Below are 570,336 nucleotides of genomic sequence, written 5' to 3'. Positions count from 1 at the left end.
TAAGAAGGTGCAAAGTGAGAACCCATGCCTGCTGAATTTGTCTTTTCATCTGGCTGAAACTCTGGTTGCACAATGTGTACCTGAAAACTGGACACAGCATCCCAGTGTTTCCAGTCTTATCTCACTGGTTTTTGTGCTTCTTACTTATCAAGCTGCAAGATGAATTCAAAGCAGGAGTAGTTTGCAGAAAAACATTTGCTCTCTGTGTTCCCAGTAATTATAACTGATAACAAATAGCTATCAGTTAAAATAAAAATTACATCATATTCTTAATCCAGATATTTTTGGTTGTAATAGTTTGTGCCAACAGAAAATGTATAAAATTAATTTTGCTTGTTTATTGACGTATGTAAAGAGTCTAAATTTTGAGGTCTTTCAGAACTGTGTCTAAATCTCATCTCAGGAACTTAAATATGTTTCTGCACAGGTTACTTAATGTCTCTAAGCTTTCATTGCCTTATCTGTAAGGAGGGGTTTTTCTGAGTTTTCAAGTTAGCTTATAAAAATACCAGGCATTATAACATGGAAAGTGTTCAGTATCATTCCTCTCCTGATTCTCAGAGGCTTCTTTCCCTTGATTAGTAATTCTCTTAAACTTAGACTCTTGTGGCCACATCACACAGCTCCAGTCCAGCTATTTGGGCTATAACTAAGGGATAAAAAGGACTGACCTGCCCTCAGTAATGCTTAAGAGTTGAGACATTGTCCATTAGTGGAGATGAGCTTTGTTGAATCATTCATGTCTCCTAACAGCTCTCCCTTGTGACCAAGGACACTTCATTGTCACGGTGCTAAAGCTTTTATGATTCAAAGCTAAATAGTCTTCAATGGTGAGAAGTACAGACTTTGAAGCCAAACTCCCTCAGTGTGGATTTCAGCTCTGATTTTATGCATTTATTAGCAAGTTCCTGGTGGTTCAGTCGGTAAAGAACCCGCCCGCAGTGCAGGAGACCTGGGTTTGATCCCTGGGTGGGGAAGATCCCCTGGAGGAGGGCATGGCAACCCACCCCAGTATTCTTGCCTGGAGGATCCCATGGACAGAGGAGCCTGGCGGTCTACAGTCCGTGGCGTCTCAAAGAGTCGGACACGACTGAGCAACTAACGCTTGCACTTGTACCTTTTAGATGCTGACAGTGGGCCAAGTGATTGGGGTCTAAAGATGAACACCTGTGAGGTGAGTTGAGGAGGGGGTGTAGACATGTTAGTCTTTGAACATGCTAGAATCAAGTGGGTACAATGTAGGGAGCACCCAGGAGAGAATGATGCATTCTGATCAGGAGAGCCAGTACAAGCTCCACAGAGAAAGAGACATTTAAAAATAAAACAGAGAAAAGAGGGAAAGGAGGAACAGCATTTGCAAAGGCACAGAGGCTTCTTTCAGGAAATGACTAGTCCCGTGTAAGTCAATGCAGGATGCAGGGGCTGAGATGAAGTTGGAAAGAAGAGTTTGAAATTGAACCGAGGAAAACCTTCAGCACTATTGCGGGGCATTGTAGTCTATTCTAGACAATGTAACATGCAAACTGTTTCGGGAGGACTGTGTGTGTGTGTGTCTGGTGTACGTGTCTGGGAAAAACAGGGAGGAGGAGATGGAACGCAAGGATACCAACTAGGGAACCAATGAAGCAGTTAAAACAGGATCATGACGGCAACAGGGATAGAAAGACACTGCAGCCGTAGAAGCAGGAGTTCTCAGGGGCCAGCTGGATTTTTAAGTGAGGAAGAGGAAGACAAAAAATTTACTATGTTTAGTTTGGATGGTTCTGTGCATCATGAAGCTGTGAACTGAGACCAAAGCTCAGAGTTCCCTCTGAGGCACTTCCTGACATTCAGGAAAAGATGCTGGAGAAGCAGTTAGAAGTGCTGGTCAGGAGCGGAGCAGAGCGGGTACTCAGTCCTTTTTGCTCCAGCGCTGTAGAAAGGGCATCACTAACTCCCTGCTCTGTTTGGAAGGGGCGCCGTGGGTCGTCGGGCTATTCATCTTGGTCTCTGCCCATGACACAGGAATATAGAAATAGAAATGTCAAGACTCTTCCTGCTGCTCCGCAAGCCTCCTCTCTCTGGTTATCTGTCTGGCTCTTTCAGCTGTTGTATCTCTGGCACGCATCCCAGTTTCAAGCCTTTGGTTCCATTGTCTCATAAATTTATTTGTGCTTGTCGGATCATGTGTCCTGAATTTTGGCTTGGACAAGATGAGAACCTGAGTCATCAGTGGTCCGTCACCCACACACCCTGTCACTGGCCTTCGTGTATTGCTTGTGTTCCGCACAAATACATCGATAATCCCTGACTTGGCCACTGAACAAGCACATACCTTATCAGAGGTCCCAGTTTTTACCAGAGCCAGTCTACCTTACAACTATCTTTTTTTTTTTTTTAATCCAGGGGCTCTTAGGAAAAAAAAAAAAACAAACTGGCTTAAGGAATGGAAGAAGGGAAGAGGTGATGAAGACAACAAGATCAGCTTAAGAGAGATGTTGTTGTTCAGCCCCTTAGTTGTGTCCGACTCTGTAACCCCATGGACTGCAGCACACCAGGCTTCCCAGTCCTCCACTATCTCGCAGAGTGTGCTTGAACTCATGTCCACCGCATCGGTGATACCATTCAACCATCTCGTCCTCTGTTGTCCCCTTCTCCTCCTGCCTTCAGTCTTTCCCAGCTCCAGGGTCTTTTCCAATCAGTTGGCTCTGCATCAGGTGGCCACGGTACTGGAGATTCAGCTTCAGCTTCAGCATCAGCATGGTCCCAGGTCAAACTTCCAAATGAAGTTGGCCTGCCTCAAAGTCTCTTCCATCATAAAAGTATTAGGTAGGAAATCAGATGGGGCACCAATCAGCCCCGTCATTCTCGAAACGGCATCGTAAGAAGGGCATCATTAATATCCCAGTACTTGCAATGCTGGGGTTGCTCTCTGACTCATTGCCTGAAACTCTAGATTCCATTTCTTCAACACGGTAAACAGCTCTGGGAAGGTTAAGGGCTCATAGATCATCACAAATTAGCAGCTGTTTTCCTGAGCCAGCTATTGAGGAAATGGGATATTCGACACAGGGTGCAGAAGGCAAGGGTGCAGGGGGGAAGAGGACTGTTGGTTTTTTAAGGTTTGGACAGCTGCCAGAGGCGCTGACTAGTTCATGACTACCGCAAGAAGAGAGTAGTACTGAAGAAGAAAACCTCATAGAACTGTGGAGCAAGGGCTTAAGGCAGCCTGAGAGCTCTTGGACTTGTCCCCCTACCCTCCCCGCCCCCCGCAGTAGAGCAGATTGTGCCAGGTTCCATCCTCATCCTGCAAAGCCTCCGCTCTGGGATGCAAATCTAAGAGCATACATTGCCAGCGACACAATAATAGCACTTTACGGGGGAATCAAATAGAACCTCTGGGTTTCCCAGATGGGGCAGTGGGAAAGAATCCACCTGCCAACGCGAGAGATGCAGGTTCAGTCCCTGGGTCAGGAACATCCCCTGGAGGAGTAAATAGCAACCCACTCCAGTACTCTTGCCTGGAGAATTCCATGGACAGAGGAGCCTGGTGGGCTACAGTCCAGGGGGTCACAAAGAGTCAGACACACGAGGGGCTGAGCACGCACACACACAAACAGAACATCTAGAATTCTTTATATGTTCTGAGTCCAAACAACTGAATGTAAGATGCACTTTGGGAACTCCATCCACGTTTACATTGGGAGTTGCCTAATAAATAAAATAGCTAGATTTTTAAATTGTATTTCACTGAAGTATAATTCATTTTCAATATTGTGTTAATTTATAATGTACAGCAAAGTGACTCAGTTACATACATACAGGTACACACACACACACACATATGCTTTCCTTTTCACATTCTTTTCCATTTTATTTTATCACAGGGCATTCAATATTGAAAAATAGCTAACATTTTTTTAAAAAACTTACCAGTCACTGTGCTAAATGCTTTACATGGGTAATTTTATTTAATCTCTAGGATAGGTCCAGGAGGTTGGTGTTATTGTTATTACGCTCATTTTATAGGCAGGCGAGCAGGCTTAGAGCTAAGTGGTAGAGCCAGGGTTCAGAGGCAGCAATCAGTCTCCAAAATCACGTGCTTCTCAGGCAAGACACTAGTGCTCAGTGACCGTCGCTGGCTTTCATTCCGGAAAGGAGAAAAGCTTGCCCCTCACCACGGCAATTCTGGGCATTATCTGTGTGAGGAGCAATGAAAGATGGAGATCTTGAGCCAAGTAGACTTGGGATCAAGTTCAGATTCTGCCCCTGACGATCTGAGTTACACTGGACAAGTTTCTCATTCTCTCTGAAACTTAATGCCTCCATCTGTAAAACAGGGGGGAACAAGTCAGCCATACAGAGACTTCATCAGCTGGCGAGACAGGGCCTGGAACTTCGTAAGCACTCAGGAAAGGCTAACGGCACCCCTGCTTTGGCGGGAGGTGTGTAAGCATGGCGGTACCTGCAAACATGCAGCATCTACGCAGAAACTGCAAGGGTTTCACTGAAACTGGAGTCAGCTCATGCATCCTGGTTCTTAGAACCCCCTCCTCCACCAAGTAGACAAAAGGTCAGAAGCATTTTTACACAGCCTTTACTAACTTCTCTGGTTTCTCACTGGTTTGAAAAAAAAAAAAAACCCACTTGCAATGCAGGAGATGTGGGAGACTCGGGTTCAACCCCTGGAGGAGGAAATGGAAACCCACCCCACTATTCTTGCCTGGGAAATCCCATGGACAGTGGGGCCTGGTGGGCTACAGTCCATGGGGGTCACAAAACGTCGAACACAACTGAGCGTGATCGCCTGGCAGTAGCCAGCCTCATAGCGATGCAGTTTTATTCGTAACCCTACAGTTGACAAGAGAGAAAACTGATGTGAATTCTCAAGCTCAATTGGTTGGGCTGAGACCAATCAGTAGGTTTAAAGAAAACCAAACACGTCTTGTAGTTGTTGCCTTTGCTATTTTGACCGCCAGGGGGCATGCAAGATGTTAGTTCCCCCACCAGGGATTGAACCCATTCCCCGCTGCAGTGGAAGCACAGTCTTAAACACTGAACTGCCAGGAAAGTCTCATGCCTTTGCTATTTTGCCCATGGGATAGAAGGCCCTGGAAAACAAGGGAGGAAACACAAAAGATAACAAGATATTCCAGAAACCTTTCCATGGATTTTTATGGTTACGTACATGGTTTAGTTGCTAAGTCGTGTCTGACTCTTGCCAGGCTCCTCTGTCCATGGGATATATCAGGCAAGAACACTGGAGTGGGTTGCCATTTCCTTCTCCAGGGGATCTTCCCGACCCAGGGGTTGAACCTGGGTCTCCTGTATTGCAGGTGGTCTTCTACACTGCAGGCGGACTCTTACCCAGCTGAGCCACCAGGGAAACCCATGGTTATGTGTGCCCGTCCTAAATCGCTCGGTTGACAAGCCCTGCCCCACCACTGACCAGCTCTGCCATCTTGGACAAATTCCTTAACCTCTGGTTTCAGTTTCCTCGTCTGCAACTTTGGAATATGGAAATGCCCTCTTTACACAGATGGAAAAGTTACATGGCCAGCCAGCATTTAATAGCCCCTTCCACTGTTCCTCCACACAGACGCACTGAGCTCCAGGGACCAGGCGATGAACGGAAAGCAACAGGACCCTTCGGCAGAGAGTTTATTAGTCTCACCTAAAGGAAACTGGGGAAGGACGTTTCTCAGGAGTGGGATCAATAGAGGATGTGAGTGTTAACGATGCTGGAGACGCTTCAAGTCTACCTTGTTTGAACCTAAACTTCAAGAGCCCTCTGAAGATCACTTTACCGAGGAGGGAGCCAAGTTCCAGAGAGGTAAAGAAGCTGTCCAAGAGCCGTTCAGTTTTCAAATACGTGAGGTTTCTGAAGGACCTTTGATGCTAATTTCTCATTTTGCTATTAGTCTCTCATTTAAATGCTTTCTTCTCTGCAATCACCCTCCGTGTTTTTTTTTTTTTTTCAGTCTTCTAACTTTATTGAAGCTTTCAATGGCTAAATCAAGATCTCTCTTGGTAAATGTTACATTGCAATTGAAAGTACATGGATTATTTTCAAATCACTTTCAAATATCTACTGATTTCTAACGTAATTCTGCAGTGATAAGAGAACAGATTCAGTATGGTCTCAAAACCTTTAGACCATGACATTTTTGCACTTGCTTTGTGTCCCTGGATATGTTCCAGTGTCTCCTAGTCTATAGTCTATGGGAACTTGAATAGAATTTCTATCCTACTACTGTGTGAAAACTGTATGAATCTTAATTATGTTGAATTGGTTCATAGTGCTTTTCAGTTCTACTTTATTGCTCTACAACTCTGGATATTTATTCTATTGACTTTTGAGGCTTTGATACTGAAACTCCAGTTAAAAATCTTTATCTACTTAAAATGTAACTGTAATATATAGTGGAAGTATATGTAACTTTGTTCTGTATTTTCCTAGTTTCCTGTCGATGTGTTTTCATACTTCCATAATTTAAGAAACAAAAAGAATTTGTCCAAGAGCACAAAGCCGGCGAACAACAGAGTAGGAATTTGAAGAGGTCCCTCCCATCACACACTGCACAAGCCTGGTACATCTTAGCAAATGTATTTGGCATTAATAAGGAAAGGTTAACTCCAGCTATAGAGACTCAGAGTCAGCTGAGGGTGCAGAGCAGAAGCCAGTCCAGGGAAACTGGTCTCCAAATGCTCGGTTATACGCTGCTCTGAGGAAGCTGGGCTTTCCCTGTGCATACGTGTTTCTGTGTGTGCGTGTGTGCATACACGCACACACACATAGTTCTGCGTATATTCTACTGCATTAATATTATTCTCAAACATAAATAAGTAAAATAAGTCATATTTTTAAAGAACTCTCGCTCATCTGTTAATAGAACAACACACACTCTACTTTGTGACTGTGCTGTGCGATTCTGGATTTCTCAAGGTTTTGATCTGACCCTGATGCCGTCATTCAAAGTCTGGTATCAAACTTGGTTTCCTTCTGTGTTCATTTCACCACTAAACCTTGCCCCTCTTGCTGAAAAAAGTGAGAAACGAGTAGCTCCTCTTTATTTGCTGGTGTGGGGGGCGGGGGGAGTGATTTCCGAGCCACATGGCTTGCAGGATCTTAGTTCCCCCAGCAGGGGTCCCTGGACCCTTGTGAAAAGCCAAGTCCTCACCCCTGGACCACCAGGGAATCCCCCTGAACAGCTAGCCGCTCTTTAAACTCAAGGATTCTTTGAAGTACTCTGGGGTGAAATAACCAATGAAATGAAGTGTGGTACAATATATGTTAAGGGTCATTCCCCATCTCATTACAAAACTTCTGTGAAGATCGAACACCTTAAGATAATACATGGTGTGTGTGTGTGTATATGTTTGTATATGTGCATTTTATATATATATATATGTAATGAGATATTACTCAGTTATTTAAAAAAAAGACAAAAATAATGTCATTTACAGCAACCTGGATGGAGCTAGAGATTTTCATACTAAGTGAAAAAAGCCAAACAGATAAAGACAAATATTATATGATATCACTTATTTGTGAAAAAAAATTTTTAATGATACAACTAAACTTATTTACAAAAGAGAAATAGACTCGCAGACATAGGAAATAAGCATGGTTACCAGAGGGGAGAGCAAGGGGTAGAGACAGAGATAAACTAAGAGTTTGGGATTAACGTATACATGCAACAGGACATAAAACAGATTAACAACAAAGACCTGCAGTATAGCACAGGGATGTGTACTCAACATCATATAATAAACTGTAATGTAAAAGTCTATGAAAAAGAATATTTATGTGTGTGGGTGTTTATAACTGAGTCACTTTGCTGGACACTTGAAACTAACACGTTGAACATTAACCATACCTCAATAAAAAATGATAAAAATGTTAATAAATTGTAAAACAATAATACAATATATGAAGCCACTTAAGCCCGTGCAGGTAACCTGCCGTCTTCACCCAGTGCCGAGAGCAAGGAGCCACGAGGAGGCTGTGTCAGCCCCTGGGGGTGGTCATGAGCAGCTGCAGTGCTGACCTGTGTCCACCAGGCTCTCAGATACGAGCAAAGCTTTGCTTGCGTCTTTTTATATAAAATGTATAACAGATCCGTTCAGAATTCTGCTTTCCCGGCAGCCTCATGAATTTTTTTACATATACCCAGCTTGGCTGTCCGAGCTCCAGGGAAGTGACAAGCCCTCCATGCACTGTGAAGGGCCCCTGCACCAAGCCTCGGGCTTGTCACCCAGCAGGTGCCCCTGAGCAGGTACCAAACCCCGAGCCCTGACCGCAGAGCCCCAGGTCTCCATCCCCGGCCCCAGGTTGCAGGTGTGATGGCAACTAAGCCAAGCCCTCGCCCCACCCACTGGGGAAGAGGGGGATCCCAATGATTTTTTTTTATTTTGCTTTGTGTTGTTTTCTCATTAACTCGGGGGTAGCTCAGGACCAAACTAAAAGGCTACAGATGTTTGATTCTGCGGTTGGACCTGGCCGTATAATAGGGAGTGCCTTGCAGTAAGAGGGCTTCCCTTGTGGCTCAGCTGGTAAACAATCTGCCTGCAATGCTGGAGGCCTGGGTTCAATCCCAGGGTTGGGAAGATCCCCTGGAGAAGGGAATGGCTCCCCACTCCAGTATTCTGGCCTGGAGAATTCCATGGACTGTATAGTCCATGGGGTCACAAAGAGTAGGACACAACTGAGCAAATTTCACTTTCACTTTGCAGCAATAAGTGATGGAGAAAATCATTTCCAATGTCCTCTCTTGGTTTTTGAAATACGGGACCTTAAGCAAAGCACATAGCCTCCAGAGATCACTACCTCATTAGTGAGATGAAGGGATTAGACCAGGTGATCGTCTCAAAAAAATCTTACTTGTATGAAATGAAAAACGAGGCCAAGGACTTCCCTGGTGGTCCAGTGGCTAAGACTCCAGGGTCCCAGGGTTCCATCCCTGGTCAGGGAACTAGATCCTACGTGCAGGCAACTAAGAGTTCACATGCTGTAATTAAGAGAGACCCCGCAGGCCGCAACTTAAACAAACAAACAAACAAACAAAAAACAGATCCTGCATGCAACAGATAAGATCAAATACATTTTTTAAAAAGTTTTTTTAGAAGAGTCCAGTGCAAACTATCTCTGGGAATGTAGTATCTTTCATACATTTTTTTTGCATCTTCTTAATCCTTATTTTTTAAAAAAAAAAAAAGCTAAGCGAAACTATTTAATACTTTTCTACAATTCTTTATGCACTGTCTTTAGTCCCAGCTGCCTTTCAGAACTTAGGATTTGGGGTTTTAGAAAGGAAACGGCGTGGGTTTAGCCCATCGGTAACAGCAGTAGGGGCCAGAGCAGCGCTGTAATCAATCGAGTTAGCGCTTCTGCAGCGAAACACAGGAGTGCTCACTCTAAGTAGGATACAGACTAAAAATAGTTTCACATTGGTTCAGGTAGGGTTTTGCAGCCAAAAAGTTTGTCACATACCAAACAAAAGCCCTTCTGTTTTCAGAGCCCTTTTGAACTTCAGAACTGCCCCAGGGGATCCAGCCCCAAGGCGTGTCCTCACTAACCCCTATGTAATCATTGTGTGTGTGGGTGTGATGTAAATCAACCTATTAGTAAAACCCAACTGTTCCGCAAGCTACCAGGACCGACTTGCATTATTCAGAATTTAAAGGCCAAAAACTCACTAAAATTGAAATGCCCCATACTCTTTCTAAGCTCTTCTTGTAGTTAACCTCTATTGTCAAAGAAAATTCAAGTTGGCCTGACAAAGAGTGTCTTTTACAAAATCAGCATTTGAGATCTTCGCCTCTGGCTTTCTGAACATTTTCAGAATTAGAACTAAGTAGACTGGGGCTTCCCAGGTGGCATAACGGTCAAGAATCCACCTGGTGATGCAGAAGACGCAAGAGACACAGGTTTAATTCCTGGGTCGGGAAGATCCCCTGGAGAAGGGTGTGGCAACCCAATCCAGTATTCTTGCCTGGAGAATCCCCATGGACAGAGGAGCCTGGCAGGCTATAGTCCACATATTGAATGGGGGTCGAAAAGAGTGGGACTCGACTGAGCGACTTTCCACGCACACACGCCCCCATCCCTTGTTCATAATGAAAGTGAGCGTTAAAGTTGTACATGTCTGAACACAATCCTGGTAGAAGGGAACGTTTGAGCCAAGAGCTGCTATTCCTTGGCTCACTATTTGCAGGCAGTAATGAAAGCAGAAGTTATGGGACAGCTTCGTCCAGAAGAAGAGCGTAAGATACTTCTTATTTATCTCTGTCCGCAGTTCCTTCAGGTTGGTTTTGCTCCATCTGAGTGAGATTGCTGTTGACATGTTGAAGTTCTGAAGGCAGTTTGCATTAATGTCATGCTAGAAACTTGGAGAATGTTAAGATGCTGAAGACATTAGTTATTAGGAATCAAAAATGGGGAGAGCTGGAGCTGATAAATATACTTCCTGTGTATAGAAAATGAGGGCAAAGTATGTCTAGAGATTGTAGACCAGTCTACTTAATTTTTTTAAGTTATCTTAAGGCAGATATAAAGTATATAAAGCTATATCTGCTTTTGTTTAGTCACGAAGTCATGTCCTACTCTTTGCAAGCCCTTGGACTGTAGCCTTTCAGGCTCCTCTGTCCACGGGATTCTCCAGGCAAGAATGCTGGAGTGGGTTGCCACACCCTTTTCCAGGGGATCTTCCCAACCCAGGAAGGGGGAGACCCATGTATTTTAACTGACCATTTGTTATAACAATCTGGTCTCACAAATATTAGGAGGCAGCAGGATGAACTGGTTAATTATCCATTATTTTCACTGTATTTTCTCAGGTCCCCTTCAAATGAAAATCTTAATGATTTTAAACTCTCACCCCACTGGCTCTTCAGAGGAAGAGAAAGGAAAAGCCTTAATCAAGATGTGTAACCATGTAGGGGTCATTTATCCACCCCTCCCCTTACCTTATGTTGCTGTAACATCTAGAACAGATACATACCCAGAGGCATTACATATATATATATGTATATAAAATACATAAATACATATACTATATGTATTAGAATTTTAGAAATTTTATATTCATATCTGGTGATGACTATGTTACTCAAAATATAAAACTTAAATGCTTCATGAAAATCAAAATATTGCATGTCTTTTTCTTCACTACATCTACCAATTAAAACAGTCACTCCACTGGAGAAGAAAGTTAAGAGAGACTGACAAGTCTTGTTCTCATGATCCTGCTTTATAATTGATTGATTGATTGCTGTCAGCCATTGATATCACTCTCCTGCCGGTCAATGTCTTAGGTGGATACGTGGAAAATTAGAAGATTTGATTCGTTAACATGACTCCTTTACTTACAAGGGTATAAGTAAAATTCAACTAAAATAGCACAGTGTTTCCTTAATTGAAGAGGCACCATCAATTTCTGCTTTAAATTAAGTGTTTAGGAAATTTAATGAGTGAAAAAAATGATACCTGGGGACTGCCCTCGTGGTCCAGTGGCTAAGACTCTGCCCTCTCAGTGCAGGGGAACCAGGTTCAATTTCTGCTCAGGGAACTAGATACCCCATGCTACAACTAAGACCCGGACCAGCCAAGTAAATAAACAAAACTTGTAAATGATACCTTCTAACTGAATAGAAAACTTAAGTGCAGGTAGTGTGTGATAATCACTTCAGCCATGTCTGATGCTTTATATATATATACAATATATATTCTATAATAATATAATGTATAATATATATAATAATAATATATATAATATGGTGTATATATTAATCCCAAACTCCTAATTTATCTCCCCCTCCCTCCCGGCAGCCATGAACATGCTTTAGAAACCAGTGATGCACTTGTCAAATTTTAAGCTTTTGTAACTGGTGCCTATCACTGTGCAGAAAACAAAATCAGTGCTCAATCAACAGTTGAATAACAGATTGGTTATTACTGGCCAGCCAGCCAAGCTGCTTCAGGAAGCCCTAGCAAGACACAAATTCAGTACAACTTACTTTTAAACATTTCACTGTCAACACCAGTACCAACACCAGTACCAGTACCAAGTTGCCGATTTTGTTTAAATTTCCAAGTCAACCTTGCAACGAGTCTTCACAGGAGAGTCAAACACAAGATCCGTCTATTCAACTGGGTCATGGGCCAAAATGGGCAGGATTAAGTCAGAGAGAAATAAGCTGCAGCTGAAGTGTGGGTGGAAGGCTATTCTTTCCACTGATAGCAGCTAACACCAGCAGAGAAGCGACAGGAGCAACTGGCAGTCACGTAGGGGCCATGGGAGGGGCCCCATTTAGCAGTGGAATCTTTTTCCGTTAAGGTCCGCTTGACTCTAGCTGTTGACCAGAGAGATTTTTTCTTATATCAAGGCTTTTGCTTCTTTGATTTCCCAGTTCTTAACTTTTTAAAATCAATCACCATTAAAATTCTAGCTCTCCTCTATAGTAATATTTAAATCAAAAGTTTTCCGTAAAAAAGAAGGAGCCGTAAATTCGAAACTGCTTGAGATTTGATGTCCATTCAAAGAAAATTTCTTCCTCTTCCCCTGTCATCCTTGCTCTGCACCTCATTCTTCCTGCTCTTACCTCCTATTACCTCTATTTCTTAGGGTCGCCCATCCAAGGTAAAAAAGAATTTTTTTTAAGCAATTGCTTACGATAATTAAGAGAGACTTTTAGCATCAGCCTCTACCAGAAGCAGGCAGAAGGCTGGGGCTCTTCTGCTACTTACTTGACCTTGCAGGATTTCAGCGACCCGGGTCAATTCACACATCCTTGCTATCAGCAGACAGGGCTAACTGTCTCCCTGTCTACCTGAAGGGATGATTGGGAGGGCAAGCGAGATAATACATAGACGTTTTGATGAAATGAGAAGAGTAACACAAACGTCAGGTGCTCCGATGAATAATTCATGAACAGAAACACTAATATTCTCTAACCAGAGAAAACTGGTCTTGGATTTTTTTTTTTTTATTCCATTTAGTCTTATTAGAACATGGCCTTCACTAAAACCTGGAAATGTAAGGGTGGCTCATTCTCAACAAGTTGTTTGCATGCAAGGCACTCAAAAGTAAAGACTTAATGTGTCAACAGAGACAATTAACTCAGGGGTAAAGCTTATTGTACAACATCCAAAAAAAAAAAAAGTTAGTACAAAAGGCTTTCAGTAATCGTCCCTGTGGAAGCCTTTGGGAAGGTGCTGATGACCGTGGGGAATCAACACTCGTTTAACAGGATTTGATGACATCAGTGTGAGTCACGCTAGTGTGTGAAACAAGCATGAGGTCATTTTAAGCTAATCAGATGGGTGGCTGGAGAAAGGTGCCATTCACTATTTATTACCTCCACCGGCAACAAAAGGACTGGATTTAGCTAATGGAATCCAAGGGCTTAATGAATCAGGCTAAATGAGGAGGGTGGTGGTAATTGTGTCATTAGGGCACTAATACTGGGAATCTGTCTACCTCTCCTGTCGGCCCTAAGGCAACTCTTCCAAAGGTGATTCTGTGGTCATTTAAAAAGCTTTCTGCTTTCAGCGGTAGAGCTTTTCTTATTGCAGTCCCTGAAAATTCTGGGTTATTGGGAGTTTGTTCTGGGTCACTGGGAATGTTCGTTATGGCTCTGTAAAAATGTTGGTGATGTCCACCAAATTCTCTTCCAATGGCAGGTGTCTAATCAGCCAGTTGACGTGATGACATAAAAAAAAAAAAAAAACACTGAAGCGGATCATATTGAATGGTTTCTGGAAACCTGTCTCATTTTCTTACTGTGGCATCGTGTCAGACAAGCACACACATTATTGCAATTCAAGCGAGGTGCCCGAAAAGGCACATAAAGGGCTGTGGGGGAGGTGAGACCTATAGGATCGAGACTCTTTATCTCTGAATGGTGGGTCAGGAGCTGCTCTTCAGAACAGCTCTCACAGACACTCATAAGACAAGCTGAAATGGGGACAAGGGGAAGAGTCAAAAGGCTAGATGGCATAAGACTGAGAAAATTGGTATGAGGGCTGGAAGAGATTTTATAAGATGATATAGGCAGGGGGTGGCGGTTTAGTCATTTAGTCGTGTCCAACTCTTTGCAACCCCATGGGCTGTAGCCTGCCAGGCACGGGAGTGGAGAAAAGTGGAGTGGGTAACCATTCCCTTCTCCAGGGGAACTTCCTGACCTGGAGATCGAACCTGAGTCTCCGGCACTGCACGGGGATTCTTTACCTACTCAGTCACTGGGGAAGCCCCATAGATAGAGTGGCAAAAGCAATAAACAATTAAGGACTTCAAGTTTCAGTGTGAGTATATGGGAAAGAAGTGAAATCAGAAACCAAAATGAAGAAGCGAGGGAGGAGGCATTCTGAGGAGGGGAGAAGATGACTTGGGTTTCTGGAAATGCTGTCTGAAAAGGTGCAGACACCCAGGAAGAGAGAAGACGGAAAGGCAAGGACCTAGATCCAGAATGCAACCTGCCCGCTGCTGCGATGCTCACACTCTGGGGGAGCAGGAGTGGGGAGGGCCCAAAACCTGGGCTACCAATTCTAGGATGCAGAGAAGGCAGACAGCAACAGGATAAAACGTGGCGGGAAGCAGTGGCTCAGACTTGAGCATCCATCAGAATCACCCCAAGGGTGTGTTCTGAGGGATTGCTGGGCCCACCTCCCAGAGTTTCAGATTCAACAGGTCTGGGGTGGTGGGTCTAAAAATTGCATTTCTAACCAGTTTCCGGGTGCTGATCTGGGGGCCACACTTTGAAAACCGCTAGTGTAGAGGAAGAAGCAGGAGCTTTACATTTAGAAGGATCTGAGATCCGTTTCCAACCCCATCAAGTTATCTGACCTCCTTCAGTTTTCTCAAGAGGAAAGTGAAGGAAAAAACCTACTGATCTTGAATATGAAGGGTATGTGCGTAACCTATTAATAGTGTCTGGCGTGTAGGTGGTGTTCAGTGTGTGATCTGACAGGCAGGCAGGTGGGAGGAAGACAGAAGTGGTTGGTAGGTAAGTAGACGGTCATGTAGGAGAGCAGAAACCTGCCAGACATGGGCAGGGAGAGAGGAGGTGACAAGTGGTACAAGGAAGTCTGTGATCAAAAGGAGACGTGGGAAAAACAGGAGATATGTCCGTGGAAAACAGACAGGGTTCCCAAGGGGTCAAGGCAAGGGGAAGGAATGGACTAGCATTTTGGGACCCACAGATGCAACTATTACATACAGGATGGATAAACCAGGCCCTATTGCATAGCACAGGGAATTCTATCCTGTGATAGACTGTAATAGAAAAGAATATGAGAAAGAATATATCTAATGAAATCAACTTTGCTGTACAGCAGTACTTAACACAACATTGAAAGTCAACTATACTTCAATAAAATACAATTTAAAAAAAAGCAGATATGTCAGAATAGTAGCCTGAGCTGAAGAGTGTTCAACCCCATATGCTTCTTTACCTGATACCTAGGTTTGCCAGCAGGGTCGCTGACTGTTTAAAGATACAGTTGGGGAGCAAGAATAAACATGGTAGCCAGACCGGGTCCAGTAAGAGACGATGGGTCCAAACCGTGACGATGCCTGGGCTTCCCTGTGCCGTCACGTGGCCGTGGCAGGTACACTTCAGAGGAAGACACACACTCCTCGTCTTAGAGGTTGGGGTTGGGGAGTAAAAGATGGGTCCAGGCTATCATCATCACTCTTCTCGTTTTCCGGGCTAGGCTTAGGGCACAGCACGGTGCTGAGAACAGAGAGTCAAGGCAGGAAGTGGGGAGAAAAGAGAAAGGTAGCAAATTCTATTAAAAGCAGAACCAAGTACATGATTTGCAGGTCTGACTGCAAAAGGAAAAGGTGGGGACCATGGTTCAGAAAGTGTTAAGAAGCTCAAGCTGGCATCAGCACGTTGAACCCAGCGTGGGACCATCCTCAGCATGGAGCCCTGTGGGTACCAGCCATCATCCTCTTTATAAGACCGCAGTATCCCTACCCTGCCATATGTCTGCGGTACCTGGGGACTGGGTAAACAAGTAGCCTGTATTTGCAAACCCTGGAGCTCAGTTCACTGGCTCCAGGAAACTAAAAAAAAAACTCCAACCTTTTCTCCCATGGATGGGTTGGCCAAAAAATTCTTTGGGGTTTTTCCATCGCATCTTATAGAATCCTTCAAGTGCAAACAGGAGGCTTAGTGTCTGAGGTGGGCCTCTGAAGTGTTTGACGGCGGGGGAGGGGGCGCAGAGGGTCCCCTGATACTTTAAGGACTTCTCAGGTTGCTCATCGGTAAAGAATCTGCCTGCGACACAGGAGCCGCAGGTTCCATTTCTGGGTTATCCCCTGGAGGAGCAAACGGCAACCCGCTCCGGTATTCTTGCCTGGAAAATACCATGGACAGAGGAGCCTGGTGGGCTACATTCCACAGGGTTCAAAACAGTTAGACAGGGCTGAGCACGCATGCACGCACACACGCACACACGAATGGTACTATAAACGCTGAGAAAAGGGATTGCGCCACAGCTCTGTGAACCCTACCTGCCAGGCTCAGGAAGGGATGTGAATTTGAAGACCTGATTTGAATCTTGGTTGTGAACATTCAAAAGTTCCTTGTTTGGGATCCAGTTTGTGATTAAACTATGGGTAAATACACACTCAAACCAACCCCAAAACCTCCGTCTCCAGGTCACCACGGTTCTGTTCTCGGATGTGAAGCAGTACCTATATTAGACACTAGGAGGCAGTGTCGTCCAGTTGTCTTGTGAGGCCACACTTCAAGGATTTTTTTTTTCCCCGTCTCAGGTTCCACTTGCTAAAGGATTTTGAACCCTTATTGTAAAGAGGTGAAGGGACGGACATTCAATTGTCTACTTCACAGCGATTTAAATATATTAGCTTTATGAGGGACTCTGCCAGAAAAGCAAAAATGCAAAGACATCTTTGAGGGCCGGGTGCTGTTATTTACTCCGCTATGTAAACAGTTCAACCAAAACCACAGGGTCAACTGCTGACTTCAAGACAGGCTGAAAGGGATTCTGGAACTGAAGAAAGTGAAAGTGAGCTGCGCAGTCGTGTCCGACTTTTTGCGACCTCATGGACTGTAACCTGCCCTGCTCCCCTGTCCATGGGATTCTCCAGGCAAGAGTACTGGAGTGGGCTGCCATTTCCTTCTCCAGGGATCTGCCCGACCCAGAGATCGAACCTAGGTCTCCTGGACTGCAGGCAGACTCTACCATCTGAGCCACCGACGGAAGGGCACAGGCTTTCTACCCCACTCCCACCCCCCACAGGTAAACTTGGAAGGCGGTGTAGCCCAAGGACTGGCTTCATGATTCTCATGGCCTGAGGCTAAACATCTTTGTTGGCAAAATTAAATAGAAATGATGGGAGATAGGAGAGAGGCCCCAAAGGGAGGGGATATATGTATACCTATGGCTGATTCATGTTGAGGTTTGACAGAAAAGAGCAAAATTCTGTAAAGCAATTATCCTTCAATGAAAAAATGAATTAAAAAGAAAAAAAAACTGAAAGTGATACTTCCAAGGCTGTTCATTCACCCCCACTGGGACCACAGATCCCTCCCGGTCCCACTTCCCGAAAAAGCTGGCAAGACCTGCCTCGTGGAAACACTCATCGAGTTCCCAGGTGGGGTATAGAAAGAGCCGTGCACTGCTTTCGTCCGTCTTCCAGGATATTTTCCTATCAGGCGATAATTCCTGTACACAAATAACTATACATGATAGCTTATTTAAGGAAATAATATAAATTACACAGTCCCTACCGCACAATTTCCAGATGAAGTAGCAAGAAATCCCTTCAGACAGGAATCATCTAGTTGCACAAAAGCTTGGCCCTTGAGAAAGAAAGGCCTTTGGGTCGGAGGAAACAGCAGCAGATGAAGCGCATCTCAGGTCCAAGGACAGCGTGTGGGAGCGTCTCAGAGAGACAGTCTAGAGAGGTGGGCGTGCGCGCAGGTTCAGGGGCTCAGTCCTGACTGACCCTTTGCGACCCCGTGGACGGTAGCCCACCAGGCTCCTCTGTCCATGGGATTCTCCAGGCAAGAACACTGGAGTGGGTTGTCATTTTCTTCTCCAAGGGATCTTCCCAACCCAAGGATGGAAACTGAGTCTCCTGCATCTCCTACACTGGCAGGCAGCCTCTTTACCCCTGAGCCACCTGGGAAGCCCCTAGAGATGGGTGGGAGCGTTATCATGAAGACGCCGAATGCCAGGTTAGAAATGTAGAGTTTAACAGTGCGAATCAAGGGCCAGCTGAGATTTTCAGAAAAGAACAATTTGAGGGACTTCTCTGATATGGCTGAGACTCCATGCTCCCAATGCCGGGGACCCAGGTTTCTTCCCTGGTCAAGGAACCACATACCGCATGTCATAATGAACACCCAGCATAGCCTGATTTTTTTTAAAAATAATGATTTAATAACTGTCTTATAGGAGGATGCATAGACTAGAATGAAGGAAATACAAGCGAGAAAGCACTTAAAAAAATTACCTCCCAAATAGAGTTCAGACTATTTGCCCATGAATTCCCATGTCCTCACTTTGGGCTGTGTGACCTTGGGCAAGCTGGTTAACCCCTCTGAGTGTGATGCTCATTTGTAGCACAGGTTAATAAGATACGATCCTCACAATGTTGATGTGTAGATTACCTAGATCTTCTGTGTAAGGCACTTAGTACGTGGCTGGCGTATCCTAAGTGCTCACTAAATACTAGCTTAATGATACAATACACATCATTGTATTGTGAGGAAACTGCAGCTCAAATAGATTGAAAAAAAAAAAAAAAAAACTAACAAGAGGTAAACCTGGGACACAAACCAAAGTCTTCTGACTCAGATCCAGTGTTTTTCTTCCCTGCTCACACATTTTAAGAATTTGGGAAAGTCCTAAAATATCTCCTGCAATCTTGTGTTTTGATCTTTATGTCAAAGCACACATTCTTTCATAAATATAGATCCTGTTGAAGCTGGTTTTTCAAAATTGTGAGGAAGAAAGTTGAATTAGTTCCTGCAGTTAAATGATTTCCAGTTCATAGAGATTTTATATAGCTGGGGCTTTAAATTGTTTTTCAATCGAATCCATTTATTTGCATTTTAATAAGAAAACTTGATAGTATCTATAAAGCGGCCTAGTGGTAAAGAACCCACCCGCCAATGTAGGAAACATAAGAGACTCCAGTTCAGACCCTGGGTCGGGAAGATCCCTTGGAGGAGGGCATGGCAACCCAATCCAGTATTCTTGCCTGGATAATCCTATGGGCAGGGGAGCCTGGAGGGCTACAGTCCATGGGCTCACAGAGTCAGACACAGCTGAACAACTGAGCATACATTATATTATAATACATGTAATGTAATGGCACAATAAAGTTATGATAGAAAAAACAAATCTTCCACAAAAGTGATTAACTCATTTTATGTAACTTCGAGCAAGCTTACTTCTCTGAAAGTTTTTCTTTGGCACGAAATGTATACAGTTATTTTAGTTCTACAATGCCCCATGAGGAATAAAGAAACTCAAAATACTGTGATCTGAGATGAATCAGGCGGTAAAGGGGCGGTTGAGGGGGAAGTCAGAAGTGTAACCAAACACAGGTTCTTCAGCTTGCCACTCCACAACCATTACATCGAGAGGCAAGCTTTGTTAGAGAAGAAAGGTGCTTTATTCGGAAAAGCCAGCAATCTAGGGAGAAGGTGGACTTATGTCCAGAGGTCAACTCCTAAGATTCTGCTCAGCTGCTCCAATTTTCCAGGTGGTATTGTTGCTGTGTCGTTTTCCGGCCACACCACACGGCTTGTGAGATCTTAGTTCCCTGACCAGGGGTCAATCCTGCATTGGAAGCATGGAATCTTAATCACTGAGCTGCCAGGTAAGTCCCAGCCGTGATAGTCTTTCAAGGGAAAAGAATCTCAGTTAGTCGTTAAGGCTGGAGGCCAGATTCTTCATCGTTTTCCACTGCGTGCAGGCCTGCTGACTTCTCTTGATCTTCCTTGGGAATCTCTCTAGCCTGCCTGGCCCACCTGTGACTGGCTGTTCTTTGCCCATGTGGTCCATCTGTGTCCACGTGGTCTGCCTGCAAATTTCCTAAGAGAATTCTAGGGGTTGAGAGTCAGTCATTCTTTAACTACTGAATTCTTTATTCTTATTCCTTCTGATCCAGGAAAGGAATCAACAGGTTACGTAAGGCGCTATGTATGTGTCGTGGCGCTAGTGGTAAAGAACCTGCCTGCCAATGCAGGAGCCGTAAGAGGCTCGAGTTTGACCCCTGGGTCGGGAAAATCCCCTGGAGAAGGAAATGGCAACCCACACTAGTGTTCTTGCCTGGGGAATCCTATGGACAGAGGAGCCTGGTGGGCTATGACCCATAGGTTTGTGAAGAGTTGGACATGACTGAAGCGACTCAGCACAGCGTGCAATGCAGAAAAGCTGAAACCAGGAGCTAAGTTAAATGTTGCCTAATGATCTCATCGTCATGATGAAGGTCTAAGGAAAACAGCAGAGATAAACAAACAGAAAAGGGGCAAAGGAGCTGCTTACAGAGGGTTTGAGAAGATAAATAAGAGAATTCCGCTGTCTTGAAATTCTTGCAGAACCATCCTTCGTGCAAGAGTTCAGCTCATCCTTTAAAGTCCTTGAAATCCAGGCAAGGACTTGACCATTTGAAATCTGCAGAAATTCCTCTTCAATTTTAGGTACAACTTGCTGTCAATTACAGTGCTCAAAAACGCAACTTAATATAGCATTACGTTGTCATTTGCATAAAAAAATAAAGGCGTGGTGGTGCTGGTTGACGGAAGGGTGCTACGTGCGCATGAGAACACACGTACAAAGCCCTCCTGGGACAAAACAACAACAGTTCTACAGGGAGGAGACTGAGGGAGGGTGGAGAGTTACCTGCTCTGCAAACGCTTTTGTTTTGCGCATGTTTGCGTTGCTGTTTGTTTTAGCCGCGCTGCGTGGCTTGCGGGATCTTAGTTCCCGACCAGGGATTGAGGCTGCCTCCTCGGCAGTGAAAATGCAGACTCCTAACCACTGGACAGCCAGGGAATCCTGGAATGTGTTTTAGCACAGTTTAATAGTGTTTCTGATGTTAACACAATAGTTTTTCTGACACTGATGGTGCTTAAGCTAAGTCTTGTCAATGAGATGATGAGAAAGCTTTAAAAGGAATTCCTGCTTAGGGTAAGGCCCAGTTCGTGTCAGAATCAGTACTGAGCCTTTGAATTTATGGATACTATGAATGAGGTCGATGAGGCAGGGAGCAGGAACCAGGGAAAGTGGGGAGCCCTTGATCGACCCCATTTCCTTCCAGGTTCCAGGAGGGAAGGGGTGTGAGGCTCTTGGATGCCTGACAGCCCAGACTCAGCGGTGGTTATGAGAGGCAGACAGGAGCCTGCAAGCCGGTGTTGATTTTTTCCTTATGGCTTTTTGCTTAAACATTTAATCCCTCTTTTAGTTTCAAATCAGCACAGTGGCAGATATTATCAACAACCATTATCCCTGTCCTGAGGTAGTTGTCAACCCAGGGAGAGAAATAGGATCAACTCTGGGGAGAGGCCGCCTGGGCTTTGCCTCTGGAGGCTGTAATTGCCTCTGTCAGGAGAGGGATACAATTCCATTTCCCTCTCTGCCTGCAGACACCAGTGTGAAATTCTCTTCCCTGCCCGCCTCCGGGGGCTGGTCCTGTTGAGAACGAGGCTGGGTCTGGACAAGGAGGAAATGAAACCCGCTGCCCCAGTTTAAAGGTCCAGCTGCCACAGCCCGCTCCAGGTCTGCTGGCTTCCCCCGGGCCCTGCTGACTGCCAAGGCCACCGAGCGTCCTTAGCTCATGTCCACTCTGATGGGCTGGCCCCGGCCCAGTCGGTCTGATGGATTTCGTGCTGATCCCTGACTTGGCCATGGTCTTTCTGATGAGGTCACCTGCCTGGCTTGCACCTTCAGCCTGATGCCGTGTCCCCCTCACCCCTCCCCCAGGTGCAACATATGTTGTTGTGCAACCTCAGGTCATCAAGGAAGCGAAAAACAAGTTCAGTCCCTCTTGATGAAATACTTGATTCCTTTTTCCTTTGCCTAAACAGAAATTTGCTTCAAGGGAAATAAATTACACATAAACGCTGAAAATGAGCTTGCTTTTGAAAAAGGAGTATGTCTGTTCAGCCTCATGGGGAGAACCATTCTTTCTATCTCCATTGTTCACGAGAACTCTACAGTCTGTGATGAACAGATCTTGCCCTTTATCTTGTTTGGCCATCTGCCTTCTGCTTCTCAGTTATTTAGAAAGTGCTTTAATAGCATTTCTACCCATGAGTAAAGAGACAGAAAATGGGGACTTCCTTGGTGGTCCAGTGGTTAAGAATCTACCTTGAGATGCAGGGGGTGACGAGGGTTCAATCCCTTGTGTGTGAATTAAAATCCCACATGCTGCAGAGCAACTAAGCCTGAGCACCACAACTCCTGAGCCGGCAAGCCACAAGCAGAGCGTCCACGCACCACAACGAAATAGCCTGCCCGGTACATGGAGGTCCTGTGTGCTGCAGCTAAGTCCCGGCACAGCCAAAGGAATGAAGAAGCACTAGAAAGAAACAGAAGATGACAATCAAAAAAAAGAAAAGGCCTGCTTGTTTTTTACTATTAGTTTATACGAGAAGAATAAAATTTTACTCAGGATTGATTTGGATATCTTCTGAAAAGGGCAGACTAGATCATGGGAAACAAGTCTTTCACTGAGAACATTTTAAAAAGCTGCACCAAATATATGATTACTTGGCTTAGAGTCATGGGAGGCGGTGGCTACTTCACAGTAATTAAGTCCATACTTAGGGGCTGAGATCTAGACAAGACTTGAACCCGGGGTGGAGCATCCACCTTTAGGCCTACTGTTCTCCCAGGGCATTGGCTAACTCCTGAGGAAGGAACTGGAAGACTGAGAAGAGCTGTGAAAGCCTTGTTGCGGGGACCTGCCCGCTTCATACCCATCCCTGTGCCTGCAGAGAAATCCTGCATATGGCGGGCTCAGCACAGACTCCGTGACTGGTGAGTGTAGGTCACTGATATGAGCTAATCTAGCCTTCCTTCCTCCAGCATAAATAGAAAGTAAGACTTTTTTAGGAATACATGGTAGGTCCCAGCTAAGCTCAAGCTAGAGCTCAGAGTATGGAACTAGTCATCTGGGAATCCCTGCAAGTGCCATATTGGCATGAATTGGTATGAACAGAGGCCTCGGTCCTGGGCTAGCGGGAGATGAAGGCTGGGGAGAATTGGGCAGGAGAAGGATAGATAGTAAGGACGGCTAGGCACAAGTCCCCATCAATATTTGTTTATTTTTATCGGATATAATTGATTTACAATGTTGTGACAGTTTCAGGTGTACAGCAAGTGAATCAGTCATATATATATGTATGTATACTCTTTTTTCAGATTCTTTTGCCATATAGGTCATCGCAGAGTACTGAGTAGAGTTCCCTGTGTTGTTGTTTAGTTGCTAAATTGTGTCCAACTCTTTGTGACCCCATGGACTGCAGCACGCCAGGCTTCCCTGTCCTTCACTGTCTCCTGGAGTTTGCTCAAATTCATGTCCATTGAGTCAATGATGCTATCTAACCATCTCATCCTCTGCTTCTCCCTCCTTCTTTTGCTTTTAGTCTTTTCCAGCATCAGGGTCTTTTCCAATGAGTTGGCTCTTCACGTTAGGTGGCCAAAGTATTGGAACTTCAGCTTCAGCATCAGTCCTTACAATGAATATTCGGAGCTGATTTCCTCTAGGATAGACTGGTTGGATCTCCTTGCAATCCAAGAGACTCTCGAGTCTTCTCCAACACCACAATTGAAAAGCATCAATTCCTCAGCACTCAGCATTCTTTATGGTCCAACTCTCAAATCTGTACCTGACTACTGGAAAAATCATAACTTTGACTAATGGGCCTTTGTCAGCAAGGTAATGTCTCTGCTTTTCAATACACTGTCTAGGTTTGCAATAGTTTTCCTTCCAGGAGTAAGCATCTTTTAGTTTCGTGGCTTCAGTGGGTTCCTACTAGTAATCTGTGTCATTTATAGTAGTGTGTCTATGTCAGTCCTGATCTCCTGATTTATACCCCTCCACCACTGGGCTTCCTTGGTAGCTCAGAGGTTAAAGTCTGCCTGCAATGTGGGAGACCCGGGTTCGATCCCTGGGTTGGGAAGTTCCCCTGGAGAAGGAAATGGCAACCCACTCCAGTATTCTTGCCTGGAGAATCCCACGGACGGACCCCACGGGGTCGCAAAGAGTCGGACACGACTGAGCGACTTCACTTCACTTCATCACTGTTGACTAAGGGGTTAGACCCCAAAGAGGCAGAGATGTGCTCCCCAAAAGGCTCTAACTGAGAGCTGTGATGCTCTGAGGAGCAGCTGATGAACGGAGCCAGCTGGGAGGCCCGCCCTCTGCGGTCGGCACGTTTGGTCCTCCGAGGACTAGGTGTGGCCGGCTGCAGAGGACTGCAGCACTCAAACTCTATGCTCAAAAACAAGGGTGCCAGGGTTTCCTTGGTGTCCCCGTGGCTAAGACTCCACGCTCCCAATGCACGGGGGCCCAGGTTTGGTCCTGGGTTTGATTTATATTATTTTTAAATAAACATACAAAGCACATAATGATAAAAAACACAAGAGCACCAATAGCAAAGGCCAGGGCAAGATCCCTCAGAACAAAGTCGAGCAGAAAGACATAACCCAACCCTGTTGGGTCCTAGAGACTCCCTGGGGAGCGAGTGGGGGTGGGGAGATGCAGGTGCTGAATTATCTCTGAAGCCTGTGGGAACTGAGGCTCTTTCTGTCTGTGGTGCGGCCTCAGTTGCACCCTGAATGGGGCCTGGGACCTTTCGCACTGGCTAAAAAATATGAATTTTATGAATGAAAAATTTTCAGATAGAGATTACTCTTTCATAAGGGTATAGAAATTCAAGTTTTAAAGATTATCCTTTTTAATTAGGTTATTCGTTTTCATGCTATTGAGTTGTAGGAGTTCCTTACGTATTTTGGAAATGTATCCCTTATCTGATACACGGCTTGCAAATATTTTCTCCCATCCTGTAGACTGACTTATCCTTTTATTGTTTCCTTTGCTGTGAAGAAGTTTTCTTGTTTGATGGAATCCCACTGGTCTATTTTCACTTTGTTGCCTGTGCTTCGGTGTCACGTCAAGAAATCATCGCCAAGACTAATGTTATAATTTTAAAAAAAATTTTAAATTTTAAAAATTTTTAAATTTAAAAAAAAATTTAAGCTAAAGAGTTGAGTGGACGATTTCTAAAGACAAACAAGTGGCCGATAAGTATATGAAAGGATGCTCAATATCACTCATCATTAGGAAAATGCAAATTGAAACCAAAATGAGATATTACCTCACATCTGTTAGAGTGGCCTTTATCAAAAATAAAAAGAAAAGAGATAAATGTTGGAGGAAGGGAATTCTTGTACACTGTCGGTGGGAATGCAAAACGGTGCAGTCACTCTGGAAAACACCGAGGAAGAGTTACAAAAAAATTAAAAATAGAACTACGGTCTGATCCAGTAAATCTACTTCTGGGTATTTATCCAAAAGAATTGAAAGCAGGACCTTGAAGAGATACCAGCACTCCAATAACTGAGTAGTGCACGCGTTCTAAAGATTCGGAATCGAGGCGTTCTCAACAGCCGAGATGTGTAAACAACCTGAATGTCCGTGAAGAACGAAATGAATGATATAATGGAATATTATTCAGCCTTCAAAGAGATGGAAATTCTGAAAGTGTGACAAGGAGGGTAAAGCTTGAGGATGTTCCGCTAAGTGTAAGAAGCCAGTCACAGGGCAAACAGTGCCTGATTCCACTCACATTACACTATCCAAAATAGTCAGACTCATAGAATCAGAGAATAGAATGGTGGTTGCCAGAGGCTATAGGAAGGGGAAAGAGTGGATGGTTATATACGATGGGAGTTTGCGAAATGAATAAATTCTAGAGACCTGCTGGGCAGCATTGTGTCTGTAGCTAATAATACTGCCTTGTACACAACATTTTTTTGTTCTCTGATCTCACTATTAATCTCACTACCATAATAAAATTTAAAAATAATTTTTTTAAATTCTACTTTTTCAATTCATTTTTAAGTTTCTGTTCTCAGCCAGATTTTTTTTTGAAATTAGAAGAGAAGATTCTATTCTCAAAGAGGCTTTAGTCTTACCAGGGAGACAGTTAAAAAAAAAAAAAAAGCAAGGTACACTGACTGTTTAACTAGCAGTGAAACTGACAACTGCTATTCCTCTTGTTGCATTTCACATTTCGTAATTCTAATCCACAATGTCACTTCGCTTCCCAATTCCAATGGACATCATTTTGATGTACATTTTGGGTTGATGCCTAAGGACATTTGAAAACAGTTTAGTGCTGAGCCTAAGCTGAATATATTCCCAGAATTCCTGTGCTGATCAATTATTTATCCCTTACAAATGCTAAGATCAAAACTGAAAAAAATGTTCTATATTTCAGCTTAACAGGAGCTTTTGGGAGACTAGCAGGAACAAAATACTTTGAGTCTTAAGTTGGTAGAAATGAGCTTCCCAGTCCCCTTATTCTTTATCTAAACAAGGCAACTCCTTTGCCCCCAATAGTTAAAAATAAATTTTTACATTATGAAGAACTTATCATTTATATCAAACATTTTAGTCTTTTAACATGAGAGTCATTGGGGATTTTTTAATACAACTAGTAAATATTGTGATTTTCTGTTTTAATTAAAAGGTAATAAAAATGCCTAACTGCCACTTTAATAGCATCTTTTGATCCATGAACTTCTCATTTTTGTATACATTCACTTTTTAATAGATTATTTTTTTAAAGAAACTTCACATTTACAGAAAAATTGGGAAGACAGTACAGAGTTCCTGTGTATCTGGCCCCATCTTTCACCAATTATTATTATTTTTTTAATCTTTGAGGACATTGGGTTATATATATATTTCAACATTCATTTATCTGGCTGTGCCAGGTCTTAGTCGTGGCCTGTGAACTCAGTTGTGGCATGTGGGATCCAGTTCCCTGAGCAGGAATGGGTCACAGGCCCCCTGCGTTTGAATCACAGTCTCCCCCTGCACTGGACCGCCAGAGAAATCCCTCCCCCTGATATTCTAGTTCTTTCATGAGTCTAGAAGAAGTTACCAATTTTCAATTTACTCAGCTTTTTTCTTGTTGTCAGGATAGAGTGGCAACTTACAAGAGCTTGAGAAATAGGAGCCGTAACAGGAAGTCACACACGCATTTTTAAACCTTAATCTAGGTTTTCATGGACGCAGTAAATGAAGAGTAGCGCATCATGTGAGAATAGAACAGGAGGGTGCTGATTTCCAGCTGTGTCCCTGCCTGTGGCTTTCAAAGAAGTCACTGTCTCAGGCCTTCCCTGGCGGTCCAGTGGCTACCATTCCATGCTCCTGCTGCTAGAGGTACAGGTTCAAACCCTGGTCTGGAAGCTGAGATCCCGCATACCCCGTGGTGTGGCCAAAAACTTAAAAAAAAAACCGCACGGTTTCTAAGGCCTACCTTCACATAGCCGAACGTGAAAATCAAAGACTTAAAGCCCCTTGAGAACTCATATCCTTTCTCTTCCTCTCAGTCTTACTAAAACATTTAAAATAAAAGGTTACATTGTCACTCAGTCGTGTCCAGCTCTTTGTGACCCCGTGGACTATACAGTCCATGGAATTCTCCAGGCCAGAATACTGGTGTGGGTAGCCTTTCCCTTCTCCAGGGGATCTTCCCAACCCAGGGATTGAACGCAGGTCTCCCGCACTGCGGGTGAATTCTTTAGCAGCAGAGCCACAAGGGAAGCCCTCAATTAAAGGGGCGTGGTCCATGCAGTGTGTGCGTGTGTATGTGTGTCAATTTTTTTTTTGAGGGGGGTGTTAAGTCACTCAGTTGTGTCTGACTCTTTTCGGCCCCATGGACTGTAGCACGCCAACCTTCCCCATCCTTCACCATCTCCCGGAATTTGCTCAAACCCATGTCCATAGAGTCAACGATGCCATCCAACCATCCACAAGTGAACACCAAACTTAAATCGGTTTGGGTTGTGTTACAGAACGTTGAGGTCTAGAATCAGGTGAGCTGATTGCTGTGCTTCAAATAATTCCACCCGGGATCCCCCTTCCTTTGTTTCTCTCTCCTTTAGCAGGTCTGGGTCTGCCCCAGGCTCCACCTCCACCTCCACCTCCCTGCTCAGCTTTTCCTTTGCAGTTACAGCTGCTGCCCTTGGAGAGCTCAGCCCCTCTGACACACCATGCTTGACCTCTTGCTTTTCTCCCGGACAATATGGTGTTCATATCTTTTTCATAACGATACATAGGACCACCACTGTGAGTGAAATAGCCATAATTTATTAAACTAACCGCCTGTTTTCAGACATTTGTATTATTTTACTTTCCCCTATCACAAGCAAAGCTCTAGGACTTATTTTTGCAAATATTGATGCACCTTAGCTGTTTATTTTTATTTTTAAAAGATTTTTAGGACTTCCCTCGTGGTACGGTGGATAGGAATACACCTGCCAATGCAGGGGACATAGGTTCAGTCCCTGGTCCAGGAAGATTCCATGTGTTTTGGAGCAACTAAGCCCACGTGCCACAACTGCTGAGGCCTGTGCACCTGCAGCCTGGGCTCCAAAATGAGAGGCCACGGCAGTGAGAAATCATGCACCCCAACAAAGAGTGACCCCAGCTTGCTGCAAGTGAAAAAAAGCTCACTCAGCAACGGAGACATAACAAAAAATAAAAAAAGAATATATAAAAAAGGAAAACTCAAAAAAGTTGTTGTTTAAAAAAATCTATTTATTTGGCAGCAACTACTATCTATTAATAGTTGCAGCCTGTGAGATCTTGTTCCCTGACCAGGGATCAAACCCCAGTCCCCAGCAATGAGAATGCAGAGTCTTAGCCACTGGACCACTAGGGAAGTCCTTTAGCTGGTATTTTCAAGGACAGATTCTTACAGGGGAATTAATAGGTCTAGGGGTATTGTTCACACTCCTCTTAACCTTTCAGAAATAAAGATTTGATAGGAGTGAACCTGTTTCATCACTCAATTTTCATTTCTCTATTTAATTCACAAATCACTAAAGGCTTGGTTTAATCAAAATGTATTATGTCTATGATGATTCTGTGATATAATTTCATTATAAGGGACTCATTTTTGGAGACATCTTCCTTTGGTCTTATTTTCTTTTAAATTGTCTACCCACAGGGTTATAGCTTTTCGTCTCCTTGAAAATTGTGCTCTTCTTAGGTTTAGGACATATCTGGCTGGACCCAATATTCCCTCTGAGATAATATGGTTATTTTCCACTACTGTCTTCCCACATGGTCAGAACGAAGATCTATATGGCAGTTCGTCTCATTTAACATTTAAATCTGAACAGTTAAATTTCCAACCAAGACAGTTAAGGACATATCTGATATTCAGCTTCGAACAGAGTGAGATTTTCATCAGTGAAGAGACAATCCAATCCTCTCTGCTTCTTGCACTGGTTTTACATCCATTTTGGAAAACATGACTCATTTTCTCTATGTGGTCTGGTGATCTCCTTACAACAAGCCTCCTGCGCCCTCTCCCTCAATTCTGCTTTCCCAAATGCTTTCCACCATTTCTCTACTAGAATGTTTATTTCCTCAACAAGTGTGTAAGTTTTGAGCAAAGAGTACAGAGCCACACCTCTCTTTTAATATAGGTGATTTTTTAGAACACAGTGTACTCCCTGATTTCCTCATTTGAATCGTGAATTTTATATGCTTCTTTCTCAGTGACTTCATAAGATCCATTTCTTATCCATGCATTGGTTCACTTTGTTTAGTACCCAGGGTCTACACGCGGCATAGCACACACTATGGCAGTATCGACTCATTCAGACCCTGCTATCTTGTCCCCTGAAATACTGGAATGGATGTTGCTGCTGTTCCTGTTCCTATATTACTAACATCTGAACTAGCCTGGACTGAAATCTGCTTCTTCCCTGCTGTATTTTCAACCTGTTACCCAAGGACTGGTTACACAAAGCCACTGGTTCTAGCCTCATTCTGGGCTTTTCCCAGAAAGCATACCCAAAGTGGAGTAGAAATGCAGCAAGCTTGGTGTTTGGAGCTGTTGACTGCAAACCATCAGGTCACTGAGACTGGTTTTCTTTTTCTGCCAGCCATCCCTCCTCCACAATTAAAATGGTTTCCATGTTTTCATAGAGTGAAAGTAAATGTTTAGTTTTGAAGCACAAGCTTTATTACCTAATCTTTGTACATATACCTGGGCATCTGTGCACATATTTTGAAAGGTAATTATTAAGTAAAGAACCTATTAAAATGAAATATAAAACCTGCTATCAGAGGAACTGCTATCAGGAATTTAGTGAAGACTAAAACCCCGGTTCTCACAGTATGATCTAAGTGCCCTGAGGAGCCCCAAGATCTTCCAGGGGTTCATTAGATCAAAACTAGTTCATAAAAGGACTGAAAGGGACATTTTCCTTTTCTGTGGTGTCAGTACTGGTACTGTGCTCACATCACAACAGATTGAATCCAGAAGCGGGTATGTGGGACGCCCTGGTGGTCCAGTGGTTAAGAATCTGTCTTGCAGTGCAGGGGATGTGGGTTTGATCCCTGGTTAGGAAACGAAGATCCTATGTGCCGTGTAGCAACTGAGCCCGAGTATAGCAACTAGAGAGTCTGCGTGCCACAGTGAAAGATCCCGCATGGGAAACTAAGACCAAATAAATAGATATTTTTTAAAAGAACCAAGTATCAGATTCTACCTCTCATTTGATTTAGCCAACCATTATAGAGATTTGCAAAAATGTGGACCAATGCTATTCTCCTCTCTAATTTTTTATTTTAGAAAATAGGTTTTATTTAAAAAAAATACGTTGACATGTAACAGGTTGAATAAATACACATTCAAAACTTTCTTCAATTTAATTTGTAATACAGTAAATATCAATATATATAATTCACATAATCAAGAGCTCTTTGGGATCCTTTGTTTTTAAGAAGGTAAAGAGTTCCTCAGCCCCAAAATTCTGAGAGCTGTTATACCAAAATGATTATTCAAATTCAGTCTAGTTATCTTAGCTCTTCCTTTGAATAATTTTTTAGCTCACAAAGATGGGAAAATTCTATCCACTATTTCCATCCTCATGTATCATAGGTTTTTATTATAACAACTCATTCGTATATACCTGTAAATATAAATGAAAAGGAAATTGTTAAAGGGGATTAGAAGCCCCATCCCATACAACACAGAAAACACAAACACATGAGTGAAAATCTGTCCCTGAGAGATAAAAATTTCTTCTGGTATGAGTTGAAGTGTACAGAATTCTGTGTCAAAGTAATTAAAATGTTACTTAAAAAAAAAAAGAGAGGTTAATAAGGGAGTTCCCTAGTGGTCCAGTGGTTAAGACTCTGCACTTTAGAGTGCAGGGGGCCCAGGTTTGATTCCTAGTCAGAGGACTAGATCCTGCATGCCACAACTAAGAGCGGTGCAGCCAAACAAATTAAAAAAAAGAAGAGAGAAGATAACATCCTCTTCAGTTCAGTTCAGTCGCTCAGTCGTGTCCAACTCTTTGCGACCCCATGAATCGCAGCACACCAGGCCTCCCTGTCCACCACCAACTCCCGGAGTTCACTCAGACTCACGTCCATCGAGTTGTTGATGCCATCCAGCCATCTCATCCTCTGTCTTCCCCTTCTCCTCCTGCCCCCAATGCCTCCCAGCATCAGAGTCTTTTCCAATGAGTCAACTCTGCGCATGAGGTGGCCAAAGTATTGGAGTTTCAGCTTTAGCATCATTCCTTCCAAAGAACACCCAGGACTGATGTCCTTTAGAATAGACTGGTTGGATCTCCTTGCAGTCCAAGGGACTCTCAAGAGTCTTCTCCGATATCCTCTTAGTCCATTCATAACTCCTGTTTCTCTAAAGTCACAATCTCACAGAATTTTTTTAAACGGCTTTCTTGAAATATAACTCCTACGTCATATAGTGTGTAGCTAGAGGGCTTCTAGCATACTTAAGAATTGTGCATCCATCACATAATCAACCTTAGAATATCTCCATTACCCCAAAAGGGAATATGGTACCCATTAGCCATCACCACACAGCTCTCCGCATCCTTGGCAATCGCTAACCCACTTCCTGTCTCTACAGGCAACTATCCTGGACATTTCACATAAATGGGATCATGCTGTAGGTGATCCTTGGGGCTGACTTCTTTCACTGAACATGTTTTCAAGGCTCACACAAGTGTAACGTGAATCAGTATATTGTTTCTTTTTATTGCCAAATAATATTCTATTGTATGCCTATCTCACATTTTATGTATTCATGCATCAGCTGGTGGATATTTGCGTGATTTCCACTTTATGGCTATTATGAAAAATGCTGCTATGAACGTGAATGTACAGGTGTTTGTGTGGGCATGGGTTTTCATTTCTCTTGGGTATGGATCTGGGAGTGGCAGGGCTGGGCCAGATGGTAACTTTGTGTTTGAGATTTTGAGAAACTGCCAGACTGTTTTCCAATGGGGCTTATCCACTCCACATTCTCACTTACAACACACCAAGAGTCTAACTTCTCTAGACCCTCACCAATGCTTGTTACTTTCATTTTTTTAAATTCTAGCCATTCTGGTGGGTGTGAAGAAGCATCTTGTTGTGACTTTGGTTTGTTATGGCCTTTTCATTGTGGAATGAAGATTGTCAACTGGAAAATTCTAGAATCTCAGGCTTTAAACACCCAACTTCCTCAAAACTCTTCTTCTAACGGGGATGCTAACCTCAACAGCTTTCCCTCCTAAATAGTAACATAAAGTTTAGGGAAATTTTCTTTCTGTAGGGTGTCTCAATAACCCTATCAGTTGAAAGCAAGATCTAGAGAGTTCAGAAGCCTTACACACGGTCACACAATGACTTGGTTCTCTCTTCTGTGGCTCAGACAGTAAAGAACCTGCCAGCAAAGTGGGAGACCTGGGTTCGATCCTTGGGTCAGGAAGATTCCCTGGAGGAGGGTATGGAAATCTACCCCAGTATCCTTGCCTGGAGAATCCCATGGACAGAGGAGCCTGGCAGGCTAGTCCAAAGGGTCATAAAGAGTCAGACACAACTTAGAGACTAACACACACACCACCTTCTTTATGGTCCAACTCCCTCTTGAGAACACAGCAAGAAGTCTGCAGTCTGCAATCAGGAAGAAGACTCTCACCACCACTCCACCAGACTGGCACCCTGATCTCAGGCTTCCAGGCCCCAGAACTATGAGAAATGTGTGTGTGTGTGTGTGTGTGTGTGTGTGTGTGTGTGTGTGTGTGTGTGTGTGTGTGTAAGCCACATAGTTAACAGTATTTTCTTATGATAGTTTGGTTGGACTAAGATACTTTCCCTTAAAGGACCTGGATGGAAATTAAGCAAAGTTTACAAAGGAAATTGGCCTATAACACAGGAGTGAAACAAGGCCCCAGGAAGATTCCCTTTGGAGACAGGAATACAGAGCTGATGTTTACTGAAGACAGGTTTCTGAAGCAGTGTGGATGTTGAGAAGCCATTCGATAATTGAAGCAATGTGGGCTTCCCTGGTGGCTCAGATGGTAAAGAATCTGCCTGCAATGCAAGAGACCCAGGTTTGATCGTGAGTCCAAAAGATCCCCTGGAGCAAGAAATGGCAATCTACTCCAGTAATCTTGTCTGGACAATTCCATGGACAGAGGAGGCTGGTGGGCTACAGTCCATGGGGTCACAAAGAGTTTCACATGACTGGATCAACTGACACTTTCACTTTCATTCTTCTGGACGTAGAATCTATTAGGCAGTATTGTGTGAAGTCAAGAGCACTGGTTTTGGGTCAATCCCAAGGTCAAAATAATCTCTAACTCTTCCCAGCTATGTGAACTTCATCTTGTAATTTGTTTCCCCTCTCCAGTCTCTTTGTCTATAAAAGAGGGCATCACCATCTATCTAAGAGCAGTATGTTATTACAGTCAGAGTCACAAGCTCTGGACCTGATCTACCTGGATTTGTAATCCAGCTCTGCAACTTCTCAGCTATATGACCTCAGGCAAGTTGCTTAACCTCTCTGATCCTTTGTTCATTCATCTGATGCCTACCCACAGTAGCGAGATAAAGACTAAAGGATGAAACTATGTAAAGAGGCTGGTGTATAGTAAAGCACTCAACAATAGTTAGTGCTGCTACCTAATACAAGTATTAATATGAAACTAAATAAAGCAAAAATGGGAAAGTTGGATGATGCCAAGAGCTAGGGCTATGAGGAAAGAGTATCTTTTGTTGACCAACTCGAGGAACTTAGTCAAGTTAAACATATGTTTACTTTATGAGCCAGCCATTCCATTCCAGTGTATATATTGCAGAAAAATTCTCAGAAAAGATTCACGAGGGAACAAGTGCAGGAGAATGTTCGTCAAAATGCTGTGTGTGGGAGCAGGAGCTGGAGACATGTGTTATGCAGAACATAGACAAGTAAAGTGTGGTGGATACGGGGTAGTTCAGTCGTGAGCAGCCAGACAGCTGCGTATACAAATAAGAACAGAGACAGACCTTGAAACACAGTGTCGCACACGCAAAAGGGGGGAAACCAAGCGTATTAGCTGGGGATTTAACCAGGAATGCAGAAAACATTGTGAGCATTTTAAAACAGAGAGGAAATTGAATATGGGGAATTGGTTACACAGGTGAAGAAGATTTGAGACACTGACGTGAGACAGGTGAGGCAGCCTGGGCGTTCACAACAGCAGGAAGTCATCACCACCACCCCAGGCTGGAGGGACAAGGGGATGACATGGCGTCACGTGAGTCCAGGGACTGAGGTCACTGGGCAGAAGCTGGGCTTGTGGCAGGGTTCAGTTTCCAGTTCAGTCGCTCAGTCGTGTCCGACTCTCTGCGACCCCATGGACTGCAGCACGCCAGGCTGCCCCGTCCATCACCAGCTCCCAGAACTTATTCAAATTCATGTCCATTAAGTCACTGATGCCATCCAACCATCTCATCCTCTGTTGTCCCCTTCTCCTCCCACCTTCAATCTTTCCCACCATCAGGGTCTTTTCCATGAGTCAGTTCTTCACATCAGTTGGCCAAAGTATTGTAGTTTCAGCTTCAGTATCAGTCCTTCCAATGAATAGTCAGGACTGATTTCCTTTAGGATGGACTGGTTTGATCTCCTTGCTGTCCAAGGGACTCTCAAGAGTTTTCTCCAATACCACAGTTCAAAAGCATCAATTCTTCTGCACTCAACTTTCTTTATAGTTCAACTCTCATATCCATACATGACTCCTGGAAAAACCATAGCTTTGACTAGATGGACGTTGGCAATGTCTTTGCTTTTTAATATCTAGGTTGTCTAGGTTGCTCATAGCTTTTTAATAGCTTTTTGATATCTAAACTATCTAGGTTGGTCATAGCTTTTCTTCCAAGGAGCAAGTGTCTTTTAATTTCATGGCTGCAGTCACCATCTGCAGTGATTTTGGAGCCCCCCAAAATAAAGTCTCTCACTGTTTCCATTGTTTCCCCATCTATTTGCCATGAACTGGTGGGATTGGATGCCATGATCTTAGTTTTCTGAATGTTGAGCTTTAAACCAACTTTTTTACTCTCGTCTTTCGCTTTCATCAAGAGGCTGTAGCTCTCCTTCACTTTCTGCCTTAAGGCAGGGTTGTCCAGGGGGAATTGGAGCCACGAGGAAACACAGCCACTGCAGGATATCCTGAGAGAGAGACAGAGGGGCAAACACTGGATGCCCCCTTCCTCCATCCTCCAGTCTCCCACCGTGTCTCTTCAGGCAGAAGCTGACTAGGGAACCCAGCAATGCAGCTTGCCGAGATGAGTCCACCCCTCTGCCCCCCATCTCACTTCACTCCACTCCACCCTACAGTGCGTGGTGATAAGAACCAGAGCAGGGAAAGAACAAGAAACGGGTATGAGAGTCAAAGATACCAGTCGGCACACAATTATTCATGTAAACTGCAGACATGTATACATTCAGGGAAATGGCAACCCACTCCAGTACTCTTGCAAGGAAAATCCCAAGGACATCGCGTGGGGTCGCTAAGAGTTGGACATGACTGAGCGACTTCACTTTCACTTTTCACTTTCCTGCATTGGAGAAGGAAATGGCAACCCACTCCAGTGTTCTTGCCTGGAGAGTCCCAGGGACGGGGGAGCCTGGTGGGCTGCCGTCTATGGGGTCGCGCAGAGTCGGACATGACTGCAGTGACTTAGCACCAGCAGACATTCAGGGACTTCTCTGGTGATCCAGTGGCTAAGACTCCGTACTCCCAGTGCAGGAGCCCTGGGTTGGATCCTTGGTCAGGGGACTAGATCCCACGCGCCGCGTCTACAGATCCTGTGCACCACAACTAAGACCCAGGGCAGCCAAATAAACATTACAAAGACACACACAGAAAACAAATACCTACACGTTCAAAATATAGCTACTTATTTTGCAAGGAATGTACAAACTCAAGGACACATAGAAAACACAGGAGAATAGCTGTCCATGCACGAAACTTCCTTGTCAACCCAGAGGTTGGAGCTTTGCCTTCCAATGCAGGGGTGAGGGTCCAATCCCTGGTCTGGGAGGATTCCACACGCCACAGAGCAATGAAGCCCATGCACCACAGCTCCTAAACCTGCGCTCCAGAGCCCGGGAGCTGCAACAGAAGAAGCTACCGCGATGAGAAGCCCGCGCACTGCAAGAGAGAGGAAGCCCGCCCGGTGAAACTAGAGAAACGCCAGAGCACAGCCATGAAGCCCCAGGGCTACCAAAAAAAATAATAATTAAAAAAAAAAAAACTGGTCCACATTAAAAAAAAATTCTTAAAAAGAAACTGTCCATGTAGGAATGAGTGAGGGAGTAAGAAATGGGGCTAAAAAGGAATAACAACCAAATAAATGAAACGAGAGCAGGACTTTGCAGGAGCAGAAAGATACGTGCTCACAAACCAAAAAGTACAATTAACTAACCCCAAGTACAATTAATCGAACCCATGTCTTTTGCACCTCCTGCCTTACAGGTGGGTTCTTTACTGTCTGAGCCACCAGGGAAGTCCCATAGTGTTAGTCCACTCATTTGTGTCCCCATGGACTGTAGCCCACCGGGCTCCTCTGTCCATGGGGATTCTCTGGCAAGAATACTGGAGTTGGTAGCCAATCCCTTCTTCAGGGGATCTTCCTGACCCAGGGATCAAACCAGGGTCTTCTGCATCGAAGGCAGGTTCTTTACCACTTGAGCCACCAGGGAAGCCCCAGCTAACGCTGAGGTGCATAAAAAACAGGAGGAGCTGAAGATGTCTATAGGGTAAGGGAACGTCATACTCATCAGCTGTTGTTTAATTGTTAGCACCTTAGCAGCTCTGTCAGTTCCCACCATCTTCTTGATCCTTCATAAAGAATCACAGAATCTAGAGTTGTAAAAGGACTTAGATCCTCTGCATCTTCTGGAAGGAATTTAAGGTGTTAGGAAGACCACAGGCTTCACAGGCAGGTAGACCTGGGTTCTTACTGGCTGGAGGACTGTGTGCTTGCTAAACCTCTCTGAGCTTTAAAATCCTCACCTATAAAATCACGGTACAATAAATACCTTGCAAGGCAGGGTTGGAAATGATACACATAGAACAATAAGCAGATTGTCTGGGACGCATCTGGCTTTCAGTAAACGGGAGCTCTCCTCGAGTCCAGGGGGCTTCCCTGGTGGCTCAGTAGTAAAGAACACGCCAGCCAAATGCAGGAGACATGGATTCGATCCCTGAGTCAGGAAGATTCCCCTGGAGGAGGAAATGGCAGCCCGCTCCAGTTCTCTTGCCTGGAGAATCCCATGGACAGAGGAGCCTGGTGGGCTACCGTCTGCAGGGTCACACACAGTCAGACGTGACATAGCAACTAAAGAATAACAAATCATTGAGTCCAAATCCCTCACTTTTCAGAGAAAGAAATGGACACTACCATCTCATGGAAGCTGGAGGTGTTATCTGGGATCGTACAGGCAGAGCAGAGTTGATTATGGATTTAAAATATCCACATTAAAAAATCTACTTAGGGAATTCCCAGGGCTTCCCTGATAGCTCAGTTGGTTAAGAATCTGCTTGCAGTTTGGGAGACCTGGGTTCAATCCCTGGGTTGGGAAGATCCCCTGGAGAAGGGAAAGGCTACCCACGTCAGTATTCTGGCCTGGAGAATTCAATTCGGACACAAGGGAGCAACTTTCACTTAGGGAATTCCCTGGAGATCTCGTGGTTAGGGCTCTGCACTGGCACTGCAGTGGCCCAGATTCAATTCTTAGTCAGGGAACTAAACTCCCAAGCCACACCAAGCAGCCAAAAAGAGAGAGAACTATTTAAATGGATCTCAAGGGTATATACCTAGGACTCGAACTGAAGATAGGACTTAAGGATAAATTCCTAGAAGTAAGATTGCTGAGTGAAAAAGTTAATAAATATATAGTTTTGTTCAGTTCAGTTCAGTTCAGTTGCTCAGTCGTGTCTGTCTCTTTGCGATCCCATGAACCACAGCACGCCAGGCCTCCCTGTCCATCACCAACTCCCGGAGTTTACCCAAACCTGTGTCCATTGAGTCGGTGATGCCATCCAGCCATCTCATCCTCTCTTGTCCCCTTTTCCTCCTGCCCTCAATCTTTCCCAGCATCAGGGTCTTTTAAAATGAGTCAGCCCTTCGCATCAGGTGGCCAAAGTATTGGAGTTTCAGCTTCAAAATCAGTCCTACCAATGGACACCCAGGACTGATCTCCTTTAGGGTGGACTCGTTGGATCTCCTTGCAGTCCAAGGGACTCTCAAGAGTCTTCTCCAACACCACAGTTCAAAAGCATCAATTCTTTGGCACTCAGCTTTCTTTATAGTCCAACTCTCACATCCATACATGACCACTGGAAAAACCACAGCCTTGACTAGACGGACCTTTGCTGTCAAAGTAATGTCTCTGCTTTTCAACTTGCTGTCTAGGTTGGTCACAACTTTCCTTCCAAGGAGTAAGCGTCTTTTAATTTCATGGCTGCAATCACCATCTGCAGTGATAGTTTTGTTAGGTATTGCCAAATTCCACCTCCCCAAAAGAATGGACGTGTTTGCATTTCTACCAGAAATTTATGAGAGTGCCTTAAACTTTTTTTTAAAAGAGTAGTGATGTCTCTAGAGTAGGAAAATTGAAGTAATTTCAAAACCATGTTGTGTAAGACGCTGCACACAAACAGGTGCGCCCTTAATGGATTAAACGAGTTCAGCTGACATGTCATCTTCATTGGGAACGGTGTGGGTACCAAGGAAAGCGTTTAGCACAGAGCAGCTATTCAATTGGAAAGCTTTCTTTTTCAAATATTGATTTCCTTGTGTGTGAAGGAAGCTCTGCTTTGTAGAGAAGTGAGAGGGATGGAGGTGGGGTGACCCAGATTTGTGGCTTTGTAAACGCACATCCTCGTGAACAAGGTTTAGTGAGATACACGCTGCCTCCCCACCAGCCACTCCCACTTCTCCTAAGGACTCTGATTGTGCTGCTGTTTACTGTTATTCACTTCATTCCCCAGAGCCTTTCTACTTTGGAAGAATATACCTCTCCCCCTGGATCTAGAAGGTCTAGGTGGGTCATGCGACTCAGGCCTTAGCTAACCAGCCCAGTCTGTTTTATCTTTTTTTTTTTTTTGAAATTTCCTTATTTATTTTCTCCAAGCTCTGTGGCCTGCAGGATCTTCGTTCCTCGACCAGAGGACTAGGGAATCAAACCCTCTCTCCCTGCAGTGGAAGTGCAGACTCTTTACCCCCTGAACTGCCACGGAAGTCCCCTAACCAGCCCAATCTTACTCCGTGATTGTGATGTTTCCGGTGTGGATGCATAGCACGGTGAGGACCGAGGTAGAAAATATGAATCCGACAAGAGAAAAGAGAAAGCAGGGAGGTGTTTGCATAACTGATCCTCTCAATAAACTAACTGTGAAGACTGTCTACCTCCAGGTCTCCATCTGCATGACCCAACAAATCCCATTAAGTAAATCAGTAAGAGCTGGGTGTTCTACCACTGCAACCAAAAACATTCTGATTTATACAATGAGAAGCTTCAGTATTACCTACAAGAAATGTTTCATAAGTACATGATATTCTTTACATTTTTTTAAAGAACAGGTGTGTGAAAAAAATACATATCTTTTTTATCAAAGTATAGCTGACTTACAATGTTGTGTTAATTTTTGCTGTACAGCAAAATGATATATATATATTCTTTTAAATGTTCTTTTCCATTAAAGTTTATCCCAGGAATATAGTTCCCTGTGATACTTAGTGAGACATTGTTGTCCACCCAGAAAGATATATATCTTTGCATGAAGCTTCTTAATTCCAGAAAACAGTTTGTCATCTTCATATTAATAGCCAATGCTACTGGTTCCAGATTCTTGCCTTTTAGAACCTAAAGTGTGCTAAGTCGCTTCAGTTGTGTCCGACTCTGTGCAACCCTATTGACTGTAGCCTGCCAGGCTCTTCTGTCCTTGGGATTCTCCAGGTAAGAATACTGAAGAGGGTTGCCATGCCCTCCTCCAGGAGATTTTCCCAAATCCAGGGATCAACCCTTATCTCCTACATCTCCTGCACTGGCAAGCAGATTCTTTACCACTATTGCCACCTGGGAAGTCCTTAGAAACTAAAGTGGGCGTTAGTATTGGTAGCTCTAAATTTGTGATCTCTCAGTCTTACAAGTTAGATTCAAAACTTTATTGAGAAAGTTCAGTAAGTCATGAAATATCTTTAGATCAGAATGAAAGACATATACACCTAGGTTGGCTACACTTACCCACCATTTTGAAATACAGTTGCCCCACCTTTCTCAGTTACGATTATATTTCTGCTTCTCCGAGCTTCTGCTTTGTTCAGTCAAAACCTTTAATTTATCCAGTTACAGACTGGTTAGTGTGGGTTGTCAAGACCTGAAAAGATCCTGGGCTTTTATTCTCCCTGCAAGCTGACAAAGCAGCCTATGACAATTTCATGGATGCTGACAGACCACACAAAAGTCCAAGTCAGACACAAGAGATTTTGTTGCTCATAGTAATAGGAGTAACCAGCAAATCAGCATTTCCTCTCACTGCTTGCCAGAGCTACAGTAGCCACAGGGCAGTGGGGAAAGGGTGAGATATGACCAGCGCACGGAGTGGGCTGCGTACAGGAGAAGAATCTTGGGCTTAGGGAACCCAAATATTTTACAGGGGGCAGCTTGCATGACTTTGCTCAGGTTACTCTACAAATAGCTTAGGAAATCCAGGACCTCAGTACAAAATGGGCTGTAGTTCAAGTCATCGCCATCATCAATATTATCTGAATCAGATTAGATTTATGGACTTGGTAAGGGAGCAAATAATATAACTTAGCACCTTAACAGTATTTGTCTATTTTTTGGAGACTCCATGTGTGGAAGTGGATGGAGAGGAGGCAGAGGAGAGAAATGTTGGTAGAGGCAAACGGTGATGCTGGGAACATACCAGCTTGTCCACCTTGCCTTCGATCACAATCCTTTAACCCCACACATGGCAACCTCATGTTAGGAAGGCGCATGTTTTCTGGTACATTTTTCACCCTCTTTCCAAGGGGCTTTGCCACCTAACCTCATACAATACTCACCTTGAAAAGAGCTGCAATAAAAATACATTTTTTTCCCATATCACATGTCTGCAGCATTTTAGTACCTAGAGAAGTTTCAGCACTTTTTATTGTGTGGCACTCTGGACAACTCCCAGACAGGCTTATCTCTTAATCTGGCCCTAATCGCTGCAATCATGGGGAATGGAAGATCTCTACTGAGTATTATTGTATCTTTTGTGCTACATTAAGTGACAATCTAAGAAAGGCAGGGAGGTAGAAAAGGAATTGATATTTTGTGCAGGGTACTGTGCTAACCATTTTAAGTACATGGTTTCACTTAGTCATCATCAGTTCAGTTCAGTTCAGTCACTCAGTCGTGTCCAGCTCTTTGCAACCCCATGGATCTCAGCACACCAGGCCTCCCTGTCCATCATCAACTCTCAGAGTTTACCCAAACTCATGTCCATTGAGTCGGTGATGCCATCTAACCATCTCATCCTCTGTCGTCCCCTTCTCCTCCTGCCTTCAATCTTTCCCAGCATCAGGGTCTTTTCAAATGAGTCAGCTCTATGCTAAGATCCAGAGAGGTAAGTAACTTTATCAGGGTAATAAGTGACAGAATCAGGTTAAAAATTCTACGTATCTCTGACATCAGAATCCATGGTGAGTTCAGAAAATTCATCTTGAAATTCAGGAACATTGTAACTCAGGGAAGAGCTCTGTGCAATGAAAGAACAGTACTAATACGTGTGGAATATTGAACATGATTATAAATAATTACAGGAAAATTTCCCTAGTTGGAACACTTACTGCCATACTCTACCATAGTATTAGGTCTCTCACCGACTGCATTATACGTGCAAGAAGGCCAAGACTGGTTTTCTGGGGGGGGGGGTAACATTTGCTCAGAGTTGGGTGCTCCTTTTAATTTTCACAAGAGGAGTTTCAACTTGAATCTTGTATTTCTACTATCTTGCTATTTACTTCAGAGAAAAAAAACATTAAGTGCTCAGACTAGAACTTCCTAAACCTCTTTGAGCTCCACATCCCAAACTATATCTGGCACCTATATCCATTTTTTAATTGAAGTATCATTGCAGGTCAAGAAGCAACAGTTAGAACAGGACATGGAATGGCAGACTAGATCCAAATTGGGAAAGGAGTACGTCAAGGCTGTATATTGTCACCCTGCTTATTTAACTTCTATGCAGGGTACATCATGAGAAACGCTGGGCTGGAAGAAGCACAAGCTGGAATCAAGATTGCCGGGAGAAATATCAATAACCTCAGATATGCAGATGACACCAGCCTTATGGCAGAAAGTGAAGAAGAACTAAAGAGCCTCTTGATGAAAGTGAAAGGAGAGTGAAAAAGTTGGCTTAAAGCTCAACATTCAAAAAACTAAGATCATGGCATTTGGTCCCATCACTTCATGGCAAATAGATGGGGAAACAGTGGAAATAGGGACAGACTTTATTTTGGGGGGCTCCAAAATCACTGCAGATGGTGACTGCAGCCATGAAATTAAAAGACGCTTACTCCTTGGAAGGAAAGCTATAACAAACCTGGACCATGCATTAAAAAGCAGAGACATTAGTTTGCCAACAAAGGTCCATCTAGTCAAGGCTATGGTTTTTCCTGTGGTCACGTATGGATGTGAGAGTTGGACTGTGAAGAAGGCTGAGCGCCAAAGAATTGATGCTTTTGAACTGTGGTGTTGGAGAAGACTCTTGAGAGTCCCTTGGACTTCAAGGAGATCAAACCTTTCAATCCTAAGTTGGCCACCTGATGTGAAGAGCCTACTTATTGGAAAAGACCCTGATGCTGGGAAAGATTGAAGGCAGGAGGATAAGGGGACAGCAGAGGATGAGATGGTTGGATGACCTGTCTATCACTGACTCAATGGACATGAGTTTGAGCAAGCTCCAGGAGATAATGAAAGATAGGGAAGGCCTGGCGTGCTGCAGTCCATGGGGTCACAAAGAGTTCGACATGATTAGTGACTAAACAACAACAAGAACAATAGTAAATTTACAATGTTGTGTTATAAAATCTGCTGTACAGAAAAGTCAGTCAGTTATACATATATACATACAGTCTTTTTTATATTCTTTTCCCTTATGGTTTATCACAAGGTATTGAATAGAGTTCCCTGTGCTATACAGAAGGACACTGTTGCTTATCCATCCTGTATATGTGCTGGGCTTGTGCTTAGTCGTGTCCAACTCTTTGCAACCCTATGGACTGTAGCCCACCAAGCTCCTCTATGGGGATTCTTCAGGTACGACTACTGGAGTGGGTTGCCATGGCTTTCTCCAGGGGATCTTCCAAACCCAGGGACTGAACCCAGGTCTCCCATATTGCAGGCGGATTCTTTACCATCTGAGCCACCAGGGAATCCCACAAATACTAGAGGAGCCAGGGGATCTTCCCGATGCAGGAATCAAACTGGGGTCTCCTGCATTGCAGGCGGATTGTTTACCAGCTGCTGAGCTATGAGGGAAGCCCGTGCTATATATGATAGTTTGCATCTGCTAACCCCAGACTCCCAATTCATCCCTCCCCCACACCCTTTCCCCGCTGGCAGCTACAAGTCTGTTCTCTATGTCTGAAAATCTGTTTCTATTTCATCAGTTCAGTTCAGTTGCTCAGTCGTGTCTGACTCTTTGCAACCCCATGAATCGCAGCACGCCAGGCCTCCCTGTCCAACTCCTGGAGTTCACCCAAACTCATCTCCATTGAGTCGGTGATGCCATCCATCCAGCCATCTCATCCTCTGTCATCCCCTTCTCCTTCTGCCCCCAATCCCTCCCAGCATCAGGGTCTTTTCCAATGAGTCAACTCTTCGCATCAGGTGGCCAAAGTATTGGAGTTTCAGCTTCAGCATCAGTCCTTCCAACGAACACCCAGGACTGATCTCCTTTAGGATACACTAGTTGGACCTCCTTGCAGTCCAAGAGACTCTCAAGAGTCTTCTCCAACACCACAGTTCAAATGCATTAGTTCTTCAGCGGTCAGCCTTCTTCACAGTCCAACTCTCACATCCATACATGACTACCGGAAAAACCATAGCCTTGACTAGATGGACCTTTGTTGGCAAAGTAATGTCTCTGCTTTTGAATATGCTGTCTAGGTTGGTCATAACTTTTCTTCCAAGGAGCGTCTTTTAATTTCATGGCTGCAGTCACCATCTGCAGTGATTTTGGAGCCCAAAAAAGTAAAGTCTGCACTGTTCCCCATCTCTTTCCCGTGAAGTGAGGGGACCGGATGCTGTGATCTTCATTTTCTGTTTCATAGACAGGTTCATTTGTGTCATATTTTAGACTCCACACATAAGTGATAACATTTATCTTTTTCTGTCTGATCTACTTCACTTGGTAGGATAATTTCTAGGTCCATTCATGTTTATGCAAATAGCATTATTTCATTCTTCTTTATGGCTTAGCAATATTCCATTGTGTGTCGGGATGAATACCAAATCTTCTTTACCTGTCTGTGGACATTAGGTGTTGCCATGTCTTGGCTATTGTGAATAGTCTGTCCCTATTCTTGACTCCCCTCCCTGCTCACAGTGGAAGATGCCCTCCCTCATCTAAAGCTGATTCTTATACCCAGACCCTCCTTCCTCTTCCAGTCCAACTCCATCAACTATCCTTCCTCAGATATAGTGTCTCTAACCATTAAATGTCTACCAGCTCTTAACTATCAGCATTTAAACATGAACCAGGCTTTACCTTCTTAAAAGACTCTCCTATATCCTATATATATGTTTCTTCTATGTAACATGTCATTTCCTTCCTTCAGAGCCAAATTTCTTTGAAGAAATGACTGTACTCCTGGTCTTTGCGTCCTATTTCTTATTAAATGTCCCAACCACTATGATGATTACAACACAGTAAAATGGGCCAAAATAGTGCCTCAGTTTCCTCACTGGTACAATGCAGGTTATTACAATACCCACCTCAGGATTGTGAGGATTAAATCAGTTCAGTTCAGTCGCTCAGTCGTGTCCGACTCTTTGCGACCCCATGAATCACAGCATGCCAGGCCTCCCTGCCCATCATCAACTCCCGGACTTCACTCAGACTCAGGTCCATCGAGTCAGTGATGCCATCCAGCCATCTCATCCTCTGTCGTCCCCTTCTCCTCCTGCCCCCGATCCCTCCCAGCATCAAAGTCTTTTCCAATGAGTCAACTCTTTGTATGAGGTGGCCAAAGTACTGGAGTTTCAGCTTGAGCATCATTCCTTCCAAAGAAATCCCAGGGCTGATCTCCTTCAGAATGGACTGGTTGGATCTCCTTGCAGTCCAAGGAACTCTCAAGAGTCTTCTCCAACACCACAGTTCAAAAGCATCAATTCTTTGGCGCTCAGCCTTCTTCACAGTCCAACTCTCACATCCATATATGACCACAGGAAAAACCATAGCCTTGACTAGACGGACCTTAGTCGGCAAAGTAATGTCTCTGCTTTTGAATATGCTATCTAGATTGGTCATAACTTTTCTTCCAAGGAGTAAGCGTCTTTTAATTTCATGGCTGCAGTCACCATCTGCAGTGATTTTGGAGCCCAAAAATAAAGTCTGACACTGTTTCCCCGTCTATTTCCCATGAAGTGATGGGACCGGATGCCATGATCTTCGTTTTCTGAATGTTGAGTTTTAAGCCAACTTGTTCACTCTCCTCTTTCACTTTCATCAAGAGGCTTTTTAGCTCCTCTTCACTTTCTGCCATAAGGGTGGTGTCATCTGCATATCTGAGGTTGTTGATATTTCTCCTGGCAATCTTGATTCCAGCTTGTGTTTCTTCCAGTCCGGCCTTTCTCATGATGTACTCTGCATAGAAGTTAAATAAGCAGGGTGACAATATACAGCCTTGACGTACTCCTTTTCCTATCTGGAACCAGTTAAATCAGTTATTATATATTAAAGCCCTTAGGACAGTGCCTGGCACTGTAAATATTAACTATCGTTACTGTTAGAAAATAATTTCTTAGTTACACAGCTGCAAGTGTAAGGATAAGATTAAGAGAATGGAGATTACCAACTTCAAAGTTTTGCCCAACCAAACAACAGATACAGCTATTGGAAAGTGACTTTTTAAAGGAGACATTGGAATAAATGACGTTACTATGCTATAAATTTCTTTCAGTGAAAGTGAAAGTCGCTCCGTCCTGTCGGGACTCTTTGCGACCCCATGGTCTGTACAGTCCATGGAATTTTCCAGGCCAGAATTACTGGAGTGGGTAGCCGTTCCCTTCTCCAGGGTATTTCCCAACCCAGGGATCCAACTCAGACCTCTCGAATCGCAGGCGGATTCTTTACCAGCTGAGCGACGAGGCAAGTCCGAGAATAACTCCATTCAGACACGTATCTTATTCTTTGTTCTGTTCCCAAGACTCCGTACAAGGTCTGGAGAATAGCAGATACTCAAATCCATCCATTTTATCATCTCATCTAATATTCATCTTAACGCACAGACACTTGATAACAACTTATTAGTAGAATTTTTCTGCCTCCAAAGTGAACTCGATAAATCTGTCGGCTTGATATATTTTTAAAAATTCGTTTAAATTTAATGTACTTTTTTTCAGAGTCAACCATGAACCACAAGCACACGCTGCTAGTTTTACCTAACAAAAGCATATTGAAGTTTACGAGAAAATAAACCCCCAAGCTGTCTCCCAGTCTCCTAGGAGACGCGGGTCTGACGTCAGTGAACCCGCCAGCTCGAACGCCCTAGTGCGCATGCCCGCCGGCTCCCCCGCGGAGGCTGGGCGCAGTGCGCAAGCCCACTCCGGGGTCAAGGGGTCAGCGTCTCTGACTGGCTGAGGGGAAGACACCGGGCGGTAAATGGCGCTGCAGGCGGGAAGGTTGAGTGGCGGGTGCTCCGAGCCTCCGGGGAGATGTGTAGTGACTTCCATAGGGCTGAATCTGGGACGGAGGTGAGAGGCGCCGGGGTGAAAGCCAGGGAGACGAGAACAGGGCCACGGGCGGGCGCGGGAGGCCGCGGGAGGCCAGAGGGCGTGGGAGGCCCGGGCCCTCAGGAGAAGGAGGAGGCGCGCGGGGCCCGGGCGCCGGCGACCCTGCTGCCCCGTCCCCCCAACTTGCGTCCCCCGGAGACCTGGGGCCCTCAGAGGGCTCACTGCGTACACGGCTGGGTGTAAAGTGGGAGCTGTCTAGTCTCTAGCGTTATGGGCCGAACCTGTGCACGGCAGTCAAACACGGTGTGCAGGAGAGGCTAAGAAAAGTAGGGTGTCGCCCGGCTGAGCGTTCATAGATTTTTCTAGAACAGGGGTGTCTGAGTAGGTGGCACCACTTCGCCTTCTGTACGTCTTTGCTTATGGTGTCCTGCTCTCGCTATTACAATGTATATCCAGCCTAAATATCCAGGGCCGCACAAGCTGTGTGAGGCCTGCAAGGATTTATTCAGGAATTGAACCAGCAAGGACCAAGCACTTAGTATGTGTCCGCCGCGGGTGCGAGATCTAGAGTCAGAAGCAGGAAACAGCTTCCGCTATTGCAGAAGGGAGGCTGACCGCAAATTACAGGGCCTTGGGCAACCTGGAAGACTTAACTGGGAGGAGGAGGCGACAGCTGAAGTTTCAGGGACCTTTTGAAGGTGACTTGGCAAGGAAGGGGTGACGTGGGGCAGGGAGTTGGAAGTATGTGGGTTCTGCCTTTGGGTTTCCCTGATAGCTCAGTTGGTAAAGAACCCACCTGCATTGCAGGAGACCCCGGGTTCGATTCCTGGGTCGGGAAGATCCCCTGGAGAAAGGATAGGCTACCCACTCCAGTCTTTTTGGGATTCCCTGGTGTCTCAGCTGGTAAAGAATCCGCCTGTAATGCGGGAGACCTGGGTTCGATCCCTGGGTTGGGAAGATCCCCTGCAGAAGGGAAAGGCTACACTCCAGTATTGTGGTCTGGAGAATTCCATCGACTGTATAGCCCATGGGGTCGCAAAGAATGGGACGCGACCAAGCGACCTTCACGTTTATGCTCGCTGGATTTAGGGGAAGTGCAAGTAGTTCTTTGTAGTTGAATCCAAACAGAGCTAGTGGGGACACAGTGTTGGGAGGTCAGCCCTGAGAAGTAGGCAGTGCAGGTTATGGAGGATCTTTGATAGAGGAGGGAGGGTGGGTAGCAGCGCCCTGAACTGATGAGCAAGCTTTCTGCTCGGGTCCAGATAGTGTGTATTTAGGTTTTGCGGGCCATTCCGTCTGTCGGGACTGCTCAGCTCTGCTGTTTAATGTGAAGGCAGAGACGTGTAAACAAATGAGTGTGGCTCTGTTCCAATAAACCTTTTGTTCTTTTGGGGGATCTTATTTTTGGTGCCAGGTCTTCATTGCTGTACCAGCCTTCTGTAGTTGTGGCAAGTGGGGGCTGCTCTCTGGTTGTGGCGCGGGGGCTTCTGTTGTCGGGAGCGCGGCCTGTACCGCACAGCAGGCTTAGGTGGCTGTGGCAAGTGGGCTTTGTAGTTGTGGTCCCCAGGCTCTAGAGCACAGGCGTGATAGTTGTGGCGCAGGCTTAGTTGCTCCACGGCCTGTGGGGTCTTGCTGGACCAGGGATGGAACCCACATCTCCTACATTGTCAGGCAAATTTTTTATCACTAAGCAACCAGGGAAGTCCCAACCTTTTTTTTTTTAAACATCAAGATTTGGCCTGCTGGCTGTAGTTTGCCAACCCTTGCTCCTTTAGAGGCGCCTCTCCCTGTAAGAACTCGTACAGCTACAAGCTTACTGACTGAAATGATAATTTGAATCCCAGGTTAAACTCAGATGACTTTTGCAGTCAGAACAAGACTAGTATCTGAAAACTGAGAACCCAGTGCAGTCAAATCACTGAACAAAAAATGCATCACATCGTCTGCCTGCCTGGCGATCCTCAGCAAGATTGCCTTACTAGAATTACTTTGGAGTACAGAGCGGATGGGGGTGGGGAGGATGCTTCTTTATTCTTTTTCCTTTTTGTCAACAAAACCAACTAAACAAGCCTCTTTTTTCTTAATTGCTGGGCACCCTGTGGCCATTGTTGAATTTATTTGGATTCTGTTTATTTTCTTTGTACATTAGTCTACTACATGAACTTCTTGGAGTCACTGTGTTGAGGAAGATATCTGAGGTCACAGAGTATCGCAAGAAACTGAAATAAGCTACTTTAAATTTTTAATTCACAAGAATAGCCATATTATAAAATAGCTAACGTTCCCTACATCTTGTGACTAGGAGGCAAAAGACATTTCATACAGGGTCTTAAAAAAACACAAAAGTTGCAAAGAGGATTTTTTTTTTAAAAGCAGATTCCAGGGGTGCAATTTCTAGTAGGCGAGAGAGCAAGTGGGAAACTTACATAGTGAGCCCTTGATTTAAAGAAGACACACCTTGGAATGCAATTTATGGTAGATAGTCTGTTCTTTACCTTACTTTTAAACAGTAGCAATGGTATTTTTACTTTTATATTCCTCTGAACATTAGAAAAGATTTTTGGCAATATTTTGGTATCACCCACCAAGTGGCTGTATTTGCATATAGTTGTTAAGTAGTGATATACGTTGAGTTTTCTCAAAAATGCCAGTATTTGTTAAGTATAAAAGTAACCGGTGGATAAAAAAATTCACTGTCCAGTTTTGGTTGACATGTACAATATACTCTTTCTTCTCTTTTAATTTTATTATGATAGTTTCTATTGTATTTATTATTAAAGTAGTACATGCTTATGGCAGAAAATTCCAGTAGTATGAAGTGAAAAGTTGGAAACCTCTCTACCCCAATTATCATGTCCCAAAGGTGGTGCTAGTGGTAAAGAACCCGTCTGCCAATGAGGGTTCGCGCCCTGGGTGGGGAAAATCCCCTGGAGGAGGAAATGGCAACCCACTCCAGTATCCTTGCCTGGAGAATCCCATGGACAGAGGAGTCTGTAGGGCTATAGTCCATAGGGTTGCAAAAAGTTGAACATGACTGAAGCAATTAGTATGCATACAAGGTGGATTTTTGTGACGTTTCCCAGAAATTCTCTCTCTCTCTCTCTCTCTCTCTCTCTCTCTCTCTCTCTCTCTCTCTCTCTCTCTCTCTCTCTCTCTTGATGTTTTGGCTGCTCTGCTCAGCCAAAACATGTGGGATGATTTTCCAACCAGTTATTGAACCCAGGCCACCACAGTGAAAGTGAAGTACACGAACCACTAGACCACTAGGGAATTCCCTGCCAGAAATTTCCTAATGTCATTGTTTTGGAGGCTGAGATGGAGAGTGCTGGATCTTGATTCTAGTCTTGGCTCTGCCGGCAGCAAGCTGAGAGATTTTGTATAAGTTATTAAACCTTGGGGCTTCGCAGGTGGCGCTAGTGATAAAGAATCTGCCTACCAACTCAGACCTAAGAATGGGGGTTCTATCCCCGGGTCAGGAAGAGCCCATGGAGGGGGAAATGGCAACTCACTCCAGTATTCTTGCCTGGAAAATCCCACGGACAGAGGAGCCTGGTGGGCTACAGTCCATGGGGCTGCAAAAAGTGGGACACGGCTGAGCACATATATTAAACCTTGGCTTCTAGCTGTAAGGTGAGGGTGATAGATGATAAATTCTCAGTTCCCTTTCAGCTGTACTTCTAGAAGGTGAGTCCTTATATTTCTGCATATCCTTCCACTAAGCACAGTATTCCCTGCACAGTACACACTTGATAAATATTAATAGTAATGCCTGGTTTTCTTTATGTTTTGGCTGCACTGTGCTGCACACGGGATCTTAGTTCTGTAACCAGGTATTGACCTGTGCTCTTGGCAGTGACAGTGCAGAATTGTAACCATTGGTCCACCTAGAAATCCCCTGGTTTTCTTTTCTTAAAAAGGTTCAACTCACCTGCCGAATCAACTAGCCCTGAAAATGGATGGTGCTGGAGCGTCGGGCCCATACCTGGCTGTTGCTGGCAGTCAAAGAGGCACAAGAGGGCTGGTGTGCCAAACAACACCCCCCACCGTGCTGTGACGCATAGGAGGGCCACTTTGGTGAGCCTTGAAGCCTAGGTTGTGAACCCATGTGGAGCCACAAGAGGCAAATATTACATAAGACAAGTAGTGTTTATTAAATAATATTTGGTCTTGCAGTGATAGAACAACATCTGTCCCCTTCTCTCTTTTCATCCCTTCTTACCCAGAACAGAATCAGTGCTCCAGCATTACCGTTACTCCATTGTGAGTACTTTCAACTTCCTTGTCTTTTTACATCCTAACCTACAAAGGCAGAGGCATTACTTGGCCAACAAAGGTCCATCTAGTCAAGGCTATGGTTTTTCTAGTAGTCATGTATGGATGTGAGAGTTGGACTATAAAGAAAGCTGAGCACTGAAGAATTGATGCTTTTGAACTGTGGTGTTGGAGAAGACTCTTGAGAGTCCCTTGGACTGCAAGGAGATCCAACCAGTCCATCCTAAAGGAGATCAGTCCTGGGTGTTCATTGGAAGGACTGATGTTGAAGCTGAAACTCCAATACTTTGGCCACCTGATGCAAAGAACTGACTCCTTGGAAAAAGACCCTGATGCTGGGAGGGATTGGGGGCAGGAGGAGAAGGGGGCGACAGAGGCTTAGATGGTTGGATGGCATCACCAACTCAATGGACATGAGTTTGAGCAAGCTGCAGGAGTTAGTGAAGGACAGGGAAGCCTGGTGTGCTGCAGTTCATGGGGTCACAAAGAGTCGGACATGACTGAACTCAACTACTTTCCTGACCATGGTTAAACCTAACTGTCTCCTTCCTACTGTTTACTGTCTACCCACTCAGCTGGATATTGCTAGAGAAAATCACAACCAGGCTGACTGATTTCATTCTTAAATTTATAACCATCAACTTCAAGTGGACTCCCAATCTACCTGTGCTTTCCTAGCTAATTCACTTTGTCTCTACAAAATACCTGGTATCAATTCCAATCTTATGCCTGAATTCTAGCCACACATGTTCTAGTACCTTCTTGATACCCACATGGATGTCTAATAGGCCTCCCACACTTAACATGTTCATCATGATTGACTCCTGGATGAAAATAGGAGAAGCCTTGCCCCAAACTGAAGCCTTGGTGTACCACCACACATGTACACCCAGCCCCAGCCTGCTGCCTCCTCTGCCTTCCCTATCTTGTTAAATGATGGATTTTTTCTACCTTTTGTTCAAGCCAAACCCCTTGAAGTCATTCTTGAATCCGCGTTTCCCCCTCCTGTCAGCCCGCATTCGTGAGTGCGTCCCGTCGTCTGTGCCGTCAGTGTGTCTTCATGGGTTTGACCACATTTCACTACCTTTCCTGCAGCCGTTCCTCTTCCTGGTGACCATTACCTGCTTGACTGCAGTGACCTCCTGACTGGCCTCCGCTCCACCCTGTTCACACTTCCTCTAATGTATTTTCCACATAGTATCCACGATGCTCCATTCAAAACAGAAGCAGACTCTACTGCCCAGAGCTTTCCGGAGGTTCCTGTATCATTCATGGTAGAACCTGGAATCCTGTTTCTTACATGATTTGCAAACTGTGATTTGTCCTTCAGCCCCACCGATAACCTCAGCTCTCCTCTCCTGCCTTTGTGATCTCCTCTCCCTCACTCTTCTTCAGACTCACTGTTCTTGCTCTTCCTTGAATGTACCAGATCTGCCTCGGCCTCAGAGCCTTTGCAGTTCCTGTGGAGTCTGCCTAGATACTTCTCCCTCAGAAGGTGACACGGCTCACTTCCACACTTGCATCATTGCTGTTCACAAGCCAGCTTGTATGAGGAGGTCCTTTCTACTGTTGGTTTTTTAAGATTTGTTTATGGCTACACTGGGTCTTCGTGGCATTGTGCGGGCTTTCTCTAGCTGGGGCGAGTGGGGGCTGCTGTCTGTCAGTCGCTGCGGTGGTTTCTCCTGTTGCAGCGTGTGAGCCCTGGAGCGTGCAGGCCTCAGTAGCTGCGGCTCACCGGCCCTAGAGCGCAGGCTCGGTAGTGGAGGCGCACAGGCTCAGTTGTCCTGCAGCATGTGGGGTCTTCTCAGGCTGAGGGCTGAACCCATGTCCCCTGCATCGGCAGGCAGGTTCCTAACCACTGAGCCACCAGGGAAGTGCCCTTCCTACTGTTAATCTTTATTCCACTTACCTGTTTCTTCCTCTGAACACTTACATCTGACAGCTTACACTGTACATGTGTTGTCTCCCCACCTCCCACCCCTGCCATTTAAGAATCATGATTGCAGATTTCTCTTTATTCCTTTAAGTCTCAGTGTTTAGAACAGTGTTTAGCTCACTGCAGGTGCTCAGTAGGTCTTCCCCAGTAACTCAGTAAAGAATACCTGTGCAGTGCTGGATACACAGCTTCGGTCCCTAGGTTAGAAAGATCCCCTGGAGAAGGAAATGGCAACCCACTCCAGTGTTCTTGCCTGGGAAATCCCATGGACAGAGGTGCCTGGTGGGCTGCAATCCATGGGGTCGCAAGAGCAGGACACAACTTAGCTACTAAACAACATCTGGCTTCTGTCTCCATCTTCCACTAAGAGTGCTTTTCTCAAGGTTGCATGTTGCCAAATGCTCATTTCTAAGCACCCCTCCTAGACTAGAAAGGCAGAAAGGTGCACTTCCTGCAGACAAGCTGCCAGGACCCCGGAACAGGCTGATCAGTGCGTGTCTAAAATAATCCATTAGGAAAATCCCTCCTTCCCTGGGGAAGAGAGAACAAGAGGATAGGAGAATACACCTCACATGTTTCTCCAGCGGAGTCCCTCACAAGCGGGGCAGGAGGCCAGGGGAGGGAGTGTTCTCCAGTGTTAAGGTTCTTCAGTTTTGAGTCTACGCTTTGTTATCTCTTTCTGAGGTCTTGTGTATAGTTGATTCTTCTAAGTGAAATTTTGAAGCACAGTCTGATAATAACTTCCTAGTGAAATCTTCACTGTACATTTAATGAAATTACTAATTTGTGGAGTGTCATAAACTAAAATTTAGTCTTTATTTTGCTAGAAATTAATGCTGCTTAAGTACGTATAGTAATTTCCCCCTGACTTTCAATATATTTTTCTTATAGGATGATTGCTTTTTAAAACATTAGTGAAAGGCAGTAACTCTCAGGGAATATACTAGAAACGATGGAATTGTACTATTTCAGTTCAGTCGCTCAGTCATGTCCGACTCTTTGCAACTCCATGAATCGCAGCACGCCAGGCCTCCCTGCCCATCATCAACTCCCGGACTTCACTCAGACTCAGGTCCATCGAGTCAGTGATGCCATCCAGCCATCTCATCCTCTGTCGTCCCCTTCTCCTCCTGCCCCCAATCCCTCCCAGCATCAAAGCCTTTTCCAATGAGTCAACTCTTTGTATGAGGTGGCCAAAGTACTGGAGTTTCAGCTTGAGCATCATTCCTTCCAAAGAAATCCCAGGGCTGATCTTCAGAATGGACTGGTTGGATCGCCTTGCAGTCCAAGGGACTCTCAAGAGTCTTCTCCAACACCGCAGTTCAAATGCATCAATTCTTCGGTGCTCAGCCTTCTTCACAGTCCAACTCTCACATCCATACATGACCACAGGAAAAACCATAGCCTTGACTAGACGGACCTTAATTGGCAAAGTAATGTCCCTGCTTTTGAATATGCTGTCTATGTTGGTCATAACTTTTCTTCCAAGGAGTAAGCGTCTTTTAATTTCATGGCTGCAGTCACCATCTGCAGTGATTTTGGAGCCCCCCAAAATAAAAGTCTGACATTGTTTCCACTGTTTCCCCATCTATTTCCCATGAAGTGATGGGACTGGATGCCATGATCTTCGTTTTCTGAATGTTGAGCTTTTGTACTATTTAGTATCTGAGTAACAGCTGTCTTTTCCATGTAATTTAGACAAAAGCTTTATTGAAGAGCCAGGCCTAGTACTCTGCCCTGAAGGGCAGTTGAATTTTCTAAGTAGCAGAAGAGCCTGATTTCATAAATGAAAAGAATTAGTCCTCTGATTTAAGGGACTCCATGATAAGGGCCAAATTTTGCATTGATCACATACATATTAACATAGATGCTGTTTCCTTGCCTTCCTACATGTTCCAGCTTGTCTCTTTATGTTATGTGTTGTTTAGTTACTAAGTCTGTTTGACTCTGCAATCACGTGGACTATAGCCCACCAGTCCATGGGATTTCCCAGGCAAGAACACTGGAGTGGGTTGCCATTTCTTCTCCAGGGGCTCTTCCTGACCCAGGGGTCCAACCTGCATCCCCTGCATTGACTGGTGGATTCTTTATCGCTGAGCCACCTGGGAAACTGTTATTATAGTTGCACATGTTTGCCTGGAGTGAATTTCCTCTATATATTGTATATGCAGGAAAACTACTAAAAATTGTATTCAGTTTGTAGATGGAAGTCCAAGCTTGTTATAGGGCAAGGGGGTGAATATTTGGTTTAGAGTGTAGATGGACTTTCACACATAACTGGTTTGAAACCTTGCTGCTGGGTCCATCTGCAAACAGATTTCATCACAAAAGGTCAGGGGAAATGAGCCTTTACCAAATGACAAGTACATATGCATGTCTGCCTTGATACCATTCATTTCTGGTGATTCGCTCTTTAAGCTCCCCTTCCTGCTCTAGTGTAAGCTTCTCCATAAAGATAAAATGATGCTCGAAAGCATCTTTACGATACACATTCTACTTTATAAGCATATATAATAAACATATACGTTGAAGGTGTATGATTGCCTGTAAAACAGACTCTTGTTAATGACTATTAATAACTTTAGCAATAACTAAGAATACTCATGGACTTTTGTAGAACTTTGCATAGATTGTCCAAACATAGGAAAATTTGTATAGCTTAAGGATCCCTTCACTCCAGCCTTTGCCCAGTTCTACCTACCTGTGCCCTGTTTACCTTCATCTTAACAAGCAGCTACTAAGTTTGTGCCAGATGTAAAGCATTTTGGAATTGGTGGTGAGCCAAGATAGAGCCCTCTCCTTTAAGCTCTTACGTCCAGATGAGGGAGACTGGTAACGTGTTCTGAAGTATAGGAATAGCTTTCTGGAAGGAGGTGGACCTCAAGAATGTATAGAGTTTTCATTCATTCAATAGCCTGGGCCTTACAGTATTTTAGAGTATAGGGAAAGGACATTTCTCTATCAGTGAACATTTTGTATGTGCCTGAAAGAACTATATGCTGAATCGCTTTCAAAATTAAAGTAGCCTCTCACACTGATTAGAATCCACTGTGCCTTTTCAGTGCCTTCACAGAGCCCTATGTCATTTCTGTTACAGCACCTCCAATACTTTCTTGAATTCTTGAACCCTTTGACTCTGCCCCATTCAGTTCTTTGAGGATAGGAACTGTCTGTTGTATCTGTGTATGCCCAGCAACTTATTCACTGGATTCTTTACTGGAAATATTAAACTGGAATATTTACCAATGGATATTTGTATAATTAAGTATTACCCCCTTTGTAGTGTTGCTCCAGTGTTGATTGTGCTGTTGAAAGAAAACGTTTGGGGATCCTTGTGATGTTAGGGTGTGTTACAAGAGATGGTTGAGAGAGACCAGGTAATTGTTTAGACAGGACCTTAGATTGTTTTGACCTTCAGCTGAGGAAATCCAAAAACTGTTGTCCCTGCACTCAAATTTTTGTCCGACTTAGTGATACAGACTCTGAGGCTTTGCAGCGCAGGGGAGGAGCTCCAGGCTTTGGGAGCCAGAGGTCCCGGTAGAATCCTGGCTCATCTTCTCGTCTGAAGGCAGAGTGACAACAAATAGAGTCAGTGGAACAGCTAAAAGAGACAATGTATGTAAGTCATGTACCGCTGATACCGCAGCAAGTACAGACGGTAGCTGTTCTTAGATAGGTGTTGTTATGATGATAAAACCTGGCAGATACTGATTTGCAAACCAAATGCCAAAACTGTTCATTTACAATTTTAGTTCAAGTGCCAAATAGATGAAGATTGTGTCCTCCGTGTATTCTTTCCCAATTAGGAAATTTGGGCTCAGAAAGGTTGCTTAGAGAATCAAGAGAAATAAGTATCTTAATAGCTGCCATCACCAAACTCTGTTTGCCTGACGTGGTCATCTTCCCTAAAGGAATTTAAACTGTCCTGTCAAGCAGAACTTAGTTGGATTCCTTGTACCTTGGCTTAACTTACTTTTTGCCCCTCTGAAGCTCTAGGTTGATTACACCTTGCTTCTTTCAACTCCTCAAATCTGGGCATCATTCACTTAAATTTATGTAATGGTCAGGTTTATGCCAAATATTTAGGGTATTTTCTACTTGGGTTTGGAAGATACTTCATCCCATCAGATGACTTGTATACGTTGTTAATATTGCCTATTTGTGTAAGTATTATTATGAAAAATAGCTATGTTTTCCTAAACAAAAAATGTAGTGAAGAGTGAAATTAACTGGGTTCTCATCTCTCCTTCTGTATCTGATCTATTACTATATGTTGTTCTGGTTAAAGTTTGTGAAGATCATCTCGGCTCTTACAGAGCTGGAAAAGGGAGGAGTATTTTTGGACAATTGTGGATATTCTTCCTTGACAGTATACCAAAACTTGACAAGTAGTGAAGTTAATTGCATTGTAGAATATGAAATTATGTCAGTAGACTTTTCATATGTTATAATTCATTGATTTATCGTAACTTTAAACTGTCCGAGAGTGAATTTTACTCAGTGATTGGTCATTTGGAAATGATGGTTCACTGAGTTATGTAGATCTTCCAAGTATTTACGCATTTGTTAAATAATTAGCCCCCCAAAATCACATTCGTTAAAATCACCAGTGATTTCAGCAGTACCTTAAGTATCGGGATGCTGTCAAGCTCACAGTAGTAGATAAGTTTTCCAAAATTCACATTTTATCATTGGCAGCAAATACTGTCAGTTACTTTTCCTTAAAGTGATAGGCTCACTTTCTTCATTTTCAATAAGATGTCTGACAGATACCGAAGTTTGTGTAATCATACTTTGTCAGTCATTCTTCAAATAAAAGTGTTTTGTGAAAAAGTACCCATCTCAGATAATCACAAGTGCTTTTCCTAGAGAAAACCCACTGCATGTCGGTTTGCAGCAGAAGTGCTTTCTTTGTGTGAAGTTGGGAGAAGTCCCCAGGACTCCAGAGTTTCAGGTCCTGCAGAGTTTCAGGTCCTCACCCCCTCTCTCATTCAGACATTAATTCCATGTTTGGCGGTTCCCAAGGCTACCTTCAGGTTTAGTGATTTGCTGGAAGGACTTACAGAATACACTGAAAGCTTAGTCACGCTTATAGTTTACTGCAGCAAAAGGAAACATTGAAATCAGCCCAGGGAAGAGATACAGTGGGACAAAATCCAGAATTCCGAACAGGGAGCCTCCAGTTATCCTGTCCTGGTGGAGGGTGGTCAGTGCTAGCTTTCCCCAGCGATAGCGAGAACAGTGTGCCGGCCGAGGAAGCTCACCTGGGCTTTGGTGTCCAGAGTCTTCATGGGGCTTTGTCGTGTGGACATAGTCAGCCCACCAATAACTGAGGCTGAGCTGCCTCCAGCCCCTCACGCCACCACTCTAGGCATCAGTTTCTCTTGGAACACGTTGAATCCTTAGCAGTCTTGTAAAGGAAATACTGTTTTTTTCTTCCTTTTACCGATGAGAAACTCAAGCCCAGAGATCTAGTGGGTCAGCTTCTGTCTACTCTTAACTGTTGTAAATTGCTTCTTTTTTTTTTAAACTTATGGTTTATTTTTGGCTGTGCTGGGTCTTTGTTGCAGTGCACAGACTTTCTCCGGTTGTGCTGGGTGGGGCTGCTCTTCACTGCAGTGTGTAGGCTTCTCTCGTGGCAGAGCACAGGCTTTAAGGTGAGCAGGCTCAGTAACTGTGCCGAGTTGCTCCCTGGCATGTGGGATCTTCCCGGACCTGGGATCGAACCCGTGTCTCCTGCGTTGGCAGGCGGATTCTTAACCACTGGACAACCAGGGAAGTCTATTCATTGCTTCTGAAAACCCCTTGCTCTAATCTACAAACGAGAGAGCAAACTCATAAAGGTGACATCCAAGATCTTTTGTGATCTGACTTCTGTTCTTTAGGACTTCATTATGTCCTACCTGTTTTGTGCCGCAGGCTCTGGCATTTCAGATCTCCTTACAGTTTACCTACACACAGCTGTTTATAACCTTTTAATCTTGGCTGATGTTGCATCTGCCAGCTATGCCTGCCTATGTGCCCTGTTCACAGATTCAAGTATTTGGAGCTTCTCAGGGAGAGTTTTTCTCCATTGTCCCTTCCCTTCCCATCCCCTCCACCAGATAAGGAGCTGGCAATATAATGAACAGACGAAAGTTGATACCTGTGTGACAAGTGTGGTGGGCATAGTGAGAAAGATAATTATAGCAAGTAAGGAAGGTAAATACTGTGCAGTTAGTTTGATTCTGTGTCCCCAACTATGCTATCGGCTTCTTTGAAGGCAGAGACTCATTTTATACCAAGAGTACTTGGTATGTAAAAAATAAAGTATATTCTGGGTAAATGAACACAACTTTTCTGCTAAATTATATTTTCTATTTCATAATTTCCTCCAAATCCTCAAAATGCTGATGAAAAGTTTCTTACAGACTTTTGGTAAATTGTATAAATATTGGTTTGTAGGATTATGTGTGTGTGTGTGTGTGTTGAATTTTAAATTTTTAGATAATAAATTTTCCTTCTCTCTCTTTTTTTCCTGCCTTTTGCAAGCTCCTTGCCCGACTGGAAGGTAGAAGTTCCTTGAAAGAAATAGAACCACATCTGTTTGCTGATGAAGAGTCACCTGTGCATGGTAAAAACACAGTCTCAATCCAAAATATAGTATCATAAATTAAGTTTTATAAAACAAGTTTTCCCCCCCACATATATCCATATATGGGTTTCCCTGGTGGCTCAGATGGTAAAGAATCTGCTTGCAATGTGGGAGACCCAGGTTCGACCCATGGGTTGGTAAGATCCCCTGGAGAAGGGAAAGGCAATCCACTGCAGTATTCTAGTCTGGGAGAACTCCATAGACAGAGGAGCCTGTGAGCTACAGACCATGGGGTTGCAAAGAGTTGGATACGACTGAGCAACTAACACACCCACACACACGCATTCATATATACACTCACACTTCTGGCAAGAGCCTACATGGATTAAACGTGAAATTAAAAACTGGGACAGAGATGATGGCTGCTCGCTTTTTAGCCTTCGTTGTCTGCCAGCTGAGATGGAGCTGGTTTACCTTCAGTAAGTCTTCCGTGTAAACAACCTCTCTTATCCCAGCACAGTAATTGTGGGAGTTTGTTGCTTATTGTTTCCTTACAAGTTTGAGGATCACAGGAAGGTTCTTAGGTACTTGGTAGTTCTGTGAATATTTTTACAATAGGGAAAATGATACCCGCTTATTCTACTAACACTTCTCCACTAGGGAAAACTGAAAAAAGAAGGTGGTGTGCTTAGATGTGTGTGTGTGTGTGTTTTCTTTCCCAGTGTGATAGTCTTTAAAGGGATGCAGTTCACCCGCTCAAGTGGACAGTTTGCACTTACGCGTCTGTTGGCGCAGGCAGTTCTAGAACATTTTCTTCACCCCCAAAAGACACCCGTGCCTGTTGGTAGTTGCTTCTCAATTCCTCTCGTGTCCCTTAGCTCCAGGCACCCGTTAATCTGCTTTCTGCTTCAGTGATGTGCCTTTTCTGGACATTTCGTGTCGTTGGAACCATCCAGTGTATGGTCTTTTGTCACTGATGTCTACTTTGCTTCATATTTTCAAGATTTATTACACTGTAGCACGCATCAAGTAGTTTGTTCCTTTTTGTTGACTAATGTTCCGTTGTATCCATTCATCAGTTGGTGGCCATTTGGGTGGGTTCTACTTTTTGGTTATTAAGAATAATGCTACTGTGATCATCTTGTGTACAAGTTTTTCTCTGGAGAAATATTTTCAGTTTTCTTGGGTAATACCTACGAGAGGAGCTGCTGGGTTGTATGGTAGCTCTGTGTTTAACCTTTGGCAAAATTTCCAGGCTGTTGTCTAAAGCGCCTGCTGGGACACCCACACTTCACCTGTCACCGTCAGTGAAGTGTGTACTGGTTCCAGTTTGCCCAGATCCTGCAAACAGCTATTGTCTGTCTTTTTGATTATAGCCTTCCCACTGAGAATGAAGTGATACCTCATTGTGGTTTTGATTTACATTTCCCTAATGGCTAATGGTGTTAAGCATCTTTGCATGTGCTTTTTGGCAATTTGTGTGTGTAACCTGGGGAAATATCAGATCTTTTGCCTATTTATAAAATTGGTCTGTGTTTTTATTATTGAGGTGAGTCTTTTATATATTTTAGCTACAAGCCTTTATTAAATATGTGATGTGCAGATATTTCCTCCTATTTTGTAGTTTCTTTTCTCCATTAAGGCACAAAGTTACTAATTTTGATGAAGTCCGCCAATTTATCCAGTTTTTCTTGCTCTTGTCTTTGGTATCAAAGCTAAGAAGCCATTGCCTAATCCAGGGTCTAAAAGATTTAGGGCTTTTGGTAACATTGTAACTGATTTCTGTTTTCATTATTTTCTGATCAGAGAACATACTTCTGTGATTTCAGTCTGTTTAAATTTATTGAGCTGTGTTTTCTGGCCAAGCATATGGTCCATCCTGGAGAATGTCCCATGTGTGCTTGAGAAGAATGTGTACTCCGCTGTGGCTGGGCCAAGCGTTTTATTGGTGTCTCTTAGTTCTAGTTGGCTTTTAGTGTTGTTGAAGTATCCTTTTCCTTGCTGATCTTCTGTCTAGTTGTTCTGTCCGTTATTGAAAGTTGGATATTTTAGTCTTTTAGTCTCCAACTATTGGTGAATTGTCTGTTTCTCCCTATCAGTTTTTGTGGGTTTCATGTAGTATTGGGCACATGTATGTTTGTTATCATTATTATAGCTTATCAATGAGTTGACTTATTAATAATTTTAAAATGTTTCTCTTTGTCATCTCACACCCTTTAAGATGGCTACTGTCATAACAAACTCACAAGTGTCAGTGAGGCGGTGAGCAGATTAGTACCATTGTGCACTATTGATGGGATCATAAAATGTTAGGATCATAAAAATGGGATCATAATGGTGCAGCCATTATGGAAAACAGTTTGAGGGTTCCTCAAAAAGTAAAATATAGAACTACCATTGTACTTCTGGGCATACAGTTGAAAAGAATCAAAAGCAGGGTATTGAACAGATATTATTTGCATACCTGTGTTCATAGCAGCACTATTCACAGTAGTTGCTCAGAGATGAAAGCAACCCAAGTGCTCATCAACAGATGAATGGATTTAAACAAAGGTGGTCTGTACATAGAATGGAATATTATTCAGCCTTCAAAAGGAGAGCAATTCTGACACATGCTACAACATGAATGAATCTTGAGGACATGCTTAGTGAAATAAGCCAGTCACAAAAAGAAAAATACTTCCTGAGTCCCCTGTATTATATGGGGAGTCTAAAATAGTCAGATCCATAGAAACAGAAAGTGGAATGGTGGTTTCCAGGGGCTGGGGAGGGAAGAGAGAATTGTTTACTGGGTACAGATTTTCAGTGTTGGGAGGTGATGAAGTTCTGGAGACGTATGCTGTCTGGTGACGGGCTAGCCACTTCTAGTCTCTCTTGGTTACGCTTGCATAGCATTTCGTCTGCTGTCCTTTCAGTATCAACCTTGTGACTTGGGTTGTAAAGTATGCCCGCTGTCGACAACCTGTGGTTGGATCATGTTTCTTTATTCCCTTTTGTCAGTCTCTGCCTTTTGTTTGGACTGTTCAGTCCGTTTGTTATTAGTTAAGACGGGGCTTATGGGTGCCATCCTGCTGTCTGTTCATATGTGCCCTGCATCTCTTTTGTTCCTCTGTTCATCCTTTACTGTCTTCCTCTGTGTTCAGTGGGCGTCGGTGGTGGCTCACGTGGTGAAGAATCTGCCTGCAGCTCAGGAGACCTGGGTTCGATCACCAAGGCAGGAAGATCACTTGAAGAAGAGCATTGCAGCCCACTCCAGTATTCTTGCCTGGAGAATTCCATGGACCGAGGAATCTGGTGGGCTGCCATCCATGGGGTTCTCAAAGAGTTGGACACAAAAAAAGTAAAGAAAAAATAGACCCGACTGAGCAACTAACACTTCCACTTTGTGTTAAGTAGATATTTTCTAGTGTATAATTTTAATTCCTTGTCATTATTTTTACCTTTTTTGCGTTAGTTACCTCATGATCACCCTCAGGATCACAGTCAACATCTTAATTTATAACAGTCTAGTATGGGTTACATACCACCTTAATTTCTATATTTTTTGTAAAAAATCTTTGCCATCATAGCTCCATTCCTGTCCCCTTCCTCTTGCTGTTATAAATTATGCATTTATACAGTATATGCCCTTCACAGTTAAAATTTTGCTTAGTTAAAATCATTAAAATTACTTAATGCAGTTGTTTCTTAAATCAGATGAAAAAATAATTACAACTATAAAACACACATAACTCTTACATTTACCTATGTAGTTATATTTACCTGTGTTCCTTATTTGCTCATTTGGAATTAAGTTACTGTCTACTGCTATCCTTTTATGCTTCCTGAAGGACTCCTTTTAGTATTTCCTATAGAGCATATGTGTTAGTCAAAAAAATTATAAACTGTCAATAATAAATGACAAATTTTGATCAAACATATTAGACAAAAGATTCAACTATCTTTTTAGTCTATTAGAAAGGATATTATTACATTGAACCTTATGGAACTGACATTAAAACATGGATTCAAAGCACAGCTTATACATTTGAATGTTATGTTTATAGAAACTTTAAAAAACACCATTATGTTCAGTCACTAACAAAGAAGTTTACTTAAAATTATGATAGATCTTAGAGCTATAAAACTAGTTAGATGAAAAAAATACCTGATTAGATGAATACTCTTTAGAGCAACAGCAGACATAAGACCAGGATTATAAGGGTTATTTATCAGCAACAGCACTTTAACCGAAAGTGTTGCAGGGAAGTTCATTTTGAAGCAGTAAGAGATTGAGGAGTTACAAGCATCTCCAATACTGTTGTGAAACGTTTTTAATGCTTTTACTGGATAGTAGTTATTCAGGACCGTGTGTAAGCTCATTCTCTCTCCAGTACAATAGGGATTGCTCTGCAAATGCAGCACGCTTGTTATATGATTGCTCAGTCGTGTCTGACTCTTTGAGACCCCATGGACCGTGGCCTGTCAGGCTCCTCTGCCCATGGGATTCTCCTGGCAAGAATACTGGAGGGGGTTGCCATGCCCTCCTCCATGGGATCTTCCCAACCCAGAAATCAAACCCAGGTCTCCTGCATTGCAGGTAGATTCTTTACTGTCTGAGCCACCAAGGAAGTACGTTGGTACCTAGAGGATGTATTTTTTGGCTTTTCTCTCTTTTCCTTATTTTGAAGGCTCTTTAGATTCATAAACTCACTCTGACAATCTGCTACCCAAACCCCTTACAGCATTCTATTTGTGATGGTAACTATCAAGGCCAAACCATCCAGATTTTCTGGTTTAGTTTAACTTGTCAACTGTCAAACTGTAGAGGTGATTTTTTTTTTTTTTTTTGGTTTGGGTTTTTTCTTTAACTACCAGTTGTCATACTCAGTAATTTGACTGGACTAGGGCAAGATTTCTCTTAACAGCTCACAGAAACTTACGAGATAGTGTTTCAGATGCAGTTAAAAGGACCATGTCTCCCTATAGAACATTATGTTTGAATATTATTTTTGATCTTATGATTAGGTAGTAAATGTTTATAAAAATCAATGAAATTTATTTCAGTTCATCATTAAACAAACATATTTGTAGAGAATCTAGTTCAAGAAGTTAATGATCATATTCATCTTTAATTTCCAAGTTGGCAGATTTTACTTACCCGGTTGTTAGAAATGCCCTTTTCCCCCTCACTTTGCTACTAATCTGTAAAAGGGGAAGAGTGCTTCTACCTACCTAATAGTCTCTTAGACAGCCTTAAACTTTGTCTCAGTTTCATTCATGCTGAACCAGGGCTATGAAGAATCCATATTCACACCACACCGGCTGGTCTCAGTTAATGCATGGGTTTAGAAAGCCTCGTTAGATCTTGTAGGAGAGTGCACTCAAAGCCTTACTCTTTTGAATTACGCTGAAAAAATGTTTATGAGCCCCACCGCTCTATCCAAGAAAACACTTAGCAAAGTTTTCATTTTTCCTCTGTTCTGAGAACTCCAGAAAACATCCGGAGAGGTCTCACAGTTACCCTCTCTCCAATATCTTGGGTTTCTAGCTCCCTGCTGAGTCCCTCCTCTGTTGCCTCAGAATATGTTACGTTTATCTTACCTTATCTTCATTTGACTCTCCAGCCACATGAAATTGCTGTTTAATTTTTACTCTTGAAACGAGCCTAAACCATTGTTATTTTTCTGGTTCTTCATGTGTGCCTCCCTTCCTCCAGGCTGATTTCCATCCTGCTCTTCTCTAAAGACAGTGCCTGCTCCCTCTGGTGCTGTTGCAGACTGAGCATCTCTGTTTTTAAAGTTTGGCTCATAAAATGTTTGTGTTAAAGGTGCTTTTGCAGACTGTACATTTACTGCGGTCAGGTTACTATCCAGGACAGGCCGGTGATCTGTTCCTCACCTCTCCCGGGCTCTTTTTTCATTTCTAGAACTTTGCTGCTGCATTTACTATTATTTAGTACTATCCCTATGAAATTTCTGTCGTACCTGCCTTCATGCTGGCTCCTCTAACTGTGGGTGTGTCCTGAGAATTGAGTTTCGGCCTCTGTCTTAGGTTCACTCCCACTCCCCTAGAGAGTTTTCTGTTCTCCGTTTTTATGTAGCTTATTCCTAAATCACTCTCTTTCTTGTTACTGTCATGAGTCTTGAGTCCTAGTGGCCGTAGGATGTATTTATTTCTGACACCTAGAGACACATCTTAACATGCCATTTTGAAAGCTAAATTCTTGTTAGAATATTTATGTGATACGTGGATGAAAACTCTCTACTCAGTTTTGTTTTGTTTTTTCTTTACATGGTACTTCCAAGCCTGTCTTTGAGAACTTTTAAGTCGCTACGCTAGGTTTCCCCTTACCTTCTGAGTAAGTGAAGGAGGCCGAAGACTTGATAGAAACGAAGCGTCAGCACACTTGGCCCAGGGGCAGATGGCGGGGGCTGAACCAGCCCTGAACCATTGGCTCCTGTCCTGGCTTATCTCTGGTGTTGGCCCCTCATTCCACGCCTTGGTCAGTGGCCTTCACACCTGCCCACTCTGCTAACCAAAGCCACACCCCACCTGCGCCTCCCTACCACACCTGCTCCCTTTCAAAATGCTGTGTTCCAAAATTGACTTTCTGCATGGAATGAGAACTTACATTTTCATTTTTTAGATCTTTCAAGACGTTCTTAAGAAGAGAAGAATCCAATGAAATGCATTCAAAAGATAGTGTACTCTGCACTAAGGATAGAGTATTCAGGTTCCTACCTTAAAGTAGTGAACAAGAAATCTATCAAGTAAATCGTCAGAAATGACATACCTTGTAAATGTAATGATGATCGACAATCAAGTTAGCTTTTCCTACCTCTGGGTGTTATTAGGATTCCCTTTTTCAGCTGGAAAGCCCTGTGGAAGCGTTGACGGCTGTTCCTCGGCATTGTGGGCCGACTTGCCAGGAAAAAGGCGCATGTGTGTGGTCTGCTTGTTATCTCCCCACCACGCCTCTGCCTGGCCTGCTGCGTGCTCACAGCCACTTTCCCATTAACGTTGCTAAGCTGTGTTTCCTTCCCTATTACTATTGGCTCAATGTGAATGTTCCTTCATCTAGTGATGTAGCTTATTCTCTTTCTATAATATGGGGCGGTAAAAGACTTTATTTGGGGGTATGGGGAGGATTTCCACTTAGTTCTTCCTTAGCTATATGGTAGGAGGGAGTAACCTGAACTTCTGGGTTGAATATAACTGAATATAATTTTAGTCACCATAAGAGCATCCGTGAACAATTGTTAATGTGAAGATAATTTTACTCTCTGAGGCTGAAATCTTGGGAATGGGGGCGAGGGGAATCTTTTTAATTAAAAATTTGAATTGCAAATTGTATATAAGATTATAGTAAAATTTGGCTGAAGTTTTATACTACTTAAATATGGTATGGTGGCAGATTGCTAGATTTCTTACAGATTATTTGTGAGTGTTCCAACATACAATGGTTTGTTAGTAATAACAGGAAATAAAGTAACTGGACTCTCAGACAGACCCTGTAGTCGGGTCAGAGCCTAAGAAACTGCCTTTTTAACATGGTGTTTCCAGTTACACTGTTCAGCCGTAAAGTGAATGGCAAATAGACAAGAATGGAGAAGCCCATTTTGAGTGGATTTTGAAAGTCTGGCGGCAGGACAGTTTCCCCAGGTGTTTCATTTGTGCTGTCCTCAATAAACGAGACTTACTCGAACCTGCCAAGAAAGAGATTTGAGTCTTCGGAGTAGTTGACCCTGACTTATAATGCTCGGAAAATAACTCACAGTGCAGGTGTCACTTCAACGAAACAGTGTCGAGCGGGATTCATACAGCACATGGCAACTAAAGGCAGTATGGAAACGTGCAAGGTGTTTCCCCCAGGGATGCAGTTGGCACTGAGGGCCTGAAGGCTGTGGGCCCTACTGCCTGTGTGCGTGAAATTGTACAGTCAAGAACCCTTCCACCCAGAAGGCCAGCCTCTTTGGGAAGCCCTTGTTAGGGAGTGTTTCAGCTGCACGTAATAGAAGCCCAGCCTCATGACTCACGTTCTTCACGTTGGTGTGGAGGCAGGCTGTGCGTGGCTGGTGTGCAGGGTTCTGCATTGTCATCCACGTCCTGGGCACCTCCAGTCTTCCTGCTCCATCCTCCTCGGGGCCTCCCCTCTGCAGTGTGTACCTGTCGTCCTCGCTGTTTCCAGATAGCTGTCACCTCTGAGAAGGGAGCAGCAGAGCAGAAGTGGCGCCCGTGTCGGGCCAGCACAACTGGGAATCCCCAGCAAACGTCCGCCTGTGGCTACACTGTGGTATCCGGTGGCCTCTCTTTGCAAGGAAGACTGGGAAAATCGCTTTCAAGCTGTGCACATTGCTTTTCCCCCAAAAGTGGGGTTTTACACTTAAAGGAAAAGGAGAAACCGGATATTGGGTAATTAATGACTAGAAATGTGTACCAGTAGTCAGTGTCTTTTTAAAAGATGCTTGGTCTAAGGCAGTTTATTCGCAGTGCTGTAACTCATCTCCAGGAGATGCCCATAGGCCCATTTCAACCATCTCATCTTGTTTGTCAAATTTTCTTGGTGCTGATTAACAACCAACACCTTTTTCAGAGGTGAGATGTAATGATTTACGTTTAATTTCTTTATTTGTGTTTGCGTATACAAATTCCTTTTGGCAAATGGGTTTAGATTTTCTTTCAAAAGAGAAAATTTCCATAAATGTCTTTATAAAAAACATTGTTTGCCGACTTCATTTTGTATCCTGTCATTATTGTGCTGCTGCATTTTGACTGACGTTTTTAAATTTTACACAGGTGATATTCTTGAATTTCATGGTGCAGAAGGAACAGGAAAAACCGAAATGCTTTATCATCTGACAGCACGATGTATACTTCCGAAATCGGAAGGGGGACTGGAAGTAGAAGTCGTGTTTATTGATACAGATTACCACTTTGATATGCTCCGGCTGGTTACGGTCCTGGAGCATCGGCTGTCCCAGAGCTCTGAAGAAGCAGTGCGCCACTGCCTTGGCCGGTTGTTTCTGCTGTACTGCGGTGGTAGCACCCAGTTACTCCTCACCCTGTGCTCGCTGCAAACCATGCTCTGCAGTCATCCTTCTGTCTGCCTTTTGATTTTGGATAGCCTGTCAGCTTTTTATTGGATAGACCGTGCAAACGGAGGAGAAAGTGTTAACTTACAGGAGTCGACTCTGAAGAAGTGCGCTCACCTCTTAGAGAAGCTTGTAAACGAGTATCGCTTGGTCCTCTTTGCAACAACGCAGAGTATAATGCAGAAAGCCTCAAACCCGGAGGAAGGGCCTTCCTGCGCCTTTAACCGCCCGAGTGACGTGGATGTGGACTATAGGCCCTATCTCTGTAAGGCGTGGCAGCAGGTAGTGAAGCGCAGAATCCTCTTCTCCAAACAAAATGATTCTAAAGCTGGCAACCAGTTTTCTTTAGTTTCACGTCATTTAAAAAGTAACAATTTAAAAAAACACTTTTTTACTATTGGAGAAAGTGGTGTTGAGTTTTGTTGATGTGTATCTTAAAACAGTCTTTGGTCAGATGTTATGGAAGTTTTAAAAAGTGTTTAATAGGCCAAAATGATTTGATTCTAAAATTTTAAACTCTAAGGGAATCTAACATAACCACGTTTCTACACAGAATGGAGTTCTTAAACTGGAACCTTAGACTGTTCTGTTCCTGGGTTGTTGAAGATTATTCAGAGTGATAATAATAATAGTTAAACTATATTAAGTTGTTTTAAAACTAAATACATAAGATACACATTTCAGTCCAAATAAAATGGAGTTTTCTAACTTTGTGTCACATTTCTGGAACTCAGTTAAATACTTGTTTAGGAAAGTTGAAACGCCTTTCTGATTTTTCATATGTAACTCCTTTAAGAAGCTGTGAACTTGGAAAATGTTTCTATGGAGCTGTTATTTCTGTAAAGGGGATGAAAGCAAGGAGCCTACCCAATCTGCCGTTCACACCCAAGACTACGGGAAGTCAGAGCATTCTGATCTGTTATACTGAATCCCAGGACACAGTGGTTGGGTTTCTGTATAATTGTTAAATCACGGGGAAATGAGATACCCATTCGGAGAATTCTGTGAAGGTTGAAATTTTCATCTTTCTTGTTAAGTAACTTGTTGTTTGTTGTTGTTCAGTTGCTCAGTCATATTCAACTGTTTGTGACCCCACGGACTGCAGCACGCCAGGCTTCCCTGTCCTTCACCATCTCCCGGAGTTTGCTCAAACTTGTGTCCATTGAGTCCATGATGGCATCCAGCCATCTGGTCCTATCACCGCTTTCTCCTCCTACCTTTGTTAAGTAAGAGACAAATGCTAAAACTACAGTATAATTGCACATTACTTGTGTTTTCTTACCCATTTAGAATAGGTCAGGCATACCCTGAAAGGAATTTAAAACCTGCCAGCTGAGAGCTGGACAAGGCTTTATATCCCTTGGTCCAGTAATGGCCAGAAAGCACCAGAAATGGCCCCAGGCATGCACCTCCAGGGGCACCCGAGGTAGCCTGCGGTGAAGGAGCAAGAAAAATTTAGAACCTTGGTTCATAGATTCTAATCTAAGAAGGGACTGGGTCATCGACACTTGACATTCAGACTGACCCTGTCGCTTGTTCGACCCGTGCATCATGCTGCCCTACGCCACTTGTACTTTTGAGGTTTCCTGCAGGAAAAGCGGAAAGAACAATGGACTCGGGTGTTCTCAAGGGTGTAATCATTTAAATGTAAGCTGTTTAGTTAAAATTAACTGTATGTTCACTTACCTAACAAAGCTGCTCTGTAAGGGCTTAAAAGATCATTTTCATAATGCAGGCATAGCAGATGCAGCATATGCTGTCTGTACCTGCAGCTCCTCCAGCTTTGGGGAACCTGCAGTTCCGAAACCCCCCAGCGACTTCTGCGGTGTCGTCTGGACACAGAGCCTGCTGGGCGGCATGTGGGCCAGGCGGGGCAGTCCTTACCAGTGAGGGCCAGCGCTTGGTAGGTTGGTAACTCCTCACGCCTCGGTGAGAACCAAGGTATTTCTCAGGCGGCCTCTGTAGGAGCCGTCTCCTCATTCTCTCACTGTTTCTCACATTCCACCCTTCCCTCTCACTTCCCCACTCTCATGCGGCCTCATGGGATTCTCTCCCTAAAAAACAAAATCCTTGTCTAGGGACTGCTTTTGTTGTGAGTTGAGGGGGAACCAAACTGTCGGCAGGCAATAAGTCATCAGGCTATTCAGCCACATTATGGAATTTAAAATGATGGCATTCTAATTGTTAATCAAGTTAAATTACATCAGATCACATTAGTGTCATCTACACCCACTTACCTGTGTGCCCTCAATAAATGTTATTTTGCTATTGATATACTTTATTACTATATTTTATCCACAGTTCCTTTTTCATTTTATATTCTTGTGTATTTTATTACATGCAGTACATGTTATACGTAAGTTCAGTTCAGTCGCTCAGTCACGTCTGACTCTTTGCAGCCCCACGAATCGCAACACGCCAGGCCTCCCTGTCCATCACCATCTCCCGGAGTTTACTCAGACACAATGTCCATGGAGTCAGTGATGCCATCCAGCTATCTCGTCCTCTGTCGTCCCCTTCTCCTCCTGCCCCCAATCCCTCCCAGCATCAGGGTCTTTTCCAATGAGAACTCTTCACATGAGATGGCCAAAGTACTGGAGTTTCAGCTTGAGCATCAGTCCTTCCAAATAAATCCCAGGGCTGATCTCCTTTTGAATGGACTGGTTGGATCTCCTTGCAGTCCAAGGGACTCAAGAATCTTCTCCAACACCACAGTTCAAAAGCATCAATTCTTCAGCGCTCAGTTCTTCACAGTCCAACTCACATCCATACATGACCACTGGAAAAACCATAGCCTTAATTAGATGGACCTTTGTTGGCAAGGTAATGTCTCTGCTTTTGAATATGCTATCTAGGTTGGTCATAACTTTCCTTCCAAGGAGTAAGCGTCTTTTAATTTCATGGCTGCAATCACCATCTGCAGTGATTTTGGAGCCCCCAAAAATAAAGTCTGACGCTGTTTCCCCATCTATTTCCCATGAAGTGATGGGACCAGATGCCATGATCTTAGTTTTCTTTTTTTTTTTTTTCAGAGTTTAATAGAAGATAATTATTTTTTTATTAATTTTTATTTTTACTTTATTTTACTTTACAATACTGTATTGGTTTTGCCATACATTGACACGAATCCACCATGGGTGTACATGAGTTCCCAAACATGAACCCCCCTCCCCCCTCCCACCCCATATCATCTCTCTGGATTTCTGAATGTTGAGCTTTAAGCCAACTTTTTCACTCTCTCTCACTTTCATCAAGAGGCTCTTTAGTTCCCCTTAATCTATAAATATTTGTATGTTGGGGGAATATGCTTATTTTTCCTCCCCGTAAGAGTGTGTGATCAATAAGAGTGACAGTCTCTTGCTCCACTGGAGAGGACTTCTCCTTTTAGCTGTTATGTGAAAATTCTGTTACCTTCGTTATCAAGCTCTGGATGTGTGTTAACACACGTTTATGAAAAACTCAGCAATTCTTAGCAGGACTCTGGCCTTGACTGTGATAGGAGTTGCCGTTTCTCCTCTGTATAAATGAAGTGCTAATTTCATGGACTTATTCACAGATTTATAACTTATTCTTCAGGAACATGATTAAAAAATAATGAACTTTTATTATTAACTTAAATTATCAATTATATATTAATGTGTCAGACCAAAGACTTAGTTATCTTAAAAAGATTTGTTATCTGACATGTTGGAAGGAATTAAGAACCCTGGTTAATAAAAAATTCTTTTAAACTAAAAATTATACCAGTGGGATTTCTTGAACACTAGAAAAATGAATACTTGTTTAAAAAAAAAAAAGGAAGCAGCACATCCCGAGTCCCAGATGGCAGATCATGCGATGCTGGGTAGAAGCAGGAGAGTAACGGGGATGAGGGAGTACAGAACTTAAGGTATTTATTCCATTTCCTTGTTTAAAAGAGAAAAGGGGGTCGTAAGATAGTCCATATGAAGATCACTGTGAGAATCTAGTTTTCAAAAAATGTGTTTGAAAGACATTTCAGACATTCACCTGATAAATGCTATACAAAAGTCCATATACTGCTTACCTTGCCCCTTCCTTTCTGCTTTCAACTCTCAAATGCTGGATCATTAATGTCATTCCAGAAAACTTTGATGCAGACTAGTCTTCTATATGGATTACCTAAGAATGAGGATGAAACAGACATTTTCAGATGAACAGAAACTAAGAATTTACCATAAAAATTGCCTCAGTAAAGGAGCTTCTAAAAGGTGGACTTCGTGGAGGAAGAATGTTATCCCAAAGTCTGAAATGTAAGAAGTAATAGTGAGTAGAGAAAAAAGTCCTTGAGCAAATCTAAAGAAATATTGATAGTGTAATTAGTCCTTGAGCAAATCTAAAGAAATATTGACAGTGTAAAACAATGTCTAATTTATGGGAGGAAAAAACAATATAAACATTCTAGTTATCCCCTTGCCTATAAGCCTAGTACATGTAAGGTAGGTAACTGAAATTGCATCCGTCTAAATAGCTTGTATTACTCTGAAGGAAAGTAAAGATGGGCCAGCTGTAGACTTAAGTTTTAACTTGACAATTTGAAGAGCTGCCTGTAAAATTAATATATGCTCTAGTAGTATATGTTGAAACAAAGGGGAAAACAAAATACGAACAGACGGAGGAGAAAAAGCGGATAGGGCAGATAAGCCCAAAATACTGGGGTGGAGGTAAATCCGGTTATAGATGTGCTGCACTCTTGTGAGAAATCTTGGGTCGTTAGACTAGATTTTTAACAATCTGCTCTGTCCTTTTTAAAGAAATGCTACTAGGGAGGTGGGTGGGAGGCTCAAGAGGGAGGGGATATATGTATACATATAGGTGATTCCGGGCTTCCCTGGGGGCTCAGCTGGTAAAGACTCTGCCTGCAGTGTGGGAGACCTGGGTTTGATCCCTGGGTTGGGAAGATCCCCTGGAGGAGGGCGTGGCAACCCACTCCAGTATTCTGGCCTGGAGAGTCCCATGGGCAGAGGAGCCTGGCAGGCTACAGTCCGCGGGGTCACAGAGAGTCGGGCATGGCTAAGCGACTAAGCACAGCACACGGCAAACCGTTGATTCACGTTGTAGACCAGAGACTAACACAACAGTGTAAAGCGGTTCTACTCCAATTAAAAAAAAAAAAAACATCTGAAACAAAGATACAGAAACGTTGAGAGCCTAAAGATGAAGACCAGGAAGATTTTGAAGGGAGCTCCTGGAGCTGTGTAAGCAGACTGTATGACTGGTAATATTTCCTTTTTTAAATGAAGATCACTCACTAATGATAGATGGTTAAGTTTATATGTCCTTTGTAAGATAACTTCAAAAACATAAAGCAGAAATTTCAAGAACTACAAGGAGAAATCAATAATCACCATCATAGTAGATATTTTAATATACGTGGGAGACCAATCAGTTAAAAACCTTAGTTAAAGACAGAATCTAAGCACAAGTTCAGACTTGATCTCATGGACATACATAGAACTCTACAGACAAAATGAGAATGTATATCTTGAATGCAAAAGGAACATTTATGGAAACTGATCATGTGCTATGAGAAGACATCAAATTTCAAAGAATCAATATGGAGCTAATTTTTCTTCATTATAATGCAGTTGTCAGAAGTCAACAACAAAAAGGATAACTAGAAAGCTTCCAAATTTAGAAAAACATTTAAATTTCTAAGTAGCAATTCACATAAGTTATATTCACAATTAAACAGTACTAACATACAAATTGGAGAAGGCAATGGCACCCCACTCCAGTACTCTTGCCTGGAAAAATCCTATGGACAGAGGAGCCTGTTAGGCAGCAGTCCATGGGGTCGTGAAGAGTTGGGCAGGACTGAGCGAATTTCAATTTTCACTTTCATGCATTGGAGAAAGAAATGGGAACCCACTTCAGTGTTCTTGCGTTGATAATCCCAGGGACGGCGGAGCCTGCTGGGCTGCCATCTATGGGGTCGCACAGAGTCGGATATGACTGAGCGACTTAGCAGCAGCAGCAGCAGCAGCAACAACAACATATAAATGGTTAGAAAAAGAATAAACTCAAAGCACACAGGAGAGAAACAGGAGAAATTAGTGAAAGAGAACACAGCAGAAACAACAACGTCAAATAACCCAGAAGAGCCAAGAGCTCAAACAGTTTTAGGAAGGAACAAAAAGACAAATAGAGGGTGCTAACAGCCTGTGTCAATAAATTTGAAAATTGAGACAATAGACACAACATCTCAAAAACAAAAAAATGGCAAGTACTCTAATTGCTACCAGACTTGAATCAGTAATTTGATCTCTCTCCACGGTCATTTAGGGGGACTTCCAGTAATAGCAGACTATGTCCCTACCAAATCAGAAATCCTCTCTGAAGGACAACAGTATCAATCATAGGCCTCAAGTTATTTTTAAAAGTGGTTTCTTAAACGCAGTGTTCAAAATACAATCTAAGGTAATATGACAGACAGAAAGACAAGTCTCTGGGGGTGAGAAACCGCAGGAAGAAATGAACCCCCAGCAGACACGCACACATATACCCCCACACTCATGCAGACTAAGAATACATGGGAGGAATAACACGAGTCAGGAGAGGTGATAAATGAAATGGGTGTTCTGAGGGCCACACATTGTCGGGGAAGAAAAGTATCAACATCAGACATTCATAAAGAGATTGCAGCTTGCCATTTCTAGAATAACCAACCACTCAAGAGAAAAAGAAAGTTACAATTTTTCATAGTAAAGGAATGGACAAAGATCCTTCCTTAAATGTGAACCAAAAATATAGTAATGTCAGACAAAAGATATTAAAGTAAGAAGGCTGGAAGGTGTTTTTTCCCTGAGGTAAAGAAAAGGTGAAACTGATAAAACTTTTAACTCGCAGGAATAATATAAAGACGTATAAGGGGAATAGAGACATTGACAATTATATTTGGCTATTTTAACACCTAATTGGTAGTAAAGAAAACAAGATCAGTAAAGATACTAAAAAGTAGAACAGGACAGTCCACAAAACACCACACCACTCATCAAGTGCAGAATACATTATTTTCCAGCTTGCTTATAACATTTTTAGTGACCGTATACTGGGCCATAAAGCTGTGTCTACAAAATTCAAAGGATTGAAATTGCAGAGTAATTTCTAGCGATGATACAGATAAACCAGAAATCAATAATGAAAAGATAGTTACAGAGAAAATCTGCATATATTTCAATGGGAGATTAAAGAGATCACAATAGAAAATACGTAATCACTAGTGAAATTTATATCAAATTTGAGGAGTACTGTTAAAACAATACATGGGGAAATTTATAGCCTTAAACCTTTGGTCAGAAGAAAGGCTGTAAAAGGAGCTAAATAAACCTTTCCTTAAAGAAGAAAATGAATCATAAATTAAACCCCCCTCCCCAAAAAGAAGAAATGTACACATAGTAATATTTTGGGGGATGTATCTTCTTAGGCAAGGAAAGCAAAAGCACAAATAAACGTGGGACTACATAAAATTAAAAAGCTTTGGCTCTGTGAAGGGAACTACCAACAAAACCAAAAGGCCACCTATGAATGGAAGAAGATACTTGCAAGCAATTTATCTCATGAAGGGTAATAATCCAAAATTACAAAGAACTCACACAATATTAAAAAATCCAACCCAACTAAAAACTGGGCGGAGGATCTAAATAGATATTGCTCCAAAGAAGACACACAAATGGCCAACAGGAAAAGACGTTCAGCATCACTAATTATTGGGAAAATGCAAACCAAAACTACAGTGAAATATCACTCACCTATCAAAATGGCTGTTATTAAAAAAAATAACATATGTTGGTGAGGATGTGGAGTAAAGGGTACCCTAGTGCACTGATGGGGATGTAAATTGGTGCAGCCAGTATGGAAAACAGTATGGAGATTCCTCAAAAGAAATACATGATCCAGCATTTTTACTCCTGAGTATTGATCTTAAAATGAAAACACTAATTAGAAAAGGTACATGCATGCCATCTTCACTACAGCATTATTTACAATAGCCAAGAAACGGAAGCAATCTTAAGTGCCCGTCAGCAGATGGATAGATAAAGAGTGGGTTGCCATTTTCTTCTCCAGGAGGTCTTCCCAACCCAGGGATCAAACCTGGGTCTCCCGCATTGTAGGCAGATTCTTTACCATCTGAGCCACCAGGGAAGCTCAAGAAATCTGTCGCTCAGTCGTATCTGACTCTTTGCAACCCCGTGGACTGTAGCCCACCAGGTTCTTCCATCCATGGGATTTTCCATGTAAGAATACTGAAGTGGGATGCCATTTCCTTCTCCAGGGGATCTTCCCACCCCAGGGATCAAACCCAGGTCTCCTGCATTGCAGCAGATTCTTTACCACCTGAGCCACCAGGAAAGCTCATGGAATGTCCAAATTACTAGAAATAACAAATTACTCTGTCATGTAACAGGAACTAGCACCATGGTGTAGGTCAGTTATACTTCAAAAACAGACTCGTAGAAAAAGAGATCATGTTTGCAGTTACTAGAGGCTGGGGGTGCAGAGAGGAGTTGGATGAAGGCAGTCGAAAAGTACCCACTTCCAGTTACAAGTAGGGATATAATGTGCAACATGACTGACGAAGAATGCTGCAGGCTGTGTATGAAGGTTTTTAGGAGTGAATTTTAGGAGTCCTTACCACAAGGTAAAAACATTTTCCTATTTCTTTACTTTTATATCTATGAGATGGTGGATGATCATAAAACTTAGTGTGGTCGTCATTTCATGATGTATATAAATCAAATCATTAGGTTGTACACCTTATACTTACACGGTGCTTTATGTCAATTATATCAGTAAAACTGGAAGAAAAAAGATTATATATATATATATTATATATATATTATATATTATATATATATATATAACAGGTTGGCCAAAAGGTTCATGCAGTTTTTTCTGTAAAATGGTTCTAGTAGTGCTTCAGTTCAGTCGCTCAGTCATGTGTGACTCTTTGCGACCCCATGAACCGCAGCAAGCCAGGCCTCCGTGTCCATCACCAACTCCCGGAGTCCACCCAAACCCATGTCCATCAAGTTGGTGATGCCATCCAGCCGTCTCATCCTATGTCATCCCCTTCTCCTCCTGCCCTCAATCTGTCCCAGCACCAGGGTCTTTTCCAATGAGTCAGCTCTCCACATCAGGTGGCCAAAGTATTGGAGTTTCAGTTTCAACATCAGTCCCTCCAATGAACACCCAGGACTGATCTCCTTTAGGATGGACTGGTTGCATCTCCTTGCAGTCCAAGGGACTCTCAAGAGTCTTCCCCCAACACCACAATTCAAAAGCATCAATTCTTTGGTGCTCAGCTTTCTTCACAGTCCAACTCTCACATCCATATGTGACTGCTGGAAAAACCATAGCCTTGACTAGACAGACCTTTGTTGGCAAAGTAATGTCTCTGCTTTTTAACATGCTGTCTAGGTTGCTCATAACTTTCCTTCCAAGGAGTAAGCGTCTTTTAGTTTCATGGCTGCAATCACCATTCGCAGTGATTTTGGAGCCCAGAAAAATAACGTCAGCCACTATTTCCACTGTTTCCCCATCTATTTGCCATGAAGTGATGGGACTGGATGCCATGATCTTCGTTTTCTGAATGTTGAGCTTTAGGCCAACTTTTTTACTCTCTTTCACTTTCATCAAGAGCCTCTTTAGTTCTTCTTCACTTTCTGCCATAAGGCTGATGTCATCTGCATATCAGGTTATTGATATTTCTCCCGGCAATCTTGATTCCAGCTTGTGCTTCATCCAGCCCAGCATTTCTCATGATGTACTCTGCATATAAGTTAAATAAGCAGGGTGACAATATACAGCCTTGACGTACTCCTTTTCCTATTTGGAACCAGTCTGTTCCATGTCCGGTTCTAACTGTTGCTTCCTGACCTGTATACAGGTTTCTCAAGAGGCAGGTCAGGTGGTCTGGTATTCCCATCTCTTTCAGAGTTTTCCACAGTTTATTGTGATCTAAACTGTCAAAGGCTTTGGCATAGTCAATAAAGCAGAAATAGATGTTTTTCTGGAACTCTCTTGCTTTTTCTGTGATCCAGCAAATGTTGACAACTTGATCTCTGGCTCCTCTGCCTTTTCTAAAACCAGCTTGAACATATGAACGTTCATGGTTCACATATTACTGAAGCCAGGCTTGGAGAATTTTGAGCATTACTTTACTAGCAGGTGAGATGAGTGTGATTGTGCCATAGTTTGAGCATTCTTTGGTATTACCTTTCTTTGGGATTGGAATGAAAACTGACCTTTTCCAGTCCTGTGGCCACTGCTGAGTTTTCCAAATTTGCTGGCATATTGAGTGCAGCACTTTCACAGCATCATCTTTCAGAATTTGAAATAGCTCAACTGGAATTCCATCATCACTTCCACTAGCTTTGTTCGTAGTGATGCTTCCTAAGGCCCACTTGACTTCACATTCTAGTGCTTAGTTTTCTTTAATTTCATGCAAAACAACTTTGTTAGATTGTATGGTGACAGCTGTCATATGAGCATGTATTAAAAAAAATTGGTGGATTTTTGTGTAGCCATTTTAAGATTGAAGATGGAAGAAACAAAACATTTTTGGCATATTATGGCTTATTATTTCAAGAGAGGTAAAAGCACAGCTGAAATGAAAAAAAATAATGCCGTGTATGGAGGTGTTGTAACTGATCAAATGTGTGGTTTGCAGTTTCCTGCTGGAAATTTCTTGCTGGATGATGCTCCACAGTTGGTTGGCCAGTTTGAAGCTGATAGTGGTCAAATCGAGACTTTAATTGAGAACCATCAACATTATACCATTCAAGAGAGAGCCCACATACTCAAAATATCCAAAAAAGCATTGGAAGTCATTTGCACCAGCCTGGTTGGTAATTGCTTTGATGTTTGGGTTCCACACACGTTAAGGGAATAAAACCTTCCTGACTTGTTTTTCCACATGGGATGGTCTACTTAAATGTAATGAAAATGTTCCTTTTTTAAAACAAATTGTGACAAGTGATAAAAAAAAAAAAAAGGATACTGTGCGATAATGTGAATGGAAGAGATTGTGGAGCAGGCAAAATGACCCACTACCAACCACACCAAAGCCCAGTCTAGATCCAAGAAGGTGATGTTGTGTACATCATGGGAGTGGAAGGGAGTCCTCTATCATGAGCTCCTTCTGGAAAACCAAATGATTAATTCCAACAAGTACGCCTCTCAGTTAGGCCAAACGAAAGCAGCAGTCCCTGTAAAACATCTGAAATTAATCAATAGAAAACACATAATCTTCCATAAGGATAGTGCAAGACTGCATGTTTCCTTGATGACCAGGCTGAACCTGTTACAGCTTGACTGGAAAGCTTGGCTGAGTCCTTCCTTCCTTCCTTCCTTCATTTATTTTGGTCTTTGCAAAATTCTCTTAATGGAAAAAAATTTCAGTTCCCTGGAAGACTGTAAAAGGCACCTGGCACAGTTCGAAATGATAAAAAGCTTGGGGAAGATGGAATTATGAAGTTGCCTGAAAAACGGCAGAAGACAGTGGCACACGATGGTGAGCATGTGGTTCAGTACAGTTCTTGGTGAAAATGAAAACTGTGTCTCTTATTTTTACTTAAAAACTGAGAGAACTCTTCGGCCAACCACTCTTTGGCACTAAAGACAATCAACAAACAATTCAATGAAAGGTAAATAGTTTCACAGCCAAGTTGGTTTATCCCGGGAACACAAGGCGGGTCTAGCATTTGAATGTCAGTAAAGTTTGCCATGTAAACTAGATTAAAGGGGGGAAAGTTACGATAACAGACAATGCAGAAAAAGTGTTTGATAGAATTCAGTTATTCCCTGATAAATCACTAATTTTCTCACAAACAAATTAAAGTTTTAAAAATGTGAGTCTATAAGTAGATACAGAGAAGCTTTTATTAAACATCTGTTCACAGTATTAACTCCAGAAGATAATTTCCTTGAACTAATAAGAAGTAGCTACAAAAATCCCACTGTAAAGATTCCTACATAGTGAAATAGTAGAAGTAGTCTCTTTAAAATCAAGAACAAGTCAAAAATGTCTACTGTCCCTTCAAATATTGTACTAAAAGGGTCAGCACAATAAGGCAAGGAAAATGAATAAAAGGCTTAAGGGAGAAATAAAATTGCCATTGTTGTAAGATTGTACAGTTGTGTACATGGAAATCCAAAAGCCATCCATAAAGAGATATTAGAATTGAGTTTAACAAAATTGCTAGTTATAAGATCAACATTTGAATATTTCTGAATACCAGCAATGGGATTAGAAAAATGGAATTTTGAAAGTACAGTATCACCTGTAACTGAAAATATACCTTAAAAATCTCACAAAAGTACACAAACCCTTTTGGGAGAATATCACAAGGCTATGTTGAAAGAAGCTGAAGAAAGTGGAATCAGTGGAGGGAGGCAGCATGTTGGCAAGGTGAGAGACTTGGTGTTATAGACATCAGCTTTGCAACTGATGAATTTATCGAGTGCAATTCCTGTCAAAATCCTAGCTTTTCTTTTTCTTTTCATTTTGGAACTTAAATGATTCTTAATTTCTTAAATTTAGTAGAGCAAGGAACCAAGAATAGCCAAGAGCCTTATATCAGTTCAGGTCTCTCAGGAGACAGATGCCAAATGTGGTTAGAAGTAAAAGACGTGAAGGATAGAGAGAAGGAGCAGGAAGAGGCAGGGGTGGGGTAGCCTTCAGAATGTGCCGCTGATGCCCATGGGGTAAGGAAGGGCTGACAGGGAGAGGCTGGCACTGGCCACACAACCCTAGGAAAATCTTGGCCTGACCACAGCGAGCTCTGGTGCAGAGATGGCAGAGTGGTCCTCAACTGGGCCAGCCTTAGTACTCCTGCCCTGCTCAGGCACTGGTTAGCTGCACAAGAGGGGTGCTACCTCGCCTCAATCACGGCTGATCCAGAAGATGCTTTAGGTGGAGGCTGTCAACTAACTCCACCCCTTGTGGCAGATGCCAATTAAAGTAAATTGATCAGTGCACCAGTGTTCTCAAAGAACAAACCCACCCATGTATGGGGCTTAATACACAGGTCAGAAGTAGCAAATCACTGTGGCAAGGATGGACTCTTCACATGGCAGCAAGGATAGTTGACAGGTGGGAAACAGTGAAACTGAATCGTGTGTGTGTGTGTATGTAAAATATTTAGAAACCCATTCCAGTGGTTAAAGACCTAAATGTAAAAGCAAAACATTAAAACCTAGGGAAGACTGTATGAGAATATGCTTGTGATCTTGGAGAAGGGAAATGCTTATTCAAATAGACGCAAAAAGCAATCAACCGTAACAGAAAGAAGATTCTGACATTAAAACTTTGACAGAAATTAACACAACATTGTAAAGCAACTACAATAAAAAGCTTTTTAAAAAATTGAACATTTATTCATTGAAAGATAAAGTGAAAAGCTACAAACTGAAAGTGCATCTGTAAACCCCGTGTAGATAGCATGTTTAATACCCAAACCAAATTATATATGTATATAACATATATATATGAATATACATATTATAATTTTTCCTGTTCATTAGCTTTTCTAATTCATTATAAATCATTTATACATATGGTGTCAGAGAAGGCAGTGGCACCCCACTCCAGTACTCTTGCCTGGAAAATCCCATGGATGGAGGAGCCTGGTGGGCTGCAGTCCATGGGGTCACGAAGAGTCGGATACGACTGAGCAACTTCACCTTCACTTTTCACTTTCATTCATTGGAGAAGGAAATGGCAACCCACTCCAGTGTTCTTGCCTGGAGAATCCCAGGGACGGGGGAGCCTGGTGGGCTGCCGTCTGTGGGGTCGCACAGAGTCGGACACGACTGAAGTGACTTAGCAGCAGCAGCAGTAGCATACCTATGGTGTACACACGAATCAATCAGGAAAAAATTAATGCATAGAAAAATAGGCAAAACACTTGGAGGCATTTCACAGAAGGGCTTCCCTGGTGGCTCAGATGGTAAAGTGTCTGCCTGCAGTGTGGAAGACTTAGGTTGGATCCCTGGGTCAGGAAGATCCCCTGGAGAAGGAAATGGCAACCCACTCCAGTATTCTTGCCTGGAAAATCCTATGGACAGAGGAGCCTGGTGGGGCTCCTCTGAGGAGGAGGTCACAAAGGGTTAGACATGACTGAGCGACTTCACTTTACTTCACAAAAGGAGAAACGAATAGTCAGAAAAAATATGAAATGAAGTTCAGTCTCATTGGCAATTGGAAACGCAGGTTAAGATCTTAGTAAAGTGTCATTTCATACACACCTGGATGACAGCCCTGAAGAAGGCAAGCAATAAAAAGAAGTCCAATTTGGTACTGGTGGGAATGCAAACCCGCATGGAACAGCACTTAGGAAAGTAATGTAGCATTGTTTTATAAAGTTAAACACAAATCTCTGTAGTCTGGTATATATCCTTGCTCATGTACAGCAGGAGAGAGGTATGTATCTATTAGCATTGTACCAGCAAGAGCTAGAATCAGCTAAAACTTTCGCTCACTATAGAATGGGTAAGCAAATGCATCAGTACTATGGAGCACTCAGCAACATTAAAAATGAATGCATTACTGCACGATACATACACGTCAGATAAATCTTAGAAGCATCGTGTTGAATTTTCTTAAAAGACTGCAGAAGAATACATTCCGCAAAGTACCTTTTTTGATCGCTTTATTGAGGTATAATTCACATACCATAAAATGTGCTCATTCAAAGTATACTCTGGTGATTTTTAGTTTAATATTTAGAATTCTGCAGCTATTTAATTTTAGAAAATTTTCATCACCCTTAAAAGAAACTCCATGTCCACTGTCAGTCACTCTCCCCCGCCCCTGGCAACCACTAGTCTTTCTGGCTCTAGGTTTGCCTGTTCTGGACATTTCCTGTAAATGGAATCGCACAGTCGGTGGCCTTCTTTGAGGCTCCTGTCACTTGGGATAACGTTTTCAATGTTGCAGTAAGTGTCAATCTTTCGTTACTTTTTATTGCCATACGATATTCTATTATAGAAATATATACCACTTTTAAAATTCCTTCAGTTGATTGACATTTAGGTTGCTTTCAATTTGGGGCTGCTATGAATAATGCTTATCTCAGATGGTAAAGAATATGCCTGCAATGCAGGAGACCAGGGTTCAATCCCTGGGTTGGGAAGAGCTCCTGGAGAAGGGAGTGGTTACCCAGCCCAGTATTCTTGCCAGAAAATCCCATGGACAGATGAGCCTGGAAAGCTGCAGTCCATGGGGTTGTAAAGAGTTGAACGAGACTAGTATTTTTCACTTTTCATGAATAATGCTGCCGTGAACACTCGTACGTTTATATGTGGAGATTCTTTTAAAATAAGGTTCCAAGAGGGACTTCCCTGGCATTCCAGTGGTTGGGAGTCGCACGTCCACTCTACGGGGCGTGGATTCCATCCTTGGTAGGGGAAATAAGATGCCATATGTTTCGTGGTGTGGCCGGAGAGGGGAAAAATAGGTTCAAAGGCAAACAAAACTAAACGTTGTGTGCCAAAGTCAGAAAAACGAGGGGACGGCAAAATGAGACTTAGGGATGTTCCATATTTTTTTTTGGCAGCATCTCAGGCATGTGGGATCTTAGCTCGCTGACCAGGGATCAAACCCGGCCACCACCCAACCCCCCACAGTGGAGTGTGGACTCTGAACTGCTGGACCACCAGGAAGTGCCCACTGAGGTTCATTTTTAATGCATCTCATAACTTGTGTTCATAGGTTACAGTCGTTAGAACATATACACCCAAATGCGTAGGAATAGGGTGCTCTGACCTCAACATTCTGTAAAAGTCTGATGGCTGGATGTGGGGAGATGCTGGCCTCTAAAACCTGCAATAGGTTTTGATTTCTGAGGGAGACCTGGGTTCTTCTCGTTTCCCAAATACATTTTTCCACCTTCCAGGTGGGTTCACTTCCTGAGCACTTTTTGAGTTCTGACGGCTAAGTCAGCCTGTTTCTGGACTGCCTGCCTAGCTTTCTCTGTCACCTGTTTTACTGGCCCACAGGGTACCCCACCGCCCAGCTTTCTAGCCTCAGAAACTTGCTAGTGTCTCCTCCCCTCTCTTTGTCTTTATGGGTTTCTACTTTTCCCCCCTTTTCTGTCATTGTAGTTTGGCTTCAGGAGGAATTGGAGGTAAATGGATATGTTCAACTGCTATGGTTATCCAGAAATTTTTGAATCTGGGTTTCTTATTGCTTGCAGCTAATGGTATCCTGATGTTATCAGTATTTTCACATAGAAATATTCTATGACATGATATTTAGTATTCCCTCTTATGGTGTATAATTAATCATGCTTGAATATGTGAGTGCTTCCAATTTCCTGAATATTAAAAAAATAGAATTTAGAAATACATTTACTGCAATGTTAGGTTATCAAATGTCTCAAGGAGGTTTTCTCCAGTTTATACTCCTGCTCTCAGTGGAGAATACCAGTATCTTCACACCGACAACAGAGAATACATACTTTATTTACACCGTACACTGTATTTTCTAATTATATTCATTTGAAGAAACTCAGAAAAATAACATCAAGAAATAGAGCAGTCATAATCCCACCATCCAGAGATCTCTACTATTAATATTTGGAATATATTCTGGACTTTTCTCTGCATATGTGTGCACACTGTGAGATAGTGTTTGACTTCTTGTTTCGCTTTGTTCTGGTTTTATTCTTGCTTTGTTTACTTGACAATGTGCTGTGGACACCATTCCACATCAGTATTGATTTAGTCATTGTCAAAGCTCTGTATACCATTGTTTGCTTAACCTACCCTATCGATGGATGTTTAGACTGTTTAAGGATTTAGGAAAAGATGCAGACGTATAGCTTTGTAGTAATACATGGTTTTCCCTTAGATAAATAAGAGACACTGCTTGGTTAGCAGATGCTTACTTTTTGGAGTTCTTCGCCCACTGCTGTGTACTGCTGAAGGCTGCAGGAACAGCAGAGCCAGGAAGGCTCCGACAGTGTTGTTTGACCTACATCATTCAGTTCCTGGACTGTTAACTTGTGTGAACTAATGAATTTACATTTGGCCTACTCTGGCAAAATGTGTAATCTGTAATTTCAAACTCTTGCTAAGCTAAAGAGAGGGGCACTTGACCCTGTCTATATTCATATTTTCATAACATAAAGTTCAGATTTCAACCATGATCAGAACTGCAAAATGCTATAATTCATGTGAATGCTATTCAAAACACAAATTATTCAATAACAAATCATTCAAAATTTAGGAAGTTTGTATCTGTTTTACGTAGTATGTCTAAATTAAGAATATGGGTTAATATTTAGAGTATTCTTAGCCTGATATATCATATATGAAGTCTTAAATTGACATGAATTAGCCTATATATCTTTAAATATTTGCAAAATTATATTTTATATGAGCCTGTAATAAATGACTGTATTACAATTCAGAAGCTGAAAAGTGTAGTGAGAGTTGCCATGGCAACCTTAATGTGATAACCCCTTGCTTTCATTTAAATTTCATTTTTAATATTACATTAACATTTTTGCATTTAATAGATAGATATTTGAATTAATATTGAAGTGCCCTCTCTAATATAAATAAAATATAAGAAATGAAAATGTGATTTTTCTTCCAGTGAACAAATGAACATATAATCCAAGATCTCGTAGAAATAACAGCACTTGAGTTTTAAATTATTGGATTTCATTCATTTATTTTGAAGTTTCTTAAAGGATCCCTTTTAAAAGATTAAGAAATATTTATGGATAGCCACATAACTCATGTCTTTGACATTTCAAATATGGTTCAGAATTTTCTGAAGGCTATTTGGGGGCAATTTACTTCACGGTGCCTTGATTTATTCTGTATTTTTCAAACTCGATGACCTCAGATGCCTCTCCCACCTCAATAAATCCATATTAGTATACTAATCATTTATAGGTGGATACACTTAATCTTACTTAAAACAAAACACAATATTGCCAAATACAGATTCATCTATTTAAGTTTATTATAGATAATAAAAATCTAACTTATGCCAGAGATATAGGGTACTTTTTTATTACAAAGGAATCTTGACTGCACTAAGTAAGTATTCACTCAGATTATATGTGGATTGTGTGGTTAAAGTCGAAATGAATATATAAAATTTATGGACAGCAGAATCTTTGGTTGGAAGAGTCTCTCAGGTGTCAGGAGTCTCTGGTTCTCTAATGTACTACAGCCAACTAAATCTTAACTCTATGCAAATCATTTAATCTCTTGTGTATGAAACAAAAAGTAGTGAATTCCCTGGCAGTCTAGCAATTAGGACTCAGCACTTTCACTGTTGCTGTGGCCCAGGGTTCTGTCCCTAACTGGGGAACTAAGATCCCACAAACGGCACACCCAAAAGAAGAGCCATGTGAAAGGGAGGGCAATCTGGAATAGGGCAGGAAATGACACCATTACTAGTTACAAACCTGGAGCCAGCTATAGCAGTAGGGAGTGCTTCAAGGGAACGAGTGACTGTTACCATTAAGATGATTGTTTCCTTTCTTCTGGAGAGGAAGTGAGGGCATCTGATGCAATCTGGATACTGTAAGAGGATATGAGTAGATCCAGGTGGTGCAAGGGATTGACTGATTTGTACGAACCTACTCTGCATGGCCATGCCTGTTTCACCCCATACCTGCTACCTGTCCCCTGCGCGCGCGCGCGCACACACACACACACACACACACACACACACACACACGGAGCAACACCAGCAGTGGCTCGTAGTTCTCTGTGGTCATGGACCCAGTAAGAGCTGCTGCCACCACAGCCCTGGAAATCAGGGAGCACTACCCACCGTCCTGACAATGGCGAGCATCTGCTATGCCTGCCGGCACCTGGGAACTGTGCTTCCCCATAACTGCCCGGAGCGGCCACCTAACACCACCTGGCACTGTAGGTGCCTTACTGTCTGCTCAGGACTAACAATCAGGAGTTCAGGAAGGGAAGTGAGCTGCTCTGTAAGTTCTTTTCCCTTCCGCCCCATGAGTGGACTGCTCCTAGATACAGTTCTTTATACCAACATACTGAAGACACCCTGTGAGACCAGGCTGACTGTTAGGGTGCTGTGGCAAGCTTTACTGGTGTATATACTCTGTGAGATTTTCTTAAGCATTGTAATAGTTTTTTTTTTTTTTAAACAGTATTTCATTAGTTGGTTCCAGAGCGGCTCATAAGGAAAAAACAAATGTATCTTCTTAGAATTAGGTCATTGTAAAATCTAAGAGATGAGACCTAAAGGTATAACCTGGAGATAAACAGGAAAACAAAGATCCTTTTTTTGTTTCATTTTTAAAATCAAAACTAGGACCATATTGACTGATAGACTTTTATAACATACTGGGCTTCCCTGGTGGCTCAGAGGGTAAAGCGTCTGCCTGCAATGCAGGAGACCCGGGTTTGATCCCTGGGTCAGGAAGATCCACTGGAGAAGGAAATGGCAACCTTCTCCAGTACTCTTGCCTGGAAAATCCCATGGATGGAGAAGCCTGATAGGCTACAGTCCATGGTGTCACAAAGTGTCGGACATGACTGAGCAACTTCACTTTCACTTTCCCCTCACTTAGTATTTTGCGATTTTTTTCCACATCATTAAATTTTATGATTATATTTTTAGTGCCACATGATATGTCATGGTTCCATAATTTATCAACCAGGGCTCAACTGTTAGATATTTCTTTGCTTTCTCCTTTTACACATTGTTTTGTGTTTCGGTGACATCCATGCAGATCTTTGCACTACTGTGTAATTATTTTCATAGGATAACTCCTTTGCGGTGGAAATAAATTCTAAAGGGAAGGCTGTACCAGTTTAAATTCCTAATGACTGTATATGAGGGCACTGGTTTCTTTGCACACTTGCCAACCGCAAGTATCGTCTCCTGCTTTGATCTTTGTATGCTGCTCTCTGCAAAAGGGTATCTCATGCTCCTGTGCATTTCTCTGCTTATTAGCAAGGTCAGATACAATTCTGGGCGTTCATTGGCCATTACCGTTCTTTTGTGAATTCTCCACAACATGGGTCTGTCTTTTGTCATGTTTTTATCTCAATTTGTCACTCATCTTTGTTTATAATATCACATGTATTTTTCTACATAATTGGAGTTATTTTGAGGAAAAAAAAAACATAGCAACCCTTCATTTATTCACAGTCATTCCTTTTAGAGAATCTTTCAGTCAAATGTATATTAAATCCTTCAAGTTCAGTTCAGTTCAGTTGCTCAGTCGTGTCCGACTCTTTGCGACCGCATGAATCGCAGCACGCCAGGCCTCCCTGTTCATCACCAACTCCTGGAGTTCACTCAGACTCATGTCCATCGAGTCCGTGATGCCATCCAGCCATCTCATCCTGGGTCGTCCCCTTCTCCTCCTGCCCCCAGTCCCTCCCAGCATCAGAGTCTTTTCCAATGAGTCAACTCTTCGCATGAGGCGGCCAAAGTACTGGAGCTTCAGCTTTAGCATCATTCCTTCCAAAGAAATCCCAGGGTTGATCTCCTTCAGAATGGACTGGTTGGATCTCCTTGCAGTCCAAGGGACTCTCAAGAGTCTTCTCCAACACCACAGTTCACACGCATCAATTCTTCGGTGCTCAGCCTTCTTCACAGTCCAACTCTCACATCCATACATGACCACTGGAAAAACCATAGCCTTGACTAGATGGACCTTAGTCAGCAAAGTAATGTCTCTGCTTTTGAATATGCTATCTAGGTTGGTCATAACTTTTCTTCCAAAGAGTAAGCGTCTTTTAATTTCATGGCTGCAATCACCATCTGCAGTGATTTTGGAGCCCCCCGAAATAAAGTCTGACACTGTTTCCACTGTTTCCCCATCTATTTCCCATGAAGTGATGGGACCAGATCCCATGATCTTCGTTTCCTGAATGTTGAGCTTTAGGCCAACTTTTTCGCTCTCCTCTTTCACACTCATCAAGAGGCTTTTTAGCTCCTCTTCACTTTCTGCCATAAGGGTGGTGTCATCTGCATATCTGAGGTGATTGATATTTCTCCCGGCAATCTTGATTCCAGCTTGTGTTTGTTCCAGTCCAGCGTTTCTCATGATGTACTCTGCATATAAGTTAAATAAGCAGGGTGACAATATACAGCCTTGATGTACTCCTTTTCCTATTTGGAACCAGTCTATTGTTCCATGAGGCACAACCTAAATGTTCCTTTCTCCATGAAGTCTTCCGTGACTTTATCTAATTTAGTCCTGAGTGACTCTTTCTCACCTACGTGCTTCTACATGGGCACTAATGCTTCATTCAAACTTTCTTGTATTAAATGTGTTTCCACATCTCCCTATCATAGCTTTTTTTTGTCTCTTTTTTTTTAATTTAAATTTATTTATTTTAACTGGAGGCTAATTACTTTACAATATTGTATTGGTTTTTTTGAAAGCAGGAACAATATTTTATTCCTGTTAGCACAATTCCGGGCCAAATAAAGTATCCTTTCCATAATATATAGTCAGTGGTGGTATTGGTGGTTTAGTCACTAAGTCATGTCTGACTCTTGCGACCCCATGGACAGAGGAGCCTTGCAGGTTACAGTCCATGGGATTTTCTAGGCAAGAATACTGAAGTGGGTTGCCATTTCCTTCTCTAGGTTATCTTCCCAACCCAGGAATCAAACCCAGGTCTCCTGCATTGTAGGCAGATTCTTTACCAACTGAGCTACAAGGGAAGCCCATATATTCAGTAGTGGGAGTTGAATTGATTTGTTAGCTCTTTCAGTACCAACACGTTTACATTTTAAACTGTTCTTTACAGAATTTGTTTTGAATTCTACATTTGTGCACTTTTTTTAGGAGAATTTATTTTAAAAAAAACAGTTTAGGGTTTTTGATAACTGACCCTTCTATAAAGATGATGTATCAGTTCAGTTCAGTCGCTCAGTCATGTCCAACTCTTTGCGACCCCGTGAATCACAGCACGCCAGGCCTCCCTGTCCATCACCAACTCCTAGAGTTCACTTAGACTCAGGTCCATCGAGTCAGTGATGCCATCCAGCCATCTCATCCTCTGTCATCCCCTTCTCCTCCTGCCCCCAATCCCTCCCAGCATCAAAGTCTTTTCCAATGAGTCAACTCTTCGCATGAGGTGGCCAAAGTAGTGGAGTTTCAGCTTTAGCATCATTCTCAAGAGGCTTCTCCAACACTGCAGTTCAAAAGCATCAATTCTTCGGCGCTCAGCCTTCTTCACAGTCCAACTCTCACATCCATACATGATCAGAGGGAAAACCATAGCCTTGACTAGACGGACCTTAGTTGGCAAAGTAATGTCTCTGCTTTTGAATATGCTATCTAGGTTGGTCATAACTTTTCTTCCAAAGAGTAAGCATCTTTTAATTTCATGGCTGCAATCACCATCTGCAGTGATTTTGGAGCCCCCAAAAATAAAGTCTGACACTGTTTCCACTGTTTCCCCATCTATTTCCCATGAAGTGATGGGACCGGATGCCATGATCTTCATTTTCTTATAGGACTTTACTATTAGACATCAATACCTTCAGAGGTTTAGAGAGCTGTAGCCTGTAGCTAAGTGGCCCTGGGTGCTTATGGATTACGTATTCCTCTCTAAAGGCACCTCTCTACTAATAAATCACTGTGTCCAGTACTCTCCAGATGAGACAGGCTGTGAGAATTAACTCTAAAACTGGACTTCAGTGCCCTTTAAATTTATGTGTAGGTTGGTTCCCAACTGGGTTCCAGACCACCGAGGCTGCCATGTAGATGACCTCTGTGCTCATTAATATTCACTGGAACATATTTTTGTGAGCCCTATGTCTCTGAGTCTTGTCATTACATAAATCAAGTCGTGTTACCTCAAACTGTGCAGATTGAACACCAGCCCTAAGAGTGTTCTTTGTAACTGGTACAATGTCCTGTGCATTAGCGAGATCTGCGTGCTGTTCTAGTATGATGTCAGGCCTTTGCCATTCCCTTTTGAGAGCCTCTTATGAGTGTCAGAACAATTATTCAAAACTCAGGCTAGAGACAGGAGAGGAGGTTTCTGGGTGTTCTTCCAGTGCACTGCCCAGCTTGCTCCTTTAACTGTCTGTTGACTGTGTTATTTGACAACTCCATAGCGGCAGAGGTTAACATGTAGATTTCTGTCTGGTTAGAGACAGATAATTTCTGTTCAGTGGGAAAGATAACCCTATAGGCTGAGGCTTGTGGCCCTGTAGGACATTAACTAATTTTGTATCTAACTTAGTATTCTTAAGTAATACTAACATTCCTTTTTAAATTTATAAATACTTAAGCTCCTCCAATTCTTATTCAACCCCAGTCTTTTACCATTTCCCTCATTAACTGAGTTGGATAAAATCATTCACCACATGTTTATTTTATGTATGTATGAGATCATCTTTTTAGCCTTTTGAAAATTATTCTCCAGCATTACTTTAGGACCCCTCATTTTTACTGTAGCCGCCAAGTAGTTTAGATTGCTCAGTAAATAATAAAATACACTACTAACAAAAGCAAAAGCAAGTCAGCTGGTAATCAGATCCCAGTCTGTTTTTTTTCCCCCTCCTTCTTTCACTGTTGAATACTTTTTCTGCTTGTAACCTAGAAAAGATGGACTAGAAAGCCACACAGAATCATTCTTTCTGTGAATCCATCTGCCAGCAACATTTGTTAAGCCCCGTGTGTGAAGAGGATGGCCCTGGAGGATGCAGTGAACTTGCAGTAAAAGCGGGGATGTTGGGGATGTTGCTGCATGGTTTCCAGTTATTGTTTTCAACTGGAGTCCTGCTTGGCCGCAGCGGGAGGGAAAATATCCACCAGGATGGTGGAATGAAGATAACACGGGAACATTTTGCCAGATAAAGAAAGAAAGCTCCATTAGCTAAATCATCACCCAAACATCCAAAAATGATCCTTCTGTTGTTGGGCTTTTTTAACTGAATGGTCAATAGCATAGTGAGACTGACACCTTTGGTCCTTAGAATCAGGTCTCTGATATGAGCGTCCCAAGAAGATGTTTCTTTTGGGAAAATCACTATGAGAACTATGACTGATGGAGAATATTTCACTCCAACCAACTATCAGTTCTATCATTTTATTCAACTTTGATTGAGCTTCAGTGCCCGGTTCAAATCCTATGTGCTTTGTGAAGCTTCCCCGATCTCCCAAGACCAAAGTTAACTTCTGCACACGTGTTTGTAGCCCTCATTTGAGACTTACATGCTCTCTTGACCATTATTTTTATGTGCATCTAGTTTTTCCTCTCAGTCTAGGCCATAAATTCCTGGGGAACGAGTTTTGTTTCCCACACTTTTACATCTTTCCCAGTGTTGGTTGTATACCGTGTGCACGCTAAGTTGCTTCAATCATGTCCAACTCTTTGAGACTCTATGGACTGTAGCCCACAAGGCGCTTCTGTCCGTGGGATTCTCCAGGCGAGAATACTGGGATGGGTTGTCCAGCCCTCCTCCAAGGGATCTTCCCGACCCAGGGGTCAAACTCGTGCCTCTCAATGTCTCCTGCATTGGCTTGCGAGTTCTTTACCACTGGCGCCTCCAGGTTATACAGAAGCAGCTGAGTAATCAGTATCTGTTGGTGGGTTCACAGGAGAGCAGATTACTCTTGGCCAATGTAGGCAGAAAAGTGCTATAGCCTGACTTTTTTTTTTCCTGAGATAACCAAGTTCATTGGCAAACGATACAGTTATTCCTCTGGATGGTCCTGAAGTAATGCATGCAGTCTCCTGTATGGCATTTTCAAACTCTCCACAGCCATTATTGCTGTTTTCCTTATACTGCACTATGTTTAAACAGCCAACTCATTGAAAAAGTCCCTGATGCTGGGAAAGACTGACGACAGAATGAGAAGAGGACATCAGACAATGATATGGCTGGATGGCATCACCAATGCAATGGACGGGAACTTGGGCAAACTTTGGGAGACGGTGAGGGTCAGAGAGGCCTGGGGTCACAAGAGTCAGACACGACTGGGCGACTGAACAACAACAACAGCAATGCTTAAAGTTGGAGTTGTGTTTATTGAGCAGAGAGCTTATGAAACTACTCCTGAATTTTCGATGCAGTATTTAAATGTGACTCATCTAATGAAGAGCAGGATGCGTACAGGGAGAACAAACCTAATTCCATATAATAACATGCATTTCTACATTTGTTTAAGGGAAGGATTTATTAAAGCAGCATGCCTTGTTTTTCATGGGAGCCAGTTAGAATCTTAAAAAAGTCTAATATGGGAGAGAACTAGAGTCAAATCTAACAGGATATGTAGCCTATTTCCTATTTTAAGGGTAGCCTGTCTCCCAGTAATAAAAATTAAGGATTTCAAAGAGTGCACATTCTTCATAACATATATCTTTGCCAAAAGGTTTGTTTGGATTTTTCCTCAACATCTTACTTTTTGGCCAACTCAGTGCTTTGCTCATAGGATTCGATTAAAAATTCCTTGACCTTGAGTCATTAGGGTAAGCTGTGAGCTGACACAGGGACAGCGCAAGGGACCACTTTATCCTATGTAAGCATGAACCCTCTTCCAAGTACTTCCTGAGTCCAAGTACATTTTAGGGTGACTCTAACAGCCCTGAAATAAGGCAAGAGCATTATGGCATAAAAGGATAAAACTCTTGGTATTTTTCAACCAGTGATCCTCAAACTTTACTGTATACACAGATTACCAGGGGATTGTGTTAAAATGCGGATTTTGATTTTGTGGGTTCTTATTTTTAATAAGCTCCCAAGTGGCACTCCGGGTACTGGTCTGGGGCTGCACGGGATCATCATCGCCTTAGAGAGTCTGGGGCTTTCAGACCCCTCATTGCTGCCCTAGAATCTGCCCTCTCCCTGAAGCTCGCTCTCCTTTTCTTCTCTTGGTGTTCTAGCCCATAGGGCCACTATGCCTCCTCCCTCCCAGGGATCTCTGCCATTTCACCAACACGAAATAGGACTCACTCCTTTCCTTTTTGATAATAAGCTGTTTGTGACAGGAAAATGGAACAAGATGACGAAGTGAAGAATCAGATGCTCCCAGGCAAGAATCCACCGCATTTGAGATTATTCAGACAAAATGTAGCATGTTTTACATCATGGGCAAGACTTTGTCCCTAACCCTTAGTAGAATTTAATAGCAGTTACTGTGATGAAACTTCAAGCTGAAATTCTGTCGCACAGTATGGTTTTGTTCATATGGAAAATAGGAATCCTTGGAGAATAGTAACCAGAGGATTGTTTGTCTGCTGGTTTTCATTTGGACAAGAACTCCAGCCATACTATAGTAACATACAAAATGGAAAACCTCCATGATGCCCTTTAAAATTCTGGCTCCAAATACAAATCTCAAATATTTTTTTTAAGTTTTTTTATCTTTTCAATTTCTTGGCCACACTGTATAGCATGTGGCATCTTAGTTCCCCAGCCATTGATTGAACCTGTGCTCCTTACTTTTGGAAGCGGGAATCTTATTAACCATTGGACCACCAGGGAGTCCCCTCAAATATGTTTTAGTGTGAAACAGTGAAGAGAAGCCAACAGAATGAAAAAACATCCCTAAAGAAAAACATCTATTTCTGCTTTATTGACTATGCCAAAGCCTTTGACTGTGTGGATCACAAGAAACTGGAAAATTCTGAAAGATGGGAATACCAGACCACCTGACCTGCCTCTTGAGAAACCTGTATGCAGGTCAGGAAGCAACAGCGAGAACTGGACGTGGAACAACAGACTGGTTCCAACTAGGAAAAGGAGGACATCAAGGCTGTATACTGTCACCCTGCTTATTTAACTTCTATGCAGAGTACATCATGAGAAACGTTGGACTAGATGAAGCGCAAGCTGGAATCAAGATTGCTGGGAGAAATATCAATCACCTCAGATATGCAGATGACACCAGCCTTATGGCAGAAAGTGAAGAAGAACTAAAGAGCCTCTTGATGAAAGTAAAAGAGGAGAGTGAAAAGTTGGCTTAAAGCTCAACATTCAGAAAACTAGGATCATGGCGTCTGGTCCCGTCACTTCATGGCAAGTAGATGGGGAAACAATGGAAACAGTGACAGACTTTATTATTTGGGGCTCCAAAATCACCACAGATGGTGACTGCAACCATGAAATTAAAAGATGCTTTCTCCTCGGAAGAAAAGTTATGATCAACCTAGACAGCATATTAAAAGCAGAGACATTACTTTGCCAACAAAGGTCCACCTAGTCAAAGTTATGATTTTTCCAGTAGTCATGTATGGATGTGAGAGTTGGACTATAAAGAATGCTGAGCACCAAAGACCTGATGCTTTTGAACTGTGGTGTTGGAGAAGACTCTTGAGAGTCCCTTGGACTGCAAGGAGATCCAGCCAGTCCATCCTAAGGGATATCAGTCCTGAATATTCATTGGAAGGACTGATGCTGATGCTGATGCTGATGCTGAAGCTCCAATACTTTGGCCACCTGATGCAAAGAACTGACTCAATGGAAAAGACCCTGATGCTGGGAAAGATTGAAGGTGGGAGGAGAAGGGGCCAACAGAGGATGAGATGGTTGGATGGCACCACAGACTCGAGGGACATGAGTTTGAGTGAACTCCAGGAGTTAGTGATGGACAGGGAAGCTTGGCATGCTGCAGTCTATGAGGTCACAAAGAGTCAGACATGACTGAGCAACTGAACTGAAGTGAACTCAACCCACCAAGCAACCTTCTGAGAACAATACCCTCTGGCAGTCTAGATTCAGAAATTAAATAATCTATCCAAGAACAGCAACTAGTAAATTGAGTTAAATATGAAAAAAAAAAAAAGTGAAAGTGTTAGTCACTCCGTCATATCCGACTCTTTGCGACCCCATGGACCGTTGCCTGTCAGTCTCTCTGTTCATGGAATTCTCCAGGCAAGAATGCTGGAGTGGGTTGCCGTTTCCTTCTCCAGGGGATCTTCATGATCAGTGGTCGAAGCCAGTCTCCTGCATTCCAGGCAGATTCTCTACCATCTGAGCCACCAGGGAAGCTCATTTATTTAAATCTAAGGCCTACCAGCGGAGAAGGCGATGGCACCCCACTCCAGTACTCTTGCCTGGAAAATCCCATGGATGAAGGAGCCTGGTAGGCTGCAGTCCATGGGTTGCTAGGAGTCGGACATGACTGAGTGACTTCACTTTCACTTTTCACTTTCATGCATTAGAGAAGGAAATAGCAACCCACTCCAGTGTTCTTGCCTAGAGAATCCCAGGGACGGGGGAGCCTGGTGGGCTGCCATCTATGTGGTCGCACTGAGTCAGACACAACTGAAGTGACTTAGCAGCAGCAGCAGCAGCGAGGCCTACCAGAAAAACTTGACACTCCACTTCTCATGGACTACAAAGCCCTGGGCTAGACTTTTTCCCCTATACGGTGCCTGTTTCAGTTCAGTTCAGTTCAGTCGCTCAGTCGTGTCTGACTCTTTGCAACCCCATGAATCGCAGCATGCCAACCCTCCCTGTCCATCACCAACTCCCGGAGTTCACTCAGACTCACATCCATTGAGTCCATGATGCCATCCAGCCATCTCATCCTCTGTCGTCCCCTTCTTCTCCTGCCCCCAATCCCTCCCAGCATCAGAGTCTTTTCCAATGAGTCAACTCTTCGCATGAGGTGGCCAAAGTACTGGAGTTTCAGCTTTAGCATCATTCCTTCCAAAGAAATCCCAGGGTTGATCTCCTTCAGAATGGACTGGTTGGATCTCCTTGCAGTCCAAGGGACTCTCAAGAGTCTTCTCCAACACCACAGTTCAAAAGCATCAATTCTTCGGTGCTCAGCCTTCTTCACAGTCCAACTCTCACATCCATACATGACCACAGGAAAAACCATAGCCTTGACTAGACGGACCTTAGTCGGCAAAGTAGTGTCTCTGCTTTTGAATATACTATCTATGTTGGTCATAACTTTTCTTCCAAGGAGTAAGCTTCTTTTAATTTTGGACACAACTGAAGTGACTTAGCAGTAGCAATGATGTTTAGAGATTCAGACATTTTCTCATTTAAAGAAACTGGTTAATCAATTTTAAAAAGAAACAAAGGGAGATTTGATGCCTGGTCTTGAACATTTGAAGAACTGTTTAACACAAAAAGAATTAGATAATTTATTTGCTTTTAAAAATGTTACTGGGGCTTCCCTGGAGGTCCAGTGGTTAAGAATCCATCTTCCAATGCAGGGGACATGGGTTCGACCCCTGGTCGGGGACCTCAGATCCCACATGCCACAGGGCAACTAAGCACACACACCGCAACTACTGAGCCCGCGCACACAGCCGCCGGGCCCGCGCACACAGCCGCCGGGCCCGCGCACACAGCCGCCGGGCGCGCGCACACAGCCGCTGGGCCCGCGCACACAGCCGCCGGGCCCGCGCACACAGCCGCTGGGCCCATGTGCCACAACTAGAGAGAAACCCATGTGCCGCAACAAAGAGCCCACCTGCTGCAGCTAAGACTCATCACAGCCAAAAAGAAATAATTTTTTAAAAATGTGTTATCACTTGCAGGCATACTTCCGGTCAAAATGACTTCTTTTGGGACTTCCTCGGTGGTCCAGTGGTTAAGACTCTGCGCTTCCACCACCCAGGGGGGTGCAGATTCGATCCCTGGCCCCGGTGGCCCTAGTGGTCAAGAACCCACCTGCAAATGCAGATGAGTTAAGAGATGTGAAATCTATCCCTGGGTCAGGAAGATGCCCTGGAGGAGGGCATGGCAACCCACTCCGGTATTCTTGCCTGAAGAATCCCATGGACAGAGAAGCCTGGTGGGCTACAGTCTGTAGTGTCGCAAAGAGTCAGACGCGACTGACGTGATTTCGCACACACACTGGAAACTAAGATCCCTTACGTGCATGGTGGTGCAACCAAGAAAAAGAGGGGGAGCAGCAGCTCTTTCCTGGTTGGAACCAAGGAGGGTTCAGTAGAGAAGAAAAAGAAGGTTTTTGCCATGCCAGAAACCCTTAGATCAAATAAAAGAATTTTGCAGAGCTTAAGATCAAGAGCTTGAAAAAGAAGTCTGGCCTAAAGATGCTTTGAAAAGCAAAGATAAAGCTTATCTATGAAAATGTTCTATGAAAAAGTGTAGCATTATGACAGGAATACAGGCAGAAGGTATCACAGGAATATAGGTAATCATATCCATTACCTGCAAAAGTTTCGAATGGCTAGGATGGCAAGAAAAGCCAGCAACATCTGTGTACCCTCTGAACCCAAATCGGTGCTTGTCATAAGGATCAGAAGTATCAAAGGCGTTTGCCGAAAGTTGGAAAGTTGTTTCAGCTTGTTCGCCTCTGTGAGATCTTCGGTGGCACCCGTGTGAAGCTCAGCAATGCTTCAATCAACACGCTGAGAACTGTGGAACCATACACTGCATGAGAGTTCCCAGACCTGCGGTCAGTAAATGAATTGATCTACAGGTGTGCTTATGGCAAAACCAAGAAGTGAATTGACCTGACAGATAACACATTCATTGCTCGATCTCTTGGCAAAGATGGCGTCATCTGCACGGAGGATCAGATTCACGAGATCTGTGCTGTTGGAAAATGTTTCAAAGACGCATGCAACTTCCTGCAGCACTTCAAGTTGTCTTCTCCATGAGGTGGAATGAAGGAAAAGACCACCCATTTTGTAGAAGGTAGAGATGCTGGCAACCAGGAAGACCAGATCAACAGGCTTATTAGAAGGATGAACTAAGGTATCTACTGTGATTATTTCTGTAATCTGGTCAGTTAATAAACAGAGGCTGCTTTCAAATTAAAACATTTATATGATAAAAATAGGCAAAGGATCTGACTGGACGTTTCTCAAAAAAACTGGCTGATAATCTCACAAAGTCCTGCTCAATGTCATTATCTATCAAGGAAATGCAAATAAAAACCACTGTGAGATGGCACTTCTCATCCTGTCGAAAAGTAGATAATCCAGGTGTTGTAGAGGATGTGGAGAAAATGGAGCCTGTGTCCATCGTAGGTGGCAGTGTAAAGTGCTGTGTCTGCTGTGGAGAATGCTCTGGAGTTCCTCAGAAGGTTAAGCGGGGAGTTTCTATCAGTTCAGTTCAGTTGCTCAGTCATGTCCAACTCTCTGCGACCCCATGGACTGTAGCACGCCAGGCCTCCCTGTCCATCACCAACTCCTGAAGTCCACCCAAACCCATGTCCATTGAGTCGGTAATGCCATCCAACCATCTCATCCTGTCATCCCCTTCTCCTCCTGCCCTCAGTCTTTCTCTTCGCAATCTTAGCTGTTCGCATCAGGAGGCCAAAGTATTGGAGTTTCAGCTTCAACATCAGTCCTTCCAATGAACACTTAGGACTGATCACCTTTAGGATGGACCGGTTGGATCTCCTTGTGGTCCAAGAGATTCTCAAGAGTCTTCTCCAACACCACAGTTCAAAAGCATCAATTCTTCAGTGCTCAGCTTTCTTCACAGTCCAACTCTCACATCCATACATGACCACTGGAAAAACCATAACTTTGACTAGATGGACCTTTGTTGGCAAAGTAATGGCTCTGCTTTTTAGTATGCTGTCTGGGTTGGTCATAACTTTCCTGCCAAGGAGTAAGCGTCTTTTAATTTCATGGCTGCAGTCAGGACCCAGCAATTCTTTTTTTTTTTTTTTAATTCCATCTTTATTGAGGCATTATTGTACATCATTGTGCGTGTGTGTGTACTCAGTCACTTGTGTCCTGTCCAGCTCTTCAACTCTATGGACTATAGCCCATCACGCCCCTGGGTCCGTGGGATTCTCCACGTAAGAACACTGGAGTGGGTTGCCATGCCCTCCTTCAGGGGATCTCCCCGACCCAGGGATGGAACCTGTGTCTCCTACAGCTCCTGCATTTCAGGCAGATTCTTTACTTCTGAGCCAATTAATGGATACAGTTTGGTGAATTTGGACATATGTATAAACCCATATTATTAACACCACAATACAGGTATTAAACATATTCATCACCTACAAAAGTTTTGTTGTGTCCATCTGTTGGATAACCATGTTATTTTTCACCAATTCACATGTTTAAACATATGAAATCTTCAAAAGAGTCCTTTTCCTTCAATCCTCTGGACACAGCAATTCTAAGAATATTCTAATTCTGATCCTCAGAATATAAGACACAAAAGCATATGTCCACATAAAAACTTGTACACAGGGCTCCCCTGGTGGCTCAGTGGTAAAGAATCCGCCTGCCATTGCAGGAGACACAGATTCGATCCCTGATCTGGGAAGATCCCACATGCTGCAGAGCAACTAAGCCCATTCACCACAACTACCAAGCCTAAGCCTAGAACCCGTGACCCACGACTGCTGAAGCCCACGCGCCCTAGAGCCCATGCCCGGCAACAGGAGAAGCCGCTGCAGTGAGAAGCCTATGCACCATAACTTCTCTGCAACTAGAGAAACGCCCTGGTGGTAACAAAGACCCAGCGCAACCAGACATGAAAAATACATAGAAGTGCACACAAATGCTTGTGTGCTGTGTGTGCTGTGCTTAGTAGCTTCAGTCGTGCCCAGCTCTTGCGACCCCATGGACTGCTGCCCGGCGAGCTCCTCTGTCCCTGGGGTTCTCCAGGCAAGAAGACTGGAGCGGGTTGCCATTTCCTTCCCTGGGGGATCTTCCTGACCCAGGGTCTGCCTGGTCTCCTGCACCGCAGGCGGATTCTTTACCGCTGAGTCACTGGGGAAGCCCACACAAATGTTTTTAGGAGCATTATTCATAATAGTCAAAAAATGGGAACACCCCATCAACCGATGAATGGCTAAGCAGGCTGTGGTGTGTCCATGTGGTTTACTGCTCCTTGACAATGAAAAGGAATGAACTTTCCTTGGATAGCACTGATAGACGCTGTAAACTGGATGCACCTTGAAAACAGCGCTAAGGGGAAGGAGCCGGTTGCTAAAGGCTACATATTGCATAATTTCCTTTGCATAGAACATCGAGAATGTGCAAATCTATAAGATAGGAATTAGATTAGTGATTCGACAGGGAAATTCCCCTGCGGTCCATTGGTTAGGACTTGGCACTTTCACTGCTGAGGACCTGGTTTTGATCCCTGGCCCAGGAATGAAGATCCTGAAAGCTGTGTGGCACAGCCAAAATATATATATATATATATATATATATATATATGTATATGTATATATATATATATACATATTAGTGATTGATCTACGGGTGGGGTGCGGTTGGGAGATGGGAAGTTACTTCCAATGGGTGTGAACTTTCTTTTTGGGTTGGTGAAAACGTAAAATTGATTTGTGGTGATGGTTGCACCACTTGGTGAATACACTAAAGTGCATTAATTCTATATATGATTGAATGATATTTCTATAAAGCTATTGAAAAAGAAAGTAGAAGTATACCATGTGAGAATGTTTAAGCAGTAGAAAGGTTCAGTTCAGTTCAGTCGCTCAGTCGTGTCCGACTCTTTGTGACCCCATGAATCGCAGCACGCCAGGCCTCCCTGTTCATCACCAACTCCCGGAGTTCACTCAGACTCACATCCATTGAGTCCATGATGCCATCCAGCCATCTCATCCTGGGTCGTCCCCTTCTCCTCCTGCCCCCAATCCCTCCCAGCATCAGAGTCTTTTCCAATGAGTCAACTCTTCGCATGAGGTGGCCAAAGTACTGGAGCTTCAGCTTCAGCATCATTCCTTCCAAAAGAAATCCCAGGGCTGATCTCCTTCAGAATGGACTGGTTGGATCTCCTTGCAGTCCAAGGGACTCTCAAGAGTCTTCTCCAACACCACAGTTCAAAAGTATCAATTCTTCGGTGCTCAGCCTTCTTCACAGTCCCACTCTCACATCCATACGTGACCACAGGAAAAACCATAGCCTTGACTAGACGGACCTTAGTCGGCAAAGTAATGTCTCTGCTTTTGAATATACTATCTATGTTGGTCATAACTTTTCTTCCAAGGAGTAAGTGTCTTTTAATTTCATGGCTGCAGGCACCATCTGCAGTGATTTTGGAGCCCCAAAAAATAAAGTCTGACACTGTTTCCACTGTTTCCCCATCTATTTCCTATGAAGTGATGGGACCGGATGCCATGATCTTCGTTTTCTGAATGTTGAGCTTTAAGCCAACTTTTTCACTCTCCTCTTTCACTTTCATCAAGAGGCTTTTTTGCTCCTCTTCGCTTTCTGCCATAAGGGTGGTGTCATCTGCATATCTGAGGTTATTGATATTTCTCCCGGCAATCTTGATTCCAGCTTGTGTTTCTTCCAGTATTACCTAATTATTAAAGTGTTCCACTTTATACTCAAACGTGGAAGATGAGTGTTTTGCCAGGATTTCAGTTTTTGAATGTTGAAGTTGCCTTTCCAAGGATGGAGTCAGATACTCTGTCTTTATCTGAAAGCACCCAGGGCTTGGTCCCAAGTTCTCTGCTTTGTGACTTTAGTGTGATTTTTCTAATACCTTTTTTCTCATTAATTCCTGAGTCTACTGCTGTCTCTTAACTTCATATACTGGGTTGGATATTTTTAAGTTTAGAGACCTGTTCACTGTGAAATCAAACCAGGGCTGTAAGGAAGATTTGGGGATTCTTAGAATGACAAGAGTTCAAATAAGGACAATGGAACCAAAGCAGAATAACAAGTAGCCAGCAAGCCCTGCTCTACCAAGGAAGGTGAAGTACTCCTAAGAAAGGAAGTGTAGAAAGTGTTAGTCACTCAGTCGTGTTTGACTCTTTGACCCCATGGACTATAGCCCACCAGGCTCCTCTGTCCATAGAATTCTCCAGGCAAGAATACTGGAGCAGGTTGCCATTTCCTTCTCCAGGGGATCTTCCCTACCCTGGGATCGAACCCGGGTCTCCCACATTGCAACCAGATTCTTTATCATCTGAGCCACCAGGGAAGCCCAGAAGTACTCCTAAGACGGGAGCAATTGAACTACCAACTGGACTTCAGAATTCTCCACTTCACACTGAGATTGCCAGAGTTCCTAAAATCCTACAGTAGGAGAACACTTCATTTTAAAGTTAGGTAAAAATAGAATATGAAAGTTTAAGATCAAGACCTCTTAGGATCTAGATTTTTATTTCAGAGTTCTTCCTTGTTAACTGCACAAAACTTAAGCATAATCAAATGTATCAAGTTTGAATGATATTCTAATTACTAAAATGGGATTCTACTTACTAAACGGTAAAACTGTCCTGCAGTTTTGAGGTAGCAAAGTCTGTAACAGGAGATACATCTGCTGATTCCTTTGTCAGGGCCTTCTCATACTCAGACTTCCAGGTAGCTCAGCAATTTCTGGGCTTCCCGGAGGGTCACGGCGGCAAAGCACTCACTCGCTAGTGCAGGAGACACAGGAGACCCTGGGTTGGGAAGATCCCTGGAGTAGGAAATGGCAACCCTCTCCAGTATTCTTGTCTGGAAAATTCCATGGACAGAGGAGCTTGGTGGGTTACAGTCCATGGGGTCACAAAGAGCTGGGCACAACTGATCCACTGAGCATGCACACGCAATTTCTGGATTACAGGAAGTTTACATAATTGAAAAGAAAAGAGAAGAAAAAGTAGAGGGGAGAAGTTAAAAGCATCCAACTGAGATGAAGGATAAATAGGGAATGGGAAACAAAAAGGAAATAAAGAGACAACTTTATTTGGAAAAAAAATAGCAAAGTCAAAAGAATAGCAAAGGATGATCAATGGATTAGAAACAGAGAATCCGATTCTGGGACCAGCTCTACTGTTAGTAAATTGTGTAGTCTTGGGCACAGCCCTTCCCTTCTCCCAGGTTTATGGGCCCATATAATCAGTGATACTGGTCTTCTTCGGGGTCAAATGAGTTAAGTATGAATTCTAAGTATTAAAAAATGAGATTTGATTTCCTTTGGAGTTTATAAAACCTGTCTCCTTTCTCTATAATGGGACTGTTTTGTGAAAACTCTCTCTGGAAAAAAAAATCTAGTACTTAAGGTAAACTTGCCAGTCACTGACAAGCTCTGTTCTCTCGATGACCCCCTGAACCCAATCACTGAGACCTACCTGTCACTGTTAGTGTCCTACATAACTTCATCTGGATTCAGCCACACAAAGTAATGGTAAGAATCCCCTCCTATCAGAAAGTCTTCTAAACGAAAAGTGTTGATTACCTTAGAGACATAACTACAGCGTAACCCAGATCATCCCCCCTGGGATGATCTTTCTGTCCCTTTCTGTGGCCCTTGTCCTTTGGAGGGGGTGGGGAGCCCTCTAGGAAGTTTAAAGATTTCTTTATAAAATGGTTACGGCATTTGAAGTCATCTCAAGTCTAAATTAAACAGCTATACAGGACTGCTCTGGGAGAATCTGAATTACTGTTTTAACAGAAATGCTGTTAATTATTACATAAGCACAGCAACTTAAACGAGTCGCTGCTGACTTGAATAAATGGATCACTTGTAATGAATCGGATTTTAAAGCAAATGAACGCTCTGAAGTGCTTTAAAAGGTTGTTCTAGATTATATTTGAGGTAAATAAGTTAAGAGCATATAGTAATCTTTTTTAAAAAAATAATAGTTTTTCTTTAATGCTTTTCAGACCGCTGCATTCAGTGCAAGAAGATCAAGAATTTGCCTCTGCACCAAGTTGCAAAATAACCGTGTAGGTATTCTCTTGTCTGATTTTCATAAGCTTTTTAAAAGAGGCATTTTATTTCTGGAGAAACAGTCACAGCTCGAATTTAGTCTTCATGTCCAATACATGGAGGAACTTTCAGTTCCTGAATACCAGATAAGCAAGGACTTTTTGTCCTGCTTGTGAAACTTAAAGTAAGCTCAGGAATGTATTTTCTCAGATAATACTATCCAGACTTCATTATAATATCCTTGAATTTACAATATCCTTGAAAATAAGTAAAAACCCAAAACTTGTGCTTATGTATGGTTCATTTTAACAAAAATTTCAATTAAGTGAGAAAATACAGCGCTAGGTTAAAAATTCTCCTTATGTCGTTCTCATAAGCAGTTTAAGTAGCCTTTCTGTGATGTCTGTTTTTGAATTCGCATAGATCACAGGCTTCCTTGGGTTTCAGGACCAGATCTTAACAATCTTTGCACTCTCAGAGCCCAGCGGTGTAGTCAGTTGAAATTCTTCGCATGAAAACCGCCATCCTCTGGTGCCCAGTCGCACAATTTCAAACTGGCAAAGATCTAAAGTGAGTTTTTTCAGTAGCTACCAGTGCGTCTGAGAACTGAACCTGCTTGATGCAGAACAGCTGTTTTGAGTAAATTTCAGAGGTCAGCTGAAACCCCGCACCGGGCGGAACCCTGTCCCAGCTTCCCGGAGACTCCTGCCCTCTGCGCGCTCCTCCTACACGCGGCATCTCCAAGAAACCGCCCGCGTGAGGCTATTCTTGGCGGACACAAGTTTCTTTCAGTGATAGACCAAATCAAGGGGGAAAGAAGGCTCTCTTTGGGGGTCAAAAGGGAACCACGAGAGTGTTTTAATAGTGTAGTTTCCCAGGAACACGGGCAGGGTGGGGGTTCCCTTGGCGCGCTCGGTGAACTCTAGTAAACACGAATGCAGCTCCGCGTACGCGCGCTCTCCACAAGGCAGTGTCTCTGGGCACCGCCTTTTCCTAATGGATTTCCATTTCATCGATCGGGACCTAGATGCTGGCTAGCAATTAGTCCTAATCAGGCAGCAGGAGTGTCTTGGGGGGACTGCCAGCTAGCCTAATTGCTGGCAGCTGCGGGGCACCGGCTGTTAACCCTCTGTGTCCCGGACTCCACCCGGAGGCTAGGCCCGGCAAAACTGCGGCACGTGGGGGGATTCCGTGTCTTATCTTTATTTTGGAAAACTGCGCCGAGAAGGTTGGATTACTTTATCTCCAAACATATTTTAGGATAAGGGGTGAACTGTATAACCCTGCTCTACAGCGGAAATTCATAGAGGGACTGAAACAGGATGTTTTAAAAGCTCTATCATGAAAATCATCAAAAATTCACAGAAGTGGAATAAGCCCAACCATCCATCAAATACTACTCTACATTCTGCGATTCTTTTTCATTTATTTCCCATCTGTCTCCGTTTCTGTTTTTATTGTAGTTGCTTTTTTTTCTTACTACATGTTTATTTGAAATAAATGAGCTTTGTTCACCGTTCTTCTGTTCCTTTTTTCAAAAAGCTGCCACCTCTCTTTCCTTTACATTCTGTCCTGTTCTTTTCATGATAGGTGTTTTAAAAGGATGACAATTTTTCTCCCCACCCACCGGCAGAAATCCCCACAACCACCTCACACAAATGCAGATGACCAAATTCTGAAAAGCGACTTCATAATGGATTTCCAACCTCTGAGCAGTAGAGACAGCACAGTCTGAAAAACAGGGTGGTACAGTGACGTGTCTCCAGAGACGAAGAAGGGCACTTTTGGTTTCCAGACCAGAACAGACTTGCTCGAGAGGCCCACAGACCTCGGCAGATCACCAGAATCCACTCGATCTTTCTGCTTGGGAGGACCGTCACTCCGTCCAGGACATCACTGCCCCCTACCCTGGGCCCCCTGCCGCCGTTCATCAGGGCCCCTCAGCTTACTGGAATATTTTAAAGCAACTCTCAGACTTCTTTTCACTTCTAAGTGCTTTAGTGTATGATTCTAATATATATGGAATATAACCACAACATTTACTACACTCAGCAAAACAGCTAATAATTGCTAATTCCATTGAATGTGTCTGCTTCAAGGATCTAGTCAAAGTCAGATGTGTGTGGTTGTGACTGAGGTGGCCATTTGTTCTGTAGAATCCACAGTTTAAATACGGTAGATTATCCCCGCAAGGTGTGCTTGATGTCTTCCCCATATTTTCTATAAATCCACAGCAAAATCTAGAAGCTTCATGGGAATTAAGTTTGGGTTGTTGTTGTTGTTTTTTTCCCAAGACTACTTTATAGGTGGTGTATGAAGTTCTATCACTTATCGCTTCTTCATCAGGAGGCACAAATGCCTAACTGTCCAGTCTCAGTGATGTTAGGATTGACCTCTGAGTCCAAATGTCATCAATCTGATGCATCCATCACAAAGTTCTCCCGTTAACTTTACCTGACAGTTTCAGCAGACAGTAGTCCTTGCCTAGAGCGATTCTTTCATTTGGGGTTGCTGAGTGGTGGTATTCTAATCTTTTCATTCTTTCGCCATGTATTAATATTAGCCATGATTCTTACAGAGAAGAATTTCCCCCTCATGGTTTTTAAGGCAGGATAAATAACTTGGTTCCTTTCTCTTGTATCAGATTGATTCCCTAAGCCACCTCATAATGTAACGATGAAAAAAGTTTGGGATTTTTATATGTTTGATGCGTTTCAATCCATTGTAGTCCTAGTTTTTTAAATGCTTAATCACCTCAGATTTATTCAGTGGTGCTTTTCAAACTTATACTGTACCCTTTTGATTTGTCTCTGTTAGCCTTTGAAACTTTTCTGCCCTTTGCCTGGACTAATAGTTTTCCAAGGAGCCCTGGTTGCTTTCAGGAAACTGGGAATGATGGGTATTCTGTCTAATGGATTGTCATTACTTCAAGTCCAGTGCACTATGTTTAAAGAGACAAAATGAAGCTGTATTGAATTCAGGTTGGTATTAGTCTCCTACGGACCTATACATAACTGTACTCATCTTAAACTTCCTCCTTCCTGTCCCAAAGCAACAAGTGTCTATGCTTTTGGCATCTCTAGTTCCAGGACACACGGTCAGTTCCCTCCTCCCTTGCCTCCTGGGTCATCCTTACCTTCTCTATCAGCAAGTTAGGGACGGCCACTCACTCCTCTGTCCCCTAGCTTCCCTCCCAAGCTAGAATGAATGCTCTCTGAAAGCGATAATGATTTCTACTAACTTGGGAATCCTCCATAATGCTGAGCACAGAGTAGGTTTTCAATGAACTTTTGTAGTTAATTGTCACAGATCCCAATCTGTGCTGCAAATTCTCTGCTTTACATCAATCAATCTCCCATCCAGGGACTGGGTTGCTTTTTTTTTTCCTCCAACACAAAAGAAGCATCATTCCACAACCATTTTATAGAGATGGAATAAAATAAAACTCTGTAATTGATTCTGCTCCAAAGAAGCCATGCATTAAGGGGGAAAGACCGTGCCTCGAGGAGCTGTTGGCTTCATTACAGGCTCCTGAGCAGGCCACGTGGGAGGGCAAGCAGGCTCTGCGGAAAGGGGGCGGTTAATGACCTCCAGCCCTCCTGAAGCACACTCCCGCCCGCACCTCCACGGGGCTGCCAGAAACCAATGGGGCGGGGGGGTGGGGGGTGGGGGGAATCTTCGCTCTGTTCCATGATATTCCAGGAACAATGTATCATTAACAGTTTCTCATGTTTCCTAACTCCATATTTAAGGAAGATTATTTCATGGAGCCAAATAAGATGATCCCAGGATAAACCAGCTATATATCTGGAGAGCCGCTGGACACCACCTATAGATGTCCTGTGTGGGTCTTAGCAGTGGCGAGACCTCAGGAGGAGCAGATAAAATAGCACCCAGTCTTCCACTGCAAAGAGGCATGGGCCCCCCAGATAGGAGTTCCAGAATTAATCTCCACTGCTGTTTCTTCATTGAGCTTCTAATCACATGCTTCGCCCATTATACTATTGATTTGTCTTTTTCCTCCTTAATTAGTAGGTGGAGTCTTTATGTTCTGTGGTTATTGTATGCCAAGGGCAGACAACCCATCAAATTAGCTTAAGAAAAGAGTGAACTCATGGACTCTCCTAATTGGGAGTCCAGGAGTAGCTCTAAACTCTGGCACAGGTGAATGCAAGGGCCCAGACAATTAGGCAGAGCTCTTCTGCATTTACCCTTCAGGTCTGCTTATCTCTTGCCTTGGTTTGATCCTTCCGGAGCTAGGTTTTCCTTATGTAGCCAGAGACATCGATGCCAGCAGGAAAGCGTTCTTCCGTAGCGCCAAGGCTTGTGCTGTGTGTGCTCCGCCACTCAGTGGTGCCTGACTCTGCAACTCCGAGTCCGTAGCCTGCCAAGACTCTAAGTTAACTAACGGTTCAAACGTCTGAGGAGCGATGGGACAGAAGATCGGGGTCCTCAACAGCTCAGCCTATTACAGACATCAGTCCTCTCAGTATGTAGGGGACATGTGACCTCTCTAAGCCTCAGTTTCCCCTCCTATAAGATGGAGTGATCAAAATCGTAACCTTACCCATCAATAATAATTGTAATTAGATAATTCATATAAAATACTTAGCATAATTCCTGGCATATAGTAACCTTTGTGTTAATCTTGGCTCTTATTATCTTTTAATCATTGTATACTTTTCCTAAGTGGTCATTTTTTTATACTGCATTTTTCTATTTATGTGAAGTTCTAGAACAAGAAAACTATTTTTTTTCTTTATAAAATAATGGTTATAATTTTCTGAGCTATAAAATATACCTTTTTGTTTTAATTTTTAAATTTATTTTAAATGAATCATGAATATTTTTAATGATAAAAGGTACAATTCTTGAAGAAGATAGACATCATAAACCATTACACATGTTAACAACAAAGAAACAAAGATACATAAAGCAAAAATCAGAATAAATATGAGGGAAAAGAAAAAATATATATACTCATAGTGAGATATATTAACATTTCTCTGAGAATATTTTATCAAGTGCAGAAAAAATAAGAATAAGAGCATCTTGGATGTCACTGATAATTTAAATATAATAGATTTATATTTAGTTTATATTAATCATATCCTATGCAAATACATTTAAAATTTTGTATCTCCTACATTATTAGATATCCATAAGACATTTAGAAAAACTGGCAAAGAGATAAGCATTACTAAATTTAAAAAAAATAGAATTCTTTTTTGTAGTGTAATTCAGTTATACATATACACACGTTATTTTTTAAATTATTTTCCATCATCAGTTCAGTTCAGTCACTCAGTCATGTCCATGTAACTGAATTACACATACAAAAAAGAATTCTATTTTTTTAAATTTAGTAATGCTTATCTCTTTTCCATCATAGGTTATTATAAGACATTGACTGTAGTTCCCTGTGATAACAGTAAATTTTTGTTACTCGTTGCATATCTATTTTTAAAATTAGAAACCTAGCATTTTATTCATACTAAATCAAACAGGTGGAATCAAAATGTCATTAATTTTTTAGTTAGGCAAACATTCATGTTTTCTAAAACATATGCATTATACATATTATTTATATATATGTATACAAAAGCTTTCCTACTATGCTTGATAAAGGCTTGAGAAAGAACATAAAAAAAAGATGGAGAAATTGGAAAACATAAACTAAATGAAATGGGAGCCCTGAATATGAAATAGAAAAAGTGAAACAGACTAGATAAAATAAAAGTTCCTTATGTAGTCCAGTTGTTTTTAAACATGGCTGCTCATTAGAAATATACCTGGAGCTCTGGCAAAAAAATAAAAAGGATTCCCTGGGTATTTGTATTTTTCAAAAAATTCCAAGATAATTCTGATATGCATCTGAATTTTAAAAAGTGATTACAGGTTTTTCTATTAAATGGTAGTTTTGGTGATATAGAATTCTATCGTTTTTCTGTTGACCAATCATGATTTTTTTTATCAACAAGTCGCTCAGTCATGTCCGACTCTTTTTGACCCCAGGGACTGTATAGCCTGCCAGGCTCCTCTGTCCATAGAATTTTCCAGTCCAGAATACTGGAGTGGGTAGCCTTTCCCTTCTCCAGGGGATCTTCTCAACTCAGGGATCGAACCCAGGCCTCCCGCATTGCAGGTGGATTCTTTACCATCTGAGCATACAATGGTAAGGGAGTAATAGTTACGTAATCACAATAGTAAAAGATGTTTACCAGTCTTCACAATCAATAACCAGATGAAAAATAAATAATTACCACCACAAGCCATGGTCAGAATATGATTAACCCAACAATACTAAATGATTGCTTATAATTTAGGGGGTCAAGCAGACTGATGTGGTAACTGGAAGTGCATACATGCACGTTTCATCTGCTCAGCCAGTCTGTGTCTTTTGATTGGTGCATTTAATCCATTTACATTTAAGGTAGTTATCAATATGTACGATCCCATTAGCATTTTCTTAATTGTTTTGGGTTTATTTTCTGTTCAGTTCAGAGTCGCTCAGTCATGTCCGACTCTGTGACCCCATGAATCGCAGCACACCAGGCCTCCCTGTCCATCACCAACTCCTGGAGTTCACTCAGACTCACGTCCATCGAGTCAGTGATGCCATCCAGCCATCTCATCCTCTGTCGTCCCCTTTTCCTCCTGCCCCCAATCCCTCCCAGCATCAGAGTCTTTTCCAATGAGTCAACTCTTCGCGTGAGGTGTCCAAAGTACTGGAGTTTCAGCTTTAGCATCATTCCTTCCAAAGAAATCCCAGGGTTGACCTCCTTCAGAATGGACTGGTTGGATCTCCTTGCAGTCCAAGGGACTCTCAAGGGCTTTTCTTTCTCTGGTTTTCTGCCTAGAGAATTTCCTTTAGCATGTTGTAAAGCTGGTTTGGTGGTGCTGAAATCTTTTAACTTTTGCTTGTCTGGAAAGCTTTTGATTTCTCCATCAAATCTGAAGGAGAGTCTTGCTGGGTAGAGTATTCTTGGTTGTAAGTTTCTTCCCTTTCATCGCTTTAAATATGTCATGCCATTCCCCTCTGGCTTGTAGAGTTTCTGTTGAGAAAGCAGCTGATAGCCTGATGGGAGTTCCCTGATATGTTATTTGTCATTTTTCCCTTGTTGCTTTTAATATTTTATCACTATCTTTAATTTTTGTCAGTTTGATTACTGTGTGTCTGGGTGTCTTCCTTTTTGGGTTTATCCTGACTGGGACTCTGTGCTGCCTGGACTTTGCTGTTTATCTGCTTTCCCATGTTAGGGAAGTTTTCAGCTATTATCTCTTCAAATATTTTCTCAGGTCCTTTCTTTCTCTCTTCTTCTGGGACCCCAATGATGCAAATATTGGTGCATTTAATGTTGTCCCAGAGGTCTCTTAGGCTGTCTTCATTTCTTTTCATTCTTTTTTCTAAATTCTGTTCTGCGGCAGTGATTTCTACCATTCTGTCCTCCAGGTAATTTGTCTGTGCTTCCACCTCAGTTATCCTGCTACGAATTCCTTCTAGTATATATTATTCATCTCTGTTCTTTAGTTCTTATAAAGTGAAAGTGAAGTCGTTCAGTTGTGTCCGACTCTTTGCGACCCCATGGACTGTAGCCTACGAGGCTCCTCTGTCCATGGGATTTTCCAGGCAAGAATACTGGAAGTGGGTTGCTATTTCCTTCTCTAGGAGGTCTTCCCGACCCAGGGATTGAAGCCAGGGTCCCACATTGTAGGCAGACGCTTTACCGTCTGAGCCACCAGGAAGGTCCCAGTTCTTAGGTCTTTGGTAAACGTTTCTTGCATCTTCTCAATCTTTGCCTCCATTCTTTTCCCGAGATCCTGAATCATATTCACTATCATTTTTCTGAATGCTTGTTCTGGAAGGTTGTCTACCTCCACTTCATTTAGTTGTTTTTCTGGGGTTTTATCTTGTCCCTTCATCTGGTACGTAACTTTCTGCTTTTTCAAGCTGATTAACTTTCTATGATGTGGTTTTGTTTTAGTCGCTGTGGGATTGTGGTTCTTCTTGCTTCTTCTGTCTACTCTCTGATGGAGGAGGCTAAGAGGCTTGTGTAAGCTTCCTGATGGGAGGGACTGGTGGTGGGAAAAACTGCGTCTTACCCTGGGCAGGGCCTTGCTCAGTAAAGCTTTAATCCACTGATCTGCGGATGGACGGGCTCCCTCCCGGGTAGCTTTTTGGCCTGAGGGGGCCCAGCTCTGGGGCCTACGGGCTCTCTGGTCGGGTTAATGGTGACCTCCAAGAGTGTACCAAAGGGGACCTTCCCAGACAGCTGCTGCCTCCCCCTAGCCCTGCGGTGAGCCCCTGCTGGCCCACGCCTCCACAGGAGGCCATCCAGCGCTAGCAGGCAGTTTTGGTTCAGCTTCCTGTGGAGTCACTGCTTCCTTCCTCTGAATCTTGGTGCCTGCAAGGTTTTGTCTGTGCCCTCCAGTCCATGGGGTCACAAAGAGTCGGAGGCGACTGAGCGATTACGCTTTCACTTTCCAAGCCTGGAGTCTCTGTTTACCCCAGTCCTGTGGAAGTCTTGTAATCAAATCCTCCTGGGCTTCAAGGTCAGACTCCCCGGGGACTCCCCATCCCTTTCTCGGGTCTCCAGGCTGGAAAAGCCTGACGTTGGGTTCCAAACCTTCACGACAGTGGGAGAACCTCTTTGGTATTATTGCCCTCTAGTTGGTGGGTTGCCCGCTGGTGGGTATGGGATTTGATTTCATCGTGATCGTGCCCCTCCTACCATCTTGCTGTGGCCTCTTCCTTGTCTTTGGACGTGGGGCATCTTTTTCGGTAGGTTCCAGCCTCCTCCTGTCGCTGGTGGGTCAGCAGCTAGCTGTGATTTTGTGCTCCCAGAGGAGATGAGCGCACACCCTTCTACTCCGCCATCTTGGACTGGAAGCCCTCCCCTAGGTGGCCATTTTTAACGTTATTTATGATATCTCCCATTGAACAGAGCTTAAATTTTTTTCTGTTCTGTTCAGTTCAGTTCAGTCGCTCAGTCGTGTCTGACTCTTTGCGACCCCGTGAATCGCAGCACGCCAGGCCTCCCTGTCCATCACCAACTCCCAGAGTTCACTCAGACTCACCTCCATCGAGTCCGTGATGCCATCCAGCCATCTCATCCTTGGTCGTCCCCTTCTCCTCCTGCCCTCAATCCCTCCCAACATCAAAGCCTTTTCCAATGAGTCAACTCTTCACATGAGGTGGCCAGAGTACTAGAGTTTCAGCTTTAGCATCATTCCTTCCAAAGAAATCCCAGGGTTGATCTCCTTCAGAATGGACTGGTTGGATCTCCTTGCAGTCCAAGGGACTCTCAAGAGTCTTCTCCAACACCATAGTTCAAAAGCATCAATTCTTCACGCTCAGCCTTCTTCACAGTCCAAGTCTCACATCCATACATGACCACAGGAAAAACCATAGCCTTGACTAGACAGACCTTTGTTGGCAAAGTAATGTCTCTGCTTTTGAATATGCTATCTAGGTTGGTCATAACTTTTCCTCCAAGGAGTAAGCTTCTTTTAATTTCATGGCTGCAGTTACCATCTGCAGTGATTTTGGAGCCAACATCTAAAAATCTTTTCTTTATGTTTTCTGAGTGGTGTCCTACAGGACCCGGGTCTTCCTTATACCCCCAAACAAAAAGAAAAAAAATTTTTTTTGGCCACTCCTCGCAGCCTGCTGGATATTATTTCCTTGACCAGGGATCCAACCCATACTCCATGCAGTGAAAGCACAGAGCCCTAACCATGGGACCACCAGGAAAGTTCTTGCAGTTTTATTTTTAGTGTTTAAGTCTTTACTTCATGAAACTAATATAATGTTATATGTCAATTATACCTCAATCTTTTTTTAAAAAGAGGAGGGAAAAAGTGCTTGAGTCCACCTTCTTTTCCCCACTAATTTGAAATTTTGTTTTTATTATTCAAATTTAATCTTTATCAAATGCTAAGTTCCTACTGTGAACTGACTTGTTTCTAATTTCTTCTGTGTGATTCTTTATTTCTTCCTATGCCAGTTTTCATTGTCATAGTTTTATACTAAATTTGATATTTAGGAGGATAAATTTCCCCTGCTGTCATTCCTGTTTGTTTTTTTTTTTAATGTATTTGGCTGTTCTTCCACTCTCTGCTGTTCCAATTAATCTTTAGAATCAACTTATAAATACACAATTTAAAATTAATTAGAATTTTATTTAAAATGGCATTGAATTTATGGAATAATTTGGAAGTAATTAATATCTTCCTAACAATGAGTCTTCTTGTTTAGAAAACAAAATAAATCGCCATTTTTTAAGGTATTCTTCATGTTCTTGAGTAAGTTTTAGAGAGCTCCTTTACAGATAATGCCTCCAAGGTAGTACCATTGGTAAAGAACCCACCTGCCAGTGCAGAAGACTCAGGTTCAAACCCTGGGTCAGGAAGATCCCCTTGAGTAGGAAATGGCAACCCACTCCAGTCATCTTCCCTGGAGGAGGGCATGGCAACCCACTTCAGTACTCTTGCCTGGAAAATCCCCATGGACAGAGGGGCCTGGTGGGCTACAGTCCATGGAGTTGCAAGGAGTGGGAATGGCTGAGCACACATGTTACAGGTATCAGAAGTAACATACTTATCATTATGCTTATTCAGAGATACTTTACTTTGTATTTTTTGTGGGTTTTTGTTTTGTTTTTTCAGTTGAATTCTTCTTTTCCATTAGATTTTCTAATTTATTGTTATGATTGTCATGACTATTAATTTTTTTTTTTTACTTATAACTAGCTATCCTACTGTGATCTTTTTACCTGAAAATCTTAGTTTTTCAGTGGATTTCCACAGATTTTGTAAGTGGCCAGTCATGTCATATGTCAATAAAGATAAAGAAGTCACTTCCTGCTGTAGCTGTCCTCGCCTCTGTTTGTTTTACAGCAGGGGTGGTCCTGCAGTGAGATAATGGCTGTGGTCATGACAGCACTCCTGCCTTGTTCCTAGCAGGGTTTTTTCAGCTCTAGGTATGGCATTTGTGTTGACTTTTTTTTTTTTTAATTATCTATTCCTATTGTTTCTGTTCATTCGCTAAGTCGTGCCTGACTCTTTGCGACCCCATAAACTGCAGCACGCCAGGTTTCCCAGTCCTTCATTATCTCCTGGAGTGTGCTCAGTGATGCCCTCCAACCATCTCATCCTCTGTTGCCCCCTTAACCTCTTGCCCTCAGTCTTTCCAGCATCAGAATCTTTTCCAATGAGTTAGCTCTTTGCATCAGCTAGCTGAAGTATTGGAGCTTCAGATTCAGCATCAGTCCTTCCAATGAATATTCAGGACTGATTTCCTTTAGAATGGACTGATTTGATCTTGCTGTGCAAGGGACTCTCAAGAGTCTTCTCCAACACCACAATTCAAAAGCATCAATTTTTTGGTGCTCGGTATTCTTTGTAGTCCAACTCTCCCATCCATACTTGACTACTGGAAAACCATAGTTTTGACTAGATGGACCTTTGTCGGCAAAGTACTATCTCTGCTTTTTAATACACTGTCTAGGTTTATCATAGACTTCACTTCTAAGGAGCAAAAAAACTGTCTTTTAAATTTCATGGCTGCAGTCACTGTCTGCAGTGATTTAGGAGCCCAAGAAAATGAAATCTGCTACTGTCTCCACTTTTTCCCCATCTATTTGCCCTGAAGGAAAGGGATCGGATGCTATGATTTTCATTTTTTGAATGTTGAGTTTTAAGCCAGCTTTTTCACTCTCCTTTTTCATTTTCATCAAGAGGCTCTAGTTCTTCACTTTCTGCCATAAGGGTGGTGTCATCTGCATATCTGAGGTTATTGATATTTCTTCCAGCAATCTTGATTCCAGCTTGTGCTTCATCCAGCCCAGCATTTCATATGATGTACTCTGCATATAAGTTAAATAAACAGAGTGACAATATACAGCCTTGATGTACTCCTTTCCAAATGTTCCGTGTCCAGTTCTAACTGTTACTTCTTGACCTACATGTAGGTTTCTCAGGAGGCAGGTAAGGTGGTTTGGTATTCCCATCTCTTTAAGAATTTTCCACAGTTTGTTCTGATCCATACAGTTAAAGGTTTTAGCAAAGTCAATGAAGCAGAAGTAGATGTTTTTTTGGAGCTCTCTTGCTTTTTTTATGATCCAGTGGATGTTGACAATTTGATCTCTGGTTCCTCTGCCTTTTCTAAGTCCAGCTTGAACATCCGGAAGTTCTTGATTCACTACGTGTTTTTCAGGAGTGATTGTTGAATCTATTGAAATACTGTTGTTTTTTTTGCTTTTCTTTAAGAATGCAGTGAATTGGTAGTAGATTTCAGAATTTTATGTCACCCTTCATATTAATCTTTTAATTTTTGTTTTCCATTGACATCTAATTGACATACAGTGTTATATTAATTTCAGGTGTACAACATAGCAGTTTAACATTTATATACATTACAAGGTGATCACCACAATAAGCTAGTTACCATCTGTCACCATTTAAATTTGTCACAATATTGACAATATTTCCTGTTCTGCGTATTAGATCCCCTATTCTGCCTATCCTTCCACTTCAATCCTCTCTGGTATCCACTAGTTTATTCTCAATATCTGTGAATCTGTTTCTGTTCTGTTTTGTTAATTTGTTTTATTTATTTATATATTTTAGATTCCTCCTATAAATGAAGTCATATGGTATTTACTAATTTTTTAATTGATTGGTAGATTTGATTTACTAATATTTTATTTGGCATTTTTCATCAGTTGTGTCCAGCTCTTTGTGACCCCACAGACTGTAGCCTGCCAGGCTCCTCTGTCCATGGGATTTCCCAGGCAAGAATACTGCAATGGGCTGCCATTTCCTTTTCTAAGGGATTCTTCCCGACCCAGAGATCAAACCTGGATCTCCTGCATTGGCAGGTGGATTCTTTACCACTGAGCCACCTGGCAAGTCTCCTCTGTGTTTATAGCTCTCTATTTTGTATCTTTGGCCAATTTTTTCATCAAGGTTTCACTAGGCTTGTAGAATGAATTGAAATTCTTTCTTTTTTTCTATTATCTGAAACAGTTGAATACCAAAAAAAAAAAATTATAGTGTCTATAACTTTGGAAGATTTAATATAATTTGCCTATTATAACATGAAACTGGCTTGGAGTATTTTGGGGAGATAAATCTTTGACCACACTTTCCATTTTTTCTATACTTAATAGTTTATGTTTTCCTAAAATTTTTGAAACAATTGTATCTATGTTTTCAAGCTTATTAAATTTTTTAAAGATTTGGTGTCTCTACTTGTCATTGCTGCTGCTGCTGCTGCTGCTAAATTGCTTCAGTCGTGTCTGACTTTGTGCGACCCCACAGACAGTAGCCCACCAGGCTCCCCCGTCCCTGGGGTTCTCAAGGCAAGAACACTGGAGTGGGTTGCCATTTCCTTCTCCAGTTCGTGAAAGTGAAAAGTGAAAGGGAAGTCGCTCAGTCTTGTCCGACTCTGTGCGACCCCATAGACAGAAGCCCACCAGGCTCCTCCATCCATGGGATTTTCCAGACAAGGGTACTGGAGTGGGGTGCCATTGCCTTCTCCCTACTTGTCATTGCCTTGTCAAATTTTAGTATTCCTAGCAGTTTTTGCTTAATGATTTTTAAAGCTATGTTGCTCAATTCATGAAGAATCATTGCTGTGTCTTTGTAATGAATATCTTTTGTTAGTGTGAAGTGTCTGCTTTTAGTCCCATTAATGCTTGTAAGTCCTGCTTTCTTTGTTTTCCCTTGTCTTTGTCCATCCCTGGCTTTTCAACCTCCTTATGGAATTTTGTTTTGGATGTACTTCTTATGAAATGCATATAACTTTTCAAAATGCAATATAAGATTTTTTTGTATTTTAATAGAATTTAGTCTATTTAATTTTTTACTTAGTCTATTTAAATTTTTAATGATCCCTGATATACTTGGTCTGATTTTTAATATCTTCATGTTTTCTATTTCAGTGTATGTCTTGTAAAAAGCTTATAGCTTTGTTAATGCAACCTGAGATTCTTGGTATTTTTAAGGAATTTTAATAGAATTTAATCTATTAAAATTTTTAATGATCCTTGATATGGCTGGTCTGATTCTTAATATCTTCAAGTTTTGTGTTTATCTTGCTTTTTATAGTTTTGCTTTTCTCCCTCCTGGCTTTTGCTGCATTGATCTAATTTTCTTTATTCCCTTGCCCCCTCAGTTTAGTAATTCTAATTCATTTTGTTTTTCTATTGGCTATATTGCTTTAGCTTGTGTTTATAGTGAAATGGAAAAATACTGTATATAAATAAGTACTTAACAGATTCTTTTAAGCAAAATGATGACAGTGGCAACATCATCTGTGAAACTCTCTTAAATCTTCTAAATCCACTTCACTTTGCTGACATCATCTAAAACAAAGTTCCTAACTTTAAGGTTCTCCAGTGGACTTTCTTCTTTTGATTCTCTAGCTGCCTACTTACGTGAATGCTGCTGCCTTGCTTAATGCCGCTTCACACATGTTGCCTGTGACTTTCCACCTTTGGATGCTGTTCTTTGAAGTGGGATTCTCTTACCGTCTGTCTTGTCACATAGTTCACTCCATGACTGACACAGCTTCTATCCACTCAGACTTAAAAGTGGAAATCATAAGTAGTCTCTGAAATTCATTCAACTAGTCCTGAGTTTATGGAGCACATGAGATGGCCAGATGATGTTCTACGTTGTGTAGGTACAGGAGTAAACAGATGAAGGGGGGTCAGATTGGCAGTAAACAGATAATAGCAAATATATAAACAAGTAGGTGTATAGTACGATGTCCGACGGTAACAAATGCTGTGAGGAGTAGTAGAGAGAGGTGACAGGTGATAATGAAATAAAATAAGATAATAAGATAAAATAAAATTTAGTTAGTTAGTTCTCTCTCTATTTTTTTAGCCAAGCCATACAACTTGCAGGATCTTAGTTTCCCTACCAGGATCTAAACAGAACCTGGGGCCTCAGGTGTTAAAACACCAAATCCCAGCCACTGAACTACCAGGAAATTCCCTGAAATTGCTGTTTTATTTTATTTATTTGTTTGGTTGCACCAGGTCTTAGTTGCGGCACATGGGATCTTCACTGTGGCATGTGGGATCTATTTCCCTGATCAGGGATCAGACTCGGGCCCCCTGTATGGGGAGCACGAAGTCTTAGTCACTGGACCACCAGGGAACTCCTGTTTTAGACAAGGTGGTTAGTGAAGGCATCTTTAGATAATGTGGTTAGTGAAGAATTGATGCTTTTGAACTCCAACACTGTGGTGTTGGAGAAGACTCTTGAGAGTCCCTTGGACTGCAAGGAGATCCAACTAGTCCAACCTAAAGGAAATCAGTCCTGAATATTCATTGGAAGGATTGATACTAAAGCTGAAGCTCCAACATTTTGGCCACCTGATGCGAAGAACTGACTCATCTGAAAAGACCGTGATGCTGGGAAAGATAGAGGGCGGGAGGAGAAGGGGATGACAGAGGATGAAATGGTTGGATGGCATCACTAACTCGATGGACATGAGTTTGAGTAAACTCTGGGAGTTGGTGATGGACAGGGAAGCCTGGTGTGCTGCAGTCCATGGGGTCGCAGAGTCGGACATGACTGAGCAACTGAACTGACCTGAACTGAAGGCATCTCTGATGAGGTGATATTTCAGCAGAACCCTAGATGCAGTGGTGGAGAATCTTGCAAATATGTGGGGAGAGAACCTTCCGGGCAGAGGAAGCAGCTAGTGCAGAGGCCGACTGGGGGGCAGTGGGGTGGGGTTCAATGGGCTCACATGCTCCAGGAGTAGCAGGCCCTGATCAGCAAAAGTGAGGGTGGTGGGAGGTTCATGGAAAGTCTGGGGGGCCATGGTAAGGATTTGGGGATTGTACGTTAACCGTAAGCAGAAGGCACTAGAGAGTGTGGGCCTGGGCAGTCACGTTGTCTGGCTCACGTTTTAGAAGGTAAGTCAGCTGTGGCAGAGCATAGATGCCCAGGAGCAGGACTGGCATGGGAGCAGCTAGGAAGCAAGCTCAACAGGAAAGACGAGCGGCAGCGACCCGGACAGCTGGCGGCAGGACAGAAAAAGAGACATCGTGCACCCGGGCCCACAGACTGCAGCGCGCCAGGCTCCTCTGTCCGTGGGATTCTCCAGGCAAGAATACTGGAGTGAGTAACCATTCCCTTCTCCAGGGGATCTTCCTGACTCAGGGGTTGAATCCTAGGTCTCCTGCGTTGTAGGTGGATTCTTTACTATCTGAGCCACCAGGAAAGCCCTTGTAATATTGTGCCGAGGGTTTTATGTAGAATGTGAGAGAAAAACAGATTTCAGTCAGAGATGATGCCATAGTTTTTGGAGTTTGTTTTTTTTTTGTTTGTTTGTTTTCAGTTTTGGTTCTTTTGTCCGTACCGTGAGGCTTGCAGGATCTTAGTTCCCCAAACAGGGATTGAACCCACGCCCTCAGCAGTGAAAGCGCACAGTCCTAACCACTGGCATGCCAGGAAATTCCTGATGCCAGGGTTTTTGATCTGAGTAAAATGATGATGATATTTACTCTGGAAAAAAAAAAACTGACAAGGAGAAAGCTGGCTCCATGATTTTATAATCATGAAAATTTTTACTTTGGTAATCATGTGCTCAAAGAGGATGATGCAAAAGAAAACCGGAGAGCAAGATACTGGGAGCACCAAGTGCTGGCCAGATTGTGGAACCGTGGGAGCGCACCACGGCACAGCCACTTTGGAAGGCGGCAGGTGGTTCTTACAAAGCTAAACACACTCTTCGCCTGTGACCCAGCAGTCACGCTCCTTGGTGTGCACGCAAGTGAGATGAGAACTTAAATCCACACAAAAACCTGCATATGGACGCGAATAGCAGCTTTATTCTTGGAGGCAACAAAATATCCTTCAGTGGGTGAATAAACTATGGTACGTCCATACAAAGGAGTATTATTCAGTGATGAAAGTAAATAAGTAATAAACCACAAAAAGACATGGTGGAAGCTTGTGTGGGCACTCAGTCGTGTCTGACTTTCTGCAGCTCCATGGACTGTAGCCTGCCATGCTCCTCTGGCAGGCGAGAATACTCAGCTAGGCAAGAATACTGGAGCAGGTTGCCATTTCCTTCTCCAGCAGGTCTTCCCAACCCAGGGATCCAACCTGTATCTCTTGTCTCCCGCGTTGGCAGGCAGATTCTTTACCAGCAGTGCCGCCTGGGAAGCCCGCATATTACCAAGTAGGAAAAAACCTATCTTAAACAGCTTCCCTATGTATAATTTCAACTATGTGAGATTCTGGAAAAGGCAAAACTCTGGTGACCATAAAAAGATCAGTGGTTGCTAGGGATTCAGGAAGAGAGAGGGAACGATAAGTGCCCAGAACAAAAGGGATTTTTAGAGCAGAGAAGCTATTCTGTAGGATTCTGTAATAGTGGATACATGTCATCCTACATTTGGCAAACGCATAGAATGTGTATCACAAAGAGTGAAGCTAATGTGAACTACAGACTTCAGTTAAAACCAAACTATGGGCTTTAGTTATTTGTTAATAATTATAAATATTGGCTCATTGAGTGTAACAAAAAAAGGGAAAAAAAGGAAGCAGGAAGTGTCATGCATCTTCTGTTAGGTTTACAACTAGCAAAAATGAGCTCACCTAGCAAAAGCCAGAGAACCTGCTTCACCAACACTTGGAACTCAGGAGCTGAGCAGGAAAAGGAGGTGTCATTACTCCAGGCTCCCTGGGTGGTTTACTCTCTGGCCTCTTTTAAAGATCAATTTCAGAGTCTTTGAATCATTGCCTAAAGAAGGTCACTTTTTTTTTTTTTGGTTCAGAAAGCACCTCTTGACTTCCCTGCTGGTCCAATGGTGAAGACTCCTTGCTTCGAATGGAGGGGGCATAGGTTCAGTCCCTGGTTGGGGAAGTTCCTGCATGCCACAAGGCCATTATATATATATGCACAACACAATACTCAGCATCTTCACGGAGGCCAGCACCTGCATCTGTAATTCACATATGCTGTCCCAGGCCTTGAAGTGGCTCCCGAGTCTCAGATATCCTACTTTTTAAGGAGAAGATAGGCAGCCCAGGCTCTTTCTTGCCCTGCTTTTTGGTGGTTCATCACACGTAAACTTCCCCCAAATATCCTGCTGATGTCAAATCTGACAAAATTATAGCGAGTGGTTTTGGGACTGTATCCTTTTTCAGAGACAATAGATTACTTATAATCCCAGGGTCCAAATAATATGAATTTGTTACATCACTGCTTAAAAAATAAATTTATGATATTGATTCTTTAAGGTTTAACATATCAAGCTATGCAAGCAGAGCACATTTTAAACGAATTGTAATTTATTATTCCCACTATTTGAAAAACGCATTCTGGTCACACACGATCTTTGCTTAGGGTCTTTGTGCAAGCTCAAGCTGTTGGGTCTTTACGCTGGGACTACAACCATGCCGGTGGGGATAAGGCAGCAGTCACTTGCTATGAGTGAACCAAACGGTTTCTAAAGACCAGTGGGCAGGCTAGGCAGTGGGTAGCAGCACAAACTGCCTCAGCGAAAAGTTTTTATAGGGCTCTCCAGGTGGCCCAGTGGTTAAGAAACCACCTTGCAATGCAGGGGACCCTGGTTCGATCCCTGGTCCGGAAGATCCCATCTACCTCGGGGCAGCTTAGCCCGTGTGCTACAACTACCGAGCCCATGCTCTAGAGCCCACGAGCCGCAATGACTGTGCCCGTGTGCCCCAATACTGGAGCCCGCATGCCCTGGCCGCCCTGCCCTCAACGAGAGAAGCCATCACAGTGAGAAACCCACACACCGCAGCTAGAAAGCAGCCCCTGCTTGCCAAGGCTACAGCAAGGCTCAGCGTAGCAATGAAGACCCAGTGCAGCCAAAAACAGAAATAAATAAATTTTTTAAAGCTTTTATAAATTAATAGGAAAAACACTTAGAAAAATGAACCCAGTATGTAAACAGGCAATCCTCAGAAAGTACATTAAAAGTCATTAAAAATAATGAGCCTAACTGATAAGCCAGCTGTTAAGCTGCTAAGTCACTTCAGTCATGTCTGACTCTGTGTGACCCCAGAGACCAGGCTCCGCCGTCCCTGAGATTCTCCAGGTGAGAACACTGGAGTGGGTCGCCATTTCCTTATCCAGTGCATGAAAGTGAAAAGTGAAAGTGAAAAGTGAAAGTGAAGTCGCTAAGTCGTGTCCGACTCCTAGCAACCCCATGGACTGCAGCCTACCAGGCTCCTCCGCCTGTGGGATTCTCCAGGCAAGAGCACCGAAGTGGGGGGCCACTGCCAGAAATGCAAATTTAAATGCTGTGCAACAGGGACTTCCCTGGCCATCCCCTAGTTAAGGCTCTGTGCTGCCATTGCAGGGAGTAGGGTTCAATCCCTGTTCAGGCAACTAAATTCCTGCATGCCTCCTGGCACCGCAAAAAAAAAAAAAAAAAAGAAAATTTAAAACTAAATTAAATTTAATTTAAAAAATAATAATGATATGGAACATAATTTTTAGTCAATTCAAGATGATAATTTTGGAGAGAGTGGAATTAAATTTTCAAGCACTATAATAGAAGTGAAAGTCTGTGCAAATGTGAATAGCACTTTGGAAATCCATTTCTAGATCCTTAAAAATCCCTATCCTTTGATCTGGGAATTCCCCTTCTCACACTATATCCAAAATATTTTTTCAATTGTAGAAAATAATATATAAAAATGCTGAAGTTGTTACTAATAATAGCAAATATAATTGAAAACAACCTTGTTATTTAAAAATAAAAATCTGATAAGTCAGCTAAAATATATTCATATAATGAGATATTATACAGCCATTTAAAATGATGTGTTTTAGCTATTTTGTTTCTGATGGTTCCCCAGGTGTTCTCCCACTAGTGCCAGGTGGCTCTAGTGGTAAAGAACCCACCTGCCAGTGCAGGAAACATAGGAAATGAGGGTTTGATCCCTGGGTCGAGAAGATCCCCTGGAGGAGGGCATGGCAACCCACTCCAGTATTCTTGCCTGGAGAATCCCATGGACAGAGGAGCATGGCAGGCTACCATCCATAGGGTTGCAAGAGTTGGACACAGCTGAAATGACTTAGCATGCACGCACTCACAAGTTTCTGCCATCTGCCTAAGACCTAGAGTCTTCTCTAAGTTGACCATAATAAATTTAGCCTATTTTTTACTGGAGACATTTAGGTTATTTCCAAGCTGTTTTTCCATTTTAGACTACACTCAAGCAATAATTTATGTGAGCATTCAGATGCACTCTAAAGACCAAGAAACACTTTGAAAAATGTCTTCAAAAGCAGATCTACTCTTGGGATCCCATGCTGGGTCTCTGAGCCAGCCCCACAAGCTTGATGAGAGCCCCAGCCTCCATCACTCCTTCCAAACCCAGAAGAAATGTTCGCAGTCACTCTTAAGATCACAGCTCCCGGGACCTCACATTTGTATCAAAGCACCCATGGTTGTCTTCCCTGAAGTCTCCACAGGCAAATCTGGAAACTGCTCAGGGACAAGCATACTTGCTCCTGGGAAGAGAGGTAAATCCCTCTGAGGTGTTTGCGGGCTACTGGGCTGCAAGAGATAAGGAGCAAACACTGAATTGTTATCTAGGGAGGAACTGAAGGAACTGAGTGTAGCCGAAGATGCAGAGGGAAATAGGCAGACAGGGGGTGCCTGAGGGGGGCCCTGGGGAGGAGGCCACATTAACACTCCGGTCCCCAGTTACGTGCTCTTCAGTTGGTTTGGTTCTTGTTCTAGTACCCTCCCCGGAACCACCAGGGATGCTGCACTGAACTACGAGGACCAAGGAAAGGGGGGCGGTTACAGCTGTGGGGCTCTGGTCTCCTTGTGCTTTGTTTTGACAGAAGGACCACAGTTGCAGCAGGAGCCTGAAGTGGCAGCTTCTTAGTTTGGGAAATGCAGTGCACAAAGCTGGGAGGAGATGAACCAGCGTTTCGTGAGCATCATCTTCACAGAGTATTCAGTGATGGGACTTGTGTGCTGAGAGGAGATACAATTTTTCCGCAGTTAATGGAGCATCCCGGCTCTTGCTGGTGATGGAGGAACCACCTGGAGCTTTGAATGAGACGCTTTCCTGGAGGTGTCACAGTTAGGGTTCCAGTGTCAAGACAGCATTACTTCTTCTGAGAAGCATGACAGGGGTGAGGGAGATGAATGCAAGAACACGCAGAGGCTAGGGGAAGTTAAAGGGCAAAGGCCAGGTCTGGGAATAAGTGGAGCCACTGAGCATCTACTAGCGGCCTGATACTTTACCTGGAAAGTATCAGAGAGCTCCGCCTCCAGGTACCAGTCATGCCAAGGACCCTACAACTACCCCGGGCTATTTCAGTACACCTACAGATCACCAATGACATGAATGTTAATATTTTATCATTCCAACTTGCACTTCTAAAAGTCCTCATTAATTTCACCAGATTAAAAACTGGCAAGCATGCTGGTACAGATGAGAATCACAGCCTCCTTGCAGTGTCTGTGTGCCAGCTCGTCTGGGAGCCTGGGATGATTTGCCCTCCCTGTTTCAGCTCCGTAAAGGGGCTAATAATTAGCATTTGGAAGCCGAGTCACGCTTCCCCCACTGGAGGCCATTTGCTGATTGTTCATTAATTAATTAACTGATTGGTTAGCAGTTCCTCTAGCACTGGCTAGTAAAGGCCTTTGAGGCACTCTCCCCCTACCCACCCCCAACCCTGCACCCTGGTGGGAGAAGAATTTCCATAACCTCCTTGAAAGCCTTAGATGTGTGTGTGTGTGTGTGTGTGTGTGTGTCTTGTGTTGTGTAGCTTGCATAGTGCCCTGCACACCGAAAACACCTAAGCCGTGAAGAGGTGGATATGTGAATAAATAGACACATGAAAATATATACTTTCTAGCTTTTTCCCATGTAGTAAATTTTTCTTTAAGCTTTAGCTTGAAAGAGAGCTTGAAAAGTAAAAGTGTTAGTCGCTCAGTCTTGTCTGACTCTTTGTGACCCCATGGACTGTATGTAGCCTGCCAGGCTCCTCTGTCCATGGGATTTTCCCAGGCAAGAATACTAGAACAGGTTGCCATTTCCTTCTCCAAGGGATCTCCCCAACCCAGGGATCGAACCCGAGTCTCCTGCAGGCAGGATTCTTTACCATCTGAGTCATCAGGAAAGTCCAATATCACCCAATCTGATTTCATTTTAAGTCATAGGAAACAAGAGAATACATATGTGATCTCAGCTGTTAAGAGCACAGACTAATCTATAAGGGAAAAGAATCTGAAAAAGAATAGATGCATGTATGTATGCTTCCCAGGCGGTGTGGTGGTTAAGAATCTGCCTGCCAATGCAGGAGACCCAAGAGACTCAGCTTTGACCCCTGGGTTGAGAAGATTCCCTGGAGTAGGAAATGACACCCACTCTGGCCTGAAAAATTCCATGAACAGAGGAGTCTGGCAAGCCACAGACCCTGAGGGTTGCAAAAAGTTGGACACCACTGAGCAACTGAGCACGTGTATATGTATCACTGAATCACTTTGCAGTATACTTGAAATGAATGCAACAGTATAAATTAATTATACATGCAACATTATAAATTAATTATAAAAAGATGGGACTTTCCTGGTGGTCCAGTGGCTAAGATCCCAGTCTTCTACAGGGGGAAAGAGTTCCATCCCTGGTCAGGGAAATAAGAGCCCACATGCTTCATGGCACAGCCAAAACCAAAACCACAGACTAGACTATAAATTCAGTCTTTTTCCACTGGAGAAAGGTGCCTGGTCTACCCGCCTTGAGCCTCTGCACAAATGCTGGGTATGCCTTCTGCCTCACCCAAGCTGGGCACACTGATGCCCCTCCAGGAAGTGTTTGGACAATGAACCAGAACAAGGGAGTGGCTGAGGGTATGGGCAGATCATTCTCCCTGGCTCATGGGCAGCACTGAGTGTGAAGAAAGGTGAAACTTGCCATGTTTTGAAGGACTCTATAACATTCCAGGTAATTGCAGCATCGAAATGAGAGTGGCCACCATCTCAGGAACCCCTGCCTTTCAGAACTAATTCAGACTGTTTTGAGACCACCTCAGAGCCTCTGGTGTTAGAATTCAATATCACTATAATTATTTAAAACCTAGGATGGAATTAATTTTAGGATGATGACTCTTCAATGAAAAAAAAAAGTTAAATTCAAATTAGTTCAATCAGGTTTCCTAGAAGATTACAAGATTTAAAATTTTTAACTGTTGACCAAAATGAGAGAGTGAGGCTTGGGAATGTTTATCTTTGCCTTTCATGAGGCACGAATGGTAACCCCCTAAATTTGTATTGCACTTTCAACATTTCAGATCTGTTATCTTATTTGATTATTTGAGATGGGTACAGAAATTGTCACTATCCCATTTTAACAAGTAATGAACTCTAGAAATTGAAATAAGTTCATCGTGAAATCACCAATTCAGAGTTGGATAGTTAAAATGAGAAAAGACCTTAGAAATTACTTATCCCAATACCTCATTTTTGGAGAAGGAAATGGCAACCCACTCCAATATTCTTGCCTGGAAAACCCCATGGACAGAGGAGCCTGGTGGGTTCCAGTCCATAGGATCACGAAGAGCCGGACATGACTGAGCGACTAACACTATACCTCATTTTAGAGATGAGGAAACAAATGTCCATCCTCTCTTTCATCTTAAAATAATATTTCTCTTGATATCATCATCTTCACAATTTATAGTAAGTAACTTCCTATATCATTAGCAACTAACCAACCTTATATAATGCTTTGATTAAACAAAGCCTATACCATGAATTCTCATCACTCCTGTATTAAAAGATAATTTGAAAGATTATTATTTTAAAGGTATAAATTATTATTCCTGGGTGAGTCTAAAATGAGCATATGTCAAAACATTTATTTAACTAATGGGGTACTAGTAAAATGTTACAACTGACTCAAAGGATAACCCAGAGAACAGGAGATGATATAAAAATGATTTTACAGAATATGCGGAATAGATCTGTATGCAGGGCAGTGATTAACTTGAGTTTCTATGGACAAGAATTATTTGCATTATTGTCAGTTTTCTGCAGTTTACAAAGCTATAAAACAGCTCAAGACAAAGAAAGATAGCCTAGAAGTATGAGCTACACAGGATACACCCAGTAATCGTTTGAGCACATTTCAGTCTTTCAGCATTTTTTCCTACATTTGTAAGAATTCAACTTGAGTACTACCAAATATTGAATAAGTAAATAATAGTAATTCTATATAAAATTTTCCAGAGGATCAAAAAGGAAGGAATACTTCCCAACTCATTCTATGAGCCCAGCATTACTCTATTACCAAAACCAGACCAAGACATTACAGAAGAAAAGCTGTCAACCAATACTCTTCATGAACATACATGTAATATTCTTACCTGATTAAATACACCAATATATAACAAGGAAAATACGTCAGGACTAGGGCGGTTTCTCCCATGAACGCAAGGTTGGTTTAACATTCGAGAATCAGTTAATGCTGGGACTTCACTCGTGATCCAGTGACTTAGACTCCCAAAGCAGGGGGCCCAGGTTCAACCCCTGGTCAGGGAACTAGATCTCACAGGGTGCAGCTGAGAAGTCCATATACTGCAACTAAAAGATCCTACATTCTACAACTGAAGACCCCCATGCTGCAACTAAGACCAGCAGAGTCAAGTAAGGAAATGATACATAGTTTAAAAAAGAATCAGTAATGTAATTCACCAAATAAACAAAGTCAAGAAAAGAAATAGCATCTCAGTATTGAGATGCAGAAAAAGCATTTGACAATATTCATCATCCATTCCTAAGAAGGGTACTTGTTCAACCTGTAAAAGAGCATCTATGAAAAACATACGGTTAACATCATACTTGACTTCCCTGGTGGCTCAGATGGTAGGGAGTCTGCCTGCAGTGTGGGAGACCTGGGTTTGATCTCTGGGTGGGAGGACCCCCTGGAGAAGAAAATGCAACCCACTCCAGGATTCTTGCCGGGAGAATCCCATGGATGGAGGAGCCTGGCAGGCTACAGTCCACAGGGGTCACGAAAGAGTCGGACACGACTGAGCAACTTCACTTTCTTTCTTTCTAATGATGAGAGACTGAGTGCCTTCCTCTGTGATTAGGGAAAAAGCAAGTGTGTCCACTCTCATCCTTTTTTTTAACAGTGTACTAGACGTTGCAGTCAGGGCAGTAAGGCCTAAAAAATAAATAAAAGAAAGAGAGGAAGCAGTAAAGGAAAGAGGAAATAGAGCTGTCTTGGGAGTTCCCTGGTGACCTAGTGGTTAGGACTCGAAGCTTTCACTGCCATGGCCTGGATTCAATCCCTGGTCGGGGAACTGAGATCCCTTAAGCCACTTGACATAGCCAACAAAAAAAATGGGGGAAAAATGCTATCTCTATTCATAATGACATCATCATCTATGTAGAAAATTTGATGGAATCTACAAAAATGCTAAGAGAACTAATAAGAATTTAGCAATATTTTTAAGATGCAATATTAATTTGCAAAAATCAATATATTTCTATATGCAAACAATAAACAATTGGAATTTGAAATTTGAAAGATTACATTTATGATGACATCAAAACAAATGAAACAGGGATCCATCTGATGAAAGATGTGTGAGCTCTGTACACTGAAAACTAATTAAACATGGCTGAAAGAAATCAGAGGAGACCTAAATAAAGGGAGAAATACATTTATTTGGAAGATTCAATCTGGTTAGAGTCAACACAATTCCAATCAGAATCCCAGGAGGCTCTTTTTAGGTATTGACAAGCTGATTTTAAAATCCACATGGAAATGCAAACGACCTAGACTAGCTGAAACAAATTCAAAGAGGAAGTTTGAGGAACTGCATTACCTGATTTAAGACTTATTATAAAACTACGGTAATCAAGACAATGTGATATTGGTGTAAAAGTAGACAAACAGATCAATAGAATAGAAGTCCAGAAATAAACCCATATGCTTATACAGACATCAGTTGATTTTCAACAAACATACAAAGGCAACTTAGATGAAGGATAATCTTTTCCATAAATGGTGCTAGAACAATTTGATATCCATGTGCAAAAATGATAACTTAGACCCTATACCATACACAAAAGTTAACTCTGAATGTAAAACCTAAAACTTCTAGAAGAAAATCAATTGACCTTGATTTTATCAAAGATTTCTTAGATAGAAAACCAAAAATATAACCTACAAATGAAAATATATATATATCTGAAAAAGGACTTCTATCCAGAACTTTTCTTTTTAAAAAAAGAAAAGGAAGAATATATATTCTTTTTTTCTTTTCTTTTTTTTTTTAACTCTCAAAACTCAACAATAAGAAAGTAAATTGGGAAACCCCTGGCAGTCCAGTGGTGAGGACTCTGAGCTTTCACTATAAGGGGCATTGGTTCAATGAACAAAGATCCCACAAGCCATCTGGCAAGGCCAAAACAAGAGAAAAAAAGAAAGAAGCCAGGTATGAGAGACTCCATACTGCATGCTACATTTATATAGATCTCTAGAGAATGCAAGCTAATCTGTAGGCACAGATCAGCTGTTACCTTGGGACCCGACTAGGAGCCTGGTATGGAGCGAGGCGTGGGGAGAGGCAGAGAGATGGGTCAGAAGAGGGCGTGAGGAGACTTTGGGGTGATGGATGTGCTCACTATCTCATGTTGGCAGTTCACAGTATATGTCAAAATTTATCAGATTGTGCCTTCAAGTGTGTGTAGTTTACTGTACATCAATTATACCTCAGTAAAGTTTTATTAACTGAGACCTACCATTAGAAGGCTTTGTTGCTTTTTTGTGCAATTTAGGTTGCCACCATGGTTTGAGAAGCTTGCTCTGAAATGCTAAGATGATGCCCAGCACAGACTCACCTTCCACCTTGGTTTGCTGGATGTATTGAGCTACTCTAGCTGCTGGGCAGGACCTCTCATGCACCCTCATCTGAAAAGAACAATCTTCCCTGCTGGAGGAAGACTGGTTTTCAGCCATTTTCAGGGAGGTCTCTGGGCAGCCACCATGGAGACAGGCCTGGGTGGGAGATCAGGATAAGACCGAGAACCCAAGCTGGGAGCCTTTCTGTACTTCTCGTGCTTTGGAAGGTGGGGTGTGGCCTAGGGTACCAGTTGGAAAAGCAAAAGAATGAGCTCAACTGGATTTTATTTTCGAGGCTTGAGCCTCTTTGACAAAAAATCAACCCAGAATATTTGTCACCAAGATAAAAAAGTTGGGTTAACCCTACTTCCTTTCCACATGTACCTATCAGACTTAATGGCCTCTATTTAAATTTTGTTCCCTTCCACATACATTTCAGCTATCTTTTCTCCTTATGAAATGGTTGGGAAACATGCGAGAGGCAAGCAGTCTACACCCCATAATTTTAACAGGATATAAGGTGACAGCCCCATCCTCAAAGCCAGTGCCGGCTCCCTTTCCTCGCCTTTTGTCTGCAACATCTGTCTATAACATTCATGAGCAGAAAAAACACGCAAGACATATACCCACATAACTACGTCTGAGGTTCTAAAAAAGTCAGCAAAGATATCTTTCAATATCCAAAAGCAGTGAAAATGAAAAGGTATTGTTACTTAGAGGAGTGGAAATGAGATCCCTGCAAAGAGTGTGCTTAGACAGCAGGAAAGTGCTTCCTTCCCTCTTATTAATGACTAGCTACAGCCTAGTCCCTTAAAGTCGAGAAGCTTCTTCCCAGCAGCACAAGAATCTCCACCCAGGAACAGAGAACTGGGGGAATCAGGCAAATGGACTTCGTGTCCTGGAGATGAGCACAACGGCATACCCCCAGGTCCAGCAGAGCACTGCTCTAAGGAAGTCACAGCAAAACTGCCAGTGCAGTGATGAACCTCAACAGCGGCAGCTGCAATAAAAGCTACCACGTACCCATCACGTACTGCGGCCCAACACCAGGCTAACTGCTCTGAATACATTCTTCTCTCCAGTCCTAGCAATCAGCGGAGGCGGCGCTGATGAAGGACATCTCCAGCTCTCTTTCCAGATGAAGAATAAGAACTGAGAAGGGTTGGGATGATTTTTCTAACACTGATTCCAGAAAAGGCAAGGAGAGCGACCTGGCGTGGACAAACAGTAATATTACATAGGACCTATTTTAGAGTTGCAAGCTCTTTGGAGGCAAACAGGCATCGGCGTGACACAGGAAAGCCCAGTGAGAGGCAAGGAAGGTGCTGGGCTGGTTTGACTTTGGGCCCCACTTGCTGCTCTTTGAAGTCTCAGTCTCTCTGTTTCTCCTTCTCTTTCTAAATCTTCCGTTTATTTATTTGGGCTGTGCTGGGTCTCTGCCGCTGCACAGGCTCTTCTCTAGTTGTGGGAGTGGGGCTGTACTATAGCTGTGGCGCTCGGGCTTCTCGTTGCCGTGGCTCCTCCTTTTGCAGAGCAGGCGCCCTAGGGCGTGCGGGCTTCTGTAGGTGCAGCACGTGGACTCAGTCGTTGCAGCTCCTGGGCTCGAGGGCACAGGCTCGGTTGCTCCGTGGCACGTGGAATCTTCCTGGATCAGGGGTCGAACCCAGGCCTCCTGCTTTGGTAGGTGGATTTTTTACCCTGAAGCCAGCAGCGAAGCCCCTCTGCTTGCCTTCTTGATACAGAGATACAGGCTCCGTTTTCTCTCCAAATCGAAAGCCATGGTAACCAGACATGTACTCCCACCTCTCATATGAATTCACCAGCACGTAAGGAGGGCTGGCTTAAATGCTTAGTGTACACTGGGCACCGCGTTACAAATATACACAAGGACAGCTCCCCAGGGTTGCCGCGACCAGAGAAGGCACAAAAAGAAGCAAAGCGTCATGACACAGTGGGATGAATAAGATGAAAAAGTGGGCAGAACCTGGCTTGGTGTCAGGGAAGCTTTCCGGAGGCCCAGGATCTCAGAGGAGGGGACTGCCCTAGCCAGGCCTTCTTGCTGTTCGGGGTGCTGGTGGTTCCTTCAATTTGTGTCCAGGAGAGGTGGCTAAGGAATGGACTAAGCCAAGTGATGGAGAGCAGAGACAGCACTTAGGTACTGGAGAACAGCCGATGCTTTGTTACCAGGGGAAGTTTGAGGTGGGAGCAGCAGAAACAAAGCTGGTTAACAGCCACTCATGGAGGACCTTCTGCGCTCTGTTAAGAAGCTCTTCTTTTTTAAAATTGTACATGTGTGTGTGTGTTTCATTGACGCATAGCTGACTCACAGTGTGTAGTTTTACACTGTATAGCAGGTGATTTAGACTTCTTTTTCCTTCTAGACTATTACAAGATATTGAGTATAGTTCCCTGTGTTATACAGTAGGTCCTGGTCTGTTATCTACATCTGACGGTGTATCTCTAGACAGTAGTGTATATATGTTAATCCCAAACTCCTAATTTATTCCTCCCCTTTCCCCTTGGGTAACCATAAGTTTGTTTTCTTTGTGAGTCAATTCCTGTTTTGTAAATAAGTTCACTTATATCACTTTTTTTAGGTTTCAAATGTAAGCCATCTATCATATGGGATTTGCCTTGCTCTGTCTCTCTGACTGCACTTAGTAGGATAACCTCCAGGTCCATCTATATTGCTTCAGATGGCAATATGTTCCAGATGACAAGAACTCCATGCTTTATTACAGCTGAGTAATATCCCACTGGGCTTCCCTGGTGGCTCCGATGGGAAAGAATCTGCCGCAGATTGTGAGAGACCGGGGTTCAGTCCCTGGCCTGGGAAGATCACCTGGAGAAGGAAATGGCAAGCCGCTCCAATATTCTTGCCTGGAGAATTTCATGGACAGCGGAGCCTGGCAGGTCCATGGTGTCGCAAAGAGTCTTGGGCATGACTGAGTGACTAACACTTTCACTAATACCCCACTGTATTTATATACCATTCATTCTTCTTTATCCATTCATTTGGCAATGGACATGTAGATTGAAGCAGCTGTTTTTTCATTTTTAAAAATATTTACTTATGTTTGGCCACATCTGGTCTTAGTTGCAGCATGTGGGGTCCTCACTCAGCACGCAGGCTCCGCTCTAATTGTGGTGTAAAGGCTCAGTAGGTGCCCAACGGCATGTGGATCTTAGTCCCCCAACCAGGGATGGAGCCTGGGTCCCATGCATGGCAAGGTGGCTTCATAACCACTGGGCCCCCAGGGAAGTCCCAGAAGTCCATCTCCTTGATGAGCACAGGAGGCCTTGAGAATTTTAGGCAAGGAAAAGCATTGTTTTTCTGGCTCAGTTACTAAGTCGTGTCCCACTCTATGCGTCCCCATAGACTGCAGCCCACCAGGCTCCATGGGATTCTCCAGGCAAGAATACGAGAGTGGGTTGCTGTTTGCTTCTCCAGGGGATCTTCCCGGTAGAGATCAAACCCGCGATTCCTGCATTGGCAGGTGGACTCTTTACCACTGAGCCACCAGAGCTTTAGGCAGATGATTTTTGGTTTAAAATGATCCCTCTGTTGACAGTGTAGAAAACGCACATAAGACCAGCCCTTATGTGACTAATGATGGAGGGAAAGAAGGTGGGTCTGAAGGTGGACATAGGACTTTGTTGTCACGGAGTGGGGACAAAAGTTTAAGGACTCTTTTTTATTTGGGGGTGTTTGAGGGGAGAGGCAGGTCCCCAGACCAGGGTGGACACTGGTCCACCTGTCCTGCGTCTCTGTCCACTCTCCCCACTCACTGCAGGCCTTCCCACTCTGCTTTTCAATAGCGCCATGGATGGAATAATTAACTGATTAATCACTCTGCTGAGTAAATTGCAGCTGAACGTAAACAGTTTTTTTTCCCTTCTTTTTTGCCAGAGTGGGTGTGGTGCGGAGAAAAGCTTAGAGTCTGTTTCACGTTATTGTAACAGAAATTAAACATTTATGGTGTTCTCTGTGGCTGCAGAAAGGGGTTTCTCATGGACGGGCAAGTAGGCAGGGCAGAAATTAACACTCCCCATTGTCTGTCTCGGTGGCTCAGACGGTAAAGCGTCTGCCTACAATGCAGGAGACCCAGGTTCAATCCCTGGGTTGGGAAGACCTCCTGGAGAAGGAAATGGCAACCCACTCCAGTGTTCTTGCCTGGAAAATCCCACAGACGGAGGACCCTGGTTACAGTCTACAGACTATGGTCCAGTTCAGTTCAGTTCAGTCGCTCAGTTGTGTCCGACTCTTTGCGACCCCATGAATCGCAGCACACCAGGCCTCCCTGTTCATCACCATCTCCCGGAGTTCACTCAGACTCACGTCCATCGAGTCCGTGATGCCATCCAGCCATCTCATCCTGGGTCGCCTCCTTCTCCTCCTGCCCCCAATCCCTCCCAGCATCAGAGTCTTTTCCAATGAGTCAACTCTTCGCATGAGGTGGCCAAAGTACTGGAGTTTCAGCTTTAGCATCATTCCTTCCAAAGAAATCCCAGGCTTGATCTCCTTCAGAATGGACTGGTTGGATCTCTTTGCAGTCCAAGGGATTCTCAAGAGTCTTCTCCAACACCACAGTTCAAAAGCATCAATTCTTCGGTGCTCAGCCTTCTTCACAGTCCAACTCTCACATCCATACATGACCACTGGAAAAACCATAGCTTTGACTAGACGGACCTTAGTCGGCAAAGTAATGTCTCTGCTTTTGAATATGCTATCTAGGTTGGTCAGAACTTTTCTCCCAAGGAGTAAGCGTCTTTTAATTTCATGGCTGCAGTCACCATCTGCAGTGATTCTGGAGCCCCAAAAAATAAAGTGTGACACTGTTTCCACTGTTTCCCCATCTATTTCCCATGAAGTGATGGGACCGGCTGCCGTGATCTTCGTTTTCTGAATGTTGAGCTTTAAGCCAACTTTTTCACTCTCCTCTTTCATTTTCATCAAGAGGCTTTTTAGCTCCTCTTCACTTTCTGCCATAAGGGTGGTGTCATCTGCATATCTGAGGTTATTGATATTTCTCCCGGCATGGGGTCACAAAGAGTCCCACATGACTGAGCGACTTCACTTTCACTTTCACTATTGTCTGTCTGAGATAAGCTTGCCTAGGGCAGCAGGATTTAAACCCTGCAGGGCAAACTGGACTGGGAATGTTCGGGGACACCCTAGACCCTCCCAGAAACTTCCCACTCAAGAGAAGACTACAAATGGACATCCTAAGGTGGTCAACAGTGAAATCAGATTAGCTGAAGATGGAGAAGCTCTATACAGTCAGCAAAAACAGGACCAGGAACTGACTGTGGCTCAGATCATGAACTCCTTATTGCAAAATTCAGACTTAAATTGAAGAAAGTAGGGAAAACCACTAGACCATTCAGGTATGACCTAAACCAAATCCCTTACGATTGTATAGTGGAAGTGACAAACAGTTTCAAGGGATTGGATTTGATACACAGAGTGCCTGAAGAGCTATGGATGGAAGTTTGTGACATTGTACAGGAGGCAGTGATCAAAACCATCCCCAAGAAAAAGAAATGCAAAATGGCAAAATAGTTGTCTGAGGAGGCCTTACAAATAGCTGAGAAAAGAAGAGGAGCTAAAGGAAAAGGAGAAAAGGAAAGATATACCCATCTAAATGCAGAGTTCCAAAGAACAGCAAGGAGAGACAAGAAAGCCTTCTTCAGTGATCAATGCAAACAAATAGAGGGAAACAATAGAATGGAAAAGACTAGAGATCTCTTCAACAGAATTGGAGATACCAAGGGAACATTTCATGCAAAGATGAGCACAATAAAGGACAGAAACAGTATGGACCTAACAGAAGCAGAAGATATTAAGAAGAGGTGGCCAGAATACACAGAAGAACTATACAAAAAAGATCTTCACGACCCAGATAACCAAGGTGGTATGACCACTCACATAGAGCCAGACATCCTGGAGTGTGAAGTCAAGTGGGCCTTAGGAAGCATCACTATGAACTAAGCTAGTGGAGGTGATGGAATTCCAGTTAAGCTATTTCAAATCCTAAAAGATGATATTGTGAAAGTGCTGCACCCAAAATGCCAACAAATTTGAAAAATTCAGCAGTGACCACAGGACTGGAAAAGGTCAGGTTTCATTCCAATCCCCAAGAAAGGCAATGCCAAAGAATGTTCAAACTATCTCACAACTGCACTCATCTCACATGCTAGCAAAGTAATGCTCAAAATTCTCCAAGTGAGGCTCCAACAGTATGTGAGCCAAGAACTTCCAGATGTTCAAGCTGGATTCAGAACAGGCAGAGGAACCAGAGATCAAATTGCCAACATCTGCTGGGTCATAGAAAAAGCAACAGAATTCCAGAAAAACATCTACTTCTGCTTTATTGACTATGCCAAAGCCTTTGACTGTGTGGATCACAACAAACTGGAAAATTCTTGAAGAGATGGGAATACCAGACCACCTGATCTGCCTCCTGAGAAATCTGTATGCAGATCAAGAATCAACAATTAGAACTGGACATGGAACAACACGCTGGTTCCAAATTGGGAAAGGAGAACATCAAGGCTGTGTATTTTAATGAAGGGCTTGTGTGTGTATATGTGTATATATATATATATATATATATATATAATATATATAATATTTTTTTCCTCCCCCAAATATAGCAGACTGGTTCCAAATTGGGAAAGCAGTACGTTAAGGCTGTATACTGTCACCCTGCTTATTTAACTTACATGCAGAGTACATCATGCGAAATGCTGGGCTGGATAAAGCACAAGCTAGAATCAAGATTTCCAGGAGAAATATCAATAGCCTCAGGTATGTAGATGACACCACCCTTCTGGCAGCAAGTGAAAGAGAAACTAAAGAGCCTCTTGATGAAAGTGAAAGAGGAGAGCGAAAAATCTGGCTTAAACTCGGCATTCAAAAAATGAAGATCGTGGCATCTGGTCCCATCACTTCATGGAAAATAGGTGGAGAACCAATGGAAACAGTGACAGATTTTCTTTTCTTGGGCTCCAAAATCATTGCAGATGGTGATTGCAGCCATGAACTCAAAAGACAATTGCTCCTTGGAAGAAAAGCTATGACCAACCTAGACAGCATATTAAAAAGCAGAGATATTACTTTGCCGACAAAGGTCCATCTAGTCAAGGCTATGGTTTTTCCAGTAGTCATGTATGGATATGAGAGTCAGACCATAAAGAAAGCTGAGCACCAAAGAATTGATGCTTTTAAACTGTGATGTTGGAGAAGACTCTTGAGAGTCCCTTGAACTGCAAGGAGATCCAACCAGTCCATCCTAAATGAGATCAGTCCTGAATATTCACTGGAAGGACTGATGCTGCAGCTGAAACTCCGATACTTTGATGCAAAAGAACTGATGCAAAGAACTGATTCCTTGGAAAAGACCCTAATGCTGGGAAAGATTGAAGGCAAGAGGAGAAGGGGATGACAGAGGATGAGATGGTTGGATGGCATCACCAACTCAGTGCACATGAGTTTGAGAAAGCTCTGGGAGTTGGTGATGGACAGGGAAGCCTGGCATGCTGCAGTCCATGGGGTCACAAAGAATCAGACACGACTGAGAGACTGAACTGAAGAATATCCTTGGGATAAAGGTGGTGCTTAGGTATCTGAATTGTTTTTCTGTTTGGCCTCTGGTGGATCATGGAGCCATTGAATTTTAAATCCTCTGATAGGCTGACCCTTTTTTTTGAGGTTTCTGTGTTTATAGCTGAGAGAAATGAGGCCCAGAGGTTTTTAGTTGCCCAGGTCACAAAGCTAGTTAGTGTGAGAAAGAAGCCTAGACTTCAGATCATCAAAAACTTCATAGCCAAGAAGAAGCTTTCTGGTATCCTGAAAGCTGCTCTGAGCCAAAAAAAAAGAAAAAACAGTGTTGATGCATGGCAGAAACCAACAAAATTCTGTAAAGCAATTATCCTTCAATTAAAAAATAAGTTAAAAAAGAAAGATAAGACTCCCAGTGAGCTGTGCAAATCTTCCTCCACACTCCTCATGTGCAGGGAAGAGACCAAGCCAGGACTGAGTGGCTCTGAGAACAACTAGGTCTGGGGTGAGTGTGTGCTCAGCCGTGTCCAACTCTTTGCAAATCCATGGATTGTAGCCCGCCAGGCTCCTCTGTCCACAGGATTCTTCAGGCAAGAACACTGGAGTGGGTTGCCATTTTTTACTTCAAGGGGTCTTGGAAGCATGTCTGGAGTCAGTCAGTCAGTTCAGTTGCTCAGTCGTGTCCGACTCTTTGAGACCCCATGGACTGCAGCACGCCAGGCTTCCCTGTCCACCACCAACTCCCAGAGCTTTCTCAAACTGATGTCCATCCAACCATCTCATCCTCTGTCATCCCCTTCTCTTCTTGCCTTCAATCTTTCCCAGCATCAGGGTCTTTTCCAAGGAGTCAGTTCTTCGCATCAGATGGCCAAGGTATTGGAGCTTCAGCTTCAGCATCAGTCCTTCCAATGAATATTCAAGACTGATCTCCTTTAAGATGGACTGGTTGGATCTCCTTGCAGTCCAAGGGACTCTCAAGAGTCTTCTCCCTCACCGCAGTTCAAAAGCATCAATTCTTTGGTGCTCAGCTTTCTTTATGTCCAACTCTCACATCCATACATGACTACTGGAAAAACCATAGCTTTGACTAGATGGACCTTTGTGGGCAAAGTAATGTGTTTGCTCTTTAATATGCTGTCTGGTTTGGTCATAGCTTTTCTTCCAAGGAGCAATTGTCTTTTGAGTTCATGGCTGCAATCACCATCTGCAGTGATTTTGGAGGCCAAGAAAAGAAAATCTGTCACTGTTTCCACTGGCTCCCCATCTATCTGCCATGAAGTGATGGGACCGGATGCCATGATCTTCATTTTCTGAATGTTGAGCTTTAAGCCAGATTTTTCACTCTCCTCTTTCACTTTCATCAAGAGGCTCTTTAGTTCTTCTTCACTTTCTGCCATAAGGGTGATGTCATCTGCGTATGTGAGGTTATTGATATTTCTTCTGGAAATCTTGATTCCAGCCTGTGCTTCATCCAGCCCAGCATTTAGCATGATGTACTCTGCATATAAGTTAAATAAGCAGGGTGACAGTATACAGCCTTAACGTACTGCTTTCCCAATTTGGAACTAGTCTGTTGTACTTGGGGGAGGAAAAAAATGTTTTGGTTTTTTTTAACAAGCCCTTCATTAAAATTTCCTTGGAAAGAGATACTAAAGTTTTTAGCAAGCAACAGATGGTAAAGAGAACTTAATTGTACATTAACCACCATTAGTAATTTAAGATGTGGAAAATGTCATTGATAATCTCTTGTTTGAAAATGCTTCCTTTAATGCTTCATTTTATTGAAAGTAAGAAATATTTACAAGGTTTTTATAGAGGTTCATTCAAAGTTTATAGCCCTCTGCTCAGCTTTGCTCCAGAGGTCTCATGTTCTGAAGTCCAGGCTGTAGAAACAACAGGGAGGTATTCTGCCTAAAATAAGGGCAGTTGACAGAAAAGCTCAAGTTATCAGAGTGAGTTTGAAAATTACTCTGCTCCTATAGGCAACTGCCAGTGTTTTGAGTAGGCAGTGAAGGGATTAAAGCAATATTTTAGGAAAATTTAATCTGCCTCAGTCTGTAGGATGAATTAGGTGGGGAGGGAGAGAAACTAGAAGGGAGGTGGTCTGGAGACACAGCTACAAATGAGGGGTGGTTTTCTGCTGTTAAGAGATAACATGGGGGAATCCCCTGGCCGTCAAGTGGTTAGGACTTCACTGCCGAGAGCGTGAGTTCAGTCCCTGGTCAGAGAACTAAGATCCCACATGCTGCACGTTGCCACCCAAAATATATATATATTTATATATCATAATATATCATAATGATTATGAGGACAGGCTTTCAAATTAAATACAGCCTCCTTCAGATCCAAGCTGTTTCCCTTGTGAATCACATGACCTTGAATAAATTACTTAACCTAATGCTTCAGTTTCCATGTATAAAATTGGGTAATAAAACCTCTCTCACAAGCTTATTATGAGAATATGAGAATGTGCTCTAAAAACCAGAGCCTCATACTTGGAACGTGGTATACCCTTAAATAAACTGGAACTTTTTCTTATTGCTGTAGAGTTATTTATGATATTATGTAAAAGCTTAGAAAATTCTGTTAATATTGACAACAATAACAACAAAAATATTGCCCAAAGGCACCGCCCGACAATCTATGTTTTTCATATCTGCTCCTTCTCAGAAGGAAGCACAGATTCATATCAGTCTGGCCTGGTTATTGCTAACCACAGCTCCCTCAAATTAAACATGGACCCTTCTACTACCAATAGCCCAGTCCTCCCCAACTCTGCAAGTTTGTCCTGCAAAGACTGCGGCAGGTGGAGAGCACCCCGTGAGCAGGGGTCAGGCCTGGAGCCCAGCCTCCTGGGAGCTCCCAGCAGAACCCTGCCGGTGCAGTGGTACACAGCAAGACACAAGCAGGGTTTCAGGGCTGGGCTGCAAAGCCGGGCAAGAAGGGTACAGCCGTTGCAGATGGCACATCCATTCCCTTCCTGAATCTCAGCACAGTGGATGAAGCCCCAGAGGCAGCCACAGGAGCTGCACGCAGCCATCCCATCAGCAGATGCTTCCCAAAGCTGAAGAAGATAGCCCTGTCTATTGCCAGCCACTGGTCGGTTTCCCGAGCACCAGGCAGTCAGGGAAAAGCAGGGGAATCAACTGAGAATCCACATATTACTGACTCATTGAAACCTAAAAATCCAGACCTTTAGCAACCTAAAGCAATGTTTCCTGGGTAAATATTCACTCAAAGTGATTCAAGTTTGCATTTATTTGTTTCGTTCTGTTTTGTTTTGTTTTTTTTTTTAAGCTTGTTAGAAAACCCGTAATATCTTACCAGAAATGCCTGCAGAGCCAGTGGAGGAGCTGTCGGGCTCCTGGACACGTAGAAAATCCACTGTTTGGGCAAGAGGAACACCTGGGCCTGATGACCTCAGAGCTTGGTTCACACGGTTTGTCTCAGTGTGGACTCTGGGCAGTCACCCCACGCTGGCTCCCCACAGAGAATCCCCCGGACAGGACGTGGCCTCTTTTGTGGGGTAACATGCTGGTTTTCTCAAATAATGGTTGGTGGATGCCAGGCATTATCTGTGCTGTGACTACAGTAGGAATCTGTAGGATGGAAGCAAGCACTCATTCCATCAACAATCACGTATTTAGTACAAACTGGCTGCTGGAAAGGCCCAGAGAATGCAGGAAGGCAAGTGCAGTCTTTGCTCCTTCCCAGGGCTCAATCTGTAAAGACAGAGACAAATAACTACAGTAGGCGAGTAAGCCATACGAGGGCACAGGGCCAGAGGCTGTGGATACAGACCGGAAGCCTCTGCTCTTCTCTGCCTTTTTTGTTTAAGTGAAAGTGAAAGTCGCTCAGTCATGTCCAACTCTTTGCGACCCCATGGACTATATAGTCCTTGGAATTCTCTAGGCCAGAATACTGGAGTGGGTAGCCATTCCCTTCTCCAGGAGATCTTCCCAACCCAGGGATTGAACCCAGGTCTCTCGTACTGCAGGCAGATTCATTACCAGCTGAGCCACAAGGGAAGCCCCCCAGTAAACTCTTTGAGCCTCAGTTTCCTCATTTGTGAAACGATAATGAAATAACTAATTGGCCAAGTTACAGTGAGTTCTGAAACACGTCAAGATATGGCAGGTAACAACCATCTGTCATTTACCATGGCTATTTTAACAAAGGAGTACAACAAGACTATGCTGTCACACTGCTTATTTAACTTATGTGCAGAGTACATCATGCTAAATGCTGGGCTGGATGAATCACAAGCTTCAGTCAGGATTGCCAGGAGAAATATCAATAACCTTAGGTAACACAGATGATACCACTCTAATAGCAGAAAGCAAAGAAGAAGTAAATAACTCTCTCTTGATGAGAGTCAAAGAGGAAAGTGAAAAATCTGGCTTAAAACTCAACATTCGAAAAATGAAGACCATGGCATCCAGTCCCGTCACTTCATGACAAATAGAAGGGGAAAATGTGGGAGCAGTGACAGATTTCTTGGGCTCCAAAATCACTGAGGATGGTGACTGCAGCCATGAAATTAAAAGACATTGCTCCTTGGAAGAAAAGCTATGACCAACCTAGATAGCATATTAAAAAGCAGAGACATGACTTTGCTGACATAGGTCCATCTAGTCAAAGCTATGGTTTTTCCAGTAGTCGTGTATGGAAGTGAGAGTTGGACTGAGCACCAAAGAATCGATGCTTTCAAACTGTGGTGTTGGAGAAGACTCTTGAGAGTCCCTTGGACTGCAAGGCAATCCAACCAGTCCATCCTAAAGGAAATCAATCCTGAATATTCATGGAAGGACTGATTCTGAAGCTGAGACTCCATTACTTTGGCCATCTGATGAGGAGAGCCAACTCCTTGGAAAAGACCCTGATGCTGGGAAAGACTGAAGGAAGAAGAAGAGGGAGACAGAGGATGAGATGGCTGGATGGCACCAGCGACTCAGGGGACATATTGCTGTTCAGTCGCTCAGTCGTGTCCTATTCTTGTGACCCCATGGACTGCAGCACGCTAGGCTTCCCTGTCCCTCACTATCTCCTGGAGCTTGCTCAAACAACGGTGCAGTACCTGGAAGCCTGGTGTACTGCAGTCGATGGGGTCACAAAGAATCGGACACGACTGAGCGACGGACAGGAATTTTAATGATAGTGGAATGGATGGAGGCCCCATAGACGGAGGAGGGCTCAGAGGAACCAGAAGGGCTTAGTAGGGAAGGTAGCATTTGAAATGACTCTCAAATAAGATTTTAATCATCTCTGATTCCTGGGCCTCTATGGAGTTCAGGTTATAGACCTTGGAGTATGTCCAGAGCATCTGAAATTGTATTCTAAACTTCATATTGTCTGCATATCCAGTTTTGGAGGGGCAGAGGACCCATAGTTTGCAAATTACTCTTAAATGGGTTAATAACCATCTCAAAACGTTATGAACCACCACGCTGAACTAGAAGTATAACTAGAGGTTCACCAGGTAGGCAACGTCAGAAAAGCCATTTCAAGCAGAACAAAGGTTCACAGAAAGCACAAATGTGAAGAGGAAGTAAAGTGGCTCCGTGGGTGTGCAGGCCCCAGACACCCACGCTCAGAAGGGTCTTGCTCTCAGTTCAATGTTTGGTTGTCCCTGCCGTGAACTTCTCAGCTTTGTTTGTTTTGTGTGTGCCACACCATATGTGAAATCTTAGTTCCCTGACCAGGGATTGAACCCGAGCCCCCTGCAGTGGAAGCGAGGAGTCTTAACCATTTAACCATCAGGGAAGTCTGGACTTCCTGATTTTTTGACAAAAAGCCCAGTGTTTTCATTTTGCACTGGGCCTCGAAGATTATATAGCCAGTCCTGAGAGGAAACATGATATTTTCAAAGAATTCCCAATGGATGGCGTGAGATAAGGGTAAGAGGTAAGAATAGCCACATGAAGGAGCTACTATTCCAGCCAAGAGACTTAAAAATTGTTAGAAGTGTAGAGACACGGTGGGGATTTAAAAAGCAAGCTAGCGTGGCCTTTTACTGTGGAAGAGATCCCTATGGTGGCTTATGGAGGCGGGACTGGGGGCACTGACAGCTGTAGACTGGAATCAGGAGGCAGCTACCACAGTAGGTCAGGTAAACAAGAAGAGGGCTTGAATTAGATGGTGGTCACAGGAGAGAGGAGGAGGGCTACTAGGTCAGGAGGTGGGGCCCAGTGGGCTCAGTGGCACTCTGGATTGGGTTTAACGGAGGAGACCAGCATGACTGCCATGAACCTCACTTGAGGAGTGGATTTTCAAAGAAAGTTAATTCTGTTTGGGACCATATCAGGGCTTCCTGATAGCTCAGTTGGTAAAGAATCCGCCTGCAATGCAGGAGACCCTAGTTCGATTCCTGGGTGGGGAAGATCCGCTGGAGCAGGGATAGGCTATGCACTCCAGTCTTCTTGGGCTTCCCTGGTGGCTCAGCTGGGAAAGAACCTGCCTGCAATGCAGGAGACCTGGGTTCAGTCTCTGGGTTGGGAAGATCCCCTGGAGAAGGGAAAAGCTACCCATTCCAGTATTCTGGACTGGAAAACTCCATGGATGTATAGTCCAGGGGGTCACAAAGAGTCAGGCATGACTGAACGACTTTCCCTCGGGTGTCTCGGAGTGCCCCAGGTCAGGAAGTTTCTGCAGCTGATGTCTAAAGGATGGAGAGGGAGGGAGGGAGCTCTGAGATGGAGAGTTTTTCTTTCTTTTCTGGCTGCGCCATGTGCTGACCGGGGATCAAACACAGGCCCCCTGTATTGAGAGCATGAAGTCTTAACCCTTGGACCACCAGGGAAAAGTCCTTGAGATAGAGAGTTCTGAGTCATCAGCCTTGGTTGTGGAGAATGTTCGGGGGAACATCAGAGACCTGAGCACGGAACCCTGGGGACCGCGGTGGCGGCGAAGGGAGGGGGTCCGAGAGGGAACCCGCTGTGAAGCAGACAGACTGAAGGACTTCAGGGGCCCCAAGGGGCAGGGGGACCTGGCAGTCAGAGAGACCCCTTTTCAAAAGGGGAGAGCCTCCAGCTCATCAGAGAGGTGACAAGAACAGAAAACAGTCCTGAGGGCCTGGCTGTGGGACAGTCTCTGGTGATCACTGGCAAGAAAGGCTTCTGGAAAAGCCAGCCCAGGGCAAGTGGAGGGGCAGGTGAGAGCCGTGGAGACGCTGAGCAGGGCCCTGCAGGGGGATGTGACCCCGAGGGCTGAGCAGCTGGAGGAGGGAGCAGTATTTTGGGGGGTGAGGGTGGGGATAGGGGGCCCTGAGTGAGGGGAAGGAGTGAGCCAGCCCAGACCGCCTGTCCTGAGCCTGAAAGTACAAAGTCAGACATGGATACTTGCGGGGTGGGAAATGGACCGAGACCACACAGGGTAGGTCCACCTGTTTTTCTCTGTAGAAGCTGCAAAGTCGCTGCAGGGCAGAGGGCCGAGATGGGACAGGGGGGCTTAGGAAAGGATGTGCCAGGCGAGCCCAAGCTCAGCCAGGACAAGAGGAAAGGTGCTGGTGTCAACTGAAGATCTGCTGCAGAGCTTTTTTACAGCCTCTTTGGGCTTCCCTCATAGTTCAGTCGGTAAAGAATCCACCTGCAATGCAGGAGACCCCGGTTCAATTCCTGGGTCGGGAAGATCGCTGGAGAAGGGATAGGCTACCCACTCCAGTCTTCTTGGGCTTCCCTGTTGGCTCAGCTGGTAAAGAATCTGCCTGCAATGCGGGAGACCTGGGTTCCATCCCTGGGTTGGGGAGATCCCCTAGAGAAGGGAAAGGCTGCCCACTCCAGGATTCTGGCCTGGGTGTAGAGTCTTCTCTTGTGTTGTTGGAAGAGGGTGTTTGCTATGACCAGTACTGGGAAACAAGTGGCTAGAAGCCTTGGCTAAGTGACTCTTCCTCTCCAGACCAGTTCTGAAACCTCAAAACAATTCTCCATCAAGGCTTACTGCACAAAAGCCCTTTTGCTAATTTCTTGGTACACGTTGGTTTCTTGCAACCCATTCTCTTCAAAGATTCCTCTTTCTTCTTCTTGGAGATGTCCTCCATTCATTCTCTCAGAGAGGGCTTGCAGGTCATAAAACATCTTCGTTCTGGCAGATCCAAAGATGTCCTTATTTTTCTTCTAATGTTGAACAGGAGGCTAAGAAAAAGAATCTAAGATCAAAGGTAACTTCCTCAGCACTTGGCTCTACTCTTCATTATCTTCTGACAGGCCAGGTGGCTGACAAGGCATCTAGTCCTTATTCCTTTGTGGTAATCTGTCTTCCTCTGATAGCTTTGGGATTTCCTCTTTATTCCTAACTACCACATGTCCAGATGAGACTTTTGTGTTTTTATTCTTCTCAAGACTCAAAGAGTTTCTTCAATATGAACATGTGTTCTGGGACATTCTGTGGTCTTTTTCTTTCTTTCTTTTTTCTTTTTTGGTTAAGAAGTGAATTTATTCAGATACAGAGAGAAGTACACTCCACAGACAGAATGTGGGCCAGCGCAGAGGGCGAGTGCAGCCCCGAAATTTGGCGTGGTTAGCTTTTACAGGCTGGGTAATTTCATATGCTAATGAGTGGGGGGGTTATTCAAACTATTTTGGGGAAGGGGCGGAGATTTCCAGGTTCTGGGCCACTGCCCACTCCTTGGTGTTCTAACAGTGCCTTGGAACTGTCCGGGCACCTCTGAGTGTGTCATTTCACTTGCTGATTGAGGATCAAGGTCTAGTCTTGTCTGCCAGCTTCGTCCCATTTGATCCTAATCAACTTATATTGTGTCCTTGAGCTACGACCTTCTTTCAAAAGTTGGGCCCTCCCCCTTTCCCTCCTGTTACATTCCCTTCCTCAGAGATTTTACTCCCATATTCTTACGGGAAGCAGAAGGGTGAAGGTCCAGTTTCTGTAATTGCTTTAAGGCTGAATAGGGGCATTGACCCTCCCTATCAGGGAGTAAAAATCTCTGGAAACCTGATCTAGGGGCCTCAGGGGCAGGGCGGCTCCTTTTTTAGTCCACACCCCTACATAGCCATCATCTTGATATAGAACTGTTGTAACCGTTTCCTTCATCTTCCTCTGTATCTTCTTGATGACGAAGCATTTTTGTACCAGCACCAGTGTACAGAAATATCTATAAATGACAAAAGACTCAAAAGGAATGGTCAAACATTTGATTCAGTTCAGTTCAGTTGAGTCGCTCAGTCGTGTCCGACTCTCTGCGGCCCCATGAATCGCAGCATGCCAGGCCTCCCTGTCCATCACCAACTCCCGGAGTTCACTCAGACTCACGTCCATCGAGTCCGTGATGCCATCCAGCCATCTCATCCTCGGTCGTCCCCTTCTCCTCCTGCCCCCAATCCCTCCCAGCATCAGAGTCTTTTCCAACGAGTCAACTCTTCGCATGAGGTGTCCGAAGTACTGGAGCTTCAGCTTTAGCATCATTCCTTCCAAAGAACACCCAGGGCTGATCTCCTTCAGAATGGACTGGTTGGATCTCCCTGCAGTCCAAGGGACTCTCGAGAGTCTTCTCCAAAACCACAGTTCAAAAGCATCAATTTGATTACAGTGTACAACATTTGATTACAGTGTACGATAAAGTTTGGTTACAATAACCAGAATTACAAATGATCACATTTAATATAACATACCAAATAACCTAGTTAAACATTTCTTTTTGAGATACCTCAGTTCAGTTCAGTTCAGTTCAGTCGCTCAGTCATGTCTGACTCTTTGCCACCTCGTGGACTGCAGCATGCCAGGCCTCCCTGTCCATCACCAACTCCCAGAGCTTGCTCAAACTCATGTCCATTGAGTCAGTGATGTAATCCAGCCATCTCATCCTCTGTTGTCCCCTTCTCCTCCTGCCTTCAATCTTTCTCAGCATCTGGGTCTTTTTCAATGAGTCAGTTCTTCACATCAGGCGGGCAAAGTATTGCAGTTTGAGCTTCAGTGTAGGGTAAGGGAGTTAGAGAAAGCGAGGTTCAGAAAAAGAACGAGACCGGCACTTTACAGGAACTGGAGCGGGGTGCCATTGCCTTCTCCCTTTACAGGAACAGATCATCTTAATGAGGCGAGAAGGGGCATCAGTCAGACCAGTGAGCTGCTGCACTTACCCAAGAAAAGAGTAAGTATATATAGGCATGTATGTGGAAAACTACTGTCTTAAGGGACCTGTTCTTCTCCAAGGTTGTTCGGAGTAGTTATCTCTTAAATGGCTGAGGCAAGGAAGTTTGGAGATAGGCCAGAGGCTGGACCTGCTGAGAGCTGGGCATAATCAACTTAATGTCCATTTTTCCTTTGGGTGAGAGAATTCTTTGTTTGGCATAGGATGATGGGGAAGACCTGGAGGGGAGTTTTAACTCCAGGCTATTTTGAGCCGTGTAACTTTCCTTCATTCAGCATCAGTCCTTCAAGTGAATATTCAGGATTGATTTCCTTTAGGATTGACTGGTTGGATCTCTTTGCAGTCCAAGGGACTCTCAAGAGTCTTCTCCAACACCACAGTTCAAAAGCATCAATTCTTCAGCACTCAACTTCATGTGCAAAGAGATCCCACATCCATACATGACTAGATTTTAGATGCTGTCCCTTCCAAGGGAGTCTCCCAACTAGTGCCCAAAAGTTGTCACAAAGAAACAGCATGAAGACATCCCCAGTGGTGTTGACGACTAGTTGGAGGTGGTTTAGCTGTAAGTTGGGAATAATGGGTCAACAGTTATAAGAGTTAGAGGGAGGGGAATAAAAGCAGTCTTCTGAGGTTAACAGAAGAAACAGAGCGGAAATGAACAAACACCAAAAAAAATGTAGGAGGAAAACCTCAGAGCCAAAGAAAAAACTGTAATTTTGTCCTGGACCTGCTGTTGGACCTGCATAAGCGTACAGGATTGACCTGCCAGTCACAAATAAGCAGACAACAGCAGAGAGTTTTCCTCAGTATACCTGGCTCACAGGGTCCCAGGGACCTCTTCAGGACCTTTTCTTACCTTATCACCGGCTCTTTGTGGTCACCAGCTGAAACCATTTACCACAGACTGGGACTCAAACCCATGTGCTGGGACTTGAACCCACCCAAAACCCAGTTTGGGACTCAAACCCGCGTGGTTGGGACTCAGTTCAGTTCAATTCAGTTCAGTTCAGTTGCTCAGTTGTGTCCGACTCTTTGTGACCCGATGGACTGCAGCACGCCAGGCCTCCCTGGGACTCAAACCCAGCCAAAACCCAGGGTACCTGGTTTCAGGACCTAATGAAGCTTGGGTTCTTGATGTCTAATTGCAGAAAGAATTCAGTGAGAGACAAAGTGATAGCTAAGAAGTGGACTTATTCAGATACAGAGGGACGCACACTCCGCAGACAGAACGTGGGCCATCGCAGAGGGCGAGTACAGCCTGTAGTCTTCACCTCGTTAATCCTCACCTCTCCATTCTCTCCTTCTGGGATTCCTATTTAAGGAATGCTAGAGCTTGTGTGTCCTTCCTCCATGATTCTTACCTTGCATATAATGTCTGCTCTTATATTTTCTGTGATCTGAGAGAATACGTGAATAAAATCTTCCATGTTTACTTTTCAGCCCTTATCTAATCTTCTATTTATCCTACCTACTGACTTTTACATTTGTATTTTTTTAATTTCAAAATATTTAATTGGTCCTCTTTTTAATAATATTTTTTATAACTTGTTTTTGTTTATTGGATGTGATTCCAACTTTTCACAGACTGATGATATTAAATATACTTGTACTCAAGTCCTCCTTCTTTGGTGTTCACTGTTTCCTGGGGTTGAAAGGTCTTGTATCTGTTGTGTAATTTTTTCTCTTTATGTGTTGATGTTCCTCAAAAGTTCAGTGACTGGCACTAGCGTTTTCAGAGTATTTAGTCGCTTAGTCATGTCTGACGCTTTGTGACCCCATGGACTGTAGTTCTCCAGGCTCCTCTGTCCATGGAATTTTCCAGGCAAGAATACTGGAGTGGGTAGCCATTTGCTTTTCCAGGGGATCTTCCTGACCCAGGGATCAAACCTGGGTCTCCTACATTACAGGTGGATTCTTTACCTCTAAGCCACCAGGGAAGCCCAGCAATATCGGAGGAGGGTGTTGTCTTAAGCAGCCTAAGCTTCCCTTACCCCCAGTTTGTCCTGGATGGGCAGGCACTTCTTGCTTTAATTCAGCAGCTTCCCTCTGTAGTCTTAGGGATTCTTGGCCATTGCCTCGGTGAAATACTATGGCCTCCTGTCTCCTTTCCTTATTTTAGGGATCATCATAGTTTTTGGTCGCAAATATTCACTTTCTCTCCAGCAGTGACCATATACTTACTGATTTTTTCCGTCTTTTTCCATCATTTCTATGGATGTGAAGCGGAAAGATTTCAGTGTGCGACAAGCCACCTTCTTGAAACAGAGTCTGGCATAGGGTTTGGGTTTTCTTCATCACTGACTTTTCAGCTTGAAGAGGGAATGATCAGATATGTGTTTTAGAAAGTTGTTCAGCGGGCGATGATGAAGGACTCGAGATAAGCATAAAGTCCTCAAGCTGGAAGTTATGTCAACAGCCTGTGCCAGCAGGACCAGCGGGAACAGTCTCAGCGTCTATGGAAATGACAGAACCGGGAGCCTGGTTGGGAGACGAGGGTGCGGGGAGGTGTTTTGTGATAAACGTCAGGTTTCAGACTTGGCCCGAAAGGTAAACAGCGACGGCATCCTCTGAGAAAGATTTCATAGAAGGAAAAAGCAATGATGAGACGTGAGTTCAGTGTTTGCCATATTGACACTGCAGTTTGAATCTGAGGTGTCTATAGCTTAGCCATCTGTAAGTGTCTAATTGGCAGTTGGAAGTAAGGGTCTGAGCCCAAGATTGGAATCTGGGAATCTGTACCTAGATACTAATCAAAGTCCTCAGTATGGAGTACATCAGGGAGGGAGAATGTGTAGTAGAGGATGTGGGAGAGAACCTTTTTTTAAAAAAATATTGATTGATTGATTGATTTTTGGCTGTGCTGGGTCTTCCCGGATCAGGGATGGAACTCATCTCCTGCCCTGGCAGAGAGATTCTTAACCACTGAACCCCCAGGGGAGCCCAGGAGCGAATCTTGGGTCACACCAACGTTCAGTGTGTGAGTGAAAGAAGAGAAGGCATAAAGGCATAAAGAGAAGCTGTAGGGACCAGAAAGTGATACTGCAGCAGCGAGGAAGGAGGCGGGTGAGGGAGGGGCGATCAGTGTCAGGGATGCGGAGAAAACTAGTCCAGTAAGGACTGGCAACTATGAACAAGAGCAGTTGTAGTGCATTTGGGAGAGTAAAGCGGAATTCCTGTGGACTAATTCCGTAACTTCCACTAATGGAAGGGGAAAACAGAGAAGGCGAGAGCACTCAGGTCAACCATGACTCCTCCCCCTCGAGGCCTTTGAGACCACACAGCGCTGTCACATCTCTCTTGTTATTATTATCGTTATCTTTCATAAGGTAGAAAAGGAAAGGAGTGGGAGAAGGCTTTGGACAGCCTTTGAAAGGGGCGCGGAGGGCAATGGGCACAGAGAGTGAACAGGGGCCTCTGCCACCCGGTGGCGCTGAGGGCCCTAGTGGAGCTGACGCTCAGCTGGGCAATGGGTTCATGTGCTTTGCTCCTTCTGCTTCTTTTCCTCCCGCAGGGCTCAAGAGTCCTGGAATAAGAGAGTGAAATCAGCTGGCCCCTCTTTCTTCATTTGTAAGATGCAAGTGTTACAGTAAACCACCTTTAAGGTCCTTTCAACTTTAAAAATCTGGGATAATTCAAATGAACTCAGAAAGCTAGGCATTAAAAAACTCTTGTTAAATCAATAATCACTTATTCATTATCTATCCTCCTGAAGTTCTGAGTTTTACGTATTCAGTTTCCTCAGTAGACTCTCCCTTTATACTTGTGGGTCTATTTCCCCCCAGCTTTACTGAGGTATAATTGACAATTTTCAATTGTATAAATTTAAGACGTACAATGTGATGACTTGATATATACATGTGAAAAGTCACTGCAATCAAGCTAATTAACATTTCCATCCCCGCACAGAGTTACCATTTCCTTCCTTCCTTTCTTTCTAAATTTTGTGATACTTAACTACAGCTCTATAATCTTAATTTCAAATAATATAACGATCTTGCACACACAGGGTTGTACATGGGTATACTTTTTAAACGTTTTCACATGCCTTCTAAGAGTTGGCGCGCTTTCCTATAGCGACATACTTTCAGTTGGATTTGGCATGTTAGTCTGCCCATCATGTCTGACTCTCTGCGACCCCATGGACTGTGGCCCGCCAGGCTCTTCTGTCCATGGGATTTCCAGGCAAGGACACTGCAGTGGGCTGCCGTTTCCTTCTTGATGGCACTGGCATCCATGGATTTTCCTTATCCATGGATTTGGCATGGATACACTTTGTTTCTCCCCACATGGTGTAAATTCCTGAAGCGCACACTCTGGCTTTGAACAGTTTTCCTCCAGCGTCCCCGGTGAGGACAAGAACAGTGGCCACCCGGATGACTGACACTCAGTGAAGGGAGGCTCCTTACTCAGACTCCATTAGCAGAGGTTGTCTAGAGCCAGGGGCCCAAGACGCTGCTGTGCTGTGAAAATGGAAGGTGCTCGCAAGCCAGAGGCCTTGGCACAGGGGACGCTTAAGGGTGCAGACTGAGAGATGATATTTAATGGGGCTGCTGGAGAACAGTCTGAACCAGGCTCCTGGTTTAGAGGGAATGTATATTCAAAACACCAGGCAAATATGTATCATCCCATCATGCAGAACTCTATTTCTCAGTGTTATTGTATACCTGTGAGTGTGTATGTGTGTGTGTGTATTTACATAATACAAAATGTACATAAGTCATTCTCACTGAATGACTGTTTCATTGATTCATTCACTGAGTATCTATTAGACGTCTGTAATATGTAAGATGCTGTGGATCGCAAAGAGTCGTACACGACTGAGTGACTCAGCACACATGCGTGCGTTTAAGGGCCAAGGAGAATACAAATCAATTTCATACACATCCTTCTTTCAAAAAGAAAAACGAATAGGAGGAAGAAAGATGCACTCCAGTGACCAGAATCCAGAGCAGGTCACGATATGCTTCGGAAGTTCAAACAAGGGGGAAATTCACCTTTGCTTAGGGGAGCACCTCAAGAAGTACTTCATTGAGGAGGGGGTGTTTGTGTTGGGGCTTGAAGGAGAGAGAAGCTTTCTAAGGGCAGGGATGGAGAGATGGGAAGGTATTATGGGCTATCAGGGAATGGAAAACTATTGCATGGAAGAGGGTTGAGACTTTTCACGAGTGTCATTGTGGAGGGTAAAACTAGGACCAGTGATTAAAATCATTAAATTTCAGTTTCATGTCAAACTGTTTCGGCAAATGAATATTGAGACCCTCGTGCACCAGAAGAATTTCTGCAGTGGATGAAATGTTGGACTGGGTCAATGTTTTTCACACTGAGAAATGTACACGTCCATCTTAAAGGAAAAAAAATTCTCACGCATCACCAGATATTACTTTATTACAGTATTATTTTAAAATAGTAAATATTAGCCTAGGTATAAACTCATGATTATAAATCTTGTGCTATACTGAAAAAAAGAAAAGGCAAGCAATCTACAAATACAAGTCCAAAGCAAATAATGTCAGATGAGCAACTTTAACTGAATATCATAGTTGATGTTTCGCTGAGACAAAATTCAAGCAAGATTATACAAGATTATATTCATACAGTTTTATAGTACAAATTGCCTTTGCCCGGTGTGTCCCGGCCACCGCTGGGAGAAGTCATTTTCTCCTATGCTTCTCTCTGTTCAGACCACTCAGTGATTCTATAGAACAGGCTGAGGCACAAGGTCCATTGATGGGGGTGAATCCTTCCCAGATCCAGCCCAGCTCTCCCTGAATTAGCCTGGAAACACGAGAGCCCCCTTCCTGGGACCAGTCATGCAGGATTCCAGTAGAAGGTGGAGGACACTCCTCCTGGATCACCTGAGGAGGGTTTTCTCATGAAGCGACCACTTAGAAGTGTGAGTGTTTGGTGGGAGGACCTCGCGGTGGCATGTACCTGCCAGGAACTTAAGAGGTGCTGCAGGGCCCGTGGGACCCTGCAACAGGAAGGACACAAACAGGGCTTCATTAGTCACTCGGTAGCATTTATTGAGCACTTGCTGTGTGCCAGGCAGTTCCAGATTCTGCTGTCCAAGAAGAGCTCACTTGTTGAGCTCTTGAGGGAAACAGAATAAACTAAAAGAGAAGCAAGAAAAGAACACGGAGTGATAAGTGATTGGGAGAGAAACCAACTAGGGTGATGGATGGAGTGACTGGGCTGTTTCAGACCAAGCGGTCATGGAGGACTTCATGGAGGAGGTGGCTGCCAGGCCTAGTTCAGGGGGAGGAGCCCTTTAGGAGGAGGGAACAGCCAGGGCAAGGCTGCCTTGGAGGGATCCGATCTCTGCCGCCTGTGGTCTGTCTCCCTGCTCTCCACCACGCGCTTGCTTCCCTCTGCATGGAGCTTCTCCAGGTAAATCTGGCCTTGTCATTCCAGACTGATTTTATTGTTTGTTTTCTGCCACCCTCGGCATCTCTTCCCCTGAGCTCTGTCAGGCACCTCACCGCCTCCCCACGTTACCTCTATGCGAGCCTTGGAGGCCAGGCCAGGCCTCTTCTTGTCTTGAGCTCTGTCTGCTAACCTTGTAACCACAGAGCGTCCTGCCATACCGTGGAGGGTATGTGTAACAGTTACGAACACAGTGATGCGGTCCATTTTAAATAATACTGTCAGATTTGATTTCTCTCTTGCTGCCGTTCACCGTTACTACCCTGTCTTCCCAATTACTCACCTGTCTGCAAGGCTGCTCTCCCCATCTCCTACTTGTAATCTGGAAAGTTCCTCCCGCAGGACGGGTTAGTCCTGGTCCAGAGGGGAACCAGAAGCAGCTTCCTTGTTTCCTAAGGTGGTCTCTAAGTGTATATCTTACATGTGGATGAAACACAAAAAGCAAGCCTGACCCAGTGTGAACGCAGAGAAGGTGGCAGGTCCTAAAGACATTGGGTGTTGGGGTTGGGCCAAACTGGGACCATGCGGGTGACGAGACAGACCCACAGTGGAAAAGGGGAAGACGGAAGGGAAACAGGACCGGGCCACACAGGTGGGGAGAATGGGAAGATGACGGATCCGTGAGGAGAGTTACAACCTGCTGGAGAAGTCCAAATTCCAGTCTCTTTCTGCTCATGCTAACTGCAAGTCCAAGAAAAAGAACCTTTAGACCATCTGCCAAGTAGACTGTGGCATCCATAGATCTGACTTTCCGGCCCAGGGATAATCAATAGTATTGATAGTCCTCAAAGGCATCTAGAAAGATCATATCTATTTGAAGAATGCCATTAAATTACCATATTTGGGCTACACACACACACACACATTTTGGTGGTGCCTCCCATCCTCCAAGGACCCAGAGAGGAACGGGGAGGAGGCCCTGGCAGAGAGAAGCATTCTGCCCTGCGGTCTCTCCTCCTCGGGGGTTCGGAGCCCTGGGGAGGAGCCCAGTTGTGTGGGCAGCCCCGCAGGTTCTCCCTCAAACTGCTCTTTCTTCCCTGGCTGTGGGCAGGGGGCCCTTCTCCCAGCGGCTCTCAGCGCAGATACAGGCGCGCCCGCTGCCTCAAGCTGTCCAGGAAGCCGCCCTCGGGCCTCCGAGTCTGCGGGCACGGGCAGCTCACCAGGCACACGCTGACCCTCACAGGTCACCAGGAGCCCCTGACCTCCTCACCCTTCAGACAGGCTCCTGGAGCGCGTTTCACCCCTGAGCCACCTGTAGTTCCGGAAAGACTTAGCAGTTCAGTTCAGTCGCTCAGCTGTGTCGGACTCTTTGCGACTCCGTGAACTGCAACACGCCAGGCCTCCCTGTCCAGGGGAAGGAAATGTCTCCCCAGAAAGTGGAGTTTGTCTGGAGACCGTCGGTCCCCTCTAAGCGGTGTCTGCTAGAAGTGGCAGAGGTCAGCCTCACTGTAGGTGTCTGCACCTCTTCGGAAACGTTGGTTGAGACAGCAGCTTACCCTCGTGGGAGTCCACGCTTGGGTGTGAACGCTCATGGACTCATTTCAGGAAGATGAACAATTTCTGCTTACGATTACCTCACCAGCAACTGTCCCCATTACAAGAAAACCACTGCATTCTGATGGGAATTTTGCTTTAACGGTGAGGCGATCCTATAATCACCGTGTCTCAGAGACACCCGCTCCGCCCTCTGTGGACAGTGACAGCAAGGCACCCGGGGGCCCGCAGAGTCCCGGGAGGGGCTTCACTTTGGAATTCTCTGCTCCTGCTCGCCTTCCAATTTTTAACTAAAGGTACCTTTTATTTTTCCTATCACTACATCCTTATGTGTAGAATTTAGGGAAAAATATAACTCCAGTAGACTCAAAACAGAGCATTAAAGTCACACTGCTCTGTTCCTTCAGAGAACACCATTATTCACACCTTGGCACAGCTCTTCACGCCCATTTCTCACTGTGTATATTGTTTTATTTACCAAAAAGGAGGAAACCGTCGTTTGTTCTGATAACGAAACCTTGGAATGTTTTCACTTATAGCATATGTATACACTGCCACATTAACATTTCTTTTGCACGTTTTTCTATCGCTTGCCTGTTATCCCACCCCATGGAAAAGTCCTGCCTCTTTAGTCAATCTCTCAGTGTTGAACAGTTGTGATTTTTTAAAATATATGTGTGTATTGGCTGCTCCAGGCCTTCGTGGCAGCACTCGGGATCTTCGGTTGCCATATGAGGGATCTCGTTCCCTGGAGGACGGGGTGGCTTCCTGCGTGCTCAGCCGTGTCCGACTCCCTGCAACCCCGTGGACTGTGGCCCGCCAGGCTCCTCTGCCCATGGGATTCTCCAGGCAAGAGTACTGGAGTGCGTTGCCATTTCCCCCGCCAGGGGCTCTGCCCCACCCAGGGGTCAAACCAGCATCTCTGCGTTCGCAGGCAGATTCTTTACCACCGTCCTACCTAGGAAGTGCTTGTTCCCCAACCAGGGATCAAACCCAGTCCCCCTTGCACTGAGAGGACAGAGTCTCAGCTACTGGACTCCAAGGAAGTCCTGGACATTTTTATTTTTTTTCCTAACTGTTCCTGGGTTCTGCTTCTGTCTCACTCATCAGCTATTCAATCTCAAACAGGTAACTGCGCCTCAGTTTCCATGTCTGTAAAATGGGGATAACATGTAATTCACAGAGTCACTGTAACCATCCCACAGTTTTCTATCAATACGTGCGAAGCACCCCAGCTCATGGCAAGCATTTCATAAGTGTTAGTTATTCTTTTCCCACTAAAAAACAGACATGTAAGAGCACATTATTGGACTTCCCTGGAGGTTCCGTGGTAAAGAGTCTGCCTGCCGATGCAGGATATGCAGTTTCAATCCCTGGTTCGAGAAGATCCCACCTGCCTTGAGACAGCTGAGCCCGTGCACCACCAGCTACTAAGTCCTCGCGCTAAAGCCCGTGCTGCACAAGAGAAGCCTGTGCACCACAACTAGAGCAGCCCCTTCTTCCTGCAACAGCAGTGAAGACCCAGCGCAGCCAAAAATTTTAAAAATGTATTTTTTTCAGAGAGCACATTATTGAGAATAACATACCTTTACCACATACTTTGCAATTATTTTTGCCTTGTCTTCCTTTTTTTTAGAATTTTTCATGATGAAATCATAAGGAGAGTTTTGACAAGAATAAGGAAGAAGGTTTTAGAATGACACTATTTCCTCCAGCTGTTACCGTGATCAGTGTAATATTGTGCCTCCTGAAGGCCTTGGTCAGGACAGTGAACTCAAGTCTTAGGGGCTGGAAGGGGCACCTCACTGGGGTTGGGTGGGGGGTGTGCCCCTAACCTAGGTGAACTCAGCACAGTGCGAATTTTCTTCTGTTGGATTTCACCTGAGAAGAGAGTATTTATGGGACTGAGTGACTGTCTTCAACTCCTGGAAAGGCAACAGGGCAGAAGGAAGAGGAATGGAGTTGCTTTTCTCGTTCCAAAGGGTAAAGATTGCCAGGAAATTAGCTTAGGCCTAATCTCAAAGGGACTTTTCAACCCACCCAGGCACCCTGGCATCACTGACTCGATGGACATGAGTTTGAGCAAGCTCTGGGAGTTGGTGATGGACAGGGAAGCCTAGTGTGCTGCAGTCCATGGGGTTACAAAGAGTCGGACACGACTGAGGAACTGAACAACAGGCAACCTGGAGGCATCCTCCTCCCGCCAGACTCCCAGAACCCCCAGGCCCTGCTGCGGCAGTGGGGTTCCCAGGACAGAAGAGGGGAGCCTGGTTTTGCTTTTAGCCATTTGTACACAGCCACATTGTCCCACATTATTTTGCCGACAAAGGTCCCGCTAGTCAAAGCTGTGGTTTTTCCAGTGGTCATGTATGGATGTGAGGGTTGGACCATAAAGAAACCTGAGCGCTGAAGAACTGATGCTTTAGAACTGTGGTGCTGGAGAAGACTCTTGAGAGTCCCTTGGACAGCAAGAAAATCAAACCACTCCATCCTAAAGGAAATCAGTCCTGAGTATTCATTGGAAGGACTGACGCTAAAGTTGAAACTCCAATAATTTGGCCACCTGATGTGAAGAATTGACTCACTGGAAAAGACCCTGATGCTGGGAAGGACTGAAGGCGGGAGAAGGGGACGACAGAGGATGAGATGGTTGGATGGCATCACCAACTTGATGGACATGAGTTTGAGCAAGTCCAAATTCTGGTGACAGCCATGAGCCTGTCATTTCTTATTCTATTCCTGAAAATGTATGCCACATCAAAGAAGGGGTCACCTTAGACCACATCTTGGGAAGTTTTGACAGAGCTGTCCCTGCTATATGAGAAGTAGGGTGATTGGATGGGAACCCACAGAGGAGGCAATTGGGTCCAGCACTGGAGAGAGTCCTATAGGGGAGGAAATAGTGAAAACCATTTCCCACCCACCATCCCCCACCACCAAGAGACCCCTCCTTCCTTTTCATTATCAAAGCCCTTCTCTAAGCTCCCTTTTCCTTCCTTTTTTCTGGTGGCAGAACATTAAAACATAGTTTGGAGTCAAGGAAGCAAACAACACTCCTCCAGAGCTTGAGTCCTTGGGGAGCATCCTACAAACCTAAATTGTCACCCTCTTAACCGCAGTTATTGCTGTGGCCCCCCAGGGCCTCCCTTCCTCCAGTAAACAAGGGGAATCAAGCCAACCCCCAAACATTTCTTGACTAGTCAGAAACACTCCCAGAAAACAGTGTCTGGGAAAAGTCCACCCTCCGCCCAGGGCCTCTAGACCCAGCCTGGGTTCTCCAGCTCCTCCCCGGCTGGCCCGGCTTCCTGTCACTCACTGCCCCGCGTGGCTATCTCGCCCGTGGAGAATAATTAGCCGTTGATGAGCACTGGTTGCATCTTCATCAGCTCCATTTCCAAGTTCCTGTAATTTCCATCTCATCCAATTAGTATATTTTGGTCCATTCTCTTTCAGCAGCCTGGGAAGAGAGGCCTCACTCACACTGAAATAGCAGCCTCATTTCTAAGAAACCAGAAGACGCTGCTGTTGGGGTGTTTGGCTCCACCCCATTTTCCCAAGGTCTGAAAAATTAACTTCAGTTAATCTAATATTCTAATTCTATACTGAAGTGGATGCCCTCTCAAGAACAAAATTACCTCAACTCAAGTTTCTGGGAACAGTATTCTGATGGAACTGTAACATTCTAGTCCAGATGCCAAACACCAAATGCAAGAACAGCTTTTCACATCACCCTCCATCCGCACCCCAGGCTTGCATTTCAAGAGGGGCCCTCGGTCTTCCCAAAGTGTGAGCCACGCGACTCTGGCCCCGTGAGCTCTTTCCCGGCCACAGGGCAGGAGTTCCATTCCATCTCAGAGAGCGTCAGAAGCCTCGGCTCTGTTTAATCCAGTATTTCTCAAACTTAGTTAGTGGTGGGCCATTTTGTGAAGTCAGTGCTCAACCCACTTCCAAGCACTCAGTAAACATCTGTCAGATGAATAAATGAGCCTTCCACAGAATACACACCGAGAGAGGCTGCTCTAAACCAAAGCATGAAATAGGACGAGAATGTTTGATCTTTTAAAAAGGCGGGAGATATTTTCTTGGCTAGGTGGCCTGTTATTCAGTCGCTCAGTTGTGTCTGACTCTGCCACCCCATGGACAACAGCATGCCAGGCTTCCCTGTCCTTCACCATCTCCTGGAGTTTGCTGAAGCTCACGTCCATTGAGTCAGTGATGCCATCCAACCACCTCATCCTCTGTCATCCCCTTCTCCTCCAGCCCTCAATCTTTCCCAGCATCAGGGTCTCTTCAAATGAGTCAGCTCTTCGCATCAGGTAGCCAAAGTATTGGAGTTTCAGTTTCAGCATCAGTCCTTCCAGTGAATATTCAGGACTGATCTCCTTTAGGATGGACTGGTTGGATCTCCTTGCAGCCCAAGGGACTCTCAAGAGTCTTCTCCAGCACCGCAGTTTGCAGACATCAGTTCTTCAGTGCTCAGCCTTTCTTATTGTCCAGCTTTCACATCCATACATGACTCCTGAAAAAACCATAGCTTTGACTAGATGGACCTTTGTAGGCAAAGTGATGTCTCCACTTTTTAATATGCTGTCTAGGTTTGTTATTTCTTGTCTTCCAAGGTGGCCTGTTACCACCCCTTCAAATCACACTCTAGGCAGATGTGTGCCCCAAGTCAGCCCTGGTTAGCTCAGACTCCTCCACTAGCATGGAAACTCCGTGACAGATGGGACCAGCTTCTCGTCCTTACTCCTCTGTTTCTAGCATGAAACAGAGGGCCTAGTGGCTAGTAGGTGCTCTTAAGAAATTAATAATTCAACTAATTACTGCTTGCTGTGTGCTGTGCTCTGCTAAGTCTCTTCAGTCGTGTCTGACTCTGTGTGACCCTATAGACTGTGGCCCGCTAGGCTCCTCTATCCATGGGATTCTCCAGGCAAGAGTACTGGAGTGGGTTGCCATGCCCTCCTCCAGGGAATCTTCCCAGACCAAGGATCAAACCTGTGCCTCTGAAGTCTCCTGCAGGAAATAAATAAACTAACAAGTAAATATCACCCTTAGTACCAGAGACTCTCCCGGCTAAGAGGGAATATCTTCTAAGGAAGCCTCAGAAGTCATTTCTTCCAGCCCTTATTCTATACTTGAAGGAACTGAGAGCCCTAGAGAATTGAGTGGTTGGCCCAAGGTTGTGCTCAGAATTAGTCATGAGGGTGCTTTATCACTGTTCTTCCCAAAATAATACCTAGCCCTGGGGTACCTAACCAGCCAGCATAGCTTGTTTTCAGCTATACACTAATACTATACTATATCATAAAACAGCTCCTTCAGCTAAGCAAATACTGTATGTAGGCACTGTCGTTAACCCATAATTAGAATACCAACAAGCATATTATAAACACACGTTTAATAGTATTAGCTCCAAGCACAGAAATGTTCGAATGTCTGGGTTTTTAATCTTGGTAGAATTGCTTTAACAACCAGGTTATGCCAGGGTTTTTCCCTTCAATATTTCTTACATTTTATGAGAGCTTCCCTGACACACAATTTTTTTTTTTTTTTGGCTCCCCATTAAGTTCTTTGAAAGCTCAGAAGAAATCACATCTATTCCCTTCTGAAATTGGCTTATTCTCCAGGGAACAGTGGGAGGTTTGTTTTGCTAGAAGAAGGATGAATGATCCTCCACAAACTTCTGGCCTTTTGCTGGTAAAAACTGAAGAGGGATAATTGGTTTGGCCACTGGAGTATTGAATTGGTCTGCAGAGAGCCTGAGGGGCCCTCTCTAACCCATCCGTTCCAATGTTTTTACTTACACAATTGCCAAATCCAGATAAATGAGAGATCAGGTGATATAACTTTAGGAGTTATAACAAGTTAGCCCTTATATCCAAAAAGATTCCCTCTCTTATTTTCCCCGGTAACTAAATTCCACAATAAGATTTTAATAATTTGCATTCACGTTTTGGCCATACCTTCCAGTCCATAAAATATCATGATGTTCGGAAGAAAGTTGGACGCTGAGGATGGGCAAGAGCACAGCTTTAAGCCAGACACTGGAGTTTTATGTATTCAAGCTTTGCTGTTGTTAGATATGGAGCTACGGGCACATCACAGAAGCTTTTACTTCCTGAGTTGTGAGAAATCGAAGTGCTATGCTGTCCACCTCTTAGAAATGTGATAGCTGCGAATACAGCAATGCACGTACAATGATCAACATGGTTTCTGGCTCAACAAACACTAGCTGTTACAACCCTGTTCATTATCTCTGCCCATCCCCCTGTTTTGCCAAATTGAGAAAAGAAGCATTCAAAACTCCCAACAACTCCATCTGTAGATCAGAGACTTCGATGTCCTCGCAACCTTAGAGTTGAACCCATTTATCAGATATTTCCCAGCCTTGTGGACAAGCTGAGGACAAGACCTTTTGAGAAGCAGCTAAAACATTAAAGGCTTATGTGGCGTGCCTGGATTGGTGAGAAGGCCCCTGAAAGTAGGGGTAGGAAGCGTTCAAGACATATTTCAAAAACAAAAATCGACATTACCAACCTTGCTCAACCTTACTGGTTTTGCTAAGGGTCTGCTCAGACTGCCTATGATTATTTCCTAATTTTTCAAGCCAATCAAGGATCAGTTAAACTAATCCATGATCCATTATTGAAGCAAAAAAAAAAAAATCAGTAGATGTACAACTTTGAGTTTATGCCTAGAGAGACTGCTTATCTTTCACATTCTTTCAATTACTATTGATTAGACAGGACTAGGAGCAACATTAGTAGTAAAGAATCCACCTACCAGTGCAGGAGACATAAGATACCCAGGTTCAGTCCCTGGGTTGGGAAGATCCCCTGGAGAAGGAAATGGCAACCCACTCCAGGATCCGAGCCTGGGAAATCCCACAGACACAGGAGCCTGGAGGGCTGCAGTCTGTGGGGTTGCAGGAGTTGGACACAACTCAGCAACTAAACCGCTACCAAACAGGACTAAAGCGCAGTTATTAAGTCCACTGCGTGCCAGACACTGGGCTACCTTCTGGGAATACCACGATGAACATGACCTGTACCCTGCCCTCACAGATGTCACCGCAAGCGACGGGACAGACCATGAATGAGTCACTGCCCTGTAACAAGGTGAGCCCTGCAAAGAGATGGAACAAAGGAAGTGCCGTGAGAATGAAAAAGCTCCCATCTCCTGAGCTCTCCAGGAGACTAGTGACTCTGGAGTGTGTCTAGGTGGATGAGAAACTCTTCACAGTTAAGAAGGAGGAAAGTCACTACATATAGGAAGAGAAAGAAGAAAAACTGTCAAAACAGGCTGTGCAGCCATGGTGAAGACCCAAGCTCTGGTGTCAGAGTGCCTCTGTGTGACCCCAACTAAGTATGTGACCTGAGGAAAATCGCTTAATGTCACCTTGCCTCAGTTTCTTCATCCACAAAATAGGAGCAAAAAGTTTCTGCTTCATAGAGTTATTAAGAGATAGAAAGTACTCAGAGTAGAGTCTAGCCAAAGAAAACACTTACTGATATAAGCCTTTATTATTAGCAACGTGGTGGTTTTAGTTGCTAAGTCACATCCGACTCTTTTGACCTAGTGAACTGTAGCCCGCCAGGCTCCTCTGTCCATGCACGCTCCAGGCAAGAATGCTGAAGTGGGTTGCCATTTCCTTCTCCAGGGGATCTTCCCGACCCAGGGATCAAACCTACATCTCTTCTGTCTCCTAAATTGCAGGCAGATTCTCTATCACTGAGCCACCAGGGAAGACCCAATTTATTAGCAAATAAGCATGCAATATAGTCTGAATCCAGTGCATTTTACTTTGAATAAATAAGTAAAAGCAACAAGTTAAATAAGCTTTTTAAAAGTTCCATTTACTTGTCTAAGTAGTCAAGCATGTTTTGCTTGACTAACCAGTACTTAATAATATTTAAATCATATGCATCTATACTAAAAAACAGACAAACCCTAGTACCTTTTGCTGTGTTGCCCATAAACCCAGTCATTCCTAGAGAAGGAGTGACATGGGGGCTTCCCTGGCAGTCTAGTGGTTAAGACTCTGCTGCCAGTGCTTTGTGGGCACAGGTTCAATATCTGGTCAGGGAGCTAAGGTCCTGCATACCACATGGCTTGGCCAAAGGAGGAAACCAAAGAAGGAGTGGGGTGGGTGGTCGTAAGCAAGCCTGTTCCAGCTCTAGGTCTCAGTTTTTTAAATCTACGAAATGGGAAAGCTGTACTGTTTTGTCTTGCCTGCTTTTTCAGCTCTAACTTTCTGTGCTCTTACTGCTGGCTATATTCATGATTGTAGGAATAAGGCAAGCCCAAAATTTATGGAAATTAAATATAAGCTCCAAGAGAAAAGACAGGGCAAAAGAAAGGGAAAAAAACAACCCCTTGGTGGTAGATTAACTTTTGATTTCTAGGGTTTTACATAGATTACTCTGTAACTACCTGTTCAGCAATTAAATATGGAATTTATTGCACTGACTTTTAACAAGTTGGAAATGGTACTGCTGAACGGATTGATTGCAGTCCTCGGTCAGCAAGCAAGCGCAGTTTCGGATCACAGACTTGGGCAAAGGACCAAGGCGAGCAGCAGGAAGGCCAGTGTGCCTCCAGGAAGGAGACTGTGGGAGTGGGTCGAACCGGCTCACGTGCAGGAGGCTGCTGTCAGAGGCGCGCCGGGGCTGCGGTTCCGGCTGAGGCAGTGGTGGCTCAGAGTCCACGAGGTCACAGAAGCGAGGTGGCAGATACAGAAGGGAGCGTTACCACATGTGAGCAGAGCACATGAGCAAGAGGACAGACCACAAGCAGAAAGAAAAGCCGGCGAGTGAGAGGGAAAGTCGCTCAGTCGTGTCAGACAGTCCGTGGACTTCTCCAGGCCGGAATACTGGCGTGGGTAGCCTTTCCCTTCTCCAGGGGATCTTCCCAACCCAGGGATCAAACCCAGGTCTCTCGCATTGCAGGCAGATTCTTTACCAGTTGAGCCACCAGGGAAGTGGGATGAAGTGGGAAACAAAAGAGAAACAGGAACTCCAAAAAAGCGCTGATTCTGAAGCACATCCCAGGCCAGACCAGATGCTTCTTCGAGTCCTCCTGCCATGTTAGAATCAATGCAAAGCCTTTGCCAGCTGCAGGCCTATAATCAAAGGCAACAACACAATGGCACCTAGACAGAGAAAGTGTGTGGGTTGAAAAACAGGAACAGACCTTCAGTGTTTCACGGCCAAGGGTGAGGTGTGTGGTGAGATCATTTAGAAAGGGCAGCAAGCAGGTCCTAGAGGGTGAGACGGCTCCAGGCGAAAACAGAGCAGGCCCGGGGAATGCACGGAGGCCAAAGGAACAAGAACCAGAAGTGGGCTCGAGGCTGTGTAGACAAAGGTTTAAATTGAAAAGCTAGGACTTTAAGAACATTCATTTATTTGTTCATTCATTTTATGCCACAGATATCAACTAAGCAACTTCCATGTACAAGGCATAGTTAATTGTCACCACGAGACACTGAGGTTCTAATTCCTTTTGACATTGGAGGATTCAGACCAAGGTGGGAAAAAAGATAATAGGAAATTATAATGTGATGTGATAAGAGTCTTAATTCAAGTTCACAAACAGGGCTCGGGTAATCTAATCCAAACCTGCAACACTCAGCTGATTCTGAAGGGCGAACACTAAACTGAGTTGGTCAGACAAGGAGCCTGGTGGGAGGAGCTGAAGAGGATGGACAGAGGATTGGAAGAAAAGTGTCCTAATGTTGCGTTCGTGCAAGCTCAGTTGCTCAGTTGTGTCTGACTCTTTTTGACCCCAAGAACTATAGCCCGCCAGGCTCCTCCACCCGTAGGATTTCCTAGGCAAGAATACTGGGGTGGGTTACCATTTCCTTCTCCAGTCCTAATGTTGCAGATGGCAGCAGATTTCAAAGAGGAGAGACACACGACTCGTATTCTATAATTGAATAATTCAACAGAAACACAAGGAGAAATAGTCAAATCTACGATTATCCTGGGAAAGTCCAACTCACCCCTCTTCAGTAATTAATAGAACTTTAAAAATCGGTGAGAATATATATAATTTGAACAACAAGATTAAGAAACTGACTAAGGGACATAAATAGAACTCTCCACTCAAAAACTGAAGAATATATACTAGTCTGAAGCACACAGAGAATGTTTACAGTTGGTCATATCCTGCCTCATGAAGGAAGTCTCAACAATTGTCAAATGACTGCAATAAACAGAATACTTTCTCTGAGCACAGCACAGTTATGCTAGAAATCATTAATAAAAGTTTAAATCTCTATATAGTGCAGGTTTGATCCCTAGGTTGGGAAGATCCCCTAGAGGAGGGAATGGCAACCCACTCCAGTATTCTTGCCTGGAGAATCCCATGGACAGAGGAGCCTAGTGGGCTATGGTCCATAGGGTTGCAAAAAGTCAGACATGACTGAAGCAACTTAATATACACACACATACATAGAGCGCACATATTGTATGGAAAGTTAAAAGAAAATCTAAGTAATTAATGGGTTAATAAAAAGAAAACAGTGTAAATTATTAAAGACTTAAAAACTGAAATTATAATGAAAGTATTACATATAAATCTAACAGGATGCAGGGCTTCCCAGGTGGCATAGTGATAGGGAATCTGCCAGCAAAGGCAGGAGACACGAGAGAGGTGAGTCTGATCCCTGGTTGGGAAGATCCCCTGGGGTAGAAAGTGGCAACCGCTCCAGTATTCTTACCTGGAAAGTTCCATGGACAGAAGAGCCTGACAGGCTACAGTCTATGGGGCCACAAAGAGTCAGACTTGCCTGAGCGAATATTTGGAAAAAGTCTATAGCCTTAAATGCTACATTAACAAGGAAGAAAGACTATGAGTTAAGCATCTATTTTGAAAGTTAGAGCAGGAATAGCAGAAAACACCAATTGAAAGTAGAAGGAGGAAAATAAAGAACATATATTTAATGAAATAGAAAACAAATGTAAAATAGAAATACATCAGTAAAGTGCAAAATTGGTCCTTTAAAAAAGTTTGTTATGTATACTATCATGTAAGAATTGAATCGCCAGTCTATGTCTGACGCAGGATGCAGCATGCTTGGGGCTGGTGCATGGGGATGACCCAGAGAGATGTTATGGGGAGGGAGGTGGGAGGGGGGTTCATGTTTGGGAACGCATGTAAGAATTAAAGATATTAAAATTTAAAAAATAAAAAACTAAAAAAAAAAAAAGTTTGTTAAATTGATGAATCTCTACTGAGATTGCCCCCAAAACAGGGAAGAGGAACCAAAAAATGTATTTGTAATGAAAATTGAGACGTCAATACAGGTCTTATAGACATTAGAAAGATAATGAGTATAATATATCTTTATGTAAAAGATTTGAAATTTTTTACGGAAAAACTGACACAAAAAGAAATAGGAAACCTGAGGAAGTCCTGTAACTATAAATGAAGAGGAATGTGTAATTTAAAACCTGCCCCAGGAACTTCCCTGTTCTCCGGTGGTTGAGACTCTGCGCTCCCGAAGCAGGGGACCCAGGTTCACTCCCAGGTCCGGAACCTACATCCCACATGGCTCAACTAAAAAATCCATCATGCCTCAGCTAAAGATCAAAGAACCCGGGCGCCACAGCTAAGACCTGGCACAGCCAAACAAATAAGTATTTAAAGCAAAAAACCTTCCCCCAAAGAAAATCCCAGGCTGAACTGGCCTGCCCCGTGAATTCTATCAACATGTAAGAAGGAAATAAAATCAGTTTCATACAAACGCTCCCAGGTAACTGAAAAAAGAAAGGACATTCCTCAGCTTCACATATGAGGCTATCATAACTTTGTACGAAAACCTGTCAAGGACATTACATGAAACAATATAGTTTCCCCCCAACGCAGGGGACACAGGTTCCATCCCTGATGGTAGAACTAAGATCCCACCTGCCAAGGGCAGCTGAGCCCCAGCACCACAGTCACAGAGCCCCCAAACTCTGGAGCCCAAGAGCCAAGCTAGAGAGAAACCCACACACCACAATGAAAGATCCTGTGCACCAGGGCCCCGAAAATCAGTGAAAAGTGTCAGCTGCTCAGTCGTGTCCAACTCTTATCAACCCCATGGATTATAGTCCACCTGGCTCCTCTGTCCATGGAATTCTCCAGGCAAGAATACTAGAGTGGGTAGTCATTCACTTCTCTAGGGGAACTTCCCTGACCCAGGGATTGAACCCAGGTTTTGCAGGCAGGTTCTTTACCATCTGAGCCACCGGGGAAGCCAATTTAAAAAAAAAACCAACATATTTTTTAAATGCCAAGTTAAATATTGCCCAGGTGATTCCAAAAATATAATGCATAAAATGTTAATACACTGTGACCAATTTGCATGTTTACCACGAATGTAAAATTGGTTTGCTAGAATACAGTGTAATTTTAGCATGCTAACAAAATAGAGGAGGAAAATTGTCTTAATCAAAGCATTAAAGTGTTTGATAAAAGTTAACCCGTGCAAAGATACTTGTAGAAAATGTGTAGCTTTCCCTTTGAAATCAGAGATGAAGAAAGATGCCCACTCCCGGCACTTGTATTCAACAGTGTCCTGGAGTGAGAGATGGTCTGAGGGAGCTGGAAAGACAAGAAGTTACAGTTTGAGGGTAATCCTTCTTTTTTCTTTTTATTTCTTAATTAATTAGCTTACTTATTTATTTTTGACGGTGCTGGGTCTTTGTTGCTACAAGTGGGGCTACATACACTTCCTTGCCCTGCACCGGCTTCTCATCACGATGGGTTCTCTTGTTGCGGCCCACCCCTCCACACACACATCCATCCCCCCCCCACACACACACCCACATACACACCCCGTGCACCCCCATCCACCCCCCCACCACACACACTCCCCAACCCCCCCATCCTATGCCCCGGACTCTAGAGCACAGGCTCAATAGTTGCAGCTCGCGGCTTTCTTGCCTCATCACCATGTGGGGTCTTCCTGCACCAGGGATCAAACCCATGCCTCCTGCACCAGCAGGTGGATTCTTTACCACTGAGCCACCAGGGAAACTCTTTCTTTTTTCTTACTTTATTTTTTTCTTTTTCTTTTTTTTGTCAGCGCCACATAGCCTGTGGGATTCCAGCTTCCCTAACAGGAACTGAACCCCAGTCCCTCGGTGGTGAATGCTCAGTCCCAACCACAGGACTGCCGGGAAACTCCAGAAGGTATTGTTTCTGATAAGCATCTCTAGTCCCAGGGATGGCAGAGTTTAGGGGGACCACCGGAACAGGTGGCTGAGAGAGAAAGGAGGTGATGGCTGTGGGAGTTTGGGGTAACGTCAGTGACCTTGGGCTGGAGTTGTATGTGGGCTATTCACATGGGCCCTGAGGTCCCTTGGGCTGGAATTGTACACAGGTTATTCACATGGGCCCCAAGGTCCTTTGGGCTGGAGTTGTATATGGGTTATTCACAAGGACCCTGAGGTCCCTCAGGCTGGAGTTGAATACGGGTTATTCACATGGGCCCTGAGGTCCCTCCAGATGACAGGATGGGAGTTAAGCCCATGTCAAAGCCTTCAGTGAACACGGAAGGGTGGCCAGGATTTGAGTAGATGGTACAGAGGGGAAAAGGTAACACACCCAAGTGGAGCAGCTTCAACAGGCTTGAGGAGTGTTATACTAGGAGATCGTACAATAATTCGGAAAAGCCAGTGGGTAACAAGAACCAGCAGAACACCACCCTCAAGTCCTCATTACGTGGGGTTTGCATGGACAAACCACCTCCACCCCCCACAGCTCTAGAGGGAGCCTGTCGTTAAACAAGGAGGTGAAGGGGCTTTGCATCAGATGACGTGTACAAAGCGCCTTCTTGCCAAGCCTGGCTCCCGGGAAATGCTGAGTATCAGCTAGAGGCTCTGTGGAGCTACAGGGGAGAGGGGTCATGACGAGTGTGTCTGGGGAGTGGGTTTCCACCAGTGGGAGGGTAAGAATACGCTGGGCTCAGGTGGTGAGCCTGAGCGGGATGTAAGGGCTGTGGAGTCATCTGGCCTACCCCGGTTCTTGCAGGTTCAAACTCTTTGGGATAGCATCTGGAAAAGGGACATTGGCTCAAGTTCTCCATGGAGCTTGTGAGGCCTGTGCGTTTAGTGGTCACTGGGTTCTATGGTGACCACTTCCAGGGTATCTCTCGCATCCTTCTCATTTCTATTTCCATTATAACATCCCGACTCGGGCCCCCATAATTTCCATCCTGGACAACAGAGTCTCCCGGCTGTTTTTCTGCCTCCAGGTCATTTCTTATTCACTACTTGACAGTTCATCTTCTGTCATCTCCCTTCTCAAAGCTCTTCAGTTCAGTTCAGTTCAGTTCAGTTGCTCAGTCGTGTCCGACTCTTTGCAACCCCGTGAATCGCAGCACGCCCGGCCTCCCTGTTCATCACCATCTCCCGGAGTTCACTCAGACTCACGTCCATCGAGTCCGTGATGCCATCCAGCCATCTCATCCTCTGTCGTCCCCTTCTCCTCCTGCCCACAATCCCTCCCAGCATCAGAGTTTTTTCCAATGAGCCAACTCTTCTCATGAGGTGGCCAAAGTACTGGAGTTTCAGCTTCAGCATCATTCCTTCCAAAAGAAATCCCAGGGCTGATCTCCTTCAGAATGGACTGGTTGGATTTCCTTGCAGTCCAAGGGACTCTCAAGAGTCTTCTCCAACACCACAGTTCAAAAGCATCAATTCCTCAGCACTCAGCCTTCTTCACATTCCAACTCTCACATCCATACATGACCACTGGGAAAACCATAGCCTTGACTAGACGGACCTTAGTCAGCAAAGTAATGTTTCTGCTTTTGAATATGCTATCTAGGTTGGTCAGAACTTTCCTCCCAAGGAGTAAGCGTCTTTTAATTTCATGGCTGCAATCATCATCTGCAGTGATTCTGGAGCCCCAAAAAATAAAGTCTGACACTGTTTCCACTGTTTCCCATCTATTTCCCATGAAGTGATGGGACCAGATGCCATGATCTTCGTTTCCTGAATGTTGAGCTTTAGGCCAACTTTTTCGCTCTCCTCTTTCACTTTCCTCAAGAGACTTTTTAGTTCCTCTTCACTTTCTGCCATAGGGATGGTGTCATCTGCATATCTGAGGTGATTGATATTTCTCCCGGCAATCTTGAGTCCAGCTTGTGTTTCTTCCAGTCCAGCATTTCTCATGATGTACTCTGCATAGAAGTTAAATAAGCAGGGTGACAATATACAGCCTTGACGTACTCCTTTTCCTATTTGGAACCAGTCTGTTGTTCCATGTCCTGTTCTAACTGTTGCTTCCTGACCTGCATACAGATTTCTCAAGAGGCAGGTCAGGTGGTCTGGTATTCCCATCTCTTTCAGAATTTTCCACAGTTTATTGTGATCCACACAGTCAAAGGCTTTGGCATAGTCAATAAAGCAGAAATGGATGTTTTTCTAGAATTCTCTTGCTTTTTCCATGATCCAGTGGATGTTGGAAATTTGATCTCTGGTTTCTCTGCCTTTTCTAAAACCAGCTTGAACGTCAGGGAGTTCACGGTTCACATATTGCTGAAGCCTGGCTTGAAGAATTTTGAGCATTACTTTACTAGCATGTGAGATGAGTGCAATTGTGCGGTAGTTTGAGCATTCTTTGGTATTGCCTTTCTTTGGGCTTGGAATGAAAGCTGACCTTTTCCAGTCCTGTGGCCACTGCTGAGTTTTCCAAATTTGCTGGCATATTGAGTGCAGCACTTTCACAGCATCATCTTTCAGGATTTGAAACAGCTCAATTGGAATTCCATCACCTCCACTAGCTTTGTTCGTAGTGATGCTTGCTAAGGCCCACTTGACTTCACATCCAAGATGTCTGGTTCTAGATTAGTAATCACATCATCATGACTATCTGGATCGTGAAGATCTTTTTTTTACAGTTCTTCCATGTATTCTTGCCACCTCTTCTTAATATCTTCTGCTTCTGTTAGGTCCATACCATTTCTGTCCTTTATCGAGCCCATCTTTGCATGAAATGTTCCTTGGTATCTCTAATTTTCTTGAAGAGATCTCTAGTCTTTCCCAATCTGTTGTTTTCCTCTATTTCTTTGCATTGATCGCTGAAGAAGGCTTTCTTATCTCTTCTTGCTATTCTTTGGAACTCTGCATTCAGATACCTATATCTTTCCTTTTCTCCTTTGCTTTTTACCTCTCTTCTTTTCACAGCTATTTGTAAGGCCTCCCCAGACAGCCATCTTGCTTTTTTGCATTTCTTTTCCATGGGGATGGTCTTGATCACTGTCTCCTGCACAATGTCACGAACCTCATTCCATAGTTCATCAGGCACTGAAGCTCTTCAGTGCTCCCCAACTGAAGTCAAACCTCCTCACTTAAGGATCAAGACCCTCTGCCATGCTCTGATAATGTTTTAACCTGTTTCCTGTGACATCACCAGTTCCCACTTGTGGTTCCCCAGTTCGCTGTGTTCTTTTGTTTCCTCCCTGCTTTCGTTCATACCACTCCTCCCCCCTGGTTCTGATTTCTTCTTGTCAAACCCACCCCACACCCGTTCTTGTCAGGATCACTTCGGACACCATCACGCACAGCCAGGGGTGGTGTTGAAAAGGTGTAACCACTGCCACACACAGGCACTATCCCAATAAGGACAGACTCTGGCCTGGACAGAGGAGGGCCTCTGGGTCCCTGCCATGCTGGAGTGCGGGGTCTCTGGGTTCCCGGGGAGGGAGCTAAGGCGGGTGGGGAGGAAAGGAGAGTGGGGGGCTGGGGTGCTCGGAGGAGCAGGACTTCGCCATTCTCACTGTGGACACAGCAGTGTGTGTGCCGTGCTTAGTCGCTCAGTCGTGTCTGACTGTTTCTGATTGTGGCCGACTGTTTCTCACTGTGGACACAGCAGTGCATGTGCCATGCTTAGTCGCTCATTTGTGTCCCACTGTTTTCGGCCCCATGGACAGTAGCCTGCCAGACTCCTCTGTGCATGGGATTCTCCAAGCAGTAATACTGGAGTAGGTAGCCTATCCCTTCCCCAGGGGATCTTCCCAACCCAGGAATCGAACCCAGGTCTCCTGCACTGCAGGCAGATTCCTTACCAGCTGAGCCACGGGGGAAGCCCACAGCAGTAAATACCACGGGGCGTTAGTTCCTCAGACACCCTCATGCAGTCCATTTCTTTTGGCAACTTGGAATTCAGCATCTAACCCATTCTGCTTTTCGTACAAGTGGTGTCCACTCCCTCCCCAGACCCGCAACAAGAGGATAAGCTCCTTCAAGACTATTCCCCTCGTTGCTGTGCTGCTCCGCTACGTCTGGCACATCACAGACACTCAACAAACATTTGCCCCTTGGCAACCAGCAAGCGGAAACTGTTCACTTTCAAATGTCAACAGAGTAGGGTTCCTAAGGAAAAAAAGGAAATGATAAACAATTCTTAGGGAATGCCTGCCCTGTACACGTTGTTTCATTTCACTCTGGCAGTAAATCCAAGAGGTTGCTTTTCTTAGTCCCATTTTACAAATGGGTAAATCAAGGCTTAGACTTATTCAGTTGGTCCAGGACCACCCAGCTGGAAGTGGCAGCGGGGAGATGGCCATCCTGTTTGTCTCTAAGCTCACTGTCTCGTTTTCAGAACTTGGTAGGCAGTTGTTTTGTTTATTCTGTGGTTCAAATCAGAGATTATATGGACTTTACATTATTAATCTGGTGACTTTTTTCAAAATGTGCTTTCAAAACAAATTTTTTTTAAATGTCTCCTACTGGACTGGTAACCTAAATGAGCCTTAGTAACAGATTCTATGGAAAGGTTCCTTGTGTTCAGTCTTTTCAATTACTTCACCACCATTTTCTCCTTCACCAACTCAGTTACATTTGATAGAGTTCTTTTGAGAGAGATCTCTTTCTGAATCTTTGCAAAAGGCAGAATTTCAGCACAGACAAAAAGTATAAAGGGAAACCATTTTAATTTTTTAATTCGGGCCATTATTAGCTCCCCCTTGCATCAGCTTCTTCTAATTATGCAGAAGTGCACACATCTGACAGAGTGCCTGGCCCTGACTCATGACTTACTAATGAGATCATATTTTTCATTACAATTCCAAAATCCCATCAATCTTTTCTTGATTATTTTTAAGTGAATTTGCTGCTTGAGAAAGGGAAAGGGCGCATGTGGCCCTAGCAAGAACTAGGAAAGTTTCATGAGATTTCAATTTCAGAAACTTTGTTGGCAAGAAGGCCTGTAACCATTGCCAATGTTAATAAATCAGATTTTGATGTCTAGGAACGGGTTTAATGCCATGCACTGCTCCCCCCTCTCCACCCCCCATATACCAGAACTCACTCTCAGACTCAGTGAATCAGACCTTCAAGCATTGCCACAGCAAAGCTCCTTCCAAGTGTCTCTGCCAACACGTATCCTAGTCATGGGTACAGCCGGGGAAATGCTTGCAAAGCCTGACAGTGGATACTAGCTGTAACGCAGACTTGGGCTTCTGGGCACCAGCTCTGCCGGACTTCACCCTTTAGCTGCCAGACGTGAAGAATCTCCCAGAGAGGCCTGGAGGGGGCTAGACCAGACAGATTTTTGAGAAGGTGTGGGTCGCAGCAGCAGCTATTTTAAAGACTGCTGGAGGGGTATTTGAATAATTTAATATGCGGTGTGGTTCAGGCGCCTACCAGGGCCTGGCAGCCCAGGCCCCGCAGCAGAGGCTGCCGCGAAACCTGGATCGGGGGCCCCTTTCCAGGCATGTTGTTTCTCCACGTCCAACACTCCGGATGGGCCTTCGTTAACAGGGGCAGCCTGGAAACTGCCCCCAGCTATCCTCCACCCCTTTGCATTTCGTCAGCTGCCCTGTAAGCTGGTCCTCTACTCCTTGCCCTCACCCAGCATATTCAGCAAATACCTACTTGTCTGAGGTTTGCGCAAGTGAGGGGGAAACCCAAGGTGGCCGGGGAATCTCCTCTTCCTTATGAACTTTCATATGTTCCCCTGTGAGACCTAGGTCCTCAGAAATGAAACTCCAGTTGTCTGATTACAAATTTAAAAGGTCTAATTTTAAAAATATATATATTTTTAATGTAAAGCAGATATTTGATGTCAGTACCATGTGGTATAGCCCTTGGAGGCTTAAACCGCTTGAGAAGGTGACTGAAGGAGGACATGAACACTCTGGACGGAAAGGGGCCCCAGGGTCGTGAGTTCCCAGCGGGGTACCTCTTGGTTCAGGCAGAGAGGACACCTCCATCCACGGACAGCATCCCCCAGGCCTGACCAGCCACTTTTCTCCCATCTGCTCCAACAGCAGTCCTTTGCCTTTAATGGGAGAAGTTTTCCTTTTTATTACTACTCATATTTTTTTGCCGTGGCAGGTCTCCCTTGCTGTGCGTGGGCTGTCTCTAGTCGCGATGAGCGAGAGCCCCTCTGTAGTTGCGGTGCGCGGGCGGGGCACAGGCTGTAGGCGCTTGGGCTTCAGTAGTTGTGACGTGAGGCTTTAGTTTCTTCGCAGCATGTGGGGGTCTTCCCAGATCAGGCATTGCACCCGTGTCCCCCGCATTGCAAGGCGAATTCTGAACCACTGGACCACCAGGGAAGACCCAGTATTCTTTCTTAAGCATCCTATTCTCATCTATGGTATTTCATGCCTAGGCTGAGCCGTCTGCTTCACTCCCGCCCCACCCTGTGCTCAGTACTCTTTTGAGAAGTGTCCTGGGCGGGTAGGGGCCAGAGCCCTAACAAAGATGCCGGCCCGGGGTCCGCTCGGGAGGAGTGTGACCGAAGACCCCCAGTGACGTCAGGGCCAGGCCTTCAGACTCCAGTGCCCAGCCAGCCTCCAAGTCTTTCCTGACCCCCATCCAGGCACTGTAATAACTAAGTCAGCTGGAAAAGAAATGCTGAAGAAAGACTAAAGGCAAACAGTGCACAGGGGCAGCCGGGGCCAGGAAGGAGAGCGCGGCTACACGGCACAAAGGACCATTGTGCTGGGCTCTGCGGGCCGCGGGGGGACTTGGCACCCCCATCAGCTGAGCCCGCGATGATGCGTGTTCTCTGGAGGGAGATCCTGGGATCCCAGCTGAATAAAGGACAGCTTGGGGTTGGGGTTGGGGGTCCTGGGGTGGGGGGCAGCTGTCAGGAGGGTCAGGGGCCGGACAGAGGAGAGAGTGGGCCAAGCAGAGAGAGGGCTGAGGCACAGAGCCTCTGTCTCTGCTCCCTCACCACCCGGGGTTAGCCATGGTCCCATCACCTTGACAGCTGTCTACAGGAAGAGCAATTTTCCCAATGGCTCGTCCACGAGTGTGAGAAGCGTGTTCTTGCAGGAAGGAGGGGAAAAGGAAAGGAACTTGGCCTCCGTTGCCGCCATGGTCCGTTGTGAGGCCACGACTGCGGGGCTTAAACATCCTTTGAATGAAGGTATAAGGAACGGAGGAAGACCACGGAAGAAAGGACGGTGGGAGGCGGGGGGTGGGGGTGTCAGCTGTAGGGGTTGCTTTTACTTCGTGAACAGCAGCACCTCCTTCTCAGCTTCCTGATTTGGGGACCCGCTCCCTGTCTGCCTCCTGCTCAGTTCTCGGGGAGATAATGTAGGGCCAGGACTGTCCTCTGAGAGTGACAGTAATTGTTCAGAACAAAATTTACTGCGGAATCAAGAGAATCTGGGCATCCAGGGTCCAGGTGGGCTTCAAACCTGAGCTCCCCTCACTTGTGATGGCGCCTCAGCCCCTCACCTGGGGGGGGGGGCGGCGGGTGCATGGGATGACAGCCAGCCTACCCTGCCCTTTCCAGGGAAAAACCCAGTTCATCCTGGACCAATGATTTGCCCCCAGGTTGGGGGAGGGGGAGACTGGGACAAGCCCCGAAAAAAGAAGTGTTAAGAGAAGGAAAGAGCTGGCACTGGTAAATGGAGAAAGGTTCCAGCAGCTTAATCCATCTTGAACAGAATCATTAATCAGGTGCAAAACTCCCAAAAGGAGCAAAATTAGGACCAGCGCCTTCCAAGGGCAGCCTGCCAATTTCCCCTGCTTGCGTTTTCCTTTCCAGATCCTTAGTGTCTTTGTGTCAGGGCTGGTCCCAGCCAGCCCAGTCAGGAGCCACCTGTTCCTGTCCCCTCCCACCTCCCTGACCTCGGAAGTGAGAGGAGAAATGATGGGAAACCCAGACAGCTGCTATGAACCCCTCCCCCACAAAACAAGCCACCCGATTCTAGGAACTGGGCCAGGCCCTGGCAGATGAGTTACTCTCTGTGAAAAATGCTTCTGTAAGCACATTAACTCTTTCCTTCACTGAGTTACTCTCTTGTTTAGTAGAAGACACAGTCAGGGCTGGAAGGAACATCATAGATTCAAACCTTGCCCTTCCTCTTGTTGTTCTGCCCAAGGTCATGACATGGATTATCTGCAGAGTCGCGGCAGCCAAACTCCAAAGTTGTCCTGAGTGATTCCTGCCACCCAGAGTCCACAGTCTTGGAGTCTCCTCTCAGAGTGAATAGGGCTGGCCTGTGAAATTGATAAAACACTGCAGAAGTGACCGTGTCTGACTTCAAGGCTAGATCATAAAAGACATGCAGATCTCTCTCCTCTCTGCATTGAGAGTGGGAAGGCCAGCTGTCACGTCTCAAGGATGCTCAAGCAGCCCTGTGGCAAGAGGTGGAACCTGACACTTCCCTCCAACAGCCAGCACCAACCTCTCAGCTAGGCGGGGGAGCTGCCGGGGAAGACCCTCCAGCCCCAGTCAAACCTTCAGATGAGTGTAGCCCCAACCTATCTATCCTGAAGTCTCGAACCAGAACCACCCAGCTGGACTCTGCTGAACTCCTCACCCACTGAAACGCCTGAAACTCCTGGCCTAAGTTAATAAGTGTTTATTGTAGTATCAAAGAGAAACATAGCTGGACATTCATTAAAGGCGACAAGTGAGATTCCATGCAGACTGCTGCAGCAGGGGAGCAAGACAAACAACTCAGCTCCACTCTGCGCAGAGAGACGGGGTTTTCAGGGAAGAAGGAGAGAGGAGGAATTATTGAGGGCTTAGGCAGAGTCAAAGAAGTAGAAACATATGAAAAGTGGGAAAGGGGCTGTTTTCTGAGAAATGTTAGGCAAGGTACTAGGGGTTGGGTGAAGGCAAATCTCACACAGAAAATTCTTTCGGCAACCTGAGCTTTCCCAGGCAGAAACTCGGGCGGGCCGGGGCTCAGGCCAAGGGCATAGTCGTTATAAACCAGGCTTGTGTTTGTTCCACGGTCAGTGTGAGGAGCTGGTTTTGTGCCAAACTGTGCCAAGGTTTTGCTGTTCTCATAGGTCACACCTGAGATCTGGCCAAAAAGTCTCAGAGACGCCTGACTGAAGTCAGTCAAGGAGGGGATCTTTGTCGTTAGTTCTCACCACTGTGAGTTCTGGGAGAGTTTGGTCTGCAGCAATAGACAATTCTACCCATGAAAGATGCAAAGCAAGATTTCCAGGGCCCATGTTGTGTGCTTCAGCCCAAACTTGCAAGACAGTTGGGGATTATCACCTTTCCATATACCCATTCTCACAATCACTCAGGGCCCAGTAGATTATCCAATACATTGCTTAACCTGACAGCCCTCGTAGTGTGTCCTTCCTCACAGTGAACACCTCCCCAGATGAAATCCCCCCAAGTCGGTGCGTGTTCCTGCAAGTGGCATGCAAGGGTCATCAAAGCCAACACATAACCAACTTGCTGAGCACTCCCTTGTGCCATGCAGACGCTGATGGTGCAGAGATGCGCATCTCTGCCCCCAGGGATCAGCGTTCTGGGACCCAGTGAAAACTTCCCCTTTAGACGAGGTTTCAGAGTAGGAATCAGGGTCTGCCAAATGCAACGTGAGTTTATCCATCGAACTGTTTTCTCCCAGCTGAGCCGAGGGGCCCTCAAGGGAACGCTGACAGCCGGAAACGCTTCCTTCCTTCCTTCATGTTCTAACTGTAGGGCAGAACAGAGGCCAGCACCATCACAATCATACGCAACCGAGACATGAGATGCTCACAACACAGACTCCAAGTGGACTTCACCTTTTCTCTTTCATTTTTAATTTTGTTAATTTTTGGCTGGGCTGGGCCTTCGTGACTGTGCAGACTTTCTCTAGTTGCGGTGAGCGGGGGCTCCTCTCCAGTTTCAGTGCTTGGGCTACGCACTCAGTGCCAGTGGCTCCTCTGGTTGTGGAGCTCAGGCTGTAGGCATGTGGGCTCAGCAGTTGTGGTTCCTGGGCTCTAGAGCACAGACTCAATAGCTGTGGCACACGGGCTCAGTGGCATGTGGGACCTTCCTGGACCAGGGATCAAACCTGTGTCTCCTGACTGGCAGGTGGTTTCTTCACCACTGAGCCACCAGGGAAGCCCTATCTTCCTTCTCAAGTGACGACATTGCAGACAGGTGTGTACCTGCCCTTAGGACCAGTTGACTATCCATCCTTAAGCATCCACATTCCGGGTGGAATGACACTCAGGGTGGCGACTACTGCAGCTTGAGAAGGCAGGTCCTCACCAAGACAGAGCAAGAGCCATTTCCTCTGGGGAGCTTCCTTTGGCCTCTTCCAGCAGAATTAAGCATCCATTCCTCCAAGCTTCAGGTCCTGTCATACCTCCTCATCTCCGGTCGACTGAACCTCTGGTTTCAAGGACTCTGTTGTCCACCCTGGTGCTTAGAATAGCAACTGGTAGATAGTAAGCCCTTAGAGTGAGTGTGTATGATGAATGAAAAGGATGAGTGAATGAATAACAAAACGTGGAGGCCGACAGCCAGTCATCCTTGAAGTAAATTCTAAACAAGTAGGCAGCTTCAAGGGCAGTCCACAAGTTATCAGAGTGATGGTCTAAAACTCATGTCTAAGACCATTCCTTAAATTTGGACTGTGTTTTCCCAAAGGAAACATGTAGTGAAACTTGGAAACATGACGATCAACCCACTAATTCTGTTAACCCACAATGTACCCTGATGCTGGGAAAGATAGAGGGCAGGAGGAAAAGGGGGCGGCAGAGGATGAGATGGTTAGATGGCATCACCGACTCAATGGACATGAATTTGAGCAAACTCCAGGAGATGGTGAAGGACAGGGAAGCCTGGCATGCTGCAGTCCTTGGGGTTGCAGAGGTGGACTCAACCTCACGATTGAACAACAACAAACAAAAACCGTGTACTTTGAAAGTGCGCTGTTTCAACAACACATAATCTCCACTTTTAGTCCAGGTTCTGAACAACAGATACTTACAGATGAACTCCATTCATTTATTATTTAATTTAGCAAAAATAAAGAAGCTATCAGTTATTCATAGGGAACACCTACTGTTTGCCAGGGTCTAAGATATTCAAGCTGGTTTAAGAAAAGGCGGAGGAACCAGAGATCAAATTTCCAGCATCTGCTGGATCATCGAAAAAGCAAGAGAGTTCTAGAAAAACATCTATTTCTGCTTTATTGACTATGCCAAAGCCTTTGACTGTGTGGATCACAATAAACTGTGGAAAATTCTTCAAGAAATGGGAATACCAGACCACCTAACCTGCCTCTTGAGAAATCTGTATGCAGGTCAGGAAGCAACAGTTAGAACTGGACATGGAAAAACAGACTGGTTCCAAATAGGAAAAGGAGTATGTCAAGGCTGTATATTGTCACCCTGCTTATTTAACTTATATGCAGAGTACCTCATGAGAAACTCTGGACTGGAAGAAACACAAGCTGGAATCAAGATTGCCGGGGGAAATATCAATAACCTCAGATATGCAGATGACACCACCCTTATGGCAGAAAGTGAAGAGGAACTAAAAAGCCTCTTGATGAAAGTGAAAGAGGAGAGTGAAAAAGTTGGCTTAAAGCTCAACATTCAGAAAACAGATCATGACATCTGGTCCCATCACTTCATGGCAAATAGATGGGGAAACAGTGGAAACAGTGTCAGACTTTATTTTTGGGGGCTCCAAAATCACTGCAGATGGTGATTGCAGCCATGAGATTAGAAGACGCTTACTCCTTGGAAGGAAAGTTATGACCATCCTAGATAGCATATTCAAAAGCAGAGACATTACTTTGCCAACAAAGGTCCATCTACTCAAGGCTATGGTTTTTCCTGTGGTCATGTATGGATGTGAGAGTTGGACTGTGAAGAAGGCTGAGCACCGAAGAATTGATGCGTTTGAAGTGTGGTGTTGGAGAAGACTCTTGAGAGTCCCTTGGACTGCAAGGAGATACAACCAGTCCAACCTAAAGGAGATCAGTCCTGTGTGTTCATTGGAAGGACTGATGCTGAAGCTGAAACTCCAATATTTTGGCCACCTCATGTGAAGGGTTGACTCATTGGAAAAGGCCCTGATGCTGGGAAGGACTGGGGACAGGAAGAGGAGGGGACGACAGAGGATGAGATGGCTGGATGGCATCACCGACTCGATGGACATGAGTTTGGGTGAACTCCAGGAGTTGGTGATGGACAGGGAGGCCTGGCGTGCTACCATTTATGGGGTCGCAAAGAGTCAGACATGAATGAGCAACTGAACTGACCTGAAGGGATAGATGGTGCTGACTGAGAGGTGAAAAGCAAAGCTCTACCCCAAGGTAAAGCTTTACCCCATCATCTACTGGGGAGAACCCAGGTGTCATACAGAGCACGAGGGTGAGCATGAGGTGCCCCAAGCAGAGAGACCCCTGAGCCTGAGAGTTAGGAAAGTTTTCCTGGAGAAGATACTTGAAGCTTAAGAAAAGCAGGCAGAGGAAACAGTATTTTAAAAAACACAGGTAAAAGAGAGTTCAAGATTTACAACAAAGCTTAAGAGTCATCAGATCTGGGTTTCCAGTAATGCCTCTATGCTTTCCAGCTGTGCTGGCTGTGGGTCCTTAGCACTCCCAAATTCACCTTCTCCTCTGTAAAGTGGGTGACCTCAGCCTCAAGGAGGTGGGGGTGCTCGAGCCAAGATGGTGCGTGGAAATGCTCGGGCGGCCCCTGACACAAGCTCCGCGCCTGGTGGGCTGCAGGGCAGGAACGGCACACGGGCCATCCTCTGGGCAAAGGGCCGCCCCGCTGCACAGGACTCAGGGCAGCGGAGGCCAGGTTGGTGCCTAGAGTGACCGACGTCATGGGAAGAGAGGTGCGCAGGCAGAGCCGGTAGGTGGCAGGCAGGAAAGGAGACTCGGAAACGGAAGAACCTGGACGGTTACATGGCGAAAATAAGCGAGCCATGAGCCCGTTGCCTGAAAAAGCATGCCTGGAAAACAGAAGAAGGTTCTGTGCATTTTGGTCCAAGACCCAAACCAGCGGCACCAAGGAAACTACTTTTCTAGCTGCTTCTAATTTCAACTTTCCTGCACCTTTATTTTAGGTGCAAATTACCCAGATGAATGGCAATTTTTCTCAGGGCTGTAGATAATATGCCAGAAGTGGAAGGATTAAACTTTGAAGATGAAAGATTTAATTAATTTTTAAGATTCCCAAATGGGCTTTTAAAAATGAAATGGCTCAAGAGTACATTTACATCACAGTCAGATTTCAAAAAAAAAAAAAAAAGGATTATAGAGGGTGCTTGCTTGTCTGCAGCTCACTGTTTGGAATCAGGCTTAGCCTCACCATCCAAGAACTGTAAAATTCACTATTAGCTGCTTTGGTCACTTTCTTAAAAATGAAAATGTCCAGTTCCACTGTGAAAACAAGGATACATGGATGTATATATGTAAATATAGAATTGGTACAGGATGGCCAGTTGGTTGGATGGCATCACTGACTCAATGGACATGAGTTTGAACAAGCTCTGGGAGATGGTGGAGGACAGGGAAGCCTGGTGTGCTACAGTTCATCGGGTTGCAAAGAGTCAGAGATGTTAACATCAGGTTAACATGACCAAGCCATCACAGTTTCTCCCGTATGAACCGGGGACACTAACTGTCCCTACTCGAGAGAGTTGCTATGAGGAGTAACAGCGTGCAGTGACTATGAGCAACAATGATAATAAAACTAGGAGAAGGGAATGGCAGCCCGCTCCAGCACCCTCGCCTGGAGAATCCCATGGACAGAGGAGCCTGGTGGACCGCGAAGAGTCGGGCACGACTGAGCGACTTCACTTTCACTTCTGTCAGTCTTGCCTCGGAAGTATCTCCTGAATCCAGCGTGTTTGGCTTGGGTCCCTGGGGGAAGGGGTGGTCCAGAGAGCTCTGTAGGGCATCCCAGGCCAGTACGTCTCTCTCGCACTAAGACGGTGTTCGCCTTTCCCATCCTCACTCCCTCCCAGGTGTGCAGCAGAGCCTCCCAGAGGTAGCGTGGCAGGAGGTACCGCAGCAGGTCAAACGAGAAGCGGACAAGGATTCTACTGTTTCCTAATAAACCAGGCACTGAAGAGATTTATGAAAATACAAAATAAGGTCACTTGTCACTAAATTTTGCTTTGTTTGGGAAAACACAGCCATTACTTTTCCTAAAAATTAACTTACTAGGGACTTCCCTGGTGGTCCAGTGGCCAAGACCCAGTGCGGGGGGTACGAGTTCAGTCTCGGGTCAGGGAACTAGATCCCATGTAGGACAACTAAGATCCAGAACAGAGGAAGGAAGAGAGGGCCTTTTTTTTTTTTTTTTTTTTAATTTTCAGAGGGCCTTTTTTTTTTTTTCAATTTAAGTTAACTCTGTAATGGATTTATTGTTGTTCATTTGAAATCAGTTAGAAAGAAAGTGAAAGTGAAGTCGCTCAGTCGGGTGCAACCCTTGGTGACCCGTGGACTGTACCTCGCCAGGCTCTTCTGTCCATGGGATTCCCCAGGCAAGAGTACTGGAGTGGGTTGCCATTTCCTTCTCCAGGGGATCTTTCCGACCCCGGGATTGAACCAGGTGTTCTGCATTACAAGCAGATGCTTTATAACGTTCTAATTGGAGGGGGGGTGCTTAATTTCGAACTTGATAAACTGTGATCACTAAAATCCACATAAGCAAAAGTCATTAAGGGTCTCTGAAGCACAACCAGGTAAAAGGGGCTGAGCCCTGCTGTGTTGAGCCCTGCCTCCACCCTCGGTCCATGCGGTCACCACCTCCTCAGCTCACCCCACCCGAGGTCCACTCTGATCCCCTCACCCCCACCTTCTAGAAACATCTAAGGAGCCACTTTGAACCAGACATGGTGTTAGGCAAAGGAAATGCAAACAGCCGCAGTCTTTCCCTCCTGGATCTCACAGGAGGAATAGTACAGGCAAAGCAAGTCAGACAAATACAAGCATTGCGAAGTGGAACACGTGTCCCCACCTCCGTCAGCACAGTCCCTGCCGTAGCCTCCCTGTTATTATCCCTTGTCCTCAATGAACACGACCCAGAGTGCCTCGATTTCTCTGGTGTCCGCTCCTTCCGTAACTTCTTCCCAAGGCACACTAACCTCCACGCCTCCTTCTGGGCAGTAACGAAAAAACACCAGGAAATAAGCCTCCACCGAAAAACTCGGCTGCAGATATGCGGAGGCCTTGCAGAGGGCAGCCTGGAGCGTCCAGGCCCTCCTAGAGAAAGATGGTGCTGGGCCCGATCCACCGGAGCACTGTGCCCTCTCCACCCTCTAGACGAAGGTGTTTTTTTAAACTGAAGTATATTTGATTTACAAGGTTGTGTTAGTTTCAGGTGGACAGCAAAATGATTCAGTTATAGATACATACGTAACTTTTTTTTTCAGATTCTTTTCCATTATCAGTTCAGTTCAGTTCAGTCCCTCAGTCGTGTCCAACTCTTTGCAACCCCATGAACTGCAGCATGCCAGGCCTCCCTGTCCATCACTAATTCCCAGAGTTTACCCAAACTCACGTCCATTGAGTCGGTGATGCCATCCAACCTTCTCATCCGCTGTTGTCCCCGTCTCTTCTTGCCCTCAATTTTTACCAGCATCAGGGTCTTTTCAAATGAGTCAGCTCTTCGCATCAGGTGGCCAAAGTATTGGAGTTTCAGCTTCAGCATCAGTCCTTCCAATGAACACACAGGGCTGATCTCCTTCAGAATGGACTGGTTGGATCTCCTTGCAGTCCAAGGGACTCTCAAGAGTTTTCTCCAATACCACAGTTCAAAAGCATCAATTCTTTGGTGCTTGGCTTTCTTCACAGTCCAACTCTCACATCCATACACGACCACTGGAAAAACCAAAAACCATAGCCTTGAGTAGATGGACCTTTGTTGACAAAGTAATGTCTCTGCTTTTTAATATACTATCTAGGTTGGTCATAACTTTCCTTCCAAGGAGTAAGCGTCTTTTAATTTCATGGCTGCAGTCACCATCTGCAGTGATTTTGGAGCCCCCAAAATAAAGCCTGACACTGTTTCCACTGTTTCCCATCTATTTCCCATGAAGTGATGGGACCGGATGCCATGATCTTAGGTTTCTTTTTTTTTTTTTACATTAAAAAAACCTGTTATTTTGTATTGGGGTATAGCAGATTAACAAACAATGTTGTGATGGTTTCAGGTGAACAGCAAAGGGACTCAGCCATACGTATACATGTATTCATTCTCCCCTCAAACCCCCCTCCCATCCAGACTGCCGCATGACATTGAGCAGAGTTCCATGTGCTATATAGTAGGTCCTTGTTGGTTATCCATTTTTTTTTCTTTTTTCAAAAGTTTATTTATTTTAATTGGAGGCTAATTACTTTACAATATTGAAGTGGTTTTGCCACACATTGACATGAATCCACCACGGGTGTACACGTGTTCCCCATCCTGAGCCCCCCTCCCACCTCCCTCCCCATCCCATCCCTCTGGGTCATCCCAGCGCACCAGCCCCAAGCACCCTGTCTCATGCATCAAACCTGGACTGGTGATCCGTTTCACATATGATAGTATGCATGTTTCAATGCCGTTCTCCCCAATCACCCCACCCTCACCTTCTCCCACAGAGTCCAAAAGACTGTTCTATACATCTGTGTCTCTTTTTCTGTCTCGCATACAGAGTTATGATCTTACTTTGCTGAATGTTGAGCTTTAAGCCAACTTTTTCACTTTCCTTTTTCACTCTCATCAAGAAGCTTTTTAGTTCCTCTTCACTTTCTGCCATAAGGGTGGTGTCATCTGCATATCTGAGGTTATTGATACTTCTCCCACAATCTTGATTCCAGCTTGTGCTTCTTCTATCCCAGCGTTTCTCATGATGTACTCGGCATAGAAGTTAAATAAGCAGGGTGACAATATAGATTATTACAAAGTATTGAGCGCAGTTCCCTGGGATATACAGTAGGTTCTTGTTACTTACCTATTTTATACATAGTAATTTATGTCTATTAACCCCAAACTCCTAATTTACCCCTCCTTCAATTTCCACTTTGGTAACCAGTCCATCCTAAAGGAAATCAGTCCTGGGTGTTCATTGGAAGGACTGATGTTGAAGCTGAAGCTCCGATACTTTGGCCACCTGATGCAAAGGGCTGACTCATTTGAAAAGACCCTGATGTTGGGAAAGATTGAAGCCAGGAGGAGAAGGGGACGACAGAGGATGAGATGGCTGGATGGCATCACTGACTCAGTGGACAGAGTTTGGGTAAACTCTGGGAGTTGGTCATGGACAGGGAGGCCTGGCGTGCTGCAGTTCATGGGGTCGCAGAGGGTCGGGCACGACTGAGCGACTGGACTGGACTGAGCCATAGTTTGTTTTCTCGCTCTGTGGTGGCTCTGTTTCTATTTTGTATATAAACTTATTTGTATCCTTTCTTTTATCCCACTTGTAAGGAGTATTATACACTATTGTCTTTGTTTGGCTCATTTCACTTAGTGTGGTAATCTCTAGGCCCACCCATGTTGCTGCAAATGGCGTTAATTCATTCTTTTTAATAGCTGAGTTATATTTCATTGTATATCTCTCCCACATCTTCTTTACCCACTCATCTGTTGATGGATATTTAGGTTGCTTCCAACAGGTGTTTATTTGACTTTGAAGTTTTAAGGGAACGATTAGGCTGTTTAGACTCTGGATCCCTCCTGCCTGGGTGTGAATCTCAACTTTACCCCTTACAAGCTGTGTGGGCTTGTAAGTTCCTTCACTCTCTCTCCCTTCGTTTTCTCATCTGTAAAACTGGAGCAACTACAGAATCTTTCTGAGTGGGTTGTTGCTAAGATTAAATTAGCTAGTAAAAGTAAAATTATTTAAGACATTACTCGCCATGCAGTAATGACAATCTATCATCATCATTAGGACAATGTCCTCCCCAAAAAGAAGACAAAATTTTACACACACAAATACGTATTTGCCCCTGTCCTGAATTCCACCTAAAACTGTAATCTGTACGTGTACTAGACACACCATTGTACACTGGTTACCTTCAACTTTGATAACATCCTCTCATATATATTTTAAATATCTTTCCTTTTTATTTTGCCTTAAGTATAGATATGAAGTTATTCAAAGTAGGGACAAGAAGAAAATCTTCAAAATTCCTGATGACCCTCTGTATTTTTTTTTAAATTATTATACATACTTGGTAACTCAAGAATTTTTGCTTTGGTTTGAAATTTTTAATTCAAGATAGCATAAAATCACCCATTCTTTTTTTATATAATTTATTTACTTTTTAATTGAAGGATAACTGCTTTACAGAATTGGGTTGGTTTCTGCCAAGCCATCAGCATGAGTCAGCCATGGTCCACCCATTATTATTGTAGGCGATTCAAACACAACACAAGCCTACAGAAAAAAAAAAAGGCTGTCCCCTCTGTTCCTCCCCTTTGCCCTATCCCCACGCCAGAGTTAGTAGCATCCTCACCGAGGGGGACTTGCCATACACTTTCTGTGTCCCCACATGTAGAGAGTTCAGCTTTTTTCCTATACACAAAATTATCTGCATACTGATCTTTCAACTTGCCTTTTCCACTTAATATATCACTAACAGCCTTTCATATCAGGACCTGATGGGCTGATAGATACTACTGCTCCAACTAAACCTTTGACTCGTAGACATCTGTTTCCAGTTGTTGGTATTATAAGCAAATGCTGCAGTGAACGTCCTTGTCCATGGCTATGTACGTGTGCATCACCACGATTTACATCTTACTCATTTGCACGCTCCTTACTACTAAAAAGGCTTTTTTATAGCTAAAAATTATTTTCTAAGTTGAATCCAAATCTAAAAGATGCCAGTTGTGATCTTAGATAAGTTGGGGGAAATCAATTGAATGTCAGGAAATTCATCAGTGAATTAAGCCGAAATGCTAATCTGGAGAGGGTAAACCAGATGGGGCTGTGTAATGTGGGATCCAAAGGTTTCTGGAGACACTTAACGTTTGAATCAGAAGATGCAGCATGAGCTTTCTTGACAGCAGAAATTGAAAGCAAAGTAATGTTAAATTGATTTTTCCCCCCAAACAATTACTCCCACCAAATCATCCTTCATCATTCTATTTTTAAGTAGCAACAAGAATGTTGTACACATTTCCCATAAGCGACTGTTATTTACTGAAGTTTTTATTTACGTACGTGCATGTGTGCTAAGTGGCTTCAGTCGCGTCCAACTCTATGGGACCCCATGGACTGTAGCCCGCCAGGCTCCTCTGTCCATGGGGTTTCTCCAGGCAAGAACACTGGAGTGGGTCGCCACGCCCTCCTCCACGGGAATCTTCCCAACCCAGGGATCGAACCAACTGTCTCCTAGGTTTCCTACCTTGGCAGGCAGGTTCTTTACCACTCGTGCCCCCTGAGAGTCCTTATTTATGCACATTTTCCTTTTGAATAAATATTTCATGCTTTTCCTGTCTCTTCATTGCTAATGTTACTAGAAGCGTGATGAGAACCTTGCCCTGTCCTCCACACTGGCCAAATTAGAAAAAGGGATGAAATCAACCACACGTGTTACTCCCCACAAGAAAATACATGCCTGTGAAAAGTCTATCCAAAGGCAAATAGAAGAGACCCAGCAAACAAGGCCCTTCCTCTCCCAAACTCTAAAAAGAGATGTTTGGTGGAGACATCACCCTAATGGGAGTTCCTTCCAAGAGTCAGTAAGGCCAGGGCATGAAGCAAAGGCAGCACTCTGAGGACGCACAATGAATCCTGGAAGGATGACTGGTGATTGTGTCGGGGAGGGGCAACGGGAGGGAAACTCGAGAGAAATCCAGTTAACAGTCAATCAGGTTTTAATACAAAGAAGGGACTACTGCCTTCTTTCACTGTTACGCTTTTCTATGGTTAAATCATCTGTCACTTGGTCCTTGTTACCGTCCTCCCCACAGTGACTGCCTCTGCTCATGCCTAGAGGTCCCCAGGTGACATCCGTGCCCTGGGACCTGCTCCACCCCTTTCACATCACAGTTGGGCGTCCAGTCACGACTGCCTCCTGTTCTCAAGGTCTTCCCTTCCTTAAGACTGTGGCCCTCTCACTGGCAAACCTCAGGCATCTCCAAGCTCATCCATTGAGATCGCAGCTGGATGCCTTCAGTGTCTCTCCTGTCTGAAGTCTGGGTCTTTGCTGGGCACCTGCAGCAAACTCCTCTGTGTCAGAATCTTGTTGTTCAGTCTCAGTGGTTCAATTCTTTGTGACCCCATGGACTGCAGCAAACCAGACTTCCCTGTCCATCACCAACTCCCGGAGTTTACCCAAACTCATGTCCATTGAGTCAGTGATGCCATCCAACCATCTCATCCTCTGTCATCCCCTTCTCCTCCTGCCCTCAATCTTTCCCAGCATCAGGGTCTTTTCAAATGAGTAAGCTCTTCGCATCAGGTGGCCAAAGTATTGGAGTTTCAGCTTCAACATCAGTCCTTCCAATGAGCACTCAGGACTGATCTCCTTCAGAATGTACTGGTTGGATCTCCTTGCAGTCCGAGGGACTCTCAAGCGTCTTCTCCAACACCACAGTTCAAAAGCATCAATTCTTCAGTGTTCAGCTTTCTTCACAGTCCAACCCTCACAGCTATACATGACCACTGGAAAAACCATAGCCTTGACTAGACGGACCTTTGTTGGCAAAGAAATGTCTCAGCTTTTTAGTATGCTGTCTAGGTTGGTCATAGCTTTCCTTCCAAGAAGTAAGTGTCTTTTAATTTCATGGCTGCAGTCACCATCTGCAGTGATTTTGGAGCCCCCCCAAATAAAGTCTGACACTGTTTCCACTGTTTCCCCATCTATTTGCCATGAAGTGATGGGACCGGATGCCATGATCTTAGTTTTCTGAAAGTCACTCAGTCGTGTCTGACTCTTTGTGCCCCCATGGACTGTATAGTCCATGGAATTCTCCAGGCCAGAATACTGGAGTGGGCAGCCTTTCCCTTCTCCAGGGGATCTTCCCAACCCAGGGATCGAACCCAAGTCTTCTGCATTGCAGGCGGATTCTTTACCAGCTGAGCCACAGGGAAGCCCAAGAATACTGGAGTGGGTAGCCTATCCCTTCTCCCGGGGATCTTCCCAACCCAGGAATCAAACCGGGGTCTCTGCATTGCAGGCGGATTCTTTACCAACTGAGCTACCAACTTGAGCTTTCCCTGAGTTTGCTCAAACTCATGTCCGTTGAGTTGGTGACACCATCCAACCATCTCATCCTCTGTCGCCCCCTTCTCCTGCCCTCAATCTTTCCCTGAATCAGAGTTGGAATCTTAGTCAAGTGTAACTCAGTGCTACTAAACCTTGGCTCCTTTTCCTTGTCCCGCAGTTATTACGATAAGGACACTCACCTAAGGCAACGCTGTGCCTGGAGTCGTGCTGGGGGTGTGCTGCGCACCCCAGCAACCTGCAAGCGCAAACTGGTACAGGGTCAGTTGCTCTGCAAGCGGGGGTATCATCCTGGTAGCCAGAAACCAGCCATGGCGTGTGGTGTTTACACGTCAGAAATCATCAAAGAGGGCTCCCTTGGTCGGTCAGTGGATAAGAATCCCAAGTGCCAATGCAGGGGACACGGATTTGATCCCTGGTCCGGGAATATCCCACAGGCCACAGAGCAACTAAGCTCGTGCGCTGCAGCTACTGAGCCTGGGCTCTGAAGCCCAGAAGCCGCAACTCCTGACGCCGAGCACCCTAGAGCCCGTGATCCGCAACAAGAGAAGCCAGCGCAACGAGAAGGCCACGCACTTCGAGAGAGAGCAGTCCTCCCACCACGAGCAGAGAAAAGCCTGCGCAGACACAAAGACCCAACATAGCCAAGAATAAATAAACAAAAGTTTTAAAATAAAAAGAGCAAAGAAAGCCTTAAAGAAAGAAAAAAGAAATCATCAAAGACTACAAATCAGAAAGGAAAAAAAAATGCACCCCAGGGAGTTCCCTCGCAATCCAGTGATCAGGGCTTTCACTGCCTGAGGCCTGGGTTCTACCCCTGGTCAGCGACTCAGATGCCCCAAGCCTCATGGGGTGGCAAAAAAAAAAGAAAGAAAGCATTCCAGAGAGTTATTTATTTAAAATTATCAGCAGATCACAGGTTATGTCTACGTCACTGAGACGACTCTCTGAACTCGCTTCTCACTGATAACTGCAGTGACCCTGGAAACGCATATGGGCCCTGGGGGAGTCGGCAATCCTTTTGAGGCTGTATTTTCAAAGAGCCAACCCGCTTTGGGTGAAATCAGCTAGAAGCAAGTGAGGAGGGGTGGGCTCTGGAGGGAGGTGCTGTAAAGCTCTGGAAGATTCCTGGCCGACTCTTGCACCTGCCCACAAAGCCCTCCTTTTGCACAGGTGACCAGGATCTTCACCTCATGCCAGGCTACGAACCCACAGAAGGAACTCGGTGTGCTTCCAAGCTAATTACGGAAGGCAGAAGCGGGGGCAGTCTCCAAACCAGCCGGTCCAGTTTCAGTTAACCCCACAGGCTGGAACAGAAGCCCCAGGCCTCCTAAACTGATATCTCACACGGTTTTGATGTTTCTGTTTCTGCTCCATTGAAAAAAAACCCAACTTTTTATTTATTTCCTTGACTGTGTCAGGTCTGAGCCGTGTCGCGTGGGATCTTTCTCTGTCATGCATGGAATTTCCAGCCGTGGCGTGGGGTCAGCAGTTGAAGCCTGCCGGCTCAGTAGCTCTGCGGCACGTGGGATCGCCGTTCCCCGACCAGGGCTCAGAACCTCCACCGCTGCACTGGAAGGCGAATTCTCAACCACTGCACCACCAGGGAAGGACCTGGAGAAAATTCTTTTTACTTGTTTTAGGCAGGGAGAAAAAGAAACAAAGAAACTACAATGGGGACCGAGTGCCAGCTGGGCTAGACTGCGGCATAAAGGTTCTGGCTGCCTCTGCTGAATTTCTGGGCTTTCCTGGTGGCTCAGCTGGTAAAGAATCTGCCTGCAATGCAGGAGCCCTGGGTTTGATCCCTGGGTTGGGAAGATCCCCTGGAGAAGGGAAAGGCTACCCACTCCAGTCTTCTGGCCTGGAAAATTCCATGGACTGTATAGTCCATGGACGTTGCAAAGAGTCAGACACGACTGAGTGACTTTCACTTTCTGAACTTCTATCTCTTGTCTACGTGCTTTTTTAAAAAATGTTTATTTATTTTTAATTGATTGGTGATTGCTTTACAATATTGGTTTGATTTCTGTCATACATCAACATGAACAAACGATAAGTATACATATGTCCCCTCCCTCTTGAAGCTCAGGGAACTCAAACTAGGGCTCTGTAATAAAGGGGTGGGATTGGACAGGGCGAGGGGCGGGGGGGGGGCGGCGGGGGTGCGGGGAGGGAGGCTCAAGAGGGTCAGCACACTTTTAAGAGCAGCTGAATGGAGGATGGTAGGGCTGTAGGCTCAGCTTCCGGCCTTGGTTGGACCCCACTCCACCCTCTGGGGCGGGCTTCTTACTCCTCATCTGCCTCAATTTCCTTATCTGTAAAATGGAGACGATAATAATACCTGATTTCACAGCCTCACTGTGAAGATTAGAGAAGCAATCCCACAAAAGGCTGGCTGCAGGGGCGCACATCGAGGGCAGTGATACGAGGCCCCTGGTTCCAAAGGGCCTCCACACTCGGGGTGAATGCTCTGAGTCATCTTTTTGAAATTCTTAGTAATTTCATCCTCGGAATTTCTTTTTTAATTAAAAAAAAAGCTTTTGGTGGCCAGGCTGCATGGTTTGTACTTAGTTCCCTGACCAAGGATTGAACCCAGACCCTTAGCATCAAAAGCTCCAAGTACTAACCACCGGACCTCCAGGGAGATCCCACGTGGCTGGAATTTCTGTTTTGTAAGTGAAGTCTCGTGGGACAGGAACAAGGCCAGGGCTGCCCTCCCTGGTGGTTGCAGCCAGCCTGTCTTCCTAGGGAAGGTTCCCAAGCCCCTGCCCCAGTGTCCCCCCCAGCAGTCAGGGTGTATGCCCCACCGTGTCTGGGACCAGGGCCCACTCCTGACCCAGGCGGCCAGCGTGTCCAGGCGCCAAGGCTGCAAAGCCCTGGGGGGTCACCTGTCTGCCAGGGATTGGGTGTAGCTGCCCCGTCCCCAGCCAGGGCGGCGCTTTGGTTTGGCAGCTGGTCGGAGAGGGATTCAGCTGCTGGGAGAAGTGGACATGGACACTAACAGTCGGGACAGGGCCCCTGGGCACTGGAGGGTCTACCCCGCCTCCAGAGAACGATCTTAGATAGAGAACAGAAATCATCAGGACAGGCTGACCACGCAAGAAAGCAACCATGCCCAGTGTGTCAGTGCCTTTCACGGCACTTTCCCTGCTGGTTGAGCAAGGGGCTCCATGTTTTCATTCTGTGCTGGACCCCGAGAGTCATGCGGCCAGTCCTGCTGAGAACCGTCCCTGGCACACAGTACGGCACGATGAGGGTTAGCTGTCATAATAATTATTCAACTCCGTGTGTTCTGCGTGGAGCCACGTGTCTCACAGGCCTTTTTCCCGTCCTGGCGTAGAAAGGTTAGAAAGAAGGGAAGAAAGAGCACCAAGTCGTGTCCAACTCTTGCGACCCCATGAACTGTAGACTGCAAGGCTCCTCTGTCCTTGGGGTTCTCCAGGCAAGAAGACTGGAGTGGGTTGCCATGTCCTCTTCCAGGGCATCTTCCAGGCCCAGGGATCGAACCCAGGCCTCCCACATTGCAGGTAGATGCTTTTACTGACTGAGCTACGCGGGAAGCCCCGAAAGGTTAGGGGCCATGTCTATTCAGGGTCCCCCCGGGGTGTCATACAGCCCCCTCCCACTGATGCGGATGCCCCCCCCCCCCCAGTGACAAAAGATGACATCCATCACAGAGATGAGTTTTCTCATTGATTCTGACAGGTTAAACCACCACATTCTGTGAAAGCAGGCAAGCACTAAAGCCCTATTGGATGTCTACAGGGGAAGTGGGGAAGGGGTCGTCTGTCTACCTGGATCTGGAGAGACCCACCACCCAGGAACCCTTTAAAAGGAAACTGGTCTCCAAGTGAGACACCGTGAACACTAAATGCCGTCAGAGCTGGTGCACAGGATGAGGCTCAGCTGCACTCTGCTCCTTGGCCTTGACTGTAGCCCAGCCTCAGCTCTCATTAGAAATGGCAAGGGAAAATGCACTATCAGAGGGGATTTCTGACTTCATTGTAACACCGGAGTTGTGAGCTATAGGTGTTGTTTCCCCCTAACCCTGTCACAAACTCGGTGTGTATGTGAACCACCAGGTCACAAAGGACAAGAACACTTCTGGAAATTAAAACGTTGGTCCCTTAGGGTATATTTCTCTATGTCTTCTGATTTTTTTAAAAATTGGGTTTATGTCATTCTTCCAGTGTAAACATTGCCTTTAAAAGCTTTAAGTCTTTAGATGTTCCCCAGTATTTATTTATCCGAGAGTTTCAGTTGAAGTTCCTAGTGGCGATTTTATTTTGATTTAGTCTCCTTTGCCAATCCTGTAATAGTACAGCTGCCGTTTTTCTAAACATTCATGGTGAGAAGGGTAATTTACTGGAAAATATCAAGGGTTTTAGAGACAAGCTGAGCTTTTCCACGGATTAGGAAATTGATGAATGTGTCAAGAAAGTAGAGATAAATACACCTGCTCGTAGCAGGGAGGGTGAGGGTAAGCTGCAAGGGAGTAAGCACCCCCAACAGTAGATAGAGGTTTATTTCTCTCTCAGGTAGAAAGCCAGGTAAGTGGCTAAAGCAGGTGTGGCATTTGGGACATGGACTTCTACCAGTTTCTCTGCTGAGCATCACCAAGTTGGTCTCGTGTGCCCACGCTGGCTGCTTCAGCTCCTGCCTTCTCCTCTGCCAGCTGTTAGAAGCAAGGAAGTTTCTAGAAGCTGCATACACTAGCTGTAAGAGGAGCTGAGCTGGGAATGCCCTGGTGTTAGGACTCCGTGCTTTCACTGCTCAGGGTATGGGTTCAGTGCATGGTCAGGGAACTAAGACCCAGCAAGCCAAGTGGTGTGGCTTTTTTTTTTTTTTTAAAGAGAGAGAAGCTAAGCAATGTAGTTTCACAACCTCATGTCCGGCAAAAAGTCAGGGATACTGTTGCTAAAAAAGAGAGGGGTGGGGTGGGGTAGGAAGGATGAATCAGGAGTTTGGATTTGAGTCTTTTTTAGTTTCTTTTATGTTTTTCCTACACGCTACTATATATAAAGTAGATAAACAACAAGGCCCTACTGTATAGCACACAGAAGTATAATCAACATCTTGTAATAACCTATAGTGGAAAAGAATCTGAAAAAGAATAGATATGTGTCAATATGTGTAACTGAACACTGCTGTACAGCTGAAACTAACACAATTTTGTAAATCAACTATACTTCAACAAAAAGTTCTTTTGAAAAAAAGAAAAAGGATAGGAATGCAGATATTGGGAAGAACTCAGTAAGATTATATCTGTAAAATGCCACTGCAGCGCTATATGCAAAGAGAGCTGTAGAAGACTGCCCTTCACCATCGTCACTGCATGTATTTCTCCTGGCCGTAAACATACCATGAGATTCCGACAAGAAGTCAGCTGCCATTCTTGCGTTTGTACCTTTCGACATACCATGTCGTCGTCTCTCACGGTTTTTCAAATGTCTCTTTTACGCTAGGTATTTTTTTTTTTTTTTTTTTGGAGGGGGCTGGATAGTGGCACTGTTCTGGGTCTTAGCTGCGGCATGTGGGATCTAGTTCCCTGACCGGGGATCAGACCTGGGCCCCCCACATTGGGAGCGCGGAGTCGCCATCACGGGGCCACCAGGGAACTCCATCTTTTACACTAGTCGTATGCGTCTGTATTATCAGGGGCCCCAGCGCTTCAGGCTTCCCAGCCGGCTCGGTGGTAAAGAATCCACCCGCCAGTGCCGGAGACACAGGATACGCAGGTCCGATCCCTGGGTCGGGAAGATCCCCTGGAGGAGGGCATGGCAACCCACTGCAGTACTCTTGCCTGGAGGGTCCCATGGACAGAGGAGCCTGGTGGGCTAGAGTCCATGGGGTCACAAAGAGTCGGACATGACTGAGCGCGCACATACGCTCTCTTCTTCAGCAGCGCCCAGATTCATGTGAAATTTTTTTGTTTCTTTGGCTTGGGGTTCATCGTGCTTCTTGGATCTGTGGGATTAGAGTTTTCATCAAATTCAGAAAATTGGAGGCCATTATTTCTTCAAATTTTTTTGTTGTCCCTTCCCCTCTTCCTTCTATTTGGGAATTCTACTTCCAGGTATGGTAGGCCACTTGAAGTTGTCCGGGTTGTTGATGTTCTGTTCATTTCTTAGAGACTGCTTACTCTGGGTCTTACTTGGGTTGTTTCTATTGCCTTCAAGTCCACTCATCTTTTCTCCGCTAGTGTCTGCGCTGTTTATTCTTTCCAGCGTGCTTTTCATCACAGATGTTGCAGCTTTCATGTCTCCGCCTCTGACTCTTTTCAAGCTTCTTTGCTGTCTCTGCTAACAGTGCTCTTGCTGTCCTCAGCCTTCCGGTGCATATAGAATCCTGTTGCAGTAGCTGGTTTTAACCTGCTTGTCTACCGGCATCCGTGTTGTCACAGTCCGTGATTTTCCCTCTCTCCTGGCCATTTTATCCTGTTCTTTGTACGCCTGGAAATTCTTTATTATGGGCTAAACATTTTGGAGTTTACCTTCTTGGTGCTGGATATTCTTTTTTTTTTTTTTTTTTAATATGCTTATCTTTGTTCTGGGACACAGGTCAGTTACTGGGGAATGATTTGATCCTCCCCAGGGCTTTATCAGATAGAACCAGAGCAGCTGTAGCCTTGGGCAGATTTTTCTCTGCTTCTGAGGCAGTCCCTGGCTTCTCTATCTGATGCCCTGCAGGCACGAGGTTTTTCTCCGTGGCTGGGGGGAACACCGCCTATTCCTGGGCCAGGATTCCTCTGCCTGCTCCTTTCAGGGAGTCCTCCCCTCGGCCTCCGGCAGTTGTCTCACCCATGAGCTCTAGTCAGGGAGGGATTCTGAAGATCCCGGCAAGTCTGGCTCTGGGGGCCGGTCCCCCACCACCACCACCACACACACCCCCGCCCCCAGCACTCTGTCGAAACTCTGTCTTGGCTTCTCTGGACTCCCAGCTCTCTACATCCTCAGGGTCCAGAGAGAGACCCCCGAATTCCCCAGCCCCTGGGCACAGCAGCGCTCACAACAGGCTCTCTGGACGCCCGAACACCAGCCCCACTTGCCTGCGTCCTGGAGACCACTTCCCAGAGCCCTCCTGACACAACAGCAGGCACTCTGGGCTTCATGCTTGCAGCAGCCCCCCCAGATCCCCCCAGTGCACCCCTTCTGTGCCCACCTGTGCACTCATCCTCTAGCAGTGGCTGCCGTGCCCCCCAGGGTCTCTTCTCCTTGCCTGGAGGCTGTGACTAGACCTGGCCCAGGCACTCCCAGAACTTCTTGCCATCCAGTGGGTTACAACCACACCTTCTTCAACAAGGTCCGAGGCCCTCTTCCAAGCTGGTCCTTTAGGGCAGGGTCCCCCCCCTCCGGGCTGCAGACTGGTACCTCCTGTCAGATCAGCGGCAGCACTGAAGTGCAAAATAAATAAAAGATGCTTGAATTATCCTGAAACCACCCCCACCACCCCTGGTGCCTGGGAAAATTGTCTTCCATGAAATCAGTCCTTGATGCCACAAAAGGTTGGGGACCGCTGCTTTCAGACTTCTTCTAGAACTTTCTTTCCATCTTGACAATTTACTCACCTATCTTGACTTATCCTTTACGTGAAACTCTCCCCGCTGAAGTTATTGTGTGGTTTCTGGCTCCTGGATGGACCTAGATTGCTAGAGACACTAATTTTTTTCATAAGTCATTCTTGAACCTGGCATCATTGCTGAATTTCTCATTAGTTCCAATAGCTTGTTGATTTTGCTGGCTTTTTAATAGGTGACTGCATCATCTCAAATAGTGACAATCCTGACACTCCTCTTTCTCTTCTGATAGCTCTTTCATCCAGTTCCACTTCTGCCGCGTCGGCCAGGGTCTCCAATACTGTGTCCAGTGCTGGAGACGATGGACAGCTTGGATCCTTGTCATGTTCCCTTGAGGAATACGCCTAGAGAATTCCCTGGCAGTCCAGTGGTTAGGACTCTGTGCTTTCACTGCTGGGGGCCCAGGTTCAACCCCTGGTCAGGGAACTAAGATCCTATAAACAGTACAGTGCAGCAAAAAGAAAAAAAAGTAAAAGTTATCTATCACCTAGGATATCTGCTACAGATTTTTGGTACCAGGTTAAGGAAGTCTCTTCCTATTCCTAATATTTTAATAATTTTTAAAATCACAAATGGATGTTAAATTTTTTCACATGCTTTTTCTGGAGCTTTTGAGATAATCCTGAGGACTTTCTCCTTTAGACTACTGCAAACTTATTGACAGATATTCACCTAATTGAGAGAAAGACAAGGGTACAATAAAGTGTGGAGGAGATCCTAGTTAATATTTTAAAATATTGTCTTCTAATCTATAGCAGTACTATCTAGAAAGTATTATCCTATCCAAAAACAAAGAGGTTCCGGGAAACTCCCTGGCGTTCCAGTGGTTGGGACCCTGAACTTTCATTGCCAAAGGCTCAGGTTCAATCCCTGGTCCAAGAACTAAGACCCTGCAAAGTATGCCACACAGCCAAATTAAAAAAAAAAAAAAAAGTTCTGCTTTATTTAGGATCTATACCTGCTTCAAGATTTGACTCTTGATTATAAAATATCAACTGCAAATAGTCTTTATTTCAAAACAGTCTCAACCATAACAGAATAGTATTATAGGTAACACTTTGAAGTTAAGATGATTTTTTTTCTAGAATAATGCTCAACAATTTTGGAAGTTTTCTTTTTTAATCGAAAAGTCTTGATTACAAAAGTAAGGCATGCTTACTGCATAGAAACTGAGGCAGTTGTCAAGGTACAAAGTAAAAACAGAAAGTCTCCAACCTCCTCTTTCTTCTCTCATTCCAGTTACCAAGGCTGGTTTATAATTCAGAACTTGGGGAAACCTTTTTCACTATGCCAGTTTAACAGTATTACCCATCAATTTTCTGAAAACCAAATAGATATTATAGCATATATATAGATATTATATGTCTGACAAAAGTCGGGAAAGCTCCACATGGTAATAAATGCTAAAGTGTCATCATCTCTGTTGAGCTCATATTCTTATATGATAGCAATAGCCCAGAGGAAGATAAGGAGGAGAAAATCACTTTTTTCAGTCCCACGAAAACCTGAAGAAACAGAGTGGTACCCTGCGTGGGTATGAAAAGTGACAGCGCTCCCCAGGGCGGGAGCAGGAGTATCCAGCGCAAAGGCATAAGCTGGGGGGAGTCAACAGTCCCCGGAGCCCTCCTGTGTCAGCCCGCCACGGAGAGAGTTCACTGTTTTGTTCGAAATATCATGGTGTCCCCAAGCTTTACACCGACTCCAATTCTGATGCATTTATGAAGAACGCTTTCAAAGCCAACAGTAAATAATTTAGGATTGGCTGACACTTTGGGTTTACCCCTGCTGCTGTAAACACTGCTGTAAGAACAAAGCCAAGATCTGTCAGTGAAGGTCCTGGAAAGTGTCAGCCCCATTATAAACACTCAAATAAATGTTAAACCACAGCAGCAGCAACAAACAATGGCCCGTGAGCCTTTGCTCCGCAGCCTTTAATTAATGATGGAACAGTAGTAGCTTTGAGCAGGGGTGTGAGGCAAAGGGTTTGGGAAACATGCTGGAGTTCCCGTTAGTCTTCATCACCCAGCTCCCTTCCTGTCATTTTCAAAAAGAGGATCGGAAAACACTTTGAAAGAAAGCCAAAAATATAGGCGCATGTTTGAGAGACTCCCAGATTGTGGTGGAGGATCCACAATATCAGGGGTTTTTTTAGGTGTGTGTCTCTTTTTAATTTGGAATTCCCTGGTTTCCCAGTGGTTAGATCTCTGCACTTTCACTACTGAGGGCCAAGGTTCAATCCCTGGTCAGAAAACTAAGACTTTGCATGCTGCAAGGTGCAGCCAAATATATATATATATATATATATATATATATATATATATATCCTGCTGCTGCTGCTGCTAAGTCGCTTCAGTCGTGTCCGACTCTGTGCGACCCCACAGACGGCAGCCCACCAGGCTCCCCCGTCCCTGGGATTCTCCAGGCAAGAACACTGGAGTGGGTTGCCATTTCCTTCTCCAATGAATGAAAGTGAAAAGTGAAGGTGAAGTTGCTCAGTTGTGTCCGACTCTTCGTGACCCCATGGACTGCAGCCTACCAGGCTCCTCCGTCCATGGGATTTTCCAGACAAGGGTGCTGGACTGGGGTGCCATTGCCTTCTCGATATATATATACACATATACATATATATATAATTCTGACTGTAGTGCAGAGAAGATTGGAAGACCCTCAAATAGTCAAAGATTGAGGCTGCAGCTGTGACTTGAACAGGTGGCAGATGATATTTTCTGTAGATAAGCTCAGTTGCCCCTGGAGGAGGGCATGGCTACCCATTACAGTATTCTTCCTGGGGAATCCCATGGACAGAGGAGCCTGGCAGGCTCCAGTCCATGGGGTTGCAAAGAGTCGGACATGGCTGAGCGACTTAAAATGCACGCACACGAGCTCAGTGGCATCTCCCGTTCTGTGTTCTTCTGCACCGTTCACATCTCTGTTTCTTCTCTGCCCCTCGAGCCTGGGTGGGTAGTGGGATTGCTTCAACTATTGCATTATTGGGGGGAAGGGACACTGTGCCAGTTATGGGCAAAAACTTTAGCTGGCCTGGCAACTGCCACCTCCTGCCTTTTGGGATATTGCTTTTGGCATTGGGTCACAGTAGAGTAAGAAGCCCAGGTCCCATGGAGAAGCACATGGAAGACTCCACTGACAGCCCCAGCCAAGCTCCCTGTGAGAGCCCTGGTTTAGACCAGCCCCAGACAACTGTAGCCCAAGCCGCTACCTGAGCAATTCTGAGCAGAGCCACCCTGCTAAGCCCAGTTCACCCACCAGCCATGTAAGATGCCAGCTGTGCTGGTTTACAAGGGATGCTGCTGCTAGCAAACTGGGCGCTTATACAACAGAAATGTCTTGTCTTGTAGTAGTTCTGAGAACGAGAGGTCTGAACCAAGACGTCAGCAGCACAAGCCCTCCTGAGGCTGTGAGCGAGAATCTGCTCCGGCCGTCTCTCCTTGGCCTAAGATGACTGTCTTCTCGCTCTGGCTCTTCCATCCTTCTGCATAGCTCTGTGTCCCAATGTCCCCTTTTTAACAGGACACCGGTCATATTGGATGGGGGCCCGCTTTAATGACCTTGGTGTAGCTCGATTACCTCTATTAAGGTCTTATTTCCAAATCAGGTCACATTCTGAGGTACTGAGGCTGAGGACTCCAGCACAGGAATATGCTGTTTCTGCTGCTGCTGCTAAGTCACTTAAGTCTGAGGGACACATAATGATGATCAATTGCTCTCTGAAGCTCTCCAGGTTTGAGGTGGTTTGCTGTGCTCAAAAGGTAACCAGAACAGGTGGTTCTGGAGATGGAAGCACACACTTCAGGAGACTTTAAAAAATCCCTAAAATGGGTGGGATGGGAAGGGAGGTGGGAGGGATGTTCAAGTGGGAAGGAACATGGGTTTGTAAACCTATGGCTGATTCATTTCAGTTTGGCAGAAGCCAAAACAATATTGTAAAGCAATTATCCTTCAATTAAAAATAAATTAAAGAATGTTTTTAAATCCCCAAAATGTGGTCATTGTGTTGGAGGTGAAGAAGACAGTACAGATTTCCTACCCAGCCCTCATCCTTCTTTCTCATTACTATACCACTGCTGGCTTCAAGGCCTCATTTTTGGACTTCTCTGGTGGTACAGTGGATAGGAATCCACCTGCCAGTGTAGGGGACATGGGTTTGATGCCTGGTCCAGGAAAATTCCACACGCCTTGGAGCAACTATGCCCCTGCACCACAACCACGGACCTGCACTCGAGGGCCTGCAAGCTGCAGCTACTGAAGCCCACGCTCTCCGCAGCCTGAGCTCTGCAACAGAAGAAGCCACCGCAATGAGAAGCCCGTGCTCCTCAAGGAAGAGCAACCGCTGCTTGATACAGCTAGAGAAAGCCTGTGTGTAGCGAGGAAGACCCAGCGTAGCCAAAATTAACAAATTTCTTAAAAAAGATCTTGGACTTCCCTGGTGGCTCAGTGGATAACTATACACCTGCCAATGCAGGGGACTCGGGTTGGATCCCTGGTCTGGGAAGATCCCACAAGCCCCGGGGCAATTAAGCCCATGCGCCACAACTATTGAACCCAAGTGCTGCAACTCCCGAAGCCCGTGCCCACCTAGAGCTTGAGCTCCGCAGTAAGAGAAACCCCAGGAATTCTCTGGTGGGCCAGTGGCCAGGACTCTGCGCTCCCAGTGCAGGGGCCCCAGGTTCAACCCCTGGTCAGGGAACTAGATCCCACATACTGCAACTAAGACCCAGGCCAGCCAAATAAAGATAAATATTTTTTAAAAAGAGAGAGAGAGAAGCCCCCCACTTGCTGCAACTAGAAAAAGCCCATGCAAAGCAATGAAGACTCAGTTCAGTTCAGTTCAGTCGCTCAGTCGTGTCCAACTCCTTGCGACCCCATGAATCACAGCACACCAGGCCTCCCTGTGCACCACCAACTCCTGGAGTTCACTCAGACTCACGTCCATCGAGTCGGTGATGCCATCCAGCCATCTCATCCTCTGTTGTCCCCTTCTCCTCCTGCCCTCAATCCCTCCCAGCATCAGAGTCTTTTCCAATGAGTCAGCTCTTCGCATGAGGTGGCCAAAGTACTGGAGTTTCAGCTTTAGCATCATTCCTTCCAAAGAAATCCCAGGGTTGATCTCCTTCAGAATGGACTGGTTGGATCTCCTGGCAAGGCCCAAAATAAATAAATAAAAAGACCCCGTTCTTCCCTTCTGATTTTGTCTTCAATAAATTCTGGCCCTATTTACCTCTTAAAAGAAGAATCCTAAATAAGCTAGGGGAATCACAGTAATGACGTTTGGTGATGGGATTAAGGCATGTGGCTCAATGCTGAGAGAGAATCGTGCTAAAGGTGCTTCTGGGGAAAGTTTCTGTCTCTTAAATGGGACACAATGAAACAATCATCCCTTTTCTCCCTCTGGATCTTCCTGTGTAAGGGTGTGATGCCTGGAGGGAGCCAGGCAGTACCCTGAGGATGGCAGGAAAGAACAACGAGCCGCTCCCTGGTTCTTGGTGACACTGGAGTCACTGCATCGACCACCCTGGCGTCAGCCCAGCTCACAACTTCTCCTTAAGAGACTCTACATCCTGTTGTTTTTAAGCTCTTTTGAGTCATCTCTCACCTATGGTTTACAGTTGTCCGTCAAATAGATAATTAACTATTTAGGAGCTGAGAAGTTTGAGATGGAAACAGAAATTTTCTGGTCATTTAAACGTGAATGGAGTTGGGTGCCAGTAGACACAGCAGAGTCGGGTTCAATCCTTGTGTGGGAAGAACCCCTGGAGGAGGAAATGGCAATCCACTCCAGTATTCCTGCCTGAAAAATCCTATGGATAAAGGAGCCTGGTGGGCTACAGTCCAAAGGGTCACAAAGAGTGGGACACCACTGAGCCACTGAGCACATCCAGGTATATGAACAGGAGCAAGGGCAAATTGCAAAAGAAAATACACAAGGGATATGTATGGAAAGTCTCTGTTCATTCACCTAATAAAGATTGACAGGGTGCCTAGTACATGCCAAGCACTTTTCTAGGCTCTGGGAATAAAGCAATGACTGAACGAAGGCAGAAAACCCCATTGTCACAGAGCTTCATTCTAGCATTGGTATTTAGTGGGGGAAATACATGGAGAAGGCAATGGCAACCCACTCCAGTACTCTTGCCTGGAGAATCCTGTGGACAGAGGAGCCTGGTGGGCTGCTGTCCATGGGGTTGCAAGAGTTTGATACAACTGAAGCGACTTAGCATGCATGCATGCATTGGAAAAGGAAATGGCAACCCACTCCAGTATTCTTCCTTGGAGAATCCCAGGGATGGAGGAGCCTGGTTGGCTGCCGTCTATGGGGTCGCACAGAGTTTGACACGACTGAGGTGACTGAGCAGCAGCGGCAGCAGGGGGAAATACATGAGCACAATATCTAGTGTAGACTGGGAAAAAAACACACAACCTGAAAGTCGAGAACCATGTTTTTTTCCGTGGACAAACCTGAGGACGATAGACCAGGATGCAGCCTCTCAGGTAGCTCTGAAGTCCTGCTCCACAGAAGCAAGGCAGGAGCCAGGATGGGGAGGAGCTTTTGCAACAAACACCAGGCAGTCGGAACTTCAGAAGATTGAAGATTACTATGAATTCAAGAAAAGCAAGCCTCTCAAGTTAAGGAATTTAAGCACTCTTCTATGCAGGGGAAGTTGCGAAAGTCTGGACTCACTGAAATCATCCCTTTGATCCGCACCTCAGCTCTCTGGGGCCAGTGTCCTGTGCTTTCTCATCCGACGTCTCCTCAAGGTGCACCCTCGGGGTTAGCTGCAGCGGCTGGTGGCTTGATCAGCCATCATCACAGAGACAAGATGGCGGGCCCCGTGTCTCCATCCTGAGTTCCCTTGGGGCTCAGCTCACTGTCAGGGCAGCTGGAATGTGATGGCTGCGATATCCTTATTTACTGGGGTAGCAGGCAACATGTTTTCTCCACTCACACTAGAAAATGCTTAACCTCAACCCTTATTGCATGCTCTGTGGCTCAGTCAGGTTGGACTGTTTTTGTGACCCCAAGGATTAGAGCCCTTCAGGCTCCTCTGTCCGTGGGATTTTCCAGGCAAGAATACTGGAGTGGGTTTTCTTCTCCAGGGCATCTTCCTAATCCAGCGATCAAACCCATGTCTCCTGCATTGCAGGCAGATTCTTTACCACTTAGCCACCAATGAAGCCCCTTATTACTGAAGAGGTACAAATAACATATATTTATACTCACTTACCAACCTGACAAAAATAGAAGATCTTGACAGTACCTGGCACTGGGAGCAGAGTGTGAACTCTCGTCCACGGTTGGCGGAACTACAGGCTCACGCAACATCATGGAAGGTCAGCTGGGCACAGTTACAGAATTGTACCAGGATGTTCATTTTGGCAGTAAAACCCTGGACCACCAGCAAGGTATCTGGCAACACAGAGCTGGCTAGACTTATGTGTGGTCCATCTATACCATAAAGCAGGCCTGTATATGCAAATTCAGAAGCACAAAGATATATTATTAAATGAATAGCACAAAATACAAAAGAGCATGATCTGTTTGTATAACAATCTTTTAAACATTATAGAAATTTATTATAATAATTTAATATATGGGAAATAGATGGGGAAACAGTGTCAGACTTTATTTTTTTGGGCTCCCAAATCACTGCAGATGGTGATTGCAGCCATGAAATTAAAAGACGCTTACTCCTTGGAAGAAAAGTTCTGACCAACCTAGATAGTATATTCAAAAGCAGAGACATTACTTTGCCGACTAAGGTCCATCTAGTCAAGGCTATGGTTTTTCCTGTGGTCATGTATGGATGTGAGAGTTGGACTATGAAGAAGGCTGAGCGCGGAAGAATTGATGCTTTTGAACTGTGGTGTTGAAGAAGACTCCTGAGAGTCACTTGGACTGCAAGGAGATCCAACCAGTCCATTCTAAAGGAGATCAGCCCTGGTATTTCTTTGGAAGGATTGATGCTAAAGCTGAAACTCCAGTACTTTGGCCACGTCATGAGAAGAGTTGACTCATTGGAAAAGACTCTGATGCTGGGAGGGATTGGGGGCAGGAGGAGAAGGGGACGACAGAGGATGAGATGGCTGGATGGCATCACGGACTCGATGGGCGTGAGTCTGAGTGAACTCCGGGAGTTGGTGACAGACAGGGAGGCCTGGCGTGCTGCGATTCATGGGGCCGCAGAGAGTCGGACACAACTGAGCGACTGAACTGAACTGATACTAATTATTTATTATAATATAATAAATGTTAATATGCCTTAAAGTTTTGTGGGATTTCCCCCCCCTACCCCCCCACCCCACCCCCACCCCCCACCCCACCCCCACCCCCGAGGAATAGTAAGAAGATGCTCCTAGCATTTACCCGGGACAGGAAGTCCCGGTCCTTGACGTTGCATTTAACTGTAGCAGACCCTGCGGATTGGTTCCCTCGTGGCATTCGTAGCCCCGCCCCGTCGCCTTCCCCTCCTGTATTGCTGGGAGGGCAGGAAAGCTCCTGGCCTTAGATTCTCTTGCAGCGAGGCTGCTCTTGTTGTCTGCGAATGTTCGACCCAGGAAAGAAAAGACTGATACAGTCATTCAGAAGGGACTCGCGGGAACACGCTGCAGGCACCTCCCTGTTTTCCCGCATCAGCCGCGTGCGGAAGGCCTGACCTTGGCTCCCAGGCTGACTTCCGGCCCTCATCTGGATTACTGGCCACATGTGAGCCCTGGAGAGGGGGCGAGGCAGCTGGATCCTCCACTGCCCACCGCTCCCACCTGAGATGAGTCAGCCACAGAGGCCAACACCCAGTTAGATGCCTCTTGCGCAGAGAATACTGGAGTGAAGGTTGTGCAGTTGAAGTGGCTATGGTTTATTTGAAAGAACCGATGACCAGAGCCCTCAGGAAGTTCAGCATCTCCGGAAAAGCAACAGGATCACAGCCAGTCATGCCGGAAATGAAGCCAGCGCTCCAGGAGCTGGAGCCACCAGCCTGCCACCCATGACTTTGCAAGAAGATTCTGAGCTTTGGAACCTACTAAACACAGCTGATTGTTTTTAGTGTCAGTAAAGGGTTACAGAATGTGACTCCCAGACACGTTTTTCAATGAGGCATCTGTCCTAGAGAGGATGTAGGGTTATGGGTCTTTCCAAATTCCTGGGGGGTGGGGAATGAACATTTCTGGACTCAGTTGCACAAAGATGGACTCAACAAATATCTATCTGACTTGAAACAAGAGAAATGCTAGCTTGCACCTGCAGCTTCAACAACAGGTCCAGCAGCCAGATGAAAATCCGGAGACCAAAGCCCAGCGCTGAGGACGGCAGAGGAGGCAGTCAGAGCAGTTTGGAGCTTGGTGACGCCCTGGACGGGCCGCACCAGATCCTGCAGCTCTCCCCTGAACCTGTCACTGCGGGAGAGAAACAGACTTCTCTGCTTCAGACACGCTCGTCTGGTTTTCTGTCGCTTACAGCCAAGCTTGTTCCTAAAGGCCACTCAAAGTTTTCTATCTGCCTCTCCAGGTCCAGGTTCAGGCCTTGTCTCCTGCAGGGTCCCAGGAGGAGGAACCGTCTGGACTGGAACAACACAGGCTCCCTTGCCCTCCAGCTTCTGCTTGGGCTCAGCCCACAAATTCTACTGCCGAGTTTGCGCTGTTAAATACTTGCAAGGTCCACCAAGATCTATTTACAAGGACGATCTCTTCAGTATTGTTTAAAATGGCAAAATGCTGGAAACTGCTTAAATTGTGCTTCAATCAGGGGACTAAGTTAAATAAAACTAAATATCATGTTGCCTACATTGGAACACTTTGCTGGAATTAAAAAACAGGTAGCTCTGGGGGTGCTGACATGGAAAGTTCTCCAAGATTTTCTATATACATTTTGTTTTTGGTTGCACTGGTATTAGCTGCCACACACAGGATCTTTAACTGCGGCATGTGGGATCTGGTTCCCCAACTGGGAATCAAACCCAGGTCCTCTGCGTTGGGAGCGTGAAGTCTTAGCCATTAGAGCACCAGGGGAATTCCCTCCACGATATATTTTAAATGAAAAAAAAAAAAGTATAGCATGAGCCAATTTATGTAAGTAAATAGGAGCATATATGAACTTTTTTTCAGAAAAGATAATAAGAAACTGTGGTTACCACTTTGAAATACTTAAATATTCTTACCATGTTTGTGTTACTACTTTTTTTATTAATATGTTTCTGAAATGTCAATGGGGCCGGTTAAGGACCCTCTCATCCTTGGTTCCCCAGAAAGTAGAGCGCAAACCAGTCTTAGTGCTCCTGCTTTAATAGGTGATGTAACCCCAGGAAGGTAGAAGGGAGGGACCCCAGAAAAAGCCAGGAAGGGAGAGAGCCAGGGTCCACAGGTGCTATCACACTGACCAGTAAGCATGGTGGAATGTTCAGTCCCACAGAACATTCTCTGCAAAGCTACATAGTCCACATCTCAGGATAACGTGTCCACGGCAGAAAGGGGGAAGGATTTATCACTGAGTCCAGCCTCCCTCCTTCAGGGCTATGAGTGTACATCTGGTGCTGAGCCAGGCCACTGGGCTGCTTGGACCAGGAGCCCCTAGGATGGAGGCTGGGAGGTACTGTGAGGGTACAAAGGTGATCAGGGCCTCGAAGGCCTGGTTGTAGGATCAGGAGCAAGAAGCGGACGGGTCAGGAGGATGAGACGCAGCACAGAGGGGTCTAATGTGTGGATCTTCTTTCACTGTCTTGTTTTTTTTTTTGACCAAGCCAAGGCTTACAGGATCTTACTTCAAGGACCAGGGATCTGTATTAGCTTCTGAAGGCCATCTTAACAAATGATCACAAACAGGGTCACTTACACTCCATAGGAAGCCTGCAGGGTTGTCCCGTCTGGGATCCCCAGGGACAGCCGGTCTCCGACCCTCCTCCTGACTCCCGGTGTTTGCTAGCAGCCCTGGCTGTTCCTCATCTGCAGGCGAGGAATTTTAGCCCCTGGTCTGTCTGCTCACGGCGGCCTTTTCCTGTCTCTGTGTGTGTGTCTGTCTCTGCCTCTCTTCTCCTCTTGTGAGGATACCAGTCATATTGGATTAAGGCTTACCCTGTTCCAGAATGACCTCATCTGAATTTGACTAACTACATCTGCCTTGACCCTGTTTGTAAATAAGGTCACCTTCTGAGGTTCTGAGAAGGACATGAAATTGGGGGGCGGGGAGCCACTATTCAACACAGTTCAATATGCTTATGTATTTTTAAAACTAAGCAACATTACTTAAAAACTGAAATTAAAAGAATGTTATCAAAATCTGCATTCATGCTCAGACGTGTCCGACTCTTTTCGACCCGATGAACCAGGCTCCTCTGTCCATGGGATTTCCCAGGCAAGAACGCTGGAGTGGGTTGCCATGCCTTTCTCCAGGGGATCTTCCTGACCCAGGGATCAGACCTGCATCTCCCGCATTGCAATTGGGCTCCTTACCACTGAGCCACCTGGGAAGCCCGTTACTCAAACACTCATCTCCCAGAAAGAAATTTGTGTTGGATGTGAGGATGACTTATCTGCTTTGCTGTCACCACACTGCTCACCTGGACCTCTTTCATCTGTTTGAATGGACACAAACTCCCTTTCTCTTTATCACCCACGTATAACCCCCGTTGTCAAAGGTCTACGGATGGCTTTGTTGTGGTTCATTCACTAAGTCCCCTACTAATTTCTGCCAATATTTTGTTTCTAATGTCTCAGACAAAAAGTAGTTTACTTAATGGAGTTGGAAAAATAGTTCAGAAAAAAGTCCTAGAAGCAGTAACCCAGACTGGTGTTTCTCAAAGTGTGGCCTCTAGACTGGCAGCAGCGGCATCCCGGAACGGGCAACAGTGCAGGTTCAGAAGCACCAAAACCCAGTGAGCTGGACAATCTAGCAGAACAAGCCCTCCAGGGAACTGCGGTGCCCGCGCAGGTCAGACACGCATCGGCCCGGACCAGCCACATACTACATACGGCACGGCAGGACCGCGCCTAAGGCTGGAGAACTCTTCATTTTACAATTTGACTTCTTTCCATCCAATATGAAAACCATTTGCAACATGATATGTTTCTGCTAGAGCAAAAAGTTCTCAGCAGAAAGTTTTCCAGTTTTTGGTTTCAGGACAATTTGCCCGGTTGAAAATTACTGAGTTCCCGAGGTGATTTGTTTATGTAAGTTATATTTACCAACATTGGAAATTAAAATTGAGAAAAATTTAATTCCTTAGCTTATTAACTCATTTTAAAGGAACAATAATAAATCCCTGGCGTGTTAATTTAAATAACACTTTTTATGAAAAATAACATTTTCCGAAACAAGAAAACCTTGAGTTAGGATGGCATTGTTTTACAGTTTTGTAAATCTTTTTGCTCTCTGGTTTAATAGAAGACAGCTGGGTCCTGATATCTGCATTCAATCTACTGCAGAATGATGTTTGGGGTTGAATTGTAGGAAGAAAATCTGGCCTCACACAGAATATAGTTAGAAAACAGAGGACCTCACAGACCCTAAAAGGGTCTCCAGGACCCCAGGGATCCTCTGACCACACACTGAGAACGGCTGTGCTCCAGAGGGTACATCTTAATAAAAATGGGGCAATGGTGGGAGACCAGCTTTGTATTAATAACTGCTTACAATTCAGTCATTTTCATGATACCTCAGTTGGAGGTTGAAAAATTCTCCATTTGTCAATTCTTCCCCATTTCCAGCACAGCATAAAATATGCATAAACAATAAAATTAAATAAAGGGCTAAATTTATCATTTAAAATATAGTTGTTGGTATTTAATGGAGAAACTATATCTGATCATTTCCCTGAGAATTGAAAGCATGAATAAATGTGTACCAAATTTTTTCTCCGATCTGTAAACTGGCAGATGAGACAAAATTCAAACATAAACCGATTCACAACATTTTTAAAATACATGACTCAAATAATAAAAGTAATAAAATTATAAGACTAGACAGGATAAAGATCAAAAAGGCAATTTCTTCAGCAGATAAGGAAACTACTTCACCAAGGCACAATACTTGACCAGTTGAATTTAAAAATTAACTGAAACTCAGCTTATTTAAAAACAGTTTGCTTAATAGGGACTTCCTTGGCAGTCCAGTGGTTAGGACTTGAACATTTCACCACGGAGGGCTTGGATTCAATCCCTGGTTGGGGAACTAGGATCCCACAAGCCACATAGCCAAATATATATATATATATATATATATATATATATATATATAATTTCACTGCATAAAGGCTGAATTGCATAAAGGCTAGAGCCGATGGAGAAAATCTTAGAGAGTTTTATGAGATGTTATGAGATTAATTTTGAACTCAATAAAAACAATAGCTGACATTTAGTGGTGCCAGGAATCTTACATAGGGCATATTATTCAATTTTCATAAGAGAGAAAGTAATATAAGTCTTGGTCAGTTCAGGCTGCTTTAACAAAGTACCATAGTTGTTGTTGGTGTTCAGTAGCTAAGTCATGTCCGACTCTTTGTGACCCCATGGACTGTAGCATGCCAGACTCCTCTGTCTCACTATCTCCCAGAGTTTGCTCAAATTCATGTCCATTGAGTTGCTGATGCTATCTAACCATCTTATCCTCTGTCGGCCCCTTCTCCTCCTGCCTTCAATCTTTCCCAGAATCAAGGTCTTTTCCAGTGAGTCTGCTCTTCACATCAAGTGTCCAAAGTATTGGAGCTTCAGCTTCAGCATCGGTCCTTCCAGTGAATATTCAGGGTCGATTTCCTTTAGGATGGACTGATTCAATCTCCTTGATTGCTCTCAAGAGTCCTCTCCAGCACCACAATTTAAAGCATCAATTATTTGGCTTCTTTATGGTCCAACTCTCACATGCAGACATGACTACTGGAAAACCCATGGCTTTGACTAGACAGACCTTGTCAGCCAAGTGATGTTTCTACTTTTTAATATGCTGTGCCAGACTGATTAGTACCATAGACTAATTAGCTTAGCTGGTTCTGGAAGCTGAAAGTCTGAGATCAGGGGCCAGCATGGTCCAGTCCTTAGGAGGGCCTCTCCCAGGTTATGAGTGGTAGTGGTATCCTCACAGGACAGAAAGAGAGAGAGAGCTCCCTGGAAGTCCCTTTTGTAATCCCATTCATCAGGGTTCCACCCTCAGGATCTAATCACCTCCCAAGGGCCCCACTTCCTAACACTACCACGTTAAGGTAAGGATTTCAACACACGAATCTGGGGGGTGGGGACACAAACATTCAGTCCATAAGAATATAGAGATATATTTACCCCATTTTTCTAATCAGAGAAATAAAGGTAAATGAGTTTAAGCAACTTTGCCACAGTCACAGAGCCCGAAAGTGAGGGAGACATGTCCCTCTGACTTCCAGATCCATACTGCGGACAGCACTGCCTCTCAACAAAGTGTATGCTCAGTTTCACGTTTCTAAAGCTGTTTACTTGATGTATTTCTTTGGCTGGGCCAGGTCTTGGTTCTGGCGCCCAGGATCTTTCAGTTCTGGCATGCAGGGTCCAGTTCCCTGGCCAGAGACCGAACCTGGGCCCCTGCTTTGGGGCTTCTCACTGTGGTGGCTTCTCTCGTTGCAGAGCACGGCCTCTAGGTGCGCAGGCTCAGCAGTCACGGCTCCCGGGCTTAGTTGCCAGGGAGGTCCCACCTGGGGAGCTTAAAAAAATGCCAATGGCTGGAGCTCACCTCTAGAGATTCCAATATAACCAATCCTGGGTGAGGCTCATGCATTTTCTTAAAAAGACTGGTTTATGTACCTGACTGTCGTAGGGTCTTAGTTACGGCACACAGGATCTTTCCTTATGGCTCTTGGGTTTTCTCTAGCTGCAGTGATCCGGCTCCAGGGTTTATTTGCCTGGAGGCTGGCTTTCCACGTGGCTCAGGGGTAAAGAATCCACCTGCCAGTGCAGGAGATGCAGGAGACACAGGTTCGATCCCTGGGTTGGGAAGATCCCCTGGAAGAGTCCCCAGATGCTTGTCTAAGTATCTGGGAAATCCTCAAGACAGAGAAACCTGGCGGGCTACAATGCATGGGGATGTAAAAAGCCTGTTCATGGCTGAGCGCATGTCCATACACCCACATGTGGGATCTTACTTCCCTGACCAGGGATTAAACCTGCGTCTTCAACATTGGAAGGCAGAGTCTTAACCCCGGGACTACCAGGGAAGTCCCTCATGCATTTTTTCAATAAGATCTACCCCCATGCCATCTGGTATGCCGCCTACTGAGAACCTAGGTAACCAGAAATGCCAGTCCAGTCACAAACAGAGGTCGGGAACACAGGATGTATTGGTTTGGGAGAAAACAGCCCTTCTGGGTTCAGTGAGTCAAAGGAGTGGTGGCATTTAGAGGTAGGAGAGCCCAGGCAATGTTGCAATTGCAGGCTGGGAGTGGTTGAGAAGGTTAAATTAGACCGTAGATTCAAGAATTCACTGGGTAGAGGTGCCAATTGAAAACGGCTGCCCTGGATATTGTTTGAAAGTAGGTTGGGCATTTGGCAAACAGTAAGAAGGCTGAGCGCCGAAGAATTGATGCTTTTGAACTGTGGTGTTGGAGAAGACTCTTGAGAGTCCCTTGGACTCCAAGGAGATCCAACCAGTCCATTCTGAAGGAGATCAGCCCTGGGATTTATTTGGAAGGAATGATGCTAAAGCTGACCCTCCAGTACTTTGGCCACCTCATGCGAAGAGTTGACTCATTGGGAAAGACTCTGATGCTGGGAGGGATTGGGGGCAGGAGGAGAAGGGAACAACAGAGGGTGAGATGGCTGGATGGCATCACGGACTCGATGGACGTGAGTCTGAGTGAACTCCGGGAGTTGGTGATGGACAGGGAGGCCTGGCGTGCTGCGATTCCTGGGGTCGCAAAGAGTCGGACACGACTGAGCAATTGAACTGAACTGACTGAACTGAAGTAAGTTACAGAATTGTCCTGGGAGACAGAGAGAGACAGAGACGGGCCAGTGCTGGAGCCTGAGGGACTCGGTGTGGTGTGGTGGGACTCGAGAAAGCAGCCTGTTGCCATGCTCAGCACTTGGGCAAGCTCTCTCCCCCCATTGTTTCTTTTTCTCCTTTTGAGGATTTGTATGTTAGGAAAAGAAGAAAGTGCTGAGTTAACACACTTAGATAATTAAATTCCCAGCTGACCCACTTTGGCCTCTATCCTGGATTGGCTTTCCCCAACATTACACCATCCTTTGGAAAAGAGGAGACAACTCTTCGCTATAGGTATGGAGTTGACTGAAGAGAGTGCCAGGTGCACTGGCCAGGGTAGGCTGGAATTCAGCTGAAACCAATTAACCTCTCAGATGGCCAGCAGGAAGAAATCCAGCAAGTCCCAGAGCTTGGTCATGGAGACCAGAATTCACTTCTGTTTGGGAAAACGCTGGCCTGTAGGCCTTTGGTTAGCTGCACAGTCCCGGCACCGATCTGGGTGGCCTCTCCGGTCCTCTTCTGGTACTTCTGTGGCTGTGTTGGAAGGCGTGGCCAGAGGTGTGGCCCCAGGCCCACGCTGACATGACTTTTATACAATGACGTCTTCAGGAGCAAATACCTTTATTGATTTTCTGGCAGAGGAGTTCCTGAGGGGAGCAGGTTCCGGAGGGGTGCAGAATCGTCAGCCATGGAGAAGGAGGGCTACTTGCCACCTCTTCACCCTCCAAGGAGGCAAAGGAGCAACTTTGGTACCTCGGGGTCGTAAGAGCCACCTCTGTCTATGCAATAATTGTGAGCGAAGATGGTCATGGCTAAAAAGAAACAGACACAAAAAACCCATACACTTAAATAGATCGGTTTTGCCAAGGGCTGACCTGGATGCAGCCGTGAAAAGCACCCTGAAGAATGTCAGGATCCCATCCATGTGTCGTCCAAAGGCACACATATGCCCCAGTTCTCTGGGACGCAGGTAACAGGGCTGAGATTTCCATGGTGGCTCATACTAACACAGATTAGCTCAACTGGATTAAATTTGTTTTAAGATTTAAAAACATTATGATCTTGTTTTAGCATCCCCACCCTTACCTCAGCCCTGAGAAGTTGGTAGGGCCGGTCCTGGTGGAACCTCAGCCTTTTGAAGAGGAAACCCAGGTGTGGGAAGTGCTGAGTGATTAGCCCAAGGTCACACAGCTAGTTATAGCCAAGTCGGAACTGGAGGACAGGTTCCTGGGATCTCAGCGATGAGCCATTGTCACCTACTTGCTTGTTCAACACCATCATCTATTAATTAACTGATGAGCCGACTTGGAGCAGATTCTCTTTCCTACCCAGTCAGAGCCTATTTTGAATGAACCAATTTAAGAGAGCCCTGGCTTGCTGAATCCTTATATTAATTGTCTAACCTAAGTTTTGAAATATTTGGTATATTTGCTATTAACCTTGCTCAGTAAATGTCCTGCATTGTGACTGGAACACTAAAAAAGTCCTCTAACCCTTTTACTCACCAGAACGGGCACAGCTGTAGTAAACAGAGCCTTTTCCTTGCTGCCCAAGGGTGTCAGACTTCTGCTTTGCTGGGGGGTGGGGGGCAGGGTCCCCTGCGTCATGAATCCCCCAGCTGATGCCAGTGAACATCAACAAGTCAATGAATAAACACTATAAATACAGACTGGTTTAAACGCTTTGTTAAAAGTGCTCTGACAAAGAATAAAAGGCGGCTTATTTTCCCCAGAGAGGACTGGGTGTAATTTCTTCAGAAAAGAAGGTGATGAAGAGATGATTAAGGTGCAGACTCGGAGGTCGCAGAAGGAGATGGGCGAGTGTCTCAACAGGCCATTTCCATCAGCGTTGGCTGCCGTACTGTAGACTGGTTGGCCTAAACAACGTTCATTTTCTCACAGCTGCAGAGTCTGGGAAATCCAGAATCAAGGTGCCCACCGACTTGGTTTCTGGTTTTCTGGCTCCTGGCTTTCCAAAGGCTGCCTCCTTGCTGTGTCCTCACAGGGCAGGAAGAGCGGGAGCTCTCAGGTGTCTCTTCTCCGAAGGACACTAATCCTGTGGGATCAGGGTTCTACCCTATGACCTCATTTTCCTTAGTTACCTCCTGAAGGCCCTGTCTCAAGATGCATCACACTGGAGACTAGGGCTTCAGCTTATGGATTGGAGTAGATATAGGTCAGTCCATGCATGGGCTTGCCAGCTGGGTCAGTGGTAGAAAGTCTGCTTGCAATGCAGGAGACCAGGTTCAATCCCCGAGTCGGGAAGATTCCCAGGAGAGGGAAATGGCGACCCAGTCCAGAACTCTTGCCTGGGAAATCCCATGGACAGAGGAGCCTGAGGTGCTACAGTCCATGGGGTCACAGAGTCAGGCACGGCCGAGCGACTGGGCGCTGAGCGCAGCTTAGTCATTTAAGCATCAGCTAAGCTTTCTGTGCCTCAGGGCCGCAGCAACGTATCAATCCTACGAGGCCTACATAACAAGAAGCACAGTAGACAAGAGAGTTAGAGCGGACCCAGTGCCATTTGCTTAAGCTGACTGATCTCCTCTGAGTTTATGCTACCTGATATGGGTGCCAGGCGGTTTTTTTCTTTTTTTTAATTTTTAAAGCTTTGCTTTAATCCAGCTAAGCAATTTAATATTGAAACAAGGAAGAGATTGTCCCTTGCACATGCAGGCTTTTTTCCTACTGAGGCCAAATATGGTGATATTATTTATTCATTATATGTACCCTTACCTTTTCCAAAAGGGACCGGAGCCTGCTACAGAACAAAATGGAGAATTCTTTGGCTCAAATTCAAAATTCTTTCACTGCAGGAAAGGCCAAATCAGGCTGGAGTTTGTCTTGTTGTTTATCGTTGCTCTACCTGTCCTTGTTTTTGCTTTCACCTTCTTGAGGCTCCACGGCATCTTTCATTACAGACAACACAAGAGATGAGCCGGGACCCAGGGTGCTACAGTGCGTTGTCACGTAGCTGTGAGTTCTTCCAGCACAGCTGCTGGTGGGTGGTACACAGGTACTTTCTAGGAGATCCCCAAGTAGGCAGGTTGCAGTTCCTATACATTAGACTAAAGGAGGTATGGAGGAGATCTTTGCGGGTATGCAACAGGTCTGCTGCTGTCTCACCTTCCTCAGTTCTAATAATCCCTGGGTTGGAAAGCCCTATCTAGAGGTTAGGCCTGGAGATGGTTCTCTTCCACACCACAGGATTTAAATGGAGCCAACTGGTCAAAAGCTTCTAAAAACACAGCTAAGAACTCCGAGCAGACATTTCCTTCCTTCTGCTTTTTGGCCGCGCCCCTCTCTAGTCACGGACCCAAACAGCCTCACTTCCATCCTTCTGATTCAAGGATAACCGCCCAAGTGTCTCAGTGAACACTGCCAACTTCTCCAGCCACCCTGACCTTCTGCTACAGTCTGCATTGTGTCACCCCAAAAGTCATGTCCAAGCCCTAATCTCCAGGGCCCCCAAAGTGATGGGTTTTGGAGACAGGTCTTTGAGGGGATAATGAAGTCATTAGTGTTAGTCACTCAGTCGTGTCCAGCTCTGCGACTCCATGGACTGTAGCCCGTCAGGCCCGATCATTCATGAGGTTCTCCAGGCAAGAATACTGGAGTGGGTACTCCCTTCTCCTGGTATCTTCCAAACCCAGGGATGGAATCTGAGTCTCCTGCATTGCAAGCAGATTCTTTACCATCTGAGCCACCAGGGAAGCCCCGTTAACATGGGTCCTAATCCAAACTGGGTTGGGTTTGTATCTCACATGGGTCAGCAGTGGCCTGCCACAGGGCCAGGGGCTCTGGGTGTGGCATAAGCCCTCTTGGAGGAGGTCACCATTAACCCCACCACAGAGCTGCCAGAACTTATACAGGACTGGGAAATAGACTCCTGGAGGGCACAAACAGAACCTTGTGTACCAGGACCCAGGAGAAAGAGCAGTGACCCCACAAGAGACTGACCCAGACTTGCCTGGGAGTGTCCAGGAGTCTCCAGTCGAGGCTGGTGGGTGCTGGTGGCCTGCTGCAGGGTCAGGGGCACTGAGTGCAGCAGTGCATCATGGGACCTTCTGAAGGAGTTGCCATTATCTTCACTACCTCTGAGGCTTCCCTGGTGGCTCAAAATTGCCTCCACCATAGTTTGGCCTCAGGTCAAACAACAGGGAGGGAACACATCCTTCAAGAGAAAACCGGATTAAAGATTTACTGAGCATGGCCCTCCCCATCAGAACAAGAACCAAGTTTTTCTAAGAAAATGCACTGGTCATAGCAAACACCATCTTCCAAAAACACAAGAGAAGATTCTACACATGAACATTACCAGATGGTCAATACCGAAACCAGACTGATTATATTCTTTGCAGCCAAAGATGGAGAAGCTCTATACAGTCAGCAAAAACCAGACCAGGAGTGGACTGTGGCTCAGATCATGAACTCCTTATTGCCAAATTAGGACTTAAATTGAAGAAAGTAGGGAAAACCACTAGACCATTCAGTTATGACTTAAATCAAAACCCTTATGATTATACAGTGGAAGTGACAAATAGATTCAAGGGATTAGATCTGATAGAGTGCCTGAAGAACTATGGATGGAGATTCATGACATTGAACAGGAGGCAGGGATCAAGACCATCCCCAAGGCAAAGACATGCAAAGGCAAAATGGTTGTCTGAGGAGGCCTTACAAATAGCTGTGAAAAGAAGAGAAGTGAAAGCAAAGGAGAAAAGGAAAGGAAATTCAAAACCCACTTGAATGCAGAGTTCCAAAGAATAGCAAGGAGAGGTAAGAAAGCCTTCCTCAGTGATCAGTGCAAAGAAATAGAGGAAAACAATAGAATGGGAAAGGCTAGAGATTGCTTCGCAAAAAATTAGAGATACCAAGGGAACATTTCATGCAAAAAGGGGGCACAGTAAAGGACAAAAATGGTATGGACCTAACAGAAGCAGAAGATATTAAGAGGTGGCAAGAATACACAGAAGAACTGTACAAAAAGATCTTCATGACCCAGATAACCGTGATGGTGTGATCACTCACCTAGAGCCAGACATCCTGGAATGTGAAGTCAAGTGGGCCTTAGGAAGCATCACTATGAACAAAGCTAGTGGAGATGATAGAATTCTAGTTGAGCTGTTTCAAATCCTAAAAGATGATGCTGTGAAAGTGCTGCACTCAATATGCCAGCAAATTTGGAAAACTCAGCAGTGGCCACAGGACTGGAAAAGGTCAGTTTTCATTCCAATCCCAGAGAAAGGCAATGCCAAAGAATGCTCAAACTACCGCACAATTGCACTCATCTCACACGCTAGCAACAGTATGCTCAAAATCCTTCAAGCCAAACTTCAACAGTACGTGAACCGTGAACTTCCATATGTTCAAGCTATATTTAGAAAAGGCAGAGGAACCAGAGATCAAATTGCCAACATCTGCTGGATCATGGAAAAAGCAAGAGAGTTCCAGAAAAACATCGATTTCTGCTTTATTGACTATGCCAAAGCCTTTGACTGTGTGGATCACACCAAACTGTGGAAAATTCTTCAAGATATGGGAATACCAGACCACCTGACCTGCCTCCTGAGAAATCTGTGTGCAGGTCAAGAAGCAACAGTTAGAACCAGACATGGAGCTACAGACTAGTTCCAAATCGGGAAAGGAGTAAGTCAAGGCTGTGCATTGTCACCCTGCTTATTTAACTTCTATGCAGAGTACACCACGAGAAACACTGGGCTGGAAGAAGCACAAGCTGGAATCAAGATTGCAGGGAGAAATATCAATAACCTCAGACAGGCAGATGACACCACCCTTATGGCAGAAAGTGAAGAGGAACTAAAGAGCCTCTTGATGAAAGTGAAAGAGGAGAGCGAAAAAGTTGGCCTAAAACTCAACATTCAGAAAACGAAGATCATGGCATCTGGTCCCATCACTTCATGGCAAGTAGATGGGGAAACAGTGACAGACTTTGTTTTGGGGGGCTCCAAAATCACTGCAGATGGTGACTGCAGCCATGAAATTAAAAGATGCTTGCTCCTTGGAAGAAAAGCTATGATCAAACTAGACAGCGTATTAAAAAACAGAGACATTACTTTGCCAACGAAGGTCCATCTAGTCAAAGCTATGGTGTTTCCAGTAGTCATGTATGGATGTGAGAGTTTGACTGTGAAGAAACCTGAGCATCAAAGAATTGATGCTTTTGAACTGTGGTGTTGGAGAGGACTCTTGAGAGTCCCTTGGACCGCAAGGAGATCCAAACAATCCATCCTAAAGGAAATCAGTCCTGAATAGTCATTGCAAGGACTGATGCTAAAGCTGAAACTCCAATCCTTTGGCCACTGTATGTGAAGAACTGACTCACTGGAAAAGCCCCTGATGCTGGGAAAGATTGAAAGCAGGAGGAGAAGGGGCCGATCACCTACTGGATGGACATAAGTCTGAGAAAGCTCTGGGAGTTGGTGAGGGACAGGGAAGCCTGGCATGCTGCAGTCCATGGGGTCACTCAGAGTGGGACTGGACTGACTGAACTGAACTGAATCCAATCTGAGTGGTGTCCTTATAAGAAGAGATTCAGACAGATACAGAGGAACAGCCATAGGTGGACACATCAAAAAGGTTGTCCCCCACAAGTCCATGAGAGAGGCCACAGAGGAAACAAAGCCTGCAATGCCTTGATCCCAGTCTTCTAGCCTACAGAATTCTGAGCAACAAACATCTGCTGTTTATGCCACTCAACTTGTGGTACCTCATTACAGCAACTGTAGCTAGCTGAAATAATTTCTCAGATGCTCTGGATCCCATACGAATCCTTCTTAAAGGACCTGGGGGCCAATAGGCTCTAAGAGCTGCAGTAGGGAGACACATTATATGCCATCCTTCTCTGCTCAGAGCTGGCGTCACAGGTGAGACATCAGTGGATGTGTACTGTAGGTTTCTGCTCCAGCCCTGGGAGGAGATTCCGCTCGGCTATCCATTCTTTCCGGCCCGGTCCCCTGAGATGTCTGGAGAACACTTCTGAAATCTGGAGATGGTAACCTCTGTAAAACCAGGACAACATGTTTCATTTCTTCTATGGAGCTAAAACTCTGTAGGTCCATTTTTCTCAGCTTGATTTTTAACTTTCCCCCCTAGTTGTTATTTTATCTTCTTTTGTTTATATAAGTACTTCATGATCACGAGAAAACTTTTTGGAAATCCAGACCACTACTTGGAGAAGGAAATGGCAACCCGCTCTGGTACCCTTGCCTGGAAAATCCCGTGGACAGAGGTGCCTGGCAGGCTACGGTCCGTGGGATCGCAGAGTCGGACATGGCTGAGCCACCAACACACACAGACCACTGCTATTTTGACAAGTTTTCTTCTAGCCTTTTATTTATTTATTTATCTTAGTTCTACCAGTTTATTGCTACCAACCCATCTCCCTCCGCCCTCACGCACGGGCATTCAGTCATGTAACCCCACGGACGGCAGCCCGCCAGGCTCCTCTGTCCACGGGCTTTTCCAGGCAAGAATACTGGAGTTGGTTGCCATTTCCTTCACCATCTTCTAGCCTTTTAAATACGTAGATAGAATCATATCTATCTATATGTATATATAATTTTATTAATTCACACTTGGCGGTGCCGGGTCCTCGTTGCCACTCAGGCTTTCTCTAGCTGCAGCGGGCGGGGGCTACTCTCTAGCTGCAGCGGGCGGGGCTGCTCGCTAGCTGCAGCGGGCGGGGCTGCTCTCTAGCTGCAGTGGGCGGGGGCTACTCGCTAGCTGCAGCGGGCGGGGCTGCTCTCTAGCTGCAGTGGGCGGGGGCTACTCGCTAGCTGCAGCGGGCGGGGGCTACTCTCTAGCTGCAGCGCATGGGCGTGTCACTGCAGTGGCTTCTCCTGTCTTCGAGCACGAGCACGGGCTCCGGGGCTCGTGGACTTCAGAAGCCGCTGCGCGCGGGCTCGACATTTATGGCTCCCAGACTCCAGCACAGGCCCAACTGTAGTGGAGTTAGTTGTCCCTCGGCAGGTGGAATCTTCCTGGGTCAGGCATTGAACCCATGCCTCCTGCATTGGCAGGTGGATCCTTTACCACCGAGCCACCAGCAAAACCTCATAGAACACCTTAATAAATTAAAAATCTGAAATAGTATTTTAACTCCTAAAAATGTGTGTGTGTGTGTGTTTGGTTTTTTCCTGGCCTCACCTTGAGACTTGCAGGAACTTAGTTCCCCAACCAGGGATTGAACCCAGGCCCTTGGCAGTGAAAGCATGGAGACCTAGCCACTGGACCGCCAGGGACTTTCCCTCAGTATGTTTTTATAGGTAATTTTATTTTTGGCTGTTTCTTCATCTGATACGGCACTGAGCCCTCTTACTAACATTTCACAAATGTTCTGTTATATGGAAGTGTGCATTCTATGTGCTCTCCCCCCAGTGGTGTGTCTGGACTCTACCCGAATGTAACTCTGCTCACGTGGGCTCCTTCGCATTCCCAGCAATCGTCAAACACATAATCCGTCTGGACACAAACTTGGGGCCTCTTCCGGTATGCTGCCGTTATTACTAGACCTGTTGTTGCCTTTGATGATGGTGTTGTTATGGTTGGAAAGGGCAGGCAGTGGCTTTATATGTCCTTAGTGCTACCCATCTTATTTCTCTGTCTCTTCCTTTTACATGTGTTGCCCCAGTCTTGGCTAATTCTCCCTCTTCTCTGCCCTAGAAAAGGAATATTTCTTGCTGAGGTGAGAGGTCTGATGTCGACAGGAAGACACACAGACTGTGACAAGAAAAGCCCCAAGAGAGGGCAAGAAACTCCAATACTTTGGCCACCTGATGCAAAGAACCGACTCATTGGAAAAGACCCTGATGCTGGGGAGAGATTGAAGGCGGGAGGAGAAGGGGAAGACAGAGGAGGAGATGGTTGGATGGCATCACTGACTCGAGGGACATGAGTTTGAGTAAGCTCCGGGAGCTGGTGATGGACAGGGAAGCCTGGCATGCTGCAGTCCATGGGGTCACAGAGAGTCAGACATAACTGAGTGACTGAAGTGAACTGAAGCTACAGGGAACTAGAGTACTCACTTCATGACTGGGTCTTAGAGGGTTCAAGGCAGCTTCAAGAGGACAAGCAAGACGAGGCAGCAAATGGGAAACTAAAATATAATAACGAGGAATTCTCTGGGGTCCAGTGGTTAGGACCCCAAGCTTCCACTGCTGAGGGCCCGGGTTTAATCTCTGATCAGGGAACTAAGATCCTACAAGCCACGTGGCATGGCCAAAAATAAATAATTCAGATAAAACACTTAGAACAATGCCCAGCACACAGTCACTGCTCAGTAATATCAAGGCATTGTTGTCATTATCATTATTCTGTAGCCTTTGGGGGATCCCTTCTTGCACAGACTTTCATAATTGACTACTGTTCCTGGATTCTACCAGCCATTTAGTGAAATTCGTTTGAACCAAGGCAGTGACTTTGCAAGCAGAAAGTACAGCATACACACACACAAAATTATTTCCATTTTTAATTAAAAATTTAACTTGACACGACCCGACGTTTCCTTGTGCCAGGGGCCTGATAAAGGGCATCATGAGATGCAACCTGTTGCTATATATAATTCCACTAACTTTTCATTTCTGAGCTCATTATGTTTACTCAGAGCAAAAACCTAGGATCATCTCTTCTTCTGAAGTTTACCTTCTCCCTGTGATGAAGGCTTTTACAATTTTATATACCTAGAGCAAGCATTCCAAACACTTGTTCCTCCAGTGGTCAGGTAGCTAAACTGATGGCACCAAGTGAAGGGCAGAGCATGTCCGTGTACGTGTGCTAAGTTGCTTCAGTCGCCTTCAACTCTGCGACCCCACGGACTGTAGTCCACCAGGCTCCTCTGTCCATGGGATTCTCCAGGCAAGAACACTGGAGTGGGTTTTCATGCCCTCCTCCACGGGATATTTGCACCCCAGGGATTGAATGTACGTCTCGTACGTCTCCTGCACAGGCAGGTGGGTTCTTTACCACTAGCACCACCCTGGAAGCCCACAGCATGCATACCCCAACTGAGGGGGGAAGCAGCTAGTCAGCCAGAGCACCGTGTAACCAGGCAAGAAAGGAGCCGTATTAGTCTAATTGTCAAGAGAAGCTACAATTCGGTATATTCATCTGAAGACTACCATTAAAAAAAAAAAGCCTTGGGACACTAATTTTAAAATGTCTAAATATCCTGAGAGGCAAGCAAAACACCTCTGCAGACAGGTTTGCAACCTTTAACTCAAGGTGTGTTGGCTCCCGACTCATAGACTCCTTTAACTCTTCTGGTCCGAGATGAATTCCCAACCACAAAGCCTAGGCTGAGCTGACCTGAGGACGTCTTTTTGTTCTTCAGTCGCTCAATCGTGTCCGACTCTTTTTGGCCCCATGGACCACAGCACACCAGGCTCCCCTGTCTTTTACCATCTCCTGGAGCTTGCTCAAACACATGTCCCTTGAGTCGGTGATGCCCATCCAACCATCTCATCCTCTGTTGTCCCCTTCTCCTGCCCTCAACCTTTCCCAGCATCAGGGTCTTTTCCAGTGAGTCAGCTCTTCACATCAGGTGGCCAAAGTACTGGAGCTTCAGCTTCAGCAGCAGTCCTTCCAATGCATATTCAGGGTTGATTTCCTTTAGGATTGACTAATTTGATCTCCTTGCAGTCCAAGGGACTCTCAAGAGTCTTCTCCAGCACCGCAATTCGAAAGCATCAATTGTTCAATCAGCCTTCTTTTTGGTCCAGCCCTCACATCTGTACCTGACTAGAGGATGTCTTTACCCTGTGGGAAAGCCACACACCTTCCTCCCCAATAGAAGAGGTTGCCTACTCTTTCCTTCTGGTCCCAGAAATGCACTCAGACACACCCGACTCTTTGTGACCCCCTGGACTGTAGCCCACCAGACTCCTCTGTCCATGGGATTCTCCAGGCAAGAATACTGGAGTGGGGTGCTATGCCCGACTCCAGGGGATTTTCCCGACCCAGGAATCAAACCAGCATCTCCTGCATTTGCAGGTGGATTCTTTACCCACTGAGCCACATGGGAAACCCAGGAAATGCACTACCAACTGAGAAATAAAGCTGTTCCAAGACGTTTGGGTAGGGAATTATAAAAATCCTCCATTCAGGAGGGAATTACACATGCAGTGTTTAGGCAAAACAGTAACTCCATTTATAAAGGTGATTAATTTTCCCAGTCTATTCTAAAAGGGTTTGCTAGCAAGGGGTACAACAGAAGAAATAATGAAGGCAGAATGTTTCTAATTTTCATATTTGAGGAGAGAAATGGAAGGAGTTAGCTTGCTTATGAAATTAGAATTTTTAAAAATGTGGCACATCTTATTAAAACACTCATTTTAAGAAATGCTGTTTTTAACCCTTTCGTTAAAGGAGTGAAAGAAAGTGAAAGTCACTCAGTCCTGCCGGACTCTTTGTGACCCTGTGGACTATGCAGACCACGGACTTCTCCAGGCCATGGAGTGGGTAGCCTTTCCCTTCTCCGGGAGCTTCCCAGAAATCAAATCCAGGTCTCTCACATTGCAGGCGGATTCTTTACCAGCCGAGCCACAAGGGAAGCCCAAGAATATTGGAGTGGGTAGCCTATCTCTTCTCCAGCGGATCTTCCCGACCCAGGAATCAAACCTGAGTCTCCTGCATTGCGGGCAGATTCTTTACCAACTGAGCTGTCAGGGAAGTCCATGATAGGAGTGAAAATATACCCTAAAGCAGCAAGATGATTGTTTTAATACTGTACTTGTTTAAACTTAAAAATCTCTAATTTTACTTAATGTGACACTTAGTTCTAGTGGCTAAATGCAACATGCAAGTTCTGTGTGTGCTGTGCTGTGCTAAGTTGCTTCAGTCATGTCTAACTCTCTGCGACCCCATGGACTGTTGCCCACTGGGCTGCTCTGTCCATGGGATTTCCCAGGCAAGAATACTGGAGTGGGTTGCCATTTCCTCCTCCATGGGATCTTCCTGATCCAGGGATCAAACCCGAGGCTCCTGTGGCTCCTGCATTACAGGCAGATTCTTCACTGCTGAGCCACAGGGGAAGCCCCAGTTTTGTATAAGGATGTAAATTTCATTCTCATATTTTCAGTGGCGATTTTCAGTAGACTGTCTTGTGATTCATTTGTTGAAGAAAAACACATTGTTTTATTGTCTTCTTAGTGAGTGCTCACTCGGTGGTGTCCGACTCTTTGTGACCCAATGGACGATATAGCCCGCCAAGCCCCTGCCCACGGAATTTTCCTGGAAAAAATATTAGAGTGGGTTGCCTACTCTAGGGGATCTTCCCTGCCCAGGGTTAGAACCCTAGCTGTATGTGTCTCCTGCTTTGGCAGGTGGATTTTTTACCACTGTGCCACTTGCAAAGCCCCTTCTTAGAGAGTATTAACTGTAAAAATGTGACGTGCTAAGTTGCCTCTGACAATAACGAAATCTAAGAGGTCTTTTTATTGTTAGAGTTTTACTTTATCTTATTTTTCATTTAGTCATTCATTACTTATTTCAGCTGTACTGCATGCCTTGCAGGATCCTAGTTCCCCCACCAGGGATGGAACCGGAAGCCCTGCAGTGAAAGCTCCAAGTCCTAACCACTAGACCAGGGAATTTCCAGATTTTAATTTTGTAAAGGTTGGACGTCTTGACCAACCCTTTATTATCTTATATTATAGAATAATAAATATCATATTTCTTCAGCCTTATTAACGATCAAGCTCATGTATGTTGAACTTAAAGGGCATTTTAGTTTTAAGGGTTTTTTTGTTTTTTTGACTTTGTCCTTAGTTTTCTTTCTTGGTGACCATGATACATGTAAAAATGTACATGTGTAATTCTGTACACGGATGATATAGTATATTGTTTTTTTTCCCCAGTGTGTTACTTAATATGTGTTTAATTCATGGCTGAACTTTAAAAGGAAAAAAATTATTTTATTGATGAAATATACACTTGGTAAAGTAATAAAAAGAATGTTCGAGCACGATGCTTCACCTGTAAACACATGCAAATGTTAGCACACGACGCCTGCATATATTCAAGAAATATTTGTTAAAAGAAATATGAATGAAATGTTTTTCCCTTTGTTCCATTTCACAGTAATATTGCAAAGAAAACTTCAAAAACTGCTGTGTCAAAAATTTAAATTTACTGTTCAAATTTAACGTTTTTAATCTACATTTCACCCTTAGCTCACAGTTTGGGAAAGGAGTAGAGGAGTTGGTCTCCGTCAGTTTAAACAAGGCATCACCTTGTTTAGGGGAGAAATTAACCGAATTTAAATGGCCAAGTAAGTAGTAAAAATTAAACAAAGACGTTCTGTCCATTCAATACAAAACTCCTCAGCAAAACTGGCACGAGGAGTATCATGAAGGGACTCAACATATGAGCCTACGTATTGCTTAATTAAGACTGTGCATCAACATCCATTTTGAAGACCTTTAAAAAGACGGATATAGCTCTCTTCTGGATCCGCGTTGAAGAGAAGTGGATTTATGGTCTAAGCAGGAGACACACAGGGGCTTAAATCCTACGTGATGATGTTGGACCCAGTGTATGATCCCCGACCGGGACGAGTGCTGACTTCTACGTGAGGCTTTTATTTCATTGCATTCGCCTGGGAACAGCATAAGCACTACGTCTCCAGGTGACGCGGGGAGCAGCGTCTGGACGACCGACCGACCAGCAGGGCCGGGACGGGGGACAGCGAGCGCGTCCCTGTTATGCCCGCCGGGACACAAAGCGCCGTCCTCGGCCTGCCGCCCAGTCAGCCCGCGGCTCGTGTTGCCCGCGGCGCAGCGAGAGGAACCCGGTTTCCCTCCCGGTGGACACCGGTGAGCGGGGACGAAAGGCCGCGAGGCTCAGGGCGGCGGCGCCAGGCCTGCTCCGCGCGCGCCCCGTCGGGGCCGGGCGGGGTCCCCACAGACTCCCGCAGTCGCCCGCAGCCGCCCGCGGGACCCGGCGGCGGCGGCGTCTCTGGAAGCGGTGCGCGCGGGATCCCTCCGCCGCCCGCGGGTCCTTCCGCGCCAAGTAGTGCGCGGCCGGCCGGCTTCCGCAAACGCGGGCCCCGCCAGGACGCGTCCACAGGTCCCTCGGTCGGGCGCCGTGAGGGCGGCGGGGCTGAGGCATAAGGCGGGGCGGGGTTCTCAACTCGGCGCGCCCGCTCGGGAGACACACGTTTCCAACCGAGGAGCCGCGGCGGTGGGCCCGGCTCTTCAGGGAGCGACCACGCGGACAGGCGCCTGGGAGCGGCGGGAGGCCGAGGAGCCGGGGAGGCAGGTGTCCCGGCCGGCCGCCCCGCCCCCACCGCCGGCCGGAAGAGGAAGCAGCCTGGCCGGGCCCCGCGGGGCCACCCGCCGGGCCTCGCGGGGCGGCGCGGGGGCGGGGGAGGATGCCCTGGCTCGGGGAGGCGCGTGACCTAGTTCGTCCCCGAGTGGATTTGACAGGTTGTCAGCCTGGCTCCCCGCCCCCACCGCCTTCCGGGTCCCTCTCCCTCCCCCCCCTCCTCCCCCGCAGGCTCCCCCGGCCCCCCCGCTGGCGCTTGGCCGGGCGGCCGCCGGCGCGCCGCGGCTCAGCCGCCCATTGGTCCTCTCGCCCCCCCTACCCCGCGAGCGCCCCGCCTTCGCCCCTGGCTCGGATTCCCATTCGCCCAGGGCCCCGCCCCCGCCTCTACTCCCTCCCCATTGGCCCTCAAGCGGCACCGGCGCCCCGCCCCCACGCCGAGTCGCCCTCCCATTGGCTCCACACCGGCGGTCCCGCCCCGTTCAGCTCCGGTTCGCCCTTCCATTGGCCTCGGGCCCGTCGCCCCGCCCCCTCTGCGGCAGCCTCCCTCCCCCCACCCGAGACTTTCGCGGAGCCGAGCCGGGGAAGGCCCCTCGGCTCGCGGCTCCTGCGGGCGTCCTCAGTCGCCACTGTCTCTCCCTCCCCCTTTCCGCTCCTGTCCCTCGCCTCTTCTCCACTCCCAATATCTAACGTCTCCACTATGTCTTTCTCCCCGCCTCGCTTCCGTCGTCCGGGAGCCCGAGCCGGGAGCACCCCACCCTCCTGCCCCGCCTACCCTGGGGCTCCGCGTCCAGCGCTGCCCGCGCGCTCGCCTCCTGCGCCTTTCGTCCTTTGCGTCACTTTGCATTTTTCCTTTCTTTCCTGAAATCTCTTGCCACTCCAGGTTTCCTCCCCGGGTCCAGTCCGTCAGGTCTTCACCGCGCCCCCTTTCTCCGCCCCACGCCTTCATCCCCTCGTCCCCTCCCCGGTTTCACCGCCCTCCCACCCTGCCTTCCCCTGAACTCAACGTAAAGGGGGAGAGGCAGGGATAAACAGAGAAATATCAGCGTTGAGATGGTTATTGCTTTGCGTCTTTGAAACAGAAAATGAACTGAAACGCCCAAATCCACCCAGCCCTGGGATCGAGATTGAGTTCTTAAAGGACCATGTGAGACCAGAATGACAAACTTGATTACCAGCAACATAACCAGTTACTTTTCCTTGAGGAATCTACTGTTAATATCGGTTGTTTATGCAATACGGTTATCTGACAGTTTAAGGGGTGTGTGTGTGTGTGTAATTTGTGCCACTTTTCCTAAGTGTCTGCTTTGTCTGTAAGGATGAATTGTCTGAAAGAGCTGAGGGTTGGAGCAAATCCCCACACAAGTCTTTTGCTTTCCTGCAGGAGAACCCTTGATTATTCAAATGAGGACACTCCAGTAGCTTTCCCAAGCTTACGAAAGAGGGCGGTTGATATAAAACTTAAACCCAGGTCAGACTCCAGCGGTGCATGGAGAGATTCTATCAGACTGGTGCGTCTAACACCCGTTCCACCTGTCACAGAGGGTATTTACAAAGCTCCTACAGTGGCCTCCAAGGTTCTGCCTTAGATGATCCTGGCTGCCTCTCCTGCCTCTGGTTACTGCACCCCAAGAACAATGACCACCTAGGGCTTCTTGCCACAGGGCCTTTGCACTTGCTGCTGTTTCCTCATGTCACCCCAGGAGGCACTTCTGACCCTGTATCTAGCGTGATCAGTTACTGCCATATCACCCAGTTATTTCCTTCAGAGTATGAGCACTCTCTGAAATCATCCTGTTTACTTACCTGTCTGGCCCCCTGGACACAGGTGCTGTTTTGGTGTTTTTCCAGAGCTGTATCTCCAGGGCACAGAGTAGGCACTCTGTAAATCCTTGATGAATAAATACGAATGGAACATTAGCTATGGTCAAGTGAACTAACCAAACTGTCCTTCTCATCTGGTTCCACCAGAGTTTTGTAGACACACCTATAAGTAAGTGAACTGGAAAATAGCTCTTCTGTTGGTACCTATTCTGTGTTTCTTTGTGTGCTTTATTTCTGGCTGTTCTTTGACAAGGAGAGTGAGCGACAAGGCCTGTGGCCCCGAGGCTGCCCCCCTCTTCTCCAGCTGTCACAGCGCGTGCTCACTGCCTCGCTCTCACCCTGACCCCAGGTGGGCAGATACTTGGCTGGCAGCACCTTCCCCCTCCAGGGCAGGCTCAGAGGTGCTTTGCTTGGCCGAGGGCTCGAGTGGGGGAAGGGAAGGAGTCATTGTTGCCATGAGGCTCTGCTGGACAGCTGGGGCCCTGTCCTGGGTTCAGCCTTAGGCAGGAAAGCAAAATAGGAAGACCCCCCTTCTGGTTTCCCCTTCCTTCATCTCCCTCAGACATACTGCTGGGGTTCTGTTCAGCAGTGAGCCCCCTAGACCCCCGCACAGGGTTACATCCTCCACCTGCTTAGGCCCAGAGAACCCTGGGTAGGTTGCTGGAAAGAGGAAATCTAGTCCGAACCACCCCAAACAGGCAGTGTGAGTCTGGCCAAGTTTAGTAACTCCCTGGTTCTCAGTGACCTCATCGTTCTTTGCCTCTGTTGTTTGCTCATAGTTTTAGAGATAAAGACATCTCATGGAAACTGTCAGCCCAGGACAGTCCTGTGGCTTCCCCTCAGGGCACAAAGAGGCTGCTGGTTCCTAATTTAGGGTCACTAGGAGACAGTGCACTTCCCCTCCTACATTCCAGGCCAGAATCCTCCAGCTCACTCTGCTTGGATCGCCTGGCCCAGGCCTTCAACCAGTGACTGGCCTGGAGAATGGAAAGCCTTGATCAGGTTAAACTAACCAGCCAACCAGAGCATATCCTTAAAGCAAGGGTGGGGTCACTTCCTGATAAGTGAGTGTAGAACTGAAATCTACATACTTTTAGATACTGGGGTGCCGAACAGGGGTGTTGATAGGCGTTCTGCAGTGCTCCTGTGGCCAGGCAAACAGGGCCAGCTAGTAAATGTTAGCCACTGCTGTTGTCGGCAAAGACCAGGCTGTGTGGGGGAAAATTCACCTTCATCTCAGATCACTAATCCACCACTAACCGCTAGCTTTGTGACTTCAGACAAATGATGGAAATCGTACCATTTTACAAGTGGAAGAGGACTTAGATGTCAGAGGGTTCAAGCCTTCACTGAAGAAGACTTGGAAAATGACCCCCACCTCCCGCCCAACCCGGAAGGTTACTTTCGGCCTCAGTTTCTGTGTCTGTGAAGTGGGTCTGTTCTGATCATATTGGTTCTGGCTAATCTCAGTGTCCACGTGGATCAGACGAGGTAATGTTTCTATAAAGGGCTCAGGGTTGGGTGCTCAAGTCGTGTCCAGCTCTTTGCGACCCCACGGACTGTAGCCCACCAGGCTCCTCTGTCCATGGAGTTCTCCAGGCAAGAAGACTGGAGTGGGTTGCCATTTCCTTCTCCAGTAAAGGGCTCAGGAAAGAAGAATGCTGTTCTTATGCAAGACATATTATTAATGTAGTAATAATACATTAGTAAGAGGAGAACTGAAGAGGAGAAAGGGAGAGTATATTCAAAAGACTAGGTACTTGCCTCAAAGAGATGAATAAATGAGGAAGGGGTGTGTCTGGTTAGGTGAAGTGGGGGAGGTGTGAGGTGTGGACTGCTGTTCCCTTAGGGAGTGGTGTAGGGAGTGGCTGTTAGGGTGGGGAGGGCTTGTGAGGTAGTTGGTTATAAACTGAAGTTATCTCTCCTGGAGTGACTTTTGAGAAGAGGAAGGTCATTCACTCAGGAGGACAAATCTAGATTTCAAGGTAATCTTACATTTCTGTAGATCAGGTCCTCTGCTAAATTGATGCCAAGGCAGGACTGTCATGCAAGAGACTGATAGGAGGAGATATCCACAAGGGAAGGAAGGGGAGAGAGTTGGAGGGGGCAGAGATCTGACCCCTGGGAGGGGGAGGCGGAGCTGGTCAAGTAGATCATCAGGTCTCTGCTTGCAGGGCGGCTTTGAGATGGCTTTGAGACTGGCCAGAGTGCCAGTCCCTCTGAGGGGCCAGGTTCCCTTTGAGGAGCGTGCTGGTGGATTCCAAGGAAGGTGAGGAGGCGTTCAGTTCCTCTGCCTGTAGCAGGAGATGGGAGTTGGGTGTTTACACAGCCCCACACCAGCCAGGAGGTTTCAAAACAGCTTCCTTCATTCAGTCGCTCTGTAGGCTGATCATCTACCCAGAGTCATGAGTCAGTGGCTGCAGCAAGAGAGGCATGTGGCTCATGTCTTTCTAGTCATCTTCTGTCTACTTTCTAATATCTCTAAAGGACAGGTTTGCCTGGTTGAGATTCCTTGCCTGTTGGCCAAGTTAATTCCTGGTAGCTGGGTAGTTCTTAACACTGAGTTGGCACTGAATACATATTCAAGTTGCGATACTGAATCCAAATGTCCCCCACTCTTACTTGAAATATAAAGAGCTACATTTACTTCTAGAACTCTCCACAGTTTACTATGAAGAATGAAGAAAATTTGGGGCTGTCACCACTTCTAGAAACCCATTATTTAGTTAAGTTCAAAATAATAGTTCAGTAGAAGAAAAACTTTATGAAAGTAAAATGCTGAAGAGATCAGAAGAGAGTGGAAGAAAGAAGAGAAATTTAAGAAAAAAAAATTTGGGGGGGGGGGCACTTGGCTTGTGGGATCTTAGTTTCCAGACCAGGGATAGAACCCAGGCCCTTAACAGTGAAAGTACAGAGTCCTAACCACTGAACCACCAGGAAACTTCCAAAGGAGGAGAAATGTGATTTATGAAAAGGAAATCCAGATCTTGGGGAGAAAATAGGGAATCATGTTTCTAAAACTGCTAGGAAAAACAAAAGAACTCACCCAAGATGGAAAAGAATAAGGTTGAGCAGGCATTTCAAGAAGCCAGAGACAACAGGCAAAGAATATTAATTACTTGTTGTAATGAGAGCCCATCAAACTGATGGAGAAGTAGAAACCATGGGCAAAAGAAATGAAGAACTGGTTGCTTCGGGGTTTGAAATAAACCAAGTGAAAAGACAACAGAGAAAATAAAATGTTGGCGGGAGGAGAAAAGCAATTATATCTAATGAATTTGTAACATAATAGAAAAATGGGGTAAAACGAAACAATATTTTCTCTGAATAAATATTATATGACTATTTGTATATTTCAAATCATTGATGGTATTCTCATTCTCTACTACTTGGTGCCTATCGTTGTATAGGGCAAAATAAACATTTGCACAGAAATAGGAAAGCATCGTTTCAAACTGTGACATTAACACCTCAGTCTCTATGGATGGACCTCTGTGGTGTGATGCTGAACATCTGAATACGACTTTAAATTTCAAAGAAGAGCTCACACAACTCAATAGCAAAACACAAACAGTGTAATTGTAAAATGGACAGAAGATCTGAACATTTTTTTCCAAGAAGACACACAAATGCCAACATTTGAGTGCATGAAAAGGTGTTCAACAACACTAATCATCAGAGAAATGTAAATCAGAATCAGAATGGGGAGGGGAGGGACGAACTGGGAGACTGGGATGGACATACACTCACTACTATATATAAAATAGATAACTCACTGCTCACTCACTACTATGTATACAATAGATAACTGATAAGAACCTACTGTATAGCACAGGGAACCTTACTCAATACTCTATAATGGCCTATATGGGAAAATATTCTTAACATGGGTAAATGTATACACATAACTGATACACTTTGCTGTACGCCTAAAACTAACACAACATTGTAAATCAACTCTACTCCAATAAAAATTTAAAAGAGAAAATCATAATGGGCTCTTACCTTCCACCTGTCTATTATCCAAGAGAAAGGGACTTCCCCTGTGGTCCAGTGGCTAAGACTGCTTGCTCCCAGTTCAGAGGGCCCAGGCTCGATTCCTGTTCTGGGAATTAGATCCCACATGTTGCAAACTAAGAGTTCACATGCTGCAACTAAAGATCCAGCATGTCACAGTGAAGATCAAAGGTCCTTCGAGCCGCAGCCAAGACCCCATGCAGCAAATAGATAGCAAAAGAAACAGAAGACAACGATAAGTGTTGGTGAGGATGTGGGGAAAAGTGACTTGTGCCCCTCTGGGAGGATGTAGATTTGTGCAGCCACTATGGAAAATAGTATGGAGATTTCTCAAAAACTTAAAAATAGAACCACTTTATGATCCAGCGATTCCACTTCTGGGTATTTATTGGAAGAACACTTTAAATCACTCTCTCGAAAACATATCTGCACCCATATGATGATTACAGCATTATTTCCAATAGCCAAGCCATGGAAACAGCCTAAGAGTCCATCAGTAGATGAATGGATAAAGAAGTGGTATATTCAGTTCAGTTCACTTCAGTCGCTCAGTCGTGTCTGACTCCTTGCGACCCCATGAATCGCAGCACGCCAGGCCTCCCTGTCCATCACCATCTCCCGGAGTTCACTCAGACTCACGTCCATCGAGTCCGTGATGCCTAGTCAGCCATAAAATGGAAGGAAATTCTACCATTTGCAACAACATGATGGACCTTGAGGGCATCATACTAAGTGATGTAAGTCAGAGAAGGACAAATACTGTATGACCCACTTATATGAGGAACAACAACAAAGAAACGAAAACTGACTCAAATACCGGGGCCAAGTCACTGACTGGCAAATGCAGAGATGTTGGGGGTACATGTGGAGAGTGGGCGAAATAGCTGAAAGAGGTCAAAACTACCCGCTCCCAGTTACCAGACATGTGAGTCCTGGAGTGAAATGCATAGCATGGTGACTCTAGTTAATATTGTGGATTTGAAATTTACCAAGAGAACAGATTGTAAGCGTTCTTATCTCTCTCTCACACACACACACACACACACACAGATCGGGGACTTCCCTGGTGGTCCAATGGTTAAGAATACGCCTTACAGCTCTTGGGCTTGGACCTAGTTTGCCGCAACATGGTGAAACGCGCCGAGGAGGTCAGAATCATGGGCAAATACGGGACCCGTCCCCGTGCCTCCCTCAGGAAAATGGCGAAGAAAATTGAAATCAGCCAGCGCGCCGACTACACCTGCTCCTTCTGTGGCAAAACCAAAAGGATGAGACGCGCTGGGGGCGTTTGGCTCTACGGTTCCTGCTTGAGAACAGTAGCTGGCGGGGCCTGGACTTGCAGCTCCATCTCTGCTATCACTGGAGAGCCGGCTGTCAGAGACTGGAGGAACTGAGGGCGGATACTGCTGCAGGCCTGTAATAAATGGGTTAATTTATGTAACAACAACAACCGAAAAGAAGGTGCCTTACAATGCAGGGGCCTTGGGTTCAATCCCTGGTCAGGAAGTTAAGGTCCCACATACTGCAGGGCAGCTAAGCCTGTGCAGCAAAGTCCCCATGGGCCTCAACTAAGACCCGATGCAGCCAAATAAATCAACACATTAAAAAACAAAAACTTGTAACTGTGTGGCGATACATGTTAGCTAATCATTGGTGATAGTTTCACGATACATACCTATGTCAAATCATTCTGTCATAAAACTAATACGTTGATTATATCTCAAGCAAGGCTAAATTTCAGTAACATCTGGGTATATTTCAAAATGTTTTCTATGTAAGTTTCAGAAATTATAGGATGTGTAGATCTTTCTCAGGTTAAAATCTAATGTAGGAAAAACATTCAGGTCTTTTTGTAAACTGTTTTTCACATGAGACAATATTGCAATGGATTACTTCACCTTCTGTAAACAAATTGCATTAATAAAATTAAGGGAGAAGGAGGTTTTCAATCAAAATGAACGTAGGAATGAAATGTGAAGCACGTAGTATTTGGCGTCTACACAGGCAAGACCGGGACTGGCTTGTAGATCTCACTGCTGGGGGTTGGGGGCAGGGACGCTCGGCCAGAGCTTGGGGTGCTTCCCTGGAGAGCAAACTCAGGCATGCAGCCACAGTGGGGGTCTCTGCAGTGCTAGTTTCTGGAGTCAGTGGGCACAGGAGACAATACTGGGGTAACTACAGGGGTAAAGATGTTTTTTAAAATGTGTAATGATCTGGATATGAAAACGTTTTCCATTGTGCATTCAGTGAAGTTCAGAGAGGCACTCGCCAGAATCCACCGCTCCTTTCTGATGCATTCATTCAGTGAGAAGAAAACTTATGGAGATAGCCATGATTTTGTTTTTAACCTGTGTGATGAATAAAAACGGCATCTCAAATCTGTCCTTTGATACAGACTGCCACTGTAGTCTCTCTTACTTAGCTTCATAGTAACCAAAGGCAAACTCTGCTAGTGCTAGAGTGTCTGAATGCCTCATTTGGTCTTTCCATGTGTAGAAAGTTTGAATTTCCAAGCCCTGCACTCAATGTGTTGAAAAGGTTTCTATAATTAAATGATCTTAAAATTTCTTTTTCCTGCTCCCTTTCTCCCTGATGGTAGAATCTTTCATTTAGTTAATTCCAGATAAATTTAGTCCCTTCATGGTTATTCTTGATCAGTCTTCTTTTTTTTTTTTAAATTGTGGTTGATTTACAATATTATGTTAATTTCTGCTGTACAGAAAAGTGATTCAGTTATACACACACACATATATATATATTCTTTTCCAGAATGGTCTATCACAGGATATTGAATATGGTTTTCTGGGCTGTACAGTAGGGCCTTGTTGTTTTTCCATTCTGTATACAATAGTCTGCATCTGCTAATCCCAGATTCCCAGTCTATCCTCCTCCCACCCATCACCCTGCCCTACTTGGCAACCACAAGTCTGGTCTCTGTGTCTGTGAGTCTATTTCTGTTTCTATATATACATAGAGAAATATATATATATATATAATTGTGTGTATGTCTGTGTGTGTATGTCTGTCTGTCTAGGGGAAAGGAGATGGTAATGTTACAGTATGATTTCTCCCCAAGTAAATTATCAAAAAAATCACTTGTGTATCAAAGTTAGGGCATTTAAAAGATACTAAGTTACATTATTTGACTTACATATGTCTTGGATCTATACCTAAAACGTTCTCTGTGAGCAAGAGCCATCTTTATTTTGCAAAATGAATATGGCTTTTTGCCTAACTTAGAAAACACTAATTGTACATTTTCCAAGGGCCATTTTGAGACATACTTTCTTCATAATCATAGGGGTTATGTCTATGAAAACAACACAACAGAGGCATTTGATTGGGGCAATAAAATAATGAATAAGAGAATGGGTCTTCCACTTCTATTTACGGTGTAACTTTGCCCAATCACTTAATTTCTCCGAAGCTCAATTGTGTCTTCAGCAGCTGAGCGAAAACAAGCTACTTTCTCCTAAGTTTGTTTTGATGATTAAATATAAAATGAGTACAAAGTGCTTTTGAACTGCTTTACAAAGTTACCTGTCATCATCACTGATTATAGAATTTGAGACTCTATGAGAACAATATGGAACCTGAGGGCAGGGGAGAAGTAGGACAGCATTTACTTATATTTGCTAAGATTTAATAATGAACATAAACAAGGACAGACCCACCCATGGAGGATGTTGTATAGATCCGAAGTTTGTAATAGTGAGTCTATTCTAGTACATTTTCATCCACCATCCTTTGTTCACTAACAGATTGTCAGGATTTCACTTCTGGGTTTCAAAGAATCTTTGCCTGCTGTAAGACCGTTGTTTCTCGAGTTTGGTTTTCTCTCCAAATGCTTAAGCCTTTTTGTTTTGATTCCAAGAGACTGCAGTCTCCCATCACCTCACTTCTGCCCCGACATGCTGCTCTTTTCCCAGAGACAGAGAAACTCAGACGGCTAAGTGGGAAAGGCTTGGGGTAACATGCTCTGGCTCTACTCAAACCCCTCTTTACTGCCTCAGGATACCTGGTCATGAGCTTCCCTGGAGGCTCAGACAGTAAAGAGTCTGCCTCGAAATGCGGGAGACCTGGGTTCGATCCCTGGGTTGGGAAGATCCCCTGGAGGAGGGCATGACAACCCACTCCAGTATTCTTGTCTGGAGAATCCCATGGACAGAGGAGCCTGGGGGGTTAGCGTTCATGGAGATGCAAAGAGTTGGACATGACTGAGCGACTAAGCACAGCACACACAGCACCTTGTCGTAATCACAGCCTGGCCAGGACACCCTGGTGCGGGGTGCTCCCCACTGCACTTCTCCTATTCCATAGCTCTGTGTGGTTCTAAGGAGTGTGTTCTTATCTTTTGTTATACATGCCAAGGATGCTTTTTAAAAATAGTACTGCCTCCCACCTCATTTTTTTTCTTTTATATTGATTTTTTCTGCCTTAATATTCTCCCTTTTCCCAAATAATCACAACAGAAATGAGTGGCCACTCCTTTAAGCTGAAACTGATGTTCTCAGATTGTTAAAGTGACATCTGAATAGAAATTCACATATATTAGAATTCAGGCAGGAATACTCAAAATAGTTAAGAAGAGATACCTGCATTTTTTTTTTTTTTTACATTCCCCAAACCCAGTTACTCCATTTAAAAATCTTTAATGGAATTGAATCTTGCTTTTCTTGGAGGGAGGGAACAGAACCTGATGGAGAGAAACAGGAAATGAAAAAAGCCAAGAATCTGAAAGAAAGTAAATCAAGAAGGAAGGGCTCTGCTTGTGGTTCTTTATATGTTGTTTTTATCTAAAGAAATGGATTCAAATGCACCAAACTTGGAGGCAACACTTCCCTGGTGGCTCAGACAGTGAAGCGACTGTCTACAATGTGGGAGACCTGGGTTCAATCCCTGTGTCGGGAAGTTCCCTGGAGAAGGAAATGGCAACCCACTCCAGGACTCTTGCCTAGAAAATCCCATGGACGGAGGAGCCTGGTGTCCATGGGGTCACAAAGAGTTGGACACGAGTGAGCGACTTCACTGGAGGCAACACAAGGCAAGCATTCATTTTTTTTTGGGTTGCAGCGCCCTTCTTAGCGACCCCACTTTATTGAGGATGTTGCCACTTATTTGTTCCAAGGGCTCCCTTTTTCTCACAGGGGACACGCACTCCTCTTCTTGGGTTCAGGATTCAGTTCCTGCGGATATGCGGGACTTTTCTTGGCCAAGACAACGTCATCAACCATCAGGAGCTGTTGAACCACGTCAGCCACGGCTCGAAGTCCTTGGGCTTTAGCTATCAGGGTGTCCCACACCTCTTCCTGGGCCACGTTTATTATCCCCTCGACCCCGACTCCTATGAGGAAATTTCCAGCCTGGTGAGCTCCGTTCATTTCTGCCATCACGTCAGGGACAGTTAAGCCTGCGTTCTCTGCCAAGGTTTCTGGAAGTGACTGCAGGGCCTGGGCAAACGCCAGGAAGGTGGGGCCATTGGGCCCTTCCAGTTTGGTCCCTTTCTCCGAGAGCATCTTCGCCAGGGCCATCTCTGTGGCCCCAGCTCCGGGGAGCAGTCTGGGGTCCTGGCACAGCTGGAAGTAGGCGTCAATGCCGCTGTAGGCGGCCTGCTCAGCCCCCCGTAGCCCATGGGCGGTGGCTCCCCTGAGCACCAAGGTGAGGGCAGGGGTGCCTGGACTCTCCCACTCAAACACCACGGCCAAAGCTTCTCCCAGCTCCTGCCCGTACACCCTCTGACACTTCCCTGGCTCCAGCGGAGGAGCGAGGTAAGGCGTCAGAGGGGTGCGCAGCACCTCGCTCAGATAAACCATCTCCCGCCGGGATGCGACCTGGATCACCATGAGGCCGTACTTGTCCGCGTGCGTGAGGGTCTTCTCGTCTATGTCCCCCGAGACCACCACCACGTTAGCCGCAGCGGCCAGCTGGGCCACCTGCTTTTCTATCAGACTCTCGCTGCCTTTCCGGAACCGGATCAGGTCATCGGGGCTGGAGAGCCGGGCGGTGGCCGGCGCAAGGGGGTGGGCGGGCCCGAAGTCGCAGGCCAAGAGAGCCACGCGGGCGCCGCTCAGCACCATGGTCACCTGGCCGCAGGGTTTGCCCGGCACGGCCAGGCCGGGCAGCAGGCACGAGTCCTCCTGCCGCGCGCCGGGCAGCGCGCACACGCCCACGCGCTCCGGCCGGAAGCCGCCGTCCAGCTCCCGCGTGGCCCAGCACGCGTGCGCCACCAGCCCGGCCAGGTGGTCGGTGCGCCAGAGCGCGTGCGTGTTCATGACCGAGCGCAGCGCCCAGACCGGGTCCTCCAGGGGCCCCAGCGCGCGGACAGCCAGCGACGGCAGCAGGGCCAGCGTCTCCGCGGCCACCGCCGCGTAGGCCTCGCGGAGCTGGGCGCGCGGCAGGCCGGCCCGCAGCAGGCGCTCGGCCTGCGCCAGCAGCGCCTGGGCCAGGAGGACCACGAAGGCCGCGCCGTCGCCGCTCTGCTCCGCCTGGCCCTGCGCCGCCTCCCGTAGCAGCCGAGCGGCCGGGTGCTCCAGCTCCAGCGCCCGCAGGATGGCCGCGGCGTGCCCCGTGAGCACAGTGTCGCCTTTGGCGGTGACCAGGAGCTTCTGCCGCCCCTGGGGCCCGTAGCAGGGCCGCAGGATTCGGGCCAAGGTGTGCGCCGCGGCCAGGCTGCTCAGCAGGTGCTTCTCCTCGGCCGGCAGGCGCTCAGGCAACTCAGGCGCAGTTGGAGGAGCTCTGTGGTCCATGGCACGCTCGGGGGGCCCAGCGGGCCGCACACATGCGCTACAACAGTCGCGAGGCGCCCAGAGAGGCAATCTTTGAAGCCTCTCGAGGGGTCAGAGGGAAAAGCAGTCCCTGGAGAAGCAGGCACAAGGGTGATCTGCTGAGAGCTCAGCCCTAAAACCACCCCCACCCCCCGGAGTTATCTGCAAAGGGACGAGCCCGCGGGGCCTCTGGGGCTTGTGTGCTGAAATAGATCTTACCTCGATTAAGTCACAGAGTGGCACATGGAACCAGGCAGGGAATGAGGTCACAGAAGGACAGACCATGAGTTGGGAGGCTCTGGGGCAGGCGGCCATCAGGCCTGTTGTCCAGCAGAGACAGGACACCGGTGCCCGCAGCCCCGGAGTCTCTTTTAAACTTTCAAGACAACAGATGACAGAGAAGAGAAAACCAAAGGAAACCAAATGAAAACAGCCACTCTCTTCAGCTTCTGGGTGATGCTGTGGCTCCTGTTGTTTGGTTGGTTGGGGGCTGGTTTGTTAAGGAAACAGTTTTGTTTACTTTTGTGCAGTGCTCTGTAACCCTAACCACCTCCGTCACCTGGGTGGCCAGGCCTCTTTGGCTACCTTATCCTCATCAGGTTCTTTAAGGTGTCTGCTGGCCTGTTTGTCTTTCAAGCTGCAGGAGTGAGAACCTGTCCAGCATAGGACAACTCTTCCCAATGACAGTGACTGACCTGGCAAAGGCAGGTCAAGACAAGGGAGGGCAAGAGGCCAACAGCCTGCAGACAGAGTGATAGACATGGACGCAGAGGAGTGAGAGTGAGCAGGAAGGCAGTAAAGGAGGGTGAGCCAGGCTGGCCCTCCCACCCTCCCCCTGCCCTTAGAATCTGAGCTCCCTTCTTCCGACCTCCCTCTCTTCCTTCTGTTCCTTCCTTTCTGCATGTGGCACCTACTGGAGTAATGATTGCTTCTTTTTTAGTCTGTGTAACAAATATTTATGAGCATCCAGCTCATAGTTCAGTGTACTGGGGACACAAAGATGGCAGGCACGTGAGACCAGTGCGGGAAAGAGATTGGTACCAAGTGAGTACAACTTCCTTAGGTGTTGGAATGCTAGCTGGCGGTGATGAACCTAGCTGTTAAGATTAGGGAAAGACGTGACATCCGGGGAACCTAAAAAGAAATGACACAAATGCGCTTATTCACAAAACAGAAACAGAGTCACAGACATAGAGAAGGGATTCATGGTTACCAGCCGGGAAGGAGGAAGGGAAGGGATCGTCAAGGAGTTTGGTATAGACATGTACAGTTTGGTATAGGCTGCTTTATTTAAAACGCAAGGCCCTACTGTGCAGCGCAGGGAACTCTGCTCAGTGTTATGTGGCAGCCTGGATGGGAGGGGAGTTTGGAGGAGAATGGGTCTGGCTGAGTCCCTTGGCTGTCCGCCTGAAACTCTCACAATATCAGCTATACTCTGATATAAAATTAAAAAAAAAAAAGATTAGGGAAAGAGAGAAAAAACATTTTTCATTTGGAAAAAACGTTTTTACTTCATTTAAGGGCAAATGAAAAAAAAAGGAAAAGTTGTAAAAAATAAGAACTCTGAAACTGATTGTACCAGGCAGGGTTGGTGATAGTTTGGTTAGTGTTGTTTTAATATTTCCACAGACAAGTGGATAGTAATAAAGAAAAGGAAAAGGATGTCACATGAACGTTAAATACAATTAAGGCTAAAAAACCCCATAAATTTGGAGAAAAACTTTTTCTTTGAAAAGCAACTTGATTGCTTTTGTAAAAATGATAGCCATTCATCACATAACTTAAAAGGAAAAACAACAAAGAAAATAAAGCTTATTTGGAATCCCAGTCCAGAGACAGTATTTGTTTATATTCTGATGAACATTATTACTTTATGCACATATGTATATACTGATTGTTGTGGATTTACACAGTTTTACATAAGTGGGTTACATCATACATATTGTATATGCTTGACTCTAGTAATTTTCCCCTTGATATTATCTTGGATGAGAAGTGTTTCTTAGGACATGCCACGGTGGGAAGACCGTGTGCAACTATTTTACCTTTTTAGATTTTAGAGACTCCATTAGAAAAGGCGTGATCCGCCACGCCCTGTTTCTGAAAGCCAGTAAAGCTGAGAAGAGTGTCACATAGCGAATGCTGGTTATAGGGGGCAAAGATGACTTGCTTCTTTCCTTATGGAAGAGTAGAATGTAAAGACCAACAAAATGTAGCAAAGTATGGGTGTATACTTGTATACCTTGATATAAATAGTTTCTTTTTTAAACTTAAATACTCCTGTAAGGGATCATCTTAGTTGTATTTCTTAAAAGTAACATTTTCCCATTTATTTTACTTATTCAGCAACTCTCTTGGGCCTCTGCTGAGTCATAGGGGTAGAAGGTGAATAAGGCAGACAGGAGGGGTGGTCTCCTGTGGACTTAGGCTGGGATGCAGACAGCTAAGGGGGCCATTCATTACCAGCCAGGAGAGCTGTGATGGGGAGAGCACAGGTATTGTAGAAGTATCGAGGGGGACTGCAACCTTCATTATGGGGAGAATGGTGGTCAGGGTGAGGTGAAATCTAAAGAGCTGAAGGGCTTCCCAGGTGGCTCAGTGATAAAGAATCTGCCTGCCCATGCAGGAGACGTGGGTTTGATCCCTGGGTCAGGAAGATCCCCTGGAGGAAGAAATGGCAACCCGCTCCAGTATTCTTGTCTAGGAAATCCCAGGGACAGAGGAGCCTGGCGGGCAGGCTACAGTCTCGCAAAAGAGTTGCAAAAGAGTCAGACTAAAACTGTTTCTGCTTTATTGACTATGCCAAAGCCTTTGACTGTGTGGATCACAATAAACTGTGGAAAATTCTTCAAGAGATGGGAATACCAGACCACCTAACCTGCCTCTTGAGAAATCTGTATGCAGGTTTAGAACTGGACATGGAACAACAGACTGGTTCCAAATAGGAAAAGGAGTACATCAAGGCTGTATATTGTCACCCTGCTTATTTAACTTCTATGCAGAGTACATCATGAGAAACGCTGGACTGGAAGAAACACAAGCTGGACTCAAGATTGCCAGGAGAAATATCAATAACCTCAGATATGCAGATGACACCACCCTTATGGCAGAAAGTGAAGAGGAACTAAAAAGCCTCTTGATGAAAGTGAAAGAGGAGAGCGAAAAAGTTGGCTTAAAGCTCAACATTCAGAAAATGAAGATCATGGCATCCGGTCCCATCACTTCATGGGAAATAGATGGGGAAACAGTGGAAATAGTGTCAGACTTTATGTTTTTGGGCTCCCAAATCACTGCAGATGGTGACTGCAGCCATGAAATTAAAAGATGCTTACTCCTGGAAAAAAAGTTATGACCAACCTAGACAGCATATTCAAGAGCAGAGACATTACTTTGCCGACTATGGTCCATCTAGTCAAGGCTATGGTTTTTCCTGTAGTCATGTATGGATGTGAGAGTTGGACTCTGAAGAAGGCTGAGCGCCGAAGAATTGATGCTTTTGAACTGTGGTGTTGGAGAAGAATCTTGAGAGTCCCCTGGACTGCAAGGAGATCCAACCAGTCCATTCTGAAGGAGATCAACCCTGGGATTTCTTTGGAAGGAATGATGCTAAAGCTGAGGCTCCAGTTCTTTGGCCACCTCATGTGAAGAGTTGACTCATTGGAAAAGACTCTGAATGCTGGGAGGTGTTGGGGGCAGGAGGAGAAGGGGATGACCGAGGATGAGATGGCTGGATGGCCAGCCATCTGACCTCGATGGGCATGAGTCTGAGTGAACTCCGGGAGATGGTGATGGACAGGGAGGCCTGGCGTGCTGCGATTCATGGGGTCGCAAAGAGTCAGACATGACTGAGCGACTGAACTGAACTGAACAGACTAAAACAACAACAACAGAAAGCTGAAGGGGGGAAAAAGAAGTGGGAATTGGCCAAGTGCTGGCGGGGTGGGAGGGGCTGGGACAGCCTGGTGAGGTTTGGAGCCCGCCAGAAATAGTCCTGAAGACCAGTTCATGGTGTGGCGCGAAAGGAAGAATAGCACTTCGGCCAGAGGGTGGCAGGGACTCTCGAGGACCTAATGAGCCATGCTGAGGAACTTAGAATTCACCTTGAATGCTGATGGGGGACTATAAGCTCCGTGTCCATATTTATGTTTGGTTCTGCTAGGTCTCTGTTGCTGCGCGGGCTTTTCTCTAGTCGGGGCGATCGAGGGCTGCTCTTTCTTGCGGTGCCTGGGCTTCTCCTTGGTGTGGCCTCTTTCGTTGCAGAGCGCAGGCTCTCATGGGCTTAGCTGTTCTGCCGCATGTGGGACCTTTCCAGACCAGGGATCAAACCTGTGTCTCCTGTGTTGGCAGGTGGAAGCTCTGAACTGAAATTTTCTGATGTACTTCTACACGGATCAGACTAGCTACGGAACCACTGAATCTCAACTTTGTTACCATGTGGACACCGTCATTGTTACATTCACTTTGATTTTATTTCTTTGGATAAGTTGATTCCATGTAAAATAATGTAGATAACTTTTGTGTGCATCAAGGAGAGCTTGCATACAGTTGACTCATATAAAAATTTCTAACAGTGCACACTGTGATCTGCTAAGATGGGTAGGCATCAATATAAGCTGTTTGGTGGTTATACTGGGTTGAATATTCCCACCCCACCCCTGCCCTCCGGCATTCATATTCTCTCCCAAAACCTCAGCATGTGACCTCATTTGGAAGTAGGATTGTTGTGGATGTAATTATTAATTAAGATGAGGTCATACTGGTGGAGGGTAGACCATTAATCTAATATTCCTTACAAGAAGAGAAGACACACACAGGGGAGCACCACGCGGGAGGACACAGACACTCAGGGATCATAGCCACGTGATGGAGGCAGGTAGGAGAGGTGCATCTGCAAGCTGAGGGACGCCAAGGACTGCTTGTCACGTCCACGTCCCCCTGACACTGAGAGGCACGTGGAACTGACGCTCTCCAGAGCCCAGCATGGAGAACCAGCCCTGCCGACTCCTTGGTTTTAGACTTCTAGCCACTGGGACTGTGAGAGAGAAAACACTTCTGTTGTGTTAAGCTGCCTATTTGGGGTCGCTTTTTGCAGTAGCCATAGAAAGCTAATAACAGTAGTCTGGGTATTGCTGCAGCAAGGAACCTAAGCAAGTGTGTGTGTGTGTGTGTGTGTGGGTGCGTGCGTGCGTGCGTGTACTGGACGGGCCTGTCTCCTGCCTTCTCCCATGCCTGGGCTTCCCCCACATCCCCAGATGCATTTCTTTTAAAACTATGGTCTTGTACATAGTAGATGTAACTATTTAATCTATTTGTGTGTTTTCCCATGTTTATTTTCCAGTTGCCTGCCACCCTTTTTGTGGTTGTCTTGTTCAGTAGTGCCAGGTTTAAAGTATAGAACCCTAGAGGGCAAGATGCATATCTCTGTAAAATGAGCTCCAGACTATCTCAAACTCTGATGCACAAGTTATTTCTGAAGGTGATTATTCTGTTTATTTCCTTCTCAGTTTCTTCCCTTAATTTTTCCACCACACAGGTACATGTACACAGGTACATTATTGAAATAATTTATGTAATACAATACGAATTTTTAAATTTAAAAATGCACTATGGACTAAATATGAACTCATAGTGGCTGAAATTCTTTTAAAAACATTTTTTCCCCCACTGAAAAATAAAGGACCAAAAAAGACAGCAATTACCACAACCTTTAAAAGTGCAACTTTAATAGTAAAAATATGAACAGAAATTTTATAAGATCTAGAATTTACATTTTAGTGGTCTTTTTACACAGTCATAAAAGTTTGGTTCCTAAAACCTTGAGGAATTTAAGACTATGGGAATACAAAAAGAGAGGGATACCCCCAGGAAACCATTTAGTAGTGAACTTATGGGAAAGCCTCATAAATACTTTTATGTTCACTGAAACAAAGTGATAAAGACTGCTCTCTAAAGAAAGACATATCAATGACATTTTATAGGCCTTCAATTAGTAAGAAAGTCTACTGTACCACGAATTTTTATTCGGTCATTTGTATGTTAGACTCTTTGAGAATCTCCTTTGCTTATAGGAGTTTCATGAGATGCTGCTTTTTCTTTTTTGCAGATAACAATCCTCACTCCCCATCCACACTTTGAACATCTACTACATATTTGTGATTAGACTACATCTGCTCTGGAAGACTGGTACAGAAAAAATATAAGGAGTGCAAGTCCAGCCCTTTAGAGTTAATTGCTGTTAACACTGTTGCATACCTACCATATTTTTAAGGTGCCTATTTACCATGTATACTTGTTAGAAATAAGACATTCTATTTATTTATTTATTTATTTTTGCATTTGGTCTTCCCAGGTGCTCCCTGACTTTCTGATTTTATAATTTTGAGGAACCTACCTCAGCTACCTGCCTCCTGGATTTTTGCCATTGTGGTCTCAAAGCTGTGTAATTTGGATGACAGAGACAGAAAAAACTTTTAAAGACCTTTATTTATGTTGAATAAGTATTCCTTGAATACTTCCTCTGCATTCTGGGTTATGTTTTGCCTGCTCTGCCCTCAATAAGTTCAAGCTAATGAGCCTCCCATCAGTCCTGTTAAAACAGCTCCCAGCCACCTGTCTGCTCACAGCAGCCAAAAGAATGGAGATTTAACATCGGGTTTATCTTCATCGTCTTCTGTCTTTCTAGAAGCACAGCCTCTGTTTCTACCCTTCCATTTATCCTACCCACTTTTCTCTTCCCAGTCCCTAGGTGCTTCCTTTTAAAACTTGTCTCCAGCAGGAGTGACTTGCAATTTGCACATTTCTGACCCTTAATTTCGCCAAAGAGCTGACAAGTATACTGAAGTAAATTGCTCTGATGTAGAACTTTGTGCATATGAAACACACAGTTGGAAATGACTCTTCTCAATGCAGTACTTAATGAAGATAAACATTTGGATCCATAATCCAATTTTTGAAAGTATGTTTGTAATGGACAGAAAATGAAAAAGTGTAATAAGCATTAAATATATCACTTCTTACACTTATCATTAGTCATGTATATGTTGTATTTCTATATACAAAGTCAGACTCTTAAAGTTTGTATTTACCAAGCCAGCGTCTCCTCAGTCTCAAATTGTAAATTTATTAAACGTGGAAAACCCAGCAGGAACCAAACCCTGAAGGAATTCAAATTCTTACTGTAATCCTCATTTCAAAAAGCTATGCTTTAGTCAGAACAGGCTCTGGAAATCAAACTGTACTTGCCCAAATAAGAAAGCACAATTGAAAGTTTATATTCTGGCTACTGGGGAGGAAGTGAAGGCAAACGACAAAGCAGGAAAAACGGCATATTATTCTTACCTTATACTAGAACTGTGTGAAAACTGATGAAAATCCTGAGAATGCCTTGGGTGTCCGGCCTAGAGTGTGTGCCTGGAAAATGAGAGTTTGCCCCTGTGCTTTCGCAAATGGTTGGTTGCTAGTTCTTAGTATTTTGTCCCCATTCAAATCTACGATCTTTCCACTCCGCTAGTGAACGGGAAGGCAGGCTCACAAGAGCACATTGTCCCAGGGTTGATCCCTGTTGGCATAAGCAGCCCAGGATCCCACTCACATCTGTAACTCTCCTTTCTGATTAAGTGTCCATTTCAGGTTTCTGACCCTCAGGCCCGTTTTTCTTTCACCCTTTTCACGTATTCTAAGAGGCAGCTTACAACTCCTTCGATTTTTGTCCCCTCATCGCATCTCACCCAACGTTCAAATCAAGTTGTCGGTGTTTTTTTTTTTTTTGGTTTATTATGTCTTTCAGCCTTTTTATTCCTCAGAATGCCATCTTTTTGTCTGACAGCTTTATAAACCCTTTCAGGATCATTTTGAAAACGACGTGGCAATAACGAAAGTACCCCTGGAATAGGATTAGAACGAAGTTGCACTCCATTTCTTTCTCTCCACAGACGCGTATTAAAAAAACGAAAGAACGCTGAACGTGCGCCCGGCGCAGTCCCTCCGGGCCGGTCCCCCCGCGCCCCGCCGAGGGTGGGGCGGGGGCGCCGAAGGGGGAGCCCGGGCCGGCCGCGCGCCGGGGCGCGACCATCTCGCACCCACCCGCCCTCCCGTCCGCGGCTTTGTGGGGGGGTGGGGGGGCCGAGCGCCTCCGGAGCGGGGACGCGGCCCTGCCCCCGTCCTCGCCCTGCCTCCGCGCGCTCCCCGGGACCCCGATCCCGGACTGCCTCCTCCGCAGTTTGGCGTTCTCCCGGGGCCGGGGCCGGAGCCGGAGCCGCGGCGCAGCCGGGGCCGCCGCGTCAGAGGAGGAGGGAGCGGGGGCGGGGGAGGGGCGGTGAGGTCAGCGGCGGCGGCGCGTCCGCGGGCGGCGCATGCGCGGAGCGAGCCCCCCCGTGAGTGGCAGCGGCGGCGGCGGCGGCGGCGCGCGGGGGGCGGCGGGGGCCGGCGGGGGGGGGGAAGGGGAGGGGGCGGGGGCGTCGCGGCGGCCGTGTGTGGGCGAGACCGGCGGCGAGTTTGAGAGGGCTGAGGTGCGGGGGCGGTCGGGGCAGACCCGGCGGCGGCCCTCGCGCGACGGCCCCGGTCGAGTGTGTGTGTGTGTCTGTGTGTGCGTGTGTGTGTGGTACATGCACACCCGCAAAACTTCCTCCTCCCCAGCCCCGGAGGGCGGGCGCGGGCGCTGAGGGGCCGGCGCTCTCGCGCAGCCCGGAACCCACAACAACAACTGGAGCAGCTGTCAAAACTTCGCCGCCGCCGCCGCCCCGCCTGACGCGGCTCGCGCAGGGGAGGGGCCGCCGGCGGGGGGCGCGACCCCCGCCCGCCCGCGGGGCCGCCGCTCCCCGAGCCGCGGCCCCTTTCTCCTCCCCGCCGCGGGCGGCCTGGGGGAGGGGCGCGGGCGGAGACCCCCGGGGCTGGCCGCCCCCGCCCCTGCCCCTGCCCCCACCCCTACCCCTCAGGAGCCCCGCCCCGCCCGGCGCCGCCCGCGCCCGCTCCCGCACCGCCCGGCGCCCGCGCGCCGGCCCCGCCCGCGCTCCCCGCCCCGGCCCGGCCCCTCCCTCCCGCCCGCCGCCCCGCCCGCCGCCCCCCGCCCGGCCCCTGCGCGCCGAGGTGCGCGCGCCCGCGCGTATGTGTGTGAGTGCGTGTCCTGCTCGCTCCATGTTGCCGCCTCTCCCGGTACCTGCTGCTGCTGCTGCTGCTGCTCCCGGGGCTGCGGGAAATGCGAGAGGCTGAGCCGGGGAGGAGGAACCCGAGCAGCAGCGGCGGCGGCGGCGGCGGCGGCGGGAGGAGCCCCCCAGGAGGAGGACCGGGATCCATGTGTCTTTCCTGGTGACTAGGATGTCGTCGGAGGAGGACAAGAGCGCGGAGCAGCCGCAGCCGCCGCCACCACCCCCCGAGGAGCCCGGAGCCCCGGCCCCGAGCCCCGCAGCCGCAGACAAAAGACCTCGGGGCCGGCCTCGCAAAGATGGCGCTTCCCCTTTCCAGAGAGCCAGAAAGAAGTAAGTTGAGTGTGAGGGAGCCAGGCCGGGAGCCAGCGGCGGCGGCGGCGGCGGGCCGGCCCGGAGCTGTCACCGGCGCGCCCCGGGCCCCGCCGCCCCCGCGCGCCCCCGGCCGCCTCCGCGGGGTGGGGGTGGGGCCCCGCCGGCCGCGCGGCTCCGGGCCCCGGGGGCGCCCGCCCGCCCCGCGCGCCCGTCCCGCGCCCCGCGCGCCGGCGCCCGGCCTCCCGCGGGCGCCCCGCACCGCCCTCCGCCGCCGGGCCCCCGACGGCCCGCGCCGCCGCCACACTTTACTTTTTTTTTAGTTTGGGCCCCGGTGCCGCGGTTTCTGGGGCTTCTGTGTTTGGAGAAATTTCTCGTAGCCGCCGCTGGGCCTCGCCGGCTCGTTGGCTATCCCAGCCCGAGGCGCAGCTGGGGAGTCGCGGGGCCGGCCTCGCGTTCGGCGCCCCCCGGGCGCTCGCCGAGCTGTCAAAACGCCGGGGCCAGCTGGTCCCCCGGGCCGGCCGGCGGGCGGCGAGCAGCGGCCGGAGCCGGGCTGCTTCTGTCAGTCGGCCGCGGCTTTAACTTTACTCGCCTCCCCGCCCCCGCCAGCCCCGGGCTCCGGGGCTTCACCGGCGCGTCGGGAAGTCTCACGGCCGCTCCCCTCCCCCGCCCGGCCCGCACCGCCCGGCCCGAGCCGCTCAAACTCCGTGTGGTGGCCGCGCGGGGACCGCGAGCGCCAAGTTTTTGGAAACGTCGCTCCCAACCGCCGGCCGAGCGTGAGGAGCACGTTGGTGCAGCTCCGGACCGATGGAAACCGCGACCGAACTCGCCTCGAGGAGCCGCCTCCGAGCTGTGAGCGGGGCCGGAGCGGCTCTTGGGTGCTTCGGAGCCGGCACCCCGGGGCTGGGCAGCGCCGGTTTTCGATTGTTAGAAATGCCTTTTTGCAGTGTGGTTCTCGGACAACTTTGCCCGTGGAATCCAGAAAGCCGTTTCGTACCGGGGAGGCGCAGAGCACTCGTGGCTCTCGAGGGTGCCGAGCAGGTCCGTGGCCGCCCTCGGAGTTGTAGAATGGCTTGGGTGCTTACTCATTTCATTATATGGTCGTCTCCTGCTAGTGCAAGGGTGCAGCGGACGCCGCGGAGAGCAGCTCACTTACGGATTCTCTGGGTTTTTGTTCTAGTTTGGCTTTTTTTTTTGCTTTGGATGGGGTGCATTCATTTAGCAATAGCGTTGTTAACGTTTGGTGATACATAGTGAAGATAGTAGTGTGAACCCAGGCAGAGAGCAGGGTTGTGGATGCCCAATGAAGCCCTGGACTGGGTATGTGCTCCTTCTTGCTTTGCTGTACTTACACCGTGAAAGCGACTCAGGGCCTTCGGCTTGCCTCCATATTTTATGGCCAGCTCTTACCTAGCTGTGACAAATCGCGAGGGAAACAAGTACAGGATGTATACAGTATTGCATTTGCTCCTTTGTGATATGAAGTTGGAGGTTACTATATCACTCACGTTGTAGTGTCTGATACAGAATGCCATTGTTACTCCAGTATTAACAAATCTGGAGAAGGAAGGTGCAGGTTTAAGTAATTTTAAACTTCTTTGCCACTTTTTTGGTATCCTTTGAAGCAATACATAGGAAGCCACAGTAGGGTTTTAACTTCATTACTTCCCATTTCCACTGTTTCATTCTTTGTGAACATGAATTTTGGATTATTGTGTTTTAGACTTGTTTTTAAATTTTTACTCTAGAAAGAGTAGACCTATCAGTATTGTTCTCACCCCTACACATGCAAGTGTGTGTGTGTCTGTGTACGTGTACACTTCCCCTGAAATCGCAATGAACTCATTTGTATTAGTGCAGCTCCTGAGTACACCGGGAGAAAGGTTGGTTTAGGGTATTGTCACTATTATTTTAATTTTTATCGCTTATATTACGAAGGAGAAGGTAGCCCTTTGAGAGATTAAAACTTTCTACAGAATGACAGTAATACTTCAATATGAAAATCTTAACACTTTGGAAGATGTTTGTAACAATTCTGAATCTTGAGAGTTTTTTTTTTTTAGATTTTGGAAGCTGGTACGGTAGTCCTTACAGGTAATTTAGTGGTAATTTGGATGGCTTCAAACTTTTTAGTGAATTCTTTAAAATTAGGTGTGTCTTTTGAAGAAGGAAATAGAATTTCCAGTTGTTTTGGAAATACGTAAATGGAAGCCAATATCTGAAATGGGAGACAAGGAGAGGGGGTTTTCAATTGTGTAAATCCATACTGTACTAAGATACATGCAGAAAAGACCGTGTAGTTAGCTGGATACTGCAGACCCTGAAAGTGAAACTGATGTGTAACAAATGTAAATTAGGTTTGTAAATGTTAAAATTATGTGGAAATGCAAATAATTACCTCAGAAATGAAAATTAGTAACTTTGTGGAATGCAATGGAGATAAAAGTGTTTAAGTTGTCAGTGTTATTTAGATGATCAGTAAGTGGGTTGTTTTACCCTAGAGAAGATGCCTTATGGCAGTATTTTTTAAAAGTAGGTTGGTGTATTTGTTTTGAATTAAAAGAAAAAGCTAACTATGGAGTAATAAATACACATTCTTTCAACTTTAAAGTATTTAATAATTAAACATTTCTTGTTTTATGGTGTTAAATCATTTTTATGTTTTGATCACATTTGAAAAGCATATGTGGTTACTGATTTTACAGTAACTATTGTTATTTTAAAATTACGTATACGGAACTTCCCTAGTGGTCCAGTGGCTGAGACTCAGAGCTTCCAGGGCAGGGGGCCCAGGTTCGATCCCAGGCCAAGGAACTAGATCCCACATGCCAGATTAAGAGTTTGCACACTGCAACTAAATCCCAATGCAGCTAAATAAGTTTAAAAAATATATATGTTTGCAACCTAAAATCAAGAAGTTTGAACTGAAGCTATTAATCTTAGAGGCAGAGTTTGAAAAGTGGGTATGAAAATAGGGAAATACTAAGTGGAACGGTCAAGTTTGTACATGTCTAGAAGTTCTTTTTCGCAGTAAGGACTGTCTGACACTTGGTCATTATCAGAGGTGCAGGTCTTCCCATTGGTGCGGAAGCTCCTGCTGCTGGGCAGGCACTACCAGTGCCTGGAGTTATTTTTGTTAAGGTTAAGGAAACTCTTCCTGAATCTTTGGTTGGTTCTTTTCTTCCTGAGAATGTATATTTGCTTTACTCTGTTGGGAAGCCAAGGAAGCATTCCACCCTGTTTCTTACCAAGTTAGTAAAGTTGATGTTCAGCGTGGGGGTGGGGGTGGGTATGGGGATGGCACAGAAACAGCAGGTGGCGGGGATAGGATTTCTGAGGCTCTATCCTTGACCTTTTCTGAATAAACTCCTTACACCCAGAACCAGGTTTCTTTTCAGAGGTCAGTTAGTGTTATTAGAAAGTCACCTCGAGCATTATTGCAGAAAAAAGGGAGGCAGAACCAGTGATGTCTTCCAAGGGACCAGCAAACATGGCGGTGCTGCCCGGGGCTGTTGCTCTCCGGTGTCTGTAAGCACATTTCCCCCGGCCCTCAGAGTTCTCGTTTCTGTGGCTGTGAACTTGAAATCAGCAGAACAAAAACAAACAAAAAACTGCATTGCATTATAATATATACAATTTCATAAAACAGCAATTTATAGTTGAGGGATAACACTACTGTTTGTGCTTTTTGAGATGATGCAAATTTGTAACTTTTATGATATTCTTTTTCCTACTTTTCATGAAATTAGATATGTGGGAGTTTTCAGTAGTTACTGGTCTCTAGCACTTACTGGGCACTGAGATGCTTTAATTTACCTGAAGAGCTGATCCTGGAATGGCAGCCTCTCTAATCTCTGAGGTGGGTTGTTTGCTGTTGCCCTGCTGTTGGTCGTCTTCATGGACTCTGGTCTTTCAGAATGCATTTTTAGGCTAAAATACAAATTATATTTGATATAATATGATTATTAATATGTAAACTTGGTCAACATGGATTTCCACGTAAATATAAAAGTATTAAAACAATTTGCTTTCTCATTTTACAAACAGTGGTTTAGTACATTTTCCTATTGTCAGTTAATTCTGCCACGTCAGATTTGTGGTCACTTTGCAGGGTGACAAGACACACTCCTCTAACCTCTCCTTCTCCTTCACCTTTTTGCGAAACTGCATATTATTTATTCCCCAGCCCAGAGTCCGATTTCCTCTGGGCAGAGACCGATTGTCCAACCTTATATTCTTGAGGCATTTGTGATTATGACTGAGGGGCTTCAATGAAACTTCATTGACCTTCCAAAATGGAAACAATCAGTTTTTAGTTATAGAGAACTTCAGATGCTCTCACCTGGTGAGGAGGTGCGTGAAACCCTTGACAGCATTCGACATAGTTTTTAATCTATGAGACATTTGGACTGAACATAATTTTTAGCTGATACAGAATAAACTTCCAGTCTCTCTGTATGTGTGTCCCTCCCATCCTCCCTCCCTCTCTTTTATAAAAAAAATGGTTTTGGCCCGTCTTTAAATTTCAACAAGCAGATTAATCCCTTCCTCCTTTATTTTAACATTTTTGTATCGTGTTTGTGCTGCAGTGTTTATTTTCAGAACTTCTTGGCAGTGTAAGTTTAAAAGTTGTGGAGTGAAATAGGGATGATTTTTTTTTTTCCTTCTGTTTGGTGATGGCCTGCATATAAATGTATACTTGTGGTTAGTGTGAATATTCAGTAGAAAGATTAATCTTGAATTTGTAATTGGCAATGTCAGTCTCTCCATCTGCAGAATTTAGAGGATTTAAGAACACAGGTTAAGAGAAGGAGGAATGACACAGCTCTTTTTGCACTTTCTCTAGAAAAAGCTTCATGTAAAAGACAGGAAAATTGTTTGACTTTGGTTCTGCTATTAATTTTGTAATAGCGGTAACTATGTATGGCACAAATGTGGCAACTGTTTAAGTCCGAGAAATGCTTTTCTGTAACTTTTTAGATCTTTCATGTGACACCTTATTCATAGAGCATGTAAGTGCCAAATGTATGCTGGGAGGGACAGTCAAATCTGGAAGAAGGCTTACTGTGGCCCAAAGGGTCCCTAGAAATGTGGAGGAAATAGAGCATGGATTATACCTTGGAGAGTCAATAACATTTAGCTAAACTGAGTGAGAAGAAAGTTGAGAGGGTGTTGCGGGGCAGCAGAGTGAATAAAATTCTTGAGAGAAGTGTAAAAGGTGCTTTCTTGGTGGGGTGTGACTGGAACAGAGGCTTAATGTGGGGTTTGGGGCCAACCTGTGATGGTCCTTGAATGCAGGGCTAATGAGTTTGGGCTTTATAGTCCAGGCATTATAAACTGTTTACAGGGACCAAGTAGGTAATTTAAATGAGTTGCATGCAGCTTGTAAGCTCCTGAATGACAGCTGACATCTCTGAGGCCTTAAGTTGGGGAGAAAATGGTGAGTAAAAACAGTCTGAAGAGTCCTAGGGGTCTTTGTGCCTTGCTTAGGAGACGCTGAGAGACATTTCTGGCTGATAGCTACCACATGAGACTGTGAGATGTTGCTAGATACTCTGGTTTTTCAACAAGGGCTGAAAACTTATATCTTCATATGAAATCTCTTGACTTTTAAGTATTTTCAATTAAGATCTAAAATGCTATTTGGAACTATACCTTGTGGGCTAGGTTTAATCTGTAGACCACCAGTGGACAAGTTTTTCACCTCTGTGTTATGCGTGGACTATTTATTTTTAAATTGAAAGTTTTAAAAGTAGATGTCTGTAGTCTTCCTGAGGACAAGAATGGCTATTATATTATTCTGTATTTTGCGTCCATTTTACAGTTGCATGTAGGCACTCTGATACTTGATGATGTCTGGCATAGATGTCTACAAGAAATAAATGCCTAGAGTATTGGAGGATTTGGGAGTGGAGTTTAGGAGCTAGATTAGGATGTGTGTGTATTCAGTTGTGTCTGACTCTTTGTGATCCATGGACTGTAGCCTGCCAAACTCCTCTGTCCATGGGGTTTTCCAGGCAGGAATACTGGAGTGGGTAGCTGTTTTCTTCTTCAGGGGATCTTGCCGACCCAGGGATCGACCCTCGTCTCCTGCATCTGCAGGTGATTCTTTACCACTGAGCCACCTGGGAGTCAATCCCTAATGTGATTTACTTGAGATCACTGAGACTATGGAGAATGTGTGGAAAATAGTAAAAGGCTTAGAATGCTTCCTTACCCTTAGGAGATGGGGGGAAAAGGTCAAGAAAGCCTATAAAGATGAGGAATGAGATCAGAATATATTCCCGGTAGAAATGGGCCAGTATATACATGCAGACATGCTCAGGACAGCAGAGGAAGGTAGAAAGCTAGAGGAAGATCGGCGAGAACAAAATGCCCATCCATGAACTACCACGCAGTTCTGTTCTTAAAGCGTTTTTCTTTTAAATTGAAGTATAATTAATTTACAGTGTTGTAGAGTTTCAGGTGTACAGCAAAATGGTTTAGTTATGTCTGTGTGTATACTTTTTTAGATTCTTTTTTTGTTATAGGCTGTTAAAAATACTGAATATAGTTCTAGATCCTTGTTGTTTACCTATACATTGTTATGTATGTATTACATACCAATGTGATGTAATTTTTTATTTTATACGTAGTAGTATGTACATTTTATCCCAAACCTCTAATTTGTCACCCTCCCCCCCCCATTTCCTTTGGTAACCATAAATTTGTTTTCTATGTCTGTGAGTCTATTTGTTTTTTAAAAAAGTTCATTTATATTTTTTTAGATTCCACATTTAAGTGTTATCGTGATACCCCTGGCTTACTTCACTTAGTATAATCATCTGTATGTCCGTCCATGTTACTGCAAATGGCTTTATTTTGTTCCTTTTTATGGCTGAGTAGTAGTCCACTGTGCATATGCCCTATCGTCGTTATCCACTCACTTGTTGGACATTTAGGTGCTTCCGTGCTTTGCTTACTGTAAACAGTGCTACTGCGAACACTGGGGTGCATGTTATCTTTCCAAGTTAGTTTCCTGCAGGTACATGTCCCAGAATGGGATTGCGGGATCATACATCGTATAGTTTTTGTCAGGACAGAGAGGTTGACCTGTGGGTACCAAAATGGGAGTGTATCTGGGATACATTTGTTGACTTGAGGAAAAATTTTCTCAGGAGTTGCAAAGCAGTAAGTGTATTACAAACTCTGTTTTGTAAAAAGCATACAAAACTTCAACTGTGTGTGTATTTCCTGTACAGAAGATGATTTGGAAGACTAGTGAATATTAATACATATACTTTCATGTGTACATCTGTGCAATATTTAAAAAGCCAATAAGTTTAAAATCATAATCTCTTTTTAGAAATGAGAAAAGTAAGATCTTGGGATATTACTGATTCTAGAACTAAGATCACCTGAATGCAAATCCAGGTTCTGCTACTTGTTAACTATTTGTAGTTGGGACGTAACTTTTCTGTGCCTTTGTTGCCTCATTTGCAAAGTGGTCTTCCTACCACATCTAGTTGAGGATTGTTGTGAGTTTATATATGTGTAGAATTCAGACCGTGTCTGGCAGACAGAAAATGCTAGCCTGAGGTGGTATTATAAGAATTTGCTATTAGTGTTACGGCTACTGTCATTAGTGGTCATCAAGTGTTATTGTGACGTCATTGAATATTATTGGCTGACATGTGATGAGGTACCAGACTCACTCCAAAACCACCATGGTGTCAAAAATAAGGTAGTAGTTATGTGAGGGGGAGGCGGGCGATCAAGAGTGCCCTTCTACACAGCTCTCCCTGATAAAGAGAAAATACAAAAAACTTAATCGGTAGAAATCGCTATAGAATGTTTTTTATTATGAATAACACATGAAAAACAACCAGAGCAACTTCCTAGAAGCTATGTATATATTAAAAATATATATAATGTTATTACAAAACCATTAGAAATTTTTTTTTTATTATGCAAACTTGTGAATGTTGTCATAGTGGTCTTTTTATTTTACATTTCTGATGACCACAGTTTTATTAGTAGGTCTCCCTAAATGAGATGAATTACTAGGTGGTTTTAAAATGATTTCTTATGTCTTTTTAGACTGAATCACTTTTAGTCTTTACACCTCAGTGTATGTAACCCATTTACATTAGTAACAACATAGTTGATTGTCAGTGGTGAAGTTTGTGTGGTTTGGTTATAAAGTGTTCTAGGGGAGCCTAGCAAAAAAATCTTCCCGATTTCCTGATCTTTGGTGATCCTAATGACATGCAGACGTGTTTGGAGTAAGCACCTGGTTGCATGTGAAATAGCAATATGAAACATACGAAAGAATAACCATATTTTTTACCTTAGAACTCTCATCAGTGAATTGTTCTACTAGGGTCGAAGCATTTGTTAGTACGGCCGAGTTTTTCTCCTGTTAGACTTATGTACTTGAAGAGTTATAACTCAGTCGCCTAAGCTGAGTTCAGCCTCTCATCATCTTGCTTGTTGAATCCAGCTTCAAAACTGACTCTCCTGAGATGAGCAGAGGAACCAGTCAGCTGAGCCCCGCCCAGACTGCAAAAGTACAAATAAATAAAATGGTGGTTGTTTTAATCTGTTAGACTTTCTGGTGGTTTGTTACGTAGCAGTATAGGATGGAAGCAGATGACTTTGTGGAGTCAGAGACTCAAGAATAAAAAAATACTTGAGATACAAATGATAGAAATTATTATTGTTTTCCAGCTTTTACTGAGATACTTTAAAATTTTTATTAAAATTTATTTTTAATTGGAGGATAATTGCTTTGAAATTTTTATTGTTTTTTTTGCTGTACAACCATCTTGAGTTGGTTATATCTGAGATAGTTAAGCGAGGTTGCTCTCTACCTTCTGCTCCTCATTTCACTAGGATGTTTTGAGGTAGAGATGGATTTTTATTATTGGGGAATTTAAATGGTGTTTAAAAATATAGTTGTCACAGTATAGATTGGAATAGAGAGAAATACTACCCTTCTCTATGCGAATGCAGAATATTTGGAGTGTGCTGGGATAACGAACAACCCCAGTTCTTATTGTATTCAGGCAGCAGAGGTTTATTTCTTGCCGAGGCCACACGTTGATCGTGGGCTCGCTTGGGAGCTTTCCTCTACAGCATCTCCAGCCAGGTGCGGGCAGACAGCATCTCTGCCTTTCGTAATTGCCGCAATAGGAGAAGAACGCCGCAGGGTGTGCTGATGCCCAGAGACTCTCCAGAAGGGGCATGTGTTGGACCCAGAAAGTCACACAGTAGCATCTAACTTCAAGGGGGTAAGGAAATGAAATCCTGTCATATTTCTGGAGACAGAACTGGAAATACTTGGTGAAAAGCCCTGGTAAATACCACACAGAGTAACATTTAACTTAGTCTGAAATTCCTTTTTTTTTATTTTTACTGCACTGAGAAGCGTGCAGGATCTTAGTTCCCCAAAGGGGTCGAATCTTGCAGTGGAAGCTTGGAGTCCTACCTACTGGACTGCCAGGGACTCCCCCCAAAATGCAGATTTGACCTTGGAGTATGTTATGTTACCTATAGTTGATTCTGAGTGTCTAGTGGACTGTTGTATTACAGCATATTGAGGGGTGCGTTTAATAGTACTATAAACATACAGAACATTTTGTAGAGATAGAAATAAAATAGGAAGCATGGGGCTTGGGCTCTTGGTTCTTCTTTCGTTGACTGTACTTCATGCTTTCTGCCTTTCTCCCACCCGCATGACAGGAGTGTCGTGCTCTGTCGTGTCTTGACTCTTCGCAACCCCATGGACCGAAGCCTGCCAGGCTCCTCTGTCCACGAGATTTCCCCAGACAGGAAGACTGGAGTGGGTGGCCATTCCCTTCTCCAGGGGATCTTCCCGACCCAGGGATCAAGCCCAGGTCTCCTGCACTGCAGGCGGACTCTTTACCCTCTGGGCCACCGGGGAGGCGTACATGACAGAACAGAAGGACTCGAGTAACAGAACCGCTGCGTAACACCAGTGAGGTTATAGGTGACTTAGAATCTTTTCCTCTCAAAAGTTCCTAAAGCATGCATCTTATTTTCAGCCAGGGTCCCTTTGTCTGTGTGGTTTCTGTTATTTACCCAAGGAAGATGCTACTGAGCACCTACTGTGCACTGGAAGGACCAAACTACGACGTGGTCCCTGCCCTCATGTCATTCTGCCAGCCTGGATGCAGAATGACAGGCGCTGCAGTGGGACGTTGTGTGCAGTACTGCGAAGCTTAGAGAAGGGAGAGCTTTAAGGCTGCTGCTGCTAAGTCGCTTCAGTCATGTCCGACCCTGTGCGACCCCGTAGACGGCAGCCCACCAGGCTCCCCCGTCCCTGGGATTCTCCAGGCAAGAACATTGGAGTGGGTTGCCATTTCCTTCTCCAGTGCATGAAAGCGAAAAGTGAAAGTGAAGTCACTCTTCGCAACCCCATGGACTGCAGCCTTCCAGGCTCCTCTGCCCATGGGATTTTCCAGGCAAGAGTACTGGAGTGGGGTGCCATTGCCTTCTCCGAACTTTAAGCCAGGGGCCTGAAAAAAGACATCTTATGAGTTGAGTCTTGAAGAACAGAAACAAACGTGATTGACTGAGAACAGGCAGGTGAGGAACAATTACTCAGTGGTTGCTTCGGGTTAGGTGCTTCTGGTGCCTATCAGAGAAGCTATCTCCTTTGAAACTTTAAGAGTAACATCAGTGGAATCATTAGTTCCAGTTTTACAAATGAATGAGCTAAATTGCAGGAAAATCACATAGTTGGTAAGTCACTGAGTCAAGATTTAAATCCAGGTTTGTCTGCCTCTGTTTTTTGCTGTTTAAGAAACTCCAGTCCAACTTTCACCTATAAGAGGAATAAAGTCTGAGGTTCTAAGGTACAACATGATTTCTATAATTGATAACACTGTGTTATGTAATTGAAATTTACCAAGAGAGCAGAAGGGAAATATTGTCTGTCGCAAACACATATATAATGTGAGGTAATGGATGTGTTAACTAACTGGATGGGAGGAATCCTTTCACAGTGGATAGGTATATCAAATCATCAATGATATCTTACAATTTTATTTGTCAATTATAGCTCCAAGAAAGCTGGAAAAAAGTGCTTACCAAAGAAAGAAAAGGAAACTCCAGCCCATTTTGTGAGTAAATGAGGAAGGGAAAGTAAATTGGGAAGTTTGACTTTTTACCATAGGCAACAGGGTGCCCTTGACAGTGGCTATGGGAGGAAAGCCTTGTATCTTTGTTAGAAAATGAGCCTTGCCAGTAACACAGTTGGGAAAGATGGTATGGAGGAAGTATAGATTCCCCATTTGTGCCATTATAGGAGGACCCAAACCAGAACCCAAAGTGATTGACCATCCTATTTTTCTCTTCCAGTTTGGCTGAGGTATCGTTGACGTACAGCCTTGTATAATTTTAAGGTGTGTATAGCATAGTAATTTGACTTAACGTACATCATGAAATGATTGCTACAATAAGTTAAGTGACCATTCATCATCTTACACAGATAAAAAAGGCAAATCGATGAGAACATGTAGGATTTTTTCAGTACTTTCATATACAGCATACAGGAGGGTGATATTAATCATGTTTTCCTTACGTTCGTTGTTACTGTTCGGTAGCTCTTTGTGGCCCCATGGACTGTAGCCCACCAAACCCCCCTGTCCATTGGTTTCCCAGGCAACAGTACTGCAGTGGATTGTCGTTTCCTCCTCCAGGGGAGCTTCCAGACTCAGGGAACAAGCCTGCATCTCCTGCATTGACAGGTGGATTCTTTACCGCTGAGCCACGAGGGAAGCCCATTACATCCTTAGTACTTAATTATTTCGAGTGGAGGTTAGTACCTTTGGACTACCTCCTCCAGTTCCCCTCCCCCAGCATTCACCACTGATAACCACAAATGTGATCTATTTTTCTTTGAGTTTGTCTGTTTTTGAGGTATAGTTAACCTTCCATACTTTTTTCCATTGAGAAATAGTACTTGCCTAGCTTCCATTTTCAGGTTATCAGCCCTAGAACTAGAAAGAGCCTCAGAAGCATCTATCCTGGTGTCTTTAATTTGTGTATTAAAAGGTAAAGCGCTGCCAGGAAAGTTTGACATCTCCGTTGCTCTTTTCATTTTTTAAAAACTTACTTATTTGGCTGTGTCAGGCCTTAACCAGTGGCGCGCGGGATCTTTGTTGCATCAAGTCGTATCTTATGTTGAGGCGCACGACTCTGCTAGTGACTCAGGCTCAGTAGTTGCGGCTCTTGGGTTCCAGAGCACGCAGGCTTCAGTGGTTATATGTGGTATGAGGTAAGGTCTAAGTTAGCTATTTTGCATGTGAAAGTACAATTATTTTGAGACAGTTCGTTGAAAAGATCCTTTCTTCATTGTCACGGCACCTTTGTTGAAAATCACTTGATTATAAATGTATGGGTTTATTTCTGCTGCACTGCGGGCAGATTCTTTACCATGAACCATCAGGAAGCCTGGATTCTATTCTGTTCCCTTGATCCTTTTGCTAATCGTTCGGCCAATAGTATACTATCTTCATTACTCTAGGTTTATTGTAAGTTTTAAAATCAGGTAGTATAATTCCTCCCAGTGTTCTTCTTTTCCCAAAGTTATTTTGCCCATTTCCTCTGCATTTCCATGTAAATTTTAGGGTGAGTTTGCCAATTTAGACAAAAAAAGTCTGTTGGGATTTTGACAAGGATTATAATCAGTCTGTAGATTAGAGAGAATTGATTCCTTCCCCAGTACATGAAATCACGTGTCTCTTCATTTTGGTCATCTTTAATTTCTTTCAGACCTTCCCAGGTGACTGGTGGTCTGCAATGCAGGAGATACGGGTTCAATCCCTGGGTTGGGAAGATCCCCTGGAGAAGGAAATGGCAACCCATTCCAGGATTATTGCCTGGGAAATCCCTTGGACAGAGGAGCCTGGTGGGCTACAGTCCATGGGGTCAAAAAGAATTGGGCATGACTTGGTGACTAAACCACGGCACTTTCTTTCAGCAGTATTCTATAATTTTCAGTGTGCAAATCTTGTGCTTTTTTTGTTTGTTTAAATTTATTCCTAAGTATTTAATTCAAGGCTGTTATAAAAGGAATTTTTTGAATTTTATTTACAAATTACTGCTAGGAGTATGTTTTTTTAGAAGACAGGCTGACTTTATTTAGGGAGGCCTCTACAGTGATGGGCTTTTGCAGTAGGAGAGATTGGGCTCAGTTCCTGAAGCATCATTTATATCTATGTATATGTCATGTATTTTGTTGTTTTGCTGTATTTAATTAGTTTTAGTGTTTTTTGGTAGATTCTTCAGAATTTTCTACATTCTAACAGGTATCTTTTAACTGATCAGATGCTTAGCTTAAAAATCCCAGACCAAGTTTTTATCCTGGCCAAAATGTCTTTCAAGTTCCTCTTCTAACACTTGTGGTACTTAAGGTCTTTCTTGACTTGAGTGGTCTGTCTGTGTAACTGGCAGCCTAGCAGAGATACGTCTTTTGACAACAAAATCATTTTTCTCGCTGACTAAGGTGGGGGTAAAACAGAAAGACCCAGGAGCTAGAAGTAGGAGGTGTGTACACAAGCAAACAGCCATATTTCGTTTTGAGGAGTTTTACAGTTTTCGAACAGAGCCACAGTGTGACTTTTGGTAGATGACTTCTTGGTGCTTTATTGTTTCATCTGCTAAATGGGATAATACCAACTTCACTGAGTTGTAAGAATTCAAATAATAAACTAATGTGTATGATGTTTGATATACCGGTCACTTTTAATGTTGGTGAATTTTATTAGCATTAAATAGGTAGAGATTAAACAAGGATTAAGAAAGGAAAATAGCTTAACTAACCTGAGTTCATCAGAGTGTGGGTACGATTAAATCTTGGGTGGTTCTTAATTTGTTTTGGGGACTTCCCAGGTATGTCAGTGGTAAAGAACCTGTGTACCATCGCAGGAGACATAGGAGATGTGGGTTCGATCCTTGGGTTGGGAAAATCTGCTGGAGAAGGAAATGGCAGCCTGCTCCAGTGTTCTTGTCTGGGAAATCCAGTGGACAGAGGAGCCTGGCGGGCTGCAGTCCATGGGGTGGCAAAGAGTTGGACACAGTTTAGCAACTAAACAACAACAGTCTGATTTTGGGTTACAGATTCCTTTGGGTATATCCTCACTTTCCACAGAAGGATGCATTCATGAATGTAGGTATATACATTTTATAGAATTTAAGGAGGAGAGTTCAGGACCCTCTGAAACTTACCTGTAACCTTTTTGGGGTTCACAGCCTCCAGAGTAAGAGCCTCTCCTCTCCAGAGCACGGGCTCAGTAGTTGTGGCACAGGGGCTGAGTTGTTCTGCGGCATATGGGATCCTCCTGGACCAGGGATTGAACTAGAGTCTCCTGCATTGGCAGGCAGGTTCTTTACCAGTGAACCACCAGGGAAGTCTGAGATGGAGGTTCTTCCTTACAACTGAGTTCTGGAAGGGAATAGTTTCGGAAGTAAACACAGCATTAGTGCTTTTTTCTTACGGGAAGTCACTTGATGTTGACATTGAAGGGAAGGTTCTCTTACGAGTATTCAGATTTCAGGGGACTGTGGCTAATGTGCATTCCAGAGTGTATATCCTGATTGTACCCAGGGAAGCATGTTGAGTGGAAATGAGGTTGTTACAGGCATAGCCTTAAACTGCCCCACCTTATTTTAAGCGGATTTCCACAAACTTTAGTACTTCAGATGTAACTAATAAGAAAGCGCTTGTGACAAGCGTTACGTTAATGCTGGGTGGAGAACTGCCTTGGGGTTCCAGAGTTTTGCGGGTTAGCCCGGACACAGCGGAGGGAGGTGATGGATCACACCATGAGCTGCTTGAAGGTGGAGCCTCCGGTTTTTCAAAGTCATATCCTCAGTAAACAGAGTGCAGAGTTTTGGATAGTCTTACGTTTACGTTTTTGTTGTTTTTTAAAGAGTGATGAAGATTGGTAATAAACCAATAAACCAAGCTATAGCTCTTTATCCCTCAGTAACAGATTTTTATCAGGAATTATTCTCTTTATGCTGCTGGCTTCATTTCTCTTTTCTTTGTCTTTATCATACAGCCCATTTACTGGTCTCCAAGTGGCTCTTTACTCTTCCAGTTAACCCTTCTTCTGAACCACTGTATCTTTTATTTTATCCTTCTTGAGGCAGGGAGAGATCCCTCTAGAAGCTGCTGGGCTGTGGGAGCCCTGCAGTTGTGCAGTGTTGGTGACAAGTGTCCTGAGGGTCTTGATACCACACTTGATACAGTGCTGCCATTGGGAACTGACGCTGGATAAAGAACCTAACAGTCACGTCAAGGTCTGTGTGTTTGCTTTTTAATCTTGTTTGCTTTCGGCCGAGCTGTGTCTCTGTTGCGGCGTGGGCTCTTCTCTAGCTGTGGCGAGCAGGGCTGCTGTGGCGAGCAGGGCTGCTGTCTCGTTGCGGAGCACAGGCTGCTTATTGCGGTGTCTTCTCGTGCAGCACAGTGCTCGGTGGTACTCAGGCTCCAGCAGTTGCAGCTTGCGGACTCAGTTGGTGCTGCTCCTGTGCTTAGTTGCTCTGAGGCATCTGTGATCTTCCCACACCAGGGATGGAAGCCGGCCTCTTGCATCGGCAGGCAGATTCTTGACCACTGAGCCACCAGGAAAGCCCCATTTCAAGTTTTAAAAAAGGGTTTTTAGGCTGTCTTTATTGCCAAAATTTCATGTTGGATGTGTGTTTATGAGATCTCAATATAGTTCTTAATGCTGATATTTTTGAATCCTAATCCAGAGTTCATAGTAATTTTAAAAAATATTTTTTATTGGCTGCGCTGGGTCTTCGTTGCTATGTGCAGGCTTTCTCTAGCCGCAGTGAGGGGGCGCTGCTGTCTGGTTGGGATGGGAGGTCTTCCCATGGTGATGGCTTCTCTCGTTGCGGAGCACAGACTCTAGGGTGCATTGCAAGGCGTCCCCTGTGTTGCAGGGTGGACTCGTAACCACTGGACCATCAAGGAAACCCCTGCGGCAACTTTTACCTACCTGTATTATTAAGAGGCTCCTGTCAACGTAGGCCTTTTCTTTGGAATAAAGGGCATTGAGGTGATAGTGTGATAGGTTGGAATTAACTTGAGATTTGGTTAAAATAGAATTTGTTTAGTTTAAAATTAGCATGATGGGATTATATTATGATATATGTAATTCTTTTCTAAAATCTTTGAAGTCTTAACTAGATTATCTTCTTACTTACCAAAACATGTAGAAACATTGTCTTTCTTAGTTTGAGCTTGAATTTCTTCTGCTGTCATATGAATTATGACTTTCTAGTTGTAGAAATCTGTTATTTCTTAAATTTTGTCATTTAAATTTTATGTGCTGCAATTCATGGGGTCACAAAGAGTCGGACACGACTGAGCGGCTGAACTGAACTGGACTGGAGGGAGAAAGCCTGGAGTGTGTGGAGAAAAGGAAAAGTTCACTCCTTTTCATACCGCTCTAACACAGACACTAATGTTGATGTTTTCTTTCCAAGTTTTTTCATATGCATATTTTGTTTTTGTTGTATTAATCACTGTATACGTAGGATTTTATAGCTTACTTTCTTCTTTAACATGTAAAGGAAAATTTTCATGTTGTCAGTCCTTATAACCTTTTTGAAAGGTGCTTAATTTTCCATTGAGTAGACTTCCCTGGTGGCTCAGATGGTAAAGAATCTGCTTCCAATGCAGGAGATGAGGGTTTGATCCCTGGGTTGGGAAGATCCCCTTGAGTAGGAATTAGCAACCCATTTCTGTATTCTTGCCTGAAAATTCCATGGACAGAGGAGCCTGGTAGGCTACAGTCCTTGGGATCGCAAAGAGTTATAAACAATTGAGCAACCCAGCACACGCATAATTGCTTTACAATGTTCTGTCAGTTTCTGCTGTTCATCTCTGACTTCTCTTCATATTATTATTACTATTGCTTATTATGCCGTATAAAGTGCTCGGCAGCATTTTTGTAGATAAAATCTTTTTATATTTTGGATTATATTTATAAGGTAGATTTGCACAAGCAGGATTACTAATTTTAAAAAACCATTTTATGATTCTTTATACATATTTAAAGGTGAGGGGGCTCTAATGTCTTAGCTGCTGGATCTCAAGTTCTGGCTCTATCACTTTCTAGATAGTGGACTAAAACCAGTCAATCAACTGGAAAACCAGGAAATTAACCCTGAATATTCAGCTGAAACTGAAGCTGCAATACTTTGGCCACCAGATATGAGGAGCCAATTCATTGGAAAAGACCCTGATGCTGGGGAAGATTGAGGGAGGAGAAAGGGACGACAGAGGATGAGATCTATATCACTCAGGATGGATGGCATCACTGACTCAGTGGACATGAGCTGAGTAAACTTCAGGAGATAATGAGGACAGGAAAACCTGGTATGCTGCAGTTCATGGGGTTGCAAAGAGTCAGACACAATGTAGTGACTGAACAACAACAAGCTGTTAATCTGTTTGTTTATGCATCTGTAAAATGGGGACGATGATCAAATCCCTGTCATAGGATTTTTGAGAGCAATAATGATGGTACATGTTCAGAAAGCCTATTTAAAACAGTGCCTTTTAACTCAATAAGTTTCTACTTAAATGTGAACTCTTCCTTATTTTAAAACACTTCTCAAAAGGGATGAATTGAATTATAGTGTTGACAGCAATGTGTGTTAGGACCAGTATCATTGATCTCTGTTGTGTGTGGTATACTGAACCCTTTATACAAACCTTTTTTTTTTTTTGTTTAATAATTGAGAAACATGAAGTACTTAAGTTTTTGCTTACTTGATTAGTAGGACTACTGGGCATTTCTGAATTTTATTACTTGTATTTCTTGTGTATTGTTCAATCATGTTTTGTCCGTAGTTTATTGGTTGAGGGTGTTCTTAATGTTTTACATGTTATTTTATTTGTTTATTTTTGTAAAGTTAATTTTCCTCTACAGCTGGTTGTTTTTTTGGCTACGCACACGGTCTTAGTTTACCCCATGTGGGATCTCGTTCTCCGACCAGGGTTGACCCTGTTGTTGTTCAGTCTCTGTCGTTATCTGGCTCTTTGTGACCCTGTGGACTGCAGCACGCCAGGGTTTCCTGTCTTTCACCATCTCCTAGAGCTTGCTCAAACTCATGTCCATTCAGTCAGTGATGCCATCCAACCATCTTACCCTCTGCTACCCCCATTCTCTTGCCCTCAATCTTTCCCAGCATCAGGGTCTTTTCTGATGGGTCAACTCTTCTCAGCAGGTGGCCAGCGTTTTGGAGCTTCAGCTTCAGCATCAATCGATCCAATGAATATTCAAGACTGATCTCCTTTAGGATGGACTGGTTGGACTCCTTGCAGCCCAAGGGGCTCTCAAGAGTCTTCTCCAACACCACAGTTTAAAAGTATCAGTTCTTTGGTGCTCAGCCTTCTTTATGGTCCAATTCTCACATCCATACGTGACTGCTGGAAAAACCATAGCTTTGACTAGATGGATCTTTGTTGGCTAAGTAATGTCTCTGCTTTTTATACATTGTCTAGGTTTGTCATAACTCTTCTTTCAAGGAGCAGCGTCTTTTAATTTCATGGCTGCAGGCACCATCTGCAGTGATTTTGGAGTCCAAGAAAATAAAGTCTGTCACTGTTACCACTGTTTCCCCATCTATTTGCCATGAAGTGATGGGACCGGATGCCATGATCTTCATTTTCTGACTATTGAGTTTTGAGCCAGTTTTTTCACTCTTCTCTTTCACCTTCATTAAGAGGCTCTTTAGTTCCTCTTCGCTTTCTGCCATAAGGGTGGTGTCATCTGCATATCTGAGGTTATTGATACTTCTCCCGGCGATCTTGATTCCAGCTTGTGCTTCGTCCAGCCCAGCGTTTCTCATGATGTATTCTGCATAGAAGTTAAATAAGCAGGGTGACAATACACAGCTTTGCTGTATTCCTTTTCCAATTTGGAACAAGTCCGTTGTTCCATGTCTGGTTCTAACTGTTGCTTCTTGACCATCATATAGATTTCCCAGGAGGTAGGTCAGGTGGTCTGATATTCTCATCTCTTAAAGAATTTTCCACAGTTTGTTGTGATCCACACAGTCAAAGGCTTTAGCGTAGCAATGAAGTAGAAATAGGTGTTTTTCTAGAATTCTTTTGCTTTTTTTATGATCCAATGGATGTTGGCAATTTGATCTCTGGTTCCTCTGCCTTTTCTAAATCCAGCTTGAATATCTGGAAGTTCTCAGCTCACGTACTATTGAAGCCTGGCTTGAAGAACTTTGCCTGTGAAATGAATGCAATCGTGCAGTAGTTTGTTCCTTCTGTGGCCTTGCCCTTCTTTGGAATTGGAATGAAAACTGACCTTTTCTAGTCCTGAGGCCACTGCTGAGTTTTCCAAATTTGTTGGCATGTTGAGTGCAGCACTTTCATAGCATCATCTTTTAGGATTTGTAGTAGCTCAGTTGGAATTCTGTCATCTCCACTAGCTTTGTTCTTAGTGATACTTCCTAAGGCCCACTTGACTTCACACTCCAAGATGCATTGGGAGCACAGAGTCTTAACCACTGGACAAGCACAGAAGTTCCTGTTTTTAATGTTATTTAAATTCTTTTTATTACATATTTTGAGACATTTCCATTAAGTGTTTTGACTCCTTTGGCTATATAGAAAATCATCTTTTGTGTAGTTAGTTTTATGTCTTTTAGTGCGTTATGATTTTATTCAAGTCATTGTAGAAGTAGTGAATTAAAAAATTTCGTGAGTTAGGATAACAACACCTTAGAATTTTTGACTTTTTTGGAAAGTTAAACATCTGATTTATTGTCCTTTTTGTTCAGTCTTATTCTCTACCTCATTAGTAGGGCACAGTACTTGGGAGGAGAAACTTTAAGTTTTAATTATGGTGGTGTTCCTTTTTTTTTTTCTTAATAACCTAGGATTAGTAATGAGTTCCTCTTTTATGAAGAAGTTAACTTATTTTGCAGTCTTAATGAAAAATGATTAAATATATTACATACATGCAGAGTTGTTCTCTTTACTGCCACACAGTCCTATTTTCTGTGAGTCTTACTGTTTTTTCCCCCCGAATATTTGTATTGGCAGTTGCTATAGAGCAGCCACATGCACTGTGCCTATAGCTTGTTTTGTAGGTATTTATGATTTTAGGGGAAGTAGTGGGGAAGCCAGGGGAAATACAAAGTGGGTGAGGGGAAGCGGTAAGTTAATTAAAGGCAGTGATTCTTGATTAATCTACTGCCATTAACAAGATTCTGTGTGGCATCTTAGAGTTTGTGCCTTGGTGGAAGGCCATGAAACTAAAAATGATTAAGTGAAAGAAATCTGTTAATTGACAGATAATAGAAATTATTTGGGACTTCCCAGGTGGCTCAGATGGTAAAGTGTCTGCCTACAATGTGGGAGACCTGGGTTTGATCCCTGGGTCAGGAAGATCCTCTGGAGAAGGGAATGACAAACCCACTCCAGTACTCTTGCCTGGAAAATCCCATGAACAGGAGAAGCGTGGTAGGCTACAGTCCCTGGGGTCACAAAGAGTATTTCCCCAAGTACATTATTCTTTAAATCTTATTGAGTAGTTTCACCACTGACCAGTCTTTGTGCTTCATATCCATTTTCTAAAAGACTTTCGTAAGTTTAATTAGGATAAAAATCTTAAGATGAAATGTGTTGAATTTTATCCATATTTGAACCTTCATTGCAGTGGAATAAAAATAGAAACTTTTGCACGTGTCTTCTAAAACCATTTCAAGTAAATCCAGGGTTCATTACGGATAATCCTTTGGAATGATGTTATTTAACTTGGTGATAATGAAAGGATAGACTTCTGTTGTTTTGGTTGTTTGCTTCTGACCAAGAAACCTAGTCTGTGTATGCACAAGCATCAGGCATGTGATCAGTATTTTTATAGAAGGGCTGCTTTCTTGCTTGGGTAACTCCTTTAATTTTATCATTCTGCATTTTAGTGGGATTAGTATAATTTTGTAGATTTGGAGAATATTGCATGGAAGATGATGGTCTGTCTGTAATCAGTGTTCTGAGTTGGTAAGATTTCACAAGATACTAGATCTGGGGGAAAAAAATTTTCTTGACCTGGCCTTTATGGAAACAAAGTTAAGAACTTGATTCCTATTTCCTGCTCTCTACCCACATATTGACAGTCTTTAAAATATTTGTTTATTTAAAAATAGGCATTCTTTAGTAACCAAGACCACCGTTAAGTCGTAACTTAAGCTAGTTTATTAAAACAACAGACGTAGGCTGAGGTTACATAATGTTTCTTTTTATTTGTTCAGTGCCAGGAGTAGAAAATATTTGGCCAGCTTCCTAGAAGATTAGAAAGTTTGAGGAGGAAAAGTAAAATTGTTTATTGAGGAGGAGGGTAATTGTTTGTAATTACAGATGCTTGTTTTGAGGCTTGAAAAAGGTTGTTTTTTTAAAAAAACCTTATATTAAAACCATAATAAACACCTATAAATAAAAGGTGTAAGAAGAAATTGTCAAAGTATGGTTGCAGCATTTTAAGTAGACTTGTTTCACGAAAACTTCTTTGTTAAATGGGGGGGGGGGGGAAATGGCTCTGGTTTGGGTGAGTGATGCCCAAGTGAAGTCCAAAAATGATGCACATTTTTGGTAGACTTCTAAGACCGTTTTAGGTTGCTAATATTTCAGCGTTGACCAGATAGAATAGAAAGAATTTGGAGATGTACCTGTAGGGTTAACATGAGGTTTTAACGTTGTTAAAATGCAAAATGTGTCTGTTACCCTTTGTTTCATATGCTGAACTTCCAACAAAATTTCATTAAATAGTATAAAACAATAAAATGGACTTGTTGGGTTGTTGGAAATGAAGCGGTAGAGGGGAAGTTCCTGTGAACGGTTAGCAAAGAGTTAACGTTAGGGACTTTCTCTGTCGGCTGTCTCCAGCAAGGTTCCCGATCTAGGCTTTCAAGAAATCCATCCCACCTTTTTGAGGCGCCTGCTACGCTCGGATCTACTTTCTCTAGTCGTGCCTTTTCCTCCACCTACCCCCCCCCCCCCCCCCCCCCTTCTTGTAGGATCCTCGAGTGTGTGTCTTGTGTGTGTGTGTTTGGTGGTGGGTGTGTGTTCGGGAGAGCCTCAGAGCGGTAGGAGAAGTTGCAAGAAAGAACGTTAATGCTCATTTACTCTGTCGTGTGTGGACGGGTGCTGCACGGGGTAGGGTTGGCAGGGCTCGATTGGGAGCCACGGAGCCTCCGGTATTGAATAGAGCTGCCAAAGGGTGGATGGTGGAGCTCGAAGTGTTCTCATCAAGTAGTGTTGGATCTGGGAGGGTAATATGGCTGATTTGAGCGGTGATAGCAGTTTTCTAAGACGATTTGAGTACAGAAATGTAAAACGACAGTAAAAAGAGTCAGAACCCCGAATTGCCCCAGGGGCAAAAAAGTTCTGTTTCTTTTCAGAGGGTCGTATTTTTGCATCTGGTTCCGGACGGTGACTTGGCTTGGATTGTTCCTGTAAAAATAAACAAAGGGAAAACTAACAGAAGCATTGCAGTTCTCTATGATGGATTTAACTGTATTAAAGCATTAACTGTGATGGCACAGTTATTGAGATGTGTGGTTTTATCGTGGCATCGAATCTGGGTTTGTTAATAAGGAAAGAACAGATCACACAAGTTTCACATTCTGGGTTTGGAATTTGCTTGGTCGGAGAGTGATGGAATAAAGTAGTATCTTTAACAGCCTTCTTTGGTTGTCCAAATTTTTCACTTCATTTTTTCAGTAGTTTGACTAGCTATTACAGAATAAATCAGCGTTTAGATTCCAGTTCTGTGTAAGTCGTGTATGTATGTATGTAAGACTACATATACTTCTGTAAAATATTTAAATGGGTAATATGAATTTGACACATTTTGAAATGTTTATATAATTTGAAAACTCTGAAAAAACACTTGGACTCAAGTATTCCATAGCAGGTTAGAGAATCTTCAGTACATTTCTTTATGTGTATTTAGTGACCTAAATACAGCTTTAATTAAAAAAGAAAGAAAAGTAAAATCTTTAGTCCTTTCACCAACATCTGAACATTTCTTCTGGTTATCTGCTAGAATTTAACTAGATTAGAAGAAGGGGGGGAACCCCAAACTGTTTTGTAGCTGTTTTGTTTTAGAGAACTTGTTTCAAGCTGAGAGAAAAACAGTTTGTGAATTTAAATATTTTAAATGACATGTTCCTTTTTTGTTAACTAAAGCTATGATAGTATAGGGTTAACTGTATTGTGTTACAATTGAACTCATATTTAGACTTTTTTCTGAAATATTTAATACTATATATAATATTTAATATATTTAATCTCAGCTGATATTAGTTACATCTTTTTTCTTACAACATATTGTATGTGTTAAGTATGATAAACTCTCTTTTCTGGAAAAATTTTTTATTATATATTAAAGCGGCTGCACTGCTTAGTTTACAAGTAGATTTTCTTTTTTTTTTTTTTTTTAACCCAGGGCATAAAATCCTGCCTGGTCACTTTTCTAAAAGTAAAGTTAAATGATACTAAAAATACATATCTTATTTCCTCTAAGGCCCATTGGTTTGGAAACAGTGTATTTTAATAAAATTAGTTTGAATTTTAACTTGTTTGGTAGTGTATGTCTCAGAATAAACAGTTGCTGCTTCCATGTTAAATGTTACGTTGATCGCAAAATCATGATCCTTCTAGTTGTGTAGTTTCTTTATGCACAGGTCTAGACCTATATGCAAAACATAGAATAAGTACAAGGTTGATAGGGCAGAGGCCTTTCTAAACTACCCGATACCCAAAGAACACCATGTCATTTTTCTCTTCGCTTCATTTCAGTGATAACAAAGACGTAATTTCTCTCAAGTGTCCAAAGTATGCCATAGCTTCCTATCCTTGATTTGAGAGGAGTTGGTAAATTATTCTTTAACGTTTCTTGGCCGTCTGTTGTATTTCATGGATGATGGAAAAGTGCCTGTGACTTAGCTGAAACATGGTGTATGAGGTGCTTATCCTGTTTCGTCATAGGCGGTTGGCTCTTAGTGGTGAAGTGGAATGTGAACTGTTCTCCCTACAAACAAGTGCGCTCATTTATGCTGTTTAATTGATATTGATGACACTGCTGTTACAGAAAAATCTCGTCATCATGTGGAAGCTCCTTCACAGTGTAATTTGTATTATGAAGAAGCTAATCTCAGTCTGTTTTTAGATGTTTTATTTATTTTTTAAAAAGCTGTTTCTTGAGTATTGTTAAGCAAATGGCACTCCATAGATTGAAGTAATGCTGCCATTCCTTACAAAAGAGAAGCCCTCTCCTTTAACAGCAGTAAAAAGAGAAAAAAAAAGAACCCCAGAAAACAAAAGCCCCCCCCCTTTAATCTGGGAAGATTAATGGCTTATTTAACATTTTCCTGTAGCCATTTTTGAAGCCTCCAATCTTTCGTCTTGGGTTGGAATTGAGTGTGTTTCCCTTAGAATTTGCTCTTACCTCTGTGTTTGGTCCTGCTCTCAACCTGTTACTCTGTAGTTTTGCATAAACATCCTTTTTTTTAAGTAAGTTGTCTGTTTTGAACAGTAATAAATGATAACTTGCTTCTTTTTGCATGTTCCCCTTTCCTGAAAGATTAAAAAGTAAATAATGAAATAAACTATATTACCAAAAAGTAAAAAAGACAAAGAAAAAGATGGAATAAAAACCGAAGTAAATTTAGGTCTGATGAATTTGAAATGCTGTTGTGTACACTACTAACACCAGTAGAACCTAAACAATCTAGAAAAAGAAGTGTTAAAGATACACTTCCATATTCATGGTAAAATAATTACTAAAATTGAGAAACTGTGGGAAAATGTGGATGTTTCGGCTTGGTTGACGTGCAGCAAAATTAAACCTCTAGTTATATTTTACTTCGGTATGGAGTCATAGTCCAGTAATTTTGATGATTAATAATATATATATCCTGTAACTTGAATTATTAGATTGTCTACAAATACCTCTAAAGATAGTGGTAAAGTTTTAAAAAAATACTTAACATGGCACTTAGAAATATTTGGAAGTTTTATCTGTTACATTACAAGGAAAAATGTAGGCAGCATGTGTTATGAATTGTGTTTTCAAGAAGAGATTAGTATTCATTGGTTTTTTTTTCTCTTAAGTCCATTGAAAAATTTTAGAAAGTAACATATGTGCATCACTGCAAGAAGTAAGTCAGCAGCCCTTCCTAACTCCTTAGTGTGATTCTCTAAAGGAACTTTAAGTTATTTCCTTGTGTGGTTTTGTTATGACTAAATAATAAGCTTATTTTATGATTTATCAATTTTGGATTGATTTCAGCTCTGATAAATGAGGATTTGGTTCTTTTTGTTGGTTTTTTTAGTTACCTAGTAGATGTATCACTTTAAATTCCCCTGTTCTTTTTGCAATATATATAATAGCCTTTTTCTTCATGTTTATATGGATCGTTTATCTTGATTTCCCAGCAAGCTGTTACTACTTTTGAAGGTGTTACTGCTGTTTCTTTTCACATTTCCTTTCTTCTTTATGCCATTATGTCTGTCATTTCTGCTTTGGATTCTCAAGGTTGAGAACGTTTGTATTCTGTTCTGTTCTTCCTTGTACTTTACTTTGCCTGTGGCTTGGTCTTAATAGTAGGGAATTGATGAACAGTTTCTACATTATTGTGGTGGTATAAATATTGTTCATAGCAGAGACAAGGAGAATACAGTGACATTTCCTATGTTGGCTCTTGGTTTGTCTGTAATTGCCATTTTTCTTGTATTATTTGTTACTGTTCTTCCATGTTACCCTCTTTCCACGTAGTTTGTTCTTATGACCGTTGCTTTGAGCGCCTTTCCTCCTGAGGGAAGGCTTCTTCTAGTGCTTTAGTCTGGACTAGGTGTTACTGAGACTTGCTAACTTGGCTTTAGTGCGGGGTGGTGGGGGCGGGGGCGCTTTTCACTGCTTTTGGAGTTTGACTCTGCCCTCGTCGTCGGATCTTTATTGTTTGAGTTTCTTCCAAGTCTTAATGCAGTACACCCCCACAGAACTCTCTAGAAAGAATATGTGGACAATACATTTTTGAACCCTGGCATATCTAGAAAAGTCTTCATTAACGCTTACAGTTACGCCTGTTGTTATGTCTACTCAAGCCAAACTTAGTTGAAAGTTATTTTCCTTCAGAGCTGTGAAGACATTGCTCCGATGTCTTTTAGAGTCCATTGTTGTCGAGGAGAAGTCTGATACAGTGTGATTCTGGTTCCTGTGTGGATGGTTTGTTTTGTCTTCCTCCATGGAAACTCTTCAGAGCTTTCTTTTAGTGCTTTTTAAATAGAAACTTCTCAAAAGATGTTTAGAGGTGGTTCTTTTCTATTACTGTTAAACTGAAGACTCATGTTTTTTAGTTCTTGAAAATTCTCTTATTACTGCTTTAATTCTCTTTATAATTTCATTTAATTGGTTACTGGGCTTTGCGGATTCATAGTCCCTCCCGCCCCCATTCTTTTGTCTTTTTTGTTTTATTCTTCTGGGCATTTCCTCTATTTTATTCTCAGGCTCTTTTAATTTTATTTTGGCAGTCATATTTTATTTTTTGAAACTTGTAGCCAGTGTTTATTAAACAATGTGTGGCATTCATATTTTCAAGATTTCCGCATCCCACCCCTAGCATTCTTTTTCCATTTTTATGGATTCATAGTCTTTGTTAATGTCTTTGAAAACGTTAATAGTTTTCCCTAAAGCTGATCCTCCCTCTTAATCTGTTTGCTTTAGGGTAATTGTTGTTGTTTATCTTGGTCTCATTTATGTTGTAGGCTTTTTAATCAGACATCTGCTCATTCTTATCAGTTGTTATTTAAGACCTAGTAGAAAGGCTTACAGTGAGTTCTTGGTGGGAATTAATGCTTAGTTTGAAGCTTATATCCTTTGTATTCTAACATTTAGGAGTCTGTTGTTTTACCCTAAAGTGTCTCACCAGTTTCCTTTCCCAGCCCAAGATTTCTTTTCTTTAGAAAAAAATCTCATTTAATTTTATTTGTTAAATGATGATTCTTTTTCTTAAAAAATTTTTAAAACCATTTCAGTGAGTTTTGATTAACAGAAGTTCAGTTCAGTTCAGTCGCTCAGCTGTATCCGACTCTTTGTGACCCCATGGACTGCAGCACACCAGGCCTCCCTGCCCATCACCAACTCCCGGAGTTTACTCAAACTCATGTTCATTGAGTCGGTGAGGCCATCATCCAAACATCTCATCCTTTGTTGTCTCCTTCTTCTCCTGCCTTCAGTCTTTCCCAGCATCAGGGTCTTAATCAAATGAGTCAGTTCTTTGCATCAGGTGGCCAAAATATTGGAGTTTCAGCTTCAGCATCAGTCCTTCCAGTGAATATTCAGGACTGATTTCCTTTAGGATGGACTGGTTGGATCTTCTTGCAGCCCAAGGGACTTGCAAGTCTTGAGAAGACTCTCAAGAGTCTTCTCCAACACCACAGTTCAAAAGTATCAGTTCATCAGTGCTCAGCTTTCTTTACAGTCCAGCTCTCACATCCATACATGACTACTAGAAAAACCATTGCTTTGACTAGACGGACCTTTGTCAGCAAAGTAATATCTCTGCTTTTTAATATGCTGTCTAGGTTGGTCATAACTTTTCTTCCAAGGAGCAAGCGTCTTTTCATTTCATGTCTGCAGTCACCATCTGCAGTGATTTTGGAGCCCCCGAAAATAAAATCTGTCACTGTTTCCATTGTTTCCCCATTATTTGCCATGATCTTAGTTTCTGAATGTTGAGTTTTAAGCCAGCTTTTTCACTCTCCTCTTTCATTTTCATCAAGAGGCCCTTTAGTTCCTCTTCATTTTCTGCCAGAAGTGTGGTGTCATCTGCATATCTGAGGATATTGCTATTTCTCCCAGCAATCTTGATTCCAGCTTGTGCTTCATCCATTCCAGCATTTCATATGATGTACTCTGCATATAAGTTAAATAAGCATGGTGACAATATACAGCCTTAGTGTACTCCTTTCCAGATTTGGAACCAGTCTGTTGTTCCATGTCCAGTTCTAACTGTTGCTTTTTGATCTGCATACAGATTTCTCAGGAGGCAGGTCAGGTGGTCTGGTATTCCCATCTCTTCAAGAATTTTCCACAGTTTGCTGTGATCCATACAGTCAAAGGCTTTGGCATAGTCAATAAAGCAGAAGTAGATGTTTTTCTGGAACTCTCCTGCTTTTTCGATGATCCAGTGGGTGTTGGCAATTTGATCTCTGGTTCCTCTGCCTTTTCTAAATATAGCTTGTACATATGGAAGTTCATGGTTCACATATTGCTGAAGCCTGGCTGGGATAATTTTGAGCACTACTTTACTAGCGTGTGAGATGGATGCAATTGTGCAGTAGTTTGAGCATTCTTTGGCATTGCCTTTCTTTGGGATTGGAATGAAAACTGACCTTTTCCAGTCCTGTGGCCACTGCTGAGTTTTCCAAATTTGTTGGCGTTTTGAGTGCAGCACTTTCACAGCATCATCTTTTAGGATTTGAAATAGCTCAACTGGAATTCTATCACCTCCACTAGCTTGTTCATAATGATGCTTCCTAAGGCCCACTTGACTTCACATTTCAGGATGTCTGGCTCTGGTGAGTGATCACACCATCGTGATTATCTGGGTTGTGAAGATCTTTTTTGTATAGTTATTCTGTGTATTCTTGCCACCTTTTCTTAATACCTTCTGCTTCTGTTCGGTCCATACCATTTCTGTCCTTTATTGATCCCATCTTTGCATGAAATGTTCCCTTGGTATGTTTATTGTCTTGAAGAGATCTCTGGTCTTTACCATTCTGTTGTTTTCCTCTATTTCTTTGCACCGATCACTGAGGAAGGCTTTCTTATCTCTCCTTGCTATTCTTTGGAACTCTGCATTCAAATGGGTGTATCTTTCCTTTTCTGCTTTGCCTTTCTCTTCCTTTCCAGCTATTTGTAAGGCCTCCTCAGACAACCATTTTGCCTTCTTGCATTTCTTTTTCATGGGGATGGTCTTAATCCCTGCCTCCTGTACAATATCATGAACCTCCATCCATAGTTCTCCAGGCACTCTGTCTATCAGATCTAGTCCCTTGAATCTATTTCTCACTTTCACTGTATAATCATAAAGGATTTGATTTAGGTCATACCTGAATGGTCTAGTGGTTTCCTCTACTTTCTTCAGTTTATGTCTGAATTTGGCAATAAGGAGTTCATGATCTTGGAGAAGGCAATGGCAACCCACTCTAGTAGCCTTGCCTGGAAAATCCCATGGACAGTGGAGCCTGGTGGGCTGCTGTCTCTGGGGTTGCACAAAGTTGGACACGACTGAAGCGACTTGGCAGCAATAGCAGCAGTTCGTGATCTGAGCCACAGTCTGCTCCTGGTCTTGTTTTTGCTGACTGTATAGAGCTTCTCTATCTTCATCTGCAAAGAATATAATCAATCTGATTTTGGTATTGACCATCTGGTGATGTCCGTATGTAGAGTGTTCTCTTGTGTTGCTGGAAAGAGGGTGTTTGCTATGACCAGTGCATTCTCTTGGCAAAACTCTTCATTGAATGCCCTGCTTCATTCTGTACTCGCAAGGTCAAGTTTGCCTGTTATTCCAGATATTTCTTGACTCCCTTCTTTTGTGTTCCGGTCCCCTATAATGAAAAGGACATCTTTTTTGGGTGTTAGTTCTAGAAGGTCATGTAGGTCTTCATAGAGCCATTCAACTTCAGCTTCTTCAGCATTAATGGTTGGGGCATAGACTTGGATTACTGTGATATTGAATGGTTTGCCTTGGAAACGAACAAAGATCTTTCTGTTGTTTTTGAGATTGCATGAAGTACTGCATTTCGGACTCTTTTGTTGACTGTGAGGGCTACTCCATTTCTTCTAAGGGATTCTTACACACAGTAGTAGATATAATGGTCATCTGAGTTAAATTCACCCATTCCAGTCCATTTTAGTTCGCTGATTCCTAATATGTCAACATTCACTCTTGCCATCTCCTGTTTGATCACTTCCAATTTGCCTTGATACACAGAGCTAACATTCCAGGTTCCTATGCAGTATTGCTCTTTACAGCATCAGACCTTGCTTCTGTCACCAGTCACATCCACAGCTGGATGTTCTTTTTGCTTTGGTTCCATCCCTTCATTCTTTCTGGAGTTATTTCTCCACTGATCTCCAGTAGCATATTGGGCAGCTACCGACCTGGGGAGTTCATTTTTCAGTGTCCTATCTTTTTGCCTTTTCATATTATTCATGGGGTTCTCTAGGCAAGAATACCGAAGTGGTTAGCTATTTCCTTCTCCAGTGGACCATGTTTTGTCAGACCTCTCCACCATAAGCTGTCCATCTTGGGTGGCCCCACACGGCATAGCTCATGTTGAAGGAAGACGGCATGTGTATGTTTGATCTGCTGTTTGAACCAGAGATTCTTATTCAGCTTGTAAGTTGGACTAAACCAAAAGCTAATAAACATTGAGATGTGTGTTTATCCCGCGTTTCAGAATGAGTTAGGTTGTAGAATAATTGGTTATAAGTGTTCTGGGTGTTGAGAAAAGAGATTACCCACTTTTGTGTATTGGGCCTTTTATAGCAGGTGGATGAAGAGGAGTTATGAATATGTATAACACAAAGGAGATATGAATATGCTTCCCAGGTGGCGCTAGTGGTAAAGAACCCCCCTGCCTATACAGGAGACATAAGAGACATGGATTTGATCCCTGGGTCGGAAAGCTCCCCTGAAGGAGGGCATGGTAACCCACTCCAGTATTCTTGAGTGGTGAATCCCATGGACAGAGGATCCTGGTGGACTACAGTCCATGGGATCACAGAGAGTCGGGCACCAGTGAGTGTCTCAGCACGCACATATGCATGCGTGTGTATATATGGGCTTCCCAGGTGGCGCTCGTGGTACAGAATCTGCCTGTCAGTGAAAGAGACGCAGGAGACGTGGGTTCGATCCCTGGGTTGGGAAGATCCCCTGGAGGAGGGCATGGCAACCCACTCCAGTATTTTTGCCTGGAGAATCCCATGGACAGAGGAGCCTGGTGGGCTGCAGCCCACAGAGTCACAAAGATTTGGACACGACTGAAGCAACTTAGCATGCATTCATGCATGATCGATGCTGTTGAAAATATTCAGGTAGCTTAGAAGAGTGTACTTAATTAAACAGTGTAAGACTTTCTTCCCCTGTCTTCAGCCCCATATTTCAGAGAGAATTACTGTGAACTCAGTCTTGGGTCCTTTCTGACCACTGCTCTGCGCGCATGATTTCTGTTTTTACATAGTGTGCTTACACTCACTTTCACACAGATGGGGTCATTTTGTGTGTATGCTCTGTGATTTTCTTCTGTCACTTAAACAGTTTATCTTGGACATTTTTCCATTTTAGCATCTGTACATCAATATCATTCTTTTCAAAAACTGCATAGTATTCATCCAGCTAATATGAACGGAATGCTTGCTTATGCCAGGGAGTGTTCTAGATTCTTAGGATTCAGTGGCAGGCAAGGGAGACCAAGCTCTTTCTCTCACTGGGTGAATACTTCCTTTCCTTATAATTAATTTCAGGCAGTGAGAAGTACCACGAAGAACATCAAATTGTGGTAATGGTGTCGAGAGTGTGTCCTAATGGTTCTGAGAGACAGTAATGCATGTGGTGAGGTTGTCAGGAAGGTCTCACTGAAGTGATGATACTGAAATAGACCTGGGTGACATGGAGGCAGTTAAGAGAAAGTTTAGAAGCACATGGGTCATTGTGAAGGCTTCCAAACAAGAGTCGGCTTATGATACTCAGGGGACCTTATGGTACTCAGGGGACCCTCCTGCCTCTCAAAATGGAAGACTGGTGTTACTGGACATTGAGGAGAGCTTAGGAGATAGTGTCTGAGAGGCAGGTAGGAGCCTGATCACTTGGTGCCCTGCCGGCCATGGTAGGGAGTAGGAATTTCATTCTCAGGGCAGTGGAAGCATTGCTGTTAAGTCACTTCAGTCGTGTCCGACTCTGTGTGACCCCATAAGACAGCAGCCCACCAGGCTTCCCGGTCCCTGGGATTCTCCAGGCAAGAACACTGGAGTGGGTCGCCATTTCCTTCTCCAATGCATGAAAGTGAACAGTGAAAGGGAAGTCGCTCAGTTGTGTCCAACTCTTAGCGACCAGGCTCCTCTGTCCATGGGATTTTCCAGGCAAGAGTACTGGAGTGGGGTGCCATCGCCTTCTCTGAGTGGAAGCATTGGAGGGCTTTAAATCAGCAAAGCTATTGAAGTAATCGTGGCAGGTATGGCTTAGAGTAGGCTTTTGACAGAGGAGAAAGGAGATCAGGTTTCATATGTGTTTTGAAAGCTACAATGATAAGGCCTGCTAAAGGATTTGATGAGAGGGATACGGGAAGAAGTAGCAAAACTGTGGTCTACATTTTTGTCTTGAGCAGCTTAGGTGGGGAGTAGTGTCATTCAGCTTAGACAGCCTAGTGGAGAAGCGTGTTTTTAAAAAACTGGATTGGAGCACTCTAATTTACTTAACTGTTCCCTTATTGATTGCCATTTAGTTGATTGCCAGTTTTATTGTTATCTTTGTAGCAAACGTCCTTGTATTTTGTATATTTTTATCAGTACTTGTCGGCATATTTTAGAAGGTAAGTTTCTAGATGTAGAGTTCTCTTATTAAAGAATACTTGTGTTTCAAATTTTGGTAGCTGCTGACCAATTGCCCTCCAAGAATGAGGTATTGATTTCGACTCCCACACCAGAGTGTCTTTTCGGCTGCATCCTCGCCAGCAACTCCTGCTAGGGGGTGGGGGTGGGGGTGAGGGTGGGGTCAGATGGGGTCAGTTCTGAAAATGGGAATGGTAGTTCTAATAGAATTTTCCTTCACTAAGTCACTTAAGCAGCGTGTTCCCGGAGTGAAAATCATTGGCACACAACTTGTTCTTTCTGGTATCCCTGAGGTCATAACGCGTCTCTGGCCTTTGTTTCTTCCAACTGGTTGTACCGCTGTTGGTCAGTTCTTCTAACTTTGGTGACGTTTATGAAGACCTTCATCATAATTATGATAATGATGAAAATAAAAACTGTTGATTGTTCAGTGTATCCTTCCCTAAGTATGTCTGCATGTGCTGTATTAAGCTGCTGAGCCATCCCCGATAATCTAAAGGTAAATTTTATTATATCTCCCGTTTTTCCACTGGAGAAGATTGAGACGAAGGCCTTTGACTGTCTCTTCATTTTTGTCTTCTGTCAAGGAGTGTCTTTCTGCTAAGGGAGCACTGTCGCTTGAATTCCTTTTTCAGGCAGAAGGGGGTCGGAGCCCACATGCAAGCTGAATGGCAGACGAGAGGCGGGGGCAGAGTGAGCGTGCAGCAGAACGCCTGCTTGGGAGAGGCTCTGCTTGCTGGGGGCCAGACTGCCTGAGTTCAAATTCTAGCCTTACAGCCTAGCAGCTGCTTGATTTGAGGCTGGTCATTGATCTTTTTTCTGTTTCAGTTTCATCCACCTTAAAATGGGAGAGCAATAGCACCTGTTTTGTAGGGTTACAGTGGGTGATAAATACTGCATGTAGAAGTGGAGAGCACGCGGTGGGGTCGAGAAAGTACTTCATCGGAGTTAACTGCTGTTTTTGCATCACTGGTCAGGCGTGAACAGTCCTGTCTCACATTCAGAATAGGGGGAAAATATGGGCAATGTGATATTGATATCACAGTCTTAAGAATTACATGTTTATGTGTAAAATTAAAAAATACTGAATAGCACTCGTGTTTACTGAGTCACGTTGGCTTGGGATATCCATGTATTACACTTTTATGTTTCGCTGGGGGCATTATTTCATGGTTATCCTAATTTGCATGTTTAACAATTGAGTATATTTGCCCCTGGGTTAGTTGCTCAATCATGTCTGACTCTCTGCGACCCCTTGAACTGTAGCCCACCAGGCTCCTCTGTCCATGGGATTCTCTAGGAAGGAATACTAGAGTGGATAGCCATTCCCTGCTCCCGGGGAATCTTTCCTTACCCAGGGATTGAACCCAGGTCTCCTACATTGCAGGCAGATTCTTTGCTGTCTGAGCCACTAGGGAAGCCCATATTTGTTATTAGCATTGCTTTCTTTTTGGCCAGTTATCTACCTATGCCATGTATTAGGTGCCTTTTGGCTTCAAATAACAAAACTTTAAAATGGCTGAAATGAGTCAGGTTTCACCTCATGTAACCAGATGTTACATGAGTCCAGATGTTATTCAGTAGCTCAGTGAGACTGTGAAGGACCCAGAGACTGTCCCCTTTCCTGCCTACCCCCTTCTGCACTGCATAGTTAGTGGGGTCTTAGTTCCCTGACCAGGGATTGAACCCCAGGCCGTGAAAGTGCAGAGTCCTAACTACTGAACCACTCAGGAAATCCCCTCTCCTGTTTTTCAAAATCTTCAGCCTGTTGTTGATAGTTGCTGGATTAATTCACTTAAATAATTATTGAGCACTTAGAGTTCACCAGGCAGTAATTTGTGTATATGGAAAATCATAGCAGTGATCAAAACTGACCAGTTACTGCCCTCAGAAAACTTACATTTAAACAGAAAGGAGATGGGGGTGGGCTTCCCTGGTGGCCCAGTACTTAAGACTCCATGCTTCCAACGCAGGGGACCTAGGCTCCGCCCCTGGTCAGGGTGCTAAGATCTCACATGCTGTGTGGCATAGCCAAAAGATTAAAAAAAAAAAAAGGTAAGAAAGCTTTCATTTTGGAGATGAGGGAGGAGGCAAGGAGGTAAGCTGTAAAGAATGCCACACATGTTGAGTGTTAAGGAGAATAAAGCAGCGACGGGGGTGGGCGAGGCCGAGTGGGGTGGTTATAATGAAGTGATGAGGGGAGGCTTCATGGTGGTGACATTCGAGTGGACTCTCAGAGGCAGTAAGGGTGCCTGGGCCGAGGTACAGGGAGGCGGGAGCCGATGTGCTGGCAGCTTCAGAGGCCCGGAAGGGGAGCCCGAGGGAGCTGAGCCGGGCCCGGTAGACCGTGGTGAGAGCTGCGGGCCTTTATTCCGGCTGAGATGAGACACACTCGGGGCTTCTGAGCAGAGGCCTGACCTCTGGTGAACACTCGGAAAGGGTCCTGCTGGCTGCTGTGTTGAGACTGGGATGGAGGTCATGAAGGCTGAAGCAGGCGTGGTGGTTGTGAGAATACTGCAGGCAGCAGGTGAGAGGTATTTTGGAAAAAGAAATCAAGAGAAGTGATCCTGCACCTGTATCGAGTGTTGAGCTGAAAGGGTTTGTTGAGGAGTCAGTGTGAGATGCGAGCAGGAGGGAAGGACGTTCCTGTTCCCGATAGTCCACTGACCACAGCCACCAAGACGCGGTGTATCTGTTCATGTTCGTCTATTTTATTTGGGACAAAAACCTGTCCTGGACACCCTCAGGGGACTTCCCCTTGGATCCTGTAGGCTGTGATTGTTCATATACTCTTGTAGGTGTAGGTGAGGCCAGGATAGCCAGCATCTGTTCTTTGAGGCTTTATGGTAGGAGGCGGCTTCTGACAGTAAGCACGAGTTGGCTCGGAAGGAGGGGCGGCTGCTGGCTGGATAACGGTAGTGACTTAGGTATGTCAGTGTCCAATTTTCTGTTGGGTTGGCCATCGTTTAAAATTTTTTTTTTGGAAAATGACTTGTAAATAGTCTTCGCATGTTAAGACAATAAGTTCTTGTAATAATAGATTGTAAATGTTTTTAAGCCGTATTTTTTATTTCATTCATTTATATTTGCAATTGTTTGCAATAGATTTCATCAGTTCCCTCCTTTAAACGTACACTGAGTTAGCTATTCTGTTTTTAGCTGGAGGATAATTGCTTTACAGTGTTGCGTTGGTTTCTGCCATACATCAGCACAAATCAGCCATAGGTATACACATGTCCCTGCCCTCTTAACCCCCCACCCCACCCCCATCGCACCCCTGTCGGCTGTCACAGAGCGCCAGGCTGAGCTCCGTGTGTTACACAGCAGCCTCCCGCCAGCTGTCTGTTTTACACGTGGAAATGTGTATGTTTCAGTGCCATTCTCTCAGTTCACCCCCCTCTCTCCTCCCCGACTGTGTCCTCAAGTCTGTTTTGTGCGTCTGTCTCTCTCCCTGACCTGCAAATTGGTTCATCAGTACTGTTACCAGTTCCATGTTACACACTAATATACAACATTTGTTTTTCTCTTTCTGACTGCACTCTGTATACTAGGCCTTGTATAACAGGCTCTAGGTTCATACACCTCACTAGAACTTACTCAAGTTCGTTCCTTTTTATCAAGCCATATATTTTGATGAGACTTTTAACCCTGAGATCAGTTTTCTAATTTTGAAATAAATGAATCCTTTGAAAGTTACAAGTGGGGGCGGGTGAATGCAGGGGCCGATGCATAATTTATCGTTTTTCCTACTCTAGCTGCAAGTGTCGTTTTGACCTGAATGCTGGCTAGTCATTCTTTATAAAACTATCATTCGTGGTCTTTTAAAGGCAGCTGCGGCGTGGAGGGGAGAATCAAAACTGCCCCGATTCCTGATTCTTCCGTGCCCCTTAGATCTGTCTGTTCTCCCTGCCTCCTGGCCCCGGAGAGGTGCAGCTTCAGCCAAGGCACATTCTCCAGTAAGATTTTCTTCTCGCAGTTTCTTTCTGCTTCTCTCCCCAGTGGTCACTGGCTACTCACTTGTCCTTCCCTCCCTCACTTCCTTCATCAGTAAGGCTGATAACCGGCTGATTGTCTAACAAGAGATTTTTGTTTTATTGTGCGACTGCTTGTTCATCCTTCAGTTTCAGCTCGAGAGGCAATGTGTTCTTTCTCGTCAGACACAGCAGGGTTTCTGAGCTTGAGCTCCACTCACTGCTTGCTGGTGGTGTGGCCCAGACCACTTCATAGCACAGCTCCTTCAGTGTCAGGCTGGGGTGGCGTTCCGGTAAGAAACCACGCAGTTGCTGCTTCCTGGGGTTGCACAGTTTGTGTTCTGATGTGACTTTAGACAAATTAATGAGACTCTGAGCTTTCAGTGAGGCCATGAATGTGGAATTCTAAGAACCGTGCATTCAAGAGACTTAAGGACAGATCCTGAACAGCTCCACAGCCCTCTGTTTTTACCTTTGACTACGGGTAGATTACTAATAACCAACCGAGTTGTAAGTGGCAAAGTGGGATCATTGTGAAGTAGCTGTGAGCTATCATGGAAGGTATATTATAAAAAGCTCTATTTTTTCCCCCCTCTTAACTACACACTTCATTGTTAAAAAAAGAAATTGTGAGTATGAGTTTGGATCATTTCCACAGTTCATCTGGTACTCTGAGACTGTCCGAGGCGCAGTTGTGTTGATACACAGGGTGGGGGTTGCAGATAGGTGAGGTGCTTTTGCAGTTTTTGTATGATAACTTATCACGGCATAGCCAAGAGAGAGAGTTCAGTGCAGGCAAGTGAAAACATATTTAGTTTTCCTTTTCCAGAGTGTTCACTTGAAATACTTTTGGTAGGATATTAGAATAATTTCCAAGTTCCAAGTTCTGTACTTAGAAACGAGATTCCTGAAGGAGTCACTGGTTTACTTTGTGGTGGTGGTGGTCAGTTCCTCAGGGATGTTCAGCTCTTTGCAGCCCCATGGACTGTGGCATGCCAGGTTTCTCTGTCCTTCGCTATCTCCAGGAGCTTGCTCAAACTCATGTCCATTGAGTCAGTGATGCCATCCAAACATCTCATCTTCTGTGGCCCCCTTCTCCTGCCCTCAGTCTTTCCCTGCATCAGGGCTTTTTCCGGTGAGTTGGCTCTTTTGCTGGCCAGAATATTGGAGCTTCAGCATCAGTCCTTCCACTGAATATTCAGGGTTGGTTTTCTTTAGGAAATTTCCCTTGCTAAGTCGCTTCAGTCGTGTCTGACTCTGTGCGACCCCATGGACTGCAGCCCACCAGGCTCCTCCGTCCATGGGATTTTCCAGGCAAGAGTACTGGAGTGGGTTGCCATTGCCAGTTCCCTTAGGACTGACTAATTTGATCTCTTTGCAGTCCAAGGGACTCTCAAGAGTCTTCTCCAGCACCACAGTTCTAAAGCATCAATTTTTGGCCTTCTTTATGGTCCCAACTCCCACGTCTGTACCTGACTACTGGAAACACCATAGCTTTGACTGTGTGGACCTTTGTTGGCAAAAGGTATTACTTTATGTTCCATAATTCAAGTAGAGTTAACACACCGTTACAGTAGTTGGGAAGTTAGGATTTTAGGGCTCAAAATAAATACACATTTACTTATGTCCTTTTTTATGAGGAATATTTTTTTGGGGGAGGAAGGTTTAAGTTTAGATTTACAAGGAAAATCAATTTAGTGTGTATTAAGTACAGTGTATTCTGATCAAAATTTGCCTAAAGGAATGTTTTTCTAGGAAGTGCATATAGTCATAATTAAGATTGCTTCATTCTTAATGAAGTTATATCTTAAACCAAGAGAAGGCAATGTAATCTTCTCCTTGTATTGGCCCTGTGTTACACTTTGACTTATAGCCTTGTAGCTTTAGGTTTGTAAGGTGATCACTAACCACCTGTCACCATGCACATCTGTAAAGATTCTGTGGTTTGTTTGCTGAGAAGGGTAGGGGGAGTTTTGTGCTGGTGGATGTCTGGGCAGAAGGAACAACGTAAGGATTGGGGGCACAAACCTGGAAAATTGCTTGGCCTATTTGTGACGTTTTCTGTGTTGATAAAAATACAGTGTACTGTATATCATAGTTCCCACATTCAATTTAACCACAACCGATCATACATTGTGGCTCTAAAGCAGTTGTGTCCAAACTTACATTTGAATCCTGCCTCCATTAGTAAGAATTTGAATCCATGGTCTCAGCATCTATATCCTTTAAGTTTTTTCTTTTCAAAATAAACAGTATATAACTATCGCAATCTTTATTGGTTTTGTCAAAAAAGTGTGTCTTTGTTTTCTTTCCATGTGATCTTAACACGGGTTGCTAATTTTTAGGAGACCTGAAGTTCACATTCCTTGTTAATCTCAAGTTCTAGAATTTTCAGGCCCACAATTAGGAAGGGTGTATCGTGTGCACTCTCTGCTTTGGAGGCCACTACTGTAAAAGGCTGTCGTATAAAGAATATTCAGAATGTTTGTTTTTCTGCTTTGAATGCTAAGTAATAGGTAGTGTAGATGAGTGGGATAGAGTGAGTAATGAGTGCAGTCTTTGCATCCCAAAGAGGCCATTGGAGAAATCAGAGTATTGATGAAATAAAAAATTTGAGTTCTGGGTCTGCTTAACTCTGTGAAGGTTGTAAATGAATATTCATGTTTCCTTAACATTTATTTAGTATCCACTGTGTGCCAGGCACTCTTCCAAGTAATTCCATATATGTTACTTAATCCACAACCCTTTTACTGATGAGGAATCCAACTTGTTAATTTATGGGAGTAGAAAAAGTCAGAATTCTTCCAGGACTTTGACTCAAAGCTCTTTGTTTTCCCGTTTCTTCTATAGCTGTTTGGAGGAGCTCTAAAATCTAGTTGATGAGATAGGAAAAAATAGATATGCAACACAGCATCAAAGAGGAAGTTCTAAGTCCTCGGAATGGTGCCTGTTTTTTGGGTCAGAGCTTCATCTAGCAAAATGCATAGAGCAGATGTTTAATAAATATCTGTTAAGTATTCAGGAGCTCTTAGTATCAAGCAGTGTGCCGTTTCCAGGCATGTGGAGTGGAGTCCAGACTTCTACTTCCTGACTGTGTGATCTTGGCCAGTTACGCTCTCTGAGCCTGAGCTTCCTTTTCTGAAAAACGGGGGACTCGATCTCAGCTGCCCTGGGTAGTTACGAAAATTAAAGGATAATGTATTAAGGCGCTCAACTCATGGAGTCTGTTGTATGGTACCTGGCTAACGCCTCTGCAGGAAGGTTCTGTGCTCTTCTGTAGCTGTTGGTTCTCTAGTCTCCATCAGTGTTTAACAACAGTGGTCTGCTCCAGTTTCTACCTCCACCAGTTCCTTTTTGAGCTGGTAAAAATTAAAACAAACCTTATTTTAACATAGTATATTGTTAGGTTTCAGATGATAAACAGTAAAATAAACTGTAGCTTTTGTGGTCAGTGTATGGTAAATTCTAGTGTTCAGGACATTTGATTATGTCATTTAATTTAGTAATTGCTTTTTTTGGGAACCTGAAAGTGAAGTCACTCAATTGTGTCCAACTCTTTGCAATCCCTTGGACTGTAGCCTACCAGGCTCCTCCATCCATGGGATTCTCCAGGCAAAATTCCTGGAGTGGGTTGCTATTTCCTTCTCCAAGGGATCTTCCTGACCCAGGGATTGAATCCAGGTCTCCTGCACTGCAGGCAGACACTTTACCGTCTGAGCCACCAGGGAAGCTTTTTTAGGAGAGGGGGGATAAATACAGACCAGTGTGAAAAAGAAAATAAAAACGCCCACAGTCCCACTGGTCACACAATCCTTGTTGGCTTAAAAAAGTTCCATGTACATGGTTGGAAATTTAAATCTATAAATCAGAAGTCTCCTCTATTAGCTTGGGTGTCACAACAAAAACACCACAGACTGGTGGCTTAAACAGCAGAAACTTACTTTTAGCAGCTCAAGATCACGGTATCCGCAGGTTTAGCTTCTCCTGCGGCCTCCCTCCTTGGCTTGTGGCTGGCCGCCTTCTCACTGCGTCCTCACCGGGTTGTCCCGCGTGTGGTCTGTGTCCTTGGCTCCTTTTCATGGCGAAGTGACATCCGCCATGCTGGATGAGGGCCCACCTGACCCCTGATTGTAACCTGGTCACCTCATTAAAGGCTGTATCTCCCGATACAGTCACACTGTGCCATCTGGAGGTGGGGGCCTCAACGTGTGAATTTGGGGGACGGAGTTTAGCTCATACCTGCCCTATCCTTAAAACCACTAATAACTTTTATTTCTGTATTTCCAGAAAAAGTTCCTGTTCGCATCTGTGGGCATATGAGCTTGAGTGACTAGGAGTAATTAGTTTCTATGAGCCCAATGTGGGCAGTATACATAGGGAGGAAAAACTGCTGTAGGGTTGTGCTAGGTTGGGGAAGTGAACTTCTGTGGAATCAGACCTGATGGCATATTTTTGTGTGTATGTGTGTTGTATATGTGAGTTTGTATATGTAAATACCAGTATATTAAAGCCTCTTCAATGTAAAATTGACCAGTTTTATGTTTGTCTTAAGTCCTTGATGTGCTGAAACTCTGTGTGTGTGTGTGTGTGTGAATCTATGAAATTGATTTGTCCATTCAGTTTTTATTGAGCACTATTACTACGCTGGGCCCTCTGTTAGTCATGGGGAGTATACAGAGTCATAAGATGAGATCCCCGCCCAAAAGCCCTGAAGTTGGGTGAAGGGGCCAGAGCTTGTCTCCGGAGGCTTATACAGTGCTTTCTGGAGGAGGTAACTGAAGCTTGTACGGTCTGTCCGAAGAGTATCTCAGGCAGAGGGGCTAGCACATGGAAAGGCAGAGAGTTTTGAAGACGACGGTCAAAGGTTAAATACAGGGAAAGTGCAACCTGGAGAGGAGTAACAGTGGGCGAGGCTGAACTGGTGGCTTAAGTTGCATCCTGAAGGGTCTTTTATACGCTCTTTTTTTTTTCTTTTAAACAACTGTATCTGTCTGTAAGGCTTGCTGTTTGCAACCCTTGAAGGATGAAAGGAGGAAAGTGGCACTGTATTTGCATTTTCAAAGTGACTATCTGGCCTTGGGATGAAGGATAAACGAGGGAAGTGGTTGTGTGTTGGCAGGTGAGAGGGGAATGGAAGTGGGAGTGAAAGTCACTCAGTCGTGTCTGACTCTGCGATCCCGTGGACTGTCCATGGGAGTCTCCAGGCCAGAATACTGGAGTGGGTAGCCGTTCCCTTCTCTAGGGCATCTTCCCAACCGGGGGATTGAAAGCAGGTCTCCCACATTGCAGGTGGATTCTTTACCAGCTGAGCCCCCAGGGAAGAGGTGAATGACTGCCTGAAAGAAGACAGTTGAGGGGATGACAGAGGCAGCCGGCAGGTTGGAAAGAGGTTTCATAGGTGGGGTTAATAGGACTTCCTTAGGAAAGGAAGAAAACTGAAATGATTGAAGTTTCTAGGTGGACGGAACAAATTTGGGTAAGAAGCCCAATGATAACTGAGTTTTGGATCTGTGGAATTGGAAATACTTTTATCCCATTCAGGCGAAGAGGCTCCCTGGGAATTCGGATGCATGGGTAGTGGGTGTGGACCGGAGCCGAGACGCCCTGTGAAGGTGCGAGCTGAGGCAGAAGAACCTGTCTAGTGAAGAGCAGTGGCTGGGACTATGTCCCAGGGCACGTTAGCATTTTCACTGGTGGCCGGGAGGAAGCCAGGAGGGTGAGCTCTCTGCTGGACGGTGTGTGCTGGCCCCAGGAGTTCTGGGGGTCACTGGGCGGAGGAAGGCAGAGACGGCTGCGAGAGTGTCTGATAGATTTAGATTGGACAATCCAAGTCAGTTAGCAGTGGGCTTGCTAACCAGATCGCAGAAGGGTCTGTGGTGAATTGGAGACAAGACGCAATAGGCATGAAATAACTGATGGGGCTTTCCAAAAGAGGTGAAGTACATGGTATCCAAGTGGGGGGAGGCCAGGCTCAGGAATTACGGACGCTTAGGAGTGGATAAGACTAGACTTACGGTGGGGACAGTGGCTGGAGCAGTGGAGGTGGGCAGAGGTTACAGACGCAGAACAGGAGGGTGTTTTGGAGTGAAGGGTTGACTTGGCACCCACCGCTCAGGGAAGGGTGGGTACCTCAGTGTTGCGCTCATTCGGTTCTTAAAATGGTGCTATTGTGAATTTTTTATCTTTATTTATTCCTCCTCTACTAAGTGGTTATCTTATAATGTCGTGATTGTGAGTTGGAATATCCTCAGTTGTCTCAGGAAAAAGATGTATTCTGGTATTGGGAACGAGTTGTTTTTTCTTCTTTTTTTCTTTCCAGTGATAATTAGGCGAAGTTGAATTAGTGAGTCTGTCACACAGCACTGAGATACGTTTCTGGTGCTGGGGAGAGGAATCCAGCTAGCACACGAGCGAGCATGTTCTTGGGGGAGAAGGTGGCTCTAGAAGTTTCCTAAGACCCGTGCAGCACAGCAGGAGAGACTGGGTGGCTTTAAAGTAACAGGAACTGATTGCTGCGCGCCGGTGCCGGGCCTCCCTCTGGTTTCTGGGAGCAGCTGGCGGGTCTGTGGGGTTCCTTGACTTGCAGCCGCGCCACTTAGTCTGTCTTCTTGATCACAAGGTCTTCTGTTATATCTCTCTCTCTGTCCGAACCTCCCTCCTACAGGTACACTGGCCTTACTAGACTTGGGGTGCATCTCACTCCAGTGTGACCTGGTCTTAACGAATAAGGTCATATTCCTTGGTTCCAGGCAAACATGAATTCTGGGGACACCATTCAACCAAATAGAGTAGTTTTAGAAATGAATTTCTAATGTGAAATTTCATGCATCAACTAAAGTTGTGTGGAGGGTTTTCCTAATGCAATTACTTAAGCCCTACATTATTAAGGCAGGACATTAGAATTGTTTTAACCTATTTAGGGCTTAAGTCTCTGTGATTATGTGCATTTAGTATTGTAAACCAATTCAGATGAAATCCTGTAAATCTAAATCTGAATGATAAATACAAACTTCCCCAAATTTGTTATTTTTAAGTGTAGTGAAAGTGAAAATGTTACTTGCTCTGTCTTGTCTGACTATTTGCGACCACATGGACTGTAGCCTGTCAGACTACTCTGTCTATGGGATTATTTTAGGCAAGAATACTGGAGTGGGTTGCCATTCCCTTCTCCAGGGGATCTCCCGATTCAGGGGTCGAACCTGGGTCTCCCACATTGTGGGCAGATTCCTGACTATCTGAGCTGCCAGGGAAGCCCTAGTGATGTGTAACAGTGCCATTATTATCAAGGAGCGGTCACTGACGGTAAGATTTTCTGAAAGAAAAAGGCAAAATGATTGTCGAGAAAAGAAGAGAAGCTAAAGGCAAAGAAGAAAAGGAAAGATATATTCATTTGAATGCAGAGTTCCAAGGGAATAGCAAGGAGAGATAAAGCCTTTCTCAGTGATCAATGCAAAGAAATAGAGGAAAACAATAGAATGGGAAAGACTAGAGATCTCTTCAAGAAAATTAGAGATACCAAGGGAACATTTCATGCAAAAAAGGGGCACAATAAAGGACAAAAATGGTATGGACCTAACAGAAGCAGAAGATATTAAGAAGAGGTGGCAAGAATATATAGAACTATACAAAAAAGATCTTCATGGCCCAGATAACCACGATGGTGTAATCACTCACCTAGAGCCAGACATCCTGGAGTGCAAATTCAAGTGGGCCTTAGGAAGCATCACTATGAGCAAAGTAGTAGAAGTGATGGAATCCCAGTTGAGCTGTTTCAAATCCTGAAAGATGATGCTGTGAAAGTGCTGCACTCAAAACGCCAGCAAATTTGGAAAACTCAGCAGTGGCCACAGGACTGGAAAAGGTCAGTTTTCATTCCAATCCCAAAGAAAGGCAATGCCAGAGAATGCTCAAACTGACCACACTCATTGCACTCATCTCACATGCTAACAAAGGTATGCTTAAAATTCTCCAAGCCTGGCTTCAACAGTACATAAACCGTGAACTTCCAGCTGTTCAAGCTGGTTTTAGAAAAGGCAGAGGAGCCAGAGATCAAATTGCTAACATCTACTGGATCATGGAAAAAGCAAGAGAGTTCCAGAAAAACATTTACTTCTGCTTTATTGACTATGCCAAAGCCTTTGTGTGAATCACAACACACTGTGGAAAATTCTTGAAGAGATGGGAATACCAGACCACCTGACCTGCCTCCTGAGAAGTCTGCAGATCAAGAAGCAACAGAACTGGACATGGAACAACAGACTGGTTCCAAATCTGGAAATGAGTACACTAAGGCTGTATATTGTCACCCTGCTTATTTAACTTAAATGCAGAGTACATCATATGAAATGCTGGAATGGATGAAGCACAAGCTGGAATCAAGATTGCTGGGAGAAATATCAATATTCTCAGATATGCAGATGACACCACCCTTATGGCAGAAAGTGAAGAGGAACTAAAGGGCCTCTTGATGAAAATGAAAGAGGAGACTGAAAAAGCTAACTTAAAGCTCAACATTCAGAAAACTAAGATCATGGCAAATAATGGGGAAACAATGGAAACAGTGACGGGTTTTATTGTGGGGGGCTCCAAAATCACTGCAGATGGTGACTGCAGCCATGAAATTAAAAGTCTTGCTCCTTGGAAGAAAAGCTATGACCAACCTAGACAGCATATTAAAAAGCAGAGACATTACTTTGTTGACAGAACTCTGTCTAGCCAAAGCTATGGTTTTTCTAGTAGTGTATGGATGTGAAAGTTGGACTGTAAAGAAAGCTGAGTGCTGAAGAATTGATGCTTTTGAACTGTGGTGTTGGAAGAGACTCTTGCGAGTCCCTTGGATTGCAAGATCCAACCAGTCCATCCTAAAGGAAATCAGTCCTGAATATTCATTGGAAGGACTGATGTTGAAGCTGAAACTCCAATACTTTGGCCACCTGATGTGAAGAACTGGCTCATTGAAAAAGATCCTGATGCTGGGAAAGATTGGAGCAGGAGGAGAAGGAGGTGACAGCAGATGAGATGGTTGGATGGTATCACTAACTTGATGGACATGAGTTTGAGCAAGCTTTGAGAGTTGGTGATGGACAGTGAAGCCTGGTGTGCTACAGTTCATGGGATTGAGAATAGTTGTACACAACTGAGTGACTGAACTGAACTGAATATTTTCTGATGAGAAAATGATGAGAAATGCCATTGTATGTTTTAAACTAGATGGTTGTAAAGTGCTTACTGTTGGATTCCCCTCTGACCCTCCAAAGACCAGACTGGTTTGTGAAAAAACGAACTTTTAATCCCAAATATAGTAGTAAATAGTAAAAACGACTAGTCTGGGTTGATAGATGCAACTGAAGATGCAACTCTTCAGGTGATGGTGAAAAGAAATTTACTAGTCTGGGTAAATTCTAACTGAAATCTAATAACAAAAGTAGAAATCATTCATTTTAAAATGTGAACCTCTTTATTAGACTTATTTAATAAATACATGTGGTAGCCCTCGCTATTTTCTTTTATGTTGGCTTAGTCTTGGTCTCACAGCTTTATTTCCTATGAGTTTACCTCTTTTTCCGACTAAAACTCACATCAGAGCTTGTCAATTCTTTCCAGTGAAACTTAGTTTTGAGTGATGGCACCCAATTCTAATAACCAAGCAGATGGCCCCATTTGTCGTAAAGCAGGACTTGTAATTCAAACTTAAAAGTTTTAAAGCTGCCAGTCCTTGATTAACCATGTTTTTGGAGCAGTGGGGGAACAGAATGGAAGTAGAAAGGAAGTGTGTGAAATTTTCCTTCTTTCCTCTTACAGTTACTGGCATCAAGGAAGCTGGGTTTAGGTTGAACCATATGAAATTATCCTTTTTAAAAAGGATTAAGATGGTCACATACTGGCAGTTTTACAAGGTCCAAACTAATTAATTGACTTTTCCAATTCCACAAAGGAAGCCTAAACTCCTCTAGCTCAAGGAAGGCTGCAGAAGTAGAGGGGTTTCACGTAGGGAAGCTCAGCTAAAGGTTGTGCATCAGCTCAACGCCCACTTACTAGAACCGGAAGCAGGATCAGGACCATATCGTCATTTATACTTTTTGCTGAATCATCTTTTTTTCTTAGTGTAGCTTTATTTTTAGACATTTTCTTTTCAGAATATCAGAACATTTCTCATACTTAAGCAGATGGGTTGAAAAAACATTTTGAAGCTAAATAGAATTTATTTTAAATGCTTATTGTTTTGAATTATCTTTATTCTAGTCTTTCAACCCCCGGTTGTATTAATATGTGTAATAAAAATTTGTTTCTTGTTTTGCTGTCATAAAGTTGTATGAAATTCTCGGGTAAGGAACGCTTATCTTAATGCCCATTAATTGCAATAATAAGTACCTCTGGGCTCTTGACAAATGCCGTTTCTGATGAATGTGATACGATCTTGTGTTAATGAATCTAGAATAGTGTTTGAGACACAGTGAGGTCCTTGAGAAATGATGTTTGAATTTCTCCTTTCTTTTGAAGGGTCTTAAACTTTTGAAGAAAGCATAAAATTAAAATAGTCCCTGAAAACATTATGAAGTTTGAACCCAAAATGAAACCTTTAAAATTCTGATCCTGTGTTGTTTCTCCTGATGTAGTCTGCGGTATTCTTCATATTGAAACTACGTTTCACAAAAAGGAATGTTCTTGGTTAACTATTATCAAAATCCCTTGATTAAAATATATGCCTATTTGTGTATCTGTGTGTGTATTTAAATGTATTAAAAGAGATTTACTGAGATGTGTAAGCAAACATATATATCCACATATATTAGTGAGAATGATCAAATGATATATTCATTATAAAGGGCAACATTTTTTTTTTTTTTCCTCTCCAACCTAAATGCTTCACTCTGTAGATAATGATAGTGTGGGATTTGGGGAGTTTGATCACTTTCCTGTAAATCATAGATATGTCTTTAGTATTTTGTATTCTAAAAGTTCACATGCTCATCATAAATTCAAACTCTTAAGAAGAGGTATAAATCACAAGCTCAGGTCTGCTCCCTAGAGATAATCACTGGAAACTTCCTTGTGTTTCTTTCCAGATGTTTTTCATTTGTGGGTAAGAAATGGATGTGTGTAGGCAAAAAAAAATTTAAAAAGACACAGGTATATACTTGTTGAAAACAAATTGAATTATGCTGTAAACTTGCTTCTTTTGCTTAACAGTATATCTTGTACATCATTTTATAGGTACATGTTGACTATTAATATAGGTACAATTCATGATTAAAAATGGAAATAATTCCCATTTACTTACTCCTATTTTTTAACATTACTCTTATTAAATCATGTTGTATAGTCAACAGGGATGGCTCAGGTAAAGTCTAATAGAAAAGGTTGGATTGAAATTGTAAATTTGCACTGTCTGTGGGTGTCTGCAGGGGTAAGGCAGTGTGGTCTTTTTAATGTACATGATCTTTTAAAAATACCTTTTTATAACGTCCCTTGTCTGTTGTGAAACCTCTTAAACTTCTGGTAGCTGATTTCTGTCTTTTTGCTTTAAGGTAACACTGTTCTGTAGTTATTCTTCCGAGAGATTAAAGTGATTTATTTTTTAAAGGGATACATAAAAAAAATTCTGTATTGATTGTGTTCATTGTAAGTTAGAAATCCTGGTTCCTCTTACTGTTCTTATGATCTTAGAAGATGCTTAAGAGCCTGAGCTCTGTGTTAATCCAGTGCTGGTTCAAATCCTGGATGTACCACTTAATAATTAGTTGTGTGACCAGGATCCTCTTCATGCTTCAGTTTTCCCGTCCGTAAAATGAGGAATGATGATTGTTGTGATGGGTCTGTGAAAAGTATCATGTTAGGTGAAGTTATGTCAGTTGCCATAACAGATAAACCCTGAAATCTCAGGGGCTTAAGAAAATAATAGTTTATTCTCCTGGGACTTGAGTTAATCTCATCTCTGATGTCTTCGCACAGGATTTCCAAGATTGCCCTGGGCATTGATGTCCACCTGGCAGATAGGGGAGGGAAACGTGCAGGATTGTGTGGGAGGTTTGGACATTGTGCCTGGGAATAGTGCAGAGGTCTCTAGCACATTTGCCCACATGTCATTGTCAGGATCTCAGACATAGGGCAGGGAGGTTGGGAAAATGTAGCTGAAGCCGCTTGCCAAGGACAGGGAAGTGAGTTTAAGTGCATTTGGTGATAGTCAGCCTGTCTGTGGGGTAAGTACTCAGCCTGGAAGATGGTGAAAAAGTAGTTATGCAAGTCTCTTTACCTCTTGGGGGTCTGTAAGGGGAGGGTGGTGATGTAGAGGGGAACAGTTAGCATTTGCTGAGAATTGCCATGAAGCACTATTTTAGGAGAACTCTATATTATAACCGTATTCATTCACTTCATTCTTTAAAAAGTCCTCTAAAGACTATTATTATCTTTTTTTTTTTTTTTTTTTTTTAACATCCAAGGGAACTAAGACACAGGCAGAGGCATGCGTGGAGTTAGGGTTTGAACTCTAGCAGTGTTCACTTCCGGGTGTGTGCTTTTAACGCTCTGCTGACAGTCTGGTGCAAACACAGCTCCATTTAGCCCCTGCACGTGGCTGTGTCTGGAATCTTCCTTCTCTTGGTGTTTTGTCTTCTGCAAAGATCTTCTTTGTGCCAAAATAATCTCTTTCAAGTTGCTGCCACCTCCATCCGTGATATTCTTCCTCCCCTCCACTTGTCTTGACATTCAGTAGGCACTCCTTTTCTCTTTCTACCTTTTTCTTTTTTTAAAAAAATTTCTTTTGATGTGGATAATTTTAAAAGTCTTTATTGAATTTGTTAGATAAAGAATCTGCCTGCAATGTAGGAGACTGGGGTTTGATCCCTGGGTTGGGAAGATCCCCTGGAGAAGGGAACGGCTACCCAATCCAGTATTCTGGCCTGGAGAATTCCATGGTTTGTATAGTCCATGGGGTCACAAAGAGTCAGATACAACTAAGCAACTTTCAGTTAACAAAAAACAAACAGAAAACAAACCACTTTGCTTGAATCAGGAGCTGAATAGGGCCCTCACAGTGTGATTAATTCTTTCTTACTCTGTAGGTTGCTGCCTGCTTTTTTCCTTGCAATGTATTTGTTGAAGAAGCAACTTACTTGCCCCGTAGAGTATCCTACTTGTCTGGAGTTTGCTGATTGTAGGTTTAACATGTCTTTCTAGTCTCTGTATTTCCAAGTTCAAGATCACCCCTCGCGCAGTGTTGGAGGCAGGGCGCCTATCCCCTGCACAGTTGTAATTCTGTGTAACTGTAAAGTGAGCCCTCCATATCTGTGGTCCTGCATCCACAGACTTGTCCCGCTATAGATTGTGTACTTGGGCAGGACGTATTCACTGGAAAAAACCTGTGTGTACGTGGACCTGCCCAGCTCCGACCTTTGTGGTCAGCTGTAAGTAGCTGGAGCTTAGAGGCTTGACCAGATTCCAGGTCAATAAAATATTTCCCGTGGCTGCTGCTGGGGGTGCGTTCTTGGCACCTGGAGCCACATGTGCTCTGCTTGTCTGTCTGTGACACTGGCGGCTATTGATGACCAGTGTCCGGGTCTGATTTATGCACTAGGTTGTCAGGTGGCGATACTCTGATTCTGTTATGCCTTGATTTTTTTAGCCAGAATGCTTTTAAAAAAAAAAAATAAATAAAGGGACAAGTCCCCCACACCTCTTACTTGGTTGCCTGCTGCTGCTGCTGAGTCACTTCAGTCGTGTCCGACTCTGTGCGACCCCATAGATGGCAGCCCAGCAGGCTCCCCCATCCCTGGTATTCTTCAGGCAAGAACACTGGAGTGGGTTGCCTAGTGTAACAGTTCATATGGAAAGGCAGGATAAATGTTTGATTCTTTCTCCTTCTTTACCAGTTGGTGGCGCACTCAGTTGGTTCACAAGCATTTCCTAATTGTGCTAAATATGTTTTTCTTATTCTTATTTTCTTACGTTTAAGTCACCACAGGAAAGTATCTGAAAACCGACAGTCAGAGGCAGGATCGCACCCGAGTCCCTGTCTGGCGGTGGGCCAGTACGGTGCCCCGAGGTGGTGTGGGGCACACCCCGGGGGCTCAGCCTGCGGGCTGGGGAAGGCTCTGTGCTCGCTGTAGAGCTGCATTTGAAGGCTGAGTAGCAGTTCGCTTCTGGAGGAGGTGACTGCTCTCCAGGCAAAGGAGCCGCACGTGCAAAGGCTCGGGAGACGGGCGTGTTTGTTAAATGTGGGGATCTCGAGTGGTTGGAGCCAAGCGTGCTGGATGTAGGAGGGTCAGGAGAGGAGGCCATCAGGGAGGTGGTGGGGATGGTCAGTTCATCCATTAAGGAAGAGTTGTGACTTCACTCTAAAGGGGGTGGAGAGCCTCTGAAAGGTTCTTACGCAGGCAGAGACATAGAAACACAACTTCCGGGGTCATCCTGGCAGCCTGTGCAGGGCGACACAGCGCCCTTCTCTGAACGGCTGCCACAGACTCAGTGGGTTCTCTGGTGTTGCTCCCTGTTCCTTGTCCCCAGTAAACCGACACATCCCTGCCTCAGGCCTCCTCCTCGAGTACTGGTCTTCTCAGGGCTTGGGCCCCCGGCAAGGCTAGAAAGGAGGCTGTCCGGGAAGAAAGAAAGTGGTTGTAGTGTTTAAGGATTCACTGCTGCTGTGCAGGCAAGCCGAGCGCTGGGCATGCGGGTTGGGAGAGGAGCGAGGACAGTGACTGGGGGTGACGATTGGCCGGACTGTGGTGCCGGTTGACCCCTGCAGCCTGCTGCCCGCCCCCCCCCCCCCCCCTGCATGAAAGGGGTGTGCTGGGAAGGGAAGGGGCTTGCTCAGGGCTGCGCTCTAGCGAGAGGCCGAGGGGGGACAGCCTGAGCCTTCCCCACCGCAGACTGCCTTTCTGGCTTTGTGACCCCCTTCTTGTCTGTGCTCTGAGCTTAAGCACACCAGCGGCGCTCCCAGCCTGTATTGTCTGCTCCCTCCCCTCCTGAGGTTTCCAGGCCCCTGCTCCATCCCCTTAGTCTTGTATCTGACCTGGAGCTGCCATCCCATGGCGAAGGGAGAAGCCCCCTGTGGCTGAGGATACAGGTTGATCAGAGAACTGAGGTGGGCGGGGTGTGTGTGGGGTGTTTTAGCATTCCTATGGAGAAATTTTTTTCTCATACATTAAAGCAAAGTTTCTTAGGTTTTGTAGGGCTGCCATTCAACTATTAAGTAGTTGAGTTTAAAATGTGTAGAAAAAAAAATAACATGCCTAAATTATAAATATTTATCAACAAAAGAAAATAAAAATGCCCTACCTACTTAAGCTTTACAAACACTTAATGGCATATATATACTTTACATGCACAGACAGACTATCTCTGTATATGTGCATGCATGTGACACGTTTAGAGAAAGTAGAGAATAAACCACCAAGAACTAGCTCGTCAAGAAACTCAGTAATGTTGCAGGATGCAGAATTAATGTGCAGAAGTCTGCTCTTCAGTACACTTTTATAGCAAACTATCAGAAAGAAAAACTAAAACAATTCCATTTATAGTCGAATCAAAGAGAATAAAATACCTTGAATAAATCTTAAGGAGGTTGCTGGGAGAAATATCAATAACCTCAGGTATGCAGATGACATCACCCTTATGGCAGAAAGTGAAGAGGGGCTAAAAGCCTCTTGATGAAAGTGAAAGAGGAGAGTGAAAAACTTGGCTTAAGCTCAATATTCAGAAAGCTAAGATCATGGCATCTGGTCCCATCACTTCATGGGAAATAGATGGGGAAACAGTGGAAACAGTGTCAGACTTTAATTTTTTGGGCTCTGAAATCACTGCAGATGGTGATTGCAGCCATGAAATTAAAAGACACTTACTCCTTGGAAGGAAAGTTATGACCAACCTAGACAGCATACTCAAAAGCAGAGACATTACTTTGCCAACAAAGGTCCGTCTAGTCAAGGCTATGGTTTTTCCAGTGGTCATGTATGGATGTGAGAGTTGGACTGTGAAGAAAGCTGAGCACTGAAGAATTGATGCTTTTGAACTGTGGTGTTGGAGAAGACTCTTGAGAGTCCCTTGGACTGCAAGGAGATCCAACCAGTCCATTCTGAAGGAGATCAGTCCTGGGTCGTCTTTGGAAGGACTGATGCTAAAGCTGAAACTCCAGTACTTTGGCCATGTCATATGAAGAGCTGACTCATTGGAAAAGACTCTGACGCTGGGAGGGATTGGGGGCAGGAGGAGAAGGGGATGACAGAGGATGAGATGGCTGGATGGCATCACGGACTCGATGGACGTGAGTTTGAGTGAACTCCGGGAGTTGGTGATGAACAGGGAGGCCTGGCATACTGGGATTCATGGGGTCACAAAGAGTCAGACACAACTGAGCGACCGAACTGAACTGAAGGAGGTGAAAGATTTGTACTCCGAAAACAATAAGACACTGTTGAAAGAAATTGAAGACAATGTTAATGGAAAGATATACAGTGTTTTTCATGGATTGAAAGAGTTAAAATTATTAAAGTGACCATACTACCCAAGGGAATCTTTGCAATCCCTATCAAAATACCAGTGGCATTTTCCAAAGAACTAGAACAAATCTAACATTTTTATGGAAACAAAAGACCCCAAATAGAACCGTCTAGAGAAATTAGAAAAAATCAGGAGGTATCATGCTGCTTGATTTCAAACTATGTTACAGAACTGCAGTAATCAGAAACAGTATGGTCCTGGCTCAAAAACAGATCAGTGAAACAAAATAGAGCCCAGAAGCAAACCGCACTTTTTATGGTCAGTTAATCAACAACAACAAAGGAGGCAGGGATATGCAATGAGGAAAAGACAGCCTCTTCAGTGTCTGGTGTTGGGGAAAACTGGACAGCTGCTTGCAAAAGAATCAAACTGGATTACTTTCTCATAACATTTTCAAGCACATACACGCACAATAAATATAAAAACTCAGAATGGATTGAAGACCTGAAAACATAAAACTTGTAGAAGAAGACATGGGCAGTATGTTCTTTGACGTTTCTATTAGCAGTATTTTTTGTGTATGTCTTCTACAGGCAAGGAAAGCAAAAGCAGTCATAAGCAAATGACACTACTCAAAAGCTTTTGCACAGTGAAGGAAACCATCAAAGAAACAAAAAGGCCACCTATTGAATGGGAGAAGATGTTTGCAAAAGGTGTATCTGAAGCAGTTAGAGTACAAAATATATGAAGAACTCATACAACTCAATGTCAAACAACCCAAGTGAAAAATGGGCAGAGGAGCTGAATAGACATTTTCCCAAAGAAGACATACAGATGGCCAGTAGATGAAAAGATGCTCATTACCGCTGAATCATCATGGAAGTGCAAATCAAAACTACCAGAAGTATCTCCTCCCTGCTGTCAGAATGGCTCTCATCAGATAGACAGCAAAGAACAAGTGTTGGTGAGGGTGTGGAGCAGTGGGGACCCCTGGACACTGCGGGTGGGAACGCGGTTTGGTGCAGCCACTGTGGAAGGCAGTACGGAGGGTCCTCAGCAAATGAAAGGCAGAACTATCATACAGTCCAGGGGTTCCGCACGCACCTCTGTCTATGTTCATAACAGCACTGCTTGCAGAAGTCAAAAGATACGGATGCTCCCTAAATGCCCATCAGTAATGGATGCAGGAGATGTAGTGTATGTACACAGAATATCACTCAGCCACGGAAAAGAACGAAATCGTGACATTCGCAGCAACGTGGATGAACTAGAGGGTATTATCCTAACGATGAATAAGTCAGAGAAAGACAAATAGCATATGATTTCACTTATATGTGGAATCTGAAAAAAAAGGACCAAACATAACAAGACCGAAACAGTCCTAGCAGAACAAGCAGGTGGTTGCCAGAGGGGAGGAGAAGGGCGAGGGGAGGAGAGAAACAGGTGAGTGAGATGAAGAGGTGCAAACTCCCAGATTTAAACTAAATGAGTCACAGGTATGAAATATATAGTGTGGGGAATACAGTCAATAATTATGTAATACCTTTGATGACAGATCATAAGTAGACTTTTGGTGGTAATCATTTTGAAATGTACAGAAACATTGAATCATGTTGTGTAACAGGAAGTAACAATGTTGTAGGTCAGTTATACTTCAAACACATGTAGGAGAAGATTTTTTATTGGAGGTGGGGAATAGGGGAGTGGGAATTGGGTGAAGGGAGTCAAAAGGTACAAATTTCTCATTTATAATAAGACTAGAAATGTAACGTTCAACATGATATCACTGTTACATATAAAAGTTGTTAAGAGAGTCAATCCTGAGTTCTCATCACAAGAAAAAAAAATTGTCTTTTTCTACCTGTACAAAATGATGAATGTTCACTAAACTTGAAGCAGTCATTTCATGATGTGTGTAAGGTCAACCATGCTGTACACTTTAAACTTACACAGTGCTGTGTGTTGGTGATGTATTGATAAAACTGGAAGAAACAAAAGAGCATTGAAGATTGGTTTGGAAATGTAAGTAAATACCCCTCCTGTCCCCCATTCAGCTGCCAGATGAATCAATCCCAATTTTAGCTGCATGTAAAAGAAAACTAGTGGAAATGGCCCGAGAACCACGGATCCGGGGTGAGATGAGGCAGGTGGTAGAGATCAGGTGTTATGAGGACTGTTTACAAAGGTGGTAAATTTGGGTTTCCTTAGTGGTCTAGTGGCTACGGATCTGCCGTGCAGTGCAGGGGGCACTGGTTCCACCCCTGGTCCAGGCAGATGCCACGTGCTGCGGGGAAGCTGAGGTCTAGAGCTCCCGTGCTGCAACAGGAGAAGGCACTGCGGCGAGAAGCCCGCGCACAGCGGCCAGAGAGGAGCGCCTGTCTGCGGCGGCGAGCGCCCCGCAGCCAGAGAGGAGCGCCCCAGAGGAGCGCCCGTCTGCGGCGGCGAGCGCCCCGCAACCAGAGAGGAGTGCCCCGCAACCAGAGAGGAGCGCCCCGCAACCAGAGGAGTGCCCCGCAGCCAGAGAGGAGCGCCCCGCAGCCAGAGAGGAGCGCCCCGCAGCCAGAGAGGAGCGCCCCGCAACCAGAGAGGAGAGAGCAGTGTAACCTCGTCCAGGGCAGGGCTCCTCGTACTTGGCCATATCCTTGTGGGGGCTGTGTGTGCACTGAGGGGTGTGTCCACTGGGGATTGTGTGTGCACTGAGGGGTGTGTGTGCACTAGGGCCTGTGTACAAACTGAGGGGTGTGCACACTGAGGGGGCTGTGTGCCCACTGAGGGGTGTGTGCAGACTAGGGGCTGTGTGCCCACTGAGGGAGGTGTGTGCACTGGGGGCTGTGTGCTCACTGAGGGGTGTGTGCACTGAGGGGTGTATGTGCACTGGTGGGTGTGTGCCCACTGAGGGGTGTGTTGCACTGGGGGCTGTGTGTGCACTGAGGGGTGTGTGTGCACTGGTGTGTGCCCACTGAGGGGTGTGTTGCACTGGGGGCTGTGTGCACACTGAGGGGTGTGTGCACTGAGGGGTGTGTGCACTGAGAGATGTGTGCACTGAGGGGTATGTGCGCACTGGTGGGTGTGTGCCCACTGAGGGGTGTGTGTGCACTGAGGTGTGTGTGCACACTGGGGGCGGTGTGTGCCCTGAAGGGTGTTAGCACCCCTGCCCCCCGCCACCCCTGCTCCATGTCTTCAGACATGGATAGCAGGCCTGGGCATGGGAGGGGCAAAAACTGTCCCTTCCCCTAGTTGAGAACCAGAATCACTAGAAAGAAATTTGGCATAGCCTGAGCAGCATCCAGCACAGAGCTGGCTCTCAAAGATTTGTTGAAGAAATGAATGATCATATTTTGGCTTTGAATTAAGACTCCAGAACTCGAGGTGCTTTACCGCAGAGCAGGATGTCCAGCGAGCAGCTCTTCCAGGTGTCGTCTTCTCACCTGGGTTATTAAATTGTTGGGTTTTCCCCGCTTATGTATAGTTGGTTCTGACCCTTACTTGCTGTAGAATTTTCCGAGCCTCTCTGCTGCCGTTTGCTCAGATTTCCCAGCTTGGCATTCAGGTCCTTTCCATATCCTGGGTCCATCTTGCCTGTCAACCTTTGTTTGCTCTCTTCTTGTGCCTACTCCAGCCGTTCTGCGGCCTGGATTACTCTCCTCCCCTCCCTTCTCTGCTTTCAGCCCCTTTCCACTTCCTGTCTGGAGTCTTGCCCATCCTTCTTTGCGAATCGTAAAGCGGCCTCTGGTCTCTTAGGCGGGCTAGTTGCTTTCCTGGTACTTGCTCCCCGTGTGCGCACCCCTTCAGTCTGATGGATGTCTCTGTTCATACTTGCGTCTCCGTGTGCATGGTGGTGTCGTGCGCTCTATGTTGATTGGGGTAGAGACCAGATGTCTTGTCTGGGATGTTGGAGGAGGAACTCATTCATTGGGGAACAAGTTGAACATATCCTGCAAATGTTGAGATATTATGATACTACTTTAGATACGCTTTTAGTCACAGTTATTACGAAGTAGTAAATAACTGTTCCTAAAAGCCTTGGTACTTTCAACCACATGTAAACGTAGACATTTTCCTGCCAGACTCATGCTCGCACTGCCTTGTTGCTGCTACTCATTCATTGCCTCGTGGTCGGTCAGCCGTGTTTCCTCTGGGCTGTTGTTCCTCCCGCTCTGCCCCTTGCCCCTCCATTTTGAAACAGGTTTTAAGATTTCAAATGATCAGTAAATACTTCGGTATGTGACTTCTGTGAAATGTTGACCATGACTTCTGTAAACTGGTTCAACTGAAGTAACATGCGGATGGAGTTTAGAAACTGCTCAAAAGTGGCCTTGAAAGCAGTCTGGTGGGTGGTGTGAGGGTCCTGTTAAAGGGGCGGCACGGTGCAGGTAGGCATGGTGTGGGTTCTTTCCAGAAACGGGGCCTTGAAGGCCGGAAGCAGTCAGGAGAGGTTCCTGTCTGTCTTCTCATCCTCTCTTTCCTTCCCGCCTGCCTTCCACACGGCGTACAGATCCTGGTTCCTGACCAGGCACTGACTCTGTGCCTCTGAGGCTCAGCCACTGGGCTCCCAGAGAAGCCCCAGGAGATTTCTTTCAAGTGGGAGAAAACTGAGTAACTTTTACGCATTTATTTAGTTATTTTTGATATCTTGTAAATTTTTTTTAAAATTTCTTGTAAGTTTTTAAAGGAAACAGAGTTTGTCTTATTTCATCGAAGTTGAAGCCAGAGCACAGAGAGTTAAAGGTGCAATCCCTGAAAAAACCCCAGGACGTCTGACTCAGTGCACCAAAGAAAATGTTTACTTCAGAGGAAAGAAAATACTGGAACTTGAATTTCTTAATTGGTCTGTGTGGTTCATAATTATTGTTTCACATTAACTGGCTGAGGAACTTGAGCCTGAGGACTAGATAACCCAGGTATATGCAGGTGTAAATCTAGAATTGGATACAAAAATGAGTAAACGTGGATATCTTCTTTGAACAAAGAAAGGTTCTGGTAGGTTCTGGACAGGGCAGGAAGCCCAAAAGAACTGTGTCTGCCTTACAGAGCATACAGTCTAGGAAGAAAACAAAAAGGCAAAAGAAAAAAAAACTAGTTAACAAATCGCAGTTTAATGATAAAGAATGGCATGTGTAAAAGATGTCGAGTAGGACATAATTAATGGTACTAAGTTGAATAGGCCTTGAGGGAAGAAGAGATTCATAGTCAAGGATGTTTTAGAAGTCTGTAATTAAGGATTGGAGGAGTCTGCAATATTCAGAGTGGAGGGAGATTCTGAGTTAGCCGTGTAAGTTGTGAAATCTCATATTCTTTCTTCTACATGTAGTTTTGTTTATCGTTAATGTAGCTTAAAGAGTAACGCTGTTTCTGTGCCTGTCTTACAGACTGGGGAAGAGAGTATCCCCCAGCGCTCTCTGGAGTTCCCCAAGGGCCTCTCCCTGATCACACCCCTCTTTCTCCTCCAGAGGAATCACTCTGAAGTTTGTTTTTAATGTTTTCTCAGTTCTCTTTTAAAGCTTTAAAAAACCACGTGTGTCTCTCTCCATATGCTTTGGAGAAGGAAATGGCAACACACTCCAGTGTTCTTGCCTGGGAAATCCCACGGCCTGAGGAGCCTGGCAGGCCACAAGTCCATGGGGTCGGGATAACTGCGTGTCTAAGGTTATTGGTATTTCTCCTGGCAGTCTTGATTCCAGCTTGTGCTTCATCCAGCCCAGCGTTTTGAATGATGTACTCTGCACATAAGTTAAATAAGCAGGGTGACAATATACGGCCTTGACATCAGTTCAGTCGCTCAGTCATGTCTGACTCTTTGTTACTCCATGGACCGCAGCACGCCAGGCCTCCCTGTCCATCACCAGTTCCTGGAGCTTGCTCAAACTCATGTCCATTGAGTCGGTGATGCCATCCAACCATCTCATCCTCTGTTGTCGCCTTCTCCTGCCTTCAGTCTTTCTCAGCATCAGGGTGTTTTCCAGTGAATCAGTTCTTCACATCAAGGTGGCCAAAGGATTGGAGCTTCAGCTTCATGCTCAAGATGAATTCTTGACACAGTCCTTTCCCAGTTTTGAACTAATCCATTGTTCCATGTCCAGTTAACTATTGCTTCTTGACTCTCATACAGGTTTCTCAGAAGGCAGGTAAAGTGGTCTGGTATTACCATCTCTTTAAGAATTTTCCAGTTTGTTGTGATCCACACAGTCAGTGGATTTAGCGTAGTCAATGAAACAGAAGTAGAAGTTGTTTTTGGAGTTCCCTTGCTTGTTTCTATGATCCAGTGGATGCTGGCAATTTGATCTCTGGTTCCTTTGCCTTTTCTCTCCTTACCATTCCCTCTTACCTCTCAGATTTTCCTTCTGGGACAATTTTTCTTCTTCCTGAAACTTTGGAGATTAATTGGTTGGTGTCTTTAGGTGGTATAAATATCTCTTTCGTTTTTCTAAAAAATTGTCCTTTGTTTTAAATTTATTTTTTACTGAAGGATAATTGCTTTACAGAGTTTTGCTGTTTTCTGTCAAACCTCAACATGAATCTTTGAAAGATAGTTTTAATTCTGTGTAGTGTTTTGTGTATGTGTTTGGTCACAACTTAAAATACATTTCTTAACATTTATAAAATATATTTCTCAATCCAGCTTGTACATCTGGAAGGTCTCCGTTTACATACTGTTGAAGCCTAACTTGAAGAATTTTGAGCATAACCTTACTAGCATTTGTAGTGAGCTCAATTGTACAACAGTTTGAACATTCTTTGGCGTTGTCTGTCTTTGGAATTGGAACGAAAACTGACCTTTTCCAGTCCTGTGGCCTGTGCTGACTTTTCGAAATTTTCTGGCATATTGAATGCAGCACTTTAACAGCATCCACTTTTAGGATGTAACTGTAGGTCAGACGTTAATATTAGTTTGCTTTAACGCAGTCAGTGTTTGTTTAGAAATAGTGAGATGTTCACTCTTTTTCTCTCCTTACCTTTCCCTCTGTATCTCATATTTTCCTTCTGGGTCAATTTTCCTTCTTACTAAAACTTTAGAGGTTAATTAGTTGGTGTCTTTGGGTGGTATAAGAGTCTGTTTTGCTTTTCTAAAAAATTTTCCTCTTTGAAAGTTAGTTTTACTTATTTGTAGTGTTTTGTGTATATGCTTTGTCATAATTTAAAATAACATTTCTTACTCATTTAATCATGAGTAAAAACCATGCCAATGCCTCTTAAGCTATGTACACAGGTCACTTTATTGGGTAATACAGAATATTTTTTTAAATGATTCACACTCCTATCAGAGTCTAAAAGTTTCTATTTCTATAGTTTCTTGCCACTTCTTGGTATTATTGGATTTAAAACATTTCCAATATAGTAGATGAGAAATATCTTTTACTACTGGTTTAGATTTCTTTTTTTAATCTATAAAATTGAATTAAAACTCAACATTCAAAAAATGGAGATCATGGCATCTGGTCATTTCATTTCTTGGCAAATAGATAGGGAAAAAAGTGGAAACCGTGGCAGATTTTATTTTCCTGGGCTCCAAAATCAATGATGACGGTGACTGCAGCCATGAAATTAAAAGACGGTTGCGCCTTGGAAGGAGAGCTATGACAGACCTAGGTAGCACATTAAAACGCAGAGACATCACTGCTGACAAAGGTTTGTCTAGTCAAAGCTGTGGTTTTTCCAGCAGTATGTACGGATGGGAGAGCTGACCCATAGAGAAGACTCAACACCGAAGAATTGATGCTTTTGAACTGTGGTATTGGAGAAGATTCTTGAGAGTCCCTTGGCCTTCCAAGAGATCAAGCCTGTCAATCCTAAAGGAAATCAAGCCTGGATATTTATTGGAAGGACTGATGCTGAAGCTGAAGCACCGATACTTTGGGCACCTGATGCGAAGAACTGACTTGTTAGAATAGATAGACCCTGATGCTGGGAAAGAGTGAGGGCAAGATGAGAAGGAGAACAGAGGATGAGATGGTTGGATGGCATCACTGACTGAATGGACATGAGTTTGAGCAAACTTACCCACATTTGTATGCACTTAAAAAATTCATGGACTCATGTATTCTGTAATGTATCTTTTCCTCATGGAACTGTGTCTCAGAGATCTTAGAGAGCTTTCTATTTTAGTACAAATAAGTCCAGATACATTGTTTTATTGTTGTATTTTTTGTGATTGTGCTCAGGCGCTCATTTGTGTCCAGTCCTCTGAGACCCCATAGACTGTAGCCCACCAGGCTTCTATGTCTGTGGGATTTTCCAGGCAAGAATACTAGCATGGGTTGCCATTTCCTCCTCCAGGAGACCTTCCTGACGCGGGGATTGAACCTCATCTGCTGTTTCTCCTGGATTGGCAGGTGGATTCTACTCCGCTGAGCCTCCTGGGAAGTCTGTGTAGTGATCAGAAAGTGTGAATCATTGCGTGGGTAGAGTGTGCTTTATTTAAATATTCCCTTGGTCAGCTTTAAGTTGCTTATGGTGTAGTGGACATGTCTGTTCTCTGTATTTGTGCAGTGAGCTAGGTTCTGCAGGTGGAGCTGACGGATCAGGTGGTGTGTGCATCCCATATTTCGGTCGATGTTGGTGAAGGGCCGTCCAGGGTCTGCTGGACCATGTGCGTCCCTGCCAGCTGCTGTGAGCGAGCACTTGTCTCTGCTGCGTTCCCACGGTCACTGGCTGTTGTCAGTATTCTTCATTTTCCACCTCCGTCTTTGATTTCCTTGATCGCTTGGTGAGGTGGAACACGTCATCATATTTTATAGGTCAGTTTGTTTGGTCTATGAGTTGCTTGTTTGTATTTGTTGTCTTTTTTCCTGTTGGGTTTATCTGTCAATTTACTTGGTTCTTCCATTAAGTCCATAAGTAAAGTTTTATTGTATTTCTCATTAAAGTGATTCCTAGTAACTTGATTGTTATTACATCTCCTTTCATTATGTTCCAGTTGATTATTGCTGCTGTTTGTTCAGCATGAGGTACAGGAAAGTCACTGATATTTTTATTATGTTACTATGCTGACCAGTCTTACAGAAAACTGTTAGCTTTTCAGTTGATTAACTTGTGTTTTCTAAGTAGATGTTGGGGATGTTGTCTGTCAGCGATGACAGTTTTGTCTATTCCCTTGTGGTGTTAAAACTTCTTTCTCTTTATTTACCTTAATGACATAACATTCAGCATTAGGTTACATGGCTTTTCTTTTAAAGTTTGACTCTGTGTGAAATTTTATTTTTCTGTTCAGTGGGAAGCAGAACTGTAAGTTGTGTATCTTTAGAATGGTTAGGTGGTTATTTCAGTTCTAGTTATTAAATTCCTATTTTCCTCCTGAGTTGTAGAACCGTTGTTACTCATTTAGCAAAGCGCGTATTGAGTGCCTGAGAAACGCCCGGTGCTGTTAGGTGTGGGGGGTGCAGTAGTGACTAAATTCCAGCCATGGTGGTGATTGCATTCTCTCTTAAGAGACAGGTAAGCTAGAGATGGCGGTAGAGCAGTGCCTCTCACGTACTAAATGCTCAGTAAAGGTTAGCTGTGTGATTCCCAGTTGCAACGGTAACAAAAAGAAGGGTGGTGACTCTAGGCTGTTAGCAGCTGTAATTCCTGAGAAGTTGGCGTGTTTGGAATACCCATCTCTCCTGCCTTCAGAAAATAGAGTTTTCTCATGAAAGCTTTAATCAGATGGGATGACAGAAAGTGAAGAAGCAGTCACCCTCTCCTCAGCCCCTTTCTTTGAGAAGTGAAAATCCTCTTTGAATTTGTTTTGGTTGGTGAAAACAGATACTAATGTCAGCCTCTTATAAAAGTGGCATAAAGTGAACTTTTGAGAAGTAGGGACGCGTGTGTGTCTTGAAGGTGTGCTGACGGTATTTGCTGACATGATGTGTGGGAACGAGAGACAAGGCCCTGAGTCGTGGGGCTAGGTTCCTCAGCCCCGGATGCCACCGCTGGCGGAGGTGGGTACCGTTGGAGAAGCGAGTTTCTGAGGGTAGGGTGCAGAGTCACGTGTGTGTTTGACATGTTAACGTAGAGATGCTGCTGAGTAGGCAGGTACTGAGTTGTGATTGAAAAGACAATGGCACCCCACTCCAGTACTCTTGCCTGGAAAATCCCATGGACAGAGGAGCCTGGTGGGCTGCAGTCCATGGGGTCGCTAAGAGTCGGACACGACTGAGCGACTTCACTTTCACTTTTCGCTTCCATGCATTGGAGAAGGAAATGGCAACCCACTCCAGTGTTCTTGCCTGGAGAATCCCAGGGACGGGGGAGCCTGGTGGGCTGCCGTCTCTGGGGTCGCGCAGGGTTGGACACGACTGAAGCGACTTGGCAGCAGCAGCAGCAGAGAGGCAGGCAGTGGAGGGATGCATGAGTTACCAGTGTGCACATAGAGAGGCTGCAACGAGCCTGTGCAGGGGATTCAGTGACGGAGCCCCGGACACTGGACCATCACGGGGTCGGTAAAGAGCAAGAGGCGCCAGCAGAGGAAGTGAGGGGGGCCCGGTGTGGTAGGGGAACCTCAGCAGAGTGTTGTGTCCAAGGAGCTAGGGAGAAAACGGCCCCGGTCTCACGGGTGTCTGACGGGTGGAGAACTGGCATGTCGTAGGTCCTGGCGGTTAGATAACTCAGGGATCTAACCAAGACGTTGTTGAATGTGACAGGAGCCCAGTCAGCTATTCGAGAATGACAGGCGCAGTCCAGGTGAACCCAGCTGTCTGTCCGCCTGTTCTTTGGTGACTCTGATCCGGGCCCTTCAGTGGGGTGAGGGGAAGGACGATCCATCTGATGGGGCCGAAGGGCAGACCTGGGTCCAGAGCGCTCAAGGAGCACGGCTCTCAGGACCGGGCAGGCGCTGGGAAGGGGATGTGGCGTCCCAGGAGGGTTTCTTTTTTTCCTTTGTTTTTTAAAGAAGACTGTGTTACTACAGTCCATTTGTATGCTGTTCAGACTCCTTTTTCTGGGGAAAGGTTGGTCATTCAGGAGAGGAAGGGAGTCAGGGCAGGGGCAGAGTTCACAAACAGGAAAGAGAACGTGATCCTGAGCACAGGAGGGATGGGTGTCAGTAGGGAGACCAGATGGTGTGTTTAGCGGGAGGGAACGTGGAGTCTACAGGGGAGCTTTCAGGGAAGTTGAGGGTTTGGTCAGAGGAGGATAGGAAACTCTCAGACTAGCTCTGTGTCCCCACTGAAGTAGCAAGCCGATTCTGTCAACCGAAGGGTGGAGAGTGGAGAGTCTTTAATTGTTTGAAGACAGAAAAAGTATGAAATAAGTATCTAAGGAAAGGGAGAGTGAACCGATCCGAGCGGTGATTGCTGGGTAGTGAGGGGCTTCCGGAGGGGTGAGGTTGGAAATGCAGACTGAAGGCAGTGACTTGGCTGTGTCTTTTCCCCACAGCTTGAGCTCCTGGGCCAGAGCAGATGCAAGGTTTGTTTTCATCAGTATTGAGGTTTTACCAGGCATTTAATGGAATGAAATAAAGGGAGGAAGTATTGAGGATCAGAGCGTTAGACCCGCTGATCATGGGGTCCAAGCTTGGAAAGGAGGTGATAAAGGCCCGGGATGAGGAGAGGGTCACAGGGAACTGGCATTGGAGGCACTTTACATTTAATCCTCACGGTAGTCCTGTGAGGTAGTTCTTTTATACCATTTTACTGATGAGGAAAGTGAGGCACCAAGTTTAAGCCCCTCACACGTGGTTGTGCAGCTGGCAGCCTTGTGATCCAGGCAGTCCGGCTCCGCAATCTCTGCTTGTAACCGCTGTATTACTGCTGCCTCTGAGCTGGTTTCCCTCATAGTTCGGCTGGTAAAGAATCTACCTGCAGTGCAGGAGATCCCTGTTCGATTAGGAAGATTCCCTGGAGAAGGGAAAGGCCACCCACTCCAGTATTCTGGCCTGGAAAATTCCATGGACTGTACAGTCCAAGGGTTGCAAAGAGTCGGACACGACTGAGTGCCCTTCACTGAGCTGGGTGGTGAGAGGCCGGTAGGGTAGATGAACCAACAGATGCTGTTTAGTTGAGCACCTATTGGAGTGAGGTCCTCAAGGGTGGAAACTCCTGTGAACACGGGTGTAAATCTGAGATAAAGAGGGAAAGGTAAGGAGAGAAAAAGAGTGAGCATCTCACTATTTCTAAACAAACACTGACTGCGTTAAAAGCAAACTAATATTAACGCCTGATCTACAGTTACATCCTAAAAGTGGATGCTGTTAAAGTGCTGCATTCAATATGCCAGAAAACTTGGAAAAGTCAGCACTGGCCACAGGACTGGGAAAGGTCAGCTTTCATTCCAGTTCCACATTCCTGTCTAAACTCCTGCTTCAGCCTCTTGGTTTTTTGGGTGTGTCAGTCAGTGACCTGTCCAGTGGAGTGGAATCCTGAGATGCTTGAGGAGAGGTGGTCTTGAAGCGTTTTTCCTTTGCCTGTTTTGAGGGCTGAGCAGTGGGGTTTGGTAGCAGATACAGGCACTGGCCCAAGGTAGCAAGCTTCCCTACCCTCAACAGGTTTTTTTTTTTTTTTTTAATGGACGTTTAGGGCAAACCAATAGTTTCATAGACCTCAGCAGGGGGAGTTTGTGGGTCTTCTTCCCAGTATGTTGACCTCACTACGGTTTAGCTTTGACCAGTTGAGTGACTTTGGGTAACCTATTTAACCTTTCTTAATTTCAATGTGGGGCTTCCTCGGTGGCTTAGTGGTAAAGAATCTGCCTGCCGATGCAGGAGACACCGATTGAATCCCTGGGTCAGGAAGATCCCCTGGAGGAGGAAATGGCAACCCACTCCAATATTTTTGCCTGAAGAATCGCATAGACAGGAGCCTGGTGGGCTGCAGTCCACGGGGTCGCACAGAGTCGGACACGACTGACAGGTTCAGTTTGGTTATCTGTAAAACGGGGACAGCAGTGCTGACTTCAGCAGGGCAGTTATGAGGAGTCCGTGAGAATAATGTACTTTAAGGGTTTTTGGTTGGTTTTTGCTTCATGTGTTTTGAAGTTCTGCTGTGAGGTTACATATACGTTTGGAATTATTTGTTGTTGGGAATCAGTATTGCATGTGATACCCTTCTTTATCCTTGTCATTTGTTTTGAAGTGACATACTGCTTTGTATGATACTAACACATCCATTTCAGCTTAATTTCGGTTAGTGTTGCATGATCTGTTTCCTTAAGTGGGTCGTCATATTTGATTTCAGCTTCAAGTAGACAGCATGTAGTTGGGGCATGTTTTTTTTTAATTGATTCTCACACAACCTCTGTATTTTGATTGGAGTGTCTAGGCCACATACGAAAGTTAAAGTGAAAGTTAAGTCGCTCAGTCGGGTCTGACTCTTTGCGACCCCGTGGACTGTAAGCCCACCAGGCTCCTCCATTCATGGGATTCTCCAGGCAAGAATACTGGAGTGGGTTGCCATTTCCTTCTCCAGGAGATCTTCCCAACCCAGGGATCAAACCCAGGTCTCCCACACTGCAGGCAGATGCTTTAACCTCTGAGCATTTGTGCTGTTGTTGGAGAAGACTCTTTAAGAGTCCCTTGGACTGCAAGGAGATCCAACCAGTCCATTCTAAAGGAGATCAGTCCTGGGTGTTCTTTGGAAGGACTGATGCTAAAGCTGAAACTCCAATACTTTGGCCACCTCATGCAAAGAGTTGACTTATTGGAAAAGACTCTGATGCTGGGAGGGATTGGGGGCAGGAGGAAAAGGGGGCAACAGAGGATGAGATGGTTGGATGGCATCATTGACTCGATGGACATGAGTTTGGGTGAACTCCGGGAGTTGGTGATGGACAAGGAGGCCTGGTGTGCTGCAGTTCATGGGGTCGCAAAGAGTTGGACACGACTGAGCGACTGAACTGAACTGAATTGAAATGACGGCCATCATTGATTTTTTTTATTTCTACTGAGTCTTTTATTTTGGTTTTGTAATTTTTTCTTTCTAAAATTTCTTCTTGGTTCTTCTTTATGTCTTTTCATTATTTGCTGATACTTTCTGTTTTAAGCTTTAAGTGTTCAGAGTTGCTCATAGGAACATTTTATAGTATCTGCCTGAAAGTGTTCATAATTCCAACCTCTGTCATTTTATCATTAGCCTCTTGTATTTTTTCGGGTGATTTGATTTTATAGTAGTTCTTTGAGTATCAAGTAATTTTGGATTGTTTCCTGAACGTCTTAGATATTATAAGACTGTGGATTTTAGAAACATCTTACGGAGAAGGTTGGTAATTTTGATTTAACAGGCACTTAGCCTGGGTAGGTACAAGCTGCAGGTTACAACCAGCCTTTTGTGGGCTGCAGTAAGGTCAGTTTAGTTTTCAAAGCCTTTTGCGGGACTGTTTCTGTTTGCACTGTGTGTGCAGTACCGAGTCACCCCTGTGGGACCTGTTAGCTTAGCTCTCAAAGGTGTTCTTAACGCTAATTCGGATCAGGCCCACCCATGGGCAGGTTGTGGTCAGTTCAGGCAAGCTCTCTCTTTTTCTGCACCTCAGCACTGAGTTCTGGGTTTCAGACTTCTTTTAGTTCAGGCCAGGGGATACGGGAGAGGTAAAATAGTAGTAAACTTAGTGATACTTTGGTGAATTTTGGTGTCTGTTCCTGGACAAACTGCTGTTAAGTTTTTAAGGCAACTCAGTGGTGGTTTCATGAATTATTTACATGCTTTATAGTTACATTCAGTGGGAGAAAAAAGTTTGGCATATATTTCTCCAACTTGTTAGAGGTGGAGCCCCTTGATATCTTTTGTTGGGAGTTTTTAAAGTGAAAAATAGGGTGTAATTTTATTTTCTTTCATTACTCTTGTTTTGACTTGGTATGTATGACAGTTGTATTATCTTCAAAAAATGGGTGGAAGAGTGTTCTTTTTTTATTTTATGGAACAGGCCTATGTTTATAATGGATATTATTTTATGTAATGTCTTTGATTTTTGCCGTCAGTGGCATGCCAGCCTCATAGAATGAGTTAGAAAGTGTTCTTTTCTTATTTGTTTTTTTACAAAAGATAGTGTAGGATTAATATTGTTTCTCAAAAGTTTGATAGAATTCATCAGTAAAGCCATCAGGGATTGGATTTTCTTTTTGTGAAGGTTTTTACTTACAAATTCAATCTTTAAAATATGTGATTGGGTTACTCAGATTCTCTATTCTTAACTCATATTTGATAATTTGTGTCTTCCAAGGATTTTGATCATTTCATCTGAGTTGCTGTTTTAGTGACAGAATTGTTTTTTAATAGAATATCATTGTCCTTTTAATGTGTATAGTCTCTCTAGTGATGACCCTCCCCTTTCAAATTTTTTATTGGTAATTTGTGAGGCTTTTTAAATTTTTCTTGATCATTTTTGTTGGTTGGTCATCTGTTCTTTCAAAGAACTATCTTTTGTTTTCAGTTTGAAAACAAACGATTGTGGTTTTATGTCATCAATTTCTGCTCTTTATTATTTCTTCCCTGCTACTTATTATAGTCTTGATTTTCATTTTTAAATTTCTTTTAAGTGGAGACCTATGTTACTATTATGAGGTTTTTTTATATAACTTTTTTAAAACTTTTTTTATTAATTGAGGTATAATCTATGTACACTATTTCAGAAGTGTCAGGTGTATGACATAATGGTTGTCAGTTGATTTGCAGTTATTAAAGGTTATATTACTCTGTTTATAAATGGAGTAATAAAACCTTTAAAATAGTTTATAAAATAACTATTATAAAATATTGATTATATTTCCTGTGTTATATTATATATCCTTATAGCTTATTTATTTTATACATAATAGTTTATACCTCTTAATTCCCTACCCCTCTCTTGCCCCTGATATTACTATTTAAAATGGTAAATTTCCCATTCACTGCTTACCCGAATGTTACAAATTTTGAAATGCTATGTTTTCGTTTTCATTTAGCTCAAGCTATTTTCTCATTTTCTTATTTCTCCCATCAGTCTTGATGCCAGCCTGTGCTTTTTCCAGCCTGGCATTTCACGTGATGCACTCTACATATTAGTTACATAAGCTGGGTGACAGTGTACAGCTTTGACTACTCCTTTCCGGATCTGGAACCCGCCTGATCCTGGGGTCATGCACCTGAAAGGAGTAGGTGGCCTGTTGTCCTTAGGTAGGGTGTTCTTTAACTGTCAGTTCAGTCCTTGTGGTTGGTAGCCTTAAACCTTCCATCTCTTTACTGAGCTTTGTGTCTACCTGTATCAGTTACTGAGCAGAGGGTTGTGCTAACAAGGTATAATGTGGCTTTAAACATCTCTCCTTTCATGTTTTGAAACTTTGCTGTGGAGCGCATGCATTTTTAGGACTGTATCTCCGTGATGAAGATTCTTGCTGTCTTCATTTGGTCTGACAAGTTTTGCCTCGTAATTGTCGAGTTGAGACCATTGACCCTTAAGTAATTACTGATGTGGAGGGATTAAATCTACTTGCGCTTTGTTTTGTGTTTGTCCCTTCTCTCCCATTCTCTACTTTGTTTCCTTCTATTGATTTCCTATCTTCTTTGGGTTAATTGAATATATTTTTAGGATTCCGTTTTTATTTCCATTGGACTAATAAACTGACCGTGTGTGTTGTTTACAAAGGATTTAGGATTTACATTGCACAGTTAACTCTTCAGAGGGTGCCTCAGTTAATACCACTTCAGATAAAACCCGTACATCAGCATGCTTTTACCCTCCTATGTTTTGAACTATTTTTTTTATACATTTAAATTTTCTACATATTTTGAAACCCGCAATAAGTTATTATTTTTGCTTTGAACAGTGAGTTAATTTTTAGAGGTTTAAATATAAAAGTCTTTTATAAATTTACTCACATACCATTTATATCACTCTTTATTCTTTTGCATAGAGGAATTTGGTCCAGATGTTTATTGAGCATTATTTTCCTTCTGTCTGAAGAATTTCCTTAACGTATAATGAAAGTTTCTTCTAACTTGTTTAGCGTTTGTTTACTTTTTGCTTTATTTTTTCTTTATTTCTCTGTTTGGCTACGTCAGGTCTCAGCTGTAACACGCAGGATCTTGGTTGTGTCGTTGAGCATCTTCTGTTGTGCTGGGCTGGCTAGCTCTGGTTGTGGAGCACGGACTTTGTTGCCCCACTGGCATATGGGATCCTAGTTCCCTGACCAGGGATCAAACCTGCGTACCCTGCAGCGCAAAGTGGATTCTTAAGCACTGGTACACCAGGGAGGTCCTACTATTATTTTTGAAGGATGCTTTTTGTTGTATGTTTTATTCAACGGTTTATGGGTGTTTCCCCCCCTTTAATTTTCTTCCAAGCACTTTTAAATATCCTTTCAGATGAAAAGGTTGCAGTCATTATTTTTGTTACTCTGTAAACAGTCAGTATGTCTTTTGAGGGGAGTTTGCTTTTAGGAATTTCTTTTTCTTGCTGTTTGTCAGCAGATTGACTGTTAAGTGCCTTACTGGAGGGGAGTGTGTGTATTTGTGTTAGGAATTTTGTTGTGCTTCTTGTGTCTTTTTGTTTTGTTTCTTTTTATTTATTTATTTGGCTGTGCTAGGTTTTACTTGACTTCCTGGTGGCTCAGATGGTAAAGCAGGTTTTTACTTGGCAGCATGTGGGATGTAGTTCCCTTGACCAGGGATCAAACCTGGGCTCCCTGCATTGGGAGCCCAGAGTCTTAGCCACCAGATCGCCAGAGAAGTCCCTGTGGGTTTTTATTTTTTTCTAATTTGTAAGATTTTGTTGCTATTATTTCTCTAAATATTTTTTCCATTCCCTTCCCTCCTAGTCAAGCTTCACACATACTAGACTGGTTGTTACTGTCCCAGAGGACACTGCATGTAGCTGTTTGTCTTTTTTTCACTTTGTCCTTTATTTGGGGAAGGTTTTTGTTTGTTTTGCTATGTTTTGAAGGTCAGTCATGTTTCTTTTGCAGTTTCTAATCAGATCTTTCAAAGTGAAGTTTTCATATGATGTCATCTTTTGATGTTAGCCTTTATCATCTTCCATTTCGCTTCTTTTTTCGTGTTTTCCATACTCACTAAGCATGAGGAATAGTGATACTAGCTGGTTTAATATCCATGCTTATGTCTGTCTTCTCTGTTTTCTGTTTCTAATCCTTGATTTTTCTTCTGGTTTTGTCTTTTTTTTTTTTTTCCTTTTTGGCCACCAGTTGAATTAATTGTGGGTCATTTTGATTCTGTTGTTGCTTTTGTCAGCTCTTTTAAGGCTGGTCTAGAATAGTGTTTGTTCTAGGCTTCATGTAGCCCTCTTTCTAAAGGTGTAGTCCCTGAGGGCTTACACTCTGGCCAGAGGGAGCATGACTGATTCCTGGCTCATTGTGAGCTCTGGGACTCTGTATTGCATCTTTTCTCTATTGGGTCTTGCCTTGGAAGCAGTTCCTGTTCAGCCTTGTGAGGTTTTATACCACAACGGCACAGTTTGGTGTTCAGATTAAAACTCAAGGGTAGCAGATTTCTGGAGCTTTTTCTCTGCTCCCTCGTTCTGTGTACTCTGCTCCACAAATTCTCCTCCGTTCGCCCCCTTAACTAACGATTTCTCTGTGTTCATTTGAGCACAGTTGCCAGCCCTGAGTTCCCTCTGTGTGCTGCAGTTCATAAACTAACCCACGTGGAAAGCCTCTGTGAGGGTGGGGCTCACCTTTTTGATTTCCTTTCCTCAGGGATTACGGTTCTCTCCCTGCCTGTTGTCCAGTGTCTGATAATACTGTTTCTTATGCTTCGTCTGTTTATGAGTGTCACTCAGTCGTGTCCGACTCTTTGTGACCCCATGGACTGTAGCCCACCAGGCTCCTCCGTCCGTGGGATTCTGCAGGTAAGAATGCTGGAGTGGGTTGCCATGCCCTCCTCCAGGGGATCTCCCCAACCCGGGGATTGAACCCGGGGCTCCCGCATTGGCAGGTGGATGCTTCACAGTCTGAGCCCTCAGGTTGTTTTAGGAATTCAAATTAGTTTTTTTTAAGTAGTTTTAATTTTTATAAGATTAACAAGAAACACTGAATTCTGGAAAAATTTCTCAAATAGAGTTAGTTGTATTATTTTACTTCATATTTCTTTGCAGCAAAGTGAAACAAGGAAAAGCAAGATGAAAAGGTTATGAGATATAAAGGATAAAGAGAAGGGAGAAAAACTAAAGAAAGATTAAAATGAATAATCTTTGTGTTATCGTTTGTAATTGGACTATTTAAAACCAAAACCGAGAACATGTGAACGTGCTATGAAAATCTATGCACCTGTTTGGCTCTTTAAGTTTGGAAATTGCCAACTGCTGTGAGTTTGACAATATGACCTTTTATGTTTCGAATTCAGAAAAATCAAATTTCTGATGTTGATACATTGATCCATTGACAGAAGTAGTAGAATTCTGATGGATTGATGAATGTAAAAAGCATGTTTTCAGTGGTGCCAAAAATCAAGAATGGAAGAAATAAATAGAAGCAGGAAGAAAAGCAAGGCAAAAATTAAAATTTATTTTTTAGGGGTAAATACCACCATTCAGGGGCTTCCCTGGTGGCTCAGTGGTGTAAAGAATCTGCCTGCCAATACAGGAGAAGCGAGTTTGATCCCTGGATCAGGATCCCCTGGAGTAGGAAATGGCAACCCACACCAGTATTCTTGTCTGGGAAATCACACGACAGAGGAGCCTGGTGGGCTACAGTCCGTGGGGACACAAAGAGTCGGACACGACTTAGCAGCTAAACAGTAACTACCACCATGATGCAGACGACCAACACATTGAGATACTAACAAGATAAAACAAGTTTGACGTAAAGCCAGTTGGCGAGCATAGTGGCGAGAGAAACTTAGAACAGGGCATTGGCCTGGGAGATTAGGGTTAGCCAGCAAAGCTATGTGTGTTTCAGTGTTTTCAGCAGTGAGCTGACACAGTTATGAAGAACATGAAGGAAAGATTAAATATAAATTTTACTTCCATAATCTCTCTTGAATTAATTTCTTATTCTCTTTCCCGTTACAGTAGTCATGTTGGGATTATTTCAAGAGTTTCCTGTCTCCCTGTATCCAGTCATTATATTGGTCTGCAAGTTTCTAAACAAATCCCCACCCCCGCCTTTAAAAAAAATACTCTTAGGCCGCCTGTCTCCTCGCAGCTTCTCTCAGTCTGCTGAGCAGCATTGCTGAGCTCCGGCAGTGTGTCCTTGCTGTCCTGCAGCTCTTCTCTTAAGAACTTAGCATTTGCTGTTTCTTCTACTGAGCTCTATTTCACCAGACATCTGCCTGCTTCGGTTCCTGTTCTACTTGACATCTGTACTCAAGTGTCTCCTTACTCAGATGAATTTTATTTCGTGAAGTTTATTTTGTGAATGTAAAAGAGTCGGACACAACTGAGTGACTGATTTTTAAATGTATTTAAACAGACAGCTAGTCCTTCATTCTTTCCCTTTTTTCCCCTAGTATTTTCTTGTGTTTTATTTGTTTTCAATAATAAAAAATATATCTTCCTACTAGAGAGTAGTTTGGAGAAGGCAGGGATTTTGTTTGTTTATCCAGTGTTTTAACAGAGCCAGACATAAGGAGGGTTGTTTGAGTTGTCTAACGTTGCTTGTTAAATGTATTGTCTAAATACTTGCTTAAAATGCTTTTAATGTTTCTGAGAGTGAGATGTTAAAATCGCCCATAATGATTGTGAAACTAGCAATTTCTTTCTGTTGTTCTTTGTTTGTTTTATGTAATTTGAAGTTCTATTAAGTTACACTGCTGAATTATTTTCATCGTTAAATAACGGCAGCATTAAGTTTTAAGCCATTTATATTTGCCGTGTAAACTCATATTTATTTCTGTCCTATTTTCTATTTACCAGGTGTTTTTTTCCTCCTGGTCTGCCTGCTGTTGGACTGATCAAACCTTCGTTCCCCTGCTCCCTTTTTAATCCTTTAATTGTTTTAAGTTAAACATAACAAGTTGCCTTAATAAATTCTAAAGATAATTATTCTTTCCCTTTTCCCATGAACAGTAAAATCAGCCTTAGCCTCAATCTCCCCTTCCCAAAATTTTTGTCATCTTATTCTGCCTCTTTTCCTTCTTCTTATGAATGATGGTGTTTTGACTGCTTGACTTGGCATGTTATATTGGCAGATTTCTAATATTAAATTACACTTGCATTCTGATTATTGGTATTTTATTTAGATTTTTTTCATCCACAATTTTTGGATATGTTAGGGTTTTGGTTCAGGTATCTTTTTTTAATTTTAGGGAGGGTCAGGATGACTTTAGACAGTTCATAGTAGTTTATTTATCAAATATTTGAACTTTGATTACTTTAACTTAAAGGATTTATACATTTCCTTTATTAGTTTTGATGGATGTATTTCCTTTAAAAAGTAAAATTTAAATGGGTTTCCTGTTGTTTAAAACAGCCTTTTGAGTTATTTTTTTCATATTATTTTCTCTATTTCTTAATTGTTTTCGACTCTTTCGATATTTTTCAAATAAATAGTTCATTTGTGCCCTTTCTTTTAAAGTAATGAAATAATTTAAAGCTCTGAAATTATCTGAATACTGATTTATTAGTTTCTAAGTTTTTTTTACATGTAGTGTCTTACTTTTTTATGTGTTTAATTTTTTTTTGACTCATTTATTTATGAGACATCAAAGATATTAAAGGCCTTAGTTTTTAAAAACTGTATTGGTTAAAAAAAAAAATCTTACTTTACCATGATTCTTAACATTTATTTGACTTTTACTGAAGTGTTTATAAGTTAAAAATCCATCACACTTCTAGTGTGATTAAATCATGTTTTAGGTTTTTTGGCGGGGGGCATGGTTTGCAGGGGTATGCCTCACTTTCTCCTTAAGGAGTAAAATTTTAGAAATAGAGATCACAGATGTCACTCCCAAATTTCATTAGATCCAGAGGTATAACCCAGTGTGTGCACTTTGAAAAGAGCCACCTGGGCAGTTAAAAGCCACTGCTGTGGACAGGGAGTCATCTCGAGGTCTGATAAAAGAGGGGAAAGCCTCATCTGAGGAATGTGTGAAGAAGTGAGTTATGATGACACAGACATAGTAATGTGGGCCTGCCCCCATGTTTGGGTGTAAGGAGCAGCTGAATCTGTGGGGAAAGCAACTGTGCAGTGTGGCATGTACTGTCTGACATGGTAAAATGAAGGGAGGATTGCCTAAATCATTTTATTCTATGTACCTTTCAGTTGTGCTTTATTTTGAGTAGAATTCTAAGTCTTCAAATGTACTGTTTAATTATATGTGTTTATTCTTTGTCTGCAGGCCTCGGAGTAGAGGAAAAGCTGCAGCGGAAGATGAGGACAGCATGGATGGACTGGAGACAGCAGAAACAGAAAATATTGTGGAAACAGGTGTCAAAGCTTAATTAGAAAATTTAGAAATTTACACAGTACTTTGCACAAGTAGCGTTTGTCTGTTCACTGAGTTCTAAAGTGTCCACGTTCTGAAGTAGTTTGACAAGTAATGACAAAGTGAAAATGCGGTTTTCTTTATTTTTCCCCCCAAAGCTCTGATTTAGTAGAAATCATTTAAACTCTGTATAGAAATATTTTATTAAAGCAGAATTAAAACTGGAATAAACGTAATTCTAGGCCATTTGCATGCTAACTAACTCCTGGTAAATTTCTGGCTTATGAACCATCTGGTGTTTGTTTATTGTGTTAGTATGTAGGTGAGGAAAAAAGTCCATTTCATTAGCTAATAATACTGTGAACTGCTGGGTTAAACCAGACCAAATACTTTCTTGTCTCCTGGACTTTCTGGTGCCTTGAGGAAGCTAATGTGTTTTTGCATGTGCTAGAGGAAGCTAGAGTAAGTTGCCAAGGTAGTTTCCAAAATTCACCCCGAGTTAGTGATTTAATAAGCTGTCAAAGGAAGCGGGTTTCATACCATGTTCAGAGGCCTGTCTAGGCGAGGCGGCCTCTTGGTGTTTTCACAGTTGTTGGATAGAGTGTAGACATAGTTGACAGGCTTCTTCTCTGAAGTTGAATGGCATCTCCTTGCTGCTTGAAGGAGAAAATTAAAGAAAATACAGAGAAAATTAGAAATTGCTACATCTTTTAAAATATTGTTTTCCATGAAATACTTTTGGTTATCCCATGTGTTCCTGTTATATGCCTGTAATTCTTGAAAAGGCTTCAGAAGTCCAGCAGTTCTCATTGCTTTTCCCTTAGGGTCTAGTTAAGTAGACAGATCAGGGAGAAGCTGGAAGTTCAGAATGCTTCTCTTTACATTTTACCCCTTTGGTGCACATTCATTACCACGTTAATATTTTATACTTGGATTTATTTCAGTTCCCCACAAGTTGTTTTTCATAGTTTTTCCCCTTAATTTTATTTTTTTTCTGTACTTTGTTCTGTTAATATCGTGTCAAAAGTGATTTGTACTTTTGAGCAACATTTATGATTAAGTAGACGTCCCTCTAAGCCAGTGCGCTGACTGCCCGCAGTCCCGGCTCGCAGTGGCGCCGTCTCCCTGTCTGTGTCATCCTTGGAAGACTCAGCGCCTCCGTCTGTTTTCCTCTCCTTGTCCCATTGTCCCTTCTCATAATCTATTCAATACCCAGATCTAGTGGCGCCTTCCTTTCCTCAACAGTCCTCTCTGCAGCCCATGCGAGCCACTCATTCCTTTATTTATTGGGCTGCGCTGGGTCTTCGTGGCAGCCCTTGGAGGCTTCTCGTTGCCCTGTGGAGCCTGGGCTCCAGAGGGTGCAGGCTGAGCAGTTGGGGCATGTAGGCTTAGGTGCCCAGCGGCATGTCGGATCTTAGTACCCTGACCAGGGATTGAGCCTGGGTCCCCTGTCTTTGTAAGGCAGATTCTCAACCACTGGGCCACCTGGGAAGTCCCAGCCTCTCTTTCTTATGGCCGTACTGTAGCCTTTAATATTGTATCACTTACTAGGACAATTGCTGTTTCACTTCGAAAATCTCAGTTTCAAGTCTAACTTCTTTCACCAACGCAATATCCACATCACTGTAACCCTTCAGCCATAGTGACTTGTCCAACTTAATGATCTTACCGATGGGGTTTGTCAGCCTCTTTTTCTCAGTCAGATGCTGTCATCCGTTATGGTAGTCTCTCTCTCATGCACCTTAAACTTCCTTGCCATCCTCCCACTGTCCTGGTTTCAAAACGAAACTCACACTCTGCATTGCGGCAGCCAGAGTGACTGGAGAAAACCTCAGCCTCCAGTGGTCATGGTTGACTTCCCACTCATACCACTTACACCTAGAGTTCTCTCACCCGTTATCAGCGATCATCCCTTCACTACCTTCTCTTCTCTCAGGCTTTTGACACCTCCTTTTCCGTTTTTCAGTTGATTATCTTACTTATTTCAATTAAAAAAAAAAGCAATCAGGAAAGAAACTCCACAGTTATCCACCATCAGATCTTCTTTCCTGCTCTCATCTCTACCCCTCTGTTTTACCAGCCCTCCTGTTGAAATGGGATAGAGTCCCTGGGGTTTCTACAGCCAGCTCCTCTGCCAGTGTCCCTGGTTCTGTCCCCCTTCCCCCTTCAGTTTTCCTTGGTTCCAGCGTCTTGAGCCCCCTCGCTCAGAGAATTATTTCCATTAGTGTTAAGCATTTGCTACACTGTCACTTTTTTTTTTTCTAACTTTTTATTTTACATTAGAGTAAGGTGATTAAAAATGTTAGGTTAGTTTCAGGTGTACAGGAGAGTGATTCAGTCATACCCATAGATGTATCTATCCTTTTTCAAATTCTTTTCCTATTTAGGTTGTTAGATAGCATTGAGCGGTTGTCTGTGCTGTACAGTAAGCAGGTCCTTGTTGGTTATCCGTTTTAAATGTAGCAGTGTACAGTATCACCCTTCTTAAACAAAAGTACCTTCTCTCGATGGGATATCGCTTTCAGTTACTGTGTTCCTTCTGTGCTCATCTTCACAGCAAAAGCTCTTGAAAGAATTGTCTGTACTTAACGGTTCAGTTCAGTCGCTTAGTTGTGTCTGACTGTTTGTGACCCCGTGGACTGCAGCACACCAGGCCTCCCTGTCCATCACCAACTCCCAGAGTTTACTTAAACTCATGTCCATTGATTTGGTGCTGCCATCCAACCATCTCATCCTCCGTCGTCCCCTTCTCCTCCTGCCTTCAATCTTTCTCAGTATCAGGGTCTTTTCCAATGAATCAGCTCTTCCCATCAGGTGGCCAGAGTATTGGAGTTTCAGCTTCAGCATCAGTCCTTCCAGTGAATATTCAGGATTGTATGGTAGCTCCTTATTTTTGACCATTTTCTCATGAACCTGCTACAGGCAATCTTTCTTCCGCTCGCTCTAGTAAAACTGTTTTGATCTCATGTTGCCAGAACCACCATTGAGTCTTTGCTTACCTTGAGTATTCAGTCTCACTTCGTGCCGCTAACGTTTTCAGGAGTGAAAGTCTCTCTTTTTTCATTTGACTTTCAGGATGCAGCATTCTCTTGTTCTTTCCTACCTCACTGGTCTCTTCTTTTTTGCTCAACTTTTCACAGATTAGGTGGTCTCATGCAGCTTAGTCGCTGTAACTGCTGTCTGCGTGCTGGTGGCTCTAAACGTTCCATTGCCAGCTCTTTCCTTACTTTGAACGCAGCCAGTGTCTTCACCTTACTTCTTAACATCTCCTCTTAGATGTCTCCAGTGGATCCCTAGCTTAACATGTCTTCTGTGGAACCACTGGTTGTTCCCAAACCTTCTCCTCCTCCAGGGTTCCTGCCTCAGCAAATGACATCATGTACCGTTCAGGCTAAAAACACGGAGGCTGTTGGAAAATGCTTCGGGCCTTGCCTTAGTCCCCCGTCCTGATTTCAGACAGCTCTCATCTGCTCGCCGTGGCCACTCCAGAGCTCAGATCGCCACTGTTCGTGTGAATTGCTGCCAAGCTGCCAGCTGGTCTCACTGCCACCCATTCTGGTCTTGTTCTCCATGTCGTGGCAGAGTGAGCGTCTAATACCCCCAGTGAGGACTTCCCTGGTGGTCCAGTGGCTAAGACTCTGAGCTTCCAATGCAGGGCCCCGAGTTCAGTCCCTAGTCAGGTACCTAGATCCCACATACCACGACTAAGATCAGCCAACCAAATAAATAAATGTGACTGTGGATTCAAATAAATTAATTAATTTAAAAAAGAAGACCAACCCAGGAGTCTTTTACTTTCCTTCTGTCAGCTCTCCAAGGCCTCCAGTGACACTTAAGACCCTAAGTCCGTTTGCGATCTTCACGCTCTTCTGACCTCACTACCTGTCCAGCCGCATCTCCTGTCTTCCCCTTGCTCTCCGGGCTCCAGCCCTTTCTCAGGCACTTTTTTGTCTTCTTAGCTGAGAGCCCCTTTCCCCCAGACCCTCATGGGACTTATTATCTGACTTCAGCCAACTCTCTGCTCCGTGCTCCCTTGTCAGAGAGGCCTTTCCTGCCCAGCCTGTCAAAAAGCAGCCCTTGGTGAGCTTGTCCTCTTCTCCCGCTTTGCCTTTCCTCCTGGTGTTTACAGATACGGCATTGTGTTACATACTTGCCTATTGTGTGCCTTGTATCCTAGAATGTGAGCCTCCTGAGGTCAGGGGTTCGTCTCCTCCGTGGGCATGTCCCCAGCCCTCGGACACTTCACACACGCAATAGGCGTCACTAAGCAGTAGTGCATTCTTGTACTTTACTTAAGTGTTTCCTAAGCTACTGCTGTTCTTCGAGCATCACCACATAAGTAAAATTTTGGCATTTAATTTTTTCTTACCTGAGGAGCCCTCAAATAGACGATCTTCTCTTGCTGTCTTCTGTGAGATTTCAGTGCAAATAAAATTTACTGAAAGGATTTAACAGGAGCAGGATGATGTATATGTATGTGTGTATATATATATATCTCATTCTGTCCTTCTGTATGAAAGTTAAATAAAGCCAAACGTCTCAGTCTTTGCTCTGTCTTTGTGCTTGGGGAGACCTTTGTCTGGCTCCTTTAGTGCACACACAGAGCAAGAAGAATAGTAAAGAAAAGGATAAAGAACAATTGTTAAAATCACCAACCTGCAAGCAAAGAGAAGAAAGAGTTCCGTAAATCTCTGGTCAGTTTAAAAGCCCATTCCAGTTGACTGCAGGGCTTCAGCATCTCTGCACATTTCTCTTTCCAGGCCCGAGATTTATCAGAAGGCCTCTCACCCTGGAAACTGTGTGCCTTGATACATTTAAAAAAAAATGATTTGTAGTAATTTAACATTGTTTATTAACAGTGTTTATTCTTTAGGATGTGTGTGTGTGTGTGAGGGGTAAGTGGTGGGAATGAGTCATTGGGAAGGTAGCAAGAATACTCAAAGTTTTTATGGTGAGAACATTCCCTCTTTGTAGCTGGTGATGTTGTCAGTTCTGTGTACATTTTTCTTTATAAATAAAATCCACTGAATGAAGTGCTAGTTACTTGAGAGAAATTCCACTTTTTTTTTTAAAAGAATCATTATATAATCAGGGCTTTGCAAACTTGTTTTAGTTAATTATAATTGGTTAATTATAATTTAGCTAATTATAATTAAAGTTTGCTTTTTTTTTAACTGCTTACGTTAAGCAGTGGGAACCCATTTTTGTCTGGAATTTGAGTCCTTTTTAATATCATCTCAATGTTTCAAAGCTATTGTTTGCTGGGAAGAGTATTTTTCAGGCCCATCTTCGATATTCTCTGGGCTTCTGGATATGAATTCGACTATTCCACCAGGACTCATAGTTCTTTTTGCTGGAGAATAGTACAAGAGATGAAAAGTCTGGGCTCCCAAGATGCTCACCTATTTCTGCTGAGAGTTAGTTATGGCGTCCGTCAGTCATTACAGAGGTGGGAGGCTGCCTATATGTGCTGGTAAATTGCAGTTCCCATTGATACTGTCAGTTTGTCTCTAGCATAATTTTAAATAGCCTTTACCTTACAGAAGTTACAGGTTCACTGTAGCTATAGTTCTGTAACTACGGCAGTTATGGGGTTGGAGTGGAAGGCACGTTACTTCCTGTTTGCTTCCTCCCCCCCCCGCCCCGGCCCCAGCTGCCCATTTCTCAACTCGCCCTCCAGCCCTGGCACATCCATGCTGACTGACCACGCTGCGATGCCGCCCCCTTTCACCTTCAGCCCCTGGCTCACATTAGCGTTCACTCTTGGATTTGTGCTCTATGGATTTGGGAAAAGGTATAATATGCTGACATGTGTCTGTCAGTAAGGTATCAAACAGATACCGTCGCTGTCCTGAAAGTCCTCCATCCTTTGCCTGTTCATCCTTTCCTCCCCTTTCCACCCTGGCAACCATTGTTCTTCTTACTGTCTCCGTAGCTTTGTCTTTTCCAAGATGTCATAGAACTGGAATCATACAATATGTAGCCTTTTCAGGTTAGCTCGTTTCACATAGTGGTATATGTTTAAGTTCTTTTCATGGCTTAAAAACGCATTTCTTTTTATTGCTGAATAATTTTCTGTAGTATGTATGTACAACAGTTTATCTGTTCACCTTCTGAAGTACATCTTGGGTGATTCCAAATTTTCACAGTTTTGAATAAAACTGCTATAAACATTTGTGTACAGAGTTTTTGTGTAGACATAAGTTTTTGACTCCTTTGGGTAAATACCAAGGAGGATGATTGCTGGATTGAATGGTGAGAATTAAGAGTTCTTCATATATTTTGGGCAACAGTCCTTCATAGGCTGCATCTTTTGCTAATATTTTGTCTTGGCTGTGGCTTTTCTTTATATATCTACTAGTTGGCAGTGTTTTCTGTAGAGCAGAAATTTTAAATTTTAATCAAGTCTGACCTGTCATTTGTTTCTCTCATCATCATGCTTTTGATGTTGTATCTAAAATGTCATTGCTGAACCCAAGCTCATCTGGGTCTCCTTCTGTGGTGGTCTTAACCATTGCACTGCCAGGGAGGGTACTCATATTAGGATCAATTCGTTGATATCCACAAAATAACATGATGGATTTTGATTAGGATTGCATTGAGTTTATAGATCAAATTGGGGAGAACTGACATCTTGGTAGTGCTGAGTTTTATAGTTCACTGCCATGGAATAACTGCTTACTGCTGTGATTTTTCTTCATTAGAGTTCTGTAGTTTTAGACATGTATTAAATAGATCTTGTGCGTATTTTGTTGGCTTTATACCGAAGTAGTTTTTGAGGGGAGTGCTAATGTGAATTTTAAAATTTATTTCCAATTTCACTTGTTCATTATTGGTGTATAGGAAAGTGATTTACTTTTGTATATTAACCTTGTATCCAGAGACCTTGCTATATAGACAAGGAGATTTTGTTGTTTCTTCCAGATTTTCTACATGGACAGTCATCATGTCTTTGGACAGAAGATACTTTTTATTTCTCCTTCTAAATCAGTATCTCTTTTGTCTCTTTCTCAAGTCTTGTTGCAGTAGCTGGAACTTAAAGATGATGTTCAGAAGGAGTTGTTCCTCGTCTTAGTGGGAAAGCTTTAGTCTCTCACCGCAAAACATAGGGTTGGTGTAGGTTTTTTGTTAGGAATTCTTTGTCAAATTGAGAAAGTTCCCCTGTATTCTTACTAATAGTTTGTTGAAAGTTGTTTCGTTGTTGTTTAAAGTCATGAATGGCTGTTGTGATTTTTGTCAGATGCTTTTTCTACATCTATTGATACGATCATGTGACTTTTCTTTTTTAGCCTATTGATGTAATGGATTACATTTATTGATCTTCAGATGTTGAACCAGCCTTGTGTACCTGGGATAAATCCTACTTGGTTGTGGTGTATAATTCTTTATATACATATTTAGATTTAATTGATTAAAATTTTGTTGAGGGCTTTTTGCATCTGTGTTCATGAGAGCTATTGATCTGTCAGTTTGGGGTTTTTCTTTTTTCCCTTTTTTGATGTCTATTTTTGGTATTACGGTAGTGCTGGCCTCACAGAATGAGTTGGGAAATAATCCATCTGCTGCTGTCTTTCAGAAGAGATTGTAGAGAATTGGTATAATATCTTCCTTAAGTGTTTAGTGGAATTCACCAGTGAACCCACTTGTGCCTGGTGCTTTCTGTTTTAGAAGTTTATTAATTATTGATTCAGTTTCTTTATTGGATGTAGGCCCATTCAGATTGTTTCTTTTAGTGATGCTTTTGCTATGCTTTAAAAAGTCACTCAGTCGTGTCTGACTCATTGCGACTCCATGGACTATACAATCCATGGAATTCTCCAGGTCAGAATACTGGAGTGGGTAGCCGTTCCCTTCTCCAGAGGGTCTTCGAAACCCAGGGATTGAACTGAGGTCTTCCCGCATTACAGGTGGATTCTTTACCACCTGAGCTGCCAGAGTGTTGGCAAATTGTGCCTTTCAAGGAACTGGCAGATTTGTGGGCATAGATTTGTTCATAGTATTCCTTTAGTATCCTTTTAATGCCCATGGGACCTAGTGGTGGCCCCTCTTTAATTTCTAATATTAGTAATTCCATCTTCTCTCTTCTTTTCTTAGATAAGCTAGCTAGACTTATCAATTTTATTGAGCTTTTCAAAGAAACAGCTTTTGGTTTCACTGATTTCCGCGCCCCCCCCCCCTTGATTTCCTATTATCAATTTCATTGGTTTCTGCTCTAATTTGTGTTATTTCTTTTCTTCTGCCTTGTTTTGTATTTAACTTGCTATTCTTTTTCCATTTTCATAAAGTGGAAGCTTGGTTTATTGGTTTTTAGATCTTTCTTTGTTTGTTATGTATACATTCAATGCTGCTAATTTCCCTTCTGTTGGTGCTGAGAGCAGGCATTCTAGGACTCCTATCATTTTAAATTTGTTTCAAGGCACAGAAACAAATGTATCTGGTCTGTTGGTAGATCTTCCCTCTGAGCTGTGGAAGAATGTGTACGCTGCTGCTGTTGGATGAAGTGGTCCATTAGATCCAGTTGGTTGATGGTGGTGTAGAGCTCAGCTGTCTTACAGATTTTCTGTTTGCTGCATCTCTTTTTGATAGATGGCTGTTAACGTCCCTATGTATGAGGGTGGATTCATACATCTGTCCTTTCAGTTCTCTCCATTTTTGCCTCATGTATTTTGCCCTCTGTTGTTAGGTGCATATGCGTTAAAAATTGTTACGTGTTGCTGGAGAATTGATGTATCATATATACATACATGTAATGTTCCTTTTTATTCTGATACGTTTACTTGCTGTGAAATCTGTTGTGTCTGAAATCAATATAGCTTCTCCTTTTTTTAAAATTTTAAATCTGATATCTACTCTCTTGGCAAGTTTTCAGTATTCAATATTACAGTACTATTAACTATAGTCATCATTGCTGGTACATAGATCTCCATACGTATTCATTCTGTATAACTGCAACTTCCTACACAATGGCCAACAGCTCCCTATTTCCCCCACTCCTAGCTGCTGGTAAGAACTGTATTTCTCTCTGTCCAGCTTTATATTTTTTATTAGGATTTTGACTTAGATTGTTAGCTTTTCTAGCTGCAGAGTTTTCAAAGTCCATTGGAGGGAACTTTTCCCAAATTTTCCTTGGAACATCAGTTCTGTTCTCAAGAATCTGAAGAGTTGGTGAGCATTGGCTTGAATCCTTCCTTCCATATTTTGATTAACACATGGTTAAATGACATCTTTAAGACTATATCATTAACAGTTTTATCCAATGCTTTTAGTTCATAGTAAATGTCAGTCTTGCCTAGGGGACCTCATTTTTCATGATGAAAGAACACAAAACGGGTGGTGCTTGTATCTCGGCATTCTCTCAGTATAGACCAATCTCTCAATTATCCAAGTCTTTTTCTAAGAATCACCTCAACTCTTTATGAGTATCCACTCCAACTTCCTTTTCATAAATTCTGCCTTGATCATGAGACTTCAGTAAGCCTGTTTCTCTGGAGTTTCTGTGTAGCCAGAACTGTTTGTACAATAATTCTTTGTGGAGACATTTTTAATGGATATTGTGTTTTACCTGAAAGTCTAGACATGATATTTAATTAACCTTTATATTTGAATGAGTTTAGCAGATCTAGAGGTGAAACTCACTAAAAGCCCCAAGAAGAGGAGCTATTATAAATGACACACACAGAAAAGGCATTCTTGGTTGCTAAGTTGTGTCCCGACTCTTTTCGACCCCATGGACTGTATCCTGCCAGGCTTCTCTGTCCATGGGATTTTCCAGGCAGGAATACTGGAGTGGGTTGTCATTTCCTCCCCAAATGGATCTTTCCGACCCAGGGGTAGAACCTGTGTCTCCTGCCTTAGCAGGTGGATTCTTTACCACTGCACCACCTGGGGTCCACCCTCCCGCCCCTCCAAAAAAAAAAAAAACCCCAGCACAAACTGGCCTCAAATTGTACATTACTGATATATGAAAATATAATCTATTTTTGTATGTTTGATTGGTATTAAACTCATTTGTTACATACTAACTGTAAGAAACTTTTATGGATGTTGTTTCCAACTTATGATGTAGATGTTTGATTATTATTATATATATATATATATATATATATTTTAGTAATTACTAAACCAAAAGGGGAAAAGGGTATTGAAGGTTAATATTTCTTTTAACATGATTTCTAGTGCTTTCCCTGGGTTTGAATATTATAGTTCTTATTTTATAAATGGTGTTCGATTGTAAGTTTGGTCTCGCCTTTGACTTTTTGAAATTTTTAATCGGAGGGTAATTGCTTCACAATACTGTGTTAGTTTCTGCTGTGTATCAGCGTGAATTGGGCACAGGTATACATATGTCCCCTCCCTCTTGGACTGTGCATCTCCTCTTTCACTTCTATGATGTTTAAGAGGGTTTAAAACATTTCCAGGTGTTCCTGTGAATTTTATCCTTGTTTTATTACTTTTCATTGCTAACTGTTGCGTTGGTTTGGTACACTTTTTATGCTTTGGAATTTGAGGTTTCTTGCCATGTTCATCAGCTTTGAAAATTCCCAGCTGTTATATATTCAAATACTGCTCTCGTACCATTCATTCTTTCTTCTGCTTGAAGGCTCATTAGACTGATTTACTGTGTTCGGAGTCATTTACCCTCTGTTGTGGATTTTTTATACTTTTGTCCCTGTGTCCTTTCTTCTAGGCAGATCTTACAGTTTTCTTACCCCTTTTAGCTATCTAACCTCTTATTAAGTGTATCAAGTAAGTCCATGTGTTTGTTTTCTTTTTAATTTGGCTGCTCCAGGCTTAAGTTGGGGCATGTGGGATCTAGTTCTTTGACCAGGTATTGAACCCAGGCACCCTGCATTGGGAGCCCAGAGTCTTAACCACTGGACCACCAGGGAAGTCCCCATGTGTTACGTTTTAAAAGTTCTTTATTATTTTTTTTTCAAGTTTGCGTTTTTTAAAAAAATAATTTTTAGTTCCCTCCTGAAAACTTTAATGCTTGAATTCTATTACTTTTAACATAATACATACAGTTAGTTTAAAATTGTTTGATTATTTTAATATCTGAAGTCTGTGGGTTTGTTTCAGCTGTTTCTGCTCATTCTTGCCTGTGTAATCCTGTCTCCTCAGGTAACTGATTATCTGTGTTTGTGTACAGGATAATATACTTGACAGTGTATTTGTAGAAACAGATTGATGATCATTTTTTCCCCTCAAAGGTAGTTTTTCTTTGATTTCTTTTTTTCCTGGTACCTAGGGGCACTCGTTTTTAAGGACCACCTCAGTTCACGTTTACACTCCATTTTCTGTTCCAAGCACGTGACTCAGCGCTGTGCAGCAGTCCTTGCAGAAATTGATTTCTGTTTCACTCTTCCTGTTAACACCCAGCCCTCTGGGGTTCCTGCCACCCTGAGTTCCCAGGATGTTGCAGGCTTCTAGAACCATCCATGCGTCTTGAAAGTCAGAGCGAGTGCTCTTAGTCGCCTCTTCCCAGGCAGCTGACACCCCCTTGGGAAAGGCAGCCCTGAACACCAGGCTCACCTTGCTCGCTGCCCCTTGCCTGCGGTTTTGTCTCATAATTCCTTACTATCTTGTTAAGTTTGTGATGCTTTTAAGACTCTTTTCACTTTAAAAAGTACTTCACTGAGTTTTCTTATTTGTGTTCAACTGGAGGTTTGTTTCAGATTACCTAGTCTGCTGTTGGTGAAGTAGACATTTTTCTGGGGTTTTCTCTGCATTCTAACATGTGCTAGTTTATGTAAATTTGGGGGGCACTTGAATAGAATATATAGCTAGCCTCTTCTGTTTCCTTAGATAGTGTATGAAACTTGATACCTGTTTATTAGATTCTCTCAGCCAGGATATTGTTATTAAAAGTTGTTCATTTGCTAAATTGTGATCTAATGGAGCAGCACGCCAGGCTTCCCTGGCCTTCATTATCTCCCAGAGCTCACGCAAACTCATGTCCATCAAATTGGTGATGCCGTCCAACCATCTCATCCTCCGTCACCACCTTCTCCTCCTACCTTCAGTCTTACCCAGCATCAGGGTCTTTTCAGTTTTTGCATCAGGTAGCCAAAGTATTAGAGCTTCAGCATCAAGTCCTTCCAGTGAATATTCAGGATTGATTCTTTAGGATTGACTGGTGTGATCTCCTTGCTGTCTAAGAGATTCTCAAGAGTCGTCTTCTTCAACGCCACAGTTCAAAAGCATCAATTCTTCGGCGCTCAGCCTTCTGTATGGTCCAGCTCTCACATCCGTACATGACTACTGGAAAAGCCATAGCTTTGCCTATATAGACGTTTGTTGGCAAAGTGATGTCCCTGTTTTTTAATACACTGTCTAGGTTTGTCATAGCTTTTCCTCCAAGGAGCAGGAGTCTTTTAATTACATGGATACAGTCACCGTCTGCAGTGGTTTTGGAGCCCAAGAAAATGGTCTCTCACTGTTTCCATTTTTTGCCCATCTGCTTGCCATGAAGTGATGGAACTGGATGCCGTGATCTTAGTGTTTTGGATGTAGGTTTTTAGCCAGCTTTGAATATTCTTTTCATTCGGTGTATTTTCTTTGTCAGGTAGCAGCAGTTACACGTATTTGTTGTGTGTGTTGTGCTTCCTTGAGTAGTCTTGCAGCATTTCCACTGTTTCAGATTCTTCTGGGTCTTTTCTCCAGTCCATCCAGCACGTTACCACCGTTACCAACATTGTCTCCAGAGTGGTGGTTGCTTCATGCAGTCTTCTTTTTTTAAAAAAGAATATTTAAAAAATTGTTTCCTCATTTATGATTGTGCTGGGCCTCCTGCTGCCTGGGCTTTTCCCTGGCTGTGGCGCGCCGGGGCTGCTCTCGCTGCGGCGTGTGGGCTTCTGCTGCAGAGCACAGACTTCAGGGCGTGAGGGCTTAGTAGCTGGGGCGCGTGGGCCCTAGAGCCCAGGTGCCGTCGTCGTGACCGGTTTAGGTGCTCCGCATCATGTGGGATCTCCTGGCCCAGGGATTGAATACATGACCCCTGCATTGCCAGGTGGATTCTTTACCCCTGAGCCACCAGGGAGGCCCCTCCTGTGATCCTCTTGTTTTCAGTTCTGCGGTTATTTTGATTTCTTCAGTTTCTTCACTTCAACTCACATTCTGTGAAGTAGTGATTAGTTGTTCAGGTTCTGGAGCCACACTGCCTGTGTTTGAATCCAGACTCCCTTGCTGATTGTGTCCTTGAGCAGAGCCCCTTCACCTCTTACCCTTGCTTCGTCACATGTAGAATGGGGATGTGATAGTAGCTGTGGTTGGGGGATACCCCTCCGTGGGTCCCTTGCACCCAACAGACCTTACTGGGTGTGCCAAGAACGGAAGGCCTGGACTGATTCTGGTCTGGGCCATTTTCCCAGGGTTTGCAGTGAGCAGCCTTGAGGAACGAGGTCACATCTCCCTCCGGGACAAGGCACAGGCTTGTTTAATGCTCGCTCTAAAAGCAGTGATTCCCCACCCTCTCTGGTCCTGTAGTACAGTTCACTGCACGTGCAGACGGTCGTTTGGACCCATGGTTCTGCCCGCATGACTCCTGGGGGCCAGTGCCATCCTCAGGCTTGTGCCGCTCGCTGCAGTGAGGGGCACAGTCCTTTGTCTTCGGTGCAGGAGTCTTGTGTCTCCTACTGCATCTGCGACCCAGTAGCAGACTGACTTCCTAGCTTGTGTAAAGCCTGAGGCCCAGCAGCTGTCTTCATCAGGCGAGTTTAAGTAAGTTCACGCCTTTAACCACTTACAACAGTTTCCTAGGAGAGAGGAAGCGTGTACTAAATGTTAGCCATGAAGATGTTTCTTTAAATACTTTCATATTATTTTTGCATTGGGTTTTTAGGCCGAAATAAAAATAAGACTCAGGAGAAGATAAAGATTGCTATAAATAACTTATTATATGGTGATGATGTATACTTTAATTTGTTGGGTTTTATTTAATTTCTTCTATTAGTTGCAAAAAATGAGTATCCATTAAAAAATTTTTAAAGGTATATAGAAAAAACTAGAGGAAGTATTTTAAACTAAATAATACATCGAGAGAGCAGTTGGGTTTTAACAATTAGTATTTTAATTAATAGTATTAATTAAATTAATTAACTGTTTTGAGGTCTTGATAAGTATTAGAATCTTTTTCTTAATTCTTTTGTACTTGCATCAAAAAATCACATTAAAAGTATAATAGTAATATATGTTTGTATTTATGAAACTGTGGATAAGTTATAAAGAGAATTAAGTTAGCTGTAACAAGTGTTAGCTTCTAGGGAACCACTGTTTGACAGTTTTGTGTATATATTTATAGTTAGCTTACATTTTAAAGTCTTTATATGCCCTGTGAAAGCAGTATATTATTAATCAGTGTCAACATTTTTAAGTAGTTTAGTGAATAAATATATGATAAGTAAAATACTTGGTATTTCTGATGTTGTGCTAATTGTTTAGCTTTATAGCACATTTTGGATGTAGTGGATACATTGGATTCAGTAAGCTACAAACACACAACTGGAAAATGTAATTCAGAATGCATACTTTTTTTGAGCACCACTGTTCAAAAGAAGGAAAGGACATGATCACGCAGTTTCTTAGATATGTTTTCTTCTGTAGTCTTAGAATTTTATATAAAGGAAGCAAGAAAAGTATTGCCAGTTCTGTGGTGATGAAGTTAGGAGGGAGAAAAGTAATTTGTATTCTACTTAGTGGTTGCCGAAAGCATAGAAGCACGCATATGGTTTGGGTAAGCAGCAGAAAATGGGTGTTGGTGTTGATGAATGTAATTACCAAATACCAGCCCATGAAGGGGCTTCCCAGGTGGCACAGTGGTAGAGAATCCCCCTGCCAGTGCAGGAGACATGAGAGACACAGGTTCCATCCCTGGGTCGGGAAGACGCCCCGGGGAAGGCAGTGGCAGCCCACCGCAGTATTCTTGCCGGGAGAATCGCCTGGGCAGAGAGGGGCCCGGCGGGCTGCTGTCCCCGGGGCCACAGAAAGCAGGCGGGGACGGAGCACACGCAGCCCGTTACAGGTTTGGTTTCTGTCGTCTTGGGCTTTGTCTGATTTATGTGTTGCCTTACAGTAAGGGTTATTTGCTTACTTTATAGTACACAACATATAATTAATCAGTTAATTAAACAGTTACTGAGCATCTAGGTTTTGTGCTAGGCTCTGGTTTGCAACACAGATGCAGCAGCCGCTTTGTAGAGTGTGTAGTGGGGCGCTGCCTCCTGTGTTTGGTGCAATAAGCAAACAGAACCCCCAAATTGTTTATGGTGTTATGTATTTTCTGTTGCAGGGGGATAAAAACAAGGAAATACTTGAGATTGTGCCTCGATTTGCCAGAAGAAAAGTTTTAACTAGAGGCCCTAGTGGTAGTTAGCGAGATATTAAGAGAGAGCAGGCAGGCCATACCCTATTGGAGGGCTCCTGGTTTGGGGGTGAAGCTAACTGGAGCTGGCTTTTAGCAGAAACATGCTCTGAGAGGAAGTAGTGCCGTGACCCTCGTCCACCTGACCCACTGTCTGTAAACTTCTGAGGCCCTCTTCTTTCTCGTTTACAGTTTTCATCTCTTCTCTTGACTCTTACCCTTTCTTGTTACCTAGTAATGGAAATGATACACATGTGCTCTGGGTAGAAATGAAATGCTTCTTTATAAAGTGTTTTTATACATGGTCACTTTATAGTATTTTGTCATTTTGTGGTATTTGGGGGCTTCCCAGGTCGTACGAGTAGTAAAGAGCCCGCCTGCTAACGCAGGAGACTTAAGAGATTCAGGTTTGATCCCTGGTTTGGGAAGATCCCTTGGAAGAGGTAATGGCAACCCACGGAAAGAGGAGTCTGGCAGACTATAGTCCACAGAGTCGGACACGACTGAAGTGACCTGGCACGCATAGTGTTTTGGGTATGTGTGTGCTCAGCTGTGTCTGACCCTGTGGGCAGAGACTCTCTCAAGCAGTCCCATGTTCCTTTCTGTCTTTGGTTGCAAAAGCGCTAGAGGGCAGGCACCACAGAATAACTTCTGTGTCTCTCCAGATGCTTTCCCTAGAGCTCTGGAGGCAGCTGGTCTGCCTTTCAAGTTACTGCAGGTCACAGCACTGCCCATGTTTTGATACAGCATCAAAGGTGTCAGCTGACTTCCAAACACTGCTATTCCTGTTTTCTTGCCTGCTTGTCAGCCCACCCATTTTCAGTTTTTGTTGTGGCACTTCTCCACACCTGGTGCCATTTTCTGTGTTAATTAGAGCATGGGTTAAACTGCTGTAACAGAGATGCCCAGATGCAGCAGTGGCTTGGATATTCATTTTTCCTTTGTGTAGTATTTCTGAGAGGGCGCAGTCCAGGCTGATGAGATGTCTTTGTTCCTTGTGGTTATTTGTGGACCCAGGTTCCTTCCGTCTAGTTTCTCTGCCCTCAGACTGCTGTTCCCTTCTGCATTATTGCAGAAGGGTTGCTGGCAGCTCCGTGGTCCAGTCCATACAAAAGATGGAACATAGTTTGGTCCAGAGCACCCTCCCTTTCAGGTGATGAAGAAATCGCAGGGTCCCTTCTGGTCACATTCTGTTGGTGAGAGCTTGCCATGCTGAGCTGCAAGAAAGGCTGGGAAATAAAGTCAAACCCTACTAAGACTTGAATAACAGAGAGCGTGGATTTTTGTCCGTTGTCCATTTTTTTCTACAGGGTTATGTGCCTTGTTCATCTGTGGAATTCTTTACATATTCTGGACTTGAATACTTTCTTGGGGATACAAATCACATGTGTTTGCATCTGTGATATATTTTAAAATTTTGTTTATGAAGTCCTTTGTTATACAGAAATTTAACATCTTTATATACTAAAAACTGCAGAACTTTTTATAATCCTTTGCTACAGATGTATTTTGTATTTGTAGATTTGATTCTATACCAGTTTTGTGGCTGGGGTAGACAGGAGAGACACTGATTAATAGGCTCCACAAGCACTTTATTTATGGTCAGCTTTTCTGTTTCAACTTGAAAAAGAACCATTATTTTAAATAGGAAAGTCAAAATCATCTCTAATGCCTCATTTCATCATTACTGATTTGACAGGCTTTACAGTCTAACTAAACAAATTGCTAGTTCTCAAAATTATTTGTCAGAATGAAAGTGAAAGTGAAGTCACTTAGTTGTGTCCAATTCTTTGCGACCCCATGGACTGTAGTCTCCCAGGCTCCTCTGTCCATTGGATTTTCCAGGCAAGAGTCCTGGAGTGGGTTGCCATTGCCTTCTCCCGGGGATCTTGCTGACCCAGGGATTGAACCCCGGTCTCCTGCATTGTAGACAGACGCTTTACTGTCTGAGGCACCAGGGAAACTGTCAGAATAGCTCCCTAAAATTCATTTTGAATCTAGAAGACTTTGATAGGGAAGTCCTAGTGAAGTGGTGATCTGAGAGGCAGGAAATCAAACTTGCCTCAAGTGGTTGTTAAAGCTGCTGGATGTGCCTTGCATGCAGCAAAAGTGAGGTCTGGAGCTCAGGAGAGGAGTTAGGGCTAGAGATACTGATTTAAAATTCAGGAAGACGGGAGATTGTTGAAACCTGGATAATAATTACGCTCTTCAAAGGACATATAGAGAGCTGTACTCACATTTGGAGGCCTCAAACCAGCTGAAGGGACAGGTCTTAGACCTTTTAATCTTTGTTAACAACCTCATGAGATATAGGTGGTTTTCTAACGTTACGGGGAGCAAATTGAGGCTGAGAGAGGTGACTTCTGCATCATGCTGCCTAGTTAGTAGTTGGTGGAACTGGTGCTCGAGAAGAGGCCCTCAGGGCTCCAAGCCCGTAGTGATCCCTGATGCCCCTGCATTTCCAGAATGTTGAGTGGACCCTGGGTTGGTCGCTTTCTTGCCGCCAGCAGAGGTGGAGGGAACTCTGCATGGCAGGAGGACAGACGCTGTGCAGGAAGGCCCATCGAGGGGGAAGGCAGTGCAGGGCAGCCCCTCCAGAGGAGAGAAGGGTACTGAGACTGCTGTGTGCTGCTTTTCTTTCCTTGGTTTGGGGATGGTGGTGCAGAAAGCTGTAACCAGTAAATTTCACGCCAGGAAAGAAAGATGGCGCCAAGAGCATGGGATTTTATTAGGAGCGCTGGTGGAGGAATTATGCCTGTTAATGTCTAACAGTACAGTGTGGGAGACAGTGTGGATGTATCATTTTACTTAAAGAGAAGAACGATACTAGGAGTAATGGTGTTTGAAAATCCTCTCAGAGTTAGATTGCCTCCTAAGAAGGTATGTGTAGTGTTCAGGGTGGTAGTCTTGAGCTTAACTGAAAAAGGCAGTGGAGTCAAGGTGTGTTCTTTTTAGTCATTTTGCTCTTAGAATGGCTGACAATTAGAGACTGTGTCATGATTGTTTTAAATTAATGGTAATTTCAATTAATAAATTATGAAGAAATTTTTTTACGAGTCACCTTAAAGTATGTTTGTTTTGTAGAGGACTTGCTGTAATCCTGAAAATTCTTAACAGTTCTTAACAGGTTTTACTAAGATTGAAACTTAAGTCAGCGGCAATTTGGAAAGCTATGCTGTTTTGCATTATTTTGATTATATGTAGCCTGATGTGCTGCAGTCCATGGGGTCGCAAAGAGTCGGACACAGCTTAGCAGCTAAACAACAAATGTAAAAGTTTTTCTTGTGTTCGTTACATGTTGTTGTTTGTTATTTAGTTTTTTTTCCTTCATGCTGTATGCATTATAGATAAATTCATCAAAGAGTGATGTAATGCAAAGTGACTTTTATATTCTCTTGTTTTATTGTTAAGCAGAAATCAAAGAACAATCAGCAGAAGAGGATGCTGAAGCAGAAGTGGACAGCAGCAAGCAGCCGGTCCCAGCCCTTCAGCGTTCTGTGTCTGAGGAATCGGCAAGCTCCCTGGTCTCTGTTGGTGTGGAAGCCAAAATCAGGTTCGAGAAGGAATGCAGCTGGGTCAGAGATTAGTGACAGGAAGAAGGCAGTGAGTTGACCAAGAGGAAATTCAGAGAGTGCAAGCTTAGGATGCAAACCTGGGTGGAATTTGAGAGCTGGTAGCTCTGTGTGTCCTTGGGGTGCAGTGTGCCTGGGGCTTGCGTGGCTGTAGGACAGAGCGGTGGTCTGGCCTGTTACTCTGCTCCCCTCAGACCAGAGCAGGGTGTTTCCAGTGTGCAGCTTCTAGACAAAGGAAAAAGTCTAAACTCTGAGCATAAGGACTGATTTTCTTATTTACTGGTAAATGTAAGCTTATACTCTTGTTCTTTACCCTCTCTCATTTTTTAAAAAAAGAAATATAGGATGTTATAACCTCTGTGTATATTTCAGCTTTGCAGTCTTGTTAGTTTTTAGATCTTTCTTGGAAGGCATGAATACAACTGAAAGCATCCATTGGTTGACTGTTCCCATCTCCATGAAATGCTTTCTGTCTTTTGCTCTTGGCACATCTCCCTCCTCATTTTGTCTTTGCTGGCTTCGGTGGAGACCCCCCAGCTTCCTAATGCTGGAGTCCTCAAGTTGAAGTCTTCAGCATGTTCACTTCTATTCAGTCTGATAGCTAGGTCCTGTCTGTGTGCTGATGAACACACATTTGTATTTCCAGGGCCCCCCTTTCTCTGAACTCTGGACTTTGCTGTCCATCTCTCTGCCTGACATCACTATTTGGAAGTATTCTAGACACTGCACTGTAACAGGCCCAGAACCACTCTTGATTCTCGACCCTGTGCCTACCCCCAAATCGTCTCCCCAGGATTTCTTCATTTCAGTAAATATTACCAATATTCATCCAGTTGTTTAGGCCAAAACCTTTTGAGTTAATCCTTGATGTCTGTCTTTTCTCATACCTCACACCCTAAATTTTGTAGCTCGACTTTAGAAGATGTCCCAGACAAGTCCTCACCGTCTGAACTTCCTGCCACTCTTGGTTCAAGTCCCCGTTGCCCTTAGGAGGCAGCAGTTGCCTTTTAGATGGTTTTGTCACTTCTGTTTGCTTTCCCCAGTCCAGATTGTTTTTAGTGCAGTTGCAGAAATGATGATTCTAAAACATAGATCAAGTTTCCCTCAAACTGTCTTTAATGGCCATCTCTTCTATTTACATCAAATATTTCAATAATACTAAAAATTTCAAATCTCTCCCCTGTTCTACATCTTGGAGAAGGTTTGAAAATTTTAAAAATGAAAGATAAAATATAAACAGTCTTCACTGCATTTACCCGTTATTTCTGCTTTATTTCCCTTTGTGACACTTCTTATTTCCCAGCAGTTCATTTGATTATTTGTCCCCCTTTTATGTGAGCTCTGTGAAAGCAATATTTTTCTCCTCTTTTTCTTTTTTTTATTGCATTGATAATTTTTTTCTATTGGTTGCGTATTATATTTTGTTTTTAAGATGATATCCCTGAAGGCTCATGTTTCTCCCCCCAGGCATGCAAGATCTTAGTTCCCTGACCAGGGATCAAACCCCCAGCCCAGCAGTGAAAGTGCTGAGTCCTAACCACTGGACCCCAGGGAATTCCCAAGACTCATGTTTTTGTTGTTGTTGTTGTCTAGTCGCTAAATCATGTTTGACTCCTTGCGACCCCATGAATTGCACCATGCCAGGCTTCCCTCACCTTCACCGTCTCCCTGAGATTCCTCAAACTCTAGTCCATTGAGTTGGTGATGCCAGCCAACCATCTCATCCTTTGCTGTCCCCTTCTCCTCTCGCCTTCAGTCTTTCCCAGCATCACGGTCTTTTCCAGTGAGCCAACTGTTCGCATCAGGTGGCCAAAATATTGGAGCTTCAGCTTCAGCATCAGTCCTTCCAGTGAATATTCAGGGTTGATTTCCTTTAGGATGGACTTGTTTGATCTCCTTGCTGTCCAAGGGACTCTCAAGGGTCTTCTCCAGCACCACAGTTGAGAAGCATCAATTCTTTGGCGCTCAGCCTTCTCTGTGCTCCAGCTCTCACATCTGTACCTAACCACTGGAAAAACCGTAGCTGTGACCATGTTTTTTCATGAATTTCATTTGAACTTCAGGTTTACAGTCCTAATTGATTTCTTAGATTTAGCGGTATAAATGCTTTATCATATCTCTTTGCATTGATCATCTAGCACTTCATTTTCTAGTGATTTAAATACATCTTATTTCTGTTTTCTTTGTCGGCCCACCAACCTTTTGCTTATTTTTAAAAACTCAGGTTTAGTTTATATACAGTAAAATTCACCCATTTAGTGGGTTTTGACGGTCGCATACTGTCACATAATCACTACCACAAAGGTAAAGAACAGTTCCGTCACACTGAAAAACTCTCCCAGGCTCATTTGCTGTCACCGCTGACCCCATCTTCTGCTCGAGGCAGTCACTTACCTATTTTCTGACCCCGTAGTTTTGCCTTTGCAATAACATCATGTGAACAGAATTGTGAATCGTGTGTCCTTTTGATTCTGGCCTTCTAACTTGGCATTATGCTTCGGAGAGTCGTCTGCGTGGTCGCATATGTCAGTAGCTGTTTGCTTTTTATTGCTGAGGTGGCTTTTGTTTATGGTGCCTGCTGCAGTTTATCATTTCCCGGTTAAGGGATATTTGGGTACTCTCTACTTGGGGGCAGTTACGAATAAAATTGGGATAAATACTCACTTGCAGGTTTTGGTGTGAACCGTAGCATTTTTATTTCATTTAGCTGAATACCTAAGAGAGAAGTATTTTTCGGTGTAGCTGTGCTGTTTTGCATTCCCACTCATGGTGTGGAGTGGATTGGCAGGACATTTCTGGTTCTGATTCACCTTTGCTCGCAGGTGAACAAGGTGTCTCTCTGTCCTGGGGCCCTGTTGGAGACCTGGCCTGGTCTGGGTCTAGGACAGAGCCTTGCCCCTCCTCCACGATGGAGGCCCCCCCGCCCCCCCGCCCCCTCCGACGTTCCTCCATCTACAGCTGGTCTTGAGCATTGCAGGTGGAAACTTTTTCTCTCTCTCTGCCAGCCTGTGGCTTTTGTTCCCCCTGGGAAAGTGGAGGAGGAAGATCTGGCTGGGTCTCTGTGTCTTCCTCCCCGAGTTGCTGCACTTCTGCCCCCAGGCTTGTCCCGTGACCGATGTGTTCCCAGGGCTCTTCCCCAGGCCCCAGGGGTGGCCCTGAGGTCCTGGGGAGGGGTGCGGAGAGAAGCTGGTGATAGGGCTAGAATTCACCGTGTGTCTGCGAGTCCCAGATGCTGTGTAGTCTCATACCGCCTCCGCTTGGCCTGGAGCAATTTATAAAATTGTCACTGAATTCATAAGTCTGCTTATACGACATCCGGGGGCCTCGTCCTCAGGTTAAGCAAGTGCTTGTGTGTCCTCTCTTCGTGGAAGCACCTTTCATTCAGTTGCAGGTGAATTGGCTGCTCTGTGACTTCTGTATCAGAAGTGTTCAAGAAAAGTGAATCTGTATCGGCGGAGCCAGAGCTCTCCGTGACTTTCCACCTCCAGAGCAGAAGCCGGGAGTTTCCCTTGCGTGTCCTTTAAACTTAGCAATAAATTACTCTGGGCTGTCTCTCTTTATATCCTGCATCTCTTGTAACATTTCCTATTTCTTTAATAATTTGAATAGTTCTCTAAAAATATTTTCATTGTGGGTCTGTTGTGTGGTGAAATTTCTAAGTTCAGTGATTGCAGCCATGAAATTAAAAGACGCTTTCTCCTTGGAAGGAAAGTTATGACCAACCTAGACAGCATATTATAAAGCAGAGACATTATTTTGCCAACAAAGGTCCATCTGGTCAAGGCTATAGTTTTTCCAGCAGTCATGTATGGATGTGAGAGTTGTACTATAAAGAAAGCTGAGCACCAAAGAATTGATGCTTTTGAACTGTGGTGTTGGAGAAGACTCTTGAGAGTCCCTTGGACTGCAAGGAGATCCAACCAGTCCATCCTAAAGGAGATCATTCCTGGGTGTTCATTGGAAGGACTGATGCTGAAGCTGAAACTCCAATACTTTGTCTACCTGATGTGAAGAGCTGACTCGTTTGAAAAGACCCTGATGCTGGGAAAGATTGAGGGCAGGAGGAGAAGGATGATAATGAGATGGACAGAGGATAAGATGGTTGGATGGCATCACCGACTTGATGGACATGGGTTTGGGTGGACTCCGGGAGTTGGTGATGGACAGGGAGGCCTGGCGTGCTGCGGTTCATGGGGTTGCAAAGATCGGACATGACTGAGCAACTGAACTGAACAGAGACTTGGGAAGAATTTCATTACACCATCACATTTGAGTGATAGTTTTGGATATAAATTGAAGGTTAAGCTATTCTTTGTTAGTATTAATGCTTTAAAAGTGTTGCTCCGTTTCGTAGTCAGTTGATGTTGATGTCCATCTGATTGTTGCTCCTCATAGGTAATGTTTCTAGGGAACGAAACAAACCAGAAACAGGGTATGCGGAAGAAAACGTACATTTTAATAGCTTAAAGAAAATTATAAGAAAACTTAAAAATTAATAAAATACTGGCTAAGGATATTGGTGGATAGCATCCTTGAGGCAAGAAGAACACTTTTCCGACATTGGACTTTATTTTCCTGAAAATAGACCACATGTAATTCTGTGTGTGTGTGTGTATCTGTAGTCAGCACATTTATTACAAAACGGAGATAGATAATATTGGAAAAACTTAAAATAGGTAACTTTTTTTTTTTTAAAGGCGGTTTGTCAAGAGAGGTCCAGTATGAATTAAACTTATGTTAAACATTATCTGAAAAGATTGTGGATAATTCCTGTCACCTGTTAATGCAAGACTGGGGTAGAGACCACAGAGCTGATGGTGGAAACTTCAATAATTGAGGAGAAGGATTTGAGGGCAGCACCCATGAATATGTTGTGAAGAGAAAAAACATCCCAGAGGAGTGGTTCTTTTTCATTCTATTTTGTTCCTAAGCTCTCTTACTATTTATTTTCCATAAATAATATTGTTTTTTTGTCCGTTAGCTTTTAAAGTGGTCTCTTTTTTTAAAAAAAAAAAAAAAGATTTTATTGTTTAGCACAACTTCAGGTTTACACAAAAAATTAAGCGGCTGGAAGAGTCCCATTCCCAACCCTCCCGTGCCTCCGTTTCCCCTGTTGTTAGCATCTTGCGTCAGTGCGGTGTCTTTGTAGCAACTGATAAAGGAGTGTTGCTGCCTTATTATTGAAGTGCATAGTTGCAGTCATGTCATCTTTGTGTTCCGTAGTTGTGCGTTTTGACCCGTGTGTGATGGCAGGCGCCTGCCTGAGTTACAGTGTAGCAGATGAGAGGCCTCACTGCTCCAGTTTCACCCTGTTCCCACTGCTCTTAGGCCCTGTCCATCCCTTCCTCCCCCTCCGTCACTAACTGCCCGTTAACCCACTTATATTTATATGTGTGTATCTGTGTGTGTATTATGCATAGTGAACGCTCCATCTGGTTAAATAAAATTTGGTTACCACTTGCTCTACACAGCTGGGATATAGTTGAGTGGCCATTAAACCATACTGTCTTGTCCAGCCTTAGCTTTTACTTTATTCCTTTTTAATACTTTAAATTTTTCTTTTTTTTTTGGAATCAGATTTAAAAGAAAATTGTTTTTCTAAGTACCAAATATAATTTTCTGGTATATTTATTATTTCTAAAAATCATGCTGTAGAAAAATAGAATTGTAAATGTATAATTACTATAGATTTAAACTCTTAGCTTGCACTAAAGACAGTATTTAATTTTAAAGCACAAGTGTTTCTGCAGTTGTCTGGAACTTGAAATTGTTAAATAAAACTACTTCTCTGTCTTTCTTCCTTTTCATTTTGCCAGTGAACAGCTCTGTGCTTTTTGTTACTGTGGTGAAAAAAGTTCCTTAGGACAAGGAGACTTGAAACAGTTTAGAGTAACGCCTGGGTTTATTTTGCCGTGGAAAAATCAGCCTTCTAACAAGAAAGACGGTGATGACAACAGCAATGGAACTTGTGAGAAAACGCAAAACTCGGCACCACGAAAACAAAGAGGACAGAGAAAGTAAGCGATTTTGAATAGAAATGGGTCAAATGCAGTGAGACTATATATAGTTTATTTTCATTGAAATGTTTAAGACTATATGAATGGGATTGTTACCAAACGATTTCTTGTGTTTCCAACATCCATACAATGCTTTATGACTTACCATTAACCCAGCAAATATTCATTTTCTCAAAAACTTCTTTGTTTAAAAAAAAGTTTACTTGTATATTAACAAAAAAGAAGAAAACTTTAAAGAACATAATATAAGCCTAGAGGGATTCATATAAATGGAATGAAAATTTTTTTAAATTGATGAGATCTTTCTTTCCTTTTTCTAAATGTTTTAAATAGTTTGTAAGAATATAACATAACAGAATAGCAAAACCAAAGTGGTTTTTACTACTCATGTCCTTTAAGTGTCATTTATTTATTTGTATTTACGCTTTGGAGAATGGTGAACTGTCCTGTAAACACTTACACTATAATACAGCTACCCTTTCTAAAGTTAAAGGTCATTTTTAAATCAAAGAATTTACATATATGTATATAGTTATAAATCAAATGTAATTAAAAAACATTTACCATTTGTATAATCATACATGTATGTCTATATTCATGGATGTTTTAGTTCCCTAAAACTCTTACCTAATATGTTTATTTTTGGAGTTGAATTTTTAAAATATATTTTAGTTTTGTTTGAAGGCCATCTTCATACATGGACTTGACTTTAGTAGTTGAGGGAGTAGAAGTTTCTGTGGTTGATGAGAAAGTATAAAAATTAATTTAGCTTGCAAGGCTCACCAGCTCTGGCCCTTGAGGGTGATGATGTAATCACCCAAGTGCCTGCCTGGCTGCCTTCCAGAGTTTAGGACTGAGGCATTGTTGTGTTGTACTTATTTGATTGGCTCCTTCTTTTGGACTGCTGCCAATGCCTTGAAGACCTGAAGTAGGAAATGAAACAATAACAAGAAAAACTCTTTTAAAAGAATTTAAGGTGGAACAGTTTAAGGAAGTTCAGAAGTACTATATTTAAAGTTTTGATGTTTTAAAGGCCATGGCTTACTTTACCTTTGTAATCAACTGAGTGCTCACATTCTAATAAACTATATCAGAAGTCCAGGGGGGGGAAAAAAAAAGAAATCCAGGAAACTTACAAAGTCCATCAGTCATTAGTAAATTTAATGGACTGGACCAAGTTATATCTTATATACTGATGTTCTGCCTTGAATGATGGCAATTAATAAAGAACTGTTCTGGGAAGTACAATTGGATTTCATTTATTTATTTTATAAGCTTAGTTAATTTTTAATGAAAATTTTTATGAGCTAAAAATAATTATGTAAAAATAACCTTGGTTTAGTGAAAGTCTTTATATGTACTTAAGTGTTTAACAAGTTATTAAGTGATGATAACAGGCCAGTTAATGGGCCTTAGGAATAAAGCATGTTTTCAAATTTGGCAATCATTTAGCTTGGTAATGATTTTAAATATTTACAATATTTATGTTGCTAATGAGTTGTAAACCAGATAGACAGCCAGTTAATTTTTTTAATTTGAAAAGCAGGATTTTAAAATAGTTTTTCCCTCATAGTGTACTAAATATAAGAATGTATAATCAAGGAACAATTTCCTCTCTTTTTGATTTGTTTTAGACTTAAGCTTTGGGGGGTGTGTATTTCTGCTCTTAACTAAGCCAGACTCCTGTCACCCTTAGGGTTGACATCACATTGTCTGCTTACGTACTGATTGTAAAGCCTTAAAGTCAAATTTGACTAACCTACTGGTTAGGAACTCGTTAGTAATAGAATGTTTAGTCATTCCATTGGTTCTTATACCTGTGCCCCCATCAAATTCTGGTGTAAAGAAAATATGTTCAATTCGTTCATCATTATAGACAAACTGTTGGTCTCTTTTTTCCTCCTGATGAATTGGCAGTGACTAGTAATGGAGAAGGCAGTGGCACCCCACTCCAGTGCTCTTGCCTGGAAAACCCCATGGATGGAGGAGCCTGGTAGGCTGCAGTCCATGGGGTCGCTAAGAGTCGGACACGACTAAGCGACTTCACTTTGACTTTTCACTTTCAAGCATTGGAGAAGGAAATGGCAACCCACTCCAGTGTTCTTGCCTGGAGAATCCCAGGGATGGGGGAGCCTAGTGGGCTGCCGTCTATGGGGTCGCACAGAGTCAGACACGACTGAAGCGACTTAGCAGCAGCAGTGGCAGTAATGAAGGTGTATTTTCAGGAAAGGAGAGATCATAATTATAGGAAGGTTTGTTCTCCTTTGTTTCACCGTGGGCATAGCATAGCATGGTGGACTTGGAATTACCATAGCATGGTGAACTTTTTAAAAGAAGTGAGTCCGTGCATTTCTGATGCTGCACATGAAAAATACTGGTTATTTTTTACATGGTTTGATATTTAAATGTTCTTACTGAAAAATGTTAATACTTTTTCTCTTTCGATGATTCCAGGTATAAAAAAGTTTAGTTCCCTGGTCATTGTGCTGATTTTCTCTTAATAGGAATCATGATAAATATCCAGCAGACAGATGTGCAGTGAGTTATGATCTATATTCAGTAGTGACTTAATCCAGAATTATCATCAGACTGAATACTTTGATATCAGGAGAAAATTGAAGTTTTAGTGCCAACCACCTGGTTTCCCGTGTTTACTGGTAGACACATTAGCAGTCATTGTTTACTTACCAATCTCAATGAATATCTGAAGCTTTAGAGCTTTGAAAGTATGAAACCTCCCATCTGTGGTATATCTTATTCAGCATTCACTTTTATCAGGAACTTTTTGCTGTTGTTACACTATTTCCCTTATTCCCAAGTCACCGGTAGCTGTTTTGGTTTTGGTTTTGACTTCTGGTTTGTGAGGTGAAGTCTTAGCGGAGGGTACATGTAGCATCGCGGCATAGATCGGCTGTCAGGCTTGCTGAGACGTTCCCCTTCCCCTGCCTCCCTGGTCGCGCCTCATAGTGGGCTTTCACTTCCCCTGGGAAATAACCTTTCTTTCTGTAAACTTAACTGCTGGCTCTGTTGTTGGTAGCCCTTACCATAAAGCATGTTTGAGGTTTCTGATTTGCTCAAGTTATGTTTTTTAAGCATTTAAGTAAGGCCAAAGGAAATATTCATTTTATATGACAACATACAGTGCCTGGCTAGAATAGTAGAGTGTCAATTAAAAAATTAGAGATTTATAACATTTCATTATGGATTTGGAGACTTCTTTTTAGTTGTTGCTTACATGATATAGCTACCCAGTTTTATATTAATATTAATGCTATGAACAATGACATACATCCTAGAAGTTGTTTTATAAGCAGTTTATGCAAAATAAATTAAGATTGATTTGGCAATACCTCATATTTAAGTCGTTACGAAGCGAAGCAGTTTTCTCCTTGTTCTCGCTTTCACGTCTGTTTCGTGTTGTGTTCTTTTCCAGGGAACGGCCTCAGCAGAGTGTCGTGGCTTGCGTCAGTGTGAGCACGCAGACCGCTTCAGACGATCAGCCTGGTAAACTGTGGGATGAGCTCAGTCTGGTTGGCCTTCCCGATGCCATTGATGTCCAAGCTTTATTTGATCCTACAGGTATGAGCCAGTCTTCAGTAATAGCTACCTCTTAATTCTTGCAAGGCTTTTTAACTTGAGCCAATTATCAACTTAATAGTAAATAGCATTCATCTAGGAATAATTATCACCGTTGTTAAAAACATCTTCGTTAAGTATGCCTGCTTAGGTAAAATAAATTGTCTAATTATGTTTAACTTATTTAGCATCTGCACAGGGCCATAACTGGGCTGTGGATGCTTTTATAAATATTTGCATTTCACTTGTGTAGACAGCAGTGGCATGGAAATCTGACAAATGCAGAAAGAGAGATTATAAAGGGATCTGTAAAAACCTGGGGCCATGGCAGCCTGGGTCTTCCTCAAGTCGGGGCGAAGGATAATAGACCTTAGCCATGTGAGTGTCCTGCAACACAGCGTAGTAGCCCATATTTATGACTCAGTGCAGTTGGGGCTTGTAAATTTCATTCTGCAGTTGAACTGCATGTAATTGTTCAAGTGATAGAGAATTTGAAAGACTGAGCTGTTATTGATGATTGGTGTGGAATGCAATGGAAGAGTGGTATATATATAGTTTGTCATAAAGTATGAAATAAATTTCCTTTATGTAAGTAAATATATCAAATAAAAATACAGTAATATTTAAGTAAAGTGACTAGAAACTAATTTCTTGAAGAAACAGTCATTAATACAGTGTGCGTTAGAATCACTTGGAGGGTTTGTTAACATAGGTTTCTGGGCACCATGGCAAGAGTGTTTGATTCGTAGGTCTTGGTTGTGATGTAAGACTGGCATTTATCGCAAGTTCCCAGATGATGCGTTTTGAGAAGGGCTGCTTTAGTGGAATCACGAATATAGGATGCATATTCACACGTTAGAATCGACTGAAGGGTTTTACATCTTTACTTATTAGCATTAATATGTTTAATGTTTACTTACTTGCTTCTTTTCACTTTAACCATGTTAGGCACTTGTTGGGCTCACCACCGTTGTGTGGAGTGGTCACTGGGGGTGTGCCAGATGGAAGAACCGTTATTAGTGAACGTGGACAGAGCTGTTGTCTCAGGGAGCACAGAAGTAAGTAGAAGAAACGCACATTTAAACCACAACTTAATAACATTTGCTTTGTCAACAGAAAGATTCACTTGTAAGATTTATTAAATGATTACGGAAATGTAAAAACCCTTAAAATAGGAAATTATTGATGTCCAAGGGTAGTTTGTGCAGACCACTAGATTATATAGTATGTTAAGTTGTGCAATAAACACTAATCTTTAAATAATTTACATTTAAATAAAATTAAAATTTTTAGAAATGGAGATTACTGACTGTACTTAGGCATCTTACACTTCTAAGGCAAAACTCTTTGACGAAGATTTAAATTAGGAGAGACAGGATTTGACATGTCTTTAGTCCACAATATGAGCTAGTTCTATTTGCTATTTTAAAAATTGATTAAAATAATTTCTTTTCAGTCAAGTTGGCAGTTTGGTTTGCCTTTCTGGCACTATCCCAAAGCGATAACGTATACACAGTCTGCCATCTTTCAGAGCTTTCACTGTGACTTTCAATCAAAAAATAAATGTAGCATTTACCTTCTATCTATAAAGGCAACAAACCCTGTGAAGTAAAGTGGCTTTGCTGCTTAAAAATTCCCCGTGGTTTTTGACAAATATGTTTGGGAGAAGTGAAAACAGGCCTTCCAAAGGAATATTAAAAGTGGAAATTTTTGCCATAGAAATTACGCAGATTTAATACAGGTAAACCTTTCAAAGGTATAGTTGAGACAAGGATTTAGATTTAGGTAATTATTCAGTTACTGTAACATTTGATTTACTCAGATGATCAAATTGACCTAATTTAAATGGATGAGTAACTCTCACCTCTAACCTTAGTCAAGTTAGAGTGTTTGTTTTGGAAGTGTGGCCTTACATTTAGAGGCTTACATTATTACCACATTTTGAACAGTGTAATGCCTGGTAATGATTTCCATAGTCTTAGCATATTTGATGGCCAGGTCATTGTTGTGATAGGTTATGGAGCTGGCTCTTCTCTGAGCTTCTTAAAAGTAGTTTTGGAATATTTTCTGACAGTGAGAAGCAGAAGCGTTATGGGAAAGGCAGTGAAGAAAAGTGAAAAGGCACTTTGTGGTGTTGGGTTGTTGAACTGTAGCAGCTTATTTGTGATAAGGCCATAGGGAAATGGGCGCTCATATACCTGGAAGGCAAATGGGTGCATATCGTCTGGAGAGAAGGTTGGTAGTGCCTCACAAACTATGCATGCACTTATCTTTTGACCTTTCTGAGATTCTGTCCTGAAAATATGCCTTCAATAATACAGAAACTTGTGCCATTAAAGGTTAATAATTGCTAGCATTGTTTAATTTGCAGAATACTGTAAACAACCTAAATAACCACACAGAATAGAATGGTTAAATAAGCTATATATATCTTTTTGTATAGCTCTGACTCTTGGAACCATAGGAATGTTTCACCTACCCTGTAAATAAGCAATTACAGCTGTCTGGGCTCTCGGGGAACCTTAAAAAGAGTAGCCAAATTCACAGTGAAGGGGGTAGAGAAGAAACTGAGCCCTGAAAAATAGTGTATTGACTGGATACCCATAAAGCTAGACAGAATCAAACAAAAACTGCACATACATGCTGTAATCTTGCGAGTACTATTCTATAATGATTTTTGTGGTGTTAGAATGGAGTTATCAGAGGTATCAATATAAACTCATGGTTTTTAGTATTTATATGGACAGATACTGAAATCCAGGTATATGTGTATGCAGGTGTTAGTATGCATGTGTGTATCTCCTAGCTTTGTCCCCCCCCGAAAGCCTAGAAGCAGTGACTTCTAGTAGTGAGCCTGTCAAGTGCCCAGATCTTGGTTTGTAACCAACATTCTGCGATAAAAAGGACCAAGGCTCTTGAAAGCAAGGAAGTGCTGACGGAGATGGGGACTTGTTGAAAGCATAGGAGCCAACCTCAAGGAGCTCCTAAGAGCTGGACCAACTTGAGCAATAACAAAAATTAATGATAGTCTTGGGTTTTCATCCATAGAGTGATCCACACTGGTAAATAGATAAATAAGTAGCGAAGGTCAAGTTACGTCACTTCTCTGCTTAACACTCCAGCTACTTCCCATTTTGTTAAGAATAAAAAAAAAGCCAGTCGTTACTGACCAGCTGGGTCTCCCTGATCTTCAGGATCCCCTCGGGCGCTTCTGAGAGGTTGCTCACAGTAACCCTTCCCCTCCCTCGCTGCCTTCGGCCTCCCTAACCTCCTTGGTCTTACTGAGGTCCTGTTCCCTCTATGCTGACTGGTGTCCTCAGATGCATGCATGGCTTCCTCCCTCGTTCCCTCTGGGTATTTACTCAAGTTTCCTTTATCTGGGAGGTCTTTGCTGGGCTCCCTGTTGAAAATTTCAGGTGCCTCCTCCCGTCACACCCCTGGTGGACTGTTCTCTCCTCTGTACTTATCGGCCTCTAACACAGTGTGTATTTACTTACTAGGCTTGTCTGTCTCTCCTCACTAGATAAGAGTGCCATTCTGATAACTGTCTTTTTCTGTTTTGGTCATTCCTCAGTAAATGTTTGTGGCCTAAATGAGTAGCACTAAAAATCATTCATGGAGTCATTCATAGTTACGCGTAAAAAATAAGTGCCAGAGTGTTAAAGGAGGTCACCACTGTGGTGAATTTTATCCATGTTTATACATTTATACTTGTCAGAAGAACCCTTCTAAAATAGAGGACATTTTTACAGTTCTGCTGAAGTGACGAGGGTGGGGAGGTGTGACAGTGACAGTCTTTGAAATCTCAAAAGGTTCCTTAGGGGCAAAGCCTGTAAAAGTGCTGTTGAGCCCAGAACAGGCTTTATTTTACAAAAAAAAAGAGGTGTCACAAATTTGTTGACCATTATTAGGACAGCATGTGACTGAATAAATTATGGTACCTGCCTCTGTAAAGAAAATAAACATTTAATCTGCCTCTTCAAGATAAAGGTGATGTTTCAGCAATGAGAATGCACTCAAAGAAACCAGTGCTGGGGGTTGAGCATTTTGGTAACAGATGTTTGGAACTGTGTCTATTGTTAGCTTATTGCCAGAAACAATGAAAGTTTGTACTCAAACAAACAACAAAATATTCTCACATTTGTTGCCAAAAAATCTTGGACACAGAATTTCCTGAGTAAAATATTCTAAAGCGTTGATGTATGTTTTAAACCCATTTGTTAAAAATTAATATTTTTTGACTCTGGAAGGTGAAACTCTGCTGGCTAATTTTTGAGAAGTTTGGTTGGGATTGAAAAATGGTCGTTGAAAACGTGTACCTCTGTTTAGATCCCCCTATTTTTGTGGGAATCCTTTTTTAAAAAACCTTCGACAGATGCTGAAATAAACTGAAGTAGAAGTGGACCTTTCAATCTAAGGTGATGGAAAAGAACAAGATGCAAAGCTCAGATGGGTTGGTCTGTACGCTCTAAACTTTTTGGTTGTTCACATCTTTTAAGAAAGAAATATTTGAGTACGTGTCCTTTTTGTTATTGGAACGTACATATCTCTCCTTTCCATCGCTTACCAACGTGTGCCAATTCATGTTACTGTGAGCATTGAATTACTTTTGGTGCCCCCACTAGGGCGGTAGGCGTCACGAGGGCGTGGATACTGTGTGGGTTTGTCATTTTATCTCTGGTGCCTCAAGGAGTCATCTCTGGGGCGAGCGGCTCCTGAGTGGAGCCGGGCAGTGAAGGGCAGTGCTGAGCGTGGTGGCCCAGGGTGGGGAGTGCGCTGCTGGCCCCTGCTGGCCACTGCTGGCCATCGTGCGCTGTGCAGAGGGAGCCCAGCTGCAGCAGTGCCGAGGCTGCCAAGCCTCCTGCAACCAGCAACATTATTCCCATTTTAAAACAAGTACATTATTTCCTCAGTTGCTAAATTGCATTCACTATCAAGCAGTTCAGTTTTTCTGGAATTTCCCTCGGATTGTTCTTCAGTGTTTCCATGGGAACTTCTGTCTTTTGCTAGATAGAAGAATATGCTAAACTCTTTTTCTCCTTTATTTTCCTCTTTGGATTCCTGGAGGGTACCACCAAACCTTAAAACATTACTCCTAGCAGCTCTCCACTTAGAATCGATAGTTTCTTGTTCTCGTGTTGTCTTCACCCTCATCATTGGGCTTCCGTGGTGGCTCAGACAGTAGAGCATCCGCCTACAGTGTGGGAGAACTGGGCATGGCAACCCACTCCATATTCTTGTCTGGAAAATCTCCACTGACAGAGGAGCCTGGCAGGCTGTGGTCCATGGGGTCGCAAAGGGTCGGACACAACTGAGCGACTAAGTACATACCGCAATTCCATTCTGCTGATTTTGTGCCACTTGTACGTGTAAAAACCAACTAATTTCTACAAGAAGAGTTTCAAGTTTTTTAAAAAGTACTTTGGGCTCTTTTTGTAGGCTGAAAAAGAACAAAAATAGTTTTTCTGTAATAAGGTGGGAGTACAGATTTACAATGTAAGTAAACAGTGTAATGTAAGTGTAATTTTTGTTTAAAAAGCCTTAATGACAATAGCAGTAAAAATCTCCACACACTTCTCTAACCAGTGGAAAGTAGGTTTATATAAGATCATTGAAAACATGGCCTGCATATATGTAAGATGGTCCCAGGTACCTATTTTATGAATAATGTTATCTAATACTGTTGTTTTTTACATAATCCTAGTGCTTTGCAGTGTAAAATAAAACATTTCCAGTTATTTAGTCTTCATTTTACCTTACAGTTTTTTAAGAGGAAGGAAACACTTGCATACCTGAGTTCTGTGTTTGTGTTGAGGGGTTCTCAAGACCACGTCTACACTGGAGACTGACTCAGACTCAAGGGCCTCATCACAGAGTTGTAATTATGGCTGAGGCTTACTGCCCTGATGCGGTAGAAAGATCTTAATGGGAAGAGATGTTGACGAGGTCTAGAAGCATCTGTGTTCAGGTTTCCTCGGTGCTCTCCCTCCCGTGAGGGGTCACACAGAGTACCCTTGTCCTCCAGCAAGGGAAGTACGGCGATGTGTCTGCTGGTTCTGCCCTGAGACGCTCGAGGTCTTTACTGAGGGCTGGTCGTGTAGGCCCTCCTGACTGTCACGTACCAGAAGGGAAGGACACGTTGTTTGCACAGATAATCCAGGCACAGTAAATTGCCTTCGTCACCTCGGGAGCCATGGGGACCCTCTCCAAACCCAGCCTCCTGCTGCCATCTAGGCAGGCCTTTCTAAGAATGGTAGTCTTAGGCATGCGTGTTAGACAACACCCCCCCCCCCCTTTTTTTGCATTGAAATAAAGTTGGATTGTGTCTCAGTTTCAACATGTTTCTGTCTATAGAACTATAGTAGGTGCTTGTTAGTTTACAGCAACGAATTATTGAACATCCTGGGGAGGCTGTGACAGATTTAGTGGTTACATTAAAAGAACTTTGTAAACTTCGATCAAAGGGAAGCTGTTGATAAGGATACCTGTGACTGTAACAGGAAAATCCTGTATTTGACTCTGAAAGCTACTTTGATATTAACATACCCATCCCAGCTTTCTTTTGACTAATGTAAATATGGTATATGTAATTCCATCCTTTTATTTTACCCTATTCGTATTTTAATATTTAGAGCATGTTTCTTGCAGTAGCACGTTTAAAAAAAAAATCTAACCTGACAGTCTTCTGCTTTTTATTTGTAATATTGAGACTATATATATTTAATGTGATAAAGTCTTCCTCTCTGCCCCATTTGTGTTTATCTGTTGATTCCTTTTGCATTGCATGCATTAAAAAAAATACTTATTTTATATTTTGGCTGTGCTGGGTCTTTGTTGAAGCATGTGGGATCTTTAGCTGTGGCATGTGGAATCTAGTTCCGTCCTCCTCTCTCTCCGCCTCCCCCTACTAGCCATTCGCCTGTCTTTCTCCCTCTCTTTAGGTTTCCCTATTCCCTCAGACACAACAATACTGAAATTAGGCCAGTTAATAACCCTGCAATGGTCTCTTAAGTGCTCAAGCGAAAGGAAGAGTCTTAACGTCTCTCACTTTAAATCAAAAGCTAGAAATGATTAGGCTTAGTGAGGAAGACACGGAAGGCTGAGATAGGCTGAAAGCTAGGCCTCTTGTGCCAAACAGCCACGTTATGAACGCAAAAAAGTTCTTTCAGGAAATTAAAAGTGCTACTCCAGTGAAGGCACAAATGATAAAAATGCAACACAGCCTTATTGTTGTTATGGAAAAGTTTGGTGTCCTGGATAGAAGGTCAGTTCAGCCACAAAATTCCCTAAAGTCAAAGCCTAATCCAGAGCAAGGCCCTAACTCTCTTCTACTCTACAAAGGCTGAGAAAAGCTACAGAAAAACACCTTGAAGCTGCAGAGGTTGGTTCATGAGGTTTGAGGAAAGAGGCCATCTGCAACATGAAGCAGCCAGTGCTGATAGAGAAGCTGTAGGTCTTCCAAAAGATCTGGGAACGATAATTATAATGAAGTTGGCTATAGTAAACCACAGATTTTCAGTGTAGACATAACAGCCTTCTCCTGGAAGAAGATACCACCAAGGACTTTCATAGCTAGAGAGGAGAAGTCAGTACCTGGCTTCAAACCTTTGAAAGACAGACTGACTCTATTGTTCAGGGTAATGCAACAGATGACTTTCACTTGAAGCCAGTGCTCATTTACGATTCAAAAAAAAATCCTAGATTCCTTTAGAATTATGCTAAATCTACTCTGTCTGTGCTGTATAAATACAGCAATATTTATGGATGATGGTGCATCAGTTTACAGTATGGTTTACTGAATATTTTAAGCCCACTGTTAATATCTAGTGTTCGAGAAAGAAAGTGTTCTTTGAAAATACTACTGTTCATTGACAGTTCACCAGGTCACCCAGGAGCTCTGAGGGAGATGTATAAGGAGATTAATGTTCTCATGCCAGTGTACACCGCTGTTCTGCAGCCCATGAGATCAATGAGTAATTCTCTCTCTCAAGGCTTAGTATTTGAGAAAATAAGTTTCGTAACGCTATACCTGCCATGGGTAGTGAGTCTTCTGATGGATCTTGGTAAAGTCACTTGACCTTCTGGAAAGGACTCACCATTCTAGATGCCATGATGACTTAACAGGAGTTGGGAAGAAGTTGATTCCAGCCCTCATGGATGACTTTGAGGGCCTTAGGACCACAGCAGAAGAGGTAACTGCAGATGTGGACACAGCAGGAGAGCTAGAACTGGAAGTGGAGCCTGAAGATATGACTGAAATGCTGCAGTCTCGCGATAGACTCAAGCAGCTAAGTTACTTCTGATGGATGAGCAGAGAAAGTGGTTTCTTGGGAGCAAATCCACTCCTGGCGGAGATGCTGTGAAGATTGCTGGAATGACAACAAAAGACTTGGACTATCCTGTGAGTTCAGCCGACAGCGCAGCAGCAGAACTTGAGAGGATTGACTCCAGTTTTTAAAGAAGTGCTACCATGGGTAAGATGCTGTCAGCCAGCGTTGCATGCTACAGAGAAAATGTTTGTTGAAGGAAGAGTCAGTTGACTTCACAAACTTCATTATTGTCTTTAAAAAAATCTCCATAATCATCCCAACCTTCGGCAACCACCACCCTGATCAGATACCAGCCACTGAATGTCAAGACAAGACCCTCCACCAGCAAAAAGATTATGACTTGCTTAAGGCAAAGATGATGGTTAGTACCTTTTAGCAGTAAAGCACTTTTAAATTAAGGTCTATACATTTTTTTCATTTTAGACAGAATGCTGTTGGACACTTAACAGTATAATATAAATAGGACTTCTCTATGCACTGGGAAACAGAATTTGTGTAACTTGCTTTATTTTGGTGGTCTGGAATTGAATGTGCACTCTCTTTGATGTATGTCTATAAGCCTTGTTATTTTATTGATTTCTTTAAGGTTTGTCGTATATGTCTTTCACTTACCACAGTCCACCCTGAAGTGGTATTATGTAGTTGTATATATTATAAAAGTGGGCTTTCATTTCCTTCCATTCTCCCTGCTGGACTTTGTGCTGTTGCTGTCATGCATTTGACTTTCACATGTTACAAACTCCTTAAGATACTGGGTTGTTTTTTTTTTTTTTTAGTAAGCATATCTTTTAAAGAGAATTAAATAATAAAAATAATTTAAAATATACTTACCTGTGTATTTACCAATGCTGTATTGTATTGTGTTGCTAGTTGCTCAGTCCGACTCTTTGTGACCCCATATGAATTGTAGCCCTCCAGGCTCCTCTGCCCATGGAATTCTCCAGGCAAGAATACTGGTGTGGGTTACTATTCCTTTCTCCAGAGCCTGACCCAGGGATCAAACCCAGGTCTCCTGCATTGCAGGCAGATTCCTTACCATCTGAGTTATTTACCAATGCTAGTCTCTTCATTCCTTGGTGTCCATCCAGATATCATTTTCTTTCTGCCTGAAGAAGTCCTTTAACATTTCTTGCAGGGCAGGTCTGCAAGGTGATAGATTCTTTCAGCATTTTCATTTCCAAAGTGCTTCTGTTTTCCTTTGAAACGCATGTTTGCCAAGTTCAGAAATCTAGGTGACTTTTCATCCCAGTACTTTAAAGATGTGGTGATTCACTCTTCTTGCTTATGTTGTTTCTGACACAGGATGGCATAGTCTGGTGTCATCCTTGTTTTTGTTCTATGCTTTTTTTGGGGGGGGGCCCCAAAATCACTGCAGATGGTGATTGCAGCCATGAAATTAAAAGACGCTTACTCCTTGGAAGGAAAGTTATGGCCAACCTAGATAGCATATTCAAAAGCAGAGACATTACTTTGCCAACAAAAGTCCATCTAGTCAAGGATATGGTTTTTCCAGTAGTCATGTATGGATGTGAGAGTTGGACTGTAAAGAATGCTGAGCACCGAAGAATTTGATGCTTTTGAAGTGTGGTGTTGGAGAAGACTCTTGAGAGTCCCTTGGACTTCAAGGAGATCCAACTAGTCCATTCTAAAGGAAATCAGTCCTGGGTGTTCATTGGAAGGACTGATGCTGAAGCTGAAACTCCAATACTTTGGCGACCTTATGCAAAGAGTTGACCCATTGGAAAAGGCCCTGATGCTGGGAGGGATTGGGGGCAGGAGGAGAAGAGGATGACAGAGGATGAGATGGCTGGATGGCATCACCAACTCAATGCACATGAGTTTGGGTGAACTCTGGGAGTTGGTGATGGACAAGGAGGCCTGGCGTGCTGCAGTTCATGGGGTCGCAAAGAGTCGGACACGACTGAGCAACTGAACTGAACATATCATGTCTTTTTATATGGAGGATTGTAGTTCTGTATCATTGATTTTGGACAATTTGATTATGTGTAATTTTCCTCAAGGGTGGTGATTTATAGCAGTTTTGGGGATGTGAATTTATAGTTATCATTATGGTTAGAAAGTCTTTGGCGGTTATTGCTTGCTGTCACAAGTGACACAATTTCTTTCTTTTCTTTTTTTTAGTAAATGACGTAGGGACTTCCCTGGTAGTTCAGTGGTTAAGACTTCACCTTCGGTGTAGAGGTTGTGAGTTTGATCCCTAGTTGGGAAGCTAAACTTCCCATATGCCTTGGGGGCAAAAAACCAAACCGTGAAGCAGGAACAATGTAACAGATTCAGTGAAAGACTATAAAGATGGTCACATTAAAAAAGATCTTAAAAAACAACAACTGGCTGAGTAGTATTTTGTTGCAGATATATACACCACATCTTTATTCATTCATCCACTTACGGGCACTTAGCATCTTTCTCCTGTAAATAATGCAATAAACATATGAATGCATATATCTCTTTGAATTCATGTTTTTATGTTGCCAAGTGGAACAGCTGGATCATACATTGTTTTAGTCTTAATTTTTTCCGGAATGTCCGCACTGTTTTTCATCGTGGCTGCACCAGTTTGCATTCCTGCCAGCAGTGTAGGAGGGTTGTCATTGACAACACTTGTTTTTTCTTGCCTTTTTGATAATAGCCATTTTAGTGAGGTGATAGCTCATTGCAGTTTGGATTTGCATTTGCCAAATGATTGGTGACATTGGGCATCTTTTCATGTGCCTGTAGGCCACCTGTGTGTCTCTCTGGGAAGGTGTTTATTCAGCTCCTCTGCCGTTCTTTGATTGAATTGCTCTTGTTGTTACTGTTGTTGAGTCACTAATCTTGTTACTGTTGTTGAGTTCGCTAATCTTTTCCTCTGCAGTTTCTAATATGCTGTTATAATATACAGTGTAAGTTCATCCTAGGTGTTTTTATTTTATGACGTTTGACTTGGACTTTTCTATACCTTCCATGTCTCTGCTTAGCTTTTTGAACACATTCAATATGCTTATAAGACCTGTTTTAATGTCCTTATCTGGCAATGTTAACATCTCTGTCAGTTGGGGTCAGGTTTCGAGATTGTCATCGGTGTAGATCATGCTTTCCTGCGTCTTTGTGTGCCTGGTGGTCTCCGTCTGGACGTCAGGCACTGTTGAGCTTCACCTTGATGAGTGATGGATTCCCCGCAAGAGCATGAGGAGTGAGGCTGATGAGTAGCTCACTGGCTTCGGGATGCCAGGGTCTCACTATCTCCACATTGTCTGCACACAGTGTGTTAGTCTTTTCCTGGTCAGTTTCTCTCATAATCAAAACATGGTGAGCAGGAGCTCTCCGGGTCATACCCTCATTGTAACTTTTTTTTTTTTAAATTAAAAAATGGGGGGGGAAAAGCTTTTCTTTTTTAATTCAGGGAAATCCTTTCCATATGCTTTTCTCTACTGTAGCAGGTTTCTCCTGACAACTCATTAGCTAGAATTAGTTCCCATCAATTGCTTTAAACCAGTAACTAATACAAGTGTTGGGACAACCACCATTTGGTTAGACTGTGATTCTCTTCTGGGGCAGGGGATGGTACCTACCTCTCTAAAGCTCATTGCTGCTTGGAAGAGGCCATCTGAACAAAACTGAGAGCCTTAGGAAGGAAGAAGGTGGAATGGGTGTTTGTAAAAGTAGGAAATACTTTAGATGGTTTTAGAGTATGGGTTAAGCTTCAACAGATTGACATAGGAAATCTTCACAAAGGGTCATCTATTTGTTATTGGCAGATTTTTCATTGATAACGATTTTTACAAGTGTTTGATGTTCAGCATTTTATGTGCCTGTTGGCCATCTGTATGTCTTCTTTGGAAAAGTATTTATTCTATTCTTCTGCCCATTTTTTAAACTGAAGTCTTTAGTTTTGATGTTTTGTATGAGCTGTTCATAGATTTTGGGTTTTGACCCCTTAGCTGTCATACTGCTTGCAGATGTTCTTCCATTCAGTAGGTTATCTTTTCGTTTTGTTGATGGTTACCTTTACTGTGTAAAAGTTATAATTAGGTCCCATTCATTATTTTTTGGTTTTATTTCTTTTGCCTCAGGAGACAGATCCAGAAGAAATATTGCTGTGATCTAATTGATGTCAAAAAATGTTTTGCTTGTCTTCTCTTCTAGAAGTTTTATTGCTTCAGATGTTGCATTTAAGTCTCTAGTTCATTTTGAGTTTTTTTTGCATATGGTATGAGGAAGTTGTTCTAATAGCCTTCTTTTACACGTCCAGTTTTCCCAGCAACACTTATTGAAAAGGCTAACTTTTCTCCATTGTGTATTCTTGCTTCCTCTTCTTAGATTAATAAACCATAACTATGTGGGCTCTCTATTTTCTTCCATTGATCAGTCTGTTTTTGTGCCAGAACCGTTCTGATTGTTGCAGATTTGTAGTATAGTCGAGTGTGGAGTGTGATAGGCAAAGGATCATCTTAAATTTGGGGATATGTGGACCATGAAAGAATGTCACATATGAGCATGACCAAGTAATAAGTACGGTGGGGAGTAGTGAGAAATGGAAAATGTTCTTAACTTCACATTCCAAGTGAGGAATTTAATTAATGAAGTTTCTTAATAAGAAGAGCCGCTTTAACAGGTCTGAACCTTTCAGCTGTCTGTAGCTACGTTTGAAGACAGTTATTTGAACGCAGAAATACTTAGGGTCGCTGCAGTGATTAAAGGCCAGTAAGTGTGAGTTTCTGAATCTAGGTATTATATGTGAAACATGAAGACAGAATGGTCGTAGAGATGGAGTGAGGTATGTTTTGAATTAGTGGAGGAGTTGCAGAGTATCTCCATAGTTTCAAGTGAGAATATGGGGAGATCAGGAGTTTGACTGTGATGAGCCTTCAATCCTATGAAATGTCTTTGGAACTGTGTCAGGGTTGGAATCTTAGACTGTGCTCCTAACTAGCGGTGAGAGCAAGTCAAGCTGCTGATGGAGAATGTTCAGCAAGAGGACAGAAGAAGGACGATCGACCCCTTTGGCCGTGTTCCAAGGAGGAAGTCCAGTGAAGAGATGGCTGCCACATGGAGTACCAGTTGTGGGAAGGGTACTAAGAATGACTGTAGATTTCAGGGGATATGGCCATTGATTTCACATGGTGGTTGGTTTTTTTTTTTTTTATGATAAAGTTTCCTCAAAGTATAGCATGTTTTTCTAAATATAGCATACTTGCTGTATTGAATGGGGGAAGATCAGAAATCTTGACTTCTTCCATGTCTGGCGTTGTTAGCTAATGTCGAGTGACACCCTCACCAAGCAGTTCTACCTGTCTGCCCCTAGTTTTTTCACTTTGCACAGTAAGAAGTTACACGCTGTCTTCATCTAAAATGCAAGGCTGTGAGGAGGACATCAGGATCAGTTACAGTTTCTTTCCTCAGAATGCTGTACTAAGTGCAGAACCTGCTTATAGCAGGACAGTTAAAAGTTTGATGACAGAATGCTTTAGGTACACCTGAGTATAAAAATCAGTGGGTTTGTTTTCATTCGCCCTGCCAACTTGATTCTTAGCGTTTATTTGGAATTTAAGTTGGGTGGAAGCTAACAGGAAACTAGAAGTTTCTGTTGCAGAACTATTCCGAGTTTGATGTTCTGTTCGGTTACACACAGTTAGATTTGGAAGGCCCATTTAGTGAGAATGTCCTTGGCCTTGGTGTTTCTCTTAGTAAAAATCATATTTTGTTTTTAATCATTCTTTTTAGTTTTAATTAAGTTTGCTATAATTACCTTTACACTGAGGTAAGTGGTAGTATTCCTGGATGTTATAGAGAGTCCCTTTGTAAAACTTGGGGGTGGGTGGAGAGTATCATGAATTACAATGTGCGTAGAATATTTGAAGGCTACACAGGAAACGGGCAAAATTCTTTGCCTCTAGGGAATTTTTCCCACGTAACTACACAAAGTGACTTTTCCTTGTGTACCTTTTAGAATATTTTGAATTTTGAATAATGAAGGTTTTTTTCTAATAAAAAACAGTTCCTAATATATAATTAGAATTAATACAGAGTTAATATAATTAATATACAATTAGGATGATTTCTAATGTATCCCTGAAAAATTTATTTCAAAAGTTCATTTCTATTGCTTTGCCCTAGCGATGTTTTTTTTATATATTGTGCGATATAAGCGTCCAGCTTCACTTTCTCACATAAGGACAGCCAGTTGTTACTACCTCACCTATTGAAACCTCTTTCCTTTTCCCCCTTATTTGAAAGATTACTTCTGTCAGCTAGCACACTTTCAGTAAATGCATGGATTGTTGCTAAGCTCTGTGTTTTGGCTTACATTCTGTACCCCCGGGACACTGCCGCCACACTGCTAGGTTATAGAAGCCTGGTAGTGAGTCTTGGTAGCTGGTCAGGCATGCATTGCTTTCGTCTCTACCTGCAGCAGAGAAACTTGTGGTAGAACAGTCCTACCGCTGTGAATAACTAGAAAAGCTGCATAAAATCTGTTTCCAAAGAAACATTTAAAGGCGTTAGAGAAGTGAAGTGAGGACTGGAGGGAGTGAGAGAGAGCCCATAGGGGAGGATCATGTCAGGAGAATTTCTGGCAGTCTGTATAGCTGGGAAGACAAAAGATGCTTACTCCTTGGAAGAAAAGTTATGACCAACCTGGATAGTATATTCAGAAGCAGAGACATTACTTTGCCGACTAAGGTCCGTCTAGTCAAGGCTATGGTTTTCCCAGTGGTCATGTATGGATGTGAGAGTCGGACTGTGAAGAAAGCTGAGCGCCAAAGAATTGATGCTTTTGAACTGTGGTGTTGGAGAAGACTCTTGAGAGTCCCTTGGACTGCAAGAAGATCCAACCAGTCCATTCTGAAGGAGATCAGCCCTGGGATTTCTTTGGAAGGAATGATGCTAAAGCTGAAGCTCCAGTACTTTGGCCACCTCATGCAAAGAGTTGACTCATTGGAAAAGAGTCTGATGCTGGGAGGGATTGAGGGCAGGAGGAGAAGGGGACGACAGAGGATGAGATGGCTGGATGGCATCACTGACTCGATGGACGTGAGTCTGAGTGAACTCCGGGAGTTGGTGATGGACAGGGAGGCCTGGCGTGCTGCGATTCATGGGGTCACAAAGAGTTGGACATGACTGAGCAACTGACCTGAACATAATAGACTTTCATTTGGGACCCTTGAAGTCTACATTCGAGGTCAGCATGTTATGTATATGTCCTTACGGTCAGATCCAGCCCACCATCTGTGCATACGATCCAGAAGCCCAGATAGGTTTTATTTTAAAATGTTTAAAAAATTTAAAAAGGCTGTATTTCATCACACATGAAAATCTTAATTACAGTATCCATAAATAAGGTTTATTGGCACACAGACCCGTTAATGTGCATATGACCTGTGACTCCTGTTGCTCTACAGTGACAGTCAAGCCTTTGCCGCAGCGACCACTTACGCCCTGCATTGTTGTGGGCAGGCTGCAGACTGCAGTGACCCAGTTGTAACTCATCAGCTTTGGATTGCCACATGTGTTCTCTTGGGATCTTCTCTCTTTTATTACTGCATGCCTTTCATGTTAAAGAAGAGAAAAAGAGAAGAGTGGACTTTAGTTATAGTGCTTTTGAGGCATTAGTGAAGTGGATTCACTTGATACCAAATTAGATGGCAGAGCATTATATTTGTTATGCTGAGACACTATAGGTGTGCTAAAAAAAATACAGTGTATTTAAGTATTAACCTGATTGAGCACATACCCTGCTAATCCCAACTCATGGGAAAGTAGTGAGCAGAAAAAAGAGTAAGTTAAAATGGACTGTTTTAGATCCCCCGGAGGAGGAAATGGCAACCCACTCCAGTGTTCTTGACTGGAAAATCCCATGGACAGAGGAGCCTGATGGGTTATGGTCTGTGGGGTCGCATGCAGTAGTCACGGCGCGGATCCTTTTCAAAAGTGAAGGATGAAAATGAGTTGTAACTAAAGGTAAATTTGTGAGTGGCTCATTTGTTAGCCAAGGAAAGCCATTTATCAGTGGAAGTTAATTAAATCATGTTTGACTACAGCAGTTAAAGAAATTCGCACACAGAAAATAAACTTTTGACCGTTAGCTTTTCCGTAAGAATAGTTGTTTTAAAAGTTGAGGACACTTTGGGTAATATCAGTCAATAATCATTTAAAAAACAAGGCCAATGGCTTCAAGTGGTTTTTATAGGCTCTTGGTGAGTCGAGAGATGTTACAGTACTGCTCAGTTGTTTGTTTTAGCAGTCTCTGCTCATTTGAAGTGACTGAAGAATTAGTCGTTATGAATTGTCTGCATGAAAATATTCTCAAAGAAGTTGAAAAAATGGTTTCAGTATAACATGAAGTGGAATCTGCTAAGATGTGTGCATTACATATTGGTAAAAATAAGCATGGAGCATATAAAAGCCTTAGTTTGACAAATTTGCGAAACTCATTGAAACATAACGTGTTTAAAAACCTATGCTTATTTGTTGTATTCATTCATCAGGAGGCACTTTACAGAAAATATTTAAATCTGTCCAGGTTATTAAACTTACAGTGTCTTTGGTGAGTTTCATTTGCTCTTGAGGATGTCACCATCTCAGTGCTAGTGGTTTTTGCTGGCAATCAAAGCTGAATGGGCTGAATTGCCTTACTGTGCAGCAGTTTGCTGACTGAGCAGTGGTAACGTTTTATTGCAATTTTTAAAATTTGGGGGTGGTGATTAAATTTTTCTGAAGAAGACTGCCCTGATACTATAAATCGACTACTTAATGGATTGGAAGTTAACTTCTGTTGCAGACTTGGTAATATTTCCTAGTGAACTCAGCCTAAAATTACAAGGCAGAGCAGTGCTTTCATGTGAAACCTACACCGTGATAAATCTATTTGTATAGCAACCAGTGTTTGAATCACAGGTAATGTCAAGCTGCTTCATACACTTTTCATGCCATCAAAATTTAAAGTGAAAACCAGAATCTCCATTCACACACAAAAGTTTGATACAGAAATATTTTCCAAACTCAAACTACAGTTCCGATAGCAGTTTTGGGGCCTTGAGGCAAATACAAAGGAAATGTCCGTATTTCAGAATCCATTTAATTATGTAATTGAGAGGCTTCAACCTGTGCTTTAATTGAAATAAAATTACATGCTAAAAGCAAAGATCAAGACTAATAAAAATTTTTAAGTACCTTGCAAGGATGAATATGCCCAAAGGAAATTACATGCTTATGGATTGGTATCAGTATGTGGCCGTACATCTGTGTGAAAGTTTTTCTCAAAGATGGATATATAAATTTCATTGTGTATTATAATGAACAGATGAATATTTATAATCCATTTAGTTACAGCTTTGGACTCATATTAAATGAAGTATTATCCTCTCTGCAGATCCATTCTTCTCATTATTAGGGTTACATTACCCCCTCAATTATATTCAATTATGATCATATTTTGAATAATTACTAGTTATTTAGAATTTGTAGAAATTTGTTTTCTCTCTTGGTAGAGAAATACTTGTCTAATATTCTTAATTTTGCCTTTGTCCTACAAAGCATAAAATATTTACTGTTTGGCCCTTTTGGGAAAGGTTTGCTGATTCCTCAGAATAAGAAAAAAACGGGGTGGCATGGGAGGCGTGGGATGGGGTTGGGAGTGGGAGGGAGGTTCAAGAGAGGGGGACATGTGGGTCAGTTGTAAAGAATGTTCCTGCCAGTGCAAGAGATGCCGGTTCGATCCCTGGGTCAGGAAGATCCCCTGGAGAAGGAAATGGCAACTCACTCCAGTATTCTTGCCTGGGAAATCCCAAGGACAGAGGATCTTGATGGGCTGTATAGTCCATGAGGTCGAAGAGAGTTGGACACGACTTAGCGACTAAACAACAACAACAATCCAGATGTCCAGTAAGTTTTTGAAAAGATGCACAGTCCCGTTAGCGATCATGAAATGCAAATTGAAGCTGCACTAAGATAGTATTCCATACCTGTTAGATCAGCAGAAATTAAGTCTGAATGTAGCAAGTGTTAGTCTGGTTTGGCTCGTACCCTCAGACTCTGCTAGTGAGAGTGAAAATTGGAGCAGGCATTTGGGAAAACACTGTAATTATCTGGCAAAGCTGAGGAGACCCCTGTTTTATGACCCAACAGTTTCGTTTCTGTTTATATACCAATATGACACAGTGTTCTCAAACTTTTTGCGCTCAGGATACCTTTATGCTCTCGTTTTGAAACACCAGTGTGTACAGTAACAGAAGAGAACTGAATTCTCCTATGTGCTGCTGCGTTCAGCGTGTTTAAAATAACGCGGGTTTGGTTGAAGAATACAAGGAAACTCCTGCCTCAAAGCACCTCGGCGTACTTTCAGGCTTTCTGGTTTCAGCAGTCAGCATGCTGTGCCTGGGGTGATTTTCTCTGTATTCTTCCTGCGTGGGGTTTGTTGAGCTTCTGAAAATTGTAAGTTTCTTCTTTCCCACCAATTATGTGAAAAGTTTGGCCTCTTACTTTGTATTCTGTTTTTGGTCCCATTTTCTCTCTCCTCTTCAACTCGAATTACATGTGTATCAGTCCATTTGATAGTGTTGAGTACTGACATAGGTTACTGAGGCCCTGTTAATTTTTCAATAATTTTACAGTTTCTTCCTCCAGAGGAACAAACACTTTGTTTTCAAGGTCAGTGACTACTACTTCTGTCATTTCCATTCTCTTTGTTAAGCGCATCCACTGAAATTTCTATCTAAATTCCTATGTGTAGGAATCTCTGTTGGGTTTCGCTGTGTAACTTTCATATCTTCTGTTGTTCGACTGCTGGTTATGACCAGCCTTTTCCTATATGTTGTTGAACATATTTCGAATAGCTGCTCTAAACTCTTCTGTTTATCTTGTCATTTTCTATTTGATACATATCTTTTTTCTTTGCGGGTCCCATTTTCCTCCTTTATTTTTTTGTTGGTAAGTATCATTTTTGTTTTTTTCTTTTTTGGAGACTTTGATTATTGCTGGCCTTAGCAGTCCAAACTCCATCATCTCAGCAGTCAGTGCATCAGCAATCTCCCTCAGTTCCTTCAGCTCACAGCTCAGCTGTGACTCTCCCCGAGCTGCTCAGTCTCTCTGTGAACGTGATCTCAGTGGTTTTGAGAGTCGGGGGGGCTCGCCTCGTGGTCGCTTCCACCCTTCAAGGTCTCCTCTCACGTTCCGTCCTTTCTGTCACAGCTGACCTCTCCTGTCTTCTCACACCAGTAAGACTGATGCCGTCAGTTTGAGATCTGGTACCACTCTGCCCCTTCTGTGCACACTGGGAAATGGCCTTAGCTGAAGCCCTTTTAAACACGGACCTTAGCCTGTGATGTTCTTGCTTGTCAGGAGTCTAATGTCCTGCCATTGCAGGCTTGGTTGTTCGCAAGTGGCTTCAAGTGTATAGGTTTTGTATGTTACTGAGATTTTACAAATTTTACTTCCAAGAAAGTTATTCTGATACTGGCCTATTTGCCCTTACCCAATAAATAAATTGGTGTGTGTGTGTGTGTGTGTGTGTGTGTGTGTGTGTGTGTGTGTGTGTTTACCCCTGAGTGAGTTGCTCTTTGATTAAAATATATTTTATATACAAAATAATTTACTCCTTCCAAGCATACCGTTGAACGTATTTCAAGAAATAGGTGCAGTGTATGTAACCACCATCATAGTCAAGATACAGACTACTTCCTTTATCCTGCAAAGTTCACTCATGACCTTTTCACGTCAGTCCCCTCCCACTTCTCCAGCTCCTGGGCGCTCATGATTAGATCTGTTTCTCTTGCTGAAGTTTTTTTGGTTTGTTTGTTTTTAATTTTTCTGCCTTCTCCAGACTGATTTGTAAATGGAATCATCCAGAAATCTTTTCTGTCTTTTGTACTTCACCAGCTGAGAGATTTCTTCCTGTTTGGTGCTCTTGTATTTATGAAGTGGCTGTGAACATGTATGTAACACGATGTTCTGCGTTATTACCACCACCGGACATTGTTGGTATTTCTAAGTTTCAGCCATTTTGGTTGGTTGATGTGTAGTGATACTTCATTGTGGGCTTGAGGGTTTTGCATTTCTGGAAATTAAGAAGAGGTGGCAAGAATACACAGAAGAACTGTACATAAAAGATCTTCATGACCCAAGATAATCGCGATGGTGTGATTATTCACCTACAGCCAGACATCCTGGAATGTGAAGTCACGTGGGCCTTAGGAAGCATCACTATGAACAAAGCTAGTGGAGGTGATGGAATTCCAGTTGAGCTATTTCAAATCCTGAAAGATGACACTGTGAAAGTGCTGCACTCAATATGCCAGCAAATTTGGAAAACTCAGCAGTGGCCACAGGACTGGAAAAGATTAGTTTTCATTCCAATCCCAACAAAAGGCAATGCCAAAGAATGTTCAAACTACTTCACAGTTGCACTCATCTGCATGCTAGTAAAGTAATGCTTAAAATTCTCCAAGCCAGGAGTAATTAAAAGACGCTTACTCCTTGGAAGGAAAGTTATGACCAACCTAGATAGCATATTACAAAGCAGAGACATTACTTTGCCAACAAAGGTCCATCTAGTCAAGGCTATGGTTTTTCTAGTGGTCATGTATGGATGTGAGAGTTGTTCTGTAAAGAAAGCTGAGCGCCAAAGAATTGATGCTTTTGAACTGTGGTGTTGGAGAAGACTCTTGAGAGTCCCTTGGACCGCAAGGAGATCCAACCAGTCCATCCTAAAGAAGATCATTCCTGGGTGTTCATTGGAAGGACTGATGCTGAAGCTGAAACTCCAATACTCTGGCCACCTGATGTGAAGAACCGACTTATTGAAAAAGACTCTGATGCTGGGAAAGATTGAGGGCAGGAGGAGAAGGGGATGACAGAGGATGAGATGGTTGGATGGCATCATCAACTGGATGGACATGGGATTGGGTGAACTCCGGGAGTTGGTGATGGACAGGGAGGCCTGGCGTGCTGCGGTTTGTGGCATTGCAGAGTTGGACACGACTGAGCGACTGAACTGAACTGGAGTGAATGAAATAGAACACATCTTTAGTGAGGTGTCTGTTCAGATCTTTTGCTCCAAACTTCCCTATTTTCCAGTTGATTTGTCATCTTACTTTTGAGTTATAAGAGTTTTTTATATTGTTGCTGTAGAAGACATTCATTAGAAGTGTATTTTGCAAATATTTTTGTTGAATCTGTGACTAGTTTTCCTTTTTAAGTATTTTTTGGAAGAGCAAGTGTCTAGTTTTGATGGCTTGTTATTTGTCATTCTGTCTTACGATGATGCTCATTATGCCTTATATTAGAAATACTCCAAGTTTCCCTGCATATTCCAAGGTGGTGGTTATTGTTTAGTCGCCGAGTTGTGTCTTGACTCTTGCAACCCCATGGACTGTACCCTGCCAGACTCCTCTGTCCGTGGGATTTTTGAGGCAAGAACATTGGAGTGGAGTTTTCTTCTCCAATTCTAAAGTAACTTTAAGATTATTTATTCATTTTATAGTTAAATTGGATGCGTGATAGTGAGAATATAAGCTAAGGTTTAAGGTTCTTTGTTTCCAACATGGATATTTAGTTGTTCCAGCATAATTCTAAGACTGTGATTCTGTTGAATTTTCTTGACTCTTGGTCAGAAATAAGCCACACACACATACAAAAAGATACATGTTTTCAAAAATGTGAATTCATATTGATATGTTTAAATTCAGTCCATTAGCTCGTTGTAACATTAAAAATTTTTTTTATTCCCCCATCCAACCTATAATTGTAACTTTTAACTTTGATTAAGAGCTCTTCTGCCTAAAAAAGTTATAAGAAAAAGGTAAGTTGTTTATTTGTGCATCAGTTTAAAAGAACTCTGAAATAACTGTACTCGTGTTACACATTCAAAATTAGTAGATCTGAAATGAGATCTAATATTTTCATTGCTTTTTGCTATCATCTTTTGAGCCTACTACTAGTATAGAAGATGTTTGAGTTATTTGCTATGATTAGGTAAATACCATGTTAATACATAGTCAGTTGCTATAAGCATTTTAGTTGATGGCATTAATGTTGTTACTGATCACACTTCTGTGAAAGTAATTTTTTCTAATGGCTCTTGCTCGTCAGTGGAGAGTAATGGAAATCCACTCTGTCACTACTCTGTTTGTGAGACAGGCGGAAAACATTGACATTCGTTTTCATGCTGCCTTTGGATCTCTGCTTGCAGCTCCTCCAAGGTGAGCTCAGTATCACTACCTGCAGCATAGATGAGTCTTGCCTGTGCCTCCAGGTGGCGCTGATGGGTAAGAACCTCCTACCAGTGCTGGAGAAGTAAGAGATGAGGATTCTTATCAACACTCCAGCAGACCGCTTTTGTTAGGCACCAAGGATTGGCATCTAATGGCACTCTAATTTAAAACGATTACCTTCTTTTCTTATGAGTGAGAGTAATCATGTAGAGACAAAGTATTATGTCCTGGGGTTAGGTTAGTGGAATTTGCGTTACTTACCCATATCTAACTATTTGTGAATTCCTCAAGTTCGGTTCCTCTTCATGGCATTGTGAGCATGGGCAAGGAATTTGACCTCTGTTCTTCATTTATAAAAATCAAAAGTCACGGTACCTACCTAAAATGCTGGTTGTTAAATAAGGTAATATTTGGGAAATGCTTGGCGTCGTTGCTTACTTCGTCCTGTATCTCTAGGTGTTTTATTGGCCAATCTTCTGTCTTCCCTAAATTATTGATGTGTATAAAGTGTCATTGTTTGTTTTTAAGTTGCTGTCATTTGTATAATCTCTAAGTTTTATATGTTCAGGATACTAGAAATTTGTAATTAAAATTCTGGTGTTTTTTTTTTTGTCATTTTCTTTTCCCTAAGATGTGTATGTGTTTACCATATAAAGGTTTTATGGAGTCAGATTTATTCGTGTTTTTATTTTTGGTTAGAGCTGTTAGGGAGCTGTAGGTTAAAGATTACAGATGGGAGAGGGCACTTGGTTTAAGGCTTCTGATTCGTGTGTTCTTCTGTCGGCCCAAAAATGCACCGTAGCCTTGACCCAGCAGGGAGAGGGCACGTTTGCGGGCTCAGGAGTGCTTGCCTTAGGATAGCCTCTGAGGCTTTGCTCCTATATGTTGAAGATGGAGTTTAAAACATTTACCCTGTTTACTGTGGACGGTGACTGCAGCTATGAAATTAAAGACGCTTACTCCTTGGGAGGAAAGCTGTGACAAACCTAGACAGCATATTAAAAAAGCAGAGACATCAGTTTGCTGACAAAGGTTATTGTTCAGTCAGACGACTGGTCTGACTCTTTGCAACCCCATAAACTGCAGGCCACCAGGCTTCCCTGTTGTTCATTTATCTCCTGGAGTTTGCTCAAACTCATGTCCATTGAGTCAGTAATGCCATCCAACCATCCAACAGAGGATGCTCTGTTGCCCACTTCTCCTCCTGCCCTCTTATCTTTTCCAGCATCAGGGTCTTTTCCTGTGAGTCAACTGTTGGCATCAGGTGGCCAAAGTATTGGAGCTTCAGCTTCAGCATCAGTCCTTCCAATGAATATTTGGGGTTGATTTCCTTTAGGGTTGACTGGTTTGATCTCCTTGCTCTCCATATAGTCAAAGCTATGTTTTTTTCCAGTAGTCATGTATGGATGTGAGAGCTGGACCATAAAGAAGGCTGAGCATCGGAGAATTGATGCTTTTGAATTGTGGTGCTGGAAAGGACTTTTCAGAGTCCCCTGCACTGCAAGGAGATTAAACCAGTCAATCCTAAGGGAAATCAACTCTGATTATTCATTGGAAGGACTGATGCTGAAGCTGAAGCTCCAGTACTTTAGCTGCCTGATGCGAAAAGCCAACCCATTGGAAAAGGCTCTGATGCTGGGAAAAATTGAGGACAGGAGGAGAAGGGGGCAACAGAGGATGAGATGATTGGATAGCAGCAGCGACTCAATGGTCATGAATCTGAGCAAACTCCTGGAGATAGTGGAGGACAGGGAAGCCTGGCATGCAGCAGTTCATGGGGTCGCAAGGAGTCAGACATGACTTAGCAGTTGAACAACAACAACCCTGTTTACTTCATAACATTGAGTAAGGAAGAAATTGTGTAATATTAAGTATCATGAACAAAAACTTCTTGAAAATATTTGCTTGGCAGAGACTAAATCATGGAGGGCCTTGGAATACTGTTATCTGTTGCTGTATAAAAATGACCATAGGTTTAATGGTTTAAAACAGCACCCACTTGTAGATCAGAAGTTTGGGCTGGCTCAGCAGTGCTCTTTGTGCAGGATCCCACAGGGCTCAAAATAAGAGATCTATCAGGCTGGGTGTTTATCCAGAGGTTTAGGAGGAATCCTCTTTTAAGCTCACTTAGCTCATGGGGGCAGAGTTCAGTTCTGTGCAGTCTTAGGACCAAGGTCCCCATTTCTTTATTGGCCATCGCCTGGGGTTCCTCTCCGCTCCTCGGGGCATTCTGTGGTGTTTGTATGCGGCTTCTTTCATCTTCAGAGACATCATTGTGGTGCTGAAATCCTTCACTTGCTTTGAATTTCTCTGACTTCCCTTTCTGCTACCAGTTGGAGAAAAATCTGTGCTTTTACAGAGTCATGTGACTAGACTGCGTGTGTGCTAAGTCGCTTCAGTCGTGTCCAGCTCTGTGCTACCCTATGCGCTGTAGCCTGCCAGGCTTCTCCGTCCATGGTATTTTCCAGGCCAGAAGACTGGAGTTGCCATTTCCTACTCCAGGAGATCTTCCTGACCCAGAGATAAACCCAAGTCTCTTGTGTTTCCTGCATTGGGAGGTGGGTTCTTTACCACTAGCGCCACCTGGGAAGCCCGTGAATGTCATTTATCATCTTCCTGAACACGGTATTAGGGTGGGTTTACTTCCTTAGATGGCTCATCCTATGCTGATTCTTACTGGCTTAGTTCTGGTGTCTAGGTTTACTTATTTTTGTTTGGTCTTGAGGTTTGCCTGTTTGCCCACACTGTGTGACATGTGGGATCTTATGTCCCTGAGCATGTGCCTCCGCGGTGGAAGGGCAGAGTCCTAACCACTGGACTGCCAGGGAAGTCCCCTGAGTTTTGCCTTTTTCAAGCTGTATTTTTTACTTCTGAGCTAAATTTGCCATGTCTCAAGGATTTTGACATGTTTGTTATTTAATCACTTCAAAAATAATATATATATATTCTTTTGATTTAAAGGCCATCTGCTACTGCTGAAGAAAGTTTTCAGTTTTTCTAGTGGATGGATAGATTTCAGGAGTTTATCCTTGTATTGTGAATTTATAATTATTAATGTGTTAGGTTTAGGACATAACTGCTTTAAAAAACAAGACCTAGGAAATACCTGATTTTTTGAATTGGTTGGATTTTGTTATAGCCATATATGAAGATGAAAGTCGCTCAATCGTGTCTGACTCTTTGTGACCCCATGGACTGTAAAGTCCGTGGAATTGTCCAGGCAAGATTACTGGAGTGGGTAGCCTTTCCCTTCTCCAGGGGATCTTCCCAACCCAGCGATCGAACTGAAGTCTCCCACATTGCAGGTGGATTCTTTACCAGTTGAGTCACCAGGGAAGCCCAGATATTGTGGGTTAAAAAGAATTCTGTGTACATTTAAATAGATTGTATATTTACTATTTTTGGAGATCTATGTGTGTAAATTGGAATTAGATTTGACCATCATTAATAAATTATCTTGATTTCTGAGAGCTGTGTTAAATCCAGTCTATTTATATATTTCTCTTTAGCTTTACTGTTTTTTGTAAACAAATTTTTTATTGTAGTATTAAAACTTTTTTTAAAAGTTGAAGTTAGCTTTATCAAGGAAATTCGTTGGGCATGTGAACTTTAATGACTTTATTCTTCTGTTGAGATTTTTACTCTAACATTAGACTCATTTAATGTGAACTTTATCTTTGCCCTGCTCACTGCTTTTTGACTTGAACCCTATTTTTATGATCAATAATTGCTATACTGGCTTTTGTTTTGATAGCAATTGTCTGCTGTTTTCCCCTAGCTCATTATATTTGAATATCTTGTGTTACTGTTCCTCATTCACATTGTGTGTATATATATTTCTACACATAAATGAAAGCTTTGTGTGTATTTATATCTAAAGTATGTGTGTGCACTCATGTATATAAAGTATCTTTTGCACATTTTGAAAGTTGCTGTTTTTTGGGTTTCCATGGTGGCTCAGTGGTAAAGAATCCACCTGCCAATTCAGGAGACACAGGTTTGAGCCCTGATCCAGAAAGATCCCACGTGCTTTGCAGCAGCCAGGCTGCCGCCACAGCTACCGAGCATGTGTTCTAGAGCCCAGGAACCCAGCGACTGAACAGCCTGTTCCCCACAACCAGAGAAGCCACTGTAAGGACAAGCTCCCACACCTCAACGAAGAGTAACACTCTTCTGTGGACGCTCACGCTCCCCACAGCTAGAGCAAACCCCGAGCAGCAACCAAGACTCAGTACAGCCAAAAATAAATACATGAAATTACTTTTTTTAGAAGTTGCTATTTTTTAATAGGGACTTGAACTTCCCTGGTGGCTCAGACAGTAAAATGCAGGACACCCAGGTTCGATCCCTGGGTCGGGAAGATCCCCTGGAGAAGGAAATGGCAACCCCACTCCAGTACTATTGCCTGGAAAATCCCATGGACAGAGGAGCCTGGTAGGCTACAGTCCATGGGGTCACAAAGAGTCGGACATGACTGAGCGACTTCACTTTCACTTATCCTATTTACATTTATTATCTAAATTTTACAGTAATGTCGCAGGTATTAAAATTTTAGGTTCAAATTTTTTTGTAGACTTTGAAAGATACTGCTCTTTGTTTTTGCATTTAATATTGCCAGTGAAAAGCAATGCCTGATTCTCCTTCCTTTGTAAATGCCTTGTTTTGTTTTTGGTGGGGCTACTAAAATCTTATCTGTTTATCTTAAAAATTTTGCTAGTGTTTCCAAATGTAAGGCATCTTCGTTGGGAGCTGGTCTTTGTTTCAGCAGGTGTTTTTTGTAGTGATGCAGATATCAGTGGAACAGAAAAAAATTGGCTCTTGTCTTTCAGCTTCCTCATCTATTAAATGGAAAGTATGCTTAATCAGTGTTACCTCTGATGTTAGATGTTATCATAAATTTTCTTCCAGAGTACTTTGACTATAATTGTTCCGTTTTCTCTTCTGGTACTCTCTAATAGATAGACATTGGACCGTTCTGATCAGTTTCACATGTCTGTTTTATATATTTTTCTTACTTTCTGTCTTCATTTTTTATTACTGACTACATTCTGGGAGAATCCTAGTTGACTAATAAGAAGAAAATTTGGTTAAAAGGTTTAAAGCAGTTTTCTTCCTTAGAAGAAAAGCTGTGACCAGCCTAGATGGCATGTTAAAAAAGCAGAGACATTACTTTGGCAACAAAGGCCCATCTAGTCAAAGCTATGGTTTTTCCAGTGGTCATGTATGGATGTGGAGCTGGACTGTAAAGAAAGCTGAGCGCCGAAGAATTGATGCTTTTGAACTGTGGTGTTGGAGAAGGACCTTGAGAGTCCCTTGGACTGCAAGGAGATCCATCTAGTCCATCCTAAAGGAAATCAGTCCTGAATATTCATTGGAAGAACTGATGCTGAAGCTAAAACTCCAATACTTAGACCACCTGATGCGAAGAACTGACTGACAGGAAAAAATCCTGATGCTGGGAAAGATTGAAGGCTGGAGGAGAAGGGGACACAGAGGATGAGATGGTTGGATGGCTTCATCGACTCAATAGACATGAGTTTGAGCAAACTCTGGGAGTTGGTGGTGAACAGGGAAGCCTGGCATACTGCATTCTGTGAGGTCTCAAAGAGTCGAACACGACTGAGTGACTGAACTGAACTGAAAAACAGTTTGGTGTGTTGAAAACTAGTAGGATTTGATACTTCATAGAGCACATAGACAACTATAGCAGTTGATACAGAATAAACACATGATAATTAATTGAACGAGCTTTGAAATATTCTGAAAATTTTTGTTAGTGCTTCATAATTCATCTTTAATTTCTGAAATTTTGTTGATTATATTTTGTTGGAGAATATAAATGTATTTGGGAAGAGCCTTCCTTATTTTTATTTAGTGGAATTAAAGTTTTGGAAGTTCCTCAGACTCTTTCTTACAGGGGAGAACTCTCTTGTAATATGAACTGTCATTGAGAGTTTTCTCTTGGATGTGTTCTTGGACAAATGTCAAAAGATATTATAACACTTCTCTTTTTATCTCCCCATCTCCTCCTCTCTTTTTTTAATGATTAAAAAAGTAGAGAAAATTATTCAGGAGTTTTAAATACTGAGTCAAATAAATTGTTTAGTTGATAAGCCATTTAAGAGCTATTTATCTTACCTTCTTCTCACTAGATGTTAATTCACTTTGTAATTGTTTATAACTTGTTAGCTTATAATTTGATTTCTCACGTGGTATATGAGAGTGCTCATGTTTAGAGAAGTTCCTTTTGGAAATTTATTCTTAGACGTTTTCTGCAATTTTACAGATGCATTTATTTGATTCAAAAAGATACATTACAGTCTATATAGAAAGTACATATTTTCTTTCAATGCCAAATGTCTTTCATTAGCTGTGCTGTTATAACAGATGGGTTTGAAGCGTTCAGTTAAATGCAGCTAGTATTTTATTTCCCTTTCTTTATTCCCTGATATCTTTATATGTATTTATAAATTAGTATGTTGGATACATTCCAGATCTTCACATAGTAGTTTAGCTAATGTCATGTAATATTTTCCATTGCAAATATGATTAAGAGAACATGTTGACGTTTCTAAAATGATACAGACAGTGGGAAAATAATAAAATTATTTTGTTTCCTTATTATGCAGTTAAATAAAAGTCATTATATTTGCTAAAATTATTTTTAGAGCACAAGGCTTCTGTACAACTTGCCATGTGCTATAAAAATAACGGAGATTCTAGATTTCAACAGTTTAGCAGACTTATTTTGTGATGTTAATGAGTTAATAAAAGATTTTCAGTGGTTGACTGGATGTATACATTTTCCTCCTTCAGTATTATCTTGGCCTTTGCAGCGTGACTCAAGGATACTCCGATTACCTAAATACCATATGTGTCTTTAATTTTGGGTTCTGTTAATATAACTAACATGTTTAGATACCACTGGAGGGTATGAGATAAAAATATATTTAGTTTGGAAAAAGCTGATTATTATACTTTATTTCTTCAGTTTGTTTAAATGCAGTAATATCTTTGAGTACCAAAGACAGCTGAAATGTGTGGTTAGTCTCTGAACTTGAGGACATTATGTAAAAGTTAAATGTCACAAATATAGCTAGTGTTTGAGTTATTTGGGCTTCCCAGGTGACTGCCTGCCAATGCTGGAGATGGGGTTCAATTCCTGGGCTAGAAGATCCCCTAGAGTAGCAAGCGGCAACCCACTCTAATTTTCTTGCCTGGAAAATTCTATTTAAAGAAGAGCCTGGTCGGCTCTTGTCCCTGGGGTCTCAAAGAGTAGGACACGACTGAGCCACTGAGCGTGCACACATAAGTTACTTAGAAGCTGCAGCTATCTTGTTGCCTGCAGCCAAAATGTGTAGAAGACACACCAAGAAGCAGTTAGCTTTCTTACATTCAGTGTAGTGGCTTGGTGGGTTACGAGCAAGAGTTTGATGCCATGTCATATCTTATGTAGATTTATGTGCAAGACATTGAAACTATTTATAACTTAAAACCTATTGTATTCTCTAATTGACTAGCAGAATATAGAATCAGTATATTAGCATGTGAAGATATCCATGGTAATGTTAGCAGTTTTACCCTATTTCATGAGGCTTAGTTTTACCATATATTGTTTCATCTGGCTTCAGTTATTTCAGCTCTGCTATTACCACAAATGTAGTTCATTTAGTGTACATAAATATGAACATCAGTTTATTAGTGCCTTTCTGTGTCAGGCAGTATTCATGGTGCTAAGAATACAAAGATAGTACAGTCTGCTTGCTCTACTCAAGGATCTTGGACCAAGGTGAAAAAGGACCAATAAGCAGTTATCCAGCAATAGCATAAATGCTGAAACGGAAGCATATGGCAGCTAAGCATCTCCTACATGCAGAGGGAGATTTTATATTGTGTGATGCAGGCCACCCAGCAGACTCCTGATGCCCAAAGTGGGCTTGGGAGGATGAAGATGTTTATTAATTATTCTTAAGGAAAGCTGAGTAAGTACATTGGCGCAGTGGATAATCATACTGACTTCTTGAACACATTTCACGTGCCCTAGAGTTCCTCTGCTGTTTGTTTGAGACATTTCTTTGGTTTTACCACTTGCAAGAGAGTAGAGGCAGATTGCAATGGGGAAAGCAGAAAGTCAGAGGACTTAATTTTTCTTCACATCTCCAACTTTTTAAGGAAACTTGAAACTGACTTCTGCAGTGAAGTGTGTAGATTTGTATGTGTGCCTTTAACAATGTAGTTGCCACTCATTGGCTTATTCTCTGGTGCACTGATTTACTTCATACTGATTGCTGTGTGTGCTCATGCTCAGCTGTGTCCGACTCTTGCGACCCCGTGGACTGTATCCTGCCAGGTTCCTCTGTCCGTGGAATTCCTCAGGCAAGAATAGTGGAGTGGGTTGCCATTTCTTTCTCAAGGGGATCTTCCCAAACCGCGGATCAAGCCTGTGACTCTTACATCTTCTGCACTGGCAGGGATTCTTTACTGCTCGTGCTACCTGAGAAACCCCATATTGATTTTTAGGCAGGGTGAAAACAGTAAGAGATTTTGTAAGTAGTTTTTCTCTGTTTTATCTGCTTATTGATGGGGTTTAGTCACCTGTTGAAAATAACCCTCAACTAGAAAACTGCCCTTGTAATAACCATATTATTAATTTTTTGAAGAATGGTAGTTCTATGTTTTTGACAGTCAGTAGAAAAAAAGTGAAATGCTAACTTCGTAAACTTGATGGAAGGATGAACATACATTAAACCAAGCACTACATGGAGACCTTAGATTTCACCACTCTCACTGATTCTTTATTTAGTATTTTGCAGGCTTCAAACTGTTTCACTAGTAATGTACAGGGACTTCTTAAAATCTTCCTTGCCCCACATTTGGATGTTGCTTTTCCGGGTGTTATAAGGAGGTTTCTTTATGCTTTGCTCCCTTCCAGCGATGTGCATTTTGTAAGCACCTTGGAGCCACTATCAAATGCTGTGAAGAGAAATGCACCCAGATGTACCATTATCCTTGTGCTGCTGGAGCAGGCACCTTTCAGGATCTCAGTCACTTCTTCCTTCTTTGTCCAGAACACATTGACCAAGCTCCTGAGAGATGTAAGTTTACTACAGATACATCTAAAAACACTTACCGATGTAGTTACTTAAAGTAACAGATGTTGTAAGTTCGCTAAGTGTTACTCTGCTTGTGATAAAAGGTAATATCATATAATACTGAAAGAGGTCTTCAGAAGAGATCCATGGGGGATGAGGGGAGCGAGGAGCCAGGGGAGAAATCTGTTATCAACAGTATCATTGATGATATATCCAAAAAGTTATTTGCTTGAAAATTCAAAGATAGTTTGCATGTTTTGTTTTTTTTTATTCTTATTTTAAGAATCTAACTACTGTATGCAAATAGATTTGCTGAGTATATGGTATTTTAATATGTACTATAAAGTACTAATAGGTCATTTAAAAAATTAAAATGTCTTTAATTCAATGTCTTTTACACTAAAAAAGAAAAACAAAAACTCCCTAGTTGGAAATTTGAAAGATGGTTCACTCAGGTGTTACTTCAGGATGTATGTTGATAGGATCACCGAAACACTTTGGAGCATCTTGGAAAATGTGTGGTCCTGATGTTCTGTTAGTGCTTCTTCTTGATTCATCTATCTTGGTTATGGTTTTCTATTATCCTCAGTTGTCTTTTTTTCCCTTTCTTTTCCAAACAGTATTTTATAATTAGGTGAAAAGGTTTAAGTGTTTTAAATTTATGTTATACAGAAAATTACAGCTCTTTTCCTATTCCTTTCATTAAATAGAGATCTTACTTGTTTCTTAGTATATGGATTTCCAATGAGTATGCATGTTTTGGGTTCTTTTTTCCCCCTAGTAAATTGAGTTTCCAGTCTACTTGTGAAATCTCTGTAATTCAGTCTTTTTTTTGTTTGTTTGTTTTAATGTCATCTCTTAGTTATCTGTTAGGTTTTATCTGTCATCTCTTAGTTATCTGTTTCTTAGAATGTCGATAAAGACTTTTTCCCTCTTTTCCAGCTTTGTGAAACATAAATACAGCTACCTCAGGCTTAAACTAATCTCTAACACAGTTAGGCTTCATAATCATTATTTTTTCTTTGTTCAGTACCATAATTTTATCTTTAGTTATTTTGTGTCTACATGTATAATCATATTGCCCTTAATCCCATACAGACATAAATTATAGGGAAGGCAGACTGAAATGTCATATTGTATTTAAGCTAATAAAGTTTTAAACATGTTTTGGATTATACACTGTTTCATCTGGGAGAAAAAGAAAATTCATGCACAGCTACTATTATGGGTGTTGAGTATTTTAAGACCTCAGGAAGTGAATTACTTCCCTAAGTGCACAGACTGTGATGCCAGTCATCAGAGTTGCTTATATTCTGGGTGTTACAGTGTTATCAACACATTTTCCCAATTGAATAAAACAATTGTGGGTGTGTTTGAGAATTTTTATTTAGCCTTTTGTACATCGTCATGATTTAGACTTCACTAAACAACATGCAGACTTCTATGACTGTGGTTCCAGCACAAGGAATTCTGTTACTCATCGACAGGACTGCTTTCTCTTGCAGACTGTGTTCACATAACACACGTGATCTATATACATTTATATGTTAGGGATCATAAAATGTTTTGTAAAATAATGAAATGTAAGAACTGAGGTGAGATGATTTACTGTCAGTTACCATGCATAGTTCCTGCTGCCCACATAAAGCTCAAAAGATACGCTGGAATTGTTGGTGCCTTCCCTTGTCCCAAAGTAGACTTACAGAGACTCAAGGTAAGAAGAGAATTTGGCCAATGGTAAGAGAGAAGAGGGAGAGGACGGATGGGAAGGTCACGGTGAGGTTGACTCCCGGAGGAAGTGCACTCCCTATGCCTGAGCCGCCTGAGCTGCACAGCCGGCTGCAAAACGCCCCAGCAGTCAGCGTGAAGAAGGGCGCGAGAGCAGTTGCCTGATTTGTAGTAATAAGAATTCACTGAGACTGTGTGTACACGCTACAGGGCAGTGAAAATTTGTCTCACAGTAGCTTAAGTAGATCCCACAGGGCAGTTTCTTGTAACAGACCTCAATATAAGTCAGTGGTATAAAACCAAAGCCCGACTGAGCAAATTCTATTCCTTGGGGACCTTAAACAATGGAGCCTAAAGACACAGCTTTTTGACTCTCTGTTTCAATGCACGGATGTGAAGAATATTGCCAATAGACTTTTGCAGGAATATACAGATGAGGTAATAATCTTATAAAATCTTTCATTTGTATTTTTAGTTGTCCTAGTTGTCTGTCACAACATGAAGCACTTTTAATGTTTTAAAGATGGGGATATCTTAAATGACAGTGTTATTATTGATGCTTAAATGACAATCAGTGAAAATCATATAGCCTTGTACCATATACATACACACACACACACACACATATATATATATATATATGTATATGTATATGAATTACTGTACTAAGAGGTAGTTCTTTCAGCTCGGGTCTGCACCAAGTGTAATACTTGGTCCTGCTGGCTAAGCTCAGCCGTGTGCAGTGGTAGTGAACTGAGTTAGTAGTATGATATCTTTTTTATGAAAGTTGAGAAATCTAAAAAAAACATGAACCTCAAAAAAAAAAAAAAATCGCAGCAAAGAGAGCGAATGTGAGCAGGACCAAGCCTTTCATCAGAAAATAATTTTGGGTGCTGCATCCTGGAGAAATGCTGGTCAGGACTGTCACGTTACTTTCACGCTGACGCCAGTGTCCACTAGCCTAGTCTGGAAATTTTACACTAAATATCCATTTAGGAGAGACAGCCACATGTTCTTCCTAGGTAGTATTCTGCCCCTCAGGGAAGCCTGAATGGCAGAGAGCCAGCCGTGTAAGATCAGAGGAGAGAATTTTCCAGGCAGAGCGAACAGCTACTCTGCAGGCCGTGTGGCATGAACTTGGCTGATCGTGGAGTAGGCAGGAGTCAGTGAGCTCGGTGTCTCCCAGGTACAGAGTGCAGAGCACGTGCAGGTGCACGCAGGCCTTGTGAACAGGTGAAGGTGTTTGGATGTATCCTGTCTGCCGTGAGAATTCTTTTGCAGGGTCTGAACCCGGGAAGGATGCACCTCAAGCCACTTTGCTTCCCCCAGCGTGTTTACTCAGCTGTAGCTGCTTCTACTTCATTTTAACTCCCTAGGTAATATCTTTCTAGCTGTGTCTCCCTTGACACCAAGTCCTGCAGCTTTTCTGTTCCCTTAAATCTGTCAGCCCAGTGCCCTTTCTTTCTTCCCTGCCTGCCTGCTGTGTGGGCCACCCTCTCTGGACGACATCCGTGGTTTGCTTTTCTTTCTGGAGATTCCATATTGACAGGCAAATCACTCTGCAGTGTCCTACCAGGGATGAAAACCTAGATCGTAGAAGTTGCAACGTTGGTGGAAGCAAGAGAGCTGTGCTGGTTTAGTCCTTTTCAAATCGACTGTCTGGCGATGCTTTCGCTTCTGCTGCTCTTTCTTCCTGTGAGCTATCTAGGCTCTCCTAAGCAGTGCTCTCCCCTTCCAGTCTGACCATGGCTAGAGATCCATGATAAGCCCCTATGTGATCTAGGCTCCGCTTTTTGTCTTTTCCTCCGTTTCTTCTCTTGTCACCCGGCTGTCACTTAGGCAGTGACGTGTCCAAAGCTTGTCCCGTTTCCCCCCCCTCTTCTCTGGCTCCCCCCACGTCATGTAGCTCCTCCACGCCGTGCATGTGCCGGCGGTCCTCCTCCTACATTTGACCATTCTACTTTCGTGCGTACTCGGATATTCTTTGCCTTCTTTGCCCTTCCAGTGGGCATCAACATCTTTGAAGAGAGGTTGACCTGGATTTTACTCCTGCCCTCCCTTAAATTGTCTTTAGCTTTAGTCTTTTCCATCTGTTTTGCTTTCCCAACTGCTTAAAGAAAATGTTCACTTAGTCATTTGATTAATGCTTCAAACTTAACGCCTCTGTGACTTTCAGACATACATGTACGTATAAGTACATACACTCATGTCTGACATGACATGCTGCCCAGTAACATCTTCTTATGAATGACCTTCAAAAGGCCATCTTAATATTTCTACAGATTGCTGTATGTTCTCACAGGTTGAACAAGTGGTTGGAACCAACTTTTTTCTACTATTTATATAATGCTTAATAGATCTTTTATGCTGATTCTTTTATGCTGAATATAATCATGTGGAATTTTTTTTTGGTCCCATTTATTACATGAGGCATACTAATCAAGCAACATGTCTATTGTCATCTAGGAATTGGTGGAAAATGCCATAGAATAAAAAGTAATCCCTGCCACAGTGATGCACACAATTAGCTTGTTACAGAATGCGCTTTGCTATATAAAACAGGGCTGTGCAATATGATATGAGCAATATATGTAATTTTAATTTTTCCAACAATTATGTTAAATTTTTTATTTAAAATTAATCTTAACAATACATATTTAGTCCAATGTATCCAAAATGTTAATATGTCAACTTGTAATCAATAAAATTTTGAGCTATTCACAGTAATATTTTTTCCTGTTAAATCTTTGGAATTCAGAGTGTGTTTTATGTAAAGCACATGTTAGTTTGGACTAATCACGTTTCCATCGCCCAGTTAGATACATGTGACTGGTAGCTCCCAGGCAGGTTGAAGTTGCAGAGTAGCAAACTCTAGAAGTTTCACAGGATCAACTGAGTATCTGATAGAGTCCAGTATTTGCCACAATTTCTGTACATTCTGAGGGTAAGAAAAATCAAAGTTTTTAAATGTACTTGAATGGATTAAATATGGCACTCTCTTTTAGTATAAGAGAAATAATTTGCTCTGTTTTGTTTCCATTTCTATAGAAATGATTTAATATGTGTAATTTTGTTTTTAAAAGTAATGCTTTCTTTTAAACATCTTATAATGAACTGGATTATATAATAATTTCTTCTAAGCATATGGGGAAGGAAATAGTCAACAACCAAATGGGCATTTAGGTGTGGTAACATTAGATGGTCAGGGTTTATGTCTGAGCAAGAGTTTTAAAGGCCTCCTTGGAACCGGCTTGCAATGCAGCAAGGGAACACGGTTACAGGCAGAAGAAACAGGATGCGTACAAGCTCACGAGGGTTTAGCAGTCTGTTGTGTTGTGTTCTGTGCGCAGCAGACTGCTTGATCTAACCAGGAAATAGTGAGTGTTCTGAGATTTAGTTGAAAAAGGAGAGAAGGCCCCCCTTCCTTTTTTTTTTTGCCTCAAAACCTCAAGAAACTTGTGGGTTTTTTAAGGTGAGAAAGGAGGCACTGATAAAGTTTAAATTTAGGCAGGGCATAACAGTCGCAGAAGATTGCTCTGGATGTGTGGCTGATTAGGAAGAAGGTCAGAACCCTAGGCACACATTCCATTCAGCAGGTAACTGCAGTTATTAATACCAAGACAGAGTGTGATGGACTGAGCTGTACAGATAGATGGAATAGGGGTATATAGAAAGTTTACTCAGTAAGAACTGGTGTCCATTTGAGTGTGTTGGGTCAGGGACAAGTTTAGGGTCAGTAGTGACACTAATGCTTCTTTACCCAGCAGGTCTAGAAAGGAGGGAGAGGTTTCGGTTTTAAAAGTAAGTTTTATACTAGAGGTGTAGAGATTAGGTGTTTTTAGAACATGTGGCTATTGAAGTCCGGACAGACTTGAAAATAACATTTGAGGGTTAGATAGAGGTTTGGGGCCAGTGATAAGAGTTCTGAGAATTACGGTGTTTTTATGGTGTATAAGTTGATGTGATTACAAAGAAAAAACTATGGGGGATTCGGAAAGGAGGAAGAGAATGGACTCCTGAGAGCCTCCAGCGTTTGGAGGCCTTGTGGAGCTACAGAAGGAGCACAGGGGTTGAGCTGGAGGCGTGGGAAGCCTCAGGAGTTGTCAGGAGAAAGCGGCCATCCTAGAACTCAAGGTAGGACACTTCAGTGTGAGTGAAATGCCGGCTGTCAGTGCTGCGACACGGCAAGAAAGGTAAGGCCCGAGAAGTTACGGGAGCTTCCGATGAGTGGCGGGTGAGCACCCCCCAGGCCCGGCTTACATCTCGAGGCAGCCCAGGGCCTGTCTGTGCGCTGCCCTCACACTACAGGTTTTGGTATTTTTAACCATTCTAGAAGGACTCTATAAACAAGAGGTCTGTATGCCAAAGACTTCTACAGCCCACAAGACCAGCTGCCAGCTAACTCCAGGTATAAGGAAAAGGAACAGATCATGAACCGTTTCTAGACCGGGGGAAAGGAAGGCACGTAGGAAGGACTCGAAGCCAGAGAGGACCGACCAGATCTTCAGAAAGCAAAAGGAAAGAAAATCCTCTGTGTGATTTAAAACAGTCTTCAGACGATCAGCTGATCAGACCGTTTAGTTGAGAGCATACTAAATGCAGTTACAGGCATACTCATATATATCACCAAATTGGTATGATTTTAGAATACATTCCTTATTGTATTATAATATGCATGAGTTTAATTTTGTGCTTGGCAAGGCAGTTTATTCCTTATTTTAGATGGTACAAGAAGTGTTAAAAAGTGCCATTCCTTTTAATCCGTATTTAGTGATAGATGATGTTGATAATTACATAGATTTTTAATGTTTTGTTTTACAACTGGCAGTTAATATACATCAATATAGAATTAGTATGTGAAGTATTGTATATGTGTATGAATATGTAGCTTCCGTCTTTAATGTTCTCCCTCATATGATATTTTCCAGTATTAAAAAACCCTTATTTGATTTGAATAAACATTAGTCTGTTTATGATTAAGGAGCATCTTAATCTGCTTGATATTAGCATTTCTTAATTTTGTCTCTTACTTTATTTTGTTAATTTCAAAACCTTATGTATAACATCCAGATAAAAATGTTTGTATTTGCACTGCAATGCGTCTCTCAGTTGATATTTTCCTTTTTGATTCTTTTCAGCAAGTATATATTGAACATTAACTAGGTGCCCAGGATTATCATTGGTATTAGGGATATAAAATAAAATAAGAACTGCATATGGTCTCAGGTAGATGTAGGCACAAATAATGGCAAAACTATATGATTAAATTTAATGTGACTAAAATTAAAGATAGTATAATGTTTTTATTGAGACCTTATTCTGATTGGATATCAGTTCAATGTGGATAATTTCACGTGTCTGAAAGATTTACCATGAAAATTCCCTTCGAGTGATTTTTTTTAAACTGTAAAGTCAGAGAAATATTAAATTCTTATACAGCAATTTCGTTGTTTTACTGTTAATTATAGCAAAGGAAGATGCAAACTGTGCAGTGTGCGACAGCCCGGGAGACCTCTTAGATCAGTTCTTTTGTACTACTTGTGGTCAGCACTATCATGGAATGTGCCTGGATATAGCGGTTACTCCATTAAAACGGGCAGGTTGGCAATGTCCTGAGTGCAAAGTGTGCCAGAACTGCAAGTAAGTTTTAATTTCAACTCAAAGGTGTGTATTGAGTTTAAGACAGACCCTATTATTAGGTCCTAAAGGTTTGTGTAAATACGGTAAAGGTTGTTCATGCTGCAGCTGTATTCGTTCACACTGACTTCATCATGTCTTTAAAACTGCTAGGTATTTATTAACTTATATTACTTTGAAACAAGTCTAAACAAAAAATAATTTTAACAGTTTAAATTCCTGGTTGCCTAAAAAGCCAGTTTCAATTTGCCAACAATTTTAAATGAATGATTTTAACAATTAAAAGTAAACATTAGAAAAATAAAGCAGCTTCCCTCCCACCCCCCGCCCCTTCTTCCTGAGGGACACTGGGGTGAAATTTAATAGGAAAATAAACCACTCACTATGCAAAGTAGTTATTAGAGTGAGCCAAAGAATCGGTGATAAGTTTCAGTTTCTATTCCAGGAGGAACAGTTGATAGTAAATCTACTGTTTTAAAATAAATTTCCATCTATCTGAAAGGCAGTTAACCTTCACTGTAATCCTGAAACAAAATGTTGTATGGATGTAAATATTTGCAATGGGGTTATCTTTTCTGGTTTATTTTATTCCATCCTTTGATCGTTGCTCCAGTTTTTTCTGTGATTTTTTTTTTCCTCATGCTACTAATTAATTAGCATGATAATTTGGGGATGTTGCCTCCATCTGCAGCAGTCCACAAATTATTTACAAGCTGAGAACTTTTAAAATACGGAGAAATGATACTCACCATTGCCACGTTCAGTCTGTTTTATTTGTAATTTAATTTGACAACAATAACATCAATATCTTAGAATTATGTGGAATAAATAAGACCGCGTGAAAATATCAGTAAACACTTAGTTGACACCTTGTATCTATGCCTAGCTTCTTGAGAAGGAATAAGAGAAGGTGAAGAAAAGAGTGCTGTTCTTCTAGGATCTTTCCACATAGCTGAAGAGATACAGTGTGCAATTTTACATGTAGAATTTGTTAAATTAAATAAGAAATTACTGAAGGCCAACTAACCGATCTTCCTTTTTACTTCTGTTTATCCCCAGGTTTTATTCAGCGGTTCCTCTCTCAGCTCTTCTTGCATTCCCTAGTTTTTCTTTTCCCCTCCTCTTGAATTAAATTCTTAGTTTCTGATAGGGATGAACAGTCAAGAATCAAGGCAGAGACTATGGACAGGACAAGGGCACAATCTTCAGGGTCAAAAAGTGTTCAGGGAAAGATTTTAGGTTTTTAATTACAATTCCTAGCAATTATGACAAGATTACTATTCTTGTATCTGTTTATTTAGCATTTATTATTTAATGGATGTTCTTAGCTCTTCAGCCAGAATTATATTTAATTCTCATGGTAATCTTTGATTTCCATTCACATTTTGTACTTAAAGCCAAGAAGACTCAAGTCTGAGTTATTCAGGAGTCTCACAGCTAGAAAAATAGAAGTCTGAATGTAAATGTAGATCGGGCCCAAGTTTGATCCTCTCTTTATTATATCACATTGTTCTTCCAGTTCACAGTGCCAGGATTTGTTCCTTGCCATGCAGCATCACCTATTGGTTACAGCTCCTTGCCCAAAAGAGGATGGGTATCGGATGTTTAAAAAATAAAGATCAAAATCACTCATCTTGCCTTAACCCCTCCTTCTCTGCAGGAATCCTAAAATGACCAAAGCAGGTTCACCATAGGTGAGCGTTCAGTAAGGATAATCCTTTAGAGACCTTTGGAAGACATCTGTCTCATCCTCTGGAGAGTTTGCACTGTCATTATCTGGGCATAGGCAAAACTGACACTGCGGGCATTTATGAACTGGGCAGTTCCCAGGACAGATTCTTCTCATGGTTACTTATTTCACAGACATAAGTTTAAAGATAAGGCATCATTAATGCTATCTTATTTTTTAGACAATCGGGAGAAGATAGCAAGATGCTAGTGTGTGATACGTGTGACAAAGGGTATCATACTTTTTGTCTTCAACCAGTTATGAAATCAGTACCAACCAATGGCTGGAGATGCAAAGTAAGTTGTTTATTTTTTTAAGAAAAATATCATCTGTATGTTTTTTTTTTATATATATATAGAGCAGACAAATCAGATACCTATTCAAATCTGTATATTTCATTCAACTTACAAAAAATTTAATTGATGTATAATTGATATACACTAAAGGGCACACACATAAAGTCTGTAATTTAATTAGATGCATGTACACTCATGAAACCATCATCATCTTCAAGATAATGAACAAATTTACAACCCCTAAAAGTTCCCAGGTGCCCTTGGGAGTTCCTCCGTTCTCACTGTTCACTACACTGCTCCCTCTGATTTTCCAGACAGTATGTTTCTCTCACCATAGATTAGTTTGCATTTTCTAGAATTTTATGTAAGTGGTGTCATATAATATATACCCTTTTCTTTTTTTGGAGGGTGGGCATTTTTTAAAACCCAACATAATTATTTTGAAGTTCACCCATAATGTTGAACCTATCAGTAGTGATTCCTTTTTATTGCTGAGTAGTAGAAGTACCAGGATTTGTTCATTGAGTCACCTAGTGGTGAACATTTGGGTTCTCCACAGTTTTAGGCCGTTTTCAAAAGTGCCGCTATGAACCTACCATCTAACATATATCTATATGGTACTTCATGGCTAAGGAATTGTTTCTGAATGATTCACCTTTAATCTTCGAAATCCTCTGAAGTAGGTGGTATTCCTGTATGCAGATACTAAAATAGGTATATTTTTTAAATCTATTAATTTAAAATCCAGAAATAAAGCAGAGTATATTTGGTTAGACTGACTTTTAGGTGATTTTACTGTGATTTCACATGTATATATATTTGTGTGTATTTATGTATAAACTTGTATTAAATATTTGGAATCATTGTATATGCATTTGTATATTGTTCCTCCCCCATAGTAGTTTTAATAAGTGCTTATTCATTTAGATCTCTGTTGTTTTTAGATGTAAAGTTTTTTTCAGGTTTTGAGAGTTAGGATCCGCAGACATTTTCCCACTTCTTTTCCGTTACTTATGACACCAGTCTTTCTGCCTGGTAGGATGCCTCTAATAAGGGATATTTTCAGCCATTTATGTTTTTTTCTAGGTAGTCTTTCAGCCAGTGATTCTCCCCAGTTCCATCTCTTCTGCTGCCTTTGCATCTTTGTGACCTTGAGGCGTTGTGTCCTGAGTTTCGCTGAGCTTCCTGAGGAATTTACAGAGGCTCTGCTCTCTGAATCTCTAAATGCTATAGGCTAGCTGAGAGCTCTACCCACTGGGCAGTTAGTATAGTACTAGATAACAACAAATTGAGATTTATTTGTTCATGGAAGCCAAAATATTCACATTCTTAAAGTGAAAGTAGAAGATGAGAATAACTCAGGTTTGCCTTTAATTCCCAACTAGCTGAATAAAACTGCATTTTCTGTTAGGAATATGTTTACAAACATTATTTACTTTGACTTTTCTTTGAATGTTCTCTAGGATGAGTCAGTCATAAAAATAGTTAATTTGCTTCCTTTGAAATCGATAGGGTAAACTAATAAATTTAGAACTGATGAGGGACTAGCAATTAAGTGAATTGCCTGAGTTACTAATTTGCAGAGGTAGAAGAGAGACTAAAATTCACGTTCCCTGTATTACATTTTAGTGCTTTATCCAATATATTATGCTCCCTGTGCTACCATGCTCACTTGAGCAACAGAGTAGTGCTTCTCTTCCCGGGCATGAAGGGGGGCGGCTTGTGGGCTCGGCTCGTGGGATCTCAGTTCTCCTGTGAGGGATTGAACCCATGCCAACCACATAGGGAGCACAGTCTTAACCCTTGGACCGCCAGGGGAGTGCCAAAGAATATTAGTCTGATCTTCATCTATGTTAGGGTTTGGACCCTAGAGAACTAAAGACTCTCTAGACCCATTGGGCATCTCTACATACCCCCTCAGGCTGAAGTTTTTTTTTTATTTAATTATTATTGTAGTCTTAATTTCACAGAGCAGACATGAAGCTAGGCATAAAGTTCTTTGATATATGGTAATTACACTGGCTTAACTTAGAAAATAAATATTAATTTAATCTAAAATAATTTTGCTTTTTAAACTGCATTGCCAAGATGTGGTTTAATAGAATGGCATTCTTTGTCTTTCATAATGTTCATACAGAGAATGCCTTTTGTATAATAAGTATTTGTATAAAAGTAGTTTGATAAAGCCAGGACTGGGTTTACTGGTTCAGAGTAATCAGACCTCAAAAGTGCCAACCAGCAATTCCTTGCACGGCAGATGTAATGAATAAAGTGATACTCAAGAACTTAAGAAACCTCTTAGTTCACAAGTGCACTGTAATGGCACAGTTGAAATCTGTAGTAAACGGGGGTATTAATTCAATTGTTTCTAAAACGCAGGCGTTTCTCTTTATAAATTACCGTGTGCTGTGTGCAGTTCCTATTGTCAAGTGATGTGTGAAGAATCCCCTGGCTCCGCGGGTGCTGCTCCCTGCTGCCCGAGCAGCTTCCCTGTGCGGTCCACAGCCTCATTCTTAACTGTGCAAAATCTTGCATCTTTCACACGTCTTAGAGAGCACTTGGGACTAACGTAACAAAAAATACAGATGCTAAGTGCAGTTGAACGTGCAAGTGTTAGTCGCTCAGTCGTGTCCAAGTCTTCGTGGCCCCATGCACTATGCAGCCCCCCAGGCTCCTCTGTCCAGGGGTTCCCCAGGCAAGAATACCGGAGTGGGCATCTATTCCCTGCTCCAGGGAACCTTCCCGACCCAGGGATCGAACCCGCGTCTCTTGCACTGTAGGCGAATTCTTTACGTCTGAGCCACCAGGGAAGCAGTTACATTTTATATTAACTTTTTTAGAAAATTGTATGATTGATTATCTTGCGGGACCCTCGTTCCCGACCAGGGATTGAACCCCAACCACTTGACCACCAGGGAATTCCCTGTATTTTTTAGAGTTAGCAATTCCATGAAAAATGTCAGGATTTCACGAAACATGTAGATCGCAAAGAGTACATCTGCGGTCTCCCTGCGCCCTCGTACTCTAGTCCCAGGAACACAGAAACGCGCTTCTGTGACTTCTGCCCTCGATTTTGCTCTCGGGGTCTTGGTGTCCGCATCCTTCCGGCTGGAGGGGCGTGGCCTTCAGGAGCTGGGGCGGGGCCTTGGGGGCGGGGCCTTGTGGGGGCGGGGCGGAGATAAGAGGTGATCGTTGGAAGCCGAGGCCTCGCAGGTTTCCTGGAGGAGGCGCTTTCGCGCGGGGCTCGCAGGCCTCGAGGTGGCGCCAGCCTGGGGCTGCTTCCCGGAGCTGCCTGCGGGGACGCGGTGCTGGACGGTGGTGCGGTAGGTGTCGGTGGTCCCTCCTCGGAGAGTCTTGGAAAGGGTGGCGATCCTGCCGGGGATGGGGCCTGGGTGGGGCGGTGGGAGGAAGCCCTGGGGGGCCGCGCCCCGCTCCACCCCGTGGGAGCGCCTGCACCTGGTCCTAGGGTGTGGGGCGTAACAGGGCGGGGCAGAGCCCGCGGGTAACCGCTCTCAGGTGTGGTCGCCTGGGCGACCCCGGGGCGGAGGAGGCTCGGGCTCCTGCAGCCCGGGAGCAGTTGCTTCCTGGCTGTGGGCCGGGGCGCTTCCGCGGGTTGTCCCATGGTTTGGTTCGGTTCCGGGTTGAAGAAAGAAAGCTGCGTCGGATGCGTTTGTATGTTTACCGTTAATCTCCGCCACCGCTCTTCTTTTTACTTTTCTGAAATAGGAAGTTGAATTCGTGATCGCTTCCTTCGCTTTCCTAAGGAAGAGATATTTCAGACTATAAATTTACCTTTGATTATAGCTTTGGCTGCACTCAAATTTTTTGTGCTGTTAACTTTAGGCACATTTATTTTTTCAGGTTGTACTTAAACATTAGATTTTGCTTTGTGCTAAATCAGTTTCGCTACGGTAGCTTTATGACGTATATTTGGATGCCTTCCAATGGTGACGTTTTAAACTTGTAGTATTTGTGTTTATTAATTAGATGAAGCTCTTTCCCCCTGTTTTTGGCTGTTTGATTCAACAGCATATTCAGATGTAGTTACAATTGACCACTATCAATTTCTCCTTGCATTTTGCTCTTTTTTTTTTTTTTCTTCAAAAAACTATTTTCTGCTGGATTAAGCAGGTATGTCAGGTTAATGATAATCTGCTTTTTTATCAGTGTGAAACTGTACTCTGTATTCTGTGTATGCCCTCTTTTTGGGAGGAGGGAACCGGATATTTTGCTTTGCTTGACAATATGGTCGTGCAGGGTTTTAGTTTACAAGTTGAATATGATCTTTTCACATCGTTATATTGGACCCTTCTGTGTCATTTTAAGTGTACCTTTTGAAGGGTTTAATAGTCAAGCACTTAGATTAATGGATGTAATTGAAATGCTTGGCAGTTTTAAGACAAGTGTTCTTTTAGCTTTCTGTTTTTCAGTTATTTTTATTCCATGCAATGATTGCAATTCAGAATTGTATTTTACTAATATTAAGTTATAAATGAAACTATAACATTTTCTGCTCCTGTTTCCCATTGAAAATGAAGAAATCAGAAGTTTTCTCTCTGCCTTCTGTCTTAAGTTAACCTAGACTGTAGATCACCTCACTTTTTCTTTGGCGAGGGGGTGGGTGGAATCTTCTCTCTAGTTTCCAACGTCATCTCACCACTAGTCTCTTGGAGACATGGTTATGCACCTCTGTTTTTAAAAAATCTTAAATTTTCTGGACTCTTAGAAACCTGAAAGAGACTATTGCCTTCCACCTATGACACGAGTTTCATCTGGCAGAGTTTTGCATTACAACTTTTTTCTTTTTATTCTGGAAACTTTTTTTCTTTCTGTGTTGACCGTTGCCATTCTCCTTTTAGGTCCAGTAAGTGTTGATTAAATACACCTTCTTTCTTTTTTAAAAACATATTTACCTTCTTTACGTTCTCTTTAATAACCTTTAGCATAGCATTTAGGTAATTTTGTTTTCTGTTTTAAATCATTATTTTCTTTGTCATGGTTTTCATTATCTTGGAAAATGTGTCCAGAATTCCGAGTTTGTTTCTGGAGGCTGTTCTCTGGCTTCCCTTTGTGCTGCCCTCTTACTGATTTGTTTTCTGTAATTGCTGCTGGTTTTCACGTGGCAGAATTACTTATACTCATATTCTCGAGTAGATAGTGCAGTGTGTTTTCTTCTGTTCTGTGTAGGTATTATAAAGTGATTTAAAAGATTAGGCAGTGGAGTCAAATCTCAGGTTTTTCACTTAGTAAATACAAGATCTCTGGCAATTTATTTGACTTCCGTAAGCCAAGTTTCATTCTGTAGCTAAAGTCCTTCCCTCAAAGGGGTGTTGGATTTAGTGAAATGATTGTAAAGTGCTCAGCATATTGCTTGACATAAGTGCTCAATTATCCTGGAGTTTTTCATAGGAATACTTATCCTCTGAGCAGTTTGAAGAGTGATACCCTTTCTCTACTGGTGAATTCTTTCATATCTGTTTATAGTCTTGAGTCAAATTCAGACACTGGTGGAGGCTGGAGGTACAGGGGCAGCTAGGTGTGCCTTCCTGGGAGTGTCAGTCTAGTGTGCTGTTTGAACTGAGGTAGGGATGCTCCTTTCAGGATCTTGTATACCAGTCATCGTCCCGCAGCTTGCTTTTCTGTTTCTCTCTTGAGAATGCCAGTGTGTTGGTATATGATGCATTTTAAAAGGCTTTATTTGGGAGTAATTTCAAACCTTTAAAAGCAAGAAAAATAAAAATAATGCCCATTGCTATTTACCTGGATTCTTTAGTTGTTGGAATTTCAGTAGGGTCATTGTGGCCTTTCTCCTTTCTACCTCTTCCCTGCCCACTCCACTCTGTGTATTAATTTTTTTTTCCCCTGAACCATGTGAAGGGTGAGTTACACACACCATGTTCCCTTTACCCTTAAGTACGTAAATGTGTATTTCTTAATAATGAGGATATTCTTACATAATCACTGCACTATTACCACTCCGCACATTTACATCAGTCTAGTCTACCCTTCATATTTCAGCTTGTCACTTGACTTAGTGTCCCACACAGCATTTGCCTCTTCCCTGTGGGTTCCAGGATCTAGTCTAGGGGCAAGTGTTCCGTTTAGTTGTCGTGTTCCTTGAGACTCCTTTAATCTGGAAAGTTCTTAAACCCTCCTCTGTCTGTTTGATATTGACAGTGTTGAATAATAGAGTTTTTCCTCACATGCCTGGATTATTTGTTTGTTTTAATCACAAATGGAACTTTGCTCCTTTTGTCTTTGACGTCGTTCTTGGCCAGAAGATTGAGCAGGTCTGTGCCCTTGGCAGGCCCTCCCCTGGACTCGCCTGGAGCGTCCCTCTCCCTCATAGGCCATGTGAGCTCTGAGCATCTGGTCAGGCTGCTGTCAGCTTTCTCCACTGGTTTTCCCCTCTTGGATCTAAAAAAGTGTTATGTGAGGAGACACTTGACCTTGCAGATATCTTATTGCTTATTACTCCTCAAAATTTTCTCCAAGATGATAGGAGATAGTTTTAACCTGTTTTTTGTAAAATATGCTTTTCTAAGTAAATGTTTACCTGTCAACCTCTGCATTCTATTGTAATCCAGAATCCACCCTTCTTTCACATGTTAAAATGATTTATATATTCTCAGTACTGACTCATGAATTCTTGTTGTCAATAATTTATTACTGTACCTGATTTGTGCTCAGATTGTTCCATTTTTGCCTTTGGTGGTCTTTTCAAGCTGGCTCCTGTGTTTTTGTTAGATGTCCTCCCATTTATTTGAGCACTTCATTATATTTGGGCATAGCAAGATATTCCAAAGTCCTCTTATGCCTTCCCTGCCCTGGACTCGGTAGTCCTCCTTTCTGTAAATAGGCCACGCTCCTTTAGTAGAGGTGCGCTGCTGGGCCTGCGCACTGCTCTGTGGCGTGTGCTGCTGTGTCCTCTCAGCAAGCGAGGCAGGAACTGCATGCCTGCACACACACGTGTGTGCATGTGTACAAGTACACACGCAAGTATGTGTGTACTCAAATATGGACATCATTTATAAGTGACGAATTTATACCAGTACCCCAGTTCTGATCCCTCCCGCCAAGTTCCTTGCCTTCCCTCATGCTTGCATATCTGTTCTTTCAAGGTGTCTAGTGAGAATCCTTGTGCTTTGCCTGTTATTCTTGAAGTGTTTTTAATTTCTCATTCTTGGCTTTTTAGTTTAAAAGTACATAGGATATTAACATTGTTTCAGAAACTTTTGGTTTGTCCTTCCTGTGTGTATTTTTTAATGATAAGCAAACATGTTTCCCTTTTCTACCCTGAAGGCAGCATATTATTATATGTGCTCTTTGGCATGTTACTTTTTTTACTTATTATCTGGAATTCATTTCAGTTTATAGAAATCTTCCTCATTCCTTTTTTTTTTTTAAATTTGAAACAGTTTTTCAACCTGTGTTCTATGCTTCAATATTTAGGTCGTTTCTGGTATTTTACATTAGAATGATTCTGTAGTCAGTAACTTTGTGCATATGGGTTTTTGAATTGTCGGGAGCAAATCTCTAGAATAAATTACTAGAAGTGGGTTTGTTGGCTGGGGTGGGAGGATAATTGCATATGCAATTTTGTTTGGTATTGTCAAATTCCCTTTCATGGGACTTGCGTCAGTTCCTGCTGCTGCCACTCACGCGTGAGAGAAGTTCTTTTCTACATTCTTGTCAATAGGGTGTCCTATTTGGCTTTTTGATTTTTTGCCTGTCTTATGAGTGAAAAATGTTACCTCAGTGTAGTTTAATTTTCATTTCTCTCGAGTGAAGTTGGCCATATTTTCTTATGCTTAAGGGTCATTTTCACCCCCTTTTATGAGTAGTCTTCTCTTGTGTTTTGCGTGTTACTCGTGAAGATTTTGACCCCTACCCCGCCCCAGTTAAGAGTTCCTAATATAGTTGGGATATAAGGCCTTTATCTGTTGTATGATGCAAGTATTTTTTTCCAGTTTGCCTTTTGACTTCGCCTGCGGGGTGGTTTTTTTTTTGCCATGTAAAAGTTTATTTTTGTGTAGTCAGATTTATCAGTCTTCTATTGCTTTTGGAGTTTTTAGTTAAAATTAAAGACTTTGCCTATGCTGAGGTTATATGAGAGTTCATATGTTTTTCTAGTTTCTGCATTATTTTTTTATGTACGACTCTCTAATCCAGTTTTTGTAGTATCCCGCCAGGTTTTCTGTCCATGGGATTTTTCTGGGCAAGAATACTGGGAGTGGGTTGCCATTTCCTCCTCTGGAGGATCTTCCAGACCCAAGGATGGAACCCACATCTCCTGCTTTGGCAGACAGATTCTTTACCCCTGAGCCACCTGGGAAGCATGTGAACTCTAGGCTCCATGAAGAATCTTACTGGAATTTTTATCAGGGTTACTTTAAATGTAATGTTGATAGTGACATCTTGATGTTAAGACATCCTAAGAACACAGTATATCTTGGCATTTGTTCAAGTCTGGTTTAAAGTCTTCTAGGAATGCTTTCTAATTTTCCTTGTATAGGTTTTAGACATTTCCTTGTTGTAGTTCAGTGGCTCAGTCGTGTCTTACTGTTTGTGACGCCATGGCCTGCAGCACACCAGGCTTCCCTGTCCTTCACCATCTCCTGTAACTTGCTCAAACTCATGTCCATTGAGTTGGTGATGCCATCCAGCCATCTCATCCTCTGTCATCTCCTCCTCCTGCCCTCAATCTTTCCCAGCATCAGGGTCTTTTCCAGTGAGTTCCCTTCGCCTCAGGTAGCCAGAGTATTGGAGCTTCAGCATCAGTCCTTCCAGTGAATATTCAGAATTGATTTCCTTTAGGATTTAGGTCCAACTCTCACATCCATGCATGACCACTGGAAAAACCATAGCCTTGGCTAGATGGACCTCTGCTGGCACAGTAATGTCTCTGCGTTTTAATATGCTGTCTAGGTTGGTCATAGCTTTTCTTCCAAGGAGTAAGCATCTTTTAATTTCATGGCTGCAGTCACCATCTGCAGTGATCTTGGAGCCCAAGAAAATAGTCTCTCACTGTTTCCATTGTTTCCCCATCAATTTGCCATGAAGTAATGCAACCGGGTGCCACGGTCTTCCTTTTTGAATGTTGAATTTTAAGCCAGCTTTTTCACTCCTCTTTCTCCTTCATCAAGAGGCTCTTAGTTGCTCTTCGCTTTCTGTCATGAGGGTGGCGTCATCTGCATATGTGAGGTTATTGATACTTCTCCCAGCAGTCTTGATTGCAGCTTGTGCTTCCTCCAGCCTGATGTACTCTGCATATAAGTTAAATAAGCAGGGTAACAGTATATAGCCTTGACGCACTCCTTTCCCGATTTGGAACCAGTCCATTGTTCTGTGACCGGTTCTAACTGTTGCTTCCTGACCCATATGCAGGTTTCTCAGGAAGCAGGTCAGGTGGTCTGTTATTCCCATCTCTTGAAGAATGTTCCACAGTTTGTTGCGATCCACACAGTCAAAGGCTTTAGCGTAGTCAATAAAGCAGATGTTTTTCTGGAATTCTCCAGTGATCAAACAGACCTTGGCAATTTAATCGCTGGTTCCTCTGCCTTTTCTAAATCCAGCTTGAACCATCTGAGAGTTCTCCTAAGTTTCTTCTTAAACATTTCTCTGTTTTGTTGATGTTATAAATTGGACTTTGCCATTCATTATGTCTCTTAACTGGTTATTGTTTGTGCTTGTGAATTTTATTGCTTATTTTAATCTTGCTATTTTGTTAAATTCTTTTATTACATTTAAAATAGATTCTCTAGGATTTCACGTATGCTGTCATCTACAAGTACTGTTGGTTCTTCTCTTCCTTCTTTTGCCTCTGTTTTCATTTGTTTCAGTGTTTACATTGATTCGGAACTATGTTAAATGGTGGAGATAGTAGGCCTCCTTGCTTCCTTTCTGACCTTAGTGGGAATGTCTCTAGGATTCCCCAGTTAGAAATAAAATGCTGGCTTTTGAGTTGAAATTTGTGTGTATCTCACATTAAGGAAATACCCACGCTTTTTTATTGTCTGCAGAGTTTTGTTGTTTTTTTTTTAATTAGGAATGGATTTTCATTTTTTTGCAAAGGCCTTTTCAGCATCTAGTGAAGTAATTTTATCTTCTCAGACCTAATAATATGTTAAATTTTATTATCAGGTTTTTTTCTAATATTTAACCATCTTTGCATTTTTTTAAAACTCCATTTGGCATGGTTTTATTATTTTCTTAATTTGCTATTGGAGTTTGTTTTCTAACATTTTAGGGTTTTGGCATCAATGTGTATGAGCACATCCACTGTATAACCTGTATACAGACTTTAGCAGATCTGTGGTTCATGCTAGTTTCTCTTTTTTAGTGAACATCTCTTTTATATCAAAAGATAACAGCAGCTCAGAAAGTAAGTTCCTTTTTATTGGTGATTTAGATTGCAAAGTTGGGGTTGAGTAGTGAGCATCCCACAGTTTATGAACCTTGTGCCCTGGATGTTAAGGCCACTTCGCTCACAGGCCCAGAAGGAGGTGTCACAGGCCTCTGCCAGGCCAGCCATCAGTAGTTCTTTGCTAAGGATGGTGCCACTCTCTGTTCTGAAAATACGAGCAGTCGTATTGGATTTTCGTGTTGAGTGATTATTTCCATAATTTCAGACACCTGATCATCTGGAGTGGCTCATCATTGTTTCCTTAGTGCAAATTCTTCTTTTTAGTTTCTGAGCTTCACATAAACCAGCGGAATTCCCTAGCAGGGCCATTTTGCTTTCACAGTAGGGAGTTGAGCAGGACTTACTCAACACAAGCTGCTTCCTGATTCTGGATCGTGTTTCTTTTTTTGAAGTTTGGATTGCCATGTTTTTGGTTTTCTTCCTCCCCCGTTTATGTTTTCTTGGATGTCTCTATCTCCTACTTACACTTTCCAGGAAGTTTTAGTGTAAATTGAATGATATCAGATATTCAGAACAAGCAGCTTTTTCAAAAACATATACCCTAAATTTAGTGTCATAAAAATTAAAGTTTAATATATGATCTACAAATGTTTCATTGTTTTTTTTTAAAAAGATGTACACCAGAACTGCAGTACACACGCAGAACAAACTGTTTTTGTTTTCATTTTTCCTGGTGTTTAGAATTGCAGAATCTGTGTAGAGTGTGGCACACGCTCTAGTTCTCAGTGGCACCACAATTGCCTGGTGTGTGACAGTTGTTACCAGCAGCAGGAGAACTTGTGTCCTTTCTGTGGGAAGTGCTATCATCCAGAATTGCAGAAAGACATGCTTCATTGTAATATGTGCAAAAGGTAAGAAGATAGTTACTCTGCTGGAGTATTTGTGTGTTCTTCTGTTCACGTAGTCATCTGCTCTGCCGTATGTTTTGAAATCCAAGCTTTTGTCATTCCAGTAATCCTTTTAGTACTGATTGCTGTTGTAGATGGAATTAAATATGTTTTGTATGAGTCTGAAAGACATGATGATGTAAGTGGGCAAAAAAATAAGACCAGAAGCAAGCATTGGGAGGAGGAAAATAAAGAGAAAATAGTAAATGTGTTTTTTTTTTTTTAAGTCAACACCTTTGGTGACATCCAAAAATGACAGCTCCTCTTCTAGAACCTTCGATTGCTAACCCCTCTAACCTCTCTTCTGTCACCTGAGCCCTTGCTATATCCAGTTTCTCAGTCATTATCTCTTTTCCTTGAATATTAATTAAACTTTAAATTAGAGCATTTTATTTAAATATATTTATCATTGCAGATGGGTTCACTTAGAATGTGACAAACCAGCAGATCATGAACCAGACCCTCAGCTCCGAGAAGAGTACATCTGTCTGTATTGCAAACACGTGGCGGCTGAGATGGACCCCTTGCAGCCAGGTGAAGAGGTGGAGATGGCTGAGCTCCCTGCAGGTACCTGTGAGACATTTTGTTTTCTATGACAATGTGCCAGGCAGCCACCAGCGTATCACCTCAGTAACAGTGAGGGACTCCAGTTTCTGTACAGGTGTTCCTGGTTATCTCTGAATCTCATGGCTCACATCTAATCTAGCTTTTTTACAACTATTCACCTTAGATTTTAATTACAAGACTAGTGTACTCTTCCTGTACACTACACTTACACTGGGCCAGTAAGTGGAAGTTCCTTATTGTTGGGCTGTATGACCTAATTTGTACTTCATGCTCTAGTTTTATTTTACTCCAAACAGATTTCATGTGGTTTTACTAGTTACCATTGATTATAAATGTAATAACAAGACTCTTAGATTGTAAAGGGAACAGACTTGCTAATCAGATTGGTTTCCATTTTCATCATCATGAGTGGCAGCGTCTATAAAAGTTCTAATTCATCATCTGTAAGGGGTTTAGAAGTAGACATATCTTGATTACTAACATTTTCTTTCTAGTATTCCATCAGTATACAGTTGTGTGATGTCCTTTTAAAATAGTAAAATGTGAGTTAAGCTTTTTAATGTGTTATATTTTCCATATTGGAAAAAATAAGATTATGTATTTGGTTCAAAGTAGAAAAATCTGAAGAATTCATGGCATTTTTAGTGATAATTTACTCCCATTAGAACAAGGGAATGATTGTTGACTTAGCAAAAACAGAAAAGCTCATTCTAAGGTAAAGGATGAATAATTTTTTGTTAAGATTATAACAATGAAATGGAAGTTGAAGGCCCTGAAGACCACATGGTATTTCTGGAGCAAGCAGTTAATAAAGATGTTGCTGGTCAGGAGCCCACACCTGGAGTTGCTCCAGACGGTAAGGATGTTTTTGGTGATGGATATATAGTCTGTTCTCTGAAGAAAATGTGTGTATAGAGTGAATATGTGAACGTATACTGAAACTTTCGTACCCTAAATAAAATTGTGCCAAGACATCCTCATGTATTAAATTATTCAGAGAGGTGCCTTTTTAAGTAAAATAAACATCATTAAATTTTTATAATTTATTAGTTAATCAGGGAAAGGGCATGTATATATTATAGTTAGCTGTAACCTAGACTTATATATATGCCTTGTTTAGGGATCAAGTGATTCTCATTAAGAAGCAATTTCTTTAGTTACATGATTACTAACTAGAGCTGTTGCTGATTGTGAGATGTTGCATGCTGAGATAATGAAAGATTCATTGTTTCAGATTGTCTAAGCAGTCCTTTTGAGGATTATTTCAGTTATTTCAAGGATATTTCAGTTATGGTTTTTGCAATGTTGGTAGTAGCTATTATTGTACCTGAAGATCTGGAATTAATGAGAGATTGGGTTTGGGAAAAACCACTTATTAAATTTCATCTTGGTCTCCCCTCAAAGTCCGTGGGGTTGTATGTGATACTGTATGTTATATAGGTTGAGTTTATACATAAAAACTTCTTGAGATTTTTTGAGGTTAAATTTATATTTAACAATTCTCATTGAAAATTATACTTCATAAAAAGGGAAAGTGAAGAAAAATAAGACAAAACTATAACAGTCTTATAATATGCAACCAGATTCCTTGTTTCATCTTCATATCCTTCTTCAAATGAATAGTAGTAGCAAGATGTTTTATGCTTAAATTTGAAATTGGTATTTGTCAGTAGGATAAATATCTTACTGAAAATAGTGTTGAGAAAGCAGCGTTAGAGAAGTACAGAAATTTTGACTCCTTTCTGGAGATCCCACAAATGTGTTATTCACAGCAGTTCACATCCATCCCGGAGAGCAGCAGAGGAGTAATCCACCAGAAAGTTGTGACATGCGTGGACTTCTCGTTTCTGGTAAGCAGCCCATTCATGTTGTCCGAGCTGATTCACATCGTTAAACCTGTATGGTCACTGTGCAGATTTAAGTCGTTGTCTTCTCTGTTCATTTCTCCAAACTAGAGAACTGCTCAGCACCAGAGAATTGATTGCTGCTGCAGTATTCACATTCTGGCAGTTAAATCTGTGGTTCAGTGACCCTTTTCTTGTGAACAGTTGGAAGTGAATTTCTAAAGCAGAAATAGGGCATGTTTATGCTCTTGACCCTTCCTGCCTGGCTCAAAGGAGAAAGAGCATGCTCATGTTCCATGCGTCTCCCTTCACTGGTGAGACTTGAGGTACTTGGCCTCCTGGTAGCACGTAGTTCAGGCATTCCGGATAGCACTAAGATCAGTTTGTTTCACTGGAGTCATTCAGATGGTGGGACTTTTGGTTTTAAACCTATAAATGTTTACTTCATTTATGTGTATTTTCTGTTTTAAAATTTTTTATCACTTTTAAAATATTTTTGAAGCACTTTTGTGTTTAAAAATTTCAGTATAATCAGATCTGTTCTTTGCTGTTTTCTTTTCAGCTGTAGTCTTTTAATAAAGCAGGAATGAGAAGTGAGGTTTCATCACTAAAATTTCAGACATGAAAAATTTCAATCTCCATGGTAAATGGTGAACAAGGAAATTAGTATCCTTATTAATGTGCCTTAGAAATTAACCTTGGTGGCTTTGGAAAGAAGTGCTGTTTTTCGTCAGTGCTCTCACTTAATAGAGCCACTTGGGGCTCATGTCAGTTGAACCTCTGACCTTACTCTTAAGTATACTGGGTTAAAGTTTTAACACACTTAGTACCCTGATTTAAAATTTACCGATCAGTAACTTTAGATACTTCTGATGTCTAGTTTTGTTCATTGATTTGTTAAGATAAGTCTCTTTGGTTATATAGATGATGAGGAAGAACAAGAATTATATCCCCCACCCCTCCCTTGCCAAAAAAAAAAAAATGTTGATTATGTTAGCAAGTATAGCTAAGCAAAGTCTTTTCTGTCTGTGGTCATTACTCATTTCGGTCTACAGAAGCTTTGCTAGATCTTGTGTCTGCTTATTGCAAATCCTTTTTAGACTAATCCTTGCTCTTCAAACTTGGACATATTGTGTAATATCACTGAGCCTCATTTTCCTAGCTATAAAATGAATGTAATTTTACCTACAAAATTCTAAATCCTTTGTAAGTGCTCAAACTGTAAAACATTATATATGTATAATTGGTATATTGGAAATTAATTCTGTTTTAATATTCCTACTAGAAATTACCTTGAACTCTGGGGATCCTGTTAAGGCAGTGTTTTTGTAGGTTTTCTGGTTTCATCTGTGACTTATTCTAATCCATAAACCCTGGTGTGTATTGACACTAAACTTAATAATTGCCTTTCTTGATGAATACCATCTGATTTAAGGCGTGATTTTAACCGAAAGTAATGTTTTGGAAACCCTCCCTACCCCATCTTTTTTCCCATCCAAGCCTGTTACTTTTAAACCATAGAGCTACAGACATTTAAGGCATTGATGTTTTATACCTACTCATAGTTAGGAATTTTAAAATTCATATGTACATTAACATAATAGATATTCCAAATTTTCTAGAATCATCCCAAGATAAAGTGGATCCTGAATCGGAAAATCAGATTTCTCGTGAAGTTGATGGTGAAGCAGTGGAGATGTGTCCGAAAGTGGCATGTACCTGTGACAGGCCAAGTGAGGACAGCATGGAAGTGACCCAGCGCGCTGACGCCCTCCCTCCGCAGCTGGTTGTGCTGCAGGAGGAAGTGCAGTCAGTGGAGGAGCCGAATGTGGTGGCGTCGCCGGAAGAGTCTCGGCCTCCCGAAGTCACCATTGAGTCTGTCATTCTCCCACTGGAAACCTTAGTGTCCCCAGATGGGGAAAGCACTTCTTTATGTTCTACAGAACATTTGGCTGTAGAAAGGGAACAGAGAGAAAACCCTGAGCCTTCTGCATTTATGGACTTGGAAGCGGCTCCTGCAGTTGAGAGTCAAGTGAAAGATGGCTTATGCCAAGAGGGCAGATCTGTGAAACTATCCTCTGAGACCGAGTCATCGTCTTCCTCAGCAGCGGACACAAGCAAGGCTCACGTGTCTTCCTCTCCAGCACTTTCTTCCGACTTGCCTTCCCATGACATGCTGCACAGTTACCCTTCCACTCCCAACGCCTCTGTTGCAAACATCCTGCCAACCACGTACATCTCAGTCACCCCCAAAATTGGCATGGGCAAACCAGCTATTACCAAAAGGAAGTTTTCTCCTGGTAGACCTCGGTCCAGACAGGTATGCTGATTTTAATGATTCTGACAAAAAAAGATGCTGGAGCAGTTCTATAAAGTAAAACGGTGTATGTGTAGCTTTGGTTTTGAGGGCAATTTTCTTCTGTCTTTAGGTGGAACTCAGATGTAATGTTGAGGTATATGCTTTGGCCACTTTAAAAAAATACTATTAATGAAGACTAATTTATTGAGCTTTAAGTGATCTTTTTGGAATCTAAATGCAACCTATTAGAAACCACTAAAAATGTTTTTGGTTCTATGCTGTAGGGACAATAGAGCTTTAAAAAAGTAAAGTTTTGGATATAGTATAACATTTTTCCTCTCAGATGTATTTGTTTTATGGTTTCATACACAAAAAATTGAGGATTATACTGTTGATCTTCAGGAAGTGAAGAGAGTTCCACGATTATTCTGTAAAGTTTTGTGGGCTCTATCCTTTATGGTATGGGTGCATTTCAGATATTTTTCAGTGAGACTTGAGTGAGACTGCAAGGCAAAGTGAAGATGCTGTCGCTAAGAATCGTGTGTTCTACAAAATTCCTACTTTCTGAAGTATTTTTAGAAAATAGCAAGATACTAAACAGTGCAAAGTGTTCAGTCACAGTAGTAGTTTGGAGTTTTAAGTCTCATGATTTAGATTGCTTTTAGTGATTTAAAGTTTAACTTTTTATAGGGATAATATCTGGTCATCTAATTTTTGTAATGATAAAGAAAAGTAGAAAGGTTAAATCGAATTTTACTTTAATGTGAAATTAGTCTCCTCTATTTAAAATTCATATATATTTTATTTTCAAAAGGCAGCAGTTTATACCAGAGGCAAAGGAGTTGCCACATGAAATTTACATATTTCTCTATGGCAAAGACATACACAGTAAATGCAAACACTCTATACATGCCTTTCTCTAAGTATTTTACTTGGTACTTATTTTCTCTTCAACCAAGAAAGATTTTTCTTTTCAAACTAGTTCTCTTCCTCCTTAGTTAGTTTCTAGTTTATTTTCCTTTCCTTGTTTGAATAGCATATACTAATTGTGTAGTTCTGGCTCTGAAAAGACTTTTGCAATGAAAATTTGAATCTCTAATTTTCTTTCAGAAATTTACACCCTGTAAGGATTTTACATTATAAATATTCCTATTAAATTTTACTGATAACTCTCCTTAGAGTCTTCTGCTCCAACTGAGAAAACATTATGATTATTTTTCTGTTGACTTACGTTCCAAAATGGTACGGGTATGTGTATGAGAGAGCAAGTACGTGTATTTTTTTCTTCCTGGTTCATCCCAGTTTATATGAGCCATGTCTTCATATTTGTTACTGCTTCTGCTATGTTCTGTTTCAGTTCTGGTCATATTCTCCTTTCTAGTTAGCTGCCACCGTCTCATCACCGCCTCACAAGTTGCTGCTGATCTCAAGCAGCTTGTCGGCTGTGTTTTAGTTGTATAGGAAACGGGCTTCACTTGATGATTCAAAGCTTATTGATACACTGATGTTTTGATGTTGAACAAGGTTCTCTTTTTGTATTACTTTATGAGAAAATATTTAACAAAAACACATGACTGTGATCTGCTTCAGGTGCTCATGTGCTAATTGCTTTCATGGTAATACTGGAAGTTTCTATTGAATCTCCTGTGAAATGTTTTTAGACACATTTGATTGAAGTATTAAATGTTTAAAGAAAGCTTCATAAAGAAAACTTAAGTACTTCTGAATGTACTTTGATAAATTTATAAGAATTTTTTCATTTTATCTTTCCACCATTTTTTTTTTGTGGCTGACATATAAGTGTGGAGGCTTAGGGATTTACACAGGTTTGAAGACTGACAGCTACTGAGAGAGTCTCATACAGAAGGTGAAATTTCTTCAGCAGAGGAGGTTTTCAAAAATAATACTTCATTAGATCATAACCACTTGGCCATTATGTTGCGAACTTAATTTCTTATTTTCATCAATTTAAGTAGTTTATTAAGAACCTTAGAATTTTATAATATGCTGCTGTATTGCAATAGCATTTTAAATGAAGTGTTTCGAATTAACATATCAGTTTCATAATGTATTCTTGTGAGAGCAAACCAGGCCTCCAGTGGTGAGCTGTAGAGGATTGTAGTTTTGTTAACAATTAATTATAAGTAAGCAATCCCTCCCCTCTCTCTTTCTCCTTCCCTCTTCTCTGCCCTCCCTCGCTTCTTTCCTTTCTTCTCTTTCTTAAATTTCTGGTTTCTAAATGTAAACCTTTTAGTAAGAAGCACTGTTGGCATTTAGGGGGCAGGGGGCAGTTTTGCTATTAAAAGACAGGTCGGTAAATCATATCATCCAAATAAAGATTCAGTTCTTGATAAATTATTTCATAGCCAACTTTTAACTAAAATTTAAAATACTACTGATATATATAATGATAATTCATTAAAAGAAATTACCCTAGTAGTTATAATTGTTTGTTCTTGATTACTTATGAGTTAAACCTTCATGCTGATACTTTGTCTTAGAACCTATTAAAAAAGTTTCATTAGTAAGTAGATAAATGTTCTTTATTCTTCATGAGGAATAAAATACGTAGAGTAGATGCCAACAATGATTTTTTTTCACATATCTTCTAAATACTACACCACATTTTATAAAAATGACTTCTAAGAACCCTATTTAGTATCATTTGTATATATTTGTAGTATAATTAATTGATACTAGGAAAGATTATTATAAATTCACATGAACATTTCTGTAGTGCAGTTGTTTGGCTTCAAAGCCTTATTCTTTGATTCCTGTACGTGGACAACCAAGCAAGTTAGGTTGTCAACTCTCTTGATTTCTTCATCCATAAAACTACATCAGTTGCTTATTAGAATTTAATGATAATATATATAAAGCACCTGACGCATAGCAAACATGTCTGCCCTGTTTTCTGGATTTGCAGAATAATGCAGGTATCACGTGAAAATGGAGACTTGAGAAGGATGTGATATTTATGTGTTAAATGTAGTTCTGCAGAGGTGGTCCTGAAACCCAACACGTTGACTCATAACTATTTCTAAAGAAACATGCCAGTGAAAATAACTGCAGGCCTGACCGAGTCAAACACTGGCCACAGGAAATGCAAAAGGGTAGCAGGTTTTCAAGTTCAAAGCTGCCTAATGGCTGCACACATTTTAGAACTGAACTGCTATTTAATTATTCTGTGTGTGTGAGATGCGTAGTAGAGGGGCCCACAGGTGCTGTGGGGAAGCAGGCAGCAGGAGGAAGAGCTCCACTCAGGCTCAGGCGTGCTTTCTAGGAGGAATGACCAGACCCCTGCTGCCCACGGTGTGCCTTCAAACTAGCAATATCAATGTCACCTCGGAGTCTGTTACTCTGAATTTCGGGCCTCACCTTTGCTTGAATGGAAATGTTAACTTTAAGAAGAACCCCGTGCAGCCTCAAGTCCAAGAAGCACTGCTCTAAACCACTGAGAGACTAGTTTTCACCCCCAAAGCGTCTTGCCCTTTGGGGTGTCAAGCTACAAGATGTACAGATTAGAAGTACGCATCCCTGTCAGTTTTCTTGTGCCTGTTGGATTTTTTAAGCCATTACCAAAATGACAGCTAGCACCAGCCAAGTTTGCTTTCTTAAATTACGTAAGGCTAAAACTGGCAACAGCTGTTTCTCTACTTTATATAGTATATATCTTATCAAATCACTCTCAGGACTAAGCTTTTCCTATTTGATGTTGAACTCAGTTTTGTATATGACTTGCTTATGTTAAAAGAATCCTGTAAGTCATAAAAACGAATTGTTTCTGTAATGGCTGTAATGTGCATGAGTGAATGTGTGTCCCAGAAAGACAAATTATGAGCACTTATGTCTTCAGTTTCTCTTACTGGTTGCCCTCCTTTCTCCTCTCTCTCCACCGTCCTCCCTTTCTCTAAATCAAACTCACCTGTTAACAGCAATCTTGGTTTGCGTAGTGTGTTAGGAGAGGGTACACTTGAGATTGACTTAGGCGTGGATTTCCCCAGAAGATGCGAACATTCTCTGACCACCCTTGAAGCTGATAGAGTCCACGAGGGTCCTCTTGGACTCCAGCCCTGAGGCTGATCTCACTTCACAGCCAGCAGCAGGATTTGATTTCCAACAAAGTTGCTTGCAGTAGCCTACCCTCCCCCAGTCCTTATTGTTCCCACTTCCTCTTCCTTGAAACAGGAACAGCTGTGTAATTTACTAAATTGAGAAATTTACCTGAGAGATTGGCCTCAGCAGAAAGGAAAATACCAACATCAAACAGTAATTATTGTTGGAACCTAATTCAGTCTGTGCAGAGTAGTATTTTTAAAGTTTCTGTGGCATTTGAGATCAAGTTCGTTGTATTCATATTTAGCTCTCTTTGTAACTTGAATTCTCCTGACCTCCTTTTAACCCTCTTGTTTCTAGTTGAGTTTGTAGATAGATTTAAGAGTCACAGTGCGTGGGATATGTTGGTAAGTTTTTAGCAGGTGAAGAAATCTTAAGATTCTGGGCTACCACCAATGGAGTTAGTGTTTCATATTGTAGTACAGTGTTTATGGATGCATTTTGAATATATGTGTGCAAAAAGGCGATGTAGAAAATAGATGTTCAATAGGTGCTGAACAGAATGCCTACTTAGCTTAGCAGTGAGCAAAAATAGTGTGCCTGCCCTCAAGCTTATGGCTATAGATAAATACAGGTAAAATCAGGCGTAAAAATGGGATAAACCACATTGCAGTAGATGGGGAAGCTGACCTTTTCTGAGTGGTCTGTGTAAACGCTTTTTGATCACAACCGAGATCTGAAGGATAATTTATAACTGAAGTTGATAATTAAGGCAGTTTCTAGTTTTAAGGTCTCAGGTATATATTAGGTAATTTCTTCTTTGTCAAAATATCTAAGAGTAATCATAATTTTTCTTCATCTTCTATAAAATTGCATGGGCTCTACTTTCCAATGCTTTTTGATAACATACTTGTTAAAGTTTGTAATGTAATTACCCATGCTTTTTAGTATAAGTTTTTCATAGCAGTTGAAAACGGCATCTAAGCAGTCTTCATCTGTAGAGCCCTTCATTTCCTTCATCCGTGTTATGTGGTGTGAATGCTTTTTGAAATGAGATACAACTATAGCATCAAACTAACTTTTAAATTATGATGAAATAATATTATTTTAGAGTATGACCTTTTATGGTATATTTTAAGAACTGTCTACTGATGTAATAACATTAAATGATCTACCAAAAGGAATTTAAGATGTGCAACACTAGCCAGATCTCCTCAGAGAAGAATATTGAGTGGATATATTAAGAGAACTCACTCTAGATATCTCTTGCCCCAACTCTACCTCTGAATAATTTAAGACCCCGTGTTGTGTTCATTGTGAGGATGCTTCAGGTGTGGTGAGGGAGACCATAGTTGACTGGAGAGCTAGGGAAAGGCCTCTCTGAGGAGGACGAGGTGAGGCCGTATCCGAAGAGCCGGAAGACGCCGGCCATGGGGGGGTTGGGGTCGCTGTGAGGCAGGAGGTCCCCGCCAGGGAGGAGATCCGATCGGGCGGATCAGCGGCCCAGATGAGATCGAAGAGAGGCAGTGGGAAAGGTTTGATTTTCAGTGTCCCGGGCACTGTCAGAAGGTGTAGGAAAGGTTTGGAGTGTCTTGCTTGGTCGGGTTTACAGCTTTTGGGAGTCCGTCTGATTGCCAAAATCAGAAAGATTGGTGTGGAGAAAGGCTTGAGAAGGACACACAGACCCAGGAGAGCTTGGATGTGGTGCTGGCCGTGGGGGCGCAGGGAAGCAGGACGGTCAGGGCTGGCTGGAGATCAAGCGGCTGAAGGTCCCGATGGTTCGGCTCGGAGGAGTGGTGGGGGAGGCCTGAAGCGGCAGAGGAGAGCGCTGAGGGAAGAGAACAGGTCTCGTGGCTACCCGATTTCTGACTCAGCCGGGGTCCATGTGTAAGGGCGGAGAGATGGGGAGATGGGACTTGTGAAGGGAGAGAGGTTAGACGTGGTGACTGGAGAGGTTTAGGGTCACCAGACAGAGATGCTGAGAGGGAAGCAGAAAATCGTAATGACTTGGAGCTTTCAGAACATGACTGCCCTGGCGGCTCACGTGGTGAAGAGTCCGCCTGCAATGCAGGAGCCCCGGGCACAATCCCTGGGTCCAGAAGATCCCCTGGGGAGGAAATGGCACCCCACTCCAGTCTTCTTGCCTGGAGAATCCCATGGACAGAGGAGCCTGGCGGGCTACAGTCCATGGGGTCGCAAAGAGTCAGACACGACTAAGCGACTGATGCTTTAATTTTCAGAACATTCTAGAAACAGAAATGAGAATTTGGGGAACAGCAGCATCCAAGATGGTGTTTACAGCCCTCATTATAGATAAATACCATTGAGAACAAAACCAGAGAGAGGAGAGTGGTCCAGGCTTCCGAGTCAAGTGGAAGGAGGAAGGTGCCTTGGAGGCCGGGATGGGTCAGTGAGGGGAGCGAAGGAGCCCGGCAGAACTACACCTGTTTGTTGAGAGTTGGAGTAAAATTACAGGAGAAATCGCTTTCAGCAGCGCAGAGGCTGCAGAAGACCCTGGATGCAGCGGGAAGGAGGCCAGGTGTGGCTCGAGATGCAGGATGATCCCTTAGTGGGACAGCGTCGTGTCTGTGAAGCCAGTGTAGCTGTTAGCTGAGCCAAGGGGAGGTTAATTAAAGCGAAGCCAGGCTCCCTGTGTGGTCCTTCTCAAAATACTGTTACTTCATTAACAGTCTCCTCCCCAAAGGATAGTCAAGTTCTTACTTCTGGTTGATTATTTAAATTCCCTGATGGTATTTTAATGTGATTAATAGGCAACTACTTGTTAGTTTGTTAGTATTCTAGAAACCTGGTAAGTAACATGTTTTTTGTCTTTACTTTTAATCATTTAATTTGGTAAAACCGTAGCATGCATTGTTGAATTATCTAATTCAAAATAGGTTCTTTATTATTTGACATTTGTTTTGTGTTTTTCTTTTAAAATGTTACCTTTGTGGAGTAAACATTTTTCTTTTTGCTGCGTCCTCATCAGATCAGTCCAGGTTATTTCTGAATGTAATTATTTAGAAGCAAAATGTGTTAGTTTTATTTTAACTATTTTGATAAGTATTATTTCTCGTATAAATAATCAGATAGTTCAGGCATTTTAAATTTGCAAATTTAGGGCAATTTGCTTTAACAATTTGCTGCTTTTCGAATTAGTTCCTTGGATGTAATATAAGTATAATAATCCCCTAAATAAAAATGAAAACCAAAGTCCACAACTAGTGGGCACTGAAGGAACAGTAATTAAATGGTAGGATTATAATGGTGTTTACATCTTATGGTTACAAACTGACTTTCCAGATTTTACAGTGAATGTGTCTGTTGGTGGCTGATGTTTCTGATTGCATTTTTTGGCCTACTGTTCCGGTGGTTTATAGCAAGAAGTATACATAACATTCTTTAAGTTTACTCATTTCCCCTTGCTGGCAGAGTGATAGTCGTTAGAAAAGAGTAATGCCCAAATGGTTTCTTATAGTTTTAATATTTAAAGTTTGATTGACATTTATTTATATCTTCCTGCTATAATTGCTGTTCGGAAGTCAATGTTGATGTTGCATAAACCTTAAATTAATATGCTTTATTGTACTGATGTTTCAACCAGAATATAACATTTAATGTAAATTGTAGCTGCAAACATTTAAACATAAAGTCACTGTTAAGTGATAAGCTTACTTTCCTTACTTCCTTGAAGCAATTTGTCCTAAGTTTCCATACGTCTGCATTTGTTTTTGCTGTTCTAAAATTCCTTAGTTGCTGGCTTTGACCTTTTACGTTGCGGAGTTTTATACATCTATTTTCTCACCTGCCATATCCTAGGGGGCTTGGAGTACCCATAATACAGTGAGCCCACCTTCCTGGTCCCCAGACATTTCAGAAGGTCGGGAAATTTTTAAACCCAGGCAGCTTCCTGGCAGTGCCATTTGGAGCATCAAAGTGGTAAATAAAACTGCATTTACATTCATATGTCATTTCTTTCTGGTTGGTTTTGTCCGAATAGAAGTTAAGAATTAAATTTTTCTATTTTCCAGAGCCACTTTTTACATCTAAAATTTTTAATATGAAGAAGCAACATGCTTGCCTTTAGAAACCTGGACTAGGAGGAAATTAAATTGCCATTTTACTTGACTGATCTTAAGTGTAAATTTCTAATACCTTTTTAATGTTTCCTTTTATAATTAGCAGTATTTTTTCTGTTGGGGGAAATCCTTGTCCCATAGGCTATAAAGTAGTTAAGGACTCGTTCATAATATAAACTTTTGTTGCTCAGAAAAGAACAAAAGAAAAACTACATTAATGTTTTATATATAATTGGAAAAGAAATAGCAGAATTGCGGCAGATTTCATTATCTGTTAATAAAAATTATAGAAACTTTTTCATACCTTTGGTGGATAATTCTGCTAGTCCTTGACTGTAAGTTAAGCAATCTGATGCATTTTGAAGGGTGAAAAATTAATTTGAAAAAAATGTTAATCATCTGAAAAGTTAAAACGTTACTGACTAGAGAAGACAGTATTTCATCTTCTTTATTTAATATAACTATAGAATAATGGTTTTTAATTTAGAATAAGGATTTCAGAGGAGTTCTAGATTCTGCTTTCTTATTTTCTGTCACTATTAGAAGAACTAGTTTTCAGCTCACTCAGATACCAATGCAAGGTATTGAGAATGTAAACATCTTTTTAAGAGCTTAGAAGTCTTGCTTGGCCATTTTGAAGCGTAGAGCACTCATTTTCTACTTTTTCTTACCTGTGTCATTGGGTGCTGAGGAAAAATGAGTTGAGGGATTACTGTAGTCTTGATTCAATCACTGACTTGTAAAAAGTCTTTTATACTGATTAAGAAACAAAGACTATCCAGTCCAACCCTACCCTGTGTCTTGTTCTGAGAAGCTTGATATTTGAAGGAGAGGAGCTTAAGAGGATAAAGAGAGACAGATGGAAAACTGGAAGCTGGCTGTACTTACTAAGATGAAGGGAAAAAAGACCCCCTTCCCGTTTGTTCCTGTGTGTCTTCCTTACGCTCACAATGTAGGCATAATTTATGTGCTTGGAAACCATTCTGCCGAGGAGGTAATGAGCTCAGTATTTCAAACTATGGAAAGTGAGATCCATTAAAGATATGGTATGTTATTTCACTTGTGAGGGGAAAAAAATCAGGATTTTCCTGAGCATTTTAGTAATCTTAAATATATGTAAGTAGGTGTGTAGATGCCAGGTTTTTTTCAGATAGTAATAACTCTGAGAATAAGAAAATCATAAAAACAAATAACCTCAGTACTTATTTGTTAAGACATCAGGAAATTCAACATGTTTTTCCAAAGATTTTTTTCTTGTATTAGATAAAAATTCAGATAAATTATTTCTATAGATGAAAATTCAGATAAATTATTTCTTCTTCAAGTATTTATCATCTCATTGATTTAAAGCAAGCCTTTTACTTTCATCAGATTTTGAATGATTAAAGGAAATTGACAATTTTAATGACAAAAAATTACTACTGTACACTTAAAAATTATTTTTGACGCATTGCAGCAGTACAGAGTATTGGTTAACAATGTAGACACTGGAGCCAGACTTGCCAGCTATATGACTTGGGCAAGTTACTTAACCATTTTATTCCTCAGGGTAGGTGCGTGCTCAATTGCTTCAGTCGTATTGGACTCTTGGGCTGGACTGTAGCCCACCAGGCTCCTTTGTCAGTGGTATTTTCCAGGCAAGAATATTGGAGTGGGTTGCCATGTCCTCGTCCAGGGGATATTCCCAACCCAGTAATCAAACCCAGGTCTCTTGAGTCTCCTGCATTGGCAGGCAGATTTTTTATCACTAGCATCTCCCGAAAGCCCATATTCCTCAGTGTCCTTATCTCTAACATGGGGATAATAAGATAGTAGTGACCATATGAGATTGTTGAGAGGAACAAGTGCTTCGAGCAGTACGTAGTGAGTACTCAGCGTGTCTTAACTCTTAGTATACTCATAAGAAGCCAGCCAGAGAGAGTCCGTCCCTACACTTGCTCTGTATGTGATAAAATTAGTTACACATGAAAGTACGTGGTTAGAGGTGTGTCTGTTCTAGCCACCTTGGATGTAAGGTTAGGAAATGGAAATACAGTGACAGGGGTTTACTGATGCAGGGCATTCACAGTGACAGACCCATCTTTGATTTTTAAGGTTGCAGATGTTTAGGTCGTAGAACACGTATTGGAAGATGCAAATGATAAGCCTGGTCCCTTAATAGCTATCATTCGATTGGAAGAAAAGAAGCAAGTGTATTTGTGTAACATTTCATATGATGGTTTATCTCACATTTGGATGTAAAATTCTTCTGAGCCTTTACAGAATGCTGACTTTTCCGTATCTGTTGTGTAGGGCCGGGGGTCTGGATTTCCAGGAAAGCGGAGGCCTCGCGGTGCAGGACTGTCTGGACGAGGCGGCCGAGGCAGATCAAAACTGAAGAGTGGAATGGGGGCAGTCGTGTTACCTGGGGTAAGGCCTGCTGCCTTCACATTCGCTGTAGTCCTTAATGTGTCGGCTGATGCTGATACTCTCACTTATGCCAGGTTACTCAATGGACGTGAGTTGAGCAAGCTCCGGGAGTTGGTGATGGACAGGGAGGCCTGGTGTGCTGCAGTCCATGGGGTTGCAAAGAGTCGGACACGACTGAGTGACTGAACTGAACTTTAGATGCTGAGAGTCACATAAATAGGCTAAAGTCACCTCAAATTTGCGTATTTGCTCATTTCTGACTATGCTGGGTCTTTGTTGCTTTTCTCTGTGTGGGGCAGGCAAGTAGGGGCTGCCCTCTGGCTGTGGTGCAGGAGCTGTCGTTGCAGTCTCTTCTCTCACTGCGGAGCATGGACTCTGGGGCGCAGACTCAGTGGTTGTGGCAGGCGGGCTTGGTTGCCCCACAGCATGAGGGATCGTCCTGGATCAGGGATCGAACCCGTGTCTCCTGCATTGGCAGGCGGACCCTACCACTGAGCCAGCTTTCTTTTTAAACCTCTGACGAAGTTTCTATTTCCTGCCTTCTCATGCCTTTTTTCTTTTCCTCCCTTCCTCTTTGACTCTGACCTTTCTGTGCCAACCCTTCCCAAAATCCAGTATGCAATATATTTGCTCTTCTATTAAAAAAAAAAAATTCCCTTCATATTCTTGAGTTTATATGAAGAATTTAATTATGTGGGCACTTTAAGTTTTTGACTGTAGTAGTTCTCAGTGTTGTAATGTTGTTTACAGAAGAAATTAGGGATGTTGTAGGTTAGTGTGGGCTCAAAATGTTGGAGATTTTGACTGTCTTTTAATTTGAATTTCAGGTGGGTAAATATTTGCTCACTGGCACATTAGAAGGCTTTACTTAAATGTGTTGAAAAAAATCACGTTTGGCAAATAATGGCAAACATTTCATGCAGTGACTTTACTATTTTACTGATAACCTGTTTTTCAGTTTCCAGTTGTCATTTTAAGTTCAGGAGACAGGTAGAATTATTCAGTTTTCCTACTAAAGAAGTAAAGAAACCTGGATTCTGGTCCTTTATTAAAAAAGCAAATTCCTCCTTCCCTGTTTTCTCCCTCCCTTCCCCCGCCCCCAAATTGGTAGACTTACTGAAATAAAATTTATATAAAAGAAGGTACAGATATCTGAAGTGTACAGCTGTGTAGGTTTTGACATATGGTTGCACCCGTGAAACCCACACTGCAATTAAGAGCATCCTCAACCCCAGAATTCCTTTGTGCTGCCCCAAAGACCCTTGTCTTCCTTCTGGCCTCACCCCTGGGTAGTGCCTGATCTGATTTCCATTGCTGTTGATTAGTTTGCATTTTCTGGAGTTGATAAGTGAAATCATACTTAATATTCTCTTTTTGATGTGACTTATTTCACTCAGCATACTTATTTTGATATTAATTCATGCTCTTGTATGTTAACAGTGCGTTCTGTTTTGTTGCTGAAAAGTGTTACATAGTATGGGTGTGCCACAGTTTGTCTGTTCACCTATTTAGGAACGTTAAGTTCATGTCCATTTTTTTGTCTCTTAGAAATAAGTATGCTCTAAACTTTTACATCTCAGTTCGTATGTGGACTTTTTTTTTTTCCCTCATGGATAATCACGTAGAGATGGAATGCTGGATATATGGTAGGTATAGGCTTAGCTCTTTAAGGAAAGGCTGGTTTTCACCTTGGGTGTGACATGTTATATTTGTAAGACTGTACAAGGCTCCATTTCTTCCGCCTACTCACCTACATTTGGTGTGGCCAGTCATCTTAATTTTAGCCACTGGAACAGGCATGTTAATAGTGTCCTCTTTGCGCTTCCCTAGGGACTCCTGATGTTCATCAGCTTTTTAGGTGCTAATGTGCTGTCTGTATATCTTCTTTCATAAAGTCGCTCTTCAGATTTTTAATATATTAAAAATAAATTGAGTAGGTTTTTTTTTTTTAATTTACTGAGTTGAGATTTCTATATTCTGGAAACAAGCTCTTTATCATATATATGATTTGCAGTCTGTCTTTGCATGTTCTTAACTGTGTCTTTTGAAGAGCAGATGATTTAATTTTGATAGAGTCCAATTTATTGATATTTTCCCCCTTTGGATTGTGCTTTCTGGTGCTGAGAAATATTTATGTAATCCAGGGTCACAAAGATGCTCTGCTTTCTTTTAGAAAGGTATTGCACTTAGATCTGTGATCCAATTTGAGTTTTTTAACTATAATATGAGTAAGGATGAAAGTTCTTTTTCTTTCATATGCCATGAATGGCCAGTTGTCTGAGCGCTGTTTCTCTGAATTGCCTTTCGTCATTCTTAAGCATTTGTTCAGGCCGGCGCTGCACTGCTGTGGCTACTTCTACTTTACAACTGCTCTTGAAATCAGACAGTCTTTGTCTTCGGATTTCCTACTTTTCAAAGTTGTTTTGGCTATTCTAAATCCCTTGTACTTCTATATTAATTTTAGTGTTAGCTTGTCAGTGCCTATAAAATAAACCTGCTAAACCTGGGTTTGTGTTCAAAATATAGATTAACTTGGGAAAAATTGACATTTTAACCATATTGAGTTTTTGAATCCATGAACACCAGTATTTCCATTTCTTTAGTTTCTTTCAGTAATGTTTAGTTTAACAGACAGGTTGAACAGACACTGTTTATCAGATTTATCTCTATCATATTTTTATGCTGTTGTTAATGGTAATGTTGTCTTAATTTCAGATTGTTTTTGTCAGTTGCTAGTATTTAGAAATACTGCTTATTTTTGTGTATTGCTTGTGTATACAGTAAGGTTGTGTATACTATAACCATTTCAAACTCCCTTATTCTAATTGCTTATTTGTAGAATCCATGGGATTTTCTACATAAATGATCATGTTGTCTGCAAAGACAGAGATAAACTTTGTCTTTGTTTTTAATCTAGAGTCCTTTTGTGTCTGTGTTTTATTGAATTTGCGATAACTTTCAGTACAGTTGGAATAGAAGTGATGAGCTTAGGTAATCTTATTTTTGACCGTGAGGAGAAAGCAGATAGTTTTTCATAATTAAGTATGGTGTTTAGTTTTAATAGACATCCCAAATAAGTTTGAGGAGATTCTTTTCTATTCATACTGTTATATTTTTTGAATCAGGAGTAGATGTCAGAAAATAGATTGTCAGTTTTTTGGGTTTTGTTTTTTTTTTTTTTTTTGCATTTGTAGAGATGATCATGTAGCTTGTTTGTTGATAAGGGAGTTACAACAGTTGTTTTTTATCAGCTATCTTTCCTCAATTTAAAAATTTTAAACATAAATAGATCAGAGTGTTTCTATTGCTGCTACCTCCTGAGTCCTAATTCTCTCACTTTCACCTGATTTGGGCATTTACATTTTAGGCTGATTCATATGAGATTGCCAGCATTGAGCCGCCTTTGACTGGCAGAACCAGCAACCCCTTATGCTTGAGCCTGTGATGTGTGTCCACAGCCGTTTTGCTGTGTTTGATGCCATGGGGCTGCAGCTTGTGTAGTTGTCTGCAGCTGATTTTTCAACTCAGCAGTGTAGTGTGATGACTTTCTATATGGAAATCCACACAGCTTTCCACCTTGCTATTTTTTAAAATGCTGCATAATTCTTCATAAGTTTGGATTTTTTGTGGTTTCAGTCATTCCCTCGTGCTGACTTGACTAATTGGGTTGTTTACACTTTTCCCTTCTTATCTTTAGGCCTTTGTGGCTGCAAATTGTTTTTATTGTTGACACTGAAACAGTAGAAATGTCCGTGAAAACTGCGTTTAAACTCATGTATATTGAAAAAATTTATTACTGTGACATATTTCTTCTATTTAGTTACTCTTTTGTCAGTCATTTATCAAGAGCAATAATTCTATTTTTACTTTGTGTTTCAGCTCAATTCTTCCACACTAGATTGTAAGCTTTTAAAGCAAACAGGGTATATAATTTTGGCGTTGGTTTTCTTATCTTCTTTTTTTAACATCCAATTCAGAGCTTTTTTCATGATAAGCACTGTGGAAATAATTATTAGCAAGCCAGTGTGTACCTAGTTGATTTGGTCAAATTTAACTAAGTCCATAACTTAATGACTGTGGTTGATAATCCTTTGGCTAATACTGAAATTTTGACAAGTTACTCAAAATGATTATATTCTGAAGCATTGCTGCCCCAAAAGAAATATGTGACCTATGAGGTGCTAAGATATTAGTTGCTCGGTCATGTCCAACTCTTTGTAACCCCATGGACTGTAGCCCACCAGGCTCCTCTGTCCATGGGATTCTCCAGTCAAGAATACTGGAATGGGTAACCATTCCGTTTTCCAGGGAATCTTCTTGACTTAGGGATTGAACCCTGGTCTCTTGCATTGCAGGCAGATTCTTTACCAGCTGAGCCACCAGGGAAGCCCCGTGTGACCTATATATGCAACTTATAACTTTCTAGGGAATTTCCTAGAGGTCCATTGGTTAGGATTCCACCCTGACTCACTGCCAAGGGGCCTGGGTTCAGTCCCTTGTTGGGGAAATAAGATCTAGCAAGCCATGCAGCTTGGCCAAAACGTACCCTCTACCTACTAAAACAAAAAAGCCTTTCTAGTAGCTACATCAAAAAAAAAAGGAACAATGAAATTTAATTTTAATATATACTTTTTGATTCATTATGTTCAAAATAAAATCATATCAACATGTAATTTATAAAACACACAAAATTATTTATGAGCTATATCTACATTATTTTTTGTTTGTTACTAAGTCTTTAAAATCTGATGTGTATTTTGTATTTATATCTTTATACATCTCAGTCTGGAGTGTACCCATTGCCGGCTTCAAGAGTCACTGAAATAGAATGATACATACATATGTGTGTGTTTGTGTATGTGTACACATAAATAATACACTCTTTGTTTCTTGATTAGAATTTCTGGTTAATCAAGTCTTTGTAAAGACAGATTTGTTTTCTCATTACTTCCTGATCTGTGAGACTTGTAGCTCTATAAAGAAACAAGTGAATAAAAAATGCCACACTTTATAATAGTATCTTGGCAATAATAGTCTAATTTAGAATTGTTAGTGTGATCTCTGGAAAAAATTACATTTTAAATATGAATCTTCTTAAACTTTCCAACCAGGTATAATACAGGTGAGAAGTATGACTTCACATTTTGTGTATTTTGCTTTTTATAGGTGTCTGCTGCAGATATTTCATCAAATAAGGATGAAGAAGAAAACTCTATGCACAATACAGTTGTGTTGTTTTCTAGTAGTGACAAGTTCACTCTGCATCAGGTTTGAACTAAATTATTCGTCCCCCACTTTTGCATTCCTCCTTGTCCGTTTCTAATTCTTCTCAGTTGCACTGACATTGGTGCGACTGATATTGGATCGGCCAAAAGATTTGTTAGGTTTTTCCATAGCATCTTACGGGAACAAATTTTTTGGCCAACTGATTATTTAGCTCTAGAGCTATATCAATGAAGAAAGTGATTTATACGAATTGTAAAATTAGCATGTTAGCATATTCTTAGTTTGGTCTTGGATTTAAAATGTTATTGTGTTCTTAATTTCAGGATATGTGTGTAGTTTGTGGCAGTTTTGGCCAAGGAGCAGAGGGAAGATTACTTGCCTGTTCTCAGTGTGGTCAGTGTTACCATCCATACTGTGTCAGTATTAAGGTAAATACACTTAAATATAAATATTAAGATTTGAACTGAGTAGTATCGTGCTAACTCCAGTTGATATAATTAATCAATTATTGTTTGTTAGGATTATTATACATCTGTGACAATATTTAAGTATATACTTTAAATATTGCCTTTAAAGTGTTGCCTCAAGAAACTCCTACAGATCTATGATCTTAATTTGTGGTAATTATCCTGCTTTGCCTTGAAAAAGTATAACAACAAATGCATACATTTAATTTTAAAAGATAGTTTATACTATTTTTTGGTAAGGCATGAAGTTGATTCATTCTGTCTATTGATCATAAAAGTTGTGTACTAGAATATGTAGTAAAAACTCGTTATTTCACCCTGCTCACTCTCCACTTTCACCAAACCCTCATTCGTATGCAAAAGGACATTTTCTTTTACCTGGATCAGTGGGTTGATAGTTTTCATCAAATTTGGAGCACATGTTATGGTTCACCAACCTACTCTCCAACTTCCACCCTCCACTTCACACCCTCACAAGTTCTTAAAAAGTTTATAATTGTCTGCTGCTTCTATCATACATGTCACATTATGTTAACTATTTCTTCTCCTAAATAGGATATGTTTCCACCCTTTTTTAGCATCTAGTAATCTTTGATTGCACATGGACATTGTGCATTGTGTTAGCATATTGTTGAAAGTCTGGATTTGGTTCCTTTAAAAAAAGGATTGAGTTGTTGTGCAGGCAGTTGTTTGAACCTTTTGAAACTTCTTTTTAAGCTTTAAGGTGAGTCCACAGAGCCTTCTCTCTGGGGTGGCCCGTCTCAAACTTTAAGAACTCTTCGTTGTTGTTCAGTCACTGTGTTGTGTCCAATTCTTGGTGACCTCATGAACTGCAGCTCACCAGGCTTCCCAAATCCTTCATTATCTCCCAGAGTTTGCTCAGACTCATGTCCATTGAGTTGGTGATGCTATCTGACCGTATCATCCTCTGCTGTCCCCTTGTCCTTTTCTGCCTTCAATTTTTCCCAGCATCAGGGGCTTTTCCAGTGAGTCGACTCTTTGCATCAGGTGACTAAAGTATTGGAGCTTCAGCTTCAATCCTTCCAGTGAATATTCAGGGTTGATTTTCTTTAGGATTGACTGGTTTTTTATCTCTTTGCTAAAGAGACTTGAGAGTCGAAGGGACCCTCAAGAATCTTCTCCAGCACCACAGTTTGAAAGCATCAATTCTTTGGCGCTCAGCCTTCTTTATCGTCCAACTCTCACATCCGTACATGACTACTGGAAAAACCATGCCTTTAATTATATGCACCTTTGTCAGCAATGTGATGTCTTTGCTTTTTAATATGCTGTCTAGGTTTGTCATAGCTTTCCTTCCCAGTAGCACATGTCTTTTAATTTAATGTTGGCTATGACTCCATAAATGTTCACTGGAGACCTAAATAGTATAAGTTCAGTTTGTTTTTCGTGGAGTTTTTTATAGCAAGAAGAAAATAATGATTGATGATTTTCCATTAGTTTTTGTTGTTTGTTTTTACTCTAGAAGTATGATAGCACATTTCTTCAGCAAGTACCTGTTTTTCTGGGAAAGGCCCACCCCTTCTATACTCTGTTATTCTCTGTTCTGAGCTGGGCTGGAACCTTCTGGGTCTGTTGCTCAGTTCTCATCCTTAATATCTCTGGGCTGACGTCGGGTTCATTGCCTTGAGGATCCCATGTCTTCCTTTTTCTTGGTATACACCCTCACTTCGTTCCTCATAGCGCTAACTTCTTTAGAGAGAGTACCCAGGAGCTGAAGTTGGAGTCTTTGTATGTCTAAAAGGCTTTTCAGTTTAACACTTAATTGCTGGTTTAGCTGGGTTAAGGATTGGAAAGTGTTTTCCTGTAGAATGGAAAACTGTTAGTCTGTTTTAGGATCTGAAGTTAGAAAGTTTGGTGCTATTTTGACAGTTCATTTATTTCACTTTTTTTTCCTCCCATGTAGCTTCCTCATGGTCTGAATTTTTATTGTCTATCTTGATCACTTGCTATACTATTATTACACAGATTCTTTGTTGTCCTTTTTATACGTAGACTCTAGTCTTACTAGATTTTTTCAGTTGATTCCAGATTCTTAATATTACATAATGTGGCTGCTTTGAGGAATTGAGGTTCTCAAACTTTTCTACTAACGTAGACCCTTGAAGGAAAGGAGAATAAAGAGAGGAGAGAATGTGAACTTTAAAGGTCCTAGGTTCATAGCCTAAAATCTTCCAAAACCATGAAATCACCTTGGGAATTCATGTTATACCTTAAGAGTTTTGCATTTTTAATGTTGATTTTAATATACAAGTCCTTACATGATGTGCACAACTTTTAGAATCATGAATGCATGAAATGTCGTAGATTGAAACCGTATCAATACATTTTCAAGTCCTATATTAAAAATCATGGGGTGACTTCCCTGGTGGTCCACTGGCTAGAACTCCACACCCCCAGTGCAGGGGACCCGGGTTGGATTCCTGGTCAGGAAACTTAAGCTTCACAAGCAACTGAAAGCTCACATGCTGCAAGTAAAGACCCTGTCACCGCCAAATAAACAGCAATAAGAGAAAAACTGTGGGGTGATTTACTTGATTTCTTTAAAATCCATAACTCCAGAGCACACTAGTTACATAAACTGAGGCATGGAAATGTCGGTTACTGTGCCCACTAGGCAGACTCTTGAAAGCACAGGCAGGCTCACTGGGCCTCAGTGTGTTTGCGCCTGGCCCTCTCCTGCTCCTGGGCGTGGGAGCACCGTATCCACTTGTAGGGTGTACTTGATCCTCTGTGTGTGAGGCGCAGGCTAATGTTTGAATCACAACGGCTTGGTGGTTTCCTTTGCAGATCACTAAAGTGGTTCTGAGCAAGGGCTGGCGGTGCCTTGAGTGCACCGTGTGTGAGGCCTGTGGGAAGGCGACGGACCCAGGACGGCTCCTGCTGTGCGACGACTGTGACATAAGCTACCACACCTACTGCCTCGACCCTCCCCTGCAGACGGTCCCCAAAGGAGGCTGGAAGTGCAAATGGTACCCTGGGACTTTGGTTTCCTCATTAGGCGTTTAAGTTCAGAACTGAGCCACGTCGTTGTAGTTTCCTCAGATTAGCGACATCTGCTTAATTGTGTGATAGGCGTTAACGACGGGAGGCCTGCATTGAGTGCCTCCCCCGTGCTGTCCGCATGTGGCTCTGAGTCTCAGCCGCGCCGTCGCTCGGGTGCGTCGGGCTGAGGCCTGTGGGTGTTGGGTTGCAGGTGTGTGTGGTGCAGACACTGTGGAGCTACGTCCGCAGGCCCGAGAGGCGAGTGGCAGAACAACTACACCCAGTGCGCCCCCTGCGCCAGCTTGTCCGCCTGCCCCGTCTGCCACCGGAACTACCGGGAGGAGGACCTGATCCTGCAGTGCAGGCAGTGTGACAGGTACTGCGCTCTCCTGTCTCCCCTCTAATACAGCAAAACAAAATTGCAAAAGAAGTTTTCTTCTCTCTTAAATTTAAGAAGTTAAGATTTTTCCTTTCCAGATTTTTTTAGTTGGCTAGAAACTGAAGTTTTCTTTTTCATACTCTCAGTTCCAGGCTTAGCATGCTTCACTTGATGTTTGCTGAGGGCTGATTGCAGCGGCCTGTTGCTGTGCTGTGTCAGCACTGCTCGCAGAGTGTTGGTCAGCGTAGCATCTTGTCAGTAGCGTAGGAGTCTCAGGACTCTGCGTACCAGTTCTTTGTTGTAAGGCAGAATGACAGCTTTCATTTCCCACTGACTGTTCCCTTCCGTGAGCTCTGTCCACCTCACAGGAGACGCGTCACCTGGAGCCCATGCGTGCTCCACCACGCACAGTCTTGTCCGTTCCTTTCTGCTTGCCCTGACCAGCTTCCTTTGTGGCGCAGACCATAAAGAATCTGCCCGCAATGCAGGAGACCCAGGTTCAGTCCTTGGGGTGGGAAGATCCCCTGGAGAAGGGCATGGCCACCCACTCCAGTATGCTTGCCTGGAGAATTCCACAGACAGAGGAACCTGGTGGATTACAGTCCGTGGGGTGGCAGAGAGTCGGATGTGACTGAACGACTGACATTTTCACTTTGAGCCAACGTCCTGGCTGTCTGTGATAGATTACAAAGTGATTGTCCAATCCTCCTCAAATGAATTGCTTCTGCTTCTTTCCTGGTACTTGTTCCCTTTCCTTTTTTCTTTCACCTCTGATGGTTTTTGTGAGCTAGCAAGGGGTGGTTAGGAGAGAGAGAAACGGGGGCTGGATGGAAGGAGCATGTGAGACTTAGGGGCTTCATGGTTTCAGGCTGTTAGCTACTGTTGCAGTTTTTAAAAGGAAACCATCCTTAGTGTATTCTTTTTTCAAAAATACAAATGTGGTCTTTCTAGGTGGATGCATGCAGTTTGTCAGAACTTCAGTACTGAAGAGGAAGTGGAGAATGTAGCAGACATTGGTTTCGATTGTAGCCTGTGCAGACCCTATATGCCTACATCAAATGGTAAGATGGTCTGAGTGGTGAGTCTCCTCTCTCGTGCAGCTCGCCTGTGCTTGTCGTCCTGAACCAGCGAGTGGGCTCAACGCTGCTCCTTTTTCTCTTTCTGTGAAGCTGTTATTTGGAAAGCGTTTTACTTTTTGTTTTAAATTAACTCTTATTACCTCAACTTAATATATTAAAACAATCTACTTGCATAAGGGAAGTAAATTAAGAATGTATTTTAGCTCTAAGATGTAAGTGTAGCTTTCAAGACTCATAATTTTGTATTATTAGGCATATGTAGAAACCCAGTACATCGATCCTTTTTTTTGACATCAGTTCTTTATCAGTTTTTCTTCTGTGTGGTGTGTATTTCCTCCACCGTTTCTCCCTGTTGTTTTGTTGTTTTCAAGACAGCTTTTAAGTCTGCTTAGTATTCAAGCATTTATTTCACTTAAATGGGTGCAGCAGTAGAAACTGTAGCCATATGTAAATCTTTAAATTTTAAATGTTTTGAAAAAATTATGTTTTTTTTTTTAATTTCAGTGCCTTCCTCAGACTGCTGTGAATCTTCACTTGTAGCACAAATTGTCACAAAAGCGAAAGAACTAGGTAAAATCTGAAATGCTTTCCTTGACTGCAAAGAAACGCTTGATTTTTATGTAATTGACTTGTTACATGACTCCTGCCTTAATCATTCTCAGTGTAAAATCCCTGATGTTGATAATCATTTCTTTAATAATATACAAAATGCCTGTCTTTTCCAGTTTTAGTGTGACAGTATTCCTACAAATCTCAGCAAATTGGCAGTGAAAATAACCACTTTTGAAATAACTGCTAACTACATACTTGCTTTGATACATTATTGTGTTTAGTTAAACAATGAAGCTTAGTTAGCAAACAGAGATCTCTTCAGAATTTATTCTTCTTCTGTAATAGATCAGCCTAGAATAGTGATTAACAGGATACTCTTAAGCTGTCATTCTTTTGCATAGTTCTATTTGATTTCATTTGATACAAAAACATTTGGATAGCACAGAAATTGTTCTAATGAGCAGCAGCTTTGTACACTTCAAATTTTGCAGGATTTCTGGTTATTTACTACCTCTCCTTGTAGGTAATTATACTGATCCTTTGATTTCCAAATGGGCTTCTGGAGTATTCTTACTTTTCTTGTGTAAATTCATCCTCACCCTTTACACTGAAAGGCTACTCTAGGAAAAAACTCATGCTTGAGTGGCTGAAGCACTGCTTTTTAGCTTCAGTGCTTGCTTTTTAAATTCCTATATTGATACATGAAGATAGAAATGCCAGGAAGACCATTTTTAAAAAAATTTTACAAGATGTCTGTCTATAATTCAAGGAAGTTTGGCCAACTATTACTTTTAATTGAATACTGCTAATTGTGCATTTCATAGGTAATTTGTTTATAGAAGTCACATTGCCTTGACATGGGCCTTATTGGACAGTAATCAACTTATCAATAAAAATTAAGAGGAGAATTTTAATTTGTTTCCTTGGGATATTGTTATTTTAGATCCACCCAAGACCTACACCCAGGATGGTGTGTGTTTGACGGAATCAGGGATGACTCAGTTACAGAGCCTAACGGTTACTGTTCCAAGAAGAAAACGGTCAAAACCAAAGTTGAAGTTGAAGATCATAAATCAGAATAGTGTGGCTGTCCTTCAGACCCCTCCAGACATCCAGTCAGAGCATTCCAGGGACGGCGAAATGGACGATAGTCGAGGTAATACTTAAGAAATTTTCCATGGAATACATTTGCAAAAAACTAAAAGAGCTTTTAAAGGATGTGATTTACCCAAGGGTAAATCCTGCTGGGGGCTTCCCAGGTGGCTCAGAGGTAAAGAATCTGTCTGCTAATGCAGGAGATACAGGTTCGATCCCTGGGTCCAAAAGATTCCCTGGAGGAGGAAATAGCTGCTTACTCTAGTATTCTTGCCTGGGTGATCCCACGGACACAGGAGCCTGGCGGGATGCAAACTGAGTTTGCAGAGAGTCGGACATGACTTACCCACTAAAGAGCAACAAAATCCTGCTGACTTAGAGGATAACCCTTGGTGTGACCCTGTCCGAAGAGAGTGGTCATCTTGCATCTTGCCTTTTTGGGTTCTCTTCTTTCATGTATCCTTATAGAATAAACTTATAAGAATTTCCAGGAGCATTGTATGTTTGAAGATCACAAATCTGAAAATTTAGGATTTGCTAGATGGCAGTGAAAACCTTCACAGATGGATGTGAGCTTAGATTCCATAGCTAAGTTCAAGTAGAACCCCATCCATGCATTCTGGAAATGAAAAACCATCATTTTTTCAAGTGTAAGCTTGTATTCACAGATGGTTATTATAAAACATCTGTTTGTAAACATTTTCTTGGTTAAAATACATATATTTTATTTTAGCTAAATTCTTGTGATGAAAAAGTAACTTTGAGTGAAAGTTGCTCGTGTCCGACTCTTTGCAACCCAATGACTGTATAGTCCGTGGAATTCTCCTGGTCAGAATACTAGAGTGGGTAGCCTTTCCCTTCTCCAGGGGATCTTCCCAACTCAGGGATTGAACCCAGGTCTCCCACATTGCAGGCAGATTCTTTACCAGCTGAACCATCAGGGAAGCCCATTAAATTCATTATGAGGTTTGTTTTTGCTTGTCTCTAAAGAAGCTCACCATTGGCTTGTTTATCTTTAGAGAGTGGTTGTTTCTTTTCAGGTGATTCAAAAATAAAGAATTCATTTCCCAGTACTCATCATTTACCAGTACTTAGTGAGTGCCTGCTGTGCACCAGTTGTTGGAAGTCCTGTCAGTAAACAAAGCAGATAAACTTCTCTGCTCATGGAACTTCCATTTTAATATTAGAAAAAAAGGATCATTAAAAATATATGACAGCACAAGTTGATAAAAATGTGTTTGGCAAGTGCTGTTGAGAGGAATTGGGAATGCAGACAGTGGGTGAGGACTCGGATGACCTGACCCGCTTTTATCTGAGAAAAGAGAATGCCAGTGCAGAGACCCTGGGTGGGGAGCGCCGGCATGTTTGCTGTGCGTCCAGCAGGGTGAGCAGAAGGGCAGAGGGCAGCGATGAGAGCAGAGGTGTAAAGAGAGGGGGGTGACTCGGTAGGTCCCCTAGGACTGCAGAGTATTGCCTAAGGAGTCACTGTGAATGGAAGGGGAGGTTGTCGGAGGCTTCTGATGAGAAGGGAGGCATGAGCTTATTTAGATTTTTAAAAGAGCACTCTGCTGCAGTGTGAACAGTTTCAAGCACAAGAGCTGTGGCAGGAGTCTATTGCAGTTGTCAGATGAGAGGTTCTCGTGGCTTAGAGTGGGTCTGTGTGTGCTCCTGTTTATCCTGATATTTCTTATGCAGTAGTGTGGTTTTGGGTCTGTGTGGTTGGGAGAAAAGCGTTCTGATGCTTCTGTGTAAGATTCCCCCCCAAGACCTGCACCCAGGATGTCCCTTTTCATGTACTGTGGAACAGAAGTGCATTTTGAAGTTTTAAGTGGGTGGGGGCTTGTAAAGTAGTAGTCTGTGTTTCTGGGAGGAATGGACCCGATGTCCATCACCCAGAGTATGGTGAAAACCTGTCACTTCTGAGGCCATTAGAAAATTCCTGAAAAGTGGTTTCATAGTCCTGACTTAAATCTGCTGCATTTCACAGAATTTGAGAGGTTTCTCGATAGTACACATTAATTCCCAAAGTATGAGATTATAAAGCCTCTTAAAGGATCAATAAAAAGACCGTATGGCTTTCCCAGTGACTACTGTTCTGGGAAACAGTGCTGCAAGAAATGGTGGACACTTCTGCACTTGTACAGTTTCTGAATGAGGCTGCCAGCAGAGACATCCCCTTAGAAGCATTACCGTGCATCATACCACACACGCAGGACAAAGTCCACGTGAGCTTGTAATGCTCCTGAAACACGGCAGCAATACCCATCTTTGTGGGGTTAATTTTTAACTCTACTGATGAGTGTTTCTTGAGGGAAATAAGTCATAAACAATCACCTTAGCATATCAGAAACAAACTCCTTGTCCAGTAGAATCAGGCTTCTTTCTAATTCACCTACTGAAATCGGAGTACCCTGTTAATAGAGACCGCCCCCAGTCTACAAAGTCTGTGCCTCAGGAGTGGGATCACAATGCTTCCCCTCTCTGTGCCCCGGGGGGGCTCCCTCACAACATGGTGGGGGCGTCCGGACGCACTCAGCCTGTGGCAGGGAGGGTGAGGGTAGGTGCAGAGGGGCCAGCGCAGACCAGAGAAAGCGGCTGGGGTGAGTAGGCTTGTGATTTGTTAATGCTCATTCCCTTGACTCTTAAACTTTTGTTTTTGGACAAGTAGTATATTCACGTTTTAAAAATAAGAATAGGAGTGTTCCTCTCTCCCGTGTCTGGCCAGTTCACTTGTGTGTCCTTGTAGTGCTGTTTTAATTCATGTCCAAGCTCTTGGGGTATGCACTTTTTTGTTCTTAATGTTCTTTTCCTTGCCTTTATACTGTTCTTCATTTTTCGTATTCTTTGTATGGCTGTAAGTAACTCAATTCCCATTTTGAGAGGCCTCTAGGGTTTTTTGTTTGTTTCTTTCTTTGTTTTTTTTCCCCCTTTCTTTTTTCTAGTCTACTCTAAGGGTCTTGAGGTTTCATACATTTCTTTCTCATTTGGTGGACATGTCTTCTTGAGAAACTTCCTGAGTTTCTAGAGAGTGCATAGAAGGCAAATTTGAGAGGTTATGTATTTCTGAAAATGTACCCACCCCCCTGACCGTTTCCAGGTTGGAATTCAGTTTTCTTTCAGCATTTTGAAGTCATTGATCCAGCGTCTTTTAGTTTCTAGCGTTTAGGGAACTTGGTATGGTCCGTGTTGTCTCTGGATTCTGTTTGGATCTTAGGACGTTGCTTGTCTGCAATGTTCTGAAATTTCATGAAGATGCGTCTGCTTCATTCTCTTGTATGTTTTCCTCTCTTTGCTGGAGCACAGAGTGGCCCCTCATCCCGTGCCCCTCAGCGCTAGGAATACTCTGGAAACCCCTGATGCTTCTCCCCTTCGGTGCCTCACCCACTCAGCCCATGCTCCCTGTCTTTTCTCTGCTCCTTTCCAGCTCAGGTCTTCACATTTTACTCTAAAGTAAATTTTCTTATTTTAGCTTTCTATCCCTTTACTGATTTTCATTTTCCTTTTGTTCTTAAATATCATGCATTAATTTTCAAGAGCTTTCTTCCTTTGAATGTTCCTTTGCATAGCATCCTGTTCTTGCTTCACCTGTGTTTTATCTTATGTTAAAGTTTTTTTTGTTTCTTTTTCCTACGTAGTCTTTCAATTCCCAGTTGCTTTTTGTGGTCTCAGGTCTCTGTCTTTCATTGATAATTCTAGGTTGTCCATGCGTGATTAAAAGTGAAGGCTAAAAGTGGAGACTGGTTAAACAAATAGTTTTTTAGAAACAGAATGACGGATTAAAACCTTGATGAAAAGCTTCAGGTCTGTGGGTGGTATGTGTTGACTGAGCTTTTGTGCCCTCAGCTCCCTGTTTGGAGAATCCCCCAGTGCTGGTACCTTTAGGCATTTCCCTGGGACTGGTTCGGTTTCCCAGGAGGATCTCCTGTCTCCTCTTGGGGCATAGAGGCTTAACTTCTGACCTTCTGCTGGGAGTTTAGTGGGGAAAGAACCTCAGATGAGAGTGCCAGCATTTAACCTGCCTGGAGTCAATTAATCCTGTTTTTAGAACATTGCCCCAGTGTGCAGTTTAAAAGTGTCCCAAGAGTCCCAAACCTGTGGGTGTGCTTGGCAGCCTCCCAGTGTGTGGGATTGGGAGTGGGATTATGGCTTCTGTAGTTAATAAAAAATGAAGTTCTGTGTTTTAGCTTCCTGCTACCCATTTCCAAAGGTGCCTGATTTTGCTAGTTCCTCACCCTTTTGAAGACTGTGATATAAGCTGGATTCTTTTTTTGGTTCCTTCCACATTTAAATGAGAACTTGTGTTTAACTCAGTTGTCTTTCATCATTCGGCTTTCTACTTCCAGAGTTATGGCTTTTCTTCTTTCCTGTTTTCTCTCTGTAGGTGGGTTTTTTTTTTTTTTTTTAAATAAGTTGCTTTACTCTGTGTAGGGTTTCAGGAGAGTGAAGTTAAATTTTAGTCTACCATATCTAACCCTAAATTCCTTCTGATATATGTTTCAGTAGGTTTATTTTAAGGTAAGTAGTTATACTGTTTTGTTTTCTTTGGTGTTTGCTAAGTTTCAGTAAATAAATTTTCATGGTTTAATTTTAGCTATAGAAAGCAATTATCAGAATAATTATAGAATTGACCTCAAACATTGACCTAGTATTAATATTACTGGGAAAAAAAAGCACAGTGCTAATGATATAATAGAAATGTTATACATAATACTTACAATATTGAAGAACAGTGTAAACAGTTTATTCTTAAATGTATTTGATAACTTTTCCCCCCTGCAGCACAGCATAAAGCATAATTTGAAAAGCTTTGATTACCATGGTTTTAAAAGTGTTCTTAAGAACTGACCTTCTGTGTGCATTACTTAATTTCATTGATTATATATCATGCTGTGAGAAAATTATTGAACCCCTGTTACATAGCATCCATGCTTAAGGATGCAGCTGTCACTGAGAATCTTGATGCCTGTTTTTAAGGAGAATGTAGTCTAGCAAGGAAATGGACATTGAGAGAACCAATTCAGATGACGCACAGTGTTAATGTACAGGAGCATGCAGCTGTGGGGACTCTCTAGGAAATGAATCCTGCGAGATGGGGGGATAGGGACAGGCAGGGAGGGAGAGCTTCATGAGCACAGGGAACTGAGTGAGTTGGTCGGGGGGCGGTGAGGCTGCGGCGCTCACAGGACACATCACCTGGGCCTTACAGTGTGAATCTCATTCGCAGGCTACTGGGAAGACATTAAAGGGTTCTTAAGCAGAAAATTGATAGGTATTTATAGGAAGATCATTTAGACTGCAGTTTAAGAACCGATTAGGGAGGAAGGTAAGCTTGGAGACAAGGAGAGGGATAGGAGGGGAGGGAATGGCAGTAAGTTGAGATTGGACTGAGATGACAGTCAAGAAAAGTAAAACGCCTTTGAGAGATACTGAGGAGCTCTGATGGTATGAAAAAAGAAATGAGGCGTTGTCAAGACGGTCTCCCAGGAGTCTGGCTTCTGCAGGGTACATTTCTTTGCTCTTTAATGACAGGCAAATCCCGAGGAAGGGAGGAACTTCATTTCAAATTAGTAGTTCAATTTTGTATGTAGAGTTTTCAGTAACTGGGTAATGTCTAATTACAGATTAGTTGCAACTCAGGAGAGTTCTAGGCTAGAGAGACAGCCTTTGGATCCTGGACCTGAAGACATAATTAATAGCAAGGAGTGATAGTTTACGTCCTACTTGATTTACACTTGTCCTTCCAAGCATCCGCTCTGGTCCCCTTCCTTGCGCCTCGTGTTGTGTTTCCTGAGAAAGGTGCACTGAGCAGCAAGACTTCCCAGCCGTCAGGGGGCCTTTCCCGTCTCTGTCTGTACTTTCCCTGCCAGTTGGGATGCATGATTAGAGTGGCTCAGCAGCCATTTTGCTTTGTCTTTCCTCTTACATAGGAGCTGTACATTCGGTAGTTTTTTCAGTTCTATCTGTACATTTACTTTTTTCCAGAAGGAGAACTCATGGATTGTGATGGAAAATCAGAATCTAGCCCTGAACGAGAAGCTGTGGATGATGAAACTAAGGGGGTCGAAGGAACAGAGGGCGTCAAAAAGAGAAAAAGAAAACCATACAGACCAGGTGGAGTGCCTTAGCTGGACATTTTAGTTATAATAAAAACTTAGTTACTTTAAGAAAAATATAATAGGGCTTCAATTATAATGAAATAATCAGGATGAAATATAACTTCTAACAACTCTAAACTGAAACTTGTATGTGTAGATGACAGAGCTAAACTATTGCAATAAATACACTTTGTAGGTGAAAAATGCCTTAGTGGGGTATGTCACTAACTCACAATAAAGCATATGTTTTCCCTTGATGTGAACCTCTTAATTCTGTCATGATTTAGCATTCACTCTCTAATATTTATGTTTTTTAAATTTACTGCATTTTTTGTGCAGGAGTACCAGCTAGTAAGTGTACAATATGAAGGTGATAGGACAGAGTTCTTATGTTTCCTAGAATTTATAGTTTGGTTAATAATGTGACTGTTAAGAACTCTTATTTTCTCTCTGCCTCAGGGGAGGGGAGAGAAAAGCTGTCCTGTTTGTCAAACTTTTTTTGCCTTAATGGAAAAAAAAAGTATTGACATATTCATAATACAGAACTTCTAGGCTCTTTTTAGGCAGTTTGCTTATGAAAATGTTTTGCATTTTTTAAAGCAGAAATTTTTAAAGTATATTTTTTAATTGGAGTATAATTGCTTTACAAGGGTATGTTAGTTTCTGCTGTACAGCAGTGTGAATCAGCTGTAAGTACTTGTTTATCCCCTCCCCTGGAACCTCGGTCCCACCCACTCTCTGCCGTGAGGTGTATTGAATCAGTCCAATCTTTATTCTTCTGATTGCCACTGTTTCATTGATAAGAATGATCTAAATGCCTTTTGATGTGTAAGGAAAAGCTTTGTGTTTGTTTTCCAATAGATTTTCCTTCCAGTTGGGCCACATCTGTAACTAATGCGTAGATGAGCTTCATCCATTGGATGAAAATGACTTCGTTTCTTTATAATTATGAGGCTTATAAGGCACTTCCTTTTTTAGACGTGTCTGAATTCCTTCCAGGAACTTAAGAGTTAAATGTTGAGGGGGTGTTTTTGTTGTTTTCCTTATTTGCCTTACATGGAAGTAAGTCATCCATGTAAGGGACCCATGTGAGGGGCCCATTAGGTCACAAAGCATATTGTTAGTGATAAAAGCTGCCAGTGCTGCTGTATGTTAGGCGCTAGTCTCAGCACTTTATAACCTGTGTGTAGGAGATGCTGTACATTATCCCTGTTTTACCAGTGAGGGAACTGAGGCGGTGGAAAGTTAAGTAACTTGTCCGAAGTCTGCCAGTAACCGGAATGGCACAGCTTAGTGCCAGGTTCCGTGCCCTCACTGGGGCTGCGTGCGTCTCACGGCTTGAGCTTTACTAGGGGTACCTGGACACACTTCCCCAAAAGCCATGCTGGTTTTCTTTGGGATCATCTAGTTGAGTTTGTGTCTTGTGTCTGCTCTCCCTCAACTAACGTACAAATAATTTGAATGATGATCTGTGAGTTAGTGACATTAAGGAAACAAGCATAATATACTATAATGTTTACTCTGACATTGTTTAGAAGAAGTACATGCAGGCTTCTGTATTTCAAAGGATTTTTATTCCTGTTTGGTTAGTAATAAGATACCAATAACTTTGATGTCTTATTTCCAAACTCTTGTATTTTGCATTAAAATGAGATTATTGATTTAAATTAGCCCATTTGAATTTGAGATATTCCTCACTTGTGAGACTAAACATTTTCATCCTGCTTCTGGAGGAAATACAGGGAGAATAGTTATTTACAGGATTCCTCAATTTCTGTTTTGGATAGGTATTGGTGGATTTATGGTACGACAAAGAAGTCGAACTGGGCAAGGAAAAACCAAAAGATCTGTGATCAGAAAGGATTCCTCAGGCTCCATTTCCGAGCAGTTACCCAGCAGAGATGATGGTATGGTCCTGATTTTGATTGATTTTACTGTCTTGTCTTGACATTCCCAATTGAAAACAACTATTGGAAATAATGCTACGGTTACCACCTTACCGCTGCTTAGCGATCTGAAAGGTGCCTGTGCAGTTCATATCTGCAGTGTAGCAGGTTTGATAAGAAAATTATTTAAACCCAGCAGATTATGTTGCTTTGAGGTTTTTAACAAGTGTCTTTGTTGTATTTTTTCCCTCTGTTAAATATGAGCAGCTTAGGGATTTGATCAGAGTCACATCTGGCACTTCCTGGTCATCTCACAGCAGGCCGTTCTTTGCCTGACTGATGTACTTGGTGTAAAGCCGGAAATTTCATACATCTGATGCATTTCCATGCATCTGAAAGTGACAGGATACCCCAATAATTTATAACAAAATTGGATGCTGTTTTAGAAATGTATCTTCCAATTAATATTCTGTCATCTTTTCTTAGAGTTTCAAAGAAAGCTAAGTCATTGCTAAAGCCATAGCTTAAGAATCGGTTCTAATGAGGACTTTGCAATCCATATGGTTTTGATCTGTACGTTTTCTGTATTTTAAATATTGTATATAAAATGTAAAGGTAAATGATACGTTTTTATTATGTTTTTTGAATAAAGTTCTTCCATTACATTGTGGTAGGCTTTTGGCCTGTGAATTAATTTTTTTTTTTGATTGCTGTACATTTTTAAAAGAAAGCACTGTAATGGTTTTAAAAAAGTTCCTCATATTACTTAATGTGGCTATAATAAGCCCCAGTTCAGAAATGTGATACGTTCAGGGAAACTGTTGTTTGTCTTTTCCACGTTTGCCTCTGTTGTCTTCTAAATAATTTCAGTTTCGTCATTTAGTGTTTTTCTTCACTTGTCATTCACTGAGTTTTTAATCGACCGTGCATATTTTCCTTTTCCTAACTACTTTTTAGGTATTTTAACACTGTAGTTTCTTCGTACAACTTACTGCTCTAGTTGCAGTTGATTTAGAGTCAGATATTTTCAAATCTTTGCACGTCAGGTTCTGTGCTGTCTCTCTCCTGTCCCCTGCTGCCTACTGCCTCATTTGATGGTGTTCATTGTGTGAGATATGCATACACATATATTAAACAACAACACAGTCTTTTTTAATTGTGAGCTCATATTCTGTAGAGCATTCTCTGAAATTTTTGGGAACTGAATTAAAGGTTGGTTCCTTCAGAAAAGATTTGCGTTTGTTGCTGCCAGGAACATGAGGTCCTACTACCCCAGGACTCCTTTAAGCTAAGTATTAGCGTAAAGGTTTTTGGTTCACCTGTGTTATAGAAACCCAGGTTTCTTACACATCAGGGCTGTTTTGAGTTTATGAACTCTTAGGGAAGATGTTCATTTGTTTTGTCTTTCTCTCCAGCACCATGTTATTTACTGACGGTTTTCTTTGCCGTTGGGGTGGGGATGGTGGTGAGTGATGAGAGGATGGGAGGGTGTGCTCTGTGTTCACCCAGCCCTGGGTGTGGAGCCCTGGGTCCCGCCTTTGTAGCAGGCACCCCTGGTTGATCTCGCCACCTTGGGGAGAGGCTGCAGGCTTTGTCTTCTATATATACCCCATTCCTCATAGTGCTCTGAAAACTGGAGTTCAAGGTCACTAGGTTTTAGCAGCATTTCAGAGAGCTTTATTTCGTTCTTTGCTTATTTTTGTGGTTCCTGTTTGACCTTAATTTTTGGTCTTAGAGAATTCTATATTTTCTGGTTAGATTACTGGTAAATTTTAAAAAAATGTTTAAAAAAATAATAAAAAAATTTTAAAAATTGTTTAAAATGTTTATCCACTATATTTAGTACTTTTTATTCAACCTATGTAGTCTGGCAACATAAGTGCCCACATTGATTTTCAGAAGGCATGTATGTGTCTTTTGCTTAAAGTATCTGAGAGTATCATTTGATTCCTTGCTCACCTGCTCTAAGTGGTATTCTTGTTTATTAGTCCAACATTTCAGATTTTTGCATTTATTTTAAATTTGAGCATTCATAACATTTTTATGAGCAGATTCAGATAGTCATACATTATCACAATATGTGTGTACTATAGATACCTAGTTTGCAATAAATCCCCAAACCTAGAATTGCTGGATTGAGGGATACACATTTTTAAAAAGACTTGCTGGACAGTTCCAATAAACTCTACCTAAAGGTTGGAAGTACTGCTAAATTCCTTTTAGTTGTTTGTGAGTAGCCATTTCTCCATACTCATTAGCATTGAATATGGTTTTCGTGTGTTTTTTTTTTAACCTTTAACAAGATGTCACCATTATATAAAAACAAATTTCTGCTTTGTAAGAAAATACTCATTAAGACACAATAGGAAGCATGCTGGTACTAAGTAGACATGAAATGAAATTTTATGATACTTAATATTAATTTACTTTGAGATCTTTTTGTGAAAGTTTTTTATTTGTCAACTCATTGTATATATGTTAAATTTAGACAGCTGTATGTCAGTTATATCTCAATAAAACTGAAAGAATAAAGACAAAACTTGTCTGTGTGTATGTTGGTAAGTTAGTTATCATTTATTATTAGTTACTTTGGTGGGTTTATTTGAAAATTTTAAATACCACATATTTATAAGTGTGATTGTTGTTTCAGGCTGGAGTGAGCAGTTACCAGATACCTTAGTTGATGAATCTATTTCTGTTAATGAAAACACTGAAAAAATAAAGAAGAGATACCGAAAAAGGAAAAATAAGCTCGAAGAAATTTTCCCTGCCTATTTACAAGTAATATTTTGCTTTATATTATGTATTTGTTAATGCAAGAAATGTGAAGTGATGTCTTGAGTTTTGAAAAATAGTTTTCTTGTTTTTGTCATCCCAAATGCTATTTTTACCTTCTAAGGGCCCTTAAAAATTACATTCATCCTTTTTGTGCTTCGATACTTTTCAGAGTTCTTTTTTTATCCCAGTTTTTCACTTCTAAATTTCAGAAGACATATAAGAACTCTACGGCTGGGACAGGCTCATTCTTGCAAACCAGGCACACCATTGTGCTCTGCAGACCCACGTCTGGTGGACTCCCTTTGCCAGCACTGGTTATAGTAATTATGTTCACTGAATGAAGATGGTTTTTTAGCAGCCAGAATTACAGCTATAATAACACATCACTTTTAGGGGCTTCCCAGGTGGTAATAGTGGTAAAGAACCCACTTACCAGTGCAGGAGACATAAGAAACTTGGGTTTGATCCCTGGGTCAGGAAGATCCCCTGGAGGAGGGCGTGGCAGCCTTCTCCAGTATTCTTGCCTGGAGAATCCCATGGACAGAGGAGCCTGGTGGGCTGCAGTCCACAGGATCACAAAGAGTCAGTCACTGAAGTGACTTAGCACGCTTGCACCCATTCATTCTGGAAGTGTGAAAACTGATCATTCCATACTTTCACAAAAGAACCTTAAAAAATAGTGGATTGGATTTCCTGATTACTACTATAGTCATAATGTTAATCTAGATTATTTCTTTTGGTGAACAGGTGTAATTCCCCTAGTGTTCATCAGTAATTTACAACTTTTTGATATGAAGGAAACTTGTAATGGTACTGTTACTTGGACATCTTGTGATAGCAATTGTATTTTTTTTTCCACTGCTTTTTGGAGTAGAGTGGGAAATATAGTGACTAGTGATGAAAATCCATGAGGAATTCATAAACAGTTTTTTTCTAGTTTTTCTTTATTAATCACAGCAGTGTCAAGATAAGGTATAAATAATTGTGTGATCTACCTAGTAGAAATAGTTTTGTGGTCTGTTAATACCAGATGGTTGATAAATACCACTAAATTCATCATGAGCCATACAAAGAAACAGTTTTTGCTAATGGTGTTCTGAGATCTCTCAGATTTATACTGAAGGCATTAAGTAAATAATCTGTAATGTTCCAAGATGCTTTCTACTATTCAGCATTTTTCTTAGTGATACAAGCATTGCTGGTATAAGAGGCTAGTCATCTCCTGCCCGGTGCTCTTTTCTTTGTGGGTTTTCAGACTTCACCGACCATCCTCCCCTGTCCCTTTTCACAAGTTACCGCGTGGCGTTTCTCCTTTGAGAACTTTTTAAATAATTTATTTTTGCACAGTCTTATAGTCTTGGTTTATATTTTATGTTTTGCTGGACGTATCATTCAGATTGCTTTCTTTTAATATTACTGTATTTTAGAGCTTTATTTTTGACAGCATAGTCTTACAGTATTTTATAGTATGTATTTATGGATGTTTATAATTCATTTAGTCATATGCTTTCTGACAGACATTGAGGCTGTTTTCATTTTAGGGGTATATAACTAAAAAATGATGCATCGAACCTCTTTCATTTATGTATCTTTGCCAAGAGTGTATTAAATGTGGGTAGTTACTGCAAAATTGCCCTCCCCTTTCCAGATAGACCACATTATAGAAAATAGAATTTTGGAATAGAAGTAGGTGAAGGGGGTCCCCAGCGCTTCCTATTGTTCTCCTTATTGATGCTGGATAAGTTGGGGAGAGATCCTGGAGTTGCAAGGAGGCCAGGCTTGAAAGAGTGGTCTCTACGATATAAATGGAAAAAAGTCAGCATGAGTAACTGAATAAAATGCCAAGGCTTTGGTGGTAAATTTTGTACACACAGTTTGTTTAAAATGAGTGTAAAAACCCTCTTTCAGATTTATAGTGTGTGAAGTCTTTAATTTGGTTATATGCATCAGTGGGAGATTGCAAATCTATCTGTGAAGTATACAGATATTAAAGTTGTAGATCAAACCCTTGAGTTAACCCCTGCAGATCATCTACAAATGTTAGTAATATTCATGAAGTTTTACTTTTTCTTACAATATGAATTAAGATGCCATAATATTATGAATTTATCCATTTTTAAATTTCACTGTGGTCTAACCTGGGATTACCAAATTACTGTGATTGCTAGAAACATTTGACAGAATTGGGTAGTTTTATTTGGTTAATTTTACTTGATTCTATTTAAAGAAACACAGGAAACTTTATTTCTAAAAAAGGGGAATTTACATAAAACAATTGACAGGATATCTCTTGCTTACATATTTCTACATTCAATTCTTATATTGTTAAATACTAAGCTTTTCTGTTATTTCTGCCTTCTTATCAAAGCGACAATTACCTGTCTTCTCATTTTAGAATGTTATGACTGAGTCAGTCGTTTCCATGTGTGCTTCTCTTTGTCTAGGAAGCTTTCTTTGGAAAAGATCTTCTAGACACAACAAGACAAAACAAACTAAGTTTGGATAATCTGTCAGAAGACACAGCCCAGCTTTCTTATAAAACCAACACCAGTACCACTTTCTTGGATCCTTCCGTAGACCCGCTGCTTAGTTCATCCTCGGCGCCAGCAAAACCTGGAGCTCACGGTATGTAGAGTAAATGACAATTTTTTTTTTTTATCACATTACATTCATCTTCCTTTTAGAGCTTTGAAATGCTTATAAAACTTACCTTTATTGAAATAGAACTTGCATTCAGTAAATGCAACTATTTTTTAAGTGGACCAGGTCTGTATGATTTAGCAAATAAATTCATCTTTGTTACTACCATGAAATCAACTCTTGCAAGTTGTAAAGGAAAACACTTGGTTTATAGTTGACTGAAGGCGACATATGGGAGTATAATGAGGCCATGATTGGTGAGTTACAATAATCTTCAACTTAAGATGTTTTTCAAAATTAATTATACAGCCCCAAGAAATTCCAAAGAAGAAAGAATATTGTAGTTGGAAGCCGTCTGACCCATTGTGTTAATATACTGTGGAATATATTGCCTTGGGAGAAGGAAATGGCAACCCACTCCAGTATTCTTGCCTGGAGAATCCCAGGGATGGGGGAGCCTGGTGGGCTGCCATCTGTGGGGTCGCGCAGAGTCGGACTCGACTGAAGCGACGCAGCAGCAGCAGCAGCAGCATATTGCCTTAGGTCGGTTTCTCACTGTTGACAGTTTAGGCCATCTACCTTTGTTGATGGAGGGAGGCCATCTGGAGCATTGTGGGATATTCAGTAGCATCTCTAGCCTCACGATGTTGTGATAGGAAAAATGTCTCCAGATATTGCCAAATGTCCCTGCAAACCTGTCTTCTGTTGAGACTCTAGACATTGGGGATACAGGGACTACTCAGAATCAGAGAAAGATACAAGAACTTAATGTGTATAAAGTAATATTAACATCAGCAAGGCTGTCTAGAATTTAGCTAGCTTGGTATCCCAAAGGTTTTCTTCCACTTCTGTATTTTTGTTTTACTTTCAGTTGTGCAGTCCATGGGGTCACAAAGAGTCAGACACGATTCAGTGACTAAACAGTGAACAACAAATTAAATATTCTTCTGACAGGCTTCCTTTTTGTCGTTGAATTGCAGTTATCACTCATTTAATTTTATAAACCCAATTTTGAAAATAATCTTAAAGCAGTATCCACTGAAAGATGACTTTTGATAATGTTGAGTTGCTTTTCATTAACTTGGCATTATCCTGGATTGAAATACAGGCTACTAGTATTTTTTTAACTTCTTGAAATAATTAGAAGCAATCTTGCCCCCTGTTATTCGAAAGCACACATTTAGCATGAGACTAAAGGCCATACTCTTTGTTTAATGCTAACAGATCATTTTACTTTTTAGTTCAATTGTTTTGAGTATTTTCCTGCTCTCATCCATGTCAGTATGTTGTTAAAATAATGTGTAGTGAAAGATTTGCAAGTACTTCAAAGGATGTCTTACTATTTGAAGGATGCCTTGTAAAAACCTTGCCTAGCCATTTAAAGGCTTCCATAGAAGTAAATTGCCCTTGAGTTTTTATAAGAAAGAGAACTGGGGTTGGGCAGGAGATACTGTGACAGGAAAGACGTTGATATATACCATTCTTCATTCCTGTTTCCTTCATTCGAAGTCATTTTCCCCAAAAAATTGGTGAAGAGAGAATGGTTTAGTGATAAAGCCAAAATACAGAGGACTAGAATAACACACATGTCAAAATCTGGTTGAATGTCATGTTCTGTACAGTTGAACCACTCTTTTGCTTTATGATGGGGAATTGAAAAACAATAGCTTCCTTTTTTAAAAAAAGTTATTCAATATTTTCCATTATGTCAGTTTTAATAATTTGTTAAAAAGATATAAAATGTCATCAGGTAGAGGAGAATTTTTAAAACACAGTCTTTTAAAAACCACTGTTATTTGTTTAATAGAAGTCCATTGGCTTAAGTCTCTTTACTCACTTGTGTTTTGTTGATGCTTTGTGGCTTGTGGGATCTTAGTTCCCTGACTAGGGATTGACCCCACACCTCCTGCAGTGGGAGTGTGGGGTCTCAACTGCTGGACAGCAAGGGAAACCCTCCACTGATTCAAAATCAAAAAAACCTTACCCCGAAACAGTTACCCCGTTTTTTTTGTTGTTGTTGTTGTTGTTGTTTTTTGTTTCAAGGATACTGATGTCCAGAGAATATATTATTGAAATAATTTTATTTTTTAAAAACTTTAGAAATATTTGGGCATACAAAATTTACTTTGGATTTCAGTTTGAAAAATTGTGTTTTTATGTACGTGTGAATTCTGTCTGATATGTTTAAAGGGACAAGACTGTGTTTTATAGAAATACTTGGTGTAGAGTCTGGAGTATTTTACGTCGTCTTCTCTTTTTTTTCTTAAGTAAAAACAGTCAAAAATGGATTAAAAAATTCTGATATTCCTTACATGACTAATAAAGTCGCTAAAGGTAACCTAAATATTCTCCTACTTGATTAGGCTAGAAACCCTTGTCGCTCTCCCTGGCTCCTGATTGTCTCACGTTCCGCATCTCACACACCCGCAAGTTTGTCTCTGCCTTCAGATGCCATCCCACACCAGCGGCTGCCTACCTAAGCCTCCATCCGCTGTGTGCAGGCGGGCACTGCCTCTCACCGGGACCACAGCCACTCCTGCTCCCCCACCCAGCTTCAGTCTCCCAGCACGCCTTGCCCTCCTCCACCTTGGTCCATTCTGCACCTGGCAGCCAGTGTGTTCCCTTTAAGACATCAGTCACACCTTCCTCTAGCAACCTCCCAGCAGTTTCCCGTTTTACAGATGCCCCTGGAACAACAGGGGTTTGAACTGCGAGGGTCCACTTAGATGCGGAGTTTTTTCTCATACGTACAGCAGTCCTAGGATCTCTGGTGGGCTGAATCTGCGGATGTGGAAATGAGGCTAGAGAGGGCGAGTGTGGGTCAGATTTGGGTATTTGAGTACGTGGAGGATTGGCGGTCCCCTCCATGTTGTTCTTAATCCTTTTTTCCCTTATTGTTTATTTTTATAGCACTTATACTGGTGGTGTTTATTTACTCCTCTGAAAGAGGAAGCTCTGGAGCATCTGCACTGTGTGTTAGTCCCTTTTCTATTCCAGTGGCTGGACCAGTGCCTATTAGCTTCCTCCATAGACATAATTCTGTGGCTGCTCAAATACCTTCTTGAGTAAATGAGTGAAAATGAGTGTTAAGAGTAAAGCTGGAAGTAGGCATTTTACTCGATGGTATCTGCTTTATACTTTACAAGGCACCTTAAGCAGTAGGTTTGTCTTTAATATTTATCTTCTATTGTGTTTTCTAGACGTCATTTTTAGAGGTGCTTTTTCTAATTTTTTTTTGCTTTGTTACAGCATTCTATTTCATTTTTACTGCCTATGGGTTTTTATTTAAACATTTATTTCATTGTTAATATACAGTAGTCACAAAAACAAAAGTCTTAATTTTTAATGTTTTGTTATTCAAATGTTGGAGTGCCTTTTCTATGAAAAATTCCTTACTTTAGAAGTAATAATCTTTTTATGATTCTAGGCACTTACCTCAGTATCTACTATATTCTCAATATTTGGTAAATGGTTGAATGAATGAGTTTTAGAATTTAATGTCTAGGAAAATGGTGACACTTTGAAAATATACTTACTATACTTAGGTGCTGCTGATGACCCCTTAGCTGATATTTCTGAAGTCTTAAACACAGATGATGACATTCTTGGAATAATTTCAGATGACCTTGCAAAATCAGTTGATCATTCAGGTACATTTGCCCAGTGTCTATTTTATGATGTGAGTGAGAGGTGTGTGTGTGTGTGTGTGTGTGTGTGTGTGTGTGTGTGTGTGTGTGTGTGAAACAAGCGTAGGCATTGAAATAGAAAAAATTTTTTTCTCTGACATCGTCAAACTCATCATTTTATTTGATCTGCCTTGACTTTCCTGCTTTAAGAGGGGAAATAACACATTAGTAATTTCTGTTGTCTGTTTAATTGCATCAGAGCTAAGACTTTTTGCCTTATGTACCTCGTTTCTCCTTTTGTTTGAGCCGTCCCCCACTTCCCGCGCCTGTGGTAATCATCCATTTTATTTGGTTTGGGTCTTGTAGGTCTTGATTTATGCACTTTCCAGGTTGAGAGCTCACCTTGTGCATTTGGTAAGAAACAGCAGTGGATGGTGGCTGACTAGCAGTAGTCTGTTCTGTTTTCAGTAGCGATTTCAGCTGGAACAGCCTGTAGCTGCATGCGTTCTTGTTACAGTGCTCCTGTGTCACTAATCCAGCTCTGTTTCTGTGTGTGCAGCTAAAGCATGGTACACCTGTGCTGTGCTTTGGGTGACTTTCTCTGTAGTGTTCTTTCTTTTTCTTTTTTTTAATGAATGGTTTTATTCTTTTTAGAAAGTAATCTGTACTATTACCCAAACATTATATTGATAGTTCCTAGTATAACCTCAAATAAGAGATGAATTTTCACTTGTTGATAGTAATATTGAGGAAGTGTGATAAAATAGACAATAAACCACTTTTAAATGTCACTCTTGCTTAAAAACCAGTTTATGTAAGATACAGCATGTTATGAACATAATCTGCATCTTGTTTTTGACTACAGAATATTTCAGAAATAAGATCTGTAGTTGGAATTGTTCACCAGAGGATGATTTTTACTAAGCATTGAGAGTGTTTGAGCTTTCCGTTAGTTAGTGTGAAACTTGACTGTTTTACAGCCTGCATATGATAGTTGACCCAGTTGTGTTCGAAACCACAAGTTCCTAAGTTTGAGTTAAAAGTATCTTGAACATTATATATTGATTCTTCTTAGAGACCGCTAACTTAATAATATGGTGCTTTTTCATGTGTAGAAATTAGCAATTTAGAACTAGAAGTGTTCTTTTGTTTCTGAGGAAATGTATTTCTCATGATTAAACCATAACTTTTTAAGCAGAGCCTAAGTTTGCAAATATATTGTGCCTAATTTTTACTGATTGATTCCCTGGATTGGTTTAAGAATCTAGATTAATTCAGAATTACAGGCTTTCCATTGCTTTGTTTTAATCCTGTTGTTGTGTGTTAATGCAGGTAAATAGTGTAACGCATTTTCTGTGAGTGTTCAGAATCCACTTTCTGATACACATACCTTGCTCCTCTAGCTGGAATAGACGTTGGTCCGGTCGCTGATGACCCTTCGTCTCTGCCTCAGCCAAGTGTGGGTCAGAGTTCACGGCCTCTAAGTGAAGAGCAGCTCGATGGCATCCTCAGCCCTGAACTTGACAAGATGGTCACAGACGGTAAAGCATTTGCCCTCCATCTGGGCTTTCTAAAGACACGCAGAAATGTAATAGGATCTTCAAAGATGTCTGCATGCCAGTTAACTCCTATTCTGATCGTTCTGTGACAAATACTATATTGCATCCGGATATCGACATGGTAGTTGTTAATATTTCCATCTCTTTATTTTATCCTAGGAGCAATTCTCAGCAAGTTGTATAAAATCCCAGGTATTTGTGTTCTGATTCTTTTGTTGATGGAAATACACTCCCTGTGCTCTGGCTCTTGTAGTCTCTTAACCGTGCTCATTGTCGTCCTGTCTCCTAGAGCTCGGGGGCAAGGACGTGGAGGACTTGTTTACCGCGGTGCTCAGTCCTGCCGCTGCACCGCCGCCCCCTGTGCCGCAGCCACCACCGCCCCCTGCGCCCCAGCTGCTGCCCGTGCACAGCCAGGGTACGTCGCCTCTAGACAAGTGTCGTAAGTATGGCCCTGCCTCGTGTGCCCCCTCGCGTCGCGTCGGCCTTCACGTGCCTCTTGGTCACCACGCACGCAGACTTGACAAGAGAGGGTCCTCTTTTGCAGTGGTGGGGTAGGACCAGCCTCTGAATTCCTCTCAGTCACACCCCGGCCTCCCCGCCTTTCCCGGGAACGCAGCGGCTCACTCGATGGTCAGAATTCTTTTGCCCACTTCACTGGCAGTGCCCCTGTTAACAGTGCCCGCCTCCTTCCCTGTCTCTGTCCTGGTCCCGTGTCACCTTTCCTCAGTCGTTCCTGCAGAAATGTTCCGAGAACTGCTCAGCCCTCGCTGGCTGCCTTGGACTCATCCATCTGGTCTGAGTCTCAGTCACTCCCTCCGTGGCCAGCAAGTCTCCACGCCCACACTCCCCACCAGGCTTTCCATTCATAGCGTGTGGTGCAAATATAAACGCCCGTTTGGGGCATTATAGGTTTCCCTGCGATGGTGAGCTCCTTGAAGGCTAGAGTCACCACTGCCTTTGCTGTATACCTGCCACAGAACATGGCCTCAGTAAATTCTTGGAGGGTAAATCGGTGCCCTTTCTACCACTGGCGACTGAAATTCCTACTTCCTATAGGCAAATAGGAAATTTGCCTATTTTGTTTAACACACTTTCTTCTACCTATTTGTAACTAGTTGCAGAACAAATTTCAGGCTTTCCTTTCTCCCTCTTTTTGAAGAGCTGAAATCTGATAGGCTAGGATCAAAATTTTGTGGGCATAGATAAGGAGACACTGCTTCAGACTGTATTCTTGATGATTTAAGTGCTGGGTCCTCTCTCTACCCTGTTGTCACTGCCTTGTGAGTCTATACTGAACTGAATGATTTACGATGACGCTTTCATTTCATACACTCTATTTGTGTAAGTGCTGAAAAGCGCAGATAATCTAATGTTTCCTTGGCCACAAATTCTGTGTATACATGAACATTTCTATAAGGCACATAATTGAAATGTTTTAGTTTCTACCAGTTTTAGCTGCTAAACATCAATTTACCATGATGTTTGCTAGACCAAATGTGATTTACATTTGGATGAAACAGATTCATAAGCGCTTCTTGACATAATTGTTCCCATACGCTTTCTTAATCATTAAGAACTCTTCCGTGTTTCTCTTTGTAGCATATAAAAATAAAAGCAACTGTATCCAAGTTTTCTGAAACTAGAAGTATTTCAAAAATCAAATCAGTTAAAAATGTATTCCTTTATAAAAAGGTTTTATGACCATTGTTTAAATCATTTCAGTGTGCAGTCTCATGTTTAATAAGATACTGAGGATTAGGGAGGTTGATGTTTACTTGGAGAGGAGGTGGGTTTTGGCTAGGTGCTTACGTGTAGCTCAGAGATGACAAAGGCTGACCACCCACCAGAGTTTATAATTGTAGTATTGTAGACTTTCAGGTAGACGACTCATTTCTGTTATTGTTGCCGTGGTTCAGTCGCTCAGTTGTGTCTCTGTGCAACCCCATGGACTGTAGCATGCCAGACTTCCTTGTCCTTCACTATCTCCTAGAGTTTGCTCAAACTCATGTCCATTATAGTGAGCATAATTCAAGCAGAGCTGTAAGAGTCTCTGAGATTTCTGCATTTGTGTTTGAAAGAATAATAACTTAAGGATAAGATATCTTCAGATCACATGCAGGGAGGCATGTGCCTATTTAGGAATGGCAGCTCTGCTCCGTCCCAGAGCAAAGGAGGAGAGGTAAAAGGGACGGCTCAAGGAGGCCAGATTAGAAAGTGCGACGCTGGGGCTAGATTTTCTCTGGACAGCTAGGCATTGGCAGTTGGCCTTTTTTCCTCCATCCTTTGGAGACCTCACACCAGTGAAATGATCTGATGAGTCACATGTTTTGGCAAAGTAGCTCTGGTGTTAATATTGGAAGTGGATTTGGGATGGGAAGAGTTGTATATTAATGAGTTTATTTCAGTTGAGACTGAATGAAAAATTGGGTTCCATGTGAATATATCTGCAGTAGTAACTGAAAAGAGGAGATGGATTTGATAGACAGCAATGTTATCATAAGTAGGATTGTGCTACCAATTGGGTATATGATGTAAGGAGAAAGGAAAGAAACTGAACTGGACTGTATATATGTCAGGCTGGCCTAGAAGATAATTAGTCGTGCTGTAAACTTGAAACATGGAACAAAGGAGAAAGAGACAGAATGTGTGTGTGTTGTAGAGGAGAGAGGTGGAGATGTAATGAACTTAGTTTTAGGCCGTTTTTACTTTGTTAGAAATGAGCATATACATTGTTCTGACTTACAGGCATTTGCTTGTTCATAGTTGTAGATAAAAGCTTAGGACTTGTCTGTTTAGTGATCAGAAGGGTAAGATTTCTTAAGAGAATATACTTCAGTAGAATGTAGAATCTTGAACTCTTTTTAAGTGAAGGTAATAAACTATATGCTTCACAGCTGGTTCATATTCGTATACAATTGCATGCTCCTTTTCTTTCCCTCTTTTGAGGGCTGGATGAAAGTGAAAAACGGAGGTGGAGACCCTGAGTGCGAGGTAGGGTCTTAGCGGCGACGCTCGTGACACAGTCTGTAAGGCCGAGTAGAGAGAAAGGTGGTGTGTTGTTCCCTTGGGTCAGACAAGGCTGTCGTGATCCTTAGTGGAGCAGCCTGGTAGGAGCGGAGAGGAGGGCAGAGCGCGGTGTGCTGGCAGTTACACAGGTCAGAAAGCGGAGAAGGGAAGTTTCAGGAAGACTGAGAGTAACTTGAAATCACTTTAAATGGAGGTTACATGAAGTAACTTTTCAATCAGTTCTTATCCACGCTTTGAAAAAGATGCTAGTATGACCAGATAATGGTAAACTGGAGAGGTACGGGGTAGCAGGTGGAGACCACCTCCTAATTAAAATCATAATAAAGGAAAAATGTTTTACATTTATTTATGTGTACAACAACAACAGGCTGTTTAATCTCTCTGGGTCTTTCTTTTTTCTTTTTTGCATAAATGTCACTACACATAATAACCCATTCCATGGAGTTGGTGTGAGGACCAGCGAGTTAATTAATGCGTGTAAAGCCCTTAGTACAGGGCCAGGCTAACGGGCAGTAGCTGTTGTTGTTACATAACCTTCCAGTACGATTGTGTTGCGGGCACAGTCGTCAGTGCTGGTAGAGTGCCACTGGACTGCGTCTGTTCTCAGGGCCAGAAAGGGAGCTCTGGTTTAGCCTAATTACATGCGAGACACTTGATATTTTTCAGTGAAATAATTGCTTAGTGGAACCTCCTTTTCTCTTAAGATGAAAATAGAGGTAGCATTCTACTTGGAATGAAAGCAGAAATCTTGCTCCTTAAATCTAATGCTTGGAGTGAATTTCAGTGTCCTCAGACACTTGGCTGTTGTGGAGTCCCGAACCAGTGGGCCGCCCTGCCGTTCTGCAGGAGGAGCCCTAACCTGATGTTGGGTGTTTCCAGGACCAGTGCCCCTGAGACAGACCCTGAAGATCTGTGGACATTCAGCCCCAGCGTCCTCAGACAGGAGCTTGAGAGTTGTAATGGAGGATCAGGTTTAGCTGACCGGACATTCTGTGGTGCAGAGTGTGTTGTGGGCAGGGCACTTGTGGTTATTCTTCTTTCTAACCATTTGGCAAGTGATCAGGTTAGGAGTGCCCTGTCGTTGTGCTAACCTCATGACTGATTTTTGTTTGCATAACTCACTGGTGATACAGGTATGGATCTTCAGTGCTGTTCTGAGTGTTACAGTTATCAGTAGAGGCCATGTATTTATTACTTGAAAGTGTGTCTCTAAGTTGGAGGCGTTTTCTCCCCCTCTTCCAGTTTTATTGAGAGATAATTGACATAGAGCTGTCTATAGTTTCAAGTATATAGCAAACAGTTTACCTTATATCATGAAATGATTACCACTGTAAGTTTATGGAAGGGATTTTTGAAGATACACCCAAAAAAGGTGTTTTTTTGTGTGTGCTTTTTTTTGGGGGGGCTGGAAAATTGCTTGGCTAAGGACAGTTGACTTACTACCAAATAGTTTAGGAAAACAGACAATCACAGTAAGGGTTGGAGTTCTGTGTGTGTGCAGAGTTTGGGGAAACACAAGGTGGTCTTACTATGGTTTGCCGTATGTCTCTGAGGAAAGAAGATATGAAGGTGATGGGATGCAAGTTAAAAGGGACTCGGTGCCTGAAACTCCAAGTAGTGAAAATTAGGTTTAAAAAAATTACATATTTTTAACAGTAATCATCTAATTTATCATGGTAGGTGCAATATTGCTTGTTCCCAACTACTTTAGAGAAAAAGTGCCAATTTAAGAATAATAGGTGGGATTTTTATTTGTATATGGAATATCTGTTCATAAATTTTGAGTGAAGAAGAGGATTTGATAAAACCTAACTGTCATTTCTTGAGGTTGATTTTTTTCTTAGAGCTCATGTGTGCTGGATACTTACTGCGTAGCAGGCACTGTGCTGAAAACTGCACGTACAGTATGCCAGTTACATATATCACAGAACACCTTCATTTTATAGAAATAGTGATTGAGTCTGCTTCTCACAAGTAGCAGGATGAAGATTCAAGCCTAGGACGTCAGACTCCAAAACACATGCTACTCCCATCATACCATGATGAAGTAAACAGAATTATAGAGAAATATTTCAAAATTTTATACCCAAAAGTCACTCTTTAAGCAATATTTTACAGTATAATATTGGGAGGAAATTCTACTTTTGAGTAGTATTACAGATTTTTATTGAGAAATATTCCTGCTACTTTTAAATTAGTTTTGAATAATATGCTTTCTTCTTTGAAGATGTCTTTTCACGGATGCCACTCATGAACGGCCTCATTGGACCCAGTCCTCACCTCCCACACAATGCTTTACCTCCCGGAAGTGGACTGGGAACTTTCTCTGCCGTAGCGCAATCCCCCTATGCTGATACCAGGTATTTAAAAGCCTTGACTTTACATGGAAACATAAATAATTTCTGTTATATAGGTGTTTATCAGTCTGACTTGCTGTGACAAGTGTTAGTGTCTTAAAATCATGGTGATCTTTGCTAAAACCCATCAAACATTGTAGCTGTGGGTTTAATGAAAGTGTACTTGACATAGTACTTAGAAAGCTATTCTGTGTTTATGAAGTAAAGTTGTTTTATCATTTGGCAGGGATAAAAATCCGGCATTTAATCCATTGGCTGGTGACCCTACCAACTCATGGGCGGCGTCGGCCCCCACTGTGGAGGGAGAGAGTGACACGATGTCGAATGCCCAGAGGAGCACTCTCAAGTGGGAGAAGGAGGAGGCCCTGGGTGAGATGGCGACAGTAGCTCCGGTTCTCTACACGAATATCAATTTCCCCAACCTGAAGGAAGAGTTCCCGGGTAAGCCATGGATACGGCACAGCTTTCCGTTTGACTGGCTTTCCCACACGTGTGCTGACAGGCTCTTGGGCTTTTGCTTCCCTACACTAGAGGGCCCGGCATCGCCGTCAGCTCTTACCCAGCGTGACTGTGCCACGTGGAGATGCCCTGGACACCTAGAGACATCTTTTGCGTTTTCTTCGTCCTAAGCCCTGTACCCATCTTCTATTTCCTCAGAGTTAATTTCAGTTAATGAAATGACTGTAGCTCTTAGCAGTCTTCTTAAATACATGGAAGTCAGTATTGTGTTACACGCATAGTTCTAAAAAAAGAAAATTTCCTAGACTAGAAACTTATTATCTAATCAGAAGTATTAAGTTAGGCTAAATTAGACCCAGTTCTAAGTATTACTCACATGGAAACTAACTCATTATTTCCCCTTCTCCCCAACTGTCCAACCTGTTTGAAAAAAGCAGATGGTGCAGTGTTACCATTTTTTTGAACATTCTTATTAACTGGAGAACGAAACATTTGGATTAACGAAATGTCACTGACAGAATATTTGTAAGCAAATGCTGATTTATTATCTTGAGTTAATGTTGCAAGACAAACCAGGATTTGAAAAGGACATTTAAGCTCTGTCTTGAAATGTTTCCCAGCTGTCAACATAACAGTGCTTTTAAATTACTAGAAGGGTACCTAGAAGTGGATTTTCTTATGGATGATCCCTGTCTTTTATGTGCTTTTTTGCTTTGGACGCCCTTGCAGTACTTTATTCATCATGTATAGAAATAAATGCTACCTTATCTAACAATAGAAATCAGTGGTTTAATGCTGATAAATCAATGGTTTAATGTTAAACCAGTATACACGTTTTTCAAGTTATTTTTTTTTAATCACACTTCCTTTTCCTGCTTAGAAAGGTCTGTTAAGTCACTTAAAATTGTAAATTGTCCTTAGATTGACGCTATAGGATTTCTTTTTGAAAAGTAATTTTCTATAATAGATGTACTGTGCGATTCTAGAAATCATGAAATATCATGTTACGCCTGTTGGCCTCTCAGCTGACTGCCTTTGTCACTGGCTTTGTTGAAGCTCTCTCTTTCTAAATATGGACAGGACCGTTTGTACATGTGTTGCTGACTGTTGATCGCACCCAAACTTCAGTTTCGGTTTCAACCTGTCCTGACACAGGCTGAAATCACTGCTTTCTCCTGTCAGTGTGTAAGCAAATACTGATGCTTATTTTTAATACTGGTTACTTCCTTTTGGTCAACATGATAGACTTGTCTTATGTATAGATGATTTCCAAAACTTTTAGCTTTGGTTCCGTTAGCATCTTACATAGTTGAAGGAATTTATTATGTCTGGCTTAACTTTATCTTGGCTGCTTAGAACTTTGATGTAAAAACTTCAGCTCTGCAGGTGAGATTGTTAGTGAGGTAGCACTGCATTCAGAGATATGTTTACCCTGTTGTGTACCAGGAACTCAATAGTGTACAGAGAACTAAATACAGGAGTATTCACTTAAGAAAATAAGGACAAGACAGATGTAATCATTAGCAGTTTACCAACTGTTTTATTAAGACGCGTCATTATTGTGGCTGTGTAAGTGTGTATACTGTGTGCTTTCGTTGCAGATTGGACAACTAGAGTGAAGCAAATTGCCAAGTTGTGGAGAAAAGCAAGTTCACAGGAGAGAGCACCATATGTGGTATTTACAGAGCTGCTGTGTGTTACATCCTTAAACAGAATACCTGAACCTTACTCTCATTGTCTTAGTTTAATAAAAAAAATTTTCCATTGCAGAAAAAACCTATGTTGAATACTTGTACAACTAATACCCAGCTTTGTTTTATAGTGATTTCCTCACTCATGATGTCTTAAAATAGAGGGTGACATTTTCACAAGCTGGTGAACAGAACCAGCATGTTGAAGCTTGAAGTCCCTTATTCTGAGAGCACGGTTAATTCATTTCACTTAAATTGCTTTATCTCTTCAAAAAAGTACTAAATTTTGCAACAGCATTAATGTGCCTCAGTTATTTCCACAATAAGCCCTTTTTGTATGAAGTTTTGTAGGGAATCTTTGTGTATCTTAAAAGAGACATATCTGGACACTTTGAAGGAGTTTTTGAAATATGGACTTTGCCAGGAATTAACTCAGTCAGTTCGGGTCAGCTCAGTCGTGTCCAACTCTTTGCGACCCCATGAATTGCAGCACGCCAGGCCTCGCTGTCCATCACCAACTCCCGGAGTTCACTCAGACTCACGTCCATCGAGTCGGTGATGCTATCCAGCCATCTCATCCTCTGTCGTCCCCTTCTCCTCCTGCCCCCAATCCCTCCTAGCATCAGAGTCTTTTCCAATGAGTCAACTCTTCGCATGAGGTGGCCAAAGTACTGGAGTTACAGCTTTAGCATCATTCCTTCCAAAGAACACCCAGGGCTGATCTCTCTTAGAATGGACTGGCTGGATCTTCCTGCAATCCAAGGGACTCTCAAGAGTCTTCTCCAACACCACAGTTCAAAAGCATCAATTCTTCGGCACTCAACCTTCTTCACAGTCCAACTCTCACATCCATACATGACCACTGGAAAAACCATAGCCTTGACTAGACAGACCTATGTTGGCAAAGTAATGTCTCTGCTTTTTAATATGCTGTGTAGGTTGGTCATAACTTTTCTTCCAAGGAGTATGCATCTTTTAATTTCATGGCTGCAGTCACCATCGGCAGTGATTTTGGAGCCCAAAAAGATAAAGTCTGCCGCTGTTTCCACTCTTTCCCCATCTATTTACCATGAAGTGATGGGATTAGATGCCATGATCTTAATGTTCTGAATGTTGAGCTTTAAGCCAACTTCTTCACTCTCCTCTTTCACTTTCATCAAGAGGCTCCTTAGTTCCTCTTCACTTTCTGCCATAAGGGTGGTGTTATCTGCATATCTGAGGTTGTTGATATTTCTCCCAGCAGTCTTGATTCCAGCTTGTGCTTCTTCCAGCCCAGCGTTTCTCATGATGTACTCTGCATAGAAGTTAAATAAGCAGAGTGACAATCTACATCCTTGATGTACTCCTTTTCCTATTTGGAACCAGTCTGTTGTTCCATGTCCAGTTCTAACTGTTGTTTCCTGACCTGCATACAGGTTTCTCAAGAGGCAGGTCAGGTGGTCTGGTATTCCCATCTCTTTCAGAATTTTCCACAGTTTATAGTGATCCACACAGTCAAAGGCTTTGGCATAGTCAATAAAGCAGAAATAGATGTTTTTCTGGAACTCTCTTGCTTTTTCTATGATCCAGCAGATGTTGGCAATTTGATCTCTGGTTCCTCTGCCTTTTCTAAAACCAGCTTGAACAGCTGGAAGTTCACGGTTCACGTATTGCTGAAGCCTGGCTTGGAGTATTTTGAGCATTACTTTACTAGCATGTGAGATGAGTGCAACTGTGTGGTAGTTTGAGCATTCTTTGGCATTGCCTTTCTTTGGGATTGGAATGAAAACTGACCTTTTCCAGTCCTATGGCCACTGCTGAGTTTTCCAAATTTGCTGGCATATTGAGTGCAGCACTTTCACAGCATCATCTTTCAGGATTTGGAATAGCTCAACTGGAATTCCATCCCCTCCACTAGCTTTGTTCGTAGTGATGCTTTCTAAGGCCCACTTGACTTCACATTCCAGGATGTCTGGCTCTAGGTGAGTGATCACACCATCGTGATTATCTGGGTCGTGAAGATCTTTTTTGTACAGTTCTTCTGTGTATTCTTGCCACCTCTTCTTAATATCTTCTGCTTCTGTTAGGTCCATACCATTTCTGTCCTTTATCAAGCCCATCTTTGCATGAAATGTTCCCTTGATATCTCTAATTTTTTTGAAGAGATCTCTAGTCTTTCCCTTTCTGTTCTTCTCCTCTATTTCTTTGCATTGATTGCTGAAGAAGGCGTTCTTATCTCTTCTTGCTATTCTTTGGAACTCTGCATTCAGATGCTTTATCTTTCCTTTTCTCCTTTGCTTTTGCTTCTCTTCTCTTCACAGCTATTTGTAAGGCCTCCCCAGACAGCCATTTTGCTTTTTTGCATTTCTTTCCATGGGGATGGTCTTGATCCCTGTCTCCTGTACAATGTCACAAACCTCATTCCATAGTTCATCAGGCACTCTATCTATCAGATCTGGGCCCTTAAATCTATTTCTCACTTCCACTGTATAATCATAAGGGATTTGATTTAGGTCATACCGGAATGGCCTAGTGGTTTTCACTACTTTTTTCAATTTTAGTCTGAATTTGGCAATAAGGAGTTCATGATCTGAGCCATAGTTAGCTCCTGGTCTTGTTTTTGCTGACTGTATAGACCTTCTCCATCTTTGGCTACAAAGAATATAATCAATCTGATTTCGGTGTTGACCATCTGGTGATGTCCATGTGTAGAGTCTTCTCTTGGGTTGTTGGAAGAGGGTGTTTCCTATGACCAGTGCATTCTCTTGGCAAAATTCTATTAGCCTTTGCCCTGCTCTATTCCATATTCCAAGGCCAAAGTTGCCTGTTACTCCAGGTGTTTCTTGACTTCCTACTTTCCCATTCCAATCCCCTATAATGAAAAGGACATCTTTTGGGGGTGTTAGTTCTAAAAGATTTTAGAACTTTTAGAATTTTTAGGGTGTTTTATAAGATTCACCATTCAGATGGTTAATTATCTTTGCTTTCATTTTCAATTAAATCTGCATTATTGTTGTGAAAAACACGCAGCTACTTTGTGCTCTGGTCTTCAGCTTATGTATTGCCTAGTGATGCTGACTGCTTGGAGAAAGCAAACCATTGCTGTTTTGGGGCGATGTGTTGATGATTCTTTGTTTTGTTTTCCCTTGACTGGCAGAGGTAATGGCAGGGTATTTTTAATGTTTCTCAATGGTGGGTTTTTTATTTATTTTTTAATGTTAAGCTTCAAATTCCTGATTTTGGATTTGGAGAATTGATTTGGTATTCTCCTTTTCTGTAAATTTAGAGAGGTATTAATCTTTTCATTTTTGAGGAGTTTGTTACCAGAATTAGGAATGAAAAATGTTAGATTTACACCTGGGTTCTGTACCCTGTTCAAATAGAGAGATGGAAAAAAGTCTTCAGTGGGAACATGCCTTATAAGATGGGGGAGTTGGGGTAGCGTCTGATCTTTTCATGTAAGAGGCTGTAAGTTCTCAAGGATAATATTTCAACTATTTAACCTGACATTTTCTTGCTTTGGTATGATAAAGTTTGTCATATTTTTTCTAATTTTAACATATACTGGGAGATAATCTTCTTCTCCTTTTTTCAAAGCAAAAAGCCAGAGATAACAGAGCTGCTTTACGCATTAATAAAGTACAGATGTCAAATGATTCCATGAAAAGGCAGCAACAGCAAGACAGCATCGATCCCTGCTCTCGCATCGATTCAGATCTTTTTAAAGATCCACTAAAGCAAAGAGAATCCGAACATGAACAGGAATGGAAGTTCAGACAGGTGTGTGTGTTTTGGATTTATTTTTAAGAATTGACTTTTTAAGTTGGTTTTTTTGGTGTTTGAGAAAAGAGCTATTTATGTCATCATTTTAAATACAGTTCTTTCTAGAATATAAAAATCTGATTAAAAATAGGCTTTCCTTTTTTCAATAAAATGCATTTCTGTTGACTTTGGGAAGTTATAGTAAATATTATAAACAATATACTTCTGTGGACATTAGGTATGCTCTGGTGAATAACTGTCTCCCCTCTTTAGGAATTTATAATTTAATACGGGAGCAATCTGGAAACTGATGACAACAGACACATTTTCTGTTGCCCCCACCTCACCCCACGGGGGACTATATTCTTCCTTAAACATAGGCTTGTTTTCGTGTTTAAACAGCAAATGCGTCAGAAAAGCAAGCAGCAGGCTAAGATCGAAGCCACGCAGAAGCTGGAGCAGGTGAAGAGCGAGCAGCAGCAGCAGCAGCAGCAGCAGCAGCAGCAGCAGCAGCAGCAGCTCGGCTCTCAGCCTGCGATGGGCCAGTCCGGCTCAGACACGCCCAGTAGTGGGATCCAGAGCCCCCTGACCCCGCAGGCCGGCAGTGGAAGTCTGTCTCCTGCCCAGTCATTCCACAAGGACCTGTTTCCAAAGCCGCTGCCCAGCACCCCTGCCCCCGCCCCCTCAGATGATGTGTTTGTGAAGCCGCAAGCTCCCCCGCCTCCCCCTGCGCCCTCGCGCCTGTCCCTGCAGGAGAGTCTGTCTCAGGCTCAGCCTTCTCAGCCCCCATCCCCACAGGTGTTTGCCCCTGGATCGTCCAACTCTCGACCACCGTCTCCAATGGACCCTTACGCGAAAATGGTGGGTACCCCACGGCCGCCTCCCGGGGGCCACAGCTTTCCCAGAAGAAATGCCGCGCTGGCAGAGAGCTGTGGGCCGCTGCCGTCGGCCTCCAGGCTGCCTCAGATGGGTGAGGCTGCAGCCAATCGGCCATCGCCAGTCCGAGAGGTGTGCGCCGCCGGGAGTGACCCCTACGCAAAGCCTCCAGACACCCCTCGGCCTGTGCTGACAGAGCCATTTCCCAAGCCCCTCGGCCTGCCCCGGTCTCCTGCCCTTTCTGACCAGACCTCACAAGGCCCTCTCGCCCCTGGCACCAGTGACCACTTCCCCAAACCATCTCCTCGGGCAGATGCATTTCAGAGACAGCGGATCCCTGACCCATATGCTCGACCCTTGTTGACACCTGCTCCTCTCGACGGTGGTCCCGGCCCTTTTAAAGCTCCGATGCAGCCCCCTCCTCCCTCCCAGGATCCTTACGGTCCAGTGTCCCAGGCACCAAGGCGATTGTCCATCGACCCTTATGAAAGGCCCACGTTGACACCACGACCTGTAGACAGCTTTTCTCATAACCAGTCCAGTGATCCCTATAGCCAGCCTCCCCTCACCCCACATCCGGCAATGAATGAATCTTTCTCCCATCCCTCGAGGGCTTTTTCCCAGCCTGGACCCATATCAAGGCCAACATCTCAGGACCCCTATTCCCAGCCTCCAGGAACTCCACGACCTGTTGTAGATTCCTATTCCCAGCCCCCAGGAACGTCTCGCTCCAACCCAGACCCCTATTCTCAACCTCCTGGAACTCCCCGGCCCACCACGATGGATCCATATAGTCAGCAGCCGCCCACCCCACGGCCATCTGCACAAGCAGACTTGTTTGCTACATCTGCAGCCAGTCAGAGGCATCCTGACCCATATGCTCATCCTCCTGGAACCCCAAGACCTGGAATGTCTGTTCCTTACTCGCAAACACCAGCAGCACCACGGCCAAGGATTTCAGAGGGTTTTTCTAGGTCCTCGACAAGACCGGCCCTCATGCCAAACCAGGATCCTTTCCTGCAAGCACATAATCGAGGAGCAGCCTTACCTGGCCCTCTGGTGAGGCCGCCTGATGCTTGTTCCCAGACTCCCAGGCCGCCTGGTCCTGGTCTTTCAGACGCTTTTAGCCGCGTTTCCCCATCTGCTCCCCGTGACCCCTACGATCAGCCTCCCATGACTCCGAGACCGCAGCCTGACGCTTTTGGAACAAGTCAGGTTGCCCATGATGTTGCTGATCAGCCACGGCCTGGGTCTGAGGGGAGCTTTGGGGCACCTTCCAACACGCCCATGACTCCGCAAGGCCAGCAGTTCTCCAGTGTCTCCCAGCTTCCTGGACCCGTACCCACCTCAGGGGTCACCGACACGCAGAGCACTGTCAACATGTCCCAGGCTGATACAGAGAAATTGAGACAGGTAAACAGCTTGAACCTTCTTAGTTGTCTTAAATGTATTATTTGAGAGAACTGTTTTATCGAGCGACTTATATACAAAGCAGATCTTTTCAGTGGAATTTTTCATACTGCAGAGAGGAAAAGTGAAATTGGTAGAATCAACACCAGTGAATTGGACCGATTCTTGTTATCTAATTTCAGTCTCCATGAGTTTGTAGGGAAATTCTTAAATATGAAAGCTTCAGTTTTGTGGTGGTTATAAGGCAAAGGAAAGGACCCATATCATGTTTATTTTTCACAACCTTCTGGCTATTTAAGTGTTAACTCGTGTTTTATTATACTCTGAAATACTAAGATTCAAACAGTGCCATAGTGGAGTATTAGAATCATTGAGGCTGAAAAAGGCACGGGTCAGCAGAAGTCCCAGTCACCTTGCGTTTCCCTCCGTCCAGCGACAGAAGCTCCGTGAGATCATCCTCCAGCAGCAGCAGCAGAAGAAGATGGCCAGTCGGCAGGAGAAGGGGACCCAGGACCCAGGAGCGGTGCCCCACCCAGGGCCCCCGCCACACTGGCAGCCGGAGGGCGTCGGCCAGGCGTTTGCCCGGCCCCCACCCCCCTACCCTGGGAGCATCAGGTCCCCCATGGCCCCTCCTCTGGGCCCTCGATACACCGTCTTCCCGAAGGAGGCCCGCGGAGTCTATCCCCCTGATGTCAGCAGCATGGGCATGAGGCCGCATGGATTCAGGTAAGGCTTTTCATTTCACGCCAGAGTAAACAGCCAACAGAAGGGGATGCCCAACTGAAAGGACTTCTTTTCACTCTTTCTTAATTGAAGTGTGGTGATTTTGCAATGTTCTGTTAGTTTCAGGTGTACAGCAGCGTGATTTGGTGTTTTGTATATTCATATATTCTTTGATATGACTCTTAATCAAGACCTCCTTGCTCGGTTTTACTTCTTAATTCCTTTGAGATAAAATCAATGTTATTTTCCACTAATGAGAGGTCGTAGATTTTCCTTATAAACCTCTAAGTACTCTACAGACTAAAAACATTCCCTTCGTTATTAAATATTGACTGTACTAGCATTGCATTACAGCCACAATGATATTGTTTATCATACTAATCAAACCTCTGATGTGTTACTGCCATATTCAGTCAAATATGTGATATGAATTGTTTTCTTCTTAGATTTTTAATTTTAATTTGCACTGTAAATATTTGTGGAAATTTCCAAATCGAAAGGATGTTTTCCTGTAGGAACTTCTCATGATGAAATAGGGTTGTAAAATTAGTGGTTTTCTCTTTTGAAATGACTAGTAGAATGGTCAGAGCCAAATGTGGGCCTGAGCTGTAATAAGGAGGCATTTCTTTAACATATGCTTTTCATTTTATCAGGTATATTTTTTAGTCTAATACTTAACCTTCATGTTAAAGTCTTCCCCTTATATTTCTTTTTTTTCTTATTTTATGCTTGTTACTCTGTTTATATTTATTTGTATGTGTTAAGTCGCTTCAGTCCTCATGATCCTGTGGACTGTGGCCCGCCAGGCTCCTCTGTCCATGGGGATTCTCCAGGCAAAAATACTGGAGTGGGTTGCCATGCCCTCCTCCAGGGGACCTTCCCCACCCAGGGTTGGAACCAGTGTCTCTTATTAAGTCTTCTGCATTGACAGGCGTGTTCTTTGCCACTGGCACCACCTGGAAAACCCATATTTGTTTGCAACTTGCCTTTCCTTCTTTGTAGGGTGAGGTACAATATAAATAAATTTTTTCTGTAAATCATTCATTTACTGAGTCTTCACAGATCATGCCTATCATTCTTGTCCTACTACCCCTGGTTCTCATTCTTTGAGCAAATAGGTTAATCTTTCCAGTCATCGTGCCTTTGTTTTCTTAAGTGCATAGACCTGCAAGTCTTCGGTAAAATTCATTAGACCTCCTTCAGGCGTCCCCCTAAATCAGCTTCCTCCATATCATAGCCTTCTTTGCAACTCCAGTAGTATATGCTGATTTGTAAACAGCTGATTCTATCTGCTTGTTTGTTTCCCTTTATCTTCGTTTATGATCTCTGTTAGATGTCATCGGAGCTCAGGTATGGTATTTACTGTAGAGTATGTAGCAAAAATTTATGTTCATATAGATTCTTTATAAATACTTTCTAATGGTGATAATTTTGTTTTTACTAAGTCATCATTACATTTGGCAACATTTTGTGTGCTTACTCAGTCCTGTCTGACTCTCTGTGACCTCATGGACTACAGCCCACCAGGCTCCTATGTCCATGGGATTTTCCTGGCAGAAGTACAAAAGTACTGAAGTACTGAAGGAAATGGGTTGCCATTTCCTTCTCCAGAGGATCTTCCCAACCCAGGGATCGAACCCGGGTCTCCCACATTTCAGGCAGGTTCTTTACCCTCTGAGCCACCAGGGGAGCCCTATCTGTATTTAATCTAAAACTTTTCCTTTTTATCAACCTACTTCTGAATTCAGTACAATACTTTATATTAACTATCTGTGTTCTTTATTTCTTCTTTTAGGTTTGGATTTCCAGGCGGTGGTCATGGCACTTTGTCAGGTCAGGAACGCTTCCTTGTACCTCCTCAGCAAATGCAAGGATCTGGAGTTCCTCCACAGCTCAGAAGGTCTCTGTCTGTAGATATGCCCAGGCCTTTAAATAACTCACCAATGAATAATCCTGGTGGACTTCCTGCTCATTTTCCAGCACAGAGCCTGCCGGTTCAGCAGCATAACATACTGGGCCAGGCCTTCATTGAGCTGAGGCACCGGGCCCCGGACGGGAGGCCCCGGCTGCCCTTCCCTGCTGCTCCTGGCAACATCATCGAGGCACCCTCCCATCCCCGCCATGGAAGCTTCATTCCCCGGCCGGACTTCCCAGGCCCCAGACACCCAGACCCCATGAGACGGCCCTCCCAAGGTCTCCCTCATCAGCTGCCCGTGCACCCAAATTTGGAACAAGTGCCGCCATCTCAGCAGGAGCAGAGCCATGCTGTCCATTCATCTGCTACGGTCATGAGGTCTCTGAGTCACCCCTTGGGTGGTGAGTTCTCAGAGGCCCCTTTGTCAGCCTCTGTGCCAGCTGAAACGACATCTGAAAATTTACAGATAACCACCCAGTCTTCTGATGGTCTCGAAGAAAAGCTTGATTCTGATGACCCGTCTGTCAAAGAACTCGATGTTAAAGACCTTGAAGGGGTTGAAGTCAAAGACTTAGATGACGAAGATCTTGAAAATTTAAACCTGGATACAGAAGATGGCAAGGGGGATGAGTTGGATACTCTGGGGAATTTAGAAGCTAACGACCCCAACCTGGACGACCTATTACGGTCGGGGGAGTTCGATATCATCGCTTATACAGACCCGGAACTTGACCTGGAAGACAAGAAGAACATGTTCAACGAGGAACTGGACCTCAGTGTCCCAATTGATGATAAGTTAGATAATAAGTGTGTATCTGTTGAACCTGAAAAAAAGGAGCAAGACAACAAAAGTGTGGTTCCTTCTGATAAACCTTCTGCTTGGAAAAAATCCACTGTCAGCAGCGAGATAAAAACAGAAGTGCTGTCTCCAAATTCTAAAGGGGAAGCCAAATGTGAAAGTGAGAAAAGTGAGGACGGTAAAGATACTGCTGACCCTTCCTGCCCACCAGCCTCTGCTCCTCTGGACAGGAGCGATGGGGACAAGGCTCCTGTGCAGCCCTGTGATGCAGACCTGCTGGAGGAAAGGACTACGCAAGAAGCGACCGGCTCCAACGCGAGTGCGGCTCATGGGGCCATTCAGCTGCCTGCCGAAGATGCCGCCACCCCGTGCAGCATGCCTGGGCCAACTCCCGTTCTCTCAAGTCTGCTTGCTAACGAGAAACCTGACCCTGCAGACATGAGGCCGTTGGCATCCCCAGCACCAACTCTGCCAGCCTCCCCGTCCGGCCACGTGTCAAGTTTGCCTCCCCCTCTGATGACACCGCCTGGTCATGTTTTGGATAATACCTTGAACTCTAACGTGGCAGTAGTCCCTCGACTAAACCATGCTTTCCCTCAGGGTGTGCAGGTAAATCCAGGCTTCATTCAGGGTCAGCCGCCAGTAAACCACAGTTTTGGGACAGGCAAACCTGCCAGTCAGCCTGTGCCCCTGACGAGTCAGCCTGGGACCAGTGGCATGTCTGGAGCCCAGCAGCTAATGATTCCTCAGACGTTAGCCCAGCAGAGCAGAGAGAGGCCCCTCCTTCTGGAGGAGCAGCCTCTACTGCTGCAGGATCTTTTGGATCAAGAGAGACAAGAACAGCAGCAACAGAGACAGATGCAAGCCATGATCCGCCAGCGATCTGAGCCGTTCTTCCCTAATATCGGTAGGAGTTCCTCTTGAGTTCCAAAAATAATTACCGTGGGCTTTGGGTGGAATGTGGTATGCTTACAAGCTTTTTTCTGTGTTAAAATTACATGTGGCCTAGAGTACTGAGGGTTGTATTTCTGTTCCTTCTTCAGCTTTGAGATGAAACTGAGTAAGAGTTTCAAGATTCCTCCACAGTAAATCAAGAAATTAAACACTTGGAGTTTCACACGTTCTCAATTCTATTTTTTATGGGATGACTTAATAGAAATAAATCGTTTTTGGTTCCTTCCTTCTATGTATTCTCATTATTGCCAGGTATTTTCAGAGTCATTGAAAGGTGAATTTAAAGAAATCATGCTGGGAGTAAACTTCTCACTTGTACAATGAATGCTTGGCAGTTTTTTTAGTCATATAAAGCTCTCTAACTTATTTTAGTGGCTTACTAATTTGAGGGAACGTCCCCCACCCCCCAAAAAAAAAACCAGCAATGTACTAATAAAAATGCCTGAATGCCTCTAAGAGAATGTCCAAGGAATCCTTACTTTTTTTGAATGCTTCTTTTTCTAAACAATAAAATTGACCTTCTGTCCTACATTCATTACCAGTTCTGTCATTTTAGCCTATTTCTATATGCAAAGAGGTCTTTTCCCTTAGCCTATCCTTATCAGAACTTGATACATTTTTCTCTTGAGTAGTAACCAATTTAGCAAAAATTCCTTAGTATTTGTAATAAATGCAGATTCTCGTCATGGTGGAATGTTCTGCTGAACCTTGTGGAAGTTGAGATAAATAGGATTGCATCACTTTAGGTTACTGCTGTCATTTCCCTTATAACAGTATTTGGCAAATACCTTATTTAGATTTTTGCAGGACTAAGGTATTATATGTGTTGATCACTTAGATGGGAGTAAATTCAGGATGAGGTTCTCACAATTCTTTACCTATTATAGAGACCTGTAGTAGTGATTAGTAAATAACAAGGAATAAGAGTCTTAAGTTATGTAATGTTTGTGATAGTTAACGTTTCTTCTTAGTGTCACTTGAACCAAGTACTGTGAAATGAGTAACTTTAAAATATGTTTCTTCTTTAGATTTTGATGCAATTACAGACCCTATAATGAAAGCCAAAATGGTGGCCCTTAAGGGCATAAATAAAGTAATGGCGCAAAACAACATGGGCATGCCGCCGATGGTTATGAACAGGTAGGTAACGATGCTTCTCATGCTTGCTGTGCATCAGGAGCGCGCAGAAGCTCTGCTAGCTACTAGAAGGAGCATATAGTGATGCAAAACTTGTATTCTAGGAATGAACGGTAATTATTTCAATTGGTTGTGATGTCAGCTGAATATAATCAAAAGCAGAATGCTATACGAATGTAAAGACTGAGTTTTCATTCATTGCAGGGTAAACATAATAATGCATCACAGAGTGGTTTGCAAGAGTGACTTGACTAAGCAGGAGATTCAGCATAGTTAATACACGCTCGTTTAAGTGCTTTGGAGTAGGTAGCGCTGACCTAAACACTGCTTGGGACAGAGATGCTTCATCCTGAGTAGGCGAGGGTGAGCAGGAGAACAGACATTAAACTGTTCTGTGCTGAGAACAGAAGATAGCATGTTAGTCTGAAGGTTTTTTATTCCATCAGAGGACGTATGAGAGTTAGCACTTTGAAACTTTATAAGCCTTTTCACTATTAATAGGAAAAAATGCAAAAATTATACATTAGAGATGATGAGTTATTCGACTCTCTAAATTTCTGAAATTATTTACACCCCCTAAGGGCTTCTTAAGTTCTGATCATGGACCTACATCAGAATTATGTGGTAGCTTTTTCAAAAATTCCTTTACTCAAAATTCCTTTAAGGTTTCTTCACTCAACCGTAGACATACTGAATCAGTATCTGGAGATGGTGCTTGTAGTTTTAGCGAACACCATGGGTGATTCTTTTGTATATTGCTGTTTGAGAACCTCTGTCCATAGAGTAGGCATAGAGCCTCAATTTAGCCTAATTGCTTGTTGAGTGTGGGTGATCGTGAAATTGAATATGAAGTCTACATGAATTTAAACACAGTTCTTCAAAGGTGCTTTGTTGGATACTTTGGAAATGGTTGAGAAGCATTGTTGAGATCAAAGAAGAGACTGTAGTGACTTGCATGCTCAGCGTCTGTGAGCACTGTTTCTCTGTCATGAGGGTTCTTAACTTTTTTATGTCGTGGACTTTCTGACATTCCAGTAAAGCCTTTGAACTCCTCAGAATATTTTAATGCCAAACCAAAAACATAATATTACAGAGGAGATCAATTATATTTGAAATACAGTTATTTAAATGTGAAAGTTACAGTGTGTGTGCTTCTCTAATGCATGAGTAAATTTGGCAGTAGGTCTAATAGCTACCATAACTTCAAAAGAATGATGTGATGAACCTAAATGACCAGTTGGGTTTGTGCAACAACTTTTGCCACGAAAGTAACAAGTTCTGTTTTTGAAAAGTCACAGTACTGCTGATAATACTGTAGTTTGCTGCCTGTGGTCAAAATAGAAGGAAATGGTAAATTTAATTCTGCACTTTAAAATACAGACCTGAGAGTTGGAACCCCTGCTCCTTCAGCATTAAGTCTCTACCGCTTAGACGCACTGATGTGTTAGTCAGCCGGTGAGTTGTTAGTGCTTCTGCTGAGGTCTTTGAAGAGGTGGAGACGGTGACCCCTCCTTCATGTGGTGGCGGAAACTGACTGAGGGTGATAGACAGTGAGCGCTCTGTGGACTGAGAGACCGTTCCACACCAGGCTGTAGGGGGGCCAGGGGGCAACAGATGAGTCAAAAAGCTGAGTAAAAAATTAAAAGCATATGTTCCAAATTCTGATTAGACGTTAATTATAATGTTAGACATAATTATCTACTTAGACATTAATTATAATGTTCGATAAATAATTTGAAAGATACACGCTGAAGCATTTGGTAACTGTAGATGCAGTGTTTTCATTCAAAGCAGTAATGTTTCTGAAGCTTTTAACTAGAATAAGTAACATTTTGCCAGATATCTTTAACCATATAGACTTTTTCTTAGTCAGTGACCAGTGTTTGATTTGCTCTAACCTTTAGACGTAAGGATATATGAAGGTTCTTAATTGAGATACATCTTTTGTTTTATATAAAGATCAGAATATACAGTTTGATTGTGTAAATTCTAAGAAAACTATGCCTTCATTATTTTCTAAAAGATTTGAATGAATTTTAATGTGTAATGAGGCGCATAACCGAGTGGACCCTGGAACAGCCTCACAGGCGCTGCAGCCACACTAGGCACTGTGGGGGAAGTTAATCTCTCTGGAGCTTCCCTTTCATCAGAGGCAAAACGAGTAGGAAGCATTCACATTCCACACAGTCATGTAGTAGCTGCTGCTGCTGCTAAGTCGCTTCAGCTGTGTCCGGCTCTGTGCGACCCCGTAGATGGCAGCCCACCAGGCTCCCCCATCCCTGGAATTCTCCAGGCAAGAACACTGGAGTGGGTTGCCATTTCCTTCTCCAATGCATGAAAGTGAAAAGTGATAGTGAAGTCGCTCAGTCATGCCTGACTCTTAGCGACCCCATGGCCTGCAGCCCACCAGGCTCCTCAGTCCATGGGATTCTCCAGGCAAGAGTTCTGGAGTGGGGTGCCATTGCCTTCTCCGTCATGTAGTAGGTTGGGGCAGAAAAATATAGGGCCTGAGTCCGTGTTTTTGAAAAGAGACACATTGCTATTACTGCCCCTTCCCTGGAAGAGAAAACGGTTTAGGATGTAAAGATGATGTTAGTTGCAGACATTTCTTTGATACTCAGTTATTCTTTCTACAGGTTCCCCTTCATGGGCCAGTCAGTGGCCGGGGCACAGAGCGGGGACGGCCAGACCCTCCTGCCACAGGCAGCTGCTCAGGTATTGCCGCCTGTCGCCAGTCACTCTCGAACTCCAGCGCCTTTCCTGTGTGTCTCACTAGTCTTTACAGCGAGGCCGCTTCTAGGAAACAGTAGAAGTCCTAGAACACTGCCCCAGTGTGTTACCAGCTCGGCAGAAATAAGACATTTTTTTAAGGGCAAGACAAGGTTAAAACGTTGGCAGTTTCTGAAAAGGATCTGTATGTTTAAGGGTAGAAGGTCACTTGGAGGGAAGCCAGGTGCTTAGGGTCTTAGGGTTTGATTTCATTTACTTTTAACTCCACGGAGACGTTTTTCACATCCAGCATTTTAGAATTCAGTCATTACATTTAAATGTAAAACTGCTACAAATTGCAGAAAATAATGATTATAGTCATTTTATTTAGATACAGTCACGTGCTGCAGTTTATTCCTTGGAATAATTTAATTTTGACGTACTTAACATTCACAATAATCAGCGTTAAGTGTAAATATTCAGTGTCAAGTCATGTCCAGGAAAGTTAGAACTACACTTTATATTGTGTTTTAAGTTTTTCTTTTCACCAAGTTCTGCCTAGGAAAAAAAGAGAGAAAGCTACCTACTTTCTACATGTCTTTCGGGCACTTTGTTTTTGCTCTGCTTTAGATTTATTATGCTGATAATTATATTTTCATTAAAAAAGAGCCATCTGACATTGTTGAAAAAACATAGGCTTCATAGCTGAGTTTAATCTGATTTCACTGTGAGTTTATTGGGATTTTGGGGCAAACTTTTTAGCCTCCGTTTTCTGATTTGTCGACTGTTACACCACCTGCTTTGCAGGATTTTATGTTTACATGTAGTGCATTCTGGGTGCTGATCCTATTTGTCGTCGTTACTGTGTCTACAGCTCATGTCAGCAGAATTTGTGAGAACTCAGTAAATGCTTTTTCACTGTTAATTTTATTTATCAGATTGTTACCAGGGAATTGTGAGATGATAACTATTTATTCAATCTCCCTGGAAAAGATAAGACATTCAATTAGAAAATGAGAGTAATATTTAAATTAGTGTATATATGTTTTATTATTTGTGCCTGTTAGAGATACTGGTTCTTGTTTATAAATAACTTTGTGAAGTGGAATTTAGTAAATCTGGAACGCATGTTTCTATGTCTTAGTTGCTGAAGAAACCAGGTAGATTTGATCACAAAGTAGGGTTTTATGTGAATCTTCAGCTAAGTACCATTTGATTTGCCCTACTATCATATTTTTGATGAATAACCTCTTAGTTCAAAAATAATTATTTTTCAACTGAGACCTAGCAAATAGAACAGTTCAGAGGTAGTTTAAAAGCTTCAAAAAGTAGGTTGTCACCACAAAATTCATTCTACTTTTTATCGAAACGAAAGCTTCAAAGATGTCATAAGAAATTGAAGTTTTTTCCCTTCCACTTCTTTTTCCTTTTTTTAAGTTTTTGTCCCCCTTTAACTGAAATGTGGAATAAACCTATTTGTAAATTTTACTTATTTTAGGATGGCAGTATAACACATCAGATTTCTAGGCCTAATCCTCCAAATTTTGGTCCAGGCTTTGTCAGTAAGTATAAATCTAATCAGTTACGTGTTCTCTGGGGATTGCTGGTTTGCACTATATTTGTGTTCTTCTAAAATCTTGGAGTTAGTGTAGGTGTGTTATTTGAAGTTAAAGTGCCCTCAATCTTTAAACATCACTGCTGCCCTATTAGGGTCCTCTTCCTCAAGGCATGTATTTCATTGCTTTTCTTTTCTTTTTTCTGTGCATGAATACTTATGGTTAGAGATGAGTATTTTAATAACGAAAAATCATCTCCCCATTCTCTCTTCAGTGCTGCTGCAATTTTTGTATATAGACTGGGCACTTCACAATCTGTGGCATAAAACCACTTCTTTTCTAATGACTGTCTGTGTCAGTGGCAAGGACACTAAATGGGAACAGCAAAGGGCGTGTGCTTAAAGAGGAGCCGGGTTTAGCAGCATGGTGTGAAGTCAGGGATGCAGGATGCTACCACATCCTCCTAGTTACCTTCAGGGGTCCCACGGTGCTTCAGGATAGCGTTTAAAGTTCTCCCCAAACTGAACCTTTCTGAACTCTCCAGACTGTCTAGCTAACTTTTTTTTCACCGTTATTTTTCATTTTGCTCACCTCTGCTCTCCTGGTTCCAGAAACCAGAAAGGCTTTCCTTGCGGTAGGTCTCATTCTACCAGAAGCAGAACTTCTGAAATCTTGTGAAAAAGCCTGTTCTAGAACAATGCCCTGCAAATTTAGTAGATGAGATTCAAGTTCATACACGGACGGAACTTCTGGGTTTAAGAACAAACCCAAAGTCCAACCTTTTGAAATTCCCCTTTCATTAATGATTATAATTTGAATACATATTTGCCTTAAAAACAAGTGAACTGCTATAACCAACTGGCTTTTTCTGGCTTTATTGTGCCCATTGACTTTGGGTGGATTCTTATTGTATGACGATATTCTGTTATCATTGATGTAATTTTTCAGCTAATGTCCTTCTTGGAATTGTATTTATTCATTTCTTTGTCTTAAAGTGAGTCAAAATGGTATATTCTGAATTTCACAACATAAGATTACTTTTTTTTTTCTTAACTTGGCATCAATGAAATAAAGTGCCCTCAAAGAATAAGGAATATTGCTACAAGATGAAGAGATACAACTGTTTGGGGAGATATTAATGACAGTCATACAAGTGGAAAAGATTTTACTTGGTTAATGGCTTATTTATAGAAATATAAATGACAAAATTCTTAAAAATCATCAGTTTTTTTAACTTACAGATTTCCTTTATAAAACAGACTTCATATTGGTCCTTTCTAAAACATTCTAGGTTCTTTCCCTGTTAGTTCAGGACATGTTTTCACTATTTAGAAATAGGGGAAACCTTATAAACTTTGGAAAACTAACATGGGAAATGATGCCTGATCCATGCTCTGCACCTTGGTAGGCTGTGTCTTACTTCGTCTCTTCAAAATCTGTAAAGTTGAGTTAATCAAATACAAATGTAGTTTTATTTTAGTAAATAGTGGCTTTCGGGTTAGAGAATTCAGTGATTTAGTAGATAAAAAGTATCCTATCAGATAAGTCTTCTGCTTCTCAAAGATTGGGTTTACAGTATCTATAGGTATGAGTTTAGCGTGTATCCTAAGAATATGCATTCTTTAGTTTTCTTAAGTATTTTTCTGAAATCTTCAGTGGTTGTATTATGGTCTAATATTTAGTATTATGTTTTCAAAATACCTATGACAAGGTCATGGTGAAACTGTTTCCTTACAAAATGGGTTTGTGTATCTTGTATTGGACTCCTTAGAAAAATAACACAGATGAATTTTAATTTTTTTCCTCAGATGATTCACAACGTAAACAGTATGAAGAATGGCTTCAGGAGACCCAACAACTTCTTCAGATGCAGCAGAAATATCTTGAAGAACAAATCGGCGCGCACAGGAAATCCAAGAAGGCCCTTTCAGCTAAGCAGCGTACCGCCAAGAAGGCTGGGCGCGAGTTCCCAGAGGAGGACGCCGAGCAGCTCAAGCACGTCACCGAGCAGCAGAGCATGGTTCAGAAGCAGCTGGAGCAGGTAACACACAGCTTGGCCAAACGGTCTGCTCTTGATTAATTATGAATGGATTTGGTCGGTGGTAAGATACATGGGGTCGCAGAGAGTTGGGTACGACTGAGCGACTGGACTGGACTGAACTGAAGCGGCACACAAAAGTGCGCTGCCAGGAGTGACAGCTCTCAGACCTCTTCCTGGGGGAGTGGCTGCTCCAGGCCTTTACCCCAGAGTCACGGTCACACAGCACACACTGCTGCAGGTGCGTCCGGCAAGCCGCGCCGTCCCAGTCCTGACGTAGAGGAGCTGTGGCTGTGCTGTGGCAGGAAACCCTGCTAGAGGTGATAGAGCTGGAGGAGTTGGGGTGCCCTCCCTGCACTGGGGGGTCGCCGTGTAGCCTTCAGCTTTCCTGGAGATAGCACGTGGGGACAGCCTTGGTTTCCTGTCAGTACTTGGAGTTGACCTTTGCCTCGCCCTGTCTTTGGTTCCCTAGTCTCCATTGGAATTTCAGATGGAGCGTTTGAATCATTCTGGTGGGTTTTTTTTTCATACTATATTTTTATTAGTGTTCCCTTCTCAGTATTTTGATCTTAATATACATTGACTGTAAAGGACTCATTCCTGAAATACAAGACCAGTTTGCTGTTATCTTCCATTATAGACTTGATGGTTCTCAAAATGTTCATACTGAAATAGCAGTTATACTTACAAAGAGGTAAAACTTGAGCTTTTTATTTAAAATAAAAGAGTAATAGTGTTTAAAATGCATTAAGGGACCCTCTTAGGTATTTACTTGAATTAAAAACATAGGTTCACCCAAAACCTGTGTGTACACATACGGACAGCATCTCTAAAATAGTCACCAAAAACTGGGCCACCCCCATGCGCCCCCCGTCGCCATCCTTCAGTGGTGAATGTTTGGACAAAGCGGGGCACATTCAAGTGATGAAATACTTACTCAGCAATCGAAAAGAACGGAACTGCTGAAATGCACCACCGCTGGGGTAGGCGCAGCAAGAGCGTTGCGCTGAGTGGAAGAAGCTAATCCCAGAAGTTATATATTGACTCCATTTATGGAAAATTCTTGAAATGACAGAATTACATAGTTGGACGGTGGTTTAGTGGTTGCCAGGGCCTAGAGCTGGGAGAGGAGGATTTGCCTGCAAAGGGGCAGTGGCCTGTTTCTTGACTGTGGTGATGGCCACACTGGTCTTCACCTGTGTTGAAATGCATAGGATTATACATCAGAAATGTCCATCTTGTTTTTGATTGTCAACATAAATTTTATTCTCCAAGTTAATAGTAGAAAAGAGCAGTTTGATTGACTTGGTAAAAACCACAGAACTTTCTGCATAGGGAGCTTAGTCACATGCCCTGTCTTACCTAACCTTCTGAACAAGGGGGTATTATCACCATTTTACACAGGAAAGATTGAGGGCAGGAGGAAAGGGGATGACAGAGGATGGTTGGATGGCATCATTGACTCAATGGACAGGAGTTTGAGCAAGCTCCAGGAAATGGTGAAGGACAGGGAAGCCTGGTGTGCTACAGTTCATAGGGTCCCAAAGAGTCGGACATCACTTAGCAACTGAACAACAAGAAATAAAAAATCTGCTGAGTCGTTGTGGAGATAGATGAGATGGCTGATGAGAGGCATTTTATCTGCAAGCTCTGTTGCTGATCTGCCACTAGCTCGTCGAAACCCTATGTTCTGTAGCGTGCCAGGCTCTCCTGTCCTTGACTGTCCCCCCAAGTTTGCTCAGATTCACGTCCATTGAGTCAGTGATGCCATCTCCCCCAGCTCCTCTGCCGCCCCCTGGCAATTACAGTGTGATCCCCTTGTTTGAAACTAGGACTCTTCCAGAGTGACGGTTCATTTCTCTTTCAGTTTAGTTTCTGGGGCCATTTTTTTACTGCAAGTAAATATGCTTTTAAGGATTCTTTTATAAATTATTTTTAGCTTTGTTATTGCCTTCTGGTATATTTCTATAAATTTTTTGTGATGAGGGCCTAGTTTTTGCATATACATGGATCAAATCCTATTTAGAAATTAATGCTATACTTGGAAAATGGGACGCATCATCTGTTACGTAGTTGGCAGCAATCCAGTGTCATCTCGTTAAGATAAGCAGTTAATGACAGTGTTTTTAAGAGAATTCTAAAATGTCCTGGGAGAGGCCTGGCTCAGCGCCTTCTGTATTCCAGATCATGTTCTGGGTACTTGATGTGTGTTCATTCTCCTTCACCAAAGTCCAGTGGTGACCTTCTCAGTTCTAGTAGGAAGCAAGTCAGAAGAGAGAAGAGAACAAGTAGGAGTTTCCAGCCAGTGGGAAACAGGCCCAGACGATGTGTGCGGACAATATGCTAGTCGGCCTGGGAACCTGTTGATAATAACCTGCTGAGTCTCACGGCCCTGCTTCCCAGCTCCCTGCGTGAGGCGGTGTGTCCTCAGGAGAGGGCTTGTATCTTTACCGAGGTCGTCCTGAGCGTCTGCTCCCGGGGCCGCCACGGGCCGGGAAAGAGCTGGCTGACACAAGTCAGCCGTGGTGTTAGGAGCCTAGTAGGAAATGTTCAAAACACCACCCCAGAGTGTCTCCATATTTCAGAAATTATACCCATTTAATTTCAAGGAGTTTTACCAATCTAGGCTTTTTAACATGTATGGGAGGGTATGGTATGTGTACTACTAATTCATCTTTTTTTTTAACATGTTATACAGTTTTGTATACTTAAATCTTAACATTTAAATGGTTAAAGTTTGAGTTAAATTTCATAGTCTAACCTTATGTATTAATGTAACCTCTAAGACATCACAATTAGCTGATTCCTGTATAACCTTTGTTTATGGTTTTTTGTTTGTTTGTTTGTTTTTGTCCACGGCACACAGTTTTGGGGACTTGAGTTCCCCAGTGAGGGTTTGAACTCCGGCCACAGCAGTGAAAAGTGTAGAGTCCTAACCTCTGGAGTGGTGGGGAATCCCCTATTTGTCTTTTTTAAAATACTTTAAAAAGTTTATGACTTTCAGAGTAAGATTTTCTTAATATTATTATCAAAAAATGTTTTTCAAATTTGTTTTTGGTATTTCATATTTAGAAACATCTTATTATCGAAAAGATTGGCAGTTTTTAGTTGATGAGTATTTTGGAGGGGTGTGATGTTTGCCATCACCTAATAAGTGAAATAATTTTGCCTCTACAAGATCTAATTGCCTTCTGTGTAACCTGCACCTTTATCATCAGCCAGTGTCGTGTGAAGCCTGTAGTACATATATAATGAGCAAGACTTACTTCTCCGATTCCAGATTCGTAAACAACAGAAAGAGCATGCCGAGTTGATTGAAGATTACCGGATTAAGCAGCAGCAGCAGCAGCAATGTGCAATGGCCCCCCCGCCCACCGTTCTGCCTGGTGTCCAGCCCCAGCCGCCCCTGGTTCCGGGTGCCCCCCCACCTGCCATGAGCCAGCCCAGCTTCCCAATGGTACCCCCACAGCTGCAGCACCCTGCAGTCATGCCTGGCCACAGCAGCCCGGCCAGAATGCCCAGTGTACCTGGGTGGCAACCTCCCAGTGCTCCTCCTCACCTCCCTCTCAACCCTCCTAGGATTCAGCCTCCGGTTGCACAGTTACCAATAAAAACTTGCACACCAGCCCCAGGGGCCGTGTCAAATGCAAATCCCCAGAGTGGACCGCCACCTCGGGTGGAATTCGACGACAATAACCCATTCAGTGAAAGTTTTCAAGAACGAGAGCGTAAGGAGCGTCTCCGGGAACAGCAGGAGAGACAGCGGATCCAGCTCATGCAGGAAGTCGACAGACAGAGAGCTCTGCAGCAGCGGCTGGAGCTGGAGCAGCACGGCCTGATGGGCTCGGAGCTGAGCAGCCGGCCGCCCGCGCCCCAGCTCTCGTTCTTCGGCTCGGACCTTCCCCGAGACTTCGTGCCGCCCCCACGGCCCCTCCCACCGTCTCCGCAGCACCAGATGGGGCAGGCGGTGCAGCCCCAGGGTATGCAGCAGGCGCCTCTCAGCTCACCCCCAGCCCCAGGTTTCCTGCAGACCAATGAGCGGAGGCAGACAGGACCGTCCTCCTTTGTTCCCGAGTCGCCCTCTGTTCCAGGGGGAGGCCCAAGTTTCCACCCTGTGAAGCAGGTCCACGGAGGTCTTCCTGGGCCTGGTTTCCAGCTGTCCCCCGCGAGGCCGCCATTCACACCTGCTCTCCCCGCGGCGCCCCCCGCAGCCAGCAGCAGTCTCCCCGGCGGCCAGGACCCAGCCGTCACCCAAGGACAGAGCTACCCGGGCTCGGCACAGTCGCTCATCCAGCTATATTCTGACATAATCCCGGAAGAGAAAGGGAAAAAGAAGAGGACCCGGAAGAAGAAGAAGGATGAGGACATGGAGTCAGCCAAGGCGCCATCCACCCCCCACTCAGACATCACCGCCCCGCCGACCCCAAACATCCCCGAAACTACCTCTACGCCCGCTGTGCCCATGCCCAGCGAGCCCCCGCCGCTGGCGGGATCCGAGGCGGCGGAGCCCACGGGTCCATCCCCACCTGGCACGGCAGCAGGCCCGCTGTGTGCTGAGCCAGAGGCCCAGCTACCTGGCAGGAACTTCGCACAGGGAACCCCAGATCAGCAGACCTATGCAGAGTCAGAGACGGAGAAGCTGTCTGTGGAGATCCCTGCCACCACCCAAGAGGCGAAACTGGAGACCCCCGAGCCGGAGCAGGGCCCGGGCAGGGGGGGACCTGAAGCCGAGCAGCTTGCCGGGGACCAAGCTGAAGAGCAGGCCACAGCCGCCACCGCCTGCCCCGCGCACAGCCCTCCCCGACCTGCCGGGGCTCCTGCTAACAAAGGGGACTCGGGCAATGAGCTTCTGAAGCACCTGCTGAAAAATAAAAAGGCATCTTCCCTTTTAAATCAGAAACCTGAAGGTGGTTTTTGTTCAGAAGACGACTCTACAAAGGACAGCAAACTGGTCGAGAGGCAGAACCCAGCCGAGGTGGTAAGTATGGCCCAGGAAAGCCACGGTGTCCTTTGCCCTCTTATTTCACCTTATGGTTACAGCAGTTTAGTGCCAGCCTTGTATAACCTTTTTATTCCGGAAGAGAGTTAACATGGACCTCATGTTTTGATTTATACCCATAAATTTTTATCAAGCAGTAATTTATTATGTTTTTCAAAAATCAGAGATCTGTCGGGTAGTGCCTTTCATACCTAACATGTTCCCATCAGCTGATTATTACCACGTTGGGTGGCTCTAACTCAAGCAGAGAAGTAAGTGTCTGTGTGTCCTAATTGCAGATTGCCTGCAGTTTCCATTAACCTCTTCGCAATAACAGAAAGTAGCTCACGCACCTCTGTAATGCATACTGGGGATCCATTCTGTTTCAGAGTGTTAATACTTCATGTTATACACACACGGTCTTAACGTGTAGATGTTATTTTACCTTCGTGGTTTTCCATGTGTTAGTATTTTTCCATTTTTAAGTCACAGAACACTGGATTTGCTTCATCTGTGTGCAGAATTCCTTGTAAATATTCCTCTACAAGATTCCATCTCCTGCATTCCAGTGAATTTCCCTGAGATATTTCCCACAGCAGGTTTTTTCGGTCATAGGAGTTTATCTACTTGTCTTATCTTTCAAAAGCTGCAGTGCCATGCTGCTGTTTTCATAAATTCCCTACAGAGCTTCTCAAATTAGATCTTCTTTTTTAACTGAGTGGACTGGGGACTTTGGTTGTCCACGCATGCAGTTGTGCGTGGAACCTTTCCTTCTGCAAGCGTTGGCTTGCTCTGCTTCCTCTGTCTGACTCAGTAGAGACTGCGTGCCGATTCCGGAGATCCAGACATGGGTTTTGTGGGTTTGGTGCTGGTGAGGCTTTCAGTTGTCCTTGCCGTCGGCCCAGAGGCAGCTCTGTGGCCACTCAGTCTGTCGCTTCCTCTGCCCCTGGGAATCCTGGGCACCTTGCAGCCCCGGAGGGTCTCAGAGAATTCACATCTGGCCAGTGTCTCTGTCTCTCAAAACTCAGCTCTAGAATCATGTTCCCCAGATACCGTCTCAGCCCAGCCAGCGAGTGAGTGCCCGTGTGCTCACGTGCAGTGTCTCTAGTACCTCTGGACGCAGGTGGCTCCTGAACGGTGTAGACTGCACCCGAGCCCCCTTCCGTCCTCCGTACCTGACACAGTGCTCGCCACAGAGGCGGTACCCGGTGAACTGAAGTTTGTCCTAACACCACTAGCAATTATACGTAAAAAATGCTGCTGAGTGTTGCGATGGAACAAGGGCGCGGTCAGCTCGTGTATGTGTGTGAAATATCTGGACTGTGTCACGCGTTTGTCCGTCTGGGAGGCAGCAGGGAGCAGGGCCCTAGGTTACCAGGGCGATGCCTTCTTAACCACATTCCAGGGGTCACACTGTGCTGAGCACTTGCCCTGAGATAACACGGGCACAGTTACTACTCCCATTTTACAGACGGTGAAATCTATTTACTTTCTAGTCACGCTCAAGGCGAAACTGTTGTGGCCGTGGTTGGACAGCCCCATCTCCCTCCGTGCTGAGACTGTTTTCCCTCACAGAGTGGCCGTTGCTTGTGGTGTCGGGGTGAAGCCTCTGCTGGCGTGTAGCAGTCACCCCCTCAGTTTGCGCTGAGTCCATGCTTCCTCTTCCCAGGGCGCAGCCTGGGCGGGTCAGGCTTTCTGTGCCTCGGGTCCCTCTCCTGTAAAACAGGACCAGTAATGCTCCCTGTCGGTGGGTTGTCACAAGGATGAAAAGAATTAGGGTTCACCCTGTGCCTGTGATGCTATGAAAGGCGGTGCATACCTGTGACCGTCTGGTGGCCAGGCAGGAGGGGTGTAACATTCTGGTAGGTGCAAAGACGCGACCACACAAAAAGCTACTGGATGGCTTTGTCTTTACTGTTGATAAGAATGAGAGAAAGCAACCTAAATCCAATGTTCTAGTTACTGATTTGATGTTTCCATATATATATCTGAATGATAGACAGATTTCTTGCAGCCATTAAAATTTGTGCTATGTGTGAAAGTTTAATGTCACAAGGAACAAACCACGTGTCAAGTTTAAAAGACAGCCACCAGAATAAAAGAATATTGAATATAGTTCATTGTGTTTTTATCATAACATATGTACACGTAGATGAAAGATCAGAAACATTAAAATGTGAACTGTTCCTATCTCAGGCAAACTTTTGGATAATTTTTAAACTTTTGTGTTCTTCTGTAGTTTGAAGTACAGTAATGGCTGGTTTTTAGGGTCATTGTGAGGATGGGAGAATTCTCTTAGGCACTTACAGGGCCTGACCCTGCACATCTAACAAGCAGTTGGATTATTCTTCTCTTATAAGCCAGTAAGAAGTGCATAGGGCTTCCCTGGTGGCTCAGTGGTAAAGAACCTGCCTGCCAGTTCAGGAGACCTGGGTTCGATTCCTGGGTCAGGAAGATCCCCTGGAGAAGGAAATGGCAACCTGCTCCAGTATTCTTATCTGGGAAATCCCATGGACAGGGGAGCTGGCGGACTGCAGTCCACAGGGTCACCAAAGAGTCAGGCAGGACTTAGTGACTGGAGAACAACAGAGCAGTGCTTGGGCCTTGCTCCATACTCGTCCCCATGCTGTCCTTGGGTGTCAGCCTCAGCTAGGGGCTGCTTAGGAAGCAGAATCCTGTGCCCCCAGCACCAACGTACCAATCAGAATGTGTTTTTAACAAGATCCCAGGTGATTCACATTCACGTGGACAAAAGAGGCACAGCTGTAGGCCAGGGTCCTTGGAATGTGAATGTGCCAGAGCCACCTGGAGGGCCTGTGAAACCACTGGCTGGCCTCCTGCCCGGGTTCACATCCGGCAAGTCTGGGGTGGGACCAGAGAATGTGCACCCGTCCTGGGGGCTGCTGTCTGCCTCTCTGGGGACCTCCCTTGGAGAACCTCGGGTCCGCCCTGGGGCGGGCACCGTGTGCCTGCTGCCATAGCCTCATTGGTATGAGATAAGAGTTGTTTTTGCTTTTTTAATGGTTGAAGAAAATATGCAACCGTGATGTTGCACGATGTGAAAATTATGATCTTCAAGGTTGGTGTCTGAATTGAAAGTATTTTATTAGCCCAGAGCCAAACTCATCAGTTCACGGGTTGCTGTAGTTGATTTTGTAGTGTCGGGGCAGAGAGTGGAGTGTTTGTAACAGACGGTGTTTGGTCTGCAAAGCATAAGATGTTTGTTGTTGTTCAGTCACTCAATTGTGTCCACTCTTTGAGACCCCATAGACTGCAACACATCAGGCTTCCCTGTCCTTCACTATCTCCCCAAGTTTGCTCAAAGTCATGCCTGTTGAGTTGGTGATAAGATACTCGTTTTTTGGCCTTATACAGAAAAATGTTGCCACCTATGCACGATGTTATTTAGACTGTAATCTGTAAACCCCTGAAGATTCAGTGCAGAGCACGTTAAAATAACTGTAAGAACTGTACTAGGAACTCTAGGAACTGTACTTGCCTGTAGCACCGTATTGAGTGTCAAGTTTAGAAATAAGGCTCCTAAAAAGAGTCCCATATCTTTAAGGTATTGGTAGCACTGCCCTTAATGCCTGGTTCATTCTTCGCCGTGAAGATGAAAGGAGAGGCTTATTTGTCATTGTGTCGGTCTCCTTTCGTTGGCTCGAAGTGTGTGGTGGTGGTTAGTCAGTCAGATGTGTGGCTGTGAACGCACTGGAATGAAGCACGTTGTCTGTCTTCATCACTCTCTGAGGCTAGATGGGCCTCTCGGCTGAGAGAGTCTGTGATGCTTTTCTGGGCCTAGCAGTGGTTTCCACACACCTATGCTTCACCCCTTCCTAAGGCGAGCCCAGATAAGGCACCGTGACCACCTTGCAGAGACTGGCACAGCCTTCGCTCGGGCCACCTGTTCCCCAGCCACAGAGCACCCTTTCCCAAGCCCAGAGAAGAGGGGGCTCTGGACCATCAGCAGCTCCCGGGCAGGCGGGCAGGCTGGGGGTTGTGCGTCTCTGAAAGGGGATGAGCTCTGCTCTCTCGCCAAGCTTCGCAGCTGTTACCAGTTTCCGTACCTGAGAGTTGTGTCTAAAAGGGGGCATGCCGTTCTCAGGAGGCTGGCCTTTTGAGGCCACCGTCTTCCCTCCTTAGCTTGGGGTACCCACCTGGGGAGTGTGTGTCTTAGCATGGAGCTGAGTTAGCAGGAATTGAAAATCGAGCACGTGGATGGTTCACTTCTTTCTTAACCTTTCCGATTACATCAGCAAACTTTGGGGGCTCAAGTGCAAGGTGGTCTTGGATGTGGCAACAACCAGTTGCCAAAAACAGATGGAGGAAGTGAAACCAAGAAACAGCGAAGCAAAAGGACTCAGAGGACTGGGGAGAAAGCGGCGCCTCGGTCAAAGAAGAGGAAAAAGGAGGACGAGGAGAGACAAGCTCTGTACTCCACCAGCGACACCTTCACCCACCTCAAACAGGTGAGCCTCCCGGAGAGTCCCTGTAAATTTCAAGGAAGTGAGACGTCAGATGCTTTTTCAGCCCTATGTAACTCTCTTGGTTGCCATCATTTCCAAAAAGTAGAGGGGTAAGAGACATCTCAACAAGGAGCCTAACAGATTCCCTGTTTGCAAGCAAATTGCACCTCTTCCATTGGCACCCCAGAATTACTTTAAAATAGCTGGATTGTCGAGATTTACTTACGTTCTAAGGGAGCAGCCTCAGCAGCCAGGAAAATTCTGTCCGCATTCCTTGTGACTCTGGACGCAGAGAAACGCAGGCGTTGGTCTCTCCCGTAGTAAAGTCCATCCTTACACCTTCGTGGCTGTCACAGAAGGTGGGAGACAGCTGCTGAGAGGGCCGCTGGGGGCGCCAAGCCTCAGGTCCGCCCCGAGTCTTGCTCAGCCGAGAGAAGGAAGGTGTTTTTCTTGCTAGATGCCTGGCAGCATCTCTTTAAGACAGATGAGGATAAGGCTCATTTTTAAGTATATCTCAAAAAGATCCTGTAGTCTCTCTCACTTATTCCAGCATTTTGACATTTTTAAGTCTTATTTTTCTCAAGCCTTATTTGACTGAGTTGCCTTGGGTCTTAGGAAAATGGAGAAACACTTGTTTTGTTTGCCGTGTACATTACTCTTAAATGTGTTTTTCAATAGCAGCTCTCTCTGCTCCCTCTAATGGAACCGGTCATTGGAGTGAACTTTGCCCACTTTCTTCCTTACGGCAGTGGCCAGTTTAATAGTGGGAATCGACTTCTAGGAGCTTTTGGCAGTGCCGCCCTTGAAGGGGTTTCGGATTACTATTCTCAGTTGATGTACAAGGTATGTTTCTCTGCCAAGGTGTCGCCTTGCTTCCTCTTTTGGATACCATAGCCGAACTGGTAGAGCTGGTCTCGTTTTTCCATCTAGTTTACATCTAATCTTCCAGGTTCCATTTAAACTTGAGTTTAACTCAAAGGTTAAAACTTGACCAAGTAAAGTGTTTTCATATAGGTCAGAATACACACTGAAAAAACATCCATTATGTGTTTCTGTGGTAGAGGAAAATACTTAGTGTCTTAGGAATCTTTTTTAATTCTTAAGATGAATCCGAATTCATAGTAAATAGAATAAAAAAATGTAGTTAGGAATTTACCATAAAAAATACAGTGAAACACCCTGGAAAATGTGTTAAGTCTAATAATTTAGGTACCAGTTGCAACTATGCATTAATCCTTAAGCTATTAAAATAATACCAAACTAAACCATGTTTATCCTTTGGTATTTTTTTTTTTTAAACAAAGTTTTGTGATAGGCTCATTAGATATTCTTGACTTCACATCCGACTTGTGTAAAGTGATCCTTTTTTTTTTTTTTTTTGCAAAAATACTTGAGAGCATCATCAGTGTCCCTGGGGGCGTCTCTTCTTCAGCGTTAAAGCCCTTCTCTTGTGGTGCTCTGTGTGTTATCGTGGTCCGCTTTCCTCTCCAGTTAGAACCTCTCCCAACTCTTGCAAACGCCTTCTCTTCTGATGCGGGCTGTTCTCCACACAGCCTCATCATCTTCGTGAGCTCCTAGGTCTTTGCAGCGTGTTGACTGTGCCCTGCACTTGCTTAGCGTGATGGTGTTGGTAGATGCCAACAGTTCCCGAGAGACAAACAAGTCAAATGACAAAGGGGTGACAGACAGGGAGAACTGTTCAGAGGGAACTATGTTTGCTAATGGCTCGATCCATTTAGTATTATTGCTACTCCTTTTGCTGCTTTTTGAGATTTCTGGACAATCCAGATGCTAATACCTAACACACGAGTTGCAGTTATTGGAGCGGGATCTTAAATTCTCAAATTTTTTATAGAACTGGGGCATATCTTAACTTAATTACGGTTTATTGGTTGAATTTAAAGCTATCCTTCACTGGCTTTAACAGTGAAACTTGAAGTGAGTTGTATAGAACTGAATGAGGCACAGTGTCAATTTGCTTCTTAATTTCAAAACTGAGTACGCAAGCTGGGGAAAGCGAGCCTGTGGGTAGCATGTCCAGAGGATTGTGGGTATCTGCTCCACGGAAGAGCCTCCTGGCCTGCACATCTCTTTTTCTACTTGGTGTGCACTTTAGGAATGAAGATGCATCTGATTACATTTCTGTAGCCTTGCTTCCCTGTGCTAAAAATTCACAGAACTAAGTTTTAGCAAGGTCGTGGCATATTTGCTCTGTAGCATATAATTTTAAAATTTTTTGGTCTCCTGCAGCAGAATAATTTAAGTAATCCTCCAACACCCCCTGCCTCTCTTCCTCCTACACCACCTCCTATGGCTTGTCAGAAGATGGCAAATGGTTTTGCAACAACTGAAGAGCTTGCTGGAAAAGCTGGCGTGTTAGTGAGCCACGAAGGTAGGATGCCAAGCCCGCGCGTGCCGCTGCATGCGGTGAGATGGCGGTCACATTGTGGGGTTCTTCCCATCCATCGGTTCAGCTGAACGTACTTGAGGGGTTTGTGTTTTTACTTTTCCAGTTACCAAAAGCCTAGGATCTAAAGGGTTTCAGCTGCCGTTCAGACCACAGGATGACTTGCTGGCCAGAGCGGTTGCTCAAGGCCCCGAAACGGTGGACGTCCCCGCCTCACTCCCAACTCCGCCCCATAACAACCAGGAGGAATTAAGGTAGGCGTTCCTTGCTCTCAGATACCTGTTAGTTATTTCATTTATTAGGAAACGTTATTTATGTTTGTATATAGCATAACGTCTATAGGAAAGGCATGTAAAGACATTTAAAAGGTAAAATTTGGTGAGTAATTTTCTTCAGAATGTATCCGTTATAAAACATTCTTATGATTAAATAGAATTTGTACATTTTAGAAATCTCCTGATACAGGAAATTCAGCAAATAATCAAATAGACAGTAAAGCTGTGGGACATGCACAGTATTCCAAAGATCATTGTCCAAGCTGAAGTTCCTCTGCTTTATTAATGAGAAAGCTGTGGGCTGACTGGGAGGCCTTGTCCAGAGTTAGGACCCAGGCCTCTTCCTCCTGCACCTCACTGCTGGCTTTGTGTGAGTCGTGAGTCAGGCGCTGTGTGGTGGGCAGCTTCCCAGGTGTGCGTGTATAGTGCCCACCCTGGTTGTTCAGGGACCCTCTCCTGGGTCCCGTGTTAAACGCTGCTTAAACCACCTCCTTCAGCACAAAGGTGTCTGCTCAGGGTTGGGTGAGACCCCAGGCTCTCAGGCTGCCCTGCCACGTTTAGCCCAGGACACATCGCCTTCCAGCCCCAGTTGCCTTGGTAACCTTTAGCTTCTGGTCTCATCTCTTCTGTTTTTTTCACTTTAACTTTATCCATTAAGAAAAATACAGGCCTCTGAAGCCTGAGGCCTTCAGGTTCTCACCCTTCCCCTCTCTAAGTCAGCTGCAGCTGTGGGAGAGCTGTCTGCCCTGAGACTGGCCGCGTGGGGGACGCACTTGCCCCTCTTCCTACACACGTCTTGCTGGGCTGAGACCCTGCAGGGCTGGGAGCCTTCTGTCTGTGCTGAATTACAGATGCAGCATCTTCCTCCTTTGCCAGCTGTTTAAACTTGGATGCTGAAGCTTTAGTCAGAAGACATGTACTTCAGTTACTTCATAGTTCAACACATTTATTTTTTTCCAAGGGAATTCCTGTTTGGTCCGAACTGAATCTGTGGCTTCTTATGTTACTGTCGCTGTGCAGTCACAGTGAGGTCACAGGCGTGGACAGGCGGGGCCGCTGCGGGAAGCCCTCGCGGTGGATGTGCCCATATGCCCACACGTGTTTCCCCTCCTCTCAGGGTGCAGGAGCACGGGGGAGAGCGGGACAGCCCTGACAGCTTTGTCCCCTCATCCTCCCCTGAGAGCGTGGTTGGGATGGAAGTGAGCAGGTACCCGGACCTGTCGCTAGTCAAAGAGGAGCCCCCGGAGCCCGTGCCGTCCCCCATCATCCCCATCCTTCCCAGCAACGCCGGCAGAGGTAGGGGCACCCGGTGTGGGGGAGGGTGGGCTACTGCCTGAGTCTAGAAAAGGCTTAACACGCAGCTTGTCCTTGCTGTTTTTTTAAGGCTTGGAATCCAGAAGGAATGATATCAAAACTGAGCCAGGCACTTTATTTTTCACGTCACCTTTTGGCTCATCCCCAAATGGTCCCAGGTCGGGTCTGATATCTGTGGCAATCACCCTGCACCCTGCAGCTGCTGAGGTAAAGGTGGGCTGGCTGCATGGCCTGCAGAGCAGCACCAGGCTAGGGCTGGCTGAGCCACCCCCACATGCCCGCTGCTGCGAGCGCGGTGGGCCGGTCTCAGCCGAAGCCAGACAGAAAGGGCGGGTGAAGTCAGAGCTCTCGTTGTTTTACTAAAGAATGTATAGATGGAGCACTCCTCAGTGTCTGTGTGTGCGCGGAGCACTCTTTAGAGTGTGTGTGTGTACGCCGAGCACTGCTTAGAGAGTGTCTGTGTACATGGAGCACTCCTTAGAGAGTGTCTGTGTGTATGCGGAGCACTCCTTAGAGTGTCTGTGTACACGGAGCACTCCTTAGAGTATGTGTGTACGCGGAGCAGTCCTTAGAGTGTATGTGGTTATGTGGAGTACTCCTTAGAGTGTCTGTGTACGCGGAGCACTCATTAGAGAGTGTCTGTGTGTACGCGGAGCACTCCTGAGTGTGTGTACACGGAGCACTCCTTAGAGTGTATGTGGTTATGTGGAGTACTCCTTGGAGTGTGTGTGTGTGTACACGGAGCACTCCTTAGAGAGTGTCTGTGTACGTGGAGCACCCCTTAGAGTGTGTGTGTGTGCGCAGAGCACTGCTTAGAGAGTGTCTGTGCATGTGGAGCACTCCTTAGAGAGTGTCTGTGTGTACGCGGAGCACTCCTTAGTGTCTGTGTGTATGCGGAGCACTCCTTAGTGTCTGTGTGTATGCGGAGCACTCCTTAGAGTGTCTGTGTACACGGAGCACTCCTTAGTGTGTGTATACGTGGAGCACCCCTTAGAGTGTGTGTGTGTACGTAGAGCACTGCTTAGAGAGTGTCTGTGCATGTGGAGCACTCCTTAGAGAGTGTCTGTGTATACGCGGAGCACTCCTGAGTGTGTGTACACGGAGCACTCCTTAGTGTCTGTGTGTACGCGGAGCACTCCTTAGAGTGTCTGTGTACACGGAGCACTCCTTAGAGTGTGTGTGTACGCGGAGCAGTCCTTAGAGTGTATGTGGTTATGTGGAGTACTCCTTGGAGTGTGTGTGTGTGTACACGGAGCACTCCTTAGAGAGTGTCTGTGTACGTGGAGCACTCCTTAGAGTGTGTGTGTGTATGCAGAGCATTGCTTAGAGAGTGTCTGTGTACGCGGAGCACTCCTTAGTCTGTGTGTATGCGGAGCACTCATTAGAGAGTGTCTGTGTGTACACGGAGCACTCCTGAGTGTGTGTACGCAGAGCACTGCTTAGAGAGTGTCTGTGTATGTGGAGCACTCCTTAGAGAGTGTCTGTGTGTACGCGGAGCAGTCCTTAGAGTGTATGTGGTTATGTGGAGTACTCCTTGGAGTGTGTGTGTGTGTACACGGAGCACTCCTTAGAGAGTGTCTGTGTGTACGCGGAGCACTCCTTAGAGTGTGTGTGTGTACGCGGAGCACTCCTTAGAGTGTGTGTGTACGTGGAGCACTCCTTAGAGTGTGTACGTGGAGCACTCCTTAGAGTGTGTGTGTATACGTGGAGCACTCCTTAGAGTGTGTGTGTGTACGCGGAGCACTCCTTAGAGTGTGTGTGTGTACGCGGAGCACTCCTTAGAGTGTGTGTGTGTACGCGGAGCACTCCTTAGAGAGTGTGTGTAGGCGGAGCATTCCTTAGAGTGTATGTGGGTATGTGGAGCACTCCTTAGAGTGTGTGTGTGTACACGGAGCACTCCTTAGAGTGTATGTGGGTATGTGGAGCACTCCTTAGAGTGTATGTGGGTATGTGGAGCACTCCTTAGAGTGTCTGTGTGTACGTGGAACACTCCTTAGAGAGCAGCCTTTTGATGACTGTTTTCACACAGTTAAGCAGTGAGGAACTTTCTCATCAGCTATGAATGTGTTCCAGTTCCCGTATCAGACATTAGTACATTTCTGAGGACTCTGTTAATTCTTGAAGGCGTTTTGTTGGCAGCCAAGCTCATAGTCACTGACGGGGTGTTTTGGTTGTCAACAGAAAATAGTGGTGTGTTCTTGTAGATTATGGCAGACTTCTGCCCAGAGCTGCAAGAGTCCACTTGAACGAAGCTTCTGACCAGCTGCAAAAACCATGACAAGGCTTATTATCCGCTCATTGCTTGTGCTAAAACATCTAAAACAGTTTAATGCTCTGATGGATGCTTAACATTAATTGGAGCCCCTGTGCGAGGACCTCTGTTTATGAGAGCTTTGTTTGGATATTGGCCCATCGCAACCCTTCCTCCTCCTGAGACTCTCAGGTCTGAACAAGAATGGCTGGGTTTGCTCGCAGTGTATGTGTTTGTCCCAGCGTGAGTATTCCCACGGTGTCCTCTGTTCCTCTGGGCGGTAACGCAGTGTTTGCCTTTGTTCTAGAACATTAGCAGTGTTGTGGCTGCATTTTCCGACCTCCTCCATGTTCGGATCCCTAACAGCTACGAGGTTAGTAATGCTCCAGATGTTCCATCCGTGGGTTTGGTCAGTAGCCACAGAGTAAACCCAGGTTTGGAGTATCGACAGCGTGTATTTCTTCGTGGGCCTCCACCAGGATCTGCGCGCCCTCCCAGGCTAGCCAGCTCTTTCCACCTGAAGCAGCCTAGCACGCCGCTCCCTCCGGCAAGCAATGGTGAGCTGGTTTACGTGTCACTAACTCGAAACGCTCTTGACACCAAAGTCACGCTCCTCCTCTGCAATCTCACTTCGGTCTTAGCGAATAACAGGTCACACGCCGGCCGGTCCTCGGTGGATTAACCCCCGTGTGTTCTGCCTTCTGTGGTGACCTGACCTGTGGTGCCCGGGGCTGCGTTAGAGCCTGCGTCAGCGGGGTGCTCATTGCGCCCCCAGACTTGTTCACCCCCCCCCCCTGCCCACTTCCCCTGCACCCAGGGTGCAGACAGGCTGTCCCCTCTGTGTCCTTTCCCATCGCTCCCGCGCTGTCTCCAGGCCTTTCTCTGCCGCAGGCCTGCCAGCACCATCCCCGCCGCCGAGAGGGGTGGCCCTTGCCTCAGCCGAGCAAGGCCCCCGCCCCCAGCCTCGCCCCACGCCCCTCGTCTCGTCGCTGATCGTGCTGCTGTGTCTTGCTCGCGCTCGCCTGCCGCCGGAGCCCAGCCGCGCTCGGGCCTCCCTGGGAGAGGCTGAGTCCTCAGCTCCGGCCCCTTGGTCACTCAGGCCCGCCCTGCTTCTCCCCGTGACCCTCCGCAGCCACACGAGTGCTGCACTCTGCGGGGCCTCGGGCCTTCTAATCCGGGTCCTGACCAGTTTTTATCTTAGCCCCGGAATCTCTGTCTCTCTGTAACTTTCCTGTTGCACTCACATAAGACCCTGGTGTGTGAGCCTCTTCACTTTCCATGAGACATTTCGTGTCATCTTCACCTACAAGCAGAAGCACTCTCCCTCCCGACTCACTTCACTCGTAGACCGGAGATGACATGCGTGTGTCCAGGGTTCACACATAGACCAGAGATGACACGTGTGTGTCCAGGGTTCACACGTAGACCGGAGATGACATGTGTGTCCACGGTTCACAACATAGACCGGAGATGGCAAGCGTGTGTCCACGGTTCACACGTAGACCGGAGATGGCAAGCGTGTGTCCAGGGTTCACACGTAGACCAGAGTTGACACGCATGTGTCCAGGGTTCACACGTAGACCGGAGATGACACGCGTGTGTCCAGGGTTCACACGTAGACTGGAGATGACGTGTGTGTCCCAGGTTCCTTCTGCGCTTCTCCCAGCCCTGTGTCCAGCCATGTGAGGAGAGCTTCCTTTCCTCGTCCCCCAGTGTCCTGCACAGAGCAGACGCCCCGCAACCACTGCCGAGAAGACGGCTCTCACTGAAGGCCTGGAGCCGCGTGCCGCGCCCGGTGGACGGGCGCCGTGCCGCACGCCCCGTGCTGCTGGCGCTTGTTGCTGACGCGCACTCTGTCCCCAGGTCTCTGTGGATACAAGGATGCCGGCCGCGGCGTCTCAGCGCGCGCGGCACTCAGGCCCCAGTGGTGCTGTCACTGCAAGGTGGTCATCCTGGGCAGCGGCGTGAGGAAGTCGGCCAGAGATCTGGCCTTTGTGAACCAGGTACTCGGGTGTTCCCTCCCCGCCCCACCATGTCCTGGGCGCTGCCCTCTCCCACGTCCAGAGGAGCCCGTTGACGGCCCTGTGGATGCCTCCTCCTGGAAGTGGCGTTGGCGTATGTCTCGTGTGCTTGTAGCTACAGCAGCCTGTTCTGCAGGGCCCTAGGAGAAGCACATATTTTTAAACAGAGTGAAATATGGAGAGTTTGTTAATGTTTTTCTCTGTGGCTAAATTATTCTATGCTAAATATTGGTTTGTAGCTACTTTTCGGCTTCACTTAAGAACAGCAGCAGAAACTGCTCTGTGTGATCTCCTCTCTGTTGAGTTCCGACTTGCTGAGCTGCCACACCCTTCTCTTTGCTTTCCAGGGCTCCCGAGACGGCCCCGGCAGAGTGGAGAGGGACATCGTCTTCTGTAGTAACAACTGCTTTATTCTCTATTCATCAACTGCACAAGCGAAAACCTCAGAAAGCAAGGTGAGATGCAGACTGTCTCGGTCAGACCAGTCTAGTTTTCTAACCAGCAGCAGTGCCTGGTGTAATTAAATTCAAGCTAAGTGCCAAATAAATTTAGACTGCAAAATACATGAGCCTATAAGGGAGAAGTTGATTTATTCACCAGATAGTTGCTTAGGTCAGTATACAGCGCCTGCCTGCTGCTGGATTTTCAGTGAGGCTTCTCTGTTTTTCAGAATGGTGCTGGATGGGGGGATCCTGCAGGTTTGCTGTTGATTCGTTTGCTGTTGATTCGTTTATGATACTTTAAAGAGAAACTAACCGGGCTTCTATCTCAGCTCAGCCCCTTCAGTGGCTCAGTGGGAGCCAGGCAGCCTCTGAGAAAAAGTTAAATACGACTTACTGATGGGGACATCTTCCCTATCTTTCACATTTATGCCCATTTATTAAGCCTAGGATTAACAAAGAGGAATTTCAAAGGGTGGGGCAAGCTCATAGAAGAGTAAGTTCTCATTTGGTTTCACAAGGAATGCTGTTTCATTGTGTAAATTATATTCACTCCTGTGGCAACACTGAGTTTTCAGGCTTTATGATGATTTGAAACGGGAGGATCCATGACGGTTTAAGCGCAGAATGTTCTCCAGAGTTAGGTCTTTGTAGAGAAACCCTTCCCCCCGCCCCCTCCCCACCCCAGTCAATACTTGTTAGGTGCGTGTGGTGCGGTGGGCGCTCATTTTCGACGTCTGCTGTGCGTGCTTCCTCACCACTCGCTTACAGACCCACACACGCTGTTAGAACTGCTGCCTGGCTGCTTGCTTTAGGCAGAATTGCTTTTGGAGCTTTGGAATGACTCTTTTATTGTTTTTCTCAATTGCGCAGGAATCCGCTCCTTCGTTGCCGCAGTCACCTGTAAGAGAGCTGCCTCCCAAAGCGCCACATCAGTACAACAACAACATCTCCTCGCTAGACGTGCGCTGCCTACCACAGCTCCAGGAGAGAGCCTCACCCCCGGCGTCCCCTCCCATCTCTTTCCCTCCTGCTTTTGAAGCGGCCAAAGTGGAGGCAAAGCCTGATGAGCTTAAGGTCACAGTCAAGTTAAAGCCTCGGCTGAGAACTGTCCACGGTGGGTTTGAAGACTGCAGGCCGATCCCTAAGAAGTGGAGAGGGATGAAGTGGAGGAAGTGGAGCATCCACATCGTGGTCCCCAAGGGGGCCTTCCAGCCCCCCTGCGAGGAGGAGATCGATGAGTTTCTGAAGAAGCTGGGCACCTCCCTGAAGCCTGACCCTGTGCCCAAAGACTACCGCAAGTGCTGCTTCTGCCACGAAGAGGGCGACGGGCTGACGGACGGGCCGGCGAGGCTGCTCAACCTCGACCTGGACCTGTGGGTCCACCTGAACTGTGCACTGTGGTCCACGGAGGTCTATGAGACCCAGGCTGGCGCCCTGATCAACGTGGAGCTGGCCCTGCGGAGGGGCCTGCAGATGAAGTGCGTCTTCTGCCACAAGACGGGGGCCACCGGTGGCTGTCACCGGTTCCGCTGCACCAACATTTACCACTTCACTTGCGCCATTAAAGCACAATGCATGTTTTTTAAAGATAAAACTATGCTTTGTCCCATGCACAAACCAAAGGGCCTGCACGAGCAGGAGCTGAGCTACTTCGCCGTCTTCAGGAGGGTGTACGTGCAGCGCGACGAGGTGCGGCAGATCGCCAGCATCGTGCAGCGCGGCGAGCGCGAGCACACCTTCCGCGTGGGCAGCCTCGTCTTCCACGCCATCGGCCAGCTGCTCCCGCAGCAGATGCCGGCCTTCCACTCGCCCACGGCGCTCTTCCCCGTAGGCTACGAGGCCAGCCGGCTGTACTGGAGCACACGCTACGCCAACCGCCGCTGCCGCTACCTCTGCTCCATCGAGGAGCAGGACGGCCGCCCTGTGTTCCTCATCAGGGTCGTGGAGCAGGGCCACGAGGACCTCGTCCTGAGCGACACCTCGCCCAAAGGTCAGGCGCATCCCTGCAGCCTGAGGCCAGGGAAGGGTTCGCCGCAGTGCTCCCCGGGGTCTGCTCGTGGCTGTGTGTCCAGGCAGCAGGGCGGCTCTCCACTGACAAACGCGGGTCTCGGCTTCCTCGTGTGCCCCCCTTGTCTTTGCTACACGCTTGCTAGACTTCCTCACATCAGGGTGTACTTAGAAATGCCAACGGTGTATTAGATAGATAGAGTGACTTCTAGGTAGAGGTTGCTTGTCACCTTAGGGACCCTCTTAACATCACCTAGAATGTGGGAAAAAATAAAGCATATTGTACAGATTCTTATCTCAGGAGCATCAGATGCTAAATTTAGAGCCAGAAATCAGTCGCTTAATTTTGGCCTCTAGGTTAGTTAAGCCTAGATTGTTGTTTTTATTGATGTAGAAAGTGGTGCAGAACTGCTTTTTTAAGTAAGTTTAGTAGTTTGGTTTTTTCTTTTAAGAGAAAATGCTCCAAAGATAATTCCAATGAAATATCAATTTCAGATTTTGACTTAACTCTGAGAGGAAAGGATCTATCTGCAGGTGTTACTTAAGTGGATTAATCGCTTGAAAATCTGATACGCTGCATGGCCAGCATGAATTTCAGTTATGTTAGACTTTACTTTCCAGCTTTATTGTTTAATTCTCTGAATGTAGCGTGTTTTTTCCCCCAAAACTTTATAAAAAGTCTTTAATTAAAAACTACTGCCATCCGATAAGCAGGTGATAACTTGCCCATGGGCTTTACTTGGATCTGGTGAGTCTTTGTGAGCAGTGGGTCTTCATTTTGCCTTTGTTTTGATATGGCATCCTTTTTCCTCTTTACCTGAGAGCAAGTTTGTTATTAGAAAATATCTTTTTGTCCAAATGTAGGTGTTTGGGATAAAATTTTGGAGCCTGTGGCCTGTGTAAGGAAAAAATCTGAAATGCTGCAGCTTTTCCCAGCCTATCTAAAAGGGGAGGACCTGTTCGGCCTGACCGTCTCTGCAGTGGCACGGATCGCCGAGTCAGTGAGTGCGGGGCTGCCCTCCTGTCCCGCCACACGCGTCCCCTAACGCCGGGTGGGGTGGTCACGGTCCCCACACTTCCAGGGAGTGGGTTGGCCGGTGATGAGCTCCTGCCTGAGAGAAAACAGGCCTTCGTGAGTCGCTCCTGTGTCCGTGTTGATGTGCGAGGGCAGGTCACAGGGCTCAGGGTCTGTGGGGCTGGGTGTCAGCCGTGCGGTGGGGTGAGGCCCTGCTCCTGCGGGGCGGCAGGTTGGTGCCTGGCATTCACATCCACTCTCCCACCAAGGCCCAGGTTGGTCACTAGCATGTGGCTGGATTTCATGAGCCCTGAGTCCCTGACGCCTGCATGTCACACACGTGCAATAGTGAGTTTATACACAATGCTCGTGGAAAACTGTGTAGCTAGTAAGGCATTATTTTCAAGAAAGTCATTGACGGGCTTTCTGTGGAGCAGAGAGGACACCCCGGAAGCCACCGCTTGCTTCGGCCGCACCCTCCCCAGGTGCTGGGCCTCTGTCACGCCTCTCACGGGCAGGGTCCACAGGAGACAGGCTGCAGAAAAGGCCTGTGACGCAGGTGATCCTGCGAGCCGCCCTCAGGTCACCCTGACTCCCCGGACCTGGCCGCAGTGAGCTCACCACAGTCGGGCTCCGAGGGCGGCGGCTTCTGTCTGCACAGAGCCTCATATTGCCGGCATCCTGAAAACATCGACACGTTGTCTTCACAGAGTTGTTTGGGGCGTGCTGTGGCGGGTCTGTCTTGCCTGCAGTCTTGATCACATGAGTTACCTGTCTGTCTGTCTCTGCTTCTCTCCAGCTCCCTGGGGTTGAGGCATGTGAAAACTACACCTTCCGGTACGGCCGGAACCCCCTCATGGAGCTGCCGCTGGCCGTCAACCCCACAGGTTGTGCCCGGTCCGAACCTAAAATGAGTGCCCATGCCAAGAGGTTTGTGTTAAGGTATTTTGTTTTGACTTCACATAGTGCAGCCCGGGGTTTCCAGGCCTGCTAGTGGTGTCTGTGCTTGGCGCGTCTGCTGCTTACAAACCCCGCTGTCCCTGGCTGTGTCTGCGGCTCGCTGCGGCCTGGCCGCGCGGCTCGCGCGGCGGTTCCCCGTGTGTGTGCCTGTCAGCACCAGCTGGACCCGCTGGGCCCACCCGGAGACGCCTTCAGTCCCCCTTGTGTTCTCCCTGTCGGCGTCCGCCGTCCACAGGCCTCACACCCTGAACAGCACCAGCACCTCCAAGTCCTTCCAGAGCACCGTCACCGGGGAGCTGAGCGCGCCCTACAGCAAGCAGTTCGTCCACTCCAAGTCGTCGCAGTACCGGAAGATGAAGACTGAGTGGAAGTCCAACGTGTACCTGGCCCGGTCCCGGATTCAGGTGAGCGGGGGCTGCATGTCCAGGATGGCGAGAGGCGGGCGGGGCACTCTCGGGGAGAGAGGGGTGTCCAGCGTGCGAGCCAGGAGGCTGCAGGCCGTGGAGGGAGACACCCTGTCGGGCAGTGTTGTATGAGGCCTGGGCACTAGCCACTCCATCTGCGGTCTCAGGACGCAGACGCTGTTCTTCCCCAAGTGGGAGCTGGCCTCTGAACACGTTTTTACATTGTGCTGAGACCCCATCGGAGGCAGGGAGCGTTGTATTCTCCCTGCACGGCAGCCGTGGCAAGCTCACTAGGGGTAAAGTTGCTTGTGAAAAATACAAATGAAAATGTTTTCCAAAGGTGCCCAATTTTGAAAGCCTTCTTTTCATGAAATCATCGTGTATTGGGGTAGGTTGTGGAACAGGTAAAACTGTCTTGAGGCTAATAGGCATTCAAGTTTACCCAGGTCACACTTCCTGAGGTGGGTCTCAGGACCTGGGTCACACTCGCTGAGGCGGGTCCTGGGACCCATGTCACACTTCCGAGGCGACCCATGTCACGCTGAGGCGGGTCCCCGGACCCAGGTCACGCTCGCCGGGGCAGGTCACACTCGCCGAGGTGGGTCCGGGGACCCAGGTCCTCCCCCAGGCTCCTCGTGTTGCTGAGTGAGGGTACCACTGCTAGTTCTGTGCGTCGGCCTCAGTGCACAGACCCACAGCATCGTCGGGGTCTGTTGCCTTTCTCTCTCTGAGGTTTGCTCTGACCCACCCCAGCTCTGCTGCCCTGCTCTGACCGCCTCACCTGTGGGCACCATGCAGGCCTGCCCGCCCCTCCTGTGCAGTCCCAGTCACAAGCCATGCTGGTCCCTCAGGTAGAAGGTGGCTTTCACACGCTGTTTATCCATGTTCTTCATGTGGAAACTTTTAAGATCTTCTTCTGACTCACTGTTTCAGTGTTTTAGCAAAGTGGGCCCGTTGCTTTCCCCAGTGGTGAGTCCTTTCAGCCTGAAGCAGTGTGGCCATGAGTCTAAGAAATGTTTCTGTGCTGATTCTTCTGCAAAGTCCTGCCTCTGTTTCTCTCTACACAAATACTGGGTCCCTGAGATCGGGGCCCAGCCCCCGAGCAGGAGCATCACCTGAGGCTCTGCCCAGGTTGCAGGTTTGTGGTCCCTGGTCTTCCGAGTCTGGCCCCCCAGGTGGGCCCCTTGATGGTCCTCATGCCGCCAGAGAAGACTCCGTCTCAGCTCTGATCTCTGCATGGCCTTGTCTTGGGGTTCCTCGTCCTGACCCTGAGATGCCTCTGCGTGGCCTTGTCTTGGGGTTCCTCGTCCTGACCCTGAGATGCCTCTGCGTGGTGTCTGCACCTTCTCCTCTTTGTCTTTTCCTCTGGCACTTTGTTTGCGTGTTACAGACGCACGCGCTCTTTCTCATCTCTGAAGGAGCGTGTCTCGGCTCCTGGGGCCGACAGTGCTCGACTTCCGCTTCCGGCCACGCCAGCATCCTCCTCTGCTCAGTGGCTTCTCCGTTTAAGATGTTTCCAAATGGCTCGTTCATGCTGCCTTCCTGCTCCTCAGTGTTGGTTTCTTTCCCGGTTGTGTGAAGGGTTTTTAACCGCCTGTGTTCAGTCCGTCATCTTTTTTGAGGGCTCTTGGTAATTGCTCGCCTTTTTTTTTCCTCCTCTGTCACCTCCTTTCCGTCCACCTCCCAGGTCCTCATGCTAACAACCTGCGAAAGACCCTGTTTTTCCCCATGCTGCTGTCTTAACAGCACATACGTGTCTGTGTGCGTGTGGGAAGGCAGGGTCTCTTGCCAGTATTCAGACACGTCTAGCTCCAATTCATTCTTCAGTGGCTCTTCCTTTCTGTGAAATCGACGAGCTGTGATTGGTTAAACCATTGCACTAATGCCGAGCATTTCTTGTGTTTGGAGTTCTTTCCTGAAACAGCATTGCCGTCAGGACTTGTACAGATACCCATGTAACTTCTGTGGAGTGTGTGCTCCCAAATGAGATTTTTGCATAGAAATACATGTACTTTTCATTTTTGTAGACATTGCCTGCTTTCTAAACAGGCTGTAATTGTATGCTCTTCTCCTGCAGAGTACGAAACTTTTTCTTGTTTTCCCATTTTGAAGTGTTAGGACGCTTTTATATTTTTGCCAGCCTGTTAAGCACAGACTGGTGTTGTCACCTCAGTTGCAACCTTTTGGGGGTTTCCATTTATGTTTGCTTGCTGTGAACTGCATTGCATATCCATATCCTCTGTCCATTTTTCAATTTATAAGAACTTGTACTATTTGGCAAAAGATGTTTTTTAGGGGAAAATACCTCAGTAAGTGTGGAATGTTTTTTACTCTAGGAGTATTGCTGTTTATACAGTCAGCAGATATAATTTCCCATGGCCTCTCCCTTGGTTAAGACTGCAGACTGCATGTGTAGTTTCTTAGGTTCTTTTTCTTTCAGTGATTTCATTTTTTGTTTTAAGACATTTTTTTTTTTCTTCTGTTGAATAACCAGTTGTGGGGGCACCATTTAGTAATACATAACCCATCCATGTTAAACTGAATTTCAATACTACCAAGCTCCTTCACGAAGTGTTCACGTGTGCCTGGCTGTTTGGATTCTCAGTTCATTTCCAGTGACCTTCTGGTCTCTTACACTGAGCTGTACTCACCTCCATGCAGATTCTTTCTGTATATCCTGCTTTGTCACATTGGAGTCACACCTGGAATTGAACACACAAACCGCATGAGTATTTCTTTTCAGAAGTTAATTCTCACCCCAAAGTCTCCCAATAACAGCCCCCGTACCGTCTATTCCCAGATGGTACTTGACAAGGACTGTGTCCGGCAGGGGGTGTGGGGGGGGCTGGGAGGGGGGGTCTTCTGGTCGGTTTAGTTGAGAATGCAGAAACTCACATTGTAATAGTCCCTTACAGTTAGCCCTGTTCCTGCTTCATAAGTTTGTTATGTCCTTTTAGAAATCACAGTGGGATAAAATTAATAGCAGAAGCCATTAGCCTGTTTAGTTGGTGGGATCTGGGTGTGATAATCACGAACGGGAGAAGATGTGTAAAAGTCACTTAGTCGTGTCCGACTCTGCGACCCCATGGACTATACATATACAGTCCATGAGATTCTCCAGTCCATGAGATATTGGAGTGGGTAGCCTTTTCCTTTCTCCAGGGGATCTTCCCAAGCCAGGGATCAAACCCTGGTCTCCCGTATTGCAGGCAGATTCTTTACCAGCTGAGCCACCAGGGAAGCCCACCAGAAAAGATGGCCAGATAGAAACACTTTGTAAAAATGCCCTCAGGGTTTAGTGTAAAAAAAAAAGACAAACGAGGGAGTGATACCATGACTTTAGGTGGAAAAATTAAAGACAAGTCCAGTGTTACGGGTTCAGATGAGAGTGAAGTCTGTGCAGAGGCCACATGACTTCAGGTGGGGTCTTCCTGGGGCGTCTGCTGGGACTGAGGGCAGGGCCTTTGCCTGAAGGAGCACGCAGGCCTGTTGCTGGAAGCCAGTGGCTCTGAGGCGTGCGCGCGTTTCCGCAGGGGCTGGGCCTGTACGCTGCCCGGGACATCGAGAAGCACACCATGGTCATCGAGTACATCGGGACCATCATCCGGAACGAGGTCGCCAACAGGAAGGAGAAGCTCTACGAGTCCCAGGTGAGCTCGCGTCCTCCTGAGCCTTTGGGCGCCTGGGGCCTGGGCTGGCTGTGACCCTAGAAACCACGCCTGGATAGTCTCCTATTTTCCCCAGTTTTTCCGTCGGCGTTACCGTCTGCGAGGCCGTAATGGGATCAGTGAGCCTGGCATCACAGGCGACCTGCCAGGTGTTGCTTCGGTTCAGGGCGACGGGCACTCCCGGCCTGGGCACAGGCAGGTGCTGAGCACTTTCTCTTTCAGAACCGAGGCGTGTACATGTTCCGCATGGACAGTGACCACGTGATCGACGCCACGCTCACGGGAGGACCTGCCAGGTGAGGCGGGGGCCAGGGTGGGGGGCCCTTCAGCCACAGCAAGAGTTTTTACTTTACATTCTTCCCGTACGTTTGGGAATTCCCTGGTGGTCTGGGGTCAGGACGTTCACTGCCAGGGCCGGGCTCCTTGGCCGGCCGGGGCGCTGAGGTCCTGCAGCCGCTCCGCTGTCTGTGTCCGTGGGCGCGCGTGCTGTGAGCGGGCAGGTGGGAAGGGCCCGCCCAGTGTTGGACGTGAGCCATCTCTGGACTGCGGCCTGCAGGTACATCAACCACTCGTGTGCGCCCAACTGCGTGGCGGAGGTGGTGACCTTCGAGCGCGGCCACAAGATCATCATCAGCTCCAGTCGGAGAATCCAGAAAGGAGAAGAGGTAAGCCCCGCCCCGCCCCGCCTGAGGCCCCGCCCCGCCTGAGGCCCCGCCCCTGCGGCGCTCACCCCTCCCGCCCCTGGCGCCGAGCTGATGGCGCTCAGGTCACGGCACTGGTGGCGGGGTGGCCCCGGTGCTCGTACGCACTCCAGACCAGTCCCCGCTCCCGGGCTCTTTGCAAGCAGGTTTCTGGAGTTTGGCTCCTCCGTTAGTCGTCCCTTCCCTCCGCGTGTCACCCGTGAGGATGGCCATCAGCCTCCGTCACCGCGTCGATATTCCGCGGCTTGGTCACAGCCGTGATGAGCGCGTCTTGGGGCTGCCCGGCGGGGCGGGTTCTGTGGGGGCCTCCCCTCTTTATGGGGGTGAGGAACCCGAGGGTCTCCACTCGGTTGGAGCTTCCAGCCCTGCCCTGAGAGGACGCTTGTATTTTGGGGTCATCTTACTGGAACGTACATTTTTAAATCGAGTTGACGCAAGGCTCGTCTTGCACATCTCACTAACTGGACGTGGAAGAACCCATTTGAGGCCCCGAGCCTGCCGCCCCCGAGCAGGCAGCGTGGCCCGGGGACAGCGGAGGCCCCCCCACCTGGCCTTGCCCCCAACCCTGCTCGAGTTGTCGGGGGGCCCCTTGACGGCGCCCAAGCCTCTGCCTCATTGTTTCTGTAAGGGAGCCGCCCTGAGTCCTCAGGGAAGAGCTGTGGACGGTGGGAGTGCCGCGAGGAGGGGGAGCCCCCCAGGACCGCAGGGCGCCCCTCGGGGCGGGAGGGCTGCTTCCTGTGCGGTGGCGCCCGGCCTGTCCATCCTGGGCTCAGGGTCCAGGGGGAGGCCGTCCGGCAGGCGCCCAGCCGCTCTGACGACAGGGCTTCCCACGCGGGGAGACGCAGGCCGGGGAGGTCCCGGGAAGCGGGGGGCCCGGCCCGGCGCAGCCAGCAGCTCCCCGCGGGCCCCGGGGCGCCGAGGACGGGGGAGCGGCCTCTCACTGTGTGTCTTTGGCGGGCAGCTGTGCTATGACTATAAGTTTGACTTTGAGGACGACCAGCACAAGATCCCCTGTCACTGTGGAGCCGTGAACTGCCGCAAGTGGATGAACTGACGCGACCCCGCGCCTCGGAGGGCGGCTCGTCCCGAGAGAAGCGAGTCCACGCGCCGTTGGAATTTCGCAGACAGAAAAGAGGTTTTTGTTTTCTGTTTTATGACTTTTTTGAAAAGTAGCTCCTAGGAGTCCTGATTTCCTCGGTCCTTGAGTTACCTTAGGAGCACCAGGAGGAAGCCGACCGAGGCCACTTGACCTGAGCTGCCGAGGTCGACGATTTACAGAATGGTCCAGCACTTTTTTTTTTTCCTTTTCCTTCCTTTTTTCTTTCTGTGGGTGGGTTTTGTTTCCTCTTGTTTCTTGAGTCTCACTAAGGAGAAACTTTTACTGGGGCAAAGAGCCGACGGCTGCCCTGCCCCAGGGCGGGGCCTTCCTATGAATGTAAGACTGAGATCACCAGCGAGAGGGAGATGTCCGAAGTGCTGGCCACGGCCTTATCTAGAAAGGGGCAGGCCCTCTGACTTAAGAGTTTTTAAACTAAAGTAGACACCACTGAACAAGGAATGTACTGAAATGACTTCCTTAGGAATAGAGCTAAGGGACAATAACTTGCACTAAAATACATTTAAATACTTGATTCCATGAGTCAGTTTATTGTAGTTTTTGATTTCTGTAAAATAAGAGAAACTTTTTGTATTTATTATTGAATAAGTGAATGAAGCTATTTTTAAATAAAAGTTAGAAGAAAGCCAAGCTGCTGCTGTTACCTGCAAAACTAACAAACCCTGTTACTTTGTACAAACATGTAAATATTTTGAGAAAAAAAAATACAGTATAAAAATAGTTATTGACCAAATGCTACCAGGCTCTGCAGCAGCTCGGGTGCTTATAAAATGTTCATAGGGATGTTACAATATAATTTTGTTATTAAATATGCCATTATAATTATGTAATAACCAAAATTTCCACCTAGAGTGTTTGGGGCTTTTTGGAAACGACAGTCTATTAGTACTTACTTGTTTTATACACCTTGCTTCTGATAGAACGGAGTGTATGCTATGACTACAACTTTTATAGCCGTTTTGGTAACTTAAACTAATTTTTTCACATTATATTGTTGCATCCCTACTTCTTCAGTCAGGTTTTTTGTGCTTTTACAATTTGTGATAACTGTGAATAACTGCTTAAAAACAACCCCAAATGGAAGCTGAATTTTTCTTCAGCAAAAGTAGTTTTGATTAGAACTTTGTTTCAAGCCACACACAAAACAAAAATCGTGTAAACATACTAGGATCATGTAGCAGGAACTCAAATTTAACTCTCTAGTTTATTTAACACAAAAATTTGAAGAAAAAAAAAAAAAAAAAGGAGAGATGTGACTGCTTGCAGCTGCGGGACCCCGGCAATAGGGTTTCGGAAGATGTAATTTTAAGATGTGTTTGTATGAACTGTTTGTTTACATTTCCTTAATTAAAACACACACACACAGTTTTGTGTTTGCTTGTAGAAACTTAATCAGCATTTTGAACCAGGTTAGCTTTTTATTTTGTACTTAAAATTCTGGTACTGACACTTCACAGGCTGAGTATAAAATGAAGTTTCTGTGTGCACAATTCAAGTGGACTGTAAGCTGTTGGTATACCCAGTGATGCAGTTCTGAACTTGTAATGTATATGGCATGATGTATTTTTATCTTACAGAATAAATCAATTGTATATATTTTTCTCTTGATAAATAGCTGTATGAAATTTGTTTCTTGAATATTTTTCTTCTCTTGTACAATATTCTGACATCCTACCAGTATTTGTCCTCCCGGGTTTTTGTTTTGTTTTCTGTTCTGTATAATAGTATCTAATGTTGGCAAAAATTGAATTTTTTGAAGTATACAGAGTGTTATGGGTTTTGGAATTTGTGGACACAGATTTAGAAGATCACCATTTACAAATAAAATATTTTACATCTATATAAGCTGCCTGAGTCTCTGTTAGCGTTCCGGTCTCAACTCAGAAACCAATGAGCGTTTGAACTAAACCAACAGGCTGGTCTACCGTTTCTGAGTGACTGGCCTGTGGATGTAGTCAACTTGCTTCTCTCTCTTTTCAGATGTAAGTTCATAACTCAGGCTAAACAGACTCTTTCTGTGGTTGGGTAAAGAAGGGTAACTGGTTTCTTTTTAGGATGTTTTCAAGGCCAAAGTGAAAAATCTTCCTGGTGTTTCATTCCCTTGTTTAAAGTCTATTTTTATTGTTAAATTCAGTCCTCTGATTTTTTTTGGAAGCAGCTCTTCCAGACTTGCTGTGTGTAGAGACTTTATTTCTCTTATTGTGTGTATTTCAGATTTAACTCAAAGGAGTTGCTAAGAATTAAACTGCCTAGAATCCCACTCAATTCATACAACAGCTTGTGCTTTGTGAACAGCCGAAAACAGCTTCTGTACCGTGCGGTTTTACAGCAAGTCTGCAGGCACCCACCATCTGACCAGTTGGCGTTTGCTGCTTGCCGGAAGCCGCCAGCGTCTGAAGCTGTCCGTCAGGACAGGCCTGGATGTGCCAGTGTCCAGCCGGGCTGGGAGGCCCTTCTTGGGCGGCCGTTCCTCCTCGGATCTCACCCCACCTCTCGCCACCCAGCAGGCAAGGAGGGAGACCTGGCGTCACCACCATCCCGAGGCCCGCCCGGCCAGCGAGCAGGGTGGTTCCAGCCGCCAGCGCCTCTGACCTGCATGAACCTGGCTGCTTTCTCTGGGCCCCTCTGGTGACCGTGTCTTTCCAGGTCTAGAAATCTTTATCGGGTTTCAGAATTCGTGCGTTAATGCTGTGTTGGGTTATGTTGCGCTCTTTTAAAAACTGTTCGTTTATTCTGGTGGCAGTTGACTGATGCATGTCGCTTCGTTTTGAAGCTTGTTCTGGAAGCGTCCTAAGGAGTCGTCTGACCGGGGGGGGGGCACACGGGTGCCCTGGTTGTTGGGCGAGGGGTCTGCCTTGGCCTGTTGAGGTCACAGCTTCCCACGAGTTTGTCTTTCCTTGGAATGTGTTGTAGGCTCATTCTCGGGGGTCACACTTAGCCATGGACAGACGGACAGAGCCAGACTCAGAGACCCGTCTGCACGTTTCTGGACCCTCTTCTCGGGGGCTCCTCCCTGCCCACGTTCCATTCTGCAAATTCCAGTCCGTAGGTCCCCCGGCTCACTCTCCCACCGTGAGTGGGAAATGACTCACAGCTTCCAGTCGATCCTTGTTCCCGATCAGGGGTCTACCCAGAGGCTTCCTCCTGTTTCCTGTCCCCTGTGGCGGTCACACACGGGCCTCAGCGGGCAGCTTGTCCGGAGCTGACCTTGTCACCTGGGTACCTCATGGCCACTGCCTGCTCTGAGTGGACGTGGGGTCCGCTGGGCGGAAGCCCACAGCTGCGCCGCCGCACCTTCCGCTTCCTCCGCACCCGTCACATCAGTCTTTGTGTTTTAACCATTCTAGTGGTATCTGACTGGTTTTAGCCTGTATTCTGTATTTCCCGGGTAACCGTCTCTGACGTTCAACCTTTTTCATACGTGGAGCCGTTCTCTGCATCGTTCTTTAAGAGTCTGTGAGCATCCCGTCCCTTTTGAAAACCGGTCTAAACTTTCACCTTGGGCAGCACTGGGTCTGTGTGGCCGTGTGTCAGCCGCGCTCTGGTTGCCACTCTTCACTCCTAGCGGGCGGGCCTCCCACTGCGGTCACCTCTCAGGAAGGTGCGGAGCACGGTCTCACAACTGCCGCACATGCTCAGCGGCTCCCAGGGCACGTGGGGTCCTCCCGGCCCAGGCCTTGAACCTGTGTCCCCTGCCGTTTCAAGCACTGACCCACCAGGGACGTCCCTTAAATTGAGTTTTAAGCACTTCATACAATCTGGGTACAAGTCTGTGGTGTATATACTTCTTCCTCAATGCTGTCTTCATCAGAAGATTTTAATTTTGATAAAGTCATTCATTGATCTTTGATGACTGCTTTGAAATGAGTAAAGAAATCTTTGCCTCTCCTATATGAAGGTGTTTGTCATTTTTCTCTAAAAGCTTTATAGTTTTCTTTTATTTAGATCTATGACTGTTGAAATAAATTTTGTGTATAAGATAGGAGTCAAGGTTTATTTTTATCTGTAGGAACAGGAAATTACTTCCAGCACCAAAAAGATCCTTCACTATCTCTGGAGTTTGCTCAAGCTCATGTCCATTTATTTAGGTTTTCTTTAATTTCTCTTAGCAATGTTTTGTATTTCTTACTGTACAAATCTTAAAATTATTTTCATCTTTTTGATGCTATTGTAAACTAGTTACAATCCCCTGAACCGTCTGTTGCTATAATGTGCTCAGTTGCTTCAGTTGTGTCTGACTCTTTGTGACCCTGTGGACTGTAGCCCGCCAGGCTCCTCTGTCCATGGGATTCTCCAGGCAGGAGTACTGGGGTGGGTTGCCATTTCCTCCTCCAGGGGATCTTCCCGACCCAGGGATCGAACCCAGGTCTGCCTTCATCTCCCGCACGGCAGGCGGATTCTTTACCCCCTGAGCCGCCTGGGAGGCTATACAGAGGCACAGTCCGCTTCTTCACCCCCTGAGCCGCCTGGGAGGCTGTACAGAGGCACAGTCCACTTCTTCACCCCCTGAGCCGCCTGGGAGGCTGTACGGAGGCACAGTCCACTTTCTCAGTGTGCTTGTGTTTTATATTTTCGGCTGCGCAGCGTGTAGACATAGCTCTCTGACTGGGAGTTGAACTTGGGCCCTTGGCAGCCAGAGTCCCAGCCACCGGACCACCAGAGTCCCCACAGTGCATTTCTGTGTTGATGTCGTGTGGTCCAGATAAGCTCTTTGGGTGCCTTTGTTGCAGCCGGTACAGCCACCCTGACACATCATTCTCACCCCACGTCCATAGCCGACGTGCCACTTCACGCTTGGTTTTACTGATTCTGTGGGCTCTGACTGCTGTATGCTGACATGTGTCCACCTACATGACAGGCTCATACACAGTAGTAGTTGCCCTGCCTGAAGAATCCTCTGGGCCCTGCCCGTATCTTTCTCCCCACATCTTATCCCTGGCATCAAGTGATACATTACTGTCTCCATGGTTCTCCCTTTTCCAGAACGTCATGGAGTTGGAATCATATAGTATGTAGACTGTGCAGATGGCTTCTTTCTCTGAGTTAACACACATGAAAGGTTCTCCAGGTTTTTTGTGGCTTGGTAGCTCATTTCTTCTTGGCACTAAATATTCCATTGTCTAGATGTAGCGGTTTACCCGTTTACCTATAGAAAGACATCACGGTTGCTTCCAGAATCTCTAGTCACGTTGCCACTCAGTATTGGTGTTGGTAATTTCTTAATAGACAATTTATCAGTAATCTTAATCCAGCTTTGGTTTCATTAACTTTTTGTTGTTTTCTCTTTCATGTCTGTCTAGTATGTCTTCTTTGCTTTTCTAACTTTTTCTACCTTAAGGTGGAAGCCTGTCATTAGTTTTAAACCTTTATCCTTTTCTAATACAGCTCAGTTCTATAAACTTGCCACGTAGTGAGTCAGCTACATCCTACAGTCTTTGATACGTTGTGTTTTCATTTTCAGGAAGCAGAAAATAGCCTTTTGGTTTCTTTGGGGTCCCACAGAGTATTGGGAAATACGTTCTTGGTTGATCTTCCAGGTACCCACCCATCTATCTGGCTCGTGGATCTTAGTTCCCTGACCAGGGACTGACCCCTCAGCAGTGAAAACATGAAGTCCTGACCACTGGACAGCCAGGGAATCCCCCAGGTATCTTTATGACTGATTTCTGTTAGTTGTTACTGATTGCTACTGTAATTTGCATGAATTGAATTTATATGAATTTTTTGATTTCTTTAATGTCCTGGAATGTGATCTTTGTCAGTAAATATTTCATGTGCTCTTGAAAAGGATGAGTATTCTTTGTCCAGCTGGTTAACAGTGCTGTTCGTTTCAGGTTTCTTTATCCTCCTGTCCCGTCCACTTGTTTGGTGACATAGTTGAAGCTGAGTTGTCAGGTTTGTAGATGCTTGAGATTATAAAGGGGTGTTATCTCCAGGGGTTTTCTTTGCTCTGAAATCTCCTTTGTCTAATATTAATTTAGCTACTCTAGATATCTTCCAATGGGTGTTCAACATTTATATATCTCCCCATCCTTTCATTTTTAACACTTGTGTCGTTTTCTTTAAGTGAGTTTCTTACAGGCAGCGTATAGTTGGGTCTTACATTTTTATCCTTCTAACTGGGGACACTTGGACCCATTCACAGAGCTAGTGCCAGCCTGTTGGTGGGCAGAGCAAGGTCCTCAAGTCTGCTTCTAGGGCCCAGGGGTCCCAGAGCTGGTATCAGATTGCTAGTGGCTGGTCCGCAGGCTGCAGGACTGTGGTTTTCTCTTGGCCGGTGGATGAGGCTCGTTGTGAAGCTCGAGCGGGTCTGCTGCCTGTGTGCTGTGTGTGGGGCCAAGCCCTGGGGGTCTGAAGGCACCCTGTCTTAGGTGAGTGGGTGCCTGATTAGATGTCTGGTCTGAGATGTGCCTGCAGGTTGCTGGGCCAGCGGGAGAATTCCAAATTGGTGTTCACCAGCACACCCAGGATAGAACAAGCTCCCGGAAATGGATGCACCAGGGTCTGTCGGGGGGACAGGATGCCTCCTGCCTCTTTGGGAACTCTGCAAGACCAGTAGGTAGGTCTGTCTGCCCCAGGCTCCTTTGCAATTAACTGCTTCTGCCCTGGGTTCCAGAGGGGTGTGCAATGGTGTGAGCATCTTCTCGGGTGAATTCTCTACTTCCCCTGGCTCTCTGTGACTCCTGGAAGTAAACTGGACTTGTCTTCCTGGTGCAAGACCCCAGGGCTGGAGCGCAGCGTGGGGTTTGGACACCCCCCCCCCATTGTAATTACTCTCCTGTCAGTGGGTCACACACCTGGGGGATGGGACTGAACTAGGCAGCGACTCCACCCTCCTGCCTGTCTTGTTGTGTGGATGGAGAGGATCTTTTCTGATAAGTTCTGGTCTTTTTCATCAATGGTTTTTCTGCAAATAGTTGTAATTTTGGTGTGCCCGTGAGAGGAGGCAAGCTTAGGGTCTTTCTGCTTCGCCATCCTGACCACTCTCCTCTTAACTTAGCTGCTCCCTGATGTCATGGGAGCTGGACTTGGTTTCCAAGACTTTGGTGAGGCCACAAAGGCATAATCTGGGCTCAGGAGGACCCGTTTATATCTAATTAAATTACATATATAATTATTGATTCTGATTCTGAAGTTAACTGCTTTAGTATGTGTGTGTACACGTATTATCTTGTAACGTGTTTCAAATGTGGTACTTCCACTTTGCTTTGTGCTTCAACATAAAACTCCCCATGAGATTATCACCTCTCAGATGCACTTTTAGTGAAAAAACTCACTTTATATTTGGATATGTATAGTATATACAGATGATTCCTAAATTCATACCTCTGAGATATAGCTTCTGAAATCCTGACCTCCTATTTTAACAACTCTACCTGGGTGTTTCACAGGCAACTTTGAGGCTGAAGGTATGTGAATTTGAATACTTACAACTCACATAGTTCACAAACACCCCTGACGTCACTTAGGGCTGTGACTATTGGTCCACTAGCCAAACCTCAGTGAACTTCCTACCGTGTATCACACACACAGCAGAGGCTCCAATACAAGAGAAAGAGCAGACACAGAATCCTGGGGGTAAAGACTCAAAACGGTCCTTTAATGTAAATGTGGGTAGTACCATATTCATCAAAATAATTTATAATATTAACTGCCTCTTAAATATAATCTTATAAATGAATGCCTTCTGAAGTTAAAAGTAATGTGGATTCAGTATATTTAAAATTATTCAGAACATGGTAGTAGAAATTTAAAAATTAACCATCACCTATGAAATCTAAGAAGGGAAATCACAACAAGTTCCTGATCAAATAAATCTGAACAGACACATTGATCTCCTGGGCTTTATCCTTCTACACAAACCTGACTCTCGATTTAACGCTGCATTCTGGTTTCCTACCATAAGGAGGAAATTCCTGACCAGCAGTCCAGAAATGACTTCAGCCTCTTGGGGAAGCACACTTCTTCAGCTCCAAGGTGAGGAGGAGCATGCCCGTCACCATTCCGGCCACAGCATCCACCTTAAGGTTCCAAACGCCACTGCTGTGAGGGGGAGCCGTCACAGATGGCCATGGCAACAGAGCCTCTGCGACTCAGCGGATCGACTCCCCGGAGGCACTGGCCCACTGACACCTGGTACAGCCGGTTAGTCCTCTGGAAATAAAGTGGAGAAAAAACACCACCAATTACTTGCGTTAAAAAAACTTACTGCCAGAAAGATGGTAAAGAGGAGGCAAAAATCTCAATGGGATGTGGAACAGAAGATGACTGACTTATGGGCTGCTGCACACTCAGAACCACCGTCTGCAAGCTAGACTAGGACCCCTCAGCCCTGTCCCTCTCCTCACACCTCCCATCACCACCACGCAAGTTCCTCACCCCAAAGGTCCACTGCTGGGATCCTCCAGATCCATGGCACTTCATGAGTCGGGGGGGGTCAGATGAGCGAGTTTCTGACATATCCAGGCAAAGGAGATTATTTAAGACCAACTCATGTTCTTCATTATAAATCCAAACCTAAGGAAGAAAAAAAAAATGTTAAAACCTCAAATTTTGCTTTAGGTTCTGAAATTCAGATTGCATGACCCTTCGCACATTTCGTGCGGCAGTGGACTGACTTGACTGAAGGTCCCACCGTTTCCCACCGCTTTAACTCTCGGCCTGTGTAAGGACAGCGGGAGCCCAGCGAGGCTGCTGGTTTGCCCTGTGCACACAGAAGGCTCGCGGCTGTTATTACGAGTTCCACGTTCCTCATCACGTCGGCCTAGAATATTATACTCTAATCCCAGGCCCAGTTTCACTGATGTCTTTATGGGCTCCCCGTCTTTTCAAGAAAAACAGGCCTGATGTGGCTGAAATTTTCTCCAACATGCAGCATCGGTAAATCTAAAAGGAAAGCATTTTCTCCTATCCTCTGACTATTGCTGCTTTTTCATGTGGGTCCAAGGCATGTGTGCTGAGTCTGTTAACATGGGGAGAGGGCTCCCCATCACTGCTGTGATAGAACATCGCCTATGTTGTCTGACAAATGAGCCATGGGTCCACGTGTGGCTGATGAGAACTGGAAATGGACTGTTAAAATGTATTTCATTTTAATTAGTTTAAATTTCCACAGTCACATGGCTAGGGTGTTTTAAGTACATTCTGTGCAGTCACAACATAGTATGGATAGGAGAATCACTCCATCTCCTCAAACGTCCTGACATTTTCCTGGAATGAGTTTCGGTCATCTCATCCTCACTACAATTTACCACTTCCCTATCCACAATGCGGACAGCTCTTGCACCCAAATCTGGCACAAAATCCTTTTCCAACCGTGTTTTCCAGTGTGTGAGTGTGCACGGACTCTAGAAATATGCTGTTATGAAATTGCATGCTTTGAAATCTATCCCCAAAAGGCCCAGGTGTTCTTTCCATTCCTGAATGACCCTGTCCACCACTCAGAATCACTGAAAGGACACATACAGTGTGAGAATAAATTACGGGAATGACATGAATTGAAATTTTGTTGTGGTTCCCTCTGAACTACTAAAAATGAGGAAAACTCAGTTCCACAGAAAACTCGAAAGGTGTACTTCCTTTGCTATTTAAATAAATCCATATAGCTTTCAATTTATACACTTCAAATTCATTCTGTATAACTGAGAAGAATGCTCTAAAAATACTACAGGAGACAACAAACTAATGATCTCTAAAATCATTCCCAACCTAAACAATTAGCTTCAGCAAGCAGTGTCTGAGACAGTTTGACAGCCCCATGTAAATCAAGGAAGTCACAGCAGATGCAGAAATATTCAAAATGGCTGTAAGACATGACACCATACAACTCCTAGAAGAGAACACAGGCAGCACATTCTGACCTTTTAATTGCACCAATGTTTCCTTAGGTCAGCCTTCCACAATAAAAGAAAGAAAAGCAAGCATAAATGGGACCCACCCAAACTTACAAGGTTTCTACACAACAAAGGAAACCATAAGCGAGATGAATCGACAGCCTACATGTGGACTGGGAGAAAATATTCACAAACGATGCAACCGATGACTTAATTTCCAAAACAGTTAATACAGCTTAACAGCAGCGACAAGCCATCCAATCAAAAAATGGGCAGGAGACTCTAAAGAAGACATACAGATGACCAACAGGCACAGGGGAAGACACTCAACATTGCTAATTACTAGAAAAAAATGCAAGTCAAAACTGCACTGAGCTACTACCTCACAATGGTCAGAAAGGCCATCATTAAAAAGACTACGAATCACGTGCTGGAGAGGGTCTGGAGAAAAGGGAACTCTCCTGTACTGTTGCTGGGAAAGTGAACTGGTGCAGCGACTGGGAAACAGTATGGAGGGTCCTCAAGAAGCTAAGCAGAGTCGCCACGTGACTCAGCAGCCCCACTCCTGGGCACGCATCTGGACAGACGAACTCAGAGCCCTGCACCCCTGTGCTCACAGCAGCACTGCTCACAATAGCCAAGACGTGAGCAAGCCAAACGCCCAGCAACAAAGGACGGGCAAGGACGGTGTGGCGCCTGATAACAGGGCACTGCTACCCAGCCCTAAGAATGGAACAGCGCCATCTGCGGCAACACAGACGGGCCTAGAGATTATCCTACCAAGTAAAGTCAGTCAGAGAAAAATACCGCACGATGCCACTTACGTAGAATCGATAATGTGACAGTAATGAACTGGTCTGTGAAGCAGAAGCAGATCACAGATCACTTGTTGCCAGGCGGGGAGAGGGATGGACTGAGAATTAGGGATTAACAGATACAAACTATTAAGGTACAGCATGGTCCTACCGTGTAGCACAAGAACCATATTCAACATCCTGTGATAAACCCTAACGGAGAAGAACATGAAAACCTGTATGTATAATATATATGTATTCTACTTTCCTGTACGGTAGAAATTAACATCATAAATCAACTATGCCTCATTAAAAATAAACCCAAACTATAGAAGGAAAGGCAGACTAAAACCCTGATGTCTGTTGCCCCGCCCCGCCCTCAAGCGTGACTGCAGGCACTTCCCTGAAAAGGACCCCCCCGCGGGCACTGCTCACCTGGTTTGGGTCACTGTAGTCACACGCCTTCAGCACTACGAGGCCTCCCTTCTCACTCGGGCGGCCCTGGGCCACCAGACACTTGTTGGTCTGAAGGTGATAGAGCTGTAAAAGAAGAGATTGCTCCTAACGTACGTATGGATGGACAGAGAAGAAACATGAAAATACTATTTCAAAGGTGTGGACTTGCAATGTCCTAAGAAGAGAAGGATTTTTTATTACTGAATTCTGCCTTCAGCACATAGGATCATCCCAGCAGAGACTTCAAGGTCACGGGCAATTTTATGCAGGTGGTGTCAAGTAGAAATTCCACCTAAAGATACAAGATTGCTCGCCCGCTCCAGGGGAGGAAGGAAATCAGAGTCACCATCTCTGCACTAAAGAACCTGAAGATGGCACTGAGAACCCGACACAGGAAGTGGAAGCAGCCAGCACCTAGTTAGAGCAGCACGCACGCCTGCGCGGAGACAGACTGTACACGCCACAGGAACTGCCAAGATGGTTTACATCAGAGTGTCTCGGCCAAGGCAGAGTGATCAGTGCTTGCTTAGTTTCTCAGCCGTGTTCAACTCTTTGCAACCCTATGGACTGTAGCCCACCAGGCTCCTCTGTCCATGGGATTCTCCAGACAAGAATACTGGAGTGGGTTGCCATACCCTTCTCCAGGGGATCTTCCCAACCTAGGGATCGAACCAGGGTCCTCCCTCATTGCAGGCAGATTCTTTACCAGCTGACCTAGCAGGGAAGCCCAAAGTGATCAGTTTGAACGTTAAATGTGATTCCATACGCAGGGCAATAACAACAGGGATTTCAACTATACGGTATGCACCCATTTTTACTTAAGGGGAAAGTACATAGTAATACACATCGCAATGACTTTTATAAGGTAGAAAGAACAAAATAGGAGAAAGCTCCAGGCTTCATTCCAGCCACTGAAGAGCTGCTGACACTGAAAGAGCCCAGGGCACGGGGCGTGCAGTCTGCCGTCACACCACGCCGGGACCCGAGCCACCGGTTTTCACTTCCCGTCTGCAGCGGCCCCATTCTCCTCTCGGCCTCCTTTCTGGGCTCTGCCAAATGAATTCTACACTCACGTACAATGTCTTTACTTGTGTCTTCACAGTTACAGCCTCTTGGAAGCTAGCACAGAGCTTAGAGCATGTGCTGTGTTCTCTCTAGCACTGGCAGGTAAGGGATCTTCCTATAAACATCGAAGATGCTAAGTACACCTGGAAAGCAAGCTAAGGCTGCCCTTAAACATTCGATGAAGCACACAATGTCTGAAACGCTGTGGCACAATCACTTTCTTACCCTTCCGCGCTGAAGGACTTTGGGGCGTTTTGGCCCCCTGTTGATAAAAATGGGTTGCTGGGGTTTGACATTGGGCCCAGATATCTGCATCTCCGGGTAAATGTTATCCAAATACCATTTAAATGATTTACAGTCCAGCTTCTTCCTTAATTCAACACGCTCACTGATGTTTCCATAATTTCTGGTTCTCAGATCAGGTCTTAAGGAAAAATACTGCTCCTGAATTTTAAAAAACAGAAGAGTAAGTGAATGGGTTTTTTGGTCACCTCAGTAACGTCATTAGAGAGGAAACACTGAAAGCTGTGTGCGGCAGGAGAGGAAGCAGGGGCTGAAACGGAGCCCGGGCAGCAGCAGAGGAGGAGCCTGGCTCTGCAGGAGTCGTATGAGCTCAGAGAGGGGAGCGGGCGTCCTCCAGCACCGGCTCATGACCTCTCACAGACGAGACACTTGGCAAAGTTAAAAGGGAGTCACAATAAAAAAAACTGAGTGAAAGCCTGGGTGAAGAGAAGAGAGACCGGAGACAAGCAGCCGGCGCCCCGTCCCCAGGGTGAGCGGCTGTCTGCAGCCTTCCCGAGGCTGGGCCTCACCTTGTATTCATCCAGCCACACGTGCGCCAGCCGCAGGGAGTTGTGCGTCATGGTGTCCTGGCCCTCGGGGGACCCATAGGGCCGCCTTTTCCGGAAAATGTGTCCAACTCTAGAGCAAGGGATGATGAACAGCTTACCCCCACACATCCAGATCTGGTCGGAAGCAGAACACGTGTTAATAGTGCCCACGGTACTGCGCAGTCAACACACGGCTTTCCTGACGTTAACCTCTATTAAACATGTGTCTGAGACCCTGCAAGGGGTCTTAGCAGAATAAAGTCAGAGTACGTATTTTAAAATTATCTGTCTTTAAACCCTAAAAACACTGTGACATTCTTTTACTCTCCTGTGTCTAAAACTGTCTTCCCAGACATGAGGTTTTGACAGATCAAGGAAGCGGACCTTAGGACCTAAGGACAAAGAATGCTAGTCAATCCTCTAATCTCAGTTTTACACGTACTTTCTCGTAAATACACACATTTTTAGAAAAACATGATTTTATAAAAAATACAGAGTGAAGAGTCAGAAGATCTTAGTTCTGGTCTAAATTTTGCCCTTGACTGAGTCACTTTAGTTATTTTCATTTTTATGAGATTCAGTTACCTTATCTACAAAGTAAGACTAATAGTATCTATTACAACTCACAACTTGCAAATTGTAAAGATCACTTAAGAAAAACTGGGATCAATACACCTGCAAAGATACAAAACTTCATAGACCAAGGTATTATGGTGTCTGAACGGGGGTCCTGAGACACGCCAGGAGATGAGAGTGAGAGCGAGAGATCCGCATTCTGTCCCTTGCCCTCTGTCTGCCTTTTCCAAAGCTCGGGTCCTAACCATGAGCACAGCTCCCTGAGCCACAGACCCCACCCACGACCGTCATCTTCCCAGCCTCAGCAATGAGCAAAGAGCTTCTGAAAGGCGGATTTCCTCTGTAGGTTGGAGGAATCTGTGTACAAAGGATTCAGCAGTCTATGCAGGGGTGAGTATAATTGATCATGTCAACTGGGCTGCTCCTGCAAGTAAGCGGGAGCTACTAAGATTCTCCAGGAGACAGGTGTAAACAAGGGTGATCTCGGGCAGTCAGGAAAATATGATGATCAGAACTGTATATATATCCTAGGCCATCAAATAAGATAAATGGACAAAGGGAAAACAAAACTCGAGTCAGTGCACACAAAGGCCTCTAACTTTATACCCCCATCACTTTAAAATTCTTGCAAACATAAGGCTTCTCAGAGGCTCTTGCTATTTTGAATGGTATTATCTACATCATGAATTATGGTGAAATAGTGAAGATAGAGAATTTACAGAAAACATGGGCTCACAGATGGAAATTACATTTCACTGCAGTTAGTTAACATACAAAAAAAAATTTACCCGAAATGATATTTCTAAATTTTCTCCTCCCCAGATATCCATGCCACTGTCATACTGTCCAAGTTCATTGAAATAGTTTCTGTTCATGGCAAACAACCCTCCAGCCATTGTAGGTGACCTAGAAAAGGAAGACAGTTACTGTACCAATTCTATAGTCAGTCATCTACTTGTTTTTTTTAAAAATTCGGTGCAGTTTTAGAACATCACTAATAAATACTCATGTCACCAACTCAATGAACATGAGTTTGAGCAAGCTCCCAGAGATGGAGAAGGACAGGGAAGCCTGGGGGGGTGCAGTCCACGGGGTCACAGTCGGACACGACTGAGTGACTGAACAACGACAAGAGAAACGAGATTACTCTGAAATGTCCAATTCATGAGGGAAGAGCTGGGCTGCCTAATTAAGTTCTCTAGATCGTGAGAACTGGCAAGTGAAGGCTACTTTTCTAAGCATCACAAGTCCTTTCTTTTTTCACTTATGACTATGGTTGCCAGAAATCCAGCTGAACTGTTTAACTTCTGTTGACAGCCCAGAGCCCCTGGAATAAAAACTGGGCTCCAGGGCCTGACAAGGCGAGACCAGCCAACGCCACACTCTGACCTGGATGCATGTGGTGGGCCAGCGGTGCTCGAGCAGATGCTTCACTAAGTGGGGGCATTTTCAGCGGTCACAGCTCAGGCGGAGGGGTGCTGCTAGATATCCTGAGATGCACAAGAGAGCCCCCCACCCCTACCCCCCACCCCAAGAAGAACCATCTGGCCCCAAAGGTAATCCTGCCACAGCAGAGAAACCCTGTGTTTGTGAGAATCTGATGCAGACTGGCGCCCACAGCGACTCCAGCCTGGATTTCAGTCGCCTCACTTCCTGGAACTCGGCACCAGGTAGTCCTGAGCTACTTCTCAGAGACGCAATATTCTCTGCAGGAGAAAACACTGCCCCTGTATGAATGTGTTTCTATCATTTTTCATATACAGTGTCTGCCGTTAGAAATAAACAAGCAAACTAACAAAGAACCAGGCAATCAAGAAGATAAATCACACGGAAGTAAAAAAGAGAAACCATCTAAAACAGAAACACATGGGCAGGGGTTTCAGGTAACAGAGTCCCGTCAGGCAGAGACCAGCAACTGCTCAATACGTGCAAGCATAAAAGATAAGACTGAGAACCTGGCAGATGATTAGATGCTATCAATAAACCAAATTTATGCATATCTGAAAAACACTTCAGACAATTTCAGAAAAGTAAGCAGCCGATGAAAAGAGATTGCCCTAAAAAGAAACAAAAATAAGACAGTTGTTGACATCTCACCAGAAACAGTAGAAGCCAGAAAGTTCTTGAACAATACCTTCAAAGCCCCAAGAATGCATCTGCCAATCTAGAACTGGATATCAAGTAAAATTATCTTGCAAAATAATGATGAAACAAAGACATTTTCAGAAAAGGAGTAATCTCACCTGAAGTTTAGGCAAAAACACACACTAAAATGTGTCCTTTAGTCAGAATGGAAATAAATCCTAGGGGGAAGCTTGCAGATGCAGAAAGGATAAAAGGGAACTATATGCTGCTGCTGAGTCGCTCCAGTCGTGTCCGACTTTGTGCGATCCCATAGACAGCAGCCCACCAGGCTCCTTTGTCCCTGGGGTTCTCCAGGCAAGAACACTGGAGTGGGTTGCCATTTCCTTCTCCAGTGCATGAAAGTGAAAAGTGAGAGTGAAGTCACTCAGTCATGTCCGACTCCTAGCGACCCCATGGACTGCAGCCCACCAGGCTCCTCCATCCATGGGATTTTCCAGGCAAGAGTACTGGAGTGGGGTGCCATCGCCTTCTCCCGGGAACTATAATAGCTACTGCTGCTGCTAAGTCACTTCAGTCGTGTCCAACTCTGTGCGACCCCATAGACGGCAGCCCACCAGGCTCCCCCGTCCCTGGGATTCTCCAGGCAAGAACACTGGAGTGAGTTGCCATTTCCTTCTCCAGTGCATGAAAGTGAAGTGAAGGTGAAGTCACTCAATCATGTCTGACTCTTCGCGACCCCATGGACTGCAGCCTACCAGGCTCCTCCGTCCATGGGACTTTCCAGGCGAGAGTACTGCAGTGGGGACTATATAGCTAAACCTAAACAAATAACACCTGCATAAGAAGTGGCTTGTGGGGTTAACAGCACACCCATGTTCAACACAACCTGAGACGGGCAACCGGGGTAGGAAGAACATTCTTGCTCCGTCTGGAGAAAGTGCCAATTTATATTACACTTTGATAGGTCATGGATGAAGGTCATATTCTCTAAGGTCCTCACTAAGAACAGAGCGTGAGAGTGTATACAATGTCTAATAATGGGTGGCCGTTGGGAACAGAATAATAAATCAGAACTCAGACCAAAAGGGCAGAGAGAAAAGAATACAGAACAGATAGAAAGCAGAGTGCCACTGTGACCATGAACACAAAAACACAGGTGATATTACTGAATGGAATCAAGCCCAACGGAAACAGAGCTTCCCACACTGGCTTAGAAACGGAAGTCACTATATCTGCTTCCTGGAACACATAAACATAAGACCATGGGAAGACTGACCACAGAAAGGAAGAGAAGTTATCTAAATACTAACCGAAACAAAGCTGGGACAGGCATATTAAGGCATATTAATGTCAGACTATAAAGTGAAAGTTCCACTATTCTACAAGTATACAGTGCGAGACAATTCATGATGATACATCGTTTTCATTCACCAAAAGATACAAGTTCTAAGCTGTCACGCATCTATTAACATGGCCTCAAATATATGAAGAAAATATATAAAGAACCACCAGGGGAAACACACACACAACCATAGTGGGAAGTTCGTGCACCATTTTAAGCAACTGATAGGACACACGAATTTTTCAGAAAGAGTATTTTTACAATAAACTTGACCCAACAGACGCTGAATCCCATCTTGACAGCTGCAGAAAATACAGATTCTGACCACAGTGTAAGCTAGGATTGAAAACGACGACTACAAAATGTCTACATGCCTGTGAAATAATAAATGTTCTGCCAAATAAACTACAGGTCAGAAAAAACACGGGAAGGAAGACATTTCTAAATAAATGACAATTTAAAATGATATGTCACAATTGGTGGGGTGCAGCTAAGGCTATGATTAGAAGGAAACTTACAATCTTTACATATATATATATATATATATATATATATATATATATATGAGAAAAAAGGCTAAAAATTTAAAAAATCTAAACATACAACTCAAGAAGTTAGCAACCTCGCTATCTTGAAAGACCTTACCCTTACCATTACGCTGTCAAAAGTCAGAACAAAACACAAATTTTTTTTAAGTATCAAAAAGAACCAATACAGAAACAAAACCACCACACTGCAACAGGAAGAGATAGGGAGCACCTGGAGTGATGTAAAATGCACCGAGTCTTCCTTTTCCCAGCAGAGCGGGCCTGAAGTTGGTGTGATGTTGGAAAGAGGACTGCACATACCGTTTACAGTTCAGGAAGTAAACAGAAGACCAGAAAATGAAACTGGTTAAAAGGAACTGCCTCTGGGGGGCAGGACTGAGAAAGGGGGCAGGGGTAGAGCTGGTCACTTCTCATCCTAAATTGTTCTACACTGTGATGTGTTACTGTGAATACGTTTTCGATTAAAAATGATATAAAAAATTAAACACACACACACCAGTGAAGATGATGAAGAAAGTGACCGCTGTGCTGAAACGAAGACAGAATACGGAGAGGAGTCTGGGGAGCCTCCTCCTCGCCCTCGGCCCTTGCCTGCCTCCAGTCCCAGAATGGGAGGGCACAGGCGGGGACACACACGGTGCCCACGGGCAGCCCTGCTCTCCCGAGAGGCGCTCGTTACCAGACTCCCATCTGCAGGGCCAGGAGCAGAGGTGGGCAGAGCACCACACTGAACGCCCTGGCACGAAGAAGGGCTGCCAGCCAGTGGAGACACAAGAGCACTGAGAGCTGGGGGGGGGGGGGGGGCGGCGGGGATCTCCACGGGCTTCCCAGAAAACTGCCACAAACTCTAAGAGCAGAGGACACCCCACCCTGCCGGCAACTCAGGTCAGCAACCTGAGCTGGCCGGGCCTCCAGCAGCCTCCCCTCCAAGCTGGCTTTGGCTCAAAGGAAGCTGGCAAGTACCCGAAGGCCAGCTGAGGAGCCAGTGGCATTCCAGTGGGAGGTGTGGGCAAAGTGTTCTCAACTACACGCAAAGACAGGCATGCCTATGGCTGGGCAGCTTCACTCCTGCAACCAGAAGCCATGAAGCAGAATGCTGACAACAGCTCTGACAAATTTCAATACCCATTTATGATAAAATTCTCCAGAAAGGAGGCACAGAAGGAACCTACCGCAACATAATAAAGGCACAGCAAACATTATTCTCAGTGGCGAAAAACAAAGTATTTAAGACCAGGTACAGGACAAGGGCGCCCACTCGCCACTATTATTCAACATAGCTTTGGAAGTCCTAGCCACGGCGATCAGAGAAGAAAAAGAAATAAAAGGAATCCTGATTGGAAAAGAAGAAGTAAAATTCTCAGTCTGCAGATGACGTGATACTACACACAGAAAACTCTTAAAGATTCCACCAGAAAATTATTAGAGCTAATCAATGAATAAAGTCAAGTCACAGGATACAAAATCAATATACAGAAATCCCTGCATTATTACATACTAACAATGAAAAATTAGAGAAGTTAAGGAAACAATCCCATTCACCACTGCAACAAAAAGAATAAAACAGCTAGGGATAAACCTACTTAGAGAGACAAGTATATATAGTTTTCTGTATACAGTTCATACAATATCCAAGTTTAAACTATTTACAAGTATATAGTTACAGAAAACTATAAAACATTGATGAAAGAAACCAAAGACAACAAACAGCTGAAGAAATATACCATGTTCTTGGAGTGGAATAATCAGTGTTGTGAAAATGACTATACTACCCAAAGCAGTCTACAGAGTCAATGCGACTTCTATCAAACTCACCACAGTATTTGTCACAGAACTATTAATAATAGAACAAAAAATTTCACAATTTGTATGGAAACACAAAAGACCCCAAACAGCCAAAGCAATCTTGAGGGAAAAAACAGATCTGGAGGAATCAACCTCCCTGACTTCAGACTACACTACAAAGCTACAGTCACCCAAGACAATATGGTATCTGCACAAAAACGGAAGTACAGCTCAATGGAACAAGACAGAAAGCTCAGAGAGAAACCCATGCACCTATGGGCACCTTATCTTTGACAGAGGAGGCAAGAACAATGAAGAAAAGACAGCCTCTTCAATAAGTGGGGCTAGGAAACCTGGACAGCTACACGGAAAAGAATGAAACTAGAACACTTCTAACACCAGACACAAAAGTAAACTAAAAGTGGATTAAAGGCTTAAATGTAAAGTGAAAGTGACGTTGCTCAGTCATGTCCGACTCTTTGGGACCCCATGGACCATAGCCAACCAGGCTCCTCCATCCTTGGGATTTTCCAGGCAGTACTCGAGTGGGTTGCCACTTAAGCCAGAAACTATAAAGCTCTTAGAGGAAAACATATGCAGTACAGCTCTGACATAAATGACAGCCAGATCCTCTTTGACCCACCTCCTAGAGTAATGGAAATAAAAACAAAAACAAACAAGTGGGGTCTAATTAAACTGAAAAGCTTTTACACAGCAAAGGAAACAAGTAAAAGACAAGCCTCAGTGAAAGGGGAAAAAAGACAACCCTCAGAATGGGAGAAAATAATTGCAAATGAAACAACTGACAAAAGATTAATCTCCAAAATATACAAGCAGCTCGTAACAGCTCAGTATCAGAAAAACAGCCTAGTCAAATAACGGGCAGAAGACCTAAACAGACACTTCTCCAAAGACATACAGATGGCCACTAAACGGAAAGACGCTCAACATCACTAAGTATTAGAGAAATGCACATCAAAACTGCAATGAAGTATCACTCCACACCAGTCAGAACGGCCGTCACCCAAAAGCTACGAACAGTGAACACTGGGGAGCGCTGAGAAGAGGGGACCATCCTGCACTGTCGGTAGGAATGTGAACTGACACAGCCATCACGGAGAGCGGTATGGAGATTCCTTAAAGCACCAGCAATAAATCTACCAGACGACCCAGCAGTCCCACTCCTGGGCATATACCCTGAGAAAGCTATCGCTCTGAAAGACATATGGACCCCAGTGTTCACTGCAGCACTATCTACAACAGCCAGGACGGTGGAAGCAGGCGAGACGCCCATCCACAGACGGGTGGACGGGTGAAGGAGATGGGGTGCACATATACAGCGGACCATCACGGCCACGGAAAGAACGGAGCTGAGTCAGTTCCAGTGGCGGATGAAGCTGGAGCCTGCTATACAGAGTGAAGTAAGTCAGAAAAGCAAATAGACATCAAAATACTCACAAACACATTTATCTACATACAGTGTGTATATATATATAGTGGAGGACAGAGGAGCCTACTGTGATGCTGTCCATGGGGTCACAAAGAGCTGGACAAGACTTAGTGCCTGAACAACAACATGGAATCAAGAACAATGGTACTGATGGACCCAAGTGCAGGAAAGGAACTGGGGACACGGTGTAGAGAACGGACTTGCAGATACAGTGGGGCAGGAGAGCGTGGAACAAATGAAGACAGCAGCGTCGACAGGTGCTCCATCATGTGTAAAACAGACAGCTGGTGAGAAGCTGCTGTGGGACGCGGCGAGCGCAGCCTGGCACTCTGATGACGTGGAGGGGTGGGATGGCGGGGGAGGGACGATACGTGGATAATTATGGCTGAGCTGCGTTGTTGTATGGCAGAAACCAACACAACATTGGAAAGCAACTTTTCTCCAATTAAAAAACATTAAAAAGAATGCTGACAACAGTAGTGTGTATAAGGTGGGGAAAAAAAAACAATTGAAAACAACCCAACTGCCCCACCAACAGTAACTGGATGTTATGTTAATAATTATAAAGAGCAATGAGAATGATTCAACTACAGCCATGTAACGCAGCACAGAGGCTTCTACAGCAATGTGACTAAGAGCAAGATGAGGCACAGCTTCATTTTCCTGAAGTCTGAGAGCAGGGAAAACTGCACTAAATTACCCTGTTTAGTCACACGTCGGTGGCGAAACTACAGGAGAGCAAGGAGACAGGAGGGTCAGGGCAGTGACGCCTCTGCGGACCAGGACAGGGGCTGTGGCCAGGAGGAGGTACAGAGGCCATGTGGGCTATTTCTTGACCCAGGCGGAAGTGTCACAGGTGTTCATATTATAATCACTTCTTAAACTGCAGGCATATATATTCACACACACAGATGTGTACTTTTTTTACATATGCTATTTTTTACAATCAAAACTTCTTTAAAGAGAGAACAGACCCAAGAACTTAAAAAAAGTATAAATACAGATAAACATGAGATTGACATGAAAATTTAGAAAAAAAAAATAAGGAGAAATAACATATAGGAGCAAATTTATAATATTCGAGAATACAGATGAAAACTGAAAATAATTCACAGACTATGACTCTGTGTGGGGCGTCTCTTGTGGCTCAGGCGGTAAAGAATCTGCCTGCAATGCAGGAGACCTGGCTTCGATTCCTGGGGGGGGGAAGATCCCCTGGAGAGGGAAGCGGCACCCACTCCAGTATCCTTGCCTGGAGAAGCCCATGGACAGAGGAGCCTGGCGGGTACAGTCCACGGGGTCGCAGGAGTCGGACACGCTGGAGGGACTAACCCACCACCATGGCTTTGTGTACTGCTGGTGGGAGTCCATCCTAAAACCCTAACTGTAGTTACGTACTGAACACTCTTCACAGCACCACCCGCACCAGCAAAGAACTGGAGGTGTGTTACAACCGACGCAGTGACCATGGGGTCTGGTGAAAACAACTCAACACAGGGGGTCCCTCCAGGCGGTCCGACACAATTACCCCAGGATATTGTTGACTTCTGCCTTTCTCACTGAGATATAAATCCTGAGAGCATGGACAATTTCTTATCCATAAATCTTTCCTTAGGTCTTGGCAGAGTACATAAAATTCAGCAAGCACTAAAAAATTTGTCATGGACAGACAAGCCAACACTTGTGCTTTCTGCAAAGCTTTGAGCGTGTTTTCTCTCTGGGGAACTTTTCCAGCACAGGAGAAAGCTTACTTTATGGGCGCAGTCGCTCCCTCCGGTCCCCCGAGCTCGGAAAGCGGGACGAGGTCCCACTTGAAGTGCAGCCCCCAGTTGAAGCCGCCCCGCACCACCGGGGACGAGCTGTAGGCCAGTGTGTCGGCGCTGATGATGTCGATCACCGGGCACACGACGGCCCGCCGGTCCTCCCGGATGGCGGCCAGCAAGGGCTGCAGCCACAGCACGTTCACCTCACAGTGGCTGTCCAGGAACACCAGGACTTCTCCTGCGGAGGCAAGCCACAGAGGCCTGGGGTCAGTGCCACTCGCGATTCAAGAGTGGCCCCCAGCTCGAGAGAGAACACCTGTGCGGCCGGAAAAGCTGACCACCACCCTTCCAGCCCCAGCTACCAAATCAGTCCTGGGAGTCCGTTAGGCGGGAAATCCTGCTTCAAGGGTGCTGCCACGACTGAAGAACATACCCAGACCATAAAAGCAAGTCTTGAGAAAACTTACAGACAATTAATATTCTCCTCCATAAAAAAACAAAAGACGACTCTGAGTCTCACAGAACAGTCCAGCTCTCTGACAGCCAGGTATGGAGCAGCGCAACAGGAGTCGTCAGCTGTGTCTGTCTTTATTACAGTTATTATAATGGATATATCTGTGAATTTACTATGCAACAGGGCCCTGCCTCAGCAAACCGAGGCTAGAGACCGTAGGTCACTTTCGCTGGTGACTCAAATGTGACCTGACTGTTTCGACAACACAGGATTCTCAGGAGTGAGGGGCATGCGGCCACCGCATGGCTCCCTGCTCCCGTGGATCCACCCCTCGACAGCCACGTGACCATCTCGCCCTCCATTTCCCACACTTCCTTTCGAATTCCCTCAGTCTCATGGGCTACAGGATACACTTTTCTTCTCGTCAGTAAAATAAAAATCATGAAGATTTTTCTCATGCATTTTTAACTCTGCTTGATAAACATGAGCAGGAGTGAGGGTTTCTTTGATAACTTAATGGTTAGTCCTGAACACCTGAGAAACTTAGAATCTCGTCATCAGACAGCATTATTATTATTCCAAAGCTTATCTATGAACTATATGTACTGATTTAGATTTTACATGGATTTCATAAAGCAACCAAAGCATCCTATTTCAATTAACAGCAGCAGAACCTCCGGCAAGAAAGTCCTCCAGTGTTGACGGTAACTTGGCTGTGTACTTCAGCGCCTGTGAACAACCTTCATGAGGTCACCAGGCGTCATTTAATACAGAAAGGCAAACTGTTCAACCTCTTATCAAAGTTCCTTTGAGGGGAAAATTTACTAATAGGTTTTAATTCGAAAAATATTACTTTTTCTATAAAAGTCAGTTTAACTAAATGAAGGAAGATAATACACGGTCACACTGAACCTGAGACCAATTTCCCCAAAACTTTTTTTTTTTTTTGACAGATCCCAAACTATATTTGAACAAGGACCAAGACGACAAAAAGAAAAAACTAGATGACGACTGTTGCCTGAAAAAGAAAAGCTTGCCGTAACAATGTACTGGGAAAGTGCAGTGTTCTGACACGACCTTGCCGTGCCCCACAAACACCCTAGTTTCCTATCTGGTGCCTTCTGTAAGTCAAAACAGCCAAGTCAGAGTCTTTCTTTGACTAGAACTCTACAGAAGAAAAACCGTAAGCCTTGAATTCAACCTGCGTGTGACTGTGGACTGGATGGAGGGGAGCTCCGTCTCATTTTTTGTTAACTGCTTCTGTTCACTGCAGGTGTAAGACAAAGGAGGGAAGAAGGAAGACTGCACAAACGAAGTCACAAATAAACCCCGCAAACGGGACAGGGGGTGTTCAGGAGGGCTGGCGGCAGACAGCAGCACCAGCCACCGTGAACCCCAGTGACCCGCCATCCTGAGGAGGGCAGCGTATGGGAAGGCAGCGTATGGGAAGGCAGATTTTCTCACTATGAGGGGATGTCCCACCAAAGTTTCAGAATTCCAAAGTCATCTTCATGATTTTTTTTTTGGAGGGAGGGCATGTTTCCAGGTACTACATGAAATATTAGATACCTAACATTTTTAAACAAATTCATTTAACTTAAATAAATGTATTTTAAAAAGGAAAAGCTTTTATCCAGATCATAAATGAAAATGACCAGCACCAACCTTCCATAGAGATAAACAAATCTGAACTGATATGACGGAGCTGAAGAGAAGCAGGGAAGCGGACCAGTGAGGACCCCAGAGCTCGCCTTCCTGGGGCCTGGGCTTTGGGACAACGGGGCCTAGTTACAATGGGGCCCCGTTAGGGAAAGGCCTTTCCCAAACCGCACAAGCCTCATCTCTCCTGCCGCCACTGCCCACCAAGACCCCACCTGCCACAGGCCGACGCGGGGTCGCGAGGGCAGGAGGACAGGGCTCTCATCTCCCAGGAAGAGCCAGCGGGAGGTTCTACCTGTTGCATGGGCTGCTCCAATCATTCTTCCTCGAATCAAGCCCTCGCGCTTTGGATTCCTTATCACTTTGATTTTTCCAGGGAGGTATTTTTGGATGTATTCATCTAGTTCTCCTTTCAAATCATCTGAAAATTGAAGAGGGTTCAGACCACATGAGACGCAAGCACAGGTATGTTAGACACTCTGGAACTGTGTCTGCTGCTCGCAACAAACGTTCAAGAAAGTGTTACAGAACCTTCTGCTTTACTGTAAGAGGAGAGCACAGCTTATCCTGAGGAAGAGCAAGGAGAGAATGAGGCGTGAGAGCTGCAGTGCTAGCCTGAAGGAGCAGTCGCTTTACTTACAGGCCTTTTGTATTTCCATAGCAACTAGCTCGACACTTTGCATAAAGAATGTTTAAAATGAATATTTTGAGCGTATGAATGTTCAGCTGACTACATACAAATCAGACTTAAAGAAGAAACTGATATGTAAATGCCTTTTTTCAAAGTAATTTAAGTTGTACTCCATTTCAGAATAGTTGAGAAATAACTTCTTTGCCCTACCAAGAATTATACAGTATCAGCAGTAAATACATTCTTATACTAATTTATAATTTAGCATATTCCATGGGCACTATTTTTTATAAATTCTAGCTCATTTACCTTTAAATTTCATAACTTCAGAGATCATACAAGATCTAGTAAGTAATTCTTTCCACAGTTAGCATATAAACCATTTTAACTGATCACGAGTTTTCTCTTTTAGAAAAAAACACCCACAGAATGAAAAACAAATCACAGGCTGATGTAAAAAAATAAATTCAACACCATAATTCCAGAATTATATTACTTAGCCAATCTTCTACTTGGTCCAGACTCAAATTCTTAGGTTTTTTTTTTTAATCATTTATTTTTTAATTAATTTTTCCCTGTTTCTCCTACGAGGTTTCAACGTTTACCAAGGTTTGAGACTTTCACTCTCGTTGATCTCAACGTGCATTTACTCATTTGGTATACTTAAGTATACTGGCAGACCAGTTCTGTTGCTGACATATAAGGAATGCTTAATAAAGACTCAGGTTGTGACAACACACACAACTGGCATATAATTTATCAGTGTGTCTCTGCAGCCTACTGTTAATGAAAAGAGCAGAAAGCTTGAATGGTGGTGGTTTCGTCACTCAGTCGTGTCCAGTTCTTTTGCGCTCCCATAGACTGTAGCTCACCAGGCTCCTCTGTCCGCGGGATTTTCCAGGCAACAATACTGAAGTGGGTTGCCATTCCCTTCTCCAGAGGATCTTCCTGACCCAGGGATAGAACCTGAGTCTCCTGCACTGGCAGGTCGATTCCTTGGGTCTAATTTCAACTCTACCAGGTAACATCTTGAGCAAATTACTGTTTCCTCCTCTGTAAAATGGGAATGTCACCTCTCACAAGGTTGAGGACTGCCCTCCATCCTGCTGTGTACACGAAATCACTCTTAGGAAGAGTCTATGCAGAATTAAAGAAAGGTAAGAAGCATATTAAAAAGAAGAGAGATTACTTTGCCAACAAAGGTCAGTCTAGTCAAGGCTATGGTTTTTCCAGTGTCATGTATGGATGTGAGAGTTGGACTGTGAAGAAAGCTGAGCGCCGAAGAACTAATGCTTTTGAACTGCGGTGATGGAGAAGACTCTTGAGAGTCCCTTGGACTGCAAGGAGATCCAACCAGTCCATTCTGAAGGAGATCAGCCTTGGGTGTTCTTTGGAAGGACTGACACTAAAGCTGAAACTCCAGTACTTTGGCCACCTCATGTGAAGAACTGACTCATTGGAAAAGACCCTGATGCTGGCAGGGATTGGGGGCAGGAGGAGAAGGGGACGACCGAGGATGAGATGGCTGGATGGCATCACCGACTCGATGGACGTGAGTCTGAGTGAACTCCGGGAGTTGGTGATGGACAGGGAGGCCTGGCGTGCTGCAGTCCATGGGGTCTCAAAGAGTCGGACACGCCTGAGCTGAACTGAAAGAAGTCTGTGCTGAAGCATAAAGTACCAGCATTCAGAGGCCACCTAAGGGCCATCACAACGCCATCCACTTTACCTGGAGGCAGCTGAGGCTGACAGACTGACAAGATGAATCTAGGCCTAAGCATTTTGCCAAGTTAAAGCTGATCCTAAAAGGTCACCTACTGTGTGATTTTGTTTATATAACAGCCCAATGACAATACCATAGAGATGGGAACAAAATCAGAGAGATGAGGGTTGCCAGGAATTAAGGATGTGTGGGGAGAAAGGTGCGTGTGAACACAGTGTGGTAGCACGTAGGAGATTCTTTGGGGTGATGGAGTAGTTGTCTGCACCTTGATTACAGTGGTGGCTACAGAAATATGCTCAGGGGTTCAATACTGTGTTTCTAGGACGACGCGACCAATGGCAGAAACTGGGTGGAGGGGCAGGGCCCTTTGTAACTCTGTAAATCTGTGATTATTCCAAAATAAAAATACTACTTTAAAAAGGTAAGCCAAAAAAAATAAAATAAGATAAAATAAAATAAAAAGGTAAGCCAAGGGGAAAATTCAAGAGCCTAATCTGGGTAGCATAGTTTGAAAACATTACACAGATAATGCAGTTTCTTGGAAATCACGCTCTAACCGGGCGTGCGATCGTGGCTGGCTCTGTTGCAAGTGCTTGCATGAGGGCCCTCCGATCTTTCTGGGACTGAACAGCTGATGGGCATCACTACAGTGAACCAAAGCAGAGATCCCACACTGCCAGCTACAGTATTCCTCACCGAAGTCACTGTCATCGTCCACGAGGATAATTTCATGAAGGAGCCGGGCTGGCGTGCGGTCCAGGACACTGTGCACCGTCCGGAGCAAGGCAGACAAAGCTTCATTGTAGAAACAAATAACAACGCTAGCAACTGGCAGATCCACCGGGTAAGACTTGTCTTTACATCTGTAAAGACGAATATCAGAAAATGCTGACATTTCAAAAAGCTCGAATGTTTTAGGTTATCATTCACTGAACATTAACTGCTCCCTTGTTGAGCCTCTTCTTTACATCATTAACAATTTTTATTAAAAAGCGGCTAAGGAATTAATGTGGCTTCTTATTCAAGAGTTTTATAATTGTTAATAATTTCTGCCTCCATTTCCTGCTACTCTGCTTATTTTTAAGTCAATTCAAGTTTTTAAAACTTGAATTTTTTCTTCTTTGGTACACAGGTTACACAAAAATGTGTTTTTACTGAAATCACTGCAAGTTTTTAATGCAGCACTCAACAGCTGATGTTCAGTTTCTTCTCAATGAAGTTTCAAAAGGAAATATGAATATCTGTATTTGAAATTTTTAATTTTTGCTCAATCATATAAAAAGATTTGAGTAAACCATGACATATGTCAGGTTAATGGACGAGCTTCCATGTAAGCAACTCTTTGATTTAAAAAAGACTAGGTGGCTTTAAGTGACCACAATAAAAAACAAAAAACAAAAAAAAAAAACCCACCACTGACTTAAAAAATAAAATCTGGAATTCCATGTTCTTCTGCACAGCATACAATGCCTTACAGCTGGGGCCTACCTACTTTCACCCTCTTGCCATTCTTTCACTACAGGCAAACAGAACTATTTCAGTCCCTTCGACAAACGGTGTATCTCTGGCTCAGCCTGTTCCCAGTCAGGGGACAACCTTGGGGCACAGCACTGCTCAGCCGTCCCTCTGACGCCGTCCCTGGTCGCTCTGGTGTGGGGGCCCTGGCTCACCCGGCCCTATCACAGCCTTCATTCTTGTGCTACTGTAGTTACTCACTTCCTTATCAACCTCCCCCGACAGATACTAAATGAGCGATTGACCGTATGAAAAAAAAGCCTTTGAAAAAACAAAAAGAATGAAAACAGAAAAGTGAGATCATGAGTAGAATTCTTCACTGATGTGAATTCCTTTTTGTTATGAATCCACTAAACAAACATTTAAAATAAACATATGCTCAGAAGGTTACTTAATGATATGCAATTAGTACCTCCCTCCTTTTCCCCATTATTTTACATTTCAAAAGAAACACAGCAAGCTCTAGAACCCTGTCAGTACAATCTCAGACCATGTGGCTTCAAGCACAGTAAGAGTGGAAATACATCTGTCTTAAATTTTCTAGTATCCTGAATGACGAAGCCTAATTGCAGATTATTACCACCACCCCCATGACTTACTATACCGCACTAAAAGCGCTGTGTCATTAAAGCAGCGAGCAGAAACTCAGAAGGAACGTACGCTGCATTCCTCGTATCTGGCACGTCTCTGTGGTAGCCCAAGCGGTTACTGATAAGCATATTGAAGGCATGTTTCTGATACCCCAAGTCTCTCAACTCCTGATCACGTTCATTAAAAATCATACCTGCAAAAGAATGAAGTCACAGTCAGTGAATTAAATCTGGAAATGAATGCTACAATTCCTGTTATGATCTCAAGAACATCTTGGGGATTTCCATAGTGGTGCAGTGGGTAAGAATCCGCCTGCCAATGCAGGCAACACGGGTTCAACCCCTGGTCCAGGAAGACCCCACACGCCACGGAGCAACCAAGCTGTGCTCCAAAGCACTGAGCGTGCACTCCAGAGCTTGTGAGCCCCAGCTACTGAGCACACGTGCTGCAACCTGAAGCCCAGGTGCCTAGGCCTGTGCTCCGCAGCAAGAGGGGCCATCGCCATGAGACGCCCACTCGCCACTACGAGGAGTAGCACCTGCTCGCCACAGCTAGAGGGGGCCCAGCAAAGCGGCAGTGCAGCCCGAAAAGCGAACGAGCCCCAGAATCTAAAGAGAGAGAGTCGTGGCTTTAACTTCTTATACACAGGTGACAGCCATGTTTCTCAAACCTAGTTTGTCTCCATTTTCAAAAAACTATATCAAGGTTTAAGTCAAATTTTCCTCAGTTTAGCTCAGAAAGCAAGCATACCTTAACCATAAATTACAGCTCATTAGCCATAATTTAAGAATATTTTCAAGAAAAAAAAAAAAAAACTTACCTATGACCAAGAGAAAAAGACACTTAATGATGATTTATACCATTAAAAACAACAGATTACAGAACCCCATATGGATCTCAACAACCCCCAATTAACTGGGCAAGGGGGTTTTTTGGTTCTGTTTTCTAGAAAAATTTTTTTACCCCAAGTTTTTATATGGACTCTTCCCCTAGAAAATTAGACTACTGATAACCCTTTCTGTAAAAAGTCTCCAGTTCCAGACTTTAATCAATTTCAGAGTCAAGAAGGTCCACCACAGAACTAATCAAAATCACTATGATTTAACACCTTTGCTCTCACACTGTCAGAAATCTCACCTTCACCTAGAACAGTAAGCTTCCTTTTACTTTCTCTTCCCCACATCAAACATTTAGCCTCTCCTCAAAGAATGACTCCCCTGTAATAGCATTTCCTGAAGTCGAGTCATGGAAAACTAATGCCACTGGACATTCAGTTCAGTTCAGTCGCTCAGTCGTGTCCGACTCTTTGTGACCCCATGAATCGCAGCACGCCAGGCCTCCCTGTCCATCACCAACTCCTGGAGTTCACTCAGACTCACGTCCATCGAGTCAGTGATGCCATCCAGCCATCTCATCCTCGGTCGTCCCCTTCTCCTCCTGTCCCCAATCCCTCCCAGCGTCAGAGTCTTTTCCAATGAGTCAACTCTTCGCATGAGGTGGCCAAAGTGCTGGAGTTTCAGCTTCAGCATCATTCCTTCCAAAGAAATCCCAGGGTTGATCTCCTTCAGAATGGACTGGTTGGATCTCCTTGCAGTCCAAGGGACTCTCAAGAGTCTTCTCCAACACCACAGTTCAAAAGCATCAATTCTTTGGGCTCAGCCTCCTTCACAGTCCAACTCTCACATCCATACATGACTACTGGAAAAACCAGGGCCTTGACTAGATGGACCTTAGTCGGCAAAGTAATGTCTCTGCTTTTGAATATGCTATCTAGGTTGGTCATAACTTTTCTTCCAAAGAGTACGCGTCTTTTAATTTCATGGCTGCGGTCACCATCTGCAGTGATTTTGGAGCCCAAAAAGATAAAGTCTGACACTGTTTCCACTGTTTCCCCATCTATTTTCCATGAAGTGATGGGACCGGATGCCATAATCTTCATTTTCTGAATGTTGAGCTTTAAGCCAACTTTTTCACTCTCTTCTTTCACTTTCAAGAGGCTCTTTAGTTCCTCTTCAGTTTCTGCCATAAGGGTGGTGTCATCTGCATATCTGAGGTTACTGATATTTTTCCTGGCAATCTTGATTCCAGCTTGTGCTTCCTCCAGCTCAGCATTTCTCATGATGTACTCTGCATAGAAGTTAAATAAGCGGGGTGACAATATACAGCCTTGACGTACTCCTTTTCCTATTTGGAACCAGTCTGTTGTTCCATGTCCAGTTCTAACTGTTGCTTCCTGACCTGCATACAGATTTCTCAAGAGGCAGGTCAGGTGGTCTGGTATTCCCATCACTTGAAGAATTTTCCACAGTTTATAGTGATCCACACAGCCAAAGGCTTTGGCATAGTCAATAAAGCAGAAATAGATGTTTTTCTGGAACTCTCTTGCTTTTTCGATAATCCAGCAGATGTTGGCAATTTGATCTCTGGTTCCTCTGCCTTTTCTAAAACCAGTCTGAACATCTGCAAGTTCATGTTCATGTATTGCTGAAGCCTGGCTTGGAGAATTTTGAGCATTACTTTATTAGTAGAAGTTAAAAAGAAGAAAAAGATTTCACGGCCAAATACTCAGGAAAACATCAGATTTTAAAAGTCAAGTAAGGGAGTTCCCTGGTGGTCCAGGGGTTAGGACAGCATTTTCACTGCCACTTTTTTTTTTTTTGTATGGGCAAATAATAACAGGAAAAAATTAAAGTCGAGTAGACTTTTGTTCTTAAGAATGCTGTTTTACAGATACACAGGTGTGAGGGGATGAAATACAGAATGCAGTGTTTTCCCAATTTATTATTTGATTTATCCCGAAGATTTTTTTCTAGGGTTTTATGGTCTTTGATCCACTCTGAGTTAATTTAATACCATACGAGGTAAGGGTTCAACCTCATTCCTTTGCATGGGGATATCTAATTGGCCCAGCACCATTTGCTGAAAAGACCATCCTGTCCACATCAGCTGCTCTAAGCACCCCTTTCTGAAAACCAGCTACCCACACATGTTACTTGTTCTTGGGTATTACCATAGATGCTACTTGACCACAGACGTCAGAGGGTATATTTTTGGATTCTCAGTCTATCCTGAGATGTACCTATCTTTCCTTATGCCAGCATCACAGTGTTAGGAAGTTCTGAAATAAACAAGTGTGTGTTCTCCAACTCTGTTCTTTTTCAAGACTTCAGAGCACCCTGCAATTCCTTATCAACTTTAGACTCAGCTAGTTCATCTTTTCAACAAAGGCCATTGGGATTTTGATAAGGTTTACATTCAATGTGAGTTGCTTTGGGTGGCACTGACATTTTAACAGTATTAAGCATTCCATCCCTGAACCTAGGACGCCTTTCTGTTTTTTAGGTCTATTTTTATTTCTTTCTGTTGTGCTCTGCAGCACAACTGATGTACAAATCTTATACCTCCTTGGCTGGGTTTATTCTTAAGTACTTCTTTCTGATTCCACTGTAAATGCGATTATTCTCTTAATTCTACTTTTGGACTGTTCATCACTAATGTCCAGAAATACAACTAGCTTTTGTGTGTGGATCTTATACCCTGCGACTTTGCTGAATTCATTTATTAGCTCTAATTGTTTTGTGATCTTTAGGATCTTTTATAAAGAATTTAGTGTTTCAGATGGGTAATTTGAGTTTGTCACTTCAAATATCTACAATTCTACGATATTCAAAGGCAAAGTCCATTAAAAATGGCAAACCCAATGTTACAACTTTATAAAAATTTTATAAAAATTACTATAAACAAAAAATTAGAAAATTTCCCATTAATGCTTTTAAAAAGGTCCCAATGGCTGTTTGAAAATGAATAGAAGGTATATTTTATGAAAAATAAAAGCTTCCTTTTCCTCATATAATTTTCAATACTTTTGACCTCCTGTATTAGGAAATGATTAAATTCTAGAAACAGATGAAATCTGTTTTTACATTTCCTTTATATTCTGTGAATCTTTCAATCTCCCACTATATGCTTTTACTCTTAAATTACTTATTATTTGATTCTTCAATGAAGATCAAAGTTCTTAAGTTTTAAAGACAACCAAAATGGCTCATATATCCCTTAAAATAAAATTTGCTGAAACCAGGACTCTAGAACTGCAGTGTTCAGTCTTGCTTCCAAACTGAACAGAATGTAATTTTTGAGGAATAAAAAAAACTCCTATATTTAATAAACATATTCTAGCACCTTAATAATTCTTCTAAGTGGACATCTTTTTAGATATAAGTAGTCCCAAGGCCACAGCACCCCACTCGAGTACTCTTGCCTGGAAAATCCCATGGACGGAGGAGCCTGGTGGGCTGCAGTCCATGGGGTCACACAGAGTCAGACACGACTGAACTGACTTAGCAGTAGCAGTAGCAGTCTCAATTCTAAACCCAGTGGTTTATGTCCTGTTTTAACTTTGCCTTTCAAAATATGTTAAAATAGTCACTTTTCAACCACTGCTTTCCCTTATTAAATAATGCTAGCAATTAAAATCTTCCCCCATAGGTTCCATTTTCTTGCCAACCACTTAATTTTTCTTCCTTTCTGCCCTCTCCCTCCTCCCTCCAATTCTGGACCTCACAGTTTCTCCGAAGTCTTCATAAAATATTGAAGTCAGAACTGAACAAAATAGAATATAACTGCCTACTGTGTCTGCAAAAATCACAGGACCCCAGCTAGTTCATGAACAAAATACATCAGTACAGAAAAAAGTCACATGTCTGGTCCTCTGAACAATACGTGATGTAAAGAATATTTGCGCTTCCCACGATGAAATACTTCAACACATTGCTAGCAAATATCAGGTACACTTACCCAATTCAGAAGAGAATTTCACGTTGCCTCTTTCTGGATCTTCAGCATGATTATCTATCATATCATCAATTTTGTTCGCTTTGAACTGTGATTCTAGACTTGGACCTCGAGTGAAACGGGGATAAAATTTTTTGGGGAATGGTCCGTGGGGCCCAGACCCCTTGATGGGCACATTCTTAAGTGGCTGAGTCACTTCACTGAAGTTGAAATAAATAAAAAGCAAAAGTGTCCAGGCTGCAGATGTAAAAAGGCATCCATAACAGAAATATCGAACTGTGACACTTCCCATTATAGACCTAGCATTGCTGAAGGGCCATTTTCAAGTTCCTAAAAGAGAAGGATAAATATGTTAGACACTTTAAGACACTGAAAAAATAAGACGCCAATTTTATATTCACTGTTTTCCCAAACTCCCAAGTAACACTTCTGAACAATTTACTTAGGACCCCGTGTGCGTCATTAACAAAGAGTCAAATGTAAGAAGATACAGGGATAGCACTGAATAAAAAAATTAAGGAATTCAACAACTAAAACCACAGACCAGTTGTGTTAGTGCTGAGAAAACCAACAGCAGCAACAGAGTTGACTTATTCATCTGCCCAGGTTAATGGATACCTACTTCTTCACCTTTGATCTGGACCACTTTCACTTTGCTCGTATTTTTGAGGTTCCAACTTTTCATAGGTAAAACGGAAGTACGCACAAATCATGGCAGCACGTCTAAGGTCCCCTCTAATTGTCAAATTATGAGACTACATCTTTTAATCCAAGGACATTAAAATCTGTTATTATAAATAAGCAACTTTTAAAAAGTTTACCCTTCCAATCAAAGATTAAACCTGCCCTAATGCCCACTCTAGATTCAACAGTTTCATTTCAAATTTATAACTGAAAGAGTTCAAATAATCCCATTTTCCCTCTCCTTACAATGTCCTAGAAACAATAGGGCACCGGACAGCAATGTTTTCCTAAGCTTTTTGTAATATCGGGTCTTCATGGAGTCCTCATACAGCCCCCTCAGGAACTGTTTGTAAAGAGCCCACTGCACATATAAAATCGTTTCACTGAGCGTGAGAGCAGAGAAACAATATTTAAGTCATGTACAAACAGAAGAAATCTACAAAGCAATACTACTTATACATTACTAACTTCTATAGTATAAAATAATTTTTTTCAAAAATTATCATGCCCCCCAAACCAGGACAAAACAAATCAGCATCCGTAAGCTCCTACTCAAAAATTAAGGTGTTTTGTACAATGTTATGCCAAAAGCCCAAAAGACAGCAAATGGTTCAATTTCTTAGCTATCTGCCAACCAAAAACTATTAGTTCTTTCACCACATGTCAATTCAAAAGCTTGACAGACAAAAGAAAACACCAGTACCCAAACAATCAAAAACATCCCACAACAGTAACACCAGTGGGAAACGACCACCGCACAAAAGGAGAGGCGGACACCACAGTGCTGCCAGGTCAGCCACAGCACTGTCTAAGCTAGAGACGGGCACAGAAAAAGGTCTTTATTTGCAAGTGGAAGAAAACTTTCTCTAAGCAAAGTGAATGGAGCCATTAAGACAAAGGAAAATATTAAAGTTACAAATTTGTAACTTTGCAACAAAATGTTGCAGACAATACTGAGTAGAAACATTGAGGTGAAACATTCAGTTCAGTCAGTCAGTCACTCAGTCCTGTCTGACTCTTGACTCTGACCCCATGGATTGCAGCACCCCAGGCCTCCCTGTCCATCACAAATACCCAGAGCTTGCTCAAACTCATGGGCATCGAGTCTGTGATGCCATCCAACCATCTCATCCTCTGTCATCTCCTCCTCCTGCCCTCTATCTTTCCCAGCATCAGGGTCTTTTCCAATGAGTCAGCTCTTCACATCAAGTGGCCAAAGTATTGGAATTTCAGCTTCAGTATCAGTCCTTCCAATGAATATTCAGGACAGGGACTCACAAGAGTCTTCTCCACCACCACAGTTCAAAAGCATCAATTCTTTGGGCTCAGCTTTCTTTGTAGTCCAACTCTCACATCCATATATGACTACTGGAAAAACCATAGCCTTGACTAGACAGCCCTTTGTTGGCAAAGTACTGTCTCTGCTTTTTAATATTCTGTCTAGGTTGTTCATGTAAGAGAGTCAATTCCTAGGCAGGTTGATAAGAAGTCCAGGATCCCTGAGGAGGAGAAAAAGAGTCTGGTGCTCTGGAAGTGGAGATAGGTGTCTAGAATTCTCAAGGAGGAAAAGACAAACGTGGTTTGTTTGGTTTTTTTTTTTCTCTCTCTCTCTCTCTACATTCCTTTGTCACAGTCACAGAAAACTAAAAAGAAACTTTTTTTCTCTAAGCCTGGAACACAACAAACAACTATACTAAGGATTATATGAAAACAATGTATCCTGCTTGAGGACAGTTTCTTCTTCCTGAAAATGGTCTGGCTAATCCTGTTATCTTAAAATGTAAACTGTGGGTCTAGTAAGATCTTTACAATCTTGAGACATTCTTTTGACTTATTGTAATAACTAATTAAAACAGTGTATAACTCCCTTGCTAAGACTAGTGAGGTGGGCATTCTCCATCCCCTTCTGAGGTCTCTGTCAGAACCTTTCTCTGTCCCTTTTCGTACTTTAATAAAACTCTGCTACACAAAAGCGCTTGAGTGATCAAGCCTGGTCCTGAAACTAAATCTTTGGAGATCAAGAATCTGACACCGTTCACCATAAGCTATCAATAGCTTTTCTTCCAAGGAGCAAGTGTCTTTTAATTTCATGGCTGCAGTCACCAGCTGCAGTGATTTTGGAGCCACCAAAAATAAAGTCTGTCACTGTTTACCCATCTATTTGCCATGAGGTGATGGGATCAGATGCCATGATGTTCATTTGCTGAAGCAGAGTTTTAAGCCAACTTTTTCACTCTCTCACTTTCACAAAGGATCTCTAGTTCTTTGTTTTCTGCTCTGCACATCTGAGCTTACTGGTATTTCTCCCAGCAATCTTGATTCCAGCTTGTGCACCATCCAGCTCAGCATTTCACATGATGTACTTACATAGATGTTAGATAAGCAGTATACAATCTTAACGTACTCCTTTCCCAATTTGGAACCAGTCCACTGTTCCATGTTCAATTCTAACTGTTGCTTCTTGACCTGCACACAGATTTCTCAGGAGGCAGGTAACTGGTCTGGTGGTATTCTCATCTCTTGAAGAATTTTCCACAGTTTGTTGTGATCCAGAAAGTCAAAGGCTTTGGCGTAGTTAATAAAGCAAAAGTAGATATTTTTCTGGAACTCTCTTGCTTGTTCTATGATCCAACGGATGTTGGCAATTTGATCTCTGGTTCCTCTGCCTTTTCTAAATCCAGCTTGAACATCTGGAATTTCTCAGTTCACATACTCTTGAAGCCTCACTTGGAGAATTTTGAGCATTACTTTGCTAGCCTGTGAGATGAGTGCAACTGTGTGGTATAGTCTGAGCATTCTCTGGCATCACCTTTCTTTGGGACTGGAATAAAAACTGACTTTTTAAATATAAATTTATTTATTTTAATTGGAGGCTAATTACTTTACAATATTGTATTGGTTTTGCCATACATCAACATGAATCCGCCACGGGTGTACACGTGTTCCCCATCCTGAACCCCCTCCCATCCCTCTGGGTCATCCCAGTGCACCAGCCCTGAGCATCCTGTATCATGCATTGAACCTGGACTGGCAATTCGTTTCACATGATATTATACATGTGAAAACTGACTTTTCCAGTCCTATGAACACAGCTGAGTTTTCCAAATGTTCTGACATACTGAGTGCAGCACTTTCATAGCTTCATCTTTTAGGATCTGAAACAGCTCAGCTGGAACTCCATCACCTCCACTAGCTTTGTTCCTAGTGATTCTTCCTAAGGCCCACTTAACTTTGCATTCCAGGATATCTGGCTCTGGGTGAGTGATCAGATCATCATGGTTATCTGGGTTAAGAAGATCGTTTTTGTACAGTTCTTCTGTGTATTCCTGCCACCTCTTCTTAATATCTTCTGCTTCTGTTAGGTCCATACCATTTCTGTCCATTTATTGTGCCCATCTTTGTATGAAATACTCCCTTGGTATCTCTAATTTTCTTGAAGAGAGCTCCAGTCTTTCCCATTCTATTGTTTTCCTCTATTTCTTTGCACTGATCACTGAGGAAGGCTTTCTTATCTCTCCTTGCTGTTCTCTGGAACTCTGCATTCAGATGGGTATATCTTTCCTTTTCTCCTTAGCCTTCAGCTTCTCTTCTTTTCTCAGCTATTTGTAAGGCCTCCTCAGACAACCATTTTGACTTTTTGCATTTCTTCTTCTTGGGGATGGTCTTACCACTGCCTCCTGGACAATGTCACGAACCTCTGTCCACAGTTCTTCAGTGAAACATTAGATTTTAACTTAAACAGGTGTTATAACTTCCTAAAATATTTGCTTGGAGATAGGGAAAAAACAAGCAAATAATAACAAAAACAAAAGCACTAATTCTTCAAAAGGCCATGAAATTCTTTAGTTTAAGACTTAACCTCATGGGACTTCCCTGGTGGTCCAATGGCTAAGAATCAGCGTGTCATTGCAGGGGACATGGGTTCGATCCCTGGTCCAGAAACTAAGATCCCTCATGCCATGAAGCAACTAAGCCCATGTACGACAACTACCCACATGCCTTAGAGCCTGTACTGTGCAACGAGAAGTCACTGTACAGCCACACAGAGCCTGTGTCCTCCAACAAAGACCTAGCACAGCCAAAAAATAAACAGTAATAAAAAGACGACCTGTACAGGCTGCTCTGATTCCATAAAGAACTGTGAGTAAGAAGCCAATCTCTTCTTCAACTGTGTTCAGTTCAGTTCAGCTCAGTCGTGTTCGACTCTTTGCGACCCCATGAATTGAAGCACACCAGGCCTCCCTGTCCATCACCAAATGAGTCAACTCTCACATCCATACTTCAACTGTGTAAGGAGATTTATATTTAGATTGTTTTCCTCAAACCACTCCAGGCCTTCCCACTTCAACCGTGGCCTCCCTGACAGGGAACACAGAAGGGAGCCATGCACAAGGGGCCAGGAGAGGAAGCCAGCCAACATTTCCAATCACAGAGAAGCTAGAGCGTGCTGATCAAGGGCTCTGCCATTAAGCAGCTCAGGACAACAGGGGAAGGTTAGGGTTCAACAAATGTTAACTTTTTCTTCATTAGGTCTAATTTTAAAAGATAATATGAAAGGTATTTGTGACCCTCTGTTCCTTACAATGACCTAAAAGTCCCTATGTAACTGTTATCTCCCACTATTTTCCCCTCATTCCTTTCATCCTAGACACAGTCTCCTTAGTTCAGTTCAGGCGCTCAGTCGTGTCCGATTCTTTGTGACCCCATGAATCGCAGCACGCCAGGCCTCCCTGTCTATCACCAACTCCCGGAGTTCACTCAGACTCACGTCCATCGAGTCCATGATGCCATCCAGCCATCTCATCCTCGGTCGTCCCCTTCTCCTCCTGCCCCCAGTCCCTCCCAGCATCAAAGCCTTTTCCAATGAGTCAGCTCTTCACATGAGGTGGCCAAAGTACTGGAGCTTCAGCTTCAGCATCAGTCCTTCCAAAGAAATCCCAGGGCTGATCTCCTTCAGAATGGACTGGTTGGATCTCCTTGCAGTCCAAGGGACTCTCAAGAGTCTTCTCCAACATCACAGTTCAAAAGCATCAATTCTTTGGTGCTCACCCTTCTTCACAGTCCAACTCTCACATCCATACGTGACCACAGGAAAAAACATAGCCTTGACTAGACGGACCTTAGTCGGCAAAGTAACGTCTCTGCTCTTGAATATGCTATCTAGGTTGGTCAAAACTTTTCTTCCAAGGAGGAAGTGTCTTTTAATTTCATGGCTGCAGTCATCATCTGCAGTGATTTTGGAGCCCAAAAAAAATAAAGTCTAACACTGTTTCCCCATCTATTTCCCATGAAGTGATGGGACTGGATGCCATGATCTTCATTTTCTTAATGTTGAGCTTTAAGCCAACTTTTTCACTCTCCTCTTTCACTTTCAAGAGGCTCTTTAGTTCCTCTTCACTTTCTGCCATAAGGGTGGTGTCATCTGCATATCTGAGGTTATTGATATTTCTCTCAACAAGCTTGATTCCAGCTTGTGTTTCTTCCAGTCCAGCGTTTCTCATGATGTACTCTGCATATAAGTTAAATAAGCGGGGTGACAATATACAGCCTTGACATACTCCTTTTCCTATTTGGAACCTGTCTGTTGTTCCATGTCCAGTTCTAACTGTTGCTTCCTGACCTGCATACAGATTTCTCAAGAGGCAGGTCAGGTGGTCTGGTATTCCCATCTCTTTCAGAATTTTCCACAGTTTATAGTGATCTACACAGTCAAAGGCTTTGGCATAGTCAGTAAAGCAGAAATAGATGTTTTCTGGAACTCTCTTGCTTTTTCCATGATCCAGTGGATGCTGACAATTTGATCTCTGGTTTCTCTGCCTTTTCTAAAACCAGCTTGAACATCTGGAAGTTCACGGTTCACATATTACTGAAGAATTTTGAGCATTACTTTACTAGCATGTGAGATGAGTGCAATTGTGTGGTAGTTTGAGCATTCTTTGGCATTGCCTTTCTTTGGGATTGGAATGAAAACTGACCTTTTCCAGTCCTGTGGCCACTGCTGAGTTTTCCACATTTGCTGGCATATTGAGTGCAGCACTTTCACAGCATCATCTTTCAGGATTTGAAATAGCTCAACTGGAATTCCATCCCCTCCACTAGCTTTGTTCGTAGTGATGCTTTCTAAGGCCCACTTGACTTCACATTCCAGGATGTCTGGCTCTAGATGTGTGATCACACCATCGTGATTATCCGGGTCATGAAGATCTTTTTTGTACAGTTCTTCCGTGTGTTCTTGCCACCTCTTCTTAATATCTTCTGCTTCTGTTAGGTCCATACCATTTCTGTCCTTTATCGAGCCCATCTTTGCATGAAGTGTTCCCTTGGTATCTCTAATTTTCTTGAAGAGATCTCTAGTCTTTCCCATTCTGTTCTTTTCCTCTATTTCTTTGCATTGATCGCTAAAGAAGGCTTTCTTATCTCTTCTTGCTATTCTTTGGAACTCTGCATTCAGATGCTTATATCTTTCGTTTTCTCCTTTGCTTTTTGCTTCTCTTCTTTTCACAGCTATTTGTAAGGCCTCCCAAGACAGCCATTTTGCTTTTTTGCATTTCTTTTCCATGGGGATGGTCTTGATCCCTGTTTCCTATACAGTGTCACGAACCTCATTCCATAGTTCATCAGGCACTCTATCTATCAGATCTAGGCCCTTAAACCTATTTCTCACTTCTACTGTATAATCATAAGGGATTTGATTTAGGTCATACCTGAATGGTCTAGCCGTTTTCCCTACTTTCTTCAATTTAAGTCTCAATTTGACAATAAGGAATTCATGATCTGAGCCACAGTCAGCTCCTGGCCTTGTTTTTGTTGACTGTACAGAGCTTCTCCATCTTTGGCTGCAAAGAATATAATCAGTCTCATTTCGGTGTTGATCATCTGGTGATGTCCATGTGTAGAGTCTTCTCTTGTGTTGTTGGAAGAGGGTGTTTGCTATGACCAGTGCATTTTCTTGGCAAAACTATTAGCCTTTGCCCTGCTTCATTCCGCATTTCAAGGCCAAATTTGCCTGTTACTCCAGGTGTTTCTTGACTTCCTACTTTTGCATTCCAGTCCCCTATAATGAAAAGGACATCAGTCTCCCTATGGGTCACTAAATGTGTAAGGGATTATGCATGGGCTCTTCCCTCTGCCTGGAACACTTTCCATCCCAGCCCAGGTGGTGCGAGTGGTAAAGAACCCACCTGCCAATGCAAAAGATGTAAGAGACACGGATTCAGTCCCGGGGTCGGGAAGATCCCCTGGAGGAGGGCTGGGCAACCCACTCCAGTATTCTTGCCTGGAGAATCCCATGGACAGAGGAGCCTGGTGGGCTATAGTCCATAGGGTCGCAAAGAATCAGACGAGATGAGCGACTTAGCACACAGCTTCACCTCTATTGAATCTTTGCTCAATTATTACCTTCTTCACAAAGTTCTGTCTAGACAAGCAGGTTCAAAACTGCAACTCAACCACCAAACACTAGCATGTCCCATCCTCCCTACTCCATACAACTTACCACCCTCTTACATACATTAATTTCTTATTCATTATGTTACTTATTGTCTGTCTGCTCCCTGTTAGAATGTACGCGTCATCAGAGCAAGAGTTTTTGTTTGTTCTGTTTCTTGCAGTATCCCCTGAGCTTATAACAAAAGCTAACACAGCAAACATTTAATAAATATTTGTTGAAATTAATGAAAAAACTTCTGGAGAAGACTCTTTAGAGTCCCTTGGACATCAAGGAGATCAAACCAGTCAATCCTAAAGGAAATCAATCCTTAATATTCATTGGAAGGACTGATGCTGAAACTCCAATACTTTGGCCACCTGATGTGAAGAACTGACTCATTGGAAAAGACCCTGATGCTGGGAAACATTGAAGGCAAGAGGAGAAGGAGGCAACAAAGGATGAGATGATTAGATAGCATCAACAACCCAATGGACATGAGTTTGAACAAACTCTGAGAGATACTGAAGGACAGGGAAGCCTGGCGTGCTACAGTCCATGGGGTTGCAAAGAGTCGGACACAACTTAGCGACTGAACAACAACAAATGAAAAAATTACCATAACGTGGTTATCGTGTGCTTGCAAAATGCTGGGATTTCCAAACAAATATACTATCCTGTTTGAGCCAAGCAGTACCTTAATGCTATGCATGCAGATCTTATTTCAATCTTATTTCAACAACAGTATGGGCCTCCCAGGTGGCTCAGAGGTAAAGAATCCTCCTGCCAATGCAGGTTCAATCCTTGGATGGAGAAGATCCCCTAGAGGGGAAATGGCAACCTGCTCCAGTATTCTTGCCTGGAAAATCCCATGGACAGAGGAACCTGGTGGGCTACAGTCCATGGAGTCGCAAAGAGTCAGACACGACTGAGCAACTGAGCATGACAACTAGGCAGGACAACCGTATTTATTATTGGAAATGGTTCCCCCAAAACCCCACCGGACTCCCACTGTCCAGTTTCACAAATGAAATTAAGCTCTCTGCTATAAAAAGAGGGGCTACTTTCCACTTTGTCCACTGCATGATTTTCGGCTGCCTCTTGGCTGCCAGCACCTAAAGGCAAAATGAAAAAAGTTTTCTCCTCACCCATAAGGTTTGACCCACTCCATCAAGATTTTTCACATAATACCCCCAGCTCACACAAGAGCACATCAAGATTCCTTGGTCTAAACTACAAAATGTATTGACTCTCAACAATTTTATGGGTAAATAGAATTTTTTAAGCTATATTATGGTAACTTTTTAGAGAAACTTTTTATGTAGTGAATCATTATACTAAATTGAGGAACCTATAAAAATGAGAGGAACTGACAAAACCTGGTCTTTTTTTTTTTACTTTACAGAACCTGGTCATTTAAAAATATAATTAGTTCCAAATCTTCAGAAGCAAAAGATTTCAGGAGTCTTTTAAACAGGTCAAGAAGTTAACACCCAAATATAAAGAAAGTGGAAACCAATCAGATGCCTGTTATAAGTAAAATAACAAGTCCTTAATTGCTTAAGAAATTAAAACGTCCGGACAAAATCAAAAGGCTGAAAACTTAATCTATGCTAACAAACAACGAATCCAGCATCTACATGATAAAAAGGTTTTTGCTTCATACTATCTGCCGCTCCTTCTATATAGCCATGGCCTCAATATCCGAGGCTTGAAAGCTTTTAAAAGGAAGGTCAAAACAAACATTTAAGGTTAGTTAATGCAAAACAACTCGTGACCAAATACTTTCAATCATAAACCTGAATAGTTAATAAAGCAAAACTTCAGCAGTTAGATACCAAGGTAATATATTCTTCAAAATGTAAATGAATAAAAGGCTATGCTGAGCTTAGTCACCCAGTAGTGTCTGACTCTGCGACCCCATGGACTGTAGCCCGCCAGGCTCTTCTGTGCATGAGGATTCTCCAGGCAAGAATACTGGAGTGAGCTGCCATGCCCTCCTCCAGGGGATCTTCCCCACCCAGGGATCAAACCCAGGTCTCGTGCAATGCAGACAGATTCTTTACCATCTGAGCCACCTGGGGAGCCCAAATAAAGGGCTAACCACCTGCCGACGTGAATTTTCAGTAGACAAGACGGTGTGGTTTCATGCTCCTCTAGTCACGGTCTGGGAGCTGCCAGGGAACAGGTGGCTAGTAAGCTGAGAGTCGGTTTTGCCAGGGTGGTAGAGAGGAAGAACAGGGAAAGGTATGTGCAATGTGCTGATTAGAACGACAGGCCACAGATTTAAGCCAGACAAGGAGCGGTGAGAGGGTCAGGAAGAATGAAGCAGGATGAAAAAATGCAGATGCGCCAATGGGCCCTGGGGTAGCTGAATGGCCACTGGAGTTAGGTTACCAGAGAGAGTGATCTGAAAAGATGCATGTTGTGGTTGGAAAATGAGAGGCTAACACTCAGATTCTGGAGAGGTACAGTGAATCAGAGAAGAATCCTTTCCAGACACACCAACTGGAGACAGCCCAATGAACAATTGCCTATAGTATAAGCATTGCTATACTTACTGTAAGCAACCCCCTGAAGACACAAGCATTTTCGCCTTTTCAAACTCATTAGCACAGCATCTACGGTGAACGACTAAGGTGCATTCACGTTCCAAAAGAAGTTACAGGACATTGTTTAGGTTGTGCGCAATGGAAAGAGCACAATAATGTAAGCAGGGCTAAACAGTTTCCATAGACAGCTTCATTAGACGTCATCATTTTTTTACTGAACTATAACTGGGGTATGTTTATACCTTACAAAGTGATCACCACGCTAAGTTCAGTGATCATCTGTCACCACAGAGTTATTACATGAACACTGACTAGTATTTCTTATGCTGTACGTAACTGGAAGTTTATACCTTTTAATCTCCTTATCTATTTCATGCATCCCCCACCCTCATCCCCTCTGGCAATTACCCGTTTGTTTTCTGTCTCTAGGAGTCTTTTCTCTTTTGCTATCTTTGTTTTGTTTCTTAGATTCCATATGAGTGACTTATTTCACTAATAGTGAAATATAATACCTTCTAGGTCCATCCCTGTTGTCACAAATGGCACAATTTAAGACGATACTAAAATCATTCCACTAATTTTCCAGTCATAGCCTACTAAATGTACTGAACAATCTAACATTTTTCTTCTGAAAATCATTAAATAATTCTAGAGAAAAGGCTAACACTGTAATAGTTTACAGTGGAATCATGTAAGAGTTTACTGGAATCATGTAAGAGTTTTATATGCCAGACACCACTGAAGGTGCTAGGGATTGATACTTTAAGTTTTGCTATTATGCTAAAAAAAAAAAACCAGAAAATAATAGGTTAGTGCAAAAGTACTTGTGATTTTGCACCGCTGAACTGTGCTGTTTGATATTGGAATACAGCCTTAAATAAATATGGTTATGTTATACATCATTTTAATGTGCACTTATCGCTTTGTTTTTTTGCTAATCACTTATTACTTGCTGTTTATTTTATATATTTATTTTAGAGTAGGAAAATGATGTTAGATAAAAACCAAATTCACGTGATTTTCTTACTTGAATTCAAAATGGGTTGTACAGCAGCAGCGAGAACATGCAACATCAACAATGCATTTGGCCCAGGAACTGCTAATAAACGCACAGTGCGGTGGTGGTTCGGGAAGTTCTGCAAAGGAGATGAGAGCCTGGAAGATGAGGAGCGCGATGGCCGGCCATCTGAAGTTGACAGCGACCAACTGAGAGGATCATCAGCTGACCCTCTTAAAACTACACGAGAAGCTGCCGAAGAATCCAGCGTTGACCGTTCTACAGTCATTTGGCATTTGAAGCACACTGCGAAGGTGACAAAGCTCAGTACACATGAGCTGACAGCAAATTTAAAAAACTGTCATTTTGAAGTGTCGTCTTCTCTCATGCTACACAACAACAAACCATTTCTCGAATGGACTGTGAGATGAGATAAAAAGTGGAATTTCTATGACAATCTGCGATGACCAACTCAGTGGTTGGATCAAGAAGCTCCAAAGCACTTTCCAAAGCCAAACTTGCACCAAAAAAGGTCCTGGCCACTGTCTGGTGGTCTGCTGCCTTCTGATCCACTACAGCTTTCTGAATCCCAGTGAAACCATTACATCTGAGAAGGACGCTCAGCAAATTGATGAGAGGCACCGAAAACTGCAAGGCCTGCAGCCTGCACTGGTCAACAGAAAGGGCCCAATTCTTCTCCATGACAATGTCTAACCGCATGTCGCACAACCAATGCCTCAAAATTTGAACAGATTGGGCTACAAAGCTTTGCCTCATCGGTCATATTCATCTGATCTCTCACCAATGGACTACCACTTCCTCAAGCCCCAGGACAACTTTTTTCTAGGAAAATCCTTCCACAACCAGCAGGAGGCAGAGAATGCTTTCCACCGGTTTGCTGAATCTCAAAGCATGGATTTTTACACTACAGGAATAGTTACTTCTCATTAGCAAAAATGTGATTATGATGGTTCGTATTTTGATTAATAAAGACACGTTTGAGTCTTGTTATAATGACTTACAATTCATGGTCCAAAACCGCAATTATGTTTGGCCCAAAACATGTGCTGCGAAGCTGGAGCTGGGGTACTGAATTAAGAATGCTGAATGGGGAGGCCGCATGGAGCTCCTCTCAGCATCCTGGCTCTCGCTATAGAGAAGTGAAACCCACCGGGTTGTGTGACTGAAGGCACTCTTTCAGTATACCCTCACAAAGGATGGCGCTCAGGTGTCAACTACAGCTGGGCACTCGCCACCTCACGCTACAAGGCTTAAAGCATGTGCTGCTGCAGCTGCTGGTTTTCAGCACCCTCTGAAAGGAGCTCAGGGTAGAAAGCAGGGAAGGAGGCATGCCGTGCTAGGGGAAAAGCCAGCAAGACAGGCCTTCAGGCGGTTGAGACATCTTCAGGAGCCGGTTTTATGAGCCAGACCCTGTATCTCCTCATATCTGGGAGAGCACTCAAATTCCTCGCGGTGACAACGGTCTCGTGACTAGCAGAACGCTTCACCTGACTAGCAGAAACCTTCCGGAAAAACATGTGCTCGACTGCACGCGTGCCCCCATCGCTAAGGTCACACATACACCGTCCTGCCCCGCTGCCTCTCTGGCACAGTGTCTCAGAGCTCTCGGAGGTGCTGTCTCCCAGGCTGCAGTCCTCATTTTGCCCCACATGAAACTTAACTCGCGATTCTTGCATTGTGCTTTTTTTTTAAGTTGACATATGAGACGTATTATTACTTATGGATCCCAGAATCGGTGGCGGGGCGGCGAGCGGGGCATTTCTCTGTCTGAGGACATCAGCAGGAGAGAGGGCAGGGTAGCAAGCGCCTCTGACTGACTGGGGTGGTCGTGACTTTCTGCCTGCTTAACGCTAAGCCGCTATTTTAACCGATGCCCTGGGAAAAGCAAAGTGGCAAAGTGCGAGCATCCTGACCAGGAGTTATTATCATGTAAGAGGCCCAGACAGCAACTCAGAAAAACAAAGTTGTTTTCCCCAAAAGCTGTCTTTCTCATCAAAATGTAGATGAACAAGAAGTTACAAATTTTAAAAACCCTGAAGTCTATCAATGTTTTGCTGCAAATTCTACTGGTTATTTTTAATCTCCTACCCTAGCCACAAAACATTATAGTGCTATTTGTAATTAATGAAAAACAGATGCAACAGATTCAAGCTGGTAGCACTATGGATAACACTCTATCTACTTTTCTTCATTTAAAAAGAAATATGAAGAGTATGTATTTCTTTAATAATAAAGGTAAAAATTTTCTTAGGAAAAAACTTCCTAATTTAAAAACAAGAACCAATTTGGAGAGGATTAAATATTTTAAGGCTTCAAATGAAATATATGGCCTTTTAACTTCAGAAGCAAAGAGATTTTAGCATCCTTAAAGGAAGAAATATTTTAAATCCATTAATTTGTCAAAAATTTGACAATAAAATTTGGACACTGAACAAATATTCTAAAAGCATGATTTGAAAAATTACGTTTTCTCTAGAAATCATTATCTACTCTGAAATTAGTGTGCCTATTTCAATAGCCATCTTTTTTAACTACGAGACCAATGAGACAATTCTATTTAATCAAGCAAGACAGCCCTCACTTCAGCACCAAATAATTATAACGTTTATCTCTAAATGTTAAGTATTTGCCTTTCAGTAGTTTCCAGCTGTTTTCTCATCAGTACATATTCCAAAGGGTCAAACAGTAAACGTTTTGTAGCTTTTTCCGTGAGAGTCATATTTTGCCTCAGCTAGAGTCAGTACTGACTTATAACAGTGCCTTTCCTACATCCCCTGCAAAATTACCAAGTGATGACAACACAGAAATACACACTGTTCTTTCCCATTCCTTGTCTACTCTGAAGGCTAGAAAGAAATATATTTCATAATTACAACTAAGGCGATTATTGAACTAGGAAAGGTTCAGAGCAAATGCCAGACATCATGAGCTCTATGGGAATAATCCTTTGACCTTTTGATATTTATGAATGTCCTCTCTATAAGAAAATCAAGGAGCAGAAACACATGTAAGTGTCTATATATGATATCTCAAATGCAGAGGAAAACCACATGGTAATGTTGATTGGATGGAGAGAAAAGCAAATTTAAACACTAAAGAAAACCAAAAGGATAGAAAATATGACAAATTACTTAAAATTACCAAGTTTAGGACACCTGCTTTGTCAGTGAATAAGGGCTGATAGAAGCTAATGAGGCTAACCACTGTTCTTTAATACTCTCTCCCATCAAATGCTCCAGTAAGGAGCAGCTCTCCCTAGGTTAAGACCTACGGAAGACAGGAAGAAGACAGTGACCACAGGCTCAAAAGGGCCTGCACAACCAACATCTACTTCCTGGAATCATTACTCTCAAGGTCTTTCTAACTCTGTATTCTATTATACATGCTAAAGCTTCTTTATTACAACGGTCATACTTTACCCCATTTCGGACCCCATGGATCTGGTCAAGATTGCCAGGCATCCTCAAGAAATGCCCTAACTGCAGCTGACATTTGGTCTTTTCTTCAGTCCCAGCAGAAACAGCCCATATCATCTCAGCACAGGGATTTAAACTCAAATGTAGTCAGAACCCAAGCAGATAATGAAGAGGAAAGAGAGACAAAATAAGTGTGGTTCTAAGTGTCAGGGCACGTCCCCCAGCTAAAGCAATTCAAATTCAAAACTCCAAAAGCTGCTGAGCTGCTGACCAGCCTCCAGATTGCAACTTTTTTTTTTCTGGCTGCATCAAATGGCTTGTGGGATCACTTCCCAGACCAGAGGCTGAACCCAGGCCACGACAGTGAAAGCACCAAGTCCTAACCACGAGACCACGCAGGGTACACCCCAGACTGCAGCTTCTCATGGAGGGGCACAAAATGAACAGTACATAAACACAGCCCCCAGAACCACAAGAACTATTACTGCTTGTCCCCTTTCTGCCCATAAGAAGGAAGATTAAGTCAAAAGTATATCAGATAAGGATGAAATGAATGAAAAAGAAAAAAGAATCGTTGTTAGAAGTAAGTGTTCCGAGATATCCACACACACAGAATACCTACAAGCATACACACATCCATGGTCAGCATGGCCTCTGCAGCCAGCTTTGCCCCAGGGTCCAAAGACAGACTAGTGGAGCTGACAATCCCTAAACCACGGCTACTGACGGTTTTATTCTGCAAGCGTCTCAAGAGTCTCTAGTGGTGTCCAGCGCTGACAGAGTGGTTTATGTACATTAGTCAAGCGTGCAAAGTAAGATGAACAAAAAACAGAACAGATAATATTCCAGGGTGTAAGACAGACAGGAAGAGAACAATGAATCTTATCTTTTCCCCTCTTAGTTTTAGAGAAATTAAGTAACTTGCTCTAAGGATACACAGCTAGTAAGGGGAAAAACTAGATTTGAATCCCAGTGACCCTATGTCCTTCGTTGCTTTGTAACCATCTGGTAAATAAGAAACCAGTGATTCTCAATTTGCCATTCCTTAAAAAAAAAATAGAAGTCATCCAGTGATTTTCTTTTTTTAACATAAACTTACATTTCCCACAAGAGTCAAGGTATCAGTAACTCTCCTCCCAAACAAGATGTTCCTTCACCTCTCTGGATTTCTATCATCTCCTAAAATTGGAACCCAGTAATTCTTTACTATTTGTAAATTCTCAGGCTTTTCAAAAGCATCAACTGTCTTGAATGAAGCTACCCAGACTGCCATTACCAGAAGCACAAGGCCAGGGTTATGTTCTAAACTGTTGCCTTTTGTATTTCAAAGGGAACAGGCTAGGCACTGCTAAAAAGAGACATGAGAAAACCATACTGTGACAGAATATTGGGTTTTTTTCAGAAACTCATTTCTGAATGCATTCTACCACCTCGGGAGGTCTAGAAAGCAAATGAATCTCAGTGGCAAACAGCCAGTTTCAGTCCTAGTTGCTCCTGTTGACTTAGGCCGCAGGAAATCGATACGGCAGACAGCGCCACCTGCACATCCTCCGGAGCCTCACCATCCTGCACGGGGTTGACTTCCACACGCCAGCGCCGTATCTCCAGCCTCTGGAGTCCATCTGCTCACCTTCGGGCGGGCCCACACTCTGGGGGAATGGGCCCTCCCAAGCGGCGGCCCCCACAGCAGGCTGCTAGAAGCCGCAGCCTCTCAGAGCCAAAGTGACTGCCCCCCGCATTCTCCACCAGCCCTTGTTCTCAGCATGACTCGGTTCTCATTGCCCACAGTGGCAACTGGCTTCACAACACACCCCTGACTACCTGGCTTTCCTGCCCTCACTTCCTCATTCCCCCGCTGGTGTGTCCTGGATTACTCACCATGTGGATATGAACTTATATCTCAGGATTTGCTTCAGGGGGCTTTCCAGATGGTGGCAGTAGTTTAGCCTCTTAAGTCGTGTCCAACTCTTGTGATCCCATGGACTGTAGCCCGTCAGGCTCCTCTGTCCATGGGATTCTCCAGGCAAGAATACTGGAGTGGGTGGCCATTCCCTTCTCCAGGGGATCTTCCCAGCCCAAGGATCAAACAAGTCTCCGGCACTGAGAAGATGGAGCACCGCAACCAAGGGTAGCCCCTACTCACCACTACTGGAGAAACCCAGAGCAAAAGCAGTAAAGGCCCAGCAGCCAACAACTAAGTAAAATTATTTAAGTTCTTCCGGACAGTTGCAAGATATTTTTCTGACTAGCCAAAAAAAAAAAAAAAAATTTAAAGTGACAAGCTTTTCCAAGGAAATCAAAAGCTCAAAGACAATGTAGCTTGAAATAACTGTTAATTAGTAGGTAAATATGAAGAATCAAATGCAGCCAACATAAGCAACTCTCAGATCCAACACTGCAGTCCTGAACCTATGTGTCTGGTTCACTCAAGATGGTAACAAGTCATAAAATCTAAGTTAAAAAGCATGCTTTCAGCTCCTGTATGAAAAAAAAAAGGACTTAGAAGCTATCTCTGTACAAAAATAAACCGAAAATCAATGACTTTTGAACCCATCAGGGAACAAAGGTTACAGGACAAACTACCGCTGAAAACCTGGAGACACACAGCTGAGATCTGCTTACCTGGAGCAGTAGCTGCACCATAAACTGGCCTGAAAGGGAGAGACTAGGCGAATGCAGTCTGCAGCAGGGAGGGGCCGCACCTCGGAGGGCTTTACCTCCAGGAATCCCACCACAGTGCACGTGCAGGCCCCAGACTGATCCCCGGCAGGGAAGGAGAAGAATAATCACTGCAAAACACTAGCCCAGAGTCTAACACAGGCTTATCCTCCAGGGACAAAAGACACCAGAGCTTTCTCTAGATTAAGAAAGACATTCCTCCAGCCCCTCCTAGCCCTCCAGTCAAACCCGAGGGGGGAAAGTGTTAGTCATTCAGTTCAGTTCAGTTGCTCAGTCCTGTCCAGACTCTGCGACCCCATGAATCGCAGCACGCCAGGCCTCCCTGTCCATCACCAGCTCCCGGAGTTCACTCAGACTCACGTCCATCGAGTCCATGATGCCATCCAGCCATCTCATCCTCGGTCGTCCCCTTCTCCTCCTGCCCCCAATCCCTCCCAGCATCAGAGTCTTTTCCAATGAGTCAACTCTTTGCATGAGGTGGCCAAAGTACTGGAGCTTCAGCTTCAGCATCATTCCTTCCAAAGAACACCCAGGGCTGATCTCCTTCAGAATGGACTGGTTGGATCTCCTTGCAGTCCAAGGGACTCTCAAGAGTCTTCTCCAACACCACAGTTTAAAAGCATCAATTCTTCAGCGCTAAGCTTTATTCACAGTCCAACTCTCACATCCATACATGACCACAGGAAAAACCATAGCCTTGACTAGACGGACCTTAGTCGGCAAAGTAATGTCTCTGCTTTTGAACATACTATCTAGGTTGGTCATAACTTTTCTTCCAAGGAGTAAGCGTCTTTTAATTTCATAGCTGCAATCACCATCTGCAGTGATTTTGGAGCCCCAAAAAATAAAGTCTGACACTGTTTCCGCTGTTTCCCCATCTATTTCCCATGAAGTGATGGGACCAGATGCCATGATCTTCGTTTTCTGAATGTTGAGCTTTAAGCCAACTTTTTCACTCTCCTCTTTCACTTTCATCAAGAGGCTTTTTAGTTTCTCTTCACTTTCTGCCATAAGGGTGGTGTCATCTGCATATCTGAGGTTATTGATATTTCTCCCGGCAATCTTGATTCCAGCTTGTGTTTCTTCCAGTCCAGCGTTTCTCATGATGTACTCTGTATATAAGTTAAATAAGCAGGGTGACAATATACAGCCTTGACATACTCCTTTTCCTATTTGGAACCAGTCTGTTCCATGTCCAGTTCTAACTGTTGCTTCCTGACCTGCATGCAGGTTTCTCAAGAGGCAGGTCAGGTGGTCTGGTATTCCCATCTCTTGCAGAATTTTCCACAGTTTATTGTGATCCACACAGTCAAAGGCTTTGGCATAGTCAATAAAGCAGAAATAGGTGTTTTTTCTGGAACTCTCTTGCTTTTTCCATGATCCAGCGGACGTCGGCAATTTGATCTCTGGTTTCTCTGCCTTTTCTAAAACCAGCTTGAACATCCGTAAGTTCACAGTTCACGTATTGCAGAAGCCTGGCTTGGAGAATTTTGAGCATTACTTTACTAGCATGTGAGATGAGTGCAATTGTGTGGTAGTTTGAGCATTCTTTGGTATTGCCTTTCTTTGGGATTGGAATGAAAACTGACCTTTTCCAGTCCTGTGGCCACTGCTGAGTTTTCCACATTTGCTGGCATATTGAGTGCAGCACTTTCACAGCATCATCTTTTAGGATTTGAAATAGCTCAACTGGAATTCCATCCCCTCCACTAGCTTTGTTCGTAGTGATGTTTTGTAAGGCCCACTTGACTTCACATTTCAGGATGTCTGGCTCTAGATGTGTGATCACACCATCATGGTTATCTGGGTGGTGAAGATCTTTTTTGTATAGTTCTGTGTATTCTTGCCAGCTCTTCTTAATATCTTCTGCTTCTGTTAGGTCCAGACCATTTCTGTCCTTTATTGAGCCCATCTTTGCATGAAATGTTCCCTTGGTATCTCTAATTTTCTTGAAGAGATCTCTAGTCTTTCCCATTCTGTTGTATTCTCTGTTGTATTCTCTATTTCTCTGCATTGATCTCTGAGGAAGGCTTTCTTATCTCTCCTTGCTATTCAGTCCTGTCCAGTTCTTTGTGACCCCATGGACTGTAGCCCACTAGGCTCCTTTGTCCATGGGATTCTCCAGGCAAGAGCACCAGAGTGGACTGCATTCCCTTTAACAGGGGATCTTCCTGACCCAGGGATCAATCCTAGGTCTCCTGCATTACAGGCAGATTCTTAACCATCTGAGCCACCACGGGAAAAAAGTAACCAACAAAGGTGAAGGCTTCTATAAAACAGACTGGAAACTGCAGCTAGGGGCGGGAGTGGGTGGCAGGGAGGAGCAAAGCTACAGTAATGGAGAACACTTGTGAAGGTCACAGACAGGCTGAGATTTGATGGGAAGATTACAGAATTCTTACCCTTGCTCACACTTCACCACAACACCAGCAGGGCTCCAAACAGAATGCTAGCGTGCTGCAGCTGATGCAGGTTTCCCAGGGGCACTCTGCCAATGCAGGTAGACGTTAAGAGGCATGGGTTTGATCCCTGGGTCAGGCAGATCCCCTGGAGGTGGGGCAAGGCAACCCACTCCAGTATTCCTGCCTGGAGAATCCAATAGACAGAGGAGCCTAGTGGGATACAGTCCATGGTGCTGCAAAGGTAGGACATGATTAAAGTGACTTAGCACTAAGAGCTGACACAGACTCTCTCTGGGGAACAGTGCTTATACGAACAGGGCACTAGAAGAATCCGAAGCCTCTGGAACCTATAACTACTGCAAACATTAAACACTGCCAAACCTCTATTAGTTCCTATTACCTGATACAAGAGCCTTTCAAAAACAACAGCAAAATGCAAAGTTTAATAAAAGAGAAAACAGTCACCAAAACAAAGCAATCATTAGAACCAGAATTAGATGACACAGATTTGGGGACTGGCAGACAAGGAATTTAAAATATCTGTCATTAATATGTTAAGGGCTCTAATGGAAAAAGACAACATGCAAGAATAGGAGGATGATGGAAACAGTGAGAAAGAATCAAAAGGAAATGCTAAACACCAACAGCGCTGCAAAAGCTATAAGGAACGCCTTCCGTGGGCGCATCAGAGACTCCACACAGCCAGAGAAAGCAGCAGTGAGCTGGAACACAGGTCAGCAGACACTCTGCAAACTTAAATGCAAAGAGAAAAAAGAACGAAATAAACAATATCCAAAAACTGTGGGGCAATTTCAGAAAGTATAACACATACACATTACTGGAATATCAGAAGGAAAAAAGGAAGCAGAAAAAACATCTGAAATAATAATAGCCAAGAACTTTCCAAAATTAACAACAGACCCTAGGAAGCTGAGAGTACCCATATCATATTCAGACCATCAAAAGACAAATACAAAATCTTGAAAGCAGCTACAGGGAGGGAAGAACATTTTATCTACAGAGGAAAGAGAATTACAGTGGACTTCTCATCATGCAAGCAAGAGGAGAGTAAAATATTTAAAGTATGAAACCCCATCACCACCTCAGAATTCTATATTCATTGATATTATTATTCAAAATGAAGGAGAAATAAAGGCTTTATCATTAAAAAAAAAAAAAAACTGACAAACTCATCACAAGCAGCCCTGTCCTGCAAAAAAATGGAAAAAAAAAATCTTCAAGCAGAAGAAAAATGATACAGGTCAGAAACCTGGATCTACATAAAGAAAATAAGAGCATCAGAGAAGGGATAAATATACCGAAAATAAAATCCTTTACTTTTCTTATTCTTATCTGACCTAAAAGACAACCAGAACAAGGGCAGAACAAAATAACAGAACAAGGACATTCCCACTGGCTCCGCAGTAAAGAATCTGCCTGCAATGCAGGAGACATGGGTTCAATTCCTGGGTCTCAAAGACCCCCTGGAGGAGGAAATGGCAGCTCACTCCAGTATTCTTGCCTGGGAAATCCCAAGGACAGAGGAGACTGGTAGGCTACAGTCCATGGGGGTTGCAAAAACAGTCGGACACGACTGAAGGACTGAACAACCACACAGCAACTGGGTGATCACAGCACACTGGTAAGTGAATGACAGCAAGGCCACAGGGCTGGGTGGGAGAAACCTATTCACACACCAAGCAATATTATTATTGTTGTTTAGTTGCCAACTCGTGTCTGACTCTGTTATGAACCCGTGCACTGTAGCCCACCAGGCTCCTCTGTCCACTGGATTTTCCAGGCATGAATACTGGAGTGTGTTGCCATTTCCTCCTCTAGGGGATCGTCTCAACCTGGGAATCAAAACCACGTCTCTTGTGTTGGCAGGAAGATTCTTCACCACTGAGACACCAGAATTACATTACTTTAAGGCAGATTCAGGGGTTAGTTTAAAATGTATATTGTAAACTCTAGGGCAATCACCAAAAAATTTTTTAAGAAATATAATGATATGCTATGTGGTAGGCACAATAATGGTCCCTCAGAAATATGGTTTTTCCAGTAGTCATGTATGGATGTGAGAGTTGGACCATAAAGAGGGCTGAGAGACGAAGAATTGATGCTTTAGAACTGTGGCGTTAGAGAAGACTCTGAACAGTCCCTTGGACAGCAAGGAGATCAAAACCAGTCAATCCTAAAGGAAATCAACCCTGAATATTCATTGAAAGGACTGATGCTCCAATATTTTGGCCACCTGATTCGAAGAGCTGACTCACTGGAAAAGACCCTGATGCTGGGAAAGACTGAAGGCAGGAGAAGGGGGCAACAAAGGATGAGACGGTTGGATGGCATCACTGACTCAATGGACATGAGTTTGAGCAAGCTCCGGGAGATAGTGAAGGACAGGGAAGCCTGGTGTGCTGCAGTCCACGGGGCTGCAAAAAGTCAGGACTTAGTAACTAACAAGAACAAGAAAAAGTAAAAGGATGGAAAGCTATATACCATGCTAACAGTAACCAAAAGAAAGCTAAAGTAACCACATTAACTTCAGACAGAGCAGATTTCATTGGATAATTAGGGATAAAGGCACGCCAGGCCTCCCTGTCCATCACCAACTCCCAGAGTTTACTCAAATTAATGCCATTGAGTCAGTGATGCCATCCAACCATCTCATCCTCCGTCATCCCCTTCTCCTCCTGCCTTTAATCTTTCCCAACATCAGGGTCTTTTCAAACGAGGCAGTTCTTCGCATTACGTGGCCAAAGTTTTAGTTTCAGCTTCAACATCAGCCCTTCCAATCAATATTCCAGACTGATTTCCTTTAGCATAGACCTAGGTGTGGCATAAGCCCTCTTGGAGGAGGTCGCCGTTAACCCCACCACAGAGCTGCCAGAACTCACACAGGACTGGGAAATAGACTCCTGGAGGGCACAAACAGGACCTCGTGCACCAGGACCCAGGAGAAAGAGCAGTGACCCCACAGGAGACTGACCCAGACTTGCCTGGGAGTGTCCAGGAGTCTCCGGTGGAGGCATGGGTCAGCAGTGGCCTGCTGCAGGGCTGGGGGCAGTGAGTGCAGCAGTGCATCATGGGACCTTTTGAAGGAGGTCACCATGATCTTCATCACCTCCACCACAGTTTCAGTTCAGTTGCTCAGTCGTGTCCGACTCTTTGAGACCAATGAACAGCAGCACGCCAGACCTCCCTGTCCATCACCAACTCCTGGAGTCCACCCAAACTCATGTCCACCATAGTTGGACCCCAGGTAAATAGCAAGTAGGGAACACAGCTCCACCCATCAACAGAAAATTGGATTAAAGATTTACTGAGCACAGCCCCGCCCATCAGAACAAGACCCAGTCCCCCTCAGTCAGTCTCTCCCACCAGGAAGCTTCCATAAGCCTCTTATCCTTCTCCATCAGAGGGCAGACAGACTAAAAACCACAGTCCCAGAAAACTAACCAATCTGATCACACTGACCACAGCCTTGTCTAACTCAATGAAACTGTGAGCCATGCCGTGTAGAGCCACCCAAGACGGACGGGTCATGATGGAGAGTTCTGACAAAATGTGGCCCACTGGAGAAGAGAATGGCAACCACTTCAGTATTCTTGCCTGGAGAACCCTATGAACAGTCCATATATGTACACATGTATTTTCTTGCTTATCAGCTGAGAGGGTCTAGGAGAATAACACCCCCATGACAACAAGCATACCTAGTGCCCAAATCTTGGTTTCTAACAGAATTCTCCAATAAAAAGAACCAAAGCTCCTTGAAGAAATGACTGACTCTTGGACTGGGAAAGGAAATATGTAAGATAAGCCTCAAGTACCTTGTAGTGCCATGAAGTAAGAAAATGACACACACACACACAAAAAAAAAAAACAGGAAAAAAGAAATCCCAGAATGATGGGGACATGTTAAAGGAACAGATGGAACGAAATATAAGAGCTCACAAAGGCCATACCTAAAACAATTTAAGCCACAAAATAAAGCGGCACTGCATTATAGCCCAAAGTAAAGATAACTATCCATGAGTCCATAATGACAAAGATAACATTAAAAAAACTGATCATTAATAACTTATGTACAATCACTTTTCTTAATGTCTGAAATTTTGCGAAGTAAAACTTTTATATGTCTTTATACATATATATGTGGGTATTGATATATATATCTTACCCAACAACCAAATGCTCCTTTGACTCTGTATGTAGGTTGGTTTCCAGGGGTTATAATGTGCTTACATGATTAAGTCCTCAAATAATTCTTGTCCATGGAATCACAGGACACAGATTCTAGTAGTCTATCCTTATGGGTTGTGTATTCATATATATTAACTGTCTTCTCCTCACTTCTGCTTCCTCCTGGAAGATTCACTGGAGATCAGCTTTACAAACTAGCCTGCAGAAACAGAATGTCCACATGGAAACGCCTGTTGCAGGTGATGTACAGACACAGAGTAGCAGAAGGGTGAACTGCCCCACAGAAGTTGGGCTCCTGGCTCCAAGCCCACTCTCTACACTCCAGTGGGTCTCAGCCAGAGCCCAAGATATTTGGCAATGTCTGGGGAAACTCAGCACCACCGGAGTCTTTTGGTAATGTCTGGAAATGCTTTTGGGTGCCATGACCAGGGACCCTGCTAACACCTGGTAGGGAGAGGCCAGGGATGTTGCTAAATCCCCTACAATGCACAGAACAGCCCCAAACAATGAAAAATTATCTGGCTCAAAATGTCAACAGTGCCAAGTTTGAGAAACTCTATTCTGTAACACCGGGGCTGGGACTCTACATGTAACATTTTTCGAACCCTTGAACAAGGCGGCAGGTAGAAATGCCAACCTTCCGGGCAGCTGGAAAATCCACTTTTATGGTAGGCCCTCCATATCTTCAGTACCTCTGTACTGCAGGGCTCAACCAGTTGCAGATTTTGCTGTACTGTAATATTTACTGTTGAAAAAAATTTGCAAATTAATGGACCTGTGCATGCAGTTCAAATCTGCATTGTTCAAGGATCAGCTATACTGATAAATGAAACAACTTGGATGAACAGGGAAACACATATGAAAAAGTCTTCAGTCTCAATAATTACTACAGACATGCAAATAAAAATAAGCTACTATTTTTCAACTCTTGAAAAGGTAGTGTTAGTTGCTCAGTGGTGCCCGATTCTTTGTGACCCCATGGGCCCGCCAGATTCCTCTGTCCATGTAATTCTCCAGGCAAGAATACTGGAGTGTGCTGCCATTCCATCTTCTCCAGGTTTTCCCCACCCAGAGATCCAACTTTCGGTCTCCTACACTGCAGGCAGAATTTTCACCGTCTGAGCCACCAGGAAAGCCCTTAAAAACCTTTATACCCTTACGGCCAATAATCCTACTTTCTCTACGAATAAAAATCCTAAAGAAATAATAAATCGGGTGAAAAACTAGGCATTTCCTAAAGCAAACTCCAAAAAATGCTACAATACAGATATAAAACACAGTATATAGAAACAAATAGAAAGGACAAATTAAATTTGTATATTAAAAAAAAATACTTAAAGGAAATGCCTTATAGAACTTAAGATTTGACTTTAAAGATTAAGACTTCAATGGCCCAAAAGCTAAAATATCTCAAGCAGAAAGCTGAAGTCTTAAAGAAACTGCAACATGTATTTGTTTTCCATTTTTCAAAAAGAATAGTAGGTAGGACTGTTGGTTACAAGGAATACACACATCTGGTTAAGGTTAGTGGAAATGACTAATTCTATGAGGACAGGCTGGGGCTATGACCCTGAGGGTGAGAATTAACTCATTCTACAAGCAAAATGAAGCTAACTAGGGTTTTTAAGCAAATGTACCTTAGGAAGAAAATCCTAGGAACAATGTATAAAATGATTTGGGACAGACGGAAATAAAATCTAGAACCAGGGAGCCAGTTAGAAAAAAAAAATTCCCAAAAGAGGCTCGGTTTGCAATAGAGCTGTGAAAGTGAGTGGCAAGGAGAATCAGAGGCAGCACTGCCTGCACTTGTCAGCTTGACCAGATATAGGACCCTGCCGGAGAAAGGAGGACAGAAAGCAACACTCAGTTAAGTCTGTGAGGAGCACTTCCAAACGCAGGGTGTGCGGCTTCAATCCCTGGTGGGGAACTAAGGTTCCACATGCCTCATGACCAAAAACCCCAAACAGAGAACAATATTGCAACAAATTTAATGAAACTTTTTAAATGGAGGGGAAGGGTTCTTTAAAAATAAAACAAAAACAAGTCAAAAAACACACAGATTTACCATATGACCCAGCAATTCCACTCCAAGGTATGTATATCCCAAAGAATCAAAAACAGAAACTCATACAGACACATGTAAACACAGGTTCACAGCAGCGTTATTCACAGTAGGCAAAAAATGGCAGCAACCTAGTGTCCATCAATGGAGAAACAAATTGTTATACAGCCCCTCGGCCATATGTATGTATGTATCCAGCCATACAAAGGAACGAAGTCTGAGATACACTACAGCGTGGATGAACCTTGAAAACTGATGTGAAATAAGCTGAAAAGGGCAACTATTGTATGATTTCCATCCTGTGAGGCATCTAGAACAAACAAATTCAGAGGCAGAAGGGACTGGGGGAGAGGAAGAGAGGAGCTACTGGACTTTTGTGTTTAGAGTAAAAAACTTTTGGAAACAGTGGTTATGGTGACACAATATTGTGAATGTACTTAATACCTGAGTTGTATACTTTAAAAACGGTCAGAACAATAAACTTCAAGTTATGTGTACTTTACCACAATAAAAGCCTAAAAAAGAAAAGTGAAGATAGAACTCAAATTGCAAAGAACAGCGCAGAACTGTCAAGAGAAGGCGGGAAAAGCGTGGACTAGTTCATGACGTTTAACTTGAAAATCTCAGCTGATATATACTGAGGGTAGAGAGGTTTTCTGGTTTCGATTTTTTGTCAAGGCAGAGTAGAACTTAACATATGGTATTTATCTAGGTAATAGCAAAGAACTGAAAGGAGTTAAAGGGGCGGGGGACGGGGGAGGTCTGGCTTATTATTTCGAGGGACGAAACGACCACCACAATATTTTATTGGTATTTTATTGGTGCATGGCAGCGTGAGAAGCATTTCAAAGTTATAATTTCATCTTATATTTGGAAAACCAACCAACCGATCGCTTTCCTAACACAGAGTAAAAAGGCCCGCAGGACGAAATATCTTCGATGAGAAAAATACACGAAGCTCTTCCATCACGAGCGTATTCAAATTCCTTAAAGGGTGAAATCAACCAGAAATGGAGGAGGGTGGGGGCTCGATATTTCTGTATGTAAACCACACGTATGTTAAGAGCCTGGGCAACTGTGCAAGGCAGCCAATTTCTTCAACAAGTGCACTTCAAAGAAACAGAAAAGGCAAACTTCAGATGCTCACCCACCGAATGCCCTGCGAGGACCCGGTCAAAGCCTGAGTGGCACCACCCAACCATGAAGAAAGCAAAATTGTGTTTTTCTTCAAAAATCCTTCAAGGAACGGTCGCACACTGCCCGAATACTGTGGAAACCGAGGGCTGGGCCCCAGGGCGTGCACTCCTCGAGGCGCTCCGGTGTCTAGATGTTTGCAATTCCCCGCAGTCGTTTCTGAGGCACCGCGTTTTCTCAGACGCGCCGGCGGGGCCGGGGGTGGCTCCCCGCGCCGCCCGCCGCCCCCACAGGGCCCGGCGTCTCCTCAGGCCACCCCCGGCCGCACGCCGGGTCTGCGGCCCCAGACCCCGCGGAGGCAGGCGGCGGCCGAGGCGGAGGAAGCCGCCGGAGCTCGCCCCCTCGGGGCAGCAGGGGCCGCGGCCGCTCGCGCTGAGGACACGGACGGAGGCCGCGCGGGTTCACACGCCGCCGGGCCGCCGCTACTCACCCCGACGCCGTCAGCGCAGCACCCCTGCCTCTCGGGACTCGGGCTGGGACATCCTCCCTCCCGCCGCGGCCCGGCTCCGAGCCGCATTCGCCGCCGCAGCGGGCGGAGCCGCCTGGCAGGAAACGCAGCCCCGGGCACACAGGGGCTTCTCTGCCCCTCGCCCCCACCACGGGCTCAACCCGTGCCCGCCTCGGCCGGAGCGCGCGCCCGCGAGCGCCACGTGACCAGCGGGCCGCGGCCCCCGCGCTGACGTCACCGCCCGCTGCGGGCGCGCCGCGGCCCCGCCCCTGCTGGTGAGCTGGGCGGGGTCAGTTCTGCGGGCTGCGGGTTCTTAGCTCTCGTATACATGGGCTCATCAAGGACAGGTGTCTTAAACATATTAAAAGATGTGCGGTCCCACACACATGTTATGATGGGTTAAAAATGTCAAGGCTGGGCAGAAGCTTGGGTTAAAATATCAGGAGCTGGTGACGAGAGCAGAAAAGTAGAGCAC

At 43.6% G+C, this 570,336-nt stretch overlaps 4 protein-coding genes, 1 long non-coding RNA gene and 2 pseudogenes across 32 annotated transcripts; 4 read left to right on the top strand and 3 right to left on the bottom strand.

Annotated features, from left to right (window-relative positions):
• The first annotated feature begins 47,415 nt into the window (after positions 1-47,415).
• On the top strand, positions 47,416-73,111 carry XRCC2 (X-ray repair cross complementing 2). Its single transcript, XM_004008182.6, has 3 exons — positions 47,416-47,538; positions 60,257-60,338; positions 69,078-73,111. The coding sequence occupies exons 1-3, from the start codon at positions 47,500-47,502 to the stop codon at positions 69,797-69,799; spliced, it is 843 nt and encodes a 280-aa protein (XP_004008231.1). The 5' UTR covers positions 47,416-47,499; the 3' UTR covers positions 69,800-73,111.
• A 22,252-nt stretch (positions 73,112-95,363) lies between these two features.
• On the top strand, positions 95,364-100,054 carry LOC132659656 (large ribosomal subunit protein uL30-like; annotated as a pseudogene).
• A 113,591-nt stretch (positions 100,055-213,645) lies between these two features.
• On the bottom strand, positions 213,646-231,517 carry LOC132659779 (uncharacterized). Its single transcript, XR_009600579.1, has 2 exons — positions 231,362-231,517; positions 213,646-217,119 (listed from the first exon to the last, which is right to left on the bottom strand). It is a non-coding gene; the product is annotated as an uncharacterized LOC132659779 (long non-coding RNA).
• A 9,748-nt stretch (positions 231,518-241,265) lies between these two features.
• Positions 241,266-247,072, bottom strand: CCT8L2 (chaperonin containing TCP1 subunit 8 like 2). Its single transcript, XM_027968408.3, has one exon. The coding sequence runs from the start codon at positions 243,171-243,173 to the stop codon at positions 241,569-241,571; it is 1,605 nt and encodes a 534-aa protein (XP_027824209.1). The 5' UTR covers positions 243,174-247,072; the 3' UTR covers positions 241,266-241,568.
• A 5,200-nt stretch (positions 247,073-252,272) lies between these two features.
• Positions 252,273-509,720, top strand: KMT2C (lysine methyltransferase 2C). Of its 22 annotated transcripts, XM_060415216.1 has the most exons (62): positions 253,141-263,769; positions 264,008-264,051; positions 327,881-327,969; positions 346,737-346,878; positions 352,714-352,914; positions 356,348-356,493; positions 357,439-357,548; positions 387,960-388,122; positions 395,316-395,487; positions 397,395-397,509; positions 408,617-408,786; positions 409,238-409,389; positions 410,132-410,245; positions 411,162-411,239; positions 412,856-413,553; positions 421,408-421,527; positions 423,960-424,076; positions 429,243-429,344; positions 429,626-429,730; positions 432,578-432,759; positions 432,984-433,148; positions 434,103-434,212; positions 434,735-434,800; positions 435,726-435,938; positions 441,860-441,988; positions 443,760-443,879; positions 446,509-446,639; positions 449,081-449,261; positions 452,822-452,926; positions 453,269-453,316; positions 454,306-454,443; positions 454,621-454,653; positions 454,751-454,900; positions 459,716-459,848; positions 460,072-460,286; positions 461,906-461,979; positions 465,572-465,754; positions 466,139-468,025; positions 468,456-468,748; positions 470,541-472,366; positions 473,442-473,553; positions 476,187-476,265; positions 477,758-477,821; positions 479,624-479,856; positions 483,134-484,831; positions 489,088-489,300; positions 489,976-490,140; positions 491,548-491,689; positions 491,811-491,958; positions 493,097-493,275; positions 493,364-493,500; positions 495,852-496,101; positions 497,408-497,547; positions 497,913-498,020; positions 498,879-499,998; positions 500,880-501,016; positions 501,830-501,972; positions 502,226-502,394; positions 505,928-506,044; positions 506,285-506,358; positions 506,619-506,727; positions 507,725-509,720. In XM_060415216.1, exons 3-62 carry the CDS (start codon positions 327,924-327,926, stop codon positions 507,815-507,817), a joined length of 14,763 nt encoding a protein of 4,920 aa, XP_060271199.1. In that variant the 5' UTR covers positions 253,141-263,769; positions 264,008-264,051; positions 327,881-327,923; the 3' UTR covers positions 507,818-509,720. The 22 variants fall into 22 exon arrangements, 21 of the variants coding, with proteins under 21 accessions (XP_027824842.2, XP_027824838.2, XP_027824840.2 ...); XM_027969041.2 differs by lacking the exons at positions 253,141-263,769; positions 264,008-264,051 and adding an exon at positions 252,273-252,664 and having other exon boundaries at positions 346,740-346,878; positions 411,165-411,239; XM_027969037.2 differs by lacking the exons at positions 253,141-263,769; positions 264,008-264,051 and adding an exon at positions 252,273-252,664 and having other exon boundaries at positions 346,740-346,878.
• A 5,730-nt stretch (positions 509,721-515,450) lies between these two features.
• Positions 515,451-570,052, bottom strand: GALNT11 (polypeptide N-acetylgalactosaminyltransferase 11). 7 transcript variants are annotated; one of them, XM_042249049.1, is made up of 13 exons: positions 569,844-570,052; positions 566,135-566,356; positions 541,778-542,104; positions 537,050-537,173; positions 535,571-535,737; positions 532,816-532,941; positions 530,396-530,645; positions 522,223-522,340; positions 520,841-520,993; positions 520,254-520,472; positions 518,943-519,047; positions 516,260-516,397; positions 515,451-516,034 (listed from the first exon to the last, which is right to left on the bottom strand). In XM_042249049.1, the coding sequence occupies exons 3-13, from the start codon at positions 542,064-542,066 to the stop codon at positions 515,903-515,905; spliced, it is 1,821 nt and encodes a 606-aa protein (XP_042104983.1). In that variant the 5' UTR covers positions 542,067-542,104; positions 566,135-566,356; positions 569,844-570,052; the 3' UTR covers positions 515,451-515,902. The 7 variants fall into 7 exon arrangements, with proteins under 7 accessions (XP_042104983.1, XP_042104984.1, XP_027824834.2 ...); XM_042249050.1 differs by having other exon boundaries at positions 566,200-566,356; XM_027969033.2 differs by lacking the exon at positions 566,135-566,356.
• Positions 553,424-554,420, top strand: LOC114114579 (histone-lysine N-methyltransferase SETMAR-like; annotated as a pseudogene).
• Positions 570,053-570,336: the final 284 nt, after the last annotated feature.

The sequence above is a fragment of the Ovis aries genome, chromosome 4 (genome assembly GCF_016772045.2).
Source record: "Ovis aries strain OAR_USU_Benz2616 breed Rambouillet chromosome 4, ARS-UI_Ramb_v3.0, whole genome shotgun sequence".
Lineage (NCBI taxonomy): Eukaryota > Metazoa > Chordata > Mammalia > Artiodactyla > Bovidae > Ovis > Ovis aries.
Note: the sequence above shows the minus strand (reverse complement) of the source record. Positions and strands in the feature narration are given on the sequence as shown.

Excerpts from the sequence above, each read along its gene's own strand:
- CCT8L2 (XM_027968408.3), bottom strand. The coding sequence starts at position 243,173 with ATGGACCACAGAGCTCCTCCAACTGCGCCTGAGTTGCCTGAGCGCCTG.
- KMT2C (XM_027969036.2), top strand. The coding sequence starts at position 252,504 with ATGTCGTCGGAGGAGGACAAGAGCGCGGAGCAGCCGCAGCCGCCGCCA. Across the intron at positions 432,760-432,983 it reads GGAGGCTGGAAGTGCAAATG|GTGTGTGTGGTGCAGACACT; the intron begins GTACCCTGGGAC and ends GTTGGGTTGCAG. Across the intron at positions 435,939-441,859 it reads CGAAATGGACGATAGTCGAG|AAGGAGAACTCATGGATTGT; the intron begins GTAATACTTAAG and ends ACTTTTTTCCAG.
- XRCC2 (XM_004008182.6), top strand. The coding sequence starts at position 47,500 with ATGTGTAGTGACTTCCATAGGGCTGAATCTGGGACGGAG. Across the intron at positions 47,539-60,256 it reads GGGCTGAATCTGGGACGGAG|CTCCTTGCCCGACTGGAAGG; the intron begins GTGAGAGGCGCC and ends GCCTTTTGCAAG. Across the intron at positions 60,339-69,077 it reads TGAAGAGTCACCTGTGCATG|GTGATATTCTTGAATTTCAT; the intron begins GTAAAAACACAG and ends AATTTTACACAG.
- GALNT11 (XM_042249049.1), bottom strand. The coding sequence starts at position 542,066 with ATGGGAAGTGTCACAGTTCGATATTTCTGTTATGGATGCCTTTTTACA. Across the intron at positions 522,341-530,395 it reads GGAGCGACTGCGCCCATAAA|GTCACCTACAATGGCTGGAG; the intron begins GTAAGCTTTCTC and ends TTCCTTTTCTAG. Across the intron at positions 516,398-518,942 it reads ACTACAGTGACCCAAACCAG|GTTTGGATTTATAATGAAGA; the intron begins GTGAGCAGTGCC and ends TTTCTTCCTTAG.